This window comes from Taudactylus pleione, unplaced genomic scaffold (assembly GCF_031769625.1).
Source record: "Taudactylus pleione unplaced genomic scaffold, aTauple2 ptg000041l, whole genome shotgun sequence".
Classification (NCBI taxonomy): domain Eukaryota; kingdom Metazoa; phylum Chordata; class Amphibia; order Anura; family Myobatrachidae; genus Taudactylus; species Taudactylus pleione.
The window spans coordinates 7,519,641-8,096,356 of NW_028284443.1; the positions used below are offsets into that span (position 1 = coordinate 7,519,641).

General features: G+C 43.5%; 4 protein-coding genes and 1 non-coding gene across 16 annotated transcripts; 1 reads left to right on the forward strand and 4 right to left on the reverse strand.

Moving 5' to 3' along the window:
- Nucleotides 1-284: 284 nt before the first annotated feature.
- Nucleotides 285-159,464, reverse strand: IL17REL (interleukin 17 receptor E like). The gene is made up of 18 exons (XM_088455940.1): nt 159,291-159,464; nt 114,083-114,110; nt 108,043-108,192; nt 99,061-99,170; nt 96,321-96,435; nt 94,411-94,455; nt 77,557-77,696; nt 76,388-76,459; nt 74,996-75,050; nt 46,316-46,485; nt 33,120-33,164; nt 27,674-27,731; nt 27,408-27,553; nt 25,436-25,501; nt 15,671-15,728; nt 14,734-14,841; nt 3,633-3,712; nt 285-924 (listed from the first exon to the last, which is right to left on the reverse strand). The coding sequence occupies exons 1-17, from the start codon at nt 159,426-159,428 to the stop codon at nt 3,654-3,656; spliced, it is 1,563 nt and encodes a 520-aa protein (XP_088312066.1). The 5' UTR covers nt 159,429-159,464; the 3' UTR covers nt 285-924; nt 3,633-3,653.
- Nucleotides 159,465-174,637: 15,173 nt separating this feature from the next.
- MLC1 (modulator of VRAC current 1) lies at nt 174,638-250,728 on the reverse strand. 8 transcript variants are annotated; one of them, XM_088457611.1, is made up of 13 exons: nt 250,642-250,728; nt 234,502-234,672; nt 231,166-231,255; nt 229,473-229,526; nt 228,882-228,983; nt 223,535-223,636; nt 220,780-220,851; nt 219,435-219,551; nt 194,744-194,800; nt 191,943-192,065; nt 190,458-190,625; nt 175,842-175,967; nt 174,638-175,362 (listed from the first exon to the last, which is right to left on the reverse strand). In XM_088457611.1, the coding sequence occupies exons 2-13, from the start codon at nt 234,664-234,666 to the stop codon at nt 175,099-175,101; spliced, it is 1,440 nt and encodes a 479-aa protein (XP_088313737.1). In that variant the 5' UTR covers nt 234,667-234,672; nt 250,642-250,728; the 3' UTR covers nt 174,638-175,098. The 8 variants fall into 8 exon arrangements, with proteins under 8 accessions (XP_088313737.1, XP_088313736.1, XP_088313738.1 ...); XM_088457610.1 differs by lacking the exon at nt 250,642-250,728 and adding an exon at nt 250,517-250,627; XM_088457612.1 differs by lacking the exon at nt 250,642-250,728 and adding an exon at nt 250,386-250,414.
- Nucleotides 242,902-243,016, reverse strand: LOC148537950 (U5 spliceosomal RNA). Its single transcript, XR_015872965.1, has one exon. It is a non-coding gene; the product is annotated as a U5 spliceosomal RNA (small nuclear RNA).
- Nucleotides 250,722-416,553, forward strand: MOV10L1 (Mov10 like RNA helicase 1). 4 transcript variants are annotated; one of them, XM_088457605.1, is made up of 26 exons: nt 250,722-251,032; nt 257,390-257,574; nt 272,218-272,377; nt 274,599-274,711; nt 278,751-278,941; nt 285,673-285,816; nt 286,458-287,012; nt 291,327-291,518; nt 309,284-309,398; nt 310,843-311,020; nt 319,578-319,648; nt 328,280-328,371; nt 337,114-337,172; nt 341,559-341,671; nt 344,709-344,802; nt 358,628-358,800; nt 359,892-360,038; nt 368,279-368,400; nt 380,656-380,755; nt 380,835-380,999; nt 382,379-382,552; nt 387,484-387,633; nt 389,221-389,328; nt 390,467-390,607; nt 390,909-391,000; nt 416,116-416,553. In XM_088457605.1, exons 1-26 carry the CDS (start codon nt 250,954-250,956, stop codon nt 416,123-416,125), a joined length of 3,723 nt encoding a protein of 1,240 aa, XP_088313731.1. In that variant the 5' UTR covers nt 250,722-250,953; the 3' UTR covers nt 416,126-416,553. The 4 variants fall into 4 exon arrangements, with proteins under 4 accessions (XP_088313731.1, XP_088313732.1, XP_088313733.1 ...); XM_088457606.1 differs by having other exon boundaries at nt 344,712-344,802; XM_088457607.1 differs by lacking the exon at nt 416,116-416,553 and having other exon boundaries at nt 390,909-391,004.
- A 33,992-nt stretch (nt 416,554-450,545) lies between these two features.
- LOC148537952 (transcriptional regulator QRICH1-like) lies at nt 450,546-495,465 on the reverse strand. 2 transcript variants are annotated; one of them, XM_088457617.1, is made up of 10 exons: nt 495,201-495,465; nt 466,510-466,639; nt 464,978-465,996; nt 463,781-463,952; nt 463,087-463,241; nt 461,762-461,876; nt 461,570-461,678; nt 458,189-458,340; nt 453,780-453,870; nt 450,546-451,668 (listed from the first exon to the last, which is right to left on the reverse strand). In XM_088457617.1, the coding sequence occupies exons 3-10, from the start codon at nt 465,983-465,985 to the stop codon at nt 451,479-451,481; spliced, it is 1,992 nt and encodes a 663-aa protein (XP_088313743.1). In that variant the 5' UTR covers nt 465,986-465,996; nt 466,510-466,639; nt 495,201-495,465; the 3' UTR covers nt 450,546-451,478. The 2 variants fall into 2 exon arrangements, with proteins under 2 accessions (XP_088313743.1, XP_088313744.1); XM_088457618.1 differs by lacking the exon at nt 495,201-495,465 and adding an exon at nt 494,811-495,158.
- Between the last annotated feature and the right edge of the window lie 81,251 nt (nt 495,466-576,716).

Sequence of the window (576,716 nt, forward strand, 5' to 3'; positions counted from 1 at the left end):
GGGAGACTCCGATCCCGATGTCTTTTATTGCAACAATCGCTGGCCAGTAAATTTTGGCAACTTTTAGCCCAGGGAAAGCCAACACTTTGAGACATTACTTGCCCATGCATAAAGTGTAATTTACCATAAACAAAAATTATGATAAACAAAAGACTCAACAGCCACTACTAATAATAGGAATAATAAAACATTGCTTTATACATTGTGCAAACGCACAATGAAATGTATGAAAATATTTAGTTAAAATACTGCAGATCTGCATTAATCATATATAATTCATAATTTTGTCAACAAAATATTTCATTATAACAAAGAATAAAAACGACACAAGTTTAAAAATATCTAGAAATTACATTTGCATACAAGGAGTTAAAAGGATCTGAAAACATTTACCAGCTGAAATAAACTTTCTTCTTTAAAAAAAAAAAATACTCTTAAAACTACAGTAAGTTTGCACTAAATGTCATAGCTTGGTCTGACTAGTAATGAAAATATACAATATTGTAATACCAGTCTGTCCTTGAAAACAGTTGGACCATTATAAAACACACACACACAAAAGGCACTTTATATGATATATTTGGGTCACGGGTAGGTGTGTAATATGACTTTGCTATTTATCGTTATGAGGTAATTTAATGACTTTATGATACAAAAGAAAATAGTTGATGACGTATTTTGGAATGAGGTATGACCTTTATAAAGCTATTTTTAAAATGTGGGATTCCCACAGACATGAGTCATTCTAGAATACATTTACAGTAGGCAGTAGCACACAATTGAAGGCAGAGGTTTGCTAATGTTGCAAAATACAGCAGCAAAGAAACATAATAAAAGTAAAGTGTGCTACAGTGATAAAACAGTCCAGTATTGTATAGCTTGCATTTTTGCATCCAGGAATCTGACTTTCTTGATTATAAATACCTGCAATGTGAAAAACATAATGCAAATATTAGCGTCCATTAATATTTTTACATCACATTCTCAATGCAATTGAACTGTAAAATCTCCAATCTGAAATTATTTGGCTTGGTTATCAGACACCTTATCAGTCCTGCTCTAATGAAGAGGCTACTAAGAAAATGAAAAGGAAAGAAAAGTAACATAAGCAGTGTATAGCCAAACCAGAATATTTGCTATTACATTGATGCAATACCAGAAGTAATAAGTTCTAATACTTAGCGCCTATTTTAAAATTGGATGCATTTTTGCTCGCCGAGCAGTCCTGTAAAATATCTGCAGCATAATAGTGGGCTAACACAGGTGTGTGCACTTCTCTTTACCAGCATGATTAAAAACAAAATACTATACAGAATATCATTGGCGTATCTATAATGGGTGCAGGGTGTACGGGCACACGGACCCCTGCGTCCAGGCGACTCACACCGCACACCCTGCACTCATATAATTATATTGACTTCTCCGGAGGCCCACATTGGCCAGTGCTGCAGACAGAGGGCCCGATTCGTAAGCGGCCGCTCGTTCGCTCCGAGCGATGTTCGCACATCTGCGCATGCGTATGGGTCGTAATGCGCATGCGCCAACCAGTCATTGCGGTCGGAAATCGAGTGCTCGCAAAATAGCGATTGCCTGCTAATTTGAGTGACAGAATGAGGCATTTGTGGGTGGTAACAGGGCAAGGTGCTTGAAAACGGGGAGTGGTGATCCGAATGCAGGCGTGCCAAACGGTCAAAACGGGCGTTTTAAGGGTGTGCATAATTAACAAAGCAGCGTCATCGACCACGTCACTTGGTAGTTTCTTAGCCTGGACTGTTCGCATGATTGCGGTAGGGAAATCCTACCACAAGCACTGCGAGCAGTTCAGATGCCTTTCGATGTACTCGATTAATCAAATAAATAGCAGAGATTACGTAGGATGCGAGCGGCCAGGAGGCGTCTTTACAAAATAGCGAGCGCATGTTTTGTTCGCTCGCTCAGACATAGAGGCGTCAACAGACCGCAAAGAGCGAGCGCTCAATTTAAATAGCCGGACCCTTTTTCTGAACAAGCGAGCGCAAATAGCGTCCGGCTCTGAATCAGGCCCAGAAATCACCTGGAAAATGGTATTGGGGCAATTTTCGCTGTGATTTGCGCATGCGCATTATCGAAGTCTCTGAGAACATGGGGCAGACACCATGATCCCATAGACCTGCACATGCACAGTAGACTCTAACACCAGAGTCTACTGTGCTCCTGAAGTGGAGGGAGACCCACATGGAGCCTGCACACTGGCCCTTCAGTCTGTCACTTATACAGCCGCGCAAGCCCGTCTGCTGTAGGTGGCCGGCAGCTATGTTAAGCAGAGGCCTGGCTTACTCCCTGGACATGCTCCATGTCTGACTCTGCGCCTGAGGCGAGCAGCGCACCAGTGCCAGTGCGGCCTGAGAGGGAGAGGAGGAGGACTGGAGGAGAGGAGAGGACTGGCTGCCTGGTGTGGGAGTCGGTGGGAGCCTGCTGCTGCCTGCCAGTATAATCGTCCATACGTGCCTGCACATCGCAGGTCGTTGGTGGGTTAGAGGCACAGAAAAATGCACAATATGAATTATATCGTTATCGTTCATATCGTGCATTTTAATCGTATCATGTGTACGCACCTTAAGACTACACGTTGAGTCAAGTGAATGTGTGACACAGTGTCAAACAATGTCTATCACACACAGCCTGGTTTTTGTTAGTGTTGGCCGGTGGTGACTGGGCTGGCTAGGAAGGCCATGAAAGATGAAAGTTATTTTATTCCTGTAGGGGGCATGAAAGTTTAATATTTTTCCTGTGTGGGTACAAATAGTACAGAATAATAATATTTTCAGTGATCAACTTAATCCCGGGATTGGATGAGGCGGGATTGGTTTCCCTACCTGCTACTAAGCACGGACTGCTCCTGCAAACTACTGTATGTTTCCCTAACCTCCACCCTCTATTCACTCCCTGTCCATGGTTTACTACAATATATTAATGTGATGGGTCATTGTTGTGCATTGTATTTATGCTGTTTACTTGATTTGTTTTTATGTCTACCCATGTTCGGCTCTATGTATACCTTGTGGCGCCTAACAAGCAAATGAGAATAGTCTAAATAATAATATTACCCTCTACTATTCTGTATGAAAACCAGCTACACAATACATCTCATACCCAGCGGTGTGGAAGAGGGGGGTACTGATTACCCTGGCATCTTATTATGCACAGTAAAGCTAACAATTCATTTCAACCAAAGTACAGGCAGTGGCGCCCTTACCTGTCTTTGCACCCGGTTGTGCCATGAGCTGGCAAATAAAGGGGTGTGTGGCCTTGTGGGTGGGGACGTGGCCTCGCACCCCTAAACACCCGTTGTTTTTCACACCGGGGGTGCGGGAGGTGCAGGCTGCCCACGGGGACTAGCCTGTGTGAGGTGCCGGCTCCCTCACTATGCTAGGAGCCAAGTGCTGTATGTAATGCAGCACCCGGCTCCTGTCACTGAGGGGGAGCCAGCACTTTGTTGTCACCCCTCGGCTGGTGACACCCGGGTGCGGCCTGCACTACCCCCCCACCCCCTTGTCACGCCAGTGAGTACAGATTTTCTTTATTCTGCTAATTGTACAAGGATACTCTATGTCCAGTTGTAAAGATAGAGCTGGATATTTCTGAATACTCACCAATTTCTGATGTTTCAGTTTTCATTTCAGTAATGTTTTTTTTTGCAGTTTCATCTTTTGCTGTTTCTTTTGCTGCCATGCTGAAAGAAGAAGTTTACATTGTTTAATAAGATATTCATGGTAAATAATAGAATGGATTCTATTTATATGCATACAAGCATACATAACTACAAATTTACTGGTTGGGTACCGAATGCCAGTGCTCAGGATCCCGCGGTCAGAATCCAGACGCTGGCATGTCGACAGGGTTAGGATACCGACACCTGTCAGTAGGTATCCTAACCCCCCCGCAGCCTAACCCCAACCGTCCCCCCTGCAGATAAACCCTCACCCTCCCCCTAGTGCCTAACCCTACCCACTAACCCCAATACTTTCCATCAGTATGCCGGTACCGGGACTCTGACTGGTGTTGGGATTCCAGCGCCGGAATTCTGAGCGCCAGCATCCAGACTGCCGGGATCTCAACTGTATCCCAAACCTACTGCATTTACAATACACCCTCAAAGACATCTGTAAGATTTCTAAAGCAAACTATCGACTAATTGATCCCCTGCACATCTTTCTTAACTTTGCAATATCCATATACAGTATAATATGAAGCAAATGTGAGCTTGAATGGAGTGAAACAAGAATGAGGAAGACACAGGATTAAATGAACATAATACTTTTACTGTGTATACAGTATGTTTGTTAGATTGTTAGCTAAGTCACCTGAATGAAAGCACAATATTGTCTAAAGGTGGGTACACAACTAAACGACCAGCAATCGTGCCGATGTTCAGGGTGATTTGCCTTTACCCTGGACATTGCATGATTGCCGGTAGACACTTAAAAGATTTAGTGAACGACGGAACGATCACTGCTCCGTCCTTCATTAATATGTATAGCCTCACATGCGATATTGTGTGATTGGCCGGAAGAACAGTCCTGAAAACAGGAGAGTGTGATGTGGCCGTAGTATGTGCTTCAAGGCTGCCGGGCCAAATGTGTGTAAAGGTGCCCTGCTCTGGCAGGCGCTCCCTAGTCTAGCCTTTCCATGCAAGGCAGTGCCAGTAACTGAGAAGGCGTGCTACCCACAAAACCGTGGTGGAAGGCGAAATTACGTCACGCATCGTGATGTCAGAGTCCTAGTCCTGCACCAATCAATGAGATGGGGCAGTGGGGCAAAAACAAGCGGTCCTCCGCTCTTTCAGGAGTAGCGGAGTAGCGGGAGCTCCATGCTTGTAACGGGAGGCTCCCACGGAATGCCTGATGCGGCCCCATCCTGCTTTCGTACACCCCCAGACATCGCCGGCTACTCACCCGTCTCCCACCACCACACACTTTATGGCCTGCATTGCTGCTCGGCATCACGCCTCCCAGGTGCAGTGAGAGGTAAAAGGCAAGCCCTGGGGGGTCCACTCAATGTTTGTAGAGCGGCACAGGGGACTGAATTGTTGTGGCGGTTAAGCGGCTATTCACGGCACCCTATGCTGACTGGCGCTCTATGCGCCTGCGTAGTCGGCGTAAGAGGTGGGCAGGTCCTGCATGTTCCATTGAAGTGAAGGAAGTACACAGTACACTGAGCTAGCAATTGGTCAGTATGTATGGGTGTACACCGATCCCATAATCGCTCTGTCGGATAAGAGCATTTATCTGATTGGCAGAATTTTCTTGAAAATGGAGAGCACAACTATAGAGACTCCATATTGTTCCTCCAGGGAGGTTTCATTCTCTTTACCTCATCGACTGCATACACTCACCGGCTGATGAGCTGTATGACACCCCACTCCGCTCAAGCTCCATCTGACCAATATATATAACAGTGAGTTCATCTGTACCCCATGCAACATCAATAAACCAATACAATGGTTAAGCAACTGGGCTGTTTGTTGTCTCAGGGCATTTGCTGGTGTGTACAGTAACTCTGCCACATCATCAACTTGTACACACATATTTCCAACAAATTTATCTGCTAGTGTGTACCCAGCTTAAAATTCTGTTTCAGAAATTCACACTACTGATAGAGACATATTATACCAACCTGAGGGTATATACATGCTGTGAAAATGGCTAAAAATGCATGCACTTGACATGTTCCATGTACTTATGCATGGCAATTTTACCAGTACAGTGTATTGTACTCATAGCAAATATTACATGTGGGAAATAGGGTATTCTGCCCATTAAAATGTAAACTACAGAATTAAAATGTTAGAATGCAATGGTGGGAATGACAATGACTTATTTATTTAATTTGCATGTACTTTCCTTACATTTATTAGAGTGTGTATAGGACAAAAATGTAAATTGGTGTGAACGAGCCCTGTAACTTTCTGCACACTCATCTAGACAGAAACTAGGTCACAATTTGAGCTATTAAAATTGCTTTGTGTCAATTATCAGTCAGTAGCTGGCAGTACTACAATTCTCTACCTGCCTTGTGAAATGGGAATTTCCTGGTTACAAAAATGCTGTGCAAGACAAGATATAACAAACTAAGGTATGACCATAAGACAGCTTATCAGTCACATGCATCAAATATGTTATTGACGCTCTACATTCAGCATTACTTAACAAGTCCAACTGTGTAAAATAACACTTTAATATGCTTATTTTATATCCATTTTAATATCATAATTTCTTTGAAAACTACCAAGTTTTGCTGTGTAAAGCTGGGTACCCATTAGACGATTTGTGTACCCAGCTATGCAACAGATGACGGTATGGGCGACGGGCCGACATATTGGGCGGGCAGTACACATTAGACGATCTGGTGCCCGACTGCCTGATATGTCGGCCCCTGCTGCATGGTGTCATCGGTCGCATTGTCTAAACGGGAGCACGCATGGCCCGACATAGAACATACACAGTAGTCGATATTGACAATATAATCGGACCGATCCGTCAGATCGGCCGAAATATCGTCTAATTTGTACCCAGCTTAAGTTTTGTTTTTTGCAATACAGTGTTACAGTTTTACTGATTACTTTACAATATTGTTGTTACAGTTTCCAATGTGCTGGTATGTCTTGGTGGTTACAAAATAAGAATTATTTTCCCTAAAACAGAATCCGCAATACCAAATATGTGTATTTTACTTTGGACCTTGATGTGTAAAAAGCCTATTAAGCTAGAGCATCTTAAGCTTTGACTTTTTCTTTACATTTTTCCTTCATATTATTACTCATTACTTATTCATAGGACTGTAAACTAAATCTAATAGTAGCTACTAGAACTACAAATTCAAAATCAGCTTGCAAGGATTAAATACAGTGAAAATTGAACATTGCCATTGGTCATGGACAGTCTCCGAGCCCTGGGTCTCCATGTACATACACTTTTATACATCTCTTCACCCATTAAGATAGTATTTGTGTGCCACATGCGAGCCTGTATTTTTATCTGCATGCAAAGTAAAACAAATTGCACACCAGGTGCCAATGTCCACCCTGTGTAACTCTAAACTAAGCCTTTACTGTTCATCACCATACATGTGCTGATCTACACAACAAGCATTATACAGTAAAACAAGTTTTCCCAAGTACTATATAAACCAGAGGTTCCCAAACTCGGTCCTCAAGGCACCCTAACGGTCCAGGTTTTAAGGATATCCATAACTGAGCATAGATGGTCAAATTAAAAGACTGAGAAACTAATTAAGTCACCTGTGCCCAAGCATGGTTATCCTTAAACCTGGACCATTAGGGTGCATTGGGGAACAAGTTTGTGAACCTCTGATGTAAATGGTTTAATAATCCCAGCTCACTTTGGTCCTCATTTAGAGTTGATACATTCCACCAATAATGCATACATGTGTATCCAGAATTTTGTGTATCTACAAATCACGACATCTGGAAAGGTGGAAGGAGGGGGCATTCATAGACTGAGTTTTACCATAAGACATAAACACATATGCATATGTCTTGTGAGGGGATACAGTCAGGAAGCCGATGGTCGAAATTCCGGCCGCTGGCCTTCCAGACTGTCAAACCCGGCAAGGTACTAATGGCAGGCGTGGAAATCCTGACGCCTGTCATTAGACCTACACCGGGAGCCTGATGCCTGGCATACCGAACGAAAGTAAGCCAGGCGCGGACAGCCGCAGGGGGGAGGGATAGGTTTTAGGACTTAGGGTTAGGCACCTCCCCCGGGAGGGTTAGGCTTAGGCTAGGGGAAGGGGGGTTAGGGTTAGGCACCCGGGGGGGGAGGTTAGGGTTAGGCACCCCCGGGGGGAAGTTAGGGTTAGGCACTCCCCCGGGGGACTTAGGTTTAGGCTGCGGGGAAGGGGGGTTAGGCACTAAGGGGGGGTTAGGGTTAGGCACCCCTAAGGGAGGGTTAGGGTAGGGGGGACTTACCAAACTCAGCTGTCGGGATCTTCACCCCTGCCGGGCTTCTGCCGGCGGTATTACATACTGGTTCCCTAGAGAGTACTGTGGGCCTGGTGCAACACATGCAATGATGACTATCAGCAGTACTATGTAGCCACTTCTGATTGGTTGATAACACTGAACTACTAACATTTCCATACAGATTGCTGCAGGAAATATTTCACATTTTTGTATGGTAAATGCAACTTTTGCTTTTATTGATAAGACATTATTAAGTGTCTCTTGTGTATCTGATCACATTACTCTATTTATGCAAAACACAGTAATGTTTTAAAAAGTATTTTTCTTACATTATATGGCTGTACATGAACAATTCTTCTTCTGCATTGAACTAACAATTATTGGGGTGTGCTTCATACCCTACCCCTCTGTCTACTGTACATACACACATTGGGACACCTGGCATGGGTGAAGCTCTTTTCTCCATTGCCAAACATAAGATGTACCTGACTACATACAGACATAAGAACACCTTTTCTCTTTCTACATACATATGTCATGCATCCTGCATCCCTTTATCTTTGGTAAGGTTTCTACTTAAACCAACTATTTTATTTCATGGTTTCTATTTCATTGTTTCCTGTTATGTGTCTAATAATATACAGTACATAATTGGATACAAAGTAATAGTGTTCCAAATGCTATTGTCCCTTGTGCAGTTATACAATATATATAATACAGTCCAGTATAGTGTCCAGAGCGATACTGTAGATCGATGCCTGGTGGATTGTTCAAATTGAATAGACCATCCTGCTATAAAAATACTATTGCCTCAGCTAAAGCGTCAGATAAAGAATCGTAATTTAGGAACACTCAACAGGAAGATTATCGGGATAAGCACATTTGCTGACCTAGGTGACCTAACCCTCCTACAACAAACTCAAGTGGTATATTATATGACCAAGAATACTTCCATCATTGAACACCAGGGGGAGCACTAAGAATAACATATTGAGATGGGGTTATCAATCTAATATCCAGTACACAGCCTATGATTGCACATTTATGATCTCCAATTAATTTACAGTAATGTGTATATATATATATATATATATATATATATATATATATATGTATATACAGTCAGGTGCATAAATATTGGGACATTGACAGAATTTTCATTTTGGCCTCTATTCACCACCACAATGGCTTTGAAATGAAACAAACAAGATGTGCTTTAACTGCAGACTTTCAGATTTAATTTGAGGGTAATTACATCCAAATCAGGTGAACGGTGTAGGAATTACAACGGTTTCTATATGTGCCCCCCACTTTTTAAGGGGCCAAAAGTAATGGGACTATCAACTCAAAAGCTATTTCATGGACAGGTGTGGGCTATTCCCTCGTTTTTTCATTATCAATTAAGCAGGTAAAAGGTCTGGAGTTGATTCTAGGTGTGACATTTGCATTTGGAATCAGTTGCTGTCGACTCTCAATATGAGATCCAAAGAGCTGTCACTATCAGTGAAGCAAGCCATCATTAGGCTGAAAAATCAAAACAAACCCATCAGAGAGATAGCAAAAACATTAGGTGTGGCTAAATCAATTGTTTGGAACATTCTTAAAAAGAAAGAATGCACCAGAGAGCTCAGTAACACCAAAAGACCCGGAAGACCACGGAAAACAACTGTGGTGGATGACAGAAGAATTATTTCCCTGATGAAGAAAAACCCCTTCACAACAGTTGGCCAAATCAAGAACACTGTCCAGGAGGTAGATGTATATGTGTCAAAGTCAACAATCAAGAGAAGACTTCACAAGAGTGAATATAGAGGGTTCACCACAAGATGCAAACCATTGGTTAGAGTCAAAAACAGGAAGACCAGATTAGAGTTTGCCAAACAACATCTAAAAAAGCCATTACAGTTCTGGAACAACATCCTATGGACAGATGAGACAAAGATCAACTTGTACCAGAGTGATGGGAAGAGAAGAGTATGGAGAAGGAAAGGAACTGCTCATGATCCAAAACATACCACTTCATCAGTGAAGCATGGTGGTGGTAGTGTCATGGCGTGGGCATGTGTGGCTGCCAATGGAACTGTTTCCCTTGTATTTATTGATGATGTGACTGCTGAATGAATTCTGAAGTGTTTCGGGCAATATTATATGCTCATATTCAGTCAAATGCTTCAGAACTCATTGGACCGCGCTTCACAGTGCAGATGGACAATGACCCAAAGCATACTGCAAAAGCAACCAAAGAGTTTTTTAAGGCTAAAAAGTGGAATGTTTTGCAATGGCCAAGTCAATCCCCTGACCTGAATCCGATTGAGCATGCATTTTACTTGATGAAGACAAAACTGAAGGGAAAATGCCCCAAGAACAAGACATTTGCAGTAGAGGCCTGGCAGAGCATCACCAGGGATGAAACCCAGCGTTTGGTGATGTCTATGCGTTCCAGACTTCAGCCTGTAATTGCCTGCAAAGGATTTGCAACAAAGTATTAAAAAGTGAAAGTTTGAGTTAGGATTGTTTAGTTTGTCGCATTACTTTTGGCCCCTTAAAAAGTGGGAGGCACATATAGAAACCGTTGTAATTCCTACACCGTTCACCTGATTTGGATGTAATTACCCTCAAATTAAATCTGAAAGTCTGCAGTTAAAGCACATCTTGTTTGTTTCATTTCAAAGCCATTGTGGTGGTGAATAGAGGCCAAAATATGAAAATTCTGTCAATGTCCCTATATTTATGCACCTAACTGTATATACTACTGTTTTTTCTCCTTTTACACTCATATAAGTATAAACAAGGTCCCTGGAATAAAACAGGCATACAATAATTCTGCCATATACCCTGGAGACCCACACCAAACACAGATAAGCCTATTTTATTTTCTAGCTAGTATGCATATTCATCACCTTCTTTTTCAAATCCACTTTTACTGTAACTTACTACACACTATCAGGTGCATGTCTTTTTTTCAACCATACAGAATTCTATCACCAATCAGATTTTCTAAAGACTGTTGCCACCTAACAAAGCTCTAAGGGTGTGTATTATTAGACTTTTTATTCAATATTGTACTTTATTGTGCATTGATTGCTAGTTTTAATTTGTTAGATCAGTGGTTCCCAAACTGTGCGCCGTGGCACCCTGGGGTGCCTCGGGACACTTGCAGGGGTGCCTCAGGTTGGTGGTGCAGCACCAACACAAATTCTTTATGGTGATTGTAATGTAAATATGTGGAGAAACAGAAGTGCAAAACTGTCCACCACTATATAACCAAGCCTAAGGATAACAGGTAAGCACAGCTTACTTCACTGTACTACTTCACTACATTTGTTTCTGAATTTCTCAATAAGAAACTTTTGGCTTAGGGGTGCCGTGAAAACAATGCTGATACTCTAGGGCGCCGTGATTCAAAAAAGTTTGGGAACCACTGTGTTAGATACTACTCAGAGAGAGACTGACAGACAGACAGACAGAGAGAGAGAGTTTTCTAAGGAATGAGATTGAAATACCGGTTCAACTCCTGACAGCGTATGCCCGACAGGATGAAGATCTCGACTGGGGCAGGTAAGTACCCTAACCCTCCCCTGTTCCCCCCTAACCCTGCCTTAGTGGTGCCTAACCCTAACCTACCCCCCTAGTGCCTAACCCTAATCTCACCCTAAGAGTGCCTAACCCTAACCACCTCCTACCGCTCCCTAACCCTAATCTCTCCCTGGGTGTGCCTAACCCTTCCCCCTAGGGGTGCATAACCCTTTTCTCCCCCCCCCAAAACCTAACCTTAACCCACTAGACTGCCTAATCCTAACCCTCCCCCCTGCAGCTAACACTAAGGGCGCCCCGGACTTACCTTTGTTCGGGTTGGCGTTCCAGCGTGGGGATTAACACAGGTGTCGGTATTTCATTGCCTATGTTATTTCCTTGCCAGGATTTAGGTGTCGGGATTGAGACTGGTGTCATGACAAATCCCTTTTCTAATAGTCATGCTATTTTAGTTTTTCATTGTAATATAGAGTCTGTGTATGTAACAAATGTTAGATGTTGGGACTGGATACAGCTTTGACAGCAGTGACCCATTTTCTCCATTTATTTGTTTATTACCATATATTTATATAAAACCATTATATTACCCAGCGCTATATGATATAATATTTAATCACTCACACCAGAAAAATAAAACCCAAACACCAGTGGCCACCTGGCCTTAGGGTGGTTTTATATAGCTTTTACAGCTACAGAAGTGCCTTGTGTTTATAGTATTCGATCCAGAGCTTTTTGTGGAAGTACTTAGGGGTATGTACCGGCACCTTTTTTCGGTCTTCTAACTACAGATAGCTCCACAAACAGGAAGAAATCAGTGAAATAATTTCAGAAATTAATAAAATGAGCATCTGCACTTATCCAGAGTCTGAGACCTACTACAATACTACTATATAACCTTGTAACTTTAGGTGAGAACTGGCACAAGCTGTATGGACCAGTGATTTCGTCTATAAAAAAAATTGAAGAAATCAGTGGTTCAGACAGCTTGATGTGAAGAGGAAACAATCCTCCACTGTAATTCAGAAAACATTGCAAGCCACATCTTCAGATCTTAATCTTATCAGTGTGACAAGGTAAGAGAGTGTTGCCGCATCACTTTAACCTGTCAGTACAGTAGCATTTTGAGTGCAGTGTAAATTAAGGCTGTAAATGCCCTAGTTTGCAAAGTACACACGTGACAATACCCTTATCACTATAACTCAACAGAAAGTACACACGTGACAATACCCTTATCACTATAACTCAACAGCTAAAATAATACTTAGAAATGCATTTGCTTTGCTAGAAGTTGGATGATGACACACATGTTTTTCTATCATACTTCTAGCTTTGTACTAGGGTCATTTTTTGCGGCCAAGATAAGTTACCCATGCACCCCTAACAATACGGGGGGAGGGGGGTTTGAAATATGGCATGCGTAGAAGACTCAGCCAAGATCACACCCTTATCTAAAGTAAATCCAGTTCCTAATTAACTCCTGAGACATTAATATAGTGTACACTTTTCTGAAAATTAAAATTATGTTTTGATATTACAAAATGTACATTTGACACTGAACCCTGTCACCGCTAAGAGTGATTGTGGGACTCAACCTGCAGATATATAACCTATGGCTGCAAACAGTAGTTCCATTAAGAAACAAAATTCGAATCAATCACTTACTAATAGGCTAGCAAGTAAATTTATATCCTTCATCCACCACTGGAAGTAAAAGACAAAACAATGACATCACAGGGCATCCAGCAGGCTGGGAGGCATTAGGAGGGAGGCTCTAGAACAGTCTCAGTCTCCCCATATCTTAGCTTCTACACAAGCATGTGTGTTCAGAAGCAAGCAACTGTCAATAGCAAAATCCAGATGCCAAGCCTAGGTCCAAGGCAGGTGACAGAAACAGAGTCCAAAATGAGGTCCAGTTTAGAAATGGAAAGCACTCACAGATAACACTGGTTCAGGACAGTGGCTCAGAACAAACTTTCAACTGGACAGGTATAGCAAAGAGAGAGCCTGTGTCTGGAGAACCAAAATGAAAAAGTCTGGAGAACCAGCCCCCTAATCACATGACCCACCTAGGAGCATGATCCCTAAGTAAAACTAGCAGCATCTGGATGGAAAAACTAACCTGCTACCAACAATCACAAAGCAAACTGGTACTGAAGGTTGGAAGAGCAACGGCGCCTGACTGAATTATACCAGTGCCTGTTTCTAATCAGAACAGACACTGAATAAAAAAATTACCAACATTGATATTGGAATGCTAGCAGACCGAAAAATGCCAAAATATTCCCAGAACAGGGGTGAATATAACCTCAGGAGCTAAGGGGTTAATATATGGTTACGCTTTCTATGCTAGTGCTGACTTACAGAATTGATTTTTCAAGGGATAATCTAGAACAGGGGCTGGAAACCTTTTACTATCAGTGTGTTTGCAAAACTTCTGTTAAGTTCAGTGTGCCAGTTCTATATTTGTACGTATGTATAATAATAATAATAATAACATTATTATTATATATAACATTATTATTATTATTATTATTATAATAATTTAATTAATAATAAGATCAACAAATACACATAATGTATATTTTTAATTATAGAAAATATGTAATAAATTTCAAGTTGCTCATTAATAAAATGGGGGAATTAGTGAGAACAGTAGGGTCAAGGCGCTGGTGGCAGCCGGCAATACACCAACCGAGCTTATACTGTAGGTAAATAGGTCAGCTTAAGTTTATTAGTATTGTCTTCTATCTGTAACTGAATAAGTAAACACATTTCTCTTTTAATTATAAAATTTTGAGGACTAAATTGAAGTCTGGAACTTGATATTGGTCCTAGTTGGATAGTCATCTGAACCTTACACATGCCACTTACAATTGTTCAGATCTAGAATGATCATGGGTCAGCAAATACAGCAACAAACACATCAGTATGTTCCTGCAATGCTGTAAGACACTAAAATGCTTGTAGCTCCTACAATATCAAGGTGACTGCATGCACTTGAAACCTCTCCTAGTTGTAATAGATATACTGACATTGGGATCACTAGCTATTTAGCTATTGTTTAGAACTGCTTCACTGAATAAAACTAAGGAACAATTATAATTAGGGCTACAGAGTGTACATTTTAAAAAATTTAGACAGTAATGTCATTCACTGGGAATCACATAGCAACTTAAATGTTATTAAATAAAAAAAAAATTGCAAGGATCTCATAATTGTCATTTTCAAAAACTTACTTTTCAGTATCTTGTATCCAGCAAGTATGAAGATAATAGATGTTACCATCATCACTGCTCCAACTATAAGCATCTCCAAAGGGCTATCTTCAGTGACCAATGAATCTTCTAAAAGTGCCAAAGGAGAAAAATATTTAATGGAAAATTGTGATACTTTGCTATCAATTTTCTGCTTGCTATCAATTTCGACTATTCAGTGTGCCATTGAATACACTGCCAGTTTGGCTACATAAAAATACTGCTTAAAGTTGATGGCCCCTTGACCTCCAGTATAGGTGGGATGTTGGATGAGGTCAAGACTATATCTAGGTCTCTTGTGCAACCATATGAATGCTGTGAATTGTTCTTGGAGAGTCTTAAAAAACCTAGGGGGCACACTAATTGGAAAAGCATAGATAGATACCTGACAACAGAAAAGGACCTACAAGTAAGTCCATCTAGTGTACCCTTTTCTGTGTTTGTTTGTTTTAAACTTTTTTAAGATTTTTTTATATCTTAATAGATTTTTATTTTTTTTACTGTACCTCCAGAATTGCTGGGAAAATATTCCATGGATATATTGCATTTTCTGTTAAAAAAAATGTTCCTCTAGCTTTCCTTTCTAATTTCATAGCCTGTCCCATGGTACTAGGAATCCTCTCATACAGTACTTATATAAATACTGTACTTTTCATATAGTTGAATGTTTCATTTAAGGAGTAAAAAGTTCTAGATTCACATATTCCAATTATATAAACCCTGCTTTTGTCTGTAGTTAAACAATATATTATGCACATTTAGTATCCTCATAGTTTACAACAGCGCACTACAGTAGAGCTGATATAAAAATAGATTATAGACAATAGTGAAGGAAATTGGATTCCAGACTATTAATGATACATAATCTGCATTTTATTGAGTATGTTATTTTTTTAATAAATAAAATCAAGATACTTACTACAAGGTATATCACAGATCTGCACAGGGAAGGACCAGTTTACATCTAATCTTACACTCTGTGAAATGGGATAATATTTGTTAAGAGAATTCTATAAGTAAATCATTAATTATTAATGCTCTATATTTATGGGTAAAAAATTGCCAATTTGCACAACAAAATGTCTCTGTGAATAGACAATTTAAGACAAATTTGGATTTTTATTTACAACACTTGCAAACCTTCAAGTGTACATTTACTGCTAGATATGACTTAAGTTATTATTTTTAAATAAAAAAATTGTTATACTTTTCAAATTCAAAAGATATACTTTAGCTCTCATTTAGAAAGAGAACAGCAAAGCACACAATAAATGGAAGCCTATTCTCCGCAATTGGTAGATGTCTCCTCTAGAGATGAGCAGTTTGGTTTTGACTTCGTTCTTTTAGCCAAATAAGCGCAAGTTCGGATTAGTTTGGATTTATTTTATTGGCTATCCAAAACACATGAGAGTCAGATAGCTATTATGATTCAGATTTTTGAGTTCCGAACATACCTGAGTAAAACCGAGTAAATACCAACTGCTCATCTCTAGTCTCCACAAGCTATTACTGTATTATTAATATATTTTAATTTTAAAGTGCCATATTGGGCCTGATTCAGAGATGGATGGAACTGCAGATCCACACACAAGTGTCCACATTTTGATGCAATGTTAACAGTTTGATCATGTCGACATATTGGCCATGTCTTTATATTTACTGTTGACATTTTGTACTTGTCTACATGTTAACTGTCTATAGATTAATTGTAAACATTATGATTGTCTATTTTCTCATTGTCAACCTAACATACCACACCCCCAGTCTGAGCATGGGGACCAGAGAATGGTGGATACTGAAGCTAACAGAAGGGAGTCCGACTTGACATCAACCCATACTCAGGACCCAGTATGGAAGTGCCATTGAATACACTGCCAGTTTGGCTACTTAAAAACACTGCTTAAAGTTGATGGCCAATAGGCCTCCAGTATAGGTGGGATGTTGGATGAGGTCAAGATTATATCTAGGTCTCTTGTGAGCCCATATGAATGCTGTGAATTGTTCTTGGAGAGTCTTAAAAAACCTAGGGGCACACTAGCTTAGATAGAGAAAATGGTGAAATATATTCATTTTAATAGAAGTAACTCTTCATATCCAAGAAATCATGAATTTGTCCCAATCTGTTAGATCAGATTTAAACATGGAGCGGAGTGGGAAACAATTTGCTTGAAATGAGATATTTCATGCTATTACGGTGCCACTGGAAGTTAAGGGGAGGAAGAAATATATAGTCTTTGTCTTGTCCCTGTTGATTTTGAAATTGAAACGACTTAATGTGCTGTTCCCTAAAAAAGTTTGGCAGCAAAGTTAGGGGGTTTGGATATAGATAAAAGGATATGGTCGGTAAAAAGAGCACATTTTTACTCGCTGGAGCCAACTTCAATGATGGAGGTTTTGGTGGAGTCTGGCAGCTAGAGGTTCAATAGTGAAAGCAAAAATTAGAGGAAACAATAAACAACCTTGATGAGTGCCATTGTGGATGGTAAAGGGGGATGAGAGAGTGCCATTGGCAAGTACTGAAACAGGGGGGGTACAATATAATGCCATGATCCCAGTCAAAATTTAACCCCCCAAACCGTAAGCCTTCAGGGCTTTGTTATGAAGGGCCAGAAAATGCTTTTTTCATAGCCTTTCTCCACATTCAAATCCATGAGTAAGGATGGAGATCTAGTGGAGTTTATGTGATGCAGCAGGTTGATCACCCTCCTGGTGTTGTAAACTTGATGGCTAGGATTAAAGCTAAACCTTATCTGTGCGGATCAACTGAGGAAGCAGGATGCTAAGCCTTGTCACTATAATTTATATATATATATATATATATATATATATATATAACATTCAGGAGGGATATCAGCCAGTAGCTCCCATGCAGGGAAGGGCCTGTGTGAATTTTTATTGTAGTATGCATAATTTAGTTATTTGAAGCTGCAAAATAAAAGGTTTCCTCTTTTGATGCACAATTAAGTATTCACTTTGATTTATTCTTTTTTTTACTCTTATTAAAGATGCTGGTATTACAGGGGAAGCCGCAGATTGCTCTGGGACAACATACAAGGAAGCACCATGTTTATCTGGGGTCTGGATTGGAAAGATCTGTCCCTGATTATTAGCAGCTGGAAGGTCTAATCTTGGTGGAAAACCACAGACTTTGAAATATAGTCACCATCTCCTCTTCTTTTCTCTCTCTAACTTAACACTTTCTTTCCTGGTTATTTACATAGATACCAGAGTTTCGTATATAAATATTAGAGATGTGGGCCAATCCCCATGTTTTGGTTTTAATTCGCCGTTGGATTTTGGTTTTCATGTTTTGGTCTTGGATCTGTATTATGTTAAAAAGTTGGTAAAACAGCTAAAATCACATAATTTTGGCCTATTGTTGTTCCTATAGTATTGTTAACCTCAATAACATTTCCAGTTATTTCCAGTCAATTTTGACCACCTCACAGCTTACAATATTATTTTCACTAGTTTTCACCAATATAGGCCAAAGGCTGCAGCGAGCTGGCTGGCTAAATTAAGCTACAGAGCAGCGGCACAAACACCTGGCAGTTGGAAAGAATATCTATGAAAAATTGCCACACAGCAGTGGCAGACAGGATGGCAGTTTGATAAACTATAAAAATGTTTGTCGCCTATGCAAAAAGGCAATCAAACAGTGCATAATGCAAAAAAAGTGGTGCAAGTTAGACTGGTCCTTGGGCACTCCCACCTACTCTTGTATATTAAACAGGACAAGCACAGTTTAACAAACCAATCACTTCAGCGATAGGGACAGCCACTTGTGGCTGAAGTAATGGGTTTGTTTGGACTCCCACAAAAAAAGCTACCAATGGGCAGCTGACATTGTTGGCAATGATCTCTATGTACAAATTGGCTTTACGGAAGCAAGATGTCATCGTCATTATCATACTCACCCTCATCAGAGTGTACATAATCTTCACACAATATTAATTTATCCCATGTGGAATTCACCATTATAGGTGCCTCTGGACTTTGATGTAATTGAAGGTAAAGGTCTTTCTCATGGAATTTGTAGTTAATTTTCATGAACATCATCTTTTCCAAATTTTCAGGAAGTAGACTCCTACGCCAGTCGCTGACACGGTTCCTGGCCATGCTACACACTGGAGGGTGGGCAAAATGTTGTTTTGACTCATCTGCATCACCAGTGGGTCTCTTATGAAAACTGAGTTTTTTCCTGGCAGCCGCAGTTGCCTGAGAAACTGAAGTAGGAGACGTCGCCATGTCTTGTTGAGCAGACAACTTGCTCAACAAGAGCACTTTGCATCTCTTAAGATCTGTGTCCATTGGGGAGAAAGACATGACATAATACTTAAACCAAGGATCAAGCATGGTCGCCAAAGTGTATTGAACTGATTTTGAAGATGCTGCCAACCCTTTGATCCTGGCAAGCGAATAAACAAGTCTACAAGTCTATTGTAGACTTGATCTACAAATCTTACATACTTAGCGAAATCACTTAATTTCAGCTACTGTTTCAGTTTCTCAAGCTGCTTTTCCAAAAGTCTGATTAGGAGAATCACCTGACTCAAGTTGGCAGTGTCTGAACTCAATTCACAGATGACAACTTTGAGGGGTTTCAGCACTTTGCACAACATGGAAAGTTTTCTCCACTTCGCTGGAGTAAGGTACATTCTCCCTATGTCAGGGCTCGTTGTGTAGCCTTGGATGGCTTTTTGCTGTTCTTCCATCCGCTGAAGCATATAAAGGGTGGAATTGCACCTTGTTACTACCTCTTGATTCAGCTGATGGCAGGGCAAATTAAATTGTTCTTGCAGGTGCTGCAATTATCTATATGCAGCTGCTGAAGGCTGAAAATGTCATGAAATGTTTCGGGCCACAAACAGCATCTCCTGCACAACCCTGTCATTTTTCAAAAAATTCTGCACCACCAGATTAATTGTGTGAACAAAACATGGGACGTGTTTGAAATCACCCAGCTGTAATACTCTCACAATATTTGGGGTGTGGTCAGAAATCACAAATCCCAAGGAGAGTCCAAAAGGGGTAAGCCATTTTGCAATGACATCCCTGCATTTTTCTAAGAGGTTGACACCGGTATGCCTCTTAGAGAAGCCGGTGATACAGAGTAACCTGCCACTGAATAAGCTGGTGTTTGTTAGATGCTGCTGCTGTTCGTCCTGCTTAAGGCAATACCCCAACCAGTGGGCTGCCACAATCATGTAATCTTTAGTTTGCCCTGTTCCGCTTTTCCACATATCTGTGGTTAAGTGGACAGTGGGTACAATGGCATTTTGGAGGCCACTAATTAAGTTTTTTTTACTGTCGATGTATAGGCAGGGAATTGCTTTTCTAGTGAAGTGGAATCTAGATGGGATTTGGTAGCGGCGACACAGGACATCAATTAACTGTCTAAAACCCACTGCATTAATGGTGGATATTGGATGCAGATCTAATACAAGCATAGCTGTTATGGCGTCAGTGATCTGCTGTGCAACTGGGTGACAGCTGTCATACTTGCTTCCTCCATAAAAGTATTGTTTAACAGTCAGTTGTTTTTTTTAAACTAGTAGTAGTCTTCTTGGTCCCTGCAAATGATGTAACAGAGAGGATGTTTCTAGATAGTTACAGTCCCTACCTCCTACTTACAGTGGCTTTACATACGCTATAGATAGCAAGACAATTGTTATAGAGACAATATTAATCACACCTGTGGCACTGCCAGAAGCAGCAAGTACCATCAACAAATAATAAGTCACCAACTTATATAAATATGAACTGAAAATAAGTTTAACATAACTTTTTTTTTCAGGCAAGACAATTGTTATCCACCTCTTCAGGCACGCTTCTCAGATTCCAGAACCGCCCACATAAGTTTCATACCTTCCATGTCTAATTACATCCCCTTTCAAAGTCCACACATAACCTCACACACTGTCTTACTTTCACATCCTCCTGACATTTGGCTGACATTCCTGTGTGACTGGATCATGCAGCCCACCAAGAAACTCTGCTGTCTGGCTGGACCAAATGCAATATATTGAACCAATCCGTGTGTATCAACGCCTATTTCCTTATAGATTGTAAGCTTGCGAGCAGGGCCTTCCTACCTATATATCTGTCTGTTATTACCCAGTTTTTTTCTATTAATGTTCCAATTGTAAAGCGCAATGGAATATGCTGCGCTATATAAGAAACTGTTAATAAATAAATAAATATTTGGGTAAAAATAAGTCAACACATAAGAGGTGGATTTTATCGTCTAATGCCCAGGCATGACAATGGCCTTCTTATCATTATCACAGGCAAGAACTGCTTCCACTGGTGCCTTACTTACACAAACAACATCCTCATCTTTAACAATCTCATTAGCGCCTGCATCAGCTGCACAAATATCTCCCTCATCCTATTGCACTTCCAAGGTAACATCTTCAATGTCAAGGTCAGCATCAAATTGACTTGTACTGCTCATCCCCACATTGGCAGAGAGTGCAGAAATGGAAGAAGATCAGCAAGGTCAGGCTTACACATAGCACTCGCAGACACACTTAGACTCTTCTCAGGGATTTGTGACGTTTCTGAAAAACACACAGTTTGTTCTACTGCCTTAGTGGTTTTTTTACCACTGATATTCCATTTTTCATTTTTTTGACACCTCTTCTAAAATGAGACGCTCTTGCATCATCGTGTGAGGCAGAAGAAGATGCCTGACTGACAGCAGTTGCAGAACCACCACTCAGAAATAAATGACAAGACCTGAACCTTTGCTTGCCACTATGTGTGGTGTATGGCATGTTGGAAATATTCTGTTTTTCTACCGGAAACTTTATTAAAGGTGTTTTATTCTTTAGCAATGTAATAAAATATGCATTTTGGTTTTTAGATGCCCTAACTGAAAGCCTCTATGCCCTTGAGCATCAGCTTTAGTAAATTACGTTGAAGCGGTATCGTAATGATGACTGGTGGTGGCAGCAACTGCAGCACTAATTCTTGGTTGCTGCTCCTGCTGTTCTATTGATTGATCGTCTTGTTCCATATTGATGCTTGAATTTTTTTTAACACAAGAAAAAACGTGCCCACACTGCACAGATGGTATAAGCGGTGGCCCTTGATCTACTGACTGTTCTATATCACAGACACAGTATCACGACCTAAGGGCCTGATTCAGAGCCGCTCGTAAGCGGCCGCTCGTTCGCTCTGAGCGATGTTTGCACAACTGCGCATGCATATTGGTCGTAATGCGCATGCGCCAACCAGTCAGTGCGATCGGAAATCGAGCGCTCCCCAAATAGCGAGTGCCTGCTAATTTGAGTGACAGGATGAGGCGTTTGTGGGTGGTAACGGGAAGGTGCTTGTGAACGGGGAGTGGAGATCTGAACGCAGGCGTTCCAAACAGTCAAAACGGGCGTTTTAAGGGTGTGCATAATTAACAAAGCAGCGTCATCGACCACGTCACTTGGTTGTCTCTTAGCCTGAACTTTTCGCATGATTGCGGTAGGATAAACCTACCACAAGCACTGCGAGAAGTTCAGATGCCTTTCGATGTACTCGATTAATCAAATAAATAGCGGAGATGACGTATGATGCGAGCGGCCAGGGGGCGTCTTTACAAAATAGCGAGCGCATGTTTCGTTCGGACATAGAGGCGTCAACAGACCGCAAAGAGCGAGCACTCAATTTAAATAGCCGGCTCCTTTTTCTGACCGAGCGAGCGCAAATAGCGTCCGGCTCTAAATCAGGCCCTAAGTTTTTATCATAAAAAATATTATTTTTTTTTAATGACAAAAAACGTGCCCACTAATTGCAACACACTGTGCAGATAGCATAAGCAGTGGCCCTTGACCTACTAACCGTTACTGACTGTTATATATGTATCACAGACATAGTATCAATTACTGATTTTTTTAATCACAAATAAAACGTGCCGACTGACTGCGACACACTGCACAGATAGTATAAGCGGTGGCTCTCGACTTACTGAACGTTACTGACTGTTACATATCACATACACAGTATTACGGCCTGAAGTTTTATCACATAAAAAAAAAAAAAATTTTAAGCCACACACAAGTAATATTAATTATTAAATGATGTTCATGAACTGTAAAAACAATAATTTGCAAACTGCCTATTGAAAAAAGTAGCTCAGTCAGTTTTACCTAGGGGACTGTCACTGATGTGGATGGCACTGCCCATCAAAGACAGTGTCACTAAACCTGTCCTGACTCTCACTGTTACAGGACCGACAACAGAAATCTTGGGGCCCAGTACACTCATGTCTCTGGGGGCCCCACCTTCTCACCACCACCCCCGATCCCGCACATCCCTCCCATGCATGTGTGATAAGTGAAGCATGATATTGTTAACTGAAATATATGTCAGCATTTAAATAAAGTAAAAATACACTATCATTTACCACACTCTCTCTGTCACTAACTATGCAGGCTGTATTTCTTGTCTGCCATCCCTTGCAAGGTCTTCTTAATGACAGTGATGTGGATGCCTCAGGCATAGGAGGGATGGTGTCTGCAGCCAGCCATCCTCAGTCCTCAGCCCCTCATCACCTTCCTCAAATTCAGCCTCTTATCACCATCCTCAGCCAGAAACCCCCATCACCTTCCTCCGTCCCCAGCCCCTAACACCTTCTGTCCCAGCCCTCATCACCTTCCTCCGTGCCTAGCTCCCATCACCTTTCTCTGCCCCCAGTCCCTGTCATCTTCGTCTTCCCCCAGCCCCATCATCTTCCTCTGCCCCTTCATCTTCTTCCATCCCCAGCCCACATTATCTTCCTCTGCCCCCAGCCCGTGTCACCTTCTGCCCCCAGCCCTTATCACCTTCTTCTGTACCCAGCCCATATCACCTTCTTGTGTACCTAGCCTCTATCATCTTCCTCTGTCCCCAGCCCCCATCACCTTCTTCCATCTCCAGCACCCAGCCCCTATTCCTCGATCATCACCTATCCTCTCAACAGCGCAGCCTGCCTGATGGCCCAGCAAGGAAGACGTGTGGCGACATGACCTATGATGTCACGCCACCACGTTGCACACTTAAAGGTCAGGCCCAGGCCGCAGCTGAGCCACCTGGAAGAGCCCAGCACTGCTCGGGCCAGGCTACAAGGGACTCTGAGCTGAGGCTGGGAGGTGGCTATGGGTCCCGGCGGCCACGGCCTGGCAGGAACAATAAGTCTGCGGCCTTGTTTTGTGCCCATCCGGTCCTCGGGGCCCGATACGGGTGTACCTGTAGTCCCCCCCCCTGTCACCAAGCCTGGTCACTAACTGTCACTCACTACTAGCTAAGCTAACTAGCCTGCCCTCAGTCCCCTACGGCGGTCCTGTGATAAATTAAGCTGAATCACCATGGGAGAGTTTTATATTGGATCCAAAACACACGAAATCCGATGGTGGAAAGATGACATCATGCCTTATTTTGACTTCGGATAAGGTAAGTTCGGGCGGTTTCGGTTTTCAGGAAACCGAACCTGCTCATCTCTAATAAATATTCTATAGTTTTTTGTTTTATGAGAAAAAGGTACTTGTACTATGATATAAAGGTAACCGGTAATCACTTACTGCTCTGGGTCCGGTAGCCATACAAGTGTCTCCTTAACTTAACATGCTAAATAACAATATTTAATTACACAGCATTTTAATGTGGGGATTATTATGACTTTACCTCTGTATGATCCTTGTTCTCCTTTTGTTGGAGCATGCTTTGATAACTATGTGGATTGTAAATATTTAACCAATAAACCTGCACTATGGGTTAATTTTATTATCATTTGTTCCGGGGACATGTGTTTAGCTATTATTTAGTATAAAATAAGGGAGAGTACAGCTAGCCCAGCCAACCAATGGTATTTGCTGTATTTTGATGCTGGACAGGAGCATTACTATGTACTCTAAAGTACCAATATTGACCTAAAAAACAATGATAACCAAAATACATAGCTCGCACATAGTGGTTCCAGCCTAGCACGTGCACACCTTGTAAAGTTAACAGTTACACTAATGAAAAAAAAATGTGATTATTATAGCTATATAGGGTTTGGAATTATACAATAGATAAAGTATATCAAACAAGTTCAGGCTTGTGTCTTTGGCAATTTACTTGATAGTGGCAGAATAAAAAGTAATACTAGCCTTGCAGTATGAAGCTTGGCACTATATTTCTTAATATTGCAGATTGTCAACTTTTTGGATTAAAAATGTTCTTACAGTAATACTTAGCACACCCAAAGCCACATTCTAATGCCTTTTCTATAAGTACTTACTAAAAACAATGCTAGCCTATTGGTAATCAGCTACTGTACAGTACCAAAAGACAACTGTCAATGCTAGAGTTTGCCATAAAAGCTTTTGAGCCTTAGATTAATAATTGGTGGATTTGGGCTCCCACATTTTTTATAAAATGGGCTACTAATGAATGAACATTTAAATACAATGCAAGTTTGTACAACTTATAAAACTCAAGCATACCACAAACTTATCTTATGAATTAAAAAAAGCTGTATTTTTTTACAATCTGTTTTGTTAATATTATGATTTATTTTAAGTGCTTGCCATAATTATTTACTTTGTCAAGTGCAAAACTACAGTACAGTAAGCTTCCACTTAATACAATGTAGGGCTGTGTACTAAGCACATATTGTATGTAACCTATTTCTGTATACATATTATATTTAACTGCATTATAAACTTACCTGAATACAAGTATTGGGGCCACATATATCTCTTGATATATTGAGAAAGACATGATCTGATGCTCCCTATAGATATTAAATAAATGTACTTTAATACAGGAATTAAAACATATATTTGGTTGTTGCATTGAGTGATGTTTTTGGTATTTAATGTGTTTGTGTGTTTAAAATATTTTGTTTTTGTTCACAGTATTTTTTTTCTAATTCTTAGGACAGTCAATATCCTTCAATTGTTTGACATGAAAAATATTCAGGAGCTGGTTAACAGGAGGTGCAATTGCTGTCTGCTAGTGAATTAACATTACTGAATGGACTTGTTGAACCCCACTGAGCTGTCCACAGCTGGTGCAGATGCCACTGCAGTTCAAATCTATCCCAACAATGGATAAAACTAAATTGAGAGTAAAGTGTTATTTTGTTCATAAAACAATCTCTCACTATCATTATTTATAACAGACAGGTAGTGCTGCAGACATGGATGAGTTAAACCTAATATAGAGCCTCCAGTCTCTATCCTTCTCCTTCCAATGCCATAGGACTTACATTTTGTAATATCATTGTAAGGTGTATCTGCCAGGATTTGAATGAGTGGTGTGGTTTGTAAAGATTCATAATTGGATATAATTCACCAATACCTGTCTCTCGGAAGGTACAATTACCCAGTGCACAATTTGGGTAAGTGGGCAAACGGAGGGGCTCCTACAACACCTACTATTATTGTACTGTATATCCAATTGCACGTCTACTGTATATACTGGTCACATGTGATGGAGTTTTACTATATAGAGGAGCATGTGGAACGCTACTATATACAGGGGACTGTATATAGTGGATATTTGGGAGCTGCAGTTTACATTGAATGCATGCAAGCTGTGCTGTACAGTATACTAAGTGTATCTGGATCTACCTTGTAGGCTTGGACATGGAAGTAGCACTGTATACTGAGGGCATGTCAGCTCTACTATACTTGGAGATTAGGGGTTGAATTACAGTATATTGTTATTATTATATAGTAGTATGACAGATTTACTGTATACTGAGCAGCATGGTTTTGTAGTGGTTAGCATTACTGCTACATGGGACTGAGGTCTTGGGTTAAATCCCCAATAAGGCCCTAACCGTGTGGAATTTGTATATTCTCCCCATGTTTGCCTCGTCTTTGTCTGGATACACCAGTTTCCTCCCCAATCCAAATATATACTAGTAGGTTAATTGGATTCTGACAAAAAAATGAACCTATTACTTATGTGTGTACTGAATGTACGGTAGGGAGTATAGATTGTATGATCTACTGGGGCAGGGATTGAAGTGCATGACCAAATATTCTCCTTAAGGTTAAGTCTATGCTATATAAATACCTGTTAATAAAAATAATAAAATAATACTGAGGCCCAGGGAGCAGTACTGTACACTGTAAATATGGATGCTATATTGTACAGTATAGTAAGGATAAGAGAACTGTGTATATAATTTAGCTGTACTGTATACTGTAAACATTGGACACTTAGAAGCTGTACATAATATATCAAAGATATAGTGCGCTAAAGTATATACTTAGAGCATGGGAGCTATATAGTATACTGTTGGCATGGCTTATCTTGAGTCTTAATGCTGACATCGTGGTTTACATTAATTAAATTATATTAATTTGCACCATACTTGCCTACCCTCCTGATTCAGCCGGGAGCCTCCCAAAAATCGGCTGCCGGAAAGGCAGGCAGGCAAGCCTCCCGAATATTTGTGATTTCCCCATGAGTGGGCGGGGCCTAATGGCACAAATTCTCCATCCCCACCCCCATCACTGCCCACTTGAAAGTCATTTCCAGGCCACTCCCGGGAAGGTAAAAAGAAATGTGGGTAACTACGCCATTTAGTGCATTTCCAACCTCTACATTGCTAGGTATAACACTCAGAGCTGTAACTGATTGCGTTTTGGGAAGCTGAAAGATAAGCAGCTAATTTCTATACTTACCACATATACCAAAGCATACATTTTAAGAGGTTTACAGGTATTAAGTTGTGTCTGATTGCAAACAAAAACAGAAAACTTTGCTTTAGCCGATGATGACAGTCTGATCTGCATTGTTTCATCCATAATATGTGTTTTCATATCCCAGGCTGAAAATGATAAGAATAATATAGTAACGTACAGAATGTACATATTGAACATGTCCTCTATACATCTCATCTGTGTAATTATTTATTTTTATTTTATTTTATAGTAGAGACTTTTTTTACCTGAAAATTGTCCAGAAGCAAAGGGACATTTCACCCAAGAGCTCACATCAGTAGTAAACTAAAAATATATAAGTGTAAGTTAACAGTTCAATATTTGCAACACAATATACATGCTCCCTAGAAGAAGTTACAAAACTAGATTTCTAGCTCCTGGTAGTCACTATGTACAAACTGCTACCATTCCCCATCTACTTACTAATTACCCACTCTCTGCAGAAAATAAACTCAGGGCGCAATTCAAGGATTTATTAAAATTCCATATTTACGTAAATCTCCACAGTGCAGCTCCTGGGCAAATCTGTGCTTGTGCAGGCCTGTTTCTGTTATGTCACTCGCAGTACCCCAAACAACGCAGCGTGATTGACATGCTGCTGGGGAAAGGCGACAAGGAGCATTCCAGAAAACAGGGAGCATTGGCCCCATTTACTGGGCGTACCAAAGCCAGGGTTACTGGGATGTCCAATGGTCATGCAGTTGATCCGATGCTATGTCTATGGACACAGCAGCAGATCAGAGAAGCCAGCAGTGGCCGCATTATTACTTAAGACACCTCCTGTCGGCTTTTGCATATTTTAGTACAGTCCCTGCGTACAGAGATGCAGCAGCTGTGCTTTACCGTCTATCGTTGAATCAGGCCTCACTTCTCACCCACAAACTTCATAGGTTTACCTAATGCAGTAATTTGCCAATTTGAGTATAGGATGAAGACAAAGCATTGGTAAACAGTTTGATGATTTGCTTGCTTTATGCACTTTGCAAATACATACAAAATACTACATTATCTATGTACAGTAAGAAAGAGTGATCTTAAAATAAGACAATAGGCCAAATGTAATAGGGTGAGAGTTTAGAAAATGTGAGTGTTTAGCAGTAAACTCTCACATTGGTCGAGTTTTATCTTCAAAATGGGAAAACATCTGAATGAGAGTTTAATTTGTGAGAGTTTTTTTAGTCTGAAAAACATGTGAGTTTGTATGTTCTCGGACTCTGTTACATTGGCCGAGTTTAAAAAGTGTGAGAGCTTACTACTAAACTCTCACATTTTCTAATCTCTCAATCTATTACATCTGGCCCAAAGTGTCCTATATTCACTGCTACAACTACACCCATTGCAATAAGCCCGTGGATTCCAAAAAGGTTAGTTCATTTCCACCAGAGTTTAGTTCTATACTATACAGCTCAGCTTTGTGTATAGTATGTGAGTAAAAATTACCATTGATGACTCCTGTGATCCCATCGTGTCAAACATTATATATAAACACTTAACGATAATAACAAAAAACGTATGGCATTAAAATTGGTCAAATATTATTTCACAGATTAAAACGTATGGTTAGTTAACAAAGAACAGGCAAGGACACAACAATGTATGCACACAAACTCGAACACTTATATACATACAACTGTCCTTTAAACCTTACGCAGTGATGAGAAATAGAAAAAAATGAACAGAAGAGCGCACAAAAAAACATGAAAACTTCAGACCTGCCAGCATCAACGTTTTTTACTATCACAGTAAGGCTCCTAACTAGTGATAGCACCACTACCATACAGGCAAACACTATTAAACTACTTGAGAATCTGCTCAAACCACATCTGGCAAATATACTGTAGGTAGGAAATAAATCAAACCATGCTTACCTTTAGATAAAACAAACCGGGTGTTATCAAAATTTATTTTGCTGCTTCAATCATCACCACTATGCTCTTCTTACACTGCCAAACATACCTGGGCACTATCGCAGACCAAACCAGCCTGCATAAAAGCTAAGCACCAAGAGTCAACTCAAGATATCATTAGCAGAACAAGAGATTTTTGCCTCCTAAAGTCATTCCGCCTGAGGTGGACAACAAAAATCTTTATGAACTCCAACTGACTGCACTACATAAAGCAGACAGTCCTTGAAAGAACCCCAACACATGCCTCTAAATCCTAACCATTGCAGGGAAAATCATCCCAGGTTGCATTGAACCTAGATGCCCAAAATACAAATGATTTTCTTATCATCCGTAGAGTCTTTATAACAAATGCACTGGGAACAAAAATAAGTCTGACTTAACAACAAAAACTCACAAACAAGAAAACAACTCATAGGCACAAAGAAGGTTGCCAGGAGAGTATATAGCTGGTGGAGATACTGTGGGAGAGATAATAACCAGGCTCAAGGAAAAAAAAAAAAACCTGTAGAGGTGCCAAAGGCCACTCAGGTTCTCATAGTAAATATCAAATCTCTCAGAGGCCCCTGCAAACAACTGATTATCTTACAAAAAGAGAGCTACCAAGCACCATCTTTGCTAGCTATATAGCCTAAAGCAGCCTGATAGCCAACAACCAAGTGCCTAAATATCGTGCACCAAAAAGCCAGTGGAAGCTACATTGTGGCAGCACTGGTCTACTATAGAATGAGTGAGTCCCAAAGTCCCATGGCGAGAGGCCCAAAGAGATGGCAAAGCAATTCAAGATAGCACCACACTTGTACTTTGTGACAGTAAAACCATCAGCATAAACTAGTCATGTTCCATCAACCCAAGGTGAAATCAACAAATGAGTCAGCACTAGAGTCAGCACTAAGGAGGCCAGACAGATCCAAATGTCCTGGCTGTACAAGAGGAAAGGCCAGAGACACCAGCTCAGTCGGTCTGTCTTGTAGCGCTAAATTTTACAGTGGAAGGAACTAGTACTAACTAACACATCTCAGAAGAGCATAGATCCATCTACAGTCTTGGCTGGTGCTATCAGCTAACTTTCCCTGAACATCCTATGAAATACCAGAGAGAATGCTAATGCTAATTGAGAAAAGGGCCTTTCATAACAAGAGGAGCCCCAACCCTCTACTTCTGCAAGTAAATCAGGTAATAATTAAATGACAATGGGTTGACTCCCGTACTCAGGTACCAGCATGACCCAAGCCCAACCCTTCACAACCTTCAATATCAGAAAAATCTTAATCAGGTGAGGTTGTTTGCACACTTGTAAAATAAGAAATCTGAGCAAAGTTCTGCTTCACCACAGCCTGAGACCACCCTTGGATATAGAGCCCTGAAATAAAGGAAAGCATCATTTGATGCCTGCTCTAACCTCTATGTTCACCAGTAGCACAAAAGTGGTTTCTTTCCACCCAGGAAGTTTGTTGTCCATGGATCAATAGCTCACATTGCTAGTTTCTCCATGCCAGCTTGATAACCTGACAAAACATAAGAAGGACAGGTATCGCCAATCAACCAATCAAAGCAGTGTGAGGTGCCAACTATCTTATTCTAACCCAGATAAATCTAGAAAAAATATCAGCAATAGTATTCATAACCCCTTAGGACATGTCTAGCCTGAAGACATGTCCTGGGGAAAAGGAAAGGTGCTGCAGGAGCCTAGCCAATAAGTGCACCGCTGGCAGCAAGAAAGCATGCTGCTAGTCAAAGGCATGCATTGCGACAAGGTTGATGGACCCAAAAACTATGTACATTTTGCACAAGCTCTTCCACCAAAGTTCCATGGCAACAACTATTGGAGGAGCTCAAGCAAAAGAAGGAAGGTTCCTGGTCAAATCCTTCTGGATTCATTCTGAAAGCCATGGTGCAGCAGACCAAGCACTGTCCATATGTAAACCCTATCCAGTGGAACCAGCTGTATCCATAAAAAGTTGCAGTTGTACGCTGTTACATATGGGGGGAATACTGAAAAAGACTGGGACCAAAAGGAGTCCCATAGCCTGAGATCACATATAGTATCAGGCGGCAAATGTAAGAAGTGATGAGGCCATGCAAAGGACTCTCCCCATGAGAATGATCCTACAGGCAAAATTAAATAGGCCCAATAGCGACTACCCTGCTGCAAAGTCACAAGGGTGGAACAACCCTGCACCACCCTAAGCAGCCTTACACAACTGACACAATAGTGTCACCAACACTATAAATACAGACGAGAAAAAAAGGAATGGATGAACAAATATACAGGTGCTAAAAATTAAATACGTCCCTTTTCAGGACCAAAATGTTTTCCAGGAATTGTCACTCCTAATTTTCTATTCCTTCACTAGCAATGTCTGCTTTAACAGAAAAGTAAGAGAACCCACAATAATGTATTACCCAAAATTGTAGTTAATGGTATATAATAAGAAGAGGGAGTGAAGAGATTTCTCTTGGAGTGCCGTCACCATGCCAGTGAAAGTTTTCACACTTTCTCTCTAAGGTATTAAACTCACAAGATGGAGATGCAAATAAAGTCCATTAAAATGTGAAGATAATGGTCTAACTCACATCAACCGCCACCACGTCAATGGAACAAACCACACTGTCCCCTTACGGTAATGCACTTACAAAAAGGAGATGAAAACTGGACCTTTCATGGAATGATACTCTTGATCACATCACCCGGATTCACATAAAGTCCTTCTGACATGTTCATCGATAGTATAAGGCCCCGAGAATGAGACAGAGTCTTGATAATGTGTCATCACTTTAATTCCAAGTAAAATCTTCACACATGAGAAACATACATACACTTAAAAAAATCCTAAACATGAGCTGTCAGAAGCATGGCCGTAACTATGTGCGAACCGTGCCGCGCATAGAGCTGCACCATCACTGCCCCATGACCCTTGTTTCTGGCTATCAGGGTGCCTGAAATGGCACACTGAAGCCAGGATCGCTGCTATAGTGACACCGGAGTGTCTGTTAGATGCTCCAGACAGGTACTCTGCAGCCTGAACAGCCAATCAGAGTGTTCTCAGGACACTCCAGTCAGTGCTGCAGGTATTGGCAGCTCAGCCCACTCTGCGCAATTTAATAACATCTTGCGCACGTCTTTGTGACGTCGGGGGCTCAGAGGGGCGAGCCGTCATAGGGAGCATCTGAGCTCTGTTATGGCGCTGGTCAGAATGACTACCGGAAATACATGTTAAATGAGCATTCAAGAACCAAGGTGAGGCTGGAGGTGATCAGGCCCTGGTGCACCACCGCTGTCTGACACTTCACCTTCAGATAGGGAACTGGTTCCAGTAGATGCTCCTCCACAGACATGTTTCAAGTCAACCTATATAAGGTCTTTCTCAAGATATAGAGGAGATAATGGGGTAGCTTGTATTTATACCAGAGGTAACTATCCAGACCAAAAGTTCAGCTGGTCATTACAAATGAAACTAAGTTACACAGTAAAGTAAATCATACCAAAAAGTATCCTACAAACTGGGTGTCCATTTCAACTTAATTATAAAAACAATAAAGTGTCCTTTATAATGTCCTTTTCTGTTCCTGTTAATTTGAAATAACAGGACACATGACTCCTGCAGGAGTTCTTCAAATGCACAGCAGTCGTACAAAACTTTGTAAAAAGCTGAATTCTAAATGTATATTAATGTAAATAAATATACTCTGATGATTGCTTATAATTAATACCATTTATCAGAGTCTAATTTATAACTACTACTAATAATAATAATAATATACTTGCCTTCATGCAAAGTCTGGGATGAGTGTCTACTTGAGAATATGAAACCTAAAATGTGAAATGAAAGGAAAAAAATATTAGACATAATTATCAATAGCTTTTTTGGTGCTACTAAGCAATAATACCACTGCAGGTATGGAAGACAATGACAGTATCCTGGGATTTAGCCTAAAAAAAACCTGGGATCTTAATCCCGGGTTTGTAGGCACCAATCCTGGGATTTCGGGATTAAACCTGCACCGGCCAGCGGCGCAAGTAATTACCTGCAATGCTGCTTGCTTCTGGCATATAATGGCAATGTAGCAGCATGATGTCATAGGTCACACAGCCACGTGCCAGACTCTAGCCTCCAGCCCACACAGTGCACTCTGCAACTACAGACTTGACTGAGGTGACTGAGGGCGAGGGAGGGACTGGCAAATGAGCTACTTCCACTTCCTGCAGCCTGAGTGATGTCTGTTGAAGAGTCTGCGACAATAAGTGACACAGCACCCCTCATCCAGCACAGCACCCCTGGCCTCATTATGCACCCCTTTCCCAGCCCAGCACCCCTCATCCAGCACAGCACTCCTGGCCTCATTATGCACCCCTTTCCCAGCCCAGCACCCCTCATCCAGCACAGCACTCCTGGCCTCATTATGCACCCCTTTCCCAGCCCAGCACCCCTCATCCACCACAGCACCCCTCATCCAGCACAGCACTCCTGGCCTCATTATGCACCCCTTTCCCAGCCCAGCACCCCTCATCCAGCACAGCACTCCTGGCCTCATTATGCACCCCTTTCCCAGCCCAGCACCCCTCATCCAGCACAGCACCCCTGGCCTCATTATGCACCCCTTTCCCAGCCCAGCACCCCTCATCCAGCACAGCACCCCTGGCCTCATTATGCACCCCTTTCCCAGCCCAGCACCCCTCATCCAGCACAGCACTCCTGGCCTCATTATGCACCCCTTTCCCAGCCCAGCACCCCTCATCAGCACAGCACCCCTGGCCTCATTATGCACCCCTTTCCCAGCCCAGCACCCCTCATCCAGCACAGCACTCCTGGCCTCATTATGCACCCCTTTCCCAGCCCAGCACCCCTCATCCAGCACAGCACTCCTGGCCTCATTATGCACCCCTTTCCCAGCCCAGCACCCCTCATCCAGCACAGCACCCCTGGCCTCATTATGCACCCCTTTCCCAGCCCAGCACCAGTGGCCTCATCCAAATGAGAGGTCAGCTAACTTACTTAGTTTGACAGACTTAGGGCTCTATTTATTAACATTATTTTTACTAAAATACAGTGAAAAAGGGTGTTTTCACACCCTTTTCACATTATTTTAGTATCACCTATAGTTATTACAGGGCAATTGGAGTAGAATTCATAAAATTCTACTCCAAGCCCTAATTATCACTTATTTTTAGTAAGCAGATCACATTTCCCATAACTGTAATGGGAAATGTGATCTGGCCAAAGTTACTATAAATAAATTGTGAAAAAATACCAGGGAAAGCCCTGTGATAATAACGCCACCTGGAGGTGGCGTTATCCAGGGTCTCCCCCAGTTACCGGACTCCTACTCTGCTCTAACGGGCAGAACAGAGCCCCGAGCCAACCCCAGTAGTCACAGGGAATTCCCAAGTGCTTTCCCAAGCAGGTTAAAAATTCCCATCTGCAAGTACCAATGCCTGATGAAACAGCAGATGCACAGCTCCGGATTCTTGGGAGTTGGGAGAAAGAATGGTAATGTACAAGAGAATATCATCCAAATGTAATAGGGTGAGAGTTTAGAAAATATGAAAGTTTAGCAGTAATCTCTCACACTAATACATTGGTCGTGTTGTATCTGCAAAATGGGAAAACATCTGGATGACAGTTTAAATCGTGAGAGTTTTTTAGTTTGAAAAACATGTGAGTTTGCCTGTTCTCTGACTCTGTTACATTGGCCGAGTTTACAAACGTGTGAGAAAATTCTCACATTTTCTAAACTCTCACCCTATTACATTTGGCCCAATGAGTCAGAATTAGCTTTTTTCACAATATGAGTAATGATTATGGGGCCTATTCATGATGTTAATTATCAGTGTCGGACCCTGATAATTAACATTCTAACTCGCCGCGGAATCCGGAGCAATTCATCATTGCTCCGGCGCAGTGACAGCTGATGGTAAAACAGCTGTCTCCGCGAGCGGCTTCACTGCTCCTTTTCGCAGCAGTGACGGGAGTGCGCATGCGTGACCTACAGTTCACGCATGCACACAAGAACCCGACGTCCGCGGAAGGAGCCGGACCGGGCAATCCCTCTTCGCGACCCAGGACTCTTTCCCACAGGGGAAGGAGCGGGTATTGGGAGCATGGCAAATGCTCCCGGACTCAAGCTCCGAAAATATTATATTTTCAGAGCTTGATGAATTCTGTCCCCATACTAGTGAATGGGGACAGCGGGCCATTCCGTCAGAGGAAGGTAAGTAGGAGATATATGTGAGCTATCCTGCTTTACCTTCTTAATGAATGGCCCGATAAGTTAATGTTTACAATTGCAGGTGAAAATGTGCATTTTCACATGCTTTTGTAAAAATAAGTGATGATGAATAGGCCCTGTATGTTTGACTAATGATGGAAAGATACTAGCTCTAGATGTTAGTTAAGGCTGGGATGAGGACATACTGTATTGGCTGCATTGTGAGATGATAGTGCAAAGCCTCGTATCCACTAGATGATATTTTGAACGACTGATGTTGTTTTTGTTTAGTCGTTCACTGTATCGTCCAGTGGATATGCTGTAGTGATGTGCGGTCAGGTGAGGCAGGTGAGGCAGAGCCTTTCCTGTATACTCCATAGTTTTTACTATAAAAATAAGAAAAAATGTAAGAAAATATTATAAATACAGGCCCTCATTCAGAGCCGCTCGTTAACAGCAGTACGCTCGTTGCGTTCCGATGTTGAATAACCGCGCATGCGTCGGTGTAACACTGCGCATGTGCGTACTGCAGATTGCGAGTTTTTTTGGACTCGTTCCTAAAATAGCGTACAGGAAGTGACATGTCAAATGTGATTGACAGAACAGGGCGTTTTAGGGTGTTGACGAGGGTGGAGATGGAAAAACGCAGGCGTGGCGAGGCGTTTTTGGGGCGTACATACATTAGCAGATGCGAGCGTAAAATGTGTACGGACCGACTCCTACGTCACTGGATGATCCTCTTTCCCTTCCAAATGCTCGCACAGCTTAGGGTCTGGATTACTCGACCACATTGGCGATGGCTTTCTCCTCCGTCCCGGGACTCCACGATGTTGTTGCGATTAATCGCGGGAGGGCAGAAAAGCAATTAGTGTTGGATTGAGAACCGGCTTGGTATGTGTTTTGAAATCAGTTTTTTGGGATAGCACAAAACCGTACGCAGGTGGAACTCAGAGCTGCTAATGTCAGGATGACACAATCAATTTGCGTACATTTGGGGGGGTTTATTTGGGCAGCAATTTGGTGGTTAGGGCCTATTGTAACAATAATGTCATCATGTTTTCAGTTTCGCACCATTTTATTTGTGCCTCTTGAATTTGCCGAATTATATGAATTTTTAAACGTTCCTTAAAGAGCCCTTTTTTTTTTTCCTTTGTTTTGGCCGAGTTTTTGCCTTTTGGCCCAGGATTAAATGTAACCCATTTGTACAATAATTTCACAATCCAATGTCATTGTTTAATTTCCAATTTATTGCTCAAACAAAAAAACTTATTTTAAAAATTTTGGGGACATCTTTTTTGCCCAAAGATATGTTCCCAAATCAAACAAATTGGCCCAACATAACTGTTGACATAAACATACAACAAAAAAATAAAAACATTTCACAAGAAAGGAGAGGGAAGTTTTGACCAGAAAGGAATATGAGCCAAGCACAGAAGGATTGTGGGAAAAGTCACCATTGCTGTCACCGTTTTTTCACCCGTTTGGATGGGGGAGGGAGGGCGCCAGACCGGGTCCGGGATGTCATCGGGCTGGCCTGTCCAGAGGCAGATGTTGTGGCCTCTGGACTAGGCACAGGGCTAGGCACATTTGGAGGATTGGCTGATGTTGTGCCAGAGGTGGAGGATCCTGATGTTCCGGCAGGAAGGGAGGTCGGCTCCACCATGTGCTGGCGAACAAGCTGCTCCAGGGCATTGGCGATGCGGATGTTGGCCCTGGTATTTTCCGCCAGGGCCTGACCAATGGTCACGTTGGCCGCAGCATTTTGCTCCAGGGCCTCAGCCACCCGTAGCAGACTGGCGTCCATCCTCTGCAGAATCTCCGTATGGGAATCCGATTTGAAATTGAGTTCTGTGAGGAGGGCCACTGCCTGCGAGGGGGATTGTCCTGGACTGGCTTCTGCAGGGTCCTCAGCCGGATGTACTGGTTCCTCCCCTGCAGAGCCAGCAGAAATTCGGCGGCCAAGGCTCCCCTCTGGAGCAGACTCATCCGCCTGTGTCTCTGTTAGGAAAAAAGAGAAAAGCCTCACATTACAATCTACATATTGGCACAATAACATTTCAAAGTTGATGACATCCAAAGATTTACCTGGGACAACATGAGGAGCCGCAACGTCTGGCATGTCCGTATCCATGTTGGACACGCCAAACACCTCCACAGGCTGCACACACCCCTGTGCCAGCTCTTCTAAATCCGTCAACTCCAATGACACAGGGGTGGGACCCCCACCTGTCCCCCTTGCATGCCTAGCCCTGTCCGCGAGTTTTTGCTTTAGGCGATATTTGAAGTCGCCCCATCTGTGGGAAAAAATGGAAGCCATTATGCTTTGGTTTAAAATGGGGTTTGTTTTTAGGGGGGGCAAGGGTTTACTTACCGCCGTTTGACATCCCAGGCTAGACGGACATAATCACCCACCCTATTGACAGCAACGGCTACCTCTTCCCACATTCTCCACTTCTGGCTTAGACTCATATTCCTGTCTGCCTGTGGCAGGATGTCCACACACTTCTGGATCAAAACCTCCATCTCCTTTCTTGTGAAATGTGGCTGCCTTTTTTTTTTGGCCGCTTTGGCCGGAATACTGGGCCCAGCAGCCTCTTCCATGTCATCCTCCTCACCTATTTGTGTAAATTTACAGAATTCACAAAATCACAACTTGCCTAATCTTATGTTTCAAATTAATCATTGATACAAAATGCATGAAAGACTTACCGCCTGACTCTTGGGCATTTTTTCCCTGGTCTGTCGCCATGTCTGAGGTCCAAACAAGAGATACACCAGAATTTTAATGTGTTTTCGTGACGTATTTATACATGCGTCCTTATTTTGCGGCCGCATCATTGATTGTGCGGCCCTATGATCCCTCCTTAATTTGTGCGGGACACGAAACACTATTTATGGCTTGGTGTGTCTCAAGTCGAGGTGGCGTTTTTGGATTGTTGGAGGTTATCTTGGCTGGAGTTTATTGATTGCGTAGAAAGGAGTTGGCGGTTGGAGATTCGTTTGTTGGTTAGATTTGCGTTTTTTTTTTCCGTTATCTTTGTTGGTTTATATTTTTGGGACCTCGTTTCTTGATTTGGTAAGTTTTGTGAAGTCTAACTTTTGTTCAATTGTTGTTTCATTGTGTTTCTTATTTTTTGTAATTTTTGGATCCATAATTTCTTCTATTTTAGATTTTGTTTATTTTCGACCCAAAAGACCTTTTGATTTTGACTCTTATATATTTGCTCTTGGTAAGTCCATTTTTTATCTTGTATTTGCAAACTAATTAGCGCATTTTTAGTAGTTACTCTTGTGACTTGTATTAGCTAACTAATTAGCGCATTTTTAGTAGTTACTCTTGTGACTTGTATTAGCGAACTAATTAGCGCATTTTTAGTACTCTTGTGACTTGCATTAGCGAACGAATTAGCGCATTTTTAGTAGTTACTCTTGTGACTTGTATTAGCGAACTAATGAGCGCATTTTTAGTAGTTACTCTTGTGACTTGTATTAGCGAACTAATTTGCGCATTTTTAACAGCTTAATAATCATTCTAACTTTTTGGTGGTTTCTCTTTCGCTTTTTGTGCCAACATTTCGACCCATTTTGATGTACTGTGTTAAATGTCGCTTTGCTGTTTTGCTAAATGGGTGTTTGGCATATTTTAACTTTGGTCTAGCACAAAATTTTTAAACAAAAATGCACAGAGTGAAATGTGTCAAGTAATTTTGGTGTTTATTTTCAGTTTGGACGTATCATGACAATACCCCGGCATGTAAGCAGCAATGGATGGTATCATCAAGCTAAGTTGTTTTAATATAGTTTTGGGGTGGGTCAAAAGCCTTACTTTGAAATCTTTGAATTTCAGGTTGATCTGGGGCGGATTGTTCTGGCCATGCTCCCGGAAGCCGACCAACCTCAATCTCGTCCCAGGCGTAGGCGTCGTAGGCATACAAGGCCCCAGATATTTCGAACACGTGTCACCCTTTTTGGAATGCCCGATGATGAGGTTTTAAGACGCTACCGTCTACCTCCCAAAATCATCATAGACACTCTCTCATTAATAGAAAGTGATCTTGAGCGGCAAATTGACAGTCCAACAGCAATACCACCACTTACGCAATTTATGGCGGTGTTACATTTCTGTGCCTCAGGATCGTTTCAAACAACGGAGGGAATAGTGGCGGGCATCTCACAATCCTCCTTTTCCCGGATCCTGAGGGTAGTGATGGAGGCACTTTTCAAGCACCTCCATCATTTTATTCAAATGCCTTTGGATATGGGTGCCCTTAGTGTGGCCAAGGCCAATTTTTACCAAATAGCTGCCTTCCCACACATCATAGGGGTTGTGGATGGTACTCACATACCACTTCAGCCTCCAGCATGGCTGGAGGCCATATTTCGAAACAGGAAACACTATCACTCCCTGAATGTAATGGTGGTATGTGATGCCTCCCTCCAGATCCTGTCCCTGAATGCTAAATTACCTGGAAGTGCACATGACTCCTTCGTCATCCGGCAATCAGGGATATGGCACAAATTAACCAACCTACAAGCTGGTGATGCGTGGCTTCTGGGTAAGTGGAGAGCTTTAGTACATAACAATGTTAAGCTTGATACACAGTGTTCCTGATGTTGTCAATTCTTTTCCATAGGAGACAGTGGATATCCTTGCATGTCCTGGCTGCTCACTCCTTATTTGGCTCCCACACCAGGCCCACAAAGTGCATTTAATTCCGCACTTACAGCCACCAGGCAAGTGGTGGAGCGCTGTATCGGCCTTTTAAAAGGCTGATTCAGATGCCTCCACCGCTCTGGTGGCGAGCTCATGTATTTGCCGGATATGGTGTCGAAAATTGTGGTCATGTGTGGGATATTTCACAACATCGCCATAAGGAGTGGTGTCCCAATGCAGCCAGAGGATGCCTTACCTGAGGATGGCCCCCCCGAGGTTGGTCGGAGGTCAGTATGTGGGGGGGCCATACGCGATGATGTGGTGGCCAGATTTTTTAGGTAAGTTTTAACAAAACAGTGTTTAAACCTAATGTGTTTGTGTTTGTTTGCGAACATCTAATTTTGTTTTCTTTTTTTCACCATCTTCGGTTTGTTCACATAATCTTTGGCACTACAACGCTCACTACTTCATGCTACCCTTACCAAACCTGGATCTGGTCATTTTGGGAATATATTCTGGAACCCATATCGCAACGCCATGTTTGTGGAATAATTTTGGCATGGTCCTTCCTCAACCAGTTCTTGATTTGTTTTTTTTTGTTTTTTTTTATTGGTATGTGTTGTATTTGAGATTATCACTGTGTGTTTTTTTTGTGAGTGACCACTTTGATTTCTCAGTTATGTTGTGAATAAATGTTTGGAGAGTTAAATGTTCTTCCTTTTTTTGGACGTTACCAGCAAGTTTAACCAGGTTAACACACCTTACATTTGACTAAGGGGTAATCCAGTACTGACGCCAGTTGAGCAAAAATGAAATATGTTTTCAGGTTCCCAACCCACACCAAAAGGAAGCCTGTACAATCATTTGGCTTTGTAAGATTAGCCTAAGCAGCTTGCCCACCAACTAGGAACCTGTAAAATGTAGAAATATCTAATTGACACTACACACAAAAAGGGAAATTACATTGTTACTGTTATGTGTTTCTTGAGGGTGTTTTACATACAAATACAAAACCCAATCTAATTTTTAAAAAATGCAAAACCTTGCAGGAACAGTCTACTTATTTCAGGGTTAACTATCTTTGGTTTTGAAAAAACGAATGAGGCAGAACGTATATTAGAAATAAACAATTTATTTTGAAAAAGATAAAAACAAAAAAAAACTACTGCCGAAGGATGCCAGACAGCCGGTCAAGGGCCACAAGCATCCCAATTACATTTTGGCGCATGTGTGCCACACAATCTTCTACCTCTTGCCGACGCCTCTGTTCCTCTGTGGGTGAGAAAAGTGTGTGGATTAATCAAACAATAGGGAATCCACATTAAAAAAACAAAAACACAACAAAATCACTCCAAAACCAAAATGAAAAAAAAAAGGGGTGCTGCAAAAATTACAAGGCCTATGTAGAAATACCCACAGGTGTGATATGTGTATGTTGAAATCAGCAGGAAGAGGTAAAGGCAAACTGCTAAATCACCAAAAAACAACCCAAAAATCACGAATAAAGGAACGACACATGATTACATACAAACAGTTTGTGGTTAAAAAAAACGCGAAAGAAAAACATACCGGTAGCCAAAACGGCAGATCCCGAAGTCCCTCCATCTTCATCCTCGGAGGAGCCTTCATTCCCCAAAGAACGGGGCGGGGTTATCACGGACTCCGGGGAGGGGGTAATTGGAAGAGGGGTGGTTGGAGGAGAGGGGGAAGGGGGACGGAGGGGAAGGAGGCCCGACAGTTCCGGGAGAGGGTCTTGGAAGGCTTGGGAGGAGGGGGGAATAGGGGAATTATTTGGGGTGGAGTGTTGGCTGGGGGTGGGTGAGAGTGGGCCGGACGGTGACGGCGTAGTCTTGCCTTTCCCCCTAAAAGATGTCAAACAAATTGTGGTTAGTTTCTGGCCAAATCCTGGCCAAATAACATTTTAAAATCACCCACCACCAACAAAAAACATGCAAATATGAGTAGAATGAATATATCAGAAATAGAGGGAAAACATGGCCATGCAGATATGAGGAGAATGAATAAATAGGACAGACATAAAAACATGCACACGCAGATATGATGAGAATGAAAAAATAGGACAGACATGAAAACATGCACACGCAGTTTGCCCCACAAAGACAAACATGAAAACCACAATACATAACACTTACTTTCCACTATCTGCATGCGAAAGCATGCCAGCAAGCGGGGCGTTCGCCGTTGCAGGTCAGACCACCTGCGCTCCAGCTGGCCGATGTTGCGGCGTGAGCCGAAGGAGCGCAGGCGGGCCCGTGCCTCCGCATACGCGGAACGCTTCTGCCGGTTGGTGATGGGTGGAGGCTGGCTGGTGATACGCCGATCCATCACCTCCGTTAGCACCAGCAGCTCGCGCCTGGTGAATGCGGAGGCTCTCATGATGGCAATGGTGTTTTTCTTAAAATTCATTTTTGATAAAGTGTGCCAAAAATTTCTGATTGGCTAATGTATCTTGGAAATTAACAGGAGCAATTTTATTGGTTAGTGTATGAGTCATGTGTTCGACAGGGCCAGAAATCTCTGGAGAGTTATGATAGGCTTGATGCAGTGACATGCGTAAGCAAATTTAAATAAAGAAATGAACCCCGGGAAATATGCGGGGATCCACAGCAATAGAACAATTGTTTCATTGTGGCTAACATGTTTTTTGAGCAATAAAAGCGAATGTTTAAGCCGTACGTATTCTGCGGGTAAACACAAACACGGACAAGAGTAAAGTTTCTTGCATTGTGTTGAAAAAAAAAAACAATTAAGCTAATTGATACATTGATTGGCATGATACGATTGATGGAGGTAGGCAGAATAAAGGAGCAGGTAATCGACATCTGACATGGCCACTTCCGGTTTATACTTGTGCGTGCGTTCCCTTCAAGCCATTTCGGGGATGTACGCTCGCTATTTCGCACGCTCGTTAGTTAGAGGAGGGGTCGTCTGAGTTTGGGGAGGATTTTTAGATGCGATCGAAAATACGAGCGAGCCCTTGAATTTAAATATTTTTGTACGTACGCCTAAAGTACGTGCGCCCGCTTGCGAGTGGGTCTGAATGAGGGCCACAGTCAGGTGCATAAATATCGGGACATTGACAGAATTTTCATATTTTGGCCTCTATTCACCACCACAATGGCTTTGAAATGAAACAAACAAGATGTGCTTTAACTGCAGACTTTCAGATTTAATTTGAGGGTAATTACATCCAAATCAGGTGAACGGTGTAGGAATTACAACGGTTTCTATATGTGCCTCCCACTTTTTAAGGGGCCAAAAGTGATGGGACTATCAACTCAAAAGCTATTTCATGGACAGGTGTGGGCTATTCCCTCGTTATTTCATTATCAATTAAGCAGGTAAAAGGTCTGGAGTTGATTCTAGGTGTGACATTTGCATTTGGAGTCAGTTGCTGTCGACTCTCAATATGAGATCCAAAGAGCTGTCACTATCAGTGAAGCAAGCCATCATTAGGCTGAAAAATCAAAACAAACCCATCAGAGAGATAGCAAAAACATTAGGTGTGGCCAAATCAACTGTTTGGAACATTCTGTATCTTCTTTGTATTATTCTAATCATTTTTATAGTCAAAACTCTGGAGTAAGAAGTGTATGGCAGGTGAGGCACTGCCTCCCCTGTCTACCTTTTCTGCACATCTCTGATCAAAATTCACCAAATTCCCAGCACTATATAATGCTGCACCTATCTATAATGCCCACATGAACCCTCAGGTTCATATATGTATCTGTAAATCTGGCACTGATACTAACTAGTGCCTCCCCAGCCGTTTACCTTACTGCACGTCACTGATATGCCGTCAATGATCAGCGTTGCCGCTGGTCGTTGACTACGTCGCTCCTCACCCGAACCTGCTGTCTAACCTGACAAAATCGTCAGGTTGTGCAGGTTCTGGGATGATAGCCGACACTGATATTGTGAATGATATCGTTCAGTGTGTGTGCTCAATGTTGTTAAGGACATTGAGCACACCACTGCCGGGGACACACTACACGATATTGCTCATGCAGCGAATTGTGTAGTGGATATGCGCCTTAAATTGATAGAGAGCACAATTGTTAAACAAAAATAATTATGGTCACATTATAAATTGAGGGCAGGATCTATTCAATGAGTACAGACTAACTGATAGACATATCAGGCAAGTGTAATGTGCATTCTTACCTTTTGGTACAGTTAACAAACTTTAACATTGAAGTACAGTATCTGCATGCAGAGACACAGTTGAATTTAACGATTAATAAAATTGTAAACTGTTCATTACTATTTGATTCCATGATATTTGCGCTTACATTGGAATTTATGCCTATCTCCTTTCTGATAAGCCCATTAAAGTGAGAAATAATAATGTTTCCTTTGGAGAACAACATAGCACATCAGGTAACATAACTCTTTATTAAGCAAATGTCTTTCACATTAATATCTCTACACATACTGTAAGTCAAAGCTTAAAATAAGACAATTTACTAATATCCCATTAATATTTATTCAACCCCTTCTCTGCAAAGGCATTTTTTCACCCCTGTGCTTTCGGTCCTTTTCAGCTCACCATATTCAATATCAGTCATCTTTCTCTGCTGAACCCACATAACTCGTGCCTTCCGTTTGTTTGTATACATATTCTGCAGCTAATTTTCCCTTTGATGTTTTTTTCTTTACCAATGTAAAAGACTGCTTCTTTGATTTTAGATGCCCTGACTTAAGCCCTGTATTACAGTGTCACAATATTTTTATGAATAATACAATGTGCTACCACTTACAGTGTCACAATATTTTTATGAATAATACACTGCGCTACCACTTAGTGTCACAATACTTTTTATGAATAACACACTGAAATACCACTTACAGTGTCACAATTCTTTTTATGAATAATACACTGCGCTACCACTTAGTGTCACAATATTTTTTATGAATAATACACTGCGTTTCCACTTACGATGTCACAATATTTTTTATGAATAATACACTGCGCTACCACTTACAGTGTCACAATATTTTTATGAGTAATACACTGCGCTACCACTTACAGTGTCACAATATTTTTATGAATAATACACTGTGCTACCACTTACAGTGTCACAATATTTTTTTCTGAATCACTGCGCTACGACTGGCAGTGTCACAAAATGTTTTATGAACAATACACTGCAGACCCACTTACAGGGTCACAATATATTTTATGAGTACACTGCACTACCACTTACAGTGTCACAATACATGCTGAATATTACACTCCATTTCCATTTACCGGTATCACAATATTTTTTATGAATATTACACTGTGTTTCTACTTACAGTGTCACAATACGTGTATATTACACTGCGGTTCCACTAACAGTGTCACAATACATGTATGAATATTACACTGCGCTACAACCTGTAGTGTTACAATATGTGTATGAATATTACACTGCATTTCCACTTACTGTGTCACAATAGTTGCTGAATATTACACTGCATTTCCACTTACAGTGTCAAAATATTTTTTATGAATATTACACTGCGTTTCTACTTAGTGTCACAATACGTGTATATTACACTACGTTCCACATACAGTGTCACAATACATGTATGAATATTACACTGCGCTACAACTTATAGTGTCACAATACGTGTATGAATATTACACTGCGTTTCCACTTAAAGCATCACAATATGTGTTGAATATTACACTGCATTTCCACTTACAGAGTCACAATACATGTATATTACATTGCAGTTCCACTTACAGGGCCTGATTCCGCAGTGCATGTGCAGAACGGGACTGCGAGCCCGCACATAAACTGGCAGCAGACTGTCAGTGATTGATAGTCTGCTGCTGTTTGCAGGCGGGGAGGGGACGGCGATGTCCGCTGTTTCACAAAACTGAGGTGTGTTACCGCCGTTGCGGGGGAGGGAAGAAGCCAGGATCTCCGTCGGCTGATGGAGATTTCCTGGCCTCTTTCTCTTAACTGCAGACCTCTTTGTTGTATAGTTCCTCTAGACTTCGACTCATATACTCAGACCTCTTTGTTCTATAGTTACACTTGGACTAGACCAATTTCTTCAAACTTTCTTTTCAAGAATATATTCCTTACCAGGTCACTTTCTGTAGTTAATGAGTTTGGGATGTTAATACATTTTTCAGTCTTATTCTCATCTGTCATCCAGCATAGACTGACTATGGCATTAACAGGACAGGGTGACTTCCAGGCTAGCACTTGAGTTATAAAATTGTAAGTAATGTTGTCCCACAGACACTCAATATCTGTAAAGAAAAACAAAATAAGTACTAGGTATTATGGGATTGAAATATAAAAAAAAATATTCATATAAACATGTTTTTGTCAGGCTTATGTATGTTGTGATTCAGCGTATGTTGTAGCCCAGGACTATATACCATTAGACAGAGATTATCTGAATCCTCCTCGCTACTTTCAGTATACAAAAGTTTCCTGGCACATTGCCTTGCTTTAAATTTAACTCAAATATTTTGAACCCTTTGAAATGTGTATCTGTAAAAACTAACTGAATAGTATGTTTATGGTACTGGATAGGTATATATACAGTACACAATGTTATACTATTTTATTTTTCCACAGTTATAAAGGTTGCTTCAAGACACTGGTGGTCCTGGACAAATTTTGTGTTTATATAGGGTTTTCATCCCTCTTTTTTTAGCTCCAACAGAAGTTAAACAACATTTGACAACCTTTAAGTGTATTATAAATTGTTAGGCATGTTTTTCAGGAAACTAGATCTCTGAATACATTACAATAAATTACAAGGAACTTGTAACTATACTTCTACTGAACTGCAAAATAAAACAATATAACATTGCAGTAAAAAAAATAATTTGGTATAGTCTGAAATCCTTGAAAGTTAAAATTTGAGCAAGTACAGTCAGGTGCATAAATATTGGGACATTGACAGAATTTTCATATTTTGGCCTCTATTCACCACCACAATGGCTTTGAAATGAAACAAACAAGATGTGCTTTTACTGCAGACTTTCAGATATAATTTGAGGGTAATTACATCCAAATCAGGTGAACGGTGTAGGAATTACAACGGTTTCTATATGTGCCTCCCACTTTTTAAGGGGCCAAAAGTAATGGGACAAACTAAACAATCCTAAATCTAACTTTCACTTTTTAATATTTTGTTGCAAATCCTTTGCAGGCAATTACAGCCTGAAGTCTGAAACGCATAGACATCACCAGACACTGGGTTTCATCCCTGGTGATGCTCTGCCAGGCCTCTACTGCAAATGTCTTCAGTTCCTGCTTGTTCTTGGGGAATTTTCCCTTCAGTTTTGTCTTCATCAAGTGAAATGCATGCTCAATCGGATTCAGGTCAGGGGATTGACTTGGCCATTGCATAACCTTCCACTTTTTAGCCTTAAAAAACTCTTTGGTTGCTTTTGCAGTATGCTTCGGGTCATTGTCCATCTGCACTGTGAAGCGCCGTCCAATGAGTTCTGAAGCATTTGACTGAATATGAGCATATAATATTGCCCGAAACACTTCAGAATTCATTCTGCTGCTTTTGTCAGCAGTCACATCATCAATAAATACAAGGGAACCAGTTCCATTGGCAGCCATACATGCCCATGCAATGACACTACCACCACCATGCTTCACTGATGAGGTGGTATGTTTTGGATCATGAGCAGTTCCTTTCCTTCTCCATACTCTTCTCTTCCCATCACTCTGGTACAAGTTGATCTTTGTCTCATCTGTCCATAGAATGTTGTTCCAGAACTGTAATGGCTTATTTAGATGTTGTTTGGCAAACTCTAATCTGGTCTTTCTGTTTTGAGGCTCACCAATGGTTTACATCTTGTGGTGAACCCTCTATATTCACTCTTGTGAAGTCTTCTCTTGATTGTTGACTTTGACACATATACACCTACCTCCTGGAGAGTGTTCTTGATTTGGCCGACTGTTGTGAAGGGGTTTTTCTTCACCAGGGAAATAATTCTTCTGTCATCCACCACAGTTGTTTTCCGTGGTCTTCCGGGTCTTTTGGTGTTGCTGAGCTCTCCGGTGCGTTCTTTCTTTTTAAGAATGTTTCAAACAGTTGATTTGGCCACACCTAATGTTTTTGCTATCTCTCTGATGGGTTTGTTTTGATTTTTCAGCCTAATGATGGCTTGCTTCACTGAAAGTGACAGCTCTTTGGATCTCATATTGAGAGTCGACAGTAACTGATTCCAAATGCAAATGTCACACCTAGAATCAATTCCAGACCTTTTACCTGCTTAATTGATAATGAAATAACGATGGAATAGCCCACACCTGTCCATGAAATAGCTTTTGAGTTGATAGTCCCATTACTTTTGGCCCCTTAAAAAGTGGGAGGCACATATAGAAACCGTTGTAATTCCTACACCGTTCACCTGATTTGGATGTAATTACCCTCAAATTAAATCTGAAAGTCTGCAGTTAAAGTACATCTTGTTTATTTCATTTCAAAGCCATTGTAGTGGTGAATAGAGGCCAAAATATGAAAATTCTGTCAATGTCCCAATATTTATGCACCTGACTGTATATAGCAACAATTATGTAAGAGCAAGACATTGGAAACTAATAGGCAGGGTCGGATCTTGGGGTGTTCGACCAGTGCGGTCGAATAGGGGCGCAACTCCATAGAGGGTGCACCCCCTCCCAACATCCCGATATCAGCGGGACAGCACTGTGTGGTCAAATCGGGAGGTTGGGCACCCCTACCGCCGCAGCTGTGTGGTGGTGCCGGACCCCGGAGTAGCTGAATGGATGCTGCATCCATGGAGCCGGCCCTGCTGATAGGACAACTGCTAGTTTCCCTTTTGATCAAAGGATATAATCAGGGGCAATGAGGGGAGGGGGCAGTGAATACTAATTATCTGGGCCCGGGCTTGTTGGAGGGGCCCTGTGGGGGGCCTGGGTCTGTTCCATCCCCCTACCTTCTGTAACATTTCTTACCTGTCTGCGGCAGCAGGGGCGTTTTAAGAGAGGGGGGGCCCCGGGTGCAGACTCAGTACGGGCCCCCTCCTCCATCTGGCAGTGCAGTGGTGCAGTATATTTTGGCTTAGTGCCAGAATCTACTGCGCATGCATGGATCTCCGGGAAAATGGCGCCCATGCCGTTTTCCCGGGGACAGTGGTACTGCGACTGCGCGAGTCACTGCACCCATTATAGATACGCCCCTGTGCAGCAGCAACCTCTCTCCCCAGCCCAGCACAATTTGGCCACGGCTTCCCAGTACCACGGGCTCATCCCCGCGCTCTCTACGGCCCTGGATATGATTAAACTAAATAAACTAGAATTGCATATTACAAATTCTGGTTTGCTCTGTGTATATATATATATATATATATATTCTTTTTTTTAACTTTTGATTGGTACCTTAAACTTTCAACCTGGGTATTTTGGGATAATTTGCAATACACAATTTAGGGAAAAGACAGGGGGAGGGATGCATGGCACATCACATTCGGGATTCGCATGCATGCCAGTGTTAATTACGCCAGTATGCATGAAGAAGCTCGGTAAGAGCTGTCCTTTGCAAATGAGAGACCTCTGGGTGTATGACGCATGCGGGGAAGGACACGCGCCGCGGGGCTGCTGGGAGAGATCCGATTGGATGCCACACAGGGGGGGGTCGCGAATATAAGCCCATAGGCTTCTCTTGTGCAACACCATCTGAAAACGGCATTACCCACCGCATCAAAATGCACATGAGAAATGTGGTCAGACCCCCGAAAATGGCATTTGCAGGGGTTTGACCGCATTTGTGACAGTGCATCCCATCCAGAGTCTTATATTTACAACAAAAATAAGATAGAAAAACATTATCTATTCTAGAATGTAAGGTGACTTTGTCTGATTTTATGCTATTTCACAGATTTGTAATTACTGTCACTTTGTTTACTATACGTACAAAAGGGATCATCAATTGACTCTAGAAAACACTTTAACTGTAAAATTTTTTGCTTTCAATAAAACATTAACCCGTATAATTTGTTTACATTGTATACATTTGTTTACATTGCTAGATTGCCACTATAAACCAATGTTAGTTTGAGTATGAGAAATACAGGGGGGATTTGTATACTCAAATGCTCTAAATGTGATCTGAGAAAATGCTCCTAATCTAGTCTATCATTACTATACTTTATTAGTAACTTATGGCATGTATTACAGAGCACAGCAGCAGTTGATATATACTCAAAATGCTAATAGTTACATAAGTTACTGCATTAAGGGGTCTATTTACTAAGCCTTGGATGGAGATAAAGTACCAGCCAATCATCTTCTGTCATTTTTCAAACACAGCCTGTGACATGGTAGTTAGGAGCTGATTGGCTGGTACTTTATCTCTTTTTCCTTTATCTCCATCCAAGGCTTATTAAATAGACTCCTAAATCACCATAATGGACATTCCAATAGCTATGTACAGGCTGGTTTTAAATTGTGATTTACATATGCACATACATGCCTACTCTCCGGGGGCGGTTTGGGGGGCTCCTGAAAATCGTGTTTCGCTCCCGACCTCTGGGAAAAGTAGGCAAATCTCCCAGCTGGCCACATTACTAAACTACATGGAATGATGAAAAAAATTGTTGTTTTTTGTGTAATAACTATATAATATTTGTAATATAGTTTTCTAAACCTAAATATTCTGTATAAACAAATATATCTGTAGAGAGAAATTTATATTGCATTTTACTCATGGTTCTGTGACTGTAACTCAACCCTGTAAACAGGACTAGGGGGTCTGCTTAAAAAGAAAGTCGAAAAGCAATGTTAAAAAAATGCAGCTTTTAGCAGTATATCGCTTATAAATCATCGCTGTATTTATAGGTTTTGTATGTTTTGTTTTTCCATGAGGTTTGTCCCGGTGAGAAGAAATGGCATCAGATTTTTCTTGCCCACAAAACGGGTACCGGGAGGAGCCAGCAGCATGAAGCACTGTGGAGGAAGCAGAAAGAGAACAGTCTCTTCCTACTTCTCTCTAGTGCTGAGATTGGCGTTTTGGTTTTTACAATAGCAACACATTGCAAAACTATGGTTTGTTCTTTAAATTGCAGCCTGAGCACCAATGTAAGCTATGGGGCCGGCACTTCCACTCTGCATGAAGCAGAACAATGGAAATCTGACAATTTCTCGGCTGTTTCTGCTTTTTATATAGCTAAAAAGCAGGAGAAAAGATATTTATTGCATTAATAAAGCCCTCAGTTTTAAATATTTTTGGGGGACCAGGGCCAGCCCGAGAATAGTTTTTCTGGTAAGCAAAAATATATTTTGGTACACTCAGGAGTACGTTTGCCTGAGGGGCTTGGTCTCGAATTAAGGGGGCGTGGTCTCATGGGAAAACCCTAGTTGTAGTGCCCCTTACACATTATGCCCACAGCAGTAGTGCCCCTTACACACCGACGCCAGCAACTCTGCCAGCTGTGGGAGTCTTTGGGCCAGGCAAATGTGTTTCTTATTTGCCTGTCACTGGCCGCGGCCGGGTCAGGGCACCCTCCTCTATATGGCATCTTACTCGGCCGCATAACCAGCGTATTGGTAAAACCGGCCCTGGGGGTGACTATAATGCAGTAGCATTGAAAGTAATAGTAATATTACAATCTACCAAAGAGAGAGTCTGTGATGTCAAATTACATAGTAAGGGAATTATGCAGTGTTAGGAGCAAATCAATTTGCTCTTGGAACAAACCATGTTGCAATGTAAGTGATGCATATGCATTTATGGAGATTATTTTGCATGCAAGGAAAGTTTTGCCGGCTTTTGCATGTAGAGAACAAATACTGGGCAGCCCTGCTTTTACACTGAAATTTTCACTCCTTGCCCCTAGCGTTACCAAAGTCATGATGTTACATAAGTAGCACCGCGGGAGCATTAGCAACAGGAAGATGGGTGCTGGGCACGTCCAAAGGTGCACTTTTTGCCTTTCTATGTAGTGGGGTGCCTCTAAAGGCACCCTGCAAGGTAGAAGAGGGAGGGGGGGTGTCTCTCCAGTGTACTGTCATGGCAGCACCCGTGCCGTTATCTCTGCATTGCACCCTAAGCGGTGAGACCGGTCGCACACCCCTATTATGTCTCTGAATTTGCTCTTAACTCTGAATCAGGCCATAATGGTGGAAAATAGTAAATATCAGTTGCTTATTTTGCAGTGTGAGTGGACGGTATGGATCATTGTTTGGATCATGCTTTTGGTGGTCTCTATATTTAATGCTGCTTTATTTATATGTATTCCATGTTTTAATCACTATCTGTAGTTTCAAAGTATTGTCCATCAATGCTGTCTGTTCTCTCATTACAATTACAACTATTTAATCATGTCTACTTGTAGAATAATGTCTGACAAATGAACATACTTACTATTTGATTCATCGTGAATTCCTATATAGAGATTTTATTCTTGAGGAGGGATGCCTCTTTGATGCCTTAAGGCATATATTCGCTTCTTGCCTTGATTTTATGTATACAGTACAGTATATATAAACTAATTTGGCATATTTGGATGTATAGTTTGACATCTGATTGTGAATTGCAGTTCAATATCGAAGGATAAAAGAATGATACATACTGTATGCCATAGTTTTTCTGAAGAATATTTTAAACTAGTGTGAAAAATCTTTGAAATTAAATATATAAGTCATACTTACTGACTGTTTGGCTGACCCTTACTGGCAGGGGGCAGTCAGGTTGGCAGTGTGAGAGGCATGGTGGAGCTAAGTGGGTGGTGCAGGAAGCCATCATTACCGCCATTGTAAAGCGTGGGGTAGTGTCACGATGACGTCATTCAGTGCAAGTTGCATCATCAAGACACCGAGATGATTGGCAAGTGAAGTGGCTTGCCATGGACAGCCACTGGTGGCCTTCGCGACATTTGTCCACTTTTCCACGCATTTGGTAGAGCCACACCAAATTCGGGAAAGTAGACAAGTATGATTACAGAAAGAAAGATATTGGTGACGTATATTCTATTTTGAATAATGGGCGTTTTAACTTGTAATATCAAACTTGAAGACAAATCAATTTATTACTAAAGCAAAGTTTTCAATGTTTCTTCTCTATGACAACGAAAAGTACTTTAGACACTACAGCATACCTCCCAAAATTCTCGTTTTGCAAGGAGGGACAGGTCGTGCGTCGGAGGTGCGCACATCCGAAAAGGGGTGGGGCTTAACATAAAAGGGGTGACACATCTGGGAAACAGTGTGGAGCCTTGCGGAAACCTGTTTACATCACTGTGGGGGTGTGCCCAGCACTGTCCGAAATGCTGGGAAGCCCCCAATCTCTCCCTACAATAGAGAACATATGCTGTGCACATTATTATTATTAGCAAAATGTAGATTGTTTGATATATGCTTGTTTTACACTAAATGTACTGCAAATGCTGCTATATCTATAGGTTAGTGCCATAACCCATGGTTACCATGCATGATACGTAATACCAACAATACATTTGACTAGAATTGTTTATTCAGGGAAGCAGTCTGAATGCAAGGGGACATTACATGACTGTTGATTAATGCTCTTCTAGCTATAACTTATGATTTAATTTTTTATTAAAAGACCACTATACATATAAAACTCTGAAATTGTGTTCCTATTTATCACAACACAGAGATGAATTGTTTGTGATACATTTTATTAATATTTCATGAAGATGAATGTTTAAATATTCCATGGAGTGATTAAGAATTGTGTTTCAATCAGTGTCTTTAAATTAATTCCTTCAATCATTATGTAATTTGTGGACTTCTACAATCATTTGGGACATTTATGATCAAGTAAAGTGTTTCTGTGAAATGAATGTACAGTATGTTATTTCATCATGGAGTAATAAAGAAGTAATCATTTGTAGTTATCATCATGTTGCTCTGCATTTGTTGAGTGTCACACTTTTAATAGATCCCCTGACTTTAGGCCCCCACATTTTTGGGAAAAGGATGCCAAGATTTACCACGTGCGGCTCCTATCCGCTGGAATGCCCTCCCACTCTTTCAGGCATTCATTCACCCTCAAAACCCATCTATTTACACAAGCCTAGCACTCGACCTCCTAACTCTCAATAAACAACCCTATCTTCCGTTTCCATCCATCCATAGGCCTGTTGGAAGCAGGGTTCTCTCTCTCTCTCTCTCTCTCTCGGGGAAATTCAATTCAGCGCGATGGTGAATAGCCATGGGAGGGAGCTCCCACAGCTATTCAATTCAATGCGCTGTGTGCCTTGTCGAGAAGCAGGTAAGTCAGAGAATGGCGGTTCTCGCGACTTAACCTGGGTGTTAAGGCGCGGTAACTGGCATTCTCTGACTAAAGTACCGGGCACGCGGCTGTTAGCCCCGCGCTGAGCCGGCAAACAGCTGCGTGCCTGGCACTTTTGTCGGATCTCTCCTCGCATCCCCAGGGGGGTGTGAGAAGAAATCCTTTGCCCGCCCAAACAGCGCATTGAACTGAATAGCCTATTGTCCATCGTGCTGAATTTAATTCCCCCCTCTGTGTGTTCTCTACATAATTGTGTAATTCGCAGTTTATAATTATGTATTTTTGTAAAGTTGAGAACAGTATCTGTCCTGTAAGATTACTAAGGCCGCCATCAGGAGGTATGGGGGTACACATTCAATGCGCTGTGTGCCTTGTCGAGAAGCAAGTAAGTCAGAGAATGCCGGATCTCGCGACTTAACCTGGGTGTTACGGCGCGGTAACTGGCATCGTGCTGAATTGAATTCCCCCCTCTGTGTGTTCTCTACATAATTGTGTAATTTGCAGTTTATAATGATGTATTTAGTTGAGAACAGTATCTGTCCTGTATGATTACGAAGGCGGAGGTATGGGGGTACACGTGCAAGGGTCCGAGCATCTTAGGGGGCCCAGATCATTTTTTTTTTTTTTTCATTATAATTTTTCTTATGATGTTTTTTATTGTATGGCTACACCACATCATTCATATAGAAACTATTTGCCAAGGGCGGCAGATATTTAACTTTATTGCTTGACCACAGATATTATTTTTCCGTATATTTCTTTTTTTGTATTACCTATTGGGCTATATTTCTAATTCTGTTTTTGTCCTGTTTTCAGAATCAACTGCTGGTCGTCATTATCATCATCACTTTGCATTATGCACTAGGGTCATACAGTGCCAGATCAAGGTCCACATAGGCCTGGAGCTGAAGTTTAGGAGGGACCTATTGTGTACCACCACAGTTGATGTGGCCAGCGCTGCGGAGGTGTGACTAGTGATGTGGGGGAGTGACCAGCAATGTGGGAATGTAGTTCTCATCATTGCCGCCTTCCTCCATATCTCTCTGATAGCCCGCTCTCTCCATATCTCCCTGATCAAACCCTCTCTTTCACTGCCCCATTACACCTCACTGCTCAGACTGCAGTTCTCTCCTTCCTCTCCCCCCACAGCTCACACTGCCCCCATCAAATCTCACTGCTCACCCTGCAGCTCACTCCTCCCACCCCTCATAATACCCCATGACACCTCACTGCTCACCTCGCAGCTCACTCCCCCCCACAGCTCACACTGCTTCATCACACCTCACTCACCCCACAGCTCACACTGCCCCATCACTCACTATTCACCCTGCAGCTCACTCCTCCCACACTTCATAATGGACCATCACACCTCATACTGCTATCCTCATACCTCAATGCCCCTTTATTTCCTTGACTTCTCCCAGTACTCCAATTAATTTCTCCCACACATACACACACACACACCTTAATTCGACCACAACAATCACACACTGAGGCTCACATGCAAGTCACACCACACACCTGTTTACCTCTATCTACTCCCTCTTCAGGGCTGGATTAAGAATTAGACGGGTGCAGCTGCAGTTCCAGTCCCCCAATGAAAATAGGTCCACAAGGTCCAGGGATGGGCTGGCCAGGGGGGCAGGTAACCATTACAGGCTAATTGAGCCACTGTTGCAGCAGTAATCAGGACTATTAGAAGTGTATGATCCGGAGAGGAGAGTGAGGGAGGGTGAAATCTGAGCATGGGGGTGGGGCTACACAGGACTGAGCAGCGCTGCTGTCAGAGGATGAGGAGGAGTGCAGCTAGGGATGGCCATTGGTAGGTTACCTATCGATGGTCACAATCGATGGTACCATTGGTGGATGATATTGATTGTAGGAAACCGTTACCTGTTAGCCATCAATGATTTCATCCACTGATGCTCATCCCTGTTTTGTCGGGGGGCGGAGCTGAACTCCGTGTCCTGGCACATGGAGGGGGGGGAAAACATTGTTTGGCTCTGTGCCATCGATGGCAGTGAATCATTGGGTCACCGCCATCGATGGCAAAACCATTGGCCATTGGTGGTTAACCATCGATGTTTGTTAATAATCGATGGTCGATGGCCATCCCTAGCTGCAGCCAGAAAGATTGTTCTCTGATGTTTGTACCCTCCAATGGGATGTAGTTATAATCCCAACAGTCGGGATTGCCTGTGCTTAGTATGCCGTCACCGGAATCCTGACACCTGTCATCCTGACGGTAAGTACTGGGGTTAGGGGGGGTTTAGGGTTAGGGTTAGGCACTAGGGGGAGGGTTAGGGTTATGCACTAGGAGGAGGTTGGGTTTAGGCAGTGGGGAGGGAGAGTTAGGGGTAGGGAGAGGGGGAGGGTTAGGATACTGACCGACAGATGTCGGTATCCTAACCCTGTCATGATGCCGGCGTCAGGATTCTGACCACCGTGATCTCAAGCACCGGCATCCTGTACCCAACCCCCTCCAACATCTGTCCCACCTTCAGTACCTATTTGAAAAGGTCATAAGCACAAAATGTATTCCATTTATGCAGTAATGGATGCATAAGAATTTTGTACACTATAATTTGTGGGATAGAAAGCACAAAGTATACAGCCTACACATTGACTGGTACCTGTGAAGCTAGAATGACTAAACCTCAATGCACTGGGAGAGCTGGATAATTAGAGAGAAAAGAAAAAACTTGTGTTCTCCAGCGCACCTAATGGGAAATAATGAATAGTTTTCAAAACAGAAAGTTTCTTAGTCTATTAGTAGTGTTCTTGAGTCACTGTGTGGTGCTATTACACCACTGAATTAATCCCAGTCAAATATTCCTGTATTAATTTTGCTGTGTCTTTAAAGAAAAGTAATCTCCAATAGTTCACCGTAACTCCAATAATATCAAGTCGTCACTCTGATAACAATCCTCCATCCACGGCCAACCTCTTCTGTGCGGACTTTCTCAAATATGCATACATGCAAGACAAAAGAGGGTTTGCCGTAATAGTGTAAAATCTTTTACAGTTTTATTAAATTTTAAAACACATAAATGGATGCGTACCATGTAAGACCTTTAAAGCAAGCCACACTGTTGAACATATAGGGGTATTAATTTGCTCCCCCTATAGAGTGTTACCTTCCTGGTCTGGGTACTTTCAAATACAATCACCATAAAACCAACGCGTTTCTTTCCAGCTTCTCTGAGGTCTTTGTCAAGGTATATGGTTGAGAGTGGAATGACTTGATATATATAGCCACTAAGGGCGTAGCTACATCAGTACATAGAACTAGTACTTACTTAATTAAAACGGAGCTGTCTCTGAAATCCTAGGTGCTGAGATGCTAGCGTAGTGTGTATCACGTGACCGATGCTGGGGCCCAGAAATGATGCGTTCCAGGGCTATCCCACATGATGCGGTCCAGTCGGAGCGCACCATCAGTCAGTGTATATCACATGACCGCTATCGGGGGCCCGGAAGCGTGGCATTCCAAATTGTCCCACGTGGTGCGGCTCACACTCCGGAGCGCACCACGTGGTACAGGGCGCTGCGCTCCACTCTTTGGAACGCAGCGTGCAGTCAATGCATATAGAAGGCACAGATGTGTGGCGTTTCAAATTGTCCAACGTGATGCGGCTCACCCTCCGGAGCGCACCACGTGGTATCATCATTATACAATGCGCTGTGCTCCACTTATTTGGAACGCAGCGTGAAGTTGAAGCCAGCTTCCACCAGACTACTGACTATTGCTGCCACTATCACCGGGTTTACCCCATGTGACTGGTACCTCCTAACAACATCTTTAAAAAGAAAGGTGGTCAATCTAACCTTTATCCCAGTGGGGTGTATATAGAAGTGGGGTATCATAAATTTTCATGTAAATCAGTGTACTAATATTTACATACCAGGATCTCTCCAAGGTACCAAGTATACAGTAATATATGTACCTGTATATATATATATATATATATATATATATATATAGTGCGCTGTGTCTCTAAAATGCAATGGGTCCATTGTCATATCAGTACAACAACATAAATTATAAACTAGGTATACATACACTACAGTGCATACAATAGTCCATAGGCATGGATATAAATATAAAATAATAAATAAAGGCGCAGACATAGAAGTTTTCTAAAAACACCATACATAAGAAACCTAAAACCAGAATAATAAACATATATCTAAGATGATGAGGTATATAAAAATTGATACTTAAAAATGTCATAAAAACTATTTCATAAAAACTATTTCATAAAAATCATTTAAGCTCAAAATCTGCGTTCAAACTAGGGGCGAGCGGATTCGGTTCTACTTGGTTCCGTTCGGATTTAAAAACCGAATCTTATTGGGTATCAGCTGTCACGAGTTTTGGATAGCCAATAAGATTCGGTTTTTAAAACCGAACGGAACCAAGTAGAACCGAATCCGCTCACCCCTAGTTCAAACCATGCGGTTCCAAGGTTTTAACCTCATAAATGTATTTCATTTCTGCCTTAGCTAAAAATGCGTCAATCCCTTTAGTTCGTCAATTGTCTTCCACTTTTTTTACTCCCATAATGTATCTGATATCATTAACTGAGCTTTGGTGTTTTTCCTGGAAATGTTTGGCCAAAGCATGGTTAATTACTCCTCTCTTAATGTTACATATGTGTTGTGCCCATCTGACTTTAAGTTTTCTTGAGGTTTTGCCTATATACTATAAGCCACAGGTGCATTAAATCATGTATATACAGTTATTACGGTTACAAGTCATGAATTCTTGTATTTTAAACTCTTTGAGATTGGATTTAGAATCAAATGTTTCTATTTTTGAATTTTGATTGACATGTGTAGTGCAAACCACACATGAACCACAACGGTGGAAGCCTTTTGTTTTTATTCTTTCGGTTCTTTTTTTCCGGTATTGCACTTTTAACAAGCCTATTATTTATATTAGGGGCTCTCCTGTAAGTGAACATGGGTTTTTGTGGGATGATTTGCCTTAATATAGGATCCTGTTGTAGAAGAAACCAGTTTTTCGTGATAATATTTTCTGTTTTTCTATATTGATCATGAAATGTAGTGATAAATACAATTCTGGATTTATTTTCTTGTCTACTTTTGTCCCTATATACTAAAAGTTCATTTTGAGGAATGTCACCTATTTCTTCAATTGCTTTTTGTATATGATCTTCATCGTATCATTTAAGTAAAACTTTATTCCGTAATGTTTCCACCTGTTCTTTAAAGTTTTAATCTTTTGTGCAATTTCTGCGTATTCTTTGAATTTGGCTTCTCGGAACGTTTCTTAACCATCTAGGATGATGGTGGCTTTTTATATTCACACACGAATTGCTATCTGTAGGTTTGTTGTAATTTCTAGTGTCTATACCCTCAACTGTTGAATAAATAATTAAGTCTAAAAAATTGACCTCTTTTTTATTAATATTAAAAGTGAGGTGGATATTGTATTCATTATTATTGCGTTTTTCACAAAATTCCTTTAGTACTGCCTCTTCACCGCTCCAGATAAAAAATATGTCGTTTATAAATCTAATCCAAATGACAATATGTTCCAAGAATGGGTTATTATCCCAAATGGTTATATCCTCCCACCAAGCCATAAACAAATTTGCATAGGCCGGTGCCACCCGACTTTCCATAGCGGTCCCTTTTCTCTGAATGTAATACTGACCGTACAAAACCAAAAATAATTTTTATTAAGAATAAAATCAGGGACTCCTTAATGATTTGGATCTTATTTTCACTCATTGTATCAGAGTTTTTCCGTATAGCATATTCAACTGCATTAATACCCAACTCATGGTCAATAATAGTGTATAATGCAGTAACGTCTACCGTAACTAAAAAGCAATGTTTAGGTGTAGGAGTGTTCCTTAAAATTTTAATACTATCTATGGTGTCCTTGACATATGATTTCGTTTTTAAAACTTCTGGCTGTAGGTTATAATCGATAAAATGTGGCAAATTAGATGTAATTGAATCTGTACCAGCTATAATGAGTCTTCCTGGGGGTTAATGGGATCCTTGTGAACTTTGGGTAATATGTATATCACTGGTAATACTGGGTGATCTTTAATCAGATATTCCTTCTCCTGTTTTGTAATAATCCCCTTTTCTTCGTATTGAGATATAAGATTAATAAAACTTTTTTCAATACGTTCCGTGGGGTTACCCCTCAATGGGTTATATGTAACCCTATCTCCCAGTTGTCTTAATATTTCTTTGTTATATATAGTGGTGTGCATTACGACTATACCACCACCCTTATCCGCTGGTTTGATCGTAATGTTACGATTTTTTTCTAATTCCTGCAGGGCCTTAAATTCACTCTGGGATAGATTGTGTATCTTATTCTTATTGAGCCCTAGTTTCTCTACTTCTGTGCATACAATCTTACTGAAACTTTCTAAGAAACAACCCCTGTTAAACGTTGGATTAAATGTGGATTTAGGTTTGAATTGATTATATGTATCTGGATTCTGATCCATATTCAAGTTATCTTTTCCTCTGTTTTAATTTATAAAATATTTTTTTAATGAGAGCTTTCTGATAAATTTCTGTATATCTATGTACGTATCAAATTTATTTATCTTATTGACCGGGGCGAATTTGAGACCCTTCTATAGTAGGCTAATCTCTTCTTTTTTTAAAGTATATGTACTTAAATTGAATATTTTTATGGATTCAATGTCTTTCTCCATCTCTGGAGGTTTCTCATTAAGCTGGGTTTTTCAAGCTGGATAATTAGCAAATGCTTGTTTGTCCTGTATTTTTCATCTATAGCTTAATTTTTATGACATCAAGAGAATGTACATTGTAGTGGTGCAGTGATACACAGCTTGTTGAATAATAGACATATGTAAACTGTCAGCATCTGCATATAATTTAAATATTATAATAGATAAGGTATTGTAATAGAGAAGTGCTTATCGATAACCTTAAGGAAGTGATAAAATATATAGGAATATAATTAACAGACGTGTACTATTTTTACTGATACATTATCTAATACCAAAATGTAACAAATGAGCATCTGATAGACAAGTGGGCTTAGACTTTAAATCAATATTAGATGCAGCCCTTAATACAGTACGTTGGTGTAGTTTATAAAGACCTAAAAAATTATGCCAGATGAAAACCCTACGTATGTGTCCTGATATAAGAGAATACAAACAACCTGGCAAAGTGCAAGCATGTGATAACATTTATGGGAAGTCAGTGCATACTTGTACTTGCAGTGCCATAATAGATAGACACTATGGACCTCATTCAGAGTCGGTCGTTGCGGCCACACGGTCGTACGTCACCGATGTTCGCTAAACTGCACATGCGTAAAGTTCGCAATGCGCGTGCGCAAACTAGCTCTTACGATCAGAAATGTCTCTCTCCTTGAACACAGCCAGGTCGTTAGTTTGAGTGACAGAATGAACCGTTTGTGGGTGGTAACAGGGGAAGGTGCTTGAAAACAGGGGAGTGGAGATCCAAATGCAGGCGTGCCTAATTATGCGAACGGCGTTTAATGGGAGTGCATAATTAACAAAGTACTGTCATGGCACATGTGACATGGGAGGTTTTTACACTGACTTGATCGTAGTGCTTAAGAGAGGGTATGGTCAACCTTAAGCTCTACGACCAGCTCCGATGGTTCCCGATGTTCGCGATTAATCCTTATATCCTAGGAGATGACTTGTGTTGTGATCGAGAAGGGGGCGTTATTTAGTCTTACGGCGCTTCTTACCTTCGGTCGTTCAGCTAACGATCTCATCTTAGGACCGCAACTTGTGATCGCTTAATTTGCATATCCGGCCCCTTTCCCCTACGACCGACTCTGAATGAGGTCCTATCATTTTACCTTTGTTCCCTGGTACATACAACCCACTTTAAAGGGCCGAACCTGATGCTGAGAGGCTGGTTTGGTAAAGAATGTACATTTTATTTAAATATAATAATAGAAGTTAGCTTTGTGGGGTGAAACGCATCCGGTCTGTCATGCTGTGGGCAGTGTAAAGCTGGGTACACACTTAAAGATATATTTGCAGATGACGGTTGTCCATACACTTGAACAACCATCATCTGTCATCTGTCCACGAGTCCCGCTGGCTGGTGGTTGCGTCGCGCCCCCCTCCCCATGGCCTCTGCTGCAAGTGTACGGGTGGTCGGCTAACCGTCCGTACACACAGCACAATGGACAGATATATCTAGAGATATATCTACCAACGGCTGTCCAGCACAGCAGACACGTTATGTCTGTAAATGACGTCGTTCACAGACATATCGATGTTACACACTGGCCGACGGGCACACAATATATTGGCCAATCAATTGATCGGCCAATATATCTGCCAGTGTGTACCCAGCTTTACTCGCAAGGTATTCCACATATTCAAACTACAAAGTAAAATCAGAAATTTACACTCTTAGGCTACACTATATGGCTGTCTGATGTTAATTTGCCTTTAGTTATGTGTTATAAGGAAGTAAGATGGCAGAGCAGGCTGAACAGCTGAGGGCATATATTTTCCAGACTAATTTGCATGGTCAGACGGTTTCCTGTGAAGGACGTACTGTAATGTAACTCTCTCCACTTATAATAATGAGAGACAACTATTGTTGTTTAGATGTTTATGAAACCGTGTTATGTCAGAATGTATGAGGAAGAACTATACTTGCAGCTGCTCTATTGTGTGTTTTTATACATTTACTTTCCTGGTGCAGTGCTTGCTCTAAATTTGCATAACTTACTGTTTACATGTCACAAACAGTAATAAAGATTTCTCTTATATTCACCTCAGGCCAGTTCAAGGGTAATTTAGTACAGTTAAAATGTAGTAAATATATTGAAACAAACATGTTTTACATTGGTTGAAAGCACATAAACAATGTTGTGCATATATACAATATGTATTATTTAGCAATTTTATATTATTGTTGTCATAAAATGCTCTAAGATAAATACATTTTGCAAAACCATTAGTATTGTAAAACTATTTATTAATTTAATGTACTGTATAAATTCTCAATATCCTATTATTTACAATTCTGTACAGTGATGAAAACTAAAAATGTGCAATGCAAAAAAAAGGAATACAAAACAGCTTATGTAGGATCAAATCCTTCATGCACTGAAATAAGAGTTAGTTACTGACAACTCCAATCAGGTACATAGATGGGATTCACGTAGGACGAAATTCACAGGATCACTGAGATTATTGTCACCTAAAATAAGAGGAGAGATTACTCTACACATCAGTTCTCTAAAGATCATTTGTCTACAGTGAAGTAACTCCATCAACAACCCATGTGTAAACGTGATTATATGTTGTCCTAATGATTTCCATTTGCTAAATTATAGCAACACAAATAATCCTTACAAATTTATCTTCTTCACATTTATGTGTATTTTTCTATGCTTTTATTTACATGCAAAATGCAGATAAAATGAATCTAATGTATAGAAGTGACATAGTTCACATTCAGTTTATTATTTTTCCATGAACTCCCTGTGTGATTGCCAAGAACAGGCTGTACCCAAAAAATCTCCAGAAGTATGAAAGAGATGTCCAAAAGCTGCACGTAGTTTGTGATTCATCCCCATTAGAGGTACATTTGTGCAAGAACAGAAAAGAACAGCATTTCCGGGGCAGGTCCCCTCCTTTGGGTGTAGGATGACAATACCTAAAATATCTGCTCCTTGACAAGTTATGCAATTGAAATACATTTCTCAGAACACATTTACTGCACTTTTTGTTTCAAGAAGAACTGTAATGGTAATAATAGAAAACGCATGGGACAAGTACATCAGCTATTTGAATGTGTGGGAAAAAAAGCATGAACATTGGGCCTGATACAGAGATGGATGCTATAGCACAGTTACAGCATATAAAGACACCGTTACTGTGCTAAAATATCCAAAAGCCACAGGGGGCGTCTTAAGAAAAAAGATGCCCATTGCCGATTTCCCTGGTCTGCTGTTGTGTCAGAACATTGGACATCTGAGTAACCCTCAGATTACACAGGATGTCTGGCAAAATCGTTATCGTTCAATCGCACATAGAAATCGGCAAGTGGATGTGCGCCATAACTCTTATTTCAGTGCAACATGAAGGATCTGATCCTACATAAGTTAGAAAAATGACTGAAAACACATACAAACTAACACATGCTTTAATGATGCAATTGTACACATTTTGCATTCACTTTTTATGCAGGTGCTTTTACGTATGCAAACTATTGTACTGGTAGCACACGTTTACTCATGAGAAGAAGATCATGTCTTGGAGTAAAATTTAAAACGTGTTGTTACTGGCAGTAATTAGTTACTATCAATTGTAATAATTGATTTGTAAAGAATTTAGTATTATATAACAAATTAGCATTTTAATCATTTTTTAAAACACTGTCAGCAACATTTTGGACACATTTCCACAACAACTGAAAACTGTGAAACCCACTGAAATACATTATATGTAAGACACAGAGCCGTTTAGGGTCTCTTTATATTCTGTATTCAAAACTGCAGCACTTTTCCAGATGTAAATATTAGACATGAGCACCATATATCTATTTTTGCCATCTGCCCATGTGTCTAAAAATTGAATATCATAATGAAGGAACTTTTAAGCTACATGTAGCCACTAGATCATAAATTACTTTCATGTACTTCAAGTTTGTCAACGGTTTGTAAAGAAATGTTAATTGTATACCTCAAAAGTAACTATTTAGTATGTTTCTGTCACACATACATATAACATATTTAATATAAAATAATAACTAACAGAGCATGTGCGGCATTGCGTTGGGTACGGGATCCTGGCAGTCAGAATCCCAATACCGACACTTGTCAGTAAGTATCCTAACCCTAACCCTCCCTGCATCCTAAACCTAACCCTTCCCCCTAGTGCCTAAACCTAACTTCCCCACCACCCGCAGCCTAATCTTAACCCTCAATCCTGAGTGCCTGATCCTAACCCTATCCCTAACCCCATTACTTACCATCAGGATACTGGTGTCGGGATTCTGGCGCTAGCATTCTGAACACCGCCATCCCAACACTGGGAATTAAACTACATCCCGTACAGCCAGTGGTGTCACAAGGGAGGTGCGGGGGGTGCGGGCCGCACCGGGTGTCACCTTCCAAGGGGGTGACACCAAAAAGCCACACACTCTCCCGCCGTCACAAAGCTGCCTGCACCCTACCCCGCCATAAAAGAGATGCCCGCAGGGCCGACGAGATGACCATGCAAGGTGCTGGGTCCCGGGCAGGGGATCCGCCCGCTGTCCGCCCACTCCCCACCCACTTTTGCGGCCGCTGCTCATAACGGCCATCATGCTGAAAAGTTTCTTTTTTCTTTTTTAAGACAGTGCACAGCACGTGACGTCATGTCGTCACACTGCGCCGACGCTGCTGAAAGAGAGGAGCCCAGGAGCCCACTTCCCATCCACTACTCCGCTCGCCATCGCCGCTACTGGAAGGCTGGAAGAGAGGAGCCGTCAAGAAAAAGATAAGTGAAGTGAGGTGGCTGTCTGGGGACACAGGGTTGGCTGGCTGAGGACACAGACAGGGGGGAAGGCTTGCTGGGGACACAAGTGGGGGAGGGCTGGCTGGGGACAGAAGTGGGGGAAGGCTGGCTGGGGACACAGAAGTGGGGGAAGGCTGGCTGGGGACACAAGTGGGGGTTGGCTGGCAACACAGAAGGGGGGGAAGGCTGGCTGAGGACACAAGTGGGGGCTGGCTGGGGACACAAGTGGGGGAAGGCTGGCTAGGGACACAGAAGTGGGGGAAGGATAGCTGGGGAAACAGAAGTGGGAGAAGGATAGCTGGGGACACAGAAGTGGGGGAAGGATAGCTTGGGACACAGAAGTGGGGGAAGGCTGGCTGGGGACACAGAAGTGGGGGAAGGATAGCTTGGGACACAGAAGTGGGGGAAGGCTGGCTGGGGACACAAGTGGGGGAGGGCTGACTGGGGATACAGAAGTGGGGGAGGGCTGGCTGGGGACACAGAAGTGGGGGAAGGATAGCTGGGGACACAGAAGTGGGGGAAGGATAGCTGGGGACACAGAAGTGGGGGCTGGGTGGCTGGGGACACAGAAGTGGGGGAGGGCTGGCTGGGGACACAAGTGGGGGAAGGCTGGCTGGGGACACAGAAGTGGGGGAAGGATAGCTGGGGGACACAGAAGTGGGAGAAGGATAACTGGGGACACAGAAGTGGGGGAAGGATAGCTTGGGACACAGAAGTGGGGGAAGGATAGTTTGGGACACAGAAGTGGGGGAGGGCTGGCTGGGGACACAGAAGTGGGGGAGGGCTGACTGGGGACACAGAAGTGGGGGAAGGCTGGCTGAGGACACAGAAGTGGGGGAGGGCTGGCTGGGGACACAGAAGTTGGGGAAGGATAGCTGGGGACACAGAAGTGGGGGAAGGATAGCTGCGGACACAGAAGTGGGGGCTGGCTGGCTGGGGACACAGAAGTGGGGGAGGGCTGGCTGGGGACACAGAAGTGGGAGAAGGATAGCTGGGGACACAGAAGTGGGAGAAGGATAGCTGGGGACACAGAAGTTCGGGAAGGATAGCTGGGGACACAGAAGTGGGAGAAGGATAGCTGGGGACACAGAAGTTCGGGAAGGATGGCTGGGGACACAGAAGTGGGGGAAGGATGGCTGGGGACACAGAAGTGGGGGCTGGCTGGCTGGGGACACAGAAGTGGGGGAGGGCTAGCTGGGGACACAGAAATGGGGGAAGGATAGCTGGGGACACAGAAGTGGGAGAAGGATAGCTGGGGACACAGAAGTGGGGGAAGGATGGCTGGGGACACAGAAGTGGGAGAGGGCTGGCTGGGGACACAGAAATGGGGGAAGGATAGTTGGGGACACAGAAGTGGGGGAAGGATGGCTGGGGACACAAGTGGGGGCTGGCTGGCTGGGGACACAGAAGTGGGGGAGGGCTGGCTGGGGACACAGAAGTGGGGGAAGGATAGCTGGGGACACAGAAGTGGGGGAAGGATAGCTGGGGACACAAGTGGGGGAGGGCTGGCTGGGGACACAGAAGTGGGGGCAGGCAGTCTGGGGGCACAGAAGTGGGGAAAGGCTGGCTGGGGACACAGAAGGAGAGGGTGGCTGGGGACACAGAAGTGGGGATTGGCTGGATGGCTTGGGACACAGAAGTGGGGATTGGCTGGATGGCTGGGGACACATAAATGGGGGCTGGATGGCTGGGGACACAGAAGTGGGGGCTGGATGGCTGGGGACACAGACATGGGGGGCAGGCTGGCTGAGGACACAGAAGGGGGGCTGGTTGGCTGGGGTCTTGTGCTATTTCCTGCGGGGAGCAATGTTATTAATTTCTGTGGGGGAGCAATGTTATTAATCTCTGGGGAGCAATGTTAGTTATCTCTGTGTGGAGCAATGCTATTTTTTCCATTGGAGAGCAATGTGGTTTTTTCCCATATGGCACTGATGATGTACCTTGGAAATTTTAACAGGTCTTGCTGTCCCTAATCCTACGGTTATGTTAATGTTATTTATCACAAGGTAGTCTATTAATTTGAGACCACACCCCCTATCATGTGTGGTGTGTTACTGGACCTTCTGTGTAGCCAGTATGTGGTGCAGTGTCTGGGCTACTAACTGTGTCCAAAAAAAGTGGGGCAGGTTCTCGGCACTGTTAAAAAATCTATTTGTTTTCAAAAAGCAAGTGGGTGGTATATGATCAGCTCTTTAAAAATGCTGACCTGTCATGTTCCTATGAGTGGGTACTTCTCACATGCTAGGCACAACCCAAAAAAAATGCAGCCATTCTCCCAGCTTGCTAGGGCCAACATGCTAGGGCCACACCCTCTCCAGGGGATCCCCGGGAGGTTGCTGTACCAGGGCCCAAGACTTCTCTTGGCAGCCCTTTGTGTCTGCACCCCCCCCACACGCACACACACACACGTGCTGTCGCCACCACAATCCTGTCCGCACCAACCAGTCTGCTCTCCACTACCACCCTCACCGCGCAGGTGGGAAGGTGTGGACGGACTGGTGGCAGCGGTATTTTGGTCCAGTCCGTCAGACCGTCCTCCTCTTTTCTCTACTCAGAATGCAGGGCGTGACATCATCACACCTGCCAGGTGCGCCCAGCATTCTGGGAGGAGCACTGCAGTGTGAGTGGTGGACTGGTAAGGGGGGAGAGAGCACGGAGCTGCGCACCTTGGTCCTGATTTTTTATTTTTTTTGCTCGAAGTGGGGGTGTCACCATGAGTTACAGCACCGGGTGACACCAACCCTAGTGACACCTCTGCGTACAGCATCTATGGGTACTGTCTTTGTTACTGATCAAGTATACCAAAATATTCAATACTGGTTTGCTTTAAATAATATGACTATTTCTTATATAGAAATAATGTTATCACTGCTACAACAAGGTTGCCCATTCCAGGATACTGTATGCGTAGGGACTTATGTGCAGGGGTTTAATGCAGACTCACTGAGGATATCTAATGCTGGTTACACACTGAGACGGTGTATCAATTAGCAGACAGAGCGGCCTAATGGTAAGCTATACTTACCAGTCACTCAATGTGCCTGGGATGACATGACAACAGGGCGGGCATTCAGATGTCACTGTAGGTGGTCCCTGCAGCCAGTGCATGGGCGGTCGGCAGGTTGCCCATACACACATGCGGATGCACTAGCATATCTTTCAGATATATCAGCATCGGCTGTGCTGCAAGCCCAATCTGATATGTCGGTGACTGACGTATTTCACAGACAGGGTGCTCAATCAGTCGAGCTCCCAGCTTGACCCCCTGTGAGCCCCATACACACTGTTCTAGAAGTAGCTCAGTGTGTACAGGCTTCTATGGGATCGGGAGGTCGGGCCGATAAATAATAAACACCACAAAAGATGCGACCTCCCGATCCCAATCGCTCAAAGGGCCTGATTCAGACCCGCCTGCGAGCGCTGTGCACTCGCAAGCGGGTCGATGGTTGCCCAGTGTGCATGCGCACGACGGAGCCGGCTCCGCCGTGCCCATGCGCGAGACCCGGATAGCGACGGGCAATCCGTCGCTCTGGGTCTGGTACCGAAGGTGGGTGTGCTGTCGATGTTGAGTGACAGCACGCCCCCTTTGGTGGGCGGGCCAGGGCGTAGCTGCCCAGACGGAGGTTTTCCCATGTGTTCCCATGTGTTCCCAGAGGCGCTCCCAAGTGATGTCAGTGGAAGTGCTTTCGGCTCTATGAGAGCCGAAAGCACTCTGGGGCTTGCGGCAACGAGACCCTACCACAAGGGTCTCGTCGCAAGCCCGATGGTCGCGATGGTCTTGACCATCGTGACCATCTTCCTGGCCGCTCGCTATAGCTGTGGGTGGTCACCCACAGCTATGCGAGCGGCCAGGAGGCCGCTCTGAAAAACAAGAAGGACGGCCCTGATTCAGAGCGAGCGCTCTGTCAGAGCGTCCGGCTCTGAATCAGGCTCTAAGAGTGTTATAAGCATTTATCAGGTAACACTCCTGCCTACACACCAATACAATTATCGGACCTATAACCCAATATTGGGTGATTAGGCAGAGGATTGTATAGGTGTGTACCCAGCTTTATCAATGCCAAGCGCCTCGCCAGAGACTTTTTTGCATTTTAGTCGCATCACTAATGTGAAAAACGTACTTTGCAAGGGTATGCTAAGTACTGGTGCAGGCATTTCATACACTTCTGTGTGCCACTAACTTGCTACAGTAATATGGAGAAAAAGGTGAAAAACAGAGTACCATTACTAGCAACAGCGCCACACCTCATGCCACGTATCATTGTGCTTAATCTGCAACTTTATAGTTTATACCAATTCCTTTATGACAAAAGAACTAATCTAGCGTGCCTAGTACACTGGCCGGGATGTACTAAAGGGGAAAATGCGGTACAACCCCCGAAACGTGTGTTTTACAGTATTCTCCATATGTACTAAGCACCAGACTGCAATGCATTGCGGTGCTTTGTCCCGGTGGGTAATGCCAACTTCAGGTGGTACTACCCAATAGAAGCCTATGGGCTTCTTATCGGGACGCATACTCTGAGAGGGATTTGATCGAATCCCTCCCATCACCCCCAGCAGCCGGCGTCCTTCTGCGCATGCACAGAAGGACTCCAGAGGAACTTCTGGTTGTTAAACCTAGAAGTCCTTCTGTCCGGGGGCAACGCAAAGGACAGCTCTTATCGGGAGATTATCGGGGGGCATTTCTGTAATCAACTGCGTTATTTACCCATATGGAGACGGGACGTACCGCATCGCGGAAGCGATGCTTAGTACATCCCGCCCACTGTGAGAAAATTTGTATGTGGCTGTGATGTGCATAAGGCTAGAGAATGAGGACACATCTGTATCTTTCTCCATGTGTTTCATGCCGATCCCTACCCACCTACACTGTAAGCTCCTTTGAGCTGGGCTTTCACTTTTGTAACCTGGTTTGTATGTGTATAGTGCTGTATGTTTCCTTGTCTAGTTTTGAAACAGAAAGTAATCATTCTATCAAATATTAAAAATAAATTACTACATTTGTTAGTTTATGTAATTATATATATATATATATATATATATATATATTACACACACATACACATGACGGCTGATTGAAAAGCAATGCGACTGCCTCTGTTTTTCTGGTTATTGCGAAGCTCATACATCGATGTGCCTGAACCTGCGGTTGGATTGCTATAGTCTTCTTTGTGTGGTCACAGTGAGTGGAAGATCTTTGTATGTTTTGTCATGGTGGATGAGGAAGATGTGTCTGTGAGATTATGTCAGAGATGTGTGATTGGGAAAAGCGGAAATGAAATTCATTAAATGTTAAAGGCAAGCATACGGTGAAGAAACAATTAGCTGTGCTGCAGTATTTTGGTGGTGGAAGCACTTCAGGAGGGTTAAAGACGCGAGTGACTGACAAAGAGCGTATTGAGAGACCATCCACTGTGGTTACAGATGTCAACATTGCCAAACCTGTGGATATGTTGCAAAATGACAGAAGGTTGACTTTACACAAACTTTCGGCTTCACTTGACAACTCATTCGAGCGGGTTCAGCATATTGTGACAAAGGAACTGAAAATGCATCATGTGTGTGCCAGGTGGGCACCCAGAAATCTCACAGAAGAGCAGATACAACGACGTTGTATCATTCAAGAACATCGTTCGAATGTCAGAGAGGATACCAAATTTCCTGACATTGATCATGCCTATGCCTGAAGGTGGTTTCCTGCATCCCCGCTGTTGCCTAGGTGTCCCAGCCACACTTCCATGCACTTCCTGCACTTCAGTGTGTCAGATCTCCGGATCATGGGCGCGGCCATCTTGGATCAAGTCAGGTGGTCCAGATCCATCCAGTCAGCAGCACTCTCCAGTTGCTCCAGCCAATCAGCATCCGACCAGGGGTATAAAAGCCCTTCCCTGACTCTGTCTCATTGCCAGTACAATAGTGCTCTTTACTACAGCAAGACCTATGTTCCTGAGCTCCGCTGGCTTCCTTTCCAGTTTGCCTGCGTCAAGTTCCTGTATACTCCAGTCGGGAGTACTCCTGCTTCCAATCCAGCACACTCCATCTCGGAGTCCTATTCAAAGTGCTCACCCAATCCAGCACACTCCATCCCGGAGTCCTATTCAAAGTGCTCACCCAATCCAGCACACTCCATCCCGTAGTCCTATTCAAAGTGCTCACCCAATCCAGCACACTCCATCCTGGAGCCCTTCTGCTCCACGGGAGGTTTCTGTCCTCCCTGAGCTCGCCTTAGGATACCTGCGTTACGGTTCAAAGTGCTCACCCAATCCAGCATACTCCATCCCGGAGTCCTATTCAAGTGTTCTCTGCAATCCAGCATACACCATCCTTGAGTCAGACTCAAGTTCTCACTCCAATCCAGCGTACTCCACCCAGGAGCCACATTCAAGTATCCAATTCCTATTCAGCAAACCTCAGCCCGGACTCTATTTCAAGTTTTAATATTCCTCGTATAATTCTACAGTTCCAAGTCTACAGTTCTTGTCGACACGTTACTTCGTGTCCAGAGACTTTTGTGTTATAGTTTTATTCAGTATCTTTTGTTGCGCATCTCTGCATAGAGGACATTATTCTACATCTCATATTAAAGTCCTCATTCAGCTGTATGACCAAGAATTACATTACACCATCTAAATTCCAACTACCCACTGGTCCAGGTGTCTCTGTTCATCAACCCAGTTCGGGTTCACCAATCCCAATTACCCGAGCCGTGACAATTAGCAACTGTTATATAATACAGACAGCATTAGAGACCACCATATACTACAGACAGCATCAGTGACCACCATATAATACAGACAGTAATAGTGCCATATACCACAAACAGCATTAGTGACCGCCATATACTACAGACAGTATTGGTGGCTGCCATATAATACAGACAGCAATAGTAACCACCATATACTACAGATTGCATTAGTGACTACCATATACTACAGAGAGCATTAGTGATCGCAATATACAGTACTACAGAAAGCACTAGTGAATGCCAGAGCCGAATTAAGACTTGTGGGGGCCCCAGGGCAACTAAGTTGTTGGGTTCCCCTCCCCCCAGGCCACATGGAGCCTTCCTCCTCCCCCTTCCAAGGTACATGAAGTCTACTGCCTCCCTCCCCATCCCTGATTACTCACCTGACCTCCCAATACTGGCAGAGCTGCTGCTGAGTCCCCTCATCAGTGTCACATGATGCTTATGAGGGGACTTGGAAGCTGCTCTGTGCTGTATGCAGCAACACCGACTGTGCTGCTCTATGCAGTAGAATTCAGAGTCACAGTAGTTGAGCCCCCATTCAGGAATAGGTGCTGCAGGACACCTGTTCTCAGCAGGGTTACACCAATCTTGTGTGGGGCCCCTCTGTTTGTGGGGGCCCAGGGTGACTGCCCCTGTCGCCCCCCCCCTTAATCTGGCCATGGTAACTGCCATATACAACAGACAACATTAGTGACCACCATATAATACAGACATCTTAAAATCCTTAATCCTAATCAACCCCATTAAATCTTTAACTCCTTACCATAAACTATACCCAACCACTACCCCCAACTTACCTGTTGGAGATGTAATTTGCTGATTGTGTTCATTTTCTGTTGCAGCCAGTGGCATAACTATGGGGTTTGGCGCCCAGGGCAAAGGAATAAACGGTGCCCTCCCTAATTACCCCACGGGCCTAGTGCCTGACAATTTGGTGGTGTAGCTAGGAATTGTAGCCTATCTATTCTCAGCCACAGTCTTCTACCGCTGTGATTTTTCAGGTGCAGCCTATTGAAGTGAATACAGTTCACTGAGAGCAAGCTGCCTCTTTTCTGGAACTCCCAAGATATAATGTAATAACATCCATATGTATCAGTAGGACAGTAAAAAAAAAAAAACAGGTTGTCTGTGTACAATTATTAGTTACACTCAAACATAATGCTTCTCAAAATAAATATTTTTGCAGAATTCATATACAAATCCATGAGCTTGCCAGCTGGTCAGTTGGTTTCTTTTCGGTGCCCACACACATAGCAATTTTTTTCCCGATCTGGCCGATTCCGACACATTGGAACGACAGATCGGGTAAAAAATGCCCAAATTATGAGTCCCCACTCACAATCACGATGCGATGTGCGCCCCCACAGGTCGCACATCGCATCGTCAGATCTGCCGTGCAGTACGGCAGATCTGACAATCTAGGACACAATGCACTATAAAAAAGTCTGGCTGAAGGAGATCGGATGAAGATTGGACAGCATATCGTGTGCATATCGTGTGCTGAGCTGCTGGGGAGAATTTCAAGGGAAATCGGAAACATTGTCGGATTGTAAGTATATCGGTATGTGTGTGGGCACCTTAACTGTTTAGCAGATACTATGAATGCATTATGCACATATTTTAGTTGATCTAAAACTAAAACATTCCAGTCAACATCTGGCATAATAAGATCTGCAAAACCGTAATCCTTCTCTCTATAAGGTTTTCTCTACTAACATCTACTAATTTTTTTCTTATCAGGATGTCTATATGTCGTCATCATAATATTCATAGGTTGTAGATTCCTACAGTAATTATTGTAATTATTATTATTCATTTATACAGTCACAGGATAGTTCTATGTGTTATATGTGTAGAGTTCTATTGTAATGGTGTATACACACTTCGATATGTTATAAGTGGCAGCTGACGTATGTATGCTCTTATAAAGGAAACATCTATTCATAGGGATATATTTACTAAAGTGCAGGTTTTTAGAAGTGGAGATGTTGCCTATAGCAACCAATCAGATTCTAATTAACATTTATCTAGCACCTTCGAGAAGATATTAGCTAGAATCTGATTGGCTACTATGGACAACATCTCCACTTCTAAAAACCTGCGTAGCAAATATATCCTATATTGTCAAGTTTCATTAGAACCACTCATCCGCTGCTTACTCACAGTGCAATAGAACAATAATCACATTTGAAAAAGTCTACTAAACTAATGTTTGAATAATAAAGACTTACCATTCCTAAAGGGGCAAAGCCGTGTCCTTCGCGAATCAGGAAATGCTGACCATCCCTTGATTTATAAAATATTTTTTGTCATTAAAATATATTTATACAGAAAGTCAAATAATCAGATTAAGTGACATAGGGCTCTATTCATTATGTTAATTAAAATTTACATACTAACTCGACGCGAGCATCGGAGCAAAATTCATCATTGCTCCGGCGCGGAGAAAGCTAATCCGAAAATCATCTGTCTCCCCAAAGCACTTCACTGCTCCTTTTGGTCACGTAGACGCACAAAAGCCCTGGCGTCTGGCGGAAGGAGCCAGACAGGGGCAAAGGGATCTGAAGGATCCCTCTTCGCAACCCGGGACTCCTTCCCATATGGAAGGAGTGGGAGTGGGTTGCAGGAGCAAACGCCATCTGAAGATGGCAAATGCTCCCGCAGTCAAGCTCCGAAAATATTGTATTTTCAGAGCTTGATGAATTCTGGCCCCATACTAGTGTATGGAGACAACTGGCCATTCCGGGAGAGGAAGGTAAGCAGGAGATATCTGTGATACTAGTGTATGGGGACAGCGGGCCATTCCGGGAGAGGAAGGTAAGTAGGAGATATCTGTGATACTAGTGTATGGGGACAGCAGGCCATTCCGGGAGAGGAAGGTAAGCAGGAGATATCTGTGATACTAGTGTATGGAGACAACTTGCCATTCCGGGAGAGGAAGGTAAGCAGGAGATATCTGTGATACTAGTGTATGGAGACAACTTGCCATTCCGGGAGAGGAAGGTAAGCAGGAGATATCTGTGATACTAGTGTATGGAGACAACTTGCCATTCCGGGAGAGGAAGGTAAGCAGGAGATATCTGTGATATCTCCTGCATTACCTTTTTGATGAATGGCCCGAAAAATCAATTTTTACAAAAGCAGGTGAAAATGTTCAGAAGTAAGAGGTGTATTTGAGAATGACAGAAGCATTTGAAAACAAAATGAAACATAGCTGTAAGATAATACGTCAGGGTTTGTTGAAAAATAAATAAATGTTAGGAACTATAACTCATTATGGATACAGCCTACTTGGAGGCCAACACACTGTAATGTATAATTAAGATGCAGTTATGTGTGATAAAGTAAAACATTCATATTGTTATCCACACATGTGGACAGAATAGAGGAATATATACATAATGTATATACAGAAATTTTGATTTTATACTTTTCTTAGCAGGATGTATTAGTAGAATGTTCTTTATCTAAGCCCATAAATATTAGGCATATGCTAAGCAAATTCAGCATTGTGCGAATACAGAAATGAAAACAATTATATCTTAAAATACAAACATGTATTTTAATAAATATGATGAAAAGAAGACAGTAAGAAAACATATATATCACAACTAATGTATTACCTCAATGCACAAACAAGGCAAAATCATTGAATATGGTAACATGACTGATTTTGTTGAGTTTTCCTTGTTGATCTATGAGACATAGAATAGTAAAATGAACATAAAGGGATTAATAGTACAGACCTGTCACAACAGTATAGGAACGCTCCACACCACTATATTATGGTCACAGTACAACACTGTGCACCATGTAGTCTGAGTATGGAATGGGACATTCAGCAGGATAGGGAAATTGACAAACTCATACCAGCTAAGTCACAGTACAGGAATGCAAAACTGGGATATGCATCAATAAAAGCCAGTCAAATAACAGATAAAGGTCAATAACATAAACAGAAGAACACATTAAAGGACTACAGTTGGGCACCAATACAAGACGAGCTTCGTTAGCTTGGCAGAAAGGGAATGTGCCTAATTGCTGTATGCCAAGCTATGCACTGGTAAAGCCACAGCTGTATAATGACAATATTGACCACTCTGACTGTCACAAAGACTACAGGGGTGAGCCAATCTGTTCTCCTCCCCACTCTTGACTGCACTAATTCTACATGGTTATTTCAGTTTTGTAGGGGGTAAATTTACTAATGTGAGATTTTTTAGAAGTGAGTTTTAAAAGTGATGTTGCCCATAGCAACCAATCAGATTCTACTTAACATTTAACTTGCACCTTCTATATAATAGCTGTAATCTGATTGGTTGCTATGGGCAACATCACTTTTAAAACTCACTTCTCTAAACTCTCACTTTAGTAGATTTACCCCTAGCTCTCAAGAGTGATGTGCAGGAAAGTTTCAAGAACATCCACTACTTGATAAGATAGAGTTTATACTACTATACAAATGTGTAATAGTTCTACAGGAGTCTGATGGCCAAGACAGAGAGATTCCTCTTATGTTACCATTATGTGGCCATTTTCTATTCAAGTTGCAACTGGTGATCTGTGTTGAACTGCGCCATGGCTACAGCTGCCCACTTCAACATTGTGCTCTGACCAGTAACAATGCCTTCCATTCATAACTCGTACTTCAGTGGTGCACAATGGATAATGTCTAAATCCATACTCAGTGCCTCATACATATTATATTGTTTGTTTCTATGGGTAGGTGGTCCAACAGGCTACACAGAACTTTGCAAATAGACAGAAAGCATTTATAAGAAATTGTACTAACCAGTGCATGAGCTCCAATGTCATGACAGCTGTACTGTTTCAAACAGAGTCGGACATTGTAATCATACTCTTCCAGGAAGTCTGACACATGTACAGTTATAGTTTTCTTTTCCTCGTTGACTGTGAAATCTAATTTCCCAGCTAAAGGAAATATAAAAAAAATGACAATTCATAATTTTTTTGTCAAATCTCAAAAGTATCCTATAGTCAACAAAACACAATACAAATGTTACAGCAACAACAATAAGACAATATCTGTATCAGTGAGGCCTTCATATAAGAAGTTCCTGTAATGCATCAGAACGAAGACACTATGATGTGTGTATTTTATTCAGCTCATATATCAGATGACCTTTCCCTATGTTCTGGAAATGTGACAACCATGTGTAATACACCCATAAACAGACGCTTCTCATCCCACGCTCAGTTTACTTGTTTTTACGCAACTAAATTTGTTTTAAGTAGCTATGGTATCTAATAAATATATAAGGTGCCATGAATATAGATAATACAGCTGAATTAAAAGGTTTTATATATATTGAGGACCCCTAGATGATGCCATACGGGAGCGTGCCCGTATGGTATGCTTCCCGTTTTACATCATGCTGGGGGCGAGCCCAGCACTCCGTCAGCAGCTGGGCTGCCCCCAACCGACTACCTGCACTGATTGGACACCATTCAGCTTCACCAAAACTGCTGCTTTCTGCTTAGCGGCAGTGGCTAAGTGTCCTCAACCTCCCGACAACCCGAGGGACACTTTGGCCCACGGGTGGAACAGCAGGGCAGTGCCCAAAAAACAGGTCTGTCCCGCTGAAATCAAGATTTTTGGGAGGACTGTGCCTCTATGAGTGGCCCCTCTGTTCGACTACACTGGTCGAACACTCCTAGAGCTATCCCTGTTCTTAACTGCTTTTTTTCTAGACTGCTTGTAATGTCCAGTAAAATTATATTCTATTTGTAACTTGTAGAAACAATTAAAGTTATCCTATATAATAATGACAGGGGACAGACTACCATTAGCGCAGGGACCATTGCGCTGACAATAGGAGGTACAGTAAGCATAATGGAGAGTGGACAGGGAGCAGGTGGGAAGGAGTTGAAGCAAGGGAGGTGATTCGGCCATATACCAGGTCCATTTTACTGTTATAGAATTATGAAGAAACTAAATAAATATCATTCAAATGCAGAAAGAGAACTGAGTAGCATTGTTCTTAGTCACTGAGCCAAGGCATGTTTATTGCCTCCGTAATGGTATTTCATTATTAGTATTCCATGCAAATATCAGTAGATATGAGGTTTAGATTCCCTCTAGCTCCTACTCAGAAGCCTTAGTGCTCCTATTAAGGTTGCTTCCTCTACTGCAGTAGTCCTTCAACAATGAGTATTTACGTATAAAATTGCATCATGAACACATAGAAAAGTATAATGTAAAAAAAGAAAATTTTGAATTTAAGCTGGTAATTGATTTATTTCAGAAGAATGCATGTTTATACATATTTTATAAAACAAAATGTTTTGTTTAGAGATGTATTTACATGGTTAAAACTGCACATGAAAATGATTGTACTATACTGCATTAGTTTGTAGTATCTATGCACATGAAAATGATTGTACACTGTATTAGTTTGTCTCTATGCACATGAAAATGATTGTACTACACTGCATTAGTTTGTATCTATGCACATGAAAATGATTGTACTACACTGCATTAGTTTGTCTCTATGCACATGAAAATGATTGTACTACACTGCATTAGTTTGTCTCTATGCACATGAAAATGATTGTACTACACTGCATTAGTTTGTCTCTATGCACATGAAAATGATTGTACTACACTGCATTAGTTTGTCTCTATGCACATGAAAATGATTGTACTACACTGCATTAGTTTGTCTCTATGCACATGAAAATGATTGTACTACACTGCATTAGTTTGTCTCTATGCACATGAAAATGATTGTACTACACTGCATTAGTTTGTCTCTATGCACATGAAAATGATTGTACTACACTGCATTAGTTTGTCTCTATGCACATGAAAATGATTGTACTATACTGCATTAGTTTGTCTCTATGCACATGAAAATGATTGTACTACACTGCATTAGTTTGTCTCTGCACATGAAAATGATTGTACTACACTGCATTAGTTTGTCTCTATGCACATGAAAATGATTGTACTACACTGCATTAGTTTGTATCTATTCACATGAAAATGATTGTACTACACTGCATTAGTTTGTCTCTATGTACATGAAAATGATTGTACTATACTGCATTAGTGTGTATCTATGCACATGAAAATGATTGTACACTGCATTAGTTTGTCTCTATGCACATGAAAATGATTGTACTACACTGCATTAGTTTGTCTCTATGCACATGAAAATGATTGTACTACACTGCATTAGTTTGTATCTATGCACATGAAAATGATTGTACTACACTGCATTAGTTTGTCTCACTGCATTAGTTTGTCTCTATGCACATGAAAATGATTGTACTATACTGCATTAGTTTGTATCTATGCACATGAAAATGATTGTACTATACTGCATTAGTTTGTATCTATGCACATGAAAATGATTGTACTACACTGCATTAGTTTGTCTCTATGCACATGAAAATGATTGTACTACACTGCATTAGTTTGTCTCTATGCACATGAAAATGATTGTACTACACTGCATTAGTTTGTATCTATGGACATGAATGAAAATGAATGTACTACACTGCATTAGTTTGTCTCACTGCATTAGTTTGTCTCTATGCACATGAAAATGATTGTACTATACTGCATTAGTTTGTCTCTATGCACATGAAAATGATTGTACTACCTCATTAGTTTGTCTCTATGCACATGAAAATGATTGTACTACACTGCATTAGTTTGTCTCTATGCACATGAAAATGATTGTACTACACTGCATTAGTTTGTCTCTATGCACATGAAAATGATTGTACTATACTGCATTAGTTTGTCTCTATGCACATGAAAATGATTGTACTACACTGCATTAGTTTGTCTCTATGCACATGAAAATGATTGTACTATACTGCATTAGTTTGTCTCTATGCACATGAAAATGACTGTACTACACTGCATTAGTTTGTCTCTATGCACATGAAAATGATTGTACTACACTGCATTAGTTTGTCTCTATGCACATGAAAATGATTGTACTACACTGCATTAGTTTGTCTCTATGCACATGAAAATGATTGTACTACACTGCATTAGTTTGTCTCTATGCACATGAAAATGATTGTACTACACTGCATTAGTTTGTCTCACTGCATTAGTTTGTCTCTATGCACATGAAAATGATTGTACTATACTGCATTAGTTTGTATCTATGCACATGAAAATGATTGTACTATACTGCATTAGTTTGTATCTATGCACATGAAAATGATTGTACTACACTGCATTAGTTTGTCTCTATGCACATGAAAATGATTGTACTATACTGCATTAGTTTGTATCTATGCACATGAAAATGATTGTACTACACTGCATTAGTTTGTCTCTATGCACATGAAAATGATTGTACTACACTGCATTAGTTTGTCTCTATGCACATGAAAATGATTGTACTACACTGCATTAGTTTGTCTCTATGCACATGAAAATGATTGTACTACACTGCATTAGTTTGTCTCTATGCACATGAAAATGATTGTACTACACTGCATTAGTTTGTATCTATGCACATGAAAATGATTGTACTATACTGCATTAGTTTGTCTCTATGCACATGAAAATGATTGTACTACACTGCATTAGTTTGTCTCTATGCACATGAAAATGATTTTACTACACTGCATTAGTTTGTCTCTATGCACATGAAAATGATTTTACTACACTGCATTAGTTTGTCTCTATGCACATGAAAATGATTATACTACACTGCATCACTTTGTCTCTATGCACATGAAAATGATTGTACTACACTGCAATAGTTTGTCTCTATGCACATGAAAATGATTGTACTATACTGCATTAGTTTGTCTCTATGCACATGAAAATGATTGTACTACACTGCATTAGTTTGTCTCTGCACATGAAAATGATTGTACTACACTGCATTAGTTTGTCTCTATGCACATGAAAATGATTGTACTACACTGCATTAGTTTGTATCTATTCACATGAAAATGATTGTACTACACTACATTAGTTTGTCTCTATGCACATGAAAATGATTGTACTATACTGCATTAGTGTGTATCTATGCACATGAAAATGATTGTACACTGCATTAGTTTGTCTCTATGCACATGAAAATGATTGTACTACACTGCATTAGTTTGTCTCTATGCACATGAAAATGATTGTACTACACTGCATTAGTTTGTATCTATGCACATGAAAATGATTGTACTACACTGCATTAGTTTGTCTCACTGCATTAGTTTGTCTCTATGCACATGAAAATGATTGTACTATACTGCATTAGTTTGTATCTATGCACATGAAAATGATTGTACTATACTGCATTAGTTTGTATCTATGCACATGAAAATGATTGTACTACACTGCATTAGTTTGTCTCTATGCACATGAAAATGATTGTACTACACTGCATTAGTTTGTATCTATGGACATGAAAATGAATGTACTACACTGCATTAGTTTGTCTCACTGCATTAGTTTGTCTCTATGCACATGAAAATGATTGTACTATACTGCATTAGTTTGTCTCTATGCACATGAAAATGATTGTACTACCTCATTAGTTTGTCTCTATGCACATGAAAATGATTGTACTACACTGCATTAGTTTGTCTCTATGCACATGAAAATGATTGTACTACACTGCATTAGTTTGTCTCTATGCACATGAAAATGATTGTACTATACTGCATTAGTTTGTCTCTATGCACATGAAAATGATTGTACTACACTGCATTAGTTTGTCTCTATGCACATGAAAATGATTGTACTATACTGCATTAGTTTGTCTCTATGCACATGAAAATGACTGTTCTACACTGCATTAGTTTGTCTCTATGCACATGAAAATGATTGTACTACACTGCATTAGTTTGTCTCTATGCACATGAAAATGATTGTACTACACTGCATTAGTTTGTCTCTATGCACATGAAAATGATTGTACTACACTGCATTAGTTTGTCTCTATGCACATGAAAATGATTGTACTACACTGCATTAGTTTGTCTCACTGCATTAGTTTGTCTCTATGCACATGAAAATGATTGTACTATACTGCATTAGTTTGTATCTATGCACATGAAAATGATTGTACTATACTGCATTAGTTTGTATCTATGCACATGAAAATGATTGTACTACACTGCATTAGTTTGTCTCTATGCACATGAAAATGATTGTACTACACTGCATTAGTTTGTATCTATGCACATGAAAATGATTGTACTATACTGCATTAGTTTGTATCTATGCACATGAAAATGATTGTACTACACTGCATTAGTTTGTCTCTATGCACATGAAAATGATTGTACTACACTGCATTAGTTTGTCTCTATGCACATGAAAATGATTGTACTACACTGCATTAGTTTGTCTCTATGCACATGAAAATGATTGTACTACACTGCATTAGTTTGTCTCTATGCACATGAAAATGATTGTACTACACTGCATTAGTTTGTATCTATGCACATGAAAATGATTGTACTATACTGCATTAGTTTGTCTCTATGCACATGAAAATGATTGTACTACACTGCATTAGTTTGTCTCTATGCACATGAAAATGATTTTACTACACTGCATTAGTTTGTCTCTATGCACATGAAAATGATTGTACTACACTGCATCACTTTGTCTCTATGCACATGAAAATGATTGTACTACACTGCAATAGTTTGTCTCTATGCACATGAAAATGATTGTACTACACTGCATTAGTTTGTCTCTATGCACATGAAAATGATTGTACTACACTGCATTAGTTTGTCTCTATGCACATGAAAATGATTGTACTACACTGCATTAGTTTGTCTCTATGCACATGAAAATGATTGTACTACACTGCATTAGTTTGTCTCTATGCACATGAAAATGATTGTACTATACTGCATTAGTTTGTCTCTATGCACATGAAAATGATTGTACTACACTGCATTAGTTTGTCTCTGCACATGAAAATGATTGTACTACACTGCATTAGTTTGTCTCTATGCACATGAAAATGATTGTACTACACTGCATTAGTTTGTATCTATTCACATGAAAATGATTGTACTACACTGCATTAGTTTGTCTCTATGCACATGAAAATGATTGTACTATACTGCATTAGTGTGTATCTATGCACATGAAAATGATTGTACACTGCATTAGTTTGTCTCTATGCACATGAAAATGATTGTACTACACTGCATTAGTTTGTCTCTATGCACATGAAAATGATTGTACTACACTGCATTAGTTTGTATCTATGCACATGAAAATGATTGTACTACACTGCATTAGTTTGTCTCACTGCATTAGTTTGTCTCTATGGACATGAAAATGAATGTACTACACTGCATTAGTTTGTCTCACTGCATTAGTTTGTCTCTATGCACATGAAAATGATTGTACTATACTGCATTAGTTTGTCTCTATGCACATGAAAATGATTGTACTACCTCATTAGTTTGTCTCTATGCACATGAAAATGATTGTACTACACTGCATTAGTTTGTCTCTATGCACATGAAAATGATTGTACTACACTGCATTAGTTTGTCTCTATGCACATGAAAATGATTGTACTATACTGCATTAGTTTGTCTCTATGCACATGAAAATGATTGTACTACACTGCATTAGTTTGTCTCTATGCACATGAAAATGATTGTACTATACTGCATTAGTTTGTCTCTATGCACATGAAAATGACTGTACTACACTGCATTAGTTTGTCTCTATGCACATGAAAATGATTGTACTACACTGCATTAGTTTGTCTCTATGCACATGAAAATGATTGTACTACACTGGATTAGTTTGTCTCTATGCACATGAAAATGATTGTACTACACTGCATTAGTTTGTCTCTATGCACATGAAAATGATTGTACTACACTGCATTAGTTTGTCTCACTGCATTAGTTTGTCTCTATGCACATGAAAATTATTGTACTATACTGCATTAGTTTGTCTCTATGCACATGAAAATGATTGTACTATACTGCATTAGTTTGTATCTATGCACATGAAAATGATTGTACTACACTGCATTAGTTTGTCTCTATGCACATGAAAATGATTGTACTACACTGCATTAGTTTGTATCTATGCACATGAAAATGATTGTACTACACTGCATTAGTTTGTCTCTATGCACATGAAAATGATTGTACTACACTGCATTAGTTTGTCTCTATGCACATGAAAATGATTGTACTACACTGCATTAGTTTGTATCTATGCACATGAAAATGATTGTACTACACTGCATTAGTTTGTCTCACTGCATTAGTTTGTCTCTATGCACATGAAAATGATTGTACTATACTGCATTAGTTTGTATCTATGCACATGAAAATGATTGTACTATACTGCATTAGTTTGTATCTATGCACATGAAAATGATTGTACTACACTGCATTAGTTTGTCTCTATGCACATGAAAATGATTGTACTACACTGCATTAGTTTGTATCTATGGACATGAAAATGAATGTACTACACTGCATTAGTTTGTCTCACTGCATTAGTTTGTCTCTATGCACATGAAAATGATTGTACTATACTGCATTAGTTTGTCTCTATGCACATGAAAATGATTGTACTACCTCATTAGTTTGTCTCTATGCACATGAAAATGATTGTACTACACTGCATTAGTTTGTCTCTATGCACATGAAAATGATTGTACTACACTGCATTAGTTTGTCTCTATGCACATGAAAATGATTGTACTATACTGCATTAGTTTGTCTCTATGCACATGAAAATGATTGTACTACACTGCATTAGTTTGTCTCTATGCACATGAAAATGATTGTACTATACTGCATTAGTTTGTCTCTATGCACATGAAAATGACTGTACTACACTGCATTAGTTTGTCTCTATGCACATGAAAATGATTGTACTACACTGCATTAGTTTGTCTCTATGCACATGAAAATGATTGTACTACACTGCATTAGTTTGTCTCTATGCACATGAAAATGATTGTACTACACTGCATTAGTTTGTCTCTATGCACATGAAAATGATTGTACTACACTGCATTAGTTTGTCTCACTGCATTAGTTTGTCTCTATGCACATGAAAATGATTGTACTATACTGCATTAGTTTGTATCTATGCACATGAAAATGATTGTACTATACTGCATTAGTTTGTATCTATGCACATGAAAATGATTGTACTACACTGCATTAGTTTGTATCTATGCACATGAAAATGATTGTACTACACTGCATTAGTTTGTCTCTATGCACATGAAAATGATTGTACTACACTGCATTAGTTTGTCTCTATGCACATGAAAATGATTGTACTACACTGCATTAGTTTGTCTCTATGCACATGAAAATGATTGTACTACACTGCATTAGTTTGTCTCTATGCACATGAAAATGATTGTACTACACTGCATTAGTTTGTATCTATGCACATGAAAATGATTGTACTATACTGCATTAGTTTGTCTCTATGCACATGAAAATGATTGTACTACACTGCATTAGTTTGTCTCTATGCACATGAAAATGATTTTACTACACTGCATTAGTTTGTCTCTATGCACATGAAAATGATTTTACTACACTGCATTAGTTTGTCTCTATGCACATGAAAATGATTGTACTACACTGCATCACTTTGTCTCTATGCACATGAAAATGATTGTACTACACTGCAATAGTTTGTCTCTATGCACATGAAAATGATTGTACTACACTGCATTAGTTTGTCTCTATGCACATGAAAATGATTGTACTACACTGCATTAGTTTGTCTCTATGCACATGAAAATGATTGTACTACACTGCATTAGTTTGTCTCTATGCACATGAAAATGATTGTACTACACTGCATTAGTTTGTCTCTATGCACATGAAAATGATTGTACTATACTGCATTAGTTTGTCTCTATGCACATGAAAATGATTGTACTACACTGCATTAGTTTGTCTCTGCACATGAAAATGATTGTACTACACTGCATTAGTTTGTCTCTATGCACATGAAAATGATTGTACTACACTGCATTAGTTTGTATCTATTCACATGAAAATGATTGTACTACACTGCATTAGTTTGTCTCTATGCACATGAAAATGATTGTACTATACTGCATTAGTGTGTATCTATGCACATGAAAATGATTGTACACTGCATTAGTTTGTCTCTATGCACATGAAAATGATTGTACTACACTGCATTAGTTTGTCTCTATGCACATGAAAATGATTGTACTACACTGCATTAGTTTGTATCTATGCACATGAAAATGATTGTACTACACTGCATTAGTTTGTCTCACTGCATTAGTTTGTCTCTATGGACATGAAAATGAATGTACTACACTGCATTAGTTTGTCTCACTGCATTAGTTTGTCTCTATGCACATGAAAATGATTGTACTATACTGCATTAGTTTGTCTCTATGCACATGAAAATGATTGTACTACCTCATTAGTTTGTCTCTATGCACATGAAAATGATTGTACTACACTGCATTAGTTTGTCTCTATGCACATGAAAATGATTGTACTACACTGCATTAGTTTGTCTCTATGCACATGAAAATGATTGTACTATACTGCATTAGTTTGTCTCTATGCACATGAAAATGATTGTACTACACTGCATTAGTTTGTCTCTATGCACATGAAAATGATTGTACTATACTGCATTAGTTTGTCTCTATGCACATGAAAATGACTGTACTACACTGCATTAGTTTGTCTCTATGCACATGAAAATGATTGTACTACACTGCATTAGTTTGTCTCTATGCACATGAAAATGATTGTACTACACTGCATTAGTTTGTCTCTATGCACATGAAAATGATTGTACTACACTGCATTAGTTTGTCTCTATGCACATGAAAATGATTGTACTACACTGCATTAGTTTGTCTCACTGCATTAGTTTGTCTCTATGCACATGAAAATGATTGTACTATACTGCATTAGTTTGTATCTATGCACATGAAAATGATTGTACTATACTGCATTAGTTTGTATCTATGCACATGAAAATGATTGTACTACACTGCATTAGTTTGTCTCTATGCACATGAAAATGATTGTACTACACTGCATTAGTTTGTATCTATGCACATGAAAATGATTGTACTACACTGCATTAGTTTGTCTCTATGCACATGAAAATGATTGTACTACACTGCATTAGTTTGTCTCTATGCACATGAAAATGATTGTACTACACTGCATTAGTTTGTCTCTATGCACATGAAAATGATTGTACTACACTGCATTAGTTTGTCTCTATGCACATGAAAATGATTGTACTACACTGCATTAGTTTGTATCTATGCACATGAAAATGATTGTACTATACTGCATTAGTTTGTCTCTATGCACATGAAAATGATTGTACTACACTGCATTAGTTTGTCTCTATGCACATGAAAATGATTTTACTACACTGCATTAGTTTGTCTCTATGCACATGAAAATGATTTTACTACACTGCATTAGTTTGTCTCTATGCACATGAAAATGATTGTACTACACTGCATCACTTTGTCTCTATGCACATGAAAATGATTGTACTACACTGCAATAGTTTGTCTCTATGCACATGAAAATGATTGTACTACACTGCATTAGTTTGTATCTATGCACATGAAAATGATTGTACTATACTGCATTAGTTTGTCTCTATGCACATGAAAATGATTGTACTACACTGCATTAGTTTGTCTCTATGCACATGAAAATGATTGTACTACACTGCATCACTTTGGGCTCTATTTACTACAATCCGCATATTGAATGCGGATTGTAGTGTGATATTTCCGAGTGAATTCGCATTGCGAATTCAGGTAATATCACAGGGATTTACTATAAATCCCTTGCAGGGACAGAGCTTGCGATAAAGCTCTGTCCCTGCGGATCCCATCCGCACTCTAGTCGCGGTATTTTTGGAAAAAATACAGCGACTAAGAGCCCGCGCATGCGCTGACCGACCACCGCTACTACCCCCCCACCGACGCTAAGCCCCGCCCCCGGCGCTAAGCACACATTATAGTTAGATGACTTAGATCAAAGTAAAGCATTTCCGTCACACTTTCAGATGTATCGGTTACTGCATTTTAAATGACATATATGTGGTCATATTTGTGTGACTGATGTAGAGATGAAGGCAAGTTGGCCATGATTGCTCCCACATTGTGTGCACAGAACTAAATGCACCTGTATGCACCAGACTGGCACAATCTGTGTGCTTGGTTCTACAGCCATTATCATTATCAGTGCAATCAGTGCCCAATTCTAGATACATAGACTGTCTGACCACAGGGATATATACACTTATACCCACAACTCTGCAATGCCCCCAATTCCAGCATATTACAAGTAATGACATGTTCTTTACCTGTGACTGAAGGGGCGTAATAACTCTAAATCATCTATAGTTGTGTATGCTTAGTTTCAGAGCATGCGTAAAGCAAAAACATGTAAAATACTCTCCACAAATGGATTCTATATTCTGTTTAGTTCCACTTAAATAATGTAAAAACACCTTTGATGTTGATAAGAATGTCCTCATTGTCAATTCACAATATAGAGGCAACAGAATAAGATGGCAATGTACAGTATATGTAAATCATACTTGCCGACATTCTGGCTGCCCCCTTTGGGAGGAGACAGCCAGGTCGGCATAGAGTGGCCTAATCGGTAGAGTAGGCAAGTATGATGTAAATGTTAATAATTTGCATGCTGTTTTGCTCTATAATTATTGTAACTATCCCTCAAATATTCTTAGTAAATTTGTCTGCTTCTCTGCAGCATAGTACAGTACATCTACAGGAAGCTATCATTGTAACTTTACATGCTACAATTATGGGCCTCATTCAGAGTTGTATGCATCTTTGGATGCAGCAGCAATGCTAAGATATGCTAATGCAACAGGAGATGTGTTGTGTAAATAGACACTTCCTGTCAGCTTCTGTGATCCGCTGGTGCATCTGAGGACTCTGCATCGGCTCATGATTGGACTACCATCAACCATCTGAGTAAGCCTAAGCTCCAAACCATCCCCACCCCAAATGGCCGCACCTTGTGAATCAGACTGCGACTTCTCCAACACTGCGACCGAAGCCAGTGTACGCCCAGTCAACCAACAAAAGGAGTCAACCAAGCCATCAGGTTTGCATACATCTCTAAATCATCCCCTATATGCACTATCCCCACACTATGGGGGAGATGTATCCATTTTCAAGAGTGGAGAAGTTGTCCATAACAGTCAATTTGCTTCTTCCTATCATTTTATAGAATGTACATGATAAATGCTAGCTAGAAGCTGATTGGTTAAAATGGGCAACATCTCCACTTCTTCACTCTTTAAAATGTTTGATGCATCTCCCCCTATGACCCCATGATCAGGGGTGTATCTACAATGGGGGCAGAGTGTGCGGTGTACATGGGCCCCCAGGTCCAGGGGGGCCTGCGCCGCACACCCTGCACCCATGTTATCTAAAACTAACCTCTCTGAGGTCCCGCGTCGGGTCACTCAGCGCTGCTCAAAATGCCAGAAAATGGCCGCCGTGGCCGTTTTTACAGTGTTTTGTGCATGTGCTGTGAGAAAATCGCTGGGAAAATGTCGGCCGTGCCATTTCCCCGGCATGCTGTGCATGAGCAGTAGACTCTGGGCACACTCTAGTCTACTGATTCTGCAGTGGCCAGACAGCCGCGTCAGTCAGCTGCCGGCCGCCGGGGTGAGAGATGGGGGTCTGTGACGGGGGATGCACACGGGCCCCCTCGTCTCTAAAGATGCCCCTGCCCATGATGGCAACAGCAAAACACTGTGTACAGTGTATAGTGTAACCAGTAACAATGGTACAGTAGGTTCTCCCATGAATGTTTTCTCATACTGGTCACCTAATGAGCAGACATTACCAACTATTTAAACCTTACATGGTGCACATACTAAGTGAAGACATAATAATGGCCACAGTCTCAGGAGAGTTATCTGCTGCTCACAACTGCTGAAACATGGTGGTGGTCCTCTAATTCTTGGATTACTCTTTTAGCCTTGCCCTAACACAGGTCCATCAGATTTTTTTGGTTATCCATTGGTTATTTTGAATATGCTTATTAGCTACACTCGTTGGTATCTTATTCATCTATACTTACAACCATACTATACTTTTAATGGTTGTGTCTGTACATAGAATTTTTTTTTGAGAAATGTACACCTTGTGTATGAACCAGTGATCGCGCTGAGCAGAAAAAAATAGTGGGTCCCAGGGACCCCTTACTGTACAAAAAATTGGGATCCTATGCCACTGTTTCTGGGTCCAATCACATATTATGGGGGGTGAGGGCGGACAGCAGTTAGGCTAGAGTTGGGGGTAAAGGTAGGGGAAGTTGGGGTAGAAGAATGTAAGGGCAGGCACTGCTGGTGGTATGGAGGGGGTAAGTGCAGACAGCAGTTGAGACCATGCTGGGGAGCAAAGAGGGGGCTTCAGGCAGGAAGTTCTGGGGGTAGGAAGGGGGTAAGGGTAGATTGCGGCTGGCACAGTACTGAGGGTAAGGAGGGGTTAGGGGCAGGCAGTATTATGGATAGGGAGGAGGCAAGTGTAGATAGCAATTGGGGCAGTACTGGGGGCAAGGAGGGGGTTAGGGGCAGGCTGTACTTTTGGGTTGGGAGGGAGCAAGGGTAGATAGTCTGGGAAAAGGTGCAGAAAACATACAGTGGGTTTTTATTGGTAGGAGCATCCTAGTGAAGCGTAGAAAAATATATTTTTTAATAAAAATGTGGAAAGAAAAACAATAATATAGCTGAGACTCTAAGGGGTATATTTACTAAAGTACAGGTGTTTAGAAGTGGAGTTGTTGCCCATAGCAACCAATCCGATTCTACCTTTCATTAATCTAGCACCTTCTAGAAGATAATAGTTAGAATGTGATTGGTTGCTATGGACAACAACTCTTATAAAAAGCAGCACTTTAGTAAATATACCCCTAGGTATGGATCAAGAATAGCAGAGAGGGGTGAAAATTCAAGAGAGGTAGATTTATACTGCAGTTGGAAGTCAAATAAATCACATGATACAATAGAGACATGCATATATACTTTCCTGGTTGAGCCTCCCATATCTGTATATTTTAAAAACCGAAATATTCCATATATAATATGCTATTATATAGCATGTAGGTATGAGAAGTAGGGAGTGTGGGGAATGAAAGAAGCATGTACAAAGGATTTTTAATGTGCTAAAAAAAAAAAAAAATAGAGATACTAGAAAGCAATGCTGATAGGATACAGCCAGACAGGCAATGGGGGGAATGGGTATGATATATAATTCGATTCCCATCAGCGGCAGCCCGACAGGAGCAGAGTGCGACGCAGCGGAAGCCCGACAGCGCTGGAAATCCCGATCGTGGATAGGTAAGTATCCACTAACCTAACCCCCCTAACCCTAACCCTCCCTTAGGGGTGCCTAAGCTGATAGCCCACAAGGTAGACAAAAAGAACCGGCACTCACGATTAGATGAATCCACGGGTTTAATCACATAATAAAGAAAAATACACGCAGCATCAGCTGACAGTAGCCCGACGATCGTTTCAACTGCCGTCCAGTTTTCCTCAGGGGCTAACTCACACTGAGCCCTGGAGCTCTGATATACCCTAAAAGGGTGCCCTAATCAGTGAAGCCAGGATTGTAATGCGTCACCTTGGCCACGCCCCTCGGCGTTCGATTGGCTACAAGGCATAAGGTGAGTGGGCAGGGTTAAAATAGAAACAGGATTTGACCAACTTACCGTGGCTAGACACTTCAAGGATAAAGGACATTCTATTAGACAACTTAATTGTCACATTATTGAACATATTTCCCCATGGTATATGTACTCTATGCATCATCACTATTCTTCTATATGGTATCACATATGTGGCCTTGGAGGTGGTTACTCATAATGGCAGATGTGACCATTGCTTTATACAAGAGGCTGTGCTTGCTTCCTTTATGATATGGCAGTGATTGATTAGTGGAGCTGCCGGTGCTGAACTACAGGCTGACCTATCTATATTCATATTGACTGCTGGTTGTTAAGAGGCTGACACCAGCGATGAGTTGCCTGCTGCCCTAGAGTCACACATATAATATGTGTTTGTGACTATATGTGCACTGTGTATGCTAGTGTTGTTAGGATTCGTTCAGTCCACAGCGTATGCTACGGTACTCACACTGATAGCCCAGCACAAATGGAGGTGACTTGTTTACTATTTTAACCCTGCCCACCCACCGAATGCCTTGCAGCCAATCGAGCGCCAAGGGGCGTGGCCAAGGTGACGCATTACGATCCGGGCTTCACTGATTAGGGCACCCTTTTAGGGTATATCAAAGCTCCGGGGCGCAGTGTGAGTTAGCCCCTGAGGAAAACTGGGTGGCAGTTGAAACGATCGTCAGGCTACTGTCAGCTGATGCTGCGTTGTTTTTTCCTTTATTATGTGAATAAACCCGTGGATTCATCTAAACGTGAGTGCTGGATCTTTTTGTCTACCTTGTGGGCCATCAGCTTGCTTAGTGACAGAGTGTTGATAGATATATATATATATATATATATATATATATTATATATATAATACCAAGACAAATTCTACATATCATAGAGTCACTGCTCATGTTACTTGCAATATTTCAGTGTTACTGGTTAATTGGCTTGCTCACGAGCTATTAGCTCCAAGCATCTTTTTGTGTTACTACCTGAAAACAAGACTGCAAATATTGCTTATAAAGACAATTTGTGATCAATGGGTCTTATTCAGCATGGATCGCTATTGCGATCGCAGCTCCATAATTGCACAGGGTCTGCTGTGCAAATATGCTAATGAATGCAATCGCAAAGCCGTTGCACAGTAAGCATAGAGATGCCCACTACCGCTATCTCACATCCTTAATACCTTGCAGTCCTACGTACAGTATACATTGGTAACATCAAGTAACATCGGCAGGGCCAGCTCTAGGGGCGCCACCCATAGAGGGCACACCCCTCCCCAACATCCCGATTATCAGCGGGACAGTACTGTCCCACTGTTCCACCCGTGGGTCGAAGTGGCCCATGGGTGGTGAAATCGGGGGGTTGGGGACCCCACCGCCGCAGCTGTGCGGCGGTGGGGGACCCCCGGAGTGTGAATGGATGCAGCGCGCATGCGTGCGGCATCCATTCACAGACGGGAGAGGGCTGGGGGAAGCCCAGCCAGTGATGGAGGGCTGGGCTTTACCCCCAACCTGACGTTACTTGGAGGCGTGCCATGCGGGCACGGCACAGGGTGCTCAGACCCCTGGACTACGCATGCGCAGTACGCACCATCGATCTGCGTACGCTGTTACAGTTGCGATCCATGCCGAATCAGGCCCAATGTCTATAATATAAAATATACGTCACAATATTAGATGCCACTACTGTCTTTGTAAAATTAGTTCCACTGAGCAATAACAGGAGTGAAGCTGCGGGCAAACACTAGTATATAATATATGATTAAATAAAGATTTATGCTGTAAGCAACCATATTTGCCAGATAGTCTTTTTGGCTGCTTATACTGAACACAAATCTTCACTATTGTATTATTGAGGCACAATATACTGTATACTATATGAGAAACTGCCAGTTGTAACAACACTTCTGCTTGAGTAATAATATAATATTGTAACTTACATATACATGACAATATATTGTTTCCCACATCCTTGTTGTGACAATCTGAAAATAAAACATAAATGTTTTTATAGTATAATCCAGAAAACACAAAACAAGACATTTTAAAGTAAAATTCTAGGAGACATTTAAGTAAACATAATAGTAAATATATGACAATTCAATTATTTTACGATGACATTTAATATCAAAAATACATATACTTAGGAAATAACATGTATTAATGACTTAAGCAAGATTCTATGTGTATCTGTACAGCAGTAAATGCTGGATGTTGGGGTGTTTGTATGCCAATACATTTTATATGGAAATACAACACTAGTTTCCCTAGTGTGTGGACATTATATTGTGTATGAATAAGGTAATGCAACTTTCCCATTTATTACTAATACTGTCATGCAGCATTGCTGGTTTACCCTTGGGTATACGCATATACATTTGTACACCTGATGTAGAGATACTGCTGTGTTTGAACTGAACAGAGCACAAAATAGATCAAATGTTAAATGAGGCTCCTTATCAATTTGCAATCACGATGTCTGCAATTAGAAAGTTGACATTACCAATTTACATTTTTTTAATGCTAACCCTAAGCTTCCTGGACATTCTGTTAATGTTGTTATTTTGCTGGAGTTGACATTAATGATGTCATTTCAACCATGTCGACATAGTCAATGTTGACTATCTGCTGTTGACATTGTGTTATGTCCACATGGTTAAAATGACAACATCATTAATGTCAACGTTCACAAAATATTGACATTAACAGCATGTCAACATCAGAAATGTAGACATTTCATAATGTCGACATCTCCAGGAGGCTTAGGGTTAGCATTAAACAAGGCTTATGGTTGCTGCTAGTGTTGCCATTAGTGTTATGGCTGTCATTAGGGATAAACACCGAATCAGAAAAAAACTTCTCATGTCAACATTACAGTCGACCAAATATTTCACACCCCCTTTCTCTTTTCCTTCATTAATAGCTGCAACAGAGAGAAACACTAGATAAATGTAATGAATTTGCGGATTATCCTATTTCATCCCTCTGAAGTGTTCTAGCTGTATTTCTTTCTCAAATTACGGATCTTTCATGCACACAACGATATTGTATTTTATCGTAGCGGAACGCCTAGAAATGTTATTGCATATGTTTTTACAAAAAATAAAAACATATGTTCTGCAGTGCAGCATTGTAACTGAACATTTATAACGAAATTGCAACCACATGTAACATGATCGTTTGTTAAGGAACTAAATAACAACAATAATGTTCACCAGAAATATTAACTCCAAAAAAAACATCATATGCCAGAATAGTCAACAACAAAAAAAATACCTTGAAAATGGTGTAGTTAAAAACTGCATTGAATGTAACAAGAAATGTGATCTCTACGTTTGAGTGAATGAATTATAGTGCCTTTAACACAAGCTAAAATTGTGGAGTCTATGATGTATATTTACTAAAGATTGATATTAATCGATTTTGATGGATTTAAAATCAAATGAAAATCTATCCACATCAATGTTGTATTTCTGGGGCTAAATCACACATTTATTAATGTTTTTAAAAAAAGTATCAAAATTTGTCTGTTAGTAAATGTATGATTTAGTCCTAGAAACACAATATCAATGTTGTTCGATTTTCATTGATTTTCAATCGATTAAAATCAACCTTTAGTAAATATATTTCTAGACTTACGCCTATAGGTTTACAACACAGCATATAATACTGTTCAGCGGGCCACTAAGAAAAGGGTTTCTTGGAACTACTGCAAATTCTGGAATATGCAAACTCCTTCTCTTAAGGTAGATTTATTCACAATGGTCTCAGTCAGCACAAACTGCGCAGTAGTATCTATTCTATACCCGTGTGAATTTCACATAGTAATTAATAAAATGTATTATCTTACCTTCCACATGATACTGCTGTGTTAATTCAATGCTACAATAATCTGGGACTGTTTTCATTGTTACAAAAACATGGTCAGAAACACCAACGTCAAAGCAGTTAGCCTGAACATTTATCTGTAATAGAAATGCATAGGTTATAGCAGGGGTATAGCTAGTACTTTGTGGGCCCCATAGCAACATTTTGAAGGGGCCCCCACATTAATGGTTCTATAGAAATATCTTTCTCTGCAGCAGTTGCTCATTTTATAGTAGTGTCCTAGTTCATTTCATGTCAGACAGTAGTGCCGTGGTTCACATTTACCACACATTGGCCCCAGTTCAACTTATGTCACATTGTAGTTCCTCCAGTTCACAATATGCCACAATATAGTGCTCCAGTTCATATTAAGCCACATTACAGTGCCCCAATTCAGGTTTCGCCACGTTATAGTGCCCCTGTACATTATAACTTCCAATACACAAACCTTGTTTAACATTATAACATCCACTACGAACACCACTCACTGAAAATGGAATATCACTAGATAATGTCTTATGTAGTGCTCCATCCCAGTGCTGAGAAAATTTTAGCTTACAGTGAATGTAAAGAACGGGGAGAGGCATTGGGACCAACCTGCTCCTACCTGAGGAGGATATTTCTTAATGAAGGAAATTTCACTTTGAGTGGATATTTTATTAATCTTGGCACATAGTCCCTTTCTTAGACAGTCCTAATCTCAGAGATCAACCCCAGCCTCCAAGTTTACTTCACAAAGGCTGTAATCAAGGAGAAGCCTATTCTCCAACAGTGCCATTGGGAGAGACAGAGACTGCTATCTATATGGGCTCTGATGAGTCTACTTTTACAGGACAGGCAACGGGCCAGACCCAATTACTTACCAGCCTTTTTGTGAACTTGGTAGACAACTATATAACCTTGGTCTGGGGCCTTCTAAGCCTCTGGGTACTATAGCAATGGCACTCCCTGCACCCAGTATAGCTACGCCCATGGTTATAGCATAAATCATATTGTGTTACCAAAGCTTTATTTTTGTAAATACATTACATGTGCCAGGGGTGATAACAAAATCAAAGTGCCAGGTATTACACAAGTAAGATATAGATTACAATTATATTTACAGTACTTCCCACTATCTGCTGTTTCTGGGATTTCCCACACTGTAGCCGAGAAAAGACACTTCCTTAATTATTGAGCCAGTAATGTATATATATATAATCATGTAAACTAGCCTGGTTAATCTTTTTTCCAGTTTTGCCCTGCTTTGCAGCACTATTGCCCTCAGCAATACCAGTCCCAGCCTGGTTAATCCTGAATCCAGCGTTAATCTATTTTACAGCACTACAGTTTACACCTATACTTGGCTTATCCTTCCAGCTCCATCTTTATCTGTCTGACACTACTTCAGCGTAATCTGCATTCACCTCGTGATTTTTGTTTCAGTGATCCTGTTGCGCTCAGCTGTGATACATCATTGTGCCTCATCTGAATACTATTTGGAGAAAGTCGGATACTTTGTGTGTCCCCTACACTGCACACAGACTCCAGGTCTCACCTCTACCTGCAGAGAGCACATGCTATTGAGTATAATCTAATATAATCCATTGTGCCAACTGGTCCCAGTCCGGTCCAATGTGGTTGCCGGGTCCCAGCCCGGCACACATTATGCCTACCGGTCCCAGTCCGGCATCCAGTATACCATTGCCAGTCTAGTCATCTCCCAGTTCCAGTCCAGTCTCAGGGCCTGATTCAGCACGGAGCGCACGGCTGTGTTCGCACGCACCCTGTAGCTGTGGATTTGGCGCATCAATGTTGGTTGTTTTGTAGGGGTTGGGTATGAGATCCCGGCAGACGCAATGCCGCTGGTTAGAATCCCGACACCCATAAGGAAAGTAGGTAAGACTCACCCTTACCTCTAACCCCTCCCTCCCCGGTGCCTAACCCTCCCCCTAATGCCTAACCCTAACCCCGCACCCTAACCCTCCCTCTCGCCCTGATACTTACCTTTGGGATGCCGGCGGTCAGGATTCTGGTGCTAGGATCCTGACACGTTGGGGAATTTTGGCTCTGGTATTTCACCCGTCGGCATTCCGTAAACCGGGATGCTGGCTACATCCCGTTTTGTAGACTAGTGAAGGCATATGATATCAAGTTTAGGAGCACAATAAATGTAATGTGATAAAGCAGAGAGGACATATCCATCCAGTGCAGAAGTGCTCACAGGCATTTCAACTAACAAAAACACAGTTTTGCACCAGATCAGAACTGGGGGTCTTTGTGTCTCATACCATACTTTTAATGGGACCAATTTTTGCACCTTAATGTTGTATTTCAAGTAGGGATGTGCAGGCTCGGATAGGTTCGAGTTTGCACGTTGAGTTCGGATTTTTCCCTCCAAAAAAACGGAACTCAGAAAGAGGCTAAACGTCATCTTACATGGACGAACATCATCATTCTTGGACAAAAGTCCAGGAATGATGATGTTCGTCCATGTAAGATGACGTTTTGCCTCTTTCTGAGTTCCGTTTTTTTGGAGGGAAAAATCCGAACTCAACGTGCAAACTCGAACCTATCCGAGCCTGCACATCCCTAATTTCAAGATTTCCAGTTGTATTCTGAGCAATGTAATAACTAGTTTAACATAAATATTTGCCATCTATAATAAAGGTCATGATGTCTTATCACATTTTTTGTCATCCACCATGTTTGCAGTATTAATCTGGGGCATAATTTTAGTTTACCTTTTGCATATGGGATTTTTTCAGTTTGTTTCTTGTAATCTTCACATGGATGCATTGATTATGTTGGGAGCCCAATGTCATGGAGCAAATTTCCACACCGCGAATATTTTCTAAAATAAAATGATGTTTTGTTATAAAGGGGTATTGATACTTTTCAATCACAGGATGATCAGAGGAAGCAGGAAAAGAAATGGAAATTGTGAAACATAACAGAAAATGGAGGATGGTCTTTTTTTATATGTACCGTTCATTCAAAAGACTCCATTCCTGAGTTGTTGTGTTCACTGTGAGAATTATGGGTAATTTGTAAAGTTAGGCAATGTTACTAATTGATATACATATTAATAGTACATATTATTTATCATATTCGATAAAAACTATATATATTGCTATTCTCTGCAGTGTATTTGTTTTCTGCTACGTATGATAAATATAATGGTATATCTAAAAAGTTATAAAAGTAAGTATTACTTAAGGGCCTAATTTAAGTTGAAGATAAAACTGATTTTGTGTAGCTGTGTCCTCGTATATAATATAATGCATATGTTTACTTTGGTTTATGTGGAACAAAAATGGCAAAAAGATATGGTATGCAGTCAGGAAGCCGTCGGAACGTAAGCCTGACAGCCGGCTTCCCGACAGCTTTATCCCGGCGAGGGTTAAATCTAGACGCCTGTCATTTTACAGACGCCAGGAGACCAGCACCCGACATCCCGGTCGAAGTGATGCCGGCCGCCGCTGCGGACAGCCGTGGGGGGGGGGTTAGGTTTAGAGCTCCCGGGCGGGTCTTAGGGCTAGGCACCCCCCTGGGAGGTTAGGGTTAGGCTAGGGGAAGGGAGTGTTATGGTTAGGCACCTCCGGGGGGGACTTAGGTTTAGGCACCTCCCCGGGGGACTTAGGTTTAGGCGGCATGGAAGGGGGGGTTAGGGTTAGGCATTAGAGGGGGATTAGGGTTAGGCACTGGGGAGAAGGTTAGGGTTAGGCACCCCTAAGGAGGGTTAGGGTTGGGGGGGTTAGGTTAGGTTAGTTGATACTTACCTGGGGACGATCAGGATTTTCAGCCGTGACGGCCAGCCGCTGTCAGGATTTGAACCTTGCGTCCGGCGGTAATTCATACCGATTCCAAAGATATAACATTTATCATTTGAATTTGCCTAACCTGAGTTCCTGATTGCTGTAATTCCTGATTTTTTGTTACAGTACATTCCTTCATCAAGGGAGCTTATATCTTACATAAAGTAGGACATTATAGCACATTTTACACACCACATTCTTTGGAATATTATCTAAGAGTTCACCAACTATTACTTCACAGTAGTCAGAATTTGTATTTTATTCCAAGGAAACCCAAAATAGCCAAAAAAAGCTACATATAAAATAGAATAATTGCTGAGCTCTTTTTCAGTCTTTAGCAAGACAAACAAGTAGGGTTTTAGATGAAACAGACCAGCAATTCTGATCAAAATGTGATGAAGATCAACTAGATGTTAATTAAAGTAGAATGTAGTAAGCTAATTATAATGATATGCCAGTGCCAGTGTATTCAATTATTGGTTATCCGCACTAAGGTCCTGATTCAGCAGCGTACTTAATTGCAATTACGTAGGCAGATCGGGCGATTGTTAACCATTGCGTATGCACCACACTGCGTGTCTGCTCCGATCGCACTGCGATTACGGTCGCATTGAGGAATCCATCGCAGAGTGAGTGACAGGCTGTGAGCTTTTGGGAGTGGTGATGGGGGAGTGGTTGGAAAAATGCAGGCGTTTCTGTCCGTTTGAACGCCGTTTCATAGGCGTGCATAAATGAGCCACTGCAATTGCATACACAGCTTGAGTACTCACTGTGTGCGACGAGACATGCAGTTTCTGCGGCTGGTCAGACCTGGTGTAAATGTTGCGTTACGGGCCAGTGTGTATCAATGGTAAAAATGTATACGCAGGTGTGCAAGTTAGTATGGACTTAAGAGGCAGCAGTGGGCATCTCTATGCCGGCTGAGCTGTGGCGGACATAAGCATACTTTTGCAGCTACGTTCCGTGCAAATTCGCAGCTGCATACGCAATAGCGATCCTTACTGAATGGGCAGCATGTCATTTCATTGCCTGAGTCTGAGAGTTAAACACTCCACTCAGCCAAATGGTTGGCTGTGAAATTAAAATAATTAAAATAGTACGTATATTTGGCAAGATACGAGCAAATGTATTCTACAAATAGCGATTATACATACTATATTTTACTGACTAGTAAATTGTTTTTATTTTGCACCAACTGCCCCTACCCCACTGTCTTGTTTGTGGACTGGATATAAATACATCATGTTGGCAGTTCTATAATAATAAGTAATTTGAGTGCTTATAACTATTAGGGGTAAATTTACTAAAGTGAGAGTTTTTAGAAGTGAGTTTTAAAAGTGATGTTGCCCATAGCAACCAATCAGATTCTACTTAACATTTAAATAGCACCACTAGAAGATAATAGCTGGAATCTGATTGGTTGCTATGGGCAACATCACTTTTAAAACTCACTTCTAAAAACTCTCACTTTAGTAAATTTACCCCCTAGTGTTCTCAATGATTAATTGAATGCTCCTTGGTTTGCTGACTACACAGGGTAAGGGAGGTCGACACTCACTATGTGTACAGTGAGTATGTCCACAGTCCACTTCACAATGCTGGTGCCGCATCCCCACATCGGTTTAATGCTCTTTAGAGCATTTTACCCATGCCGGTATTATTACTTTAAACTAGGGGTGAGCGGGTTCGGATTTCTGAAATCCGAACCCCCCCGAGCCCCCCCGATCCGAGTCCGATCCGAATCAGGCTCGACTTTTCCCGCCTGACTCGGATCTGAAATCGAGGCAAAACGTCATCATCCCGCCTTCCGAGTCTCGCGGGTTTTGGATCCTATATAAGGTACCCACGTCGGCGCCATTTTCTCACTCGGCTGTGGACAGTGAAGAGGGAGGGTGGGAGTTAGGGCTGTGTAGTGTAGTGTAGTGTAGTGCTGCTGTTGTCCACTACTTCAAAGTCCATAGGGGCTGGCTGTGTTGTGCTGTGCTGCTGTTGTTAATAGGGGCTGTGTCCACTACTTCAAAGTCCATAGGGGCTGGCTGGACTGTGTTGTGCAGTCAGTTCTCCATAGGGGCTGTGTCCACTCCAAAGTCCTGTGCAGTGTCCCAGTCCTAAAGGAGTGCTGCAGTGTTGTCCAGGGGGTGCTCTGTCCATCAGGGGTGCTCCCCCCAAGTGCTAAAAAAATAATATATTTTCTGTGTTTGTGAATTGTGTGCGCAGTAGCCGCACGTGCATCAACAAAGTAGTGCCAAGCGTGCGCCTGTGTCATAAGTAAAGGGCCGGCTGGCTTGACCGTTAAGGGTGCTGTAACCCCCGAAAGTACACTCCAGTCCAAACCAAAAAAAAAATTATTTTCTGTGTTTGTGAATTGTGTGCGCAGTAGCCGCACGTGCATCAACAAAGTAGTGCCAAGCGTGCGCCTGTGTCATAAGTAAAGGGCCGGCTGGCTTGACCGTTAAGGGTGCTGTAACCCCCGAAAGTACACTCCAGTCCAAACCAAAAAAAAAATTATTTTCTGTGTTTGTGAATTGTGTGCGCAGTAGCCGCACGTGCATCAACAAAGTAGTGCCAAGCGTGCGCCTGTGTCATAAGTAAAGGGCCGGCTGGCTTGACCGTTAAGGGTGCTGTAACCCCCGAAAGTACACTCCAGTCCAAACCAAAAAAAAAATTATTTTCTGTGTTTGTGAATTGTGTGCGCAGTAGCCGCACGTGCATCAACAAAGTAGTGCCAAGCGTGCGCCTGTGTCATAAGTAAAGGGCCAGCTGGCTTGACCGTTAAGGGTGCTGTAACCCCCGAAAGTACACTCCAGTCCAAACCAAAAAAAAAATTATTTTCTGTGTTTGTGAATTGTGTGCGCAGTAGCCGCACGTGCATCAACAAAGTAGTGCCAAGCGTGCGCCTGTGTCATAAGTAAAGGGCCGGCTGGCTTGACCGTTAAGGGTGCTGTAACCCCCGAAAGTACACTCCAGTCCAAACCCAAAAAAAAATTATTTTCTGTGTTTGTGAATTGTGTGCGCAGTAGCCGCACGTGCATCAACAAAGTAGTGCCAAGCATGCGCCTGTGTCATAAGTAAAGGGCCGGCTGGCTTGACCGTTAAGGGTGCTGTAACCCCCGAAAGTACACTCCAGTCCAAACCAAAAAAAAAATTATTTTCTGTGTTTGTGAATTGTGTGCGCAGTAGCCGCACGTGCATCAACAAAGTAGTGCCAAGCGTGCGCCTGTGTCATAAGTAAAGGGCCGGCTGGCTTGACCGTTAAGGGTGCTGTAACCCCCGAAAGTACACTCCAGTCCAAACCAAAAAAAAAATTATTTTCTGTGTTTGTGAATTGTGTGCGCAGTAGCCGCACGTGCATCAACAAAGTAGTGCCAAGCGTGCGCCTGTGTCATAAGTAAAGGGCCGGCTGGCTTGACCGTTAAGGGTGCTGTAACCCCCGAAAGTACACTCCAGTCCAAACCAAAAAAAAAATTATTTTCTGTGTTTGTGAATTGTGTGCGCAGTAGCCGCACGTGCATCAACAAAGTAGTGCCAAGCGTGCGCCTGTGTCATAAGTAAAGGGCCGGCTGGCTTGACCGTTAAGGGTGCTGTAACCCCCGAAAGTACACTCCAGTCCAAACCAAAAAAAAAATAATTTTCTGTGTTTGTGAATTGTGTGCGCAGTAGCCGCACGTGCATCAACAAAGTAGTGCCAAGCGTGCGCCTGTGTCATAAGTAAAGGGCCGGCTGGCTTGACCGTTAAGGGTGCTGTAACCCCCGAAAGTACACTCCAGTCCAAACCAAAAAAAAAATTATTTTCTGTGTTTGTGAATTGTGTGCGCAGTAGCCGCACGTGCATCAACAAAGTAGTGCCAAGAGTGCGCCTGTGTCATAAGTAAAGGGCCGGCTGGCTTGACCGTTAAAGGGTGCTGTAACCCCCAAAGTACACTCCAGTCCAAACCAAAAAAAAAATTATTTTCTGGGTTTAGCCGCACGTATATATCAAATCGATATAACATAAATGGAGGACCAAACTTTCTCCGATAAAAATAAAATAGAGAAAGATCAAGAACCACTTCCTCCTAGTGCTGAAGCTGCTGCCACTAGTCATGACATAGACGATAACATGCCATCAACGTCGTCTGCCAAGGCCGATGCCCAATGTCATAGTAGAGGGCACATACAATCCCAAATGGCAAAGTTCAGGAAAATGACCTTGAAAAAGACATTTAAATCAGCTGAAGAGAAACGTAAACTTGCCAATATGCCATTTACGACACGGAGTGGCAAGGAACGGCTAAGGTCGATCCCTAGTATGTTCATGACTAGTGGTTCAGCTTCACATGACGATGGAAGCCCTCCTCCCACTAAAAAAATCAAAAGAGTTAAGCTGGCAAAAGCACAGCGAAGATCTGTGCTTTCTAAGAAGATATCACAAATCCCCAAGGAGAGTCCAAGTGTGGTGGTGGTTGCGATGCCTGACCTTCCCAGCACTGGACGGGAAGAGGTGGCTCTTTCCACCATTTGCACGCCCCCTGCAAGTGCTGAAAGGAGCACCCACAGTCCACTTGCTGATATGCAAATTGAAGATGTCACTGTTGAAGTACAACAGGATGAGGATACTGGTGTAGCTGGCGCTGAGGAGGAAGTTGGCGAGGAGGATTCTGATGGTGATGTGGTTTGTTTAAATCAGGCTCCGGGGGAGACAGTTGTTGTCCGTGGGATGAAAAAGCCCATCACGGTCATGCCTGGGCAGAAGACCAAACATTCCACCTCTTTGGTCTGGCAATATTTCTATCCAAATCCGGACAACAACTGTCTTGCCATATGTACCATATGTAAAGGTGAAATAAGTAGGGGTAGGGACGTCAACCACCTAGGAACATCCTCCCTTATACGGCACCTGCAGCGCGTTCATAAAAAGTTACTGTCAAGTTCAGAAACTTTGGCTAAGACCGTAAGCAGTCCAGGGACACCTAAATCCCGTTGTCCTGTTGTATCCAAGCGCCTGCAAACCACACCGTCAACTCCCTCCTCGTCAATTTCCTCCTTAGTCAGGATCGGAAGTAGTCCTGCAGGCCATGTCACTGGCATGACTGACTCTCCTATCCGGGATTCCTCTGGAGGATCCTGCATTGCTACGCCTACTGCTGCTGCTGTTGCTGCTGCTGGGAGTCGTTCATCATCCCAGAGAGGAAGTAGGAACACCACTACTTTTACTAAACAATTGACCCTCCAACAGTCCTTAGCGAGGAGGATGAAGTACGACAGCAGTCATCCTGAAGCAAAACGTATAACTGAGGCCTTGACTGCTATGTTGGTGTTAGACGTGCGTCCGGTATCCGCCATTAGTGCAGTGGGATTTAGACAATTGATGGAGGTAGTGTGTCCCCGGTTCCAAATCCCGTCTAGATTCCACTTCACTAGGCAGGCGATACCGAGACTGTACAGAAACGTCAGAAAAAGTGTCCTCAGTGTCCTGAAAAATGCCGTTGTACACAATGTCCACTTAACCACGGACATGTGGACAAGTGGAACAGGGCAGACTAAGGACTATATGACTGTGACAGCCCACTGGGTAGATGTATCACCTTACGCAGCAACAGCAGCAGCGTCACCAGTAGCAGCATCTCAGAAACGCCAGCTCGTTACAAGGCAGGCTACGCTGTGTATCACCGGTTTCAGTAAGAGGCACACCGCCGACAACCTCTTAGAGAAACTGAGGGAAATCATCGCCCAGTGGCTTACCCCACTTAGACTCTCCTGGGGATTTGTGATATCTGACAACGCCACCAATATTGTGCGGGCATTACATCTGGGCAAATTCCAGCACGTCCCATGTTTTGCTCACACAATAAACTTGGTGGTGCAGAATTTTCTGAAAAGCGACAGGGGCGTGCAGGAGACGCTTTGGGTGGCCCGAAAAATTTCTGGCCACTTTCGCCATTCAGCGACTGCGTGCCGAAGACTGGAGCGCCAGCAAACACTCTTGAACCTGCCCCGCCATCACCTGAAGCAAGAGGTTGTGACGCGGTGGAACTCAACCCTCTATATGCTTCAGAGGATGGAGGAGCAGCAAAAGGCCATACAAGCCTATACATCCACCTATGACATAGGCAAAGGAGGGGGTATGCACCTGACTCAAGCGCAGTGGAGAATGATTTCCGTGTTGTGCAAGGTTCTCCAGCCCTTCGAACTTGCCACACGTGAAGTCAGTTCAGACACAGCCAGCTTGAGTCAGGTCATTCCCCTCATCAGGCTTTTGCAGAAGCAGCTGGAGAAAGTGAAGGAGGAGCTAAGACGGAGCGATTCCGCTCGGCATGTGGGACTTGTGGATGAAGCCCTTCATTCGCTTTGCCAGGATTCCAGGGTGGTCAATCTGTTGAAATCAGACCACTACATTTTGGCCACCGTGCTTGATCCTAGGTTTAAAGCCTATGTGGTGTCTCTCTTTCCGGCCGACACAAGCCTGCAGAGGTGCAAAGACCTGCTGGTGAACACACTGTCAGCTGAAGCGGAACGTGACACGTCAACGGCTCCTTCTTCATTTTCTCCCGCAACTGGGGCTGCCAGGAAAAAACTTAGGTATCCTAAGCAACCCGCTGGCGGTGATGCAGGGCAGGCAGGACCAAGTTTGGACATCTGGTCCGGACTGAAGGACCTGGCAACAATTTCTGACATGTCTACTGTCACTGCATATGATACTGTCACCATTGACAGAATGGTGGAGGATTACATCGGTGACAGCATCCAAGTAGGCATGTCAGACAGTCCATACCTGTACTGGCAGGAAAAAGAGGCAATTTGGAGGCCCCTGTACAAGCTGGCTCTATTTTACCTGAGTTGCCCCCCCTCCAGTGTGTACTCCGAAAGAGTGTTTAGTGCAGCCGGGAACCTTGTCAGCGAAAGGCGTAGGAGGTTGCTTCCACAGAATGTGGAGAAGATGATGTTCATCAAAATGAATTATCAGCTCTTCCAGGGAGACCAGCCTCCAGAAGGTACAGAGGGACCTGTGGTGGTGGATTCAAGTGGGGACGAGTTAATACTTTGTGAGGATGAGTATGTACACACTGAAGAGGGTGAGGAATCGGTGGATGAGGAGGATGAGGATGACATCTTGCCTCCGTAGAGCCAGTTTGTGCAGGGACACATTAATTGCCAGCTTGTTTTGTGGGGGCCCAAACGAACCAATCATTTCAGCCACAGTTGTGTGGCAGACCCTGGCGCTGAAATGATTGATTTGTTAAAGTGTGCATGTCCTGTTTATACAACATAAGGGTGGGTGGGAGGGCCCAAGGACAATTCCATCTTGCACTTCTTTTTTTTCTTTGCATTATGTACAGTTTGGGGCCTAGTTTTTCTAACTGCCATCCTGTCTGCCACTGCAGTGTCACTCCTAGATGGGTCACGTGTTTGTGCCGCCCACTCGTGTCGCTTAGCATAGTCATCCAGCTACCTCGGTGCAACCTTTTGGACATGAAAACACTATTGTGAGGTGTGAGGTGTTCAGAATAGACTGGAAATGAGTGGAAATTAAGGTTATTGAGGTTAATAATAGCATAGGAGCAGAGAAACCAACAAATTCTGTGATTTTAGCTGTTTTTATGCTTTTTAAAAAAAAAATACAGATCCAAAACACAAAACCCAGAACCCAAAACACGGAAGGGTGGTTTTGGCAAAACCAATCCAGATCCAAAACACGAAGAAAGATCCAGATCCAAAACCAAAACACAAAACACGAAAAGTGGCCGGTGCACACCCCTACTTTAAACATGCCAGTTGACCTTATGACCGCATACTATTATCACAGACCTATTTAAAAAATATCTCAAATCAGAGAATTGTCTTTAGGCTTCCTTATAAATAGCTAATTTCTACTTATTTACATACCAATATACACTGAACAGTTGTATTATTAAGGCAAGAGGTTCATACCATCAAGAATTACTGTTCCAATCACATTTAAATAGAGTGAACATCGATTAGGCTCTGTACACTTCATAACTGTGGATATTTTCATATTTTCCAGAACATGAGGCGATAAAGAATCAGGGGCAGCCCGGCAAAAGAGGAATTGAATGTTATCTGCAAAAAAAAAAAGGAAACCAAAGTAATCTATATAATAAACAACTAAGTCCGTCCTGTCTCTGACAGTCTCAGTAGGTGTCAGAACTCTCATCACTGATGCTGTTAGGAAGGGGGGGGGGGTCAGAGTTCAGACCAACTATCAGTTACTGTAATATACAATATAATCTCCGGCGCTGATTTTAGTGTATATAAATGTGACTTTGCGTAAACATCTTAAATGTGGATAAATAGTACCCTTCATGGCCAGGACTTTGAACAAACTCCTTCTTTACTCACCTGTGCACGCAAGGAAAGGAGAATTGTCCACTACAATAGTTTAGGTGTGAAAGAAATTTATTTTATTTTAAATGACACAGTAATTACTCATTTAATAAAAAAACAAAACTAACTCGGCTGTTGGCACTAAAAAGTCAGATAATAAATACAAACACTTAAAAATATGAATCAATTATAAAATAAAACATTTAGGGGTCTATTTACTAAGCAGTGTTAGAAGACACTGGCTGGTTTCTTATCTCCTTTCACTTTGTCTCCTGACACTGCTTAGTAAATAGACCCCAAAATAATAAAAACATAATGAATCTGACTCATTTGGAACTTTGTAACATGTGTCACAGCTCAACTGCTTCCACTGACAGCACAGGGCACAGGGGCTGCGCTGCCTCTACTTCCTCACTGTGTGCAATGCAGTAAACAGTAACAATACAGTGAGCAGCTCACTGCACGCTGCCTGCCAGCAGCACAGACACACCATACATACAGGTATTACTATCGCACTCTCATCAGTGCACTCACCCTTGGAGACTCTGCAATGTTCTCACAGCAGGGCACTTTAGGGATCGCCGCTAGAAAGCAGATGCGATTACTTTCTTCCTATCCCTCACGGTTTGGCTTTATCTGCTCTCACGCTACGCTGTTTACTGCATCGCACACAGTGAGTAGAGACAGCGCAGCCGCTCTACTCTAAGCTCCTATTACAAATGGGATGTAGTCAGCATCTTGGCGTGCGGTATGCTAACGGTCTAAATACAAGTGCCAAAATCCTGAAAGCATCAGGATCCTGGCACCAGTATCCCGACAGGCGGCATCCCAAAGGTAAGTATCCGCAGTTAGGGGAGGGTTAGGTTTAGGGTTAGGCACTAGGAGGAGGGTTAGGCACCGGGAGGGATGGTTAAGTTTAGGGTGCGGGGAGGGGGAGGTTAGATTTAATCACCTAGAGGGAGGGTTAGGTTTAGGGTGCGGGGAGGGGGAGGTTAGATTTAGGCACCGGGAGGGAGGGTTAGGTATAGGGTGGGGGGAGGTTAGGCTTAGGCACTACAGGGGAGGTTAGGCTTAGGCACCCGGGAGGGAGGGTTAGGGTTAGTGCTAGCATATTTACCTATGAGTGTCGGGAGTCTGACTCTCAGTATTCTGACCAGTGGTATCCCGACGCCGGTAATCCATACCCAACCCATTACAAACATCTATCACACATAACAGTGTTTAATTTATGTCTGTTTAAAACCATGGCAAGTGTACTTATGTGGTGTCTCACAATCCCACTATGTCTCTAATGACTTTACAGGTTCGTATATTAAGAATGTGGTGGTTAGGTAAAGGTTTTCCTCCCACTACCTTCTGAATTACCCACCCCGGTGCATAGAGGCAACTCCCCTTATAAAATGTAACTCCCTTATGGAATGTAACCCTAATGCAGCTTGATCACAGGTACTAAAAATAATTGTTTAAAATTATTTCAGTTTTATTTTACAGGAACTAACCAGCAGATGTCTCCACTGGTAACCATTTCCGCAAAGAAACAGGTCAGTGCATACAACATACAATTTAACAACAATACAGTTTAGCAATTCAATGTCAACAAATTACTCCTAGGTTACAATATTTTTTTAGTGCTAAACTAGTTGTTGAGTTTTCTTCCACAACACTTTACGATAAATAACCTGTACAACGCAACATTTTACTTTTACCACTCAACTATTATTATACTGCAGTATGACTAAACCTGGTAGTGCGCACTGGTTTCTTACTTGAACAATTGAATGTTGCAAAAAGTTTCTAATGGTCAATAGAATAAAGTTGAGGCTTCTCCAAAGATTTAGACAATTTTCTTAGTAAATCAGCTGTAACTGTAGCCAATCATATATCATGAAGGGACATTACACATTTATCTTTAAAGTAATGAGTCCAGGATTGGTTGAAAATGTGTTCCTGCTCCCTATTGTTCAGAATACTAGTTGGCTTATTATAATAGAAGGATAAAGGACCTCATTCAGAGTCGGTCGTTGCGGCCGCACGGTCGTACGCCACCGATGTTCGCTAAACTGCGCATGCGTAAAGTTTGCAATGCGCGTGTGCAAACTAGCTGCTACGATCAGAAATTTCTCTCTCCTTGAACACAGCCAGGTCGGTAGTTTGAGTGACAGAATGAGGCGTTTATGGGTGGTAACAGGGGAAGGTGCTTGAAAACGGGGGAGTGGAGATCCGAACGCAGGCGTGCCTAATTATGCGAATGGCGTTTTATGGGAGTGCATAATTAACAAAGTATACTGACATGATCGTAGTGCTTAAGAGAGGGTGTGGTCAACCTTAAGCTCTACGACCAGCTCCGATGATTCCCGATGGTCTCGATTAATCCTTATATGGCCGGAGATGACATGTAATGCGAACGAGAAGGGGGCGTGTATTTAGTATTACGGCCGCATCCTCCCCTTGGTCGGCCAGCTAACGATCCGATCTTAAGGACGCAACTTGCGAGTGCATCATTTGCATATCGGCCCCTTTTCCCTTACGACCGTGCGGCCGCAACGACCGACTCTGAATGAGGTCCAAAGTGTGTTAACCTTCTCCCTTAAGAGTTAGCTTAGATCTTGTTTCGTTCTGACTTGAGCTGTAGAAGGGCTATCTTATATGAGACCATATGATGGGGTTGTATTTGTTTTGTTATTCTGGCCGGACACTCTTCCTTGTACTTTCCTAAGATATCAGTATTATAATCACTGATGGGAAGTGTATAGGAGCTGTCAGTTTGTTTCATTTATCTGGGGCACCTAACAGTAATATAAGCAAGGATTTCTCTGGCTCACCACTCCTGTGACAGCTGCTAACTGCTGCACTTCCTCGCTCCTAACACTCTGGCAGGACTGGGCTCCACCACTCCAGAGGATGGACCTCTTGATACTGCCTCCAAGGTGAGACTTACAGCAGAAGTCTGCATCTCTCTGGCTGTCTGCGTCCCTAAGAGGAGGTGTGGATTCAGAGCACCTCCAAGCATGGTACTGTCCCCCTGGATTTTCTTCACCGGAACAACACTGCACCTCACAAGGACCAGAGCGCTGCCCAGATACAGTTTCTCCATGTCAGGAACCCGGGGAATAGACAGTTCAGCTGCCGCTTAGGTGCCTTTTTATACTGCAGCGCATGTGGCTCCCAACTCCCGCACGTGCGCTGAAAGTTCCGGTTCCCGGCTGTCCATGTGGGTCTCCCACAGCTTCTGCAGTGCTTGCACAATGGTTTAAAAGAAGCATGTGATACTGCCATTAATAATATGGGGGAGCTCACCTAAGTCACATCCATATGAGCCTTTTTATACAAGAGTGGATACCCCATAGTCATATACATATAAATATATGTATCTAGGGCATACACGCACGCAGGATGGGTATCTGAGTCCGCACTACACAGTAACAAGCACACCACAGCCGCCGCCAGGTAGTACACTCATACTAACCGGAAGTGGTGTGTTTGTTTTAGCAGCCAATGAGAGTCAGACAGACTCTCATTGGCTGCTGCGCCCACTGCCAGAGCCGGCCTGGAGCTCACTCATGAGCCCCACCTACCAGCTCTCGCAGAGGGTGATGGAAGAGACGTCATAACGTCTCTCCCATAGTGCAAAGCGGGCCTGGAGGACAGAGGAGCGGACAGCAGAAGACGCAGGGTTTCAGGTAAGTGGGGGGTTTTTTTGTGTGTTGTTGTCCTATATATGTAAGGGGCACTGCATAGGGGTGGGGGCACTGCATAGGGGGGACTACTACTGGGGGCACTATATAAGGGGTACTACTCAGGGTACTGCATAGGGGGCACTACTACTGGGGGCACTATACTCAGGGTACTGCATAGGGGGGCACTGCATAAGGGGCACTGCATAGGGGGACCACTACTGGGGGCACTACATAGGGGGGCACTACTGGGGGCACTGCATAAGGGGCACTACTGGGGGCACTATATATATAGGTGTGTCTGTCTGTCTGTGTGTGTCTGTGTCAGTCAGTGTGTGTGTATCCTGTCATAGGCTGAGTGGTATATTTTACTGCAGTGGGCCTAAAACCTGTGTAAGTTGGATACTTGTTTAGAGACTTTTACATAATAATTTACATCAGCGCCAGTATGTTACTTATTGATTTTTTTTACTAGAGATTGCTGTATGTATGTCCCATTCCTACACTGCTTGAAGGCTGTTAATCTGCAATGAATCGCTCAGTTCTCTCAATCTCATATCTCAGTAGGGAATCATTCTGATTTACCGCCGGCCGCATCTTAGCCCTGCTCTACAATGTCAAGGAGGGGGGGGCACAGTGACACAATCATGCAGCCACGCCCCCCCCCCACTGTACCACCCACTTTCCCAGCGCCACACCTTCTTTCTGCAGACCTGGCTGCCCTTTCCAGGAAAAAAGGGCAACAAAGTAGACAAGAATGCTTGAAAGTGACATGAAATCCCCAAATTTGGTATTGTGGATTTGGTGTATTACATAAGTGACTTCAGGTTAATAACTCTCACAGTGTTATCAACTAGGCCTAAGCACTGTAAGTATGTTCACATTGTATTGTAATCCATCAGTGTATAATCCATTACAACATAATGGATTTTACGGACTATAAAACACTACTACTTATGTCGCATGTGGTGACTCATGCTTTTTCCACTGTACTGACCTCCCTCTTTCCATTGCAGAAAAGTCATAATAAAGAGCAGGAGCAAAGATTTATGGCCTGTGACTTGTCAGAGAGATTAAGGAAACTGAGACCTACATGTGATAACTAATAAATAGCCCAGGGAACTCCCACAGGATATCTGTAACCAAATACAATCATTAATGAAGAATAGTGTTTATATTAAGCTTATACAAATAAAAATGCAAATGCTTAGAACATATGCACTATAAGCTGTATTTACATAACAATGCCAATGATGTTTTACATTTCAATTGGTTCTAAGGCCCTCATTCAGAGCCGTTCGCTATTTGCGGTCGTTCGTTTAAAAACAAGGGGTGGCTATTCAAATGATCCGTACGCACATTGTAGTCTGTTCACACCTCTAAGACTGAACGAGCGAGCAAAACATACGCTCGTTTATTTGATAAAAACGCCCCCTGGCCGCTCACACCATACGTCATGTCCGCTATTTATTAGATTAATCGAGGACATCGACCAGCGTATGAACTGCTCGCTATTCTTGTGGTTGGTGTTTGCTACCACAAATTTGCGAGCAGTTCTGGCTATAAAATAACCCAGTGACGTGCTCAATGACGCTGCTGTTTTAAATATACACACCCATAAAACGCCCGTTTTGACCTTTAAGCACGCCTGCGTTCGGATCTCCACTCCCCATTTTCAAGCACCTTCCCCTGTTACCACCCACATACGCCTCATTCTGTCACTCAAAATAGCAGGCACTCGCTATATAGCGTACAAACGATTTTCGGCCGCACTGACTGGTTCGCGCATGCGTACTAAAAACCGTACGCATGCGCAGATGTGCAAACATCGCTCGGAACGAGCGTACTGCCGCTAACGAGCGGCTCTGAATGAGGGCCTAAGAACGGGATGCTTTTAACTTTAAGCTAATGTTCACAAATTACAATTTTCTTGAGAATATAAATATACTTACATGCTGGTTTACTTTTACAGTGAACAGTCTAAAACAAAACAAAATATATATAAAATTACTTATATAATATATATTAGTGCTGAACTTACACTTTTACCGTCTTAAGAAATATATTACAGAGCTTACAGTGATGCAGCATAGTTCTTACATTAGATAACCACACAATTCGTGTAATCCCCAAAATGTATCATTTTAGATATGAACAGTGAAGATAACATAAATTAGTGTTATTTGTACCTTTAAGTCCATACTTGCCGATATTCTGGCAGCCTCCTCCGGGAGGTCAGCACAGCAGTAGGACGTGGAGCAGCATAAGGGGGGTGTGGCAGGGACTTGACAAGGCATTGGGAGTTGAGCGAGGGGCGATCACGTGATCGTGTCATCGTGCTACACAATGCTGAGATTACCGGCATTGTGAAGCAAGTGGTGGGGCCATGATGACGGGATTCAGGGCAAATCACCCAGGGGGTGGGGTGTGTGTGAGGGTGTGCGGGAGGGGCTCCGGGGGTAGACGACTAGCCACCCGATTCTCGGGAACCTCACAGCAGTTCCGGGGAGTAGTCAAGAATGCTTATAACAGATGTAGTGAAAAGTTAGGTTAATTTCCTACTGAATAACAAACATCTGTAGCTCGTCCCACAGCTTTATGGGGTCTATTTACTAAGCAGTGTTAGGAGACAGAGTGAAAAGTGATAAGGAAGTGATAAGGTGCCAGCCAATCAGCTCCCAACTGTCATTTTTCAGCACAGCCTGTGAGAGGACAGTTGGGAGCTGATCGGCTGGCACCTTATCACTTCCTTATCACTTTTCACTCTGTCTCCTAACACTGCTATGATATGATATGTTAATATGTAATATCAAAAAGTGACTATGGGGCCTACTCATGATGTTAATTATCGGGACCCCGTTAATTAACATTCTAACTCGCCACGGCCACCGGAGCAATTCAGCATTGCTCCGGGGCGGTGGCAGCTGATGAGAAATCAGCTACCCCCGCAAGCGGCTTCACTGCTCCTTTTCGGAGCAGTGAATCTTTTCACTGCTCCTGTCGGACCAGTGACGGCAGTGCGCATGCGGGACCTACAGGTCACGCGTGCGCACAAGAGCCCCGACGTCCGGCGGAAGGAGCCGGACAGGGGCAGAGGGATCCAAAAGGATCACTTCTCGCAACCCGGACCCTCTTCCCATAGGGAAGAGCGGGTAGCGATCCACAAGCGGGGGTATTCGCCATCTGAAGATGGCAAATGCTCCCGCAGTCAAGCTCAGAAAATATTATATTTTCGGAGCTTGATGAATTCTGTCCCCATACTAGTGTCTGGGGCCAGTGGGCCATTCCGCAAACGGAAGGTAAGTAGGAGATATCTGTGATATCTGCTTTACCTTCTTAATGAATAGCCCGAATACTTAATTTTCACAATTGCAGGTGAAAATGTGCTTTTTCACCTGCTTTTGTGAAAATTAAGTGATGATGAATAGGCCCCTTAATGTGCTCTTCAAGACATTTCTATGTAGAAATCACATTAATTGGAAAATGAGCAACAAAGCATTTTTCACAAAACAATACAGTGTAAAAACCAATAATACAGGTTAATTATACATTTAAAGTATGGGACTATTTTAAAATACTGCTTCCTGATCAATAGTGTAATGTAACAGCTGTATATTTTTAACCACACCTGTATTCCACTTCTGTTCTTAGCCAGCCTAAATGCAGGACAGACAAGTTGTCTGTAAACAAGATCTCTCCATATGCTGTATAGCCATGGGAAACACATTTTAAAATAAGATTTTGGTATTCTTCTTTTAGTTGCATTATATTATTTACAAATGACTGTACTGTACTTCCAATTCCTTTTTATATTGTTTCTTATTGACTACCACTGTAGAAACATTATTATCTGACCAGGGTCTGAGAAGTCTACAGTATGTGGCTTTGTTTATTTATAATTATTGTGCTTTTGACTGATACACGGGGGCGATTCAATTAAGTGCCATGTTGAATAGTGACGGGAAGGAGTTCGAGGAGCTATTCAATCTCCCAACCTAGAGGATTTCTGTTCTCACGCTCCTGAGGTGTAAGCAGAAATCCAACTAAACTCGGGCCGCGATGCTTGTTTCCGGATTAGCGCATTCGTTAACAGCATCACAGCTGGCACTTAAGTCTGAGAATGTCAGTTACCGGGACTTAGCAACCGGCTTAAGGTACAGTAACTGGCATCTCCCAACTAAGTGCAGGGCACAGTGTGGTCTACTGAATGACTCAGAGAACTCCTTTCAGCGCTACTCAAATTGCACTGAATTGAATTGCCCCCAATGTGGTTGAATTCTGGCAATGAGGGTGTTGTTCCTGTAAAACAGGGGTGGCCAAAGGACCCCAAACAGTTCATGTTTTCCAGGCCAACAGTCCAGCATTTAACCCCTTGGCTGGCATGGTCTTATGTGCTGTTTTTTTGCTTTCTAAACAGCATCCCATTAAGTGTATTGGTCTCTGACTACCAACATTAATACTGAATTTGCGGCGCTGAATGCATTATGAATGCATTGCTCATTTTTCCGCCTGTTACAGTAGTAGCATTCTGCTCGCAGCTCCATAGGTTGCAAGCCAAATATGCCTCCCGGAATTAATGTACGGAAGCATTCCTGCAGCTTCTACATATTTTTAAATCTGCCTCTATGTGATAGTAATAATATTGGTATTAATCGTTAAAGTGTCAAATATAATCATCCCCATACAGTAGGTGTCTCCACTTGGGATGCTGCCTTCTTATGTTCTTTATGTATGAGAGTGAAACTGTAATTAAGCAATTCACAGTAGGTACACAGATGTTCAAGGAAGAAAGAAAAGCACCTTTTCCATGTGGGTGAATTCAAATCTAATTCTTATAGAATCACAGAACTGTAAAATCTGCTAATGCATTTGCTCACAGTAAATGTTAATCTGAAAAAAAAAGGGCACAATTTTCTAAAACTGAAAAGGTTTTTTTTGCTGTTTTTGATTAAACTATTACATATTAAAAAGAGAGGAGCCGGAGGGCAAAAATGTATCCTTTATCGATCCTCTAGATCAGATGTTCTCAAACTCTGCCATTACAGTCCACGTTTTAAGGATATCCATGCTTGAGCACAGGTGACTTAATTAGTGCCTCAGTCATTGATTTAACCATCTGGACTCAAGCATAGATAGCCTTAAAACCTGGACTGTAAAGGCGGAGTTTGGAAACCTCTGCCACCCATCTAAGTGCTATATGAAGAAGCAAGAGGAAGAGATTGGCGACAAATTAGCAACAAGATTGTCCTAAATTTGAGAGAACCTTTAAGAACCACTCAACAATTTATGGTTATTATTCTGCAAACATTTACTGCTGTGCCAACCCTGTCAGTTGCATTATGTTCCTGCCTTAGACTTAAGATTCTTTCCATATAATACAATAATCATAATCAAGGTAGGATGATAAATTATGTTTCAAGCTGTAGTTCAGTGCGCTTGGTTCCCTGCAGCTGTTACACAATTGCAGAAGTGTACAATGAGAGGTGTCTGTGTAAAAAAGGCTCATGTGGGAAAGTGGAAGTGAATACCAGAAATTTACTATTTACTACCCAACAGAAAACCCCTTTTATAACTTCCCAGCTGCCTATGAATCACCTTTCCATTCCAAGTAGCCGTTTTATTGGTTGTCTGATAAAGACTGTTAAATTTATACCCCTTTCACATTGCAAACCTGCCTCTGACCCGGGATTTTGAAGCCAGGTCCAACCTGGCTGCAACCTGGGTCAGACCCTTTCACACTGCACCTTCGTCACCTTCGACAGCCACTTTTATACTTATTTTTTATCTGTAGTTGTCAGCAGTGGCACACGGTGATGTTTAGTATTACATCCACTGCCCAGCTCAAACTTACCTACCAATTTATCAAGTGTACATGCTGTAATTTCTAAACCTAAATAATATCTATTACAATTAAGTCATGAGCTAAAAACAAGCATCATGTGTAAAAAGTTTGAGGACCTTGTGATGTTATTGCCTTAGATATGCTTAATGTGTTTAGACACTCCCTTACTTGTATGTGAAAGCCTGAATCTTCAGTGACGGTCCCTAGGACCATGGGGAATGCTGGGAAGTGGGTGTAGTCTGGTGTACACTATGTCTATAGTTTGCAAATGGCTGAATAAAGAAGCATAGCAGTGGCTACCCATGCTTCAGTGTGCTTATGAATGCACATACAAGCATACATACAAACAAAACAGACCTAATAGGCACTTACAATGTTATTGGATGCTGCCCTGATGTATCAACAATTTTAAGTGGTACAAATATGCTGTGCTATGTGCTACATACTATGTGTGTACTATTAGACTCAATGGACACATGTAGATTCTGCATTGATGTACATGTAACTTTACAGGTAACTCCATGTGATTATACTTGTTACACCTTACCAATTTTTTTTTTTTTACAATAGAAATCTTAGACTGTTGATGGGGTGGAGATCCCGGTTCACATCTTTGGGGATGCAGCCTACCCTTTACGGCCCTGGCTGATGAAGGGCTTCACGCAACATGTACAGTTGAGCCCAGAACAAATCATGCATTTACCCACACCCTGAGTTCAGCCAGGATGGCCGTGGAGAATTCATTTGGCTGCTTAAAAGGACATTGACACTTTCTGATGAAGCGCAATGATGTGGCCTCATGATCATGCCTGATGTTGTAGCTGCCCACTTTGTATTGCACAACATATGTGAGCTTAGGACGGAGCAATTACTGCCAGGGTGGACTGTGCAGGACTCAGATTTTGGTTTTCCTGAATGTCACTCTATGGCCTATGTTGGTGACCATAGCTGTAGTGCAGAACAGATCTGGGCAGCTCTAACAGCCAACCTTCCTTCTTTATTGAGAAACAAAGGCAAATGTGTTTTCAAAAAATAAAAGTGGTTTATTTTTCGGTTCAACCAGTGTACCTGATTAAAATGTTGTAGTTTAACACACAATATAATGTGCGTGTGAAATTGTTCAAAAGGGTTTTACAAATACATTTGAAAATTGTAAACATATACAAAATGTAATGCACAAAAATACAACATTCAAAATGGCATATTTGTAGCAAAAACATTGCCTCCTAACATAATATGCACGTTATAACAAGTATAAAATCTGCATAAATATGTAACACATAACATTTTAGCAACACATTACAGGAAGACCTACTATAACATAAGTATTAGGCAAAATATTTAAAAACTAAAATGCAGAGTTATGGTAAATTCCTGTACACAGGATACTCTGGATTTTCAGGCGGTTGATTTTGGTCATAGGGCCTGATTCAGAGACGGATGCTCTGAAAGAGCGCTCGCTCTGAATCAGGGCGTTTTTTTTTTTTTTTTTTTGGAGCGGCCTCCTGGCCACTCGCATAGCTGTGGGTGGCTACCCACAGCTATAGCGAGCGGCCAGGTTGATGGTCGCGATGGTCAAGACCATCGCGACCATCGGGCTTGCGATGAGACCCTTGTAGGGTCTCGTGGCCGCAAGACCCAGAGAGCTTCTGGCTCTAATAGAGCCGGAAGCTCTCCCACTGACATCAATGGTGATGTCAGTGGGGCCGCCCACAAATGGCAGGCGTTCGCTTGGGAACGCCTCCGTTTGTGAAGCTACCCCCCGACCACGCCTACCAAATGGGGCGAGCTGTCAATCGCCATCGACAGCTCGCCCCCTTTGGTGCGAGACCCGGAGCGACGGAGCACCCGTCGCTAGCCGGCTCCGTCATGTGCATGCCCAGTGGGCAAATATCGACCTGGTTACGAGCGCTCAGCGCTTGCGACCAGGTCTGAATCAGGCTCATAGTACGGGGCAGGATTGTACTGGGGATAAGGCAGATTTGGGTAGTGTGGACCCTGCTGTTGTGGTGGGACTCTGGCCTGGCCTTGACTGCGAATGAACATTTGCTCTAAAAACGCCATCTGGAATTGCTGGGACTCCCTTTGGCAGTTGTGTGCTTTCCTACTCTGACGGTCCTGCATGCCTATTGTCAGGATGCAGCCTGGGATTGGCCACAACTCACCTCCGTGCCGGCGTCCTTGAGCTTAGGTGTTCAGTCGCTGGGAGTGGAGGTGAGTGCTGGCTGAGTATTCTCCCTGGGGTCTGCTAGGGCTTCCATGCGTGCATCCTGGTTCCCGTGGTAGCAGGCATGGGCGCAGCCATGTTGGTCCATATCATCTGGCTAGTCTCCCCCAAAGGTAGCTCTGCGGTCACTCAGCAGATCCTCTGATCCAATGACCAGCTACCTAGGGGTATATAGTCTCACTCCAGGAACAGGAAGATGCTGTTCAACTTCGCTGTTGCAGTGATTGTTATGCTTTCTGGTGTTTTCCACGAAGTATCTCCAGTGTGTTGTTTCAGCCCTCCTGCTGACCTCCTGTGTTACTTGTATTATCTCCCATGCTAACTCTCAGCATGTTACTTCAGCTCTCACAGAACTCCAGTGTTTCATGTAACAGTTCCTGTGTTGTGTTTCAGTGTGCTGCTCAGCTCTCAAGCTGCCTCTCTGTGTTACATGTGTCAGCCTTCAAGCTGATTACTAATTTAGCTGTCCAGCTGCATCCCTGTGTTTACTTCTCTCCAATAGTGGATTCTACTGTGACGTCTCAGGCTCCGTATTGTTCCTTCCCAGTGAAGCCTCCTCGTGACTACCATTGCCATTCAGCATCTCATACCAAGTATCGATTACCATCGATTCTCAGTGTCTAATTCAAAGTGCTGATTACCATCGATTCTCAGTGTCTCATTCCAAGTGCTGATTACCATCGATTCTCAGTGTCTCATTTCAAGTGCTGATTACCATTGATTCTCAGTATCTCATTCCAAGTGCTATCTTATCATATTCCAAGTTACCAAATGCATACCAGTGTTTCATTCCACTCATTATTGCAGTGACATTTCCTAGTCTCCTCATCACTCCCAGGTACCTAACCAGGGGGCCGAGACCTGCTCACTCATGCGAAACCCATATCCCAACAGGAGGGGTCACTGGTGAAGACCACCAAGTGGGTTAGACTCCACACCTCTGTTTAGGTCTAGCCAACACCTGGGACTGACCTTTATTGAGGACACTAGCACTGTCACTCCCCTCGCTGTTTCCTAGCCATCCTATATAAATAACTGTTAATAAATAAATACTACAGAGGGATGAAGCATGATTGGAGGATTTAACAGTGGAGCTGTTGAGGATCTTAATATTCTCTAACAAGGTATAGAATTTTAGGGACAGTTATATAGCTTTGGATATTATATGGAGGAGAGGAATTTGAGGTGTCAGGACAAGTCGATGAGGTTAGATTTGCCATATAAATAATTTGACAGCAATCTATTTTTCTTTGTTTAAAAATTACCGCATCATTCCCAAAACATTGTTAAAAAGGCCTTACTGTGTCATATGCTCCCAAATAGTAACACACAGTGAGGTGATGAAAAAAAGTTTAGGGGCCCTATGTATCAAGGTTTTTTTTTTTTTTTTATAAAAAAAATTGTAGAAACTGCAGTTTTTGCATACTTGTATGGATTGTAGCTATGTACTAATAACATAATGCAGGAGATTTCACAGAAATGTCCAGCAGAGTGCTAATTAGCGCTGTAGATTGGAGTCCCCATATAAATGGGGACTATGAAGTATTTTGGATTTGGCCCTAGTAGTTTACACCATCTTCAGATGATGAAACAGTCATTAGACTGAGATGGAGAAACACATTATTCTTCAGACCTACCACCTCCTTCTTTTGATCTTGCCAGCGGAGATCCTGGTGATTGATTATTCCAGCAATAAATTGTGTGTGTGGTGAAAATCTGCCTACTATAACAGTGCATTGGATACCGATGCTGCTTGGGGACGTGCAAACCGCAGACGGACCGGACCAGCGAATACCCAAAAGAAAACCTGTCGGGAGTTGGCTGGGTAACTATACTGGGATATAAGTGACTCATACTTATGCTGTCGGCTAGTCTGCCACATTGTGTTTGGAAACTCGGGTATACCAACACACTTTTAAACTTTTTGTCTGGACAGAGGCATTCATACTCTCAGTACAAATTAAATAGACTTTGCAAACATAAACTTGTTGCTACATCTGGAGAACTGCTATACATATGAATGGATCAAATATATCTGGTATACAACTGGAGACAATCCGGCAATTACTCTTAATCTTGTGAGCAATTTATTTGATTAAGGCTATATGTATGTGGAGGGGATGGTGGTCTTTTTGTAAATGTATATTGGTTTTTTAGTCCTATATATCAGGAGCAGACTGACTCACAGAACAGGAATCAATATAGCTTCCAAAATCACTTGAGTTTCAGAAATCACTGCAGAACAGAGGTGGAGATTTAGCTGCAGACGGACATGCTATTGCAGCTGCTAACATGTTAGCAGCTGCGATAGCTGTAATATGGTAATGCTGCAAGAGGAGTCATGTCTCCTGCATGCATTACTGTTCCAAGGACGCAGCATCAGATCATCTGCGATCACTTCGGCCGCTTGAGCGACCATGGGTCATGCAAGCTGGCCACTGCAGATGAGTAAAAGAGGCCAGGAAATCTCCGTCAGCCAACGGAGATCCTGGCCTCTTCAGTCCCGCCTCCACCCCATGGAAACGGAGCCTTTCATTGCCCCCTCCCCACCCAGAAACAGCAGACTGTTAATACAGAATCTGGATGATCCCTGTCACTGCAGCTGAATCACCCCCTGAAATCACTTTGCAGACCATGTCTAGCAGGGCTGCCATCAGGGAGGGAATGCCAGGACTGGAGTCCCGTACCCTGACAGAAGGGGGCCCATCCGCAGTGACACTGTGTGGCTGCGATCAATTTCCACTGCTGTTTGTAATCTCTGTATGCTAAGCTTTGCCAGGATCAAAGATTTTGATTAATTATGCTGTCTGCCACAGTCTGACTGAATGTATTGAGTGCTGAGCTGCTCATGATCTTGCCAGGCACTCTGCTAAGACCCCCGGCTGGTGTAAGATGAGACAGTGAGTGAAATGCTAATAATGCACACTGTTTAATGTCAAAGTTTATCATACAACCACAAGGGGCTGATTAACTCTGCATTTCATATATGTGGCTGTTGGAAAAGTGATTTAACACCGCACTTTGGAAAAAATGAGTGTGACAGTGTGTGTATAAAGCTAGCCCCTCAGCCCCAGAACCTGTGTAATTTCAGAGTGTCCCAATTTTATGGGATTGTGTGACAGTGTGTTTAAACCTAGGCAAAAACCTAGTCCTCATCAAACTACACCACCATGCCAAACTTGATGGAGCTAGGTACAAAACTCTGGTCGTGAATAAAGGACAAACAGACAATAATAATAATAATAACAATAATAATAATAAATGCTAACATACAATATTTTATTGTTAAGAAGTAGCATGCCAACATAGACGTTCATAACTGCAGATGGTTCTTTATACACATAGGGGTACATTTACTAAAGTAAGAGTTTTTAGAAATGGAGATGTTGCCCATAGCAACCAATCAGATTCTTCTTAACATTTAAGTAGCACCTTCTAGCAGATAATAGCTGGGATGTGATTGGTTGCTATGGGCAACATCTCCATTTCTATAAACTCTCACATTAGTATATATACCCCATAGTATCTATGAGGTCTATTTACTAAGCTTTGTTAGGAGCTTATCATGGTTCACTTTATCTCCTAACTGCCATGTCACAGGCTGTGTTAGAAAAATGACAGTTAGGAGCTGATTGGCTGGTATCTTATCACCGTTCATCTCCTAACACAGCTTAGTAAATAGACCCCTATATGTCATATGGCGCAAGATGCCCAGCGCCAGAGACGCTCCGAAAGGTATAGCATACCATCTTTTTTTTTTACATTTTGCATATTATTTGTATTACAGATTCAGCAAACCACCACTCAAAATGCAGTAGAGGTGCTGGGCTGCGAACTTAACCAAACAGGAATTAGTTTTAAACACGTACAAAGTTGCAGATGAAGCACAATGGAACTTAAGCTTGGTGCACATTTGATGATGTGTACCCAGCTCGACATCACCAGCAACGAGACCCACACTTGCCGATGCCAGGTCCGAAAGGGGAGGGGGGGAGGGAGGGAAGTGTCATCATGCTGCGTTCTGTAGCATGACATAGTTAGCGACATTCCCCCATCGGCCCTACAGTAGGGTCGGAAGGCGATGCCGCTAACGACCCGCGGGTCATCTGGTGTGGGTACACACTAGATGATGTACCTGATATGTCATTCCGATCTGCAGAATCGGACAACATATCGTCTACTGTGTACCCAGCATTAGGGTGAGATAAAACCATGGCCACTGCATCGTAGCACTTCGTATACAAATTCAGACTCATTTGCACACAGATGTACAAATGTCACACTTCTAGAAAAGTAGTTTTGTTTTATTTATGCTAATAAGACTCCCATTTTGACCGAGAAAGTTGCTTGTTGCAGTCAATTTACACAGGACCTAGCATGCCAAAAGGGGATGTTTGGTGTGACCGAAGTCACATCTGTACAGTAGAGAGGGAGGGAATCGGTATGAAATACCGGCTGACGCATGGCCAGCAGTTTGATTCCCGGCAGCGTCAGTCCGTCAGATGCAGAGATCCCGGCACCGGCAGCCCGACAGCGCTGGAAATCCTGATCGTCCCTAGGTAAGTACAAACTAACCTAACCCCCCCTAACCCTAATCCCCCCCTCTGAGTGCCTAAACTTAACCCCCCCACTCCCCGCTGCCTAAACCTAAGTCCCCCGGGGGGGTGCCTAACCCTAATCTCCCTCTGGGGGTGCCTGACCCCCCCTTCCCCTAGCCTAACCTGCTCGGGGGGGTGCCTAATCCTAAATCCCCCCCGGGTGCCATAAACATAAACCCCTGCGCGCGGCTGTCCGGTGTCGGAAAAATGACAGGCGTCTAGATTTAGATGCGGGCTTACATCAGCCGGTTTCCCGATTGAATACAGGGAGGGAGATTTAGTTTTACCTGCTAAACTTCATGCTCAAATTTGCAGCTTCCTTAAATGCCTTTGAGTGTACCCAGAACTTTTTTCTGTAGAGTGGAGTCTTACCACTTGGATATATTGAGAACTCTTGCTGTTCCCTCATGTGTAAGTTGCCAGTGCTATATGGCTTATTATTCCCCTATACTGTATATGTATTGTTGCAAATGGGTTGGGTACATGGGTACCGGATGCTGGCACTCAGGATCCCAGCGGTCAGAATCCCGACGCCGGCATCACAACTGGGTTAGGATACCGACATCTGTCGGTCAATATCCTAACCCTCCCCCTCTCCCTACCTCTAACACTCCCTCCCCCCCTTCCTTAGAGCCTAACCCTCCCCTTAGTGCCTAACCCTACCTCTGATGCCTAACACTAACCCCTAACCCTCCCCAAAACCCCACTACTTATTATTGGGATGCCAGCTGTCAAGATACCGATGCTGGGATTCTGACAGATGTCGGGATTCGGACTGTCGGTATTATTACCGGATCCAGTTGCAAACATATGTATTTGTTTTTGCCACCATTAGTGTCCTTGTTGTTGTCACAACCCCCCTTATAAATGTATTGATGCCATTATTGTCCTCCTTTAGCCCCACAATTGTAGTCAACATTCATTTTCCTCCTCTTCCCCAATGGCATCCATGTGACTGACTAAGGCTCAGCTCGTTTGCATTGCTGCACCAAATTACAATGCACACTTCCATAATCTTATTGTGTAGGGTTATAGAAATCAATGATCTGGACAAAAAAAACCTTATGCCCTGCTAATAAATACCTGCTACCAAGTCAGAAATATTATCTACATAATAATAGAACAAGTTCTATGAACAGAGGGCATGATTCAGACCCGGTCGCTCTGACAGAGCGCTCGCTCTGAATCAGGGCCGGGCTTTTTTTTTTTTTTAGAACGGCCTCCTGGCCGCTCGCATAGCTGTGGGTGACCAAGACCATCGTGACCATCGGGCTTGTGACGAGACCCTTGTGGTAGGGTCTCGTGGCCGCAAGCCCCAGAGAGATTTCGGCTTTTATTGAGCCGGAATCTCTCCACTGACATCACTCGTGATGTCAGTGGGGCCGCTGTAAAACGGCAAGCGTACCCTCGGGAACGCCTCCGTTTGGGCAGCCATCCCCCTGGCCCGCCCACCAAAGGGGGCGAGCTGTCACTCAACATCCACACGCGCACGCAGGGGGTGTTTCCGAATACCTAGAACCCTCCCTGTCCGACCCGGCGAGCAGCGCCGCTGCTGAACAAAATATATATTTTTTTTTTCCCCAAAGTTTACACTGCCTGGGCTGGCTGTAGGGGGAGCTGCAGCGCGCAAGCTCCTCCAAGTCAGTCCCCAGGCCGGGCACCGTGATCCAGATGCCTCAGCACCTCATGCCGCCCTGGACACACAGTCACTGCCAGCGGCTGTGGAGTTCCGGGGCTGTCAGCCGCAATATGTAGGTGGCCGCCGGCGGGTGAGTACTGCTGTATGTCGGGGGAGCGCCGGGGGTCTTGTGGGCGGCGGCGGAGGGGGGCGGGAGTAATATTTTTTGAATGATGGCCATTTTCTAATTGCTCTGTGTATGGGGGCGGGGGTCTTGCGGGCAGTGGCGGCGGCGGGATTAATATTTTTTGAATGATGGCCATTTTCTACTGCTCTGTGTATGGGGGGGGGGGGGCAGCCAGGAGGGGATAATATATATTAATATCATTCCAATTGACTGCTCCATGTATTTGCGGTGGGGGTATGGAGGGGGGAGGATAATATTTATTAGATTATGCAGAGCTGTCTGCTGTATGTTATTCCCGAGGGTGGAGGAATGGGAGGAATCCTCCCATCCCCCCACACCCCTGGAATAACATGCAGCAGACAGCTCTGCATAATCTAATAAATAGTATCCTCCCATCCCCCCATACCCCTGGGAATAGCAGACAGCTCTGCATAATCCAATTAATAGTATCCTCCTATTAAAATACTTGAAGTACACAATTAAGTGTATGTTGCAGGCTTATTCTGGTTAGACGTTTTTGTCATTGGGTCTGTAACCAATTATTTGGAAACCCCCCTTTCAAAATCCTGCGTTTGCCACTGACATCGACAGCTCGCCCCCTTTGGTGCGAGACCCGGAGCGACGGATTGCCCGTCGCTAACCGGGTCTCGCGCATGCGCACGACGGAGCCGGCTCCACCGTGCGCATGTGCTGTGGGCCACCATCGATCCGGTTGCGAGCGCTCAGCGCTTGCGACCGTGTCTGAATCAGGCCCAGTGCTAGAGATAAAGAATATATTTGAATTTCAGCAAAATGAATGAAGAATGATTATTCCTGGGAGCACTCACAAATCTACAAATCACATTAACTTTGACACGAATATTTAAGTGGTGGTAAAAAAAAATAGGGTTGAGTGTGTTTTGTCAACATTTATCATGTCAACATGAAATGTCGTCATGGACATAATGTTGACATGTTTAGCATGTCGACACTAATAAAATGTCGAAATGATTAGAATGTTGACAAATGTGTGTGCTTGGCAGTGCAGCAGCTTCACTTACTTGGTAGCAGCTCTGGCAAGTTCTGCTATGCAGCGTTGACTTCTGGGTCCGGCGGTCAGATGATTCACCAACAGTGAGTTCACTACTCCTATCCCTAACTCTAAGTTTAACCCTAACCCTCCCCTCCCACAGCCTATTTCTAACCCTCCCTTCCCGAACCCTAACTGTACTGTCGGCATTCTGTAGAATGTCAATAATTCACATGTCAACATGAACATATCAACATTCTGCAGCTGTCAACATGATAAATGTCGACATTTCAACAATGTCAACACATACATGCCTACTCTCCCGATTTAGCCGTGAGCCTCCCGAAAATCGGGTGCCGCTCCCGGCCCCCCCGGAAAAGTAGGCAGGTCTCCCGACTTCTCCAGTCCCCCCCCAATGTAGCGCTAAACCTCCGCTGCGGAGGGGCTGATGACGCGATTTGCATCATCATAACCCCGCCCCCTGCCTGGCAATGCCGGAAATATCGGCATTGTGTAGCAGGGCGGAGCCTAAATGATGCGATTGTGTGGCTCCACCCCAAACCCCACCCCTAAACACTGGTAATGTGTCCGGGCACGCCCCTCTATAACGTCCCCGCCCCCCTCCTAAACCGACCTGGCTGCTTCCTCCCGGAGGAAGCAGCCAGGATGTAGGCAAGTATGTGTCAACATAACTGTTGTAGTGTCGACATTATGATTGACAACCTTTTAAATGTCGACCGCATTCAATATTTTATACATTTATGTTAAGAGAGAGATTTACAAATGCTTGATTTTAGAGCAAGTTTGGTCAACCCATGAAAGGGGCATAAATAAGACATTTGGGGGAGATGTACCTTGAGATATAAAGCAGACAGAAGCTGATTGGTTGGTACTTTTTCTCTGTCATTTTTCACTTTCTGTAAAGTGACAGTTAGGAGCTGATTGGTTAGTACTTTTTCTCCTTCCATTTTATCTCTCTCCAAGGCTTATTGCATAGACCCCTAAGTGGGTTATTATTAATTGTGCAAAATAAGTAAATCCGCTACTCCTTTTCTTTGTATGGGTTATTATTGACTCAGTAATTAGATGTTATATTACCTCCAGTGCTAACATAGGGCCTGACTCAGCAAGGATCACAACTGTGATTACGCCGCAATGGGCCGATTGTTGCGTTCTGCGCATGCGTATGCATCACAGTGTGCCTGCGCATACCGGCCACTGCGATCAGGATTGCCATCGCAGAGTGATTGAAAGGCAGTAACGTTTGTGAGTGGTGACGGGGGGGGGGTGGTTGGCAAAACGCAGACCCCCCCCTCCCTTTTCTACATGTGAACACCGTTGCAGGGCTGTGCATAAAATATCCACTACGATGCCATACGCAGCTTGGGCTCTCACTGCATGCACTGAGGTTAGCAATTTCTGAGTAAGGTCAGAGCTTGTGTATTAATGTGTGTGAGGCTGCGATGGTACTCAATGTTACTGATGGTTTTGCAGTCTCGCTAAACATTACAGATGTGTGTAATGTAAGGTGGGCGTCCTTATGTTGCGCTGCGATGGCATAGCGATCGCAATGTATTAGCATATCATCGCAGTGAGACTGCATACATAATCGCTATTGCAAAAGCAGTTGCGATCCTTACTGAATCAGGCCCATAGTACATACGCTTCACCATTACCAAGTATGTATCACACCTAAATAATAATTTGCATTATGCACTCCTATGCACCATACATTACATTATTACATAGGTTTTAGCCATATCATTTAACCCTTTTGTTGCCTGAAGTGTGTGCTGACTTAGTAATTATGGAACCCCATGATAGATAGATAGATAGATAGATAGATAGATAGATAGATAGATAGATAGATAGATAGATAGATAGATAGATAGAGCAAGCTACAGTATATGAGACTGTATAGACAACTGCCAATTAAAAACAAAATAATGGAAAAAAATGCCCCAGCTTCCAATTGTTCTAATTTGAGAATTAAAGTGTTTTTGGTGTCATACAAATGGGAAATCCATCGGTAGCAAATTCAGAGTAAGCTTAATAATATAATCCTTACACTTGGCCGATTTCATATTATCCTGTGTAATTTAATTTCAATTAAAAAGACAGGGAATACTTATTGTTGTTGCGATACTGTTTGTACTTTAAGTTATCCTCAAGCAAGATAATCTTGCTCATGATTACCTATACTTATACTACATATTAGTGCTGTTACAAGATCTATGTGATAAATTGGCCATTTTTAAATGATAGGCGTAAAAATATGTACTGTAGAACAAAATGATTCAGTGTACCGCATAGTGTAGGGCAACCTGGTTAGAGAATTTTGTGATTCATTGTAAATTCAACTTAAATGTACTATAACTTCAATATATATGTGTAATGCCCGGGCCGTTGAGACATTTGTGGGGTTCCGGTGATACTGAAAGGGTGTGATCGAGCCCGAAATGTCTGGTCACACCCATTCTGAAAGAAAAAAGCGTGTACAGTACTATGCATGGTCCTGCAAAGTGGCTCTACGTTCTGCATCAGGCCTGGGCAATTAGAACCCTCCCCCGCTTCCCTGGTGCCCCTGGTAATGTCCATAAACATTCAATAAACACTGCTGGATAGATTAGGGAAGAACAACAAGTAGGGAAATGAAAAGGTAGCATGCAAATGATTTACTGTAGCACAAAGAGAACTTCACAAGGAAATAAGAGTATAGGGAAGCACAAAACTAATAGGTGTTCCTTCCTTAATGCTATAACTTATAAAGCTGTGAAGAATATGTTTATTCAGATATTACTCATGGTGCTAAATGCCATAAAGGACAACAGGCAGTTAACTAGGAATACAGCTGAATGCCTCAATTGACAAAGTATTTCAACCCAGTTCCTTTATTCTGAAATAGGTACAGTACAATGGCTGTTTGTGCTGTAGAGGAAGACAGTATAAAAATAAACATACATATACAGCTTTTGTACATTTAACGCAGTGTAACAAGGTCAGTAACCCCTTCATGCATTCAGACTATTATATCTTTCATATGGTTACTATTAGAACTCTTTCCATCATGATTCAACTATTTCCATCAGGGATTAGTTTTCTTCTAATTGATGGCAGAAGTTAGAACGTAATTTTGACATATTTGCCTACATTTATTTTCTCGTCTCTGGGAGAGTGCCTGGAGGGGAGATGCAGCTAAAGACGTATTAAGAGAGGAGGAGGCCCGTCTTAATTCCCCGTCTAGGGCCCCCTCCTCTCTCCCCGGCAGTGCACTGATGAAGCAGTAGACTCTGGGCACTAGTCTGTGCCCAGAGTCTACTGTGCATGCATAGGTCACCAGGAAAATGGCGTGGCAGCCATTTTCCTGGTGATTTCTCTACTTCGCATGTGCAAAACGCTGGGAAAATGTCCACTTAGGCCATTTTCCTGGGGTTTAGTGTACTGCTGCTACAGCCGACACAGGACTTCGGAGAGGTAAGTTTAAAAATATGGGTGCAGGGTGTACGGTGTGGAGCCCCCCTGGGCCCAGGAGCCTGTTTTGGAGACCTGGAGCATGTGACATCACGCTGTGCCGCTGAAAGACAGGAGCCATGTCACGTGAGCATCAACAAGAAGAAGGTAAGCAGGGCTGAGCTGAAGACACAGAAGGGGATCTGCATAAGGGGATAGAAGGGGTCTAGCTAGAGAAACAATAGGGGGGCTGGCAGGAGACACAGAAAGGGCTGCTGACTAGAGACACAGAAAGGGCTGCTGACTGGGGAGACAGAAAGGGATCAGGCTGGGGAGATAAAAGGAGGTCTGGCTGAAGAACACAAAAGGGGGCTTGCCGAGGACACAAGGGTGCTGACTGGGGAGGTAGAAGGGGGGCTGGCTGGGGAGACAGAAGGGGGGCTTGCTGGAACCGAAAAGACACTGCAGGCCTGGAGTTGCAGAAACACGGGAGGCCTGCCTAATTTGTAAGTCACGGGCCTCACAATTTCTGATGGTTGCCCTGCCCCTAATATAGTAGTCATATTTAATGAGGGCCATTTGGTATAAAGTTACAAATCTGTAGCTTGTGACCACATTGTAGAACCATTCAAAGCCCATAACCTTACAGCATTGGCAGGCAAAATCTATTTTCAGATGCCACATTAAAAAACCTTATGATAAAATCAGCAGGTGAATTACGCACACATGCCCAGTTATAATAATAATAATAATAATGAAAAATAACATATACTGTACCACTCTTTCTCCAGTAGGACTCAAGGCACTTAACAGGTACAAATACTATGATACAGAGGTTTACATTTTCAAAAACAGTACGAGATTGAGAACATAATATAACAAAGAACATTTATGGTAATCAGTTGCAGGATTATTCTTCCTGCCCATGAAGGACCCAGGTGATGCAGCCATTTAGGCCCATTACATAGGATTACTCTGGACAGAATATGCAATGCCTGGAACTGATGACACATAATGGGAGAAATAAAACTACTAGACAGCAGTCCTTGCAGATTCATCAGAGCCATGCCTATTCATTCTACACAGAGTACCTGGTGACACAGTCATGGTGGGCGCACTACATCGGTTACAATGTGTGAATAAGCAATACATAGAAATAGGACGCAGAAGGATAAAATAAACAGTGAAATAAATGGATACCCACTGTATAAACAATTCAATGGGCCTGTTCATCCTGCCCTTGAAAGTACCAGCCAAGGCAGTCTTCTAGGGCGCACTACAAAGGTTACAGTGGGCATGATTAGCAATTCCCAGAGATGTAGCACAATTAAATGTAGGCAAACCTGACACAGGCCTTCAGCGAGCAAGCACTACAGTAGTGTAAGAATCGCTCTTTGTACATCTTGTAGTAGCATTCACATAAAGCACAGTGTGACATATATCACCATGTGCATCCTTTTATTCTAAAACCTGTCAATCCTCAATAAGTATCCTGTGCACCCCACTCTGACACTGTACTTTATAGCACCCACTAACTTGGCCGGGTCCTGTTGTGGACGTCTCCTGTACTCCATACACAACTGCTCATCTCCTACACCACCCACACATTCCTGGTAGTCCCCATCTCCATTACCCTCCCCTACACTCCTTGTAGTGCCCATCTACTGTACTCCCCTCAAATTCCTTACAGTGCTCATCTTCTACATCCAACTCACAGTCCTGGTAGTGTCCATTTCTGCACCTCACCCACACACCTGGTGGTACCCAATCTCTTGCATACCACACACACTCCTTGTGATGCCCATCTACTTCATTCCCCCTGCCCCCCCTCCACTCCTGAGCATACTCATCTCCTGCATTCCTCCCTCACCAACACACACACACTGCTGGTGATGCCCATCTTCTGCATCCCCCCCTCCACCCCTCTCCTGGTGGTACCAATACCCTGCATACCTCATGCCCCCCCCCCTCCAACAGACACACTCCTTGTGGTACCAGTCTCCTGCATTCCTCCCGCCCCAACACACACACTCCTGGTGGTGCCCATCTAATGCATTCCTCCCCTTACCCACGCACACCCACACTCCTGGTGGTGTCCATTCTCTGCATACCCCCCTCTCCTCCCCCACACACACACTCCTGGTAGTGCCTATCTCCTGGACACCACACACCTGGCAGCGACCATTTCCAGCCTGGAGTAAGTAGCTGTTTTGTGTCACTTTGCTTCCACTACTTTTCTCATGCTGTCACTGAATTCCTCTGCCTCTGTCACATGTCAGCCCCACCTCCACCTTCATAAAGATGGTCCCAGTATTAACACAGCAACAATCGCAGCAGCGAGTGCTGCAAATAATTACAGTTCAGTTTTTGAATCTGTTGAGTTCGATAACTAACAGTTGCCTTCAGGGGCGGAATGATGATCACTGTGCCTATACGTTGTGTTGGTATTCTACGTCTGGGAATATTTCTAATTTAGCGGTAACAAATGGTGGATTATGGTGGGAACAAGGGGCATTCTGATTGAATGGTGGGACATAGGTGGGTGGAGAATATAATTTGCTGCGTGTCAGTTTGATACTACCACAGCACACTGGTCTGGTGGTTACTGTGAATATCGATCACTGGTTCTAGCTTAAAAAGTATTGGCCCGAAGACAGTTTCAACTTCCAGCTTACTTGCACCTCTGGGCCCAGGACAGCGGTAGCTGCAGCTGAGAAGACTTGCAGCCGCGAGCATCACGTAGTAGAAGGATGTCTCTTTCTGAGACATCCTTAATTTTCTTGTTAGGCAGCCTCAAAGGAACCATCCAGGTGCCGGCGCCCTTGCAGCTGCTTAATGACAGGGCTGGTAATGCTCAGGGGTATGTCCATTTGGTATAGACACCAATGGAGAAAGACACACAGAGAAGCCTGCATGCACAGTAGCCCATGCCAGATGTTAGACCTGACAGAGCCGCAAAGGGGACTAGGGACCACTGCCTCCACCTGCGTGGATAGAAGCAGCGGTGAGTGCTCCTCATCCAACAGTTGATAGGTGTCAGTCAGGGGCAGATTGGCCATATACCTCATCATGAAGTTTTTTGGTGGGCCAACGAGACTGAAGATACTTGTGGCATGTGGCCCCACCCCAGTCACCCTTCTTCTGTGACAGGCATCCCGCTGGCACCTGTCAGCAGCCCATCCACAAAGGAGCTCTAGCTACTAATGTGTTATTGTGTATATGTGTAAGTATGTATACTGTGTATGTATGTGTCAATGTGTAAATGTGTTAGTGTAGTATGCTGTTGATGTGTACGTGTGAGTGTTTGCCCTGTCTTCATGTGGCCTGGAGGGGCCCTCCATGTGGGGCTTAAAGCTTGGCTCTGTGTGGCTTGACGGGGGCCCTCACAAGGCTTAATCCAGCCCTGAAATCAGCACGGCATAAAAAACGTCCATACTGCAATGTGTCGGCAGCATCTTGATGGCACCAGAACCAGGAAGTAATGTGCAGAGTGCCAGTGCTCACCCGAAGGCCTTTACACACTACAGCCATGGCTGCCTGTATGTTATTTCTACTGCAGCCCTGCCAGAGATTGCACTGCAGAAGCCGGTATGCCCCAACTGATGGCCAGTCCTTTTGCCTTTACAATTGGGAACAAAGCAGAACTAAAATGAGACTGGGATTTAAATGTCTGACAAAGAGGGTTAAGAGGGCCTTGCTTGCAAGCTTACAGTTCTAGTATTTATATTTCATAACTCTTTATTCACATATGCGGTCAATCGGAAGTCCAATTTTCTTTTTACAAAAAGCTATATAACAAACTTATGTACATAGAGCAGATGTAAATGTAATTCCTATTTAACTGGATCATAGCAAAATTGTGAAATTTGTACTCTGCTAATTCAGAGGTGGATGGTAATGTATGCACGGCTGCAATTTCTTTTGGATTCCTGCTGCAATAATATGTAAATGTTAGTCTCAGCCTTCCCCTTTAGTAATTGCAAGTGCCGTAGACTGCAAGCCCTGAGATGCCCACTTTCAATGTTCGTGGACAGTGGAAATCCATCGCTGTTCTCAAACACTTCACCATCAGCGCAACATCACGATGACCATCGTCACTTGTGACATCCTAAGGCTGGTGTAGTGTCTCCTTCTGAACTTTCGCTAATCATGGCCTCTGTAGCTGCGGCTCTACATTTGAGAATGCAGCACATTCACTGATACGCCCTTGACACTTATCACACGCCCATGAGACAGCCTCTTTTTTACATTCAACTTCAGACTACCTCCCAGGAACGTCCATGGCTGTCCACTGCCAACTCTGTTATAAGCGACTCCATTTGCAACAGTGGTCTCTGCGTACACTCAGTGGCATGCATGCGCCATCGGGGTACCCAATTATCGATGTTTTAACTAGCTATGGTGAGTCATAGATTGTTTGTGATTTGCACATGCACAAAGCTAATTTGTATTTCACCATCTCAGATATTATACTATCAGTGGCTGATCATTGATAGTAATACCACTCACCATCAGCCTCTGACCACTGATGGTTGCTAAATCATTAATGGTTGACGGCCAACACTAGGTTAAAAAGCCCTTCACATACGGTGTTATCAAGGGCAACCAGAGCCTACAAATAACAGTTCTCTAATGGTGTATACACACGGTCAGATCTGTCAGACGAACGATGAACTACGAACGATAAAGACAAACGATTTGAACAATTTTACCAACGATTTCATGAACTACGAACGGTTTTTGACAGTATTAAAATGAATGAAAATCTGACTGCAAACACATCAGATGTCAGATATCGTTATCTGACAAACGGGAATGCGCATCGTTCATCGTTGCAGGGACACATGTCAGATTTTCTTTCAGATATGAACGATTTTTAAAATAGTTGTTGTACAAATCTGAAGGAAAATCTGACCGTGTGTATGCACCATAAAATAGCAGTTCTGAAGGTCACTGCATTTGCACTGTGGAACCTAACACCCTGCTCTCAGGTCCATCCTACTTTGTATACACCAAGGCTAGATGAAAGCATGCATATATACAATTACAAGTTGGAGGTGGATAAAAGAAAAATGGAATACACTGACGCATATGCCCATGCTGAGGTACCCCCCAAGAGATCTATTAACTATAGCCTAACAAACAACAGAGGACATCATAAATTACATATAATTGTATGCTACTTCTCCATGCAGACTTTGATCAAACATAGAACATTGCATCTCCCACCATTACTTTTATATGGTTTGAAAGGCAATATCCCAAGACTTAGAGATTTTTCTTTTTTTACTTAGTGCAAAACAAAAGATGAAGTAAGTCTGGGATGAAGGATATGCTCGCCAATCATTTTGAGAAATCTATATTGCTCTTTACTGCCAAGTATTTGGCATATAAGTCTTGTTGTTCTATTTATTCACTTAGGAGCTTTGTGTGTTTTCTAATGAAAACATTCATCAAAGAATGACGACAGTTGCAGGGGACAATCTTGCATGAAAAATAAATCAGCAGTGAGGACACATTGCCTAAGCATGTCCCAGCATACATGGTACAGTAGTCCTAACCTGCCATTGGTCAATGCTTACTAACCCAGCATTTAGCTACACAATTAACACTGAACAACAGCAAACAATCAGGAATTAGCCTTTTATCTGTATAATTCTAATACTAATATGAGGGCTGATTGAAAAGTAATATGACTGATTTTTTTATTCAAAATCAGATGACTAAACAGGATCTGGACATTTTACTTTTTAAAAGTAGCGTCCTTCACATTCAATAAATTTTTTGCAACGTTACTTTCAACAATGATTCAAAGACGTGCAGTAGACTGTTTTGTGGCATCACTTGCAGCTGTGGCATTTTTCCAGGCCCGGCTCCTGACATGTTCTGTCAGTGCGGACGCACAGGGGCGCCGGGTCTAGCTGAAGAAAATCCCAGCCCTCTGCCCATCTGCTGCATGTATAATTTATGGTTAGGCCGAGGAAGCAGGGAAGGAGTGGGCGTAGGGGAAGCAGGGGATGGCGCTGGGTGCAGAGACACCTATCGCCGGCCCTGCATTTTTCACTTCATCATCTGTTGAGAATTTCTTTCTGCGCAGATGTTTTTTTCAGGGTTGGGAATGCCCAGAAATCACAGGGCACTAAGGACCTCATTCAGAGCCGGACGCTATTAGCGCTCGCTCGTTCAGAAAAAAGGGGTGGCTATTCAAATGAACCGTTCGCTCTTTGCGGTCTGTTCACGCCTCTAGGTCTGAACGAGCGAACCAAACATGCGGTCGTTTTTTGGAAAACTACGCCCCCTGGCCGCTCGCATCCTACGTCATGTCCGCTATTTATTAATCGAGTACATCGACCAGCGTATGAACTGCTCGCTATTCTTGTGGTTGGTTTTTCCTACCGCAATCTTGCGAGCAGTTCTGACTATAAAATAGCCCAGTGACGTGGTCAATGACGCTGCTGTATTAATTATGCACACCCATAAAAAGCCCGTTTTGACCATTAAGCACGCCTGCGTTCGGATCTCCACTCCCCGTTTTCAAGCACCTTCCCCTGTTACCACCCACATACGCCTCCTCATGTCACTCAAAATAGCAGGCATTCGCTATTTAGCGAACAAACGATTTTCGGCCGCACTGACTGGTTCATGCATGCGTATTACGATCCGTATGCATGCGCAGTTGTGCAAACATCGCTCGGAACGAATGAGCGGCCGCTTACGAGCGGCTCTGAATCAGGCCCTAAGTCCAGGCTATATGGAGGGTGTTCCAGTTCTGTCCCATTAATTTCAGTCAGTGCTGCCAATGTAACAGCAGCAACATGTGGTCGGACATTGTCTTGGTGCAAGAACCACTGTTTCTTCAGAAAATGTGGTCTTTTCTTCCTCATGGCTCCTCCACGCAAATGGGTTTTCAGGACGTTTGCATAGTAGTTACCATTAATTGGCTGCCCACGGGGAACCCAGTGCTGTAGGATCATACCGAGCACATCAAACAGCAGAAGAATGACTTTACACGCCATAGGAATCACACAGAAATTTTTGGGTGGAGGTGAATTTGTGTGTTTCCATACACTGGACTGTTGTTTGGATTCCGGATCATAATGACAAATCCACGATTCATCACACGTCACAATTGATGTCAGGAAATCGGGTATCTTCTCCGATATTTGAACAGTGTTCTTGCATAATTCAACTCGTTGTCGCATCTGCTCTTCTGTGAGATTTCTGGGTACCCACCTGGCACACGTGATGCATTTTCAGTTCCTTTCTCACAATATGCTGAACCCGTTCGAATGAGATGCTGAAACTTTGCGGAAAGTTAACCTTCTGTCATTTTGCAACATCTCCGCAGCTTTGGCAATGTTGACATCTGTAAAAGCGATGGATTTTCTCCCAGAACGCGCTTCGTCAACCACTCGCATATTGCTCTCTTTGAAGTGTTTCCACCACCAAAATACTGCAACACAGCTAATTGTTTCTCCACCATATGCTTGCCGTTTCATTTCCACTTTTTACAAGTTTAACACAAAATTCAAACACACATCTCTGACGTAATCTCACAGACACGTCTTCCTCATCCGCCATGATGAAATGTACGAAGATCTTCCACTCGCTGTGACCAAACAAAGAAGACTACGGAAGTCCAACCGCAGGTTCAGACACATCGATGTACCAGCATAGCGTTGCCACGTCTACCTATGGGACAGAAAAACAGAGGCAGTCTCATTACTTTTCAATCAGCCCTTGTAAGAAATGAGCCTTACTGACATGATTTCATGACTCTTGTACCTAAAATGAAATTATCCCGCATATAGCCTTAAGTTATCAGAACTCACCTCAATGAGAGTTTCACCTATAGCAACCTGTGAACTTGATAATTTCATTAATACATGGTTGTTCCTAGAATTTAGGACCCGATTCAGACCCGCTCGCTAGGCTGAGTGACAGGACAAGCCATTTGTGGATGGTAACAGGGGATGGTCGATGGAAACGGGGGAGTGGTGGTGCAAACACAGGCGTGTCTGAGCGTCTTAACACCATTTCAGAGGCGTGCATAATTAATACGCAGCATCATAGTACATGTCACTTGGTTGTTTTACACACTGAAGCACTCGCAGTGTTTGCGGCAAGGTATGGTCAACCACAAGTGCTACGATCGCATCTGATGGTACTCGATGTTACCGATGGTTGCATACACTTCCTGGAGATGACATGCATTAGTGGGCGTCTTAAGACAGGCTGGTGGGCGTCTGCATACACACTGTGATCGCACACAAAGACATAGTGGGCGTGCTAATGCATTGCCGTGCTGGGTGCGTGCGTACGCATCTAGCGAGCGGGCCTGAATGGAGCCCTTAATCCCAAGGGCTCCATCCATAATGTAACAAGTAATAGTTGGCACAATTGGCTACTAATAAAGCTGACAGATGGACATGAGAGTACCACTTGTTGGTAACACGAATGCACAGAGAGATGATGCAGCAAAAAAGACACTGGAAAAAGCAGGTATGCAGGGCGCAGCAGTATGACAGGATAAGCACACAGAGGTGCTGATACAGCGTTGCGTGGAAGTCCATGTTGTGGCTGGATCTTATGACTGCGTGCACATCTACGTGCCATTCTTAGATGTATGCATCTCAGTTGCAGCTTGTCGCTGAATGAGCATAACTAAGTGTTAACAGGGCATTCACACATATGTTTAGCAAGGGTGTTTTGTTGGCTTGTAGTTAGAATTGATTACAACCTTATCCCTCTTGCGTGTTGCAGGCATGTAGTTAGAATTGATGGCTGATACTGATGATGGCTATTCTCACAAGATGATGGATCAATGCAATGCCGTCACATAGACGCATGCAACTTGGCATACTGGCGAATATCCATATTTTGGGGGAGATGTAATAAAGCTTGGAGAGAGATAAAATTGTGAGAGATAAAGTACCAACCAATCAGCTCCTACAATTAGGAGCTGATTGGTTGGTGCTTTATCTCTCAAAATTTAATCTCTCTCCAAGCTTTAGTAAATCTCCCCCTTAGTTCCATGCTAGGCAGCATCGGCAACGGAATCTTGTACAACTTTGATGCAGTATCCTAATTCAACCAGTGCTCCTCTTGGCAGTAGAGAGTAGGGAGTAGCTACCATATATAAGCCCTAGGATAAATGCCGCAAGTCAATAATATGCAGTCTGTAAAACCAGTGGTTGGCCAGCAAAGTTGGGTAGAGTGGGGAAGTACTTATGATGGTTAAGCAACTGTAGAAAACCAGAATTACTAGGAAAGCAGAGAGATATCCAGAACAATGTATGACAGTTATAAACAGATTAAATGACAGTGCAGCATAACAGTGCCCACAGGCATAATTCAAGGTAAATACACAAAAAACGATTTCACTTTACGCCGCTATAGATTGTTCCAACAACTACATATGTCACAGTCCCCAGGTGTTTCCAGTATAGAGGTCCATACATGAAAAAGGAGGGAAAAGGGAGACAGTGATATAATATTGTTAGGCAATTGCAAATAGCAAATTGAGGTCTGTCTCTTTAAGAGTTTTAAGTCTTTATTTCCTCTGCTCAAATGCTATTTTCAAAGAGGACAAATCACTTTGTAACGTATTTTAAATTTGCACATGAAGAAGCTTCTCTTTTGTTGACTTTTCCTCGAAGTCATTTATCTGGTCACAATAGTGTAAAAGTGTTTCACGCCAAACTTCACACAGAGAGTCACATTTTTCTATGCTGATATAGTCTTCTCCTGGTGAACCTTGCACCTTATTACACACACTGACAGTTTTACTCTGCTTTGGCAATTTAAATGTCTTTCTCTGGTACATTACTCAGAGCCCAAGTATTTTGAAAAGAGTCACCACACAATAAATAACTTCCATGTAAGATACTTGCTTTACTTTCAGACTGGACACTCCAGTCCTGAATGTGCATCTCTCCAGTTTCAACACGTGTAGGCAACCTGTCTTTTCTTAGACCTTGCTTCTTTTTCCCCATATTTATCTCCACATAGCATAAACACAGGAACAGCTTTGTTTTCACTATATCACACTTTGCCTTCAAAAATACTTTCAATACAGCAAAACCTCTCTCTTCATGTGGCACTACAATTACCAGCATGTATCAAACACTTGCTCTTTTCATGCAGGAATTTCTCAATACACATTTCTCTTCACTGACACAATATATAACTGCCAATTTTCATACATTTGCAAGTTGTATAACTTTTAGCAAACTTTGTAGCATGTTTTTTCAGATATGCATACAACTGTTCCATGAAATACTTCAAAACAGACTAACTTTTTCTCTTCAGCAGAAAATACACTTGCAATTTCACTTTTGCAAAACACCTCAATACTTCTGTTTCTGTCAAACTTTGCATCTCCCATAAGTAGACAATTCTCTTTTTACACAGTTCAATGTGCCTTGGGTCCACTCACCATTTCAGGCTTTGCGACTCTCTCACCAGCTGCAGGTGAATCCGGTCTTGTATTCTTTATGCTGCTGTAGTAAGCATACATTTCTTTCATTAAGCTGTTGTACTCCTTAGTTTTTTGTGTAGAATCATTCTGCGTAAACCTTTGTGCCTGTATTCTCCACCATACTGTGATGACTTGGGGTAATTAGCTGGTATATGGGTGTCAGTGGTGCAGTGTCTAAGGTGCTCAATCAGGAGCCAACACAGCTTTTCAGGTATAAATAAAAGAAAAGGTGCTTTACTTCCAGCATGAAATGGTGCAAAACAAAATAACAGAAAATAACAAATACCTAGCCCCCATTTAGGGTACTGGCTGACTTCTTCCCTGACTAAGGTCAGCTAGGCTGCAAATAAAGTCCAAAGTCTCTCTCTGCTTCCTGCAGAGTCTATCACAGGCTCCGGCTTGGCTTTCAGACAAAGTTTCTCTTGTGGTTCTCTCTGCCTTCTGCAGGAATTGAGACTGGCTTCCTTAGCCTGCAGCTTAGCTACTTTTATGTAACACAATTTGAGAGGTTTGTGGTCCTCCCTGCCTCCTGCAGGGCTAGACTCAGGCCCCTTGGCCCCCAATGGCTTGGCTTAGCTTCACTGGACTATCTGGCTACCACAGTCCCACTTAGACTGTCTCCAATGGCAGCCTGACTGGTCTGCCTTCTCATTAGCCCACTTCTGGACTCTCCACAAGGCAGCACCTAGGTGTGGCAAAACTTAGTTTAACTACCCTGTGTGAGAATATCCCTCCAACCCCACAGAATCCATGGCTCACCATCTCTGGTGATCCTGTCACTATATATATATAAAAAATAAATTACTGACTCACTGACTCATCAACACCCAGCCCAAACTTCTGGACCTAGAATCATGAAAATCTGGGAGTATATGGCTTCCATTACGTAGGCACCCACTAAGAAGGATTTTTTTTTAACTCTGCTCCTAAGGAGGTGAAAAGGGCTGAAACTTTTTCTCCCCATGTACAATGTCCTGACTGACTCATCGTGGCTGCAGCACAGTTCAATATTCAAACTCCAACTGTCATCCCAATTGCTGCCAAACATCACTGGCAGTTGGAGTGGCCCCACTATTTGAATGGTGAGGGAAGGAAATGTGTTACTACAGAGGTGAGGGAGGGGAATGTATTACTATACAGGTATGAGGGGGGAATGTGTTACTACACAGGTGAGAGGGAAATTTCAAAAGAGTTAATACGGGGAAAGGGTGGGGAATGTGTTACTACAGGGGTTAGTGGGGATAATGTGTTACTACAGAGGTGAGGGAGTGGAATGTGTTACTACCGGGGTGAGTGGGGGCTATGTGTTAGTACAGAGATGAGGGAGGGGAATAAGTTACTACAGGTGTGAGTGACGGTAATGTGTTACTACATGTGTGAAGGAGGGATTGTATTTCTACACAGATGAGGGAGGGGACTGTCAAATGTGTTACAACATGGGCAAGGGAGGGAATGTCTTACTACAGAGGTGGGTGAGGATAATGTGTTACTACAGAGGTTAGGGAGTGGAATGTGTTAGCAGAAAGGTGAGGGAGGGTAATGTCTTACTATAGCAGTGAGGGAGGGGATGCATTACTATAGTGGTGAAGAATTAATGTGTTACTGGAGTGGTGAGATGGAAACCGCAAATACCTAAAGTCTACCTGTATTATATAAAGTAAAGTCCTAATATAATCATATTATTCAAATAGTTATTTGTAAACATTTCCATTAGATAAACAAAAAGTCAAAGTGAAAACTGGATTAGAGTGCTAAGTTTCAGAATAGAGCGATTCTAGCACGTTGCTTGTAAAACTGCATATGTACATTCATGTCTCATTCAAACAGAAATGTGCTGAAAGAAATGTTCAAGAATTTACACAATACTGGGAAAACTGTATACATATGCCTCAAATCAATATCTTAACAATCATAGTTAGTCAGATAAATATTTTTGTTATATAGATTAAATTCCAATATACAATTTTCATTTGCAAATCACTTATAAGAAAATGAAGCTGTAAATAAACTTTAGACATAATGATCTACACAGTTTATCCAGCTGTGTTTAAAAGACATTACCGAAAACAGATGACACAGAAGTAGGGTTACAAGAAGAGAATGCCCTCCGGCTCTTTTGTTTCCTGAAAAAAAATCTTAAGTTATTTTAATTGCAAAAAATAAAAAGCAAAAAACAAAAATATAGTTATCTAAAGCCTGTTATAAATCTGAATAACTTAGAGGGGGTCAATCATAAAAACTAGATGAATATTATTCATACTTTCCAACTGTCCCTGAATGTCAAACAGACTCACTGAAATAGTGGTGCTCTACCTGACAAGTGAGGCTATGCCATGGGGACACAACACTTTGATGACATCATCACTATTCACTCACAGAGGAAACACTGAGGGAAAGGATTATGTGTGCTACAAGAAAATGGATGCTGCTATCCAGCACACTCTATGGCTCATACCTGCCTATTGTCTCAGAACGAGGAGACTCCAGAAAGAGAAGCTGGCCCACTCACATTCTGCCAACTCCTGGTGGAATAGGCAAGACAGGAGCTTGATACCACAATTTGTGGGTCGATGAGGAAGAGGGCTGGAATATTTTGATACATAACTATAACAATCTCCCCAATTTGGTTCCCTCCCATCTTCATAGATGGTTGATTCATGGCTTTGCACTGTGTGGGGCCTAGTGATACGATCACTGGCCCTGTCCCTGCCATTGGTAGCCTGCATCTCCCCTTCTGTCTTCTGGCAGAGGGGAAAACAAAAGTCGGCAAGTATGATGTGTGATGAATTACAGGTGCCTTGTGCCCATGAAAGTGCTGATTTACTGGAGATGTGTGTTCCTATACAGGGTAAATACAGATGTAGCCACGCTCATCATTGCCGCGATGCCTACGCACGAGCATACGCATCACTGCATATCGCAGCATTCGCCGGGCTGCTACTAGTCGCAGCCGGCGTTCACACCATAGAACTCTATGGTGTGCATTCCATACCGCGATGCATGATGAATTGCATTAAAAAAAATTTAAATAAAAAGAGAAAGAAATTGAGTTTTGTTTGTGTTTTCACAAATAATGTTACATTGCCTACAGTACTTTACTAGGTCAGCTAATTTTATGGCAGAGGGTAAGCTGAACCTGTCCCGTTAAAAAGCATAAAGATCCCAACCATTGTCCCATAAATACAGGTGTAGGGCTTGTCCACACCACACACAAGACAAACCCGCAAGGAAATAGCTCGGAATATTGTCTGTTGATCTCTGTGCTATGCCTCCTGTATCTTACAGTCAGCAATGATATAGACAGATGTCTCATTTTATTGCAGCCTATTTTTGTGCTGCTTTATTATTGTTTGTGAGGACACCATAGGTGGCATAGCATAGATGTTACAGTTAGACACAGTACTGGCTTAACAAAACACTTGTTGTGCAGGGAGAATTTACACATTATGCTTTCTAATACACCACCAGCATATCACATTGGCAATATTTATATTGGTAGGGGCCCCCACAAGTTAGTTACCTTGGGGCCCCCACAAACCTTAATCTGGCCCTGGTTAGATATGTGTTAGACTGGCTAATAGGCGCCTAGCCTGCCTTACTTCACTAGCATGGTTCTTGTCTTGTGCAGTGTGGAATGCAACAAAACTCATGACAAAGGAGGCAGTAGGGGTATAGGTAACCTGCATGCTTTATTTTACACCAGGGGTCTTCAACCTTTGGCCCTCCAGCTTCTGTGGAACTACACATCCTAGCATGCCCTGGAGCAGCTGGAGGGCCAAAGGGTGAAGACCCCTGTTTTACACGTTTCTCTACAGTTAAAAATAATGGTTTAAAGAAACCAGATTGAGATATAGGCTAATTTAACTTTACATCAAATGAGGAACGTTATACCTTTATGTACTCCTCAACTGTATCAATAAATTGTAATTATTGCATTGTAATAGAAGAATTCAGGGCCTGATTCAGAGCCGGACGCTCTGACCAGAGCGCTAACTCTGAATAAGGGCCGGCCTAGCTTAAAATGTAGCGGCCTCCTGGCCGCTCGCATAGCTGTGGGTGACCACCCATAGCTTATGCGAGCGGCCAAAAAGATGGTCGCGATGGTCAAGACCATCGCGGCCATCGGGCTTGCAACGAGACCCTTGTGATAGGGTCTCGTCTGCCGGAAGCCCGGAGTGCTTTTTGTCTCTATCAGAGCCAAAAACACTCCCACTGACATCACTAGTGATGTCAGTGGGGCCGGACCCAGACGGTAGGCGTTCCCATGGGAACGCCTCTGTCTGGGCAGCCACGTCCCTGGCGCACCCACCAAAGGGGGCGTGCTGTCACTCACCATCGACAGCCCGCCCCCTTTCGTGCGAGACCCCGAGCGATGGCTTCCCCGTCGCTCGCCGAGTCTCGCGCATGACGGAGGCGCCTCCGTCGTGCACATGCGCATTTGGGTAACATCGACCCGCTTGCGAGCATACAGCGCTCGCGAGCGGGTCTGAATGAGACCCTCAGTTCCTAAATATGAAAGCAGTAAAATTAACTGATATAAATGAAAAATATTTTAAACAATGTAATCTGAGTAGACATCGCTATTAAAGAATAAGTTAACTAACTTTCATACAGAACACATTACAGTCTAGCCAAGCACCTTTATACTATAGTATTGTATTTTATAATCATTTGTACATTTATTACAGGGTTGTGATATTGTATTTCAGTCGATACAATCTTTTTCTACACCTGTATAGGTTTCTGTCACAAATATATGTATTACAATTCTGTGGTTGACACTGTGTTTAACCAGATTTTTCACTCATTATCCATCCAAATCTTTATTAGACTAAGGTACACACCACATATAGGGGTATAGCGCGGTAAAACTTCGCTCTATATAAGTAACCTAAGAGTTAGGCACCTCTACCCTACCTGCAGCAAACCCCGAACCTTTATTATCCACTGCACAAGGAACCCATTACCATTTCCATATTTTATAATCAGGTTGGGTTATACGGTAACGGATCAACATTTATCAAAAGGACAAATTCAAGAGATGTATGAAGCTCTGGAAAGTGATAAAGTGGAGAGTGATAAACATCCAGCCACTCAGCTCCCAACTGTCATGTTACAGGCTGTGTTTGAAAAATGACAGTTGGGAGCTGACTGGTTGGTCATTTATCACTCTTCACTTTATCACTTCCCAGAGCTTCATAAATCTGCCCCATATGGTATGATATGATAGTGTCAATACTTTTCTTAGGGATTGTATGCAAATAGGACCCTCCAAGAAGAGAAAGACTTCTGAGTAATTCTTTTTATATGGCAGCTCTTTGATTTAATACAACAGAAAGTGGGTTTTGGAGCATGCACAAACATGTATGTGTTCAGCATTCTTGTAAAACAATAGCATCAAAGTAATGTCGACTCTTTATTGAACACAAGTGTGTAAAATCCAAAGCTATATTGTACTGGTCCTTTGCAATGACCCAATTCTTCTTAACGTGTCTATTTTCAAACTGCACTTCGTTTCATCATGTCTATTTGCACAGCTGGGTTTACTGAAGATGCATTATTAGTGTAATATAAATGGAATCATTCTAATATCATGTAAACATACTGTAAGTAGACAGCATTGCATTTCAGTGTACTCAGGGCCATATTCTGAATATATCTTGATACCCTTGTCTTTGGATAACAGTAGTAGAAACATGTACTGGGATGTATTCTTTCTTAGCTTATTATGCCAAATGAGGTGAGCAATATAGGAACAACATTGTTTACTTACTGTATATTATCTATGCTCAAAATTTAGCATACAGTCTGACACAAAAACATGTTTCTAAAAGTTTGTCTTAATGGGGTAGATGTACTAAGCCTTGGAGAGAGATAAAGTGGAGATAAAGTACCAACCAATCAGCTCCTAATTGCCGTTTTTCAAACACAGCCTGTAAAATGGCAGGTAGGAGATGATTGGTTGGTGCTTTATCTCTCTCTCCACTTTATCACTCTTCAGGGCTTAGTCCATCTCCTCCATTAATATACCTTAAATTCACACCAGGAAAGTTTATATATGATGTAATGGTAATCTCTGACTATGGGCCTTATTGAGAGGTGGGTGCTAGTGCCGTCTGCATCTTTATATGCAGCACGACAGCAACTTTATACTAATGCCACAGCTGATGGAATTTGTACAGAGACGCCCACCGACTGTAGCCCTAATCCGCTTCGTACCATCGGACACACATCAATCGCACCATCAGACATTAGAGCAGGCCTTTGGTTGCTCAGAATGTTCGTCTGAACATGGCCACTGGTGCCAGTGCAACTGGGAATAAGCTGCAGTCACTGGTCACGACATGCCCGTGTCTGACTAGCCGCCCATAGTTACCTCACAGGAACGCACACTAAAATTGCCTCTGTCTTCGACAACATTTGTTCTGTGTCCCCCAGCGGTAACCATCAGGATGTATGTGCACATGGCATCTCTGATGCATGCGCAGTACAAAAAAAACATTGGACAACTGAGCAAACATCGGCTCAGCGTCCACCTCTGAATCAGGCCCCGTGTTCTGAGGAAGCCACATGTTCAGCAGTACATAGTGGACAATAGATGATAGGTGGGTGATTATCTGTATTATATAACACACATAATGGACCCATTTTCTTTTTTGTAACTAATAGCCTGAGGATTTTGCATAAAATGACTTTTTTTTTCATCATCCTTTGTTTTAACTTGTGGCATGCTATCCCCATACATTAATATGGGTACCTACATTCATCAAACTCTAAAAACTTAATGTCATTGAGTCTGACTGCGGGAACTGATGCCGTCTCAGATTGCATTAGTTCCCAGAGCAACACCACTTCCTATAAGAAAAAAGCCAGTTTTTTGCGAAGAGCGACCTGTTTGGATCCCTAAGCCATCTCCAGACCTGTACCACCTCTGGCAGTGCACATGTGTCAACTCAGGGCCTGATTCAGAGCCGAACGCTCTGACCAGAGCGCTCGCTCTGAATCAGGGCCCTCCTCCCTCAACTTGGAGCGGCCTCATGGACGCTCGCATAGCTGTGGGTTACCACCCACAGCTATAGCGAGCGTCCATGATGATGGTCGCGATGGTCAAGACCATCGCGACCATCGGGCTTGCGACGGAGACCCTACGGTAGGGTCTCGCTGCCGCAAGCCCTGGAGTGATTTTTGTTCTATCATAGCCAAAATCACTCCCACTGACATCACTACTGATGTCAGTGGGGCCGGCTTCAGGCGGTAGGGGTTCCCATGGGAACGCCTCTGTCTGGCAGCCACGCCCCCGGCACGCCCACCAAATGGGCCGTGCTGTCAATCAACATCAACAGCACGCCCACTTTGGTGTAAGACCTGGAGCGACGGCTATCCCGTCGCTAGTCGGGTCTCGCGCATGCGCACGACGGAGCTCCCTCTGTCGTGCGCATGCGCAGTAGGGCACCATCGACCCGCTTGCGAGCGTCCTGCGCTCGTGAGCGGGTCTGAATGACCCCCCCAGCTAGTAAATAGCCATGAAAAGTGTTAGTGATAGAGCTTTTTGGTAGAAATGAGTGATTTCGTTTTGCTGAAAACCATACACACCAGAACTCTGGGGTTCCTAATCAAATTAAGTCCCGGCTCTAATCACTTCGGGGTTCCAAACAGAAGTCCCAACTTGGGTCTTCTCGCCAAATTCAGAACTTGGATCTAAAGACCGGATCTCGCATATGTTGGATTGCATTTATGGCCCTCCCTCGTGATTTCAGGTGCTGTGAGGTGGTCAAAATTGACTGGAAATTAATGTTATCGATGTTAAAAATACTATAGGAACAAAAACAGGTCAAAGTTACATGATTTTTGCTGTTTTTATCGATTTTTAAAGTATTTAAAAACCAAACAAAAACACTTGAGGGTGGTTTTGCCAAAACCAAAATGATTTAGAACCAAAACCAATACATGGGGTTCTGCACACATCTATACTTTTTGGAGCAGCCGTTCCCACACCGGAATAATTTTGAATTGCTCTAGTAAAATTGTATCTGGAACTGCAACTCGCGGCAGGGCACATAATTAATGGGGGGCTATCACAAAAAATATTTAATAGACTCCTAAGTGTGAAATGTAGGCTGTTGAATTAAAAAAAACAGTGATTTATTTATAGGAATGATAAAAAAAAAAAAGTTACATATTCACTTCAAAATCATCTGAAATTAATTTTGATCTCTACATTTGCCACTTAAAAGGGCAGTTTTAACAGCATTGTAGGACTTGGGCAAAGCAATGCAGTTGGGCCCCTACCCACCCATTCACGGGAACAAAAATGTAAACGGTCAATAAAATTAAACCTTTAGACTTATTGGTACTTTCAATAAATTCAATGTTTAAATATAAAAAAACTTGATGTAAAGCGAGGATTACTGACTCCACCTCCCTCTTCTCCAGCTTGCAGTGCCTGCTCTGTACTGCAGCAGTCATTATAGTTTGGGTGGCCCCCTGCGAGAGGGTGGCCCGGGGGGACTTTCACCCTAGAGAATGCTGTCTGGCCGCTCTGATTGTGTTAAATTCACAGCAGCCGGGAGCATATTTCTCTGCCTGCTTCTCAGATGGCTGCCTTATGCAAGGAGCAAACGTCTGCACACTCTATGCAGATGCATTCGCCTAGCCCACCCCTGCTTGAAAGCCCCTAGAATCGAGGGTCTCTGGGAAGCAGCCTAGTGTGCCCATGAGTTAAGATGGCCCTGCCACTTAAGGAAAAATAAATACATTTTAGGCAAAACGCTTATAGGCCTATTCATCATCAAAGGCCGTATGGCCTCCGATAATGAAGTTCTGAACTTGCTGCGAGGGATACTTAAGTATCCAACTCGCAGCGGGGGAGAAGTGGCTCCGAAACAATTCATCATTGCTCCGGAGAGGGGACAACTGCTCTGTAAAGCAGTTGTCCCCGTGGTTAGTATTGCAGCTACTTCTGTAGCTGCGTTACTTACCTGCTCCCTGTCGTCCTGGCTAAGCATGCGTAACCTCGGGTCATGCATGTGCAAAGCCACTGGGGAGCTGGTGAGGAGCTGGCAGAGGGAAATATGAAAAGAAAATAAAGGCTGCGCTGTCAGTCCCATGTAGAGTATGAAATAGAAAATAAAATAAAAGTGGATGCAGCTAACAAAAATCAAAGGTCATCTGATAAAGTGAAACAAATGGACAAATACAGAAATTAGCGCAATCAATTTCAACAATTAAAAATAAAAACAATTCTGCATGTAAAAAAAAAATATATATATATATATATACACATACATAAATCAATACAGTGGCAGATGAAAATTAATAATGAAAATGTAATACCTACATAAATATAACATGTAAAATCACATACACATAAATCTTTTCATATATATAAAAAATGGCAATATAATTGATGATAAGAGTCCCAACAAATAAGTGTTAGATAAAAAAGGTTCAATAAAACCATATAATATATGGTATGCACATGCTTCGGAAGGCTATTTTGGTAGCACACTGGAATGCTTTAGAATGTTAAGACCTAACCTGCAGGTAGGTGAATGCCGCAGATGATGTCCAATTGATTGCTGTGACCTTTAGCACAGGTGGTATCGCTTGATGTCCTGGAAAATATGTGCAACTTGGTGCAATCCTGTTTAGGGGTTCCAATAAATCCTGTGGTCTTTCAGCTGGTTAGATTAGGACAAGCGGACTGCTTAATGGTAAAAAGGATGCTCCAGAGCGTGCTGTGATAGATCAATCCGAATTCTGTGTGCAATAACAAGTGAGCCCAACTCATTTCCCTGTGTCAAACAGCTTAGTCAGAGGCAAAGTGGATCCCTCTTCGCATCCCTGGAACTCCTTCCCATAGGAAGGAGCGGGGATTCGAGAACAAGCGCCTTCTGAAGATGGCGCTTATTCTCGGCAGCAAACTCCGAAAACTTTCATGACCCCTCATGATGAAAGACCCGGTAACTTAAATATGCGGAAACTAGCGTTTCCGGAAGGGTTACCGGGCCATTTATCATTTGATGAATAGGCCTCGTAGTCTACTAATAACATTATAAAAGTTGCATTCTGACATCAGAATATGCTGATTATACAGTTTACTAGATTTGAACACCTTATTATGATTGTTTTAGTCAATGGGATTTAGCTGACACATGAGTCTGGGATTGGCTAGTTGGCGTGACTATCAATTACACAGAGACCCAGCTGATTCTTCCCCGGTGAGTTTAATGATCATTTCCTGGCATCAGTGTTTGGAGACTTAGGACCTGATTCAGACCCGGCCGCTCCCACCTAGCATATGCAAATTCGGGTTAGTGGCTGCATGGCAAGCGATCGCACGCCAATGCATAAGCACTCCCACTATGTCTTGGCGAGCGATCACTTTGTCAATGTAGACGCCCATTAGCGTGTCCATACATGTCCACTAGCGCATGTCATCTCCAGGAAGTGTCTTAAAACATTGGTACATCGAAAGCGATCGCAGCGTTTGTGGTTGACTCTACCCTCCCGTAAGCACTGCGAGCTCTTCAGTGTAAAAAACAACCAAGTGACGTGTAGCAGGACGCATCTTTGCTAATTATGCACACCCACAAAACTCCGTTTTGACACTCAGACACACCTCCATTTGCACATTCACTCCCCCGTTCCCAAGCACCTTCCCCGGTTACCACCCTCAAATGGTACATTCTGTCACTCAAAGTAGCATTCAGTCTGTGTACTACGAGCGCATGATTCACCATTGCTGAGACTGGCTTGCTCACGCACACTGCGAATTATACGCATGCGCAGATGGGCGACTATCGGTCAGTGCGAGCGGCCGCAGCTTGGCGAGCAGGTCTGACTCAGGTCCTTAATTTTATTGTTGAAACGGCACCCCCACCTGGCAGTTTTGGTAATGGCTGCAGTACCCACCTTGCAACAGCTAGTGACACGAGACACAGGGGAGGTAGGGAACACAGGTTTGATAACTTTATATAATAAAAAATGGTTTATTTTATACTATTTAAAAAGTATCTAAAATGGATTTCACATTATCAAAATTTCTAAAGCTTCTGGGGTTCTAGGTATAGCCCAGACCCCCAGCTATTCTTTTAAATTTTCCCTACCCCACTTCAACCACTGCAGCTATGTAAAGCCCTTTCTCTTTTTCTCTTCCTTACAAGTGAATTCAAGTGGATGTGGAGCTGGTTAGCTAAACCGGTAAAAATAATTAACAAGTAACTTCCTTTGTTATTAATCGATACAAAATGTACTCACCACAGCAAGCTTGTTGCTGACCTGTGCCCACCCATTTAGGAAATCAAATGTCTAGTGTAGACCCTGTAGTCAACACACACAGGGTTCCGTGAAAAAAAAATATTTTGCACCAAAAGTCGCCATAAAGGGGGAATATGGTGCTGTACACAACGATGTGAAAATGAACATACAAATGTTGTATTGCTGTGTTATCAGTAGGGTAATACAATACAGGTAATCATTCATTGCAATTTAGTGGTGTTATTCGTTTCTGTCCATTTTCACATTATACAGGCTCCTGAGAAAAACCATAAATGTGTGGTCGAAACGGCTGTCAGGCATATGGACTGTTATGAACACCCGAGGGAATCTCCAAGAGACCCTTAGGGTACTTAGGCCAGGTTAATACGTCTGGTGTCTCCAATGTGTAGGAGGCTGTGGACTCGCAGGCTAGCACTGAGCGTTGGCAAAGATCAAAACCAAGAGATGTGGAGTCTAACCCGCCGGTGGTCTTCGCCAGGAACCCCAGCAAGGAAGTTTGGACTTCATGGCGTCCGACGGGCAGGTCGCGGCCCCCTGGCTGGGTCACTTAGTACTAGCGCAGGAACAGAGAATGAGACAGTCCCGGTGTTGTTATGCAGACCACTAACTGAACGATGGCAGGACCAGCAATACAGGATACGAAGCAAGTTAGTAGCTGACCAGCAACTCAGGATTTTAGCTAGACAAAGGCAGAACCAGCAATGCAGGAACAAATCTGGATCGTAGCAGGCCAGCTACTCGGGATTCTAGCTGGAAGATGGCAGGGCCAGCAAAGCAGGAATGAATCTGGATCGTAGCAGGCCAGATACTCGGGATTCTAGCTGGAAGATGGCAGGACCAGCAAAGCAGGAACAAATCTGGATCGTAGCAGGTCAGCTACTCAGGATGCAGGTACTGGAACCAACCAGGGGCGCCAAGAGGGGGGGGAGCGGGTACAAATTACCCGGGCCCGGGCTTCCTGACGGGCCTGAGCAGCAGCCACAGCAGTCTCCTATGCCTGTGGGGGGGAGCGATCACTCTGATCACACCCCCCCCTTGCTTTCCACCGGGCTGAGGAGGCTCAGAGCGCCCCCTCGCCAGCGCACAGTGCCGCTGAAAATCATTTTTTTTTTTCCGGAGGGGGCGTGGCCACACCTCCTGCAATTAGGCTACGTCCCATTACCGCTCTTGGCGGGCCTGGAACCAACAGGACCACTGTCAAACAGACTAACACAGGCACCAGGAACATGGACCAGAGGTTCACGCTGCAAGGCATATGCTATAACATGCAGGGTAGGGCAGGGCTGACTGACATACAAAGAAGTAGGGCCAATCAGAGGCCAGCTCCAGACAAGTCCACTGATGAATAGAATATTGTGCAACTGGAGCGCACGTCAACACTAATCCCTAGCAGCCCAGAATCCTCCAGGGGCCGCCAGGCGTCCTGTTGCCTAGTGACATGTGGGGAGCCGCCGGCCGGAAGTGACCTGGCGTCCCAGTTTCCTGGCGACGACCTGGACGTTCAGTACATATGAGCCACGGTGGCTTGTAACAGTACCCTCCCCTTGAGGAGGGATCAAAGAGCCCACAGAACCTGGTTTCCATGGAAATTCTTTAAAGAATTCTTCTTTAACTTCGGCCACAGGATTAATTCGTCCAATGATTCGGAAAGGTCCAAAGAATTTAGGACCCAACTTCTGGGATGGTTGATGAAGTTTGATCTTTCGAGTTGATAACCAAACCATTTCTCCAAATTTAAACATACAAGGTCTCCTGTGTGTGTCAAAATTTTTGTTTTACCTAAATGAAGCTTTTTTTAATGCCTGATGTACTTTTTACCGACTCCTCTAAGACGGCCCACCGGGCTGGGAGTCACCCCTTGTTTCTGTACCAGATCAAAAGCGCACACTTTAGGGTGGTATCCAAAATTGCTGAAAAAAGGTGACATCTTGGATGCAGAGTGGCAGGACGTATTGTACGAAATTCAGCCATAAGCAGACACTTAGATCAAACATTATGACAGTTGGAAACAAAGCAACAAAGATATTGTTCCAGAGCAGCATGTAATGCAAGAATAGTCAAAGACATAATTTCAATGGGCAGATGTATTAAGCTCTGGAAAGTAATAAATTGGAGAGTGATAAACTACCAACTAATCAGCACTTGTCATTTTTCAAACACAGCCTGTGACATGACAGTTAGGAGCTGGGTGGCTGTTAGTTTATCACTCTCAAATGTATCACTTTCCAGAGCTTCGTACATCTCCCCCATAAAGTATCTGATGCAGGTTTACATAAAATCCTTGAAATGAGAACCAGCGATGTGTGTAATATACAACATATGTATAAGAGTATCTATAATGGAAGAAAACCCTCTCATTATCTCAAAATAGAAAAATATTAAAAAGGGACTACATCTCAACTAACACCATGTAGTATAAAAGTCCAATGCAATGTAATTTATTTATCCATAGGATCACATATAGATTGAAGTCATTATAATATGGAATCTATAGAACATCAAGAATAGATTTTTCTTTGCATTATGTGCTGTTTGGAGCATTGTTGACTGTCTTTTTGTGTAGATGACAAACATTATTGTCATAGTTTATTAAACTGCCATCTTGTCTGTCACTATAGTGCCATTCTCTTTCCTAGATGTGCCATATTGGTAATTGAACTGCCACAGCCACTGAAGTCTTCAACATGCGGTTGCTGAATGCCAAATTGTCCAGAAATTTTTATGCCCACAGACAGCATCCCCTGCATGCACCTTTCATTAAAAAAAAAAATGCGGAACCACCAAAGAGCTCAACTGGGGCAAGGACTGATGTGAATGATTAAAATATTTTTTTGTAAATGCCTCCCCTCCTCCCTCATAAATTTGCTTCTGAATCCAAAACTTAAATAAAATTTACTACGAATCAACCCTTCCTTTCCCTGCCTTCAACTACATACATACTCCAACTCCCCCAGCCCTCTTGATTAATAAAAACTTTTGTTTACTGATGTGCCATGTTGGAAGTTGAACTGCCACAGTCGCTGAAATCTTCAACATGCAGTTGCTGAATGCCGAAAATGTCCAGAAATGTTTATGGCCACAGACAGCATCTCCTGCATGCCCTTTTAATTTTAAAAAATATTCTGAACCACCAAGTTGATTTTGTGTGCAAAGCATGGGACATATTGTTCACCCATGCTCTCCCACTCCTACCTCATTAATTTGCTTTGGAATAAAAAAAATGTAATAAAATTTACCTTCCTTTCCCTGCCTTCAACTACATACATACTCCAACTCCCCCAGGCCTCTTGATTAATGAAAACATTTGTTTCCTGATGTGCCATGTTGGAAGTTGAACTGCCATGTGTTTGTGCCACCCACTGCTGCTGCTTAGCTTTGTCAGCCAGCTAGCTCAGTGCAACTTTTTGGCCTAAACTAGATTAAATCAATATTGTGAGCTATGAAGTGGTAAAAATTGACTAGAAATTAGTGGGAATTAATGTTATAGAAATTATTAATATTGTAGTAACAAAAATAGGTCCACATTATGTGATTTCAGCAGTTTTTATGATTTTTTAGAAAAAAATACAGATACAAAAACAAAACACACAAGGGCAGTTTTGGCAAAATGAAATTCAGAACCAAAAACAAGAAGAGATAAAGATCCAAAACCAAAACACGGAAGTCGATGCACATCTCTATTTTATAGTGATGTTCATTTAGATGTACTTCAACGAACTGGAAGTTTTTTGTTCAGATTTTGATGGATAGCCTCTGGTTGACTAGACTTGTTTATATATTATACTCTGACATAACAGACCTTTTATCCTCTTATTGACATGGGGAATTTATGACCAGATACATATTAGCATGTTTGCTACATGCTGGTAAAAATCAGTAACTTTCTACAGGGAAAATTATATGGACTTTAAGTCTTTGCGGGCTTGCGTGCGTGAGTGTATGTTTTTAACGGTTTAAAGTTTTTGTTTTTACTTTTATTGATATAGTTTTTTATTCTTTAAAATAGGGTTCTGTTACACTATAGATATTTCACTTTAATAACTGTTTGCTTTAACTGGAGTTGACATACGTGCTCCATAACATTTTATGGAAGGTCCCCATAGCAATAATTGTGGACAGAAGCCCAGCGATGCCGATCCATCCTCCAGAGGGGCCCACTATTATCTACTGAATATGCATGGGGGCCAATGCATGCACAGTAAAGTAATGTTTGGACATTCAGTTCTGTATTCTCAGAATAGCAGAGCGAGGGCCTTGCTGGTAGATAGACTGGCATAACAATACTGCCTCACCTTCATGTAGTGTAGCCAGCATAACCCACAGCAAATGCAATATACTTCCAACACTATACAAGCTCTAACCTGGATCCTATTAGAACCAGTAGCTCTCTTTTCTAAGTGATCAAGCCATAACCAGGGTGCTACAGAATGCAGGAGTACCATATCCTGCATAGTATTCCATTGAACACTGTACAGAAATGATCAAGAATGGGCATTAATGTGATATCTGTTTTCATTAAAAAATATTTGCTATGGTATAATAAATGTTCATTTATATCTCAGCTCAAATTGTGCACAGATAAGCTTAGCCCAGATGCCTAGAATCACCCTTTACTGTATGTGTTCTCTACAGAAATGGTGAGCACAGTACCGCCTAGCGTCCATTGTGCAAGCCAACTTCTGTCAATGGATGACATCTTCACAGTCACACATGGCTAACAGCCATGCCAATATTCAGCACTATTCAGATATGCCAATAGTCAGCACTTTCAGGAATAGTAATAATAATAATAACAGCAACAAACACAATATTAAATGAATTTACTATTGTATGTATATTGCTACAAGCCTTCATGATACCATTACAAATAAAAAATACGTAAATCAGTAAATGCAGCATATATAGGGTGTTTGTTTAAAAAAATGCCGGAGATATTAATTGACAGTAATGTATGGTTAACAGTTAACAGTGACATCTAGTGTTTGAAAAGTACTATCTTATATATGCAACCAGTGAAGCATTCGCAGCAGCAGAGCACTTTAGAAACGTGTCTATTGGTACACTTTGAGCAGACATACATGCATTGATTTCCTCAGTTCTTTTTTGAGGCTGAGTTGCAGCCTCTATGTGAATTATATTTCGTCTTCCTTCATGCTATGCTCACAGTCACTGGAATACATACAATACTGTATGTCGAGAGTGACATTGTTGATAATGTCACCAAGGCCGTAACTAGACTTTTTGGTGCCCTGTGCCAGAGAGCGCATTGGCGCCCCCCCGCCATTTTTCAAATAGGGACATAAGATAATGTACCCGAAAAAGGGCCATGGCCTCATGGGGAAGGGCCAGGGAAGAGATAGGGGAGGCCAGGAGATGCTGGGGATAAAAGAAGAGGAAGCTACAAGTAAGAATGATAATAAACAAGAAAAATTGACAGTCCCCAACAGCGCTCCCTGCTCTGCAGTGCCCTGTGCCATGGCACTGGTCACACTACCCTAGTTACTGCCCTGAATGTCACTGCCTGCAACACCATACCGACACTATTACCGACACCACAATGTGGACAATGTTGAAATGGTTTAAGTAGCATCTTAACCGTGTCTGTAGTATAACTTGAAACATGTTGCTAAAGTAGCATGTTTAAAGTTATACTTCTAAACATTTAAAATTCTTTAGATAGCATTTTAACCTTGTCAACACTGTGGTACAGGCATAGTGCTGCTGACAGCGACACTGTCAATAATGTAACGACGGCATAATGAATGCATCCAGACTCATCATTGTGTTGCCTAGCTACACCACCAGAGTAACCGCCTATATAATTAGTTTGTGACATTTTTGTTCATCTGCAAAGTGAACATGTTCATACATGTAAACATCTTTGCTATGAAAGCAGATGCATATATGTCACATACATACTTTGCCTGTGTCACACTTGCCTAATAAATGATGCCTTCTCTTCACAACAGCAGCAATAGTACACAAATACAAATATTAGAACAGGTCTATAATGTAATGTATTGTATGTATATATACATATACACACACATATGTGAAGGTAGAGATAGATAGAATGTTCAAACAAGAATGATTAATCACATTTGGCATTGGTGTGTATAAAGTGGCATTCTTACATTGCATAGGAGATTTATTCCTGCTGGGTTTTTTTTTTGTATTAAAGTCAATATATAATCAATCTGCAATATTGAAATAACATTAAACAAATTGAAAGTAAAACTAGCTAGGCACCCTAATTAAATAAAAACAGTTCAGATCTTGAAAATTACTATAGACTATTCAAATCACCAAGCCATTTGCTTATACAATATAATAATTAAAAACAGCTAATATAAATATAATTATTTGGTTTTGATAAATGCCAAGTGAATGAAGCCAATAGTAAACAAAATTTTAGATTGATATTATTGAAGTGGCAATTACAAAATTGAAACCAGTGAAAACTACTTACCTGGGAACATGTGATCCCACACTCTTTAATTCTCTGTAATGAATGGCAATTAGCAATTCCAAAAAAGAATATAATAAAAAAATGAGACCCTGAACTTTTCCAATACAGAAAGCAACAGTTTCCATTGTGAAATTTCATGTCTATTCTCACTGTTAGTGATAGTTATGTGTACATAGGGAACTAGAAGACTAAACTAGCTCCTAGGTTTCCACACAGGCACTCCCCTGTGGGATGTCCTTGTATTATACTGTATGAGTCACTGTGTGATTCCTAAGTTACGTAACAGAATTTCCCCTGATTATACTACATTTTCTGTAATGTTAAGTACGTTACAATGGAGCTGCAATGTCATCATGAAATGTGTTGATAAAGCAGAAGTATAAATTATTTCATTATAATTTTAAATAATCTTTTCAAATCTTTTTAAGAATTACTTTTATGTTATTGTGAAACTGTAATGCAGAACATGTGGATGAATTACATTTGTAGCTACTGTTGTTGTCTGGCTCTTGAATGAAATGTGTGGCATATATAAGGTGTATAATTAGTATTGATACAGATATCTCATAAAAATTTTTCCCAATTTATTTTACCATTATTAGATCAAAACAGTGATTCAATAGTGGTGTTCATTTCTTCATAAACACAGAGAACAATCAATAATATATTCTATTCTAGATAAAACATGACCATGAATAGTCGAGGGCAGATTCAGGTACAAAAAAAAAAAAAAGAAAAAAAAAAGACAAGGTACGTTGTAACAACATTGTAAAACGTGCAAAAGTTCTGATGTAAAACATACTGTAGTTTGACGTCACAGTGCACAGACCTTTTTCCAAAGACTAGTAAACTCACAAGATAACTGGTGGAACTTCCATGAATACGAGCCTCATACCAAAGTGTGAATTGAATGCACTGGCATATCATCTTCTTCAAAATGCGCTGTTATTTGTCAATGACAGGCTTCCAAATATACTGTACTCCTATAGTATTTATAAATGTATACTTATATGCCTGTGCTCAGACATACAGTATAGGCAGTTTGTAGTGATGTAAAATTTTATAAATTCTCATATTAATTTCTAACTGTTTCTTTTATGCAAACACGAGCAGAGTTTATTGTTTCATATTATGTCCCCATAATTTCATTATTAAATAATATTGCGCCTCTTAAACTAATGTGAAAATCATATTGACTTCATCATGTAATTTCCTATTTCCCCTCCTAACATCTGAATTAAATATTGCCCCAATAAGATAAATTGGGGTAAAAATATGTTTTCCTACTGTAATTAGTAAATAATTGCTCTCATAATTAATAAGTGTATTCGATCTCCTCAAATTACAAAATAACTCAAACAGTATGCAGTTTGGGCTATTTTACTTATCACAACAACCCAACGCCAGATTAAGGTGCACATGGGCCTGGAGCTAAAATTTATGACGGGCCTATTGAATGGCACCACAGGGGATATGACTAGTCCTGCCCCTTTCTTGTGCCAGTTGGGCCTGTTCCAAGTACACTCAGCACTGGTTACACTGGTGTGGTTTCCATATTTGAATTTTGGACTATGCTGCAGCCCCACCTCTGAAGCCTCCACTGGTTGGGAGGTATGGCCAATGGGAGTACAGCACACATTGCTGAGGACATCCTGCTGTGATCAGGAAACTTTAGCGTTACAACATACAAGAGCATTATGTAGCAGCAAACAAAGCCTGCATAGGGGTGGGCCAGCTAGTCCTGCCAAAGGCAGTCTAATATGGACCAGCCCATCCCTGCATGGGCCTCGACCCACAATGGTAGTGGGTGGGGCTACAAAGCAGGGGGGGGGCACTGGGGATTTACATGGGCCCCTTTGCAGGCCAGGCAAACGTTGACATTTGAAGTCAACAACTGCCCCGACACCCAAACCGAAGCTGATAAAACATATTATTTTCATATTTTGAGGGATATTAAGCCACATCCCAAGATCATTGGGGAACAAAAAAATTTAAAATAACATGTATCATTTTTTTTTAGCGGGTATGAGCAAATAGTTTTCTATAACAAAGTTTTGAAGATAAGGTTTTTAGTAGGTTGGTAACCAAATTTCTTATATTTCATAAAATAGGGCAGACTGTACAGTGGAAAAATACAACGGGCTCGGAGCAACATCTCAGGGCATGAGATACCATCCATCTATTTCTTACTGACTGTGCTGAAATATCATTAGATTATTATTAAACACACTGCACAAATGATTAAAATATACAGCAAGTCCCACATGTTGTCCTGTTTTGCTATGAACAATTAGAACATAAACCAATATTAATTGGAACATATAGAAAGAGTTTTACACCCGACCCCAGTTTGTTTAAAATTGAGGTTATACTCACTTACAGTGCGGAAGGTCAGGGACCCCTAACTGCCTAACCCTGACCAGTTAGGATTTCCTTAGGTATTCTCACTCTGATAAAGACATGTACTAGTTCCGTAGCAATTGTCTTTGTTGACATATTGTGCAATGTTATTGCTTCTTGGCATCTGGTAGGGTAATCCATTACCACCAAAATATACTGATGAACACGAGCATACTTTTTTCAAAGGCTCAACCAAATCTACAGCTATTCTCTCAAACGGGACCACAATAATGGGTAATTGGATAAGCGGACATTTATAATGTGGCTTGGAAGCATGGTACCAACACTCACGACAGGATACATGTTGTCAGATATATCGTTATAAACCCCTACCAAGAAAAAAGCTGAAAAATTATTTATTTTTTCTACCCTTAGATGTCTAGCAGTTATGTGACCATGAGCCCGGTCACAGTTCTTTTATATGCCTTAGGAATTCTCAATTGTTCCACAATCCAGGAGTAGCTTGATGTCTCCTCAGAGATGTACGTGGACACAGATATACAAGTGTTGCAAATCAAAGTAATCAGCACAGCCTGCTGGTACATCACATTGTGACCATCGCGACCATTGGGGCTTGCGATGAGACCCTAAGGTCCGTCTCAGCAACCGCAAGCACCAGGGAGCTTCCTGCTCTGATCGAGCAGGAAGCTCCCCACTGACATCACTGCTGTCAGTGCGGCCACCCACAAAACGGCAGGTTGTTCCGTCAGGAACGCCTCCGTTTGTGTAGCCTCCCCACCTAGAAAACGGGGCGAGCTGTCGATCAACATCGACAGCCGCCCCTTTTGTAGTGAGCTCCGGAGCTAGAGAATTTCTCTCTCGCTCCGGGGCTTGCGCACGCGCAGTGCGGCCGCTGCACATGCGCAGGGCCTTAACATCGACCCGGTTGCAAGCGCTCAGCGCTTGCGACCAGGTCTGAATGAGGGTCTACGTTCTGTAGCTAACACTGGAGAATAAGGATATGCTGCTGACTCAAGGAGAAGGAGGATCTGTACTTGTACACCACTGTGCGTACCGAATGCAAAGGTATTCTGGTGCAAAAGGTGGCACTTGGAGTTGTACACAGACAAAGACAAGGATATGGCACTTGAAATAGCACACACAAGCAAGAGGTGTCCGGTAGCTCTGCTGTACCAGGGTATGGGACCTGCAAATAACAGACAGGTAAAGGCACTTAAAATAATCACTAGGTGTCATGGATGTGGTTTCTTTTAGTTGTGTTCCAGGGCAAGGGTTAGGACTAGCTCTATTCAACTCAGTTGCCCTCTGGAGACTAGGTCTAATGAAGTTCCTACGCATGAAGAGGATACTGGAGTCTGAGAACGGGTTAGTAGCTCAGGCCCTGCTGAGAGCGACCAGGAAGTCGCAAGGGGAATGGAGGTAGCACAGGCTACTTGGTGCAGCTGATTAGCTGAGAGGGGAATGGTGATAGTGCAGGCTATTTGGTGTGGCAGATTAGCCGTGAGGTGAATGGTGGTAGCGCAGGCTACTTGGTGCGGCAGATTAGCCAAGAGATGAATGAAGGTGGCGTGGAGCTGCTTGTCACGGCCTGGGAGCCGTAGATGGTTGGTGGTAGCGTGGAAGCTACTTGTCGCGGCCTGGGGCCGTAGGCGGTTGGTGCTAGCCTGAAGCTACTTGTCACGGCTTAGGAGCCATAGATGGTTGGTGGTAGCGTGGAAGCTACTTGTCGCAGCTTAGGAGCCGTAGGTGGCTTGGTGGTAGCATGGAAGCTGCTTGTCACGGCTTAGGAGCCATAGATGGTTGGTGGTAGCGTGGAAGCTACTTGTTGCAGCTTAGGAGCCGTAGGTGGCTTGGTGGTAGCATGGAAGCTGCTTGTCACGGCTTAGGAGCCGTATATATGGTTGGTGGTAGCGTGGAAGCTACTTGTCGCGGCTTAGAAGCCGTAGTGGCTTGGTGGTAACATGGAGGCTACTTGTCGCGGCTGTCAGCAGAGAAGTCAGCAAACGCTTTCAGAGCGCAGTGTAGAGGCTCACTTAGACAGGCTAAGGGAACTTGTTGCACTGGCAACTAGTGAGAGTGGTGAAGATCCTTTTAAAGGGAGTGCTGGATGCTGACTGGCTGGAAAAGAGGGAGAAGCAAGTCTATTGGAGGAAATCGCGTCACATGGGCAATCCAAGATGGCCGCGCCCATGGAGCAGAGACCCGCGGTGGACCCACGAGTGAGACGCCGGACCTGAGGCTGAGAAAAGGATGCAGAAGCTGCCGGGGAGCAGAAGGAGCGATCGCCTGCAGGAACTGACCGGCGGGGAAGCAGGGAGCCGTGCCGCAGCGTTCTGAGAGGTAAGTGTCGGGGTCTGATTCTGGGGTCTCTATGGTGAGTTGTGACACTAGGGAGTAAATTTACTAAAGTGAGAGTTTTTAGAAGTGAGTTTTAAAAGTGATGTTGCCCATAGCAACCAATCAGATTCTAGCTATTATCTTCTAGGAGGTGCTAGTTAAATGTTAAGTAGAATCTGATTGGTTGCTATGTGCAACATCACTTCTAAAACCTCTCACTTTAGTAAATTTACCACTAGGACTCAGTACATAGGAGATGTACTGAGGATACACTGGAAATACTACTGGGAAGAGTCTCTGGAAGATTGCATATGAAGCCTGGAACAAAGCAAGCAGCAACCATCTGGGAATAACGAAGTTGATCAGGCAATTTCCTGTTCACCTGGAGTCCTGTTTATACCCCCAGGTAGCTGTTCATTGGATGAGCAAGTCAGCTGAGAACTGACACAGCTACCACTGGATAATGATCTATCAGGTGATTCTGCCAAGATGGCTGCGCCCATGACCATCGCTGCAGGAACTCCAATATGGAGGATTGCGTGGGCCCCAGGGAGAGTCACCTGGGCCCCAGGGAGAATACTCAGCAAGTCACCTACCGCTGCACCTGACGTCTCACTGCTCACGCTAGTGAAGGGAAGCCGATGCGGCGGTAAGTAACAGCCGATCCCACTCAGAATCCTGACAGTATTGTGGAGTGGGCATCAACAGTTAAGAGTATGGGCCTGATTCAGACCCGCTCGCTGCCGTAGGCAGTTCGCAGGTCTGATGGGCTTTTTTTTTCATCAGGCCACTCGCTAAGCTGTGGGTGACCACCCACAGCTTTTGCGAGCGGCCTGGAGCCCATCGCGATTATCGCTACCATCGGGCTTGCGAGGAGACCCTGTGGTAGGGTCTCAGCTCTCGCAAGCTGGAGTGGACTCCCTGCTGTAATAGAGCAGGAAGTCCACTACTGACATCACTAGTGATGTCAGTAAGGCCGCCCACAAACGCCAGGCATTCCTAAGGGAAAGCCTGCGTTTGTGCAGCCACCCTCCCTCTCCGCCTACAAAACGGGGCGAGCTGTCAATCAACATTGACAGCTGCTCCATCTTGTAGCAAGACCTGCAGCTAACTAGAGCGCCGGACCCTGGAGGGCGTTGCAGAGTCCGAGAAAAAAAAAAAAGAACTATGCTCTTGAGAGACGGAGCCCAGCGCTAGCACGTCCCTTGGATGCTTCCCATCTGCGACTGACAGCCCCAGACCCGATCCTCAGCCTCCTCTAGCACACGCTGGGGAAACCATCCCTGACTGATTTCCCTTGACATCAGCAGAAGTGGGGGCGGAGCCAATACTGGAAGTCCCGCCCCCACATCACCCGCGAATCGCGGCATTTATTACATCGTGTGGGGCCTAATGATTAGCAACCTGCACCAGCTGCTGCATCAATAGGGTATGTTTGCCTACTGTGTAAATATGTGCATGTATGTGTTATTGTGTATGTGTTAGTGTATGTATACAATGTATTTGTTAGTGTTAATGTGATGTTGTGTATACGTTTCAGTGCATGTGTTAGTGTGTATGTATGTGCTATTGTGTATATGTGTGTGTGTTATTGTGTATATGTGCTAGTGTATGTATACAGTGTATGTGTTATTGTGTGAATGTGTTAGTGTATGTGTTATTGTGTGAATGTGTTAGGGTATGTATTATTGTGTATATGTATTAGAGTTGCATGCTTGCCTACCCTCCCGCATTGCAGGAACCTCCCACTATAAGCTGGGAGCTCCTACTACCCCAGAAAGTATGTGGGATACCCGTTTCCCCACTGCCCCATCTAAACACAAAAGTTGAACTGCCATGCTTAGGTTGGTTGGGGGGGCGGGACCTGGACTCAAGGTCATTAAGACGCATAACATAATTTTGCCGGCCACTGCAGGTTGTGGGTAGTGGTGTCCGTCTAGCCCCAGCCCAGCACAAAGTCTCAGTCACTGCGTTGCATGGGGGAATATGTCACCCGCACCGGGCTCCTTTAGAAGCATTCGGGCTGGCCCGGTGGCCTGGAAGCACTTGTTGCACCTGTGCGGCCCCATCATTTAAACCTCTCCTCAGTGTTGGACTCGGTGGGTGGCCGCACTTACTTTACCACGGGAGGACGGGACCTAGTAATGTGCCCAGACCTAATCAGGGCTGACCCCAGCAATTGGTTGCCACCTGGGGATCAGCAGCGGAGGACCACTTCCTTCACAGCAGCTCCCAAATGCAGTGACAGTGTGTGAGCTGCTGTATCCAGCCAGCCATATTATCCCTTTAAACCAGGACACTCCTGAAATACACAGGTTCTGTGGCTAATTAAAAACAGGTGAAATGCAGACTTGATGTCAGCCAGCCACAGAACCTGTGTAATTCATGAGTGTCCCAGATTTAAGGGATAAATATTTCCTGAAGATAGGTACACACTATATAATATACCGTACAATATATCGCCCTAAACCTAACCCCCTAACCACACTACTTACCATTGCGTTGCCGGTCAGGATGCTGGCACCGGGAATCTGACTAATGTCGGGATTTTGTCGCCAGCATTCTGAGCGCCAAATTTGATGTAGATTAAAGTTGAATCTACATCCCCTTAGAACACAAGGTTTATTTGTTACTGCTTTTTATCTCTAATACATAAACTTCATACACAAACCTGCTCTGGCAGCATATAGCTTTTAGTACTATAGTTTTAAACTTCCACTGCAGGACTTACCCCTGAGTGGCAATAGATACCTATAGGTGGAGGTAGACACGCCACTTAGGTGGAGCAGGTCACACTCCCTCGATGTAAATGTATATGGCTATGTTGAGGATTTTGGGGGGGGAACAGGGGCGGTAGAATGAAGTTTTGCCTAGGGCGCCTAGAAACCTTGCACCGGCCCTGCTCCTATGCCTGTGCAGTTTTCCCTTTCAATCCTTTCTCCTGTAACAAATAACTACATTCCTGGGTAATCGCAGGTATTCTACAGACTGCAACTTAGTGGACTAGATACCATAAATGACCATTCTCCATGAATAAACATTCTCTTTTTATATTATATCAGACTATTGGGATACCTATATCTGGCATACACCCACGTGTCTCTTTTACAGTTTGCCTATTACAAGACATGAGCAAAAGATTTCAGGGATAGTGAATACTGTAGGTTTACAAAAGAAAATGGAATAAGATTAAAAAAATAATAAATACTACATTAAAAATAGTATTAAAAATGAATTTATATAATTAAAAATACATTGTATTTCTTACAATAACCATTTGTATTTGAACTACAAATAAAAGATCTGTACATTGATTTAGCTGAAAATAGGACTATTGGTCCATTAGTCAACATAGGGCTTGAGCCAGAGTTGTATACTGTTTGCTTTGCTGCTGCGTCTTTGGAAAATATGGTAATACTGCAGGATGCACCCATAGGCAAAAGACACCCACTGCTGACATAGGAGATTCGAGTGCTGTGTCTGAAGACGCAGCATTAGGTCACCATCGACCATCTGAGTAAGCCCAAGTTAACTCAGAATGGTCACTGGAACACCACTGCTGGGACCAGGAAATCTGCATTGGAAGATGCATACCCATTGGAAGATGCAGACCCTGGCCTTGGAGAGACAGAAAAATAACCACAGATAAAAGAATAATAAGCGTTCCACAGGCACTGTCACAATATTCAAACTCCACTGTCGTGTTCTTGATGTATTATTTCTCAAACAGGAAGAAAATGGAAAATATAATTAAGCTTCAAATTGATTAAATATTGTCATATATCAGAAGATTATACAGGGACTCACCTATTACAGGTGCCCTATATTCATGTAAAGGTTTCTTTTCTCCCCTACCACCAGCAAACACTCCGCTGTATGGCATACAAATCCTCCCCTTAGGGGTTTAACTCACCTGGGATCAGGTATTGATATTCCCCAAAAGGTTTCTTTATGTCCCTCAATCCTTCAATCAGAAGTTTTGCACAGTGGGAAACCAAACGATCTTTATTGACGAATCCTCTTTTCATTCAAAAACATTTATTGTAGAAAAGAACATCCATATACATGAATAAATAAATAAAAAAATAGTTCTGGAAATCACATGTAGCCAGCGGGGTTTACTCCATCCGGATAGAGAACCCTCCAAGCTATACTCAAATCTTAGAGCCAAATGAATCCAGTTCTACCATAAACAGATACATACACCAACGCGTTTCTGACCATTCAGGTCCTTCCTCAGGGTGAAATAATAACCTTCTCCATATCATGCTATTTATACCCTTTCCCTTAATTACAAGGGAGGGGTAGCCATAAAACATCACTAAAACCTGGATAGTAACAGGGAAAGGGTATAAATATCGTGATATGGAGGTTATTATTTCACCCTGAGGAAGGACCTGAATGGTCAGAAACGCGTTGGTGAATGTATCTGTTTATGGTAAAACTGGATTAATTTGGCTCCAAGATTTGAACATTGTGACAGCGCCTTGGAACGCTTATTATTCTTTTATCTGTGTATTTGGAGGAGTGGTGCTCCTAAAGCTTGTACTGGGCTGCAGTTACAGGGCGCAGACGGTTTGGATTCATTTTTTGTAAATTGTTTAGAAAAATAACCACGCTTAAGCCTGTACCTAGGATAATAATTATATTCTGTGTGCCATATAAAAAAAAGAAATATATACTTTAATAAATACAATTAACCTGAAATAAAATATAATAATAATTTAATAATCGATAACTAATCATAAAAGCTCAAAGCTTACAGCAATGGACATATATATATGAAAAAACACACATTGAATCAAACATATGAAGAATGAAACATTATTTCTTTTGTTAAGTAGCAATCCTGAGAAAAATCACAGTTGGAACTAAGGCCCTCATTCAGAGCCACTCGCTAGCGGCAGTACGCTCGTTCCGAGCGATGTTCGCACATCTGCGCATGCGTACGGTTTTTAGTACGCATGCGTGAACCAGTCAGTGCGGCCGAAAACCATTTGTACGCAATATAGCGAGTGCCTGCTATTTTGAGTGACAGAATGAGGCGTATGTGGGTGGTAACAGGGGAAGGTGCTTGAAAACGGGGAGTGGAGATCTGATCGCAGGCGTGCTTAAAGGTCAAAACGGGCGTTTTATGGGTGTGCATAATTAATACATCAGCGTCAATGACCACGTCACTTGTTTTTTTTTAACTCAGAACTGCTCGCAAAATAGCGGTTGAAAAAACCAACCACAAGAATAGCGAGCAGTTCATATCCTGTTCGATGTACTCGATTAATCTAATAAATAGCGGACATGACGTATGGTGCGAGCGGCCAGGGGGCGTTTTTATCAAATAAACGAGCGTATGTTTTGCTCGCTCGTTCAGACTTAGAGGTGTGAACAGACTGCAATGTGCGAACGGATCATTTGCATAGCCACCCCTTGTTTTTGAACGCAAATCGCGAACGGCTCTGAATGAGGGCCTAAGTATCTAAAAGTCCCGTAGCTGTATGCTCTAGCAGAGCCAGGTGCTTCTTATTAAAAAAAATATATATATATGTGTATCTCGGCCGCATCCGGCTGTAAAAATATAGTATAAATCAGTCCCAAATTCCTCTTCAGTAGAGATGGTTTGAATGTACAATCTGATAACAAAGCATAAATGTGAAAACACCAGTAATCAGATGCCTCCGTGGAAAAAAATCTTCAAAGCCTGCTGTTTTTATGTACACTGTGTTAAAAGTAGTCACATAAAGCTTGTATAATGCTGCACCACTTAGAACTGTGATGGCAAAGAATAGTCACTTTTCTAAGGTTCAGTTAAAACATGTAATAGCATTACCTCTTTAAATCAAAAGATTCAATGTAATTGAAATAGTCCAGAGGTGCTACAACATTGTACCTTAGATCTATATGTATGGCTCCTCCTACTCCTCTATATGTATGGCTCCTCTTACTCCTCTATATGTACGGCTCCTCATTAAGAAGGAGCTCCTCAGTTTCGAGTAAACCAATGGGTTTACGTATAACTCTGAATTAGGTGCATAGTTCAGCATACTGAAACATAATGGAATTTATATTCTGAATGCAACAAAACTTGACAAAAGACAGGTTTAGCAGCTATTGCAATAGGTTAGAAAATATACAACCTCTGGAGCTGGAGAAGTGACACTTAAGCACATTCATGTCTATAGGTGCGTACACACGGGGCGATTAAAGTGGACGACTGAACGATAACGATAACGTTATCGTTCAGTCGTCCACTTTATCGTCCATTTTCAACATCAAAAAGATGAACGATAACAATGACGCGTGTTCCCGCGGGTCATTTGTCATTATTGTTCATCAAGTACACGTTGTCGTCAGGTGGCTGCATGTTGGGGAATGGGGGAGAGAGCCAGGCGCTGAACGATATCGTTAATGATATCGTTCAGCGGGTGTGCTCAATGTCATGAACGACATTGAGCACAGCCTGCCGGGGACACACTAGACGATATCACTCAGGGAGCATATCGTCTAGTGTGTATGCTCCTTAAGTCTAACGTACAATCAATTAGACATTGATATTTAAGATTTAAAACACAAGAATGTTGGTTATAGTTCAGAAAGGATGAGTTGCACAGTAATTGGGAACACAGCCTACTACGGGCCTGATTCAGAGATAAATGCTAATGCGAGTATGTATACAGCTACTATGTAAAAATATGCAAATGTTGCAGCTACCGGGGATTCGTATTGAGCCGTCCCCCAGCGGCTTTGCAAATCCAAACGATCAGTTGGTTTTCCGAGTTCTTAGTAACCCTATGATTGCGCAGAATGGCCGCCTGAGACATTATTTGCATACAGTTGCAGAGACGTGCTCTGAAAACGGTCACGTCACGTTTTTGTCGCCACCCCCATTGCCACCTAGAAACGGTGCCTTCCTTTCAGTCACTTTGCAAATAAATCCTCACTGCAAGCGACATCGGGAATGAAACTTGACGCATGAGTAATGCAACTCGGATGCATGTACAGATCACCGATAATCGCTCAACTGCGTAAACATCGGCATTGCGTCCATCTCTGAATCGAACCCTATATTCTGTATAGGCTGTCATTTTAAAATGTAAACTGATATGACATGAATGAGGTCTAGTTTCATATGTATTTCAGGAAGTAAGATAGAGAATGCAGTAATATTTGCTTTTGGAAAATAAATTACACCTATATATTTGTATTTTTAGAGGAAGTACAGATCAATTAAATACCATAGCACACTGTAGTTGCTTAGTAATTATCAGTTGTTTTTGAAAGTTTAAAGAAAAAGACAGCAAAGATATAGGATAAGTGGAAATATGTACCAACAGCTGATAGTGAACAACTTGCATTCTACCATCTATAGAACTGAATATTCAGGTCAACTAGATAGCACCGACATCAGGGTCGAACTGGCCCACAGGGGTACAGGGGAAATCCCCGGTGGGCCCCACTGCTTGTGGGCCCCACCTCCCTTTCTAATGTCAGGTTGAATTATACAGTACATTGTTACTCTATTACAGAGTCAGTAACCTGGGAGAGCAGGAACATTGATGAACAGACCATGCACTTTAGTCTCCATGTTGTCCTCTATAATGTTTAGCCAATCCTTTGTTGTGACTGGCCACACCAATCTGGAGGCTGGCCACACCCTTTAAATCTGGGCCCCTACCACTGTCTTCCCCCGGTGGGCCTTTCATGCCCCAGTCCGAGACTGACGGATGTTATTTACCTATACCCTTGTTGCTTTCCTGCATAAAAAAGTTTTTATACATCCACTTTGGCTATCTTCATTTATTTTCCACTTCTGAGTGCAAACCAGGATATAAAATGGAAAATATGCATTAACATGCTTAATTGCCATTAGAGAAATCTTCCATCTGTTTTGTACTACTGCATCTATGTCACATTTGGGATTTTGAGATCCTTGTCAGGACCCATGGACTGGTCTGTCGGGTCATAGCGGAATAATAGTGATTGAATTGTCTATTCATAGGGTAAATACATGGTGCCTTCAGAGAGGTTAGTGACACATATAAAGCTCCCAGTCTGTCCCTGGACCTAAGAGTGTGGAACTTAACCCCTTACCCGTATATAGGGATAAGAGACAGGAACTAGTGTTTGAGAACTCAGGGAAGAGAGGAGTGAGCGGTAGCTCGCAAGGAGTCTGCCAACAGATTCTGCAAACCAATTTAAGAGCTGGGTCACTGGAGCCTAGACCTTCAAAGATGAATCCAGATTCAGCACTCAGTCCCCAGCAACCAGAGTAAACACTGGAGAAGAGAATCAGCATGAACCCCAACACTCTAAGAGAGGACCTTAAGGGCAACAACCACCATTGATGGTGATACTGATGGTATAGTGAGTAAAGGGACTCAGTAGGTCAGAAGCTGCAATTCTGAGAGTAAGCATTATAACTGCAGGGTAGAAAGGTAATCTAAAGTACAGTCCAACGGAACCTGCAATGAGCTGGAGAGTTGTGTTCAGAGGACTTGCTTGTAGTCAGCATCACTGTAGGCAGATTTGGCACTGCGAAGTACAAGGAAAGTGTATATGATTCCCAGGAGACTTCAGGCTACTATGCAGGCTGGAAACAGGGATAAGTCACAGACTTGGGCCTCATTTGAACAGGATTGGGACCGGAAGTAGCAGATGTAGAACCGGAATGAATCTGGAGACTTGAACCAGAATGGGACCGGAGAGAACAGCAGCTTAGCCGGAGTGGAACCGCAGGCTTGAACCGGAATGGGACTGGAGAGCAGCAGCCAGCCAGAGTGGAACTGCAGGCTTGAACTGGAATGGAACTGGAGGAGCCGAAGGCTTGAACAGGAATAGAACCAGAGAGGACAGCAGCCAGCCAGGGTATTACTGCAGGCTTGAACTGGAATAGGACAGAAGAGGACAGCAGCTGAGCCGATAGGGACTGGTACTTGAACACAGGATGGCAAGGTGCAGGCTGGAAGCAGGATACAGCACAATGCCACAGAGTGGATGGAGCAGACTCAGGGGCAGAAGCTTGCAGGAACCCAATAGACAGCACCACAGGTTCAGGCAGTGGATCGGAGGTAGAACTTACTCACTAAAGAGTGAGATCACAAGAAGGGAGAGACTGGATACTAGTGCTCAACTGATCAGAAGCTAACGTGGCTGTGCCCATGGCCCTCAGGAATGAAGTCACAGTACTCTTGGAAAGAGTGACCCACCTTAACAAAGCAATGCTGGACAGGGTCAGCATGACTAAGTCCCAGTTTTGTGACAGTCTATATGTATGTTTGCTTAAACCAGTAATATAGGTCATATATATCGCATTCTAAAGGCCAAGGGTGCCCATGAGGGAGTCACAGACCTAATGATTTATAAGAAAATGGTCACACACATATTGGGTCTACTGGTTCCAACCTTAGTTCAGCAACATCAACTTGGGTTTGTGATTGGCAGATAGGCCCTTGATAATACCCAATAAGTTTTTAACTTATTCAAAGCATATGCTACATCAAAGGAAGTTGCATTTGTGGGATATTAAACACGCATTCAACAGGGTCCACTGGGGCTGATAGAAGTCTTGAGGTGTTTTGAGATCGGAGGGAGTTTTCAGGACTTTATTTTGGTGCTTTACTCTAATCCCTCAGTGAGAATATATTCCAGTACTTTTTGTTCTACTCAGGGCTCTAAACTCCATGGGGTTCACAACAAAATCTGCCTATTTGCTATGGAAGATGAGATAATTGCTTATAATTTTCATCCACCCTACCATATCAGCTCTGATGCATAATTGGATGTTTTATTAGGTCTTGTGGCTGGGACATTTGGTGTTACAATAATTGTGGTAATCTTAACATTTTCAGTATTTATTTCTGACCATACCCAGAGTGCTTCCACCCTCCCTTGAGAATGAAGAAACCTCTGCTAGCTAGGATGTCTCTGTCAGACATAGAAGAGAGGTTGGCATGTCCAAATCTGGAATATTATCAAATTGCATGCTTGGTCAGGCCAGAGATTAGTCTTCTGAGACTCCCACACCATGGCTCCTTTTGGAACGGATCATGCCTTATTCACGTTCATTGCCAGACCTGTTGTGGCTTTCTCCACCTGTCAGACCTGTCTATGCACACTAACTGCTTTGATTAAATCTATTTATGTTAGTGTATTAGGAATTTTTGTCAATATATACTAAGAATAAATTTATTATTATTGATTTTATCTTTAAGCCTGATATGATTAAGGAAAGCCAGTCACTAATTATAGTGACCCCTTTCCACTTCCTCCCATATCCTGGGTTATATACTGTACTGCATGTGCCTGGACTTGCTTGCCATTTACTATATACTTATTAAACTACTAGGGGGAAATCTACTAAGAATTGTGTTTGGTCAATTTGGGCAAATTCATTGATAAAGGTGCGATCCTGCAATTTGGGAATTCACTAAAGGTCAAATTCGCATGGTAGCTTTGGCCCCAATGCAATTTACGAATTTACTAAGACTCGTCTTGTCCAAATTGACAAAATCGTCCAAGTCGCACTTCAATGCATGAAATCAATGCACGTGTTTTACAAATCGTGCTGACATGTGAAAATCATTTTAATTATTTTCAATATCAGTAGTCAATGAAGAATACATGTATGAGACAAAACAATGTAAGGGTGCCTCTTTTTCTGCATTATATACTTGGCATGCTAATTAGTGACATTGTTCAAAATGTAATTTAGCGGTGAAGTAGGTCACTATTTTTCACACACTATTTAATTAACATATCAGGGTATTTGCACATTTTTATTTTCTAAAGTATTCCTAGTCATTTAGCAATTATTTGAAGGAGAGTTAGATACAAAATACAAATTAGTACATGATAACTGCTTTTATATTCTAATAGAAAAGAAATGAAACAATGCACAAGTTTTATTACGTCAATACCTGCATATTATGTTCTTACTTGCTTTTAGTAAAGGTCTTCTTGATAGGAAAAATAAATTCCCACCAAAAGGGAATAAACATAAACACCTTTTTGTTTTTTATACACATACACATATGTGTAATATCATTTTTTTGGTGCAGCATAGAAATCATGTGTATTTTAACAGCATACAACAAAAAAATTAAGACATGTTGAAACTTTATTGTGATGGCTGACTAGGGGAGGGTGATGAGCGACTTGGACCTGCGGCTCCACCTCTGGTGCAGGCCCCACGCCTAGGTGGTGTTGGTGCGGGTGAGGGGTTTAAACTGTTACCGTTAGTACTTATAGCCTCAGGGAATCTACTCATTATTGTAGAATTTAAAATGACCTTATTTTGATTAATGTCCCGTACCACATTGGTCAGAGTTTGGAACATGCACATGGCTGGATTCTTGTGACTGAGGACCTTCAGTGTGTGGATCTAAAGGAAAAGAATACGTAAGTCTGAGTGCATACATGAAAAGAAGTCAACACACAGCAGAATAACCAATGGTGGACTTTGGAAATGTTTTCTCTTTGGAGCCAAACAGACAGGGGCACTCTTTAAAAAAAAAAAAAAAAAAAACATTGTCATCCCAAAATACAGATGTTTCATTTAGTGGTTGAAAGAAGAAGGAGGTTCATGTACAATGTTTTTTACAAATGTGAACATATGATCTTTTGTGGAGTACAGCATTGCAAACATGGAGCTGTACACAAGCATTTCTCAAGAAGACTTTGTATTTTTTGCAGTACATGCAAACATTTCATTAAGTTAAAAGTCTCTATTGTGATGGTTTGCCACTTTTTACAGGAAATCCAGACATGTAACCCAAAGTTTGCTTTTCTAAAGTACTTAACAAGACATTTGCCTGAAATGTAAAATGTTAATGCATGCACGCGTTCATCACAGATACTCACCAAATGGCTGCGCACAGGGAGGTGTCTGCGGCATGAACAGGCTTTGTCCTTGTTGGGTCTCCCTACTGCCAACAGAATGCGGCGGTGCTGGCTACTACCTGGCAAATTGTCCTGTTGAAGATGGACCTTAAAGAAATTCAGCATGTGTAAATTACAATAGAAGCATGTGTTTATACATTACCAAGGCACAATATGCAAAATGTATTTACCTGGCGTTGCATCATCCTGCCATATGGGCATACATGCCTACCCTCCCGGGTTTTGCGGAAGGGTAGGCATTTCGCCCACATTCTGCCCACTTCCTAGTGAAGTGGGCAGAATGGGGAGAATTTCCGCAGCTATCGTGGGTCCCGTGTAGGAGGTGGGGCTAAATGTCGTGATTCATGGAGAATCACACCATTTAGCCCCGCCCCTATTTACATTTAAGCCAATCGCGGCACTTTGTCTTGAAGGGGCGGGGCTTAATGACAATACCCATCAGGCCCTGCCCTTGTCACAGCCCACCTGCTTGTCCTCCCCAGGCTTCTCCCGGAGAGGACAGGCAAAAGGTAGGCAAGTATGCATATGGGTAGTCTCACATGTTTCTTCTTGCCACTAACAGTTTTGCCTGTGATGTAATATTGGGAGATTTAAACAAATTGCATTCATGGAAAAACATTTTGTTAACAAAAAGAAAACCTGCAAGGACATTTGTAACAAATAACAAAAGAAAACCATTGTACATTGTCCAAAACATGACCAGAGAAAACAAGCAACTGTACAGTGCATCGGCCTAATGATTTACCTTTTTCATATATCAACAGAGTTGTAATGGCACTAACAAGTAAACCAAGCTTTTTCTTGGTGATTACTAAAGTTCAAGTTTTTTCCCCCCAACCTACATACAACAGGTGTAAGAGAATTAAAGCGGCCGTGTGGTGACATATATTAATTCACATCAATAATTGACATATCCAGGTATGCACAAAACAATGGACATTGTTTGCTAAGTATTATGGTGATTGGGTTGAAGTTTCATTGCTAAGAACAAAAATATGAGACTGTTAACACATTAAAATGACATGACAAAGGTAATGATTATAATATAACTCACACTTTTTGGGCAGAGCATCTATGTTGTGGACATGGACAGCATCAATCACCTCTGGCAGGATGATGGAGCACAATGACTCTTCTTAGTCCAGCCACTCCATTTGGAAGGAGGATCCGAAACCAGTCTGCCTTTGATGTTTGGTCTCTGTGGCCATTTTGCTCTTCACACACATCTTACCATCGCTGAAGCACTTTTCATAGACATCGACTGTGCCTTCAGCGTCCCTGAGCAGTTGACCTGATCCAGTATTTGATGCCACATCACAAATTTTCTTCCGACCACTTGTATCGCTAGAACAAATGGTCGTTATGCTTCATGACCCCATTTAAATGGGCCGCATTTTTCACAAATTCAAAACGAACTTTTGCCGTGGGCCACTGTTTTGCCGTGGGCCACTGTGCTTTCATCCTCCTCCTCCTCCTCCTCCAAGTCAAACTACAGCAAAGGCTGCTTCACAGAAGCCTCTTCCATATCTGATTCCATTTCCCCTGCCCTCCTGCTACCACTCTCCTTCTCCATAAAAACACAACACACTGAAAACTAATAAAAGAAAATAAAAAAGTCTCTAACACCACCTCATCCACATAAACCACAGACACTCACAAGCAATGACAAGGCAAAAAAAAATGACACAGGACAAAAAAAAAAACGAGACAGAGTTTAAAGCCTTAGAAGTCTACAGAAAAACACAAGACAACTTACACTATCATCAACCAATCAAATTAGATATAAGCAAATCTTTCCTCTTCAAACCACTGGCACACACACTCCAAACACGAATGACACCAATGCACGTGTTCCCGGTGGTTTGTGGGCATATTTATTCCACCATGGTGACGCCATAGTAGCATGTGCGAATTCTGGCCAATCAGTTTAGGTTTGCGATTACCTCCGACTTGACATGCGCATTTGAGGGGGTGTGGGTTCCGTCGAATTACCCATTTGTAAATTCAGTTGTGAACTCAGTTGAGATTAACCCCCAAATTAACTGATCTTGCACAAGCCATAACACAACTAGATACACCATCGAATGACAAAATGCAAGCAAACACGAATCTCGTGCGTTTTGATCAAAAACCATTTTGGCAATAAGGTGTGAGAATGGTTCGCATTCCAACATGATTCTTAGTAAATTTCCCCCCGAGAGTCAGGAGGCCCTTTTACTTGCTCAAACCAAAAGGCAGCAATTCTCCAAAATCCATACTACCATCAGTTTGTGTAAATACAGCAGCAACTGCACCTTTTTCCACATGGTGTGTATGCTGCTCGAGAATGTGTCTGAACACAGCTCAGACTTAAAATAACAGAACAGCTTATAAAATACCTCAGATCAGACTGTTTACTTTCAAAGATTGTCAGGCAATAACTACTCAATCATGAGGGTCATGGATACCAAATCCCCGCAGTTCTATTAATTGAGAGAATATGGGATATTATTTTTCTGGATTATTTTACATTTTGCACAGTACTGAATTCATTAAGCGGTTAGCTTCATAGTTATAGTCAAGATGCTTCATTTTCACTGGGGATAAATTCATCTGGGAACTATTATAATTTGAAACATATTGGCTGAAGTTTTGTGACCATTTAAGTGTTACCAAATCGCTAGTAATTTTGCAGTCTACTGAAGTCTATATTAATCTTTTACTGATCAATCAAAATTTTCGATTAAACAGATTTAAAACACATTGCTGGTTGACAGGTAAAATAATACATATTATTAGAGTAATCTTGGGTTGCACACCAATTTTTGGATGTAAAAGAATAAAAAGCCATTTAAAAATGTATGAAGCATTCACATTTTTGCTTGAAAATAAATGAGAAACTAAATAATGTGGCCATCAATTAGTGAATAACAGACTATGGGCGGGATTCAACTAGTCCTGTTAACTGAACGGGTGCTAATTGTTTGCCGGCCCGCTCCGTTTATCCTCTGAGACCCAAAAATAAAATATACTGAAATGGTTTTAAACCACAACCTGTACTGGCTATAGGAGATGATACAGGTTATCATTGAGATAATGGTAACCTGATGCTGGCTCTTCATGTTAGGAGGGCGCATGCCATCATTTATTTTCAATAGGAAAAATAATTTATAAAATAATTCCGTTATTGATGTTGGTTATCTAGTGTATCAATGTGAAAACAAGCCCACATTTGGTGGTGACAAACGGTAGTCATGTCAATGTGAAATGCCTAATGTCATGTTAATGCTTGCTACATCTGTAGAAAATTTGCCTTTCAGCAAGACAATCAAGCCAAACACACAGCACATTTGCAGAGGAAATGTTCAGAAAATTGTCCCCCCTAAGCAATCAGTGTATGGAATAATCCTTTCAACCCCTGAATTTTAATAAACTGAGCAGTTGAGATTGAAAGAATGTTAAGAGCTCCTCAATTTTCCTATAGGCGGAGTTTAAAACTGTTCAGCATTACATTTGGAACTCCCATCTATAAATTGATAAGCAAGCAGTCATTTAAAGCTAAATGTGGGACAAACACCTACTGATACCTTATTATTCTTATTACTTAATTGTTATCTGTGGCCCCAAAATAATTGTGTGTAAATATTAGTTATAAAAAAAAATATATATATATATATATATGTATCAAATTTGAAAAAAATAGTTTATAAGCGTTATGCGTGTACATTTTCAGAAAACATTGAATAAAAATTTTATAAATGACATTAATCTTTGTAATTGTTTCTAGCACAATCAATTTTTGCATGCTTAAAATCACAGTTCTACTCAAAAGGTATTTGGATAGATTTTCAAATTTAAAAAAATCTGTTAGTTTTATTAGGGCTGAATTTCTGAAATGAAAGATGTAGGTGTCACTTACTTCACTTCTTAATCTACCACAATTGCCAAATTTTAATAAACTATTCCTTTTTATAACTATCCTATTATCTTCTTAGATGTCTAGCTTCATGGTTACCCCATTGTACTTCTTATAGTTTATTTATATTTAACATTAATTGCTTTCCTCCATCTATCCACTGCTGGAGTATAACAATTACAGGATATGTAATACTTGAGAAACTATAGTTGAGGGATAGTAGGTTGGCTGTATCTTCATTTTATTCTATGTAGTCTTTTTGTTATAATGTACTCTCTTCTATAATCTTCTTGTTAATCCTCCATGTAAAGAAGCGTATTTGTATTGGTTACAGTACAGCTTATCCCACAATCTTCCCTGTATGTATGACGCTTTAACAAAGAAGCATATTTTTCAACAAGTTTGGAAGCCACACACAGCACTGCGGACAAATACATTCAATCCGCAGAGTATATGTGAGTGACTCAAAAGTGTATTTCAAAGGGAGTAAAGAAGTTAAAAACACAAAGCAGTGGCTATACTGAACAATGCCAATTATCAGCTATATTATCAGCTGTAGAAATTTAAGAATGAGATGCAGATATCCAGAGATGACTTGTGTGATACTAGTAATGGGCCCCATCCATCTGTGATGGATTGCCGCGATTCTGCAACACGGCACCGCGGGATCGCAGAAATCCAACATGTTGGATATTGCCGATCGCGGTCAAAAAATGATCGCGATCGTCAACATTTAACATGGCAAATGTTTGCGATCCGGCTACGAATCGCAGAACATCGATGGTGGACGATTGGAAGTTTGCGATGGGCGATCAGAAATTTCCGATCGCATCCCAGCATCACAACGATCCATCGCAGATGTATGGCCACCTTAATACAGACAGACCAGACTTAATCTTGAATGGGACAACAAAGACAGGTGTGAGCTTATTAGTTGAAAATTACCAGCTAATTCACATTGAATTGACGAATAAAGATCCAGTGTAAACAATACGCTGTTTCTAATGTTAAAACTATACCAAATGAGACTTGGCAAACAAAAGGAACATATAAATTGAAAAGACCCTAGTACAACTCCAATCAATGGCTGAGGAAAACCACATGGTAAGGATACTTCTGTACAGTCAACATGACACATACTTAAGACTGATAAATGCTATGGAAACAAGGCCTAATGCTGGGTACAAACTAAACAGATATATCTGCAGATGATGGTTGTTCATACACACTGAACAACCATCATCTGTGTTAAGTGTGTATGAGGGGGTGGGTCCGCCCCCCTCCACGCAGCTGCATGAGTACGGGCGGTCTGCAGACTGCCCTTACACACTTGCTGATGGACAAATATGTCTGCAACCAGAATGGCATTTGAAACTAAAATTTACAGTCACACTAGAAGAAAACAAAAGCAGGCATCTTACAGATGCTAGAAATAGGGCCACCTAAGAACATAGAATATGTCTTAGAGGATCTAAGCAGAAAGCTAAAACCCATTCACTGAGTACATAAATCTGTGGAGTGGAACTTTTAAAGCAATTAAAGGTAATCTGTTCCATTGTTTGTGCATAGACTCAAGATCATCATGACAAGTCATAAAAACTCCACATAACGTAACCTGATCACAGAGGGGAATTAAATGGAACACAATATTATTTAGCTCCAGGCCCAGAGCTACAGCATTGAATTGGTCGCGCTGTAATCCTGTGACTAGAGGATTTTGCTCACACCCTCCTGAGGTACGAACAGAAATCCTACTTAACTAGTAACGTGATGCTAGTTGTAGGCTTACCGTTTGCGCTAACAGCATCGCGCCCGGCACTTAAGTTGGAAAATGTTGTTTACCAGGACTAAATCTTGGGCATTAGTTGCGGTAAACAGCATCTCCCAACTTAAGTGCTGGCCACGATGTGGACAATTGAATAGCTCCGGCACTTATGCTTGCAGACAGAAGAATTATCGCTAACAAAGGTATTGGCCATATGTAATCATATGTTTCAATAGCCATAAACCTGCTCAATTACTTCTCTAAACCTTCTGGCACCTTCTCTTCAGTTGATCCAACAAATGATGATGAAGTATCTACACTCATCTCACTAACTCTCCTCTTGATCTTATACCTTCACAAATCATCAGAGCTTTGTCTCCTGTGCTCATTTCAAACTAAACTAAAATCTGTAATCTCTCTCTAGTGGTAGCTTGCATTATTATTTAAGCATGCAGTAAAAACTATTCTGAAAAGCCCCCACAAAATTCTGACCCCAACTCTTTCTCAAATTACCATCCCTTCTTTCAGCTTCCCTCTATGCTACTTGAGAGACTTGCCTACACCCACCTCACACACTTTCTTCACTCGCACAACTTATTGGACCCACTTCAGTCAGGCTTTTGCTACAAACGCTCCACAGAGACAGCACTAAGATAGTAAATGATCTGATTACTGCAAAGTCTAAAGACCATTACTCACTTATTCTTCTGGATCTCTCTGCTGCTTATGACACTATTGACCACTCTCTTTTCAAGCAAACACTACAATCTGTAGGTCTTAAGGACACAGTCCTATCCTGGTGCTCATCTTACTTATCTAAACTCTTTCACTGTTTGTTTCTCTGGATAGACCTCCTCTTCGCTACCTCTACCAGTTGGATTACCGCAAGGCTCAGTCTTAGGTCCTCTGCTTTTCTCAATATATACAATGTCTCTTTACAAACTAGCTCTTTTGGATTTCAGTATCATCTGTATGCAGATGACACTGAATCCTCCCCAGATTTGTCACCACCAGTATTGGTCCACATTTCTGAATGTTATGCCATTTCATTTTGGATGCCATCTCGCTATCTCAAACATAGAATTAATATTTCCACCGGCCAATAGCAGTTACCAACCTGATATCTTTATCACTGTTGATAATTCGACAATCAACACTAACCCACAAGACTCTGCACTTTTGTTGCCCACATTCAATCTGTTTACAAATCCTGTTGCATATATCTAAAGAAAACATATCAGAATATGCCCATATTTTACACAAGACACAGCAAAAACTATAATTCATGCACTCATTAGCTCCCACATTGATTACTGCAATAGTCTCCATATTTGGCAGTATCAACAGAGATGGTGCTGGTGAGCAGCAGATTCTGTGTGGGGCAGGATGGATCCGCCCACACAGAGTACAAGGGCATTGTGGGAAGATGCCTAAGGGCTGCCAGATGACCAGAGCCCAGGTGAGGCTGCTGGTGGACAGTCAGACAGTCCAGGTGGAGCTGCAGTTAGAGTGAAGCAGACCAGGTGGTCAGGATCATACCTGCAAGGAGGCAGGGAAATCCCTATACCTCTGACAGTATCCTTGTGAGAGGTGGCAGCCAACAAGCTAAGCAAGCTATACCAGGCAAGGAGGCCAGTGCCCAGTCCTGCATGTGGCAGGAAGGACCACCAATCTCAGAGACTATTAGAGACTTTCAAGCAGACTAGCTGCTTCTGTAGAGAGTGTTCAAGAAGTGAGCTAGTGCCCTATGAGAGGGCTAGGTTGTTTGTTATTTTCTATTTTTGTTTCCTGATTTCTTTGTGGCAGTAAAGTACCATTTTTGTTTACTTTTACTGGAATGCCACGTGTGGACTCTAATTCTGCACATAATCACAGCACCACTGACCCTAATCTACCAAACTAATTACCCCAAGCTATCGCAATTATATATATATTATATATATATACACACACACATATACACACACGCACACACAGTACATAATACATAATAACACAACCCACATCATAAACACCATGAGGCCTGGACAGTATCCTCCCAGATGGAATATCTTTGTGTCCAAGTCCCCTGTACACTAGACATATATACTTCCCGTTCTCACTTATAAATGAATGAAAAAATTGTTCTCCCTGCAGGATGGAGCTTGACACACAAAACACTGCTGTCAGTCACAGCAGCAACCAGACAGTCATAGACGGTCACTGACTGACATTCAGTCAGACCAGCGTCAGGGTCCAGGCCGGTTCCACCCCACATTGGGAGTACAGGGGTTGGCTGAAGAACATGCTGGATGCGGCTCCTCTCACCGTGCTGAGCATTCTCCTCCGAATGGCATGACGTCATTACGGCTGACATTCCGGTAGGGGATGAAAGAGAGAGTCCCGACCAGTAGCGGCAAGTGGGGGCGACCTTAGCAGTCAATGACTGACTGTGATAGCCAGTGCTTGGCTGCCAGACTAGATGGCACTGGTAGATTGACCGCGGCTGCGCCCTCCATGCCACTGTTCCCCCGGCCAGCGCCTCTCCTTATGGCATATTGTAATAATTATAATATATAAAAGATATCTGGCAAAGCAAGCTGGGGCTAGAAGTTTCACAACACCTGGAGTGCCACAGTTTGTCCAGGCCTGAACTAGATCTTATTTCATGTAGCCTGTTCTTCACATGCAATTTTTAACTATATTACTTTTCCAAATATTGTCAATTACATTGTTATGTAGGATTATGCTTTATTTTGTTTAAAATTTTGTTTGCGTACATCAATAATTGTACTCTTTAAAAAATATGAAGGAGACTACTTACAACATTTATTACATGTAATTTCTCAGATACTTTTATAGGAGCAACTGAAATACATAAAACTTACTTAGTAATGCAATGGAATTTTGTAATCATTAGGGTCTTTAGAGTGATCAATTTATACATAAAAGAGTGTGGAAAAATAGCTATGAGCTTTATAGGTTATGTAGAGTACACTTGTAAAAATACCTTACATGAGGTGGGAATAACATTGTGGCCAAACTAAGAATCCCTACATGCCTATGTTCTGTGTGCAACTGCCGATGTATTTACATGCGAAATGCTATGTTACAGTATCACAGCCGCTGACACTGTAACGTTACATTTCGCATGCAGATATACCCGCAGTCACACATACAGAATATAGGCATGTCATATCATTTTAATCAGCAGAAGCTGCTTGTGCATAACTATTCGCACCGCTGTGCGAATAAGACGCATCGGAAGGTAAAACATCGCCCCACAAAGACGTTCAGTGCTACCGAGTCACACGGCACTCACATGTTATGTGTTACGTGACTTGTAGCGCACGGGGGGATAGATTTATGTAGACACATATGTATTCTGATAAATTTCTCCTATCTTCACCCAGTTAGAGAGCATAACTGTGAATGTCACCAACCAAATTTTTCCATGGAAAAAACACAAATCCATTTTCTATGTAAACAATTTTAGAAAGTTAAATTTCAATGAAAAAAATACATATCGCTACCCAAAGAATTTGATGGAATTTTGTAATTAGGCTCTTGAGAGTGATCAATTTACACATAAGAGCAGTGGCGGATTTTACCTAGCGGCTGCGAGGCTGCAGCCCCCCCAGTAAAATCCTCCACTTGTTCAGTGAGCCAGTGCAATCCGTGACTGCACTGGCTACAATGTGACTGGAGATGGCTTCCTATTGGAAGCGCCACCTGCCAGTCACGCACAGGACATGCAGCCCCAGGGGGAAGTGTCTCCTCCCCCTGGGACTGCCAGTCCTGGCTGCCATAAGCAGTGAGGGGGATCCAGAGGAAGCCGCTGCTCTGCCTTTCGGGCAGCCCAACAGGGCTTCTGGGGGCTGCTACCAATGCAGCCCCGAGAAGTTGGGATCTAGCGTTATACTCATGCGCAAGTCCTGGTGCCTGACATTCATTGTGTAGGCGCCGGTACCAGAAACAGCGGCAGCCCCCCTAAGGTAAGAAACAGCGGCAGCCCCCCATAAGAGTGTAGAAAAATAGCTATGAGCTTTATAGGTTTCTAGGTACAGAAATGTATGTAAAGTACACTTGTAAGCATACCTTACTGTACATGAGATGGGAATAACTTTGTGGCCAAACTAAGAACCACTTCAATGGTGCACAAATGTGAAGACATGCAGAGGTTAGTTACTTGAAGAACTATAGTCTTGTTTATATGAACACATTTGTGCATTGATACAGGTCTGCTCAACATATTGTCAGTAAAGAACGGCCTGGTTGCAAGGAATTTGTTCAATATCAAGTCCAGAAACCAGGCTATTGGGTCATTTGTACCATAACGGCTTTCCATGCTCCCTCTTTGTCAAAGTTCCTCAAAGTTTTGTTGGAAACCTGCAAATAAAGAGAAGTACTCTAAGTATAACTGCCACGTAATTATAGAGGAATATTCTGTTCAATATACTTGCAACACCAAATTACAGTGTGAATTTGTAAGATGTAGTTATCTATTGTAAAACTGGGGTAGTATATATTAAAAATCAACGTGGGTGTGGACAAACAACTTCAACACTGAAAGTGCCTTTTCATTCAACTAGCGCAGAGCATCTTTTTGTGCAACTTTCTACCTTCCGATGCGTCTTATTCGCAGTGGTGTGAGTAGAACGCACAAGCAGCTTCTGGTAATTAAAATATGTGACATGCCTATGTTCTGTGTGCAACTGCCATTGTATCTGCATGCTAAACGCTACGTTACAGTGTCACAGCTGCTGACACTAACGTTACATTTCGCATGCAGATACACCCGCAGTTGCCCACAGAATATAGGCATGTCACATATCATTTTAATTACCAGAAGCTGCTTGTGCATACCTATTTGCACTGCTGTGCAAATAAGACGCATCGGAATGTAAAACGTCGACCGAAAAGATGCTCGCCGCTACCAAGTCACACGGCACTCACACATTATGTATAACGCGACTTGTAGCGCATGGAAGATAGATGTATGTGGACACATTTGTACTCGGATAAATTTCTCCCATCTTCACCCTGATAGAGAGCACAACTGTGCATGTCACCAACCAAATGGAAAAAAAACAAAACCATTTTCTATGCAAACAATTTTAGAAAGTTACATTTTAATGAACAAAATACATACCGCTACCCAAAGAAGGAACAAAAAATATTCAAATATCCATCAGACGTACTCCAAGTGCAGTCCGTGTTTTCCTTCCTAGAAAAGCCATCATCATTCTTTGTTTTGATCTGACGTAGTCCCAAAACAAGTATAAACACCCCCAATAAAGCCCCTGAACTAAACCACACTAAAATAACATGTCAAGAACCTCAAAGACTCTTCTTTCCTGTCCAGCCAATCAGTAATCACTGAATAATTTCCCCCAATTCATAATTATTTGTTTGTCAAATACAAGCATTCATACATGGAGTCCTATTAGCTATAGCTCCATCAACACACATTTAATGAAGTTATTTTTTTTAATGAATGGCACATACTAACAATCTGTACATTAAAATAGTAATATGTGTTTAACATTAAATTTTAAGAGGGCCATATTAAATTAAATTATGGGGCTATAATAATTTAAGATGTGGCAACACTTATTTCATTATCTTGACAACATCTACTGTGACATTAAAATAATAAAAATGAAGCCCCAATCATAAATAAATTATTAATGACCACCTAATTCAATTATAAAATACTACCCCCTCCCCCCTACTATCAAGGCTAAACTCATAAATCCTTTTTAATATAATAATCTTTATTTATTTTTTTAAAAGAAAATTTTATTGAAACGCCATGAAAATAAGCGGTTCCCTTTCATTTCCAAGAAAAGGGAAAATATAGTGAACACATATACATACATACAATTCCATTTATGATAAAGAGTCATAAAATTAACTGTCGACAGTTATACACTTATAGTCAAAAACCTAATGGTATAAGTTTATGACAAAAAAATAAAACTTATCTTGAAGCAAAAGATAAAGATGTGAATAGTCCTTTACTGTTATTATTCTTCGACCTCTTCACAAAATCCACCTCTCCATACATTACATCGTTAAACACCAAAGAAAAAAGGTAGGGGAGCACAGCCGCCGGACCATGGCACCAAATAAAAAAACGGGGCGGCGGAGGAGAAAGAAAGCAAAAACAGGAAAAATCCCTTCAACTATCTAAACGGATCCTCCAAAATTATTTGAAGACAGTACCACTGAGTTAGTTTCAATGACTCTTGAATTTTACGCCTCTGATCTAAATTCAAGGTCTCAATATAGCTTTCCCAATTTTGAAAATTTTTTGAAACACGTTTCTTTTTCTAGCAAAGTTTCCATCCAGTCCATGTTGAATGCATGGAAAAGCTTTCCTGAAAAAGTCGCAATGTTTGGGGCGTGGCATTGATCCATGTCTGAAGTATAGCTTTGCGGGCTATAAATAATGCTATAAATCCGCCACAGGGGATGACAGCGAGGGCAAGAGGCCGAGGAAGACATACCTGCAAGGAACTGGCGATGAGGGGAGAAGTATGCTTTATGAAATATATTCAAGAACATTTCCTGATATTGAATTGCAGGGAATAGGTTTCGTGATTGATGAAGTGTTTTGACAAGAATATCATGATAATGAGGGGATAGTGTGTACCCATCGGCTCATTCCTGAACGTACCTCCTCATGTTGCATTGGCCGTCTTAGGAAGGAATAGTGGATCGATAACGCCTTCCTAGAAGCTGGCTCCGATAAAAGTATAGTATTTAACGTGTTGTCCCAGTCCGCTTCTGAGAACCACTAAATTACGGACACTACATAAATGTTTCGCTTGCAAAAAGGCAAGGAAGGGGATGTGTGCGGAACAAAGAGAATCTTTCGGACGTCTCAGAATATGAGAGAGGTCGTTTTAGCAAAATATTAATAAAAGTACCAATATTAGTCAAACCTTCTTTGTAAAACTTGGTAAAAGGGAACAAAGCTTTACCTCCCTTAAACGCTGGATTGCTTATAAAGGGCAAAAAAATAAATATATGGGAATTAAATTGGAATATGCAAAAAACTGACTAGAGTACAATCTTCTAACAATTGGCCTTCAATTGACGAGTTTGCATAAATATCCTGGCCATGTGGCCAATCCCGAAGATATCTTAATATAGCAGCGTGGTTGTAATTTAGGATATAAGGAAAACTAATACCTCCGTTAGCCTTGGTTTGTTGCAATTTAATCAACCCTATATGAGGGCGTTTGGACTGCCAACATTTTTTTCTAAAAAGGGTTTTTAACAATAGAATATTCTTTTGAGTGAAAAAATGAGGAAGAGCCTAAAATAAATATAACAACCTTGGGAATGTTACCATCTTGATTAGATTAGCTCTACCCATGTACGATTGACAGAGGTGTCTCCAGCCCTCCAATTCCTTGGCCGTATATGTAATTGCATTCGAAAAATTAAGCTTATAAAATGCAGACGGGTGCTTAGGAACTTGAATTCCCAGGTAATCAATAGAAGTCTTGGCCCACTTCAGCGGAAAATGGCAACCCAAACAAGGAATTTTTACATTTGGATGCAGATAGAGCCCTACAGATTTAGATAAATTCAGTATATATACCCATATAATCATCTTTTATTTTGTACCCCCTAACATACAGTATTCCAGCGGTTTGCATAATCACATGTTGATAGATCTGGTGTATTGTAATCTGGTATATTGTGGTAATTTGTAAAATAAAAAAGGACTTTCTCCTTGCTAATACATACATTTTAAAATGCATATAAACAAGTTAATATTTTTTCCCACATGATTATTTCGATAGCTACTTTTAGTCTCAAAACTTTGAGCTGTTTTGTAGAACGTTTAGTATTTAAAGTTATTGTTCTGTGTAGAAATCAGAATGAGCACAGAGAACTTCAATGAGGCCTTGCTTCACTGATGAGGTGGTATGTTTTGGATCATGAGCAGTTCCTTTCCTTCTCCATACTCTTCTCTTCCCATCACTCTGGTACAAGTTGATCTTTGTCTCATCTGTCCATAGGATGTTGTTCCAGAACTGTAATGGCTTTTTTAGATGTTGTTTGGCAAACTCTAATCTGGTCTTCCTGTTTTGTGGCTCACCAATGGTTTACATCTTGTGGTGAACCCTCTCTATTCACTCTTGTGAAGTCTTCTCTTGATTGTTGACTTTGACACATATACACCTACCTCCTGGAGAGTGTTCTTGATTTGGCCAACTGTTGTGAAGGGGTTTTTCTTCACCAGGGAAATAATTCCTCTGTCATCCACCACAGTTGTTTTCCATGGTCTTCCGGGTCTTTTGGTGTTGATGAGCTCTCCGATGCGTTCTTTCTTTTTAAGAATGTTCCAAACAGTTGATTTGGCCACACCTAATGTTTCTGCTATCTCTCTGATGGGTTTGTTTTGATTTTTCAGCCTAATGATGGCTTGCTTCACTGATAGTGACAGCTCTTTGGATCTCATATTGAGAGTCGACAGCAAGTGATTACAAATGCAAATGTCACACCTAGAATCAACTCCAGACCTTTTACCTGCTTAATTGATAATGAAATAATGAGGGAATAGCCAACACCTGTCCATGAAATAGCTTTTGAGTTGATAGTCCCATTATTTTTGGCCCCTTAAAAAGTGGGAGGCACATATAGAAACCTTTGTAATTCCTACACCGTTCACCTGATTTTGATGTAATTACCCTCAAATTAAATCTGAAAGTCAGCAGTTAAAGCACATCTTGTTTCTTTCATTTCAAAGCCATTGTGGTGGTGAATAGAGGCCAAAATATGAAAATTCTGTCAATGTCCCAATATTTATGCACCTGACTGTATATAGACTGTTAATGTTTCATAAACTAATATTAAAACAATATGTATATTGAATAAAATAACGCATTATAAAAAGGGAGGGAGTTATGAAACTCACATAATTATTTCTGTAATCAGACTTGTCCAACTGAGACACATTCCATGATGAACCACGCATTATCATTTGCGATTTGTAATGTACACACTGGATGGCAGTGATGTTTGTGAGCACAGCCTGTACCAGCAGGATCAGCATCAGAAGTAAGAGCAAAACTTCATGAAAATGCTAAATGGAGAAAGTCAAGAAATCCATCTTTGTTATTGAGAAAAAATAGCAGTAATATGAGTTTTGCAATAGAAATGGAATAATCCACTAAACTGCCATAGTATTTTAAAATGTAGACCATCTATGCATCATGAGTAGTAAGCAAAATTGAAAAGCAGTATTATCTAAAAATCTATATTGAATTTAATCCCCATAAAAAGTATTTTGACAAGTTAAAGAAGTGGGTGAATTGCTCTGATTTATTGTCCCATAGCACTGAATATAATTTGTAAATAAATTTGTAAATAAATTGCCCTGTTAACAGCAATGTATGATTCAGGCTTTGTTGTACATGCATCAATGGGTATAGATTGAAAAACAAACACCAATAAAAGCACATACACCATTCTGATAAGGACAGATTTGTTTCATGCTGCATTTTTGGTCCCTTTGAAATAGTACATCATGGTGTCTTCCTTGCAAGTAGAGCAAAAATTACTGCCATCTGGTGGGCTTTGGCCATTAAGACCACCCCTAACCCAATTACACCATAGCCACATCGCACTGGAAAGGTGCCCTCTGTCATATGATTCAGGTCATGGGAATTCGCACAACAAATAGCAGTGATCTCAGTGATCCCATCAAAGGGGACATGGAGAGCCTTATTAAGGGACACTGCAGACATGGGGCCTGAATCAGAGGTGCACGCTATGTTGATGCCACACGCAAGCGGCCAATGTTTTAAGTCTGCCCATGTGTCCAAGTCGCACTGCACATGCGTCCTGATGGTTAACGCACTAAGACGGAGATCACAATTGCACACAGAGACATGGAATTTTGATGGGCAATTCAGGAAAGAAACATGAGGGTGGCTAACCAGATGTGGGAGTGTTGCAGTCTGTGACCATGATTAAACGGTGAAACTGTACCTGCCAGGGGGTAGGTGCAATCTTTGAATCTTCGATGTTGCAACATATGGCGCAACGATGGTGCCTCTTAGTACATGCAGCAACAAAATACCGCCACTGCCAGTGGGTGTCTTAGTAGGCTGAGAATCGGTCATGCATTTGCACAAAGGCGCAGACGTCGTTGCGTAAAAACATGCAGTCGTGGCTGCAACTATGCCCACCTCTGAATCAGGCCCATAGTATACAGATTACATCTCTTTTTTTTGTTTTTAATACATTTCAACCTACAGAGTCAAAGACCTCACAGAAACACTGACATGTTCAACTTTCTCTCCCATATCAACACATGGATATATGTGTAATATGATTTTCTGATACACATCTAGCTCTGTACATCTACAGCATATTACAGGAAAAATAGTAAACTTACAGTAACAGCGGGTGGGTAAGTTCTAAAAATATCAATCGTCCGAACGATGCTGACAGACAGGTAAGCTGATGTAGTAAATAATAATGGAGATGTAATACTGCTAGTAGCGATCAGAACTTCCACCTAGTAGTACACACAAAAGTCTATAAGATTATAATAAAGAGAAGCCAAAAACGGAGAACCAACTATTGTGCATTGAATAAATAATGTAATTAATAGAACAATTCACACAATTAAAACAAAACATCCCCCATTACGAGATACAAGTGAGACAATGAAAGCTGTATTTCACCAAGTTCTGGCTGCGCTCTGATATTACACAGTCATGTCCTATACACAGTATAAAAAAGGACCCCTCTATTGCATTATCAACCAGTATTCTTGTGCAATGCTTTCATTAATCTGACAAGAGGCTGTACATAGGCTATACAGTGGGTTAGACATTCGATGGGTAGTCTATGTACAACTGCCATATTCTACAACTGCTATATTCTACAGTGCTTTGATATCAATTTTGTAATCATGACACCTCCCATGTGTGTAAAAGTAATTACAATGACCTATAGGAGGGCTAGTAAAGTCCCAATGTTAATATTAAATAAAACAAAAACAGCACAGATGCCAGACAGCCTTAAGGTGCCCATCCACTAGACAACAGGCAAAAGACTGTACGATTATGACATTGTAATCGTGCAGTCGTTTGTCTGTCTGTGATGTGCCTACACTGAACAAGCAGTCGTTCAGTGAAGGCACATCAATCATCTGCAAACATGTTGAACTTGACGTTATCGTCCGTTTGTACAACATATTTGTACGATGATAGATGTCTAAACGACCAGCGTGAGCGCGCAACGCTGGTCGTTTTAGATATTTTTTAAACAATCTGCAAATGATTTTCAAATGATTATCGAACGATCGAATGATAACGATATCGTTCAATCACTCAATTTAATCAACTAGTGGATGTGTGCCTTTACACTATTACAGGAAGACCATAAGTTGGGGTCCCATTGCTAACATGAAAATCTATTCCAGGATGAAAGTAGGGAAGCTGCCTCAATGGTTAAGGCTGCCTTAAAGAAAATATACATGCCCCCTTCGTTCCAGATACTTACAGCCCAGCTCTGAAAAGCTGGAATCTGGTTTAATTAACAAGCTTGGCTCCAAGAAAAAATAAATAAAAAACACAATAGCTAAATAAAATGAAATATTAAACACAACATTGTAAAATGAACCATCATTCACCACTTTACAAAATATTATATTCTTTTCTTCCATTGATACATCATAGTCCAAATTAAAAATCCTAAAAAGTATCAATAAGATTTACTAAGTGCTAAGTGACTGGGACTCTGCTTAGCCTCCAGTCAATCACAAGCAGCTATTGTGGGAAGCTGCTTGTGATTGGCTGGACTCCCAATTACTCCTGTTCATAATCATTTAACAGGGGCCCTTCATAGTGAGCGATGAGTCACTGTTATGGGGATACTCTTCCCTCGTTTAGATTACGACTGGTCCACAAATAAAAGAAAAAAAGAAAAAAAAAGAAGAGGATTACATTTCATAATAAAGCAGCAAACATAGGTTTTTTCACACAGTTACAACTGGAATGTCATAGATGCCACTCTAATGGTGCGTACACACTGGACGATCGACAACGATATCATTATACAATCTCCCGGGTGTGCTGGATGATTGATATCGATCATCCAGCACACCACGAACTCACCAACAACTTTAGCGATCCGCGATCAACGATCGCGGGTCCATATAGTAATCTGGTCGATATCGACCAGGCTGGCTTGCATGCACAGTCGATGGACGATATCGAGCATTGCAGGTCGTTGGGCACCGAAAACTTCACGATATGAACGATACGATCAATATAGTTATCGTTCATATCGTCCATTTTAATCGTACAGTGCACCATAAGGGGTATTATTTTGTAAGCTACCCATCCATCAGCTTAGGGATAATATCATAACAGAACACAGTTGACTCAATGTAGGTATCTGCTCTGCAATTACCACTATGGGACTGGTTTTCATTATAGCATTCCCCAACATTCTCAGAGTTTCTGATATAGGGCCTGATACAGCAAGGATCACAACTGCTAATACATACGCAATCAGACAATTGTTGCGTACTGCGCATGCACTGCACGCAAACTAGCCATTATGATCGGGACTGCGACCACACAGACCCATCGCAGAGTGGCTGACAGGAAGTACAGTTTGGGGGTGGTGACAGCGGGGGGTGGGGTCATCAAAACGCAGGCATGCCAGCGTGTTTGAACGCCATTGCAGGGGCGTGCATAAATTATTTACTGTGATGCCATACGCAGCCTGAGCTCACTGCGTACAGGAAGTTAGCAATTTATGAGTAAGGTCAGAGCTTGTTGTGCAAGTGTGCGTGAGGCTGCGATGGTACTCGGTCTTACCGATGGTTTTGCAGTCTTGCTAAGTATTACGGAGCTGTGTAAGGTAAGGTGGGTGTCCTTATGTTATGCTGCGATGACATAGCGATTGCAGTGGATTAGCATACTATTGCAGTGAGACTACGTGAGTAATTGCTATTGCAATCGCAGTTGCGATCCATAATGAATCAGGCTCATGGAGCAGATCAGACCAGGCTGTCCAGCATTGGGGCTGGTGAAGAATAAGATTGGTGCATAACTTTATTTAAGACTTCATATATAGTGTGCACAGTAAATCTTTTCCTTTCCTTGACTAATCTCAAACACTAAAATAAATACACACGTAAATAGCATATTAATGTTTTATTTCCTTTCAAAGACTTACCAAACATTTACTTGGGTATTCCGATGCAACATGACTAGCAATGGCACTTGGGAAACACTGAAAGTCAAAATATTGTTTAAGTTAATCATATACACAAGTATATTGATGATTTATCACATCTTTCAGATATATTACATTTATCACAGGATCTGCTCATTTCACAATACAAAACTGACCTGGTGAAACCACTCCTTACTGTCCTTAATTACAAAGACTGCCAGCAGCAGTTTCACTCTCAAGACAGTCAATAAGTGGTAGATGTGTGCTATGCTTCTACACTATGTAGACAAAAGTGATTGGACACAAATAGACCAACAAGATTTAATTGATGACAGTACTTTGTAGGTCCACCACCTGCAGTGGGTACTGCAGACACCCTACTTGGCAAACTGTCCACAAGTTTCTGGACAACAGCAAGCGGTATGTTTTGCCATTCCACCTTAATTGCCTAACTAACACTGAAGAAGGTCGAGTCAACCTAGAATGCACCCGTCGCGCCAATTCGTCCCAGAGGTTCTCAATGGGGTTAAGATCTGGACTCTTAGCTGGCCAGTCCATTCAGGTCACCGAATTTTCTGTATATCAGTCCAGAGGCGCCCTGGAAACATGACAGGTGGCATTGTCGTCCTGATAAAAATATTGTTTCCGTAGAACTGCCACAATGTAGGAAGCACAGAGTTATTGAGAACATCTCTATACATCTCAGAGTTAATGTGACCATGCATTACAACTAGTGGACCCATGCCAAACCAGCTGAAACTAGGGATGTCGAATCACTTTTGTCTACATAATGCAGAAAGCCTGTGTCATACTATATTCCATGGTGGCCATAAAATTTTCTGTGCCTGATCAAATGCTGATTCTAACTTAAGTACAGTATGTATATTAATCACCTCCACCTACTGCAGTGTTTATCCAACACACATTTATCACTTTCAAGATCAAATTTCTATTTTCTGACATTGTACCAGTTTCAAAAGGATTAAATTATTTATTGGATGCTGTAGTGATTTTACAGTATATTTATAACTATATTTTTGTTTTATTTATTGCTATTACTTAAGGAAAAACGTTTCTTTCATGCAGTAGCTGCAACACCAGCTAGATTATCTTGTTTACCAAGTATTCCGCTTGTTTCGCCTCTACAGGAAAGTAGATGTATTTTATACAAGGTCTAACAATGCAGTTTCAGTCTTGTCATAAAATAGTAAAATTGCTTTTATGTTGTAGAAACTATACTTGCTGTATTTTTTTCATATCATCTGTTACTGACAAAGGGTTCCACAGCTTCTATTGCATTATATATTTCTAGTTTATACTTGTATTTAGTGCTGTAAAAAATAAATTGCCCACAAAATAAATTGCCTGCCCAAATGAGTTTACAATGTTATTCCTGGGGCATTGTAAAATACTGTATATTTATTTTATTGTCCAAAGTCAGAAGGACTGGGCATAGACCATACTTACCGACATTTCACCCCCTCCTTCCGGGAGGGAGCTGTCGGGCTTTGTTGGAGGGGGCGGGTCGCGGCAAAAAGGGGACAAGGTCAGACGATTACACATATTTGGGGAGGCGGAGCATGGGGGTGTGACATCACTATCGTGTCATCGTGGCTCTTCCCCCTCTTCACAATGCCATTATTAATGGCATTGTGAGGCAGGGGGCGGGGCCACGATGATGCGTTTCAGCGCGGATTGCATCACCGGCCTTTCCGCTGCCGGGATTTAGACTGTAAGTGCGGGGGCGGATGGGTCGCTGGGGCCCGGGAGGCTTGCCTGCCTTTCCGGGGGGGCCGGGAGCGGCACTCGATTTTCGATTCAATAAATAATGTAACGACCTCTCATTGCGTAAATTTATCAACTCGTACATATATGTATAATCAATAGTATGGCCGTGGGGTACAGATTATTTTTCAACATAGTCCCCATGCTTGTCTAAGCATTAGTTCCAACGGCACACCAAGGCATCTATCCCGGCACAGAAGAAATCAGTATCAAGCGCCTGAAGCCAGGACATGGCGGCTTGATGAACTTAGTTGCGTATCGCCTTCCACCCAGGTGCTTCTTCAATGGTCCAAGAGATGAAGTTACTCGGTGCCAGGTCAGGGCTGTAGGGAGGATGGTCCAGTATCTCCAAATGGTAGCACCGTAACAACTGATGCATGTGGTAGGCTGAGTGTGGCCTAGCGTTATCAAAGGCAGTACACCAAACCCAAACCTGTTTCCGTGACATGACGTTCTCACCTCAACAAGTTGGTGGTGAATTTCAGCTGCCAGTCACACTTGTGTTCGTTTGTGGAACCGGGGTCGCGTAGAGGTCTGTTTGAGAAGTGGGAGGTGTGTAAGCAAAGCTGGCAGACCTGAGGAGACCTCTTGACATGTTAGTAGATGCTTCCCTGACCGGGAATCTCGGCAGAGAGATGCCGGATCGTACCCACTAGACCACCAGGGTCGTCTGTGTTGATGATGGTATGATTTATGTAGCAGAGAAGACTGTAGCAGTAGATTAACCAGGCTGAACTGGGTTGTTACCTGATCACAATATAAGCACTTTTCTTACTTGGTTCTGTAGTCCAGGACACTTGAGTTGCAGATCTTTGCAGAAGTATTTACCAGGCTTGAACTGGGTTTTCCCTGTAGTCTGGGAGCACTCTAAAGATGACTGGACGGGATACAGACCGAACAACGGAATGGATGGTAGCTGTGGAATAATCTGGAACGGAACCAGGAACGGCTGATATGCCTGAGCAGACAGGTGGATGCTTTTCACAGGTGTAGCAAAGATTCAGCACACTGGAAACTAGCTGGAATTACCTGTGCAACTTGAGATGCTGATTACACAGGAGTAGAATGGCTTAGAACGTTAGTGCAGCAAATACAAACAGAACTGCACCAGCAGGATTACAAATTAATGTAACCGGAGCACAGTTGAGCTTCACTTAGTAGGGACTGAGCTAGACAACACACAGGTGATTAGTGGTGAGTCAAAGATAAAGCAGAAGTTAGGCAATTCTGAATCACAGCTGGGAGACCAAAGGTTAATTACACTGCCATGGTTTCAGGATTCCTTGTAAAGGTGGCCATTCATCTGCGACGGATCGTCGCGATGCAGGGATGCGATCGGAAATTTCTGATTGCCCATCGGAAACTTCCGATCGCCCACCATCGATGTTCTGCGATCCGTCGCCGGATCACAGACATTTGTCATGTTAAATGCCAAAATTGAAGGGCTCCCAGGGGGACTTAGGGTTAGGTACCCCCCCCCGGAGGGTTAGGCTAGGGGAAGGGGGGTGGTTAGGGTCAAATTCACACTGCCGCCACTGCTGCTCCAGCGCTGGGCAGCAAGCTGGCAGCCATGGAGCGAAAGTGGCAGCATTTTGAATTTGATGCTGACCGCGAGCCAATTGAGGCTTTCTGCGTCATTGCTCTGCAGCCTGGTGCCCCAATGTACTCCGCCCCCTATCACAGTGCTCGGTGCTCTTAACCTGTCATACAGTCCCCAGCCTTGTGCCTCACTGTATTCCGGCCTATCACACAGCCCGGTGCCCCGGCTGGCAGCACAGTGGGGGTGAAGACCATGTGTTCATGATGCCTTGTACCTGATGTGTTCTCTGCCACCCTCGGATATGGTGGATACCCCGCTGCCCTCCAGGCTCTTGGAGATCTGCGTCCTAGAGGGGGCCCCAGTGGAGAAGGTCCGGGAGATAGACAACGTGGATACAGGGGTGATAGAGGATAGTATTATTATTAATGTCTTTTCTAATAATTATCCTTTATTCTGGGGTAACATTCCCTAGTGCCTGCTGTTCTACCTCTCATCATAGTGCCCTTCTCCTTTCTTCACAGGCTGCTGGAGAGGGATCGTAAAAACTCTCTCTTGCAAAAATGCCTCAATAGGCATAAAGCAGTTTATGCGATCAGAGGATGACCTAAACTAGTTGGGCCAAACTTTGAAAAGCTTCGCTTCGGAGCTTGGTACAAAGGAGCCAGATCGTAGTTCCCATGGATTATTTATGGGAACTGCGATCTGCACATAGTTAGCCTTTTGCAGAAGATTTCTGTGAAATCTCCTGGATTAGGCTGTTAATAGTACATAGCGGTCATACATAAAATTATGCAGAAACTGTAGTTCATGCATTATTCTGTGAAAAATGTGCCTTGATAAATAGGCCCCATAGTGCTTTAACTTTATCTGTGCATGATATTGTTTATTCCACTAAGGGGGCGCCAAAATATATATTAATTTACCAAAAACATTAGGCTTGGGGTGGCCCTGCAAGGGACCCATTTCCTGTAAATAATTTGGGTGGGAGTCTCCAGCCCACATTTCGGATCACCAGGGTGGAGAGGGTGCAAAGAAAAACCAGTAGCATTTGTCACTAATAGCAGGTTACTGACTGTAAGAGGATCCACTAAAACAATTTAGGTTGGCACTTCTGGTAGTAATGCATAGATGGCTTGCATAAGATAAATTAGAAAAAAAACAAAAAACAAATAAAATACATTGTATAATTATTTGTCAATTAAGTTAAGGTGAGTACACACCTAGCAGATATATCTGTAGATGATGGTCGTTCATATACACTAAACGACCATCATCTTCCCTCCCCGCTGCATGTGTACGGGCGGTCGGTATCTGCATATATATATATGTCCAGCCGGCGTGATAGGTCTGAACGACGTCGTTCACAGACATATCGCTGGTACACACTGGCCGACGGGCACCAGATATATTGGCCAATCAATTGATCAGCCAATATATCTGTCAACGTGTACCCAGCTTTAGTCCGGTTAAGTTTAGTGCTCCGCATTTTTATTTTTTCTATACTGGAAATGTTTTATGTCAAAATAAAATCAGGCTCACAAAACAGCTAGATTTATAGGATTAGTTATAATACAGTTTTTTGTTTTTGGAACCTTAAACATATACAACTGATTACTAGTGGTAGGTCTTCTAGCAATAAAACGATGGGCAACGTCAACATAGAAATTACAATTCAGTTCTTCTATAAAACTCAACATGAGCATAAAATTAAGTACAAAATATTCCAGTACAGTCCTTGGAGGCCAGAATCCAAGTATTTTCATAGATAACAGTAGACAAGTCTGGTGTTATTTTACAGTAATTCAAAACTATTCACACTCAATAACAAGGGAGAAGGGCGGGTGAAACTGTTAAAGTAAAGGCAAATTAAGTAAATTATCATGCTCACACTCAGGGAGTATGATGTCATGAGAATGGATCCTAAATCACCTAAACCTATATAGAGCATGACCACTCAGGAAGCTATAATTAAAGGATGAATATAGAACAAGCCGAGGCTTTTTTTTTTTTTTCCAAAGGATTAGTATGTTACGATACAAAGATCACTTGAAGCATGCAATGTTGTGTTGGTCTTTAAGCAGTTATGTACAATTACTTTTTGGTCAATTATCAGCAGTTATGTATTACAGTACAAGCTCCTCTCTTTAAACTAATTCTAGGATCAAAAACAGTTCAAGAGCAATACTGTGTTTCATCTTGGAACGGCTTTTACTTTAGAAGTTTGTATTGGACAGAACACTGCCAAAGGCAGAGTATATTCTGAGCAAGTGCACTAAGGACAACTATTTTTAAAACCTTTAACATTTATTATAATTTAAATGCGAAGTATACAAATGAAATAATTATTTTAAAATGAGTATAAGCATAGGCAATCTCTTCTCCTGAGATGTTTTGTATTAGCTTATTTTTTGTTTAGCAATGCTGAACAAGTGTTCCTATATTTTTCATGGTATTTTGGACACTTTTCAAGTCTATGGGCCATATTCAATTAGGCTGTGAAAAGTCGTCATTTTCGCATGTTTGAATTATCCCCGTATTCAATTTCAAAGACTTTTCGCCGGTGCGAAAAGTCTTTGAAAAACAAACGGGGTTAAGATTTCACCATGTTTTACATGGCGAAAAAAAGTGCAGAATTGGGGTTTAGGGGTGCAGGTTTAAAAAAAAATAGCCTGCACCCCTGGGAATAGCCCCTAAAAATTAACGGTGTCAAAAAAAGTAAAAAAAAAAATAATAGGGACACCCCAAAAAAAATATTTTAAATTTGGGGTTAAAAAAAAAAAAAAAAAAAAAGAAATATGGGGAACAAGTTTTTAAAGAACAAAATTAATTCAGGGGGGGTTCCCAAGTATGTGACAGGCGTTCAAAAGAATGCGGGTAGTAGCGGCAGGTGCATTTTTGAAGAATTTTCAAAATGCACTTTAGGGACTTAAAAATATGCTTGCACCCATTTTGATGTACCCCAAATTTCATGGGCATAGTTATTTTTTGCCCCCCAACAAAAAAGTGCTATTCTTCATCAAGTCGGGAAAAAACACCTGCCGCGGCTATTTAAAAACCCTAATTACCTTCTGCAGGGAAAAACGGGGGTACCCACAGTGATCCCCCATGTCAGGACATCATTAGGGGGGTCCTAGGATGAATTCCCAAAAATTCCCTATTTTTCCCGATACTTACCTTTCCACCGGGTCCTGTTTTTGCTGCTTTCTAATTGAATACGGGGATAAAGCGGGCGCATGCCCGATACTTTATCCCCGTAAAACCTCCGATGTGGAGCGAAAAATCCAGCACGGACTTTTCGCTCACAAATTGAATATGCCCCTATGGATGATATTGTAGGGCACCTTCGTACTGAAAGCAACAATTTAATTTAAATATAGAGATACACCACCGAATGTGCTGAATCATTTCATTTTAAAGTTCTAAAAAACAAAGTGTAAATTAACAAAATTTGAATAAGTGCATCTTTATAGTAAGAAAAAAAAAAATGACATCTTGGTAATGGACAATTCACATACAGTATACCTTGTTGCGCTGTCATATTGTACATAGAGGGTCTGATTCAGAGGTGCACACGGTGTCAATGTCGCACGCTAGCAGTTGATGTTTTCAGTCTGCTCACGTGTCTGATACTGCACATGCTTTACGATGTTTACCGCCAGGAGCCACAGAATGAATTTGGAGGCAATTTCGGTGGGCATTTCTGAGTGGTAACAGGGGAACGGCTATCCATAAGCGCGCATGTCAGCATCTTTTGCCGCAGCTGCACTGACAATGGCGGCCATGTTCAGACGGAGATTCGGCGCTTTTATAGGGCTGGTGTAGTCTCTGATGGTACGACTGATGTTGAGTCTTCATACGCACAGCGGCAGATTAGTGCCACAGCCGGCATCTCTGTATGAAGTCAATCAGCCGCAGCATTAGCATAAAGATGCAAACACGCTGCAGCAAAAGACACAGTGACAGCTGCAATGGCATGCATCTCTGCATCAGTCCCAGAGGCTGATTAGGGAGCAGTGTGTCCAAACTCAGATCTAAATTGCTTGGTAAAAAATAAAGCTGTCCTAGTATTTGTGGGGCCTAATGATTTAAGGTGCCCGGCCCGCATTCATCAGCACCTGCTGCTGCATCAAAGGTAAGTGAAAGTGTGTAAGTATGTGTTTGTGTATTTTATATAGAATATGTGTGTTATATACGTGTGTGTGTGCTGTATAAAATGTGTTTGTTCTACAAATCTTGCTGTGACACTGCAGCTGACAGGTAAGGGGGAGGGTGGCTGCGGACCCGGGTAATTAGTAAAAACCCCTCTCAGTGCCTATTCACCAGCCTTGGACATACATATGAAACATATCAACATGGCTCAATATTTGGAATACTTGTGAATAAAAGTTGACAAACATAGTTCAGATACATGAAAGAAGTGCAAATCAAAAAGATCTACTACAAATAGGTACATTCAAAACAAAATCTTCAGTTAAAGCCCCCCCCCAAAGTAATGAGCACATCAAGCAGTGCCCCTTTTGGAGACGCTAGGGGGTACATTTACTAAGATGGGAGTTCTATTAAGAAGTGATGTTGCCCATTGCAACCAATAAGATTCCAGGTATTATCTTCTAGTAGGTGCTACATAAATGAGAAGTAGAATCTGATTGGTTGCTATGGGCAACATCACTTAATAGAACTCCCACCTTAGTAAATTTACCCCTAGGTCTATGTATATTTCCTAGAGGCCACTCCTTACAAAAGAACCCATCCTCAATACTTACTGTACCTGCTTCTGTAGCATCAATGTCAATACTCTTGAGTCACAAGCTGACAGAATCAGAAGCAGCTCACATCAGGACCATTGACTCCAGTGGCCCCCCTGTCTCGACAGGCTGCTTACATGTGTACCCCCTGCACATCCCCTCATGGCTGCCCTGATTTAAATTAACTGAAGCATGTGAAAATGGTGTAACCAAAACTGTTCCTTTAATATGGACTGAATTTGTAAGAAGTTAACTAAGCTTTACACATACCTTGGAAAACCTAGACATTACCAATACTCCTACAAGACAGGAAACCCAATTATTGTCCACAATTATCCATTCAGTAGTGGCTGATTGTAGATTTCCACAACACTTTTGCTTTACATAATCTCACAACATTTCAAAACAGGAACAGATAAAAACTTGTTGAAACAGAGACATCCTCACGGGAAGTGGAAGGTACACAAATGATATATGCATAGATCTTACAAATATCCTGATGAAAACAACATAAAACACAGCTTCATATATACACAAAACTCTAAACTCTGCAATAATCTACTTTTCAAAGCAATATCAATATTTTGGCTTGATGAGTCATACAGAGATACTTTAGGAGATGGTGAAAAGATATATTAACTATGTGGTTTTAAGAAACAATAGTGAACAAGAGACAAAAGTTGATTTGAATGAAAGACATCAAGGATACGTAGCTTTTTATTAATAATAATAAAGCAGCAGGTAACAACATTTGAAGATGAATTACTATTTCCTTGAAGCCAACTGGTTAGTTCACATATGTACTCCAATTAACACTATATAATTCCTTCTATTTTGAGTTGCACTGACATCTAGTGGTCTCTGTGAAAACTATACACTGATTAGTTCAATGAAAAGTAAATTACAATTAAGCGGCCCATACACGGTGCGATTTTTTTTTACACAATGTGCACGATTTCAATCAGTCGTAACGATCAATCGTGCACATCGTGTGTAGCTTCTGTATGTATACGATGCGCGTCCCCGCAGTCGTATAGTTGCATCTTAGATCTTACTGCAAAACAGTAAAGGGGGGCATCCACTACACGATTTTAGCAGGCGATTGAACGATAATGACGTAGTTATCGTTCAATCGTTTATAAGTCGTGCAGTCGTTAACGATCAACGATGCGCGCTCCCGCTGGTTGTTTGATCGTCTTGTCAGTCGACTGAACATACAGGTCAATTTCACTTGATCTATTAAAGATAATTTGCAAATCGTTTACAAATCGTCCAGACTGAAAGTTAAAATTTCAAGGGAAAAAATCAAGGGAAAATCGTTTAGAGATTGGACAGGGAGTAGATCGTCTAGTGGATGTGCCCCATTAGATCTACGATCTTGAGTACAATGTGTAATACACTTGTATGCATCGTAAGTAAGATCGTAACAACCAATTGTACACCATTTGACCACTTCGTATGAAGAATTTCAAGGGCAATCGTACAACACATCTTACCAACTATGAATTGCACTGTGTATGGGCCGCTTTAGTTTGCTGATATTGTAAAGCTTTGAAATAATAAAACAATTAAGGCAGGGGTGGCCAGACTTTTGGACTCGGTGTTCTACTTATAAAGCTAACAAACTTTTATGATCTACCGAGTATGTACATTTGCTCTCAAAAAAGGTAAAATGGCATGCAAAAAAGGGTGTGGTGTGTGTATAATAAGGCGTGACCTCGCAGCAAGGGATGTGGGAATTGTCCTAAATCACACATTGGCCCCCACAGGAAAAAAATAAACAGGCTTTCTTCAATACAGTGCTGTCAGGATGCGGCCTGGGATCGGCCGCTACTCACCTCTGTGCTGGTGTCCTTGGGCTTAGGTGTCCAGACGCTGGGAGTGGAGGTGAGTGGTGACTGAGTATTCTCCCTGGGGTCCGCTAGGGCATCCGTGCGTGCGTCCTGGTTTCCGGGGTGCCGGGCATGGGCATAGCCATGTTGGTTCATATCACCTGACTAGTCTCTCTCAATGGTACTCCAGTGGTCACTCAGCTGATCCTCTGATCCAATGATCAGCTACCCAGGGGTATTTAAGTCTGACTCCAGGAACAGGAAACTGCTATTCAACTTCGCCGTTCCAGTGACTTGTGATTCTCACCAGTGTTGCTCAGTGTTTTTCCTTCAGAGTGATGCTTCAGCCCACTTACAGTTCACTAGAATGCCTGCATTAGCTTCCATGCTACTTTCAGTCTGAGATTTAGGACCTGATTCAGATCCGCTCGCTTAGGCGCGATTGCTTTCTCTGAGTGATTTTCGCCCATCAGCGCATGCGTATAATTCGCAGTGCGCGTGCGCAAGCCATTCGTTGAGATCTGATTTTGGTAGCTCGTAAGCCACTATCAGGACGCTGCTTTGAGTGACAGATAGTGCCGTTTTTGGGTGGTAATAGGGGAAGGTGCTTGTGAACGGGGGAGTGGATGTGCGAACACAGGCATCTGGCCGCCAAAACGCCGCTTAAAGGGCATGCATAATTAGCAAAGTAGCGTCATTGTACATGTCACCTGCATGTATTTCAGCCAGCGCTGATCGCTGTGCTTGCGGCAGGCTAAGGCAACCCCAAGGGCTGCGAGCAGCTCCAATCGTCCCGATTAATCCTTCATTTCACGGAGATGATGTGTGTTGCAAGTGGCAAGGGGGCGTCTTCAGACATTTGCGAGCGCACTTTGCCATAGCTCACTAAAACATAGTGGGCGTCCTTACGCGACACAGTGTGAGCGCTTAATTTAATTTCCGGCTCCTTTTTGCCAACGAGCGATCGCATCTTGCGAGCGGGTCTGAATGAGCTCCTTAGTTCTCTCCCAGTACTCCTGTCTTTTATGTTTCTATGCCTGTGTGTCTTGTAATGTTCTATTTCCCTGTGTTACTGAGGTGTCAGATTACCTGCTCCCAGCTGCATCTCTTAGCATTCTCAGTATATGTCTGTGTCCACTCTGCTCTGTTTGTCTGTGCAAATCAGCAATTCCCAGTATTCTCTAGCAAGCCTGTGTTTAAAATCTCTTACAGTGTTCCAATATTCAAGCATACGGTTCACCTCCTGTGTCTAGCATTCACTTAATTTTATATAGTTCCGGTCTTCTGACATTCCCAGGTACCTGTCCAGAGGGTCGGGACCTGCTCATTTGGTGCGGTGAAAACCAAATCCAAATTGGAGGGGTCATTGGAAAAACTCCGCTCCTCTGGGCAGGTCTAGCAAAACTTGGGTTCGGCCGCAACTAGGAAACCTAGCTCATTCACGTCCTTAGTCACCAGAACCCCCCGGCTCACCGTCCTCCACAGAGGAACACTTGGACCGGATCGTGACAGATTGAACAGCCAAATATGCAAAGCCGCCAGGTTCCAGGGTGAAGAGAGCTTTTCAAGATCTACTCCTTCGAGACAGCTCTGCAACTTGTGAGACAGCAGCTGCAAGAACTTTCTAGTCAATTGATGTTTATTCATCCTGCTCTCGCTGCTTTGTCTCCAGACATATCACAAGTTCTGCCAGTGAATTCTCCTGTATCCTCTTCCCCAGAGTTTCTTTCTGAAGTTCCAGTTACTCCTACTGATAAAAAAATTCTGTGTATACTAGTGAACCTTTAAAGTATCCTCTGGTCTCCCAATTATCTGAAATTCGTGACCTTGAACCTTTCAAGAGTTTCTACTGGCTTCTGGAACAACTACAAAATCTCTGTTTCAAAATTTTTCAAGTGATTCCCAAGCATCCTAGTGCTACTCCTGACTTGACTAACCTCCCTTCCAAGCAAACTAAAGTAAAGCATCAAAGTTTCCTGCACCCTAAACTTACTGAGGTTGAACGTCAGCGACGCCAGGAACTTCATCTGTGTTTATACTGCGGTTATGACAAATCACTTTCTTAAGGACTGTACTCTGCGCCTACTGAGAAGTGGTGGCAAGTGTCTGACTCCCAACGTCTGTGCTTTCAGTTCTTCCCATCATCCATCAGTGATTTCTGTTTCTTCAGTACAGATAAGGAGGTGATGTCCACTAAGCAAAAGAAAGTTCAAGTTTTAGATTGGAGCCCTGTTACAAGATGCTTCAACCCTCGTCTAAGAAAATTTTGGGAGGATATTTAAACCTCCTAAAGCCAGGGACACTACTCATTCTGTTTCTACTGGTCCCAGCCCGGATTCTGCCTGTTCCGGTCAGTGTTCGCAAATACGCGCTATAGCGCGTACTTTACCCAATATCGGGTACTGGGAACTCACTTTTTTAAAGTACCCGGGTCCCCTGGGACGCACTCTGCTGTGGCCAATCCCTGACAGCTGGCTGCAGCACAGCGTGTCTCCCTGCAGAGACAGACATAACGCTGTCTGTTAGAGCAGCCAATGAGAGTCAGATAGACTCTCATTGGCTGCTGCTGTGGAAAGCCGTACTGGGATCAAGTGTCTGATCCCAGCATCGGTACAGCGTCCGTGCCTGGCGCTGGAACAGTATTTGTTCCCAGCGCCGGGTAAGCCACAGCGGCGGGTACCTGGTGAAGGGACCGCCTGGTCCCTTCCACCCTGGTGAAGGGACCGCCTGGTCCCTTCCACCAGTGTCGGCAGGAGAAGCTTGGCTCTTGGCGAGAGCTGAGCGGAGCTCGCTGCCCGGAAGACAAGTAGCGGCGGCGGTGGTTTGGCACTTTTGTGCTTTTGGCTCGCGGTCCAGCAGCCAATAGGAGGCAGACGCAACGAGCCAATCGCGGCTCTCCGCGTCATAGCCCCGCCCACTCGCGGCATCTTGAATAGACGCTGCTGAGCGGGAACGTTCAGTCCGTCGGCGGAGGGGTGGAGTGAAGACCTCCCGAAGACAAGTGAAGAGCAGCGCGGCAACAGTTCCGGTGGCCGCGCAGGAGGCCAGAAGATGGCGTGATCAAGAAGGAAGAGGCGGCGCGATCAAGAAGGAAGAGGCGGCGCCGCTGGCCAGGATGGGCCAGCGGCAGAAGACTGAAGCTGAGGACCGGAGAGGACTGCGGGGGTGAAAAGTAAAAGAACTATCGAAGCTCCCCCCCTCAGCCTCTTCCACCGTGCGGGGGGGGGGGGCGGCCTTGGGCCACCATTATTTACCCCTCCCTAGACCACCAGGGTTGTCGGGACAGAGTCAAACGACGGATAGTCTATAGGGAAGGGAGTATTAGCATGTACTGAATCGAATTCGGATTCCAAATCTGTATCTAGAGGGAGAATGGAAGAATAGATTTGATTAGAAAGCTTAGAGGGCTCCTGGGACGGACTAGGTGAAACAGAACCAACACGGATGGTGTTAGAAGGTTGGTTTCTAACGATTCCTTGAGACTTTTTTTTCTGGACAGATTGATTTTGCACAGGATTATCTTGAGAAGGACTCAAGGAAGTGCCTCTGAGTTTAATGGTAGAGGATGGTAAACCAGAACTAGAGACTGTTTGCCTCGGTAAAGAGTTAAAGCAGGAAGAAGTTACAGCGGCACAGAACACAACTACCCTGACAGCACAGAACCCCTCTCCTCAAAGCATAGACCTCTCACAGCACAAACCCCTCTCCCCTCACAGCACAGACTCCCTCCCCTCACAGCAAAGAACCCCTCCTCTCACAGCACAGGCCTCCTCCACTCACAGAATAGAACCCCCTCCTCTTGAAGCATAGAACCCCTCCCCTCACAGCACAGACCCTTCTCCCCTTACAGCACAGGCCCCCCCTCCCCTTACAGTAGACCCCCACCTCCTCACTTTACAGCACAGACCCCTTGCCTCCCCTCACAGCACAGACCCCCACCCTCCTCTTATAGCACATACCCGGGCCCTAAGCGGCCGCTTAGGTTGCCTAGCGGTAAATCCGCCCCTGCTTGTAGGTGCACTTTACCGCAACAATTTAAAGTTTATAGTGGATCTCATGTGTGGTATTGAGGAAGTGTGAAGCCCAACATTACATTTATTTCCATTCTCTAATCAAAGTTCCTATTTTTTATTAAATTGTTCAATGTGTCTGGACATCAAGGGCAAAATATACTAAGCAGGGGGTTTGACGGTGATTTTATTCTATTCTAAACCCTGGTGATTTGGTGGCGAGTTCTATTCTGTTCTAACCCCCGGGGGTTTGGTGGCGGTTTTGCAGCGGTTTCTAAATGACAGCCCTGTTCTATTCTATTCTAAAATGTGTTTTGACTGTGGTTTGGCGGTGGTTTTGCTATATGCAGTTACTAAGGCCAAAACCACTGTAAAACTGCCATCAAAACACATTTTAGAATAGAACAGAGCTGTCATTTAGAAACCCCTGCAAAACCGCCACCAAACCCCCGGGGTTTAGAACAGAATAGAACTCGCCACCAAACCGCCGGGCTTCACAATAGAATAGAACCGCCGCTTAGTAAATTTTGCCCAAAGAGTAAAGATCCCACAAAATATTTATTGTGTGAATAAGCTATTTAACCCACACAGGTCCCAGCAACAGTGTATATTGATTGTGATAGTGTTGATATAAATAGCAAGAAGTCTAAGTTGTAAAGTGCCACTTGGTGACCTTATGATCTCAATATTGTATTTGAGGATAAAATAGCTATCAATAATAACCTTGGGTGGAAAAGATCACTACAAATATCACTATACACTAAAATAAATTCTGCTTATGCATTTTTCTTCACAGATATTATTATTATTATTATTAACAGTCATCCCTTTAAACTTATTGTCACAAAACCGGGACTTAGTCACTCATACCCTGTCCGGTGGTGCTTTTTTCAGTTGGGCAGCATCTCTCCTGAACATCTGCAGTGTTCCTTCTCTCCTGTTTGTTTTCTTTTCTTGGACTACATTGGCGCAGCCATGTTAGATACAGTTAGGTGACTGATCCATCCAGTCAGAATCTGAATGCTGCGCTCACAAGATCTCTGCATCCAATGACAACCAGGAGTGCCTTATTTAAAGCTGTTGTACGTGTCACTAGCACATGGTCGAAACAATCACTCCTCTGTGTGCAAGCAAGCTGCTTCCTCTCAGTCAGTATCAACTACTCTGCGGCATGTGGAACATTACTCCTCTGTGTGCTCACTCCAAAGTGTGCACTTCCTGACTCTGATCCACTGCCTGAACCTGCATTACTGTCAGCTGGGCCTCTGCAAGTTGCTGCCTCTCAGTCTACCTCTGCAGCAAATCACTATTAGCCAGTATTCTGCCAGCACTCCTTGAGCCTGGGTTCAAGTTGCGGTCTCCTCCGGTCCCAGTCCGGTTAAAGATTCCTATTCTCTTCTGGTCCCACCTGGTTCCAGTTCTGTTCAAGCCACTGGTTCCAGTCCAGTTAAAACTGCCTGTTCTCCTCTGGCTCAAGCCTCCAGTCCCAATCCGGTTCAAGCCTGAAATCCAAGTCCAGTTAAAGTTGCCTGTTCTCCTCCAGTCCCAGCAAAGTTTAAGCCTCCAGTTCCAGTCTGGTTATACATGCCTGTTCTCCTCCGATCCAAACATCCACTTCCAGTCCGATTCACCCTGCTGGGAACTGGATCTATCTAAATCCCTCTTTGAGTGTGTAGGCTCCAGGCACCCAGCTCTGGTATCGGGGTTGCACTCTCTCTGGTGGATTCCAGGCAGGCTATTACTATCTGTTCTACTCCTTAGTTCTCAAACACTGATTACAGTCCCATGGTCCTGAGACCATATGGCCTGGGGGCGGAGTTCCACTCAGCTGGTTCTGGGAGCAGACTGAAAGCCTTCCAGTGATGTCCGGCCTCTTCGGTGACACTAGGCTACATGCCATATGGGTCCTACCAGGAGTATACTTCTTAACCCATTGTTTAGTTATATAGCATGACTAAAGATGGATTGATAAGAAATACATTCATTTAATGTGATTAATGCTAACATCAATGCTACTAACAAGTAAATGTGTTTAGATTAATACCACTATCGTTACAGACAGAATTCTATACATAAAATATTGTACATATTTTACTCCTCCACTACACCATGGATGGCTAATGCTATTGGTTTAGATTCCAACCTAAATGACTACACTTACAGTCAGGTCCATAAATATTGGGACATTGACAGAATTTTCAGATTTTGGCCTCTATTCACCACCACAATGGTTTTGAAATGAAACAAACAAGATGTGCTTTAACTGAAGACTTTCAGATTTAATTTGAGGGTAATTACATCCAAATCGGCTGAACGGTGTAGGAATTACAACTATGTGCCTCCCACTTTTTAAGGGGCCAAAAGTGATGGGACTATCAACTCAAAAGCTATTTCATGGACAGGTGTGGGCTATTCCCTCGTTATTTCATTATCAATTAAGCAGGTAAAAGGTCTGGAATTGATTCTAGGTGTGACATTTGCATTTGGAATCAGTTGCTGTCAACTCTCAATATGAGATCCAAAGAGCTGTCACTATCAGTGAAGCAAGCCATCATTAGGCTGAAAAATCAAAACAAACCCATCAGAGAGATAGCAAAAACATTAGGTGTGGCCAAATCAACTGTTTGGAACATTCTTTAAAAGAAAGAACGCATCAGAGAGCTCAGCAACACCAAAAGACCCGGAAGACCACGGAAAACAACTGTGGTGGATGACAAAATAATTATTTCCCTGGTGAAGAAAAACCCCTTCACAACAGTTGGCCATATCAAGAACACTCTCCAGGAGGTAGGTCAATATGTGTCAAAGTCAACAATCAAGGGAAGACTGAATATAGAGGGTTCACCACAAGATAAAAACCATTGGTGAGCCACAAAAACAGGAAGACCAGATTAGAGTTTGCCAAACAACATCTAAAAAAGCCATTACATTTCCCGAACAACATCCTATGGACAGATGAGACAAAGATCAACTTGTACCAGAGTGATGGGAAGAGAAGAGAAGGAAAGGAACTGCTCATGATTCAAAACATACCACCTCATCAGTGAAGCATGGTGGTGGTAGTGTCATGGCGTGGGCATGTATGGCTGCCAATGGAACTGGTTCCCTTGTATTTATTGATGATGTGGCTGCTGACAAAAGCAGCAGAATGAATTCTGAAGTGTTTCGGGCAATATTATATGCTCATATTCAGTCAAATGCTTCAGAACTCATTGGACGGCGCTTCACAGTGCAGATGGACAATGACCCGAAGCATACTGAAAAAGCAACCAAAGAGTTTTTTAAGGCTAAAAAGTGGAATGTTATGCAATGGCCAAGTCAATCCCCTGACCTGAATCCGATTGAGCATGCATTTCAATTGATGAAGACAAAACTGAAGGGAAAATGCCCCAAGAACAAGCAGGAACTGAAGACATTTGCAGTAGAGGCCTAGCAGAGCATCACCAGGGATGAAACCCAGTGTCTGGTGATGTCTATGCGTTCCAGACTTCAAGCTGTAATTGCCAGCAAAGGATTTGCAACAAAGTATTAAAAAGTGAAAGTTTGATTTAGGATTGTTTAGTTTGTCCCATTACTTTTGGCCCCTTAAAAAGTGTGAGGCACATATAAAAACCGTTGTAATTCCTACACCGTTCACCTGATTTGGATGTAATTACCCTCAAATTAAATCTGAAAGTCTTCAGTTAAAGCACATCTTGTTTGTTTCATTTCAAAACCATTGTGGTGGTGAATAGAGGCCAAAATCTGAAAATTCTATCAATGTCCCAATATTTATGGACCTGACTGTATATCTGCAGGGTTTAAGTGTAGTGCCACTACTGGCCCACTAGTAGCTATTGTCTGGTGATCACAGATCGGGAAGGGGGGCTGTTTCTAAACCCATATCTTCCCCATCTTGTGTCAAATAAAAAAAGTGGTATTTAATGTGGTAGGTTGTCTAGTGTATAAAATGGTAAGTCTTGTTCATTTTCATTTCAAATGCAGATTTGTGTGTCGGAACCTACACATAGAATCCTGCTTTTTACTATTTTGGAATGGTGGATTATTGGTGACACAAGAGCCACAAAGTATTTCTTTGTAGTGTTTATAAGAAAAATCTTCTTAGCATTTGGTTCACTTTCTGAAGAGTTCAATAAATAACACTTTTTTTTGTCCATTTTGGTAAAATTTTTCTTGGCATTGTAGAATGAGTGAAAAAACTAATATTTTCTGAAAACAAAGTCTTTTGAAAAAAAAACAAGGTACAAATCAGTGATATTGATGTTGGAATATGATGAGCACTAATAATGGAAAATGGCCTCAGCACAAAGGTGAGAAAACCCTCAGCAGCAAAAGGCTTACAAGCAAACATGCTGCATTTAAAAGGTATAAGTTCCTTCCTGATACTGGCGGCGATTCAGAGGTGGACGCAGTTGATGTAGCGCTATTGCATCTTTATGCTATTGAGACGCCTATTGGCTATGGCGTGAATCTGCTAATGTGCATACAAGTTGCACTACCGGTGAACATAGGATGTGCTTATATGGAATACTAATACCAATCGCTGCCCAAGGTTGAGTAATCAACAACTCCCCTTTCCACCTAACATGCCTCTGATGAAACCGGCAACAGGACAGGTAAGGATCAGTTACATGTGCCATGATTGGCGGCTATTCTTACTACGTACACCTTTGCCTGGGGAATCTTCTGCCCCAGTAATTAGTAGACTAACAGTGCTACTGTACTTCTAATTAGAACAAAAACTGGACTTTTGCTGTATGCATCCACTAACTGGCTCACTGCTTATTATATATTAAGCGAGAGCGGGGCAAGCAGCTTTAGTTATACTGTATATGCTATTTACAGATGGAATGAGATTCAAAGCAAAATAATGTATAGTATAGATAAACTGTCAAAAAGGAGGGAGTAAGAGCTTTATTGGATATGGATATATTCTAATATATTTGCGATTGATGTTTAATATGCTATGTGCCAGTACTTGTCTCTGTGCACCTCAGTATTCAATGCACCATGTGTCAGTGTTAATGTTCCACACTATTAGAAGTGCAGTTTCAGCTGGCACGCAGAAAGTTTATTTAAACTGGTGAGCAATATCTGTGGGCAGGGTGTTCATGCGTTCTATGCGCAACAGTATAGTTCCAAAAACAATGTTCTTTACATGCAGGTGGGCAAAAACTGTTGGCAGTATTTTCAATCAAGTTATGATGGATCACAGTCCTTAATACTGGATGTTAATAGTCCCTCCTTTGCATACTCCTTAAATACGTCCTTCTATGCATCAGCCCCTGGATACCTCGGTAATAATGAGTGCAGTATTAGAGTGGTGCGGACACTTCATTGCAGATATTAGGTAAGTTGGATGTTACTTACCAAGCGAATCCTGCTGATCCTCCGGTTGCTGCCATTCTGCACTCCAGTGCGTGTTTGTGTGTAAGTAAGAGGTCTGGTAAATGCTAATATATATATTAGAGTACACTTGTTATAAATAAAAACTCTCCTGTATTTCTAATATTACATCAAATACATTTGTAGTATGGCAATGACAGTGCTTCACTGTATAGTCTACAAGAGTCAATGGGTTGTTATGATGGCCCTACCAACACGTTTCATCTCTAAGTCGGGACTTTTTCAAGGGCAACTGGAGTGGTTGAAGTGTGGCGTTGTCACTTTACTGCCATCTGTGGCCAACTGCGGCATACCTAAGCCTGTGGTCAATCTTCTGTATATGTGGCTGGCATCCCACTTCTGCTGGTTTCCACCATTCTGAACCATCGGTACCGTTATCTTGGATGTGATCACAGGATCCACTCTGCAACCAGCTTCCAGCAACTGCTGGCTACTGATTGCCAGAACAACTCATCTCCCTAAAGATAAGTACCCGGGCTCTAGGTTCTGTTTGTATCCTAAATATGTTCCAGTTATCAGTCTCCAGTATTGCTAACAGCATTCTGTATTTGTTTCAGTTCCAGGCTTCAGTATTAGCTTCATAAGCATTCTGCCTCCGTGAGTTCCAGTACATCTGCTCCAGTAATTGCTTCTCAACAACCTAGATGAACAGTTTTTCAGCATTCTGTTCAGTGCTATCCAGAAAATATGCTGCAGTATTTTCTTCACAGCATATCTCATTGCAGCCTGCTTCTATTGTGCATAGCACTCAGGGCCTGATTCAGAGCCGGACGCTCTGACCAGAGCGCTCGCTCTGAATCAGGGCCCTCCTACCTGAAATTGGAGCGGCCTCATGGACGCTCGCATAGCTGTGGGTTACCACCCACAGCTATAGCGAGCGTCCATGATGATGGTCACGATGGTCAAGACCATCGCAACCATCGGGCTTGCGACGAGACCCTGCGGTAGGGTCTCGGTGACCGCAAGTCCTGGAGTGATTTTGGCTCTATCAGAGCCAAAATCACTCCCACTGGCATCACTAGTGATGTCAGTGGGGCCGGACTCAGACGGTAGGCGTTCCCATGGGAACGCCTCCGTCTGGCAGCCACGCCCCCGGCACGCCCACCAAAGGGGGCGTGCTGTCAATCAACATCGACAGCACGCCCCCTTTGGTGCGAGACCCGGAGCGACGGCTATCCTGTCGCTAGCCGGGTCTCGCGCATGCGCACGACGGAGCTCCCTCCGTCGTGCGCATGCGCAGTAGGGCACCATCGACCCGCTTGCGAGCGTCCTGCGCTCGCGAGCGGGTCTGAATGACCCCCTCAGTTCCAACACCACCTGCAGCCTACTTCCATTGTGCTAAGTACTTTAACACCACTAGCAGCCTGCCCCCACTGTTCTACAGCGTTTATGTCCAGCAATTTTACAAACACTAAAACCTCAAGGACTAAATGAAAATATAGATTTAGAGTTCATTTGACGATAGTTGAGACATCTCTGTGGTTTGTTAGATTTGTTTTTATCTGCTTATTTTCATCTTATCCCGTAGGGATTTAAAATTTAAAATTCAAGGTTAAAGTTAGGACTATGCGGTCAGAATTTATATACCTTGCCTCTACTACCCTATAGGAGATGTTGTACTTATGTCCACATCTTTGGATGATATATAATAAATCCCTGCACTGAACCATTTGTCTATCTATATATCTCTTCTACTTTGCCCTTATTTTTACTGTAGTCTCCTCAATCGAAATTCTGATTATGTTTCTCAGATTTAGTTATATCAGATTACCTGTAGTTGTTACCAACATATATTCATCTAAACATGTAGAACATATGTAAATATGTTCTTTATCCATTATATGCCATATGTGCACATATATATATATGACGTGATTTTGTGGCGACTGACCACTGTTAATATCAGGATTCGTGACCTATTAATGTTATATGTGCGAATGTAATTATCTGTATTTATCTATCTATATACTCAATCTGTAGATTGGAATGCCTAAGGATTTCAATACATTGCTTAAATGCTATGTGTGCTAAAGAGTAAGAGCTTGCAAAAATGGGCGTACTAATTAGACTAAACACCTGAGCCAATTAAAAAACCTACCTATAAAAGACCACCTTTACTACTGTTTATTCAGACACCTGCTTCTTGAAAAAGCCGTGTACCACGGGGAAACGCGTCGAAGTTACAGGTGCCATCTTATCTGGAGCACTTATTTGCCACTTGTTCCACACCAGAGCGTTTGTTTCATTGGCTTGCTGGAGCAAGCACATACAGCCTAACGGAGACCCCGTTCACAGAGGCCCAGCGCGGCCTAGGGCTCACACAGGAGACCGGCGGTCAGCCGACCACGACCGTCTGGAGTTGACTCCCTTGGTCCTCTATTCACGGCCTGGCAGTTACACCGCACTCAGTAGCCATCGGAATCACCATGCTAAACACTCAGACCGGAGTCTGTTAAAGAGGACTGTACTGCAATGAGTATCAAGGGATCTCTACCATATACTGTTACATCAACCTTATCCCTAAAAAGGATTACCATCTCTGGTATCATACCGTATCTGCGCTCTATTTAAACAGCTGTGGAACCCATATTACACGTCTTTCTTTCCATAGATTTATCTGCCCCTCGTTTCAAAAAGGGAAAAATCGATATCCAAAGTATAAGTTCATAAAAATTAATTTATTGGGTAAAAAAAGATAGGCTACTATGGCCCTCATTCAGAGCCGCACGCTCTGAATGAGGGCCGGCCTCCATGAAAATGGAGCGTCCTTCTGGACGCTCGTATAGCTGTGGGTCACCACCCACAGGCTATACGAGCGTGCATTTTGATGGCCGCGATGGTCGAGACCATCGCGACCATCGAAATTGCGAGCCGGAGCCTGCGGTTGAGGTTTTCAACCGCAAGCTCCGGAGTGATTTTGGCTCTATCAGAGCCAAAATCACTCCCACTGACATCACTAGTGATGTCAGTGGGCCGGCTTCTGACGGGAGGCGTTCCCGTGGGAACGCCCCCGTCATGGAGGCACGCCCCCGGCACGCCTACCAAAGGGGGCGTGCTGTCAATCAACATCGACAGCACGCCCCCTTTGATCAGACACAACGAGCGAAGGACTTTCCTTCGCTCGTCGCGTCTGGCGCATGCGCACGACGGAGCTCCCTCCGTCGTGCGCATGCTCAGTCCATAACATCGACCCACTTGCGAGCGAACAGCCGCTCGCGAGTGGGTCTGAATCAGGTCCAATATCCAGATATTACAAGGTAACAGCAGGTCTAAAAGCAATTTTCACTCTCTGGGTCGAAATGCGTTCGTTTTGTGTGTCTGATCTGATGGACTTATGATTGGTAGGCATGCATACTGAAGCCCAGTAAAGGCTTTTTATTGGAATATTGGGGAAATCAGTCTGTACCCCAGAAACAGCTGCACTAACATTAGAAATCAATATAGAAGTGTTCTAATAGCCCTACTAAAAGTGTTTTGTGTTCTTAAAGTGTCAGAGTTGGCTGTTATAAGTATAAGTGCTGAAAAATTATAGAAAGCTATTATTTGGGGGATAAATAAGTACCGAGGTCAAATTTGGGGTACATGAAAATGGGTACAAGCATATTTTGAAGTCTCTAAAGTGAAGATTTAAAATACACCTGCTGCAGCCTCGTGCAATCCCAAAAACATTCATCCCATCCATATAGCTGCCCAAAGTACCCCACTTTTTACCCATTTTCCAACACTTTTTTGGGGTTATCTCAATTTGTTTAAAAGTTTTTTGGACTGATTAGTCATTAGGAGGGATATCCAAAGGGTTCTGGACCAAATCCCCACATTTGCAGTTCAAAATAGTGATTTTGCACTTCCAATTCGCCTGCCTATACATAGAGAAAACTTTTGTCTTTTTTTTTCTGATTAGGCGAAAACTCCTGTATTTGAGTAAGGAGATAAGTTGAAAACAGGCAAAAAGTCCAAATTGGCGAAAAACTTTTCTCTAAACGACACTTTTCGCTGGTAATTGAATATGGTCCTAAGTGTTCCGGCTCCATGGAGGTCTATCAAATCCTGATATTAGTTTTCTTAGGGCCCGATTCACTACGGATCGCTATTGCGATCGCAGCTGCGATTACGTACGCAGCCCCTCTGCGAAAATATGCTAATGAATGCTATCGCAATGCTGTCACACAGCCAGCATAGAGATGCCCACTGCCGCTATCTCACATCCGTAATGCCTTACAGCAGGTCTGACCTTACTCAGAAATTGCTAACTGCATTGTACGCAGTGAATTTATGCACTGCGTACAATTGTATGCTGTCGCAGTGAATTTATGCACGTCCATGCAACGGCGTTCAAACGGCCAGGCGCGCCTGCATTTTGCTGACCACCCCCCATCACCGCCCCAAACACCCACTGCTTGTCAATCACTCTGCGATGGCTCTCCGTGATCTCAGTGCGATCGCAGTGATGCCTTTGTGCACTGCGATGCATACGCAATATGCAGCAATTGGCCATCTGCGTACGCTTTAGCAGTTGTGATCCATGCTGGATCAGGCCCTTAGAACAGTAAGCGACCACAACCTCTATTAATTACACCTTTGCTCATATAAAAATTTTGTTTAAAACACGTCAAACTATTATCTATTATGCTGCCGTTAGTAATACATACCCTCTATCTCTATCTACTCGCAAAGTCTCTTTCTACCTACCTGCAAACATGCCTCCTGCACTAGTGGTACAAACAGCACCACTCCATGACAAGCGTGTGTTGCACACACAAGTTTTTTAAAACAATCTGTTTTTTTTTCTATTTGTAATATTAAACAGTGACCCAACTCAATATATAGATATTCTTGAGCACTCTATACTCACATCTGCATAAGACAACTTTTTACCATAGTTGGTCATGTGGGCTAATACAATGATTAGAAGTCTGAAGCATGCAGTACTAGCAATTTATCACATTTGCATTAAGAGTCATCATAGACCAGGTCAGACAGACCTATTTAAAAACTATTGGCAAGACACATTGATTTTCCCATAATAACAATCAGTGGAGTTATTTGATACTATATAAATGAATTCCAGCAGATGAGAAATGAAATATGAGCTTAGCAACAAATAAAAGTACAGCACATTATGTACACTAGACATCTTTAAGCTAAAGATAGAGGTTATTACTGGTATGTGCAATAAACAGAAAAGTGATATTGGTTACAAAGCAGGGTAAGGTCCGTTTCGTATAGTCTAGTCATTGGAGATTGTAATCATGCTATCCAAGCTTGGATGAAGTAGGCTAGGCATGCAGGTGTCACAGTACATTTAGCTTTAACAAAAGCTGCCTGTTATGGATTTATGCATTACAAGAAGAAAAATGTTGTTCATATACTTACAGCTACTAGTACCCAAAATATGGACACATATAAGTAAGGGCTGTGTAATAGGGCATCAATATGTAAGGCAATAACACCGCCAAACAATGCAGAAATTCCCACAACCACTTCAACAATCTGAAAAACACAGGGTGAAAAAAAAAAAAAGTTAAGATCTGAAATCAATATTAAATATAGGGCCTGATTCAGCAGTATACGCAATTGCAATTCCGCACGCAGATCGAACGGTAAATGCGTAAGCACCGCGCGTGCGTTGCAATCGCACTGCAATTACGGACGGAATCCATCGCAGAGTGAGTGACAGGCTGGGAGCGTTTGGGAGTGGTGACGGGGGAGTGGCTGGAAAAATGCTGGAGTGTTTGTCCGTTTGAACGCTGTTTCCTGGGCGTGCATAAATGAGTCACTGCTGAATGCGCAGCTTGAGTACTCACTGCAAGCGACGAGACTTGCAGTTTCTGTGTCTGGTCAGACCTGCTGTAATTGTGTATGACGGGCCGATGTGCGTCAATGGTACCGATGTATACGCAGGAGTGCGAGGTAGTACAGATGTGAGAAAGCAGCAGTGGGCGATGTCTCTATGCCGGATGAGCTGTGGCAGGCATTAGCATACGTTCGCAGCTGTGTTCCACACAAATTCGCAGCTGCATACGCAATAGTTATCCACAATAAATCAGGCCCATAATACGCACTGCTGAAAATAGGCAAAACAGAAAAAAAATATTAAAGCTTAAAAGATAATGTACAATATTTATTTCCAAATACCCAAAAAGTGATGGTCTCTGCAATGCAGTCAAAAAAGAGGATGGAAACGAAGGAGAAGCACTGTGAAGGGATCTATAACTGTTAATTAAGCAACATACAGTCAGTGGACCAATATATGAAAGCACATGATAACCAGGGACAAAGAGGGCTGTTTAGGGCCGGGATAATTTTTTGGGGGAGGGGGTGGCTTAATGTACAGAGGCATGGCCATGCCTCATTACAAAAAATTAAATAGACTATAAGCACGATCCACAGGGGGACGCAGTGTGCACCTCAGCCAGGATGAAATTTCGGGAGTATGCTGGGCTGGTGAGACACAGGCTGCCGTTGTTGACAGGTAAGGGCTTTACACATCTCACTATTGTCAGAATCTGGACTGCCCAGGCTTTCTTTTATTATGGCAAGTATGACTGCAAGAGGGGACTGTCACAACTCTCATGTGTTATAGATTGTATTGGTAAAGTCCAATAAATGAAATACATGTGGAAAACCTTTATCTATTTTCCCAAAAGCATGTATCGGAAACCATTATATTCCCACATATCATAACTAACTTTTATCATGGAAATGTCTTGTTTCTTACAGAGTAAGACTTTATCATTCGGGCAGGAAAATAGACATGCTTTATACTGCTTGAGCTTCCGCAAACTGTGCCCTAAAAAAAGAAAGCATAATTAATGAAGTATTATTATTACATTTTAAATATAGGGTGCCACAAAAGTGCTGCATTGCCATACAGAGAGCAAAATAATAAGACAATACAGGGTAAAACAGTACAGTACAAATAGCACTACAAATCTCAACACAGCCACTAATGCAATGTGTGCAATTGAAAAGTACAGTGTCATCTGAAATCTGTAGCTGTCAGCGTGGGCGCAAATGACAGCTCTAGTTCGCCTGAAAAAACAAAAACAGATAATTGGGGTCCAGGGGCAGCGAGCCCAAGGAGGATGTGTGGCACGTGTGCAAGAGAAGTAGGTGATGAGAACAGGAGGGAGGAAGGCCCTGCTCATGGAGCTTATAGTCTAAGGGGAAGGGGGAGACAAACGAAAAAGACATAAGGAGTGAGCCAGTGTAAAGGGATTAGACTAGTAATCTGTGACATAAATATAATAACGCAGTGGTTCCCAAACTAGGAGCCTGATTCAGAGCCGCTTGTAAGCGGCCGCTCGTTCGCTCCGAGCGATGTTCGCACATCTGCGCATGCGTATGGGATGTAATGCGCATGCGCCAACCAGTCAGTGCGGTCGAAAATCGTGTGCTCGCAAAATAGCGAATGCCTGCTAATTTGAGTGACAGGATGGGGCGTTTGTGGGTGGTAACAGAGGAAGGTGCTGGAAAACGGGGAGTGGAGATCCGAACGCAGGCGTGCCAAACGGTCAAAACGGGCGTTTTAAGGGTGTGCATAATTAACAAAGCAGCGTCATTGACCACGTCACTTGGTTGTTTCTTAGCCTGAACTGCTCGCATGATTGCGGTAGGAAAATGCTACCACAAGCACTGCGAGCAGTTCATAAGCCTTTCGATGTACTCGATTAATCAAATAAATAGTGGAGATGACGTATGATGCGAGCGGCCAAGGGGCGTTTTTCCAAAATAGTGAGCGCATGTTTCGTTCGCTCTTTCAGACATAGAGGCGTCAACAGACCGCAAAGAGCTAGCGCTTAATTTAAATAGCCAACCCCTTTTTCTGAACGAGCGTCCGCAAATAGCGTCCGGCTCTGAATCAGGCCCTAGGTGCCATAGCACCCTGGCCTGCCACAGAGCACCTGCAGGGGTTTCCTAGGTTGGTGGTGCAATGCCAAATCAAATGAGATAGGTCAATGCAATAATATTACTGGCGGTAGACTGGGTACCAAACATAAAATACACTGACAAACAGAAGCCAACCATGTCCACCACCACATAACAGAACCTAAGGATGACAGGTAAACACAAGTTACTTCATTTAATAATTTTTCTGATTCAATAAGAAATGCTTGGCCTTGGGGTGCTCTAAAAAAAAAATGCTGAGGAGACTTTAGGGTGCTTCAAGAAAGTTTGGGAACCACTGTAGACTGTGCATCTTATGCAACAATTTAGCTCCATCACTCAAGCCAGCTTCCTGTCTGTAAAATGCAGCCATGCGCAGGACAATGTAACCCGATCTGTATTGTTGTGTCTTACTTGCCATGCCAATTTGTCATGCTATATTCACATTAAAATGACGACATTATATTCATGTCGCTTGTTTTAGCCAGTCTTGTTCTGTACACAAAAGCATTGAGTTATTGCTAAGTATTAGTACTAAACCTAGAGCCCGGTGCTACCATTAGGCGGAATCGGTATTAAATACCACCGGACGTGAGCCCGGCGGACCTAATACCGACGTCGGAAGCTAGTAGATGAAGATCCCGACAAGGTAAGTTTTTTTTCCTTTCACTAACCCTTCCCCCCCCTTAACCCTAGCCCCCCTTTAGGGGTGCCTAACCCTAACCTGCCCCCCTAGTGCCTAACCCTAACCCCCCCAAGTGCCTAACCCTAACCCCCCCCCCCCCAAGTGCCTAAACCTAACCTCCCCGTCCCCGCAGCCTAAATCTAAGTCTACCGGGGGGTATAATGACAGGCGTCGGGATTTCGATGCCTGTCATTAGTTCTCTGCCGGGATTTGAGAGTTGGGAAGCCGGTGGTCGACATTTCGACCGCCGGCTTATTGACTGCATTAAAGCAGCTGCCTAGGGGCATCGGCCACTGGAGGGGACTCCACTGAGTACACATGAAAAAAAAATGAGTGGCATATAATGAATTTATGACACAGCTGTGTGGCATATTAGGAATTTGCAGCAGTGTTGTGAGGTACATTATGATTTTTGTGCTCTGCTGTGTGCAATATTCTATATAGTCTATTACGAATTTAGGACAATGCTGTGTGGTATATTATTTAACTGGGGAGACTGATACGTGGCATATTATGAGTTGGAGGGAGCAGGGACTGTTGGCGAAACATTGCCTAGGGCGCCAGGAAACCTTGCACCGGTCCTGACTAAACCCACTGTAGACTGGTTTAACATTTCTACAATATTTTAATTAAAACAATATATAGTTTGATGGTAATTACTATTTTCTTTGCTGCATATACATTTCCATTGCTGAAACATAGTGTAGGCAGCCACTTGAGGGTTGAAACAGTATACTGCACATATTTACCTATGAATTTACTGGATTCTCATAAATACTAATTAAGCCCACCAAATGTCTGCCTCCACAGCGTGTAGGGGACAAATACTAAGACGTGGACACGGACTCATCATAATCACAAAACAATAGGAGACAAACAAAAAGTGATTTTCAATACTTACACTTTTCACAGGATAGCAATGTACATTTGATCTTGCAGAAATAATCAATGTTGTTGCCATTAGAATTTCCATCAGAACAAGAAGAATCAAATTGAAATGTATCTAGGAAAAAAACACTCTTAGGTAAGAACATGTGAACAAAGGCCATTAGAAAAGTACAATTATGTTATTACATGAACAAGTTTGCAGAAACAATTATTGCAAAGAAGCAAATATGAAAAAGGGACTGGAGGCAGCAAATATTGTAGGTTTAACAAGTTTTTCGGTTCACTAAGAGTTAGTGGTCCGCACTCAGAGGTGTACGCAATAGAGAGAGCGATAATCAGCATATTTAACGAGCAGTCGCAAGTAAAGCTTCAGTGCGCGCTTGCAAAATATTCACAGCCACACTTGATGGAGACGTAAGTGCAATGTGAAGCCGATGCATGCAAGAGAACATTGGTAAGTGGGCCTGTAGGCACATGCTAAATCTGCAGACGTGGGCTTGTACATGGAAAGTAGTGCAGCTGCACAGACAATGCACGCTGTTACATGACGGCATCTGAGACAGCTCACTGCACCTGACGCAGAGTATGATACTAATGATGACTGATGGCACAATCCATTGATAATTGGACCTCAGTGAACTCCATTTATGTCTGGTGAGAATAATCTTAACGATATTATTACACGTGTTACACTATTGATGCAGTCGCACCAAACTGCCCATGAAGTGCTATGATGCAGCAGCTGCAACTTTTTGTCACGTTCTGTTGTGCGTCATACACAGTCTCAGAAACACACATATAAACAAGTGTCACATATAAAGAGAAATAAAGGTGCGCTTATCAACCAGCCAATATAAAACTAGTTCAAATGGGCAACTCTCACTGTAGGTTCTGCCACCCAGGAGAACCAAACAGGAATGTAGAAATTCTGTGGAGCGCTTACTTTGAAAAAGTAACCAGGAGAAATGTTAAAAGTTCTATTTAATAAATAAATAAATTGCAACAATGTTACAAACAAGGTCTAGTGCAATACATACATACAAAACAATAGTGCTATTATCTTCTAGAAGGTGCTAAATAAATAAGTAGAATCTGATTGGTTGCTATGGGCAACACCTCCACTTTTATAAACCTCCACTTTAGTAAATATACTCCTCACTCTCCACCTAGAGGCTCACTGTAATGTTGTTGAGCACGGTATGGTGGTGCTGCTAGATCATCCACAATGTATTTGGAGAAGTGGCTGGTTGATGTTACAGCCATGTTATGGAGTCAGAGGGAAGAAGTGTAGCAGAATTGGAGATGCAGCTCTGCTGTCACTGAACTCTGGGCCTGATTCAGAGCTGAACGCTCTGACCAGAGCTCTCGCTCTGAATCAGGGCCCTCCTCCCTGAAAATGGAGCGGCCTCCTGGCCGCTCGCATAGCTGTGGGTGACCACCCACAGCATATGCGAGCGGCCAAAAAGATGGTTGTGATGGTCTTGACCTGCCGCAAGCCCTGGAGTGATTTTGGCTCTATCAGAGACAAAATCACTCCCACTGACATCACTGCTGATGTCAGTGGGGCCGGCCTCAGACGGTAGGCATTCCCATGGGAACGCCTCCATCTGGCAGGCACTCCCCCGGGAGCGAGACGCGACGAGCAAAGGACTTTCCTTCGCTCGTTGTGTCTGATCAAAGGGGGCGTGCAGTCGATGTTGATTGACAGCACGCCCCCTTTGGTGGGCGTGCTGGGGGCGTGCCTCCCAGACAGGGGCGTTCCCAAGGGAACGCCTACCGTCAGAAGCCGGCCCCACTGACATCACTAGTGATGTCAGTGGGAGTGATTTTGGCTCTGATAGAGCCAAAATCACTCCGGGCCTTGCGGTTGAGAAACTCAACCGCAGGCTTCGGCTCGCAGTGGCGATGGTCGCGATGGTCAAGACCATCGCGACCATCCACCTGCACGCTCGTATAGGCTGTGGGTGGTGACCCACAGCTATATGAGCGTCCAGGAGGACGCTCCATAATTATGGAGGTGGGCCCTGATTCAGAGCGAGCGCTCTGGTCAGAGCGTCCGGCTCTGAATCAGGGCCTCAGTCTCCAAATTCCTGTGGTAGTTATGGTGTAATACAGGGCTGCAGCATTCTGTATCATCGTAAGAAAATGCAGTGATGTCAGCTGTCAAAATGGCAGGTACTAGGGTTACGTGCCAAAGCAGTGTCCTTGACGTGTTTGTCTGGGTATAAAAACTCCCGGTTTCATCAGAAGGCATAGTCAGTCATAATTGTGGGCAGGATGGAGTTTAAATAGCTGGATCGCCTTCCTGAATTGATTTCCATTAGTCCTCAGATGATTTGAAAGGCACTCTTTTGTCCAAATGCATATATAATTAGTTGTATACGCCATATAAAACAGACATGTTTACATAGAAAAACATTTAAAATATAGAAAACATTTACATATTAGGACATATTTGAATATTATTATAATAATAACACCTAAAAGGGAACTGCAAACCATGAAGCTGTTAATGAAGTGTCGCATATAAAATTAATCCAGGAAATCTCCTGGAGCGGCTTGCAGCATTCGATCGCAACCAATATGCATTTTTGGGCATAAAAGATTCTTGGCTCAAGCAAAGTTGCATGGGACCTGGTGGCTCACTCACAGCAGGCATCTCACGCCACATGGCGTATTAAGGCTAGGGGGCTTATATACAAAGTGTCGGGTTCTCAGAACAAACACTTCTTTAGTTTATGCCCAATATTTAAAAAGGCAGTGCTTTTACTAGCCGGGTCTTGCTAGTAAAGGCACTGCCCTTTTAAATATCGGGTATGAACACTAACAGAAATGTTGGGTTTTACAACCGGACACTTTGTAAGTAAACCCCGTGGGTGTATGAGGACACATCTGTAGTTAATTTATAAGTTAACTTAAAGGTGCCCATCCACTTAGCGATATAACAAGTAGATTGAACGATAACAACATCGTTAAATCTCTTGTTAATCGCCTGCAAATCGGGCACTTTAAAGTCGGAAACGACCAGCGATGCGCGCGCCCGCTGGTCGTTTCCGACATCTATCATCGGGCAAACATGCTGGACAACCTGACGGCAACGTCAGGTCCAGCATGTTACCAGATGATTGATGTGCCTGCACTGAATGACTGCTCGTTCAGTGCAAGCACATCACAGACATAGAAATGTCTGACATAATTAACATTTTTTTTTTTTTTTTTTTTTTTATAGTTTTGCAATAATGTGTGGGGTTTCCCAGGTAATATGCTGGTTGTACTGCAGAGGTTCCAAAACTCCACCATTATAGTCCAGAGATTTAAGGATATCCATACTTGAGCCCAAGATAGTTAAATCAAATTGACTAAGGTACTAATTAAGTCACCTGTGCTCAAGCCTGGAGAGCCTTAAAACCTGGACTGCAATATCGGAGTTTGGGAACCACTGGTATACTGTATGCTTAGCTGTGCCATATCTGTGTCTAGTCATGTGATGCATCAAATGTTTGAAATATCTGTTTGTTATTTTGCCCATATGCAGTATTCTAACTCTTTGGCCTACATCAGGCGTGTGATTGATGCCTACCCTTCTCCTCCTCCTGAAAGGCGCAGACACACGTGTTTCCCTCTTTGGAATTCCTGATGATGAGGTGGTGCTTAGATATAGGCTTCCACCTCATGTCATCTAGGAAACGCTACACATAGTAACTGTGTAAGTGGTGGGATTGCTGTAGTAATGTTAATTAAAGATTCCAGGTCACTCTCCACTGTCAGTGTTACACTTCTTCGCTTCAGGATCTTTCCAAACCACCGTCGCTGTGGCTGCTGGGATTACCCAGGCAGCCTTCAGCAGGATCCTGAAGTGTGTTTCCACAGCCTTGCTAGTTTACCTCCACCAGTTTATACACATACCTTTAGATGAGGGAAAGCAGCAGTTTCTGGCAATTGCATTCTTTCCACGTGTTATAAGGGGTAGTGGATGGCACCCAAATAGCCCAGTGCCATCTGCGAGGAATGAGCACATATACAGAAATACCATGCAATTATATTATGGTTATACATATGTGGTACCTCCCTCCAGAAATGCTATGCCAGAAATTGTCTGAGAGGCAAGTCACAGTTGCGTGGCTGCTGGGTAAATATTTGTAACGTGTATTTTGTTTAGTATTTTCAATTCTTCTTTGTCTGTCTACTTTTTTTAAATGTAATTTTTAGGATATAGTGGATACCCTTGCTGCCCATGGCTCCTGTATTTCGACCAAACACAGAGGCTGAATTTGCCTACAACGCAGCACGTGCAGCCTCCAGACAAGTTAAAGAATGGGCCTTTGGTATTTAAAAGAGTGTTTCAGGTGTTTGGACTTGTCTGATGTAGCCCTCATGTATGCGCCGCATGTTTGTGAAATAATTATTCTGTGTGTGGTGTTTCAAATCATTACCATGAGAGGAACAGCACATCGAGTAGAAGGATGAGGAACTTGTGGCCACAACCCCTGATTTGTCACAGTGTATGGAGTTCAGGCAATAAATGTTGAATAACTATTTCTCATAAATACATATTTGCTTTGTATAAATATACAAAGTCAACATAACACTTTGAATGCTCATAGTCTGATACCTAGCAAATGTTATATTTTACATCATGCAGAATATTGCTTAATGGAACAATATGGTTATGTATTCTGCCATGTGTTTGATTTATTTTGTCAGCTGCGTGTAACTACAGATACATGTGCTTACGGTGACATAGCAGTTAACATGTGTAGCTTAGACATGTGAAAGGTTAAATGTAATGAAATTGTCACACCAAAGTGCAAGTCTGGTTGCTGTAATCATTCTTTCTTAATTTTTTTTAATAGATGTTGATGTTTGGAATCAACAATTCCGTGAGGTGGTCCTTAACCAGCTTCATATAATACAAGGCAGCCTGTCAGCCATCGACGCTCCTAAATCATATATTATTGATTTATTTTGTTATTTTATTTAAAAAAATGTTTTAAATAGTTGACAATTTTGAATTTGAAGCTTCAGTAGGAAACATTGAACTTTAAAATGGGTGTGGGTTTTTCATCTAAATTAAAATCTGTTAGTCTCATTGTCATGCAGGCATATACTATAGCTGGTGACATCCCAGATATCTAAAACAAATTGCAAACAAAACAGCACTCAGGCATAATACATATGACAATAATCTCAAATGTATTAGGCCAGAATGTCCCATGCATTTGGCAGTATAAAAGATTTATATGTATTTGTCTAGAACCGGCCCTGGATCACTACATTTAACACTAGAGCATGCAAAGGTTTTACAGTATGCACTATAGTTGACACTGGTAAGCAGATAAGGATGTAAAAAATACACTTACGTTAATTGCAGTTGGATTAATTGCAAGTTTGCAACCAAACCATATCAGACAGGTGGTAGTAATAGAAAATGCTGACACAAATAAAATCTGGTAATGTGAAATCTAAAAGACAAAATGAAAAATAAAATAATTCAACTTTAGTTTGCGAAATGTAAAATTGCAAACAGTCAACAAAATCTTAGTGATTGCACAATCTATTCTAGTAGACAAGCATAAAAGGTTTTAATATTTTTATAATACATAAATATTAAAATTAGAAATATCCCAATTTATAACTCTTAGAAAAGTATGGGGATTTTTTGTAACAAGTAAAAGGAGTTGCATGGTATTGGAGTAGTCTTTGGTTAATCACACACACTCTGGACTAGATTTATTAGTAAGGGGTGGCTTTTGCAAAGGAAGGCATGTTTTGCAGTTATTATTATTGCCATTTTAACTGTCCGTGTCTAACCCAATGAGAATCGGCAGCTTGCAAAAGCCATCATTGGTAAATCACGCCTTCTGAGTGCTTTGTACTAGGAATGTTCTTCAATTAAACTACATGCCAAAATACAAGAGATGAACAACAATTTGCAAAAGCGAATGATTTACCACATTGTCTTTGTTCTTCAGTACAGCAAAATTTACCACGGCAGAAGGTATACACTGTAAGTAATATATATATATATTTTATATCAATCATTGGTCTTCATTGTATGCTTAAATATTATAGTAATATGAACCATGCTTCAGAATACAATTTTACCCAATGTTGTCTATAGAGTTGATTCTGTCCAGTACAGATTACAGTATAACTTTTGGCAGATGTGTTACAGGGTGAAATGTTACAAAACACTGGCACGTCAAGTTTACTAAAGATCTCCTGCTAATCTCTACGAGTGACTGTGGCACAGATACGCTTCTTCAGCAATTGTGTAGAAAACAAGCACTGATACGTCAGTAACATTTGAAATAGGAGAATATTCTCAACTATGTAAGAATTTAGGTCTTGTTTTATTCTAAGGTAATACCAATTGCTATTTAATTAGCATAATAAACAAAGTACTGTAGTATATTTTTTATTTACAGATCATTACCACTGAACAGGTCTACGCTTCCAGATTGGGATAGAGTAGTGTTCAGATGCCAATGCTAAAAGTAGACCAAAAGAATCAGCTGTAAATGTGGCTACACAAAATGAGATACTGCAGCAAATAATATATATATATATATATATATATATATATAAAAAAATAATTGTCATATATGGCCTTAAATCCATGGCAATTCCTGATAATCCTATTACAATCACTTGGAGTTTGGTCATCTTCCACCTGCACTAACAGGCTCCATTTAAGCCAGATGTGATCCAGCCACACAACCAGAGAGCCAAACACTTGGATTTTTCCAGTCTGGTTACAGATATGAGTGGTTAAAATAAAAGATGAGCCTGGTGCTTGATTCAAATTATCTGCAGTCTGTATACAAGATAAACTGCAATGTAAAACCTATTCTATATCTAACATTCCTGAGAATAAAGTTATTCAATTGTGGCTCTCCTATGTGTTATTAATGCCTGACAATGATCTCACATTATAATAAAGAGCCAATATCCAGTAAACAGACAGCATTATAATGTCCCAGATAGTCTCTCACAAACACACTGAGCATGCTCCAGACAGTACAGTATATACTCTCATTAATATTCATAGCTGGCCAAATAATGGCTGACTATAGATGTGTCCTCAATCCTCATACATCTAACCCCCTTGCGCATTAAACAGCCCTTCTAGTTGCGCCATGCCGTGGCATGACTCAGTAGTGCCGAGTGTCTTTTAGTGCAACATTTTACCTTCTAATGCATCTTATTCGCACAGTATGTATCTGCATGCGAAACATTATGTTACAGTGACACAGCCACTGATACCGTAACGTAGCATTTCACATGCAGATACACCCGCAGCCGTACACAGAATACAGGCATGCTGCAAATCATTTTATTCAGTAGAAGCTGCATGTGCGTCCTATTCACATCACTGTGCAAAAATGTTGCATAAAAAGTCACACAAAAAAGAAACTCAGCGCTACAGAGTCACACGGCTCTCACTCATTGTGTAACGCAATCAGTGTCGCACAGAGAATAGATGTACATGGACACAACTGTATGCAAATGGCATGTAAAAATAAACTATACAGATATAAGACCCAGTGAATGTAAATATACAGTAGATGTAGTTATTTCTTGCCTGGTCAGACATGCAGTTGTGTGTGGATGACAGGTCTGCTTACTGTAAATCATACTTACAGATCCTGCAGCGCATCTTAAGTAGTCCATTTCTGAGGGAAATACATTACCGAGGTAAAGTGAAAATCCTGATGTAGCAAGAAGACAACTCTGCGATGATATAGCAAAGAAAAAGGCTCAGTAATAGCACACTGAGTAATTATTTATTCACATTTACTTTTATAGTGCCAGCATATTCCGTTGTGCTTTACAGATGGGGAAAAAGACTGGGTAATAAAACAGACAGACAAAGAGGACAATGCCTGAAGGCTTTCAATCTGTGGGATATAGGAATTTGATAAATGTGGATAAGTGAGCAAACTGGTTCAGCCAGACTGAGAAATTCTTAGTGGGCTGTATTGACCAGTCACACAGCCTCGTGATGATTGCCAAGGTATAAGTACAGTAAGTGGCCCACTGATCCAGCAGCACTCAAGTTCACATTTAAGTTGATCTATTTTGGGATGCAATCATCATTATGTATACAGCAATTGGTCATTCCATGTCAAGTGGATCAGGGGTCTTTACCTGACCATCTCAAATTTTTATACAATTTCACATGAAGGTTGGCATATATGTCAGACTAACTGAGATGTAGTTAGCATCCCAGCGTCAGAATCCCGACAGCAGCCCGAATTCCGGCGCCAGAATCCAGACCGCTGGCATCGCAAAGGTAAGTATTAGCGTTAGGGATAGGTATAGGGCTTAGGCTGCGGCGGGGAATTTAGGATGAATTTAGGGTACTCGCCTAGTTGGGTCGGGATTCTGACATGTTGGGATGCCAGTGTCGGTATTGTGACCACAGGGATCATGTACCCAACCCGACTAACTTTTAGTTCACAAAATGCTATAGTAGCAAAACTACGACCCTCAAAGAGGGGGTGAGTGCAACTGTCACCGAGTCCACAGTGCACATTCAGCAGGTGGGGACGTTCTTCAAAATTGGTCCACTTGACATGGAATGACCCCAATACACAATTCTGTTGCTTATGTCAGGATAACAAATCATACATTAATAAAAAAACAAGTACACAATAGGATGAAGACGAATGTGCAGCAGGGAGAAAGAGTATATTGCTCAATGCTCATGAGAGCTTACAATATAGATAAGCAATGTATTAATATTTACACATCAGCCGTGTTTTTACTACAGCTAAAATGTCACTGCAAGCATTACCAATGTGTAAACCCATTGCAAAGGGAAAAAAAAGTAACTGTATTAAAAAAACTAAAAAAGTCAACTAAGCAAAGTTCAATGCAATACAAAAAAAAATAAAAAAATCATTGGGTATGGTGACAATAGAAAGAGTAATTTCTAGCATCAGACCTGTATATATGCATTTACATACATAAATAAATAATACATGTAAAATGTATTTAAAAAGTGGGTATGAGCCCTAAGAGAAACCATAACAGATTACACAAGCTAAAACAAATGTTGAGCCAATAAAATAATGTACATTATAATAGTCACAAATACATATTTCAAATTCTCATATAACAGTTTGTTACAGTGTGCATGCTATTGTGAAGGATTCAATTGCCCACATAAGAGGCTGAGTGATAGTAAAATGAATTGTAAGGAGTGTGGCAGACACTGGGCATGATTCAGACCGCTCACGAGCGCACAGCGCTCGCAAGCAGGTCGATGGTCCCCCACTGCGCATGCTGGAGCCAGCTCCAGCATGCGCTAGACACGGCCAGCGACGGGCGCTCCGTCGCTACAAGTCTTGCACCAAAGCAAGGCAGATGTCGATGGTGATTGACAGCTTGCCCCGTTTTGGAGGCGGGCAGGGGGGGTGGCTGGGCAAATGGAGGCGTTCCTGCAGGAACACCTGCGTTTGTGGGCGGTCCTACTGACATCACTCGTGATGTCAGTAGGTGGACTTCCTGCTCTATTAGAGCAGGAAGTCCACTGGGTAGAGCAGGAAGTCCACTGGGGCTTGCGGCCACGAGACCCTACCACAAGGGTCTCGTCGCAAGCCTGATGGTCGCGATGGTCTGGACCATCGCGACCATCACCTGGCCGCTCGCATAAGCTGTGGGTGGTTTCCCACAGCTATGCGAGCGGCCAGTAGGCCGTCTTTAAAAAAAAAAAAAAGGGACGCCCTGATTCAGAGCGAGCGCTCTCAAAGAGCGTCTGGCTCTGAATCAGGTCCACTGTTTCATGTGATAAGCAGCACTTATATCTTGCACTTCTCCTGAGTTCATTTCGAAGTAATTAAATATTATGCATTACCATTTTTTTCATGATTTATTACAAATACAAAAAAAGTTGAATGAATTTACCTGAATTAGCTAGATATTTATTTATTTAACAGTTTCTTATATAGCGCAGCATATTCCGTTGCACTTTACAATTGGAAACATAAATAGAACAAAACTGGCTAATAACAGACAGATATATAGGTAGATATTAACATTAAGGGCCGTATTCAATTGCCGGCGAAAAGCCGAGATCAGCGAAAAGTTCTCGCCGGTGACGTCATTTCGTCAGGGGAGAACTTTTCCCCGTATTCAACTGGAAAGACTTTCCGTTGGTGCGAAAAGTCTGCGCCTTGTAACCAGCAGACAAGATTCGCCATTGAAACGAGGTGGAAAAAAAGTGCAGTTTTGGGGATTTGGGGTGCAAAGTTGCGAGAACACCCCTGCAGCCTTGGGACAGCCCCCCAAAAGTAAACTGCGTCAAAAAAGTTTAAAAATACATCACCCCAAAAAAGTACTTTAGTTTTAGGGGCGAAAAAAAAAACAATGTTGGGGGAACAAAGTTAAAAACCTAGCGAAATAGACTCCAGGGGGTCCCCCAAGTATGCCCAAGCTGTTTTCTTTTATTGCAGGTGCTTGCTGAAGGTGCGTTTAACGCGCTTTAGCGATTTTTAACCATGCTTACACTCATTTTCATGTACCCCAAATATGCTGGGACTACTAATTTTTGCCAAAACAAAACTGCTAAATGCTATTCTTCATCACTTGTGCAAAGACGCTAAATAGCACCAATTAAGAACATTAAAGCACCCCAAATACCTTCAGCAGGGCTAATCAGGGGTATCCTAATGATCCCCCAAGTCAGCGCTTCTTTTGGGGGGTATCATGCTGATTTCCCCAAATCTGACCGGACTTTTCGGTGATTTCAGTTTCGCCAGGATGCGTCCCCGCGCCCTTTGCAATTGAATAGGGCGAATCGCGGTGACGAGCTCGATACTTTTCTGGAGCCCAAACTGGCGATGATGGCGAAAAACTACGGGACTTTTTGCCGGCAATTGAATATAGCCCTATATATTTAGAAAGTGAACTCTGTGCATGCAAATAGAATATAGGTTATCAGCAGATGCCAATACAACAACTACCATTACCTACCCCAATCAGCAGAGAAAACACACAGGTTTTGTACTTGACACATGGTTGTATACCATCTAATGATTTCAGATCGGCATAGTACTTCCTACTTTCTGGCATCCCAAGTTCCAAAGTGGCCATTCTGTCACAACTACAGTCTTCACTGTACCCTTCTTCTCTCATCATACTGACCTAAAAACGATACACAGGCTCAAAGATCTTGGCAACAACTACCCAACAACGGGAGACCCTAAACCTAACCTTGCCCCCACTGCGGCTATCCGCTCCCGACGCCTGGCTTACCTATGATCGTTATGCCGGGCGTCGGGATTTCAGCGTGGGGCTAACGATAGGCATCGGTATTTAGACGCCCATCATTAGTCCCTTGTCGGGATTTACTGTCAAGAAGCCGGTGGTCGGCATTTCGACCGCCTGCTTCCCGACTACATACCAACTGTATTTCGGCATGTTCACTATACCAAGATTTCTACTAAATGTTATCAACGACCATAAAACAATAAATGTTATTTTACTTTTTTCGGTTGAACAAAAAATATTTTCCAGACATGTGCATATAGGGAATTCATAGGTATGTAATAAACCACAATCCTGGTTGCTACCCATTATCTTTAAAGCATAAATTAAATACACATACTTATGCAGTGCTGCATTAGAAAGTGAAATTGTTTACAGAAACTACTTGCAGACTACAACACAATAAACTGAAATACAGTATGCATATCAAAGTGTTGGTTTTCTTCAAAATGTTTCATTAATTCAGTTACATATTAAGCATGTATCAATGTATCATGAAGTGCTAGTCATATTATACACACTGCTACATACTTACCTAAGATTGGATGGAAGTCAGAAAATAGTTCTAAGTAGGCAGTCTGGGTATACCGCTCTGCTCAGGGATTCATGCTGCATTGGAAAAGTTTGTTGTGAAAGTATCTATTCACATGCAGGACAAAGGCAGAGGAAAAACTGAACTTAGCCAGAGAACACAAATGCCACTTGAATTTTAATGAGGAAAGTCTAGAAGATGGTTGGGTGGTTTACTAGTGTCCCAGCAAACTATTTTAGTGAAAGACAAAAGTTGCAAAATTTAGGTTATAATAAGGATATCTCATCTAAATTTTCTGTGTGTTAAAGTCATTGTCCTGTGCCAGTCGAGCAAGTAAACATTTAGGGGACAGTAAAACATTCTGCTGTGGTAAAACACAATATATTTGGTCCCGTAAAGTCACTTCTACACAGAGCAAGCATCATACTCCTGGTGTTACTAAAAGGACATGGTCATTATTATAAATATATCATGAGTTCAAACTATTTATTTCCTAAAACCACTTCCCTTCTCCCACAATCTAATTTTTTATTTAATATTTTGCTTCAGATTAGGCAGGATACACACTTGTCGATATATTTCTCTTTCCATCAACGAGCGATATATCAGAGTGCATTGGCGAGTGTAATTCACAGACACATTAGGTCAATCCTGCAGAAGAGCCGATACCATAATATCTGAACAATATATTGGTGCATCTGGCTGTGTGCTCTAGTGACCCACCAACTGCCTGTACACTAGCTGTAGGGACCGCCGACACAGACATCTCAACTGGACAGGCAAATTTAAAATCCCGTCCAGTTGTGATGTCAGCCCAGAGGGATGCGGTCAAAGCCGTCTGACTAAATACCAACGTGGTACTAAAGACAGACTTCGAAATCCCAACGCCTGTCTGTTAGTGCTTAGCCATGGGGAGGGGGGCGGAAGGTTAGGTTTAGGTACCTCCGTGGGGATTTAGGATTAGGCACCACCCCGGGAGGGTTAGGTTTAGGCTGCGGGGAGGTGGGGGTTAGGTCTAGGCACCTCTGGGGGGGAGGTTAGGGTTAGGCACCACTAAGGGAGGGTTAGGGTACTTACCAGCCCCAGTTGGGATCTTCAGTGTTCGGGCTTGCGGCGTCGGTATTCAGTCACACGGCTTTACGGCCGTCTGCATTTCATACCCAACCCAGACACAACAAGCAGCCGATGCGTCTACTGACCGATCCGTCATCCAAGTGTATACCCCCAGACTTACAGTCATGCATTTGAGACTTTTGTTGAAAGATTTATAGCAGCTCACACCCCATTAAGACAGTGGTTGTCAGACTGCCAGAGGTGAGGAGTTGTAGCAAGTGGTTATTGTTTACGAGATGGTGGCATAGGTGATTTGAAGAAATAAGGAGCAGAGTAGGACAGCATTATTCATAAATGCATCAATTCCTTATCACCTCTGCAGATTACTCATCTATAGTACAGACATTCCTTACTCAACGACAGAGGCCCTGATTCAGAGCCGGACGCTCTGACAGAGCGCTCGCTCTTATTCAGGGTCGGGTTTTTTATTTTTTAGAACGGCCTCCTGGCCGCTCGCATAGCTGTGGGTGACCACCCACAGCTACAGCGAGCGGCCATGATGATGGTCGCAATGGTCAAGACCATCGGGCTTGCAACGAGACCCTTGTGGTAGGGTCTCGTGGCCGCAAGCCCCAGAGAGATTTCGGCTCTAACAAAGCTGGAATCTCTCCACTGACATCACTCGTGATGTCAGTGGGGCCGCCCCCAAATGACAGGCGTTCTCATGGGAACACCTCCGTTTGGGCAGCCACGCCCCCGCCGTGCCCTCCAAAGGGGGCGAGCTGTCACTCAACATCGACAGCTCGCCCTCTTGGGGTGCGAGACCCGGAGCGACGGAGTGCCCATCGCTATCCGGGTCTCGCGCATTCCGTTCCTACGACTGTCATTAAAAAAATTGGTCACTAAACGAGGAGCCATACATACTTAATACAGGTAATCATTTTTATTTATTCTGAATAAAGAAAAGGTCTAAAAAGAAACTCAAACTTGATACTGTAACTATTTTACTTTGCATAACTCTTACATACTGTACAGTACAATTAAAGTTATAAAAAATAAAAAAAAAACATTCAGAGTAATATTTTAGTCATTGTTCAATGGGTCCCAGCTGGTCGTAAATCAGAGCGGCTATTAAACTAGTAGGTTAAGTGAGGAATGTCCGTATAATAGTCACCACTGGTCCTCGGGATCGCTACAACTGCTTTATTTGAAATGAGAGCAGTGCATTGTAGAGCAGCTCAAAAACTTGCACAAAGTATGAAGTAAAAGTTTTATTATCCTTTATTTATAATGTGCCACAAAGTGTCAGCAGAACCATACATGGTAAACATAAAAACATTTAAAAACAGTATCAGAGCAGAAGTACAATGCATAACAACTCACTATAGCATAAATACATCACATAAGCACAAAACATTAATAGAACACCACAGATTGGGCAGGACAATTAACAGTGACCAGGGTAGGGCAACAAATTTTTAGTTTGATAGCTTGAAGGAGCATGCAGCGGTGTTTGGGGGTGGAGTAGGAAAGAGAATACAATACTGTAGTGTTCCTGCTAGGCTGTTTCAGCAGGGTGCCGCACCCTGCCTAATTTGAAGTAGCTGAAATGCATCCTGCCCTTTAGAAGGCGCCCCGCTGAAACAGCCATCCCCACCCACAGGGCCAGTGTCCTGGCGAAATAATCACCGGCGACTCGAGATCCCTACAGTAAGGAAAAGGGAGCACGTCTCATGGACACACTCCTTTTTCTAGTGATCACGCCCCTTTTTGTGGCAAGCACACGCATTCAGCGCATGCACAGCAGTGCCCAAGATAAGCGCCCTCCACATCCTAGGAGGAACACTGGAGAATATGTATGAAGTGCCGAAGCGGAATCAGCACACGTTATGACACCGCTTCTCCCCCATGTATTATTGGGGGGCTTTGCTGGTAAATGACAGAGTTGCCTGACAGTTCAGTCAGCTGCAGCTATCGATAGCTGCCGTACCACCACAGCAGGGACAACGCTAGCCTTGCTGCGGTAGCTTCCAAATCCGGGGCGACACACGGGATCTCTGGAGCCGGCCGGGAGTGAGACACAGTCCATCAGCACCAGGCTGATGCGCTGTGAGCTCTAGCGGGGATCATCAGAGGAGGAAGTTCTGGCAGATGTCATGTTCATACATCTCATCTTTAGTGCTTCCTGTTTCGCTTCTGTAATGAGGTGAAGCAGGAAGCATTCTAGCAGCAAGATAGGTGCCACTATAATACATCTCCCCCACTATTCTGTACTGAGTATATGGGTGACCAAGTAGTGCAAGAGTCACTGAAGGGAAGGAGACAAGGGAACGGTGACATAGATATTGTGAAGGAAGACGGTGAAATGAGAAGGATACATAATTGAGGGGTAAAAGAGAAGCACGTCAAGTTATGAGAAAGGGATAATAAGCTTTAATAACAAGGTGTGTTTTAAGAGAGTGTTTAAAGCTTTCGGCTCTACAATGTCAGTCATGTTCCCATCCATAACTGTGCAATGTCCGTGTTTGTTACCAAAACTACACAATGCTCATAACATGCTATTTAGCATCATGACCCTCATTGTATGATGGGAGAAATAATACTGTATTTACCAATGAGAGGACAGACATTGTGTATTGCATGTCAACAATTATACTACAGTGCCTTGCAAAAGTATTCACCCCCTTGGCTTTTTACCTTTTTTGTTTCATTACAAACTGTAATTTATTTATTTTTTTAAATCTGAATTTTAAGTGATGGATCAGCACAAAATAGTCTAATTTGGTGAAGTGAAATGAGACAAATATATATAAAAAAGAATCTTTATAAATAAAATTCTGAAAATTGGCATTTTCATATGTAATCATCCACTTTGCTATGAAGCCCCTCAAAAGTTCTGGTGCAAACAATTACCTTCAGAAGTCACATAATTAGTGAAATGAAGTTCACCTGTGTGAAATCTAAGTGTCACATGATCTGTCAGTATAAACACACCTTTTCTGAAAGGCCCCAGAGGCTGCAACACCAATAAGCAAGAGGCATCACACCATGAAGACCAAGGAGCTCTCCAAACAAGTCAGGGACAAAGTTGTTGAGAAGTACAATTCTGGGTTGGGTTATAAAAAAAAAAAAAAGGATTTTGGTACTTACCGATAAATCCCTTTCTCCGATTCCACAGGGGACACTGGAGTTCAAGACAGTGGGGTATAGACGGTGGTAGAGCAGAGCCTGGCACTTTAAATAATTCTGAAGTGTGACTGGCTCCTCCCCCTCTATGCCCCATCAGCCCCAGTTTAAGAACTGAGCCCGAGAGGAGACGGTAGACAACAGGAAAATGAGGAGAAGGAGAAGACCACAGAACGGAACAATACCGACTGAAGAAGAACAGAGGAACCCTCTGCAGGGAACACATGCAGTCACACAACTAGATAAGGACCCAACAAAACGGCAGGAACGCAGCGCTGGGCGGGCGTCCAGTGTCCCCTGTGGAATCGGAGAAAGGGATTTATCGGTAAGTACCAAAATCCTGTTTTCTCCTTCATCCACTAGGGGACACTGGAGTTCAAGACAGTGGGGACGTCCCAAAGCCAACCTCCCGGGTGGGAAGCGCGGAGTACTTGCCGACCTTCCGGCCAACCGAAACAGGGACAGCCCAAGACTGGAGGCATGTCGTAGAGCCAGGAGACAATCAGAGCTCCTTGCTGAACAGTCACAGACATTCCACAACTTACAGCGTAAATTCAATGGAATACGGCTAGAGAGAGTACCCGCAGATGAGAAGCATCAGAACACCGTAAGCTCAGCCAAAAACAGACCAAGCAAGACCGTTGGGAGCAGAAAACCCCAACTAGAATCCATAGAATGGCAGTAACATGAGAACAAAACTCGAGAAAACCGTATTAGCGACAACTACAGGAAGCTGCAACAGTCTCAGACAGCAGAATCCCAGCACTGCGGGACATCATATAGATAAAAGTATAATGAGACCAATATACAGAGACAGAGCTGGACCTGTCCACAGACTCCTAACAAAGCAAACAAGGAGGCAAGAATCACGACCTAACAGTCGCCCTGAACCATTCTCGAGGTCCAACAACTAAAGGGTTGGTAACCAGTGGAAGGTTTAGACCATAGAAGTTGTCACCGAGTGGAGATCCCACTGGGCATGAGGCAGAGGCGGATGCGAGAGGATTGAGACTACAATTCCTTCCAGTGGGTCAGACGGCAGTACCACCCATCCTGTCAAACAGCAGACAACTTCCTACATGATGGTAGAGTGTAATCAGTACCAACAACTGGCCTGAACATAGTATGAAAACACCCAGGATACCCTTAGCAGAAAAAGAGCACGGATGCCACCTCCACCCAGGGAGAGACACCAATATAGGGAAGTATCCCATCCGCAAGGCTAAAGCACTAGGACAACTATGAAGTTGCCATTGAGGTACCTGTCAGTGTGCTGAATTTATCAACAGATACTGAACAGGAAACAAACCAGGCCCCCTGTATGGAACATAGAGACTGTCACACTTTATAGTAAAGATGTGCATTAGCCCATAGATGTACTTCAGTCCATAACCCCAACAAATTCCAGTAGAATAGGGTCACAAATCTCAATGTTGCAATTATGCACCCACACACCAGGAAAGCTCTAAAGTGTACAGCCAACTGATTTAAAAGAACGGAAGGCTGCTAGGACAGCAACTAAGGTGCGTAAGAGAGAACAGCAGCTATGTCAGGATGCATGAAAAAGAAAGCATCTGCCGAGGCATTAGTGGGGTAAGCCCACATACCCCAAAAACGGTCTGCTAGTGTATCCTTACATTAACACTTATAATGGTGAATTGTGTATTACGCCCTCAATCTGATACAACCCAGGCCAGACCCTGCCTATATCGGCGGGTGGCTCTAGACCTCATGTAAATTAACTAAATAAGCCATGAGGATGGAATAGATCCTGGATTCTCTATGTACTGATAGGAAATGTACCCAAGGGACCTTCAGATACCTATTGTAGTGAGATATGCGACAAGACAATAATATAAGGTACCAGAATCGATACCGAGAAAGGTACCTATACATAGACATAGAATGCGTTAATTATCCCAAGTAAAGAAGAGATATATCCGTAGTAATAACGCCAGTCAGGGGCAAAAACAGATTTCTCCAAATATTAGGAAAATTCATACAAGGAATGGGCATATATCAGTATATATACACATTCACACATATAAACATAGCTGCATGAAAAGGCAAACTCTTTGAAAGGAAGAGTTAGTACCGACATAGTAAGTCACTTGTCAAACTCCTGCACCAGGAGATCCGCACGCTACATTACATATATATATATATATATATATATATATATATATACACATACACACACATACACATATCCCGCACCAGGAGATCAGCATGCTATATCTATATATACACACATTGCATTCCTAGTGTCTTACAAGTTTGTTACTAAGTGCACCCTAGAGTGTAGTTGTAATTAATAGGTCCCCCGAAGTGGACACCGTAGATATAGACTAATGGAAACAGGACTATAACCCGAGGCGGGTGTAAGTACATATCATATACATGTGTGGACATACAGGAAGGCCCCAGGACATGTATGGAGTCCATACTAAAAGCAATGCCGTAGGAGTCTCTGACTATCCTATGTAAGCTGCAGAACATGTCTCTAATCTATAGAGCCACCATATAATATGTATGGATATAACCGACAGCTTCTGGTAAACCCTGGCAGCTTTCCAGACGTGGAATAAGATGTATCTTAATGAATGTGGAAGTATAGGCATACCTACACATATCCATAATTATATACATAATATACACACACCACCCAATCCCTAGGGAGAGATGGTGTAAGCGGAGTTATAGAACAAACTACCAGATCAGGAGAGTCCAGCCTCCCATCGCAGCATCCTCTTTAAATATGCTAGGTATCAGACATAAAACTGAGAAGAACATATCCTACCCCTGCTTTAATGGTAAGGATAAGAAGCAATTACATATATATATATATATATATATATATACACACACACACATACATCTGTATATACACACACATATATATATATATATATATATACACATAACACATACATAAATCCCTACATGCCTACGCGTACCTACATACAAGATTAGTAGGTGACGATATAATTTGAAAAATATAACATGGGCAATAGTTAGAAGGAACTGAGCCCCAGGTCTTAACGCAGGGTTTAGTATAAAATACAAGTATATACATACATGTGGCTTACCTCCACACAGGGAGACTACTCATGTGCCGCGTGTGGCCGTCATTCTGCTACGGTGTTGGGGCAGGAAATGTTAGCGACGTACTATCCCAGACTGATTGCGATCCTGGGACTCTTCCGTTACCGGTGTACTCGCCTTATCAGGTGTGCCATTCTGGCTCCAGATGATGGAAATCAAAAGATGACCTCAGTGATGTGAGACAGCAATGCCAACCACTACAACGGCCATACGTTACTTATTGTGTGTGCAGCCCAGCAGCTGCCGGGCATCAAAAAATTACATGAAACTCCTGATTGTTCCTCTCCACGGAAATCTTTAGTAAAAGGCGAAAGATTTATTCGATCTGAAGAGAAACCACAGTATAAGGGAATAAATAAGATATAAATCCCTATAGATGCACAGATGCATACCTTCTAAGGTAAGCACCGAAGGCTGTTGAGATTTAACATATGTGCAGCCACATATATGCATGAGAAGAGTACGGCTCATTCTTAAGGCGAGCCAATGTGAGGCATAAGCCTGGGGATGGAACGCACCCTTGTGCTAACCTTGGGTTAAAGATATGCAATAACCGTAATTTCTGGCAGCAGCCAGAACAGTGGCCCCGACTATTTAGGCAGAGTGATCTCTGGCAGCTATAGATGCAAGAAACACACTGCATTATTCTGTTACACATCAAGCATATTTGCCCCAGATGTTCAATGTAATAAGCCTGTCGCTCCTGGTATACCCAGGCGGTCTCCCATCCAAGTACTAACCAGGCCTGGCGCAGCTTAGCGTCCAAGATCAGACGAGATCGGGCGTGTGGCCGTAGGCGCTGATAGATATGTGGTGGGCAAAGTGGCATGGACACAACCTCTATATTAGGCTGTGGCATGTTCCTCCCCGTGCTTCAGGGTGCCTGGGACCCGGACACTCACTCTATAATAGTGGCGGCGGGTCCTTTTTTTTTTTTTTTAATATAATATTACACCAGTACACTGCCCAGTTCCGTAGGGGAACTACTTGCAATATAACCGAGATGAGGCAGAGCCAGATCTATATAAGGACTGCACGTTAAAGTTCAAACTCCACAGTTGTGCCGTTAAACCTAATAAGACCAGGTGCTGTAGGTTTAAGTAAAGAAAAAAACGGTAGAGGCGCATATGCAAGCACAGGGAGAATATACAAACTCCAAACAGCTAGGGCCGTACTGGGAATAAAACCCACAACCCTGTTAAGGGTTGCACCCCCCACACAACTCCAGAGTGAGGATGCAGGAGATGCTAGCAATAAGCCCCGGCTCCTTTTAAGGCAGGTGCATATGCTAATAATACTCCTGGAGTATGGCGGCATCTGTGCACGCCAGCATAGACTAGACTCTGCCCCTACTATAAATAAGCGGGCGGGGCGCAAACAATGTATTGTAGGCATAATGCGAGTGGGGGAGCGGGAATGAAATAGACAGCGCCGGTGCAATCTTCATACAAGCACCGGCGCCGCAACCCGCAGCCGAGAGCGCTGTGAATAACAGCCTCGCTCACCGGCGGCTGTGTGCAGAAGCCAGCGCTTCTACAAGCACCAGCGTGGCAGGGAACAGCCGCACTGAGTAGCTCCCTAAGCCCCGCCAATTGGTGCGCAATGTAGACTCCCTTATGGGAGTAGCGGGGAGCGGCAGGCTCCCTCCTCGTGGGGATAGAGCAGAGGGAGGATTCGGCTCTCGTGAGAGCAGCAAACAGAGCGCTGTCAGGCTCTATAAAGTAAGACAGCGCTCAGTCGTGCAGGGATCAGGCATGCTGCTAGGCAGCAACGTTACAGACTGTCTGAACAGTCTCCCTGTACTGGTATCCACGCTCTATGCGCGGTAGCTCCGCCCCTTGTAATAACGCTAGCGGCGTTACAGGATTCCAGGAGGGGATATACTACAGTATATACCACATGAGCCTGGGAGGGGGCGGAGGGGCCGCAGATTAAACTCCGTTCCCCATAAGAGGAACAGAGCTATACTTACCACTGCTGGCATCAGGGCTGCGGCTAGGCATTCGGAAGCACGGACACAGCCTCTATATTAAGCTGTGGCGTGTCCTCCCTGAGCTACTACCAGGGTGCCTGGGACTCCGACACGCACTCTTTTTTTAGTGGTGCCGGGTCACCTGATGCCTCCATGTAGCAGGCTGACAGATGCAGTACTCTGTCAGCCTGTCCTCAATGCTTTGTGAAAGCTAGAAATTAAAATAAAGGAAAATAAAAGACAAAATACTAAGAGTGAGCTGGAGCTCAGCCCTATGTGACCGGCTCTCTCGGGCACATTCTAAAAACTGGGGCTGATGGGGCATAGAGGGGGAGGAGCCAGTCACACTTCAGAATTATTTAAAGTGCCAGGCTCTGCTCTACCACCGTCTATACCCCACTGTCTTGAACTCCAGTGTCCCCTAGTGGATGAAGGAGAAAATATCCAAATCTTTGATGATTCTCTGGAGCACCATCAAATCCATCATCAACAAATGGAAAGAACATGGTACAACAAGAAAACCTGCCAAGAGAGGGCCGCCCACCAAAACTCACAGACCGGGCAATGAGGGCATTAATCAGAGAGGCAGCACAGAGACCAAAGATAACCCTAATGAAGCTGCAGAGTTCCACAGCAGAGACTGGTGTATCTGTGCATGTGACCACAATAAGCTGTACACTCCATAGGGTATGCAGTCGGGAAGCCGGCGGATGTAATCCCGACTGTTTTATCTCGGCGAGGGTTAAATGACAGGCGTCTAAATCTAGACGCCTGTCATTTTACTGACGCCGGGAGACCGGCATCCCGATCGAAGTGATGCCGGGCGCAGCTGCGGACAGCCGCGGGGGGGAGGGTTAGGGCTCCCCGGGGGGACTTAGGGTTAGGCACCCCCCCGGGAGGTTAGGGTTAGGCGGCGGGGAAGGGAGGATTAGGGTTAGGCACCCCCGGGGGGGAATTTAGGGTTAGGCGGCGGGGAAGGGGGATTAGGGTTAGGCACTGGGGGAAGGTTAGGCACCCCTAAGGAGGGTTAGGGTTAGGGGGGGGGGAGGTTAGGTTAGTAAATACGTACCTGGAGACGATCAGGATTTTCACCCATGTCGGGCAACCGCTGTCGGGATTTGAACCGCCGGACGGTAATTCATACCGATTCCCTCCATAGAGCTGGGCTTTATAGAAGAGTGGCCAGAAAAAAAGCATTACTTAGTGATAAAAATAAGAAGACATGATTTGAGTTTGCCAAAAGGCATGTGGGCGACTCCCCAAATGTATGGAGGAAGGTGATCTGGTCAGATGAGGCTAAAATTGAACTTTTCGGCCACGAAGGAAAACTCTATCTGGCGCAAACCCAACACATCCCATCATCCCAAGAACACTATTCCCACAGTGAAACATGGTTGTGCAGCATCATGCTGTGGGGATGTTTTTCAGCAGCAGGGACTGGGAAACTGATTCGAGTCGAGGGAAAGATGGATGGTGCTAAATACAGGGATATTCTTATCCAATTGCGAATCACTGGTCAGACTTGAAGATTGCTGTTCACAAACGGAAACCATCCAACATGAAGGAGCTGGAGCAGTTTTGCCTTGAGGAATGGGAAAAAATCCCAGGGGTAAGATGTGGCAAGCTCATAGAGACTTATCCAAAGCAACTTGCAGCTGTAATTGCCGCAAAAGGTGGTTCGACAAAGTACTGACTTTAGGGGGGTGAATAGTTATGCACACTGAAGTTTTCTGTTATGTTGTCCTAAATGTTGCTTGATTCACAATATAAAAAAAACACAACTTCACACGTGTAGGCATGTTCTGTGAATGAAAATTATGCACACCTTCAAACAATCCATTTTAATTCCAGTTTGTGAGGCAACAAAACATGAAAAATGCAAAGGGGTGTGAATACATTTGCAAGGTACTGTATGTATGAGGCCCAGCCATTCACATTTGATCGCGCCACAGAGCCAACTAATTAGAATCCAGAAATCCTATGCAGATTAATTATTGCTGCCCTTTTCCATTATATGTATATGTATATATATATATATATATATATATATATATATATATAATGGCAGCACTCCAAAGGGATTTCCACACAGTGATTAACGCCACCAAAAGTTTATTTCAACATTTCAGATACTTAAATCTTTCTTCCTGGCTGGGAACCAATACACAAGTGTGTTAGGTTGCCTTGGTGATGGGATGCGCACTTCTGTATTGGTTCCCAGCCGGACTCCTGGGCGATCATGTGATGCGTGATGTCATCGCGCATGTGACCGGATGCCGGGTGGCCGCGGGACAGAGCATTCACTTGGGGAGTTTGTGTGTATACATAAGGTAAGATCTATGTTATATCCTTGAAGAAAGATTTAACTATCTGAAACATTGGCATAAAGTTTTTGTGGTGTTAATCGTTGTGTGGAAACCCCTTTGCAGTGCTGCCGTTTCTCTGTATATTGCTTGTCCCTTGGAAGTGCACCCGGGTAGCTGATCTTGTTGGAGAGGTGCCGTTCGTACTATGGTGATATATAATAATAAAAAAAAAAAATTATGTATAGAATTTTTTTTTTTCTTCCCATAGCCATATTAAAGCCCAAATTCCACTAGCCATCACCAACATACTCCTATTACCCTCACATCCATTAACCAATCCCACCCACTCCACAAACCCACCACAGAGCAGCATTAAGACAATTGAGTTGTTAGGGTGTAGAGTACTTATTCGTAATTACTAGGTATTAAGTATTAATGCTTCAGGATTGTATTTTTTGCAATGATTTTTTTGCAGTGAATTCTGTTTGGACTGTTTTCAGAGATTTTTTTTTCAATGCATTATGTTTGTATTGTTTGCCAGAACTGTGCAATTATTTTTTGCAATGGTTTTAATGTTTGCAGGAACTGTTTGGTGTATTTTTGCAATGCATTATGTTTGCAGTTATCTTAACCCAGGGGCGGCCAGACTTTTGGTCTTTGTTATCTACTTTCCAAGCTGAAAATGTTTTGTAATTTATCAAGCAGACTTATGGAGCGTACACACGGTCAGATTTGTCAGACTTGTCAGATTTGTCAGATGAACGACTGAACGATTAAACGATTTAAACGATTTGGACGATTTGACCAAAGTTTTGAACGATTTGAACGATTGAACGATTTTTGACTGCATTAAATGAATGGAATCGTCCAAGTCTGACTGCAAACCCATCAGATGTCAGATATCGTTATCTGACAAACGGGAACGCGCATCGTTGATCGTCCATCGTTCAGGCATGTCAGATATGAACGATTTTCCATCAGATATGAACGACTGAACGATTTTTAAATCGTTATCGTCCATATCTGAAGAAAAAATCTGATCGTGTGTATGCACCATAAGTTGCGTGCCTGCCTGGAAAAAGAGGGTGTGGTGTGTCAAAAAAGGGGTCATGAACTCAGAGCAAAAGACGCTGGGACGTCACGCCAAAATTACACATTGGCCCCCACAGTAAAAAAGAAAAAGAAAAAACATTGTCCCTTTCATGAAAAAAATAAAAATAAAACATACATTAAATTGCCCTAGCCCACCACAGAAAACGGACCTGACCTGTCAGAGAGAGGAGCTCCCAGTCCATACCTGTCAGGCACCTCCAGTCTTGCTTGGTCCAGGGTTCCGGTGGCAGCTGCACTGCAGCCCCTCTTGGGCTTGGCACCCTTGAGTAGGCCCTGCTCCCATGATCCCCTTAACCCGGCTCTCTGGCACCGGCGCAATGGAGGCTGTTATACTTGACAGCCTCATCCAATATGAAATTTCCTGATTCTTAATAGCTAGTGCAGTAACAGCCAAAAAAGACAGGTGAGGCTTCAGTTTGGCGTGGCGGAGGTAGCCAATAAGAATCAGTCTGACGTTTTTTTGGGGGGGGGGGTGTCCAAGGGTATGCGGACAGGTGGCTGCCAACCGGAAGACTTGCCCACTTTTCCGGGTGGCCAGGAGCACCATCTGATTTTTGGGAGCTGTGACATGTAGAGAAAACTGGCACAAAAGTGAGGGCACTAACCCTGTGGTTCTCAATTTCAGTCCCCAAATACCCTCATCAGGTAATGCTTTCTGGATTTACTTAATCATGCACATGTAGAGTTGCCAGATCATCCCTTTAATAGTGGACACATGAACTATACAGGTTCTGTGGCTGATTAAAACCAGGTGAAATTGAGACTTGAAACAAGCCAGCCACAGAACCTGTGTAATTCACGTGTCCCAAATTAGTGGGATGATTGGGCAACCCTATGCACAAGTGAGTTGAACTATTTGGCTTGCTTTTGACGATAATTATCCCACCTGTTTCCACAGACAGAAATCCTGAAAACATGACCTGTTGGGGGTACTTGTGGACTAGGGTTGAGAACTACTGCTCTAGCCTGACAGACTATTGAGCTGTCTGTACTATGCTGCTTTCATTTTGGCATTTTCTAAACATCTCAAATCTACTCCTGTGCGAATATGAGGAAGTTTGCACTGGAGATAGTTAGGCCTGCAATATCTTCCCTTTAATTTGTGACACATATGAAATACACAGATTCTGTGGCTGACTTTAAGGGGCATACGTATCAAAGCTTGATGGGAGATAAAATTGTGAGATATATATCACCAACCAATCAGCCTCTAACTTAAATTTAGCAGTCTGTGTTTAAGAAATGATAGTTTGGAGCTGATTGGTTGGTGATATATATTACACAAATTTTATCTCACATCAAGCTTTGATACATATGCCCCCAAAGTCTCCATTTCACCTTGTTTAAATCATCTACAGAACCTGTGTAATTCATGTGTCCCAAATTAAAGGGATGATATGGCAAGCCTAAATAGCACAATGCACTGGATAAAATGAAGATAAATCCCAAGTATTTAAACACAAACTACAGTGTACAATGCACTATATAGCAAAGCAAAAACAAATAACGCTATACTGTCTGATGACAGGATGTCTTTATAATAAAGCAAAAATTTATATTGCATCATATAATAGACTCAAACATGCATACAAAAGTTTAACTAACTTAAGGGGGGTATCCACTTAGCGATTGAGTCAAGCGATTGCACGATAACGACATGGTTATCGTGCAAACGCTTGCAAATCGTGCATGCATCGGGCATGTTTTGGTCAGAAGCGACCAGTGATGAGAGTGCCCGTTGGTCGCTTCTGACATCCGACATCGCCCGTACGTACAGGTCAACCTGACGATCTCGTCAGGTTTAGCATATGTGGGGACTGAACGAGTGAACGTTCAGTCTAGACACATCACTAGCTATACAAAGGACAGCATGATTGCAATGTCGTAATCGTGCTGTCGTTTGTATATCTACAAGTGGATACTCCCCATTACATTGCTAATATTACATTGCAGATTCAGCTATAGAAGTTGTAAAGCTCTGATAGACATCCACCAATGTAGGGCCTATCCATTAGATTACTTTTTGAACGATCGTTCAGAAATAGCCGGCAATGTCCAGCGATGCGCTTGCATGCTGGGTCCTTGCCGACCCCGACTATCTGGAACATACACATCAACCTGACAACGATCGTCAGGTTCCCCATGTTCACAGATAGGTCGGTCTCCTGCACTGAATGAAGTTTAGTGCGGGCACCGCACCCGGTAACCTGAAGGCCTGAACGCTCAAGTTTTTCCAGTCCCCTAATGGATAGGCCCCGAGCTCTATATAAAACCAATAAAAAACATTTTCTCCTACTTTTTAACAGGAGTTAAAGATTCTTACTAGTTTAATATAAAATCAGAAACAAAAAAAAAAAAGGAGGTATCTTGTGTGTCTTTTCATGCTGTGATGGACTCATAACTAGCAATGGGATCTGGGCACGTTCGCAATTTACAAAGAGGAAAAACACTCACAGGTTACTAGCTACATACATCCCTCTTTCTCAGCGCTGAGGGACGTGACTAGGAATAGGCCGGCAGGGCATGCTGGATCTCGTAGTACTTCAAAATGTAAAGACAAATAGTTCTAATGTACCCACGCTCTATTTCAAATATACCACATCCGCCTCCCAGACCGGGCTGTACCCCTCATGGGCAGCGCAGTGATGACGACATAAAAAAGCGCCTCCGCCTGTAAGGAATAGGGCGATCCGCTACACGCCTTCTATTAACCCTATAGAGCGCTATTGCTGCTGCTCGTCCCGTCGGCGATCGCTGTACGAGGAGCAGAAAGTAGGACAGAGAGGGTTATAGGCAGGACATAGGGAAGGCGCTAGCGCTGGAGCTGGGTGCGCAGGGACACGACGCAACATATTGGCCACATACAGCTGTCAGCCACTGAGTGACCGAAAATGCTCAGTCTGCTTAACAAAGTGGGGGCCTTTTTCTGGAGGAGAGCAGATGCATGGGATGGCCACACATTACACCCAGGTAAATAAGGAACCATCATTGCCTAGTGTCATGCTTTGTACAGACAGGAAATGAATGTGCATAACAATTCCCATGTCACAGACATCGAGGTTCTCCTTATCTGACATATTATTAGTTGCAGACTCTATACTGTATATCGGTTGTGCCATGCACATTGCTATGGCAGAACTCACCATTTAGATTAATATTCATATTTCTTTATATTACTAGCATCCCATGCATTTTGATTGCATAATATGTGTATATTGTACACCTGTTCTAACCTATTTATATTTAGTATACACATTTTAAATTTAGTTACTTTCCATACTTGTTCTATCTTTCATGCACATTAATTTAATTATATGACCGGTAAATATGACTCAAATATATAACGTATATTTATCTAGGCCTGAAGCTTCTCTAGTTGACATGTTTTCTCACATTTAGCGCCAGACCAAGCAAATCAGTTGTTGCTCCGCTTGGGCGTGATAGCCGCTGGCATTTCAACACGAATTTAGACAGGTTTAGCTGTTTTACATGGCTAAACCCGGTCTGATACCAAAACAATGGGCGCCCAGAACAATTGAATTGCAACACTGGGTGCCCATTAATTATCGCACCCCACAAAACAATTGAATCGCTCCCCTATGGGGAGTATATAAAAGCGTGCTATATGCAACTCAGTCATATGCCTCTCCGTTGCATCTCCCACTTGGGGAATTACTGTGTGTTCTCCCTTAAGGTACCCACCTAGCAGATAGATCTGCAGATATATCTGTAGATGATGGTTGATCATATACACTGAACAACCATCATTTTCCAGGCAGCCGTGGGTCCCGCTGGCCGAGGGGCAGATCGGGGGCGGGTCCGCTACCCTCCCCTCAGCTGCCGCTGCATGTGTACGGGTGGTCTGCAGACCGCCTGTACACACTTGCCAATGGACATATATGACTGCAGATATATCTGTCCATTGGCTGTGCTGTGCAGCGTACTATATGTCTGTGAATGACGTAGTTCACAGACATGTTGCTGGTACACACTGGCCGACGGGCACCAGATATATTGGCTGATCATTTGATCGGCCAATATATCATTGTGTACCCAGTTTAAGGCTATGTTGAATGAGGGCATATAGATTTAATGGGGATTTTGATTTCTGTCTGATTACTGATGGATCTTTCGCCCTAAGTATAGAGATGATACAGTGCACACTGATAATAATCATAGCCGACCTGCGTGCAACTCTGAATTGGCCCCTATGTCTTTTGCACAGATTTTACAAAAATGTATCGACCCCTGCTGTAACTTAATGCAACTGCAGACCACTGTGTAGCGGTGACAGAGAGAAACCTCTCTCTTTTAGCCAGCTCCCATTCGGCGGAACCGCCCCCTTGGTTCCATCAGAGGTCAGACGCTCTGGAGCTGCAGCCTGGGAAGGGGCATGTCGCAGATGATGACCCCGGTGTTTGTTGAAGTCCTGTGAGCTGGGACTTACTGACTGCTGCAGCCAGGAGCATGGGAGACGGATGAGGGCAGAAGGAGCATTTGCAGTGACAGGTGCCCTCCCTCCAACAACTCACTAGTGGCGGAGGCAGGGCGAGGACAGGTGCTGGAGGAGCGATCCCTGTGCTTGACGGTCAGCACTAAACTGGTCCCGGTGCACTCACTGACTTTATTCACTGACTTTATTCTGCACATATGCCCAGTCCCAGGTGCTGTATACGGGTGCCTGCTGCTGGACGTGACCATGGAGTCTCGCTTGGGGTGCCCATAGAGGATGTCAGGGGGGACTTGTCTGACTGCCTCCCATACACAGGCAGTCAGGTTGAACTGCAACAAGCGCACGCACCCAGCTCCCTGCAAGCTCTAGGGTCGTGCAACACTGAGACATCACAGAAAGCCAAGAAGCTCGGAGGGCCTGTCTGGGACTAAACAGCATTCTCTACTTCAGTGCCCTCTGCAGTGATCTGTGCCAGCAGCCGAGGTCAGTCCGCACCGGAATAAGATTTCAGAGCTGTGCAGTTTTTGTTTTTTTCCCGTAGGGTGGGAATGAGCAAGCTGCTACTAATAGTGCTATCTACGCTTACCCCTTCCCAACTCCTCACTTCTCCTTGCCCCCAGTATTGCCCCAGCTGCTGTCTACCCATACCTCCTCCCTACCCCCCAGCACTTTCTGCCCCATGCCTCTTTCTTGCCCCCAGTACTGCCCCAGCTGCTGTCTACCCTTTCACCCTCCCTACCCTTCAGCACTGCAAGCCCTAACCTCCTTGCCCCCTGTACTGCCCCAGCTATCTACCCAAACTGCTACTTGCCCCCAGCACTTTCCCAGCTGGTGAAAGGGTACCCCGGCTGTGACATTACACCCCCACTAGAAAAAATCCGGTACTGCTTTTGGAAATATAGGGGAGCCCTCCTCATTTTGTCCCCCGTATTTCCAGCATGAAGTAGGTCTATTATTTTGGGGATTTTAAGTTCGATTTGGTGTTCGATTTGGACATGGGCATCCAAAATCGAATAAGAAATCACTAGTCAAAATCAAACCACATCGTATTCGATTTAGAAAAGGCTTACAAAATCAATTTTTTTGTAAATGGGGGATTTTGACAGTTATATCTACATTTGATTTGATTCGATTTCAGGTGAGCTATATCGAACATAAAATCGAATGCAAGATCGAACTTCTATAAATTTACCCCTTCGATTTAATAAATTTACCGCCACAGACTTCGGAATTTATCTGCACCAAAACGAACTTGGTGTCTTATTCATCACGGATCGCAATTGCAACAACGCACACTGGGCCTGATTCAGAGCCGGACGCTCTGAATCAGGGCCCTCCTACATGAAAATGGAGCGGCCTCTTGGACGCTCGCATAGCTGTGGGTGACCACCCACAGCTATAGCGAGCGTCCATGATGATGGTCGCGATGGTAAAGACCATCGCGACCATCGGGTTTGCGACGGAGACCCTGCGGTAGGGTCTCGCCGCAAGCCCTGGAGTGATTTTGGCTCTATCAGAGCCAAAATCACTCCCACTGACATCACTACTGATGCCAGTGGAGCCGGCTTCAGACGGTAGGCGTTCCCATGGGAACGCCTCCGTCTGGCAGCAACGCCCACCAAAGGGGGCGTGCTGTCAATCAACATCGACAGCACGCCCCCTTTGGTGCGAGACCCGGAGCGACGGCTACCCCGTCGCTAGCCGGGTCCCGCGCATGCGCACGACGGAGCTCCCTCCATCGTGCGCATGCGCAGTAGGGCACCATCGACCCACTTGCGAGCGCCCTGCGCTCGCGAGCGGGTCTGAATCAGGCCCACAGATCGGTCAATAGTGTGTACTGCAACGCAATGTGCGTGAGTTAGCATTGCGATCGCTCTGCGATCACTCACGCAAAAAAAGAAAGCCATCGCAGAGTGAGTGATGGGAGGTCAGCATTTGGGGGTGGTGACGTGGGAGTGGTCAGAGAAACAGAGGCGTGCCTGTCCATTTGAACGCCGTTGCATGGGCATGCATAAATTAGCCACTGCGATGGCAAACGCAGCTTGAGTACAACGAGGTCAGCAATTTCTGACCTGATGTAATTCTGCGTGAGGGGCTGATGTTACTCAGTGTTACCGATGTATACGCAGGACTGCGTATTACGGATATGAAATAGCGGTATTGGGCGTCTATATCCTGGCTGTGCGACGGCTTTGCGATTGCATTCATTAGCATATTTTCACAGCAGACCTCCGTGTGTAATCGCAGCTACGATCGCAATAGCGATCCGTTGTGAATCAGGCCCTAAGACACAAAATTAAGGAACAAGTAGCAAAATTGAGGAAAAAGTACACAATCTAGGGTAAAAAGACAGGTTTGATACAAGGGACATGCGCCATGTATTGTTATGCTTAATCTGTGATTTTATACCAATTCTTTGCAACAAAAGAAACTAATCCAAAGTACTTTATACACTATATGCTAACTAAGATGCATAATTGAGGAAAAAGTTGCAACATTGAGGAAAAATGGCACAGTACTGGAATCATGCCAGGCATCTTGTGCAGTATGGTGCAAAAAGAATAAGTGCATGAGCCTATTTGTAACAGATTGCAGTAGGATGTACAGCCATGGCCAAAAGTTTTGAGAATTACACAAGTATTGGTTTTCACAAAGTCTGCTGCTTCAGTGTTTTTATGATGGCAATTTGCATATACTCCAGAATGTCATGAAGAGTGATCAGATGAATTGCAATTAATTGCAAAGTCCTTCTTTGCCATGACCGTGAAATCAGGAGCTCATTCAGACCCGCTCGCTAAGATGCATACTCTAGCTGCTGCCGATGGTATGCAGTGTGTATGCATTGTGCGCATGCGCATACCTTAGCGAAAGTTCACAATGCATTCACTCGCTGCACATAGACAACCCAGCAGAGTGAGTGACAGGGGAAGCCGTTTATAGGTGGTAAGAGGGGCTGGTCATTAAAAACGGGGGAGTGGAGGTGTAAACGCAGACGTGCCTGAGCATCTCAACGGCGTTTTAGAGGCATGCATAATTAAGAGACAGCATCATAGTACACGTCACCTAGTTTGTTTTTAGACTGAAGTGCTTGCGGCAGGATATGGTCAACCTCAAGTGCTGCGATAGTACCCGATGTACCGGTGGTTGCATACACTTCCTGGACATGACGAGCACAAGTGGGCATCTTAAAACAGGCTGGTGTCTGCATACACTATGTGATCACTCTCTAAGAAATACTGGGCGTGCTAATGCATTGCTGTGCGATAGCACTGCCTACGCAATTTGCATACACATCGTGCGAGCAATCGGCTCTGAATCAGGCCCTCAATCCCAAAAACAATAGTTCCACTGCATTTCAGCCCTACAAAAGGACCAGCTGACATCATGTCAGTGATTATCTCGTTAACACAGGTGAGAGTGTTGGCGGGACAAGGCTGGAGATCACTCTGCCATGCTGATTGAGTTAGAATAACAGACTGGAAGCTTTAAAAGCAGGGTGGAGCTTGAAATCATTGTTCTTCCTCAGTTAACCATGATTACCTGCAAGGAAACATGTGCAGTCATCATTGCTTAGCACAGAAAGGGCTTCACAGGCAAAGATATTGCTGCTAGTAAGATTGCACCTAAATCAACCATTTATTGGATCATCAAGAACTTCAAGGAGAGAGGTTTAATAGTTGTGAAGAAGGCTTCAGGGCGCCCAAGAACGTCCAGCAAGCGCCTGGACCATCTCGTATAGATGATTCAGCTGCGGGATCGGGGGAACCACCAGTGCAGAGCTTGCTCAAGAATGGCAGCAGGTAGGTGTGAGTGCATCTTCACGCAGAGTGAGGCGAAGACTTTTGGAGGATGGCCTGGTGTTAAGAAGGGCAGCAAATAAGCCACTTCTCTCCAGGAAAAACATCAGGGACAGACTGATATTCTGCAAAAGGTACAGGGATTGGACTGGTGTGGACTGGGGTAATGGTGTTTTCTCTGATGAATCCCCTTTCAGATTGTTTGGGGCATCTGAAAAAACACTTGCCCGGAAAAGGAAAGGTAAGTGCTACTATCAGTCCTGTGTCGTGCCAACAGTAAAGCACCCTGAGACCATTCATGTGTGGGGTTGCTTCTCAGCCAAGGGAGTGGGCTCACTCACAATTCTGCCTAAGAACACAGCCATGTATAAAGAATAGTACCAATACATCCTCCAAAAGCAACTTCTCCCAACCATCCAAAAACAGTTTGGTGGTGAACAATGCCTTTTGCAGCATGATGGAGCACCTTGCCATAAGGCAAAAGTGATAACTAAGTGGCTCGGGGAACAAAACATTGAAAGTTTGAGTCCATGGCCTGGAAACTCCCCAGACCTTAATCCCATTGAGAACATGTGGTCAATCCTCAAGAGGCGGGTGGACAAACAAAAACGTACAAATTATGAAAAACTCAAGCATTGATTAGGCAAGAACGGGCTACCATCAGTCAGTATGTGGCCCAGAAGTTGATTGACAGCATGCCAGGGCGAATTGCAGAGGTCTTGAAAAAGAAGGTTCAATACTGCAAATATTGACTCTGCATAAACTTAATGTAATTGTTAATAAAAGCCTTTGACTCTTATGAAATGCTTGTAATTTTACTTCAGTATACCATAGTAACATCTGACAAAAAGGTCTAAAAACACTGAAGCAGCAAACTTTGTGAAAACCAATACTTGTCATTCTCATAACTTTTGGCCATGGAGGTATATATAACTATTTGAAGGGAATTTTGACATTTAACCAAAAACATAAAATTAGGTAAATGTTAGCATGTCAAAGGAGGTCAGACTTGTGTTAAATATTTTTTTTATTGCTGGTGTTCAAATGAAAATATTACTATTACATATTTTTATGCAGACAATACGACTGTAACGGATACAGATGGAGTAGTTACTCGCTTTTGCAATGATTATGGAATGATAAATGACCAGATTTACTTCACAAGTGATGTTGTCATTGGTCGAGAGCCTTTAAGAGTTGGACAAAAAGTCAGTGTTGCTTATAAAAAGGACAAGACATCTGGAGGATGGAAAGCAATTAAGGTAAGATGTACTGTATTCAAATAGAAGAATGACAGTTTTATAAGCCCATGCTTGTATGGGTGTTCCTGTGATATCACTGATCTAAAATCCTAAAATGATCCTAGGACATAGAATTTAAAAAAATAAGAATTCAGATGTTTAATTGATGCGGTCACTGGAACCAGTTAGATTGCGCTGACCGGTTGACATGCCTACAGTTATGCTGTTCAGTGAGACAGTAATGTGAGTAAAATGTTTCCGCACTAGAGGATTGAAGTCATGGTGTTTACTTTGATTAATTATAATTAGCTTTTTTTGGAGGGGGAACCTGAAAGAAGTTTTAATCAGGGATGTACGCCGACCCCCTTGTTTTGGTTTTGGATATGTATCTCCTTCAAGGTTTTAGATCTGGATTTGGTTTTGCAAACCACCCTCAAGTGTTTTGGTTTTGATTGCTACAAAACGACAGGATTGAGTTAATTCTTGTGTTGTAATCTGTAAATTTGTGCTGCCTCAGTTTATCCCCAGAATTAAATAAAAGAGATCTTTGTGTAAACCAGGCAGAATCCTACTGGGCAGCTTTTGGAAAATGAGGACGTTTGTTGTGCAATCAGGCAATGAGAGACCCTAGCTGCGGGATACCAGATTAGCACACAGCAGTAAGTAGGGTGTAGTCCTTCAGTCTCAGCGGAGAGCCTGAAAACAGGCAATGCTAAATAAGCTTGACCCTTTACTGTACTGTAGGTTTGTAATGAATTTATACCTTCATTGAGATCAAATATCTCTTAAATGGACTGTCTTTTACACTAGAATCATGAATTATTTAGTTTAGTTTATAAATGTAAGCAATTATGGGCCTGATTCTGAGATGTGTGCATCTTTTGCCAGTACTGCTTCTGAAACCTTATGCAAATATTGCTGCAAGTCCTTCCCTGGTGTCCATCTGTACGTCTGCAAGTGCAAGGACTGAGACATCGACTTTGGGCATCTTCAGTCATTCAAATACTGCTTGGTGCGTAAACAGTCGCACCATTGATACCTGCAACAGTCCTATGGCAGGTGCAGATTATCTGTCAGGTTGCAGCCTAGGATCGGCCGTTACACACCGCGGTGCCGACTACCCCTGATCCCTCGGGTGGTCAGATGCCAGGTGCAGCGGCGGGTGACGCGCTGAACATTATTCTTAGTGCCATGTGGACATCCATGTGCCACACCGTGCCTGGGTTACTGTGGCCGCCATCATGGATGCGTCCATGACAGTTCACATCACCTGACTACCCTTTACCCAATGGTAGTATGGTAGTGGTTAGCTGACGCTGTCCACCAATGATCTGCTACCTTAGGGTATAAAGCCTGTCTACGGATAGAAGAAAGTTGCCTATGCAACGTTGTCGCTACCTAGTGTCTACTGCCGCTACCTCGTTCCAGGTTCCCTCTTCGTGATATCCCTGAGTCTACGAATACCAACTCCTTCTGCAACAGTGCGTACTAACATCTTGCCTGTGTGCTAACAAGTGCCAACTCTTTGTGCAACAATGCGTCCAAACATCTTGCCTGTGTGCTAAACAAGTGCCTATCCATTGTGCAATAGAGTGTATTTACATCATTGCCTGTGTACCCACCAGGTGCTCTCTTGGTGCGCAATTGTGCGTCAGGACACCACACCAGGGTGTGTGATCACCACCACCCCTTGGTGCAACTCTGCTTCAAACCACCTACATTTGTGTACTACTACGATTGCAACTTCTTGGTGCAACTCTGCGTCAAACCACGTTCATTTGTGTACTACTACGATTGCCACTTCTCGGTGCAACTGCGTCAAAAGACCTTTCCAGTGTACAAGTTGCAATCTCCTCATTGGTGCTGTTTACTTCTTACAGAAGTAGTTCTGTAGGGCCACTGTTGTAATTTCTCTATTCCCGTGGGTACCGGACACCTAACCAAAGGGCCGCGACCTGCCAGCTGGGTGCAGCTAAACCCATATCCAGCTTGGAGGGGTCACTGGTGAACATCTCCCAGCTGGTTAGACTCCGCGCCATTGGTCTAGTCTCGTCAACATCCGGTATTCGTGGATAAGATCTTACATACAGGCCCCTCGTCTCCGATTCCTTCCTCAGCCCGGGACCTCAGCTTTCATCCCCTCAGCAGGGAATTCCGCACAGCCAGTCGTGACATTATCTGCCTGAATATGGGCTCTGTGTGAACGATTCTGTGCCTGTGCGCAACCACTAACGGCAACACGTCCTACACACTCCCATAAGACAGACCATCTATATGTATCTGCTTAGCCCCCTCCCTGTCACTGCCCAGAAATGCCCAACATTCTATGTGCACAAGGAATCTGGATACATTGACCATTCAACTTAGATGCGTTCACAGAAAAAAATATTTCACCCAGTGGCGTAGTTGGGGGCGGTTTCGGGGTATTTAGAAACCTCCCCTGAAAGGATGAAGTTTGGGGTTTTTTCTGTCCAGAGATGGAGACAGCTGTGTCTCCATCTCAGTACAAACTGTGACCGTGATCGCGGATCTGCAGCTACAGAGAGAGAGCTCTGATCAACAGAGTTGTCTGCATACAGAATGTCCAGGGGCAGCTTCCTCTGTCTTCACATACAGTTGCTGTCAATCTCTGTATACTTACCATACTATCCTTTTAAAACGGGACACTCATGAATTACTGTGGCTTTCTGACTTTGGGCCTGATTCAGACCCACTCGCGCGCGGCTGTCCGCTCGCAAGTTGGTCGATGGTGTGCACTGCGCATGCGCACGACGGAGGGAGCTCCGTCGTGCGCATGCGCGAGACGCGACGAGCGAAGGACTTTCCTTCGCTCGTTGTGTCTGATCAAAGGGGGCGTGCTGTCGATGTTGATTGACAGCACGCCCCCTTTGGTGGGCGTGCCGGGGGCGTGCCTGCCAGACGGAGGCGTTCCCAAGGGAACGCCTACTGTCAGAAGCCGGCCCCACTGACATCACTAGTGATGTCAGTGGGAGTGATTTTGGCTCTGATAGAGCCAAAATCACTCCGGGCCTTGCGGTTGAGAAACTCAACCGCAGGCTTCGGCTCGCAGTGGCGATGGTCGCGATGGTCCAGGAGGACGCTCCATAATTATGGAGGTGGGCCCTGATTCAGAGCGAGCGCTCTGGTCAGAGCGTCCGGCTCTGAATCAGGGCCTTTGTCTGCATTTCACCTGGTTTTATTCAGCCACAGAAACTGTGTAATTCATGAGTGTCCCAGTTTAAGGGGATAGTATAGTAAGAACATATAAATATGAGCCCCAGTAAATCCTGCGTCCGCCCCTGTCACCTGTGTGTGATTAAAGGAACCTAAGAATAATAATGGATATATTTAAGTATGCTTGGTCTAAGTGCTGTGTTCTGAGCATATAGAAATATAGACAAACAAGAATATACAGAGAAAGTTTCATATATGACTAATACAGTGTAGAAATAAATTGAGGATAGGAGTACTTTATTTTCCTGCATAACAAAAGCCATTATTTAGACCAGTGTTGGCTAACCTTGACACTCCAGCTGTTGTGGAACTATATATCCCAGCATGCCCTGCCACAGTTTTAGCATGCCCTAATAGTAAAACTGTAGCAGTGCATGCTGGGTTATGTAGTTCCATAACAGCTGGAGTGTCAAGGTTAACCAACACTGATTTAGACGTATAGTTTTACTTGAATATATTATCTGATTGCATATGTGAAAGGTTGTCAGTACAATTTTAACCATGATATACATTCACTGGAGGCAGGGTGCTCCACATTTTCAGGATATTGTGCAGGCAATTTGCAGATATTATATTTTCTGGCACTATTCTATGTATCAAAGCTTGATGTGAGATAAAATTGTGAAATATATATCACCAACCAATCCGCTCCAAACTATCATTTTTTAAACACAGCCTGCAAAATGTAAGTTAGAAGCTGATTGGTTGGTCATATATATCTCACAATTATATCTCACATCAAGCTTTGATACATATTCCACTAATGTGGTATTATCTCAGTAAAAGGTTATTTTCAAGATTATTTTTAAGATTATTCCACTGCGCTTCAAAATATTTATAAGACGCACCTAAAATGCCTTTTGCAGTCTTGATCTTGACATTTAGGAAGAAGCTGAATCTGCAATACAGCATTATATTCATTCTTTCTAGGAACTGGTTCATGATGTGTACTAGTTGTGCTTTTTTAACTTTTATACATTTCTGTATAAAACTCCCTGTTAAGCCAGGTTCATAGTTACATTGGTTTTAGAGGCACAGAAAAGCAATCAAGAAAAATCATTTAGATTGCACTTGAAAAAAACAAAGTGCTAATTTGGCAGAACAGAGGCTTGCTTTCTGGGTGGGGCCCTGCAGGAATTACTTTGCACCCCTTCAGTTTACAACAAACTATTTCAAAGAGGTTGTACTTCGGATCATAGCTGATGCTTTGCTTGTGGGAAGAGCTGCATTCATTTTCTCTGTGAAGGGTTTTAATGCTTGTCCTTGCATATGAGTTCATTTAATATGACAACAACAATGTTTTACTGGTATCTCAATCAGGTGGGTGTTAAGTTGAAAAATGCACAACCTTTTGCATGTTTTGTTGTTATGCATCTGTAATACCTTGAAATACTGGTAGACACTGCATGTGTGTACATGTGATTATACTACAGTCTGAATAGTTTTCATGTGATGAACATAGTCAATACTGTGTACTGACACTGTAATACTGGACTTTATTTTTATATGGTTTCATGCACAATACAATGCAATCTGCATAGGTGACTAAAGCTGGCCATCCACTATACAATTTTCTGTCAGATATCTGTTCAATCTGGCTGGTTGGAATGAAAACCTGTTAATGTATGGGAGCAAATGACAATCATCCATTTGCTCACAAACACTGGAAAATAGCTAAAAATGGTTGTTCAGACAAATTGGTTAAAACACAGTAATGTAACCAATTTGAACAATTTTTTTCTTTTTCCTTTTTTCAGTGTTTAAAACCATATGATGGACTGTCATTTGCTCCCATACATTACCAGGTTTTCATTCCAACCAGCCAGATTGGACAGATATCTGACGGATAATTGTATAGTGGATGGCCAGCTTAAGATCTGTAAGGAGCTTATTCACAAACTGGGGGATTAAAACAGCATGGAAATGCACGCATTGTGATGTTCATGTGGTTTCATGCACCGTTATTAATATAGGGGCATATGCATGTGAGATAAAATTGTGAAATCTATATCACCAACCAATCCACTCCGAACTATCATTTCTTAAACACAGCCTGCAAAATGTAAGTTAGAAGCTGATTGGTTGGTGATATATGTCTCACAATTTCTCGCATCAAGCTTTGATACATCAGATCCGACCATACCAGGCTGGGGTTTCCCTGATATCTGATATGACCAGTCAGAAACACACAGTGGGCGGCAGGCTGGAAGTTAACTTTCAGCAGCCGCCCACATCAGAGGGACCTGCCGGTCCCTCCACACCTGCGCCTCCTCCTCCTTTGTGTCCCAATCACTGCTGGCCACAGTGATCGGGCACCGGCGGCACCCCCCCTAGAAGCAGCAGCCACGGCTCATGTAGCCGCTGCTGTGCCCCGATCACTGTGGCCTGCAGTGATCGGGCAGCCGGACCGTCGGAAGCCGTAGCAACGGCTCTGGCAGCCGCCGCCGCTGCTATGTCGCCGGGCCACTAGCGGGACACCCACCCGCTGCGGCTCCGGAACACAGTGATCAGTAAGATCACTGTGTAGGAGCAGCAGCTCTGGTAGCCGCAGCTGCTGCCATGTACCCCGGCGCTCCCGCCCACTCTTTTCCGGCCACAGCTCCGCCTCCCCGTCCCCATGTGTTCCAACCACTGCTGGCGGTCGGGCAATATATGAACAGTTGTTAAAATATATATATATATATATATTAATTTTTTTTTCTCTCGATCGATGGATATCACAGAGCCCCTGATTAGGGATGGCAACCGACCATCGATGGTTTGCAAACCATCGATAGTCTGACTGAAAACAAGTGGGTTTGCCATTGCTGGTGGCCATCAATGTTGCCCCATCGATGGCAACCCTCAATCGATGTTTAGGAAACATCGGCAGTTGTGGTCTACAGGGATCTCCTCGGCCAATCGCGAAACAATTGATGGCTTCTAACGATGGTTGAACCATCGATGGTACAGCCGTCAATGGCCATCACTACAGTATAACATAAAAATTGCTATTTTTATGGTATACTGTGTTTTAAAAATTTCAAATAAAATAGTGATGGTTAAGTTTAAAATTGTGTTCGTGACCTAATTCAATCATAAAAGAAACCGACAATTTTGGAGCGGTTTTTGGAAAAAGAATTTGTCAGTTAAGTGGTTCATCTATTGTACTAGTAGCAAATGTCAATCTCTTGGAAATAGGTTGTGCCAGTTTCTAAAGTTTTAGGGGCCTATGGGGCATATGTATCAAAGCTTGATGTGAGATAAAATTGTGAGAGATATATCACCAACCAATCAGCTTCTAATTTACATTTTGCAGGCTGTGTTTAAGAAATGATAGTTTGGAGCTGATTGGTTGGTGATATATATATCTCACAATTTTATCTCACATCAAGCTTTGATACATATGCCCATTGATCTGTTATCCAATACTGTTTTTTTTTTTTTTATCTGTTCTGCTTCTCATTAATTTAACATATGAATGAGTAGTACACACAAACAAGCACAGTACATTAACTATTCTTTAGACAAAGTTATGAAATGTTTTGTTTGTTGCACTTAGCAATAACTAAACAAAGTTAAAAGAAAACTTCAAAAGTTAAATTTGGCCTAACCAATCTTAAAACTGCAAGGAATAAAAATGTCTTTTGAAAATTCTAAATTGTGTTTCTTTATATTTCTATTTAGTATTCATATTTTGAGTCCCGCCCCTCCTCTAGGGGTCAGGTTCCCGGTGTAACTTATGTAGTGCGCCCGTGATGGCGGTCTCATTTGGTACTTTTTTGGGTAGGATGAATAATCTTTGGAATTAATTAACCAAAATGGCTGCCTAGCTCTGTATTTTCTTCAAGGTTTCTGTATTTTCTGCTAATTGAAACCTGTATTATCTTCAAGATTTCTGTAAAGCGCCTTTAGTCCTTTTAGAGAAATGCGCTATATAAATAAAATGTATTATTTGGGGTCAATCCAATTAGGTGCGAGTTGCTGTTTTCTCTTCGAATTCACATAGCAAACTAATTTTGCAATCCAATTAGCAATTTGCACTGAACCAGTCAGAGTGAATTTGCATTTCTCCTTAATCCACTAGGGGACACTGGAGCTTACAACACTGGGGTATAGATGTGGTTGAGTAGAGCCTGGTACTTTAATTAATCTGAATGTTTGACTGGCTCCTCCCCCTTTATGCCCCAGTTTTTAAAAATATGCCCGAGAGAGCCAGTGCAAAGTGGGGCTGTTTTACTACGACAGCCTGTCTGCTACGTGGGAGCCTCCGGGAAGGGTACCGTTACAGCTATTTCAACTTGAGTCCGGTGCCCTGAGAGGGGGCCCCTACATAGAGACACCGGTCTATGTGAGGCTCGCCACAGCTGGAAATGGCTTGTGCCCGGGGTCCTCACTGGCCCCCTAAGCCCAGCAATCCCGGCCGCAGCAGTAAGGCTCTGAAGAGCAGCATGTAAGTATTACCACTGCTCCTGATTAGCAGGAGCGGTGAAGACTGACTAGGTTCAGTGATAGCGGCTCTCACGCGGCTGTCACTGTCAGGAGTGACAACAGCTACTTCCACGCCTCCCTCCCTCCTTGCACCCGATAGTACTGGGTGAAGGAGTGTAGGCGGCTGTCACTGCTTGGGGGATTGAACATCCCCTCCCTTACATCAGTACTGGTCACTATACAGTTTGTGAGCTGCACATCTGCATTAGTTACACAGTCGGTTATCATCCCGGCTGAAGTCGGCGCCCCTCCCAGCTGAGAGGGGACGGGGCTTATGTCCGGTGGCCGTTGCTGCGTCACTTAGCAGTGCTAAGCACCGCCTTTTCTGCATAGCCTCCTCATCAGTTGGTGCACGCTGGTCACGCCTCCGGACAGTTCTACTGCGTAGCGCTGGGTTGCTGCATAGCTGGCTGTATCCACAGCTGTTGATTGGAGCCAGAGTCTATTCAAGGGCTGTGAGCTCCCTTAGGGTTTTTGGAAGCATTGATTGTGATTCCTGCTCCTCTCCCTCTATTCTGTCTCTCCTATTACTGTCCTGTGGAAAGGGAAGCAGCTAGGGAGGGTCCCAGCGCTTCTCACTCATCATTTTTAGCTAATGAACCTGCGTGGACACAGGGACTAACCCGTTCGGTGGATAGTGTAGTCCAGATGATGGGCTCTTCTTCTAGAGCCTCAAATACCGTGGGAGGTCTCCCAGGACACGAGCCCTTCAAGCTGTCCTTCAATCGGAGGAGGAATCTGACGTGGATAATTCCTCTCAGGAGGAGGAGGAAGGTGAAATGCTAGCGGAGGTCTTCTCACAAGAAAAACCCAAGAAAAAAGAATAATAAAAAGCGCTGCTGATTGGAGACCTTCTGTCTTAATAATAATAATAATAATAATAATAATAATAAATACAGTTTAATATAACATACAAATGGCCATATATAAAACACATAAAATTAAAACACAAGACAATTTGCATAAATAACAATGCATGGGTATAAATACTTCTGGAATATCAGGTTAATATCTGAGCATGTGGTTATATAAAGCAGCCGAGATAATGGCAAGCTGCTGACAACTCCACATATGTTGCTATGATGTGGAAGTTAACAACATATAAATACAATATAATAAATGAAACCGCTCCACACTTCACTAAACGTTTCTCTGGATTATATCCCAAAATGACACTTCAAGATTCCAAGTGTATTTTAATCCATACCATTTTATTAGGTCAAGGACCAATTGAAAAACAGTACTTTTTGTTCCTTGATGGTTGGAGAGGACTTGATTATAAATATATGTGAGTACACGATCTCAAGTTTTAATGTCCATTTAATAATTGGGAAATTTCTCATAGAGCGATAAAGATCCTCCCATTTCCTTTAATGTGAATATATATATATATATATATATATATATATATATATATATATATATAATTTTTTTTTTTTTTTTTTTTTTTTCAGCCAGGTACAAGTAGTCTCCGCTATCCTTCACCCGTCTTGTAAACTGATATTGGCAAGAATCTTATTAATGCCCAGGTGATGGTGTTCACTGACAGTTATCTTGATGTGGTTACTCACAGTGAAGTTGATCCAACAGAGTGCTCTGTTTTGGTGGATGATAGTGTGGAGCTGGAGCCTGTAACGCATTTCCCCGCCTTGTGGTATACCTCAGCTTTCCACATTCTGTCTGAGGAAGCCGCTGAGGTATACCACAAGGCGGGTAGATAATAAAAGTAAATGGGGAAAATCGTTTGTCTGTGGACTCTTCAGTCTCTCGCCTCTCAAATCTACACTTCCAGTGCCAAGAGCTACATCCCTATAGGAAGGCTCAGAGCCTGTGGCCAGAGAAATCCACTTGTAGTTCCGGTCCAAACAGTATATCGCCTGTAGACATAAGTCCTTCTGCCGGGACCCTGCTTAGACCGGCTCTAGTCGGTTCTTGGGTTAACAAGGTGGTATAAAAAATGGGCTGACTAATTGGCTGAGGGACTGAGGTCTAATATGCCAAGAGTGGATCTTCTCTTTTGCTGAACATATCCAGGAATCTGCTGCTTATCTGGGGGAGGCCTCTAGAGTCATTGGTCACATAGGCTCCATAATTTCTGCTTCTGCAGTGGCTTCGCACTTGGTAGGTGGACGCAGAGTCTAAGCATGCTGTGGAAGGACTTGCGTTTACAGTTGATATACTGTTTGGACCGGAACTAGACAAGTGGATTTCTCTGTCCATAGACGGCAAGAGTACATTTTTTACCCTCCTCAGCAGCTACTCCGTGTCATTCCTTTAATGGTCTGTCCTTTCATTCCTTTCTGGCGCCCGTTAGATTCCAGGGCAGACCAAAGAGGCGCTTCCTCGGCAGTTAGAGGAGGTTCTAGGTAACGCCAGGCTTCCAGTTCCCGTTGTCCAGACCCCAAGCCAGCAGATAAACCTGTGGCATGATGGGCTCCTGTGCCACCTGGGGGATCCCAAAGTGGGTGCCCGCCTTCTAATGTTTACGGAAGTTTGGATCCACACTTGTTTTGACTCATGGGTTCAGAATCTTGTGTCTCAACCTGTTCGTGGTTCCAAAGCCAGATGGGTTGGTCAGGCCCATCTTCAACCTAAATCCTTGATCCTTTCACTCTCTACCTTTCCTTTCACAGATTCAAGATGGAATGCATTCACTCAGTCATTACGGGTTTGGAAGCGGCAGAGTACATGGTATCCTTGGACATCAATGATGTGTATTTACACATTCCCATCTGGGAACCTCACCAAGCATTCCTTCGATTTGTGTTCAAGGACTCTCATGATCAGTTTCAGGCTATCATCGGCGCCCAGGGTCTTCACCAAAGTGATGGCGGTTTTAATTGCCCATCTTCCCTCTCAGCGAGTTAACATTGTCCCATACTTGGATGATCTACTCATCAAGGCCTCATTGGAGGAGAGTCTGTTGAACCATGTGGTTCTGACTCATCAGATCCTCATACAACACGGCTGGATTATCAATTACCATCTCAGCAGTTTCAGTTCCTCGGGATGATTCTGGATACTGTGGGTGTTCCTTCCCCTGGACAAGGTACTAGCCATTCAGGATTTGGTCCGTTTGATTCTCAAGCCACAGCGGGTATCGATACACCTCTGCATCAGGCTTCCAGGGAAGATAGTGGCATCTTTCGAGGCCATCCAGTTTGGCAGATTTCACTCCAGGCCGTTCCAGTTAAATCTTCTGTCCCAATGGTCCGGATCTCATCTACAGATGCATCATCTGGTCTGTCTCTCTCGTCTCAGATGCATCATCTGGTCTCTCTCGTCTCAGATGCATCATCTGGTCTGTCTCTCTCGTCTCAGATGCATCATCTGGTCTCTCTCGTCTCAGATGCATCATCTGGTCTCTCTCTCTCGTCTCAGATGCATCATCTGGTCTCTCTCTCTCGTCTCGGATGCATCATCTGGTCTCTCTCTCTCGTCTCAGCTGCATCATCATCTCTCTCTCTCTTTTTCTCTCTCTCTTTTTCTCTCTCTCTTTTTCTCTCTTTCTCTCTCTCTTTCTCTCTCTCTCTCTCTCTTTCTCTTTCTCTCTTTTTCTCTTTTTCTCTCTTTTTTTCTCTTTTTCTCTTTTTCTCTCTTTTTTTCTCTTTTTCTCTTTTTCTCTCTTTTTTTCTCTTTCTCTTTTTCTCTCTTTTTCTCTTTTTCTCTCTTTTTTTCTCTCTCTCTCTTTCTTTTTCTCTCTCTCTTTCTTTTTCTCTCTTTTTCTCTCTCCTACTTTTTTTTTTTTCTCTCCTTTTTTTCTCCTTCTGGTGGGTCGTCGTTTCGGCATCTGGAATTGGATCCTGTTTACCATGGACGCCAGTCTTCGCGGCTGGGGAGAAGTAATAGTAGACAATCAATTCCAGGAGCGTTTGTCTCATCAGGAGTCCCTCTTACAAATTAACGTTATCGAACTCCGGGTGATTTACAATGCACTGCTGGCGGCGGCTCCCCTCCAGCAGGGCTTGCCGGTCCAAGTGCATTCAGACCACGCCACAGCAGTGACGTGTATCAACCGGAAGGCGGTAGGGGACTCGCAGTCGCATGGCAATGCGAGAGGCATACTCCAGTGGGCAGAAAGATACGCCAAGGCCATCACCGTGATCTTCATACCAGGGGTGGACTACTGGGAGGTGGATTACCTCATTCATCAGGATCTTCATCCAAGGGAAATGGCTCTACATCCCGAAGTCTTCCTTCGACTGATACGTCGTTGGGGCAGACCGCAGATCGACCTCATAGCCTCAAGAAACATCAACTGCCCCTGTACTTTTCCAGAACAAGGGATTTTAAGGCCATCAGAGCGGATGTGCTGTCACTCCCTTTGGCGTATGACCTAATGTACCTGTTCCCGCCGCTTCCACAGGTTCTCAAGCGCAAAGCCACAACAGTTATCCTGGTTGTGCCGGATTGGCCCAGTCAGGCTAGGTACTCAGATCTCCTTCTCCTCCTGGCAGATGATCCATGGCCTCTGCTGCTACACTCGGAGGGTCCATTCGTCTACCCCGACTTACGTCTGCTTCGTTTGACGGCGTGGCTGTTAAGACCGCTATCTTGAGGAGTCATGGTATTTCGCACAAGGTGATCCATATGTTAAGAGGCGGGTATTAACTTTTGTAGACATAGTCCAGCAACAGCCTTGAGGGCTGGAACTCTTGGCTAGCCGAGGCCGTGGAGCAGCCTTGAGGGCTGGTAAGCCTTGGCTTGTTGTGGGCCGTTTAGCAGCCTTGACAGACTGTGGCCTGTGGGTCGTAGGAGAAGATGCGGCCTTTGGACTGTGTAGCAGCCTTGGAAGGCTGTGGCCTGTGGGCTGTAGAACAAGATGCTGCCTTTGGACCGTCTAGCAGCCTTTGCAAGCTGTGGCCTGTGGACCGTAGAACAAGATGCAACCTTTGGGCCGTGTAGCAACCTTGGCAGGCTGTGGTGGTCTGAAGAAAGGGCTATGCCGCTGGGTTGACACAGGCTGTGGTACGCTGGATTGCGTACTTAGGACGCTGGAGTGCGGCCAGTGACACCGGGTTGACACAAGCAGCTGGACACAGAACTGCGCACTCTGGACACTGAGTGCAGTCTGTGCCGCCTGGATGACACAAACGGCAGAGCATGGATATGCAGACCGTGCCGCCTAGATGACAAACGGCAGGTAGTAGATATGCGCACCGTGCCGCCTAGATGACCCAAACGGCAGGTAACAAAAGCAGGCAGGAGGACTGGGTACTCGAATGGATAATAGAAGACAACACCAAAGCGGAAACATGTGAAACGCTATTACCGGCATCGTAGCAATGTTCGCACCAGAAGGAAATAGATACCAGAGCCAATCCAGATAGATCCTGGAATGGTGGACAGAATGTAGGAGGAGTTTCAGCAAACGCTTGCCCTGCATTCGCAGTGGGGCGGCTTGTGACACCATACTAATGCTTAAAGCATGTAAGCCGGTTATGTCCGCTCATTACCATAGAATATGGAGGTCCTACGTGTCCTGGTGCGAAGGACGTGGTTCCTCCACATCTTCTTTTCGCTTACCTCGCCGCCTTCTCTTCCTGCAAAGAGGTTTGGATGCTGGACTTGGTTTCAGCTCGCTGAAAGTTCAAGTCTGTGCTTTATCTGTGTTCTTTCACAGTCATCTGGGCCTCCTCCCGTAACTTCAGAATTTTATGCAGAGGGTGCTTTGAGTCCAGCCTCCTTTTTTTGTTCCGCCTACTTCCCCCTGGGATCTCAACCTTGTCCTATCATTTCTTCAGTCCACGCTTATTGAACCCTTAAACGAGGTGGCATTGAAGTTTCTTATCTGGAAACTGGTAATTTTGTTGGCGTTGGCTTCAGCCAGATGCGTGTCCAAGCTGGGAGCTCTGTCTTGTCACTCCCCATATCTTGTTTTTCACGATGACAGGGAGGAAATACGTACTTGCCCTTCCTTTTTGCCTAAGGTGGTCTCTGCTTTCCACAGGAATTAGCTGATTGTTGCGGCTTTGCTTTAGAAGTGGTATGGGTTCTCTGTATTTATGTGGCCCATCGTGAGGGAATTTGTAAACTGGACCCTTTTTCTGCGTCAAAACAAACTTGACCAAATGGATCGGTCTGATTATTCGACAGGCTTTTGTCGCCAATGATCGTCCTCCGCCTGTATCCATCTCTGCGCATTGTACGTTCTTGGTGGGTACTTCTTTGGCTGCATAGAGGAGAGCTTCTGCTTCTCAGCTTTGCTGTGCAGCTGTATGGACCTCTCTGCACACTTTTGTGCTGTTCTATCATTTTGATACCTTTTGTGGCCCCTGATTCTAGTTGTGGCCGCAGAGTGTTTGCAGGTTTCTCAGCGCTCTCCTCCCGTGAGAGGGAGACTTTGGGACATCCCCAGTGTTGTAAGCTCTAGTGTCCCCTGGTGGATGAAGGAGAAAACAGGATTTTTGTACTTACCGGTAAATTTATTTCTACGATTCCGCAGGTCCTGTCCAGTGCTGCATACCTGTTTTTTACCCTGACAATTTTCTATGCCAGTTATGTTGCAGCTTGTTTGATGTTGTTTTGTGACCTCCTGTGTTGACACCATTTAAAACCCTTCAGTTCTTTGCTAATGCCCACAAACAGCCTTCTATACGGTCCTGCTAACGAAATTCACTCCCCACTTTTTCATGCACTTCTCTCACATCGCATTTGCCAGTAAATTCGTAAACCTTCGCAAATAGGCAGATTTAATTGAATTGATGAATTCTGGGATGCGCACATTCGTGCGAAGTCGTCGAGTTTCATGAAACAAACTTGCTACTCGCAATTCGCACCTAATTGGGTTGACCTCGTTGTTGTCGTTATGTGTGTGTGTCCAGTAAGTGTGTAAAATGAAGAAAATACTTCTTGACCTTATGTGTAGCAGTACACTGAGGATTAGTTTAACATCTTTTATGTTCTAGGAATAAGACACCGATCCTTTATAGTAATGTATGACTTGTAATTGCCTTTTAGGTGCAGTGCATGTCTGACAGGTGGGAAAGTGACACTCCTGCTAATTCAAATGCTTTGGATCTTGACTTAAAAGTTTTAATTGGCACTATTACTTTTTGCAATAAAGATGGAGGAGAAATTAATCAGACAACATATTTTTCCATGTGTGATGCCTGCAAAGGTAATTTCTAGATACTTTTTTTTTTTTTTTAAGATGTATATCTTTGACTATTTTAATGCCATAGATGCAAGTGGGGCCACATTGTGTATAAACGTCCACTTCTGTTATATGAGAGTGCCAAATTTGTAAGTATACTTCCAATTATCTCATAGTATGTATTCACACATGGCATATATGATGCATAAGCAGACAGGCAGCTCACTCCTGTATATTTACTATGCTTGCCTGCCCTTATTGGCTATTACTGCCTATATTAGCTATGATTACCTTCAACCCCTTTTCTACTGACCTGAAAACTCCGGGGTTATTGCACATGAGCACGCATCAACCTGGGATTTTGGTCAGTGGAAATGGCTCCACCCTGGTCCAGTCACCCGGGAAGCTAACCCTGCTAGCGAGCAGGGTTTTTCCCAGAAAAGGACCCGGGTAAGTCTCAGTGTAAAAGGGTTTACAGCAAAGGGAGAGCCGCATTCCGGCGAAAGCACATGCCATCTCCAAGCGCCGACACTGTTTATGCCCCTTTCACATCTCCAAAATAACCCAGATGATTGCCGTTTTGAGGCAGCTCGACACGGGTCGAGGTGCAGTCTAAAAGCACCACTTTTGAATAACCCGGGTCGAGCAACCCGGCATTTCAAACCAGGTTATAAGCAGTGTTAAACACAGGTCGGACTCGGGTCTATGTGCACTTAAAAGTGTCTAACCCGGGTTATTCAACATGGGACTCAGGGAAAAGTGCTGATTGGCTGCTTTTTGTATGCCTTAATGATGTCAGCAGCCTGAGCCCTGCCAGCACACTACACAGAAAGAGTGAGCTCTTTCTGACTCTGAAGCAGCTAGATCCCCTTCAGTAGATCGACCCTGACGTCATCAGCCAGTGTCCAACATCATTCCCTATCATCCAAGTGGGCATAGCGGGGGAATATAATCATGTGGCAAGCCACCGAGCCCAAAGCATGGCGAGCGAGGAGCTAACTTTCTTTTTTTTGATGGACTGTGTGGACAGGAAACTGCACTTCTGCCCTCAGTTCACATCACTTCCAGGTACAATATACCTTTCCTTTCTGACACCTGACACCTCATCTTTCTGAGCCTAAAAGTCCATTTAAAATTACATCCATGGAATTTTGGAAAAGGACCAACCCGGGAATAACCCGGGTCGAAAGTGCAGTGTGAAAGGGTTTGACCCGGGTCGGACCCGGGTTCAATATCCCTGGTCGGACCTGGGTTTGAGATGTGAAAGGGGCATTATTGTGTGCAGGTAAAAATGTATTTTATTTTACTTATTTATTTTTTTTAAACTTAAATTATGGTTTTCCATCTCCTTAGAAACCCTTATCAGTACTCATGGCACTGCTTCTTCTTTGCACCTGAATCTGCCAACAAAATTACAATTGACTCTGACCAGTTGGTAACTATTCATATTCACATAGATTTTTAAGTGTATGTTTGCTGACTGAAGCTGAGACCTAACTGAGCAGAAGGCAGGTTCATTAGATTCCTCTGTAACAACTTCTGCAAATTGGCTCTTTCTTTATGGAGCTTAGGGCCTGATTCAGACCCGTTCGCTAGGCTGCGTTCGCATGTAGCCTGCTTATGTTTGCAATCTGCGCATGCGTACAAGACACAGTGCGCGTGCGCAAACTAGTCCATGCGATCGGGAGGCATTCGCACCCTGAAAAGACGCCCCGCTAGAATGAGGGACAGGCCCTGCCGTTTGTAGGTGGTGACAGGGGATGGTCGATGGTAACGGGGGTGTGGTGGTACGAACGCAGGCATGTCTGTGCGTCTGAACGCCGTTTCAGGGGCGTACATACTTATGACGCATTGTCGGCATACACGTCACATGGCTGAATTACACACAGCAGCACTCTCGGTGCTTGCGGTAGGTTATGGTCAGCCACAAGTGCTGCGTGTGGCTCCGATGTTACCGATTTGTTTAATTCAGTTCTTGGAGATGACGTATGTTGCTAAGGGAAAGTGGGCGTCTAAATACATACCGTGATCACTTGCCGAGACAAAGTGGGCGTGCTAATGTCTTGCTAGCGATCGTGTGATTTGCATACTTTGGCTGATGATGGCTCCGTGCGAATGCGGCCTAGCGAACTGGTCTGAATCAGGCCCTTATTTCTTAACTGGTGACCCACATGCAGGGGAAGATGGTCACAGGGGTAGGACCCCCACTGTTTGGGTAATAGTTTTATCCCTTTTCTATTTTTAGGATATATTCCTTACAAAGGAGACTGGGTAAAAGCAGAGTATGTCATCAATCCGTCAACATGGAACAGTGAGGCATGTTCTGTAAAGCCACTGAGATGTAAACGGGTAGACAAGGTATGTAGCTTTCAGTGTATGACTTATCTGTGAATGTAAATCTGCATTTAATTTTGTATACCACCTTTAAGATATTGTAGTACATAAATGTATGTAAGTGACATTATTGAATTTTAGACATGTTGCACTACAGTGCCAGTGCCTGTTGGAATTGTTTTGAGAATGCAGCTATATACTATGGACTCACTGAATTTTGTTCACATGGCTTCATGCATTGCTTCATACAATATAATATAGTCTTGCTGAACATATGAAAAGTGCATCAAAACCATTTTGAAATGAATATAATCGTTATAAAGTGTAGTGTTCACTCTAGGTCCGGCGGCAGGCAGGGCGCCGGACCTAGAGCAAAGGGCACTTCGCGTCTGAAAAGGGGATGTGGTCAATGAAAATGGGGGGTGCCTTTATGACACGTCCCCTTTTTCATCACTCTTGGGGGCGTGCCCGGCACTTACGGAAATGCCCCAAGCGCTACGGTCACTGTGAATGGCGTGACGGCTACTCTGCCGCTTTCCCCGCCTGCGGGACACTGCGGCCCACGGGTGGAGGACAGAACCTGCAGGCTGTTTCAGTGGGGCGCCACGCTGGAGGGCAGGGTGCTTTCTGCCCTTCAGAAATAGGGCAGGGCGCAGTGCCCCTCTGAAACAGCCTAGCGGCTACAGTTGTACCCTCCACCTCTATGTTTTATGTATATAATTCTCCTTGGTAATAAATTGTGTACAAATATTATAATAATAATAAATATATATATATCAGTTGGTCCTGTATGGACAAAATCCAGCACACCTCTTTGGAAATAGTAAGTAAAACCAATTAAAGTTTTTTTTCTTACTATTTCCAAAGAGGTGTGCTGGATTTTGTCCATACAGGACCAACTGCTATAAATTATGTGATCCTGGTACCCTTGATTAAGTTTTGCGTGCGACCTAAAACGTTTTTATATATATATATATATTATGAAATGTAACAATGTACGCACTCCAAACAAAACAAAGCCAACGTTTTGGTGCTCCTTTAAGGATCAAGGATGTTTATATTGGTTCGGTTTTGGATTTCTTTAAGCGTGATAAAAACCGCTACAATCAGGTAATTTGGCTTGTCCAGCATGCCCGTCCGATGCGATATTTATGAGTTAAACTGTCGGCCGCATTGGGCAGTTTATGCCCAGCCGCGACCGAAACACAGACATTTCCTGTGTTCCTGAAATGTCTCCTCCCCTGGGGACACAGTGCAGATGTTGGGGCTAATACACTGTGTGACATCTCTCAGTGTATGCCGCGGACATCTGCGGCTGGCAGGCTGCCAGATAAAATGTCTGTTGGTCTGAAAGGCATTTTATTTGGACGTCTGAACGTGTATGCCCAGCTTGAGTGACAGAGCACACTGCAGTTTAAAATGTAGCACATTTGTGAAAAACAACTGTAATTAAGTGCAGCTCACTTTAAGTTCACTTCTAACAAACATACACAAGAGCCTGTTTGCACTGTATTGCAGGTGCTAGTTAGTGTCTGACAAACAAACATACACAGTGACAAAGATGCCTGCAGCCTTTTACACGCTTCCCACCAACTCAATCTACTTACAACGCTCTCTAATGGTGATTACTATGTAGTATTGCAGCATAAACTACAATCTACAACCACTCCACACTCTCCTGTGTGAGATAGCACTAGAAATCATGAGGGGTAGGGACTTGCATGCAGTCCAAAACGTGTGAGATCCGGATTTTAAATCCTAGAGTCGAACTTGGCGAGAGGCCCGAGTCGGGACGCTGTTCTACTCGGAACCCCTCTGTATGGCTTGGAACCCCAAAGTTCAGGTGTGTTCGGTTTTCAGCAAAACCGAATCTTTCATCTCTAATAATATATTGGTGGTGGGCAATATACATTACATTTCATTTAAATAAAAGTATATTATTAATATCTATCCATGATCGCAAATACGCACTATTGCGCGTTTGTTACCCGATTTTGGTGACTGGGGACTCGTTTCTCCAAAATGGGTGGATCCCAAGGAATGCGCTCCACTGCAGCCAATCCCTGACTGCCAATTAAGTGACTGATGTATCCTGGCCCAGCTGCAGGCTATAAAAAGAGGAGGTAAAGCTAGGACAGAGACCTTTTTGGCACGTCTCCTTGCATGCAACGGCACTACAAGGACATGATGCAGCTCCCTGAGCCGTGCACACAGGGGGGGTTTCTGAGTTTTTGCCCACAGCACTGTCTAAACTGCTGCCTGCCCTCAATATGTGATGGGAGCCAGAGACAGTGGGGTAGGACCCTATTTTTTTTTTTTTTAAATGTGGGGTCCCTGGTACCCACAATTTTTTTTGTTCAACGTGATTACGGTCTATTACCTACTGGGGTTTTTCAGTTTTTTTTCATATGAAGTTATAATTGAAACTTTATCCTATGCCATATGGTACTAAGGGATTATTAATATCTCCTTTTTAATATACAGATATTTCACTTTATACTACTTCCAGCACACAATTATATTTTGCTGCAAACGGTTTTAAGAGTATTAACAAACAAACAAAAATGGCAGCTGCTCAATCAATTTAGCAGTACTAATCGGGTTGGTCTGGCTGGGCCTCCTCAGGGCACCACCACTTAATAAACATAGTTGCTTTTCACATCACCTGTTATGTGAAATATTACATGAATACAATACAAACATATGTTTTAACACCTTTTTTCAACACTTATTAATTAGTCTTACACATCTATACTTTACACTGCACTGTCACTCTTTCCATTTTCCGTGTGATGTCCTGGGGGGGTCCTGGGCTGGACGTTTTTTGGGTTGCACTGCGCCCCGGACATGAACCCCTTAGTGTTAGGGACTGCTAGTGACAGAGAAGCCGTGACGTGGCCCAGCAGCCTCCCATGTATTTGCAAATGCATGCAACCAATATCTCATTATTCAGTGTGCTGAGGAACAATAGGGGGTTAAACCCCCCTCCTTTTTCTGTTTTAAGAGTATTGTTTGACAAGCTGTATTACTATTTAGCCTTGGATATAAACTTCTGAATTCTCTAGAATATTGTTCTAGACTAAATACACACATTTTAGATATCAAAAAGTACTATTTTAATTAACATAAGAGTGCACTGAACAAAGTCGTCGTCTTGTTTTTTCTTCCAAATAAGTGTTCCTATTTCTGACTCTAAGGAATACCACCAACCAAATGAATTGTGGGCAGTTCCCTTCTCAGGTATACTGTAATGCCAACATGGTTATAATTTCGACATTGACCATGTGTACATTCATCATGTAGACACTAATCAAATGTTGACATGATAGAATGTCTATATATCGACCTTAGTGGCTCAGCAGTCACTCACCGGTTCAATTAGTCCTGAAGCAGGAAGTTACCTGGGATTTTTTTTCGTCTGCCTGAGGTCATGATAATGACCCTATTTTCATGTTGTCTCTGCCACTAAAACACATATGTCTATGAATTTATCATGGTTTTCGGGTGAACCACGTTTTTTTCGCACAAAAAAAACCCCATAACAGACTGGAGTTTTTCGTGTGCGAAAAATGAAAGGGGCTAAATGAATTCCCCCCCTTAGTATTGTATGATAACAACATTATTTTGGTTACAGTTAACCTCAGCAAATCACGTATGTATAATAACTGCATGGTGGGAGCCGTTAAACATGTAATATAGCATGTACTGTATGTGACAGTTTGTACTTGGTTAGGGCCACAGAAGAACATACAGTATATGTAATAGGTAAGCAGAATAACCTGCTAACATTTCTCACTGTTTAAGTCGCAATCCATAAGATCGTTATTGCAGAGCTCATTGAACAAGCCTTTGTGTTTACAACAAATGTGGAAATGTCTGTACTATAATAAGACAGTCATAAGCAGGTGTAGATTGCAATCACTGACTGCTATGTTTCTACTGTGAAACACCAAAAGTAGCATTGGGGTAATAGAGGCACTGAGACTGTAAGTAGTGGTAGATGACTTACTATGGCAGTGTAATATTTTGCATTCACCCTGCTGATGTCTGCTTATTTATCCAGGTGAAAATCTCTGCTTTCTATGGAATGACTGGTGTAATTAATGAGAGCATTTTCTTCACAATGGATTCCTTACAACTTCCTGAAGGCTATAAACCTCATCGAAATGACCTGGTTAACACAGTAGTAGTAGAAAGCAACCAATCTTGTTATGTTTGGAGAGCACTATGCATAGCGCCGACTAAAAGAAATGGGTAATAAAATCTTATGTCTTGATATCCCTCCTATAATATTGTGTGTTTATGTATATAGAGAGAAATATTTGACATCCTTGGTTTCTAAATATGGTGACTTTAGATTCCTAACTCAACTTGATGTTACACCATAGTTGCCTACTTTTAGCTCCCTCCTTACGGGAGGGAGCTGTCAGGCTTTCACAGGCGGGGGGCTTGACGCTGCGATGATGCTCAGTTGGGGGCGGAGCATGGGGCATGAGCGTGTCATTGTGGCCCCTCCCCCTCTTCACAATGATGAAATGAATGGCATTGTGGGGCAGGGGGCGGGGTTACGATGACTCGATCCAGCTCGAATCGCGTCACAGGACTCCCCTGCTGCGGGGGTTTTCTAGTGTAACTGCGTGGGGGGGGGGTGGATGGGTCGGCAGCCGCCAAAAGGCTTGCCTGCCTTCCGGGGGGGGGGGGGGCGGGAGCGGTACCCGATTTTCATGAAGCTCCCGTCCGAATCAGGAGGGTAGGTAACCCTGTGTTACACATTTAGTCCTTCTTTTGTGACTGGTTCCCTTTTCAAAGGCATAAATGGTACAACTCTCAAGTGTCCTTCACACCATACATAAATCATCCCTTACTGATTTTTTATTTTCCATTTAAATCGAGTTTACTTTCAGTTAATCAAATGTATTCTGCTAAAATGACAGAAGTTTGAATTGTAACCTTTAAGGACATGCATTTGGACCAAGTACCTATATTTCAACCAACTGAAACCTAACCTGTCTCAAGCTACACACTAGGGCATACATTTACTAAAGTGAGAGTTTTTAGAAGTGGAGATGTTGCCCCTGGCAACCAATCAAATTCTATCTATTCTCTTATAGAAGGTGTTGGTTAAATGTTAAGTAGAATCTGATTGGTTGCTATAGGCAACATCTCCACTTCTAAAAACTTTCACTTTAGTAAATATACCCCTAGGGCAGTAATTTTTAACCTTTTTCAACTCGAGGCACACTACACAAAATTGCCAAGGCACACTATCCGGGGATGTGACGTGCGTGACCAATGAAAAAACATACACATTGACTCCCACATAAACAAAATACACATACATTGGCCTCCTTGGGAATAAAACACACTACATTGGCCTCCACAGGAGTAAAACTCAATACATTTGCCTACTCAGGAATAAAACAAACTACAGTACAAGTGCACTTAACTGACCGTCGCGGCACACTTGACAAGCGCTCACTGCACACTAGTGTGCCATGGCACAGTGGTTGAAAAACACTGCCCTAGGGGGTCTGATTTAGTGGTAGGAGCAATTAAGCTAAATGGTGCACTTGGACAAACTAAGTGAGTGCTTGTAGGGAAATTATTACCTGGTTAGCTTTATTTTTACACTGCAGTGTAGGGTTGATCCAGGGCGTATCCCCCTCTAATCTCTAAATATATCTGCACTTAATCAACAAATTGCTCTCTTGGTGTGGTGGTCTCTTATATTATGATATATACGGTTGTTATTTATTGTGTCTTAAGGCCCCCCCACAGTGCGATTTTCTTAATTTCTTAATTTTGTTTTATTTATTTTTTTTAAACGATTTGGACACTTTCTACTGATTGGAACGACAAATCGTTTAAAATGTGTATGGGCATGACAACGATGCAGATGCGCGCCCTCGCCGTCATTGATCGACGTTGCTGATCAATTGAACCTGCAGGAAGATATCGACTTATCTTTCACGATTTGGCACACATCGTTCCGTGTGTGTGCATAATGGACGATGGTCAATTTGTTGTCACTGATCCTGGCCACTTCCCTCCTCCATTTTGTGCCAGACGACGAGGACGGTGATGGAGAAGCAGCAGTGTGGATCGTCGGGGGAGTTTTGCTTTCAAGATTCAAGTGGGTATACAGTAGTCCCTGTATTCCACTGTACCACCAACGTATTCCACTGCACCACCAACGTACCCACTGTACCATCAATGTTTTTTAACCCCTGCATCACTAATGTACCCACTATTACCACCAATGTAATTAACCCCTCCACCACTAATGTACTCACTGTACCATCAATGTTTTTTAACCCCTGCACCACCAATGTTATGCTAGTGTAGCTCCAAGGTAGTTTCTACCAAATTATTATATTTCAAAACCCACCAATGGTGATTATTATATTAAAATACAATGTAAAATTTAAAACACTATCAATAAACCTATTTGAATGTTTTTCCAGTTCGATTTTTTAAACAGGAAAAACATTAACAATGTAAACAGTAAAAAAAAACACATTAAAATAATTGGTGTATTAAAACAGTTTTCCTTTTTCTGTTTTCCTACAGACATGAATAGTTCTAGAGAAAGACAATTCATCACTGGCTTCCTGGAGCTATACAGAAGCCATGAATGCTTATGGAGAGTTAAAAGTAAAGGAGAATAGCAACAAACAAACAAAAGCCGCAACCATAGATGAGCTAGTGACATTCAGCTTGCCCTATCAGGATGAGGCGTGTCCGAAATGGGTTAAGGGCAGAATACAGAACTTGAGGACTGTCTACCTAAAAGAATACAAGAAACAGGACTCGCGGGCTTCAGGAGCAGGGACAGAAGACGTGTATACTACCACATTATGGTACTTTGACCTGCTCGGTTCATTCACGAGCATGAACCACAAAAAGCTTCTCGGTATCTTATGGTGGAGAATTTGCCGGAAGAGGATACACAGGAAGCGGATAAACGGTCTTCTTTTAGATGTGAGAAGTACAGACATAGTGCATACACACCATGGCAAATGTTTGCTAATATAGTCCTACAGTCCAAAATTGTCCAAAACTGTTCAATGGAGACAGTCCTCTTGCCATGGCACTGCCCCCCACTCCATTAAAATAGGCCAGGTATTGCTCCCTGACTTCTTTAGCGCGCGCAGTCCCCGTTGTCTCCAGATTGACAGGTTGTGCCACAGAGTGCAATTGGACTGTCTCCTCTGGCTGGTCGGGGCATAGCTGTGCCTGATGTCTTCTAATGGCTGGCTGTTTTTTTTCTCAGAAAATTGTGTAGGACACAGCACGTCAATTTTGTCCACACGCAGATTTATTGCCGTATGGAACAGTGTTCTCCACAGGCTGTTTTTTCCGGGTGCACCACCCGGCAAGAAAGTGTCTACCACCTGGCACTTTGGGAGCCTGCAAGTGGAGACAGTATCTGGAAACTGTATAACAAGGACCAGATCCTACAGACTGCTGATTTTTCATAATCAGACGACTGGGCCTCTTAATAAGAAATGTTAATTCAAGTTTAAAACATTATAAGATCAGGGTTTAATAATTTTATTATTGCTATTATTAAGGCCCCCACCCGGCTACTTCTTGATGCCACCCGGCTGGAAACATTTTCTGGGGAGATCTCTGTGGAATATTCTGTACCGGTTGCTCAGAATACCTAAGGCGTTTTCAACAATCCTGTATGCCCTGGAGAACCTGTAGTTATAGATGCGCTTTTGTGCGTAGGCTTCATCAAGTGTTCATGTAGAGCAAACTCCTCGTCGGCCACAAACACAAAGTTAAGGCCGTGCTTCGTTTCCGCTGTTGACAATTTCAGGCTATTGGAGGTAAGCCTTTCATAGAAGTGTTTTTATTTTTTTAAAGGACCCACCATCCGAAGCACGGACATTTTTCTGGACATCCACAAAGATGAACTCATAGTTGGCTTTCACCACCGCCATGAGTACAATACTAAAAAAAACCCTTGTAATAATAATAAAAAGATGCTATTGGCAGGTGGAGTTATGCGGATATGCTTCCCATCGATTGCTTCCCCACAGTTTGGGAAATTTCACCTCCGATCAAATTCCTCAACAATGCTTTGCCACTCCTCCACCGTTGACTGGAACAAGAAAAAAAAAATATTAAAACATGATACTTATGCTTTTTTTTTTTTCTCTCTTCTCACCAGACTGGTACACCTGACCTGGGCCCGATTCAGACCCGCTCGCTAGGCTGCGTTCGCATGTAGCCTGACTATGTTTGCAATGTGCGCATGTGTGAACTAGTCCATGCGATCGGGAAGCGTTCGCACCCTGCACTTAGACACCTCGCTAGAATGAGTGACAGGACGAGCCGTTTGTGGGTGGTGATGGGTTGGTTGATGGAAACGGGGGAGTGGTGGTGCGAACGCAGGCGTGACTGAGCATCCTAACGCCGTTTCAGAGGCGTGCATAATGAAGACGCAGCATCATAATACACGTCACATGGCTGAATTACACACTGAAGCACTCGCAGTGCTTGTGGTAGGGTATGGTCAGCCACAAGTGCTGCATATGGGTCCGATATTACCGATTGTTGAATACACTTCCTGGAAATGACGTGTATCACTAAGGGAAAGTGGGCGTCTTCAGACAGGCTGGTGGGCATCTAAATACACACTGCGATCGCACACCAAGACATAGTGGGCATGCTAATGCCTTGCCGTGCGATCGCAGGATTTGCATACTTTGGCTGCGTGCGAACGAATCTAGCGAGCAGGTCTGAATGTGGCCCTGAGTTCTAGCCCCCAAATGGCTGCCATCAGTAAAAGCGAGGCCGAATGTAGTCTGCCTCCTACAAAGAGAAGATATCTGCACAAGGCCCAAAGCGTTTAGACATCGGGACTATTAAAACAAGTGGAGCAGGCACTCCAAAAGCCTCCAGACATGTAGACAATCTTGGCACCCATATTGCTAGTTATTTCTGTGCTATGGATGCGGATCAGGAGATCCACGCCGAGCGGATCATATATGACACAGTTATAAGGGTAAAATCAAAACAACTGGCCAGCACCACAAGGCTTACTGACGAACCTCTGCCCCAGCCAACTGTACAGCCAGTTCAGAGAATTGGGCCCTCCACATCACTATCAAACTCGCCAGCCACCTACCAGCCCACAACAGTATCCCACCCTACACCCCATCCCACTTACCCTACTCCCCAACCCACTTACCCCTCCACATCCTCAGGCTCTCTACAGAGCCATGCTGGAGGTGGACGAGGAGCCACCCCAATTAAAAAAAAAAATTAAAATGTTTTTTTAATTTTATATATGCTCTTAAAAATATCAACAAGTTTTTTCTCTCCCAATAGCTACTCTATGGTATACGGTGTTGATGACACAGATTGGACACGCTCACTAAACACATGGCGTAAGGACAGATTGTTGGAAGCCGGGGCCACAATCTGTACTTACGCCATCTGTTTCTTGGCCTATTCAATCCGCCGTCTGACCCAACATATATCATAGAGGCTATTGGGACTGATTAAAACTTGTTGATAATGTAGTTTTATATATTAACAATTTAAGCCATGCTGGTTAATAATTCTTTGAAAATGCAGCCATGTTGGTAGCTTGATTTCAAATATGCAGCCATAAAAGTTTGTCACGTTGCAAATATACAACCATGTTGATTGTTTGTTTGTTTTTTTTACCACATTTTGTTAAAAAAATAAAAACTTTTTTTTCTTTCACCAGAAAAATGTGTAGTGTTTTTACTCACCTTTAAAGGTGGAACTTCAGGACATTCACAATGGCTTTGCAGGTGTCTGGAATGATGACGCTGAAAGCCTGGGGGGAAATGAGGGTCCCAAACTTCAGGATAGCAATGAGTCTCTCCTCAGACGGGATGGCCCTCCGCATATTGGTATCCTGCCTCCTGATATAGGAGGTCACTAGACGCAGCAACTCCTGGAAGGTGGCGTCATCCATGCGCAGGTAGTTGCGGTGATCGTTTGGGTTGTTCTCCCTCATCTCCATCAGCAGCGGCATGTGGGAGCGAGTCTCCCTCCTCATCAGCCACTCCTTCATCCAGCAGGACCTCATTCTCCTCCTTTTCTCAGCTCCATCACCTTTCAGCTTCATCAAGCCATAGGCTAGCAGAGGCTGATAGTGATAGGAATCCATCACCACAGAATAGAATGCAGGATAAACACACTTTGTAAAAGGCAAGCCAAAAACGAAGCAGAGCACAATAGCAATGTACAGCGTTCAGCAGGTATAAACCAAGACTCACTAGTCACAGAGCAGAAGTGCACAGACCTAAAATGGCGGCTGCTTTATATTCCCCCTAGTTAAGCCCTCCCATTATTTAAATTACAGAAGATGCATCGTGAGGTTGTTTACTGCAAACGATATATCGTTAACGATCTGCAGTTGTTAACGACCCATCTATATCATTTGGTCATTTGTACAATCGTTCCGTGTGTGGGCACAATATCGTTTGTCTGGGAGTGTACATAAATACAAGGGAAATCGCAAACGAGATTGGATCGTTTGCAAATCTCATCATTTGTGGGGACCTTTATAATTATATTTGTTTATTTTTCTGTTCGTGCTGTAAATAAAAATCAATAAAATGCCTGATTTAAAAATTCATATTTTAGCTGGATATACTCCTAATGATAAATAAGGCCCTGAAATGCTCTTTTCTCACATTTCTGCTCGTCTCCTCAGCAGGGGGCGAGTAGAAATGCTGGTGCCGGTGGCTGTTCATGCCCGAACGGAGAAGCAATTGAATCGCCTCTAAGGTGTATTAAAGTAATTTATTATTATAATTATCCTTGTATTTATATGACGGCACAAGGGTTCCGCAGCGCCTCTAAGTAATAACTGCCTGTAACAAGCCCATGTATTCTGGGGAAAGGGAGATATCTGTGTTACAGTATACAATCAATTATGTCTCATGATTCTTTTTTGAAAAAAAAAAAAAAAAATGATTTTGATGCTTTTGCAGTTTGCCGACACCTGACGATGGGGACTTAGACAGTCAATACTCTGCTGCTTTGATGATGAACAAAGGAGGCTTGGAGGTTTCCAGAATGACTCATCTGGGAGTAATCAACCAAGGACAGAGTAAATCTCTGCAAATTTGCATTGAGTATGTAAATTCTATAGAGCCAGCTGTTCTTTGTATAGAAGCAAATATCTTTTTTTTTTTTTTTTTTTTTTTTGTTAGTATTTGTTTGGCACACGTTTGGAGATTGAAATAAGTTATCAATGTAGTTAAAAACTGCTTATGAACCGTTTTTGTTAATTGTTTGGTGAATTTACTACTTTTGTAAGTTTTTAAGTCTTTATTCCTTCAGATAGAAAGTTAGAATGAATATTTAAAATATTACAAGTTTTATCAGCATGGACAGGATAGTACACAATAAAGTTACCCTGCTTTTCCCTGCGTAGGCTAACCAGAAGTACAGTTGTTATAAAGGGGATGGGTACGGGATACCGGTGCTCGGGATCCCGGTGGTCAGAATCCCGACGCTGGCATCCCGAGAGGGTTAGAATACCGACACTTGTTGGTCAGTATTCTAACTATAGATATGGGGATGCAGTTAGAAAAGTGGGCATAAGAGTTGTCCCAAAGTAGACAACCCCTTTTTAAAAAAAAAAATTTTAATTCGATAGTTACCTTCAATTTGGATGTCAATCTGCATTTGCCAAGTATTTTAATGTATTATTACATGCTTCATACGTAAAATTGTTATTTTGTAATATATGTATCTGTTTGTTTCCATTCAGGAATAAGGGAAATAACACACATTCATTGGTAGCTTGCAAAGTTGCAGGTTTGGAAAAAGAAAATAAATTCAAATTTGAAATGTGTACTTCGGAACTGGATTCCGGTAAAGTCTCATCACCCTCCTTAAAATCCCCCCATTCTTCAGTGAAGACTACACAGATGAGACCATCCTTATATAATGTAACCAGTGATAAACAAGATGAGAACAAGAGAACGGAAGCTCTTCCTTCTAGTTTAATGACGTCAGATGTTAGGATTTATCGCATGGGTTGTTATATGCCTTATCTAGGTTACGCTTCTAAATGCTTCAGTGGTTCTGCTGCAGTGTTAGGAGCAAGAAATTATTTTTCTAATGAAACTTTAAAAAGTCCTTTGGGTGTTAATCCAGTGAATGAAAATCATTTGACAACAGAAAATGTGTCTGCCTACAATGGATACATTGACATGAATGGAAACGATGAGAAAACTCCTCAAACTTCTAATGCTGCCTTTAGTGAAGCAATGGTGATTCCTCCTGGGGAAAAGACCTTTATTACAATCACTTGTGAAGCAAGGTATGTTTTCAGAACTTCGTTCACAGGTTTACTAATATGTTTAAATATCGACAAAGGACCTGATTTAGAGATGGGTGCAAATGCTGTTGCTGCTGCGTTTATTTGTATTGAGGCACTCACTTGTGGCGTCTGATGTTTAATGCTTGTGTACAAAGACGCAACCAGTGACGGATTTTACCTAGGAGCTGCAGGACTGCAGTCGCCATAATAAAAATCCACCACAACCAGTCACCCCAGTGATCTCAGGTTCTTGTCCTACTGTCCCAGAATCCCAGTGCCAGAATCCTGACCACCAGCATCCCGACGGTATTAGGGTTAAGGTTAGGCTGCGGGAAAGGTGGGTTAAAGGGAGGGTTAGGCTACTTACCTTCAGGTATCGGGATTCTGACTGTCCGGGTGCCGCTGTTGTTGTATTGACCTTGGGTATCCCGACCGCTGGGATCCCGTACCCAACCTTCTCTTACAGCATTCACTATGAGACTGCCAGTCCGGAGTGTTAGAAGAGTTTCCAGCAGGAAGCCCATGCCGTGTTACTCGCTGGCCATAATATGCTTCTAGGGGCTGCAGACTATGAATCCTTAGAAGCTTTTACTACAACTGCATGTTCGCAAAAACAGAGTGCAGTCGGTAATTAGGGAGAATCTGGTTGTATTCTGACAAGGATATTTAACAAAAGTAAAACTAAATTATATATCAATTATACTTTTATAAATGCATTGGTTTATTTATTTATTTATTTTTATATTAGTGGCCTTACTATTGTGTTATGTTTTAATTTTCCACCTGTCAGCATCTTAGACCAAGCATTATCTTTTAAACACAATAAAGGCTTAATTATATAATTAAACCTTTTATTGTGTTTAAAAGATAAATCTTGGTCTAAGATGCTGACAGGTGGAAAATTAAACCTGTAACATTAGTAAGGAAAATTACTTTAGAACACTAAGCCACAATTATAATAAAAAGAATGTATTTATAACAGTATAATTGATATTTAATTGTCTGGTGTGACTTATTGTGTCACCAGTGCTACCTGTAGTATATAATATCGCTATAGTGAACCTTGAACTCCCCTATCTATTGCACACAAACACACTGGGCCTCATTCTGATTCAGACGCAGTGCTGATATTCACACATGTCAATGTTTTTTTAACTGGGCATGCGTCTAAGCCACTAGAAAGTCGCAAGGTGCTTGTGGTATCACTGTGTGTATGCACAGAGGCGCATTACCTCATCTTTATATACTCACAGAATGATTCTCAGCTTTGTATTCTGGCTGCTAGGAAGAGCTTCTTCTATACAGCACACTAGCCATCTGAAAGTGATTTCATTTGCATTGTAGTTGCCAAGAATAGATTTCTTGACACTATTTTTCTCTCTGCAGTATATTAATATACAGTGGATATAAAAAATATACACACCTTAATTTAATTTGCAAGTGATGTGAAGTCTGAAATACTATAGATAAATAACCAGTCATGTCTTGTATTTAATATTGTTTCCCCTTTTTAAGTCCAGTAGCTTAAACCGCTCAAGATGTGGTAGCTTTGATACATGCATGTACAGTCAGGTCCATAAATATTGGGACATTGACAGAATTTTCAGATTTTGGCCTCTATTCACCACCACAATGGTTTTGAAATGAAACAAACAAGATGTGCTTTAACTGCATACTTTCAGATTTAATTTGAGGGTAATTACATCCAAATCGGGTGAACGGTGTAGGAACTACAACAGTTTCAATATGTGCCTCCCACTTTTTAAGGGGCCAAAAGTAATGGGACTATCAACTCAAAAGCGATTTCATGGACAGGTGTGGGCTATTCCCTCGTTATTTCATTATCAATTAAGCAGGTAAAAGGTCTGGAGTTGATCCTAGGTGTGACATTTGCATTTGGAATCAGTTGCTGTCAACTCTAAGGGGCTGATTCAAATGTTTTGTCTGCGTTTTTTTTTTTTTTTTAAGACTCCCAACGGAGCATTTCAATTGTTGCTCTGTCAGGGGGCGACAGGCGCCGGTATTTCTGCTCACACCCTCAGGAGAGTGCGAGCAGAAATGTGTGAGAAACCACCTGGTTAGGGCGCGTTAACTGCAGTTAGCGCGCCCACACCAGAACTTTAGATTGGTTTAGCCATTTTACACGGCTAAACCCAGGGCAAAGAGGGCGATAATTAGTGAGCACCCAGAACAATTGAATTGCAACACTGGGCGCTCATTAATTATCACGCTTAAAAAAACATTTGAATCGTCCCCTAAATATGAGATCCAAAGAGCTGTCACTATCAGTGAAGCAAGCCATCATTAGGCTGAAAAATCAAAACAAACCCATCAGAGAGATAGCAAAAACATTAGGTGTGGCCAAATCAACTGTTTGGAACATTATTAAAAAGCAAGAACGCATCGGAGAGCTCAGCAACACCAAAAGTCCCGGAAGACCACGGAAAACAACTGTGGTGGATGACAGAAGAATTATTTCCCTGGTGAAGAAAAACCCCTTCACAACAGTTGGCCAAATCAAGAACACTCTCCAGGAGGTAGGTGTATATGTGTCAAAGTCAACAATCAAGAGAAGACTTCACAAGAGTGAATATAGAGTGTTCACCTCTAGATGCAAACCATTGGTGAGCCACAAAAAACAGGAAGACCAGATTAGAGTTTGCCAAACAACATCTAAAAAAGCCATTACAGTTCTGGAACAACATCCTATGGACAGATGAGACAAAGATCAATTTGTACCAGAGTGATGGGAAGAGAAAAGAATGAAAGGAATTGCTCATGATCCAAAACATACCACCTCATCAGTGAAGCATGGTGGTGGTAGTGTCATGGCGTGGGCATGTATGGCTGTCAATGGAACTGGTTCCCTTGTATTTATTGATGATGTGACTGATGACAAAAGCAGCAGAATGAATTCTGAAGTGTTTCGGGCAATATTATATGCTCATATTCAGTCAAATGCTTCAGAACTCATTGGACGGCGCTTCACAGTGCAGATGGACAATGACCCGAAGCAAACTGCAAAAGCAACCAAAGAGTTTTTTAAGGCTAAAAAGTGGAATGTTATGCAATGGCCAAGTCAATCCCCTGACCTGAATCTGATTGAGCATGCATTTCACTTGATGAAGACAAAACTGAAGAGAAAATGCCCTAAGAACAAGCAGGAACTGAAGACATTTGCAGTAGAGGCCTGGCAGAGCATCACCAGGGATGAAACCCAGCGTCTGGTGATGTCTATGCATTCCAGACTTCAGGCTGTAATTGCCTGCAAAGGATCTGCAACAAAGTATTAAAAAGTGAAAGTTAGATTTAGGATTGTTTAGTTTGTCACATTACTTTTGGCCCCTTAAAAAGTGGGAGGCACATATAGAAACCGTTGTAATTCCTACACCGTTCACCTGATTTGGATGTAATTACCCTCAAATTAAATCTGAAAGTCTGCAGTTAAATCACATCTTGTTTGTTTCATTTCAAAGCCATTGTGGTGGTGAATAGAGGCCAAAATATGAAAATTCTGTCAATGTCCCAATATTTATGGACCTTACTGTATATGTGACATATATAAAATGTTGGTACTTCTCAGCAAATGTTGAGACCTTTGGCTGTGTTCATCCTATGACTAGCTTTATTCCTGGAGTTCATGATCTGTATGGGAATAATTCTGTCAGAACACAATGGCAATTGTTTGAAGCGGGTTGGGTTTGGGAGACCGGCAGTCGTGATGCGGGCTGTCAAAAGACCAACAGCGGCATCCCTATGCTCAGTATCCCGACAGGGATAAGTATTCTAACCCTCCCCCCATAGTGCCTAAACCTAACCTCCCCCCCCCCCCCCCTCCTGCAGCCTAACCCGTGCGTGGTGCCTAACATGGCAGGAAGTCTATACCAGAGGATGCTGGCATCAGAACAGGAGCATGGAATGTTAAAATAGGAATTGAAAAAGGCAGCTGCTCTGGGGAGCAGGCAAATGCTGGGAGTGAGATTAGTGTTTGTGTGATGTGCAACAGCTATGACCTGATATGTACTGTACTGTAGTAGTACATGAGTAAATGTGTGCTGGTTGGAGGGTAAGCATCTCAATAGGTTTCTGTATGCCCTTGCACTCTTACTCTCCACACTCTAATTGATCAAATATACAAAAACACATTAAAAACATCACCCCCATATTTTCTCTTACTGCCCCTGGCACCCCATCTTTGATCAAATAGTTTAGCAGAGCTTATGATAACTAATTTTGTTTTGCACTACCTCTTTTTACATAAGCCACACTGTTCCCTCTTTCTAATATTGAAATATTATCTTCTTTATTCTTAAGAAACCCAGGTCGCTGCAGAGAGCTTGTATTATTCTGTTTCCAAGACTTTCTTATTGGACGCTACATTGAAGCTACGATTGAAAGTGAGGAGGAATACATATTGCTGCCTGCTACTGCATTTACTTCAAGGAACAGCACATATCTTCAGGAGCCAAAGAGTAACAGCATAGTCCTGTCTGCACCACGGAAAAGGCATGTATTTGTATATTCTTTTACACTGTTCTACAGTTCAACACTGCTTGTTATCTGTTAAATGTAGCCAGATTAGGTAGGGTTCATTTTGTTTTATTTTAATTTGTTAATTATAAAATTAAATCAGACTGAAACCTATGCCGGGTACACATCACACCACACCTATGCGGGAGCGCGCATCATCGGTGACATACTTCGTATAAGCTGGACAATTTAAAGAATTTGTCGTAACGATTGGTCGTTATCGGCAAATTCGTTTTAAAATGTCGACTAGTGTGTGCCTGGCTTTAAACCACTTTTTCTATGAGATTATCATATTTTGGTCTTTTTTAGTCTATGACATCATGGAAGACTTTTCATGGTGTACAGAAATTAAGCGACGATTATAAAGTAAAGAAGCCAACATAGAGTTGATGCAACATAGATTACTAACTTTTTTTTTTTTTTTGGTAATCGTTTATTGAATAAATTTGAGAGTACATTGAAAAAATGCAATAAGCAGTAATATTGAGGTCATTATAAAACAAATCAAATCAGCGAAAAAGCTATAAACAGTTATATGCAGGTTAGTTAGAATTGGCTTATAGAATTGACCAGAGTGGGTAAAATTGAGAATAGGGGTGAGGAAGGTGAAAGGGAAAAAAGGTAAGAGGGAAAAAAGAGATGAGAGCGATAAAGTAGAGTAAAGGAAAATGTGAGGGGGGGAATTTGGAATTAAGAGTTACAGTGAAAGTGATCACCACGGCACTAACCAAGACCGGGGAGGGGTACATTTTGGTAAGAATACCAAGGGCTCCATGTAGATTGGAACTTCTGGACAGTGTTGTTTTGTAAGCTAGTAATGTATTCCATTTTTGCTACAAACCAAATTCTGTTCACAAGTTCTTGTCAGCTGGGAGTGTTCGGGGCCTTCCAATTACGGGCTATCTGATACCTGGCAGCTGAAGATATTTGAAGAGCTAGGTTATTGGAGATATTGGGAGCATTATCGATCGGGGCGCAAAGTAGAAGATTAGCAGGAGTGGGAGAAGTCGGGGGTCTAAGGAGTTGAGAGAGCAGGGTGCGAACCATGTTCCAGAATGGGACGATCAGGGAACAGGTCCACCATGTATGAAAAAATTTACCTACTTGACCGCAACCTCTCCCACATGAGTTAGGATACATCTGATGGAGACATCCACCTGGCGTACACCTTGTAAGAGTTCTCTTTGATGGCTACGCTGATAGAGCACTTTGAGATAGCTAAGCGTATGGTATCCGAGGCCTCTTCGCCAAGGGACAAGCTGAGATCTGATTCCCAGGCCTGTTCATGTACTTCAAGTGGAGGGGACTCCAATGTCAGAATAGAATGGTATATAGATGAAATAGCCCCCTTGTTGTTAAATTTATAAATGCATAGTCTTTCAAAGGGTAAGGGGTTGGGTAAGGAGCGAGCAGCGGAATATGAAATCACAAAATGACAGATTTGTAAGTATTGGTAATGTAGACTGTTAGGGATTCCATGTTTTTGTTGAATATCTGCGAAGGACAGAGGGGAGAATGCCCCGACGATATGGTGGAACCTTGTAATGCCAGCCGAGGTCCAGGGGCGAGCCATGTCATGAGAAAAGCCTGGGGGGAATGTGAGATTATTCCAAATGGGTGTTAGAGGGGAAGGGTGCGAGGAAATATTTTGTTTTTTATTTATTAGATCCCAGTTACTGAGCGTCGAGTTAATAGTGGGAAACAGGAAGGAGCACTTGGGTCTGTGTTTACGAGGCAGCCACGGCAAGTAAGAGATTGAGTCGATATCTACAAGGTCACTTTCCAGGTCGACCCAACGCTTGATGTGTCGAGGAGAATGCCATGAGGCCATTTGACTCAGTCGGGTAGCATTATAGTAACGGTAACGGCGTAGATTGGGTAGACCCAAACCTCCCTCCCATGTGCGTTTGACAAGCATTTCTCGACGGATGCAGGGTTTTTTATTCTCCCATACAAATTTGCAGAGCGTAGATTGAAGAGATTCTAGGGTGTGGGAAGGGATAGGTACAGGGAGGGTCTGGAAAAGATATAGCAGTTTGGGAAGAATATTCATTTTCACGGCATTAATACGTCCTATCCATGAAAGAAAATACGTTCGCCATTGTTGTAGGTCTTTATAGATTGATCTAATGAGGGGTGATAATTGGTTTTATAGAGTGAGTCATAGGATTTTGTCATAGAGACCCCAAGGTATTTCAGGAAATCCCTCTTCCAAAGGAAATTAAAATTTGACTGTAACAACCTCCTCGTGTTTCCAGGGAGATGGAGAGGAAGGGCCTCAGATTTATCATGATTGATTTTGTAGCCGGATAAAGAGCCATAGAGAGAGAGCTCATGAAATAGGTTGGGAAGTGACCTGAGTGGTCTTGTTAGCGTGAGGAGTATATCATCAGCAAGTAAGGAAAGGGTATATTGGGATTGTTTGATTTTGACACCGGCTATGTTAGGGTTTTCCCTTATACGGCTAGCGAGCGGTTCTATGATAAGGGCAAATATCAGGGGTGATAAGGGACATCCCTGTCTGGTCCCATTGGTGATAGAAAATGAGTCTGATAGTAGACCGCCTGCGGAGACGTTATAATAGAGGGCTTGAATAGCCTATAAGAACTTCCCGTGAAACCCGAAACTGCGCAGTGTTTGGAACATAAATGGCCAAGAGACCCTATCAAAGACCTTCTCCGCGTCCAAGGCAAGCACCAGAGAAGGAAGCTTGTGAGTATTGACATAATGAACTATATCAATAGTGCGTCTTGTATTGTCTAGTGCCTGCCTGGACGGGACAAAGCCCACTTGGTCTGGGTGAATGAGAGTAGGGAGAAGTGGGTTTAGCCTATTTGCAAGTACTTTGGGGAAAAGTATTAGGTCGGTAGTAAGCAGTAAGATGGGGCGGTAGTTAGACACTAATAATGGGTCTTTATTGGGTTTTGCAAGGACTGTGATAGTAGCTTTAGTCGTATCCGGGTGAAATTAAGCTCCTTCTAGGATTTGGTTAAAAACCGCAGTTAAGTGAATACTCGGAAATATTATAGAGGTGTTTTAATATGTTTTGAATATCGAATTGATAGTAGTAGGGTTATATTGATGAGTGCCATGGTTGTCTTTTAATACTGGGATCACGGTCCTGGCCTTCCGGGCTTTCAACCTATTAGCTAGTAGGGAATCTGCTTTGTTACTTTTTTCATAGAAGTTTTGGTTAAGCCAACGTAAAGACTGTTCAGTTTTTTCGGCCTGAAGGCATTGAGGGATGCTTTTGCAGAAGTTAGTTGGTTATATAGAGAGCGGGAAAGGGAGACGTTTATGAGAGGTTTCCAAGCGGTGGACCTCTTCTGTCAGAGAAGTCATTTGGGATCTATGATCTTTGTTTCTGAAGGAGGCATAGCTAATGATATGACTGCTTTATGTGCTTCCCATGCCAATGGTGTGCAGGCAGAGTCTGTAGTGTTCAAGGAAACATAGGCCCTCATTCAGACCCACTCGCGAGCGGCTGTCCGCTCGCAAGTGGGTCGATGGTCCGCACTGCGCATGCGCGAGACGCGACGAGCGAAGGACTTTCCTTCGCTCGGAGTGTCTCATCAAAGGGGGCGTGCTGTCGATGTTGATGTTGACTGACAGCACGCCCCCTTTGGTGGGCGTGCCTGCCAGACAGAGGCGTTCCCAAGGGAACGCCTACCGTCTGAAGCCGGCCCCACTGACGTCACTAGTGATGTCAGTGGGAGTGATTTTGGCTCTGATAGAGCCAAAATCACTCCTGGCCTTGCGGTTGAAAAACTCAACCGCAGGCTTTTGCTCGCAGTTTCCACTCGCGTATATCCTGTGGGTGGTGACCCACAGCTATACGAGCGTCCAGGAGGACGCTCCATATTAATGGAGGTGGGCCCTGATTCAGAGCGAGCGCTCTGGTCAGAGCGTCCAGCTCTGAATCAGGGCCATAATCTTTGAGGGCAAGTTTAAGTTTCTCATGAAATTTTGGGATCTTCAAAAGGGTTTTGTTCAGACGCCAAGGAGGTCGAGATGTGGGCGTGTCAAAAAAATCAAATGATGTAGTAACTATGGAATGGTCAGACCGACTGATTAGTGACTATAGATGAATCGGAGAGGTGTTTAGATGCTGGGGTGCAACGGAGAAAAAAGATTGATGGGGAATTGAAAAAAAGGTGAAGTCACGGGATGTAGGATGGAGAGCTCGCCAAGTATCGAAAAGGCCTGATTCACGAAGATGTGAGTTCAAAGATCTGGTCAAAGAGCAAGGTCGTAAAGTAGTAGGGGCAGGAGATTTGTCGAGTTCATGATTGAGGACGGCATTGAAGTCTCCACCCACAAGAAGGTAGCCCTTCCTATATTTATTTAATTTGGAAAAAAAGGAGTTGAAAAATGATATCTGGCCATTGCTAGGGACATATACATTAGCTATTGTGCACTCCAGGTTGCCCAGTTTACCAGTTAATATAATGAATATTCCATCAGAATCAGTGTGTAGTGAATTCTGGACAAAAGGCACTTTATTGCTAATTAGTAACGCCACCCCATTGTGTTTCGATTGACTAGAAGAGTAGTATGAGGTAGGGAAGTTCTTAGAATGTAGAGAAGGGTGCATATTCGCTTTAAAATGAATCTCTTGTTTTAGAACAATCCCAGCTTTGAGACTTCGGACAGATCGAAAAAGCGAAGATCGCTTTTGAGGGCTATTCAAACCTAGAATAGTTTATAATGAGAATGAGGAGAATCCGACTCGCTGGGGAGGAGGGGGAAGGTATAAGATCAGAGTAAAAGGGATAATGGGGAAGGAATAGGAATTCATCGTGTCCTGCAGAGGAAGACACACACGGTAATCGGGACAATAAAGTCCAAAAAGGTTGCAGGGATGGTAGTCCGAGCCACCTTAGGAAAATTAGAAAATATGGGCTGTAAAATGGAATAGTATTCAATATGGGGAGCGTGTGGAGGTAGTCAGAAGTAGAGGGTGGGAGTGTCGGAGAGTCGTAACCCTCCAGTGGTGGTCGTTTAGTGAAAAGGAGAGAAATATAGAAAGGCTTAATAAAAATTCTAAGTATGTCACTGTAGATGATGAAGGGGGGAGGGTGCAAAGGCGAAGAGCAAAAAGGTCAGTAAGAGGTTGGGTGTGAAATACGCAAAAATAAGCATTGAGATCAAAAGTAACAGTATACCTATTCTATCAACATACTTTAACAATCAATTGGAGTTCCCTAAGGGTTTACTAAAATTGAGTCAATAATACACATATATAAGCTAAGCTAAGCTGCTGAGAAATGATAGAAATGTCTAGGTTTACACAGACTTTTAAGGATCTAACTCTATTGATTGGAGACATGACTAAATAGTGGAACAATGAAAATAACTAATGTATATCAGGATATAAAATAATAATATTGTTGAAAAGGATATGAAATGGTCGTTGGAGAAGAACCAAAGATGTGGGTTGGGTGACCATTGAAAAAACGGGGGCAATCATTTATGGTGATGGCAAATCTCAGATTTGTAAAGTCCCCAGCAAACATGTATTAAAGTCTGTGGAATGAAGGAACAGTTGACTTCTTTAGGTAGCAGTTGATGTGGTGGGAGAGGGTCCGGAGTCCTCCAGATGAGTGAGAAAGTCTTTGCCCTCTCTGGGATCTCTAATGATAACTGTTTTCCCGTTGAAGTCGATCAGTAGTTTGAAGGGGAAGCCCCAACGGTAGCGGATACCTCGTGAACGTAGTGCGCTAGTCAGGTCTCTGAGTTCCCGGTATTTGAATGTGAGAGGGGCCAGGTCTTGAAAGAACTGGAGTTTAATGTTTTCATATATGATATGAGATTTATTGCGCGTTGGATAACTCTTTCCTTATCCTTAAAACTGAGTGAGCGCATGATTACATCTTGTGGGGGTTCACCATCTCGAGGTTTGGGTGTAAGGGCCCGGTGGGCTCTTTCTAATGGTAGTTGCTGGGGACACAGATCAGGGATAATAAAGGTGAATATTTTGTGTAGATAGTTCTCCAGGTTGTCCAGGGTTACAGATTCTGGAATATTCCGGATACGAAGGTTATTTCTTCTTTCCCGGTTCTCTAAATCCTCATTTTTAGTGCGAAGATCAGCAAGGTCTTGAATAATGTGGTCGAGATCTCTGTGAGTTTTGGGAATTTTGGAGAGCATCTTGACGAGACTCCAATTTAGAGGTTCTGGAGGACAATGATGAGAGATCGGATTTAATGGATGAGACTGCTTTATCTAGTTTGGATTCCAGAGATTCCTTGAGGTCTGTGATAAGGGATCGTAATGCCATGATGTCCTCTTTAGTGGACAGAGCTGGAGGGGGGGAATCATCATCATCATCTGTGTGGTGAGGGCACGGTGACAGAGGGTCAACAGCCGTTGAGGACTTATCACCTTTGGAAAAGTGTTGAGCTATATCACCGCCCACTCGTTTTCTGATGTTTGCGTTAGACCTATTCATAATGATATCGTAGGAACAGTAGTGAGAGGGAGGTGGAGGGTAATATTTGAAATGAGTTGAACAGAAGACCTGGTATAGCAGTGAATTGGAGGAGAATGCTGTATTGAACCATATAGAATAATTTAGTACCACCGGAGGGTGCAACATCGGTGCGCTCAGGGACTCATTGATACAAATTGTTATAGCAAATAAAGAGTGTCGTAATAGCAAGAGATTGCTGAAGGGGGACAAACAATACTGGCAGGAGAGTCCAGGAGGTCACGGACCAGGATACAGTGAGTTTGGACTAAAGCTGGTTACTGCTGTGGCAGATGATAATTCTAAATGGAAGAAGCTTATGAGGTAGAGATTCCTGTGAGTTCCAAATCTTGTATTCACTTGGTGTCTCAGCAGAGGGTCACGGCTATTTATACAGTGGCACCTTTATAGGATGGTGTCTGGGAGCTCCATAGTGTGAGAGAGCCACCCTCTGAGCTTGCTAGGGTGTCTCTGCAGGGGACTTACAGGGATTGTAGGTGCTGAGAACAGGGAGATAATCGGGTCAGCGGCAGTAAAAGTGACATGCAGGGAGAAAGCAGGTCTCTTCTCAAGATGGCGCCTGAGTGTTCTTTGGCTCAGTGCCCAGACAGAGGGCCTCTCCCGTTATCTATTTGTGTGGTGCCGCTCGGTACCCAAGGGGTGGAGGCAGCGGGCTCCTGTACTCCCGGGTCGCAATTCCAGCAGGCAGCATCAGGGTGAGTATAAGTAAAACTCTCACCTCTGAATGACACCGGCGTCCTCTTCAGACCCCCCGCAGGTCGCGGTCAGGAAGGCAGCTGTGGGTCACAAGATCTACACCGGGCGGGTGACAGCAAGAGGAGTCAGGTCGGGAACAAGTCCCGTGGCGGGCTGGATGTAGGAGGTACACTCCGAACAATCTGGCTTCTTGCAGCTTTAGTCTTCTATAGCTTCGCTCGTCTTTACACCAATACTTTCCACAACGGAAAACCTTTAAGCTTTTGACAATTAAGGGACAACTAAACCTGATCCTTTTGCACAAAGCAGCTGAAACTCGAGAACGCGGCTTCAATGCGGATAGAGGGCCGCGACAGCGCTAACAAACACTGCCCGGCTCCGCGAACCTCACCGTCCTAGGGTGCCAGATCACTGAGGGATGAGGAGGGTGGGAATGAGCCCTCAGGGTAGGCAAGTTGGCCAGAAAATCTGGTGTTTCAGCTGGAGCTCCAGACACCCATGTCTGGCTTCTTCAGTAGTCAGGCCACGCCCCCACTAATTTTATTTTTGAGAGACACAGTTGTTGCTGTTTTTGTGTTTTTTGGTTGTTTTTTATTACAAAAGCAAGAACTAATCTGTTTTTGGTAAACACTCAATGCTTTGAATTATTTCCATTTCAGGGCTAGTTGCTGTCTTTATGTGCATATAGACTGCCCTCTCCATTTTATGGAGGACACTGACAAAGCTGGTGGTACTAGAATGCGGGTACTCGATATATTTTAACACTTTTCCTTAGCTACCTTGTGCCAGAAAGCCTTCAGATTGTCTTGTGAGGGCATCATTTTGGTACTGCATAATCAGCCTTTGTTCTTTTTCCCGCCAAATTTCAGTTCTCAGAAAGGCAAAACGTCATCTTTCATGGACAAACATCATCTTTCATGGACCATGAAAGATGATGTTTGTCTATGAAAGATTACGTTTTTGGTGGGAGAATCCATACCAATCCAAACCTGCACATGTTTGTAGTATTTCGTTTATGCACATGAAAAATGTAACTCTTGGTCACTCCTTCCCTGATTTGAGACCAGATTTCTGGCTTCAGTGTCTCCCCTATATCAGTCTCCCAAAGACATTCATACATTTCCTTGTCTGGTTGGTTATGTTTAAATAATAATAGGGAGTAAAATGTGAATCAGTGCTCTAGAAGAGGACATAGCTAAATACAGAACCTGAAATGTGGAGGTCTGAACTGGAACGTGAGGTTTAGCTATGGTGTTAAAAAAATGACAGAGTTGTAAGTGTTGTAAAAGGTATTAGGAGGGAGGTTTAGGCGGTCACAGAGCTTATAGAATTCTAGAAAGTTATGTCGGGCAAAAATGTTATGTTGTTGTGTCTGCAAAACATCACAGGGCCAGGAAGGAAAACCGGGTTATCTAATAGTGGAAACTTTCACGGGGGTTAGCTACTAGATAAAAATGTGCATAAACAGTAAATCCATTCAGAGAAAAGAGCAAGTGGGAGGGAAAAGCGACATGTGAAGTCTATCTTTTGGTGTCCCCCAACAGAGCATATGTAGAATGTCCGACCCGAATGGAGAGTTCCGGATTTTCCAATGCTTAGAGATGAGGTCATCTCCAAGCATCTGCAGACAAGTTCCTCTGCACCTGTGCGCAGTGTGAAATGCACCGATCCTGGAATAACCCGGGTCTGCTCTGCGACCTGGAGGGTATCTGTCCCGGGTCTGATCCAGTTTGCAACCTTGTTCAAAATACCGTGTCAGATCTGGGAATTTAGTCTAAAAGAGGTATAAGCTTCAACATTCACCCATAATTGTAAATGAGCATTAGAACGGGAAAGAACAATCCATCTGAGATGAGTACAAGGTTTAAGAGGGAAGGGTAATCCCAGGCCTCCATCTCTAGCATTTCTATAGAGGACTCTAAACTGGATTCTGGGCCTCCTTCTGGATCAGATAAATTGTGAAATTCTCTGTTGGAGGTCCTTGAGGAATTTGAAGGAAATCTGACCAGATGAATCTTTGAGGAGATCTCTAATGTGTTTTTTTTTTTTTTTTTTAATAGTTCTTCGCTTTTGGGCCAGAATTGAGACCGTTTAGACACCTCTCTCATAGTATTGTTGAGAAAGCTAAAGAAGAGTTTCAGCTGCTTTGTGCAAAAGGATCAGGTTTAGTTGTCCCTTAATTGTCAAAAGCTTAAAGGTTTTCCGTTGTGGAAAGTATTGGTGTAAAGACGAGCGAAGCTATAGAAGACTAAAGCTGCAAGAAGCCAGATTGTTGATCTTAAGTCTTGGATGCAGCCATGCTGATAAGGACACTACATATTATAGCTTTGTGCTATCCAAACTGTGGAGGGGGAAATATTATGCAACAAGGGCCTGATTCATTACGGATCGCAACTGCGTTTGCAATAGCGATTACGCACGCAGTCTCACTGCGATAGTATGCTAATCCACTATGATCGCAGCACAACATAAGGATGCCCACTTTGCCATACACACATCCGTAATCCTCAGCAAGACTGCAAAACCATCGTTAACATCGAGTACCATTGCAGCCTCACTCACACAATTGCACAAGCTCTGACCTTACTTAGGAATTGCTAACCTCATCGCACACTATGAGTACTCAAGCTGCGTATGGCATCACAGTGGATAATTGATGCATGCCCCTGCAACGGCGTTCAAACACACTGGCACGCCTGCGTTTCGCCGACCACCCACCCTTCACCTCCCACAAACAGAACTTCCTGTCAATCACTCTGCGTTGGGTCTGCATAGTCACTGTGAATGCAGTCCCGATTGCAGTGGCTGGTTCGCGCACATGCACTGCGATGTATACGCAGAACGCAACAATTGGCCGATTGCGTGCAGAATCGCAGTTGCGATCAGTAATGAATCGGGCCCAAAGTCGTGTTCTCTGAACTCTGCAATCACTTGTAAAACTAGAGCCCTATTTTCCAGTGTAAGCAATAAGCTTTCATGAAGATGCCAGCGACATCGAACACGAGACGGGAGTTGGAAATCAATATCTAGAAGAACTGCTGCATAGTTGGCCCAGGACACGTCCTCTAAGTGGAGGTTTTGCATGGTAGAGCGGTCGACAAATTGCATGTCCATAGGTGATTAGATTTGATGGGGTACTGAAAAATGAGTAAAGTCCCGAGCTGAGTATAGAGAACGCCAAGAGTTATAAAGGTCATATAGTTTCAACAGAGGACAGTTGTCCACTGTCCAATGGGGATCCAGTTCCAGAGTGAGGTGAAGGAGATTCGTTGAGACTGACATATTGGACCGTGTAGAAGTCACCTCCTCTTATCACATGTCCCTAGGTGATCTGTGATAATTAGAAAAAAAATCTTGAAGGAAGATATCCTGTCTCACATTCGGAGTATAAACCGATGCCAAAGTGATGGGCTTTTGTTGTAGGCAACCAATGAGAATGGCATATCTGTGCTGGTGATCAGAGTGGGAGGAAACAATAGAGGGACAGAGCCAGTGGTCTCCAACCTGTAGCTCACGAGTTACCGGTAGCTCTCTGTCTTATTTTTGGTAGCTCACCTAGCTGCAGTACAGCCGAGTCAACTAGGAGGAAGTGACCTCTGACGTGTGCTCCCCCGTGGCATTGACACCATGGGTGGAGCCACAGGGAAGCACATCAGGTGATTACCGCAGCCTCTACAGCAATCACCTGACATGTTTTCCCGTGGTTCCACCCACGTCGTCTACACTACGGCGAAGTGAGTGACTCCCGCCCAGCCCTGCCGGAAAATCACACAGCAGCCCTGCCTGTATCATTTGCTCCTCTACTGCACGTACCTGCTTGGAGCCGGTAATTAACAGTGCAATCTGCCTGTGTTTAAATTTTATTCACAAACTACAACAATATCATTGTAATAATTAAATTAATTGTTTTTAAATTTTCATTAAATTGCCTTCAATTTTAGGTTATTAGCCAGATTTTTTTTCTACTTAATTTTTAGCAGCTCTTCATGAGGTTTCATTTTTCTAAAGTAGCTCACACCTCTATTAACGTTGGAGACCACTGGACAGAGCAATGTTTTAAGATGGCCTCTCCCCTAGTTATATGAATGGATGTGGCATAAATGGCATGAGGGAAAACTTTATCCGCAAGACTAGGGTGAGAGTGCGCAAAGTGTGTTTCCAGTAATAAATTTCTTTTAAGACTCAATTGCTACCACATTAGTAGATGCTATGGAGAAACATATTCTGACTACTGAGTCAAGATTGGTAACAACAGTGTCAATATTTTTAGCAGCAAGATTATTTATTTACTGTGTTGGAGATTTTTATAATTAAAAGTCCACGCTCAGTAAGCAGACCCAGATCTTAAAACAGAGGTATTGGTGGCAACTGAATGGTTGGTAGAGCTGTGAAGCATTATGGCTTCAGTCATGTCATAATAATATACAGTGATGAACATCACCTCTATAACATTGATGCTGGTTACTTATTTTGGGATGGAGAACACATTTGGATCATTCCTTTTTTTTTTAAACAATATTCTCATTCATCCTACCAGGGTAATGCTGCCAAACCAGGACCGCGCACAAAAATAAAACAAACCTTATTTGTAATCCTTGCTCCTCCCCATCTACATCCCATCAGGTCATGGGACGTCAGTTTAACTTGTGTGATTCACAGGAGTGGGCATGTTTAATTCTGGGGTTCTTTATGAGATCTCCACTGGAGGGGGGCAGGCAGGAGTGCTCATCAGGTCCCCACCCGCTGCGCCTGCTCCCAAGATCTCTGACTTTCAAGTGTAGAGGTGACCCGATCTCTTCTGTCTTCCACTCAGTCTGTGGACTGCATGCCGGAAGCTGTGGCCTGAGCAACAGCGCAGTCCTGTATCTCTTACTGCAATTGATAGGGGGCTTGCAGCGGTCTCCCCTCTCCATATCTGCGAGTAAACTGGCTAAACCCATTTAAAGTTCTGGTTAGGGCTCCCTAACCACAGGTTTCTTGCACATTTTTGCTTGTACCTGGGGGTGTGAGAAGAAATGCCGATGCCAGCGGCTATTGTGCACAGATGGAGCAAATTTTGAATTGTAACATTGGGCGCCTCAAAAATATAGCCGCTGGCTGAACAATCGCCCCTAGTAACTGTCACTCATAGCAGTCTAAAGCTGGCCATCCACTATATAATTTTCTGTCAGATATCTGTCCAATCTGGCTGGTTGGAATGAAAACCTGGTAATGTATGGGAGCAAATGACAGTTGATCATGTGGTTTTAAACACTGAAAAAAGGACAAAAAATTGTATCAAATTGGTTAAATTTCTGTGTTTTAACCAATTTGCCTGAACAACCATTTTTGTCTACCGTATTTTCCAGTGTTTTTGAGCAAATGGACGATTGTCATTTGCTCCCATACATTAACAGGTTTTCATTCCAACCAGCCAGATTGGACAGATATCTGACAGAAAATTGTATAGTGGATGGCCTGCTGTACTCTGGAGTGGATTTGGGTCTGGGAGGGAATGATCGTTCCAGACCAACAGCAACTTGAGGAGTGCCGACGTACCACTAATGGATGGGAAGGAAAAGATGACTGGCCACTGTTGACGTCATCAGATGCGACCGGACTGTACATTGTGAATGGGCTGGCCTGGGCACCACAGTAACCAAACTACACAGGGACATCCTATGCTCCCTAAGCTGCTTCCAGGTGCCTATGGCACAGCTTTCCCAGGAACCCCAGTGAAAGCAGGACATTTATACATCCCGAAAAATGTTTTCAGGGCACGTTAGCCAATTTTGGTATGATCCCGGATATTCCAGGATGTATCGCATCCCTATTAGTGATCATATGATCGCCACTTACAGTGGAGTGCTCATTTAGTTAGCTTCTTGACTCTTTCAGGTACTGAAAAGCCTTTCTTGTGTTGAGTACTGTTTCACTCTGCTCATGTATTCTGTTCTAATACAAACTGGAAAACCTGCCCAATCCTGTGAGGCACACAAGTTAAACTGACGTCCAATGGCCTGATGGAATGTAGAGGGGGAGGAGCAAGCGTTACAAACCAGTTTTGTTTGATTTTGTGCTTACTCTTGGTTTGGTGCCTTCTACACTCCAAAGTATAGCAGTGTCCCCTAGATGGATTTAGAGAAACGGATTTAACAGTAAATACCAAAAATCCTTTTAATGAATGGGCATGCTGGGGCTTAGAGCACCTGAAGGAGCAGTGCATCAGCACTGGAAGCATTCACCGTGCTGCATAAAAACTGTAAAGTTGTTGGAGGTATCCCTCTAGATGGGGACCTCCTGAGACTAATTTGTTAACCAGCAACATTAATCTTGCATGAATATCACTCATGGATTGAGCTAAAAGATTTGAAAAGTGATCTCTTAAGTGTGTGCACCATCTAAAACTGTTCAGACACTTTCTCTAGGTGGAGATTACAACCCCAATTGGAGATTGGCGAGAGAGACAGAAATATCTTCTCTAACTGATTGTAAGGACTATTGATTGACTGAATTGTATTTACAAGGCCAGGTGATTCATCTGAATATGAAATAGGGTATAAACGAGAAATGAAAAAAACAGCGCTATTAATTAATAAACAAAATTACCAATGAGCAGTTAGGTCGTAAATTACACAAATTTAATACAATGACCTTAAAGAACAAAATACGTATAAAAAAAAAATTGGCATACACAGAATCTAATGAAATAAATAAATAAAATAAGAATGACTATAAAAAGCCACATATTAATATGAACAAATCATGTCTGATTAATCCTTGGTGGATCCTCCTTCCAAATAATGCACAGTCATACAGGCTAATAAAGTCAGTTAGGACTTAAATATCCCTTTAGGCAAAAGAGTTACCGGAATCGAATAAGTGTTTTGTCACAGTCCCTGGGCACATGCAGTGGCCAATGCAGATATTACTGGTTAAAATCCATCCAGCTTAGGAGCATATTTAAGTCCTAACTGACTTTATTAACCTGTATGACTGTGCATTATTTGGAAGGAGGATCCACCAGGGATTAATTAGACATGATTTGTTCATAGTAATATGTGGCTTTTTATAGTCATTCTTATTTTATTTATTTCATTAGATTCTGTGTATGCTGATTTTTTTTTTTTTATACGGATTTTGTTCTTTAAGGTCATTGTATTAAATTTGTGTAATTTACGACCTAACTGCTCATTGGTAATTTTGTTGATTAATAGCGCTGGTTTTTTCATTTCTCATTTATACCTTATTTAAGGGGCTGACACCCCCATTTTTTTCAGCAGCTCTCTGACAGCGCATGGGTTTTTTTGTTTCTTATTGGATCTATCTAAATATATAACAACTTCTGGAATATAGCACTACATGTAAGGACCGTTTGAATTCATTAATAATTTCAATTTTAGATAGGTTATATTTATGTGCACAAAATGGCAATTGCAGATCGTTCTTTTTGCTTGTACCCTTATGAGGAGTGAGGAAACTACATATCATGCGGAAATATACTTTGCGAGTCTACTAAAGGACCTCACGACTAATTGAATTGCACCCATGGAGTTGCTAGGGGCTGTGTCACTTTCCTTTTCACTGCCAGGTGTTCTAATGTATTTTACTTTAAGTGAGCAGCACATGGTGGACTCAGCATTTTTTAAATTGATATACTTTAATCTGGCATTGAGAATGTTGTTCATTTATGCTTTTTTAAGTCTTTCTTTTCAAAGATTTGTTTTTATTGTTGACATTATTTGAACATTTACATGTGTCACATCTGATAAACTTTTAAAAGTCACAACCTTTTATTTAGAGCACTATACAATATTTTCTGCTGCCCATTAACTGTTCAGACATTTTACTGCATATTTTTGCTGGATTAAAGAAAATTGTTCATACAAGGATTCCACTGAGTGGAGTATTAGGTACACCTGCTGGATAAAATATCGCAGCTACTCAATAAATAAAAGCATAGCAGACATCATCAGTGAGTTCAGTTGTTCTGACCAAACAACATTATGGAGAAAAAGTGTGATCTAAGTGACTGTGGGCCTGATTCACAATTGTACGTAACCCGATTTCGGATGCAGCACTCGAACCTGCGAGCCTGTCAGGGGCGTCTTTTGTCCTCAGACGCTTCTTGCAGCATGAGGCTATTTTCTCATGGTTACTGCATCCAAAGACGCAGCAGTGATGAGAATAGCATACATCTCTGAATGAGGCCCTGTAACCATGAAATGATTATTGGTGCAGAACAGCATACTTTGTGTAGCTCAGAAACTGCTGATCTTCCCGGGATTTTCACACAACATTTTATAGAGTTTACAGAGAATTGTGCACCAAATAAAAACATTCAGTGAGCAGCAGTTTTGTGGGATTACTGAGAGTGGTCAGAATAGAATAGCCAGACTTGTTCAAGCTGAGAGGAAGGGAACAGTAACACAAATAAGCTTGCATTACAATAGTAGTATGCAGAAGAGCATCTCTGTATACCACAGCATGTGGAAGACCATACCGGATTCCGCTCCTGTCATCTAAGAACTGAAAAGTGAGCCTTCATTGGGCACGGACTTGAAAAACCTGGACAGTTGAAGTTTGGTAAAACGTTGCCTGCTCTGGTGAATTTCCATTTCTGCTTTGCCATACAGATGGTTGGGTTAGAATTCTGTGTTAACAATTGTAACTTACTGATCCATTATGCCTTGTGTCAACGTTGTGTAGTGTTGTTGAAATGATTTGTTGGCATACATCAGGACCCTTATTTATTTGTTTATTAACATAGTGCCAGTATATTACGTTGCCCTTTACAATTGGAGCATCATTTAAATTCTAGAGCCTTCTTGAATATTGTTGCTGAACATATGCATCCCTTTATAGCCAAAGCCTACCCATCTCCTAATGGCTACTTCCAGCAAGAGAGCCCCTCATGTAACAAAGCACACATCTACGAGGGTTGTCCAAAAGTAATGCCTAAATGCTCATAACTCTAAAATAATATGCAACATTTCTTTGAAACTTTGTCAGTTTGTAGTTTAATACGTCTGCTAGCTATATATGTATTTTTGTTTAGGTAATCCAAGAAATACCATGGAATTCAAGATGAAACAAAGAGCAGTCATTGAATTTCTGAAAAATAAAAGTCTGCAGTGCTACAGAAATCCACAGAAGACTGAAAAAAGTGTACGGTGAGCGTACAATTGACTACAGCAATGTCAGAAGGTGGATGAAGCGTTTTCAATCAGGAGAATCGTCCGTGTGCGACAAACCTCGTGGTGGCAGACCACCAACTGCAGTGACAGCAGAGAACCAGCACAGTCGATGCCATGATTCAGAAAGACCGTCGTGTGACCATCAGAGATATCAGTGATGAACTTGAATGTAGCCATGGCACTCTAGAAACATTAATCAATTATTTGGGATATCGTAAAGTGTGTGCTAAATGGGTTCCAAAGCAATTAACTAGGGATCATAAGGCCCAGAGGGTGGAAGTGTGCAATGACCTTTTGACCAACTTTGAAGCCAACCCTGAGATGTTTTTGGAAAATGTCATTACAGGAGATGAGACCTGGGTATTCCTTTATGACCCAGAAACAAAGGCCCAATCAAAACAATGGAAACACCCAAGTTCATCTAGGCCAAAAAAGTTTAAATCACAGCTATCCATAAACAAAGTTATGTTCACATTCTTCTGGGATTGCCGAGGTGTTATTCTCATCGATTACTTGGAACCAAACCAATCAATCAACAGTGATCAATACATTATTACACTTAAGAAGCTGAAAGAAGCCATCCGCAAAAAAAGGTTAACAATTCCTCTGTCAATGTCCTCTTACACCACGACAATGCCAGACCTCACACTTCGATGGCAACATCTGCGACCATTGCCAAAATGGGGTGGAAAATAATGCCACATCCACCATAGAGTCCTGATTTGGCCCTTTCTGAGTTTCATCTATTTGGCCCTCTCAAATACTGTCTCCGGGGTCAACATTTTGAAGACATAGAGGTTGTTAAAATCGTCATACGTTCCTGGGTCAAACACCAACCACTGGAATTTTTCCAAAGTGGATTCACAGCTTGGGTTGAGAGGTGGAGAAATTGTTTGAGGGCAGATGGTGAATATTTTGAGTAGAGTCATTCTGTTACTAAGACTTCAAAGTATTTTACTGCAAATTTTCAAATCTGTATCTATAATAACATTTTAGTTGTGAGCATTTAGGTATTACTTTTTGAACAACCCTCGTACTTAAACTGGTACCATACATATAACAATTAGATAAGTGTTCTCCAATGGCCTCCACAGTCACCATAACTCAATCCAATAAAGTACCTTTGCCAAGATGTTAAGGATATTTGAAGCGTGAATGTACAGCCAAGAAATGTGCAGTAATTGTGTGATGCCACCATGTCAAAATGGATCAGAATACCTAAGTAATGTTTCTGAATCCATTGCAAAAAGAAGTCTGGCTGTTCTGGAGCAAATGGGGTCCTATCCATAACTAGCAAAGTATACGTTTTCTAAAGGTACCACTGAGTGTCTATAGTTCTATCTTTATTATTAACAGCAGCATTATTTTAATTGTTATAGGTCATCAAGAAGACAGCTTCCAAGTTTTATTCCAATATATCCTATACCAGAAAGACTTCAGAAATGTGTGGAGCAAAATATGAATATACTAGCAATAGAGCCTTGTCTGGGAGAAGTAAGTACAACTAGTTTGTTCATATTAACACAAGATTAAACTTCCTAATAATCAATGTGTGTTTTCATAACTACGGTTCCTTGTGCAGTTGTGTTGTGTAAATTAATATCAGCTGCCGTAGCTTTAAATGGCTACTAAACTCATTTTGTGTATTGAAGACATTCCTGACATGTACATGAAATAATTGTGTTTTAACTAAATCTATTTGGCACACTGTTTCTATAGAGACAGTCGACCTTGCTTAACCACTTAACTGATGTGGTTGCATGGGATGCCAACGCAGTCAACTGTGCTTCAGCTGTGTTTTTAAAGAGGAAATCCATGTTACACATGTGCAGAACAAATCTCCTCTGACTCCTGCGGACTCGGCAAATTCTGACCGGTTTTGCTGGAAAAAATCGTCAGCGAAGGTGGTGCTGCTCAGTCTTGCAGCAGTCAGAGCTTGTGAAATAGGCTAACAAGTTTCTTGAGTATGAAAATCTCAGTAGACACTGTAACTAGACAGTGTGTCCATGAGAATTACTGTATGTGATGAGTGAATGGTTAAGTGAGCCAATCTTTTGATATTACCTTCAGTAAAAGTTGTCAGTTTTGTGGCTTAGTTACCCTACAGATGTGCCCTTACACATCTTTGCTGCAGTCGCGACAAAAAGCCCCTCTCAGTGACTGGTACCGTGAAACTCTGGTAGCGCCGGGAGTCGTCTTTTGCCGAAAATGTGCCTGTCACAATACGATGTGACTACGACGCACCAACAGACTAGGCTGATTAATTTGATACAGTATGTGACACTTGTACTGTATATCTTTGTGATTCTGTATACGTACTGCTACAATGTAGCAGATTTTTTCATTCTAAGTTCCGTTGTGCTTCATATACAGACTCAGGTGCACACAAATATACAACTGTGCGACTAGGACACACCAGCAGAATGTGCTGATTAATTTAATGTGTGTCACTTGTATATCTGTGTGCACCTGAGTCTGTACCTGAAGCACAACAGAACTTGGAATGTAAAAAGCTGCAGCCGCTACATTGTAGCACTTCGTATACAGAATCAGGGACTCAGTCGCACAAAAATATACAAGTGTCTCATATCAGCACAGTCCGCTGGTGCGTCCTAGTCACATCGCATTGTGACTTAAACACATTTTCAGTAAAAAAAAGATGCCCGATGCTAGCAGAGTTGCACAGGACCTGGCAACTCACTCACACCCGACAAGTCGCTCTGTGTTCCGCATTGAGTCTAGATGGCTGTAGTTATTGGAAATCTGTAGTTATTGGAAAGAGGTAATTGCACTGCATAAATAAATCTCCAATCACCTTTAGGAACCATTAAAATTAACATTGATTGACTTCCCAAACACACAACAATTATCTGACATAATCTTGCTATATAACATAAGAGAACTTTTCCAATTTCCTTGTGTTTATTTTTATTTGCAGATCCTTACATTGCCAAATTTTCGCAGGAAAATGTCAACTTTACTTTGGCTCGAGGATATTCACAATGAGATAGAAATAAAAGAATTAGGTCTAAGTGGTGTTTGCTTGCAAAAGCGTGGTGGGTTTCTCCTATTGCAGGTACCTGGTATCATAGAGGGAAGACCGTCCCTATTCCCAGGTAAGATGCTTCATTGCTAATAAAATGACTGATTATTAGTGTGTCTTTTTTGTTGTGGTCAGCTTTTAGTTTTTAACAGATGGGAGGGGGTTGAAAGGAGAGACATTTGACTGTTACAAGAAGTTCTATATTATTATTTTTAACATTTTGCATTTTCTCTTTATATGCCAGTATTTTTGCCAAGGGTGTCATATTCAGGCATAAAATGGTATGCCATGCTGTCATACATTCATTGGACTTCATATAATTTACTTTATGGCTTACTTTAACAATATTTAGGCCAGTTTGTTTCCATGTACTGCTGTGTGTAGGCTCACAATCATACAAATGTATCAGTATTCACACTTGCATGCTATAATGCGTCTTGTACCCAACAATGAAGGTGGAAATAAAACATACATTAAAAAAACCCCAAAAAAAGGACTGGATTCAGGAGAAGGTGTTCCGGCTCTGTGACCCTGTCCTCAGCTGCAAATCAGATACTTCACACTCATTTACTAATCGGCAATGTTATCCTGAGCTACGAATCTGATGCTCCTAACAGGCTGACCATAAAGTCAGCAGAGTAAGAGGAGGAGACTGGAGAGTGCGGGTTCCTGCAGTAACTGTGCTTTTTGGTAGGAGGAGGGTTGATGCCATATAAAATGTGGGTCGTTTAATTGGCAGTATATAGTTTCACATTCAGTATGGGATTATATGCTTTCTAACCATTTACTTTCCATGCTGCTATATGTATACTCAATTGAACACCACAGTATCCTTTACAGTTGACCTAGGGTATTATTCAGAGATGTACTTTTAACCTGATGGTTAGCGTTCATCTCCGATGTTTAGATGTCTGCGTTCTCGCTCACAGTCCCCCCTAGCCACTTCATGATTGACATGCTGCTGTATTTAGGGGGTCGGAGTAGGGGCATGGCTGCCCACCGTGAGGTAACGGCGGTGCTTCTCCCCCTATTTTCCGGGAGGCACGAGACAAGGGTCTGCGTCGGTGGACGCAGATTTCCTGGCCTCTCAAGTGACCAGGCACCAGCCAGGCTGAGGTAAACTACAGCTTACGCAGCCTTGCCTATGAAGCACCATCGCAACCAAAGGTCGCAATAATTGATGTGAGGCAGTGCCTACAAACGCTGCAGCCGGATTGTAAGTGCAGCATGGATCTGTCTATTTCATACAGGCACCACCTTCTGCATTTACATTGTGTTGGACGTATAGCACAGCTGCTGCTGTGCAATACTGTCCATCTCTGAATCAGGCCCAAGTGCTGTGGCAACACCAGCACTTTTCATTATTAGAAGCTTTACTAAATCTACCGCTAACATTTTTCTAATTTGTAGGGATTTGATGAGTATGCAATATTTAAGCTAGATGATTTTTATGAATGTTGTGGACGATAACAATATTGTTCATATCGTTCAGCTTGTATACAGTGAACGACCAACGATGCACGCTCCCCCGGGTCGTTAATGTCTATTTGTCGTTCGTACATGCAGGCCAATCTGACAATATCGTCCACAATTGCCCATTCAGAGATGTGGCAGGATGACTTCACTGAAAGATATCTTTCAGTGTGTACACCCATTATCGTTTGTCCTGCACTACAGTTCAAGGGAAATCTTTCACCAATATCGTTCATACAGCACATCGTTTAGTGTGTATGAGTCTATAGATTGTGCAGGTAACATGGATTAGGTAAAGCCAACCGAGTCATTTAATTAGCATTATGACACTTTTATATATGGTGAACATTTATAAATAAGCATTCCTACTTGGCTATAGTGAATTCTCTGTTCCCATTTTATAAGTACATGTGATGTCTGAAGGGCATCCACAAGTGTTAGGAATTTATACCAGAAGGTAATGCCAGTCTTACCATCTACCATTGTAAATTCAGATAAAAAAGCATGTAGAAGATTGACTTAAAGATGGTGTTTATGACAGGACATTAGCCAATCACGTTAGAAGATATTTCTAAAAATTGTGTGAAGCCGGGAGATCTTGGTCTCATTGCTGTGTAAAAGATAAGTTGAATAAGTGATTTAGAGGGGTATTGAATATGAAACGTAAACTTCGCTGTCGAAGTTTACGTTTCATATCGGAATTTTTACCTGCGTTAAAGTATCGGGCGCGCGCCCGCTTATCCCCGTATTCAATATGAAATTAACGAAAACGGGAGACTCCGAAGTTGGATTTGCATAAAGTTACCAATTTTTCCTTAAAAAAATTGTAGGACCCCCCTAAAGTTGTAAAAACACGGGGATCACGTTTTAGCCTGTAATTGAAAGTCGGGGATTTAAATAGCCGCAGCAGGTGTTTTTTCCCGACATTGAAGAAGTGATGCAGAAGAGCACTTCGTTTTTTTACGTGGTCCCATCAAATTTGGGGTACATGAAAATGGGTACTAGCATATTTTTAAGTCCCTAAAGTAAGTTTTTTAAAATTCTGCATTTGTGCACCTGCCGCTATAAATCTATTCTAGAAAACACCTGCCACATATTTGCAGAATAGCCCTGAACCTATTTCCCTATTGTTAAACAATTTTTTCCCTTTTTTTTTTTTTTTCACCCCAATTTTTAAATTCATTTTTTGGGGTGTCCCTATTTTTTTTTAAAACTTTTTGACACAGTTCTTTTTTAAATGTCATTCCCAGGGGTGCAGGCTATTTTTTTTTTTAAGCCTGCACCCCTAAACCTCAATTCTGCACTTTTTTTCGACACCTATTCAATGGTGAAAAGTTATCCACGTTCTTTATCAAAGACTTTTCGAACCTGCGATAAGTCTTTGAAATTGAATACGGTGTAAAAGTCAAACCTGCGATAATGACGTCAAAAGTGCGATATTAACGCAAAAACGATGTTTTCGCTCCCATATTGAATACCCCTATTAAAGTTCCAATTCCCTCATCTCATCAGATCCCAGACTATGGGCCTCTCTCCGGATGTTCGCCTGTCCCTATCCTGGTGGCTACAGATGACCCACCTAAACAAGCGTCGCCCCTTTTGGATCCCGGACTGGGCACTCCTCACAACGGACGCAAGCCTCCGCAGGTGGGGGCGCAGTGACCGACCAACACTTCTTCCAGGGGCGCTGGACTCCAGCTAAGGCGGTCTTACAAATCAACGTACTGGAACTCCGAGCCATTTACAAAGCCCTCACTCTGGCTCAGGTTATTCTTCAGGGCAAGCCTGTACAAGTACATTCCGACAACGCCACAGCAGTGGCCTACCTCAATCACCAAGGAGGCACTCGAAGCCGGTCAGCAATGGCAGAAGTGTCCCGCATTTTCACATGGGCCAAATGCCATCTCCGCAGTGTTCATTCCGTGGATTCTCAATTGGGAGGCGGATTTCCTCAGCTGTCACGACGTGCATGCAGGAGAGTGGTCTCTCAATCCAGTAGTTTTTCAGCTCCTGGTGGACAATTTGAGGTCTACCGGACGTGGACCTCATGGCCTCACGACACAACAACAAGCTTTCATGGATGCATTATCTCTAAAGTAGACCTTCCATTTGGCATACCTCTTCACTCTGGTCTCCCTTCTGCCTCGAGTTCTTCGGAAGTTCAAGCAGGAAGAGGGATCGGTCCTGTTGGTAGCTCCGGCTTTACCCAGACGCCATTGGGGTACTCCGCTCTTCAAAGTCTTTACATAGATGTTTCTCTCCAACTTCCTCTACAACCAGACCTGTTGTCTCAGGGTCCCTGTCTACATCCGGACCTGGCCCGTCTGTCTTTAACGACTTGGCTCTTGAGACATTCCTCCTAAGGTCTAGAGGGTTTTCCAGCTCTGTGGTCCAGACCATGCTCAGTGCGCGTAAACCGGCCTCTGCCAGGACTTATCACAGAGTGGCATACATATTTCCGGTGGTGTTCTATTAGAAAATATGGGCCTGATTCAGAGCCGGACGCTATTTGCGCTCGCTCGTTCAGAAAAAGGGGCCGGCTATTTAAATTGAGTGCTCGCTCTTTGCGGTCCGTTGACACCTCTGTCTGAGCGAGCGAACGAAACATGCGCTCGCTATTTTGTAAAGACGCCCCCTGGCCGCTCGCATCATAAGTCATCTCCGCTATTTATTAGATTAATCGAGTACATCGAAAGGCGTCTGAACTGCTCGCAGTGCTTGTGGTTGGATTTTCCTACCACAATCATGCGAACAGTTCAGGCTAAGAAACAACCAAGTGACGTGGTCGATGACGCTGCTTTGTTAATTATGCACACCCTTAAAACGCCTGTTTTGACTTTTTGGCACGCCTGCGTTCGGATCTCCACTCCCCGTTTTCAAGCACCTTCCCCTGTTACCACCCACAAACTCCTCATCCTGTCACTCAAATTAGCAGGCACTCGCAATTTTGCAAACACACGTTTTCCGACCGCACTGACTGGTTGGCGCATGCGCATTGCGACCCATACGCATGCGCAGATGTGCGAACATCGCTGGGAGCGAACGAGCGGCCGCTTACGAGCGGCTCTGAATCAGGCCCTATGACCCTTAGGTTTATAGGGTTTCTAGAATCCTTGCTTTTCTGCAAGCTGAATTGGATCTCGGACTCCGCCTAGCCTTTCTGAAGGTGCACGGCTCTGCTCTGTCCATCTGGTTCCAGCGCATAGTTGCTCCTCTAACGGATGTTTACGCCTTCCTGCAAGGTGTTCTACGTATACAACCTCCCTTTGTCCCTCCTGTGGCTCCGTGGGATTTGTCAGTGGTTCTCCACGCACTTCAGGAACCTCCAATTGGAACCCCTGGATTCAGTAGATATCAAATGACTCGGTGCGAAGACTGTTTCTTCTGGCTATAGCATCTGCCTGTAGGCTATCGGATTTAGGGGCGCTTTCCTGTCTCTCCCCATTTCTAATCTTTCTTCGCATATGCCCTGACTTCCTTCCCAGTGTAGTCTCTCTTTCCACCTCAATGAGGAATTTGTGGTTCCGGCCTTTCAATCACCAGACCTCTCGACCCCTCTTTGGATGAGGTCCGTGCTCTGAAGATCTAGGTGGACCACACTAGTTCCATTCGGAAATCGAATTCCCTCTTCTTCATCCTATATGGATTCCATAAGAAGGGATGGCCAGCTAACAAACAGATTCTGGCCAGATGGCTTTGCATGAATATCTCACAGGCTTACACACAGACGGGCCTTCCTGTTCTTCTACAGTCTCTGCTCATTCTACTCGCTCTGTGGGTCCCGCCGTGGTGCGTCTGCCGAACAACTATGCAAGGTGGCCACGTGGTCTTCTGTCTACACTTTTCTTAGGTTCTATGCCTTTGATACATTTGCCTTTCATGTTTCTTCCTTTGGGCGCCGTGTTCTCTTCTCAGCTCAGGAGAGTCCCCGCAGTTGAGCAAGTACTTTGGGAAATCCCCATTGCCTGTCTGTGGAGCCCTATGAACCCTGAAGAAGAAAAGGAGAGTAATGGTAAAACTTACCCTTGTTAACGCTCTTTCTTCAAAGTCTATAGAGTCCACAGGGCACCCGTCCTGACACACCTGGCTTCTATGGGTTTATTCTCGTGGTCACTTGTTTCCTTCTCTGTGTGAGAGTGTGATTCTTCTGTGTACCAGTCTTCCTTCTCTCCTATCCTGCTCCTGCTTTGGGCTTGTTAACAAAAGTGAAGTGTCCTCAGGCTGTGGGCGGGGTATAGGGGGAAGGACTGGAGCATCCTGGGACAGGAAAAAGCTTTGCTGTTGGTGTCTGGTCCTCCAAGTACTACCTACACCCCATTGTCTCCCTGTGGGCCCTATGGACTTCGAAGAAAGAGTTAACAATGGTAAGTTTTACCATAACTCTCCTTTTGCACTAATTTAAAAAAATCTAAAAATATACAATACCGGGTATGGCAGAACTAAAAAGATCAAGACACCAGTGTACTTCTACAAATACTTTATATTAGATATAATCGCGGTCAATAAAATTATATAAGGTCCTAAAACACAGCAATGTTATGCAACAATGTATCATGCTGTAATAAATATGTAGCAAATAGTTGGAAATTATGTCTGGCAACCGATAATTGGAGTAATCATACTTTATTTCTTCAAATATCTATGGTTTTTTTACATCCTGCTATTTAATTCTTTTCAAGCATGCAGTTGGGACATATGTTAAACTACTGACGTTTACAGGAAAAGGTGTGAAGTGCGAGTTGCTATTTTCACTTCGAATTCGCATAGCGAATTTATTTTGCAATACAATTAGTAACTCACAGTGAATCAGTCAGACTGAATTTGCAACTTTCCACTCACACCTCCCTGAGAGATGGAAAGAAAAATTATTTTAAGGTTAAAATGTCGGGATACTGTGCTGAACCCCTTAGACACCCCCCTTAATTAGTCCAATTATTACATGTCATTTTTGGGGGTAAGAAAAAAAATTCCTCAAATTACCCCAAAATCTACTTTTTTTTTTTTTTTTGTTCGTTTAGGCACCCCAAATATAATTACAGTAATTTTTTAGTTGAAAAATAATTGTTTTTATAATTTTTGTGCAAGGTGCCCTCAAAGTACCCCAAAATCACCCTTTTTCCTTCTTTTTTTTTTTTCCATTTTTCTTTTTTTTTTTTTTCATTTAATCTCAAACTAATTTATTTTTTTATTTTTTTTATTATTATTTTCTTGCATCTAAAAAAAACCAAAACACAAATCAGCCATTTGACACCATTTAAAAACTTACAGTACCTTCCTAATGCCCACAAACAGCCTTCCTGCTAACAAAATTATTCATTTTGGGGGGGTCCAGGATGGTCTCCCCACATTTTCATGCATTTCTCGCAAATCTCATTTGGCAGTCAATTCGCACCCCTCCGCTGTGAGTAGTGCGAATAGGCATTTTTAATTGGATTGGAGAATTCTCGGGAGTGTGCTTCGCTGCGAAGTGTGCGAGTTTCAATAAACAAACTCGCAATTCGCACCTAATAGGATTGACCCCTTAGCCGGCTTTTGATTTGGATTTATTTTTTTTAATTTTTTTTTTTGAGTGCTTGTCTGGAGCATGTCAAAAGAGACTTTCTTAGCTATTCAGAATATCTAATGGGCTAGGAGAATTGCAACATTATTCTTTTTTATCTGTTACATTGTATAACCAGATTGTATATTTTGTATCTTTGTATGTCTTCTGCATATTTTATTTTATTTTCAATACTATTGAATATAAAACATAATTATTCTATGGTTGCATATTGTAAGCAAACCTTATAAACCTATATAGTAATCTGTGCAGTTAATAAAACATCATACATTAATGGCTGTCCCGTAGAGATATATATATAATATGAGGACACTATTGAAATCAAGGTTTGTCCTTATAATGTTCCCAATTGTACGTAGAAAGGCGGTTTAGGCACTGCTAGCAAATGGCTCTCACTAACTGGAAGTAAATCCCTCTAAATAAATGTTGCTGTAATGTGTAAATCAGCAAGAAGAATACCTGTATGCCAGAGGTTCCCAAACTCTGGCCCTGATTCAGAGCCGGACGCTCTGACAGAGCGCTCGCTCTGAATCAGGGCCATCCCTGCTCCTTTTTGGAGCGGCCTCCTGGCCGCTCGCATAGCTGTTTGTGACCACCCACAGCTATAACGAGCGGCCAAAATGATGGTCGCGATGATTGGCCGTCGTTATTTGGGTCTCGCGCATGATGGAGCAGCCTCCGTCGTGTGCATGCGCACTTGGGCAACATTGACCCGCTTGCGAGCGGGTCTGAATCAGGCCCTCTGCCATCAAGGCACCCTAAGAGTCCAGGTTTTAAGGATATCCATGCTTTACCACAGGTGACTTAATTAGTACCTCAGTCAATTCGATTTAACCACTTGTGCTCAACCATGGATATCACTAAAACCTGAAGTGTTGGGGTGTATTAAGGACTGCAATTGGGAATCTCTGTTGTATGCGGCTCTTGGAGCAGGCACCAGTGTTAGATGCCCATCTTGAGCTCCAGACAATGGATAGACATTGTATATCCTCGTGGGCGGCTTGCAGAGTAGATGCTGAAGCTGATTGTCTGGTCTGTGCTCCAGCCACTATGATTCCCAGTAGTGGTATGTGATTGCAACAATAATCGGGAAATTCCCGTGGGCTGCTGTCGGAGCTAGCACAGATGTTGAATAGTGTCTTATGCTCCAGCCGGGGTAGATGTGCAGCTGCAGTGATAATAGCTTTATCTCACACTTTGCCGAGAGCTGACCCTATGTGAAATGTCCAGATAGTTGTGATACTATTTGATGGCAGGTAATGCTTGATCATCTTAATCGTTGCATTGGTAGAGGGAATAGTAAATATCCTTCCGGACGGATATCAGTCGGGAAGCCGGCTGTCGGGATTAGGTCCGCCGGCTTCCCGACTGCATACCTTCCTGACAGGTAGAAAACTAGGTGGTAGTATATAGATCCTCCCCATGCGTTTCTTTCCTCCAGTGGATTTTAGGAAATAAGAACACTTATTTTACTGGTAGTTTGTGGTGTTAATTTAACATCTGATCCTTCACATTTCATTACGTAAAATGATGGTATCTCTATAGCTTGAGTTGATTTCAAATATATTTGCTGTACTCTAAATGCTTTATGTTCCAGGAGACAAAGTTTTATTGAAGTATCAAGCATATACCACTATGGTAGTCGAATTTGCAGGCAGTGTTGTTGAAGTAAGTGTCGTCATACTGTATAGCAAAATTTCTTTTTTTTTTTTTTTTCCCATTTTCACTGTTGACATATATTGTAATACAAACTGCCATTTTCTCTGTGATAGTGCATGTTACTGGCTGTTAGAGAACTTTTTTTGCGCAGACTGAGCTTGCTACGTCATTTGTCCCCAGTATTTTGGCAACCAGGACTGGTTCTGAAAAGCCTGGTGCTGGTTGTGCTTCATATGGGGGACACCTACGTCATTTGTTCCCTGTATTTAGCACAACCAGTACTGGGTCTCCAAAGCCCGGTGCTGGTTGTTTTTTGGGGGGCGGGGCCAAGCCATTTTTTTTTTTTTAAACACAGATGCAGGTATCACGGATCTTCCAGATCTGAGCCTGCATCTGTGTGCTGCTACATCCCCCTACTGCCGCCGCTAAGACCCACTACCGTCCCCCGGGTCCTGGCCGCAGTTAACGCCCGCTAACCCCCCGCGCCTTTCCCCATGGTCCCGCCAGCTTCGTTCCCCCGAAACCCACCACCACTAAAGCCTGCAAACGACGGCCATCTTGGTATATCCAAGTGAAGTCACAGTGAGTACACCTTCTTCAGGCTCCTACTGCGGCTGCGCAACAAGTTGAAATTTCCTATCTATTCAATGGCGCATTCTTGAGGTAATCGTTTAAAAACTGTAACTTTCTAATTTACCTGAACCTCAAAAGGCCCTACCCTGGAACAATAGCTACCTAATAAAACGAACTCCAAGTCTAACTTCGCCCCCTACCCTGAGTTATGCCTTCCCAAAAAAAAACCATAGAGAACAGCAGAAAAGTGGTCCTAATTGAGAATGTTAGCAAAAAACTGACAGTTGAAGCTTTAGATTACTCCCATGTCCTCATTTTTTTTTTTTTATGTTTTTGCCCTGAAATTTGGCATGCAGCAATGAGTGCCAGTTCTACCCGCCCGTGCCAAATTTCAGCCTGGTACCTCCTATAGCTTTTGAGGTGTACCCCCCCCCCTCAGAATTCTCTATGGAGAAATCCGTTTTTTAGATGCAGCCTTAATATAAGAGCACAACTGTGCCCTTATAATATATATATGTACTGTACTGTATATATTCTCACCCACAGTAAATATATATAGTCACCAAAAGCTAAATTTACATCATAGTGGCAATAAAAAATCCCAAATGTATATCTGAAATCCTCCTGGGTCTTTGTATTTGTTGTTATGACTCTTTTCATATAAAATTCCGAATAATCTCAATGCATTTAAAAATATTTAAAAAAACTTTTTTGTATATTTCTTCAAATTAAGTATAAACAACACACCTCACACTGTGAAAGTGGAGAAAAATGTGATAAAACTATGACCTGAAATCGCTTTACACCACCAATAAACATTATGGGAATATATAAAAGAAAAACCTTTTTGTCAGCTTTGGCGCCTAAAACAAATCACACAGATCTGCAGCTGCCAGAGAATAGTGAGCACTCTCTCTATTAATAAAGAAACAGAAGAATCTAGTGTAGGAACCTGATTCTTCAAAGATGGATGGTAATGCATGCGCGGCTGCAAGCCCTGAGACTCCCACTTTCATTGCCCGTGGACAGAAGAAATCCACCAGTGGACTCGAACACTCCACCATCAGTGCAAAATCGAGATGACCATAGACACTTATGACGTTGCATGGCTGGCGCAGGGCCTCCTTCTAAATGTTCTCTAAACATGGCCTCTGACACTCCTATGACTTCAGGACATCTCCCAGGAACACCCATGCCATGCTGTAATCGTACAGTCGTTCCTTATCCTGTAAGTGCCCACACTGAACGATATGTCGTTTAGTTCAGGGTTGCATACAAATCGGATTTTTAAAAAAAAAAACTTTAATTTAGTTTTTTTGGGAATTAAATAGGATTTTTTATCAATAATTTTTTTTTTTAAGGTGACGTTTTACATTTTTAAACGTTTAAAAAAAAAAAAAAGTAATAAAATTTATTTGATTTAAATAGGTTTTTTTATTTATTTTTTTAAATCCAATTTTATGCAACCCTGGATGGCACACACAACAGAGATTTCTGCGTACACTCAGTGATACGCATGCGATGTAGGGGTTTCCAGGACTTTATGAGCATGCGCAGAAGCAATCGCTCAACTACACAAACACTGACTCTACATCCACCACTGAATCAGGTCAAGAGATTGCACAAATATGTATAGAAAGAATAGTCTCATGGTTTACAATAATAACAAATTATTTCTTGGGATTTAATCATCTGAAAGCATATTAAAAATGTGTTTTATATATAGTGTATTAAAACCAAACCATATCAGAGTAGTGAAACCTTTCAGTCGCAGCACTTGTCGGTGAGCCTTACAAATAGTAGTACCTCTACCCATGTACTAATATCCATCTTTTGTCCAGTTCATGGTTTCCACAGATGACATAACAGGATAGATACTTCCAGTGGAAAAGTAATATAGTAGAAAGAAGGGGGCCTATGTGATAAATTTCCCTTATATCACCGCTGTGTGGAATAGATGGAATGTAGTTTCCGTTATAATAGCTGTTGGATGTAATGGACTTGCGGTCTTGCAAACTGGCAGACTGCATGCCTTGGATATCCATATATGGTGCCGCTGATACAATTGTCCCATTTGAAGCCTTGTTAAGCTTCAGCAAGTGGTGGATTAGAATTGTAATTCTCTTAATTGCTTCATAGGGGTAGCGTAACAGCTGATGGGGAGCTGGTGCAATAACATTGAGGGGGCTGCTTGCTGTAAATTGCATGTAAAGTAGGGGTGTGCACCGGCCACTTTTCGTGTTTTGGATCTGGATCTTTCTTCGTGTTTTGGATCTGGATTGGTTTTGCCAAAACCACCCTTCCGTGTTTTGGGTTCTGGGTTTTGTGTTTTGGATCTGTATTTTTTTTAAAAAAAGCATAAAAACAGCTAAAATCACAGAATGTGTTGGTTTTTCTGCTCCTATGCTATTATTAACCTCAATAACCTTAATTTCCACTAATTTCCAGTCTATTCTGAACACTTCACACCTCACAATAGTGTTTTTATGTCCAAAAGGTTGCACCGAGGTAGCTGGATGACTATGCTAAGCGACACGAGTGGGCGGCACAAACACGTGACCCATCTAGGAGTGATACTGCAGTGGCAGACAGGATGGCAGTTTGAAAAACTAGGCCCCAAACTGTACATAATGCAAAGAAAAAAAAGAGGTGCTAGATGGAATTGTCCTTTTGCCCTCCCACCCACCCTTATGTTGTATAAACAGGACATGCACACTTTAACAAACCAATCATTTCAGCGCCAGGGTCTGCCACACAACTGTGGCTGAAATGATTGGTTCGTTTGGGCCCCCACAAAACAAGCTGGCAATTAATCTGTCCCTGCACAAACTGGCTCTACGGAGGCAAGATGTCGTCCTCATCCACCGATTCCTCACCCTCTTCAGTGTTGTGTACATCCTCATCCTCACAGAGTATTAACTCGTCCCCACTGGAATCCACCACCACAGGTCCCTCTGTACATTCTGGAGGCTGGTCTCCCTGGAAGAGTTGATAATTCATTTTTATGAACATCATCTTCTCCACATTTTGTGGAAGCAACCTCCTACGCCTTTCGCTGACAAGGTTCCCGGCTGCACTAAACACTTTTGGAGTACACACTGGAGGGGGGGGCAACTCAGGTAAAATAGAGCCAGTTTGTACAGGGGCCTCCAAATTGCCTCTTTTTCCTGCCAGTACAGATATGGACTGTCTGACACGCCTACTTGGATGCTGTCACCGTTGTAATCCTCCACCATTCTGTCAATGGTGACAGTATCATATGTAGTGACAGTAGACATGTCAGAAATTGTTGCCAGGTCCTTCAGTCCGGACCAGATGTCCAAACTTGGTCCTGCCTGCCCTGCATCACCGCCAGCGGGTTGCTTAGGATACCTAAGTTTTTTCCTGGCAGCCCCAGTTGCGGGAGAAAATGAAGAAGGAGCTGTTGACGTGTCACGTTCCGCTTCAGCTGACAGTGTTTTCACTAGCAGGTCTTTGCACCTCTGCAGGCTTGTGTCGGCCGGAAAGAGAGACACCACATAGGCTTTAAACCTAGGATCGAGCATGGTGGCCAAAATGTAGTGGTCTGATTTCAACAGATTGACCACCCTGGAATTCTGGCAAAGCGAATGAAGGGCTTCATCCACAAGTCCCACATGCCGAGCGGAATCGCTCCGTCTTAGCTCCTTCACTTTCTCCAGCTGCTTCTGCAAAAGCCTGATGAGGGGAATGACCTGACTCAAGCTGGCAGTGTCTGAACTTACTTCACGTGTGGCAAGTTCGAAGGGCTGGAGAACCTTGCACAACACGGAAATCATTCTCCACTGCGCTTGAGTCAGGTGCATACCCCCTCCTTTGCCTATGTCATAGGTGGATGTATAGGCTTGAATGGCCTTTTGCTGCTCCTCCATCCTCTGAAGCATATAGAGGGTTGAGTTCCACCGCGTCACAACCTCTTGCTTCAGGTGATGGCTGGCGCTCCAGTCTTCGGTACGCAGTCGCTGAATGGCGAAAGTGGCCAGAAATTTTTCGGGCCATCCAAAGCATCTACTGCACGCCCCTGTCGCTTTTCAGAAAATTCTGCACCACCAAGTTTATTGTGTGAGCAAAACATGGGACGTGCTGCAATTTGCCCAGATGTAATACCCGCACAATATTGGTGGCGTTGTCAGATATCACAAATCCCCAGGAGAGTCTAAGTGGGGTAAGCCACTGGGCGATGATTTCCCTCAGTTTCTCTAAGAGGTTGTCGGCGCTGTGCCTCTTACTGAAACCGGTGATACACAGCGTAGCCTGCCTTGGAACGAGCTGGCGTTTCTGAGATGCTGCTACTGGTGACGCTGCTGCTGTTGCTGCGTAAGGTGATACATCTACCCAGTGGGCTGTCAGTCATATAGTCCTTAGTCTGCCCTGTTCCACTTGTCCACATGTCCGTGGTTAAGTGGACATTGGGTACAACGGCATTTTTCAGGATACTGAGGACACTTTTTCTGACGTTTCTGTACAGTCTCGGTATCGCCTGCCTAGTGAAGTGGAACCTAGACGGGATTTGGAACCGGGGACACATTACCTCCATCAATTGTCTAAATTCCACTGCACTAATGGCGGATACCGGACGCACGTCTAACACCAACATAGCAGTCAAGGCCTCAGTTATACGTTTTGCTTCAGGATGACTGCTGTCGTACTTCATCCTCCTCGCTAAGGCCTGTTGGAGGGTCAGTTGTTTAGTACAAGTAGTGGTGTTCCTACTTCCTCTCTGGGATGATGAACGACTCCCAGCAACAGCAGCAGCAGTAGCAATGCAGGATCCTCCGGAGGAATCCCGGATAGGAGAGTCAGTCATGCCAGTGACATGGCCTGCAGGACTACTTCCGATCCCGAGGAGGGAGTTGATGGTGTGGTTTGCAGGTGCTTGGATACAACAGGACAACGGGATTTAGGTGTCCCTGGACAGCTTACGGTCTTAGCCAAAGTTTCTGAACTTGACAGTAACTTTATGAACGCGCTGCAGGTGCCGTATAAGGGAGGATGTTCCTAGGTGGTAACGTCCCTACCCCTACTTATTTCACCTTTTACATATGGTACATATGGCAAGACAGTTGTTGTCCGGATTTGGTTAGAAATATTGCCAGAACAAAGAGGTGGAATGTTTGGTCTTCTGCCCAGGCATGACCGTGATGGGCTTTTTCATCCCACGGACAACAACTGTCTCCCCCGGAGCCTGATTTAAACAAACCACATCACCATCAGAATCCTCCTCGCCAACTTCCTCCTCAGCGCCAGCTACACCAGTATCCTCATCCTGTTGTACTTCAACAGTGACATCTTCAATTTGCATATCAGCAAGTGGACTGTGGGTGCTCCTTTCAGCACTTGCGGGGGGCGTGCAAATGGTGGAAAGAGCCAACTCTTCCCGTCCAGTGCTGGGAAGGTCAGGCATCGCAACCGCCACCACACTTGGACTCTCCTTGGGGATTTGTGATATCTTCTTAGAACGCACAGTTCTTTGCTGTGCTTTTGCCAGCTTAACTCGTTTGATTTTTTTAGCGGGAGGAGGGCTTCCATCGTCATATGAAGCTGAACCACTAGTCATGAACATACTAGTCATACTAGTATGACACACCCTAGTCATAGGGAAAGACCTTAGCTGTTCCTTGCCACTCCGTGTCATAAATGGCATATTGGCAAGTTTACGTTTCTCTTCAGATGATTTAAATGTTTTTTTTAAGGTAATTTTCCTGAACTTTGTCATTTGGGATTGTATGTGGCCTCTACTATGACATTGGGCATCGGCCTTGGCAGACGACGTTGATGGCATGTTATCGTCTATGTCATGACTAGTGGCAGCAGCTTCAGCACTAGGAGGAAGTGGTTCTTGATCTTTCTCTATTTTATTTTTATCGGAGAAAGGCCCTCATTCAGAGCCGTACGCTCTGAGCAGAGCGAACGCTCTGAATGAGGGCCGCCCTCCATATTTATGGAGCGTCCTCCTGGACGCTCGTATAGCTGTGGGTCACCACCCACAGCCTATACGAGCGTGCAGTTTGATGGCCGCGATGGTCTGGACCATCGCGACCATCGCCACTGCGAGCCGGAGCCTGCGGTTGAGGTTTTCAACCGCAAGGCCCGGAGTGATTTTGGCTCTATCAGAGCCAAAATCACTCCCACTGACATCACTAGTGATGTCAGTGGGCCGGCTTCTGACGGTAGGCTTTCCCTTGGGAACGCCCCCATCTGGGAGGCACGCCCCCGGCACGCCCACCAAAGGGGGCGTGCTGTCAATCAACATCGACAACACGCCCCCTTTGATCAGACACAACGAGCAAAGGAAAGTCCTTCGCTCGTCGCGTCTGGCGCATGCGCACGACAGAGCTCCCGCCGTTGTGCGCATGCGCGGTGCACAACATCGACCCACTTGCGAGCGGACAGCCGCTTGCGAGTGGGTCTGAATCAGGCCCTAAGTTTGGTCCTCCATTTATGTTATATCGATTTGATATATACGTGCGGCTAAGGCGCACACAAACCGAAAATATTTTTTTATTTTTGCTGGAGAGTAGTGCACTTTGTGGGTTACACCACCCTTTAAGAAATGAGCCAGCCGGCTCTTTACTTATGGGACACAGGCGCACGCTTGGCGCTGCTCCTTTGTTGATACACGTGCAGCCACAGTGCACACAATTCACAAACACAGAAAATATTTTTTTTATTTTGTTTGGAGTGTACTTTGGGGGTTACAGCACCCTTTAACGGTCAAGCCAGCCGGCCCTTTACTTATGACACAGGCGCACGCTTGGCACTACTTTTCTTGATGCACGTGCGGCTACTGCGCACACAATTCACAAACACAGAAAATATTTTTTTATTTGGTTTGGAGTTTACTTTTGGGGGTTACAGCACCCTTTAATGGTCAAGCCAGCCGGCCCTTTACTTATGACACAGGCGCACGCTTGGCACTACTTTGTTGATGCACATGCGGCTACTGCGCACACAATTCACAAACACAGAATTGTTTTTTTATTTTTTTTAGCACTTGGGGGGAGCACCCCTGACGGACAGACCACCCCCTGGACAACACTACAGCACCCCTTTAGGACTGGGACACTGCACAGGACTTTGGAGTGGACACAGCCCCTATGGACAACTGACTGCACAACACAGTCCAGCCAGCCCCTATGGACTTTGAAGTAGTGGACACAGCCCCTATGGACAACAGCAGCGCAGTACAACACTACACTACACTACACTACACAGCCCAGCCAGCCATAACTCCCACCCTCCCTCCTCACTGTCCACAGCCGAGTGAGAAAATGGCGCCGACGCGGGTACCTTATATAGGATCCAAAACCCGCGAGACCCGGAAGGCGGGATGATGACGTTTTGCCTCCATTTCAGATCCGAGTCAGGCGGGAAAAGTCGAGCCTGACTCTGATCGGGGGGGTTCGGATTTCAGAAATCCTAACCCGCTCACCACTAATGTAAAGGTCCAACCACAAGCTTAACTAGTTTTGGAATAAATAAAATAATTGCTTATACCAAATGAGTAAGGTGAAATCTCTTTACATATGATTGACCCTTCATAAAACGAATGTTTTCATTTTTTTTTCTCGGAACATAAGGGAGGTATCCAATTAGCCGCGATAACCCGTTATTCTTATGAAAACTTTTTTCCAAAAATGGTTGTCGGGCTATCCAATTAGCCGCGGTTTTCGCAGGTACGAAGTATTCCGTAGCAATTATCACAGACTAGATGTATGAGGACACATCTGTAGCTGATCTTAAGTTCTGGCTTTTACCTGCAGACAGATGAAAATTGGAGATGAAAAAGTGAACACCATTAATGCATTTTCAGCAATCATCTTTTCAGATGGTCATACAATTTATTATGTAGTGTTTAATTGTTCATCCTATTATGCATTTACAGTGTTTTGTATTGTAAGCATAAACTTGTACTTGCGTATTGAATTAGTACTTATGCTAAATGATGTACCACTCTACATTAACAGTTCTTATGTGTAAACTGCATTTGATCAAACAGCTGACACAATTTCTTATATTTTATAGAGCTTTTGTATTTGTCTTTTTTAGATACACGATGAAGAAGTCACACTTCGTGTTAACGCAGACTTGGAGCAGTCCTACAGTTTCGAGCCGATGGAAGTGGAATTTACAGTTAACAGGCAATGTGTCAATCTGATAAACATAGCTTTTATTACTACAGTACATTTTGATTGTGTTCAGTTGCTCTAACATTTATGGAGCGTACACACGGTCAGATTTGTCAGATTTGTCAGATGAACGACTGAACGATTGAACGATTTGAACGATTTTTGACTGCATTAAAATGAATGGAATCGTCCAAGTCTGACTGCAAACCCATCAGATGTCAGATATCGTTATCTGACAAACGGGAACGCGCATCGTTGATCATCCATCGTTCAGGCATGTCAGATATGTCAGATTTTCCTTCAGATATGAACGACTGAACGATTTTTAAATCGTTATCGTTCATATCTGAAGGAAAAATCTGATCGTGTGTATGCACCATTAGAAACATCTTTAGAACTTTGTATGTAGCAAATGTTTTAGTTAGACAAAAAAAATTATCAGAAATTGACACATTTACTTCAAATACAGATTATCAATTGGTGGAAGTGTCCAGAACCAGGGCAGGAAGTTTAAATACACCCAAAATGTTCCTAGTACAAGGGCACTTGCGTCTAAGTTCACTGGTGAGATTTCAGATCACTTCTGTTTGTACTGTACGCCGATAAGAAATTACATACTTCTGAAGAAACTACATACTTCTGAAGAAATTACATACTTCTGAAGAAATTACATACTTCTGAAGATGGTTGGCAGTGGAAAATTAGACCAGTGGTGGGAAGTGTCTTTATTCCTTGAAAAGAGTCGTTTTTGAAGAGCTACTAGAATGCCATCTCTTTACTGCTGCTGGACCCAGTGAATTCAACTTTAATTACTTTTGCTGTATCTGTTCGGTGATCTCTTTTGCATTTTTGGTGGTAGCAACTTCCACCACAATGTCTACAGACATGAAGAACATGTATCTTGGTTTTCTGTTCTGTAGTGAGTGCCAATGTAGTGCAAACATCTTCTAAAGAACATGAAAGCAGTTTGGTTAATGGAAAAGTTGAAAGACGGACATGGTTGCTAGCAGCTGATACTTCTAAAATTTCTACAGTGACATATAATTCTTTCATGTCTTCACTGTCTCACATAATGTTCCAAATGTACCACACCGTAAGTTTCTGCACAGAAATGCTAATTGCATATAGTTGCTTGAATATTGATAACTGGTAGTGCTTTTGTCATAAAATTAACCCCAGACACTTTCCCCAACTAACAGCTATAATTATTCCTCTACCTTTTGTTTCAATTGGTATCCACACTTCTTAGATTGTAAGCTCATTTGGGTAGGGCCATTTTTTCTTTGTTTCATGTATTTGTAAGTCCTTTTTTATTATCCCATTGATGTACAGTGTTGGCTAATATTTTGATGCTTCTATGAGTAATCAGAATAAGACTTCTGTTTTACAATTTCTGATCATTAAGTCTAACCATAGATGACTAGTAAAAGTTCTAATAACATAATCAAATGTCAAATTCTCAAGGTTTTATAGTTTGTATTCCAAACACAAAATCTAACCGACCATGAATACTCCAATCAAATATTAGTTATTGTTTCCTGCCTCAGACTACAAGGTCCTGATGCATTGCTTTTGAAAATGTTTCTCTAGGTTCTTTCTAACACAAACAGTTAAGAACAGCACTAATCTTAACATACATCAAATTCTAATAAAAATGACCAAATCATCAAATAAGGATTGCCTTAAAAATAAAAACAGAGTATCTGGTATCGATTCCTACCTATCTATACACTCTAAAATTGTCGCTGTTTAGCGTTATGAATTGCACAAGAAATAATTGCTTTCAGACTTTGTTTGTGGTTCCAAAGCACAGAAAGTTGTTGTTCAACATAAAAACAGATGGTTACACGCTGTGATCTAAATACAATTAGCGCAAACAAATTATACAGACACAGGGTACAGTCGTTACATACGCACGCGCTCTGGATCCAGATCCCGGCATCAAAGATGAAACCTCCGTCAACAGCAAAGCAAGAAGACTAGCATCTAGTTTCAGAGAGCCTACATATATACTCTTACAGAGATAGGCAATACAATAGAACAGTTTGGCATGATTCCATTGGTTCTTCTTCCTGGTTCTTCTGTTACAGTACAGTTCATAGGTCAGTTCGTATGGTCACAATCCTGCCTCCAACAGCTCTTTGTGTCCGTTTTCCCGCTGCATAACAAATCTATCCTGGCTGCATTACAGAGTACATTTTAATGTCTAACTCTCTATGAGCCATAATTTGCAGACACATGTTGCGATCTCCTCACCGATGGAACCGGAAATCTGCAAAGACACAGTGGTTTAGAATGACACCAAATGCGATCTGCTTATTATATACTAAACCTTAGATATCAAATAACATGTATTTCACAACATTAATGATAATGAATAAAACCTTAAATATTAACCTTAATGCTAAGGAACCTTTTTATGTAAGTGTGAAGTGTGTAAGTATTGGGGTATTGAGAAAAGACGCTAGTTAGCGTTGTGCGACTACGTGTATTGTGGAGTACACCGTGGTACGTGTTTTGCAGGGTTGATCATATTATATGTTTTAGCACCCGTCTGTATTTATATGATGAGGACTTTTAACATCTTTCTATTGCGTGGGAATCGCACAACGCTAAATAATAGCATCGCCATATGTACTTATGTGTGAGATTCGCTAAAATGGCGCTGGGTGGCCAGTCGCAAAATGGCGTCTCGTTGCCGTTCGCAAAATGGCTTCGTGCAGATTTAATTTTAAACAGATTCTGTCTCAGCCAATTATCCAGCTTCGACACTGATCACAATGGTGAAATCCCTTGAATAAATAATATAGGACCTCATTAGGAACCACAGGCCCCTGTATAACTTCCTAGCACTCTCAACATTTTGCTAAAACATATGAGTAATTTCTTGTTGTTTGGAGCATCTTTGTGATACACAAGTCCCCATTTGAAAACAGGAAGTCAACCGCTATGATATATGTATGTGTATATATAGCAATTGTGTGTGTGTGTATGCTTTGGCAACATAGTCTTAATGTCCACATGTTTAGCATGTGATACTTAGATGGCCTATACTGCAAACATGGTGGTGATCCGATGCTGCATCTTCACAAGCAGCACTCGGATCTGCGAAACCGGCAGGGGGCGTCTTTAGCCATCAGCATTACCATATTACCACTCTCATTAAACAAATAGTGTAGCTGGGTTGACAACCCAAAAAGAGGGTTCCAGCAATGCAAAAACATAAATCAAGGGGTGCAAGGTATCCTGACAAAGGTCCCTGTTTGAGACCGAAACGTCGATGATGATGTTGATGATTTACTTTGCTGTGGTGTTCTTGTGACTAAATCCTGCAAAGTCTTTCAATGTCTGGTGAGTGCACTACTTAATTTATGTATATATACGCACGCACACATACCTGCTACTACTACTACTACTACTACTGGATGAACAGTTATTTTTTTATTAAGACCCGCGGGACACAACCACAAAAAAAACCGAGAGTAACAACATCATGAAAAAGACCCCAGATACCACACTGTCAGATATTCTTAAGGATCATTGATTCAACAGCAGCACAAGTCACATTATTACTTGATGGTTAAATAGCACATGAGTTAAGAGTTCCCACATTTGAGATAGAGGACTTAAGGACGTTTTGAGAATGTCGATGAACCACAACCATCTTTGTCAATCTGGTGCTACTAACAACACCAGGACCTTTTCTGTTTTACCTCTTTGGCAATAATGGACTCCTCTAAACCAAAGTAAATGGGTAAATGAAGTGAAAATTTCATAGAGCTGTTCGTGGCATTGACTAGCAACGTCTGTGTATTTCTGGTCCTTGTGCAGTTGCTCTCAATGTTGTAGTATAACCAGGATTCCATCATGGTAATACCTGACCAACCCTATTCCCCCACAACCTTTTGGAAATTGGGTTAGGAACTGCTGTGCTAATTGGCCTCTGTTTTCTACCCCTGGCATTAACACTGCCAGTATTGCCGGAAGATTTTGTTCTGGCCAGTGAGTGATCCTGCTGGTTTCCTTCACTGCAAGTGAGTTTTTAGTGCCCCCTAATGGATTATGTACTCTACTGCACTGCCATTTGCTGAATTATTTGTCATCAGTTTCCTGTAAACAGAAAGTGATCCAGAATTAGAGCCGTTGTTCTGAATAAAGCATGATCATAAGGGTATGCATTATAAATACTGTGCTCTAAATCAATTCATGTATGGGTGAGTTTTCTTCAGGGTATTTGCTTGCCAAAACGTCTTCAAAGCCTCAGAGGAACTATGGGATAAGTTTGTTACCTAATGGGGAAAGTGTACAGCTACAAATGACTCCTACCACAAGTTGTCCTCTCAAAGAAGAACCTTCTGACACCTTTCAAGTAATCAGGACTCCATTCCACAGGGGGCTCGGATCAGGTCACCCTAAAAAGCTTTTGTCAGATCTTTTGATGATCATGCAAATTAAGACACATTACAATAACATCATATTGTAACATAATTGATGTAACCACTAGATTTGTTATAAAATATTTACATGTACATTCAAGTCCTTATTGCTCAAAACAAACCTAGTGCAGCTTTAGAAGATAGGTTATTGTCACCAAGCAAATTTTATTTTAATCGGCTACAAAAGATTTTAAACTTTTCATATCTAGAGGTATGCTTTGAATTACAGCATCCGTATGTTCCTATCTGGGGTGTTCATATTGCCCAGAAATAGTAGATGGTGGCAGATTGATTAGTAATAATTTTTTGGAGATTTTTGCACGTGTGTGATAGGTTTTAGCGATTTCAGTGCTGAAATATAGTTGACCCTACACTAACATCCCTCATCAGAGGAGCTTTTGTGAAGGTTGTCAATGACATTGGTTGGCAGTGGTGAGATAGTTAAATTTTTTAAGAACAGTTTCTCTGAGTATCGCTATTAATGCTAGAACATTTGTCTGAAGCTATGCTTTCGCTTAGGATTACATAACAGACAGAGGGCCTGATTCATTACCGATCGCAACTGCGATTACGCATGCAATTGGCCGATTGTTGCGTCATGCGCATGCGTATGCTTCGCAGTGCTCCAGCATGAACCAGCCACTGCGATCGGGACAGTGACTACACAGACCCATCGCAGAGTGATTGACTGGGCAGGGTGTGGAGGTGGTCGTCAAAACGCAGCTGTGCCAGGGCTTTTGAACGGCGTTGAAGGGGCGTGCATAAATTATTCACTGCGTGTGATGAAGTTAGCAATTCCTGAGTAAGGTCAGAGCTTGTGCAAGTGTGTATGAGGCTGCGATAGTACTCGATGTTACTGATGGTTTTGCAGTCTTGCTAAGGATTACGGATGTGTGTAAGGTAAAGTGGACATCTTTATGTTGTGCTGCGGTGGCATAGCGATCGCAACGGATTAGCATACGATCGCAGTGAGATCAGTCGCTAGCATAATCGCTATTGCAATCGCAGTTGCGATCGGTAAAGCATCGGGCCCAGAGATGGATGACTTTCCCCTAGCCCTGGAGGCTGGCGGCTGGCATCAAAGTTGTTTAATTCCAAATGACAAAAGCATCGCCCCTGTTGAGCTTGTCATCTCTCAGCTGATACATTCTTAGCAACAGACTGATTTAATGAATGGACAATTCAGGCAGATTTCATTCTGGAATGCCCATAAATGAATTGATGCAAACTGCATACAGATGTGTCCTCATATGTCATTGTTGCAGTTGCGCCAAACAGCCCCTCTTGGCGTGCCAGGTCCCTCGCTACTCAGCTAGCACCAGGCGTCTTTTTTGTGTCTTGGTCGCAATGCGATTTACTAGGATGCAACAAGAGACCCTGCTAATTAGTTTGATATGTGACACTTGCATATTTGTGTGCGAATGTGTCTGATTTTGTGTAAGAAGTGCTATGATGTAGCAGCCGCTGCTTTTTTCCACACCAATTTCTATTATGTATATATGACAGACTCAGGTGCACACATATATACAAGTGTTGCATCAGGGCCGTAGCTAGGGTAGTGCAGCCGGTGCCATCGCACAAGGGCACCACAGGTCAGGGGGCGCTGTTTGGGCCTGTCAAATTTCTGTTTATTATCATTCTCACTTGTAACTTCCTCTTATTCATCCCCAGCATCTTCTGGCCTCTCCTATCTCTTCCCTGGCCCTTCCCCATGAGGCCATGGCCCTTTTTTTGGTGCATTATGTCCCTTTGAAAAATGCGGGGGGCACCAGTGCTCTTTCTTTCTGGCACAGGGAACCAAAAAGTCTAGTTACGGCTCTGTGTTGCATATCAAATGAACCTACAGAGTTTCCTGGTGCATCCTAGTACATTGCAACTAAGACACATTTTTGCCAAAGAAAGACGAAAAAGACACTGGCGCTTGCAGAGTTGCACAGGACCTGGTGGCTCAGTCACGCCAGGCATCTTATGCCACATGGCTTATTAAGGCTAGATGTATGAGGACAACATCTGCAGCTGAGAATATGGAGACCAGCTTTCCCTAGACTAGAGTACAAATTCAATGAAGTCCCTCAGAGCGTCAATAGACACCCTTTCTCAAATGTTGTTGTCAAGCAGTGAGCATCAAACTTTGAAAGCCCAGCCTCTGATTAAGGGCCAGATTGGATTTCTGGTAGTTTATTACCCAACTGTTGGACTCAGCTGTTTTTTCTGACTCTTGGGAATGCAACCTAAATCAAAATCCAAGACTCTACCTTGAACCTCAAAACACAAGGATTCCTCATTATAATCTTCTGCTACCTCACTTTCTTTTTGGGAGGAGCACTCGAACCAGCTTCTTTCCAGGACTTTGCTATTTAGCCAGGGAAGACGTCTCTCGAATCCTCCTATATTTAGTTGAAATTTTGACCAGACTTCTTTGGCCAAACATTGCACCCAAACCAGTTGTGGTGTTGATAATGGGACTGGTGACCCCTAGCTGAATGCACAAAGATACATGGGTTCATAGCTGAAAATTCAGCAGAAAAGGTGGTTGGACAAATCCTTTTGCCTACTTCCACAGGGCACTAAGAGTGCTACTTGAGTTCAGAAATAAACTGAATTTAGGATGATTCTACAAGATTCCTGGCAACCCTTGCAGATGTGCTGCTAATTACTGTCCAGTTCAAGATGCACATAAAAGTTAATGTGTGTTACACTTGTGTAAAAGATCACAACAGGTAAAGCCCTGCCAAGTCTAAACCTGGAATTATTCCCTTTATCTGTTACAATGGACATTCGGGGGTAAAAGGGTGGATACAGAACACACACACAGAAACTGAGCAAAGTACAAATAAACAGACCCAGAGCAAAGCAGAAAAATGTATAATCTCACCATACAGACTCCCAATTCATTCCCACACCAGCAATAGAGTACTTCCCTGTAGCTAGTACTTTCATGTAGTGGCTAGTGCGGGTCATCCATTGCTGAAACTATCACCTCTTGACCCAGGCCTGTGGAGACAGCTGAACGGGACTATTGCATGTTCTCTGACACTGGGAAGGAGGAGGCACAACTCCTCTCTGTACGCAGTATGAAGGGGTCACCACCTGTGCACATTTTTGAAGGGCCGCTCCAAGAGCATTCATCAGAGTTGGCAGTGGGACGTTGTTCCAGGATCAAGCCACCCCTTGTCTGCTGCTAGTTTAAGAGTTTTAGCTACAATACTATAGTTGTAGTAATATAAAAGAATTCATGTTATTCCTAAATTAAATTAGGAATAACCCCTCTCTCCTGTGGAAGAGTGAGGCATAAACACTTTACTATACTTTGGGGTGAATCCAATTGGGGGCAGGAAGTTTAAAAAAAAAAAAACCACGGCACGCCGCTGGGTTTTGCTAATCAATTTGGGGACTGAAATTGGGATGCGGTGATTTCTATAGAAATCACAGCTTCTGTTTTTTCGCACCTCCAGAGCAAGTCTGATTCTTCCTAAAGTCATTAATTTTAGGAAAAATCATCGGGATTTGCTCTGGAACCCCAAAGCCGGGTAATCTGCAGCAGAGTGAGTATTTGTGTGTATGAGTGTGTGTGTGTGTGTGTGAGTGACCTCCGTTGTGTGTGACCCGCTCCTCCCCTGTAGCCGGAGCTGGGAGAACTACATCTCCCAGCAGCCCTTGCGCCATCCAGCAGGACTCGGAGCCTCCCAGCAGCCCCCTCCCCTGTGACAAGATGGAAGGGAGGGCACCTGACACCCCCGGACAGGTGAGTATATATTTTTTTATTTATTTGGTTTTATACGCTGCAGGGTTTTCAGCTATGAAAACCCTGCAACACTTTTTAAAAAATTGGATACTGCGGGTATTAGGAGCGCACATGGCTGCAGTAATCCAAAATTGGGTGCGAGGGACGTGAGGTTTTTTACCTCTCTAAACCCTCACGCCCAATTGAATCACCCCCTATATCCCCAAGGTATCAGTATCACAATGGAATGATAAAGAGAGACTGATAAACAGCATTGGCCCTCATTCAGAGCCGTACGCTCTGAGCAGAGCGCACGCTCTGAATGAGGGCCGTCCTCCATAATTATGGAGCGTCCTCCTGGACGCTCGTATAGCTGTGCGCAACTCAGCTCGTCGTGCGCATGCGCAGTGCACAACATCGACCCACTTGCGAGCGGACAGCCGCTTGCGAGTGGGTCTGAATCAGGCCCATTATTCATTCTGCCTCTCCTGCAGCAATTATCAAATAGTTTGTACCAATTTCCAATCTGACTGTCTTGCAGGATATAAGTACTAAATCATGGTTGTTTTTTCTTTTTGTTATATATATATATAGAGTCACCAGCAGGAGGTGTCAGTTTGCTGTGGAACAAGCAGAACATCTTGGACAAGCAGGTAAATTGTAAACCTGGACTACCAATAGAGAAATATCCACAATGTCTGACAGTGTTCTCTTCTGCATTATCTCTATATTATATTTCTCATAGATTAGTGTGAGACACGAATTTACTATACTAGCGACCCGCCCCGGCTTCACATGGGAGCAATTTTGAATTTACACTGATAGTCTTTTTTTTTTTTTAACCGAGGTCCTATAAGATTGCCTTGTAGACAACATAGTAGTTTTTCCTCCTGATGTCAACTCAAAACACTGTTTTCATGTGACACGCAAAAGGACCACATAAAGTCCTTGTCCATGAGAAAAACAGTCTCCACAGAGGTCAACTCCTGCCACGTTAAGTGTCTGTCCCTGTGCTTTATTTATTGTCATGCCAATGTAGACCTGGAATTGGACTTGTTTGAAATTTAAAGAATCGTTTTCACATAAATTAAATAGGAACAGTAAAAAAGGGGAAAGACTGAAAACTTGTATCAGTAAACAGGGCTTATAGTGTTCCCTCTAGCTCCGGCGCGAGGCAGGGCGCCGGAGCTAGAGCGCGACCGAGAAGGGGGCGTGGTCATCGAAAAGGGGGCGTGTCTATAAGACGCGTCCCCTTTTCGTCACTCTTGGGGGCGTGCCCGGCACTTACGGATATGCCGGGCAGCCCCCAAGCCCTGCAGACAGGGAGAATAGATGCCGGGCGCATGCGCCCGGCGTCTATTCTTCAGCGGTGACCGGGTCACCGCACATTTCTTCACCCGCGGGACACTGCGACCCGCGGATGAAGACTCTTCCCGCAGGCTGTTAGGGCAGGGCACTTTTTGCCCTCCTTACGAAGGGCAGGGCGCTTTTTTGCCTTCCAGAAAGAGGGCAGGGCGCCGTGCCCCGCTAAAACAGCCTAGCGGGAATGCTAGGCTTACTTGTACATCAATTTTTCTGGAGAAACCGGATAATACGTATCAATCTCTACATGATATAAAATAAAGTCCATCAGAAAGCGCTTGGACGTCCGTATTTTCATTGACTGGCTTCACTAAATTCCGGCTCCCTTTTGTCTTACATTAATGTGTCATACACCTAAACCTTCCTCCACAAATGTTCTATAGAATAGTGAAAACCGCATCAAAACCATCCAGTGGGTCCCGAGATTAACCCAACTAAGCAGACAGATGTCTACCAGGGACTTGACTTTCCAGGGACTTTACATAGTATAAAATATAGATCTGGTTCAGGTGGTGCAGTTCCTTTTTTGGATATATCTCTATTTCATGCGTATATAGTTTATACGCCAAATTATAGAAAACATTTCAGCAAATAAGGAAATGCATTGAAAGTGCTTGAATCCACACAAATGTGCTTACTATGTCTAACCTTGTTTCTGCTCTTGTATAAACATGTTAGACAGCCCTAAGGGGCCTATCCATTACACGATTTTTTTGAACTATCCGACCAAAACCAGGAGGTTTTGGTCACATTGTTCAAAAAGTCGTCTAATGGATAGGCTGCAAACGTCCTGCGCCGCGCACTCCCGCGAATGACAAAAGAAGTCTTTTGCCATTCGCACACGGATTATGCACATCAGGTGCATGCAGCGCTCATGATAGGACCTCTCTGGGCCCCGTAGCAGCCACACCCACTGCACCAACGGTAATTCTGCCATTGTCAACATGCAAGGTGCAACAAATGCGCTAAATGAGAAAGCAATCTCTGCAAGTCTGTCAAAGTATGGCCTCAAAAGCACTATATATATATATATATATATATATATATATATATATATATATATATATAATGTAACAGTGCAATCTAACTGCTAATATAGAAGAAATATAAAGCTAATACAGTTTACTGTAGCCCCATGTGTATGAGAAATATAGAGATAATAGAGCTGCTGATGTATAACAAGTATAGACCTAATCCTGTGCACTGTAGCTCCTGACGTATGAGAAATACAGTGAACTGCACCAGCGATCTCATACAGATTAGCAAAGAGGAAATGGTAACATAATTTGATATAAATCAGCAGCTTCAGTACACTGTATTAGCTTTTATATTTATCATATAGACTATTGCACACTGTATTTTAAACAGCAGATGCAAAGCAATTACTTTGTGTGCATTTCTTTTGCCAATACAAATTATATGTAAACGAGACACCTGCTTCATTGTACTGGATATTCTATGCTCAAATAATGTTAGTATGAGGAGCCTCAACAAAGCTTTTTTTTCTATTTGTTATTATATTTATATATTACCATGTTAACAAAACTACCTATGTTGTAAAACATGGCCTAATAGGTCATGCTAACTGCAACAGGAAAGTGCTTGTTAGTATTAACTAGATGACTGCTATCAGTGATCTTACAATGCTGATATGCAGACAGGACCAGAAAAAGGTGCCACTGTGACCCCAATTTTAAAATTGAAAATTCAATGCATACAGATGTGTCAAAATACACCTAGTGTCTATGCGTCATACGGCTGGAGATGCCCGTTGCGAATGAAATGATCCGAGAGGTGTAACGTACCATATTTTCATTTTGCCTGTTGTTTGCATCACAGATGCAAAATTCCACTTCATGTGTAGTAAAGATGCTGGGCTGTGACTTTAACTGCACAGGAATTAGTTTTAAACATGTAAACAAGAAACGCAGGAACTTGGTGTGAGAAATAGCAGCTACATCATAACAATTCGTACACAGATTCAGACTTAGACGCACAGATGAGGGCCGGATTAAGCACTCAGGGGGCCCGGGGCACTTAAGACAGGGGGCCCTCTCCCTCTTGTCAGGACCTCCATTAGGCAGCAGTATAAGTCCTACCTGTACCCCCATGTGTCTCTATAGCCCAAAGCTCCGCCCCTCCCCCATGTCTATTTATAACCTTAGCCCTGCCCCCCTGTGCCTCCCTATAGCCTCAGCTTCCCCCCTGTCTGTCCATAGCCTTCTCTCATGCTGTCTGCAGCAATCTCAACCCTGTCCCCATGTCTCTCTCTAGCCCTCAGCCCTGCCCCCAGTGTCTCCCTACAGCCTCAGCCCTGCCCCCAGTGTCTCCCTATAGCTTCAGCCCTACCCCCCCCCGTGTCTCTATATAGCCTCAAAGGCCTTCTCCCCTCCCTGTCCTCCCCCATGTGTCTATCTATAGCCACAACCGTGTCCCCATGTCTCTCTATCGCCCTCTGCTCAATCCCTGTGTCTGCCTACAGCCTCAGCCCTGCCCCCCTGTGTCTCTATATAGCCTCAAACACTTTCACCCCTCCCCTTCCTCACTTACCTGGATTACGGATCTACTGCTTGATCCTCCAGAGTCGTCCTCATTGCAGCGGCGGGTAACAGCAGGCTCCTCACACGGTTACAGCTAGATCCCCGTTCTGTAGATTGACCCTGACATCATCAGTTACTGTCCAACTTCATTGCCTACCATCCACGTGGGCATAGAGGGGGAATATAGTCTTGTGGCAAACAAAGCGAACCTGCGAGGGGACAACGTTCTTCTTTTGGTGGACAGTATGGGCAAAAAACTGCCCTTCCGCCCTCACTCACTTCCAAGTACAGAATCTGAAGGGGAAATATACCTTACCCTCCTCACAGCCAGTCTTTCTCTGTACTTAATCGCGATGACGTCACGCGCGCAATGCATTACAGAGAAAAAAGCTTTATTGTTCCGGCCAGGTCACATGATCCTGGCCCCGGGACACAATGCCTGCGTCCTGCTGATTACTGCAGCGACGCAGGCACAGACAGGCTAAGACCACTCACAATCACCGGATTAGCCCTGCCATGGGAGGGTACCAGTAACAGCTAGAGTTGGGGAGAGTAGCTCTCCGGCCTGGGGGCCCCTGAGATAGGGGGGCCCGGGGGTATTCGCCCCATTTTTCCACCCCTTAATCCGGCTCTGGCACAGATGTATACAAATGTCGCACATCAAATTGATAAGTGCAATCTAGCAAAGTGGTTTTGTTGCTCCCAGATGCACATTTTGAACGAGAAAGATGCTCGGCGTAACCAAGTCTTCCGGAACCTGGCGTGCCAAGAGGTGCTATTTGACACGACTGAAGCCACAGTGTATGAGGACACATCTGTATAAGTAATAAAAACAAATGGTAAATTAAGATATATGAAAGATTCAGATAAAAATGGAGAAAGCCGCAGACCTGAGAGTTTGAAAGTAGAAATAGCAGGGTCCTCCCAACAGCTTGGGTCCTGTGAGGATCCTATCAAACTGATATGTGAAGTGTGTAATGTGAAATGTCCCTTCCAAATTGTTTAATCTGAAGAACTAGAGAACCAAATCTTTCTGTGGGAATTGTTGAGCAAAATTATGTTTAAATTGTGCAAGATTGCAGGTTTTTAGTTGTGTTTTTTTTATTATGTGATTCTCTGCTATTTGTTTTTCCAAAGTGTTGTTCCCAGAAACTGTGATATTACAAGCTCCACAAGTCCTCACGACAGGGATCAACAAGCAGAATTGCGTGGACAAAAGAGCACCGACATTCACCCAGCAGGAACATCAGGTAAATTGAACAAAATCTCTTGCTAGAAAAGAGCCCTATTGATTTAGTGTACAATAAGTAGTTAACACTATTGTTTGGAACAATTGAAAAGATTACATCATACGTTCCTTGGGATCATGAATCAGAGTGCATAGGTTTCCATAGCCAGCACGAAAAGAATGTTAAATAAACAGGGCTAAAAGAATTGCTACAGAACATGGAAAAAAGTCTTTAAAATGACAGAAATCCGCTCACAGCCTTTCAATAATAGATACACAGAGCAGCAATAGAATGTTTTATTCCATGAAAGTCCTGAAATTCCCACCACACAAAACTGAAATGATTACTTTTGGCAGATGGCACTGCTCTCCATCTAATAAATACAGTGCTTTCCTTGTTCAGAGCTCATTTTGAATGTGATGTAGTTAATAGCTCTGAATTACTAGTGTCTGCATTGTTTTTGTGCTCTGAGCCGTACAGCTATAAATAAATTGCCACTTACAATACGATCTGCATTCCTATCTCCCTCCCATTTCAGACTTTAGTTTATCATGTTTATGGAGTGAAATCTTCAAACAAATAAGAACGTGTTAGCCTTGACAGCTTCCAACCCACTTGAGAAAAATTATTGTGAATTATTTTCCTCCGCTTGTGGAACAGAGATGAACATAGTAGGGTGACCTGGGTATTCCATATTCACCCCTACAGATTGTTCTGTGTGGTTTATGAGAGCCCTGGAATGTTACATATATGGATGAACACTTTATAAATGCACACACTCAAATTTCCTTCAATAATATTTTCCTGTCTTTGTGATACCACGGTTTATTATTATGTACTTTGCCTTTTCATAAGAAGACAGACCATTTTATTTTTCTCCAATTCATGTACTGCTGTTCTGCTTGAGAACTCTGTAATTTATGCAAATGTTAGGGAATCATTGGCGCTTCTCAGTGTCATGTAATTACAGAACAAATGTACTTCCCTATTCTATTGCTTTCAACAAACCTGTGCTATTATCTCAATTTTTCTATACAATCTGATTTCCTGTGTAATGTTGCCAGACGTATGAAGCTTATGTATTCTATCATTTCAAATCCATTTCAGCCTGAGCATTATTATGTTTATTTATTACACTTTCACATCTTCATTGCAGTTTTGAAAGCACTGTTTATTCATGTTAAAGGCTATTTCGAAATAAAGTTAAAGGGACATTAAAGCAAATCTGAGCCTAAAGTACAAGTTGGCTTACAAAGTAGAGAGTAGAGATGCTAAGAACAGTTGCTGTTGGTGGACTGAATTTCCTGTCCAGGGACTCTTATCGGTTTATATGTGCCTTGATTGATCCACTATCAGTGAAAGGTGGTTTTGTTCTCGTGGCGTAATCTGTACTTTTTTAAAAGTGTTGTGTAGGATTCCAGAGAATCCCATTCATTCGCCTGGTGTGGCATAATTCTTTGAGTGTAGAAGCTAACCCTGAAGAAATCCTTGTAAGGACGAAACGCGTTGGGTACTTACTGGGCACGTTTGTTGGGTCCCCACTGATGTGGAGTACAGAAATCTAAGCTGCGTTTTATCAAAATGTTATATGAAATATGATGGTATATACCTGGAATCAATTCCTAGAATTATATTTATATATATATATATATATATATATATATATATATATATATATATATATATATATATATATATATAATGAAAAGATTTTTTATGTTTTAATACATTTATATATATATTTTATATGATCTATTGATTAATTTATTGGGTGTCTTTTTGGTGTGAGGGTTTATCCACAGGGAACTTTGGGTTAAAATGATTGACCTACATCTGAAGTTTCCAATATTGTGTGTGAAGAATTTGTATAAATTTGGTAGTTCTTCCTTTTGGAATTGAAAAGCGACCACGTGAAGTTCCACTTCCTTAAAGAAAGAAATCAGGATCCGGGAGATATCACTGTGTGTCACCGAATAGGAACTGTTTGTTCTTCACATGTTACTTAAAAAAAGGACATTCTTCCGGTGTTGATAAATTCTATAAACTTAAGATTTCTATTAGCGCCCTCTCATATATATATATATATATATATATATATATATATATATATATTATAAGTGGGTGTGTCCTGCACTCTCATCTTTGTTTGTCCCAGCTACTGGAGTGCTCTTCAGGGATCTCCAAGGGATGTCCCACCCATATGTTGCACTCTACTCCTGTAGAGAGAAGGCACTCTCCAGATTGTTTTGAATTTTTATTTTGAAGTGTTTTAACATGTCATCAAGCTGCCAACGTTTCGATTCTATTGCGAATCTTTCTCAAGGCTGAGTTTTAGGCAGTATTAATAATGCACTTAATGGGGCAATATGGTCAGTGTAGCATATAAAAAAATATAGAAATAAAAAAAAATTTCAAACAATCTGGAGAGTGCCTTTGTACAGGAGTAGAGTGCAAAATATATATATATGTATATATATATATATTATATTATATAAAATATACATTTCTTAAGCTGTAGATAAAAACCTGGAGATATTTGAAATAAAGCTGATAGGCAAACATTTTTGCTGCACAAAACTTGGCAGTAAGCTTATTGAAGGACTCTTGGAGCATTTTAACGATAGTGTGCCTATATATCCAATTGCTTTTTCATATTGAATGAACTTTTATTTTGTGGCTTTATTGGCACCTTATTTCATTATGTCCCACTAACTTGACAAGCCACTGCAGCCAATCAATCTGCTTTATCAACACACTGCATAGAGCTGTGACGTTATTAATAGTTTTCCAAAATGTCAGTCTTGGAGAAATGGCCATTGTTAGTGGTAAGAGTCCGTGGAGGAACTGACCTGCTTGTTGATCTAAGGAGCACAAAATTAAATTTTCTAGTTACACGGCTTTAAATTATAGTGTCTGTTTTATAACCCGCTAAACCTTAATTTAGCAGTTTATAAACACTGAAGTGTAATTTGACATTTCTGCTTATGTGGCAAGTCATTCTACGCTAGAAGAAATGGTATATTTCATGTGTTTATAATTCCGCATTGATCTTCCCCAGCAGTGTGAAGAACCGTGTAGGTCACACACCCGCAAGAAGAATGCTGTGTCCATGAGTGACATGGTGACAGTTTCTACACAGACTAGCAGACAAGGTTGGTGGTACTTGTGTTTTAAATCTTAGAACTAGCATTTAACATCAGACATCAGAGGAAATTGTCAATAAAGTAATCAAATTGCAGGCAAAAATGTAACGTGAATACAACATACATAGGTACGGATTCAATTAGCTGCGAAAAGCCGCTGTTTGGCGAAAAGCTTTCGAAGGTGCAAACTTTTCGCACAAAAATGCGTATCGTGCAATCCTATTACCGAAGTTTTTCGCAGGTGCGAAATCTCTATAGACAAAAAACAGCAAACTATTTTCACCATCAGAGCAGGTGAATAGTTGTGAAAAATCCCAATTTTTGTTTAAAAATGCAGGGACTTGGGACCTGATTCAGACCCGCTCGCAAGCGGGTCGATGGTGGCCCAGTGCACACGCCACGCGTGTGCGCAAGCCCTGTAGCGAGTGAGAACTTCACTCGCTCTGGTGCTCGCAACAAAACGGGGCGGCTGTCGATGTTGATTGACAGCTCGCTCCCTTTTGTAGGCGGGTAGGGGGGTGGCTGCACAAACGGAGATGTTCCCGAAGGAACACCTGCCGGTTGTGGGCGGCCCTACTGACATCACTTGTGATGTCAGTAGTGGACTTACGGCTCTTTTCGAGCAGGAAGTCCACTCTGCATTGCGAGTGCTGAGACCCTACCTTAGGGTCTCCTCGCAATGCCGATGGTCACAATAATCGCAACCATCACCAGGCCGCTCGCACAAGCTGTGGGTGGTCACCCACAGCTGTGTGAGCGGCCTGGAGGCCGGAAAAAAAACAAAAACGCCTTGATTCAGAGCAAGCGCTCGCAAACAGCGAGCGCCTCTGAATCAGGCCCTTGGTTCAGAACCCCTTGGACACTCCCTCCTAATGATAAATTAGGCAAAAAAAAATGTTTTCATTAACTTAATTTGACCAATAATGACGTCAATTTTGGGGTGAAAAAATGAAAAGTAGTGGAAAATGGGTTTAAAGTAGTGGGTCATGTATTTTGGTGGGTTGTAAGGATGGGACATGTGTTTTAAACATTGCAGGTGTCTGCAACTGGTGTGTTTTAACAGTTTTCCAAAGTGCACTTTTTGACTCAAATATATTTGCATCCATTTTAATGTGCCCCCATTTTAAGTGCAGCAATTATGTTGTCCAAAAAAAATAGCTTTTTCTAAAATTTCCATACTTATATGCATATTTGAATAACAGCCATTTGACACAATTTAAGAAAACCAAATACTTTTATTAGGGCCACTAATACACTTCTAAATTGATTTCCTCTGTCAGTTAGCCTATTTATTGGGTACAGAGTTCCCCAAATTCACCAATACTTTCCGTTTGTTTCTCCAAGAACAGTTTTCATGCGAATGCGTTTTCGTGTCTATTGTAATTGAATGGTGCGAAAAACGGGAGCGTGCATAGACAAAAGACACATATCTCGCCAAAACACGCAAAGTGTGCGAAAACTTCTCCGATGTTATGTATTCGCTTTATCGTATCTAATTGGATTCCCCCATAATAGTTAATGAATGTAAACACACATAAGACATACATTTCTTTTTAATGTTGTATGACATTTTTATCTAATATTTAAAAAAAATTATAATTTTTATTCTTAAGTGAATGGTCAGTAAACCACTCCTGAGGTTATTCTTTAGATATCCATATACATTATCCAGTGAAACAGGGCACCTAATAGCCATAATATCTTGAAAAATTGTAAAGTAGATGTACAGTCAGGTCCATAAATATTGGGACATTGACAGAATTTTCATATTTTGTCCTCTATTCATCACCACAATGGCTTTGAAATGAAACAAACAAGATGTGATTTAACTGCAGACTTTCAGATTTAATTTGAGGGTAATTACATCCAAATCAGGTGAACGGTGTAGGAATTACAATGGTTTCTATATGTGCCTCCCACTTTTTAAGGGGCCAAAAGTAATGGGACAAACTAAACAATCCTAAATCTAACTTTCACTTTTTAATACTTTGTTGCAAATCCTTTGCAGGCAATTACAGCCTGAAGTCTGGAACGCATAGACATCACCAGACGCTGGGTTTCATCCCTGGTGATGCTCTGCCAGGCCTCTACTGTAAATGTCTTCAGTTCCTGCTTGTTCAGTTTTGTCTTCATCAAGTGAAATGCATGCTCAATCGGATTCAGGTCAGGGGATTGACTTGGCCATTGCATAACATTCCACTTTTTAGCCTTAAAAAACTCTTTGGTTGCTTTTGCAGTATGCTTCGGGTCATTGTCCATCTGCACTGTGAAGCGCCGTCCAATGAGTTCTGAAGCATTTGACTGAATATGAGCATATAATATTGCCCGAAACACTTCAGAATTCATTCTGCTGCTTTTGTCAGCAGTCACATCATCAATAAATACAAGGGAACCAGTTCCATTGGCAGCCATACATGCCCACGCCATGACACTACCACCACCATGCTTCACTGATGAGGTGGTATGTTTTGGATCATGAGCAGTTCCTTTCCTTCTCTTCTCTTCTCATCACTCTGGTACAAGTTGATCTTTGTCTCATCTGTCCATAGGATGTTGTTCCAGAACTGTAATGGCTTTTTTAGATGTTGTTTGGCAAACTCTAATCTGGGCCCTGATTCAGAGCCGGACGCTCTGACCAGAGCGCTCGCTCTGAATCAGGGCCCACCTCCATAATTATGGAGCGTCCTCCTGGACGCTCGTATAGCTGTGGGTCACCACCCACAGCCTATACGAGCGTGCAGGTTGATGGTCGCGATGGTCTTGACCATCGCGACCATCGCCACTGCGAGCCGGAGCCTGCGGTTGAGTTTCTCAACCGCAAGGCCCGGAGTGATTTTGCCTCTATCAGTCAAAATCGCTCCCACTGACATCACTAGTGATGTCAGTGGGCCGGCTTCTGACGGTAGGCTTTCCCTTGGGAACGCCCCCATCTGGGAGGCACGCCCCCGGCACGCCCACCAAAGGGGGCGTGCTGTCAATCAACATCGACAGCACGCCCCCTTTGATCAGACACAACGAGCGAAGGAAAGTCCTTCGCTCGTCGCGTCTCGCGCATGCGCACAACGGGGCTCCCTCCGTCGTGCGCATGCTCAGTGCACACCATCGACCCACTTGCGAGCGGACAGCCACTCGCGAGTGGGTCTGAATCAGGCCCCTGGTCTTCCTGTTTTTGTGGCTCACCAATGGTTTGCATCTTGTGGTGAACCCTCTATATTCACTCTTGTGAAGTCTTCTCTTGATTGTTGACTTTGACACATATACATCTACCTCCTGGAGAGTGTTCTTGATTTGGCCAACTGTTGTGAAGGGGTTTTTCTTCACCAGGGAAATAATTCTTTTGTCATCCACCGCAGTTGTTTTCCGTGGTCTTCCGGGTCTTTTGGTGTTGCTGAGCTCTCTGGTGCGTTCTTTCTTTTTAAGAATGTTCCAAACAGTTGATTTGGCCACACCTAATGTTTTTGCTAACTCTCTGATGGGTTTGTTTTGATTTGTCAGCCTAATGATGGCTTGCTTCACTGATAGTGACAGCTCTTTGGATCTCATATTGAGAGTTGACAGCAACTGATTCCAAATGCAAATGTCACACCTAGAATCAACTCCAAACCTTTTACCTGCTTAATTGATAATGAAATAATGAGGGAATAGCCCACACCTGTCCATGAAATAGCTTTTGAGTTGATAGTCCCATTACTTTTGGCCCCTTAAAAAGTGTGAGGCACATATTGAAACTGTTGTAATTCCTACACCGTTCACCTGATTTGGATGTAATTACCCTCAAATTAAATCTGAAAGTCTGCAGTTAAAGCACATCTTGTTTGTTTCATCTCAAAACCATTGTGGTGGTGAATAGAGGCCAAAATATGAAAATTCTGTCAATGTCCCAATATTTATGGATCTGACTGTATATAATACATGGTTGGTGTAAGTATCCTTCTTTGACTAGTGATGATTGCCGGTATGTCACAAATAACAAACTCCTTCTCCTCCATATTACTTTCTGGACGTACCTCATCCATGAGGAAAAGTATCAAATATAACATTATTAACAGCATTTAGGAGGAGCAGCATAGATTTTGCTTTGGTTTCTTCATGGACCCCTATTTATCCAGATTTCACCAAACTGGATAGGTTTACAGAGTCAGAGGACCGTGTTTGTGAAAAAGCACATGTTTATACAGACCAGGTGGGAGAGTTGGATGGAGTGAGGTAAATGCCTCTGTGCACCAGATTTTACAGGGCAGTTTCAAAAAGCTATTTAATTTTAACAAAGATTTTTGAAATGTGATAAAGGGTCACAAAGGTTGTATTTTTTGTTTCGTTCTGTGAAGCCTTGGGATTTTGCTTCTATGGGGGAACCCCCTGAAAAAGTATAGCTGTGATACTCCCAGAGGTGGTAGCCATGGAAAACCCTGAGGTGTTTAACAGAGTAGGCACAAATGCCGAATGTACAGCTGAGTATTCAAAGTGTGGGATTTTGGTAGTGTGCCACAAAATACACACACACAAATGCGTTGGCGCTGTTTGTACAGCCCGAAGTCCGCAATAAGGTACACAGGGGTGTTGATACTGGTTGAGCAGTGTGTATGATGCATTGGCACTGTTTATACAGCGGGTAGTGTGTAACAAGGTACATGTAAGTGTTGGCACTGTAAGAACAGCACGTAGGGTGCAATAGATATGTAAAGGCATTGGACATGAGATACGTGTGTGTATATATAATGTTTTACATATGTCTATACCAAATGAGAGGGGAGTTAAAGCATGTAAGGATTCCTATTGAACCAATTTGGATAGGATTTTGGTGATTTTATTGGATAATTTCCCTGTTTTATGCTTTAACACAATTACATTAAAAATAGTTGTTTGTATGTGGGACTGCAATGGGCTGGGTTGTGGGGCCAAATTATACTGCTTTGTTTATGGGTATTTAGGAGCAGGATATTAATGATAACATTTTTATATGATGTTTAAAAAATATTGAGTTTAACTTCTGTTTTACTTCCAAGATTGATAAAAGTATAGGATTTTTAGATTTGATGTGAAAGTGTGTATATGTTTTTACATTAAGAAGATAGATAGATAGAAATAACTTCATATATTTTAAGAGTTGTAATTTAGAGGGGTGGAAATGTGACATTCCAAAATCACAATTTCGTAGGAAAAAAAGGAATTGTAGTGATGATACTGTATGTAGACAGCTTAGTTTTTATGGGGAACAATTTTTAGAAAGGAGTTACCCTTGAACCCTTATCAAGCAAGCCATGGCACTTGCCACATATCTGAATAGGGATGATCTAAACTGAAGGTTAATGAACTTTTGAAACTAGATCATTTTATTTATTACAAGATCGCATTAAGGTATACTGGTTAGACCCTACCCTTTAAAGATAATGTATCAGATCGACCCAATATTGTGTTTAGAAGGACCCAGAATCTGAAGGCTATTCTAGTACCTAGGGGGAGGTTTATCAAAACGCGGAGAGTGGAGATAAAGTACCAACCAATCAGCTCCTGACTGCCTTTTACAGGGGTATGCGGTCAGAAGGTCGACAGTAACCATGTTGACACCACAATGTTGACATTTAGAATGTTGACATGGTTCAAACTGTCGACATCTAAACTGTCACCATGCAAAATATTGACAGTCTGAAGATGCCAATGTTTAGGCTTAGGCACCACTGTTAGGGTTAGGCTGCGGGGAGAGGTCTGGTTTAGGCTGGAGTGGGTTTAGGGTTAGACACTAGGGGGAGGGTTACTGATAGGAATTAGGGTTAGGTATAAGGAGTTTAATGCCTACCGAAATGCTGCTGTGGAGACCTTGCCAATGGAAATCATTCTCACGTGACCGCCGTTACCCGGAAGAAGGTGCTGCAGCCGCTGGAAGAAGGTAAGACACCACTAGACCATCAGGGACCGTTTGTTGACAGTTCATCATATCAACATATTGTCCAGTTAGTCATGATGAATGTCGACCAATCGTACCCAACCCCTTTATAGGCTTTGCTAGAAATATGACAATTAGAAGCTGATTGGTTGGTACTCTCTTCAAGATTTGATAAATCTCTCCTCCAGTATAATAAGGAACCCTATAATATATCAAATGGATCATTTCATATTCAAGGTTGTTAGAAGTATGGGAAGTGCAATATGTGTGATCATATCCCCAAACCAAATAGGGAATTTCAAAATGGCTATGGATCTAAGAAATTTCCTATACAGAATTATATTAACTGCAATACTTGTTCAGTTCCTTTTGTGATGTCCATGCAACTATTTATACATAGTAAAAAGAAAAAGACTCTTTAAAATCTGAATATAAGACATTCGAGAAAACATTAAGAATAAGCTTACTAGCCATTCGGTCCCAAAACCCTCTTTGGATGTTCACAACTCTAGTTCTCTTTTTTTAACATGTCTAGCAATAGATTATGTTATTATCGGAGACCGAGGTGGAAGTATATATGAGCTCCTTTTCCAACGGGAGATTTTTTTGATTTTTAATTTAAATACCTTGACCCATCATGGTTTAAATTATTATTTTGAATTTGCTCTTTTTACAAATTTCCCTATATAGCCTAACTTATTTTATTTTAATAATTCGTTTTTAATGCCCAATTTTTAAAGTTTGTATTCCTTTCAGTAAATATATACAGTATTTTCTACAGTACATTTTGTGTATCCTTTGTTGTCTTGTATATCTACAAATGTGTCCTTATACTGTGGCATCAGTCACGCAAAATGGCTCCTCTCTGTGCACCACGTTTTTCTCGATCAAGTGGGTGTCTTATTCACATAATTAAAACTGGAAGTCACAAACTGCATTGCTAGCTTGCATTGATCTGTTTGATGTTCAACATTTGTATATCTGTGTCCGACTGAATTTAAATCTTTGTAAAAAGGCTCCGATGTTAGCAGCAGCGACTTTTCCTCACACCTAGTACTGTTGTGCTTCAGCTGCGACTTTGTATGTGTGTGAAACCATTTCCTGTGTAATTAGTCATAGCCTACTGTTTACAGTACAGTGAGTGGTTTATCGCTGCATCTGCACTACGTATTTGATGCAAAATTGAAAGAGAAATTTAGTACGCTACCCCTCTTGGAGTGTCTTATTTGCACTGGGCATCTCACGCCATGTGGTGTAAAGACACTGGGGGTAAATTTACTAAGATTCAGTTTTGGTTGATTTGGTGTTTTAGCTGCGATTTTGGGTTTGATTTGACTAATTGGAGATTTACTGAAGGGCAATTCGACGGCAAATCACTGGTGAAATACGACCCGAGATCTGATAGTTACCACATGGGTCACTGCACTAGACAATGCTGAAGCGCTGATTGGCTAAGAGTTCGACACACTCAGCCAATCAGCGGACAGTTTCGATGGCAGTATCTGCTAGCTGAGAGTGTCCGACTTTTAGCCTATCAGCGGCTTCACCATTGTCTAGTGCAGTGACGCAAGTGGGAACTGTCAGATCTCGGGTAGAGCTGTACATAGTGTACAGCATGTACGTGGGCATTGGTGGTTGCATTGTTTGTTTTTCCAAGACCCTGGACTTATACGTAGACAAGGGGACCAAGCACATCCAAGGACAAGGTAAGTATGAAGTGTGAATGTGTGTGTGTATTGTGGTACAGCATTCAGTTTGTGCGTGTCCTGTCATTTTTGTAATTTCTTTACAGTGGAACCATAGGTGCTAGCGGGTTCTTGTTGCCCAGGTATGCTGGCACTTGTGGTTCTCCAAGTGCCTTGCATGCCGAAGCAGGCTTGCTGAGACCTGTACTTCCACTATAAAGAACAATATTATGTTGCCTCCAGGGGTGTGAGGAAGAGCTCTAGGCTTCCAGCCTAGGGCTGGTTGATCATTGGTAGGGGGACCCTATTTTATTTTTGGGTCCCCACTTCCCCAGGATTTCCAGCCCTGGGCTGACCAGTTTGGGGCTGGGTTTATATTATGGCAGAGGGACACCACGCTGTGCGTCTCCCTGCTAGTGTGTAAGCCCCCTGGCTGGATCAGCTTGGTGCTGATTACTGGAAAATAGGGTGGACCTGGTGGAGGCTATTCCTTGCATTCCTGGTGGCAGCGGGTGCAGGGTTAATGGGTAAAAGTTAGTAATTAATATTGGGCCTGATTCACTACAGATCGCAATATAGGGTACGCACCAGTTCAGTGCGATAGTATGCTAATCCATAGCGATCGCAATGCCGCCGCAGCACTACATAAGAACGCTCACTTTACCTTACACGCACATCCGTAATGGTTAGCAAAACTGCAAAAACATCGGTAAATAGAGTACCATTGGACCCATACGCACAGTTAAAGCAGGTCAGACCTCACTCAGGAATAGCTTACTTCAGCATACACTATGTGGCCTCTATGAGGATGAATATGGTATCGCAGTTAATAATTTATTCACACCCATGCAACGGCGTTGAAGCGAACTGGCACGCCTGCATTTCCCCAACCACTCCCCCATCACCAACCACAAACTGTGCTTTCTGTCAATTTGCGAAGGGTCTGTGTAGCCTCTGCGATCGCAGTCTCGTCCGCAATGACTGGTTCGCACACGCGCACTGTGATGCATACTGTACGCATGCATAGAACGGCAACAATCAACCGATTACGTGCGTATAAGCATCTGCAATCCAAGCTGAATCAGGCCCATTGTTCTTCAGTGTGGGACTACAGATCCCAGCAAACTTGACCTGGGATCAGTACATGGACACTGATTATGCTAACCCTTTATTAGCCACTCATGCACATTTACACTACATAAATGCGGGGACGTCCCCCTAGGGGTGAAGTGCATACACTGAACGCTCAGACGTTCAGTGTATGCAGATCAATCATCCCCGAACATGGCAACCTGACGGCAGTCGTCAGGTTGACCGTCATGTTCGGTCGATGATAGATGTTAAAAACGACCGGCGGGCACGCGCATCGCTGGTCGTTTTTAACATTTTACTGCCTGATTTGCGGGCGATTACCAAGCGATTGAGCGATAACGACGGTCGTTATCGCTCAATCACTGGGTTTAGTCGCCTAGTGGATTGGCAACATTACTTACTCCATGGCGCTGGTCGGTCCCCTTCTCCAAGTGGACATCTAGGGGGCTTGGCAAAAAAACTAACTGCAATATCAAACCCACGAACACGGAAGCACGATATGTATATACTGTATTTTACAGTGCTTCCCTGAAAATGACAGGTCCCACATGGTTTCCTGCATCTTAGCGTAGGAAACCTCAGGAACCCATGTGGGTTCGGTGTCCGCGTACTTTCTTTTTCTCCTTCATCAAGGCTGGGGGACACTGGAGCATGGGAAGTAGATGGGACTGCAGGAGCTGGCACTTAAACTGTAGCTTTAAACCCTAAGCTCCTCCCCTCTGGAGCCCCAGCATACCAGTGTAATATAAGTGCCTGTGAAGTTAGGAATGTTTTGGAGGGGCTCTGCAGCCCTTTGTAGCTAGTTCTTTTCTTTGTAGTTAGGTCCTGTGCACTGCTTCCAGCAGCGCACAGTGTGAATGCAGCAGCTGCAGGGAGCTGCATCTTCCCCGGTTGCAGCTGTGGCGGGGGACGAGTATGCTGACCGGCGGCACCCCCCATCACACTCCAGTCTCATCTTAGACTGCCTGGTTTCGGGGACATTGCACACTCGCACCCTTGTAGAGGGTGCCAGGCTTCAGCCCTTTGCCAGATGGCAGCGCCATCTTGCCGGGTTAGTAAGGGGCATCTCCTTGGTGAAGCATGCCGGTAATGGGCAGCCCGCTCTGGGGCACACCAAGTGTTTTCCTCACAGAGGGGGGCAGAGTAACACTTGCGGAGGTGAGTGGACACACAGAGCGGGGTGGGGGGGGGAACCTGTCAGTGCTGGTTTCTCCTCTGCCTTACTGCGGCCATTGGTATCGTCCCTGTTTGCTGTGTAAGACGCTGCACCAGCCACCCTACAGTCTCATCTGCCTCAGCGGGCTGAGAATTCTTTAAAATTTTGCTGCTAATGGTGGGGATACGTGTGGACTATGATGGACAAAACAAAGCACATCAAAGTGAAGAGCACTACTATGGCGTTATTTTTTAATTGTTCCCAGTGTATTGTTAAATTACCGTGTGGATAGGTGGACTATCGGACGGGGCCCAGTGGCGCGTAGGTGCCGGAAGGAACCACGTCTGTCCCGACAGAGCCTGCGTGGGAACAGGCTCTGGGTCAGTTGCTCTTCGACTTGGCAAAACTCATAGAGCTTCAGGGGAGGAACAGGTAAGGGCGGCTGCCACGTTTGTTTCTTCCATGCATGGTTCCGGGTCCCCTTCTCCTGGCGGTGTGGTTCCCCAACCCCAGGTGGCCTGATCTACTTTCGTACAATAGAGTGTACAGCGTCGGGATTTGAGAAAGTTTCCTCTTATCTGAGAAGGTTCTTTGAGGGTCCTAGGCTGCGCCAATCGCATAAGCGTCTTATTTCTTCCAGGGGTCGGTTAGAAGTTTCGGATTCTGAAGAGGAGGGTGAATTTCTGGATGATGTGGTCCTCCCTGAGGGTGAGGATCTGAACTTTTTCTTGTGTAGAGTCGTAGAAGATCTCATTACATCAGTACGGCAGTCTCTGGACTGCCTGGATCTGGATAACAAAGCACAGGTGGTGGGTCCGTTCAAGCATTGACGAAAGAGGATTGTTACTTTCACTCGTTCTTCGGATCTCGTCGATTAGGCCTGGAAGGCGCCAGATAAGTTCTCCGTTCCTCACAAGTTTGCGTCCCGTTGTCTTCTTTTGGGCAGACCATGTGACCATGTGACCACGTGTGAGCAAGCTCCCAGGGTTGATCCAGCAGGGTTTGGTGTCCTTTAAGGATCCACTGGATAAGAAATTGGAAGGTTGTTTTAAGTCCATTTTTAGTCGTTATTCGCCCTTTTGGTACCCTCGGCGTAGGTGGCTCGGGCCATGGAGAGACAGGCTGAAAAAGTTGTCGCAGGACTTCAGAGTGCTTTGCCCATGGATGAATTACTGGACTTGGAGGAACAGCTTTGAGGTACAGCTAAATATGTTTGTGAGGCCATCCAAGATGGCGCTCAAGTAGCCTCCAGGGTTTCGGCAACAGCCATCTTGGAGTGCACTTTAGCTCTGTGGTTGGGGTGCGGATGCCGAATCCATGCATTCATTGGTATCCCTTCCCTTTGGTGGTGGGGGGGGGGGGGGGGTCTTTTCAGGCCCAAGTTGCATACCATTACTGCCCAAGCTACCGGAGGGAAAAGCACTTTTATGCCTGTGGCTGCCCTGAAACAGTGGGGTCCTCGGTTTCAAGCTTTTCGCTCTCCCTTACTAGAGGTCAGGCTACCCAAAGCCGTTTTTTCCCCGGCAGGAGTTCGGCTCCTAGGGACAGATATTCTGGTGCCAACAGATGCTCGGAAGCCAGGCTCTGGAGAAGCCTAGCGCCTAATGGGGTCTCTCCCCAACCAGTCCAGTCGGGGGTAGGAGGCCGCCTGCTCCAGTTCAGGGACTGGTGGGTGGAGTCAACAGCTAACACCTGGGTGTGGGACATCATTTTCCAAGGTTATGTAATCGACCTCCAGGCTCTTTCGCCGCAACGTTTTTTGGAGAAGAGGATGGCCTTGAACCAGGCTATCAGTTATCTGCTTTCAGAAGGGGTTATTGTTCCGATTCCGGCGTTTAAAAACTGAAATGGAGATTCTAATCCAACCTCTTCCTTGTTTGGAAGCTGAACTACCTCCTACCACTCAAGTTTGAATCTTTGGCTTTCTGGGCAGATCATTTTCGCATAGAATCTCTCTGATCGGTGATCCATGTCTTGAAAGCCAACAAATTTTTAGCCTCATTCGACCTCAGGAACGCTTACCTATACATTCCTATTTGGGCAGATCATCACTCTCTCCTCCAGTTCACACAGTCGGCTTGGCTCACTTTCAGTTCCAGACCCTGCCATTCGGCTTGGCCACAGCCCTGTGCATGTTCATGAAGTCATGGCGGCATTGGCAAGCCTATTGCGCAAGGATGTTATAACTGTCATGCCTTATTTGGACAATCTGCTCGTGAAGGCAGATTCGGCTTCCCAGTTGCAGGTACATCTGGACCGTACGGTGCAGGTGCTTCAGGATCACAGCTGGATCCTTAATTTCAAGAAGTTTCACCTGACACCCTGCCAGTGCCTGCTGTTTTTGGGGGTGGTCTTTGACACCTCTCTGCAGCGATGTTCATACTTCCATGTTTCTCCTTCCTCAGTTCTCAGCCTTTCTTCAGAGGTTGGAGGCTGGTTTGCGGCTTCGCTCCTTGAAAGTGCAAATTTCGGCTATATCTATTTCTTTTCAGCTGCGTCTGGCCCTTCTTGCAAAGGTTCAGACCTTTTTACAGGGGGTGTTGCGGGTTCGACCACCGTTTCAGCTGCTTGTAGCTCCTTGGGATCTTAACCTAGTCCTCTCTGTTCTCCTTTTTGAGCCTTTGGATTCAGTGTACCTTAAATTTGATAGATAAATAGATTTTCCTTTATGGCTGTTGCCTCAGCTCGGTGAGTCTCCAAGTTGGGCGCTTTATTTTGCATATTCCATGTCGATCGGGCGGTTCTCCGTACAGTTCTTTCATTCCAACCGAAAGTTGTTTCAGCTTTCCACTTGAACCAGGAAATTCTTTTCTGTGTTTCCTCCATCAGCGACTTCCCGGGACGATCTGCATCTGTTGGACGCCATCCAGGCCCTGTGGATCTACTTTGACAGAACTTCTTCCGATCGTCGTATGGATTCCCTGCTGGTTCTTTTACGACACTGAGATACATGGTTGGTCCGCTACAAAGCAGACCATTGCATATTGGATCTGCTCAGTCATCACTCAAGCCTATTCTGGTGCGGGTTGTCCAGTGCCAGACAATGTGCCTGCTCATTCTACTCGGGCGGTGGCGACCTTCTGGGTGGTGCGATACGGGGGCCTCGGCTGAACAAGTCTGCATGGCAGACTTGTTGCTACCTGATCCTCTGTCCACACGTTTGCTCATTTTTACAGGTTTCAGGTTTTTGCCTCCAGCGATGCCCACTGGTCAGGTTCCCTCCCCTGGGAACGGCTGTTGAATGTCCCGTTGTCCAGTGTACTCCGGCCTTGATGAAGGAGAAAAGGGATTTTTGGTTACTTACCGTAGAATGCTTTTCTCTGAATCAGACTGGGGGACACTGCGTTCTCTCCCTCACACTCTGTCATGTGGTGTTTTGGTTTTGACCATTTACTTTCTGTAGTTTTGTTTGTTGTTACCACAGTTTCACTCCGTTACTGCTTCTCCTTACTGGGCACTTTTAAAGTTCTACTGGCATGCTGTGGTTGCAGAGGGGAGGAGCTTAGGGTTTAAAGCTACAGTGTAGTTTAAGTGCCAGCTCTTACAGTCCCATCTACAACACATGGTCCAGTGTCCCCAGCCTGATTCAGAGAAAAGGATTCAACGGTAAGTAACCAAAAATCCCCTTTTTTATTTATTTATATATATTTTTTCACAGTGTGGGTACAGATGGCACCAGGCCCTTACTGTTGGGGCATGGTAGCACTTGTGGTTCTCCAAGTGCCACCATGTGGAGCAGGGTTGCGGGGACCGGACCTGTAGTCCCCGCTGTAAAGAACAAAATTAATTGCTAGCTTTCACCCATTAAACCTGCACCAGGTGTGCAGAGAATAGCCCCAGGGTTCACCCCAGCTGTTATTAAATAAATTAAGTTTAAAAGTATTTACATAATGTATCTTATATGTATCTTTGTTTCTATCGCTCAATTATATTGTTATCCCCTATACTATAGTCTCTTGTCACTAGTCACTTGGCTCCTCTTGTTGGTTATATACTCTGACATTTGCCTTCCTACAGGTAAGCGATCCCCAGTGAAGAAAAAGAGCCAGTTCTTCAACCCAGTGCTGAATGATCACCAGAAGTTGGCTGTGAGAAGGATACTGAGTGGAGAGTGCCGCCCTACTCCATATATTCTTTTTGGGCCTCCAGGGACAGGAAAAACAGTCACTGTCATTGAAACTATTCTGCAGGTAACTGTTTCCAATAAGCAATTTATGTTGACTTTCTCTACCCCATTATGTGAAGGGAGTGGGCAAATCACTCGCCGCAAAACTTGTTAGACAATGAGTAGTATACCCTGGATGAAATTATTTGAGGTTCAAATCTCTGGGGGGTATTCAATTAGCCCACAACTAATTCCCACGCTAGAGCAATTCAATTAGCGGGGATTACCCCGCGCGCGAGCCCCCGCAATCGGACTAAATCTCACAGCTCATTGAAGTGTGAGGTAAAGTCCATGAAAAAAAACACAAAATTGGATTCGCACGCGAGGAAAAAACCTAGTGATTCCGCAGGAACCGGTGGGTTTCCACGCCTGAATCACGATTTTTCAGCGTGGAAAAAAGGTTATTTAATTGAGTAGACTTTCCCTGCGCCACAGGGATTTTTGCCGGTAAGTAGTCGAGGTGGAAACCTCCTATGTTTACATATTATTACATGTGTCGCACAGAAGTCTTTAAATGTACCAATTGTAGTGGAGGGTAAAGACAGGTAAGTAACTCACGCTCGTATAGCTGTGGGTCACCACCCACAGCATATACGAGCGTGCAGGATGATGGTCGCGATGGTCTTGACCATCGCGACCATCGCCACTGCGAGCAGAAGCCTGCGGTTGAGTTTTTCAACCGCAAGCCCAGGAGTGATTTTGGCTTTATCAGAGCCAAAATCACTCCCACTGACATCACTAGTGATGTCAGTGGGGCCGGCTTCTGACGGTAGGCGTTCCCTTGGGACGCCCCCTTTGATCAGACACTACGAGCGAAGGAAAGTCCTTCGCTCGTCGCGTCTCGCGCATGCGCACGACGGAGCTCCCTCCATCGTGCGCATCCACAGTGCAGACCATCGACCCGCTTGCGAGCGGACAGCCGCTCGCGAGTGGGTCTGAATCAGGCCCTAAGTGTGATGGCTTATATGTTTTTTCTTGATAATTTGTGATACTTCTATTTTTAACTGAATAATATAGATATATATAACATTTTATTAGAATTACTAAAGAACCAGTATGTTTTTTTTTCTCTACTAATTATGCCGTTTGATTTAATTCATTTATTTTTATCTGCAGATTTACTATGCTTTGCCAGATAGTCGCATTTTGGTGTGTGCTCCTTCCAATAGTGCTTCTGACCTTGTGTGTCTTCGTCTTCACGAAAGTAAGCATCTTGAACCTGGAAGCATGGTGAGAGTGAATGCTTCAAGCCGTCAAGAAGAGGTAATGGCAAAATAATACTATTAAAACTAAATATTCTGCTTTATTCAGTTGTTTAACTATAGCTGATCTGCCATAAGCTTTGACAAACAGCCTCATTCCAGAGTAGATAATTATTTATTTCTGGTGTGTGTAAAATTGTAGCTTCTAAATCATATTGTCCAGGTCCTTACCATACTCTAATACAGATGAGCTTATTCCATTGTTGAAATAACAATCTCTAGGAAAATGTATTATTGGAACTTCTCTATAGAATTATGTCCCATCAGTCATGACATTTCGCATACTGTGATGTTTCAATAATAATCTTCACAGCATGCTGTATACAATAACCCCAGAATTGCAGTCTTGTCAAATTCACAATGACAAAAGGCTGGTATTTGTCGTCCATATCTGCATATTAGGTGTGCAATTGGGTTGCAATCCGAATGTCAACATGGTTTAACAGTTTACATATTGATGTAAACATAATGTAGAAATGTTCAGTAACAATGTTGACAAATGCAATTAGGGTTAGTTTTAAGCTAAAATAGTATTGTCGACATTCACAATGTCAATATTATGCCCGTGTTGACATTGTGGATGTTGACATTCTGCATTTCGACATATCATACCCGTGCAATCATGTTTATTCTGTATTGCACATGCAGTCCTCTGGCTGCTTTGCAACTACACATCCCAACATGACCTTCCACAGTTTTACCTTAGGACATGCTGGGATGTGTAGTTCCACAGCAGCTGGAGGGCCACATGTTAAATACCCCTGCTGTATTATATGGAAATATGGTTAGACCATAGAATCCAAATCTTAAAGAAGTTTGTGTTTTATTATTTGAACATTGGGCCTGATTCAGCACGGATCACAGTTGCGATCGTAGCTGCGTAATCGCATGAAATTCAGCTGCAAAAATATGCTAATACCTGCCACCGCTCAGTCACATAGAGACGACCACTGCTTCTCACATCCGCAATACTTCGCAGTCCTGCGTATACATCGGTAACATCGAAGCATATCGGCCCGTCACACACAATTGCAGTAGAAAAAAAGAGAAGAAAGTGGGGTATTGTGTGCGGGGCACAAATGAGAATCCCTGATTATAGCAGTTGTTTGGTAATATTATTTTGAATTAAAAATTAATAAATATTGATGTTTCTTAAAATACATTGTTCAGGACATTAAGGGCAAAATATTTGTTAAAATTATAGAATTATAGTGTGCAAAAAGATATGAAGTGTGTATTAAAAAGAAAGTTTCATATACCGCTGATTTATTATATGTATTATTAATCTCTTCACATTTTAAATAATTGTGATTTAGTTACAAGTATATCTATCTTACTGCTACTGTATTGTGAGTATTTTGTTACAGGGACCCAGATAATTCCCAGGTAGTTACCTGATCTGAGCACTGCCCAATATAATAATAAATAGGTCAGTGTTATTCAGTCCTGTTGCGATTTCAGTATATAAATGTTGCCAAATAGAAAGTAGCCTCTTCTAATTGATACAAGGTATTTTAGGCTTAGAAACATACCCATATCAGTTATTTAGTAATTAAATGATTTCCTCTTCTGCACAATATACAATACTTGTATTTCATTCATTGTGACTGTGACTTTATAGTTGTGTCAGAAATTGCTATAGAGTATTGAAATAATCCGTCTCCAACACAATACACTATGCTGTATCACAGGTTACACTCCTGCAATCTTGATCATAAGGTAACTTTCTATGCTGATATCTTATGCACCGCTCTCCCGTCTAGTAACATTGTCAGCATCTGTGTATATACTCCAGCGGTGTTTCCAGCATGGAGAGCCGTGTTATCGGTCACTATTATTTGTGATGCTGTACCTGCTACACGTGGAAACTAAATCACTTTTGCTTTTAATATAGTTATCAGTGCATTATAATATACATATAGTCCCATCAAGTCCATTACACAGTGAAGTGGGTGATATGATCATGATTAGCGGTACTATTGGAAACGCCAATGCGTGTTACGCCTGCAGCTTTTTCAAGGCTTGCTAGGATAGCCTTGAAAGCTGCAGGCAAAACGCATGTATTTATAGGGGTAGTGGTAGCACCTCATGCAAGATCTTCCCGTAGAAATATAGGGAAAGGATCATCTCTGTCCAGGAAAGTATACATTTGATTATGGAAACATGAGACCGTGATATCTACATTCATTATGAGAAAGAATCCCGCATGAAATACATAATAATATTGCTGTTGCGGGATAAATTTAGTCCTATGACAATTACAGCAGGTCTGACCCGTTGCAGAAGCTGCAAGTCTTGTAGCACAAGCTGTGTAGGCAATCGCAGTGGCTAATTTATGCACACCCATGCAACGGCGTTCAAACGGACAGTTACACATGCGTTTCTGCAACCACTCCCCCGTCATCACCCCCAAACGCTCACGGCCTGTCAATCACTGTGCGATGGATTCCTGTCTATGTGCTTAATCGCAGCGAGATCGCCGCGCACACACGTGCAGTGCATGCCCAGTACGCAACAAACGGCCATTTGCAATAGCTATCAGTGCTATATCAGGCCCATTGCTTGTCAGATAGTGTCTCACAGAACACCCTATCCTATTTGTACAATGATGAACTTGATATATGCTAACTGATGGAAAAAGCAGGTGTGACCATTTTCTTAAATTATTCTCCTTCTGTTTTCCAACTCCAGTCCTCAAGGAGCCCTAAAGCTGGGTACACACCATATGACCATAAGAATCGGCAATGTGGCGATCGATGTAACGATATATCGTGCGCGCTGTACACAAAGCATGATCCAGTGTAAAACGGCGCTGTGTATTGTCACATGCTGCATGCAACAGTACCGCGTAGTTCATTTAATTGTCCCATCTGCCATGCAGGACAGCAGATGGGACGATACAATGAACAACAGATTGGGTGTACACACTGTACAATGTGTACAATAGATTGTTCTGATCCATGTCGGAATGATATATCTTACACTCTATTGTATCATGTGTATCGAGCTTAACAGTGCATTTTTTCTTCAGGGTCCATAGGGGTTCCATAGTGATACCATGGGGTGTGTGTGGTTGGAGTAATCCGGCCACCAAACAGTTAAGCTTTAGCTCCCAGGATGCCCCGGTCCTCCTCCACATATACCCTGACCCCAGCCATAGGCAGACAGTTTTTCGTTTGGTGCTGGACAGGATCAGTCGCACTTTTTGTAACAGGGGGACTACTTAGCAGTCCCAAGCTTAGTTATATTATTTTTCTGTTTATCTGAGAAACAGCAAGGCGTCCTAATGGGCGCCTGTGCAACTGCTCCTACTACCTCCGCCAAGAAGGCACTCGAATCCTTACCCTTCTCTGTAGACAGGCTGTTCGACGCAGAGTTGGACAAGATTGTGGCTACTGTGGCAGCCTCAAAATCTGCCTTTCTTCAAGGTCCATAGGGCTCTTCAGGGAGACATTGGGGTGTGGGTGGGACCTGGAGGACCAGACACCAACCGCAAAGCTTTTCAATCCCAGGATGCTCCGGTCCTTCCCCTATACCCTGCCCACAGCCTGAGGGCACTTCAGTTTCGTTGATGTCCGGCAGGAGCTGGATCACCATTGTAACGGGGCTGCATTAAGCAGCCCAATCTTTAATTTTCTGATTTCATTTACTTTTTATTTTTTTACCAAACGGGCGAGCAGTACCAGGCTGTCCTCCGGACGTCTGTGCTGCGACACCAAGCCTGTGCTTGTCTTATATACTCCCAACGGGGCTCTGAGGGGGACTAGCTAGCAGGTTCCCCGGACCCCAGACTGCAGTCCGGAATCCAGGGGACAGGTAAGGCGGAACCCCGTTTGCGGGCACCCGCGTCTTATTGCAGTCTTGCCTCCGGTCTCAGGAGACAGACCAGAGGCGCTGATGTGGCACTGGCTCGCCCACTACTCCACTAGACCACCAGGGCATAACAATACTGATGCAGAGGCATATTGTAAAGGCTAGGGGACCCGGTGGTTAATGTCAGCCATGGGATAAGGCGCTCTCCCTGCAGCCCCTCCCCCAGCTCAGGGCGCCATTCCATTGCGTTCTTGGTATTCCCTGAGCGGCTCCTTCCTCTCCCTCCACCCCCTCAGAGATGCACGGCAGTCATTTTAGGCAAGCAGGTCTCCAGGAAACGCTGGGTTCAGTCTCCCTGTATACCTTTCCCACGGACCAGGTTATACAGCGCTATATCCTACCAGCCACTGTGGTCTGTGTAGTTGATTTTAGTGCCCATTGCAGACATGTAATGTTTTTTTCTGCATTTGTATGCGACTTGTGCTAGCGCTAATCCTCTATTTTTTATACTGTCAGTTTATACCTTTCCTTTTTTTCTATATACCCTGACATACTAAGTTATTGGGGGTTCATTGTACCTCACATCTGCTATTTAAGTTTGAGGACTATCACATACTATATAGCACGGTTGCACACTACATTGTGCCATATTACACATTCTGCAAGGTGTTCATTGCACTGTATCATACTGTGTATTCTATTATTCTTCTGACTATGTCTGGCAGAGGAAAGAATAACAAGCAGCCTAATGCTGCTTCTCCTACTCTGATATCTTGTAAGTTCTGCTCTGTGGGCTTAGCCACAGAGGATCTCATTCAGGATGTCTCTCCCTCAGGACCCACCCTGGGCTGCCTTTTCACAAATGCTGGCAAAACTTGTGGACCAAATAGCAGTCCCCGTGGTAGCGCCACCTATGGGATGGCCACAGCAGGTACCCCCTGCAAATCCTTTACCTCCCCCATGGATAGACGTACTGTCTACCTTAGTACAGACTTTAATGATGTGACAGCTGACAAAAGCAGCAGAATGAATTCTGAAGTGTTTTGGGCAATATTATATGCTCATATTCAGTCAAATGCTTCAGAACTCATTGGACGGCGCTTCACGGTGCAGATGGACAATGACCCGAAGCATACTGAAAAAGCAACCAAGGAGTTTTTTAAGGCTAAAAAGTGGAATGTTATGCAATGGCCAAGTCAATCCCCTGACCTGAATCCGATTGAGCATGCATTTCACTTGATGAAGACAAAACTGAAGGGAAAATGCCCCAAGAACAAGCAGAAACTGAAGACATTTGCAGTAGAGGCCTGGCAGAGCATCACCAGGGATGAAACCCAGTGTCTGGTGATGTCTATGCGTTCCAGACTTCAGGCTGTAATTGCCTGCAAAGGATTTGCAACAAAGTATTAAAAAGTGAAAGTTTGATTTAGGATTGTTTAGTTTGTCCCATTATTTTTGGCCCCTTAAAAAGTGGGAGGCACATATAGAAACCGTTGTAATTCCTACACAGTTCACCTGATTTGGATGTAATTGCCCTCAAATTAAATCTGAAAGTCTGCAGTTAAAGCACATCTTGTTTGTTTCATTTCAAAACCATGAATAGAGGCCAAAATATGAAAATTCTGTCAATGTCCCAATATTTATGCACCTGACTGTACCTGTTCTTGTGAGAGCAGGATGTGCCTGCTCCTAAGAAAAAACATGCACTTTTTAAGCTGCAAAAGATTATTTTACCAGAGTTTCCTCACTCTGACCAGCTATCTGATCACATGAGTGAAGCATGGAATATGCCCGGTAAAAGGTTTTATTTTCCAAAACATTTAAGTTAATTTTACCTGCTTCCAGCTACTGTTTTCTACTAATTGGGAAGTTCTCCCAATGGTGGATTCTCATGTAATGCATCTGGTTAAAAATGCCACCTTGTCCATTCATACTGCAACTTCCTTGAAGGAGACCACAGACAGACGTATAGAAGCTTGTCATAAATCTATATACTCTTACAGGAGCTATTACTTGTCCTGCTAGGGCTATGGCCTGGGTGGCTATATTCCGGGCACCATTTTTCTGGACTCTTCTAAATGTGTGTTTTTTTTAGGTCTTTTGTGAATAAATATGTGGATTGACTAAGTACACAGACAGCGCTTCAATATCAATTTTTTATATATGTTCTTTTGTTATTTCTTGATAGTATATACCAAGTTGTCTCTATAAAAAAACATATATAGTTGCTGCTACCCAATTAGCTGCGCTGAAGGTGCTAATTAACGATATACAAGAAAATATGGTGAATTAGTTGTTATTCAGCTTAGGGTGCGCTTATTTAGACCCAACACATACTTCTCCTAACACTACATGAAGGCTAATGTGGTTACGTACATCGGTATGCAGTCGGGAAACCGGCTGCATTAATACCGACAGCCGGCTTCCCGGCGTGGGATAAATGACCGGCGTCTATATCTAGATGCCTTTTCATTTACCTGATGCCGGGCGCCACGAGCGGACAGCCGCGGGGGGGGGGGGGTTTAGGTTTAGGGTCCCCGGGGGGGACTTAGGATTAGGCACCCCCCCGGGAGGGTTAGGCTAGGAGAAGGGGGGGTTAGGGCTAGGCACTTGTGGGGGATGTTAGGCACCCCTAAGGAGGGTTAGGGGTTAGGTTAGTTTACACTTACCTTATGGACGATCGGGATTTCCAGCGCTGTCGGGCTTCCGCTGGCGGGCTCTGCTGATCTGTCGGGCTGCCACTGCCGAGAATCGAACTGCCGGCCATGCGGCAGCCGGGATTCCATACCGATTCCCGTACATCCGCTGGAGCTGACACTTGTTATTCTTTTAACACTGGGCATGATTCAGACCCGGACGCTATATGCGGACAGTCGTTCCAAAAAAGGGACCTGCTATTTAAATTGTGCGCTAGCTCTTTGCGGTTTGTTGACGCCTCTATGTCTGAGCGAACTAAAAATGCGCTCGCTATTTTGTAAAGACGCCCCTTTGCTGTTCGCATCACACGTCATCTCCGGTATTTATTTGATTAATCGGGTACATCGAAAGGCATCTGAACTGCTCGCAGTGCTTGTGGTAGGTTTTTCCTACCGCAATCACTGCGAGCAGTTCAGGCTAAAAGACAACCAAGTGACGTGGTCGATGACGCTCCTTTACTAATTATGCACTCCCATTAAACCGTTAGGCACGCCTGCGTTCGGATCTCCACTCCCCCGTTTTCAAGCACCTTTCCCTGTTACCACCCACAAACGGTACATTCTGTCAATCAAATTAGCAGCCCCTCTTTTTTTTGCGAGCGCTCGATTTCCGACCGCAATGACTGGTTTGCGCATGCGCATGACAACCCATACGCATGCGCAGTTGTGCGAACATCACTCAGAGCGAACGAGCGGCTCTGAATCAGGCCCACTGCACGGAGGTTAATTATTTTGGCAATCTGTATCTGCTAAGGAGCCAAGACTAAATCTTGAGTGATGATAGACTAATGCATGTACACAGACGATACTAATATAACAACAAAGCTGTGTATGTTGAAGAAAAAAGGGGGTTGTATCCGCACAGAAGAAAATAATTATATATCAATATATTGATTACCAACATAGACCTCAAATAATGCCCAAGGAAAATTGGGTCTAGAAATAACTCCACGATCAGTATTGTATTGTCTTGTACTGTCTTTGTATACCTTGGAGATTTATTTTAACGGATCATATTAAAAGTAAATTTTTAATTTTAAACAATTACATATAAAGAATGCCCCACAAAAAGAGCCTTCTTTTCTTTTCTTCCATTTGAAGCTGTGTATGTAATAAACAATGGGTGCATAAATTGCTGAATTATGTGTATAATTTTGAGGTTTTGTGTCTATATTTTTAATAGAGATATCTATTAGTATTTTATGTGGTCTGTGAGGTATAAGCGCACCCTAAGGTGAATAATAACTAATTCACCATATTTTACAGATGATCTAGTTGGCGCACAGGTGTATTCATTATTGAACGTTGTAAAAGATCCTCAAGTGGTGCTTATTATTTCACTTGTGATACTAAGGAGACCTGTAAAACATGAACTGTCAGAGGTTCCTGAAGACTGGAGTTGCGAAACATAGCTGTATAGTATTTCTGATGTACCCTACACACCACACGCGCTCCCATGGGGTCGTCTGCCTCATCGTCTGATCTTATGTGCAGCATGTAAGATCAGGCGATGCGGCTTACGATTCCATGCAGCGCTATGCGGGGGGGCGGTATATCGGGCGGTCGGGCACCAAAACGTCGAGTGTGTATGGACCGCCCGATATGTCGGCCCAACAGTGCTGGGATCGTTGGCGACATCGCTGGGTACACACATCATTTAGTGTGTACCCGGGTTTAGAATTCAGGGATAATGCAGTTCATGTTATATTTTTTTTGTCTCTTACATTCCTAGTCAATAAATGACTTGGTCAAGCCATATTGTGTACCTGGAGAAGATATTCAAAAGGCTTCCCGCTTTCGGATTATAATTTCCACTTGCAGCAGTGCTGGAATGTTTTATCAGATTGGTTTAAGGTTAGTTAAATGTTGATCATGCTGCTAATTACTTTGAGGATTTTTGAAGTTGCACAAAACCTTTATCTAAGCCAGCACTTGTACCACCATGCTGCATTCTCCAACCCACAGGATCACTGTGCACGGTTTGTGCAGCCAATGAGTATCATTGCCTCCAACTTCATTTTCTCATGACCAAAGCAACAAACTGTTTAAATTGCAGTTGTGTTAAGGAGGAAGCAGCAGTCATTTCACCATAAGACCCCTGCAACTTCACTACATGAGCTGAGGAGGATGAGCAGCCATATCACTGTAACACCACCGCACCTTCACTACATGAGCTGAGAAGGACGAGCAGCCATATCACTGTAACACCACTGCACCTTCACTACATGAGCTGAGGAGGATGAGCAGCCATATCACTGTAACACCACTGCACCTTCACTACATGATCTGAGGAGGATGAGCAGCCATATCACTGTAACACCACCGCACCTTCACTACATGAGCTGAGGAGGACGAGCAGCCATAACACTGTAACACCACTGCACTTTCACTAAATGAGCTGAGGAGGACGAGCAGCCATATAATTGTAACACCACTGCACCTTCACTACATGAGCTGAGGAGGATGAGCAGCCATATCACTGTAACACCACCGCACCTTCACTACATGAGCTGAGAAGGACGAGCAGCCATATCACTGTAACACCACCGCACCTTCACTACATGATCTGAGGAGGATGAGCAGCCATATCACTGTAACACCACCGCACCTTCACTACATGATCTGAGGAGGATGAGCAGCCATATCACTGTAACACCACCGCACCTTCACTACATGAGCTGAGAAGGACGAGCAGCCATATCACTGTAACACCACTGCACCTTCACTACATGAGCTGAGGAGGATGAGCAGCCATATCCCTGTAACACCACCTCACCTTCACTACATGATCTGAGGAGGATAAGCAGCCATATCATTGTAACACCACCACACCTTCACTACATGAGCTGAGGAGGATGAGCAGCCATATCACTGTAACACCACTGCACCTTCACTACATGAGCTGAGGAGGATGAGCAGCCATATCACTGTAACACCACCGCACCTTCACTACATGATCTGAGGAGAATAAGCAGCCATATCATTGTAACACCACCGCACCTTCACTACATGATCTGAGGAGGATAAGCAGCCATATCACTGTAACACCACTGCACCTTCACTACATGAGCTGAAACCATTTGTGATTTAAATGAATAGATGTCCATCATTTCATTGGATGAATCTGTTTTAATTCAGATGAAAGTCCCCTTGAAGCACCCTTTGAATTTAGAGAAACAATGCTGCCCAGGAGTTTTATTATAAGGGGACAGTCGTGTCCTTATATTAAGGCTGCATCTAAAAAAAATGGATTTCTCCATAGAGGATTCCAGAGGGGGGGCAGGGTGTTCAAGGGGCTGCACCTCAAAAGCTATTAGAGGTACGGATCTGAAATTTGGTTTGGCCAGGTAGAACTGTCACTGGGTGCTGCACGCCAAATTTCAGGGCAAAAACATAAAAAATTAGGACATGGGAGTAATCTAAAGCTCCAACTGTCACATTTTTCTGACATTCTCAATTAGGACAACTTTTCTGCTGTAGCCTATAGGGAATTTTTGGGAAGGCAATCTCATTCTGTGAGAGTGCTGAATCGGCAGTTAACCATAGGGTGTGATGGCATACCATATCTCATATCTGTATTGCGCAAGGAACACGTCCATTAAGGTGTCAGCCCTTAATGATCGTAATTTCATTGCTTTTTGAAGTTTGAGTGGCAGAAAATCAATAGGTTTTGTGGAATTTCAGATCATGTCTAAGCAGCCTTAATGGGACATGTGAAAAAGTAAGTTTTTTTTTGTCTATGGAATTATATGTAAGTTAGTTTCTGCAGAGAGGTTCTTGGAGGTTGTAATAATAATTAGATTAGGGAAGGGTAGGCAGAATTTTCAATTTAACTGTTTAATATAAAATGACCACATAGAATAAGATTCTCCTTTGCCCCATCTTTCTTTTAAACTGAATATATCAAATGTGACAATCCCTTAATGCAGTGGTTCCAATACTGGTCCATGTGATTGGAAGCCACCAGCAATGGATTTGCCTTTCATAAAATATGTGGACAAACAGAAACAAAACCATATCTGCTACCACATAATTGAACCTAAGGATGCCTGGTGAGCACAAGTTACTTAATTAAATAAATTTTGCTGAGTTTCTCAATAAGAAACTTCTGGCCGAAGAATGCCTTGAAAAAAATGCTGATACTCTAGGGCAGTGGTTCCCAAACCTTTTTAAACCACAGCGCCCTAGAGTATCAGCATTGTTTTCACGGCATCCCTAAGCCAAATGTTCCTTACTGAGAAATTTGTAAAAAATTTTTTATTAAAGTAGTAAAGTGAAGTAAATTGTGCTTATATGTCATCCTTAGGTTCAGTTATGTGGTGGTGGACAGGTTTGCGCTTCTGTTTGTCCACATATTTATATTACATTGACCATAAATAATTTGATTTGGTGCTGGACCACCAAACTGAGGCAACCCTGCAAGTCTCTTGAGGCATCCCAGGGTGCCACGGCGCACAGTTTGACAACCACTGCTCTAGGGTGCTGTGATTCCAAAAAGTTTGTGAACCCCTGCCTTAATGGAAGACTTCATTTTAGCCCATGTCGCCAATATTCATTAGAAAGTGCAAAGCCTTAACGTAAAGCAGAAAGTGTAGACCCGAGGCGAGGGTGTTATTTTACAGAGAGAGAATATAATCATACCAAATTACAGCTGTAACCTTTTCATAAATAGTATTTTTAAATACTATTTACTAAATGCAGACTAAATAAGAGAACAGGTGCAACTTCAGAGATTTAGCAATAATTAAAGGGGTCTGTGTAGTGAAGATTTCGACAGCAGAGTTGTTTGCCTTCCTCTTGTAGCTTCATTTTCACAAGCCTGTATCGGCTTCAGTAATTCAGTCCCGCTCCAAGAATGCATCTTGGGAACCAGAGTGCAATGTCTCATCATCCAACTGAGAATTCAAGGAAATGTCCTCTGCACTCCTTATATAGCCTCTTAAGAGATATAATCAGATACAATTGTCTTCCACTATGATCTACTAACTGTAGATCATAAATTGCAGTAGTACTTTAAATATGAAATAAGTGATTATATACTGTATAACACTAGCTCAAAGTAGCACTAATTATAAAGATTACCTTTATAAGTATATATTGCTTATAAATTCTATTCAGCCTAATAACATTACACTATTTCTAAGATCTCAATATTCAATTCCCACATATTTTATATACGTATGTTTAGTACAACATAGTCTAAAAATGTGCAAACTTTAGGTTTTAGTATATGGTATCTGATGCCCAAGTTGCAGAATCTTACATTACACTGATTCATAATATTTCTCCTTCATCCACTAGGGGACACTGGAGCATAAACAATGGGGTATAGACGGTGGTAGAGTAGAGCCTGGCACTTTAAATAATATAGAAGTGACTGGCTCCTCCCCCTCTATGCCCCATCATCCCCAGTTTTAGAAATGTGCCAGAGAGAGCCAGTAGCACATTAGGCTGTCTCCAGCCTTTTCATATAACTCCTGCCATGCATATATGTGGGTCTATTACACTTCAGCAGCACATATACTAAAAAAATTAAAGGCTGGGTTTAAACTTCCCAGTTATCACCACAGCCATCTGTGCTAACCTTGGGAGGTATCTTATGTGCTCGCTTCGGCAGCACATACACTAAAATTTGACCCTGAGATTATATATCCCAGTGTATAATAGATTAGTGGGCTATATGTGCTAGAGCTCATGTTCTACTGCTTTACCTTGTGATAGTCACAGGTTCGATTCCTAGGACGCACATGTTTTTACTAAGCAACGTTTCTTTAAGCGACCTTTTTACAAAACAAGCCTACAGCCACAACGCCCTGAACACGCTCAATCTCATATGATCTCGAAATTTAATGTATACATGTATATAAAGTTATGTATTTTACGGAATCTGTATGTAATACCGGTGGATCAAATACAGTCAGCGGCAGCCCGACGGGTTGGAATCCCGACAGCATCAGGAAAGTACCCTAACCCTCCCCTAACCCTCCCTTAGGGGTGCCTAACCCTAACCTTCCCCCTTAGTGCCTAACCCTTCCGGGAGGGGGTTGTCCCAAACCCTAACCCCCCCCCTAGTGGTGCCCCCCTTTCCCTACCCTAACCCTCCTGGAGAGGTGCCTATCCCTAAGTCAACCCCGGGGGTCCCTAACGCTAATCCACCCCCCCGATGCTACACACTAAGACACCTTTGTTCGGTAAGCCGGGTGTCGGGATTTAGTAGTGGGGCTAATGATAGGTGTTGGGATTTCGACCCATATCTGTAGTCCCATTTCGGGATGTGGCTGTCAGGATATCGGCAGGCGGGATAGTGCCCGAGGGTATCCTAACTACATCCCGTATTTTCCATGTGTGCTCCAGGGGCACTAGGTGTCCAGGTACAGCTTTGGCTGCTCTAATAGTGGGCATTCTGCCCCACATCTCTCAAGCCTTGGGCTATCGCTTTGCAGCCTTTAACTAAAATGTAGCGCAGTTTCAGGCTAGGTATTTGAAGACCCCTAGAAAAAGTTTGTAAGGGCCCCAATGGTGAAATATGTATTTAACACATGTAACTTTGAAGGAAGATGGGCCCCCCTCAGCTCTGGGCCCCATAGCAGCTGCACCCTTTGCACCTATGGTAGTTCCGCACATGTGGGAATCTGGCAGTAAACTAATCCACTTAGCACTACCTCTACCTTGAGAGGAGAGAGACTTTTCATTACATTCCTCCTGTATCACGGTATAGGTACCCTTTTCGGAGTACATTCCAGTACTCCAAAGTATTGCCTTGACGCAGATCTAGCTCAGCAAGATAAGTCTCTTATGCTGTAGCCCCCAAATAAGTTTCCAATTTAAACATCCTCTCTCAGAGCTTAATTGTTTTAAATTACAACAGACTGCAGTTACAGTTTCTATTCTGCAGGCCGAGGGGCCACCCTCCAAGAAGTTAGACAGGGTCAGGCCCCGGCTAATGTTATTGGGCATTAAGCAGGAACTTGGTGGGGAAGGTTCCTGCTGTTCATTTATATTGTTTTAATTTGTAACCACTATATTAACGTCAGGGATCACTGGTTAGTGATTCAGTGTCATATATGCGATATACTTGACAATAATTTTTGTTAGTGTAACAATGCTTACCCTGCGTCTAGTGGGTAGGAGATGGTTAGGTGGTACTGTAAATATTGGCCTCTCTATCTTTCTGATGCACATAGTGTGTTCAGGCAGACCGTTGTGGGGGGGATCCAGCCCGCCTGGCAGCAACAGTGACCCCCTTCCACCACTGCTCCATATGTGAAATGGAGGCGGTCCTGCATCCATGGGGATTCATGTCCCTCCAATCCCAATGCAGTACGTCCAGTCTGGCGCCAGCCACAGACCCATCCACGACCCGGCGGCCATCGTGAAAGAGCTTAAACAGGCTGTCATTTGCCGGGCGAAGTTCAAAGAGCCGACGTCCACTGGAAGTGGGGGTGGGCGTCGGCTCTTTGATGTACATCTGGCGGGCGGCAGCCTGGTTAAGCTTTTCGCACGTGGCCATCTCGTGAGTCAGGATGGGCTCGCGGCTGGTGCCAGACTGGGCACACTGCGTTGGGATTTGCGGGACCTGCATCCCCGTAGACCGCTGCCATTCTCCATGTGGAGCAGCGGCGGAAGGGGGCTACTGTTGCTGCCCCCGAGCTCACTGCTTTCCGCCGGGCAGGCCAGGGAAGGCTGTCTCCCCCAGCATCCCGCCTCACCACACAAGGACACTGGCACTAGCTTCGACACGCCACCATTTTCTGGAACGCTGCCCGTTGCCGCCACCAAACGCCAGCAGCATGTCATGCAGCAGTTTTTAGGAAATTGTGAATGACATCGCAGGACCATATCTGCACATACAAAGTACAGCTCCTGCGCATGTGCAGATCTGCAAACATCGGAGATGTACGTAAATATCTAATTTCTACTTCAGGGTCCATAGGGTATCCACAGGATACCTTGGGGTATAGGTGTGACGTCAGTCGCAGGGCACCAAAGAGTTAAGCTTTCAGCCTCCCAGGATGCACTAGGTCCCCCTCCTATACCCCGCCCCCGGGCCAAGGCACCTCAGTTTAGTTTGGTGCCCGGCTGGAGTCGGGTGCACCTGTTGGAGTGGGGGCTAGAAGAGCCCCTGAAGCTTATTCTTCATGCAGCTGTGGCTGCACAACTGGATGTACAGCATGGACAGTCAGTCCTGACGTCCATGCTGTCTTCCCTACACCCCGCCGGTACCAGAACGCCGGTACTGATCCGGGGATGCTGGTGGGCGTCTGGGGTCACAGCTAGCGGTGACCCCAGATGCTCCGGACCATGGCCGGATTCAAGGGGGACAGAGGTAAGCAGCGGGGTCCCGCGGTGGGTCCCCGCTGATCACATGGTCCTAAGTCCCCAGGCAGGGGGCTCCCTGGGGACTGGCTGCAGCGTGGAGCCAGGCGACCAACCTGCGCTTCCACTACCCCCTGGGACAGCGGACCGCAGCAGAGCGGTAGCGCTGCGGCGTCCCAGGGGTTAAATGCATGCCAGGGGAGCGCGCCTTCCCTGTCTCACAGCCGGCGCCTCCCCCGCTGCACACAGCCCTCTCTGCATGCTGCCGACTGGTCCTGTGGCAGCGCTCCTCCCCCAGGCCAGCCTCCTCTCTGCTCCTCGGCGGCCATCCTCTCCAGAACGCATGGTGAACGCTGCTGGAAGCGCTGGACGGAAGCATCGTGGTCTGGGTCCCCCCGCATACCTCTCCTCCGCTGTGGTCAGGTCTGTGTATGCAGCGCTGTGTCCTACCAGGCCCTGTGTCTGTGTAGTTGAGTGATCAGCGCTGTTAGTGCAGGAATTGTTATTTCTCTGCATTGTATGTGACTGTGCTAGCGCTGCTGCCTGTAATCTTTTCTTCATCTAAACTGTCAGCTTTATTACTGTCCCTGTTCTTTCTGCTAAAGCCCTTGCGGTGCGGTGCTGCAGGGTGGTCTCTCGCCTATTTAATACTTAATTGGTGAGAGAGGTCACATACGTGGTGCCATCATGTCTGAAAGTGATTTTCCCCTCCGGCTACAGTGTACCACGTGCAAAGTACCGTTAGCGGAGGGGGAGGGTAGCGCGGAGGGCCTTTGCCGGCAGTGTTTGTCCATGGCGCGGCCTATTACGGTTACAGCACCGGTACAGGAGCCGCCCTGGGCTTGTTTCGCTCAGGCGTTAACAGCTTTAGTGGGCCAGTTAGCTCCGCAGCCCGCGTTTACTCCGATGGGTTTGTCCCAGCAGTCTGTGGTGTCGTCACCCATGCAGGGGTTCCCACGACAATTGGTGGTACCCCACAGTCTCCCTATTTCCCCGCTCCCGGGTTCTCAGGAGCCAGCGTGGGTTAACTCCCTGACTAGTTCTGTACAGCACTTGTCGGATGTGTTGCAAGGGGAGTCTGTGATGCGGTCTCATAAAAGGCCGGTGGCGTCTCTGTCCGCTCCTTATGAGGATGACGAAGGGACGTCTGATGATGGGGAGATTCTAGATCCTTACGATCAGGAACCTCTCCATACTAAGGACGCTGATGCTAAGTCCAAAGTATATATTCCTGGACTTATTCGGGCGGTCCGCACAGCCTTGGTGATTGAGGACGAAGTTCCCCCAGCGGCTAAATCTAAGTATGCCTTTTTCAAAGATGTGAAGGGCGATGCCACAGTCTTTCCTCTTTCGGGTCAGTTGGTGGACCATTTAGAGGAGGCGTGGAAACAACCTGGCAAAAGATACCAGCCGCAGAGACGCCTGGCGGTGGCTTATCCGTTCGCGGATAATTATTTTGCGAAGTGGGAATCCCCTCCACAGGTGGATTCTCACGTGACCCGTCTTGTCCGTAGTGCCACATTGCCGATGCCATCCATGTCCTCCCTTAAGGATGCTACGGACCGCAAGGTAGAAATCTGCCTGAAGTCCGCTTATTCCCTTGCAGGGGGGGCAGCACGGCCGGCTATGGCCATTTGCTGGGTTGCCAGAGCGATGGAGCGCTGGGCGGATTCATTAGAGGCTTCTTTTGAATCCGACTGTCCGGCCGATCAGGCGGAGTTGATTGGCAATCTCCGTGATTCGGCCACCTACATCAACGAGGCGGCTCTAGACATTAGTACTCTGGTGTCTAGAATTTCTTCAGCAGCGGTAGCTGCTCGTCGCACCTTGTGGCTGCGATCCTGGAAGGCGGACGCAGATTCCATGAAAGGTCTGGAAGCGTTGCCGTTTACCGGAGAAGTTCTCTTCGGTCCGGATCTGGATAAGATTGTGGCCACGCTGGCGGCAGCCAAATCTTCCTGTCTCCCGTCGGCCGCTGCTCCTTCTGGTTCGGGACCATCGTCCTTTCGGTCATCTAGGGCCCAGGGCAGGCCCAAACCACAGTCGTTTCCTCGACAGGCTGGCCCTAAGAAATCGGTCAAGCCCCGGAAGCAGGCATGGAGTACCAGACGTCCGGCCCCCAAGCCAGATGACAAGCCTGCGGCCTGACGGTCCGGGCCTCCCTTTGGGGGATCCCAGGGTGGGAGGCCGCCTGCTACAGTTCGCCCAGTGTTGGTCGACCACTACGACAGACACTTGGGTTCTGGAGGTGGTTTCCCACGGATACGCCCTCTCCTTCCGGCACAGACCCCCGGCTCGCTTCTTCACCACGGGTCTCCCATCAGACCGGAACAAGGCTACGGAGCTGCGGAAGGTATTGCACACTATGCTCCAGGCTGGAGTTATAGTGGCGGTTCCATTCTCCCAGAGGGGCCAGGGTTTCTATTCAAATCTATTTTTGGTACAGAAACCCAATGGGTCATATCGTCCGATTCTCAACCTCAAAGCACTCAACAAGTCTTTGCGGGTCCCGAAGTTTCGGATGGAGACCCTACGGTCCATCATTCTGGCGCTGGAACCTGGGGACTACTTGGTGTCATTGGACATACAGGACGCTTACCTGCATGTCCCTATTCTTTGGCGCCATCAACAGTTCCTCAGGTTCGCAATCAGCAGCGACCACTTCCAGTTTCGGGCGTTACCTTTTGGCCTGGCAACAGCACCACGTGTTTTCACCAAGGTGATGGCGGTCATGGCGGCTTCTCTGCGGCTGCAGGGAGTCCGCATGTTGCCGTATTTGGACGACTTGTTATTGGTGGCAGGATCTCCAGAGCTCCTGTTACACCACTTGGACCTGACCATTGCACTGCTGCAACGGCACGGCTGGCTAATCAACTGGCAGAAGTCCACTCTAATCCCGTCTCGGAGGATTCTGCATCTTGGAGCCTTATTGGACTCGGGACAGCAAAGGATCTTCGTGACGGAGGACAAGATCTCTGCTTTACAGTCAAGGGTGCGCAGTTGTCTGCACAGCCGCCGGGTGTCCTTACACTCGGCGATGAGGTTACTGGGCTCCATGGTGTCGGTGTTCGACATGGTGGAATACGCCCAGTTTCACTCCAGACCTCTGCAGCACCTGATCCTGTCCAAGTGGAACGGGCTGACTCAGTCTCTGAAGTCCCAGACGATTGTGCTCACCCAGGAGGTTCGCCTGTCCCTTACGTGGTGGTTACAGACGACCCACCTCAACAAGGGACGTCCGTTCTGGGTTCCAAATTGGGTCCTGTTGACAACGGACGCCAGTCTTCGGGGCTGGGGAGCAGTTTCGGGTCCACACTTGTTCCAGGGCAGGTGGACGCCGACAGAAGCGGAGCTTCCAATAAATATCTTGGAACTCCGTGCGGTCTTCAATGCTCTCCAGCAGGCACAGCGGTTTCTCCAGGGTCGCCCGGTGCAGGTCCAGTCGGACAACGCTACCACCGTGGCCTACATAAACAGGCAAGGAGGAACTCGCAGTCGGGCGGCTCTCGTAGAGGTCTCTCGGATCCTGGTTTGGGCGGAGCGCAATCTTCCGGCCATATCAGCGGTCTTCATCCCGGGAGTGCTCAATTGGGAGGCGGACTTTCTAAGTCGCCAGGACGTTCATCCGGGGGAATGGTCCCTGCACCCGGACGTTTTTCAACTACTGGTGGACAGGTGGGGTCTTCCAGAAATCGACCTCATGGCGTCCCGGCACAACAACAAGTTGCCGGTGTACGGGTCTCGCACAAGAGACGAAGGGGCGTCTCTGGTGGATGCTCTGTCCGTCCGGTGGACGTTCCGGTTCGCATACCTGTTCCCTCCGGTCTCCCTTCTTCCACGGGTAATCCGGAAATTCAAACAGGAAGGAGGGACGCTCCTGTTGATAGCTCCCGCGTGGCCCAGACGGCACTGGTTCTCAGACCTTCAGGGTCTGTCCGTGGACATTCCTCTGCGGTTGCCGCTACGACCGGACCTTCTGTCTCAGGGTCCTTGCCTTCACCCGGACCTGACTCGGCTGTCTTTGACGGCGTGGCTGTTGAGACGGCCATGCTGAGGTCCCGGGGGTTTTCCAGCTCTGTGGTGCGTACCATGTTGCGAGCTCGGAAACCGTCTTCCGCGAGGATATACCATCGCGTGTGGCATACGTTCTTCCAGTGGTGTCGACCGAGAGGTTATGCACCGCGGGAGTTTCGTCTGTCTCGGATTCTCGCCTTCCTGCAAGCGGGACTAGATCATGGGCTTCGCCTTGCTTCTTTGAAGGTACAGGTTTCGGCCCTATCTGTCTGGTTTCACCGTAGGATTGCTACAATCCCGGATGTGCGCACCTTTATGCAGGGTGTTCTCCGCATTCAGCCGCCCTTTGTTCCACCTGTGGCGCCTTGGGATTTGGCTGTGGTCCTGAGGGCTCTCCAAGGACCGCCGTTTGAACCACTGGGCTCAGTGGATCTTAAATGGCTAACAGCTAAGACTGTTTTCCTTCTGGCCATTGCTTCGGCCAGACGTGTTTCTGAGTTAGGGGCTCTTTCTTGTAGACCCCCTTTCTTGGTTTTTTATGGGAACAGGGCAGTGCTCCGCACTCGGCCCGAGTTTCTTCCCAAAGTTGTTTCCCAGTTTCATATTAACGAGGAAATAGTTGTTCCGGCCTTTAACTCACCGGGTCTTTCCGTGGGTGAGGCCTCTTTGGATGTTGTGCGGGCCTTAAGGACTTATGTTGACCGCACTTCTTCGTTTAGGAAGTCGGACGCTTTGTTTGTCCTCTTTGGCTTCCGTAAAAAGGGTTGGCCTGCTTCAAAGCAAACTTTGGCAGCCTGGATCCGTATGGCTATTTCTGAAGCTTATCTTCATGAAGGCCTACCGGTCCCTCCTTCTCTGAAGGCTCATTCCACTAGGTCTGTGGGTCCTTCGTGGGCAGCTCGACGTGGTGCCTCGGCAGTTCAGATCTGCAAGGCTGCTACGTGGTCTTCTGTCCATACCTTCGTGAGGTATTACAGGTTTGACACCTTCGCCTCTCAGGATGCTTCCTTCGGGCGGCGGATTCTCCTTTCTGCACAGGAGCGTCCCCACCCTTAAAGGATACTGCTTTGGGACATCCCCAAGGTATCCTGTGGATACCCTATGGACCCTGAAGTAGAAAATATGAGATATGGTAAGAACTTACCCTTGTTATCTCTATTTCTACGAAGTCCATAGGGTTCCACAGGACTCCCGCCCTGTCGCACCTGTGCTGCAGATGGGCTTTGCTCTGGTCACCGGTTTTCCGTCTCCCTCTGGTGAGAATGTGATTCTTGTATGTGTCCAGATCTTTGTTCTCTCTCTTCCTTCTCCTCCTCCGGCCTATGGCTTGGTAACTAACTGAGGTGCCTTGGCCCGGGGGCGGGGTATAGGAGGGGGACCTAGTGCATCCTGGGAGGCTGAAAGCTTAACTCTTTGGTGCCCTGCGACTGACGTCACACCTATACCCCAAGGTATCCTGTGGAACCCTATGGACTTCGTAGAAATAGAGATAACAAGGGTAAGTTCTTACCATATCTCATATTTTACGTACATCTCTGAATTAGGCCCTGTCTTACATATATAAGCTTAATGTAGTTTTTTTTTGTTGCATATGTAATCTTAAAATCACTTTCTGTTAATCACTGTTAATTTAAATACATTTTTACAATTACCTTCAGCCATACGAATTTCACAAATGTCTATATGTAATGTGACCTCAATCTACATAAATCCTGTTTACCTAATATGTAAAAACTTTAAAAACACATGCTGTCTCTTGCTGATCTTGGATTGTTTCAGAGTCGGACACTTTACTCACGTATTCATTGATGAAGCTGGACAGGCCAGTGAACCAGAGTGTCTCATACCTCTGGGCCTAGTGTCTGAAGTCACTGGACAGGTACAAATTCTTAACAAGCAACTCTTCAAGCCTTCTATGTAAATAGCTGAATTTTCAAACGCATGTTTTACTTTTACAGATCGTTCTTGCAGGAGATCCCATGCAACTTGGACCAGTGATAAAGTCTAGATTTGCTTTGGCATATGGGCTTAATATATCACTGCTGGAGAGATTAATGGCTCTGCCAATTTATTTAAGGGATGAAGAGACCTATGGGGCCTGTGGGAACTACAATCCATTGTTGGTATGTGGTGCACAAACTTGAATTTGGATACATCAGTGGCATCACTATGGTGGTGCGGGCCCCAGTGGATGTCACCCTCGGAGGGAGTAACACCAAAATGTCGGCTCCTCCTTAGTGACAGCAGCAGGGACTGCAGTGTGACATTCTTCTGCAGCACTTGGCTCCTATAACAGAGGAGGAGCCGGCAGTGCAGGCAGGCACGGTCTTCGGGGACAGCGCAGCATGCCAGGGATACTGGGCAAGCCCTCGGAGTGATGCTGTCGAGAGTTCCCGCAAGGCCATGCCCCTTTTCGGTGGCGCGAGGGGTGATTTAGAGTGCGCACTGGGTGTCACCAGACCCGGTGACACCTCTGTCAGCACACCAGGTCCAGTGCGTCTCTGCCGCGCCGAGACTTTATCGCTTAAATTCTGCATCTTATTCCCATAAATAAAACACTAGAAATGACAAAACTACTCTACTACATTGCACTAATCAATTTGATATACAACATTTGTATACATGTGTGTGTGACTGAGCCTGATGCTGTATACGAAGTGCTTCGATTGTGCGGCTGGCGCTTTTTCTTATGCAAATTCTGTTGTGCTTAATCTGTGACTTTGTACATATTTAGATCTAATTCCTTTGCGTTTAAAATCGCATCTAGTAGATTTTAAGTGATGTTTCACTGCGATGTGAATAAGATGCAAAATTTAAGGAAAAGGACGGTACGCTACACCTCTTGGAGCAGTTCATTCGCGCATGAGGACACACCTGTACACTTTTTGTTTTTTGCATGAATGTTAAGTAAATTTATTATTGTGCTATAACAATCCTTGGAGAGAGATAAAGTACCAAACAATCAGCTTCTGACGGTCATTTTTCAAACACAGCCTGTAAAATGGCAGTTAGGAGCTGATTGGTTGGTACTTTTTCTCTCTCCAAGCTTTGATGCATATCCTCCATTGTCTCTAGAGCAATCTATACACTTTCTTAAAAGCAGGTATTTCTAATTTGTTCCTTTATATTCTTTGTATCTTTACTGTGCTTTAATAAAAATTATGCTTTTTATGTGACTGTGCAATATATATAATTATACATTTGTTGGTTCTCTCACTTCCACTTTCAAAACTGAAACTCATTTTTCTAACCATAAGTGAATCCATATTTCCAAACATTTGTATGTTCTCTACCGGATATAAATGTCAGTATGACGTTGACTTTGATTTTATTCTTGTATGCAGTATACATGTATTTAAGCAGAAAGCCATGGGGCTGTGGCTATGCAGCAGCTGTGCTATAAACATTCGGTTGATAAGTTAACAACATTATTATTAGGCTGCTTAATTACAAACACTATAATGTAATTAAACGATTTCTGATCTTATTTTATTATTGAAAGATCACAAAGCTTAGGAAGAACTACAGATCACACGCTGCCTTGCTTCAGCTCCCATCCAAGCTGTTCTACCACAAAGAACTGGAAGTCTGTGCAGATCCAGCAGTTGTGAATCGTCTCTTGAGATGGGACAAGCTGCCCAAGAAAGGTTTCCCATTAATTTTCCATGGTATCAGGGTATGTAGCTTACTCAGTTTTAATAAATTGTATTAATTTTGTAGAAAAAATTAACAAAATGTTAATTGTGTGTTTATAAATTCTGATCTGTTCTCTTCTTTGGGCAATGTTCTGCAGCTGTAAGGCTACAATATGTAATTGGAACTTGCTTTGTCCAGGTGCATAGTTACTTACTCTTTCTTACTCTATTCCCAACTCTGAATCAATTGCTATCGTTTGGCACTCCGGACAAGATGAGCAAAATAGGGTGCCCTCCTAGTACAATGTAGACCAGACTTTCCTATAGCAATGTATGGCAGCACCGCAAATATAAGTAGAAATGAGGCGGCACTCCCAAATTCAGTGTTCAATATATTTAAATGCGCAAAAGCACAGATATACTCGACATTTCAAGGTCCTAAGAACTTTTCATCAGGACTGTACATAAACAGATTTAAATCATTTTACTATATTGAACACTATTGAATTTAGGAGTGCCGCCTCATTTTTCCTTATATTTGCGTATTTGCGGTGCTGCCATGCATCACTATGGGAAAGCCTTGTCTATATACAGTCAGGTGCATAAATATTGGGACATTGACAGAATTTTCATATTTTGGCCTCTATTCACCACCACAATGGCTTTGAAATGAAACAAACAAGATGTGCTTTAACTGCAGACTTTAAGATTTAATTTGAGGGTAATTACATCCAAATCAGGTGAACGGTGTAGGAATTACAACGGTTTCTATATGTGCCTCCCACTTTTTAAGGGACCAAAAGTAATGGGACTATCAACTCAAAAGCTATTTCATGGACAGGTGTGGGCTATTCCCTCATTATTTCATTATCAATTAAGCAGGTAAAAGGTCTGGAGTTGATTCTAGGTGTGACATTTGCATTTGGAATCAGTTGCTGTCGACTCTCAATATGAGATCCAAAGAGCTGTCACTATCAGTGAAGCAAGCCATCATTAGGCTGAAAAATCAAAACAAACCCATCAGAGAGATAGCAAAAACATTAGATGTGGCCAAATCAACTGTTTGGAACATTCTTAAAAAGAAAGAACGCACTGGAGAGCTCATCAACACCAAAAGACCCGGAAGACCACGGAAAACAACTGTGGTGGATGACAGAAGAATTATTTCCCTGGTGAAGAAAAACCCCTTCACAACAGTTGGCCAAATCAAGAACACTCTCCAGGAGGTATGTGTATATGTGTCAAAGTCAACAATCAAGAGAAGACTTCACAAGAGTGAATATAGAGGGTTCACCACAAGATGTAAACCATTGGTGAGTCACAAAAACAGGAAGACCAGATTAGAGTTTGCCAAACAACATCTAAAAAAGCCATTACAGTTCTGGAACAACATCCTATGGACAGATGAGACAAAGATCAACTTGTACCAGAGTGATGGGAAGAAAAGAGTATGGAGAAGGAAAGGAACTGCTCATGATCCAAAACATACCACCTCATCAGTGAAGCATGGTGGTGGTAGTGTCATGGCGTGGGCATGTATGGCTGCCAATGGAACTGGTTCTCTTGTATTTATTGATGATGTGACTGCTGACAAAAGCAGCAGAATGAATTCTGAAGTGTTTCGGGCAATATTATATGCTCATATTCAGTCAAATGCTTCAGAACTCATTGGACGGCACTTCACAGTGCAGATGGACAATGACCCAAAGCATACTGCAAAAGTTTTTTAAGGCTAAAAAGTGGAATGTTATGCAATGGCCAAGTCAGTCCCCTGACCTGCAACTAACTGAGCATGCATTTCACTTGATGAAGACAAAACTGAAGGGAAAATGCCCCAAGAAGCAGGAACTGAAGACATTTCCAGTAGAGGCCTGGCAGAGCATCACCAGGGATGAAACCCAGCGTCTGGTGATGTCTATGTGTTCCAAACTTCAGGCTGTAATTTCCTGCAAAGGATTTGCAACAAAGTATTAAAAAGTGAAAGTTAAATTTAGGTTTGTTTAATTTGTCCCATTACTTTTGGCCCCTTAAAAAGTGGGAGGCACATATAGAAACCGTTGTAATTCCTACACCATTCACCTGATTACCCTCAAATTAAATCTGAAAGTCTGCAGTTAAAGCACATTTTGTTTGTGTCATTTCAAAGCCATTGTGGTGGTGAATAGAGGCCAAAATATGAAAATTCTGTCAATGTCCCAATATTTATGCACCTGACTGTGTACGTATGTGCGCGTGTGTGTGTATATATGTATATGTGTGTGTGTGTGTGTATGTATATATATATATATATATATATATATATATATATATATATATATAGTCGTAGTCATTGATACTAGTGACGTCATGACGTCACAACTGCCCCAAAATATTCATTTTTTTTGGAATATTTTGGTTTTTATAATTACGGATATGGGATACGTGTATGTATGAGTGTATGTATGTATATATATATATATAATACTGGAACAGGCGTCACTCGCGGCGTCTAAGATAATCAAACTTCACATGCTCGTTTACATAACGAGCATGTGAAGTTTGATTATCTTAGACGCCGCGAGTGACGCCTGTTCCAGTATTTTGTATTTTCCTCTCCAAACTGGGAGAGGTAATAAGGAAGGCACCGGGCGCAGTATTTCATCTTGTACAGAGGAGTGCCGGCAAGACTGCATAATATATATATATATATATATATATATATATCTATATATATCGCAATTCAAATAAAGTTTAACAGCAATGGCCCAAAAGTGTGTTTTTTTTTTTTATTGAAATATCAAGAAACTTGACCTAAAATCAAGTGCATTTTTACCCTCCACCAGTGACTTATCCAGGGGGGTTCAAGCAGGGCATAAGCTTTTGTTCACAGACCTAAGCAACATCGTTCAAACATATCGTGTTGGCTGTGCTGTACAGCTGATGCCCAATATACCTGCAAATATATTTGGCCATCGTGCTGTGTGTACGGGCGGTCAGCCGACTACCATACACTTCCAGTAGAGACTGGAGATATATATCTACTATCACGTACTAGATACAGTGCATCTGGAAAGTATTCACAGCGCTTCACTTTTTCCACATTTTATGTTACAGCCTGATTCCAAAATGGAATAACTTCATTTTTGTCCTCAAAATTCTACACACAATACCCCCTAATGACGACGTGTAAAAAGTTTTTTTTGAGATTTTTGCAAATTTAATTTAAAGAAATCACATGTACATAAGTATTCACAGCCTTTGCCATGAAGCTCAAAATTGAGCTCAGGTGCATCCTGTTTCCACTGATCATCCTTGAGATGTTCCTACAGCTTAATTGGAGGCCACCTGTGGTAAATTCAGTTGATTGGACATGATTTTGAAAGGCAAACACCTGTTATATGAGGTCACTTGACAGTGCATGTCGGAATACAAACCAATCATGAAGTCCAAGGAATTGTCTGTAGACCTCATTGACAGGATTGTCTCGTCACAAATCTGGGGAAGGGTACAGAAAAATATCTGCTGCTTATCATCCGTAAATGGAAGAAGTTCGGAACCACCAGGACTCTTCCTTAAGTTGGCCGGCCGGCTAAACTGAGCGATCGTGGGAGAAGGGCCCTAGTAAGGGTGGTGTCAGAGCTACAGCATTCCTCTGTGGAGAGAGGAGAACCTTCCAGAAGGACAACCATCTCTGCAGCAATCCACCAATCAGGCCTGTATGGTAGAGTGGCCAGACGAAAGCCACTCCTTTTGTAAAAAGCACATGGCAGCCCGCCTGGAGTTTGCCAAAATGCACGTGAAGGACTCTCAGACCATGAGATACAAAATTTTCTGGTCTGATGATACAAAGATTGAACTCTTTGGCGTGAATGTCAGGCGTTATGTTTGGAGGAAACTAGGCACGGCTCATCATCAGGCCAATACCATCCCTACAGTGAAGCATGGTGGTAGCAGCAACATGCTGTGGGGATGTTTTTCAGCGGCAAGAACTGGCAGACTAGGCAGAATAGAGGGAAAGATGTATGCATCAATGTACAGAGACATCCTGGATGAAACCTGCTCCGGAATGCTCTTGACCTCAGACTGGGGCGACGGTTCATTTTTCAGCAGGACAACGACCCTAAGCACACGGCCAAGATATCAAAGGAGTGGCGAAATGCAGGGGGTAGTAGTAAGCAGAAGGCTGTTGTGAGATGCAGGGGGCTGTGGTGACATGGCATAGGTTATGAGATGCAGGTGGCTGTGGTGACATGGCATAGGTTATGAGATGCAGGTGGCTGTGGTGACATGGCATAGGTTATGAGATGCAGGTGGCTGTGGCGAGATGAATTTGCTCCCATGTGATATCTGATCACTGGCTTCCCATATCCTCCTGAATCCACAACAAATGACTCCTACTTAGCTTGAAAGCCCTCAGCAACAACACCCCTCATCTCAAATTTAATGTCAAAATACTCTCCCTCTTAATCTGCACCTTGCCTCATCTCTGGTAGCGAACTGTCACTTCTGTGTACAAGACTTCCCCTCTGCTGATGGCCTCTTATGGAATTCCATACCACGCCCAATTGTCCCTTCTTCAGTCTTGGAATTTTTAAATGCTCCCTGAAAACCTATCTACTTATAAGACCCATTTTTAATGCACCCTCACACCTGTCCCAGTCTTTACTCTGAATGCCACATGATCCTCTTGTTTCAGCTGTGTCTTCTTCCAATTAGAATGTAATCTCTCTCATGAGCAGGGCCCTCCCTATCTTTTGTTTTCCTGTCTGCTTTTATTCTGTCCACATTTTATGTATGTCCTGTTTTCCTTACTGACAAGCGCTGCCGACCACAAATAATACAATAGTAGTAGTAATAGTTTTCATGTTTGTTGTGTTTTGTTTGTAATTTTGAGTACACCCCTTTTGGGGATGTTAGTTGCTAAAATATTTTGTCAAGCTTGATTTGAAACTTTAGAGAGTGCCCTTTTTACTGGCTCTATTTTTGTCCACAGGGAACAGAAATGCGTGAAGGAAGCAACCCATCCTGGTTCAATCCAACTGAAGCTGTACAGGTCATGAGATACTGCTGTATACTTGCTAAACATGTCACTACATCTGTGTCCGCCAAAGACATTGGAGTGATTACACCATATCGAAAACAGGTGCGTGCATTCACTGCTTGTCCTAGAAATGTAAGAATTGTGTGTGTAAATGTACAGCAGTATATTTCAGATAATAAACTGCTGCGAATCTGCTTTAGAGATTGTAAAAACCATATATGTGATGTATGTAATTTGAAGAAATGTTTGGGAATGTGAGGAACATGCTGAATTGAATCGCCCCCTTTAAGGCAAAACCAGGTTGGTTTTGCACTTTAAATCTCGCAACTAAATTGCCGAAATCTCAGCACTTTCCAAAACCCGCAGAATATTACCTTTTGTTTCCAAATCTTCATTAACTTTATAGTTTGTAAGTTTTAAATGTATAATCCTGTACCAAAACAGGTGGAAATGTTAAGTGGAGAGGTAAGCTTGGATCGCTCCCCAGTTCATTTTCCACTTAAGGGCATATTCAATTGGGGACGAGAATAGCAAAAATCCCGCACCTGCAAGGTTTTTCCTGCAGGTGCGGGATTTTTGCTATTCAATCAGGTGCAAGGTTTTTTCAATTTTGAGTGCCGGGAGGTTTTTGTTTGTCGCATCTCCAGAACCAGCCTATTTTTTCCTAAAATCGTTAATTTTATGAAAAATCTGCGGACTTGCTCTGGGACCCCGGTGGCACCAGAGCTGAAAACCCCGCAACCACTTTTCTTTTATTGGTATCGGGAGCGTGCATAACAGCGGTAATCCAAAATTGGGCGCAAGGTTTTTGACCTCGCTAAACCTCGGTTTCAATTGGATATGGCCCTTAGAGTGCAAGCTCTCACAGACTGGAATCAATCAGACTGGAATCAAGGACAGTACTGAGTAGTTATATGAGGAAGGAGGTCTTCCTCGTATAGCTACCCAGTACTGTCCTTGATACCAGTGCTTCTGGTCTCCTAGTCCCTTTCAGCGACTCTGATTATGTGTGCTCTGAATTCCCCTCCCATTGACTTGTGTTTAGTTCCCTGTGAATATACAGTGATCTCCCTGACCTCACCTCCTACTTAGTTTGTTGGCTTATTGCTCCATGTTGTTGCAAAGATTGTCATCTTACAGTTACTGTGCCATTGATATCTCATGTTTTACTGTACAATGCTGCAGAAATGTTGTAGTGCCATAAAAATAAAGCATAATAGTAGAAATGCCAGCAAATGTTTCAGGTTTAACCTGTGTGCTCCTGCCCCACCTGTAACAACAATTAACCAAGTCTGTACAATAATGTTCTTTCTAAAAGAAGCTTTTATGCACTGGGGTCAAACCATAACCTCACTTTGTATTACATGATGTACTATAAGTGTATCACAAGCCATTACATTTCCAGTCATTTTTATTGACATAATGCATTTTAATGGCAACATATGCCCCATTCTTAAACAGTAATTACTTTTTCACTTTCTTTTCTGGCTATTATTGTTTGTTATTCAGTACAGTAACTTATCTACTTTCCATTTCATTCCATTTTGGGGGTATTTAGAATATAAAATGTGTTATAATGCTGTAACAGCTATTTATTTATTGCCAGTTATTTATATAGGGCACATATTGTCCGCAGCGCTTTACAGAGAATATTTGGCCATTCACATCAGCTACAATATTTATTTTTAGGGGGAGAAAATAAGAACACTGCTGCGGACTGTTAATTTAATGGAAATCAAAGTGGGATCAGTAGAGGAATTTCAGGGACAAGAATTCTTGGTAATCATTATTTCAATGGTACGTAGTAAATGTTCAACTTACTGTTTAATTTTTCTCGTGCTAACTAGTTGAAGAGATATATGTTTTGCGGGTATTTCTGAAGTTTCAGCTCTTTGTTTAGAGAGATTTATCTTTCCATATGATATCTTAATGCAAACAACAGAGTTGGCTAAATTTTGCCATTATCAATTTGTGTATCCCTATAGGGGGCGATTCATTCCAGGGCTCAATAGCGCCGAGAATGAGTTCTCTGAGCTATTAAATTGTCCCCATCGCAGCCTGCACTTAAGTTGGGAGATGCAAGTTACGGTGCCTAAAACCGAGTGTTAAGTAGTAGTAACCTGGATTTTCCGACTTAAGTGCCGGCCACGATGCTGTTAGCGCACGTGCAGATACCCGTAAACCAGCATCATGGCACTAGTTTAGTCAGATTTCTGCTTGCACCTCAAGAGGGTGCGAGCAGAAATCTTCTAGTCGGGGTTAACAGTACGGACAATTGAATAGCTCTGGGAACTCATTCCGGTGCTATTCAACATTGCACTGAATTGGATCGCCCCCTAAGGGTGTTAAAGTATTTATGTATAGCAACACTGCTTGCTGTTGCGGTATTATGGATATTCGCTTAGTAGCATTTGTCCTGTGTACAGATTTTAGTGTCCTATTACTAAATGTATGGTTTTTCTCTGATCTACCTACAGCTCTCAATAGGCTTTTTAGTAATTCATAGGTTAGTTATGAGGGTGGCACTAATTATGTATTAACAATTATTTATGTAGCACACACATATTACGCAGCGTTTTACAGATAATATTTCTGTCTTTAACATCAGTCCCTGCCCCAGTAGAGCTTACAATCTATGTTCCCTATCACATGGACATACACACTAGGGTTAAGATTTTGTCAGCTGCCAATTAACCTACCAGTAAGTTTTGAGTGTGGGATGAAACTGGAGCACCTGAAGGAAACCCACGCAAGCATGAAAAGAACATACAAACTCTACAGAGATTGTCCATGACCGTGGGTTGAAGTCACAATCTCAGTGCTGTGATCAGTAATGCTAACCACTACACCAACTGTGCTGCTCACTTGATGCAGCTATTTGCATCTCAGCATAAATCCCATTTTCAGATTAGAATTCTGAATGTTTATTGTACAGGTACGATCCTGTGAAGAATCTCTTAATGGTGAGACAAGAAATTTGCTAGGATTCCTTTCCAATCCAAAACGATTCAATGTTGCAACAACTCGGCCAAAAGCCTTGCTAATTGTGCTTGGAAATCCACATATCCTTGTGAAGGTATGTACACTAAATCAACTAGTTGTAGTCACTGCAGGTATATTGTATAAAGCAGTCTGTTGAGTAACCTTTTAAATCAGAGCGAGTGACTCGATTCTTATATTGTCTAGCAACTTGGGTAAAGAAGCAAATGATATATAAAATTATAAAACACTTTTTCAGCAGTATACTGCCAGTATTAAACTGCATCGGAGGCAGTACTATTTTTTCATTATTTGAATTATCCTTTTCATGCTTTTTATCCCCTCCCATATATTCATATATTTTTACAGACTCTTTTTTTTGTTTGTTTTTCTACAAGGATCCTTGTGCATGTGCGTTGCTTGAATACAGCATTATAAATGGAGCATACACTGGATGTAATCTACCTCCTGGTCTTGAATCTCTTGAGCAGTGAGTCATTTTAAGATTACCAGTTTCTGTAGCTTTATGGTAGGATGTGATAAATTTTATTTGACTTTAAGGGCCAGATTAAATTACCCGCAGTGCTTACTGCAGACTTGCAGCTCCAGTGTAAAGTGCCCGGGGCTATTCAATTGCAGCCGGTAGTAAGCCCGCAGGCTGCACCTACCGGTGATTTCTGTTCTCTCCTTCCTGAGGTATAAACAGAAATCTGCGAAAGTAGGGCTTTCTGGGCTTTCTGCTTTAACCACGGCCGCCACAAGCTCCTTAACCCATAGCTCCTGGCACTTATCCCGGAATCTATGGGTTAACACACGTTAGCCACAGGCTTACTATGCAAGCAAATGCATTTGCAATCGAATCGCTCTGGACATTAAAGCCTGGAGCTGTGTGCCTCAGTGATAGACTGAATGTCTCTTTCAGAAAGAAATTATTTTCTTGATGCTGAAGAATTTCCCTTTATGGTATGTTCCACCTTCTAAATATGTGACCAAAAGTATGTGAACATCTAATTCATGTGTTGTCCATTTCATAAAAGTAGGTGCATTACAGTAATCTCCATAGTCCTACATTAGCAGTAGAAGGGGTTGTATTGCAGAGCTCAGTGACTTTCAGCGTGGTACTGCCACCTTTCCAACAAGTATGTTTGTTAAATTTGTGCCCTGCTGGAGCTGCGCTGTTAGCTGTAAGAGCTGTTGTTGTGATGTAAAACATCTAGGAGAAATAACAGCTCTCAAAGCAGTAGTCCACAAAAGCTCATAGAACAGGATCTCTGTTGGAACACTCACAATGAGTTTCTAGTTGCCTCTGGACTCATAGTCAGCACAAGAAATGTTCACCATTGGCTTCAGGAATTGAGTTTCCATAGCCATGAAGTCACACCCAAGCCTTAGATAACTATGCGCTATGCCAAACATTAGCTGGTGTAAGGCACACACCATTGGACAATGAAGAAGAGTAAATGCCCTCTGGAAAGTACAAATTACGCCACACCATCAGACAGTCTGACTGATGAGTCTGTATTCGACACGTTAGGGGAACACTTCCTGTCTAGATGCGTACTGCCCAATGTAAATGATGGGTTGGGCCTGGGCCTCCTAGCGCCAATGAAGGAATCTTAATGCTACAGAATCCAATGACATTCTAGAGCTTTGTGGCAGCAGTTTGGAGGGAAGGACTTTTCCTGTTTCAGCATGATATTACCACCATGCACAAAGTGAAGTTCATTAAAAAGAAAAAGAAACAAATTGTTGATAGAGTTTAGCATGTGAACTTGACTGGCCTCTACAGATCCCTGGCCGTACTCTCCATAATGCCTTTAGGATAAATTGAAACATCAACTGTTTTGCCAGACTTTATCACCCAACCTCAGTGATGTTTTTGTTGTGGCTGAATGATTCTGAATCCCTGTAGCATTGTTCCACACTGTGGTCTTAGCATACCAAGAATGGCTTTTGGCGCGCCTAAGTCCTTGCGACTGAGCTGCAGCAAGCATCCTTTTATCTAGAGTTCCATCTTATTTGCACCGCTAAAAGCTGCACGAAGTGAAAACTAGTATACACTGACCACTGTGGTTTGCGGTACTTCTAAGTTGCAAATCTTTGGAAAAAAGGTTCCAATATGAGCGTCCATGGCTAGTCCTCCCTCCACCTTATTTTGTTTTGAGTTGAATCTGCGATTTTGTACATGGGCTGTACTAATTCTTTTGTGACAAAAAACCCAACCTAGCATCTCTGGTAAACTGTGGGGCATATTCAGTTAGGTGTGCGAAGAGCAAAAACTCTGAACCTGCAGGGTTTTTCCTACAGGTGCAGGAATTTTTTTCTCGCAGCCCCAGAGCACAACCAATTTTTTCTCGCACCCCCATAATGACTGACTAAGCAATTGGAAGGTTTCAATTACCTTAATTAGTCAGTAATTACTCGCCTTCCGAAGCGGTATCTTCTTCCTCCAGCATCTAGATCCGGTCTTCTGCAGCAGCAGTGTGTGCAAGTATGTTATGTGAGTGTGTATAGTGTGTGTGAGTTTGTGTGACCCCCCCCCCCTCTTCATGTGTGTGAGCCCCCCCTTCTCCCTGAGGCAGCAGCAGGGAGAACTACATCTCTCAGCAGCCACCTTGCCTCAAAGCATCCCCCTCCCTAGTGCAAAGATGGAGGGAAGATGACAGGGAGCCGCGGAGAGCACTGGACCAGTAAGTATCGGGTATCGGGGGCGCGCATAACCATAGTAAACCAAAATTGGGCTTCAGGTCCGCAAGGTTTTTTGTGGTTAAAACGTCGTGGACAATTGATTATGCCCCTGTGAGTGGCATTGTATGCGGCTACAATGCGACTAAGACAGAGTATTTAGTGAAATGTTGGCTATACTACTTATTCGGGCCAGGAGTCTCATGCCATATGGCATAAAGACTCTTGGTGTATGAGGACACATCTCTAAATCTTACCAGAAGAGTGCGAATTTTTGTAGCAGCAAATATAGGGGGAACGACTCTATAAACAATACCCGTGGGTTTGGAGTAAGATATTTAACAAGCAGATATAAGTGTAATGTTTGATTGTTTACATACTTTTGGTCATGTAGTGTATGATGGGCCAGTTGTATCCAAGATGGTTAGAGGCATAACTTGTATTAAACACTGCAGCCAAAAATGTTTTTGGCTTAGGTAACTGCTCTTTCTGTTGGGTGTGCACCAAATGGTATCATAATGATTTCCCTGCTATATTAGTGCACATGAGATATTTGCTTATCCGTGCTAAAAATAAAGGTTAGATTGTATAAATTTAAATTTTTTTCTGATAAATTCTACTATGAAAATTAGTTAAGTTTTATGTGATGTCGTCCAAATCCATCCAGTGAAAGGCCCAGCACAGGTTCCCTGGGTCAAAGTTCTGCCCGGTGCACTCCACCGTGAGGTCCGACCAGGACCCCAACCCCTCAGTGAAGTTTTCATCCATATCCATCCAGTGGAAGGCCCAGCACAGGTTCCATGGGTCAAAGTTGTGCCCAGTGTCCCCGTGTCAATGTTCTGCTCAGCGTACACCAATGGGAGGTCCAAGCGGGACCTCAACCCCCTAGTATGTCTTCTGGGATCTAGTGTTACCACTCGCTGAAGTTTTCATCCAAATCCATCTAGTGGAAGGCTCAACACAGGCTCCCTGGGTTAAAGTCTTACCTGGCGCACTTTGCTGTGAGGTCTGACCGGGACCCCAACTACTCCATTAGGCATCCCAGACCAATTTCCACCCCTCTGTGAAGTTTTCGTCCAAATCCATCCAGTGGAAGGCTTAGAACAGACTCTCCAGGTCAAATTTCTGCACAGCGTACACCAACAGGAGGTCCATCTGGGACCCTAAACCCCTAAAACCTGGCCATAATTCAAGTGGACCACCTCGCTTTGGTTTCATCCCAATCGGTGCAAGGGTGTCAGAATTCATAAGCAGACAGACAAACGGACCAATGAATTTTATATATTAGATTGGAAGAATATCTATAATCTGTACCTATTGAATTTTTTGCATAAGTCACTGCCTCAAATTTGTCTCTCCTATTTTTCTCATTTGTCTTTCTTTCTCCTTCGCCCTCTCTCACTCTTCCTCTCTGGCTCTCACATTCACTCTTAAGATTTAGGTTATAGTGACAATTACACTGCATAGTGACAATTATACTGCTGTTACATATGCTCAGGTTTATGCCATCTGGGTGCTTGTTTTATACGAGTTTTTTAGAAGTGCATCTGTGTAGTAATTTGCATAAAACCAACTCCCATTTAAATTTTTGTAATACGAGTTGGTTTTCTATAATTATTTTAGTACACAACAGCAGGGGCGTATTAAGAGAGGAGGGGGCCCATGTGCAATCCCCGTCCGGGGTCCCTCCTCTCTCCCCGGCGGCCAGCAGCAGACTGACGCACACAAAAAAGCAAATGGCGCATATGTTATATCTGATCATAAAATGATTATCACCCAAAGATGAATGAAAAATAAAAAGTGTATATACTATAAAAGAAGAACCGTGTGAGTACCTTTTTAAATATCAATGCAAATTTAATAAGCACATAAAAAAATCTATATATCAGTAAACCTCTATCTAATAAAAAGCATCATTAAACACACGTGGGGTATAACTTGTTCACCAAAGGCAATAAGTCTCGCAAAATTGGTTTTGGTCATTATATATGACGTTCGTATTTTTAGTTCCACATAGTACCCATATTTACTGGCAGCACTCGGTTGATGAGGGAGGAGTAGCAGTGTCCAACATGGTTAGTAATAATCTGTAGCCTGTGCAGACCCTTGTCTTTTCACTCAGAACTTCCGCAAGTAGATTATTCCAAAGCGGCTGCAGTGTAAATCATCCGGTTATTTGGTGTGGCAAAAAGGAAATCCAGATTTCCTGTGCTGGGCCTTTCACGGAGGTGATTCAGAGAAGTATCCAATATAGGAGTCATCTGGTGATAGGCCTGGTGATAAGAAGCGTCTCATATTTTTGTATACATTGACAGCAGACTGGCGGCTGACCGGCGACCACAACAGCAGTAGATTTTGGGCACTAGTCTGGCGGCTGCCATTTTTTGGCGTTTTGTGCAGGGCTAAGACACCTGACACGGGACCTCAGAGAGGTAAGTATTAGGAAATATGGGTCTAGGGTGTGCGTCGTAGGCCCCCAGGGGCCCGCGTGCACCGCACACCCTGCACTCATAGATATGCCCCTGCATAACGGGGAAAACATGGTCACAACCAATATTTTCTATGTATAACTAGAATGTACCATTTGTTAACCATCTTTTGACACATATTCGTACTCATGCAGCTGAAATAAGCTTCTAATGCTTGGTGATGTATCACAGCCCGTTGTCTCAAGTTATTATTTCAGCAACACCTATTAGTTGTGAAATTTGTGTATATAGTCAATAGCCCTGGATTATATATTGCTACTATTCACTTGAGGATAAAGATTTGTGTGATTTGTCAACAAAGTTAAAATGGTTCTGCAAGATATAGTCATTGGTATGATCCTAGACAGTGATCACATTTACAGACTATAGCGCATCCTTTATGCACTCTAGGCACGATGGGGGACTCAGTTTACTGAAGTGAGCAGGTTCCACAGGACGCGACGAGCTGCAGTCAATACATTTTTGGCTTGCTCTCTCTCACTGCCACTGTCAGTGTTGTGGGTCTTAAACTATACCTTCCCCTGCTGGACATTGATTGGTGGACAATGTCACAAGCCATCTCCACTGAGCCAATCGCAGCTCAGTAGACTCCAAGGTCACTTTTTCAAAGCTTCGTTTTACTGCAGCTTGTGGATCAAAGAGCAGTGTACGGCATGGGTCACCAGAGTCACATCAGATCACCCTGGTGCCGTGCTCGGCAGTGGCAGATCCGATTGATTGCGCACCCCTATCCCCCACACTGTGATTCTATCTGGCCTACAGCAGAGCAGCAGTTAGTTTCCTGTCCTCTTTACACTACTTGTAAATGTGCACTGCCAGATGTGATGCGTGATTTATGTACTACAGCAAAACTATTACTATATACTGCTCTGTGGTGTTTTTATAAAACTGGCTGCCTATGCCACAGTTCGAAATCTGCATTTCAGTTGATCTACAGTTACTGTTTTTTTTGCTTTGCATTTCAAATTAATGCACAAATGTCATTATATTGGAGTATGCACTTCCACCCACTGTTGAAATTTACTGACTGTACCTTTCCCCTGAAGTACCATGTTATCACCTCATACAGTAACTACTGCTTGTAAAACGTTAGCGGGTTGAGCTGGCTTGTTAATTGAGACTACTGCCCCAACAATCGCTCATCTTTCAGTCACTGAGATCTCCTATTGCAACTATGATAGCCAGGGCCAAACTGCCCATCTGGCACTTCTGGCAAATGCCAGAAGGGCCAATAGCCAGATTGGCCAGTTCGGCGTCAAACTCCAGCCGAGCAGCTCCACCTTCCGGCGCTCTGCACGGCCGGGGATACTGAAAGACGAGGCGTGCCACGAGACCAAGCCCCTGTGAGACGAGGTCACGCCCCTTATGTGATGTGGTCACACCCCCTTTGTGCGCGCGCACAGGCGGACTGCCAAGGCTGCTCAGCAGCCCCAGTCCATCTCTGACGATAGCCATAATTATAGGCAACCAGGTTAGTCTAGCATTTTTCCATATGTTGTAATGGTATTTGCTCAGTGATTGAGCCACACCTACATGGTAGCTCTTTCAGAATATTTGGTGTCCCTCATTTACCCAAGTGGTTCAGTTTTGTCTACTACCTCTGTGTATACTATATTTATGCGTTCTTTAGAGGGTTGGGTTCGGGATCCAGGCGGTCGGGATGTTACCCTGAGAATACCGACAGCGGCATCCCTACAATCAGAATCCAGAAAGGATTAGGTAAGTATCGGAAGTCTAACCCCTAACCTTCCCCCCTAAACTGCCTTTCCCGTAGCCTAACCATAACCCTCTCCTCCTGCAGCCTAACCATAACCCTCCCTCTAGTGCCTAAACCTAGCCCTCCCCCTATCCCTAATACTTACAGTCGGGATTCTGAAGCCGGGATTCAGACTGCTCAGGATTCCGGTGCTGGTATTCTGACTGCCGGGATGCAGACTACAACTCGTTCTTTAGTATTTAATTCTTCCCCGAACCAAATAAAATTTTCTCTACCTCATTTTGCAATTACACCTCGTCTCCCCACAGCATTATTTCCTTACTCTGTCTTCACACCGCACACCCGCACCCATATTTTTAATACCTCTCCGGAGTCCCGCGCCAGCAGTATCAATGCTGTACAAATTGCCTGGAAAATGGCCGCCGTCCCGGTGACCTGTGCATGCGCAGTAGACTCTAAGCACAGACTAGTGCCCAAAGTCATATCACACGGGAGAAGGAAAAAGGGCTCTTTGTGGGGCACTCATATGTAATTTTATGAAAATTAAAATTAAACTTTTAATCTGATTTATTTAAAATAAGTTTCCAAGGTATACATACAGAACAATACAAGAACAACAATTACTATAACTATGTTGCAAAAATGATTATACTGTGGTCCTGGAATCTATGAATAATCAGAGTCTTAAGCAGTAGAATAAGGGTATTACATCTGATCCATAACCTGAATCAGGTACACAAATTATTTTCTTATAAATTTTGCATAATATTTCTGCCAGGAAAATACACATGCAACATACAAAAAATTGGGCAAACAGCGAAGATATTGATAGATAGAATCATAGAACTACTTGTTCTTTAGCATATCACACTCTGATATACACAACTGTCAAATGGAGGGCTATAGAAACAACCCATTCACATAGAAAATATGTCTGATATATCAATCACATCTCTGCTCTCTTTAAGAAGCGTATAGTTTATACAATACTTCTAATGCATTTAATTCTGATATTATCTGCCTACTACCTAAGGACACAGTATCTATAGATGGGGTTATACCCACAATGTTTCTATATTATTAGTATCTGGGTTCATATCCATACATAGTTTTAGACCCAGAGCTAATTTGTGATACTATATATCACCTCCAATCACAGTTGTTCAGTTATTCACAGTATCTACATACAAATTGATGCTCCTGCTTATACACCCATCATTTGGCTATTTAAATAGTGATTATGCCGGGGTGTGCGTGCGCAGCAATATTAAATTCATGCAGTATATGAGCATTACATTTATTAGAAATGGCTTAAATAGCGGTCTTACCTTTTGTGCATATTTCCGGGTAAGAATTCCGATCACGTGATCGGAAATCTTACCCGGAAATATGCACAAAAGGTAAGAGTTGAGGCTTTGGACCTCAAGCGATGGTAAACAAGCCTGCAATAGGCGAAACGCGTGTCCTACAACGAATATGGTCTAGCTGGTGCACACGCTGACCAGTCTCTACCACTCCAATAGACAACAAGGGTACCTGTATCACCCCATCCAGACCGCTGTGTCTGTTTACTATACGTATTATTGTTAAGCTATTTAAGCCATTTCTAATAAATGTAATGCTCATATACTGCATGAATGTAATATTGCTGCGCACGCACACCCCGGCATAATCACTATTTAAATAGCCAAATGATGGGTGTATAAGCAGGAGCATCAATTTGTATGTAGATACTGTGAATAACTGAACAACTGTGATTGGAGGTGATATATAGTATCACAAATTAGCTCTGGGTCTAAAACTATGTATGGATATGAACCCAGATACTAATAATATAGAAACATTGTGGGTATAACCCCATCTATAGATACTGTGTCCTTAGGTAGTAGGCAGATAATATCAGAATTAACTGCATTAGAAGTATTGTATAAACTATACGCTTCTTAAAGAGAGCAGAGATGTGATTGATATATCAGACATATTTTCTATGTGAATGGGTTGTTTCTATAGCCCTCCATTTGACAGTTGTGTATATCAGAGTGTGATATGCTAAAGAACAAGTAGTTCTATGATTCTATCTATCAATATCTTCGCTGTTTGCCCAATTTTTTGTATGTTGCATGTGTATTTTCCCTGGCAGAAATATTATGCAAAATTTATAAGAAAATAATTTGTGTACTTGATTCAGGTTATGGATCAGATGTAATACCCTTATTCTACTGCTTAAGACTCTGATTATTCATAGATTCCAGGACACACAGTATAATCATTTTTGCAACATAGTTATAGTAATTGTTGTTCTTGTATTGTCTTGTATTGTTCTGTATGTATACCTTGGAAACTTATTTTAAATAAATCAGATTAAAAGTTTAATTTTAATTTTCATAAAATTACATGTGAGTGCCCCACAAAGAGCCCTTTTTTTCCTTCTCCCGTGTGATATGACTGTAATTCAGCTCTGGGGAGCACCACCAACATGAGTTATCTCTAGACCCATCATTTTCTTGGGTAGTATTTGATCTTTATGTTGGTAAAGAATACATTGTGTTATATGGATGTGTATTTCTGTGCGGATACAAGCTCCCTTTCTTTTGTCACATAGTACCCAAAGTCTACTGCTACTCTCAGTGCGCTGCCAAATGCTGGGGAGAGAGGAGTCGTCCCCGGACGTAGACTGCACACGGGTTCCCTCTCTCTCAATACACCCCTGCCTTTCAGTTTATCTCCATGCTTGAGACAGTGACTCCAAGAGGCCCTAGGCAAGATACTGGTATCACAGATTACTTAGAGATTAAGCAATTCGCTAAATATTTACAAATAAAAAAGTGTATATAGTATACAAGTGAAAAGAAAAAAAGCAGTGGTGAACCTTAAAATAAGGAATCCTCTGTGTCCAATCTTATATTTATTCCTTTAAATGTTTGGTTGATGTATACGATCAAGTTTCATACCTATACTAGTGAATGAATCACTTGAATATGATTATGGGATGCTTCGTGTGTGTGCATTTATAGTGTGTAGGGATATGTAGATCCCTCTAATTATAGAACACCGTGGTTTATAAAATACCAACGCACTACATACACTATTTAGCAGTATTCTCGAGAGGGTTGGGTAGCGGTCACAATACCAACAACGGTATCCCGTCAGTCAGAATCCTCACACTATTTCGTAAGTATTCTAACCCTCCCCCTAACCCACCTTTTCTGCAACCTAATCCTAACCCTTCCCCTAGTTCCTAAACCTAACCCTAATAATTACCTTCAAGATGTCAGCGGATGGGATTCCTACTGCTGTTGAGATTCTAGCGCCAATCCGGCATGCCCGACCGAGCAATATTTAACTCTTGGTCGCCCCCCCACACGCTACAATTATTGGGGCGATCCGCCAATATCAGGCGGATCGCATCGATAATTGTAGCGTGTATGGCCAGCTTTAGGTATTTATTACCAACTGTTTGCTCAAAGAGAAACAAACTGATAATATCAAATGGAGACAGTGTTATGTTGCAAATTTGCTCGTCTGTCCCGAAATCATTTTAGACACTGGAGGACATAACGACCCCTACGGGTGTTTGAAATCTCCAGGCAGGGCTGTGACTAGGGGTGTGTGACTGGTGCTGCCAGACACAGCTCAGGCACCATCGGTACCCCGCGGCCCTTACTTCTGGCTAGCAGGGTGCCTGGAACCAGGGGCGCCGAAAGGGTACTAATTACCCAGGCGCGGGCTTGCTGGAGGGGCCCGGCGGGGGCCCAGGTCCGGCACCGCTCCCCCTCCCTCTTATGTCACAGCAGCCCAGCACACGCTGCTGTGTACTGGGCTGCACTGGGAGACTGCTCGTACCTGCTAAAGCAGCAGCCGGAGCAGTCTCCTATGCCTATAGGGGGAGTGATCACGCTGATCGCTCCCCCATTGACTGTTTGCCGGACTGATTTTTTTTCTTGTTTTTTTTTCTAAGGGTGTGTGACCACGCCTCCTGCAGTTAGGCCATGTCACCTGGGCCTGGCGCTGCTGTTGGCGGCCCTGCCTGGAACGACACCCTGCAGCCAGGATTGCTGCTGTAGCGTCGTCTGAGCATTCTTTTAGGCACTCCAGACAGGCAGCTTGTACAGCTGAGTCCTGAGGATGCTCTGGTCAGTGCTGCAAATACCGTCACAGGGCGCATTTGTGCCCTATTACGGCTCTGTTTCCAGGTAAATTGGAAAGGTATTGGAGGTGTCTCTCTTGAACTAGGCAGACACAATCTATGGAGAAAACTGGTGGTTAGACCAGAGAAAGTCTGACTGATAACAGGCTCTCAATGAAAGGACAGGATTGGAAGTGTCAACTGTGGTGCACTAATCATTAAAATATAAAATATAACAACATTTTAATATGTACTGTATATGTAAATAAAAAAGCGAAAATTAAGGTAAAATTTAGAAAGTGAAAGAAGGAAATATTAGATAAATTTAAAATACGCTGTGTGTGATGCCTTTACTAAATATCTAAATATATGATTAAACGATCTTCAGAAAAAGTATATATAGTTTATCTTATATATATATATATATATATATATATATATATATATATATAGTTTATCATATATATATATATATATATATATATATATATATTGTGACACAGTTAGGTTAGGGGGTCCCTCTCCTGGGTAGAGGACTCCTTCCTTACACACACACACACACAGCAGCAGGGAGGCAGCACACCAGTCTGGATGCAAGTACAAGCTGGTCGGCGCCAGTCTTTATTGTACAATGTCAGAAATATAAAGAAAACATAAATATAAATCCTAGCCCTGTCGGGGCACTAACTTCACAGGTAGTTCCCTCACTACCAGAACCTGGCAGGGCCTAATGCCCTCGCCAGCAACAAAAGCACAGCACAGTACTCACAGATAGGTTTTCCAAGTGTCTCTGAGCAAACTCCCTGTATGCTCTCCTAGGTGAGGCAATCAGCCCTAAACACACTAGGCTTATATTGGCCACTCTCAGGTGGAAAACTAACAAGCCTGTTACCAGGCTGCGAGAACCAAAACCTGGAGTGGCCGTGGGTGGAGCCCTCCCTCTCCTCTCACCCACAACCCCCAGGTCCCAAACCGGATTTTCAAAAAGCCGAGACTCAAGCCTGCTACACTGCAGACTTTCTCCTGGGGGTTTAGAACACATAAGACAGGAATCTGGGACAAATGTACCTGCCACAGACCACTTTACCAGTGATCCTATCACATATCCCCCCCCTTTGTTTCGACCTATGGGACGGAACAACTGAAGCCCCCAAACAATGAACGCGTGACAACGCGTCTGCTTTAAACAACAGGCCCCCTGGCCTGTGTTCCATCGAAAATTTTAAAGTTTGTAACGCCCACTTTATGGCCAACCCCTCCTTCTCCACTGTGGCACCGGGTAGGCATCGAATTTTGAAACACTGTTCAACTTTCGGAAGTCATTGCAGAAACGCACACTCCGTCGGGCTTTGGAATCAACACAATGGGACTTGACCATTCACTATGTGATACTTCAATAACCCCTAACTCTAGCATATTTTTAATTTCATTCGACACCGATGCTCTTGGTGCTTCTGGTAACCTATAGGGCTTTAGATTAACTTTAACCCCTGGGTCAGTGATGATGTCATGTTTAATGACTGAGGTTTTCCCAGGTACGTCAGAGAACAGCACCCTATTTCTAACCAGAAATTCCTTGACCTCTCGTTGTTGAATTGCCGACAGGGTTTTTGCCACTGTCACTTCGGGAACTAAGGGCCCTGGACTTACTGGAGGGGCTCGGACATCCGACAGTACCGTTCTATCTTTCCAGGGCTTTAACAGATTTATATGGTATATCTGTTCCGGCTTTCTTTTCCCCGGCTGGTAAACTTTGTAATTGACCTGTCCCACTCTTTCTAAGATTTCAAAGGGCCCTTGCCATTTAGCCAAAAGTTTATTTTCCACAGTGGGAACCAACACTAACACTCTGTCCCCAGGAGCAAAGCTGCGTAACCGAGCATTGCGGTTGTATACCCTCTGCTGTGCCTGTTGAGCCTGTTTCAGGTGCTCTCTCACTATCGGCACCTCTATAATAGGCAATGGAACTAGTGGACCCTTAAAATGTGGTCTGGGAGCATGATACTGACACTCAGGGCAGGATGCGCAAAAGTCAGATACCTCTTTATGAAGCCCGGGCCAGAAAAACCTCTGCATTATTTGCTCAGTGGTTTTCTCTACCCCTAGATGGCCTGCCGTTATATGACCATGGGCCAGATCCAACACTGTTCTTCTGTAGGCTTTGGGAACTATTAGTTGTTCCACAATATCTTCCCCTTTCTTAGTCACCTGATATAACAAATCCTGACACATTGCCATGTGGGGATAGGACAAAGGACTATCAGGGTCTACGGGTTTACCATCAACTACTTTTACATTCTCCCTGGCTTTTACCAAAGTAGGGTCATTCAACTGCTCCACGGCAAAGACCTCTCTTCTGACCTCTAAATCAGGCAGACGATCACCTGGCCCAACAACACTTCCCACCTCAATGGGAGGCACATCAGTTGGCGGGCCACCGTCACGCTCCGCATTCTCTAGTTCGCCAACCATAGTAGGAAAAGGGAATAACTCTGACTCAGAAGAAACTCCCTCCTCCACTATGTCGACAACCTTCTCAAGTGGACCGGGGTTGTTCACTTCTGGAACAAAACGGCTTTCCCACAATTTCCAGAAGTGAGCAAAGTCTCTCCCCAATATTGCATCGTACATCAGACCATGCACCAAACCCACAGAAACTATAGCTGAGCCACATGGTGTCTCGATGTTCACCTCGGCAGTAACATAATATCGAGTATCCCCATGTATGCAGGTCACGCCAACAGTTTTCCCTGTATGCCTCAAGGGGTTCACCAGCTCAGCTTTTATAGTGTCACCAAGCTACCAGAGTCTAACAGTGCCTCTACTCGGTTGCCATCTACAGTGAGTACACACATGTGCTTATCAGTCTCAGCCTGCCGGTCAGCCGTACAGGCTGTCTGTGCAAAGAAAGACCCCCTGTTGTAGACATGAGCAGTATCACATTGCATAGGTTCAGTTGTAAGTGAACAATTAGCGGAAATATGGCCGAAGTCACCACACCGGAAACACTGAATCATATTAATGTCTGGTCGTTTACGGGGCAAGAACCTTCCTGGCCTGGCAGGCCTGTCTCCAGGTTCTACACCCTCAGTCTTCGGTACATCCCACCGCCCAGCACCCTTCTCCCCTGGAACAGTCTTACCAGTGTCTCTGGGAGTTCGCCGGTGCGCCATCGGGGCTCGGTGGGGCATACTCATCAGCTCCTCAGCCGCCACGTACCTCTCCACCAGCTCGACCAACTGGTCCGCGGACTTAGGGTCTGCATGGCTCACCCACAAGCGCAGAGTCACAGGTAATGATCACAGGTACCGGTCCATCACGACCCTTTCCACGATCTGTGGTCCCGTCAGCGTCTCGGGCTGTAGCCATTTTGAGGACAGATGGACGAGGTCATGCATCTGTGAACGTGGAGGCTTGTCCATATGGAACTCCCAGCGGTGGACCCGTTGGGCACGAACAAAGGTGGTGACTCCCAAGCGAGTTAGGATCTCCTGTTTTAGTTTTTTATAGTCCTTGGCATCAGCCAGGCATAAGTCAAAATATGCTTTTTGTGGCTCCCCAGACAAAAAAGGTGCCACCAGACTTGCCCACTGCTCTTTGGGCCAACTCTCCCTTTCGGCCGTTCTTTCAAATGCGGCGAGATAGGCCTCCACATCATCACCCGAAGTCATCTTTTGGAGGAAGTGACTGGCTCGTACGGAGTGAGTGGTGGTGGGAGGACCAGTATTAACAGCTCTGGGCTGGGCGACCAGGTGCTGTACCACCTCTTTTATGGCCTGGCTGTTTTCCGCTAAGGCCCGGCTGTTTTCCGCTAAGGCCTGGCGGGTTTCCTCGACGGCGACCTGTTGTTGCCTCTGGGCTGTCTCCAAGGCCAACAGTTGCACCCTGGTGGATTCCTGCTGAGCCCAGGTAGATTCCTGCTGAAGTTTGTTCGTCTCCTGCTGAGCTCTGGTAGATTCCTGCTGAGCTGTTGTAGCTTGGAGCAACGCCTTAATAATGTCCTCCATTTTGTCCTGCGGTGTAAGTTGGAAGCTGAACCGTGGCCTCTCTGAGCATTGGCTGACACTTCCTCTATGGAACTCCAAGGACACAGTGTTATTTCCACACTCACAAATTGGGTGTCTGTCCCTTTAATTTTTAAACGGAAAGTTTTCCTCTTGCTGCAACTTCAGTGTGTGTGGGTGCCCGCATTCTCCACCATATTGTGACACAGTTAGGTTAGGGGGTCCCTCTCCTGGGTAGAGGACTCCTCCCTTACACACACACACACAGCAGCAGGGAAGCAGCACACCAGTCTGGATGCAAGTACAAGCTGGTCGGCGCCAGTCTTTATTGTACAATGTCAGAAATATAAAGAAAACATAAAACATAAATATAAATCCTAGCCCTGTCGGGGCACTAACTTCACAGGTAGTTCCCTCACTACCAGAACCTGGCAGGGCCTAATGCCCTTGCCAGCAACAAAAGCACAGCATAACACTCACAGTTAGGTATCCAAGTGTCTCTGAGCAAACTCCCTGTCTGCTCTCCCAGGTGAGACAATCAGCCCTAAACACACTAGGCTTATATTGGCCACTCTCAGGTGGAAAACTAACAAGCCTGTTACCAGGCTGCGAGAACCAAAACCTGGAGTGGCCGTGGGTGGAGCCCTCCCTCTCCTCTCACCCACAACCCCCAGGTCCCAAACCGGATTTTCAAAAAGCCGAGACTCAAGCCTGCTACACTGCAGACTTTCTCCTGGGGGTTTAGAACACATAAGACAGGAATCTGGGACAAATGTACCTGCCACAGACCTCTTTACCAGTGATCCTATCAATATATATATATATATATATATATATATATACACACACACAGTACTAAGGAATATTTCCACCATTATATCTGCATTTGAATAATCGTACTGTAATCCCACATGTACGGTGCATGTTCGTCAAAGTCACATGGCATGGTGTATTGAGTTAGACAGCAATATCTCTTAATATTGAAATAATCATGGTATAATTCCACATATAAGGTGCCTATTATTCAAGATTTACTTGACAGTCTGTTCTTCATTTAAAGGTGCCCACACACATAGAGATTTTTTCCCGATCTGGACGATTCCGACACATTGGAACGACAGTTCAGTTAAAAAATGCCCAAATCATGAGTCCCTACTCACGATCACGATGCGATGCGCGCCCCCGCAGATCGCACATCGCATCGTCAGATCTGCCATGCAGTACAGCAGATCTGACAATCTAGGGAACAATGCACTACAAAAAAGTCTGGCTGCAGGAGATCGGATGAAGATTGGACAGCATATCGTGTGCATATTGTGTGCTGAGCTGCCGGGGAGAATTTCAAGGGAAATCATACATAATTCGTACACATCGGCTGATCGTGTGCACATCGGTATGTGTGTAGGCACCTTAAGATCCAATCTGGGTGTGAGACATGTACTTTTCCAATGTTAATGGATTTATCGTATATCCAAAATAATATAGTTACTGTAGTAAGGATGTTGCAATTTAATTTTATATTTATAAAGGGATTTCAGTTGGTATTTCTACTTCAGGGTCCATAGGGTATCCACAGGATACCTTGGGGTATAGGTGATGACGTCAGGCATCGGGCACCACAGAATGAAAGTTTTCAGCCTCCCAGGATGCACTGGGGTCCCTCTCCTATACGCCGCCCTCGAGCCTCAGGCACTCAGTTTTCGTCGGTGCCCGGCTCGGAGTCTAATGCACCTGTACAGAGAGGGGTCTGTTAAGGCCCCTGAAGTTGTTTCTGGCAGCTGTGGCTGCACATTTGAGTGTACAACATGGACAGTCAGTACTGACAGCGCTGTTTCCTACCAGACTCTGTGTAGTTGAGCTCAGCGCTGTAGTGCAGGGTTTATTCTGCATTGTATGTGACTTAATGCTAGCGCTGCTGCCTGTACTTTATTTCTCTGCTTAAGCCCTTGCAGTGCAGTGTTGCAGGGTGTTTATTACCTCACTATACAAGTATTGTCTGTGAGGTGTGTCACGTACAGTTCCGTGTCATTCATCATGTCTGACAGTCAACGTGAATTTTCCCTACATCCAAAATGTACCATATGTCATGTACAATTGGTGGAGGGTGATGGGCACTCTGAGGGCTTATGCAAGGCGTGTTTTCTACTCTCACGTCCTATTGCTGTCTCTGCACCTGTGGAGGAACCTCCCTGGGCTTGTTTTGCTAAGGCACTTACAACCCTGGTGGGCCAGTTAGCGAAGCCCCCTGCGTTTCTCCAGATGGGGTTTTCACAGCATTCATAGGTGCCATCCCCCATACAGGGGTTCCCCAGACAGTTAGTGGTACCTCAGAGTCTCCCTCTGTCGCCCCCTCAGGTCGCACAAGAGCCTGCGTGGGTTAGTTCCCTATCCACTACGGTGCAACACCTGTCGGACATGTTACAGGGGGAGTCGTCATTGCGGCCGCATAAGCGACCTTTGCAGTCTCAGACTGATCAGTATGATCAGGATGATGTGTCATCCGATAACGGTGACATTTTTGTCGAGGAGCCTTTCCGTACAAAAGATATGAAGTCTAAAGTCTATATACCGGGCCTTATACGTGCAGTCCGTACGGTATTGGTTATTGAGGATGACGATCCCCCCGTGACCAAATTAAAATATGCCTTCTTTAAGGATATTGAGGGTGATGCCACTGTATTTCCCCTATCTGGTCAGCTAGTGGATCATCTTGAGGAGACGTGGAAGTATCCGGGTAAACGTTACCAGCCTCAAAAGCGTTTGGCCGTGGCATACCCTTTTGCAGATAATTATTTCTCAAAGTGGGAAACTCCTCCACAAGTAGATTCTCATGTCACACGTCTAGTGAAGAGTGCTACATTGACCATGCCCTCCATGTCCCCTTAAAGGATCCTACGGATCACAAGCTTGAAATGTCTAAAATCCATTTATTCCCTTGCTGGGGGGGCGTCCAGACTGGCTATGTCCGTGTGCTGGGTGGCCAGGGCCATGGAGCGCTGGGCTGATACCTTGGAGGCGTCTCTGGACACTGACTCGTCACCTGACCAGGTGGAGTTAGTGGGTAGTCTCAGAGACTCAGCCACATACATTAATGAGGCAGCCTTGGATATAGGTCTCCTTGCTTCCAGGATCTCCTCGGCAGCAGTGGCAGCTCGCCGCACCTTGTGGTTGCGTTCTTGGAAAGCGGATGCGGATTCCAAGAAGAGTTTGAAAGGTTTGCCCTTTAATGGACAAGTCCTCTTTGGCCCTGATCTGGACAAAATTGTAGCTACTCTGGCTGCAGCTAAGTCTGCGTGTCTGCCATCGGCTACGGCCCCATCAGGGTCTGGTTCTTCGTCCTTTCGGCCCTATAGAACTCAGGGTAAGTTCAGGGTACAGTCCTTTCCGAGGCGGGCAGGTGCCAAGAAACCTACAAAGCCGAAGAAGCAGGCCTGGAGTACCAGACATCCTGCTCCCAAGTCTGACGACAAGCTTTCAGCCTGACTGGGCGGGCCTCTCTTTGGGGGACCCCAAAGTGGGAGGCCGACTTCTTCAATTCGCCCAGTGTTGGAGTCTGACCACCTCAGACACTTGGGTAAAAGAAGTAGTTTCTCAGGGGTATGCCCTCTCCTTCCAGGGGAAGACCTCCCAGCTATTTTTTCACCACGGGTCTTCAGTCCAATCAGGACAAGGCCCTGGAGTTCAAAAAGGTATTGCACTCTATGCTCCAGGCTGGGGTCATAGTGCCGGTTCCTTTTGTCTCAGAGGGGATTGGGGTTTTACTCCAATCTTTTTCTGGTACAAAAACCCAATTGGGCCTACCGGCCAATACTCTGTTCAGGATGGAGACCCTGCGTACCATCATTTTAGTGATGGAGCCTGGGGATTTCATGGTGTCGCTGGATATTCAGGATGCTTACCTGCATATCCCTATTGTATCAGCGCACCAGCGTTTCCTCAGGTTTGCAGTGGTCAACGACCACTTCCAATTTCAGGCACTGCCCTTCGGTCTGGCCACAGCGCCTCGAGTGTTTACCAAAGTTATGGCAGTTATGGCAGCTCACCTGCTGACGCAAGGGGTTCACTTGTTACCCTATCTGGATGACCTCCTGTTGTTGGCGGAGTCTCCAGAGAAACTTCAGCGCCATCTGCAACTGACAGTCTTTGTGTTACAGAATCACGGTTGGCTGATAAATTGGAAGAAGTCCTTCCTGGTGCCATCACAGAGGATGATCCATCTAGGAGCTCTGTTGGACTCCCCATCATCAGAGGATCTTTGTGACAGAGGAAAAGATCTCTGCGTTACAGGCAAAGGTTTGCACTTGCCTGCAGAGTCGCCGGGTGTCTATTCACTCGGCAATGAGGTTACTGGATTCCATGGTGTCGATGTTCGACATGGTGGAGTTTGCCCAGTTCCACTCCAGACCTTTGCAGAAGTTGATCCTCTCCAGATGGAATGGGTTGCCCCAGCGGATAAAGACACAGACTATGGTTCTTTCCCTGGAGATACTTCGGTCTCTGGCCTGGTGGCTACAGTCTGCTCACCTGAACAGGGGGCGCCCGTTTTGGATTGTAAACTGGGTCCTTCTCACAATGGACGCCAGTCTCCGAGGCTGGGGAGCAGTGGCGGGTCCACACTTCTTTTAGGGAAGGTGGACGCCGGCGGAATTAGCTCTTCCAATAAACATCTTGGAACTTCGGGCAGTTTTCAAAGCTCTCCAAGCAAGACATGTCCAGCACGGAAGACCTATGCAGGTACAGTCAGACAATGCCACTACAGTGGCTTACATAAACCGCCAAGGAGGGACACACAGTCAGGCGGCTCTGACAGAGGTGTCTCGCATTTTAGCTTGGGCGGAAGGCAATCTCCCCGCCATATCGGCAGTGTTCATACCAGGAGTCTTAACTGGGAAGCAGACTTTCTCAGCCATCAAGACGTGCATCCAGGAGAGTGGTCTTCTTCACCAGGAGGTGTTTCAGCTACTGGTGAACAAGTGGGGCCTTCCAGAGATAGACCTCATGGCCTCCTGACACAACAACAAACTGCCTGTGTATGGGTCAAGAACAAGAGACACAGAGGCACTTCTGGTGGACGCGCTGTCTGTCAGGTGGACATTCCAGTTTGCGTACCTCTTCCCTCCGTTCTCCCATCTTCCTCGAATAATTCGCAAATTCAAGCAAGAAGGCGGCACGATCCTGCTGATAGCTCCAGCGTGGCCCAGACGGCACTGGTACTCGGACCTTCAGAGTCTCTCCATGGACGCTCCGATGCTGTTGCCTCAACGTCCGGACCTGTAGTCTCAAAATCCTTGCCATCACCCGGACCTGGGTCGTCTGTCTTTGACGGCGTGGCTGTTGAGACTGCCCTCTTAAGGTCCAGGGGTTTATCCAGCTCTGTGGTTAACACCATGCTAAGAGCTCAAAAGCCTTCATCTGCAAGAATTTACCATTGAGTTTGGCATACTTACAGTGGTGTCACCCTAGAGGCTATGCTCCTCGGGTTTTCCGGATATCCAGTGTGTTGGCTTTCCTTCAGGCGGGCTTAGATCATGGTCTTCGCCTTGCTTCTCTGAAGGTGCAGGTTTCTTCCCTGTCAGTTTGGTTCCATCGTAGGATTGCTTCTCTTCCTGATGTCCGCACCTTTATGCAAGGTGTACTCCATATTCAGCCTCCCTTTGTTCCACTGGTGGCTCCTTGGGATCTGGCTGTGGTCCTAAGGACCGCCATTTGAACCACTGGACTCCATTTAAGACTGTATTCCTTCTGGCCATTGCTTCAGCCAGAAGGGTCTCAGAATTGGGGGCTCTCTTATGTCGGCCTCCATTTCTCAGTTTTCATAGAAACAGGACTGTGCTTCGCACTCGTTATGGGTTTCTTCCAAAGGGGGTATCTAGTTTCCACATCAACGAGGAAATTATTATGCTGGCATTTAATTTACCGGACCTCTCAGTTGGTGAGGCCACTTTGGATGTGGTGCGGACCTTAAAAAAAATTTCTTCTTTTAAGAAGTCTGACTCTTTGTTTGTCCTTTATGGCTTCCGGAAGTAGGGTTGGCCTGCCACTAAGCAAACGTTGGCAGGATGGATTGGCATGGTTATTTCTGAAGCTTAAAGGATACTGCTGTGGGACATCCCCAAGGTATTCTGTGGATACTATGGACCCTGAAGTAGAAAATGAGATATAGTAAGAGCTCACCCATGTTATCTCTATTTCTACGAAGTCCATAGGGTTCCACAGGACTCCCGCCCTGTTGCACCTGTACTGCAGATGGGCTTGGCTCTGGTCACCGGTTTTTCCATCTCCTTCTGGTGAGAATGTGATTTCTTGTGTGTTCCAGACTTTCTTCTCTCTCTTTTCTCCTCCTCTGGCCTATGGCTTGTGACGTAACTGAGTGCCTGAGGCTCGGGGGCGGGGTATTGGAGAGGGACCCAGTGCATCCTGGTAGGCTCAAAACTTTAACTCTGTGGTGCCCGATGCCTGACGTCATCACCTATACCCCAAGGTATCCTGTAGAACCCTATGGACTTCGTAGAAATAGAGATAACAATGGTAAGTTCTTACCATATCTTATATTATACACTTGATATACAGAATCTGGTGTATAAAAAACAGATATAAATTATGTTAAATATACATTAACATTGTGTATCTTCAAGAGATTGTCAGCTAAAAGGCACTCTGTTTTGATAAAGCTGGAAGAGAATATATATTTTTCAGGTATATACTTGTAATATCAACTTATGTTTTATACATTTTCTTAAAGCACTCTGGTTCACTGACTGACACAATTGAACTCCCATCCTCCTTACTAACTATATTATTTTCGATATACAATAAATCCATTAACATTGGGCCAGTACGTGTCTCACACCCGGATTGGAATTATACCACGATTATTTCAATATTAAGAGATATTGCTGTTTAACTAACGAAAAAGTTGATTTGGGGGGTAATTTGAGGACTTTTTTTTTTTTTACCTCAAAAAATGACATGTAATTACTGGATTAAATAAGCTAATTAGAAACTTCCAATGGGTTCAGCACAGTGTCCCCACATTTTAACTTTAAAATAAAGATTTTCCTTTCCATCTCTTGTGCGAGTGGAAACTTGCGAATTCAGTCTGACTGATCAGTGCGAGTTGCTAATTGGATTGCAAAATGAATTCGGTATGCGAATTCGAAGTGAAAATTGCAACTCTCATCTCGCAATTCGCACCTAATAGGATTGACTCCTTGGTTTGTGAGAACATTACTTGGTCCATTATAATACTAATGCTAAATTACCACAGTCTACAGTCAATTACAGGCAGCACATTGAAGCTGTGAGTCTCTGGAGTGATATACTCAGCTCTCACACATCCATCGAGCTGCATTTGGTGGTGTGCGCTTCACAGTGGAACGCAAACTGTAGGGCTGAGCCTGTATGTTTGCACACACACAATCAGAGCTTTTAAAGTGTTCAAAGGTATGAATATCGTCTAGGGCCTGGTGGTCCTAGTCTGCCTTTCACCCACTTGCCACTATTGCATTTAAAATTACGTTTTTTTAATTCCTTTTACTCACTGTGATGCAAGTGGGAAGATGTTGCAGCTGCGAGTGGGAGGGGTTGGAGGGTCTGGTGCCACCTAGGAACGCTATGGACAGTCTGCAGGAGAGGTTCATGAAGTGGCGGTGGCAGGTCGATGTATTGAGATGCCTGGCAGATAAATGAAGCAGCGCAGTGCTGTGCAGTCTATTGCTACAGTGCAAGGTAGTTAGAGCTGCCTCCTCCTATCAAGGCATAGCAAGATATTTTACCACGGTACTGGTAAATGGCAATGGCACGGTGAGCAATTAATGCAGATGGTCAGAGAAAATATAATTCACAATAAGGCCAGCAACAAGTAAGTATAGCGGGGGGGGGGGGGGGGGGGGGGGCATAAGGGAGTTAGTGTGTGTATGTATATATATGTGTCCGTTATGTTGAATGGGCTGTTATAATTATCCATAAGAAGTTTCTGCATTTTGACAATGGATTTTTAGGGCTGAGTAGCTGATATTGTGTGGTAGCCTCAAAACTGCTGTGTATCATATGGCTGTCATTAGCATGCTCTCTGTATTATATGGTGATCACAAAAATGCACCCAGTATTGTATGGCATTCACTAAAAAGCTCTCAGTAGTGTATGGCATTCACTAAAAAGCTCTCAGTAGTGTATGGCATTCACTAAAAAGCTCTCAGGAGTGTATGGCATTCACTAAAAAGCTCTCAGTAGTGTATGGCATTCACTAAAAAGCTCTCAGTAGTGTATGGCATTCACAAAAAAGCTCTCAGTAGTGTGGCATTCACAAAAAAGCTCTGATTAACTGTATAAGGGATTCAGCATAGACATGCGAAAAATCTGTTTCATATGGTGTGAAGCAGGTATATCGCTTGCTGAAAGCCTAAAGTGGTCATAGTCTGTCACTCATATAACAGCCCGGGCTGGTACCATAGATACTATGGCCACACATGTGCATAGAGCACCAACAAAAGGAAAGGAAAGAGCAGGAAAGTTTGGGCATTGCGATGATGCATGTGTATGGCATCTGCCACCCAGCCCACAAACTAAACAGCCCTAGAAGGTAGGAGTAAGAGAGCGGGTGACTGTGTAGGTGTGTGAGGAGAGCCAACACTGGATATTGTGGTGCCTCTACAATGGTGGCTGTGTGTGATTGGAGCGGACACTCTGCTTTATGCTGCCTGGAATGCAATACAAGTGTCAGACTATGGGGTTGACCGCTCCGGGTGAATTAGGTGGGGGGTGTGGCGTACCCTTTGAGAGTTGTATGGATCTTAGAGCTGGTGGAGATGGGAGTATTTTTGGGTGGTGACATGGCATTGGCACAGGATAGATTTACCTTGGCGTGTTGTGGGCAAAAATTGCGTAGAGGTGCCAGGCTTGAAACCAGTAGTGGCACAGCAGGTCATCACTTCATTCATGTCAGGTAAGCATATGCCAATGGTGATTGCCTGCATTTATGTCCTGAACGTTATAGTGCCTTAGGTGACCGATGTCTATTATATGGCATTGTTGAGTGCTTTGTTGTTGTTAAAGAGAACCAGACAAGCAGCCTGTCCAAGAAATGAGCAGAGGACTGAATAGGGCAGGGATGAGAGGAGTGGACGTAAATACAATGCATTGGTGGTTAGAGTCAAGGTAAGGAGCCAATCCTCCTTTTTGGCTAGGTCCGGCCTCTGTAGTCACAACGTGGATCAATATCACTTCTAGTCTCATAGGATCAGCCACTCTCAGTATGTGTAGCCGCCATTCCTGCATTATGTCTTGATGTCGCACCTGACTGCACTGAACATCAACAGCACCCCTTCCCCCACTCTCACCCACCACCACCATTAGAGGTTGGCAAAAATAAGGATCTCTACACAGATTAACTTTTGTCAGCTTGAGGGCCGCATGGGAACCAAAGGACCATAAGTGGTAGCTAGGTTTAAAAGGTAGACGATATTAGATTTTGTTTCTCTGTTTGCTAGTGATCTATTAGTGCAGAATGTTTCCCCTCCGAAACACTGCGACACCCCTGGGATTTCAGCAGCAACCATATGCAGAAGTTTTATATTTGTATTGGTGTGTACAGCATTCAGTATTAAATGCTTCCTAGACAGAATTACTTCATAGAAGGAAGAGTTTTTAACCTCCTCAGTCATTCATTCCAAATGTATTCTAAGAACACCATTTAACATGAAGTTAAATTTAACACTATATATGCTAATAAGGCAAATACCCATCGTGTTGTGAATGCTATGTCTTGTTCTGATGTTTCCTTTGGCTGTTAACTAAATATAGCTATATGTGTGCTAAGCAAACATTTAGGCATTTAATTAGTTTAGCATTGCTTGATTACCTTGCTCACTTGTAATCGGTGCCAGGGACACCCAGGGAAGAAAATATAATTTTGCTTTTCCTTATTCTTAAATCATGGGACATAGGGCCTGATTCAGACCCACTCGCGAGCGGCTGTACGCTCGCAAGTGGGTCGATGGTCTGCACTGAGCATGCGCACGACGGAGGGAGCTCCGTCGTGCGCATGCGCCAGACACGACGAGCGAAGGAAAGTCCTTCGCTCGTTGTGTCCGATCAAAGGGGGCGTGCTGTCAATGTTGATTGACAGCACGCCCCCTTTGGTGGGCGTGCCGGGGGTGTGCCTCCCTGACGGGGGCGTTCCCACGGGAACGCCTCCCGTCAGAAGCCGGCCCACTGACATCACTAGTGATGTCAGTGGGAGTGATTTTGGCTCTGATAGAGCCAAAATCACTCCGGAGCTTGCGGTTGAAAACCTCAACCGCAGGCTCCGGCTCGCAATTTCGATGGTCGCGATGGTCACGACCATCGCGGCCATCAAAATGCACGCTCGTATAGCCTGTGGGTGGTGACCCACAGCTATACGAGCGTCCAGGAGGACGCTCCATGAAAATGGAGCCCGGCCCTCATGCAGAGCGTGCGCTCTGCTCAGAGCGTACGGCTCTGAATGAGGGCCATAGTTAGTCACAGGTGGAAGCTGCTATATAAAGACTCTCCATAAAAATAAAATAACAGTTTGTTTTTATAAATGTTTTTTTTTCTTAACAGGTGTGATTAATCCTACAATACGCACCTTCTTTCAGCAAGTCCGGACCCCTAATCTGAAGCATCTGCAACATTGGTTCTGAAATTTAAAGATAGAAGGAGAGAGAAAAAATAATAGTATTGTGAAGATGTCTGATGAGATCCTTGTGTTCTCCTCATGTTTATTTGTGTGAAATTTTTTTTTTTATCTTTTTCAAGGTCATCATCACATTCACCAAAAGAACTGTACTGTAAAATAGAAAGAAAAAGAAAAAAAAAGCTTTGTGTGCTTGTTTGCAGTGCTAGTCTGGATGCTTTGAATTGCAGTTCCAGAATGATTATAGTGTTGGGAGATATGTTTCTCTAGCTTAATCAGTCATTTCTATCACAGTAGAGCTCTCTATTGCCTCTTGTGGTTCATTATTTTTTTTCTTTGTCATTCAGTAATATCTTAAGTTAATAAAAGCATAACAAAATTTGTGTTTTTTTGGTATTTTACTTTATTTTAATTTTTTAATTGTTTAACATTTAATGGCATTTTTTAAACATGTATAGAGACATGTTGGTAACTAAAGCTGGGTACACACCTGAAAGATATATCTGCCAGCTGGCCGTAGGTCGCGTCATGCCCCCCTCCCTTGTTCACAGACATATTGTCTATAAATACTATTTATATATATATATTTATATATATATATATATATAAAATCGGCCGTTCAATTGAACAGCCGATATGTCGGCCGGTGTACCCAGCTTAAGGCACTGTCCGTACACCTGAATAACAGCCGCAGTATTGATGGTGGTGTAAGATGCCAGAAGCTCTGCAAATACAATCAGAGCTTTTAAAGTGTTCGAAGGTATGAATATCGTAATCACAGGCCTTTTTTTTCTTGAGGTCGAACCAAACCCACTGTCATTGTCTGTAAGTACTTCGAGTGTAGCTGTAGTGATGCAGGCCACAAAAAACACACAGGTTATAGGGCAAGATTACTTATTGGTCAGTCATGCAGAGACAAATAGTTGCATTTTCAAATTGAAAATAAAAGCACATTTTGTACGTGGTTTAATTTTCAATTTGATTTGCAATGAAATAAAATGTTCGTATGTGATCCTGTTGCCTTAATTATATCTATGTGCACATAACAAATGATAAGATTTTCTTTGATCATAAAAATATTCCCACATCTAGTACTATTTTTTTCTCTGACATGCTCCATGATATTAAATGGCGTTCTGTGACACATACCCACCAGTCTTTGGGAGAAAATGTTTTTCTATCCAAAATATCATACAGAATGAATATTATCTCTGGGTCCTTTTTTCGTCTTTTCCATATACCTCAGCTGTCCAGAATTTAGTATGACCGTTCCAGTTTGTGATTGCCTAAAAGAGGGAAAGGAGCTACTTGAAAGTAGGTGTGGTATAACAGGAAGGTGCCCATATCAAAGTTGTCTCAAGATCATAGACCAGAGATTTCCAAACTTCGCCATTACAGTCCAGGTTTTAAGTTATATCCATGCTTGAGCATGGTGACTAATTAGTACCTCAATCAATTTGATTTAACCATCTGGACTCAAGCATGGATATCCTTAAAATCTGGTCTGTAATGGCAGAGTTTGGGAAACCCTGGCATAAACTATTTCTCCAAATTGTTCATTAAAAAATGTTAGACTAAAGTCTGATACATTAACGCAACAGTCCAAAACAACAATTGTTACAAAGAATATAGTATGCATTGTCACCCTATACAGCAGATCAGTCCTTTCTGATTAGCATTGTGTCGTACTATCCTTGGTTGACAGAATATGAGTCAATCACTAGTAACCGGATCTGAATTTAAAATATGGTGACTTATCCCTGGGGAGGTGCTAGTGACCTTGAAGGACCACAGCTCCAGAGCTCCCTTCTGTAGAGTGTGAGCTTTGGGACCAAAAGTGATTTTAAGAGTATTGAGACTTTTCAGTTAGAAGTTTTCAAAACGTGGCACCATAGACAGTAATTTAAAGAAAACGTGAAACAATTGGCATATTATTTACAAAGCCAACAAATTCAATAACCTGTACCACATACATAGATTTCCACATGGATTTGCTTTTAATGGTTAAAAAAAACAAAGGCCTGACAGCCAATCTAACGAGACACATGTCTTTAGGGCTCCTGCTCTAAAAGCATTGTACTTTGTTTTTGCAGACTATCAACTCCCTTTTTCTGCCTAATTCCTGCCACAGAATAGCGATCTTGTGTGGCTCACAGCCCACACTGGGACCTGAACAATATTGTACCTCTACTTGCTTTCCGGATGCTCAGGCCGAATTGCCCTCACTGCTGGTCAGACTTCTCCCTTCGCTGTACTGCTGGCTTTTGGATGGGGCTCTCCTGGAGGTTCCCAATGTGCATACTCCAGTTGGTTTCTCCTAGTACTTCCCTTCCCACTACTATCTATCTGCTTGACTGTATTGGCCAAACTTTCCCTGGGGAGCACTCCTCAGCCGACATCCTCTGTGTGGAACTGCAGGCATCCGCTGACCGATGGCTCCTGATTGCCTCTTGATCCAATCTGCTTATTCCACCATCACTTGGATAATTCATTTGAATGTTCCATTATTACTGCCCACAAACCTCCACCTCATCAAAGCCATAGTATGGCTTCCTGAAAATTAAGTTCCAGATATTTCCAAGCTAATTTACTCTTCTATCAAATCCAAACCAAAACCATTAAACCTGCCTTGCCTCAAGAATATCCTTTATCTTCTCCTGATCTAGCATCCCATGAGGATATCTCTAACCCAGCTTCATCCACCAAAGATGACATTTTGGTGCTCCATTCCACTAGCACAGATCTTAAGGAGTCCTTTGAAACTAAACTAAATTTCTCCTTCATCCACTAGGGTACACTGGAGGCTTCATGACAGTGGGGTATAGACGTGTGCTAAGTGGGAGCTGGCACTTTAAATTTTAGACGTGTGACTAGCTCCTCCCCCTCTATACCCCCTACAAGCCCAGTCTTAGATTGTGCCCAAGAGGAGCTGTTAGTGTTACCAAATTCTCATACGGGTTTCAATAGTTTTCTAAGCTGAAGATTTCAAGCAATGAGGAATGACGGGCAGCATCTGCCCCTGCCTGTCTACACCGTTGGAGGCTGCCAGAAAAGACCCACTCGCAACTGCTTGCAGTTTGCCTGGGGTCCACGACTACAAAGACCACTGTCTCTGGGGGTACTGCATGCCACAGTGTGCAGCGAGGTTTCCCACTAGTCTAGTCGGCAGCCAGGCAGTGTGTGAGTATGCACCTGGCTCCTCGATTAGTGAGGTAGCCAGGTTAAACAGCTTAACAGGCAGTTTTTTCATAGTAGCTGCTCCGATTAGCGGAGATGCCAGGTGGCATACAGTAGTGGCTGTGTGGGGTCTTCCTCACACAGCACGCTTACTACTTTGAAGTTGAGCGCCATAGTGGGGGGACGAAAACCTAACTCCGGAGTCCTGCTTCTTTAAAGTGTGCTGGCAGCCATTACACGGAGGGACACTGTATACTGCTGATCATTTGCTGCACTTACTGAGCCAGACCTGTCCTGTAAGTGCACAGTAGGGTTTAGGCCTGGTAGGAGAGCATTTAGGCAGACAGTAACTACTTTTATTCTCAATTAGTTACTTGTTAAAGTTCCTAGCTTTTTTAGCACTGCTGGAAGCGCTTTTGTGAGCAAGCGTGATACTCCGTTTCTGCCCTTCTACCTCTGCATATCTCAGTCTTTACCTGTTAACCCATTCCACTACGCTTTACTGTTGTTTGTGTTGGGTTGGTATGTACAATGGCTGGAAGGGCAGCACAGACGGTGTAATGGTAGCATTACTGCCTCACAGCACTGAGGTTGTGGGTTCAATTCCCACCACGGCCCTAACTGTGTGGAGTTTGTATATTCTCCCTGTGCTTGCGTGGGTTTCCTCCGGGTGCTCCGGTTTCCTCCCACACTCCAAAAATATACTGGTAGGTTAATTGGCTCCCAACAAAAATTAACCCTAGTGTGTATGTGTGTGAGCATGTGGTAGGGAACATAGATTGTAAGCTCCACTGGGGCAGGGACTGATGTGAATGGCCAACTATTCTCTGTAAAGTGCTGCGGAATATGTGTGCGCTATATAAATAACTGGTAATAAATAATAAATAAAATAAAATAAGGGGCTCTAAGGCTTCTCAGAAGTAATTTACCTGCACAAAGTGCAGAAAAGTTTTCACAGGGGCAGTCATCTAGCTCCATATTGCGTGACAAGTGTGATTCAGAGCAACTAGCTCAAGAGTCTCCACGGATGCTAGAACTGCCGTCTTGGGTGGAGCAGTTTATCTGTCTACTGAGCTGGATGCTTCTCGGAAAGAGAAGTTCCAGGTCAGCTACTATAAAAGAACCGGCATGGGCGTGGTCTTTAGCTACATCTATGGAGGGGATCACAAAAGCCATGGCGTCATCTCTAGCCATGTCATTGGGACCCTCTCTGCAGGTCTCAAAAAAGAGGACTGTGTTACCCTCAGTTCTCAAGTCGGACGACTCAGAGGAGAAGGAGATGCTGGCTCTAGAAGAGGGCGAATATACTCAGGATTCACCTGAGGAGCTCCAAGAGGAACCTGATCCTGTGTCCCAAGAGATAGCAGTGTTAATTTCTGCAATCCGACAAGAATTGCAGATAGAGGATGAGGAAAAGGGTCCTGCACGGCAGTCTTTCTTTTTAAAGAAACAAAGGCAGGCTACTTCTTTTCCAATTTCAGAAGAACTAGATTCTCTTTTGGTTTCAGCTTGGGAACATCCGGATAGAAAATTTCAGATGTCCCGGCGGTTATCTTTCTATCCTTTTCCTGCAGATAGCAGAAAATCTTGTGAGACTCCTACGGTAGATCTTTCGTCAGTCTGGAGCCACGTTTTTGAAGGAGGCAGACTGGAGAATACGCTCAAGTCCATTTATACAGCAGCGGGTGTGATTTTGCATCCTGCGATTGTAAGCTGCTGGACTAATCAAGCTTTTGAGGTTTGGGCAAAACTTTTAGCTGATGGGATGAGAGACCAGCTCCCGGTGGAGGAACTTATTCCTCTAGCAGAACATATAGGGGAAGCTGCAGCCTGTCTTGGAGAGGCGTCCAAGGATGTTTGTAATCTTGCCTCCAGAACTTCAGCTCTGGCAGGTTTTCGTCAATGGCAGGTGGACGCGGAAATGAAGAAAGCTGTGAAAGCTCTTCCCTTTACGGGAAGTGTCTTATTTGGGGCTGAGCTCAGTAAGTGGATTTCTCAGGCTACTGGGGGTAAATCCACTTATCTTCCATCGGCTGCTCCGCCTCCTAGAATGCCCTACTCGGGACCCTAGTTTCGGTCCTCTCGTTCCCCGTGTTTCCGTGGTCGTTCCACATTAGGACCTACTACTTCCCGTGGTTCCAGAGGTCGTGGCAGATCTGCAACAACATCTGCTCAACAGGAGGGTAAGTTCACTACTAAACCTAGTGCATGACGGGCTTCACTCTCACCTGGGGGACCCCAGGGTGAGAGCACGTCTTCGGGACTTCAGAGAAGTATGGACGGAACCTTGTATGGACGCTTGGGTTCGGGAACTCGGCATCCAGGGATATAAGCTCGATTTTCAGTTTCAACCTCCCCCTCGGTTTTTCGACACAGGTTTGCCAGTTTCAAATGACAGGAGTGTTTTATTACAAGAAGCGATAAACAAGCTGCTATTCGCACGGGTTTTGGTCCACGTTCCCAGATATCAGACCAGACAGGGTTTCTACTCCAGTTTGTTCGTGGTTCCGAAGCCGGACAGCACAGACCTATTCTGAACTTGAAGAATCTCAATCCCTGAAGATTTTCAAGGTCAAGTTGGAGTCCCTTTAGTGAGTTATTGTGGGCCTGGAGGAAGGTGAATTCATGGTATCTCTAGATATCAAGGACGCCTACCTTCACATCCCTATCTGGCTGCCTCACCAGGCGTTTCTGAGATTCGTCATTTGGACTCACATTTCCAGTTTCAGGCCTTACCCTTCGGCTTCTCATCAGCCCTCAGGGTATTCATGAAGGTCATGGCGGTGATGATGGTTCTCTTTCTGAAACAAGGGATCACAATTATCCCTTACCTGAATGTTCTCTGGAATTAGCCTTCAGAAGGAGATCGATTACTGCAGAACATCGCAGTGACTCACAAGCTCCTCATATGTCACGGGTGAATCCTGAACTTTCCCAAGTCTCAACTGCAACCGATACAGAGGCTAAGGTTTCTAGGAATGATCCTGGACAGACTATGGAGCTCATTCAAACCCGCTCGCAAGTTGCAGTCGCTTGCTTGCAAAAAGGGGCCGGATATTTAAATGAAGTACTCGCACTGCGTCGCCTAAGGACACCGACTATGCTTTAGTGAGCTACGGCAAAGTGCGCTCGCAAGTGTCTAAAGACGCCCCCTTGCCACTTGCAACACGTCATCTCCGGGAAATTAAGGATTAATCGGGAACATCGTGAGCCATCGGAGCTGCTCGCAGCCCTTGGGGTTGCCTTAACCTGCCGCAAGCATAGCGATCAGTGCTGGCTGAAATACATGCAGGTGACGTGTACAATGACGCTACTTTGCAAATTATGCACGCCTTTTAAATGGCGTTTTGGCTGCCTGACACGCCTGCATTCGCACATCCACTCCCCCGTTCACAAGCACCTTCCCCTGTTACCACCCACAAACTGCACCATCTGTCACTCAAAGCAGCGACCTGATAGTGGCTTACGAGCAACCAAAATCAGATCGCAATAAATGGCTTGCGCATGCATTGCGAGTTATACGCATGCGCAGATGGACGAAAATTGCTCAGAGCGAGCGATAGCGCCTATGTCACCGGATTTTCCTTCCTCAGGAAAAGGCAGCCTCCATTCAGGAGATGGCGAGGATGGTCCTTCGACATCATCAGGTATCGATGCACGTCTGCATTCGACTCCTGGGAAAGATGGTGGCGGCATTCGAGGCCATACCTTATGGACGTTTCCACTCCAGAATGTTTCAGCTCTACCTCCTCTCCCAATGGTCAGGATCCCATCTTTTCCTTCACCAATGTGTGAGGTTAATTCCAGAACTCTGATATCCCTTCTCTGGTGGCTGAACTCATCACACCTATTGGAGGGCAAGAGATTCGGAGTGTGGGATTCGACTCTCCTCAACATAGATGCGAGTCTGAGAGGGTGGGGGTCAGTGATTTGGGAACACCACTTCCAGGGACGCTGGACCTCACTGGAAGCGAGTTTGCCGATAAACATCTTGGGATTTCGGGCAGTGTTCTTCACTCTTCAGCTAGCACATCACCTGTTGCGGGACCGAGAAGTCAGAGTCCAGTTGGACAATGCCACAGCAGTGATGGAGGTAAGCCGCATTCTACTCTGGGCAGAAGAGTTTGCGGTGGCGATTTCAGCAATTTTCATTCCAGGCATTAACAATTGGGAGGCAGACTACCTCAGCCGGCAGGACGTGCACCCAGGAGAATGGGCGCTCCATCCTCAGGTTTTTCGACAACTTGTGCAACGTTGGGGTCTTCCGTAAGTCAACCTCATGACGTCCAGACAAAATCATCAACTGCCACAATACTGCTCTCGGACGAGAGAACCAGAGGCGGTGGCAGTGGACGCACTTTCAACACCATGGTGGTTTTGTTTTGTTTATCTGTTCCCACCTTTTCCTCTTCTTCGGATTCTACAACTCATCAAAGGGGAGAGGTCCAAAGTTCTCTTAGTGGCTCCGGATTGGCCTCGCAAAGCTTGGTATTCCAACCTTTGCCTTCTGCTGATCGACGATCCATGGCCCCTACCTCTGAGACAAGATCTTTTACAACAGGGTCCTTTAGTCTATCCAGACTTAAGGTGGCTACATTTGATGGCGGGGCTGTTGAAAGGGCCATATTATGACGAAAAGGAATCCCATCCAGGGTAATCCCTACTATGCTTCGAGCCCGGAAAGAAATTACTTCAAAGCATTACCACCATATTTGGAAGGCTTATGTTTCATGGTATGAACGGCGAGAGTCGCCACCTACAGATTTTAAACTAGCCAGACTCCTGTTTTTTCTGCAAGCAGGCTTCTTGGCCGGACTAGGTTCCATGAAAGTCTAAATTTCACCACTGTCTGTATTTTTCCAGAGGAAGCTGGCCTTGATTCCGGATGTTCAGGCCTTTCTGCAAGGAGTCATACAGTTACAACCTCCCTTTGTACCTCCTATGGCTCCATGGGATCTGGTCCTTTCCTTCTTACAGTCTTCTCTGTTCGAACCTTTGGAGACTGGCGTTTAAATACCTTTCATGGAAGGTGGTACTTCTACTCACACTGGCCTCAGCCAGATGGGTGTCGGAGCTTGGGGCTTTATCCTGTCGCCCTCCATACTTGGTATTTCATTCGGATAGGGCGGAACTCCGTATGAGAATGGAATTCCTTTCCAAAGTCGTTTCGGCTTTCCACATCAACCAACCTATTGCGGTACTGGTTCTTCCACAAGATTCACCAACTTCAAGATCCTTGGATGTTAGAGCTCTTTGGATCTATGTGAAAAGGATTGCAGCTGTATGTAAAACAGATGCTCTGTTTGTCTTATATTACGCTGCTCGTCCTGGTTGGCCAGCTTCCAAACGGACGCTTGCCCACTGGATTCATCTGACCATCAGATAGGAGGCTCCTTGAAGGAGGCCATATATGCCTTTTTTTTATTACACCGCATACACTCTCTCAGTGGGTTCCTCATGGGCGGCTGCTCGCGGAGTTTCCATGGAGTTGCTTTTCCGGACGGCCACTTGGTCTGGCTGGCATACCTTTTATAACAGATTTGACACGTTTGCGGCCTCTGGAGTGCAGCATGGCCGTGCTGTTTTGCAGGGTTCTCAGCGCTCTCCTGTCTGTGATGGGAGCTCTGGGACGTCCCCACTGTCCTGAATCCTCCAGTGTCCCCCAGTGGATGAAGGCGAAAACAGGATTTTGGTACTTACCGATAAATCACTTTCTCTGATTCCATAGGGGACACTGGACTCCCACCCTGCCCTGTTCCTTCCTGCCATGGTTGTAGTCATTATATGTTATGACTGTTTTCTTTGTGTTACGGTTATTTAAAACTTTCTACACATTCAGTGTTGTTGTTTTGTGTACTTGCTTCACCTCCTCTTCTTCCGTTTGTTTTTACCAGCTCTCCTCGGGCACAGTTTCCTAAGGCTGGGCTTGTAGGGGGGTATAGAGGGGGAGGAGCTAGTCACATTTCTAAAATGTAAAGTGCCAGCTCCCACTTAGCACATGTCTATACCCCACTGTCATGAAGCCTCCAGTGTCCCCTATGGAATCGGAGAAAGGGATTTATCGGTAAGTACCAAAATCCTGTTATTGTCATTACCTCCATCTAGGCTTATATATCCTTGCTTACTCTCCGGGACTCGAAACTTGAATCCCTCTAAAATGGCTTTCACAGGTTGCTGATTAAAAAAAAACACATAAGGATTTGGATGCCATCAGCAGCAAGGTAGAGGAACTTAAAACTAAAACTGGAGAACTGTGAGCAGTGTAATAACATCCACATCTGTATTTTTGCTGAACTGGTCACACTGAAATCTTACGTACAAGGTCTGTTTGCCGCACTCCTCCCCATCTTGGCTCTCGCACCATCCCCCTCAAATGGGCTTATTGGACTAATCTCCCTAATGCGCTTTAAAAAGATGTTGTCATCTGTTTCCTGAGTTTTAAGGATTATGGGGTCTATTCAGCATTGATTTTGTTTACATAAAAAATACAGAAACTATGATTTCCGTATTTTTTATGTAAATCCCCTATTCAGCAATGGGATAATGGAGAAGATAACGCAATTATCTTCTCCACTAATTCCCATCTCTCTGAGTACCGCACTGTAGGGATCAGCCATTGATCTCTACAATGCTTTAACACTTTTTGCTATTCTGCAAAGTAAAAAGTGTTAAATCACTTGATAAATATTTACTTTATATAACACCATCTCAGAATGGCGTCATATGAAGAAAATACTTAAATATCCTGAAAACTGCAGGGACAGAGGGAAACTTTCCAACAAGTCCCTGCATCATCTTGTAAGTCCGCCCAGTCTCTGTCCCTGCTTCCTGGTGATCGGCGACAGGTAAGTCCATCTAGAGCCTTTTAAACCTGCCAAAATTGATTGACATGTGTATACAGGCTTTATACTAGCCTGTCTACATGTATATATATGTGAGATTATATTTAACATTTATATATAAATATTAAATATAAAAGCACATAAATATACAGGCTAGCATAAAGGGTGTATACACGTCAATCAATTTCATGAGGCTGGAGCTGTACTTACCCCGTCGTCGGTCACCGCAAGCAGGGACGGAGACTGTTCCCGAGCGCATGACACAGCATACGCAGAGGAAAAAACAGAAGGGATTGTTTTCGGAATCCCGAAAACATTACCTTCTGTGACATCGCAGGGACAGCATGTTACCGCAACCGCTGTCCCTGCTCAAAATATTGCTGCATAGCTTCCCTATTTTATCATAAAATCTCGTGATGATGTTGCCCGATAATATTCTGGACAACATTGTCATTCTTGCTGAACAGACCCCAAAGTGCGGGTTGTGAAACAGACACTGGGAAGCCTCACATTCTGTATGACCATACTAAATTACAGCTTTTTTCAGGTCTTTTCTCCGGTTATAATTGCTAATCATGAATACCTATGAATCTGAGCAAAGGCATCCAGGACAGAGGCATTCATATCATCCTACAGGCTGACTCTTTGTCGTCTATGGTAGGTTTCTTTTGCTTATCAGAATGTATAGTGTGTCAGGCCTTATTCACACAGGTTATGTATTAGGTATATGAAACTGCTTTGACTTTGTGTTTTTTTGCTGTATGTAATAAACTTGTGAAGTTTCTGTCTTTCCTCCCTCTACATGGCGGCATGTGTACAATCACATGTGAATTTCACACATATAACTGCCTCTGGCTTTTAATACCTTGTTACTTCCTGAGTCCATGATACTAGTGTGCTTGCTTACTTGTCACAGTTTCTGAAATACTGTGCATACAGGCAGTAATGTGGGAGGACAACTCACTACAATATTATAAACTATCTGTGGGTTTCAGGTCCATATGCTCCAAACTCTCAGCTGGTCTCATTGAGTTAACAGGTTTAATATCATCATAAACTCACAAGCTCAATAGGTTTGCACTTACCTTGGTTAATGTTTACGAACTATACATAGTTTCAATGTTTGGAATATTTATACCTAAACAATGCTTTGAACCTAACTTTACTGCATTATTATTATTTTTTTACAACTTAAAGGAGAAATGCAAATAATTTCATAAAATGGCTTTAGAAATGGTTTGTGTACTTTGTAGTGCAATGTCTTTTTGTTTACTTCATGGCAGATAAGTGTAATCGTTTTATTTGTGTAATGGGCTTAGAAAGGGGAAAGATTTCATTGAGATCTTAGGGCCTGATTCAGGTTGGTTCGCAAGGCTGCATTCGCACGCACCTTGCTCGCTGCAAAAATATGCTGATTGCATTCGCACGGCTACCGCAGCTCTATACCATGTATGTGAACGCAGCCTTGCGATCCAACCTGAATCAGGCCCTGAAATTCAGAGCTTGCAAGAGGTGTAACTAGGGTTTTTGGCGCCCAGTGCAATTTGAAGAAATTTGACAAAAAAAAACAAAAAACAATTCTATGAAAGGGCTATACTACAGCCATGGCCAAAAGTTTTGAGAATGACATAATTATTTGTTTTCACAAAGTCTGCTGCTTCAGTGTATGATGGCAATTTGCATATACTCCAGAATGTCATGAAGAGTGATCAGATGAATTGCAATTAATTGCAAAGTCCTTCTTTGCCATGACAATGAACTTAATCCCAAAAACATTTCCACTGCATTTCAGCCCTGCTACAAAAGGACCAGCTGACATCATGTCAGTGATTCTCTCGTTAACACAGGTGAGAATGTTGACGAGGACAAGGCTGGAGATCACTCTGTCATGCTGATTCAGTTAGAATAACAGACTGGAAGCTTTAAAAGGAGGGTGGAACAGCTTGAAATCAGTGTTCTTCTTCTGTTAACCATGGTTACCTGCAAGGAAACGTGCAGTCATCATTGCTTTGCACAAAAAGGGCTTCACAGGCAAGGATTATGCTGCTAGTAAGATTGCACCTAAATCAACCATTTATCGAATCATCAAGAACTTCAAGGAGAGAGGTTCAATTGTTGTGAAGGCTTCAAGAACCTCCAGCAAGCGCCAGAACCGTCTCCTAAAGTTGATTCAGCTGTGGGGTCAAGGCACTACCAGTGCAGAGCTTGCTCAGGAATGGCAGCAGGCAGGTGTGATTGCATCTTCACGCACTGTGAGGCGAAGACTTTTGGAGGATGGCCTTGTGTCATGAAGGGCAACAAAGAAGCTACTTCTCTCCAGGATTAACATCGGGGACAGACTGATATTCTGCAAAAGGTACAGGGATTGGACTGCTGAGGACTGGGGTAAAGTTGTTTTCTCTGATGAATTCCCTTTCAGATTGTTTGGGGCATCTTGAAAAACGGTTGTCCGGAGAAGGAAAGGTGAGTGCTACCATCAGTCCTGTGGCCCAGAAGTTGATTGACAGCATGCCAGGGCTAATTGCAGAGATCTTAAAAAAGAAGGGTCAGCACTGTAAATATTGACTCTTTGCATAAACTTAATGTAATTGTCAATAAAAGCCTTTGACACTTATGAAATGCTTGTAATTTTACTTCAGTATACCATAGTAACATCTGACAAAAAGGTCTAAAAACACTGAAGCAGCAAACTTTGTAAAAAAACAATACTTGTGTAATTCTCAAAACTTTCAGCAATGGCTGTAAATGGTAAATTTCTTGCCTTGGATTGTCACAGATAGAATGATTAGTGTCCATTCATAATATTAATCATATCAACATATTGTATTTACTCAGAACAATACAGCCATTCCTCTGCCCTTTACGGTGTAGATAGTCAATATCATTATTGGATCTAGGCGCTCTTAATGTCAGTGTGTTTCCTGGAGCAATTTGTTGGAGTGAAATTATTTAAGATGTCTTACCAGTAGCACATATCTTTTTTTCATAGTGGTGCTGAGGACCACTGCACAAAAGTCCCTCAAATGGTCGTTTGTGATCATACTAATTATTTGTTGTGTTAAGCTAAGTGCGTTATCCTATACACTGTTACCCTGAGGAGGTTGGCTACATCGCCCTGTCCCAGCACACTTGGCTATTTTCCTCCCACATATAAATTGTTACTTGCACTGAATTTGTGGGTAATGTTTATCATTCTTGTGAAGCCTAAAAAGGGAATATAGCAAATAATTTAAAAATATAGTGAAAAAGTAACAATTTATTTGGAAATAATAGCTGTGTAGATGATTATCTGTAATAGAACAGACTTAAAAGAGATAAAGATGATTGAGGTCATTTAAAGTGTAATCTTCTACCTGGTGATCTTCTGTCACTGTTTTGTTATAAATAGGTGTTTGTTTGCGATTTGGACAGAGGTAAAGGAGAAAGTAATCCCGGGCTCATATAGATGAATCAGTGTAGCAAGCAAGTTGACTGCAATTACACTTGCATTGCATACCTGTAACTAAAGGGGCCTATCCATTAGACAACTTTCTGAACGATCTGACCAAAACCAGGAGGTTTTGGTCGGAACGTTCAGAAAGTCGTCTAATGGATAGCTGGCAAGGACCAGTGATGTGCGTGCATGCTCGTCAAGCTGACGACAACTGTCAGGTTCCACATGTTCTCAGATAGGAGGTCGGTCTCCTGCACTGAATGACGTTCAGTGAACACCGTTCAGTGCGGGTACCGCACCTAGGCGACCTGAAGGACTGAACGCTAGTCGTTCAGTTTTTCAGGTTGCCTAATGGATAGGCCCCTTAACTGTGGATATTCACTTATATGTGGAGTTGTATGCATGTAAGCAACCGCACCACCTCTGTGTGTTTGGTAAATAGCCATTATCACTATCAGTGTGCACTTACACCAGCCTTATCCTCGGAACCACAACTGATTTAAATGAGCCATTCGCACTTTTACTGTACTGGCTGTATGTACTTACACGTGATTTTATCTATACATCGTACAAAATAAAGTTCCTGATAGGGGTTTGTTCGGGCTAATCTTGAAAACAACTGGATGGATTTTGATGCAGTTTTCACTATTCTATAGAGCATTTGTCGAGGAAGGTTTAGGTGTATGACACATTAATGTAAAGCAAAAGGGAGCCGAGCAGTGATTTTAGTGAAGCAAGTTGGTGACCCAATGGACATATGAGTGCTTTCTTGGCTTACGCTGCCTAAACCGTTAAAGATATATCACAACGATGGACTTTATTTTATACCATGTAGAGATTGATACGCATTATCGAGCAGGGCCCTCTATCCTCTTATGCTTCTCCCTACTGTAATTCATCTCTTACTCCCCACTATGGCTACCAACACTCGGCTGCTTATGTGGGCGTAAAGATCGCTAATATAGCTATGTTTATTATACATGTCCTGCTTTGTATTGTATTGCAAGTCACTGGTTACTTATCTGTTCATGTACTTTGTAAGGCGCTACGGAACACTTGTGGTGCCATATAAAGAAATTATAATAATAATTATCCGGTTTCTCCAGAAAAATTGAAGTGAGCTCTGTTACTGATACAAAATTTAAGTTTTTCCCTTTTTTTTTTTCTGTTCCCATTTCATTTATGTGAAAAACTATTCTATAATTTCAACAGAGTCCAGTTGCTGGTAAGAGCCTGCTTTGGCATTACAATAAATAAAGCACAAGGACAGACACTTAACATGGCTGGAGTTGACCTGAGTAAAGACTCTTTTTCTCATGGACAACCTTACGTGGCCCTTTTGTGTGTTATGTCAAAACTAAGGGCCTAATTTGAAGAAATATGCTAACCCAATGGTTGGCGTTCATCTCCAATGGTTTATGGTATGCACATGTGCAGAGCTGGTGCTGCGATCTCACTTGCAGGCGTGCGTGTTAGCGGGACCCATTCTGCACACTTACAGAGTGGGTCCTGCACATGCGCAGATTCACGATAATCGGGAATCTGCATTCATCAGTGCACATTAGCACCTGCATCTTCTGGCTGTTACAGTAAAGAGAAAACCTTTTTTTTCTGTAAATTACGCTTATAAATAAGTACATAGCACAATAGGAAATATTTCTAAGCTAAATGTGCAAGAGCAAGCTGGTGCGACTATAATCAATAATATTTATAGTATATAAAAAGTTCACCTATACTTACTGAAATGGCAGATTTTTGTGATGAAATCAAGAAAAAATATGCCAGACCTCTTTATACCTTAAATATTACTTTACCTTACAATCAAGAAAAAGATAGGACTGGGTGTTACTGCCACAGGTCTGTTGTTCATCCGTTGTATGTAAACGTGTTTCGGAGGTTCCTCCTTCCTCAGTAACGGTATCCATCTTTTGGCCCTGAAAAATCTAACTGCGGTGGTGCCGAGCTTTGTGGCCTGGGACCTTCTATGCTTTCTTTAGCTAGCCCACCGCAGCTTCAAAGAAGGGTGAGAAATCCAAAAGAACTTTTATATGGAGTTGTTTTAAATACCCCATGGTCTGTGTGTAATTTATGCTTTTATGTGATTGTGTTATTTTTATCATAATAAAATCTTTGAATTATCTCTTTCTACCCGCCTCTATTATCCCTAATCATATGCTGTATGTACGGTGCTGCGGACCACTTGTGGCGCCCTATAAATAAAATGTAACAATAATAATAATAGGGGTTATGGTTTGGATATGAGATATAATTGTCTAAACATCTGCATGTAGATCAAGCGCCCATCACATCGTTGACTTTTGTTTTATCCATATTATAAGGGGGCGGTGTATATCCCGTTTTTCTTTGTGAGGCAGCTGATATACATGTTTGTTGCGCAATTGGGAGTATTTCTTGCATCTCAATTTAGTCTCCTATATTTACACTAGGAGGAATCCTGACAGAAGAAATCCTTGTCTCGGGTAGATGTAGTGGCCTTGATTAAGTGCCCCTAGATCCAAGGCTCCAGTTTTCAAGTGGCAAAAGCGGGTTTCAGTAGCGTTCCTAGTCAGAATGGCTTGAGGACTTCTATTAACAGAGGTTTGGACTACTCCTAATAGATGCTTTCAGGTCTCCAAGCGCATTGCAGCCTTTTATCCACTCCCTGCTGAGCAGCATCACTAATGGGAGTCTCCTATTCCAGTTGACACGCATATTGCCTGCCTAGTTAAGAACTCTACCCTTCCTATCCCTAATACGGCTTCCCTTAAGGATCTTATGGACAGGAAGTTGGAAAGCTTCCTTAAGGCTTTTTATTCCCATGCAGGTGCTATCGCACATCCGGCTATGGCTTCCGCTTGGGTGGCCAAGGCCATCGCCAGTTTGACGGACGCCCTACAAGAGGGCCTCTCCTCTTGTACTCCCAGGAACCAGTTGTTGTCCCTAGTGGCACATATTAAGGGAGCTGCCTCCTATCTAGACGAGGCGGCCCTTGACACTAGTATCCTAGCATCCAAAGTGTCAGCTTCCTCTGTCGCGGCTAGGAGAGTCCTCTGGCTTAGTTTCTGGCACGCCGACTGAGATTCTAAGAAGGCTCTGGAGGCTCTTCCCTATTCTAGGAACATTCTTTTTGGTCCAGAATTGGACAAGGTTATTGCCATGGTGATGGCATCCAAGACAGCATTTTTACCATCTGCATTAGCCCCTAGGTCTCATGCATCTAATTTTTGTTCCATTCACTCGTAAGAAAAGGCCAGGGCCCAGTCTTTCTCCAGGTCTCAGGGTTCTTCCTTCAAGCCCTGGAGAAAACAACCCTGTCCCACCACCAAGCCTGCACTCTGAAGGGCCGGGCCTCCACCTGGGGGGGAACTCAACGTGGAAGGTTGGCTAATGCTTTTTTCCCTGAGACCTGACTGGCAACATCAGACGCCTGGGTATAGGAGGTGGTTTCTCAGGGTTACACTCTAACCTTCCAAAGGTGTCCTCCAGCCCAATTCTTTAGATGCTGAATGGGTCCTTTCTGCCAATACTCAACTTAAAGTCTCTCAACTTTTTCTTGCGGGTCCCCAATTCCCCATAGAATCTCAACATTCGATCATTTTGGTACTGGATATTATGGCCTCCCTGGACATTCAGGATGCTTACTTACATGTTCCTATCCAGCTCAAAATAGCTTTGCAGGCTGACGTCTTCTGTCCACACATTTATTTATTTCTATTCCTTTGACGCCTTCGCCGACACGGCATTTGGGTGGAGAGTTCTCAGTGCAGCTCAGGAACATCCCCTCCCTTAGGGGAATTGCTTTGGGTCATCCAAGCATTGTCCCTGTGTCTCTTATGGGAGTGAAGAAAATTTAGATTTATGTTCTCACTTGGTTAAATCCTTTTCTTTAAGATCCATAGGGGACAAAGGGCACCCATCCTGATGCACCTGGCTTGCGGGGGGTTTGTTTTGCTTATAGTTACCCTGTCCATCTCTATGTGTGTTTTGGATCTGTGTGAGAGCCAATCTTCCTTCTACTTTCTCGCTCCTGCTTTGTGCTTGCTAACTTAACTGGCCTGGCTGGGGTATAGGGGAGGAGGCTGGGTTTGCCCTGATGTCGAAGAAGTTAACGGTTTGGTGCCCAGTCCTTCTGCACAGCCCTATACATCAGCGTTGTCCCTGTGTCCCCTATGGATCTCGAAGAAAAGGATTTAACCAGGTAAGAACATATCATTTTTTTTTATTTATTATTTTTTTTTTTTGTGCATTTCTATCAGCTTCATGCTCCTGGAGGTAAATTTAAAAAAGTAGGGTTGTTGCCCACAGAACCCAAACAAATTTTACCTGCCATTTTCTAGACCAGATAAATTATAGCCAAAATCTGATTTGTAAGGTTCATCAAGTTGCACTGGGATCCCTCAGGATTTCAAAGGAATCTAGGTCTAGTAACTGACCAAACTAAAGACTTTTTTTTCTTTTAAGCTATACTTTGGTTAATTTGGGTGCATGTATGAATAGTTATCATGTTGGAGGATGAAAGCCACCTTCAACCTTCTCACAGAGGTCAGCAGGTTTTGTGTCAAAATATCTTGTCATGAGGGGGTAGGTTAGAAAATCTACCCAGTTGGTTCAGTGGAGGACCTTAAGAACAGAGCTTGAATTCTACAGTATCGGTCAAAAGTTATAGACCATTTACCAACACTGTTGCTCTTGTATTCTAGGTGCTTTCACCCTTCTGTTCAGTACATGCAAAACCAACTCAATAGGGCTTAATGCTGGAGACTGTCATTCCATGATTTTAAAGTCCACCAGCCAGTGTACGCTTACTTATCGTTCAGTCAGGGGGGACTTTCCCCCTACACTAGAATGATTAGTTGGTGAAAATCAAACCTGTTTGATTTTCCCAACTAGTTGGAACGACTGTTTTTGGATGTTTTTCAGCATGTTGGAGCAAACGGTTGACTGTTGTTTGCGTCAACACACTAGATGATTATCATTCTAACAAGTTGGCTGGTTGGCACGATATTGTCCTGGTGAGTGGCCAGCTTTAGTTCTTAACCTTTTACTTATTCACTGAAAATTACATTTATTAGACCAAGTACCTTCACATTCTGTCTCACTAAACGTGTATGTATGTAGGCAACCGTCTGTTTGTTAGGATCGTCGGCTATCATACATTGAGTGGCACATATACAAAACAATGACCCAGTACGCTAACACCAGTACAGGATTTCTCTGCTGTGTATTAACCTTCGATGCACATTACAGATCGCAACTAGAGATGTCCCATATTCCGCACCCCCTCTTCTCCCTTGCGAAAGTGGTTTCCCTGGCATACATGTGTAACACAGGGTAAGGGAGCCCCTAACAAACATCTACATCATTTAACCTGAATGAAGCTCCAGACGTTGATCCTCATACTGATTAATTATACTACTAAACAAAATGTAAAAAATCATGTGCATCTGAATGTTTTTTCCCCTAATTTAGGGATGCTGAATTTAGTGGGAAATTCCGATTCTCTCCATCATGTCACATTTATTAGAAACACACAAATAACAAAAGCTGTAATAGCTATATCTGAAAAGAGTAAGCTAAGTGAAAAATTAAATTACTCTATAGAATTGTATTTATTTAGAAAATACTATTAAGAATACAGAAATGCTTAAAAATTGCACAAACTAAATTTCAGAAACTCTTAATCCAACTTAGCCGTAATGTAATTGTTACTAAAAGATAAAATGTAAAGTCACTTTCCTATAGAGCAGTGGTTCTCAAACTCTGTCCTCAGGATGCCACACAGGACATGTTTTCCAGGTCAGCCAGCAGCTGCACAGGTGTGTTCATTACTAATTCTGGGCATACACTATACAATTATCTGTCAGATATCTGGCTGGTGAGAATGAAAACCTGGTAATGTATGGGAGCAAATGACAATCGATCATATGGTCTTAAACACTGGAAAATGGACAAAAAAACAATTGGTTAAATTCGTGTTTTAACCAATTTGAGCGAATATTTTGTCTCTCTTTGCAGTGTTTGTGAGCAAATGGACGATTGTCATTTGCTCCCATACATTTCCAGGTTATAATTTCAACCAGCCAGAGTGGACAGATATCTGACAGAAAATGGTATAGTGTATGCCTTGCATAACTGACATTTTAAAAGATCCACAGGTGGAGCTAATTATTATACTTGTGATCCTGTGAGGAGACCTGAAAAACATGACCTGTTTGGGATCCTGAGGACAGTTTGAGAACTTGCTTTAGGGAAATACAATGTTGATATTTTCAATTTGTAGTGTCTCATTGCTCTCTAAAAAGGAACCAGCAGTTGTCCGCCATAATTGCAGGGTTCCAGCGTCTCTGGTAGTGCCATTGTCATAATGTCTTGGTGAAAACGGTCTCCCTGGTCATCACTTATACTACCCAGATTGTCAGGGAGAAAGACTAGATGTCAATGTAAAAAGTGAATTTAAGGGATGTTCTACAACCCATATTCTTGTAGTTGTCCAATAGCTCATTCACAATGGACACGTAGTTGGCTGCTTTTCTGTTCCCTAAAAACCCCTCATAGCAGCCTTGAAGGAGGCAGCAGACTTATTTTCCATCAATTTAGCATTAAATATTTCATCAGTAAGCAGTTTCCTTATGCTAAGCATACACTATACAATTATCTGAGAGACATCTGTCCAATCTGGCTGGTTGGAATGAAAACCTGGTATTGTATGGGAGCAAATGACAATTAACCATTTGCTCAAACACTGGGAAACAGACAAAAATGGTTGTTCAAATTGGTTAAAACACACAAATTTAACCAATTTGAACAATTGTTTTTTGTCAATTTTCCAGTGTTTAAGACCATATGATCGACTGTCATTTGCTTCCATACATTACCAGGTTTTCATTCCAACCAGACAGCTATCTGACAGATAATTATGTAGTGTATGCCCAGCATTATTTGGGGGCCAAAAATATACCTTCTTTTAGCTTTGCCTAACTTCTGAAATTTTTCCTTTAGAAAACAAAGCCTGGCCTTCTTTATCCAGAGCTTTCACAAAACTCTTCATTAGCCCCAATGTAATGTGAAGCTGAAGTAAAATAATCTTATGTAGCTCAACCAATGGAGTGTACTTTACGTTTTTCTCTCCAGCAAAATAGGTCTCTCTTGCCACTTTGTGATAGTGATTTTTAATGGTCTCTGCTGTCCCATACCGCAGAAAACAGCAGTACTTTGATAATCAGGGAGAGTTGGCCAGTATGTAGCAGGGTGGATTCACAAACTCCCTGATTGTACCTTTTCCCCAATATGTAGCTGATATAACCACTGCAGGGAAATTGCACTGGTTTATATAAGGCACAATGATCCCTATGGTTACATGCCTTTTTATATAAGGTTTCCTGTGGCCACTTAAATGGAACCACTGTAACACAATACATGAGCAAGTCCTAAAAAGTATGTTAGATTTATTTGTTGATGAAAACACACTGTTTTGGGGCTCGTTTACATTTGGATGTCAATTTAATGGCACGCCTCTCATATGTAGCCGTACACATCCACTTTAACCGCCGCGATAATAGGTTTTGCTTTCACAATCTCTCTGAAATGCTTTTTCAAAAGTAAGCAAAAAAAAAAGTCACAACAAAGATTCCTTCTATGATCCTTATACTTGATTCCATCCAACAACACAGCCATACTTTCATAAGTCTCATTCAAGTCCACTGCATCGGCCAGAGCCACTGAAGGAAGTTTTAAAGCATTGTTATTCCATAATGGGAACAGATGGGATGTAGTCAGGATGCTCAGCATCCTGATAGGGGTCAGTATGTTGGCACCAGCATCCCGGTGCCTGCGATCCCAGCAGGTAAGTATGAAGGTTAGGCTACGGGAGGGGAGGGTTAGGGGTACTTACCTTTGGGCATCAGGATCCTGTATGATGCCGCTATTCTGACCGCCAACATCCCATACCCAACCCCTTTAAATCTTTTTGGCCTCATATCGAAAATATTAATCAGACCATAAATTTCATAAAACATTTTGCACATGGCTTGGGGTAAACTATTTTTTTTTTTCTTAACCAAATTAATGAGCTTGGACATCTTCTACTCCATAGCCCACACATGCAAAATACAGAATATTGCTGTCATCTGCAGGAAGTGAACAGTTTCTGCCAGAACTTTGAGTTCTCACCTTGTTCTGTCATCAACCTAAAGCTCTGTACACACTGGACGATATTTATAAACGATATATCATTCAAATTGTCCAGTACTGACGAATTATGCGCGAATGGTGATATCATTAATAAATCTTCCAGTACTTACTAACGAATGATGCGCAAATTATTAACACTATCTCCAGTCATCTGTACATGCAGTCCAATCTGGGGATATCATTAAGGATGCGGCGCCCCCCGCCCCCCCCCCCCCCCAAATTTAGTGTGTACCCAGCTTTAGAGTGACACCCTGAACAATAATGTCAATTAAAGTAACTAGATGTAGTGAAATGGACAGACAATTGTACTAGATCCAGCATATTTTTATGTTTTGAGCCTATTTTTCCCACTAGGGAAATTATTCCTTCCCACCCGCTTAATGTTTTGTCTAATAAATCAAGAACCCCTCCCCCCCCCCCTCACAGGAATGCAGAAGAGTAATATGAGAGTGGGGCAAAAAGTAGGTGTGTTCATTCTGAGGCCTCTAGGCTTTTGCAATGTATTGCCTGTGTTCCTTTTATGGCAGGATCACTCTCAGGCCACGACGCGGTGATAGTAATTTTCAAATTAAAGGTTTGATAGTTTGCGAGACTATTAGTTGAATATATTTTGTACTTCTGCCCAACTCTTAAGACACCTCCTTCTGAATACTGATGAACCTCCGACTGTTTCTATCAGTAGGTGGTTACAACTAAGGAATTTATATACAAATATATACAGAGTATTTGGTACCCCAGAAGTATTTAGGGTTAAAATTATAAAAGAAGAGTGATGTAGTCAACAGATTGATACCACAATGTCAACACTTAACATTAACCCTAATGAAGACATTGTAACAATGTTAGAATGTCAACATTAGGGTTAGGCTGTGGGTGGAGGGTGGGTACTAGAGGGAGAAGTGGTCAGAGTTGCTGTATAAGAATGGTGTCCAGCGTTTCGTATTAAATTGTGAAGAAAAAAATGGTGGTGAAACATTACACCTATGTTAAACATGTTTGTAATTTCAATCTAAGGCAGAGCTTCCCAAAATTCGTCATTACAGTCCAGGTTTTAAGAATATCCATGCTTGAGTCCACTCATTTGTAGGAGCTTTGGCATTACATATAAACTCAAAATTGTCAAAGTGTACAAGAAACTGTAAAACTTATTTAAAGCTGAAACTAGATACTGGTGGGACAAATTAACTTTACAAATATGTTCAGAGATAATAATTTCATCAAACCTTTAGTAATCCTAACATTTACTTATATAGTGCCAGCATATTCCGATGCACATCAACTTTCTGTAATTTACAGATCAGTTTTTTTTCATTCTTAAATGAGATTACCTGTGTTCCCTGTATTTAAGTAGTCTCAAAGTTTTGCTAACAGTTCAAAGTTTGTAGACCTGAGAAAGATTTAAGCTGCGTAGCTACTAGCACATAGTGGAACAACAGTACAATTACAGCATTGAAATCGTACAGTTGTTACTCTTCCCCTGCAGTGCCTACACTGAACGATATATCGTTCAGTGCAGGCACCCTCCCTCATCCCTGAAAATGGCCAATATGTCATTATCAGCAGCTTGAAAGTCATGTCAAGGCAATGATTGATGTCAAGAGCGCGCATCGCTGGTCATTTCCGACATTAAGGTGCTTGATTTACGCACGATTAATGAGCGCTTGAACGATAACGATGTCGTTATCGTTCAATCGCTCATTTATATCTGCAAGTGGATACGCGGCTTTAGAAGGAAGTGTTTTTCAGGAATGTGATTTTTTTCACACAAGATATAGGAGCTAATGGAGATCAGAACGTAAGTAGGACACAACTGCTCTTGCATTGCATACACAGAACTAATGAGTTCTATTCGCCCATATTAATCTCCTCAGCCTGAGTATCGCACCCTTGGTATTTAACAATATGAAAGTCTATAAAATGTTGTTTCAAACATTTGATTTCTGTAATCAGATTAAAAAGGACAGAAAAATACAGTTTTAAATAAACAATGACAAAATGACTAATTTGATTAGCTACTGTAATACAGACATGGACCAAATTTGTTTGTATCCTTACAGCTCATTGAAAGAATGCTTCCAGCCTCCTGAAAACTAAGCTATTGTCTCATGTGCACCTACATGCCTTTGTTATGCCATAGAATACAGCAAAGTAATGGGAGCATGGACAGATTTGTTCGCACCCCTTTGCATAAACAAATAACTGGATTTCAAACAAATTGCCTACTTGAGTTAGCAATCAGCCTATTTAAATGGAGAAAAGTAGTCACTCTGCTGTGTGGTATCATTGTGTGCACCAAACTAAACACTGACCAGAGAAAGCAAAGGAGAGAACAAAGGCCCTCATTCAGAGCCGTACGCTCTGAGCAGAGCGCACGCTCTGCATGAGGGCCGGGCTCCATTTTCATGGAGCGTCCTCCTGGACGCTCGTATAGCTGTGGGTCACCACCCACAGGGTATACGAGCGTGCATTTTGATGGCCGTGACCATCGCGACCATCGAAATTGCGAGCCGGAGCCTGCGGTTGAGGTTTTCAACCGCAAGCTCCGGAGTGATTTTGGCTCTATCAGAGCCAAAATCACTCCCACTGACATCACTAGTGATGTCAGTGGGCCGGCTTCTGACATGGGAATGCCCCCGTCAGGGAGGCACGCCCCCGGCACGCCCACCAAAGGGGGCGTGCTGTCAATCAACATTGACAGCACGCCCCCTTTGATCGGACACAACGAGCGAAGGAAAGACCTTCGCTCGTCGTGTCTGGCGCATGCGCACGACGGAGCTCCCTCCGTCGTGCGCATGCTCAGTGCAGACCATCGACCCACTTGCGAGCGGACAGCCGCTCGCGAGTGGGTCTGAATCATCATATAAACAATGATGTTAAAGGTAAAAGCTATAGGACTATCTCTAAGCAGATTAGAGATGGCCATATATAGTTTTTACCTTTAACATCCTTATTAAGAAGTTTAAAATCCATGGGACTCTAGCCAACCTCCCTGGATGGAGCTGCAAGAGGAAAATAGACCTCAGAGTAAACAGAAGGATAGTGAGAATGGTAGAAAGAGGCCCAAAGAAAACTTCCAAAAAGATACAAGCTGAACTCCAAGGTCAGTGTCTGATCATACCATCAGATACTTTTTGAGCGACAGTGGGCTCAATGGAAGACTCCACTTTTGAAAAAAACACAACATTAAAAAGCTAGACTGGAATGTGCTGAAATACACACTGACAAGGCACAATGCTCTGGGAGAATGTCCTTTGGCCAGAGGAGTCAAAACTGGAGCTTGTTGGCAAGTGACACCAGCTCTATGATCACAGACAAAAAAATTAAGCTTTCAAAGAAAGGATCACCATACGTGGAGAAGGCTCAGTTACATTTTAGGGCTGCTTTGCTGCATCTGGCACAGGGTGCCTTGAATCTCTGCAGGACACAATGAAGTCTGAAGAATATCAAGACATTTTGGAGCAAAACCTACTCCCAGTGTTAGAAAGCTCTGTCTCATGACTCAAAACACACAGATAAAAGCTCCCAAGAGTAGATAAGAACAAGTAATTGGACTATTCTGAAGTGGCCTTCTATGAGCACTAATCCTATTGATTATCTAAGGGCCTGAAATATGCAGTCACATATGGAGAAGGCACTTATTAAATCGGACACAGCTGGAGCAGTTTGCGCAGGAATATTGGGCTAAAGTACCGGTTGACATGTAGAAGACACATTGAAAGCTACAGCAATTGCGTGATTGCCTCTACAGGGTGTGCAACAAAATTTCAGTTAAGGGTCCCCTGATTTTTGTGTCTGCCATTTTCATTCTTTTATTATTTAAATTATACTGAATCAAAATCAAATGCAAAGTCTGATTTATATTAAATATTAAACAAAGATGAATGCCAATTACTTTTAGAACTCATTTCAGAAAAAAATATTGGTTCTTTTTTGTGGAAGGGTACCAACATATATATCCAAGTCTGTACCTTATGTCAGAAGCCCTACATTATTTTTATGATCATTATGAAATACTGCAGCATCCAGGTTTGATCAAGTGGAATTACTATAATGTTCTACCACCTGTTGGGAGATCCAAGAACTGCATATTGGGCACCTAACTAAAAGGCAGAATATTTATGACAACACTATTACAGGGATACTAAACAGGAGGAATGGGGGGGACTTAAATAACACTTAAAGGGGCCACTTATGATAAAGAACAAAATCACAATTTCAAACATATAACCATTACAGCACTATATACATATTAGTAACTTAACGAAATGTCACCATGCTCTTTTATTTCTCTGCAGCAGGCAAGATCATGACATTCACTTCTCTTGCAAAGCTGGCACAGTTGTGTGTATTGGTGAATCATGTAATGGAGTAATCTCTCTCTCTCGCTATATATATTATAAAGTCCTCATTTTAGGGGCCTGCTTGTTCATTCGGGCTAATCTCTTGAAGCACTGGCCAGATTTTGATGAGGTTTTCACTATTCTATACAGCATTGGTCAAGGAAGATTTCAGTGTATGAACCATTCATCTATGACAAAAAGGGAGCCGAGCAGTCATGATTTTAGTGATGCAAGTCACAGATTATAATCTTGCACCAAGCTGTTGTATAGGAGCTGGCCATGGTGCTGAAACATTGAGAGAGCATCTAAAACAGAGCCAATCAGATAGCATTGTGCCCTGTTGCTTAGCAGCAGCCTAGAGAGAGGAGGGAGTCAGGGACTGAGCAGGGTCACATTTGATGCAGACAGAATGAGAGACCAACGAATGCATAAAGATGCCCTGATGCAGACACAGTAGCCAGGGGAGGCATAGCTATCAGGAATTTAATAAAAAATAACCAAACCATTGGAACACCATCGAATGATTTCCAGTTGATGGTGGCAAACATGGGACGACCACCACCACCAAATAGTAACAACATTACCATCGAAATAACACCACAGATGGTTAGTAACCACCAAATTTGGATGTCTTTCCCTACACTGAACCATCTCCAGCGTGATGTTCCCACTCAGCCACAAGCCCCCAATGAACAGGAGGCACTTCCCATGGAAGGCAGCGTTGTACTCAGACATGGGCACCATGGCAAGGAAGCTCAACAGGAAATACATGGTACATTGTGCAAAGAGGACTTTGCTCATCACTTTGGCAGCTGGGGAGGGGTGCGCATGGAGGCTGCGGAAATATGCACAGGTGCCCCAGCCCTGGGCACATGCTGCTGATGCTGCTTACGGCCCAAAGGTGTTCTTCCATACTCAAACTTCTTATCTATTTTGTTTATTGTTATCCATTATAGCAGCATTTCTAATATTACATATTACCCCAAACCTACCCACAATGTTACTCCGGCACAAGAATGCTGCCTGTTTCACTCACTTGTGTCAGCCATCATTAATCACGTAATTAAAAACACTGTCAAATTTACTTGCATTTGACATCCAGTTTTAGTAGCGTCTGCATTTTCATCTATAGGTTCATATCCACTACACGATGACAGAACGATAATGACATAGTAATCGTTCCTTATATTGTGCAGTGGATAATGTGCCCCCACTGAAGGATATGTTGTTCAGTACAGGCACCCTTCCCTCATCCCCAAACATGCACAACTTGACAATATCGTCAGGGTGGCCTTCATGTTCAGGCGATGGCAGATGTTGACAACGATCAGAGGGAGCACGCATCGCTGGTCGTTGCCAGCATAATTACTGCACGATTAATGAAATATTGAACAATAACGATGTCGTTCAATCATCCATTTATATCGTGTAGTGGATATGTGCCTTAAGACCAATGCAAGTGGTTAGGAGTAAAATTTGAAATGTACAGAAACACTCAAAAGCGCTCTAAACATCAAGGGGAAAAAAAGCAGGTACACTCTCCTTATTGTATAAGCCCCAGTAATGGTTGTCCTTTCAATCTCCAAAGGGCATTCAGATGGTTCAAAACATGTGTGGAAAAACAAATGTGGAAAATAGAGTGCAATAAACACAAAATGTAATGTTTTCACATACATAAAATCCAATTCCCATCTAATATGGGAAAAATCACACAGATAGATGCAAAAATCATTCTGTTTATTATTTTGTGTAAGGTGGAGGTTTACCAGAAGTCCAGAAATAATGGGCATGTAATAACGCAGGAGGTTTCCAGATAACCCAACGTACGACCACTTCCTCTGGACCACCTGGGTTACTGCACCTTTATCCAAATAATAGGATCTGTCACACAGTTATCAAGTCGTTTCAAGACATAGGTCTCTTCCTCAGCTTTATTAGTAAAACCTAATGGGCGCGGGAGACACAAAGCTTCTCCTCAGCACAGTCCGACTGTACAGTCTCCACACTAAAAAAGCTTGGAATAATAGAGCGGTTTGGCCAATAATTTTAGTGTCCATAAGCGGAAGTAAACGGACAGCACTTCCGGTACGGTAACATTTTTAGAGATGTGGTGTAAATTTTATCATTTATGAATAGCTTATATTTCAGTTCCTCCGGTTTTACTCCTCACATTATTTTTAGATTCAGAAACCAAATATTTGGTGTTTTGATGTTTTAGAAATATGATTTGTGTTCCTGTCTGCTCCCTTTAAACACATGACCTGTTTGGAATGATGGTTTGGAGAATAAAAGGAAGAACCTGCTTGGTTACTGTCACACCGTCCTGATGAAGAGACATATGTCTCGAAACGCATTCGATTTTGTCACACAGTTGTCATTATTTGGATAAAGGTGCAGTAACCCAGGTGGTCCAGAGGAAGTGGTCATACGTTGGGTTATCTGGAAACCTCCTGCGTTATTACTACATGCCCGTTATTTCTGGACTTCTGGTAAACCTCCACCTTGCAAAATTCATTCTGTTTATTATTTTGTGTGTCAATCTGGGTGGTTTTCCCAGATTAGTTGGGAATTGGATTTTATGTATGTGAAAACATAAAATTGTGTTTTACTGCACTATGTTTTCCACCCGTTTTGAACCACCTGAATGCCCTTCTGAGATGGTTGTCCTTTCATCTACTGGGGCTTATACCATAAGGGAAGTATACCTGCTTTTTCCCATTGATGTTTAGAGAGCATTTGAGTGTTCCTGTACATTTCAGATTTTACTATTGATTATTTGGTTATTAGGGTGTAACCCATAGAAACATCAAAGTGCTGCACTGTTATTTTAGCACCTGTTTTGTCTCCAGATACTATTGTTTATGCAAGTGGTTAGGAGGCCTAAATGATACAGGACTGTTCTCTTACTAGGCTTGTGGACTAGCAGCAAGACAAGAGTAAAACAGCCTGTTCATAGAAATACATGAAAGTATAATTAGCAAAGCATTTATTTAAGTCACAGACACATTTCCCATACAAGTATCATATATGTTACTTTTCAGGTTTAGATAACTTAAATTGACCTAAAACAGACTGTATTGTAGACACTTTCCCTCTGTTGAACAATTTGCCACTTACCTTCTGGTTTATACATTTTGAATACACTGGGTCATGAGAGGTAGATTTTATATTACTATTGTTTATTTGTATGGAGAAACAATGTTCTGTATCCTGTGTAAAGCTATCAAGCTTCATACTGTACCTTTAACATGATCAACAAATTGATCTTCCAATATATTTAAACATTATTAAGCTGAACCAGTTGCTGTTGGTATAGGGATATAAGGTGGACCAAAGGAATTAATTTGAAAAAAAAAAATCCAGCTTCAAATACTTTACACCCACAAAATGACTTTCAAAACATCCAGAAAAGCTTGGTCACTGACACTACAGGTAACAGAGCAGCCATTATGTAGAAAACATTAAAATGCACACTACTTGTCGTAATTCTAAATATTTAAAAAAAAAATGCATGGCATAATTTTAGAAAAAGCTAAGTTTTTGTCTTCTTGTATAACAAATTTACCTCTGCTTATGTCATTTTACCTACATAGAATGCTACATTAGAAATGTATTTAAAGATAGAGTCCATTACTCAACATTAAATCTATTTAAATAGAAAAATATAATTAGTTATAATGGGTGTATAATATACTAATTTACTACCTAGAATTGAAAACTATAATAGAATATTGTGGATATTCTAAACATATGAATACATTTGATCTAGATCTGGATCAAATTTTCCACAAACAGTACCATCACCACATAGAGGAAATAGAACAAAGGAAAGACACCTTCCAAGCACAAGCAGTTACATTTCAAGTGTAGTTATATTACAGTTGGAAAACAATGTATAAATGACAGTGCCAAAGGCAAATTTTAGTTAAGAGAGATATTTATAAAATGGTGTGGGATATCACGACAGATCCCACAAACATGAATGGACACACTAGATTACATAACCGTGCAGTATTTCCCAACGACCGCACACCTCATGCCTGATGTACTTCCAATTGTGACCAAAACCTCATCACAAAGCCACAGCTGTATCACTCCACAACTGTAAACAATAACATCTCTCACATAGACACTGCTCATAGAAAAGCAGCACATCACTGCCTCATTTACAAGAATACAAAGGTCCTTTTTTGAAATTTTTGTCAGAAATTACCATTCCTCACCAAAGATTAACTTGTACAATGAATAGATCACCAAAGTACTTGAACTGGACTTACCTGAGCAGCCACTACAGAATCCAGCACAGCAAACAATAAGGAGACATGCCAGCCTTAACCCCGAAGAAGCATTAAGCACTTCCGGCCAGTGCAATTTACGGTTTAACAAGTTTTATTTCCAAATTGAACCACTCTTACAGTGACAATAGTCATCAATGCTCACCTGTTTAAACAGCCCATTCTGAATGTTCAACTGTTTTAATCACTTACACTGTTATCCAGTTAAGGGCCTTATTCAATTAGCAGCGATAAGTCAGTTTCTGCGGAAAAGTATCGCCGGTGATGTCATTTCGCCATGCGAAAAGTTTCCTCCGTATTCAATTCCGATAAATTTTCGCATATGAATAGGCATCGAAAAGTGCAGAATTGAGGTTTTGGGGTGCAAAGTCGCGGGAACCCCCCTGCACCCTTGGGACAGTCGGGGGGACTGTCCCAAGGGTGCAGGGCGGTTCCCGCGACTTTGGTAAAGGTAAACTGCGTTAAAAAAAAAAAAAAAAAAGTTTTAAAAAGTCCTTAGATCACCCCAAAAAACTACTTTTGTTTTAGGGGCGAAAATGTTCAAAGTTGGGGGACAAACTTAAAAACTAGCAAAATAGACTCCAAGGGGGTCCCCAAGTATGCCCCAGGTGTTTTTAAGTTTGCAGGTGCTTGCGGCAGGTGGAATTTTAAAAGTTAACTTTAGCAACTTATAAATATGCTAACACCAATTTTCATGTACCCCAATTTTGCTGGGACTACTTATTTGAACAAAAAACCCTTGTAAATGCTATTCTTCACTTCTGCAAAGACGCAAAATAGAAGCTATTGAGAGCATATAACTACCCCAAATACCTTCAGTAAGGCTATTCAGGGGCATCTACAGTGGCCACAAAGGCAGACCATCTTTTGGGGGTGTCAGGCTCATTTACCCAAATCTGACAGTACTTTTCGCATATTACAGTTTCACCGGCTCCCGTTTTCGCCGATTTCTAATTGAATATGGCAGAAATGGGCATATATGCGATACTTTTCCGCATTGAAAATAAGCGAAGCAGTCGAAAAGTACTGCATATGAAAAGTACGGGACTTTTAGCCTGGAATTGAATATGGCCCTAAATGTTTATTCATTAAAAATAATTCAAATTTAACAGCCTAGTCTGAACTATTTTGATCTTCAATTCTGTATATGTTTCACCCTGCATCATCTCCACATAGAACTATTTTGTCACAACAGGGGCCATTTTATTAGATGTACCACTCTTGGGTGCTTATATCAGAGCACGACCACACCCCCAAGAGTGGTGTGTAATATATATATGTAGTTAACATGACTACAGCCGGCATCCCGGCTGACAAAGCTACAACCCGCCCAGAAGACCATCGCCGGAATACCGACAGTAGTGGACACCCTGACTCCGGAATTCCGACAGTTGGGATGCCAATCGTAAATATAGCAGGGTTTGTTAAGTCTTAGCGGTTGGGGGGGTAGGGTTTAGGGTTAGGCTAGGAGAGGAGGAGATTAGGTATCCCACCGGGGGTGGGTTAGGCACCAAGAAAGGAGTGTAACCCTCCCAGTTAGTGTCTAAACCCAAGTCCCCCCTGCGGCTATCCACGCCCAGATTACCTTCGATGGGGATGCCGGGCTTCCGGCGTAGGTAAAATGACAGGCATCGGGATTTCGGCGCCTGTCATTAGACGATCGGCATCCCGACTGCATACCGTTTTAATGTTATGGCCGATATATACAAAATTACATATTATATATATATATTATACACAACAGTTAAACCAGTGCACAACAATACAATGTCCGTACTTGCTGCTATTGTGTGCTCCTTCAGTTATTTGTTTCTACTAAGCATGTGCTTTTTATGTAATTTTTTTGTTAATTTTATATTATGTGTGCCGCACTCTTCACATTTTGTTGAGTCACATATTTCACAATGGTTTAATTGTTAGATGTATATAAAGAAAAATATATTTAGATATATTTAATTACCGAGAACACCAGGTGGTGTTTTTTAACCCGCAGCTCCTATTTATATTTAATATTGTGGGGGGAATAACTCACCCCCACATGCGAGGGAGAAGAGTTGCCGTTGCGACGAAGTGTAAATGATGGCAACAACTTCGGAACTCGACCCCTTCATTGCAGGGACTCACATCTTTGCTCATGGCCCTATGGGGCCGAGAAGAAAAAAAACTGCAAGTCTCGAGTTACTCACACCTTTTTATAGGCAAGTCTGGAGGTACTGATACCAAATTGAATTCCCCCATTTATATTTTTAGAAGTGCCTACGAATATATATTTTTTTCTACTCTTTATATAGAATGATACAATGCCTCTTTAAAAAAAAAAAAAAATAATAATAATTGACATGATAAACACTGGGGCAGGTCCAATTGTATGGGAGCTGGGCCCTAGGCACCACTTGGGGGTGCCCCAATAATACAATCTATTCCAAGCAAGTAGCACTCTTTGCCCACATCGTTGACATGGAAAACAAACTATTCGGAAAATGTGCTAAATTTAACATTTGTGGCTTCAGAATGTACCCACTCGAAACGTCACAACATGAAAGTCCTGTAATGGTCTGTATTATATTTGGAGTACTGATAAGAAGCCAGGTTATTTTCTCAATGCAATGTACACAGTTCACTCTATACGTGCACTATTGAAGGAAAAAAAAAAAAAACATTATTGTACAATTGTAACATTTAATAATATCTAAGTATGAAAATACTAATTGTGCTTTTAGCGCTGACCTTTTGTTACATTACATGTGGAGAAATTGCATTACAGTAGAATGCAGATCAAAATGCCATTTATCCACCCACAAATTTACAGGAAGCAAAAATAATATTTGATGGTATATTAGCCTGGTATGCAGTCATTATTTCCACATGCAGAATGTCCACTAGGTCTGAATATCCACATTGCAGCCTAGCACTAACATGTATTGTCTACATGACAGTTAGGATTAGAGATTTAGGGATCTATTTACTAAGCAGTGTTAGGAGACAGAGTGAAAAGTGATAAGGTGCCAGCCAATCCGCTCTTAACTGCCATCTCACAGGCTGTGTTTGAAAAATGAGTTAGGAGCTGATTGGCTGGTACCTTATCTCCTTTCACTTTGTCTCCTAACACTGCTTAGTAAATAGACCCCTAAATACCCTGAAAATACTGTGTCGCCATTATGGTGTCAACATTTTGTACCACACACTAATTAGCCCATAAAAAGTAAACTTTATATGAAAATGACAGGAAAAAAACATAACAGACCTGGTTTAGTACATGTCTACTTATCAGAAAAATTGATTATCCAAACTACCTTTGTGTAATTAGCGTTCTACTGTGTTATGCTTACTAGCATGCCAAGGAGTGTATTTTGAGTGGTGTGAAATATTCAGCATGTTTAATGCTCTAATCTTAAAAGAAATATAGGTTCAGTTTTCCTCTGTTCCTTGCATATGAAATTATAGTGTATTTTCTACCAAGTACCACTAGTCCATGACAGACTGAGGTAACAATAATAATATATTCACCTGTTTTCAAATAATTATCTAAAAAGAAGGCATGCAGTTGTTGCCAGATAATGCAAATAAAATACTTATTTTGGATTTCTCTTTAGTATATTGAGTTATCAGCGCACAGCAAAATAAGAAAGTATCATCTGGTTGGCTAGGGCTGATCGCAGCTAAAGTCCAGTAAACAGCTGGTATCCCTAGTTGATGCACCAATAGATAAAACAATTCTAAAATGTTTCATTCTGGCAACAAGGCATCAGGGTATCCTAGCAAGAAATCACAATAAACTGAACTATATTAAAATAGGTTTCTACAGCCAACATAATACATTCAATTGCAATTTTATTTCAAATCAAAATTAGTGCTCAATCTGTATTAAATAACAAAGATACCAGAAATCTAGCATACATCAGAAATAACAAACTCATTTTTTTTCTATTAGTGATTTCCATTTTAAATCTTCTGTGAAAATATACAAATCTCCCTGTAAAAGTGAACTTACTAAAAACACAAGTAATCAAAATTTACATTACAGTCACCACTGAAAGAAATCCAAGTGCCTGGATTGTGTTAAGGCACGGCATGACTGGATTTTTGAGGTAAGGTTGTATAGTTTTATTCTCAGCATGATGTGCAATCCTTCTGTGCAAACACAAAAGTAGGTGTTAACCAATAAAGTGTCAAATCTGTAGTGACATTTTACTTAGGCACAAATTACACCCACAACATCAAACACAAAAGCTGGAAGAAAAAATCCAACAATGTTGAAGCTTCCCATGAACCCAGTTTACACTTGCTTTCAAAATAACAGAAAAGGAAAGTAAAATAAACGTGATGTGGTTTCATCTCTCTATTACAATTAGAAAGACATTATTCAGAAGGGCTGTAATGTCAGTATTCTTGCAAAGATTGGAGCATTTCCATGGAAATTCTGTTGCTCTGCAAGTAAGCCAGTCATGGAAGCATTCTCCTTATATAAAAGGAAAAAAACAGTACGATTCCATAATTTCAGCATGTTTCATTAAGAACATGATTATGGCTGCATTGCACTAAACAGATTAATAAATTATAAAAATTGCTAAGCGCTTGTTACAAACGAACAATGATTTCCATACGTACAGTCTTTCACATGGTACATATTTCTGAATCATAAAGACTTAAGAACTGACCTTATATGCATTTGTTTATATGAGCAAAGAAAAACAAATAAAGCAACATATTTACATAAGTGTGAGTCATTTGGAGTGGAGATTTCAGTAACATGTATATACAGCGTTAAATAGTGCTCAATGTAGTGTCAGCATAAATTATATCAAAAACAAACGTTGAATCTGAAAAATGTGCATTTTGTACATTGCAAACATATCAACATAGATTGTGGTCGGTAAATGCTTTGTACACTCAAAGCAATTAGCTTTTCCTGTGGAATAAAGTACAGTAAGGGAACGATTCTACAGTTTTCTCATGCTTTACAAATAAACTGTATATACAAATAGTTGAAAATATGGATTTACAAGCAAGTGATTAGTAGGCAGAAATGCGGGATGAAGCATGTGCTTCCTGGACCTCTTTAACCAGTAATATACGAGTCAACATCTGCTCCATCACCTCTTCATTTACAGGCTGCCCAGAGTACCAGATGGGGCTATTCGGTGCAACCACTGGTTCAGGTACCAAATAGAAGGCATCTGTGGGTCCTCGGGCCCCCTGAGGACTAAAATAAATAAATAAAACCATATTAAACAAAAATTAACTCAGAGGACGACTTTGGTGAAAAGAATGAAAGAAAATCCAGTTAGAAAATGCAACAATATAAACCAAGTAAATTCAGTGGATGCTAAGAACTTGTAAATAAATTCCAAATTCAGAGGATGTCTATTGTCAAAAACAAATTTGACATTGTGCGCAGAATTAAAAAAAAAAAAAAAAAAAAAATTTAATTTTTTTTTATCAATCTATTTCAGAGCAAAGCAATCTACCTCTGTTTGGCATGTGGGTTTCCCACATTTTCTGGCAAACTAAGTGACTATTATATTAATTTTGTATATTCCCTCTCCCATAAGTTATAGGTTTGTGAGATGTGTAGACTATTGTCATATGGACAGTTTCTTCTCTCCCTTCCATAAAAACTATCACAGTTGCCATGGGTTTATTGGTGGCTACGTAAGTTCCTTTGTTGCAGGCGCATAGCTTTGGAGGACAACCTGCTCTAGACAAATTTCACTGGCTTGACAGTGCAATGGCAGATAATTCTTTGGAATCTTCTTATATCCCTTCCCAATCGCAAAGCACCAAATTTACTATGTACTGTATATTCTTTAGTCATTCTGTTTGGAAATGCGCTGACCAACTGTAGGACTTCTCTCAGACAGGTGAATGTATTCATTTAAACAATTACTTAGTACACAAGTGTACAGCAACCAATGAAATATTGTACGAATTACAAAGAAACTGATATGAGAAGATTGCAGCATAAAATGCACATTTACAGATGTATAATCATACATCTTACTTCCTTGCGCGTTAAACAGCCCTTCTAGTCGAGCCATGCCATGGCATGACTTGGTAGCGCTGAGCATCTTATTGTGTGACTTTTGACCTTCAAATGCATTTTAGGTAGCACAAGCAGCTTCTGCTGATTAAAATGAAATGCAGCATGCCTCTGTTCTGTGTGCAACTGCGTTTGTATCTGCATGCGAAATGCTACGTTACATTGTTAGTGGCTGTAACACTAACGTAGCGTTTTGCATGCAGATACATCCACTGCATATTATTTTAATCAGCAAAAGCGGCTTGTGCTACCTATTAAATAAGAAATTTGAAGTTAAAGTCGCACAAAAAGATGATGAGCGCTACAGAATCACTCGAAGCTCCTGCATTATGTGTAGTGCAAATGGTTGGCAGAAGGAGATACAGGCAGCAGTCCTACTGTTACTGCTTCAAGCATCCAGACTGTGGTTGTAGAGTAAGCAAATAAAAATATGCCTTTGGTCACTGAGTAAACGGAATATCCCACCAAGCTGCCATGATGTAAAGGTGGAGTTCAGATTCTTAGTGCTAGATTTAAAGCGCTACTTATTCAGGAACTGATTAATATCTATGAAATAATTGGCGAGTATATACTTATCTAAGTAAATCAGTTATGGTCTCTCATTCTTGCTCTCATTTAGTTCACTGAAACAGGATGACTTGTTAGGAGGATAATGCTTATCTATTGCAGTAGATAGAGAGCACCTGACTGCTTGGTAGACCTGCTTTGAATAAACGCACTGTGTTGATAGTCCTTGTCTATGGATCAGCCTAAGCATGTGGTGTGCTAAAATGACTACAATCATTTTGAAATTACATTTATTTTAATCCGCAACATTCATTTAGGACACTGTTCTAATAGAAGAGTAACTTTACCAGTTCAAACTTTGCTTTTTAATAGAAATGTAGGGGGATGTCAGGTTAATACTGGTCAAGGTATTTTATCTTCAAAGATTATATCTGGAAATTTTCATTTTGGATTTTGTGGTCACTTAATTATGGAAAATAAGCTCAATGTCACAACATAATCCTCATATTACATGAAGAAAATAAAACACTCAAGATAGAATAACAATGCACAACATATTCAAGTCCAAACTCAAATTATCAGCAAGGGTTACCTAAGCAAAAAAAAAATAAAGAAGAGCACGGTTAATGTAATCCAACATTGTACAGCTAAAAAAAAAAAAAAAACACATTAAAACATGCAACAATTCAAAAACTGTAGAAACAATTGTGCTTTTTCCTCACTTTGCTTAGCACAGACTTTTGGGAAAATATTTGTTCCAAACTTACCATTTAAAGCGATAGAAATCATATAACTTGATTGGACACTGTAGTGGGTTATCTGGGTTCTCAAGCTGCTCCACATACGTTTCTTCAGTTACTGGAAACAGAAGCAGGGAATTTACAGTGGACTTATCTTCATAATAAGTTTCATCTCTCCAGCATTCTTCTATTTACATGAATGCTGAGTAAATTGTGTGCAAGAACACACTATATTAAAAAAATAAACATAAGGTTCATACATAATGAGCCTAATTAATTGAAGCTAGTCAAAAAGTTTGTAAATTGCATACCAGAGTTCAAGATAAGCAAAAAAGACAGTGACACATGAATGTAGCAAATATCCAGCATATACACTACGCTACTGGTGGATTACAGGGTGGTTCAGGACAAGCCTGCTCTCTCCATGATAATGTGTGGACCAGTCACTGCTACCTTCTGTGCATGAAGATTCAACATAAAGACATAACTAGGAGTAAGAAAATCGGAGCAGTGTCACAATGGCAATTTTTCCCTCTGTAATTGTGTCAGTAAAAATCACAGTTTTATAAATACGTTCCCATTGATCTAAATTAAATGCTACCATACCAACTATTTCTCTCTCGAGATGTATTAACAATTTAGCTAGCAAAGAAAAACAAATACTGGTAAGTAGAGCTCTACAGAATTCGCCAATTATGATGCTAATCAGCTTCATTAGGGTATTAATTAGGGCTTTTTTTTGCAGCCTCGCAACCACTAAATCAAGCAACGCAACAATGATCTTAAGCACACGAGCAAATCTACAAATGAACACCCAAAAAAGTATCAAGGATATGGAATAGGCAAGTCAAATTCCAGACCTCAACCTGCCGAAGTGGAACCTTAAGACAGCTGTTCATAAGCAGACATGTTAATTAACTGATGTTGTATGCAGCAGGGACAAAATACATCAAATACTACATAAGACGTAAACAGAAAATAGGTCAAGTTATTGCTACTTAAAGGAGGCTCCAATTGCTATTGAATCATGGGATGTACATACATTTCACACATGACTTTGCTGGCTTACTTTTTGCTGAATAATTAATGAAAGAAAAAACGTGTGTGTAATTTGGCAAGAACTAGATTGTTAGTAATGTATATGTTAAAACATAGATTTGAAAAAGAGTGTACATTTAACAACCCTATATGAATAGGAGGCAGGACACATCAACTTACACTGCACCCAGCATATCTTCCTACAGCTGCTTCAGTTACTGTTAGATCACAGTTGAGAAACTTCTTTAGACAGCATAGCCGCTTAGCTAATTTCTTGTCTAAGTGCAGTGTGACCACCACATTTAACAATTATTCCCCATTTTGGACTTGATGTAACAAAATGCAACACGCTAAAAACCTGAATATTGCCCTCTTTCATTTCATGCAATATATATTCAACAGGCATGGAACAGATAAAATGAGCATTTCTTTGTTTACTTGGGGACACATATCAACCACAGAGAGAAGAGACTGCTAAGGCAAACTAAGTTACAAAAAAAAAATCAAGACTAATATTGAGACAGAAACTCTTCCAGAATCTAAAAATATTTATTAGTACTACATGTGTCTAATGCAGAGGTTCTGAAACTCCACCATTACAGTCTACATTTAAGGAGATCCATTCTTGAGCACAGGTGACTTAGTCAGTACCTCAGTCAATTTGATTTAACCTCTGGACTAAAACGTGTACATCATTAAAATCTGGACTGTAAAGGCAGAGTTTGGGAACGGATCTAAACTTCCAATAAGAGAAACATTGTTGATTTAGAGTTCGCAGGTTTTAAAAAAATACTTCAGTGAAAATAAAATATAGAGCTGCATTAAATGGGACATTTTATGTTGTTACATAACACTTAAAAAAAAAAAAATGCTTGATAGAAGCATTAGGCTGGGTACACACAAAGATTTTCTGTCCAACCATCCAACTAGTTGATTGGTTGGAATGAAAATCTGGTAACGTATGGGAGTAACTGACGATCAGCAATTTGCTCCTAAATGCCAGAAAACAGATGAAAATGGTCGGTCAGACAAGTTTGTTAAATGTTTGATCTAAACAATTTGTTCAAACAACAGTTTTTGTCCATTTTCCGGCGTTTGGGAGCAAATTGCTGATCGTCATTTGCTTTCATACCTCACCAGATTTTCATTCCAACCAATCAACTAGTTGGATCGTTGGACAGAAAATCTTTACGTGTGTATGCAGCTTTATGGAGCGTACACACGGTCAGATTTGTCAGACTTGTCAGATTTGTCAGATGAACGACTGAACGATTTTACCAAAGTTTTGAACGATTTGAACGATTGAACGATTTTTGACTGCATTAAAATGAATGGAATCGTCCAAGTCTGACTGCAAACCCATCAGATGTCAGATATCGTTACCTGACAAACGGGAACGCGCATCGTTGATCGTCCATCGTTCAGGCATGTCAGATATGTCAGATTTTCCTTCAGATATGAACGACTGAACGATTTTTAAATCGTTATCGTTCATATCTGAAGGAAAAATCTGACCGTGTGTATGCACCATTAGTGATCTATTAGACTTACCAAATGAAACATTGAAAATGTGTGAATTATAGAAGATTTGCATCTGTATATCAAGTAAACCAACCTTCACCATCATATCCATATATATGGGGGATTATAGGATTATGGTTGGATAAGAAAGTTGCTAGCAACGACCAGTGCTTCCTATTGTTCTGTACTATGACATAATCCTGATGATCTAGGAAGTTGGCAATTTACCATCTCCAGCTTACTATCCAGTACCTAGAGTTGCTTGGCTGGATAATATATAAGGCCAAACAGTGACTCCTTGTAAACCTCCAAGGTGTTTCTGGGCATCAACATTCTCCTAATATACCCTTCAGTGGGGACCTTAACCTAAGCCATGAAAGCAGCACACTTGCAGCATCTAATGCTCTTATTCAAACTATACGTTTTTTGTTCAGACAGGTACCCAGTCATCTTGCAAGTCTCATCTGGCTTTCTTACATGTTGGTTGCTTCCTCGTGGTTTAAGGATCTCTCTCCCCTGATGGTGGAGAGACACTTCTTAGTTATTATGTGACAGAGAGTCACTACGGACATCAGTTACCTGGGATTGGAAGTCAATTTCAGTATTTTTGTGTCCAAGGTACGAGTGTCTGCTCAGCCGATGTTCTAACCTGTCTGTCCCCTCTTCAACAAAAAATTATAAGATACTCATTGACAGTACCAGACTGCACAGGTATGCCTCACTGACGTGATGCTGGTTCTGTGGCAGCAATAGCTAGGCTACCTAATTACCCAAACTATGCTGATTCATCAGGACCTCATCAAGATGGAGAGAAGAAGGCATTGATCATGGTCCCCAAGTGGCTCTATTCAATCAGAAAAACTTTGCTTCCTCTGTTTCATGGCCAAATATTTTATAGAGGCAGCTAGCATTAACTGTATGGCACTTGAAAGCATGACTTGAAGTGCAGGAGCCTTATGGACTCAGTTATTGAGACCATGCAGTGCAAGCCCCCATCATTCTTTTGTGTCTTTTGCCTGAGAGGTTACTGAAGAAAAAAAAAAAAAAAAAGCCTTTCTCTGTATTCTATTAAAGGTGCAGGCTTCTGCTCTTAGTGTAATATTTTAATGCCAGTCTTGCTTGAGACATTAGGATACTCCATCTCTGAGTTCTCAACCAAAATTAAGCTCTTAATTTTGCTCCCTTGTGTCGTTCAACTAGAGAGTGATTCCCAACCTCGGTCCTCAAGGCATATTAACAGTTCTGGTTTTGGTGATATCCAGGCTTGAGCACAGATGGTTAAATCAAAATAACTGAGGTACTAATTAAGTCACTTGTGCTCCAGTATGGCTATCCTCAAAACCTGGACTGTTAGTGTGCCTTGAGGACAGTGGTTGGGAACCCCTGAACTAGAGGGTAATTTTTCTACTATTCTTCCAGTTAGGAAGGTCTATGAGTTGGCAAATCTTCAGTAAGTCTCCATAAAACCAAGGTAATCTTTCACACAGTTCACTTTTTTGAATTTAAGTTTTGTTGCAGTTTTTCACTTCAAACAGGGGCTAGTAGTATTATTCTCATATCAGCCAAAAGAAACAGTGTTTGGTGCATGGTTTGCAGATATACACCATCCTGAACTCAAAAGTTTAATTGCAAACGCCACTTTGGCAAAAACACAGTAGGGTACAATCTTGAATGCACTTAATCAGGACACTAATCTGTCAGACATTCTGTAGCAAAGGTATCAGCCCTCCTTTTAGTTGACGGTAACTGTACCAGGGAATTTAGTTGGTCAATGAGATTGTCTTTTTTTTTTGGGGGGGGGGGGGTTATGAATGTAGGACATCTGACACATACAAGTTAGCTTGGTCTTTAACCTATCACCATTTCAAGTTTTGTACCTTTTAAGCCGCTTTGAACTTGACCATAGAGCCGTAGAAAGCGTATTGTACAGTTTTTATCTTTTCCTATTCCTGGGTTTTTCCGGGTCTGCTTTGTAATCTTGGAGAAAGCCAACTGTGAGTGTTGTTCTACAGTTTTCAAGACAAAGTACCTGAGAAAGAAAGAAGAGAAGCAAATGAAAATCATCATTAGCAATCACTTCCTCCCAAAGTAAATAATTGGCTGTTACATTTACAGCAGTTGTAAACTGACTGGCTTCATACACACACTGTCACACTCATCTCTTCCAAAGTGCAGTGTTTGTTTTCACTTTTCCAACAGCCATATACATGAAATACGGAGTTGGTCAGCCCTCTGCGTTTGCATGATAAACTTCAGGTAAAATGCTAATGATGCACACTGCTTGAGCTGGGATCACACTGACAGATATATCTGTCCAATCTGTCTGGTGGAAAGGAAAATCTGGTCTGTCTTCCAGGGTTTTGGAGCAAATTTGGAGCAAATTTCTATTGGTATTTGCTCTCCCAAACATTACCAGATTTTCCTTCCCACCAGACAGATTGGACAGATATATCTGTCAGTGTGTACCCAGCTTAATGTCACTGTCTCATCTTACAGCAGCCGCCCGCGGGGGTCTTAACAGAGTGGTCGGCAGGCCCATGAGCAGCTCAGCACTCAATACATTCAGACTGTGGCAGACAGCATAATCAATTCAGGATCTTTGACCCTGGCAAAGTTTAGCACACAGAGATTACAACTGCAGGGGAGATTGGTCGCAGCTACACAGTGCAACTGTGGGCGGGCCCCCTTGTGTCCAGGAACGGGACTCCAGTCCTAACATTCCCCCATTGATGGTAGCCCTGCTAGACATGGTCTTCAATGTTGATCTGCAAAGTGATTTCTGGGGGTGATACAACTGCAGACACAGTGATGGGTTCATGCAGATTCCCAATTATCAGCATACAGTCCGGCAGCAGACTGTCAGTGATTGACAGTCTGCTGATGTTTCTGGGCGAGGAGGAGGCGGCAACGGCCTCAGTTTCCCAAAACAGAAGTATATCGCCACCACTGGGAGGGTGAGTGGAGAGGCCAGGGTCTCCGTCAGCTGATGGAGATTTTTGGCCTCATTTACTCATCTGTGACAGCCTGCTTGAGTTACCCAATGGTCATTCAGCTGACCAAAGGGATCGCAGATGATCCAATGCAGTGTCCTTGGACGTATTACTATAGTCCACCTGCTGCATTACTATATTTCAGCTATCGCAGCTGTGATAGCATATCCGTCCACAGCTGAATCAACCCTCTGTCCTGCAGTGATTTATGAAACTCAAGTGATTTTGGAAGCAATACCGATTTCTGTACTGTAAGTCAGTCTGCTCCTGATATACCCCATTCCAAACGGTATGAGAATACGTCTGCCTGCACTGTCACTCCTAATTTGCCTCGTTATCCAGGTTATAGACGAGGATAATGTAAAAAAAATAAAGGTTGCAGGTGTACTTCAGGGTCCAGTCTTCAACCTGGGCAAAGCCGGGTATCCCAGCTAGTTTCTCATAAGTGGCAAAGGTGAAAAATTCTTGGTAATAAAAATCAATGTAGGGCATTCTTCTTGAACAGAAAGTGGATGAAAACTGCTTAATTCACGGGAAAATTTCAAATTTTGAAATACTCCATGCCTTCTAAAATATCATTATTATATATAGTAATTCACAAACATTTTATACAGATAAGGGGTGAGAAGAACTAGCTCATGTGACTGAATTAAATATAAATGAATGGCAGAAATGTATGCAAACATATCTGCCAGCTGTTTATGAGATTTACCATCTCTCATACTATATTTGCGTTTTAAGTATGTGTTCTATATAATTTTGCATGGACTTGCAGTGTGTGCAGTGAAAGTCCATGCACTCCCGTGTGCCTTGATATACTTTGGGAAGTTAGATTTCTAACTACAGGGCATATTAACTTAACTTTAAGCATTGAGACTTGCGAGTTCTATATGCATGTCACCTTAGGTATGACACATACGCATGAATTATGCACGTTTATGAAATTCAGTGATATGGTTTTCCTTTCCCCTTATCTGCATAATATGTTTCAAGAGATTTACTATATATTCTGCTATATTAGTTGCATTTTGGATGTGTTCTACATAATCTTGCACAGCATGCTCAGTGAGTAGCTCTGATGCATGGCTCGTGTCTCACTATGCTTTGGAATGCGAGCCATATTAGACCACTGGGCAAAATAACTTTTCAAATAACACATCGGAAATTATGCGTTACACATGCTAGACCCATGTGATGCAGGCACATTGTGCAGTTTAAGTTTAATAGTACCGCAACCAATAAGAAACTAAGCTGCATACTGAGATTAATATGCACTATGCAGCATCTCAGCAATGGCATATACAGATGATGCCCCTAATAATTAACTGAATTGAATCAACATATCGAGTCTGATTGAGCGTTGTGCACTATGCTAATATTTTCCCAGTTGAGCGCATGTATCAAGGTTTTGGCACCCATAAGCCATACTTCTTACACATTTCTACTCGCCACCTCAGGAGGCTGCAGACCAGAAATGTGGGCGCCTGCAGTACGTGCACCCGATTGAAGCATCAATTGAATTGCTCCAATCGGGCGCACATTACTTAAATTGTTTTTTTTGGGCACTCTAAGTCCAAAAACAACGGTGCCACAAACACTGTTGGGACCTGTCACAGTTCTGGACTACTACTCCTTTGGATGTTTGCAAAAATACTTTCATATCTTCATTCAAATTACCTGAAATCACCTTAAATCAATGTTTTGAGTGCATTACCTTGTACTCATAACATGAGCTGTTTTTAAATAATTTTACTATTGTACTAGTAATAGCTGGTCTTCTATAAGTTAAAAATTGTGTTTTAATTAACTACTGTATGGGATTTATTTTTTTATGGGTAGCAGTCTCCTAGTACAAAGGATTCCACTACAAATTAAATAGTGTGAAGGGCCAAAAGAACACAAGAAATAGGTATGAATGCCTGGCATTTAATTGAAGAGAACAGTGGATGAAGGTATTACAGTATGTAACAGTTTCCTGAAAAATTACTTTAAAGAATGAAGGAGTTATGACCTAGGGATCATAGTAAATGTTTTAAATGTTGGTAGTCTATATACGGATATATTTTGTGGATAAAAGTGCCATGTCCAAGTCATGTTAAATTTAAAATTTATCTGTAACTGTAAATATCTCAGTTGCCTGTAAACAATTATTTTTTATCGCTGTAACCTCAGACTTACAATATACATTTAAATGTAAACACAATTTAATAGTATTTTATTTAATGATCTAATATGATGAACATGCACACACGTCCTACATATTCTTACTTAGTGTTGAAATACATCAGGGTAAAAAGTAAAGTGGTTGGTGAATGGGCACCCAATTGCTTGCAGTCCCAGAGCATTTCTTCACAAATGCAACTAGAAATGATGTAACCTGTAGAAAAGATACACTGATAAATCACTAGGTACCAAAACAATTTAATGAAAGTACTAAAAGTTCATTTGAAATCTCCCTACCAAAAGGATTTACTCTTGGACACCATTCCTTAAGCACTTCATGAAGCTTTTCCAAGAACTTTGAATAGTAAAGATCAGCAAACATGTTATCAATCCTATTGTTATCAAACATATGCTAGAAAAAAAAAAGGAAATACAGGTTACTCCAACTCACAGCAGACGCTTATTATATTATGGCTCATTATCAGTAACCAAATCAAGCACTAATTTGTAGTCATATACCCTGCAATCTAGCCTTCATAAAATTACAAATAGCAAATTTATAATATATAGATGACAGAAACAGAGAGTAGTTATCTAAACAAAATGCCAAATATCCCCGGCCGCATTCCGAAATGCAACCAAACTTGTTTAAAGGAGGTGGTCATTCTATCTAGTTATCGGTTATGTCAAATTCCGTTTTACAACTGGCTGTGTACATTACTTAATATAAAACAAACAAATAAGGACAGGAAACTGGAGGAATAAACAGATTTCCAGATTGCAACAATATAAAACATAATAATTCAGAAAGGCAACATTTTTACATAAAATGAGCTGATAACTTGTTTTAAAATGTAGCCTCGCATGAAATTGGAACTACCGGTGTTAAGATAGTAAGCATAGGATGTGCTCTATTTATCATTAGAACTAAAAGTAGTTAATATTGTGTTTATGAATTAGGCAACATTACAACTTTCTAACAATTTTTATTATTATTCTTACTGAATGTTTTTTTTTTTCCCCCCTCTATCTACGTGGACCGCTTAATTCGCAAAAGCCACGAGTTGCTGGTGTTCAGAAAAATTACACCCACAATCATAGATTTTCCTTTGCATTCCACAGAGCAGGAAGATGTTGCACTACAGTAGTTCTTGGCAACATGCCCAACTGACATTTGAATGGCCTACGTTTACTCAAAGGCAAATAAAATAGATTGGGTAACAAAAAAAAAAAAATAAGGGCAAAATATGATGGGTAATACTTTTGGCTATTGTAGTGGTTCCTAAACTTTTTTGAATCACTGCGCCCTAGTGCATCAGCATTGTTTTCACTGCACCCCTAAGCCAAACATTTGTTATTGAGAAATTCATAAAAAAATGCAGTGAAGTACAGTGAAGTAAAGTGTGCTCACTGGTCATCCTTAGGTTTGGTTATATAGTGGTGGACAGGTTTGTGCTTCTGTTTGTGCACATATTTACATTATATTGGCCATAAATAATATTATTTGGTGCTGGACCACCAACCTGAGGCACCCCTATAAGTGTCCCGAGGCACCACAGGGTGCTGCGGAGCAGTTTGGGAACCACTGGGCTATTGTATTCTTTGGAACTAGGCAGGCTTACCTTCTGTATGCAAAGGAGCAAATAAAACAACATGTCTGCATCATACGGGTTACCATCATGTTTTTTAGCTTCTTTGGTAATCAAACATAATCCATAATTCAATTCAGCTATTGGCACTGAGAGAACATCTTCTTTGAAAATTAAAGGTTTTCTTCCTGTAAATAAAAATGTAAATACTGGCATTGAACAAAGATTACATTTCAATTTATTATAAACGCTAAGTTGTGTGTATATATATATCTATATCACACAACCTTGGTGTTTAGATTTACCTTAGTTATGGGATGGAACTTTATGTTATAGACTTCTAGTTTGAAGGATAAACAGCGCCAATTGTGTCCACTTTTGTTTTTCTATTTCAATACATTGTTTGTGGGACTTTCACTGCAATTAAGTTTAATTTTAAGTCCACACAATATAAGAGTATACGTGAACACAAAAGGTGCAATCTGTCATTTAAACACTAAAAAAGGACTTTATAGTAAATAAAGTATACAACCTGTAAAAAAGATTTTTTTTTTACAGCTGTATTAAAGGTGAAGCATCTCTTTATCAGCAGCACTAATACAAGGGTTCTTAAAACAAAGACAATAGTCTTTCAATGCAATCTAGATACACAAACTTTACATGCATTTGAAAATCTAGTTAAGTATCACTAAGTAAATCTGCGTGTATATTTTTTTGTCATCCATACTTCCAAACCATGTTGACTTGTTTTCAGCTTCTTTCAGCATTTCTGCATTTTTAATCTGTGCCCATGTCTTCCAAAACAAAGCTCCTTCTTCTGGTTTAAGGGTGCAAGGAAAATCCACATTATTTTGTAATCGCAGGTGTGGCTCAGATGGAGAACAATGTACAGCTTGAGGCTAGATAGGTAAAAAAATAAATAAAATATATTTGCTACATTTTTACAGTTATAACTCCAACCAAACATAAGTCGAATAATGCAAACACATTGAAGACTATATTATTATTATTACAACAAACATTAATCTGCATAGCAGTCATTCACCTTCTGTTAGGATCCATAAAAGACATAATGTGCTGTGGAAAATGCCAAATAAAAAAATAATAATACAAAAACCTGAATCTGAAGAAAGATAGGTTTGTAATTCTCCTCCCAGCATGTCATGTAGACATTTCCTATCATTATAAACATTTTACAGGTTATTATCCGTCCTAGGAAAAGTACCTAAATACCATTGGTTTTTAAAATTTGCTACCTAACTGCCATAAATGGTCTGCCAAACATTTCAGTACATACCACCAAAATCATGTTCCAAGGAATGCAAACACCCTACAACCTAAATGCGTGCGTGCGTGCGTGTGTGTGTGTGTGTGTGTGTGTGTGTGTGTGTGTGTGTTGAAATATCCACCTTCACAAGTCATTCAAAAGGTTGAGAAATTGAAATACAGCACTTTAACATTCAGATGTTTTCATTTTACTATTCACAAATAATAGATCATGTTTTACCATGGTCTCAGAGCAGATTAACGTGTTTGTCAAAAATGCATTATCCAGTGCTGTATTTACACTTACATGTAAAAATTAACCCTTACAGACATTGCAGGAGGCTTAGGACTTACTTGAATAAAATATCAGATCTTAAAGAGTATGATTTAAGTAAAATAATAGAATATCAACTCTCTCTCTCCTACATCATATGCATATATACTGTACACGCTGCTTTGTTCTAGTATACCTAACCAATCCTGGCCAATTTTGCTGTATCATTACAACATTTTACATCCATATCTGTTCAGTTTGTGTGTGGTTTGCCAGTTTTCTTTTAACAAAGTTGTTCTATTTGATCTAGATCTCAAAGTAAATGGTTCAGTAGTTACATTTTAAAACTCTACAATGCATCCACAAATTAACATAATTATCTACCTGTACTTGTTGATCCCAGTATTTTGGAGATTGGTACATACGGCCCCCTGTTTGTATGGACAAGGGAATTTGAATATTCCCATTCATGTTTAATAATGGCATTGGAAACCCAGATGTGCCAGCAGCATGCCCCGTTTTATCGGAGATATTCTTTTTCACATCAAAGCTGTCTTTGCTGTCTTCTAGTTTAACGCTACTAATGTTCATTGGAATCTCCCCCATTTGAACTATTCCACAATTATCCTGAGGTACAGAAGTGTTAATTATAGTTTGAGATTCAGGACAAGTAGCATGTGCAGAAAATATTGCCCAAGATTCTACATTAGGTAACTGTCCTGCAGTTGAAGTACTGGCAGGTACTAAACCATACAACTGACTACTATCCACAGTTAGCAGCTCCTGGCGAAGAGGAATGTAAGCTTGTTGCTGGCTCTGCACTGGCAGTGCTAGCACTGCAGCAGGACCATTCTGTAGAGATGTGTGGTTTATAGCGTAGCCGTCCTCTATTGCCAAGTCAAATTTTCGCTTTTTTACCGGCTGAGATAATCCAGATGAGCAAGAACGTCTATCCTGAGAGCTAGCCGTACCAATAATGCTAGAACTCTGTCCATCAGAAACAGACTGTTCTTCAACCTGTTGCTGGAGGGTCTTACTTTGTTGGCCCTGCTGAACATCAACATTGTGACCTTGTCGTAATTGCACATGATGAACTGGGATGTGATGCTGATCCAAAGGGACACCTGGGCTTACAGTAGAATGTTGCAAAGGAGAAGCTATGGGTCTAGCAAGCTCCAACAAAGAACCTGCCACATCAGAGCCATCCATGTAGAAGTAATGATTCCTTTGCTGATATACAGAAATTGGAGAATGTACAAACTGCTGCATTTCTTCAGTTCCCTTGGTACTGAGCGAATCTAGGAACTCCTTCATACGATGGGGTGGTATTGTCTGGGCTTTCATTCTCAGATAGTCTTCATACGGAATAGAGTTTTCTAAAGAATGATTCATCCTGCCGACAACTGCAAAAATTTAATAAATATGAATTAAGCATACATAATTGTAAACCAAGAAATCTTATAAACTAAGGGTGGGCAATAAGGAACGCCCAGCTGTTGTAGAACTACACATCCCAGCATGCATTGCCACAGTTTTGCTATTTGGCCATGCTAAAACTGTTGCAAGGCATGCTGAGATTTATAGTTCAACAACAGCTGGAGGGCCACTTATTGCCCACCCGCTATAAACACATAATGTGATTTATAAGATAGCTTCTAACGCAGCAAAAAGAAACCGTACGAATATTTTATCCAAAAAGAGACAGTGAACCATTTTCAGAATATTGCATGTTTATGCTCTTACAATTATATAGTGAGTGCAGTGCATTTCCTGGTCAAACATTAGTTATTTACATCTCACTTGTCATTTATAAAATATTACCACATGCAAGGCATTTGATACATCCTGAGTAGCTAGGAAAGCTAGAAAGGGGAGTTCTATGAATGGGACACAAGTTTAACAAAAACTGGGTATACCTTATTCTGGCATTTATAATCAAGATAGTCACTGTCCTCATGTCCACCAATGTCAAGGAAAGCAATAGTTGATAGCAGATCACAAACTCATTATAAGAACCAATGCAGTTTACAAGTCTTAAGTCCGACTCTAATGTGGGAGAGATGAAAAAACAGTATTAAGTCTACAAGAATGCTAGGGTGTTGAAATGGTTACAAATAAAACAAAAACAAATGTTTATTATTAAAAAGAATACTTATTAATAGTTATACTGTTGTATTTACAATAAAAATTTTAAAAAAAGTTTGTAAACTGTAGTTGAAAGCAGAGCAAGACTCTTATATAACGCTCTTAATATTTACATCACAGCCAAACCTAAAAACTTCTTAGAGAGTACCAGTCCTTTCAGGCATTTAAAAAATGCATATTTTATAAATATACAACTGGGATGCAATGGAAAAAAAACAAAAAAAACACTTAACCAAGAAAAAAAAAAAAAAGTAGCCAAACCAAATGAGCAAAACACATTCTAATGTACCCCTACAGTAATCTAACAGAGATAAAAAAATAAATAAATAAACACTTTATATGGTCATGGATCTTCAGAGTAATTTATAACATCTGCAATCATTTGCAGTAGTTAGCACGTTGTTTTTTTCCTTATAGCCCTAGGTCTTCTTAATGAACACTGAAGTGATGACATGAAAGCTCAGTTTATGCAGATTTGACAGGAATGTATGCATAATATTACCAACAGGTGTATAAAAACATTACTATTATTATTATTATTAAGTACACTGGGAATAACAAGGTGATCATACAATGACAGCGACATTTACTAATACTCCTGAAAGATGAAAAATTATAGTAAAGAGACAACAGCCATTACCGAAATACAGAAACCAGATAAATGTTCATTGCAACACAGGTTGAGTCTCCCATATACAAAATGCTTGGGACCAGGGGTATTTTGGATATCGGAATATTTCGCATTTTGGAATACTTGCATACCATAATGAGATATGGGACCAAAATCTAAAAAAAGAATGCTTTTATGATAAATAAATATATATATATATATATATATACACACACACACACACACACACACACACACACACAGCCTGCAGGTCATTTTATACAATATTTTCAATAAGTTTGTGGAAGTTTGTGTACATACATGAAATTCATTTATGTTTCATATACACCTTATACAAACAGCCTGAAGGTAATTTTATACAATATATTTAATAATTATGTGCCTTAAACAAAGTCTGTGTACATTGAACCATCAAAAATATTAAATTATCTCAGTCATGCCAAAAAAAAAAAATCAGTTTTTCTGAATATTTGGATATGGGAGACTCAACATACATACATACATACATACATACATACATATTCAACAAAAAGAGGCACTCCCAGACAGACATTAATTCAAGAAAAAAAATAGTGCTTTTACTGTGCAACGTTTCTGGTTTCCCCCTCCCTCGGGAGGAAGAGGAAACCCCCGAAACGTTGCACAGTAAAGCACTTTTTTCTTGAAGTAATGTCGGTCTGGGAGTGCCTCTTTTTGTTGAATATGGAGGGGCTAATCACCCCAGCAAGTACCTACAAGCTCAACTTCCAAGTGAGTGCCGGTAATGTGTGTGTGTAAACATTATATATATATATATATATATATATATATATATATATATATATATATATATATACACACACATACACAAAAAAAATGTCCAGAAGGTGCCACAGATGAAAAAATTGGAAATTTTAATCCTTAAAGAGTCCAGTACCGGTACCTCTTTTATATATAATTGACCCCCACACTTTGGAGTTCTCCCGTTGGGGTAGTGGAATGGAGGGGATGGTATCTTCAAAGAGTAGATGGTAGGTCTTTTTACAGTCAGGTCCTATAATGAGACCCTTGCACCAGAAGCACCCAGAGAGTAGTATAACAGCTTTTAGTGTAAATTGTTGCAAATTTATTTTGCTTAAAACGTAAAAGACAATGACATATACATAAAAAGCTTACTTCAATTAATAATAGACCACCACCAGTGGTCTATTGGCAACACTAATCCTTTGTCTAGCTCTATTATTGGGGTAAAGGTTCTTGGCAGACCAATATGGTGGTTCCATATAAAATTACATATTGAATTTTTGGAATCCATCCTTGACAGGGGATCTGTCTGGAGGTGCAGCCAAGTTGGTAACACTATATTGTTATAATTGTAAATCCCTATTCTAGCGCAGGAGAAGCGTATTTTCTACTGGTTTCTATACTAATCAATCTCTCTCTCTCTCTCTCTCTCTCTCTCTCTCTCTCTAAGTATTAAAGTATTCACACCCCTGGATTTGTCAGGTTTTGTTGCCTCACAATCTGGAATTAAAATGGATTGTTTGAAGGTGTGCATCATTTCATTCACAGAACATGCCTACAACTGTGAAGTTGTGTTTTTTTTTTATATTGTGAATCAAACAACATTTAGGACAACATAACAAAAAACTTCAATGTGCATAACTATTCACTCCCCTAAAGTCAGTACTTTGTCGAGCCACCTTTTGCGGCAATTACACAGATGCAAGTCGCTTTGGATAAGTCTCTATGAACTTGCCACATCTTGCCCCTGGGATTTTTGCCCATTCCTCAAGGCAAAACTGCTCCAGCTCCTTCATGTTGGATGGTTTCCGCTTGTGAACAGCAATCTTCAAGTCTGACCACAGAATCTCAATTGGATTGAGATCTGGGCTTTGACTGGGCCATTCCAACTCATTTAAAGGTTTCCCCTTAAACCACTCGAGTGTTGCTTTAGGTCATTGTACTGTCATTGTCATTCTTCGGGTCATTGTCCTGCTGGAAGGTGAACCTCCGTCCCAGTCTCAAATCACAGGCAGACTGAAACAGGTTTTGCTCAAGAATATCCCTGTATTTAGCACCATCCATCTTTCCCTCGACTCGAAACAGTTTCCCAGTCCCTGCTGCTGAAAAACATCCCCACAGCATGATGCTGCCACCACCATGTTTCACTGTGGGAATGCTGTTCTTGGGGTGATGGGATGTGCTGGGTTTGCGCCAGACAGTTTTCCTTCGTGGCCGAAAAGTTCAATTTTAGTCTCATCTGACCATAGCACCTTTCTCCATACATTTGGGGAGCCACCCACATGCCTTTTGGCAAGCTCAAATCGGGACTTCTTATTTTTATCACTAAGTAATGGCTTTTTTCTGGCCACTCTTCCATAAAGCCCAGCTCTATGGAGTGTACGGCTTATTGTGGTCACATGCACAGATACACCAGTCTCTGCTGTGGAACTCTGCAGCTCCTTCAGGGTTACCTTTGGTCTCTGTGCTGCCTCTCTGATTAATGCTCTCCTTGCCCGGTCTGTGAGTTTTGGTGGGCGGCCCTCTCTTGACAGGTTTGTTGTGGTACCATGTTCTTTCTATTTGATGATTATTGATTTGATGGTGCTCCGGGGGATCATCAAAGATCCTTGGTCTTCATGGTGTGATGTCTCTTGCTTAGTGGCGTTGCAGCCTCTGGGGCCTTTCAGAAAATGTGTGTTTATACTGACAGATCATGTGAAAGATTTTACACGGGTGGACTTCATTTCACTAATTATGTGACTTCGTAAGGTAATTGGTTGCACCAGAACTTTTGAGGGGCTTCATAGCAAAGGGGAGTATTACAATATGCACATGCCAATTTTCAGAATTTTACTTACAAAGATTCTTTTTTACATATATTTTTCTCGGTTTAAATTAGACTATTTGGTGCAGATCCATCACATAAAATTCAGATTTAAAAAAATAAATAAAAATATGAGATATGGTAAGAACTTACCCTTGTTATCTCTATTTCTACGAAGTCCATAGGGTTCCACAGGATACCTTGGGGTATAGGTGATGACGTCAGTCTTCAGGCACCACAGAGTTAAAGTTTTCAGCCTCCCAGGATGCATCTGGGTCCCTCTCCTATACCCCGCCCCCGGGCCAAGGCATCTCAGTTACGTCACAAGCCATAGGCCGGAGGAGGAGAAGAAAGAGAGAGAGAAGAAAAAAATCTGGACACTCACAAGAATCACATTCTCACCATAGGGAGACGGAAAAAACGGTGACCAGAATAAAGCCCATCTGCAGTACAGGTGCGACAGGGCGGGAGTCCTGTGGAACCCTATGGACTTCGTAGAAATAGAGATAACAAGGGTAAGTTCTTACCATATCTCATATTTTCTACTTCAGGGTCCATAGGGTATCCACAGGATACCTTGGGGATGTCCCAAAGCAGTATCCTTTAAGGGTGGGGACACTCCTGTGCTGAGAGGAGAATCCGCCGCCCGAAGGAAGCATCCTGAGAGGCAAAGATGTCAAAAGCGTAATACCTCACAAAGGTATTGACAGAAGACTACGTAGCAGCCTTGCAGATCTGAACTGCAGAGGCACCACGTCTAGCTGCAAACGAAGGACCCACAGACCTAGTGGAATGAGCCCTCACCAAGGAGGGAACTGGAAGACCTTCATGAAGATAAGCTTCTGAAATTGCCATACGAATCCAGCCTGCCAAAGTCTACTTTGAAGCAGGCCAACCCTTTTTACGGAAGCCATAGAGGACAAACAAGGCGTCCGACTTCCTAAAAGAAGAAGTGCGATCAACATAAATTCTCAATGCCCGCACAACATCCCAAGTGGCGTCACCCACTGAAAGTCCAGGTGAATTGAAAGCCGGCACAACAATTTCTTCATTGATGTGAAAACTGGATACCACTTCGGGAAGGAATCCCGGACGAGTGCGAAGCACCGCCCTATTCCTATGAAAATTCAGAAAAGGGGGTCTACAAGAGAGAACCCCTAAATCCGACATCCGTCTGGCCGAGGCAATGGCCAGAAGGAATATGGTTTCAGCTGTAAGCCATTTAAAGTCCACTGAGTCCAGTGGTTCAAACGGCGGTCCCTAGAGAACTCTCAGGACCACAGCCCAATTCCAAGGCGCCACCGGTGGAACAAAAGGTGGCTGAATGCGAAGAACACCTCGCATAAAGGTGTGCACATCAGAGAGCGCAGCAATCCTACGATGAAACCAGACTGACAGGGCAGACACCTGCACTTTCAGAGAAGCCAGGCGAAGCCCATGATCCAGTCCAGCCTGTAGGAAAGCCAACACCCTAGACAGGCGGAACTCCCTAAGGGAATAACCTCTAGGTCTACATCACCGGAAGAAAGTATGCCACACACGATGGTAGATTCTTGCCGAGGAAGGTTTACAAGCTCTTAGTATGGTTTGCACCACGGAGCTAGAAAAACCCTCTGGACCTTAGCATGACCGTTTCAACAGCCACACCGAGTCAGGTCCGGGTGAAGACAAGGACCCTATGACAGCAGATTCGGTCGTAATGGTAACCTCAGAGGAACGTCTACTGACAGACTCTGGAGGTCGGAGAACCAGTGCCGTCTGGGCCACTCGGAAGCTATCAACAGTAGCGTACCTCCTTCTTGATTTGAATTTCCGTAATACCCGCGGAAGAAGGGAAAACGGAGGGAAAAGGTAGGCAAACTGGAACATCTACTAGACGGACAGGGCATACACCAGAGACGCCTTTTCGTCTCATGTTCGAGACCCGTACACCGGCAACTTGTTGTTGTGCCGGGACGCCATGAGGTCTATCTCTGGAAGACCCCACTTGTCCACCAGACTCCGAAAGACGTCCTGGTATAAAGACCACTCTCCCGGTTCCTCCTTGCTGGTTTAAATAGGCCACCGTGGTGGCGTTGTCCGACGGGACCTGCACAGGGTGACCCTGGAGAACCGGCTGTGCCCGCTGGAGAGCTCTTGACACCGCATGGAGCTCCAGAATGTTTATTGGAAGCTCCGCTACCGCCCGAGTCCACCTGCCCTGAAACAAGTGTGGACCCGTGACAGCTCCCCAGCACCGGAGACTGGCGTCCGTTGTTAACAGGACCCAGTTCGCCACCCAGAACGGGCGTCTGCAAACACCAGGTTAGAGACAGGCGAACATCCGGAGTGAGCCCCATCGTCTGGGACTTGAGACACTGAGGCAATCCATTCCATCTGGACCGGATCAATAGCAGCAGAGGTTTGGAGTGAAATTGGGCGTACTCCACCATGTCGAATACCGACACCATTGAGCCCAATAATCTCTTTGCCAAGTGTGTCGACACTCGACGACACTGCAGACAACTGCGCACCCTCAACTACAAAGCAAGGATCTTTTCCTCCATCACAAAGATCCACTGCTGCCTGGAGTCCAATAAGGCCCCGAGGTGCAGGATCCTCTGAGACGGGGTGAGAGTGGACCTCTGCCAGTTTGTCAACCAGCCGTGACGTTGCAGTACCGCAATCGTCAGATCCAGATGGTGTAAAAGAAACTCTGGAGACCCCGCTATCAACAGGAGGTCGTCCAGATAAGGCAACAGTCGGACTCCCTGCGTCCGCAGGAGAGCCGCCATGACCGCCATGACCTTGGTGAATACCCGTGGAGCAGTCACCAGGCCAAAAGGCAGTGCCCGGAACTGGAAATGTTCGTTGCAGATTGCCAATCTGAGGAACTGCTGATGGCGCAAAAAAATAGGGACATGCAGGTAAGCGTCCTGGATGTCCAATGACACCATGTAGTCCCCAGAATAATGGACCGCAGGGTCTCCATCCGAAACAGAGACACCCTCAAGGACTTGCTGAGGGCCTTTAGGTTTAGTATTGAACGGTAAGACCCATTGGGTTTCTGCACCAAAAATAGAATGGAATATAAACCCAGGCCCCTCTGGGAAATTGGAACATGCACTGCGACCAGCACCGGGCGAACTGAAGCAGGCGCCCCCCACTTTGGGGTCCCCCAAAAGGAGGCCTGGACCGTCAGGCCGCAGGTTTGTTATCTGACCTAGGAGCCGGACATCTGGTACTCCAGACCTGATTCTTGGGCTTGGACAATTTCTTGGCCCCAGCCTGCCGTGGACAGGACTGTACTTTAGGCCTACCTTGGGCCCTGTGAGGCCAAAAGGACGACCCACCAGCACTAGAAAGAATCGTAGCAGACAGAAGACATGCAGATTTTGCTGCTGCCAACGTAACTACAATTTTGTCCAGATCTGGACCAAATAGTACCTGTCCAGACCTTCTAATCCCTTTTTGGAATCCGCGTCCGCTTTCCAAGAACGCAACCATAAGGTGCGACGAGCAGCCACGGCTGCAGAGGAGATCCTAGAGGTGAGCATACAAATAGCTAAGGCCGCTTCATTAATGTAAGTGGCCGAGTCTCGGAGATTGCCCACCAACTCGGTCTGTTCAGCCGAACAGTCAGAGTCCAAAGACGCCTCCAAATTATCCGCCCAGCGCTCCATAGCTCTGGCTACCCAACACACGGCCAGAGCCGGTCTGGATGCTTCCCTGCAAGGGAATAAACGGCTTTGAGGCAGATCTCCACCTTGCGGTCAGTGACATCCTTCAAGGATGACATCGAAGGCATAGGCAATGTGGCACTTTTGACTAGGCGTGTGACATGTGAATCCACTTGCGTAGGGGATTCCCGCTTAGAAAAATAATTGACCGCAAACGGATAAGCCACGGCTAAGCGTCTCTGGGGCTGAACCGTTTACCTGGATTTTTCCACGCCTCCTCTAAATGATCCACTAATTGATCAGAAAGAGGGAACACCGTAGCCTCACCCTTAATATCCTTAAAAAGGCATATATGAATGTGGCCACCAAAGGATCAATATCCTCAATAACTAAAGCCGAGCGGACCGCTCGAATAAGACCAGGGATATACACCTTGGACTTAGCGTCCGGCTCTTTGGTACGGAGAGGTTCTTGGTCAGATAGATCCAGAATCTCCCCATTATCTGACGTCTCATCGTCATCCCCATAAGGAGCAGATAAAGACGCCACCGGCCGTTATGAGGCCGCAACACAGACTCCCCCTGTAAAACATCGGACAAATGCTGAACCGATGTAGTTAAGAGTATTAACCCACGCAGGCTCCGGAGAAACCTGGGAAGGGACAGGGAGACTGTGGGGTACCATCAATTGTCTCGGGAACTCCCGCATGGGTGACGACACCACTGACTGCTGGGACAAACCCGTCTGGGTAAACGCAGGTGGCGGAGCTAGCTGGCCCACAAGGGTTGTAAGCGCCTTAGCGAAACAAGCCCAGGGAGGTTCCTGTACCGGGACCGTGACCATAATCGGCCGTGACAGTGCCAGGCACTGGGGCATAACCCCTCCGCGTTACCCTCTCCCTCCGCTATTGGTACCTTACATTTAGTACACATGAGCTGGAGAGGAAAATCAGTCTCAGACATGATGGTAAGTATGTGACACTCACACCTATACGTATTGGTATAGTGTGAATAACACCCTGCACACCGCGCACCGCAAGGGCTTTGAGCAGAGCAAGATCAGGGACAGTAATAAAGCTGACAGTAGAAAGTGAAAGTACAGACAGCAGGCTAGCAGTTCAGTCACATACAATGCAGAAGAAACAAATCCCTGCACTATTAGCGGTGATTCTCAACTACTCAGACCCTCAGGCTGGTAGGACTCAGCGCTGCATACACTGACCTGTGACAAACAGAGGAGAGGTATGCTGGGGGACCCAGACCGCAATGCCACCGCTCACAGGCTTCCAGCAGTGTTCACCATGCTTTAAAGATGGCCACCGAGGAGCAGAAGATGAAGGAGGCCGGCCTGGGGAGGACAGCTGACACACTGTGGCCAATCAGGCAGAGCAGAGAGGCTGTGTGCAGCAGGGGAGGCGCCGGCTGTGAGACAGGGAAAGCGCGCTCCCCTGGCATGCATTTAACCCCTGGGACGCCGCAGCGCATGCCGCTCAGCAGCGGCCCGCTGTCCCAGGGGGTAGTGGAAGCGCAGGTTGGTCGCCTGGCTCCACGCTGCAGCCAGTCCCCAGGGAGCCCCCTGCCTGGGGACTCAGGACCATGTGACCAGCAGGGACCCACCGCGGGACCCCGCTGCTTACCTGCATCCCCTTGGATCCGGCCATGGTCCAAAACATCTGGGGACACCGCTAGCCGTGACCCCAGATGTCTACCAGCATCCCCGGATCAGTACCGGCGTTCTGGTACCGGCGGGGTGTAGGGGAGACGGCATGGACGTCAGTACTGACTGTCCATGCTGTACTCCCAGATGTGCAGCCAGCGCTGCCTTTAAAAGAAACTTCAGGGGCTCTTCATAGCCCCCCTCTGCACAGTGCCTCCGACTCCGGCCAGGCACCGACGAAACTGAGATGCCTTGGCCCGGGGGCGGGGTATAGGAGAGGGACCCAGATGCATCCTGGGAGGCTGAAAACTTTAACTCTGTGGTGCCTGAAGACTGACGTCATCACCTATACCCCAAGGTATCCTGTGGATACCCTATGGACCCTGAAGTAGAAATTACAGGTTGTAATGTAACAAAAAATGTAAAAAGCCAAGGGGGGGTGAATACTTTTGCAAGGCACTGTATATGACCAACAGAGCCAAGTGAAGACCAAAAAACAATGTGCAAATCCATAGCATGAGCGGGTAGCTTGGGGGCAGCCCGGCATGACCGCAAGTACCGGGCACACCCCCAAAAGTGATGAAAAGGGGGCGCATCTTAAAGACACCCTGCCGGCGCTGGACCTAGAGTGAACACTAAATCCATGGACTCTCAATCTAGCTTAGTGTTGGTCATATCATTTGACATGTATATAAAGCCTTGGTAACCACTCATTGCTATTATGGTGACCAAGACTTTTTTTTAGTCTCCAAAAATACCTCTTAAAAATAATAAAAGGCAGAAGGGTATAGTTGTTTCAGACAACTGTAGGTACATTGGGAGTTGCACAGCTTACACAGCTGCTGGTACCAGGGAGGATTCACATCAAGCTACTCCACCTTCCACAAGGAAAATATAACTTTGTTGTTGCTGCAGTCGTGTTAAACAGCCTTTCTAGTCACGCCTAGCCCTGAGTTTACGAATGCCGAGCATCTTATTCACAATGCAAATAAGACACAGAAGCAGACATTGCTGATTAAAATGATATGTGGCATCTGTATGTCTGTTTTTGACTGCTGCTGTATCTGCGTACAAAATGCTACATAACAGTGCCAGCGGCTGTTTTCCACACCACATTCCGTTGATGATTTTACAGATTCGGTCGCACACAGAACATACACATGCCACATTTTAATAAGCAAAGTCTGCTTGTGTGTCTTATTTGCATCACGGAGTCGCGTGGAAACTGGCGACTCATAACAGGGAGGATAGACGAGGAAGGGCATATCTGTATACTAGGCGCTTATTGGAGATCAGGATCCCAGACATTTAAACCCCTTTCCCGTCGAGCCCCTGGCCCAGGATATTGCCGGGGCAACCCGGGTGCTGGCTTGCTGTGAAAGGTCTGGTTGTGTGCCCTGGGACCTCGATCCTGGTCGAGACCAGTGTTATATCACCTGGGACCAATCCTCATAAGCTTTAGTCTGGAAGGGGGTATCTGGGTTATCTGACCCGGCTCAAGTTTAAAAACTGCTGATGGCTGTGGATGCAAAGGTCCGTCTCAAAGAGACATGCAGGGTAAACATGGGTGCAGAGTAAAGGGGACAACAAATATGTATATTTCCCCCGGTTCAGACCCGCGATTTTGGTCTGAAAGTGGTATTATTGAACCTTAACTCAGGTACAGTGCGAATGGCAAGTATACCATACTATACATAGTACTTATATTCAAGTGGTCTAGAATAAAAATGTAATATATATATATATGTATATATATATATATATATATATATATATATATATATATATATATATATATATATATATATATATATATATATATATATATATATATATATATATATAAAATTAAGCAGGATTTATCCACACTGCAGCTGGTATATTACATACCATATGCAAATCTTTACTATTGGGTCAAAGCTTGGACATCTCTTCTCTCTATGTATACAAAATAAAGTTCGAGGTTTAGGGGTCTGTCTGTTCGTTCAGGCTCATCTCTTGTACCACTTGATGGATTTTGATGGGGTTTTCACTATTCTATACAGCAGTGGTCAGGTAACGTTTAACAATTCATCTGTAACAAAAGATAGCTGAGCAGTGACAATTTCACTGAAGCAAGTTACAGAAAAAAAAAACCCACTGCTGTGTGAGTGACTGCTGCTGCTGCAGGGGCTGCGCTCTGTTTGACTCTTTGAGACAGTGAGAGCCAATCAGAGCTAGCACTGTGCCCTGAGGCAGACCGTGAATGAGAGACCGCCTTCAATGAACCCATGAAGATGCCCTGATGCAGACACAGTAGACAGGAAGGAGCCAGGGGAGGCATAGCCAACATCAGACCACCACCATCATATGGTAAAAACACTACCATCGGAACCAAAATATTGATTGTTAGTAACCATCGGATTACGATGTCCGTCCCTACACTGACCCTGCAGGCGGACTCCGGCCACCACTCCTCAACTGTGACGTGCTCCCGTGCAGCCACACGCTCTCGGAATACAGGAGGCACCTCCCATGGAAGTCAGCGCTGTTTTCGGACAGGGACACACAGCCAGGAAGCTCAACAAGACCAGGAAATACAGGGTACACCAGCTCCACTCACAGCTGTTCGTCCAGCAGCAATCCCTAAGCGATCCACACCAACAGGCACCCACCAGGCAGCGGGAACAGAACGCCAGCAACGCGGTGCACCAAGCCCCACAGTGCACCAGCAAGCTACTACCACACACAGAGCTTCCTCCAACCGCTGACACCGCAGCAGCCATCCAACACCACATCTGCAAAAGGAAACTCTAACACCAGCTACCAGCAGCCCAAGCCTTTTTCACCAACAAATCCTACCGGTAGGCAAGTGACTCCAAGACTTATACCCCTGCGCGGGACACCGCCAGGGTGTACATCCACAACCGCCAGACCCGCTGCCAACTCACCACTCCCCTCCCCCCGAGACATCCTAAGACTGTTGACCAAAGGTCCAGCAGGGGTAACGTGCCGGTCTATTGAACTTCACGGAAAGGAGCCCCCTAAAAGGGTCCACTCACCTCCCCAGTCTCCACCCACACACATCCCCAAGTGGATCGCTCACCCCACCTGGGTGCCTGGGACCGAACAGGATTAGTACTGTTAATTCCAATAAACCCTTTGGCCCCCATTTCTGCCTCTGTCTTAATTTCCTCACCCACCACCTCCAGTCCATTAGACCCCCTTCCCTCCCTACACCCCATCACTCCACACACAACATCGAACACAAAAGACCACAACACACTAATACTCCAGCACTACAAGTCAAAAACAGTAGAACATATTCAAAATATGGAATATAGGAAAGACATGTTGCACATAATGCATCTCAATGTTTCAATTTAATAACAAAATGAAACAAACAAATAGACAAAGCGGTTGACGGGGAAGGAAGAAGGAAGGGTAGGGGAAAGGAAGGAATGGGGATTGTTAAGGTCTCCAGTGGACATGTTACACTTTTTAGTGATATTGTTAATGTTTTGTGTAACATTGTTAAAATTATCCTCATGTAATAATAAAATCTAAAAAATTATTCTGAAAATTCTCTCTTTATATATTTTTAGATTTTTTTTTTGCTGCCTTTATATTATTCTCGGGTTGGGTATAGGATGCTGGCTGTCGGAGTCCCGACGGTCAGAAGCCTGACGCCGGCATCCTGACAGGGTTAGGATACCAATACCTGTCGGTCGGTATCCTAACCCTCCTCCTCTCCCTACCCTAACTCTCCAACCCCTGTTCCTGAACCTAACATCCCCCCCCCTAGTGCCTAAACCTAAACCCACTGCCCCCCTTAGTGCCTAAACCTAACCTCCTCCTTCCCCGCACCCTAAACCTAACACTCCCCCTAACCACGCTACTTACCTTCAGGATTCTGGCGCAGCAATTCTGACAGGTGTCGGGATTCCAGCGCCAGCATTCTGAGCACCAGAATCCCGGCGGTCAGGATTATGACTGTATCCCATTATTTTCATATGTGGAGTCTCTGCGCATCCTTCTTGACTGGCAGCTGCATATTCATGTTTGTGAACCTTTTAGCGCCACGATGGCAATTTAGTTTGTCTAGAAGGGTACAGTTGTATCAGTTATACATTATAAAGATAATGAGAGATGATTTATGAAAGCAACATTAACTACATAAGACTAATGGTAACAAAAAAAAAAACAAAGGCAAATCATCAGTCTCCTGGGCAAATGCATCTATTCTTTAAATCGGAAACATACATGAGTAGGATAAGAAAGTGAACCAATGACAAACTGTGGTTAATTTGTACGCCTCTTTATTGAGCAGTAGTTTTTGCCTAGCCAGCATGATACTACAAGGCAAACAGCCTCTTCGCATAATTATATTTATTGATTTACTTTTGTATGCACTCAATATGGCTCCAGCATTCTTTTAACTTTCGGGATCAGTCATGTTTAAAAATAATCACAGATTAGCAATACATATGTTCTGTTATATATTATATGTCCAAATACCATAACCTGTTAAACCTTGTTTCTTTTAAACGACATTAAAGACACCAAATATCTGTGCTATTTTTATAACAGAGTTTCACAATATACTATGGGGTGAATTTAAAATGGCACCCACAGTCAGTGTAAAGCCAGGCGTGCTAAACACTAACTCCAGGTGCAGTTTAAAATACTTGCTTGCAACCCACCGGGAAGTAGCGGCTTACAGAAGCTGTTGCTTCGTAAATTCTCCCCTATATGTTTTACTAACTTGCAGATATCTGTAAACCAGTTTATCTTATACAATAAATACCTCTTTTGCACCAAAAACCCAAGTCCGACCTGAGTTTTCAGACATGGTTCCAACCCAGGTCAGAAACAGTTTACACTGAACCTGGGTTTGCCCTGCTAAACTTGTGAGGTCAGAAAAAGTGGGAGGTGACTGCTCCACAACCACCAATCAGCTCATTTTAGGCATGACCCAGGTCGGATAATCTGGGTTGTGCCGTTTACATTGCACCATTACCCAGGTCCAACCTGGGTTCAACCCTGGTAGCTACCTGGATTGGATTGCCAGGTTTTGAGGGACCCTTTTACACTGAGCTGCGACCCAGGTAGACCCAGCAAGTGTGCTGGGTCTACCTGTGTGTAAAAGGGGTATAAGCTTTGCTACTCAAGTCATACAGTTAAACATATTACAAAATATGCATTACCATTAGGGTTGTATGAAACCTTGGAATTCTATTTGACACGATATACTGCAAAAATATGAGATATGGTAAGAACTTACCCTTGTTATCTCTATTTCTACGAAGTCCATAGGGTTCAACAGGATACCTTGGGGTATAGGTGTGACGTCAGTCGCAGGGCACCAAAGAGTTAAGCTTTCAGCCTCCCAGGATGCACTAGGTCCCCCTCCTATACCCCGCCCCCGGGCCAAGGCACCTCAGTTAGTTACCAAGCCATAGGCCGGAGGAGGAGAAGGAAGAGAGAGAACAAAGATCTGGACACATACAAGAATCACATTCTCACCAGAGGGAGACGGAAAACCGGTGACCAGAGCAAAGCCCATCTGCAGCACAGGTGCGACAGGGCGGGAGTCCTGTGGAACCCTATGGACTTCGTAGAAATAGAGATAACAAGGGTAAGTTCTTACCATATCTCATATTTTCTACTTCAGGGTCCATAGGGTATCCACAGGATACCTTGGGGATGTCCCAAAGCAGTATCCTTTAAGGGTGGGGACGCTCCTGTGCAGAAAGGAGAATCCGCCGCCCGAAGGAAGCATCCTGAGAGGCGAAGGTGTCAAACCTGTAATACCTCACGAAGGTATGGACAGAAGACCACGTAGCAGCCTTGCAGATCTGAACTGCCGAGGCACCACGTCGAGCTGCCCACGAAGGACCCACAGACCTAGTGGAATGAGCCTTCAGAGAAGGAGGGACCGGTAGGCCTTCATGAAGATAAGCTTCAGAAATAGCCATACGGATCCAGGCTGCCAAAGTTTGCTTTGAAGCAGGCCAACCCTTTTTACGGAAGCCAAAGAGGACAAACAAAGCGTCCGACTTCCTAAACGAAGAAGTGCGGTCAACATAAGTCCTTAAGGCCCGCACAACATCCAAAGAGGCCTCACCCACGGAAAGACCCGGTGAGTTAAAGGCCGGAACAACTATTTCCTCGTTAATATGAAACTGGGAAACAACTTTGGGAAGAAACTCGGGCCGAGTGCGGAGCACTGCCCTGTTCCCATAAAAAACCAAGAAAGGGGGTCTACAAGAAAGAGCCCCTAACTCAGAAACACGTCTGGCCGAAGCAATGGCCAGAAGGAAAACAGTCTTAGCTGTTAGCCATTTAAGATCCACTGAGCCCAGTGGTTCAAACGGCGGTCCTTGGAGAGCCCTCAGGACCACAGCCAAATCCCAAGGCGCCACAGGTGGAACAAAGGGCGGCTGAATGCGGAGAACACCCTGCATAAAGGTGCGCACATCCGGGATTGTAGCAATCCTACGGTGAAACCAGACAGATAGGGCCGAAACCTGTACCTTCAAAGAAGCAAGGCGAAGCCCATGATCTAGTCCCGCTTGCAGGAAGGCGAGAATCCGAGACAGACGAAACTCCCGCGGTGCATAACCTCTCGGTCGACACCACTGGAAGAACGTATGCCACACGCGATGGTATATCCTCGCGGAAGACGGTTTCCGAGCTCGTAACATGGTACGCACCACAGAGCTGGAAAACCCCCGGGACCTCAGCATGGCCGTCTCAACAGCCACGCCGTCAAAGACAGCCGAGTCAGGTCCGGGTGAAGGCAAGGACCCTGAGACAGAAGGTCCGGTCGTAGCGGCAACCGCAGAGGAATGTCCACGGACAGACCCTGAAGGTCTGAGAACCAGTGCCGTCTGGGCCACGCGGGAGCTATCAACAGGAGCGTCCCTCCTTCCTGTTTGAATTTCCGGATTACCCGTGGAAGAAGGGAGACCGGAGGGAACAGGTATGCGAACCGGAACGTCCACCGGACGGACAGAGCATCCACCAGAGACGCCCCTTCGTCTCTTGTGCGAGACCCGTACACCGGCAACTTGTTGTTGTGCCGGGACGCCATGAGGTCGATTTCTGGAAGACCCCACCTGTCCACCAGTAGTTGAAAAACGTCCGGGTGCAGGGACCATTCCCCCGGATGAACGTCCTGGCGACTTAGAAAGTCCGCCTCCCAATTGAGCACTCCCGGGATGAAGACCGCTGATATGGCCGGAAGATTGCGCTCCGCCCAAACCAGGATCCGAGAGACCTCTACGAGAGCCGCCCGACTGCGAGTTCCTCCTTGCCTGTTTATGTAGGCCACGGTGGTAGCATTGTCCGACTGGACCTGCACCGGGCGACCCTGGAGAAACCGCTGTGCCTGCTGGAGAGCATTGAAGACCGCACGGAGTTCCAAGATATTTATTGGAAGCTCCGCTTCTGTCGGCGTCCACCTGCCCTGGAACAAGTGTGGACCCGAAACTGCTCCCCAGCCCCGAAGACTGGCGTCCGTTGTCAACAGGACCCAATTTGGAAAACAGAACGGACGTCCCTTGTTGAGGTGGGTCGTCTGTAACCACCACGTAAGGGACAGGCGAACCTCCTGGGTGAGCACAATCGTCTGGAACTTCAGAGACTGAGTCAGCCCGTTCCACTTGGACAGGATCAGGTGCTGCAGAGGTCTGGAGTGAAACTGGGCGTATTCCACCATGTCGAACACCGACACCATGGAGCCCAGTAACCTCATCGCCGAGTGTAAGGACACCCGGCGGCTGTGCAGACAACTGCGCACCCTTGACTGTAAAGCAGAGATCTTGTCCTCCGTCACGAAGATCCTTTGCTGTCCCGAGTCCAATAAGGCTCCAAGATGCAGAATCCTCCGAGACGGGATTAGAGTGGACTTCTGCCAGTTGATTAGCCAGCCGTGCCGTTGCAGCAGTGCAATGGTCAGGTCCAAGTGGTGTAACAGGAGCTCTGGAGATCCTGCCACCAATAACAGGTCGTCCAAATACGGCAACATGCGGACTCCCTGCAGCCGCAGAGAAGCCGCCATGACCGCCATCACCTTGGTGAAAACACGTGGTGCTGTTGCCAGGCCAAAAGGTAACGCCCGAAACTGGAAGTGGTCGCTGCTGATTGCAAACCTGAGGAACTGTTGATGGCGCCAAAGAATAGGGACATGCAGGTAAGCATCCTGTATGTCCAATGACACCAAGTAGTCCCCAGGTTCCAGCGCCAGAATGATGGACCGTAGGGTCTCCATCCGAAACTTCGGGACCCGCAAAGACTTGTTGAGTGCTTTGAGGTTGAGAATCGGACGATATGACCCATTGGGTTTCTGTACCAAAAATAGATTTGAATAGAAACCCTGGCCCCTCTGGGAGAATGGAACCGCCACTATAACTCCAGCCTGGAGCATAGTGTGCAATACCTTCCGCAGCTCCGTAGCCTTGTTCCGGTCTGATGGGAGACACGTGGTGAAGAAGCGAGCCGGGGGTCTGTGCCGGAAGGAGAGGGCGTATCCGTGGGAAACCACCTCCAGAACCCAAGTGTCTGTCGTAGTGGTCGACCAACACTGGGCGAACTGTAGCAGGCGGCCTCCCACCCTGGGATCCCCCAAAGGGAGGCCCGGACCGTCAGGCCGCAGGCTTGTCATCTGGCTTGGGGGCCGGACGTCTGGTACTCCATGCCTGCTTCCGGGGCTTGACCGATTTCTTAGGGCCAGCCTGTCGAGGAAACGACTGTGGTTTGGGCCTGCCCTGGGCCCTAGATGACCGAAAGGACGATGGTCCCGAACCAGAAGGAGCAGCGGCCGACGGGAGACAGGAAGATTTGGCTGCCGCCAGCGTGGCCACAATCTTATCCAGATCCGGACCGAAGAGAACTTCTCCGGTAAACGGCAACGCTTCCAGACCTTTCATGGAATCTGCGTCCGCCTTCCAGGATCGCAGCCACAAGGTGCGACGAGCAGCTACCGCTGCTGAAGAAATTCTAGACACCAGAGTACTAATGTCTAGAGCCGCCTCGTTGATGTAGGTGGCCGAATCACGGAGATTGCCAATCAACTCCGCCTGATCGGCCGGACAGTCGGATTCAAAAGAAGCCTCTAATGAATCCGCCCAGCGCTCCATCGCTCTGGCAACCCAGCAAATGGCCATAGCCGGCCGTGCTGCCCCCCCTGCAAGGGAATAAGCGGACTTCAGGCAGATTTCTACCTTGCGGTCCGTAGCATCCTTAAGGGAGGACATGGATGGCATCGGCAATGTGGCACTACGGACAAGACGGGTCACGTGAGAATCCACCTGTGGAGGGGATTCCCACTTCGCAAAATAATTATCCGCGAACGGATAAGCCACCGCCAGGCGTCTCTGCGGCTGGTATCTTTTGCCAGGTTGTTTCCACGCCTCCTCTAAATGGTCCACCAACTGACCCGAAAGAGGAAAGACTGTGGCATCGCCCTTCACATCTTTGAAAAAGGCATACTTAGATTTAGCCGCTGGGGGAACTTCGTCCTCAATCACCAAGGCTGTGCGGACCGCCCGAATAAGTCCAGGAATATATACTTTGGACTTAGCATCAGCGTCCTTAGTATGGAGAGGTTCCTGATCGTAAGGATCTAGAATCTCCCCATCATCAGACGTCCCTTCGTCATCCTCATAAGGAGCGGACAGAGACGCCACCGGCCTTTTATGAGACCGCATCACAGACTCCCCTTGCAACACATCCGACAAGTGCTGTACAGAACTCGTCAGGGAGTTAACCCACGCTGGCTCCTGAGAACCCGGGAGCGGGGAAATAGGGAGACTGTGGGGTACCACCAATTGTCGTGGGAACCCCTGCATGGGTGACGACACCACAGACTGCTGGGACAAACCCATCGGAGTAAACGCGGGCTGCGGAGCTAACTGGCCCACTAAAGCTGTTAACGCCTGAGCGAAACAAGCCCAGGGCGGCTCCTGTACCGGTGCTGTAACCGTAATAGGCCGCGCCATGGACAAACACTGCCGGCAAAGGCCCTCCGCGCTACCCTCCCCCTCCGCTAACGGTACTTTGCACGTGGTACACTGTAGCCGGAGGGGAAAATCACTTTCAGACATGATGGCACCACGTATGTGACCTCTCTCACCAATTAAGTATTAAATAGGCGAGAGACCACCCTGCAGCACCGCACCGCAAGGGCTTTAGCAGAAAGAACAGGGACAGTAATAAAGCTGACAGTTTAGAGAAGAAAAGATTACAGGCAGCAGCGCTAGCACAGTCACATACAATGCAGAAAAATAACAATTCCTGCACTAACAGCGCTGATCACTCAACTACACAGACACAGGGCCTGGTAGGACACAGCGCTGCATACACAGACCTGACCACAGCGGAGGAGAGGTATGCGGGGGGACCCAGACCACGATGCTTCCGTCCAGCGCTTCCAGCAGCGTTCACCATGCGTTCTGGAGAAGATGGCCGCCGAGGAGCAGAGAGGAGGCTGGCCTGGGGGAGGAGCGCTGCCACAGGACCAGTCGGCAGCATGCAGAGAGGGCTGTGTGCAGCGGGGGAGGCGCCGGCTGTGAGACAGGGAAGGCGCGCTCCCCTGGCATGCATTTAACCCCTGGGACGCCGCAGCGCTACCGCTCTGCTGCGGTCCGCTGTCCCAGGGGGTAGTTGAAGCGCAGGTTGGTCGCCTGGCTCCACGCTGCAGCCAGTCCCCAGGGAGCCCCCTGCCTGGGGACTTAGGACCATGTGATCAGCGGGGACCCACCGCGGGACCCCGCTGCTTACCTCTGTCCCCCTTGAATCCGGCCATGGTCCGGAGCATCTGGGGTCACCAGACGCCCACCAGCATCCCCGGATCAGTACCGGCGTTCTGGTACCGGCGGGGTGTAGGGAAGACAGCATGGACGTCAGGACTGACTGTCCATGCTGTTCATCCAGTTGTGCAGCCACAGCTGCATGAAGAATAAGCTTCAGGGGCTCTTCTAGCCCCCACTCCAACAGGTGCACCCGACTCCGGCCGGGCACCAAACTAAACTGAGGTGCCTTGGCCCGGGGGCGGGGTATAGGAGGGGGACCTAGTGCATCCTGGGAGGCTGAAAGCTTAACTCTTTGGTGCCCTGCGACTGACGTCACACCTATACCCCAAGGTATCCTGTGGATACCCTATGGACCCTGAAGTAGAAACTATATATTTTCTTAAAATTCTTGATGCAAATCACAAATTGCTTCAATTCACTAGCTCGGTATGCCCTGTCCATTTCCTAATGGCCACAACCAGGGAGCAGCAGGCAGCATAAGGCTGGAAGTGAAAGCCACAGAGGGTGTTTTATGGTAAACTGTAGACGTTTAGTGTCGGCATATAACCGGGTACAGATATTTTACAAACAGACTAGGCACCAGCGCTTTGGAGTCAGATAATTTTGGGTAGAAATGTGCCAACTCCAGCTTCAAAATAACAAGCTAATATTATATAAAGATCAGGGATAACATTAAGGCATGTACAGGCATCCATGACTCATTTCCCAGGCACTCCTTCTGATCAGTCTAGTGCAAGCCAGGCCAACCTGTGGCTCTCCAGCTGATGTGAAACTATACGTCCCAGCATAGCCTCCCACTAATCAGCTGGTAAAGAATGCTGGCACTTGTAGTTTCACAACAGCTGGATAGCCACAGGGTGACCAGGCCTGGTCTAATGCATCTCTGAACACATAAGACTGATCCTTATCTTGCAGAAAAGTAACTACAGCAGGAGGAGAAAGCCAAGAAAGTGTGGTTGACCAAGACGTAGAAATAAATGACCAGCTTTGCAGTGTTGTTCTCTGTTCTGAAAGTTTTGTTCAAAATAGGAAAAAATGGCTGCATAGCGAAGTTGAAGTATCCTTTGCTCAGACTGAAACATGTGAGTGCAACACATAATATGATACTAATAATGTTTGTAGTGGTGAAGTAATGGCCAGGGATAGAGGAGTACTAAACAAATGCAGGCAGGTATAGCAGGGAAAGTGGCATATCTATAACTGGTGGAGGGTGTGCGGTGTACACAGTCTCAGTCTAGGGGGAACCCAGAGTTTCACTGATGTCTGTTTGGCTGCCTACTCTCCTATTCTAGCTCACAGCAGGCTAATATCTTCCTGGCTATGTATTCAGAAAGATGGCACATTCGCAGAAGGGAGCAAAATGCTGTGTGGCAGAATCCCCAGTGTTAGGACAGGTATGAGGAGGGGGGCCTCGCTGCATGGCGAAGAGGTATGCTGCACAAGGGGAAAGGGTGATGATTATGGAGCGTACACACGTGACGATCGACACAGATATCGTTGTTTGATCTCCCCGGTGTGCTGGACAATCAATAGCGATCATCCAGCACACCATTTACCTACCAACAACTATAACAACCTGCGATCAATGATCGCGGGTCCCTATAGTAACCTGCTCGATATCAAGCAAGATAACCTGCATGCACGGGCGATGCTCGATATCGACCATACCTGCCCGCATATCGCAGGTTATTGGTGAGTTTGTAGGGTCCTAAAAATGAATGATCTAAACGATAGATATCGATCAAATCAATCATTTAAATCGCTCCATGCATACACACCATTAGAAGCATTGTGCATTTGTTACTCAGTGATCACCTTTATTTTGGGACCTAAGTCATTGTGTCTCAGTCCCATCATAAATGTATTGTTTTCAGACATGCCATATGCCCTACAAATCTGCCACATGCCTTCAGACCTACCCACATGGCCTTTATGGAGGGGAATCAAATTGTTCTTTGGGCACACTTAAATAATAATGGATGACCAACGGGCGGTATTCAATTGTTTTGGAGATGGCTGCGAGTGCTGCGGCCACCCATCACTTGTCACTCAAGTTGCGCCCAAAAGCACCATGATTAGCCACGTCAAGCGGATAAACCTGTGCAAATTACTGGGCAAGCTGTGTGTGCCCAAAATACGGGCTTTAGCCAGATTTCTGCTCGCCACCTCAGTAGAATGCGAGCAGAAATAATGGGTGCCCACGCCCGCTCCCAACAGAAAAAACAATTGAATTGCTCCCGGCTACTATAGTCAGAAGCTGCGACAGTGCTGAACAATTGAATGCCCCCCATAATGTCCATTAAAACCTCTGCATGCATTTTATGCCCACGAGCACTTACACTTCCCGACGTGGTTGTAATGCAACTTTAGCATTTTAACTGTGCGGGCATGAAAACTTCACGTTATTGGCGTCGCTGCTGCGATTTTGTTTGCAGATATGCGAAAATATGGCAACTTGGCAGATGCCAGGATTTGTATTGAGACGCCCACAAGCAACATTGCAAATCCAAGCTACTGCATACTAATACGCAGCCACTTACACAATCCTTCCATAATCAGCCTCCTGCCTGAACTTAGGGCCTGTTTGAGACCCGCTCGCGAGCACTGAGCGCTCGCAAGCGGGTCGATGTTGGCCCAGTGCGCATGCGCACGACGGACCCAGCTCCGTCGTGCGCATGCGCCAGACCCGAATATGGGTCTCGTACCAAAGGGGGCGTGCTGTCGATGGTGAGTGACAGCACGCCCCTTTTGGTGGGCGTGGCTGCCCAGACGGAGGCATTCCTATGGGAACGCCTACCGTCTGGGGCCGGCCCCACTGACATCACTTGTGCTCTGATAGAGCCAAAAGCACTCCAGGGCTTTGCGGCAACGAGGCCCAACCACAAGGGTCTCGTCGCAAGCCCGATGGTCAAGACCATCGCGACCATCTTTTTGGCCGCTCGCTATAGCTGTGGGTGGTCACCCAAAGCTATGCGAGTGGCCAGGAGGCCGCTCTAAAAAAAAAAAAAAAAAAAAAAGACAGCCCTGATTCAGAGCGTCCGGCTCTGAATCAGGGCTTTAGACCCTGGAGCCATGTTTTGTACATATGGGATCACAGACACAGGCAGCAACATGCCTCAAAAATGGTCGCGAAAGACCTGCATTTTTGGCAACACACCTCCTGTCATATCTCATCCCTCCCACACACCTCTTCCCAAACTGACAACCTCTCTAACACATATATGCCCCCCACACTGACAGCTACATACACAAATCCTATTCTCTACACTGACAACTCTCACACACTTCATGGGACACGGGCTCACCATAGTGCCTAAATGGGCGGCAGGCACAGTCTCTCAGCACTGAAAATTAACTCTCCCCATCATAGGGTATCTATATACGAATGTCAGTCAGCCTCCAGCTGTATTCTCTCTGCCCACTGTAATTTGTGGTGACAGCCTCTAGTGATGTTCACCAATGGACACAGTTCTGCAGACAGCAGGGCTGTGTTTTGGGAATCCTGGGCCTGTGCGGCTCCACTTCCTGGGGGCAGGGATGATTCATATCTGAGGGAGAGGAAGAAGGTGCATGAGTTGGGGGAGTTATATGATGCAGCACCTATAACAGTTAGTGCAGAAGTGAGGACTCGAGAGCACATCTTCAATCTCCTCTCCCAATTTGATTGGCAGCTGCGGAGATCGCTGCTAACTGGCCAGAGCACATAATGCGGATTTGGAGCGGACATCTGCTTTTTCATTCTCTCAAGGGGACGGTCGTGCCTCTCAATACATTCTATCAGGAGTGAGGTTACCAGTTTTGCTCCCTAACAACATCTCCTAGTGCACTGTAATACTAGTTGCCTACCCTCCTGGAATGGCCAGGAAGCTCCCAAAAGTCAGCTAGCATTCCTGGCCTCCTGGAAAGGTAGGCAAGTCTCCCAGGGGCTGGGGCCACACGGCCGCTTCACTAGGGAGGTTGATGACGCAATACTCGTTGATTTGGCTCATTATGGCTTCACAATGTTGGTAATCTCGGCACTAGGTAGCGGGGGACGGGGCCACGATGACGTGATCGCGCCATCATGCCCCTCTTGTGCAGACCTGGCAGCCGAAAGATTGGCAAGTGTGACTGCAATGTTATACCACTCTGGAATTTTTTTCCAAACCAACAATGTTCAGCATTTACCTGCGACTAGACCTCTACATAACTGTATTAATTGTAAGTAAGGAAGATATAGCAGCTATGTCACAGTCTAGGATTGCTTTATAAATGTCACTGTTTGTTTAGCCCATCTTTCTCAAAGAGGGGCAAGAGGTTTGGAAGTCGTGTTTTTCTATTTTGGAAGGGTGGGTGGGGTGTTACACTTTTAATTTGGCTGCTGGACAGCATCTGTATCTACGGTATTTGCCGGTTTCCTCTTCATCCCACAAAGATACTTTGTAAGCAGATTTTGCAAAGGGGTTATTGAAAACACAAAGCACTGTCACAATTTCGTAGGGAAAATGATAGGAACTCAACAGATTATCTTTTAAACGACTAAAGGCCCACTACACTATTTGCTCTATGAGCGATATCGTGTAGTGTGTCCCTGGCAGTGGGGTGCTCAATGTCCTCAACGACATTGAGCACCCACACTAAATGGTATATCGTTCAGTGCCGGCACCTTCCCTCATCCCCGTACTTGCAGAACCTGACAATATCGTCAGATTGCCCTGCAAGTACGGACAATGAGCGATGTCGTCAGCGACCAGTGGGATCGCGCATCGCTGGTCGTTGACGGTTTATCCACTAGCCGACATAACGAACGATTGAATGACAATATCGTTAATTTTATCGGCTAGTGGATACGCGGCTTTGCTTGGGTTAGCAAGTACATTATTCCATGTGTGTGATTCGTATCTATAAACCTCTCATTTTGGCTTAAGCACAGTTTGCAATTTTTTTTTTGGATGGGGGGGTTGTACTTTTCTTCACACAAGTCTATAAATTAGCCATCAAAACAATAAGATTGATATGGTAGCATCATAAATTAAGACTCTCTTTTTAGGTTAGCGAGTAAAAATAAAATAAGGTTTAGACACTGTTGTATTCTGTAGAAGTTTGTACACTTGGGCATCAAATTGCAAAAACAGACACTGCATTAGAAAAAAAGACACCAGTTAAGACTGCAATATATTACCTTGTTATGTTCAAACACTTATGGGCCTACACATCAGCAATCAATTTGGCCAATTACGTTTTTTGTTAAAATGTCTTCACTGATCACTAATTCGGACCAGAAAGGTATCAGAATCTGTGAATCGGGTTGTCCAACAAGTTGGATTTTCACAGACCAATCAGGGCTGTAGATTACCAGTGTATGGTAACCAGCCATTTTGCAGGCCATTTTGCCAATAAAAGAATCTGGAGACTAGTGTTTAGTGCTGATGCTGTGGGTGAAGTGTATTGTGGTGCCTATTGCGCATCTCTTGCATAATAATATGCATCACTGCAATAAATGAAGGAATGAAATTTCTGAAAAGTTTACTGAGCAGGAGCAGATCTCATCGGAGCTTTACACCGCACTAGAAAATACTGTTATATGATGCTTAATATTTCCTTCTCCAGGTTCCTGTAGTACAGCTCTATATTTACATTTTCTTTACATTTGATTAGTAAAATTACAACCCTTTGAGATGATGTATGGGCACATTCATGATTTGCATATCTGATCCTTGCATGCTAAAGATCTGCTTATCACTGTAAAGGTGCATACACACACACACCAATTTTTGGAACGATTATCGATAGCGATATCATTTATCGTTCAAAAAAATTGTTCACTTTCTGAGTTAAAACGATGAACGATTATCGTTCATGCGCGTTCACGTTTGTAATTCAGTCAGACTGACCGACGATTTTCAGTAAGGGAATATGCAAAAATCATTTGTAGTTAAAAAAAATGGTTCATTACATTTAGTAAACGAACGATTTTAGTAAACAATTATCGTTCATTTTTCCCTTGAAAAAATGAACAAAAATCGCTCATTTACTAAATCGTTATGTGTGTATGCAGCTTAAGATATCACCAATGTATGGGTGCATATTGGTGGATTGGAGAATTGTTAAATCGGCGGGAAAAAGAGGAATCAGTGAATCTTTTTTTGCGATTGCTGATGAATGGCCAGCTTTAGATACCAAATGCCTCCAAGGACTTTAGACGAGAAACTGTGTTTTTGCACCAATGGATGCATTGGAAAAAATAAATACAACAGTTGAGATAGCAAGCAATGCCTTGCCTGTGTAGGGATCATCTATATGAGTAATGACAAGTACAAAGACACTGTTTTGTATTGCAGTATTAACATATGATTAAAAAAAAAGCCACAGTGGCTTCACTAGAGTTGGTGTCACCACCATCCTCTCAAAAGGGGCGTGGCCTTAGGCCCGCAAAGCCATGCTCCCTGCTGTATTACGTTCTTGTCGCGCTGGGTGCTTGGTAACATCAGATGGGGCGACACCAAAATAGCAGAGCAGCTCTGCTAATTTGGCGACACCTCTTCGAAAGTGTAATCCTGTGTGGCCCACACTGCCTTGTGACGCCACTAGTCCTACGAAAAAATTTTGAGCTAAGGAAAACTAAATATGACGTGCAGAACAAGTGAAAACGAAGATTACAATAGTAATGGGTCTGTCCACTGACATGTCACAATCACACGTAGTAGCAGAGATGTTTTACCCTACATACAACAATCCAGGAAGAACAAGTGCCAGAGACATGTATCATACTAGAGATATGTAGCTTCTGTTAATACTTGCCAATTGGCTTCTGCATGTTCAAATACACTAACTGACCCGATGCCCCAAGAGGTGAAAAATATTCAGTGAATTTTGGGCGTTTCTGAACCAATTAGTAAATTGCTAAAATCCAGCAGAGTTTTAGACTTGACTTAAGGTGGGTACACACCTGACAAATATATCTGCAGATGATGGTCGCTCATACACACTGATCATCTACTTGTGCCCTCGGGTCCCAGCAGCCGGGACGTGGGGGGCGTGTCCCACCCCTTCCCCCTGGCTTCCACTGTGTGTGTACAGGCGGTCTGCAGACCGCCCGTACACACTTGCCGATGGACAGCTGTGTCTTCAGACATGTCTGTCCATCGGCGGTGCAGCATAGCCAATGCGATATGTCGATGAACGGCGATTCAATTCAACGTGAATTGAATATCGCCGTGAGCTATTCAATTCAGTGCGTGGAGAATGCCGATTATCACGCCTTAACAAGGGTGTCAAGGCGCGTTAACCGGCATTCTCTGACCAAAGTGCCGGGCGCGCGGCTGTTAGTGCAGCACTAAGCAGAAAAACAGCTGCACGCCCGGCACTTTGGTCGGATTTCTCCTCGCATCCTCAGAGGGGTACGAGAAGAAACCCTTAGCGCGCCCACACAGAGTGGTGAATTGAATAGCTGCTGGAGCTCCCTCCCGTGGCTATTCAACAACGCGTTGAAATGAATTCCCCCCCATAGTTTTCTATGGGGGATGCGATGCTGCCAAATTTACCAATATCCAGAGAGCGATGCATTCCCGATATTTGCCCCCTCAGTTAACGCCATCCAAAGATAGCGTTAGCCGCTGTAGCCTATTGGCTACACCGCACATAATTAGCCGGAGGGATCTGCAGGAACCCTCCCAGGCTATAACGGCTGTGCATGTGCAGTCCGCGGGACTCCGCATGTACAGCATCCCTGGCACTGGCCGGCAGCTCTCCAGAGACATCCCAGGGACGGCTCTTTTCGGAGCCCGTGTCCCTGCATGTCCCGGATGATACATCTGGCCACTATGATCGCATTTTGCAATGCGATCACGGGCGGTACTGTCATGCCCTGACTGTGTTGCAAAACCAATCATTAATAAATGGGGGCCATACTCTTAAATCAACCTGAAACAATCCAACAAAAAGGTTTAGCACATACAAAAAAAAAAAAAAGCCATGAATCTCAGACGACAAAACTATTTAATAATATAATTATTAAACAGTCAATAATTAAATTTGACTTCACATAAAATGAAGCAAAAACTAAAATGTCTTATTTTTTATAACAGTTTCAGCCAAGGCTTATTTCTCATAATATATTCAGGCTATAGGAGCCCATGTACACAAATTCTAATTAAAACGTCAAGTTGAAATACTACCAGCCTGCATCCATAACAATAAATACCGCAAAAAGGAATTTCCATAATTATGCAACTACATTTCTGGAAAAAAAAAAATTTAGCCCTGCAACAAAGCAGGAAAAGGGGAGCAGCATGGGGACAAGAGGGGCAGCATGGGGACAAGAGGGGCAGCATGGGGACAAGAGGGGCAGCATGGGGACAAGAGGGGCAGCAGCCCATTCCTGGGACAGTAACTGTCCAGTAAAGTAACAAGCACGGCTTTAGGAGGTAACATAGTACAGTAGTTACCCTACTACCACTAGCCTCCACTATGCTGCTGCATGCAATACAATCCCTCCTCCATCTCCTTGTTATTAAGCTGCAATTAATTTATTTGCAAAAACCTTCTCAAAATGGAGTTGTAGCCGCGTTTCCTCCATGTATGATAGGCTCCCCAGCACGGCTTCCCAAGATGAAACTTCGATTTCATGCAGCAACCACAATGTGAGGACCCCGTCTGCACCACTAGGACCACGCATCCCGCGATAGTCAGAACCGCATCCCACCCGCTGCAATTTCAGGTCGTCAATCTCTTTGCAATTAAAAAGTGGTCTGTAATGTGTGAGGCTGGAGCCCCATGTCCTCTACCCGCGCCCGGGGGATCAGACCTGTTGGTGCAGCTAGAGGGATGTCAAGGAGGAAGGATGCTCCGGAGCAGGCGCTAATCCGCAGAAGCCCTGTCGCCTGTGCCGGGGTGGAGAGCGCCGGAGCCGAGCTCGGTCCTGTGCATTTACCTCTTTGTTGTTTCCGGGGTGCCTGCGATTTCCCGGTGCTGCGAGCGGTCTCATCTACACAGGGCAGAAGGAACTACTCCCGGCAAGCAGCTGAGGACGGCCTGTTCCGCCGCCTCCTCCCGGCGCTGTCACGCACGCACACAGTCACCACTGTCACAGGCAGCGGGGGGTCCGGGGTGCGCCAGGCGCCATCTTGTATTTACCCACGAACTCCGACCCCGAATGCACGGCCGCGCGCCTCCCAACGTCACTCCGAGCTTTGCGTTCGCGCCCGTCCTCCCCCTCCCGTCATTATCATCGTGCAGAATAGAGGTGGCCGCCAAATGTGCCCTGAGGAGTCCCCTCCGTGCAGCCGGCAGGTGCTGGGTGAGCGTATGGAGGGCTGCAGGTTTCCCTCGCATCACAGGTTGGAGCGGCCAATAATATTCCCTAGTCATCTTACCAAACATAGGGGAGTCTACATTTATCCCAGGTTAGCTCCAGGGCTGGAGAGATCAGTAAAGGGGCCTGACCATTAGCAGATGTATTACTGAGCGAAGAAAGACAAAAGATATCCCTTGAAAATTCCGGTGGCTGTGCTGAACCATATCTGTCATGTACATGACAGATTTTGGCGAACGATGAGCGATATCGTATGACATCATTCAGGGAGTGGATATTTTTTTCTCTGCAGCGCTCTGTGACTGCTGCTAATATCTTTCGTCGTTTACCGCATATAAACTGACAGATATTGCTTATATATGGCCGCGATATGCAATAATTGACCAACATGTTGGAGAGATGAAAGATTCAATTTATCGGTCGCGGGAGTGCGCATCTGTCATCGTTCAGGGCCTATTCATAGCAATTGGTCTGGCCCTCAGAGCTTTGCCTAGAATGGCACCCTGCACCCAGAATCTATGTAGCAGTACTGCCTGTAGCGTCCTTAGGGCCGTATTCAATTTGAGGCAAAAAGTCAGTTTTCGCCTGTTTTTGGCAAAAACTTTTAATTTTACCCTGTATTCAATTTGGAAGACTTTCCGCCTAGGTGGAAAGTCAATGCAATGTAATAGGCGAAAAAGTATCGCCTATGAATAGCAGGCAGAAAAAAGTGCAGAATTGGGGTTTAGGGGTGCAATGTTGCGGGAACCCCCGTGCAGCCTTCAGACAGTCCCCCAAAGGTAAACTGTCAAAAAAAATAAAAAAACAAAGGAGAGTCGAAAAAAATCACTTTGAATTTGGTGGCAAAAAAAAAAAGGGGGGGGGGGACAAAGTTAAAAACTAATGAACTTCACTCTGGGGGGGGGGTCCCCGAGTATGCCCCAGGTGTTTTCATTGCAGCTGCTTGCGGCAAGTGGGTTTTTCAACTCACTTTAGCAACTTTAAAATATGCTGAACCACATTTTCAAGTACCCCAAGTTTGCTGGGCATAGTTATTTTTCCCTAAAAAAACTTCTAAATGCTCTTCTGCATCACCTTATTCAAAGCCGCATTTATGCACCAGCCGCGGCTATTAGAAACCCCGATTTCCTTCAGGAGATAAAAATGGGGGTACCCTTTGTCATCCCCTATGTCTACACATCTTTAGGGGGGGTCCCTGGATGACTTCCCGAAAATTCCCGTTGTGTTTAACAAATAAAAAAAATGGGTTAAAAGTTTTTAAAAAGTATGACATAGGGCCCCCACCCCCCCAAAAGCCAAACCAGCCCCAGGCTTGCCAGCCAGTCCTGGTTTCTAAAAATAAGGGGAACAAAATGTGTAGAGTTCCACCGTATTTTAGAAACCAACACCAGGCTGCAGGGACCAGTCTTGGTTTTAAATATAGGGGGGAAAAAAAGACGTAGGGAACCCCCTATATTTAAGACCAGCACCAGACCTAACCGACTGGGGTGTAATGCCACAGCCCAGAGACCCAATCACCTAGGCTCCAGGTCCAAAGCATTAGCACCCCAAGCCGGTGATCTTGGGGGAGTCAGGGACCCCCCAAAGAAGGGTCCCCCCCTCCCGAGCACCACAGGCTCACGCTGAAGCTCGGGGCTCTTCCCCATACCCCTGGAGCGGTGGGAATGGGGGGCCAAATAATGTAAAACTATTGTATTTTACAGTGGAACTACAAGTGCCAGCATGCCTGCCATTTTGCACTTGTGGAACAAGAAGTGCTAGCAGACATGCGGCACCTGTAACTTCACTGTAATATAAATATTTAAATAAAGACAAAACACACACCGTGATTAGTATAACTTTATTACACACACCTACCCATTCACACATACTTACCTATACCAGATGTTTCTGTCCACTTGTCCAGTAGAATATCCTTAATGACTGGCCCTACAAACAAAAAAAACATACTCCCCTATATCCTGGCGCTGGTCTCCGCAGTAATCCATGAACTTGGCAAACCAAAAAAAAGAGTTCACAATCCACGTACCCAGGATCTGTATGTGTGTTGCCATACATACAGATCCCTCCTGAATGCCAGCTGACAGGAATGCACGGAGCTTGCACGTCCCGTCAGCCAATCAGCGGCCGCGTTGACTGTAGAGCGGCCGCTGATTGGCTCTGGCTACTGACAGTTCCGTAGCCAGAGCCAATCAGCGGCCGCTCTACAGTCAGCGCGGCCACTGATTGGCTGACGGGACGTGCAAGCTCCATACAGTCCCGTCAGCTGACATTCGGGAGGGATCTGTATGTGTGGCAACATACATAGAAATCCTGGGTACGTGGATCGTGAACTCGTTTTTTTGTTTTGCCATGTTTATGGATTACTGCGGAGACCAGCGCCAGGATATAGGTGAGTATGTTTTTTTTGTTTGCAGGGCCAGTCATTAAGGATATTCTACTGGACAAGGGGACAGAAACATCTGGTATAGGTAAGTATGTGTGAATGGGTAGGTGTGTGTAATAAAGTTATACTAATCATGGTGTGTGTGTTTTGTCTTTATTTAACTATTTTACAGTGAAGTTACAGGTGCCGCATGTCTGCTGGCTCTTGTTGTTCCACAAGTGCAAAATCGCAGGCATACTGGCACTTGTAGTTACCCTGTAAAATACAATAGCTTTACATTATTTGGCCCCCCCATTACCCCCATACCCACCGCTCCAGGGATATGGGGAAGAGCCCCGGGCTTCAGTGTAAGCCTGTGGTGCTCGGGAGAAGTGGACCCTTTTTTGGGGGGGTCCCAGACTCCCCCGAGATCACCGGCTTGCGCTGACCGACTTGGGGTGCTGATGCTTTGGTCCTGGAGCCTCGGTGATTGGGTCTCCGGGCTGTGGCATTACACCCCAGTCAGTTGGATCTGGTGCTGGTCTTAAATATAGGGGGATCCCCACGTCTTTTTTCCCCCTATATTTAAAACCAGGACTGGTCCCTGCAGCCTGGTGTTGGTTTCTAAAATACAGTGGAACCCTACACATTTTGTTCCCCGTGTTTTTAGAAACCAGGGCTGGTTTGGGTTTTGGGGGGGGGGGGGGGGCCTATGTCATTTTAAAAAAAACCTTTTAATCCATTTTTTTTACAGGTAAAACACAACGGGAATTTTCGTGAATATTACAGGGACCCCCTAAAGATGTGTAGACATAGGGGATCACTATGGGTACCCCAATTTTTATCTCCTGAAGGAAGTCGGGGTTCAAATAGCGGTGGCAGGTGCATTTTTGCAGAATTTAAAAAAAAATGTGTTTAGGGACTTAAAAATATGCTAGTACCCATTTTCATGAACCCCAAATTTGATGGGACCACTTTAAAATAAAAAAAGCTAAGTGCTCTTCTGCATCACTTCTTCAGTGTCGAGAAAAAAACCACATGCTGCAGCTATTTAAAAACCCACCTTTCTTTTGCAGGCAAAAACGGGGGTACCCATAGTGATCCCCCTGGTCTGGACATCTTTAGGAAGGTCCTACAATTATTTCCCGAAAATTCCCTTTTTTTTTTCGCCGATCCAAATTTCGCCGGTTCCCGATTTCGCCTACGGTACTTTCAAATTGAATACGGGGATATAGTGGCCATGCTCGCGAAAAGTTTTCGCCTCCAAACTGGCGATATAGGCGAAAACAGGGATTTTACCGGCAGAGGCGAAGACGATGCTTCAAATTGAATACGGGCCTTAGAATGCTTCAGTCACACAGCTGCCCTTACAGCTCCCCGGAGCATCCTCAGGATGCTCCAGGCATTGCTGTAATCACCAGTGATTGTGGTGCCACCCCTTGTACCATCATGCGGAGAGGGGGCGTGGTCTGCATCAGGCCTGCGAATAATATTATATATATCAAAATGGCCCTCACCAGAAAAAAAGTTCCCCACACCTGTGCTAATGGATAGGCCCCTTAACTCACTGACATTGTCAGGGTAACCTAAGTAGAGATGGACATCGGAAGCCTGGCATTGAATGACACTAAGGGGCCCATTTATCAAAATGTATTTGAGGCAAAATACCTGAAAACACCCGATTTTGGGGGTTTAACTCAAATACTAAGTATCCCCCGGATGTATTAAGGGATCGCATCAAGTATCACCGATACTTGCTGTGATCCCTCCATTGCCGCTGGCAGTCACCTCCCCCATAGGTTTCTATGGGGGAAGCGATGCTGCCAAATGTACCAATAACCGGAATGTGAAACATTCCGGATATTGGCCCCCGCAGTTAACGCCATCTGAAGGTGGCATTAGCCGCTGTATCCTATGGGCTATACTGTGCCCATAGGATACAGCGGAGGGAACTGCTGGAACCCTAACCGGCTATGGCACATGTGCAGTCCACGGGACTGCGCATGCGCACCACCTCCTGCTTTGGCCGGCTGCGCCGGAGACATCGCAGGGATGGGCTCCTTTCGGAGCCCGTGTCCCGGATGATACATCCGGCCGAAGAGCTCGCTTTTTGCAATGCGATCAGGGGTATTACTGGCATGCCCTGATCGCATTGCAAAAGCGATCAATGATAAAGAGGCCCATTTATCATTGTATGTTTGAGGTTTAACCGAGGATTAACCACAAATATTAAGTTTGCCTCAGATGTATGAAGGAGGGACCGCAGCAGGCAGAGCAAAAACTAGGGCTCTGAGTGCCATGTGCCAGCCCCGCCCCGTTTCCGCATGATGTCACGCATAAGGTGTGGGGCCACCAGAACTTGAAGCTGCAGCAGTGCCCGGAGCGCTTCGGGCAGCTGTAATTATGGCAGGGTGCCTGCAATGGACACTACAGACAGCACTGCCACAGCGGTGCTGGCTGCAGGGAGCCGTTCCAAGCACCCTCCAGCCAGAAGCAGGGGCCGTGGGGTGGCGATGGTGCCGCCCACAGACACCTGCGCTTTGTGTGGTCGCACCAGCTGAACACCCCTAGTTACGGCCCTGGCAGCAGGTATCGCTGATACCTGCTATGATCACTTCATTCTTGCTGGCAGCCGCATGGCGTTAGCCACTGTAGCCTATGGGCTACACCTCGCATAATTAGCTGGCGGCCATGCACGTGCAGTCAGTTTGCGCATGCGCAGCAGCCCCAGCAGGTCTCCGGGCACATTGCAGGAATGCGCTCCATTTGGAGCCTGTGTCCCTGCATGTGTCAGATGATACATCCAGGCACTATGAACGCATATTGCAATGCAATCATGTGCGGTAATGTCATGCCCAGATCGCATTGCAATTGCGATTATTAATAAATAGAGGCCTAAAATGTGATGCAATGGCTGCTAGACACTCATCATAACTAGGTTTACTATACTATGGGGGAAATTTACCAAAGCTTGGAGAGAAAGAAAGTAGCAACCAATCAGCGACTGTCACTTTTTGAACACGTGTCTCTGGGCCTGATTCAGAGCCGGACGCTATTTGCGGACGGTCGTTCCAAAAAAGGGGCCAGCTATTTAAATTGAGCGCTCTTTGCGGTGTGTTGACGCCTCTATGTCTGAGCAAGCGAACGAAAAATGCGCTCGCTATTTTGTAAAGACGCCCCTTTGCCGTTCGCATCACACGTCATCTCCGGTATTTATTAGATTAATCGGGTACATCGAAAGGCATCTGAACTGCTCGCAGTGCTTATGGTAGCTTTTTCTTACCGCTATCACCGCGAGCAGTTCAGGCTAAAAGACAACCAAGTGAAGTGGTCGATGACATTCCCTTACTAATTATGCACTCCCATGAAACGCATTTTTGACCGTTAGGCACGCCTGCATTCGGATCTCCACTCCCCCGTTTTCAAGCACCTTCCCGTTACCACCCACAAACGGTACTTTCTGTCAATCAAATTAGCAGCCCCTCGCTGTTTTGCGAGCGCACGATTTCCGACCGCAATGACTGTTTTGCACATGCGCATTACGACCCATACGCATGCGCAGTTGTGCAAATATCGCTCGGAGTGAACGAGCGGCCGCTTACGAGTGGCTCTGAATCAGGCCCTCTGTACTAAGCCTTGGAGAGAGATAAATTGGATTTAGATAAAGTACCAACTAATCAGCTCCTAACTGTAATTTTTCAAACACAGCCTGTAAAGTGACAGTCAAGCTAGGTACACACTTAGCGATGTGTACCTGGACGATATGATGGGCCGACATATCGTACCGCGGGTACACATCGAGCGATGTAATGAATGACTTAACGATTGACGGCCAACCGGACGTTATCGTATGCGACCGCACAGATAATCCGTACACTGGACGATCCAACCGATATGTCGTTCTGATTCTGTACCTAGCATGAGGAGCTGATTGGTTGGTACTTTATCTCCATCCAAGGCTTAGTACATAGACCCCATATCCTTTAAACTGACAGATGCTGATTAGTAGGTACTTTATCTCTCTCCACTCTATCTCCAAGTTTTGATAAATCTCTCCCTATCCCTTTAAACCGGGATACTCACAGATAACAAGTTCTATGGCTGATTAAAACCAGATGAAATATAGGCTTGAAGTCAGCCAGCCACAGAACCTGTGTAATTCATGAGTATCCCAATCTAAATGAATAGTATTGTAAGCCTAATCACAACCATTTTTGGTTATTCTGGGCAAGATTCAGAGATATACCTAAACCCAATGGTTTACGTACATCTCCTGATTGTTGGGGGTCTGCGTATGCTCAGGACCCGTTCTGCACATGTGCAAAATGGGTCTTGCATGATTGTCCACAGTTCCCCTTTAGGCACAGCATATTTGACATGCTGCGGCGCTTGAGGGGTGGATACAAGGACCAGCCACAGCGGGGGCGAGTCACCCCTTCTTTGGAGATGTGCTGAGACTTCCTGGACTCGGCTGTCCAGTTCTGATGGCCAGGCTGAGTAAGTTTGAACAACCATTGCGACCAATGGTGATCCGAGGCAGCGTCTATGGACCCTGCACTTGAATCACAGATTCATGCAGGAGGTGTCTATTTCCTACAGACACCTCCTGCTGTGGGTGTGCAATACGTCCATCTCTGAATCAGGCCCTTTGTCCGCAGCTAAAATCAAACAGCCATCGGATGGGCATCGGAAGCAGCATCCAATGGCTGGCAACCATTGCAAACCTGGTATTTATTTCCATTAAGTCGGGGACATCGATCGTTGCTAACCATTGGTTTTCAAGGTCCATCCCTAAACCTAATCAAACTTACACTGATAGCCGTAGTGCGCTCATGGAGCCATCTGTTGAAGGAAAAGCGCATACATTGCGTTGGAGCAGTCATGCAAAGCCCTGCACTTGATGTTGTCTGGAGAATACCTGAGTCAGACTCTTGCTCAGCTGACATCTCCCACAATGACCGGGGACACCCAACACAGCACTATCCACTGTCATGTCCCCATCTGGCTTTGGAGACCTCCTTTGTTGGGAGTTGCACATTTTTATTTAATTTTCTGCAGAGGAATGAGGCTGGTTTTATAAAGAGGAAACTATATGAAACAATGTTTCAATGTTATTTATTTTTTTGTTTAAAGAGCTGTAACAAATATAATGCTGCTCCACGTCAGGCAGAGCATATTCTGGTAACTGGTGTAGGAACAAACATAGTATTTCTAGTTAACATATTCCTGATTTCGGAGCAAAGCAAAAATTAAAAAAAAAAAAAAAAATACACTTCATATCCTGTGGATGAGTTCAACAAAGTTTACACTAGATTTTATAAAACAAACAATATCCCATTGATTAAAAGTTTAATTTGTCAGTTAGGTTATTTGCCTGGGCCAGTCAAATATCAGGTTATGTTTGCCAACCAATGTTAGGAAGGCACTGGTGCCAAATTGTATCCCAGGGAGAGTTCTGTTGGAGTGCACAGGCTAGCTTATTGCATCATTCCAAGGTGCTTTAAAATAACTACAATAAGTCCTAGTTTCCAAAGTTGCAGCCTGTGGCTGTGCCCCCTTTACAGCAGCATTTTGTCCCAAATGTTATAGTTTCTCTTGTTACATGGCCCCCCAGCAGCATGTTCCCCACATACCCCCTGTGTGCCTCACACACCACCAGCAACTCCCTTACATGCCCCCTCCACAGCAGCATGTTTCACACATGCCTCCCTGTGTGCCAAATGCCCACAGCATCTCTGATACATGACCCATGAGCAGCGTCTTCCTGACATGCCCCCCTGTGAGCCTCATATGCCCCCAGCATCTGTCACATGTCTCCCTGTGTGCCTCACATGCTCCCTGAAATGCCCCAATCCCCCCAGCAGCATATTCCTCATATGCCAGACAGCTTCTTACCTTAGGGCCTGATTCAGATATGTGCGTAAACCAAAGCCCTTAGGGGTATATTTACTGAAGTGCAGGTTTTAAGAAGAGGAGGTTTTGCCTACAGCATCCAACCAGATTCTACTTATCATTTGTCTAGCTCCTTCTAGAAGATAATAGCTGGAATCTGATTGGTTGCTATGGGCAACATCTCCACTTCTAAAAACCCGCACATTAGTAAATATAGCCCATAGGCAAATGCAGGGGGGGTTTCCGTCTGCCTGGAAACCCCCCTCCCCAGCCCACACCATGACCACAATAGAAATAATAATATAATGGAATTTTACTAGCGCTGCATGTTGTTCTCAGTATCATAAATTAAATAAATAGCACCACCTGTGGATCTTTTAACATGTATCAGCCAGTAAAAAATAACCTGTGCACCAATTAGGGGATTTGGAAAACATGCACTGTTAGGGATGTACTGCTATAGAACCCAATATGTACATATATGTCCAGGGCAGTGCTAGGTTCTTCTGCTGCTCCCCCAGACTCCAGGACTTGCTCCCATGCCCTGGAATGGTGCCCACATCTACAATAAAAACATTCAGCTCAGGCAGGATGGTCCTACTGCCGCACTCTGGTCCTGATTATGTTGGAATTACGACACACAATACACTTTGTATGACGCATATTAAAGCTGGATAAGTGGTAATTATACCCTCTTCATGAACTGGCCACACTCAGTCTAAAATCACGCATTTGGAAACCCCCCTCTAGAAATCCTGCGTTTGCCACTGTACCCCTTAGTCTCTTACATTTCGCTGCAAGCAGCCTGAGCCTGCAAAAAAATGTGCAAGCTACAAGATATTGGTAACAGTATATCAATGTGTAACTGGCTGATAGACATTTTGTCTGATTGGCCTCAGATTTAGAGTTGTATGCTTATGCCACCAGCTGTGCAAAAATATGCAAATGTCACAGACACCGAGGAATGTATTGAGACACCCATCTGCCGCTTTGCAAGTCCTAGCTTTTGCGTACAAAGACACAGCATCGGTCGCAGATCCTTTGATTATCAGATTTTGAGTAATCCTATGGTCATGCAGAATGGCCACGGGAACTGAGATGCCGGAGCCATTTTTCTTGCGTACAGGATCGCAGATGCAGGGTGTGACATGCCCCCGAAATGGTCGCAACACACCTGCATTCTTTGACACCACTCCCCATTACCTCCCCCAAATACCCCCTAACTGTAAATCACAATGAGAGTAAACAGCCACTGGAAGTGATTATCATCTGATCCATACAGACGACTAGGCTCCGGGAAGCCCCCGGCGTCTAGTTCTACCATGCCCGTACTTAAGAACCCAGACAGAGGGCCGCGACCTGAGTGTTGGGCACAGCGAATCCAAAACCTCCTTGTGGGGGTCCCTGGTGAAATCCACTGGCATGTCAGACCCCATGCCACTGTATCAGCCAATCCTATGGTACGAGCCATTCTGCGAATTGTGACATACTGGCTGCTTCCCAGTATACGTCCCTGTCATCCTGTGTGTCCCCATTACTTGCACTATCCCCAGCTGTCATCTGTGTCCCTACTTCTCCCACCCAGTCCTTACTACCACTCCTCCTAGATGTCATGTGTGTCCTTACTACCACCAGATCTCATATTTGTCCCTTTTACTACCCCCCAAGCTGTAATTCTGTATCCCTACTACTACCATCACCACTCCCAGTCACTGCTACTACCCCCAAGCTGTCATCTGAGTCCCTGCTACTACCCGCCAGCTGACATCTGTGTCAGTTACCACTACCACCCCCAGCTATTATCTGTGTCTCTGTTTCTACAACTATCCCCAGAAGTTATCTATGTTCCTGCTATTACTACAGCCCCTACTACTATTTCTATCTAATGCTGGCCATACACTAGTACGATCAATATAAGATAAGATTCATCTTACGATTTTCCTTGAACTCCCTGGCATGATTTGGTGCTTATGTTCATACGATCTCACAATCATTCGCCCCGATGCATCGTGTGTCCGACTGGCGTCATGTTAAAAAAAAAAAGACTTACCACCCACAGCTTTAGCGACTGACCAGGTTGATGGTCGCGATGGTCAAAACCATCGCGACCATCGGGGCTTGCGACGAGACCCTAAGGTTGGGTCTCCGCAACTGCTAGCCCCAGGGAGCTTCCTGCTCTGATCGAGCAGGAAGCTCCCTGCTGATGTCAGTGCGGCTGCCCACAAAATGCCTCCGTTTGTGAAACCACCCCCCGCCACGCCTGCAAAACGGGCCGAGCTGTCGATCAACATTGACAGCCGGCCCTTTTGTAGTGAGCTCCGGAGCGAGCGAATTTCTCACTCCAGGGCTTGCTCAGTGCGGCCGCTGCGCGTGCGCAGGGCCTAAACATCGACCCAGTTGCGAGCGCTCAGCGCTTGCGACCTGGTCTGAATGAGGGCCAATGTTTTCACTTATTTTTTAACACTACACTTATACACTATGAATGCGGCACCCACCGCCCCAGGGGTGTCGGGGATAGCCCCGGACTATCGGCTGGGGGTGCACTGGAGGCGGGCAGGCATCACTAGACTGGCTAGCGGTCAGGGTTGATGCTTTGGCTTGAGGACCCGGTGAAAGGGCTTCCCGGGCTGTGGCATCAGCCCCCTGCTAGAGAAAAACCGGTGCTGGATCTGGAAAATACAGGGGGAACCTACACATTTTTCCCCCTGTATTTCCAGGACCGGATCAGAGCCCAGTGCTGGTTGCACAGATTACGGGGGACCCCTACGTCATCTGTCCCCCGTATTTTGGCAATCAGGGCTGGTTGTCCCGCATATGTTGCGCAACCTGCACTTGGTCACTGAAGGCACGGGGCTGGTTGCTCTTTGGGAGGGGGAGGGGCACACCGTTTTTTTTTTTACAGATGTACGGATGCTTCTCACTGAACCATCGCTGCATCTGTGTTTATTTTATTAAAGGCAGATGCCGTGCGTACATCAGTTTTTTCTTTTTTTTTTACAAATTACGCCGGTCGGACACACTGTTCATCGAATTTGCACAAATACACGGCCCGATCTGCATACGATCATGATAGATATGATGAGTTGCACATCTGATCATACGATGCGTTTTAATAGCTGTGGGAGCGCGCATCGAATCGCATTCCTACCTAAATGCTACACGATCTCCACACGATTCATCGTACGGCGCATCGAAAATCGGGCAATCGGCCCGATATCGTGCTAGTTTATGGCCAGCATAACAGCTGTCTTCGGAGCTCCCGCCGTCGTGCGCATGCGCAGTGCACACCATCGACCCACTTGTGAGCGGACAGCCGCTTGCGAGTGGGTCTGAATCAGGCCCTTAGTTTCCACCTGGCTTCCTCAGGAGTTGGGTTGCAGCTCTACATCAGGTCCTATATTGATCGAACGTGCACACAGAATTGGTCCGGATCGTCAAGCAGATCGCCGCAGGCCTAGACCTGTCATCTTCAGGTTCCTTAATTATATGGATAAAGTCAGACTGATGGAGGCTTATCGTAAATCTCAAAATTTATCCTATAAAGGGGACAGGTTGCTTCTCTTTCAAGATTTTTCTTATCAAGTGGCAATGAAACGAAGAGAATTTTCACCGATATGCAAGTCGCTTTTTGATGCTGGAATCAGATTTGCCCTCCTCTACCCAGCTAACTGCTACTGATGGCAAACAGTATTTCTTTGATTCGGTGTCCCCGGCAAAGACATTTGTTACTTCTCTTTCGGAATCTAACGTACTCTCATCTGTCGATGAACATTGAGTTAATGCTTAAATCGCAAGTATTATATTACTCACATATGCCTCATTATGTCATTAATATTTGTTAATGAGAAATTGATTCTCATCTGCTTTTGCATATTATGTGTATTTCTTACTATTTTTCTGGAAAACTCTGTTTCCTCTAAATTGTTCTTTTTTTTTATTTGTTTTGATTTTGAATTTTTTTTTTATTTTCTCATATTTGGAATATAGTTACTGGTTATTATTGGCCACAATGGCCTTATGTCTGGGTTAAAAAAAAAACACAAAATGGTAGAACTGTATCATTTTGGTATATATATGTTTGGTTAAATGTAGTGATAATGGGATTGAGAGACCACGCGTTTATAATAACAATGGCGTCCCTACTCGCTGGGACATGGGATGCTATGTTTAACGAATTTCAACAAATTAGTATTTTCATGAAACAAGGTATTGGTTGATAACTTGAATTCCTTGGGTACACCTGTTAATTATAAGGATCGTATAAAATTCCTCACTTGGAATGTAGATGGTTTTAACACACCGCTCAAACGGCGGAAGGTATTACAACACCTACAGAGGCTCAAACCAGATGTGGCTGTGCTTCAGGAAACGCACTGGAGGGAGGGGGATCCAAATACGTTAAGGAGCAATTGGTTGAATGAATACATAGCAGCTTCATATACCTCCAAACGAAGAGGTGTGGTTCTTCTTCTACGCAAGTCCCTTAACTATACTATACTTGATAAATTGTGTGACCCTGAGGGTAGATTTCTATTTGTTCAAATACAATTGGAAGGGGTTTTGTATACTATTGTCACCATATATGCACCAACTGGTCCTAACAGTGTTTTTTTTACAGATTTATATGTTCAAATACAGGATTGGGCCGAAGGGACCATTATTTTAGGGGGGGATTACACTATTAGACAGATCAGGCGATGGGGGAGGAGGCACTATACCTAAGGCTTTAGATTTTCTTATATCTTCTCTTCAACTCTCTGATCCCTGGAGGTATCAACACCCCATGGAGCGTGATTACACGTTTTACTCACACCCACATCACACATCCTCCAGAATTGATTATTGGCTTCTTCCCACAAATCTCCTTCCTAAAGTTTATGTTGATAAAGTAGAAAATATAGCTATCGCTGACCACGCCCCAACATGGTTCTCCTTATTCCTTCCTACACCAAAACCTTCCTCCTTTAATTGGAGATTTCCCTCCTATTTATATAATTGTCCTGATTTCAAGCTATATTTGGAACAACAATACGTGAACTATGTCAACGATAATAATCAACATATTGAAGATATCAATTTATTTTGGGCAGCATCCAAGCCAGTTTTGCGTGGCTCGATCATAGCTTATGTTGCCGGAAAACGTAAGAAACTCTCCCAAAAATTTCAAGCTATTAGTACAGCTCTTTCTACATCTTATACAAATTTATTAAGGTTTAATACCCCAGAAACTCGTCAGATTTATATTGATACTAAAAATTTATATGACACACTATGTACAGAAAAAGCCCAATGTTCTTTAGATTACCAGAAACATCGTTATTTTAAGTGGGGAAATAGGGCAGGGAAACTGTTGGCCAATGTGGTTAGAAATCAGCGTCCTCAGGTTAACATTTCAAAAATTGTCTTGGAATCTCATGTTCTTACCTCCACTTCTGATATAACAAATTCCTTTTTGGAATACTTTAGAAATTTATACACTGCACCACCAGATAACCAAATTTTAGGTATGGAATTTTTAAAGTCGGCAGGTTCCCCTATATTAACTGAGGAGGAACAGGAAATACTGACTGATTTAATTTCTGAGCAAGAAATCTTGGCGGCTATTGGACATTCAGCAATTGGTAAAGCTCCGGGCCCTGATGGGCTTAGTGCAGAATATTATAAATTATTATCTCCATCTCTTACTCCTCATTTATTAAAATTGTTTAATTCTATTCTTTCTGGCACAGCGGCTCCATTTTCTTTTAATGAAGCCCGTATAATAATGTTACCGAAGCCGGGCAAAGATCCAACATTAGTACAGTCTTACCATCCCATATCTTTATTAAATCAGGATTTAAAGTTATTTTCTACTTCAGGGTCCATAGGGTATCCACAGGATACCTTGGGGTATAGGTGTGACGTCAGTCGCAGGGCACCAAAGAGTTAAGCTTTCAGCCTCCCAGGATGCACTAGGTCCCCCTCCTATACCCCGCCCCCGGGCCAAGGCACCTCAGTTTAGTTTGGTGCCCGGCCGGAGTCGGGTGCACCTGTTGGAGTGGGGGCTAGAAGAGCCCCTGAAGCTTTTTCTTCATGCAGCTGTGGCTGCATATCTGGATGAACAGCATGGACAGTCAGTCCTGACGTCCATGCTGTCTTCCCTACACCCCGCCGGTACCAGAACGCCGGTACTGATCCGGGGATGCTGGTGGGCGTCTGGGGTCACAGCTAGCGGTGACCCCAGATGTTCCGGACCATGGCCGGATTCAAGGGGGACAGAGGTAAGCAGCGGGGTTCCGCGGTGGGTTCCCGCTGATCACATGGTCCTAAGTCCCCAGGCAGGGGGCTCCCTGGGGACTGGCTGCAGCGTGGAGCCAGGCGACCAACCTGCGCTTCCACTACCCCCTGGGACAGCGGACCGCAGCAGAGCGGTAGCGCTGCGGCGTCCCAGGGGTTAAATGCATGCCAGGGGAGCGCGCCTTCCCTGTCTCACAGCCGGCGCCTCCCCCGCTGCACACAGCCCTCTCTGCACTGTGCTGACTGGTCTTGTGTCAGCGCTCCTCCCCCAGGCCAGCTTCTCTCTGCTCCTCGGCGGCCATCTTCTCTGCAACGCATGGTGAACGCTGCTGGAAGTCTGGAAGGAAGCATCGTGGTCTGGGTCCCCCCGCATACCTCTCCTCCGCTGTGGCTCAGGTCTGTGTATGCAGCGCTGTGTCCTACCAGGCCCTGTGTCTGTGTAGTTGAGTGATCAGCGCTGTTAGTGCAGGAATTGTTATTTCTCTGCATTGTATGTGACTGTGCTAGCGCTGCCTGTAACTTTTCTTCTCTAAACTGTCAGCTTTATTACTGTCCCTGTTCTTTCTGCTAAAGCCCTTGCGGTGCGGTGCTGCAGGGTGGTCTCTCGCCTATTTAATACTTAATTGGTGAGAGAGGTCACATACGTGGTGCCATCATGTCTGAAAGTGATTTTCCCCTCCGGCTACAGTGTACCACGTGCAAAGTACCGTTAGCGGAGGGGGAGGGTAGCGCGGAGGGCCTTTGCCGGCAGTGTTTGTCCATGGCGCGGCCTATTACGGTTACAGCACCGGTACAGGAGCCGCCCTGGGCTTGTTTCGCTCAGGCGTTAACAGCTTTAGTGGGCCAGTTAGCTCCGCAGCCCGCGTTTACTCCGATGGGTTTGTCCCAGCAGTCTGTGGTGTCGTCACCCATGCAGGGGTTCCCACGACAATTGGTGGTACCCCACAGTCTCCCTATTTCCCCGCTCCCGGGTTCTCAGGAGCCAGCGTGGGTTAACTCCCTGACGAGTTCTGTACAGCACTTGTCGGATGTGTTGCAAGGGGAGTCTGTGATGCGGCCTCATAAAAGGCCGGTGGCGTCTCTGTCCGCTCCTTATGAGGATGACGAAGGGACGTCTGATGATGGGGAGATTCTGGATCCTTACGATCAGGAACCTTTCCATACTAAGGACGCTGATGCTAAGTCCAAAGTATATATTCCTGGACTTATTCGGGCGGTCCGCACAGCCTTGGTGATTGAGGACGAAGTTCCCCCAGAGGCTAAATCTAAGTATGCCTTTTTCAAAGATGTGAAGGGCGATGCCACAGTCTTTCCTCTTTCGGGTCAGTTGGTGGACCATTTAGAGGAGGCGTGGAAACAACCTGGCAAAAGATACCAGCCGCAGAGACGCCTGGCGGTGGCTTATCCGTTCGCGGATAATTATTTTGCTAAGTGTGAATCCCCTCCACAGGTGGATTCTCACGTGACCCGTCTTGTCCGTAGTGCCACATTGCCGATGCCATCCATGTCCTCCCTTAAGGATGCTACGGACCGCAAGGTAGAAATCTGCCTGAAGTCTGCTTATTCCCTTGCAGGGGGGGCAGCACGGCCGGCTATGGCCATTTGCTGGGTTGCCAGAGCGATGGAGCGCTGGGCGGATTCATTAGAGGCTTCTTTTGAATCCGACTGTCCGGCCGAACAGGCGGAGTTGATTGGCAATCTCCGTGATTCGGCCACCTACATCAACGAGGCGGCTCTAGACATTAGTACTCTGGTGTCTAGAATTTCTTCAGCAGCGGTAGCTGCTCGTCGCACCTTGTGGCTGCGATCCTGGAAGGCGGACGCAGATTTAAGAAAGGTCTGGAAGCGTTGCCGTTTACCGGAGAAGTTCTCTTCGGTCCGGATCTGGATAAGATTGTGGCCACGCTGGCGGCAGCCAAATCTGCTTGTCTCCCGTCGGCCGCTGCTCCTTCTGGTTCTGGACCATCGTCCTTTCGGTCATCTAGGGCCCAGGGCAGGCCCAAACCACAGTCGTTTCCTCGACAGGCTGGCCCTAAGAAATCGGTCAAGCCCCGGAAACAGGCATGGAGTACCAGACGTCCGGCCCCCAAGCCAGATGACAAGCCTGCGGCCTGACGGTCCGGGTCTCCCCTTGGGGGATCCCAGGGTGGGAGGCCGCCTGCTGCAGTTCTCCCGGTGTTGGTCGTTCACTACGACAGACACTTGGGTTCTGGAGGTGGTCTCTCACGGGTACGCCCTCTCCTTCCGGCACAGACCCCCGGCTCGATTCTTCACCACGGGTCTACCATCAGACCGGAACAAGGCTACGGAGCTGCGGAAGGTATTGCACACTATGCTCCAGGCTGGAGTTATAGTGCCTGTTCCATTCTCCCAGAGGGGCCAGGGTTTCTATTCAAATCTTTTTTTGGTACAGAAACCCAATGGGTCATATCGTCCGATTCTCAACCTCAAAGCACTCAACAAGTCTTTGCGGGTCCCGAAGTTTCGGATGGAGACCCTACGGTCCATCATTCTGGCGCTGGAACCTGGGGACTACATGGTGTCATTGAACTTACAGGACGCTATGGCGGTCATGGCGGCTTCTCTGCGGCTGCAAGGAGTCCGCATGTTGCCGTACTTGGACGACCTGTTATTGGTGGCAGGATCTCCAGAGCTCCTGTTACACCACTTGGACCTGACCATTGCACTGCTGCAATGGCACGGCTGGCTAATCAACTGGCAGAAGTCCACTCTAATCCCGTCTCGGAGGATTCTGCATCTTGGAGCCTTATTGGACTCGGGACAGCAAAGGATCTTCGTGACGGAGGACAAGATCTCTGCTTTACAGTCAAGGGTGCGCAGTTGTCTGCACAGCCGCCGGGTGTCCTTACACTCGGCGATGAGGTTACTGGGCTCCATGGTGTCGGTGTTCGACATGGTGGAATACGCCCAGTTTCACTCCAGACCTCTGCAGCACCTGATCCTGTCCAAGTGGAACGGGCTGCCTCAGTCTCTGAAGTTCCAGACGATTGTGCTCACCCCGGAGGTTCGCCTGTCCCTTGCGTGGTGGTTAAAGACGACCCACCTCAACAAGGGACATCCGTTCTGGGTTCCAAATTGGGTCCTGTTGACAACGGACGCCAGTCTTCGGGGCTGGGGAGCAGTTTCGGGTCCACACTTGTTCCAGGGCAGGTGGACACCGACAGAAGCGGAGCTTCCAATAAATATCTTGGAACTCCGTGCGGTCTTCAATGCTCTCCTGCAGGCACAGCGGTTTCTCCAGGGTCACCCGGTGCAGGTCCAGTCGGACAATGCTACCACCGTGGCCTACATAAACAGGCAAGGAGGAACTCGCAGTCGGGCGGCTCTCGTAGAGGTCTCTCGGATCCTGGTTTGGGCGGAGCGCAATCTTCCGGCCATATCAGCGGTCTTCATCCCGGGAGTGCTAAATTGGGAGGCAGACTTTCTAAGTCGCCAGGACGTTCATCCAGGGGAATGGTCCCTGCACCCGGACGTTTTTCAACTACTGGTGGACAGGTGGGGTCTTCCAGAAATCGACCTCATGGCGTCCCGGCACAACAACAAGTTGCCGGTGTACGGGTCTCGCACAAGAGACGAAGGGGCGTCTCTGGTGGATGCTCTGTCCGTCCGGTGGACGTTCAGGTTCGCATACCTGTTCCCTCCGGTCTCCCTTCTTCCACGGGTAATCCGGAAATTCAAACAGGAAGGAGGGACGCTCCTGTTGATAGCTCCCGCGTGGCCCAGACGGCACTGGTTCTCAGACCTTCAGGGTCTGTCCGTGGACAGTCCTCTGCGGTTGCCGCTACGACCGGACCTTCTGTCTCAGGGTCCTTGTCTTCACCCGGACCTGACTCGGCTGTCTTTGGCGGCGTGGCTGTTGAGACGGCCATGCTGAGGTCCTGGGGGTTTTCCAGCTCTGTGGTGCGTACCATGTTACGAGCTCGGAAACCGTCTTCCGCGAGGATATACCATCGCGTGTGGCATATGTTCTTCCAGTGGTGTCGACCGAGAGGTTATGCACCGCGGGAGTTTCGTCTGTCTCGGATTCTCGCCTTCCTGCAAGCGGGACTAGATCATGGGCTTCGCCTTGCTTCTTTGAAGGTACAGGTTTCGGCCCTATCTGTCTGGTTTCACCGTAGGATTGCTACAATCCCAGATGTGCGCACCTTTATGCAAGGTGTTCTCCGTATTCAGCCGCCCTTTGTTCCACCTGTGGCGCCTTGGGATTTGGCTGTGGTCCTGAGGGCTCTCCAAGGACCGCCGTTTGAACCACTGGGCTCAGTGGATATTAAATGGCTAACAGCTAAGACTGTTTTCCTTCTGGCCGTTGCTTCAGCCAGACGTGTTTCTGAGTTAGGGGCTCTTTCTTGTAGACCCCCTTTCTTGGTTTTTCATGGGAACAGGGCAGTGCTCCGCACTCGGCCCAAGTTTCTTCCCAAAGTTGTTTCCCAGTTTCATGTTAACGAGGAAATAGTTGTTCCGGCCTTTAACTCACCGGGTCTTTCCGTGGGTGAGGCCTCTTTGGATGTTGTGCGGGCCTTAAGGACTTATGTTGACCGCACTTCTTTGTTTAGGAAGTCGGACGCTTTGTTGTCCTCTATGGCTTCTGTAAAAAGGGTTGGCCTGCTTCAAAGCAAACTTTGGCAGCCTGGATCCGTATGGCTATTTCTGAAGCTTATCTTCATGAAGGCCTACCGGTCCCTCCTTCTCTGAAGGCTCATTCCACTAGGTCTGTGGGTCCTTCGTGGGCAGCTCGACGTGGTGCCTCGGCAGTTCAGATCTGCAAGGCTGCTACGTGGTCTTCTGTCCATACCTTCGTGAGGTATTACTGGTTTGACACCTTCGCCTCTCAGGATGCTTCCTTCGGGCGGCGGATTCTCCTTTCTGCACAGGAGCGTCCCCACCCTTAAAGGGTACTGCTTTGGGACATCCCCAAGGTATCCTGTGGATACCCTATGGACCCTGAAGTAGAAAATATGAGATATGGTAAGAACTTACCCTTGTTATCTCTATTTCTACGAAGTCCATAGGGTTCCACAGGACTCCCGCCCTGTCGCACCTGTGCTGCAGATGGGCTTTGCTCTGGTCACCGGTTTTCCGTCTCCCTCTGGTGAGAATGTGATTCTTGTATGTGTCCAGATCTTTGTTCTCTCTCTTCCTTCTCCTCCTCCGGCCTATGGCTTGGTAACTAACTGAGGTGCCTTGGCCCGGGGGCGGGGTATAGGAGGGGGACCTAGTGCATCCTGGGAGGCTGAAAGCTTAACTCTTTGGTGCCCTGCGACTGACGTCACACCTATACCCCAAGGTATCCTGTGGAACCCTATGGACTTCGTAGAAATAGAGATAACAAGGGTAAGTTCTTACCATATCTCATATTATCCTCCATTATGGCACAAATATTACAGATGCTTTTACCCAAGTTACTCCATACATCACAATCTGGCTTTGTAAAGAATAGATCTTCAGTACATAACATTCGTCAGGTAATAGCAGCCATAACGCAATCGCTACAAAACTCAGAGGATACGTCTCTTTTGGTCAGTTGTGATGCTGATAAAGCATTTGACCGTGTGTCCTGGACACATTTGTTACGCGTCTTTCATTTCCAAAATTTTGGTCCAAGTTTTATACGATTTTTTAATTCACTATATAATACCCCCACAGCATTTCTCACCATTAATGGTTTAAATACGGAGAACTTTCAATTATATCGTGGTACAAGACAAGGGTGCCCTTTATTTCCCCTACTTTTTAATTTAGCGTTGGATCCCCTTATCCGACATTTTCATTTGCAGACCGAATGGAAAGGGATTCGAATTGGAAGTCAAATATTAAAAGTGTCAGCATACGCTGATGACTTGCTATTGTATTTTGCTAATCCACAAGCTGCTTTCCCAGGTTTTATGCAACTTCTACATGATTTTGAAATTATGTCAGGATTTGTGATAAATAAGTCTAAGACAGAAGCTTTAGCCTTACACGATGGTGCCCAGGCTGCCTGGAATGGTTCTTTTCCTTTCAGATGGGCGAATACCTCTTTGACTTATTTAGGTTTACATATACCTGTCAATCCCTCTGATCTCTACATGGCTAATTTTCCTGCTGTAATATCCTGTATTATTGCTGACTTTCAGGCCTGGAAACATTTGCCACTGTCTTACATAGGTAGATGCCACTTGATAAAAATTATCTCTTTTCCTAGGTTGCTATACCCAATACAAATGTTACCCTTACTTTTAAAAGATTCAGATCTAAAGTTATTGAATAAAGCTATGAGCAAGTTTATTTGGGCGGATAAGAAACCAAGAATATCTTTATTCAAATTAAGTCAATCCACACAATTGGGAGGTATTAACCTTCCCTGTATAAAAAACTATAATCTAGCTGCAAACTATCGTTATGCAGTTGATTGGTTACAGAATTCTGAAGAGTTTGCTAATACTGGCTTGGAACAAGCCTTTTGTCCTGACATTACACTCCCTAGCCTATTACATATGAGACCCACAGATTTTCCTTTCTTGGTTACTAATAATTTATTGTTAACCACTACGTGCACAGCCTGGCGTCTATCTAGACGCAAGATGGGTATATCAACATATAACACTATTTTTTTACCCATGTATCATAATACAAGGTCTCAAGGATTCTCTGCTCTACATCATACTTTAGTGCGTTTTTGGGGTTCAGGGGGTCCGAGACTGGTTTATCAAGTTTTGGATGGACAGACACTTAAAATTCTTACATATGAAAAATTACAAGAAATATTTCCTCAGTTAACTATTCCTCTATTTACATATTACCAACTTAGAAGTTATGTGACTAACATTCTCTCCAAACTAACAGATTCTGACAAGACACATACATTAGATAGAGTGTTGAGTAGTTGCTCAGGAAGAAGTTGCTCTACCTCATATTTGTATTCTCAAATTAAACGATCTATAGATTTGGAAAAATTACAGTCTGGTATTGTTAAATGGAAGATTGATATTCCTGACATTCCACTTAATGATGTTCTTCAAGCTTTTATTCGTCTAAATAAAATACTTATTTCCGCTTCTTACACAGAAATGCATTATAAACTGCTACATCGTGCTTACTACACACCCAAGTTGCGTTTTTTGATGGGGGCCTCCAATGATTCTAAATGTTTCAAATGTCAAGCTTTAGAAGCAGATCTTTATCACTGTATGTGGAATTGTCCTGAAGTTAAAAAATGTTGGCTTATAATTCAAACTTATATTAAAGATGTTTTAGGTATAACTATTAATATCTCTCCCGAATGGGCCCTGTGGGACATATACCTTGATCCAAATTTACCTAAACCACCTCTGGGTCAATGAATTTTGTTAGCTAAAATTGCAGCAGCAGGAAAGAAGACAATCCTGTCTCAGTTGATATCCACAGATACCTTGACATTACCTTTGTTAATACCTCGTATTTCCTATTTGTTCCATATGGACTGGCTTGAAATGTCAATTAACAAGGAAAAAAAGGTCAAAAAGTTTTTCGAGACATGGTTACCATATGTTTGTGCGTTACCTTCTGAGACAAAAGATAATTTACGCCAAGCGGTAAGGTTAACTACTTGGTACAACCTAGAAGTTGTTTCAACAGGAGGCTCACCCTTCTAAAGTAGTTATTTGGCTGACCCATAATGTTTATTGGGGATACGTGCGGTTTTCTCAATCCGTTTGTTTCTGACAACTTGTATATGTATATGTTTCATGGTAAATATACAATGTAACTGTTTATATATTTGACTGTGATACATTGTATATTATGTACGTTTTATTAATGTATACAGTTTACCAATAAAATATTTTGAAAAAAAAAGATAGGTCGAGATGACCATCTCGTGTGATTTATTGATTTTTTCCCTGCTTACAAATTTACTAAAGGCAAAGTCGGGTGAGTTAGAGAGAGATTTCTCTCGTCTCACTCGTAAAACTCGTGTGAGATAGCAATCTCGAATCAATTCACCATCGGGCCAAATCGGAAGTACTTTTCACCTAAAACATACATCTCTCAAATTTAGCAAAAATCGGGATGACAAGCTTGGGTGAGAGAGGAGCAAACTCTGTCAAAATCACTTTTCAATCTCTCAAGCCCCAGAGCTGCGAGATGGTCAGAAACATACACAAATCATTGTGATTTGTGTATGTTTCTTTCTGTAACTGAAAAAAATAGGGATAATTTAAAAAAAATAAAATAAAATTACGTGAGCCCCCCCCACAATACTAACCAGTCCCGAGCTTGCCAGCCTGTCCAGGTTCTTAACATTACGGGGAAAAAAATGTGTAGGGATCCCCTGTAATGTAAGAACCAGCACAAGGCAGCAGGAACAGAGCTGCTTTTAAAAATATGGAAAAAAAAATGACGTGAGTTCCACCGTATATTTAAAACCAGCCCTGGACCCTTTCTAACGGGGGACTTATGCCACAGCCCTGGACCCTTTCTACTGGGGAGCTGATGCCACAGCCAGGGGTGCCCTTTCACCGGGTCCCCCAGCCGCAGCATCAGCCCTGACCGTTAGTCAGGCCAGGGATCCCTGCGGAGTTGGTGCCCCCCGCCAATAAAGGGGTCACACTCACCAGGGCACCCCTGGCCTAGGCTGATAGCCCGGGGCTAACCCCGCCACCCCTGGGTGGCGGGTTGATAATGTTTGGTGTAGTGTAAAAAATAGATTTATCATCATTATCTTTAAAGTGGAACTACAGGTCCCAGCAAGCCTCCCCCGCATGCTGGTACTTGGAGAACCACAAGTACCAGCATGCGGGGCATTAAGGACCCACTGGTACCTGTACTTCACCTGTATAGAAATGGTTAAAAAAACAACACACCATGATAATAAAGCTTTAATGCATACATACATACATACACATACATACTCACCTGTTTCCAGATGTTCACGTCCACTTGTCAACATAAAAAGTATCCCTTTGAAATACCTATAAATAAAGATCCAATACTCACCTTAATGTCCCACGATGTTCTCCGCAGAAATCCAAGAGGGGCCCCGTATACAATGTAACAGCATGTTACTGCATGCTGTTACATTGCGCTACTGTCTGCTCGTGGGCACGAGCAGACTTCAGTCCCGGGCCACCGGCCAATCAGCGTTGGCTAACATTAGCGGCCGCTCATTGGCTGAGACCCACGTGGAGGAGCCGCTCATTGGCTAAGCCCACGTGGGTCCCAGCCAATGAGCGACCGTTAATGTTAGCCGCCGCTGATTGGCCAGCGGCCCGGGACTGAAGTCTGCTCCTACTTGTGGTTCTCCAAGTACCAGCATGCGGGGGAGGCTTGCTGGGACCTGTAGTTCCACTGTAAAGACAGTGATGATAAATCTATTTTTTACACTACACCAAACACTATCAACCCGCCACCCAGCACCCAGGGGTGGTGGGGATAGCCCCGGGCTATTGGCCTAGGCCATGGATGACCCCTTTATTGGGGGGGTCACCAACCCCCCAGGGCTGACTAACGGTCAGGGCTGCGGCTGGGGGTCCCGGTGAAAGGGCACCTCTGGATGTGGCATCAGTCCCCCGTTAGAAAGGGTCCAGGGCTGGTTTTAAATATACGGGGTACCTCACGTCATTTTTTTTCTCCGTATATTTAAAACCAACTCTGTCCCTGTTGCCTTGTGCTGGTTCTTACATTACAGGGGAACACTACACATTTTTTTCCCTGTAATGATAAGAACCTGGACAAGCTGGCAAGCCCGAGGCTGGTTAATATTTTGGGGGGGACCTCATATAATTTTTACTTTAGACATTTTTCTAATTTTTACAAGGCAAAACAAGCAAGCAAGCACATATCTCACTGATATTTGGTGGCTGCTAGCTCGGGAGAGATTTGCAGAGAGAAAACACTGCAATCTCGGGTGAGTAATCTCCTGCAAAACGAGTTACTCAGGAGAGATATCGCGTTCTGCTTCACCATTGGCAAACTCGTTTAGCCTCAAATTGCCTGTTGGTAAATTTGGTAAAAGAAAAGCGATTAAGGGCCTGATTCAGAGCCGGACGCTCTGACCAGAGCGCTCGCTCTGAATCAGGGCCCTCCTACATAAACTTGAACCAGCCTCTTGGACGCTCGCATAGCTGTGGGTTACCACTCACAGCTTATGCGATCGTCCATGATGATGGTCAAGACCATCGCGACCATCGGGCTTGCGATGAGACCCTGCGGTAGGGTCTCAGTGACCGCAAGCCCTGGAGTGATTTTGGCTCTATCAGAGCCAAAATCACTCCCACTGACATCACTAGTGATGTCAGTGGGGCTGGACCCAGACAGTAGGCGTTCCCATGGGAACGCCTCCGTCTGGCAGCCACGCCCACCAAGGGGGGCGTGCTGTCAATCAACATCGACAGCACGCCCCTTTTGGTGCGAGACCTGGAGCGACGGCTTCCCCGTCGCTCCCCGGGTCTTGTGCATGCGCACGACGGAGCTCCCTCCGTCGTGCACATGCGCACTAGGGCACCATCGACCTGCTCGCGAGCGGGTTTGAATCAGGCCCTAAATCACCTGAATTTTGCCGAATTGCAGCGAGATAAATCACTGAAAATCGTCACCATCTCGAATCTTAGTTAATTTACCCCTTAGAGTGAGTAAAAAGACTAATGGTATTTTCTGAAAATACAAAGTATTCTGAAGAAATACAAGGTATAATATGTGTGGGTATGGCATAAAACGAACAGCGATATTAATGCTGGAATGTGACGAGTGCAAATGTGAAAAAATTATGGCCCTCATTCAGACCCACTCGCGAGCGGCTGTCCGCTCGCAAGTGGGTCGATGGTCCGCACTGCGCATGCGCACGACGGAGGGAGCTCCGTCGTGCGCATGCGCGAGACCCGACGAGCGAAGGACTTTCCTTCGCTCGGAGTGTCTCATCAAAGGGGGCGTGCTGTCGATGTTGACTGACAGCACGCCCCCTTTGGTGGGCGTGTCGGGGGCGTGCCTGCCAGACGGAGGCGTTCACTAGTGATGTCAGTGGGAGTGATTTTGGCTCTGATAGAGACAAACTCACTCCTGGCTTTGCGGTTGAAAAACTCAACCGCAGGCTTTTGCTCGCAGTTGTGATGGTCAAGACCATCTCGACCATCATCCTGCACGCTCGTATATGCTGTGGGTGGTGACCCACAGCTATACGAGCGTCCAGGAGGACGCTCCATATTAATGGAGGTGGGCCCTGATTCAGAGCGAGCGCTCTGGTCAGAGCGTCCGGCTCTAAATCAGGGCCTATCTTAGCACAGAATCAGTATGATGTCCGGTGGTTAAAATTCCGACGCAGGCAGCCTGATGGAGGAGATCCCGACAGCAAAGGTGAGTTTACTATTCCTAACTCTCCCCCCAACCCTAACCCACCTTTAGGGGTGCCTAACCTCCCTCCTTAGTGCCTAACCCCCCCTCCCAGCACCCTAAACCTAACCCTCACGTGGGGGTGCCTAACCTTCCCCTTAGTACCTAAACCCACCCTTCCCCTAGCCTAACCCTCCCCGAGGGGGTGCCTGTCTCCTTGGGGGGTTGCTAAACCTAACCCCCCCATTTCCGTGTATGTGGATACTTACCCCGGCGTTGGACGATCGTTCCGGCGTCGGGATTAACATAGGCGGTGGTACACTGTCGGTATTGAGACCGGCGGAACTACATACCCCTCAGCAGCGACGGGATTCATTTAAATTTTTTTGCATCATAATTTATATTGGAGATAAATCTGAAGTGATAAAATCATGAGCCTGATTCAGAGGAGCACACTATTGCAGCCGTGACTGTGTCTTCATGCTCATGGCGCGGTTAAATGGTATTCGTACAGAGATGTCCACCAGCTGCAGCGCTAATTCACTACTATGTGTATTAAGACATGCTATTGGTCGCACCATCGAACATTACCCCAGACCTATGGAGGCACAGATTATCTTTCTGAATATGGCCGCCTGTGTCAGTGCAACTGTGTTTTTAGACACAGTCACTGACTGCGACACACCTGCATTATTTTAGCCACCCCACTGTTACCTCCCAGGAATGCCCACTGAAATTCAACCATTGGGACACAAGCGCTGTGCGATGTGAACGCATGCACAGACTGAAAACATCAGCCTCTTGCATGTGGCATCAACATTACATGTACCTCTGAATCAGGCCACATATTTTAAAACAAGGTAAGTCTTTGGCATGTTTTAAGTCAAATATTTGGGTAAATATACTTATTGCCGATTTAGTTTTTTTGGAGGGAAAGTTCCCAACGGTTTTGCAGTTGGTTTTTCCATTGCTTTTGCAATACACTGACTTAACTAAATTCAAAACTGACAGAGAGCCAGCCAAATAACCAACTTTAGAATATAAAACCAACTATCAATTATTTTACATAGATAAGTATAAAAACTGCAGATTTAGTAAGTGTTGGTTTGCAAACCGACCAAAAACCAACGACCAACCCACCTAATAATAAACTATAAACTGACAGGCGTGTTTGAGCTCTAAGTCACATTCTATTTGACAAAGCTTCATCATAATGCCTATTAAAAGGGACACTACCTTGTGTACTGTCCCTGTAGGAATTATGGCCTCTCTATGCTCAGCACACCACCACCTAATTGAGAGGAGACAGAAATAGAGCACCAACTGTAGATTTATGAGGTACTGAAGAACCATCACAGGTATAAATTAATCCGTGGGTGGTTAAATCTCAATGCAGTGTCTGATAGCGAGATCATACAGATGATCATACAGCCTCAACCGTACCAACTTAATGAACCTGTATGACTTTGTCAAGGATCAGCTTGAGCCAGACACTGCATGGTCACGTGATGTATCAGGCCTGTGCAAGCTGCTGTGTGCCCTGCATTCTTTTTTACCACTGGCTCTTTCCAGTTAGTCACCTCTAAAGTGCTGGGCATATCACAACTCACTCAGGATATTGCAGCCCTGAAGACCCTCTCCTCTACCTATGTCTGCTTTCCCAGCCTGGAGTCACAGTGGCATGAATTAAGGGTAGGTTTCTATAGTCTCGCAGTTTTCCTACTGTCCTGGGAGCTATAGACTGCACACATTGGGCTGAAATCAGCTACGCTCCTCTGCCATCTTTGCCTTCACTTTGCACTTGATATCAGAGCAGCGTTTGCCACACTGGGACCTGCTCCTGTGCCACTGTCCACAGCTGCTTCTTATGCCTAGTTGAAGTGCGTGAAGTCTGCCTCCCAAAAAGGGCCTCATAATTTGGCAATAATGCATTCACCAGGGCTACATTTTCCTTCATAACAAAATTGGACATTCGTCCAGACTTAGTTTTGCCTGCCTCCCTCTCCTCTTCTGAGTCAGACTCCTGTTCCACCTCCTATACTGTCTCCTCTACCTCACCTTCCCTATACTCCTCTCTGCTCCTTCTCTCCCCTTCCATCTAAACTAATAATAGATAAGACAGTCAAGACAAACACAGAAAAAGATAACCTACACTAACACTACAATCCTCACAAACACGCCATAGGTGCACACAAATAAACACTGACAAGACAAAAAAAATGCACAGCAGACAAGACATAAAAAAATGCACGCAGACAAAAAATGAGGCAAACATTTCTCTAAGACAAGATGACACAAAAAGACAAGACAACTTTCAGAATTCTGTAGAGCAAGGGGGATGTCTGAGTGGTGCCCAATAGGATACCCTTACTCCTGCAGCCCAAGGAGAGAAAAGAGATTCCCATCCAACTGTCACAGACGTGGGATTTAGAGGCTGTGTTCCCGGACTGGGCCTAGGACCTTTACTAGTTGGCGCAGACGCTCGCTGGAGGAGACTTGGCTTAATAAAGTTCCTCCGCATGAGAGGGAGCAGTGAACTGATGGGGAGTTTGAGTAATGTAGAGGTAGCTTGGCAGCCACTTGGAAAGACTGGATAGCCTTGAGTGGACGTTAGGAGCTGGGAAGCTATGTGGAGCGGCTGGATAGCTGTGGGTAGACGTTGGTAGCTGAGTGGCTACGTGGAGTGACTGGATAGCCGTGAGTAGATGTTGGTAGCTGAGTGGCTACATGGAGCAGCTGGAGAGCTGTGGATAGACGTTGGTAGCTGGGTGGCTACGTGGAGCAGCTGGATAGACGTTGGTAGCTGGGTGGCTACGTGGAGCGGCTGGATAGCCGTGGGTAGACGTTGGTAGCTGGGTGGCTACGTGGAGCGGCTGGATAGCCGTGGAGACATTGGTAGCTGGGACGCTATGTGGAGCGGCTGGATAGCCGAAACACCTTTGGAGCACAGTGAGAAGGCTCACTTAGTAAAACTAAGGGACTAGTTGCACTGGCAACTTGTGTCAGCACTGGGGATCCTTTTATAGTAGACGCTGAGAGCTGACAGGCTGAGAAAGAAGGAGAAGATTCCTCATTGGTGGAATGGAGTCACATGGGCAATCCAAGATGGCCGCGCCCATGGACCGGAGGACAGCGTTTCTTGGATGTAACCAGCGGAGACCAGCGATCAGCAGGAGCCGGCGTGGAAGCAGCACAGCAGCGGGACCCTCCAGAGGACAACAGAGGAGACCGCCCTGAGAGAGGAGTACGGCACGGGAGCCGGAAGACAACGCGGGTCAGCACCCGCAAAGGTAATCGGCGGGGTCTGATTCTGGGGTCTCCAGGGCAGCGTGTGACAGTACCCCCTTCTTCAAGAGTGGCCACCGGTTTATGAGGAAATTTCATATGGAACGCTTTGACCAGACGGGGCGCATGGACATCGGAGGCATTTATCCAGATTCGTTCTTCCGGACCATAATTTTTCCAGTCGATGAGGTATTGAAGACGATTGTATCGACAATGGGAATCTAAGATTCTGTCAACTTCGAACTCCTCTCCTTGCTGTGTTTGAACACTAGAAGCTTTGGGAAGGACCTTCTGAAATCGGTTTAAGACCAGTGGTTTTAGAAGAGAAATATGGAAAGAGCTTGGAATGCGAAGGAATGGAGGAAGTTTTAGCTTGTAGGCCACAGGATTCAAGACTTTGACAATTGGGAATGGACCAATGTACTGCGGGGCAAATTTCATTGAGGGTACTCGGAGTCTTAGGTTTCGGGTTGAGAGTCAGACCATATCCCCAGGTTGGAACTTGGGAACCGCTCGTCTATGGCGGTCAGCAAATCTCTTGTACCGAGCTGAGGTTTTAGTCAGAGAGGAACAAACCTTTTCCCAGATGTTGGAGAACTGTTGACGAGACATCTTGGCCGCAGGCACATCTAATGTTGGAAGAAGAGGGAAATCTGGCACTCGAGGATGATGACCAAAAACTGTAAAAAAAGGAGTTAAGTTGGTGGATGTGTGATAATGATTATTGTGAGCAAATTCGGCCCAAGGAAGAAGTTCAATCCAGTCATCTTGGGAGGAGGAGACAAAAGTGTGCAAGTTCCAGGTCTTGATTGACCCATTCGGTCTGATCATTGGTCTGGGGGTGATAAGCGGTAGAAAATTTTAGTTTTATTTGAAGGGCTTAGCAGAGTGCCCTAGAAAACTTCGCTATGAACTGTACTCCCCTGTCGGAGATGATCTCTTGAGGAAGGCCGTGAAGCTTGAAGATCTCTTTTATAAAACTCTGGGCGAGTAGAGGTGCAGATGGAAGCCCAGTAAGAGGTACAAAATGAGCCATTTTAGAAAAGCGATCCACGATAACCCAAATGGTGTTGTGGCCCCGAGATGGAGGAAGATCAGAGATGAAATCCATAGAGAGATGAGTCCATGGCTTAAATGGATTTGCGAGAGGCTGGAGTTGACCGTGTGGAACCCGCCGAGGTATTTTGTGTTGGGCACATGTGATGCATGACGATACGTAAGACCTGATGTCCTTTTTCATCGAAGGCCACCAATAGGACCGCTGGATGAATTCAAGGGTTTTATCCATACCCAAGTGTCCAGAGAACCGGGAAGCATGGGCCCAATGCAGCAACCTCTTGCGGAGTTCTGGAGCAACAAAAGTCTTCCCAACCGGGGGTATAGAAGATAATTTGGTAGAGGCGAAGAAAGCGGGATTTAGGATTGGTTGAGGCTGTTCCATGGGTAGATCAGGGTTGCTTGTCATGGAACGGGAGAGTGCGTCGGCTTTGAGATTTTGTGAGCCGGGGCGATAGGAGAGTTTGAAGTTAAATCTGGAGAAAAACATTGTCCACCGGGCTTGACGAGGGTTCAAGCAATTTGCAGATTTAAGATAAAGCAGGTTCTTATGATCTGTAAAAATGGTAATGGGGTAGTGAGCTCCTTCTAGAAGATATCGCCATTCTTCGAGGGCTAGTTTCATGGCGAGTAGCTCTTGATCTTCGTTGGTGTAGTTCTTTTCTGCAGGCAAAAACTTCCGGGAAAAGAAACCACAAGGATGAAGTTTTTCATCTTCAAACCGCTGGGAGAGCACAGCACCGACACCTTCAGAGGATGCGTCCACCTCCAGGATAAATGGCCGGGTGGAATCCGGTTGCTTTAAGATGGGAGCGGAGATGAAGGCTTGCTTAAGGAGCTGAAATGCCGAGGTAGCTTCGACGGGCCACTTAGTTGGATCTGCTCCCTTACGGGTGAGGGTGGTAATAGGAGCTACCAGTGTAGAAAAACCTTTCACAAACTTGTGATAATAGTTGGCAAATCCTAGGAACCTTTGTATGGCTTTTAAGGAAGAAGGAAGAGACCAATCAAGAATGGCTTGTAGTTTTGAAGAATACATTTGAAGGCCTGTTCCGGAGATGATGTACCCCAGGAATGGTACAGTTGAGACTTCAAAGAGACACTTCTCTAATTTGCAAAAAAGTTGATTGGACCGCAACCTCAGAAGGAGTTCTTTCACCTGGTCTTGATGAGTTTGGAGGTCTTGAGAAAAAATCAAAATGTCGTCCAAGGAAACGACCACACACTTGTACAAAAGATCCCGGAAGATTTCGTTGACGAAAAACTGGAAGACGGCTGGAGCATTACAGAGGCCGAAGGGCATAACGAGTTATTCGTAGTGCCCATCCCTGGTGTTGAAGGCCGTTTTTGATTCATCGCCTGGACGGATACAATTAAATTATAGGCCCCTCTTAGGTCGAGTTTGGTAAAAACTGTGGATCCCTTGACTCTATCGAATAACTCTGTTATGAGAGGAAGAGGGTAGCAATTCTTAATAGTTATTTCATTAAGACCCCGGTAGTCAATGCACGGGCGCAGCCCCCCATCTTTCTTTTTTACGAAGAAGAATCCAGCCCCGGCTGGAGACGTGGAAGGTCGAATGAAGCCTTTACTTAAGTTTTCCTTGATGTACTCTGACATGGCTTGAGTCTCAGGGAGAGATAGAGGGTAGGTTCGGCCTCTAGGAGGATTCTTTTCGGGAATCAGATCTATGGGACAGTCCCAATCACGATGGGGAGGTAATAGATCCGTGCTCTGTTTGCTGAAGACGTCAAAAAACCCACCATAAGCTTTGGGCAGGTTATTAGAATCCTGTAAGATGGAAGATCGGACAGGTACTACCCGCTGAAGGCAGCCTTTGAAACAATTGGAACCCCAAGAGGTTATTTGCATGGTGGTCCAATCGATTTGTGGTGAATGTCTCTGTAGCCAGGGTAGTCCGAGGACTAAAAAATGAGAGGCTTTGGGAATCACTAGGAAGGACAGTTGTTCGGTATGGAGCACTCCAATGGTAAGTCTAAGTGGTGTAGTAATGCGACTACCATCGATGGCGGTTAAAGTGATGACTCGAGGCAACGCTTCTATGGGGATTTGATGTTTCTTTGCAAAGTCCGTAGTGACAAAGTTCTCTGCTGCTCCAGAATCTAGAAGAGCTAATACAGCTTTGGAACCTCGAGGAAGCTTTAAATGAGCCTGGATGGTGGAATCAGACTTCCTATGTGATTCAATGGCAACTCCTAACTTAACCTCTCTGTCATAAGTTAGGAGGAGGCGTTTCCCGGACGAATAGGACGGAGGGGACAGGATCTAACTAAATGTTGAGGAGAACCGCAGTACATACAGAGGTTCTGCCTCTGCCTTTTCTGTCGTTCCTCAGCCGATAGACGAGAGCGGTTAACCTGCATGTGTTCTTCACCCACAGGAGGAGATGGTAAACGGGAAGCTGGACGTGGCCTTCCGTGATCAAGTCTGCCTCTTTCCAAGGCACGCTCCCTGTGACGAAGATCCACCTTGTTGCAAAGGGAAATTTAAATCATCCAAAGTGGTTGGAAGGTCACGGGAAGCTAGGTCATCTTTGAGCCGTTCTGAAAGGCCACTCCAGAAGGCAGTGATGAGAGCATCTTCGTTCCAATCGAGTTCTGAAGCCAGAGTTTGGAACTGGACTACATATTGTCCGTCGGTCCTGCTACCCTGACGGAGGCATAGAATATCAGCTGATGCGGAAGTGGTTCTTCCAGGTTCATCAAAGATCTTGCGAAATGTGGAAATAAATTTGGGGTAGTTAAAGAGCAAAGGATCCGACTTCTCCCAAAGGGGCGAGACCCAGTCGAGTGCTTGGCCAGAGAGCAGAGAGATGATATATGCCACCCTGGTTCTGGCTGTCGGAAAATTGGCGGATTGTAGCTCGAACTGAATTTTGCATTGGTTTAAAAAACCCCTGCACAATTTGGGGTTGCCATCGAACTTGCTCGGAGGGGAAAGCTGAAGACGAGCAGGAGGTAGAAGCGGAGGAGCAGGTGGCACCACAGGAGGAGAGGCGACTTGGGAGCCAGCGGGAGTGGGATGAGCCAATAAGGACTGAATGTTGTCCAAGCGTGACGACATATCTTGGATGAACTGGATCAACTGGGCCTGAGAGGTCTCCTGTCTTTCCAGACGAGATAGTACATCCTGCGAGGGATCTACCCCAGATCCTTGACCACTTGCCGAGTCCATTGGACCAGTGCAAACTGTCACAGACGTGGGATTTAGAGGCTGTGTTCCCGGACTGGGCCTAGGACCTGTACTAGTTGGCGCAGACGCTCGCTGGAGGAGACTTGGCTTAATAAAGTTCCTCCGCATGAGAGGGAGCAGTGAACTGATGGGGAGTTTGAGTAATGTAGAGGTAGCTTGGAAGCCACTTGGAAAGACTGGATAGCCTTGAGTGGACGTTAGGAGCTGGGAAGCTATGTGGAGCGGCTGGATAGCCGTGGGTAGACGTTGGTAGCTGAGTGGCTACGTGGAGTGACTGGATAGCCATGAGTAGATGTTGGTAGCTGAGTGGCTACGTGGAGCGTCTGGAGAGCCGTGAATAGACGTTGGTAGCTGGGTGGCTACATGGAGCGGCTGGATAGCCGTGGGTAGACGTTGGTAGCTGGGTGGCTACATGGAGCGGCTAGATAGCCGTGGGTAGACGTTGGTAGCTGGGTGGCTACGTGGAGCGGCTGGATAGCCGTGGAGACGTTGGTAGCTGGGACGCTACGTGGAGCGGCTGGGTAGCCGAGTGGAGACGTTGGTAGCTGGGACGCTACTTGGAGCGGCTGGGTAGCCGAGTGGAGACGTTGGTAGCTGGGACGCTACGTGGAGCGGCTGGATAGCCGAAACACCTTTGGAGCACAGTGAGAAGGCTCACTTAGTAAAACTAAGAGACTAGTTGCACTGGCAACTTGTGTCAGCATTGGGGATCCTTTTATAGTAGACGCTGAGAGCTGACAGGCTGAGAAAGAAGGAGAAGATTCCTCATTGGTGGAATGGAGTCACATGGGCAATCCAAGATGGCCGTGCCCATGGACCGGAGGACAGCGCTGCTTGGATGTAACCAGCGGAGACCAGCGATCAGCAGGAGCCGGCGTGGAAGCAGCACAGCAGCGGGACCCTCCAGAGGACCAGAGGAGACCGCCCTGAGAGAGGAGTACGGAGCGGGAGCCGGAAGACAGTGCGGGTCAGCACCCGCAAAGGTAAGCGGCGGGGTCTGATTCTGGGGTCTCCAGGGCAGCGTGTGACACCAACCCTATAGCATAGCAGGAATAAAGAGCAATGTCTCCGGCGCTGGAGGAGGGTATAGCGGTATATAGACCAAATGGTCGACATACAATAGGTTGACAGGGACAAAAGGACAACTAACTAAAGATCGACTGGGCAAACTATCTACAGATTCATATGGTCAACACATTTTTTCCTCCAACATTTTTAACGTTAGGATTTGGGGTTAAGTGGAGGATTAGGCACTAGGGGGAGGGTTAGGCTACGGTTAGGTTTAAGCACCAAGTGAAGGGTTAGGATTAGGCTTAAAATAAAAAAAAGTGTTGACCAATTTTGTCAACCTTTTGCACTGTCGACATTCTGTCAGTCGACCTTTTGTACCTGTTGACCTTTTGACACTGTCAACTATTTGGTGTCGATCTATACATTGTCTACCTATTACCTGACGATCTTTTACACCACACCCAGGTATAGCAACAATCTTGGTTATAACTTGATAAATAGTGCCTGTGACACAGTGCTATGACTAGACTGTCCTTACTCCAAAAAGAAGAGCTGTACAGTGTTCTGGAACTATCCTGATAATTGTCTCAGCTTCAACAAATACAGTATAATGATCAATCTTTTACTTACACAGTGAGCTATATTATACAGTAGGAATGACCAAAAGTGAGTGACCAAGTATAAATGTAAATAAATAGTACTTTTGTTTTATTTATAAATGGCATCAGAAATTATACAACTACTGTAGTACAGCCAATAATTGATGAAAAACGTATTTAAAATAAAATTTTAACCAAGTAAATTTACATCAGTAGTGCATGTAAAATAGGACATAATAATTGGTATACCTAAAAATAAAGCTTAAAAAAAAGGTAAAAATCTGATTTATGTTACGATCCCTTTCATGGCATCCAGCCGCTTCCTTAGGCATTTGAACTGTTTTCATTTACCCCTTTGACTTATTGTTTATCTGTAATGAATCTCCCCTATATTATAAGTCTCCTAGAGTCACCCTAGTGAGGGCTTCTGCCTATAACAATAGCCCATTGTTCCCATAGAAACACTCACCGGTACTTAGGATGCCTCCAGGTCTTAACCTCTGGACAGTAGGGGCTTATACAAACAGCGGGAGTCAGCAAGGTAAACTGTAGTAGTAGTACAATAGTAATAATAACCACAAAACAGCCTGCAGCCGTGGACACAAGCGAGATAGAAAGCACACTAATAAACAGGTAGCATGAATATCAGCAATACTAAAGAATAATATCGCAGAGTAATTATCATAGAGCAGCGTGCACTGCTGGCAATAACAATGCAATTGCATATAAACACAACTACAAAATAATGGCAATCACAAACAACAGATATATTGCAAGATGGTATAGCAATAAACTCAGAGACACATGCAGCTGGCAGCATGGAATTGCAGCATAAAATATAATGCAGAATGGAATAGCAATATATGAGTATTAACCAGCATGTGTTTTGCAGAATATAATAGTAGATATGTACAAATGTTGCAGGATGGAGTGGATTTGCAGCACAATGAATATTTCACGTATACTTGTAATAGGTACAGGTAACGAAAGGCAGAGCCAGGACAGGAACCAGGAATATCAAGAAGCAGATACAGGGACCAGATAGCACAACTTCCACAAGAAACTACCTCCAGCAAGGCAGGAATGGGCTGGCTGCCCTATAACAGAAGTCAGAGCCAATGCCATGTAAGCAAATGAGACCAGCCTCTGGTAATTACCACTATGAGCAGCGGAGTGCTGCATTTTCACAGAGGCATCCCAGCTGGGAGCAATAAGCCTAGACCAAACCTCAATGTAGCTGTCTTTGCTTGTTAACCGTCTCAGCACTGGCCGGAACCTGTTGCAGATATGAGCCGTCACGATGGCTCATAATAGTATCACAGGAATGTCAAGATGATAGGTTAAATATAAAATGTTAAAAAAAAGAAATTGCTTATAAAGTGCAGACCGGCTCTTTATTTGCGTAAATGCACTCCTACCTTGACCAAGTCCCCCGGTTACCTCTTCCAAATGCTGACTACCTATCAGTCACTTTGCAAGTGAATCCTCGGTGCAAGTGTAATCGCAAACCAATCGCTGTGCGTACACACTGCAGCTTTAACTCATGCACATTGGCTAAATATCAACATTGCGTAAATCTCCCAATCAGGCCCTTTATAAACAAAGGTAAACTTAATGGGGGCTAATTCTGAGTTGGGAGCAAAGCAATATAACTCCCATTCCTGAGATTCTGTATACTCTGGTCAGGAACACTAGGACTGGCTTCCTTGATAAGAGAATGGATGAAGCTAGGAGGCCCTTCCTCATACAGACTGCCTTCAGGAGAGTGGATGAAAGTCAGGATACAAGGCAGGCATGTGTAACCGACTGAGAGCCCAGGAGACAATGGAGACTTATCTCTGAGCTGTCTTAGGCTTTGATAGTGCTAGGTTCAGACTTCTGGATCAGAACTGGACTCATCTCTTAAGGTGCATACACACTAGACGATATGCTCCCTGAGCGATATCGTCTAGTGTGTCCCCGGCAAGCTATGCTCAATGTCGTTTATAACATTGAGCACAGCCGCTGAACGATATAATTAACGATATCGTTCAGCGCCGGGCTCTCTCCCCCATTCCGTGACATGCAGCAACCTGACGAGATCGTCAGGTTGGCCTGCATGTCAGCCCGATGAATGATGATGACGAACGACCCGCGGGAACACGCGTCGTCGTTATTGTTCATCTTTTTGGGCTTAAAAATGGACGATAAAGTGGACGACTGAACGATAACGATATCGTTCAGTCGTCCACTTTATCGCCCAGTGTATACGCACCTTTAGGCTCTGATAGTGCTAGGTTCAGACTTCTGGATCAGGTACATGAACAGAAGGCCCTTATGGACCATGGGGACAGCCTGATAAGCTGTTGCAGACAGCGTGAGATAGATGACGCAACCTGGTAAACCAGCGCAAAGCATAAAGCATTTGCCTTGGTAAGCTGCAGTAGACAGTCCCCTCCGTCTGGATCTGCAATTTGCGGCATTATACTCCCCATCCTCATGCCTCCTAACCGTCCCGATTTCAGCTGGACAGTCACGCTTTTTGGGCACTTTCCCACTATCCCACTCGCTGAACACAGAAGCAATGATCCGTGGGTGGGGGGACACTGTCACATGCTGCTTTGCAGAGCAGAGGTGAATGGAAGAATCGTGCAAGTGCACTCCTGGAGTGCTGGGCAAGCCCCTATCATGATGAGAAATGGGGGCATGACATGAAGCCATGCCCCCTTCATGCATGTAGGGGGGGATCACCCACTAATTTGGGAGTTCGGGGGACTCCTCAAGGCCCGCCAAGAGCTGCACTGGGCCCGGATAAAAGTGGGCACCGCCTAATTTCGGGGTGGAGTGACCACGTCCCCTTAGGATGAAAATAAAAAAATTTGCAGCGCTGCAAAGTAGCACTGTGCGCAGGCGAGGGGGGCGCAGTGAGCCCCCTCAGCCTGGTGCATAACCAATGGGGGGCGCGATCAGCTTTATCGCTCCATCCACAGGCATGAGACAGCTGTGGCTGCTTCTTAGCAGCCGTGAGCAGTCTCCCAGTGCAGCCCAGCACACAGCAGTGTGTGCTGGGCTGCTGTGGTGTAAGAGGGGGTGAGCGGTGCTGGACCCGGGCCCATCTAGCAAGCCCAGGCCAGGGTAATTAGTACCCACCCACCCCCCCCTCTCATTGCCCCTGGACTCCTCTAACATTCTCGAGTCTTACACATGTTTTGGCAAAATAGGTAAGTATGCTCCAGTCTGTCCACACTTATTTACATTTTAGTACTGCTTTATAGTTTTTCGCAGATGCAGAATTTGCACCAGAGCATAAACATACCTGAAAATTCTACTGCATTTTATAGTTGGAGTCGGCCATGTCCCCTTTACAACTCAATTCAAAATCAGTTTATGCAGTTTATATTTTCCCCCTTGCAGCACTGAATGGTTTAACAGGAGCACAGTTTGAACACATTAGCTAGATAAGCTGCTAAATGAATGAGTCTCATTGTGTGTAATTTACTGTTCTGTCCATTAGATGGCTACAGTGTAATGTTATATCTATACACAGTGTAAAAAAATGTCCCTGGTAGGCAGCTATATGTTTCTTCTGGCAAATCTTAAGAACCACCTGACGGAATTTGATACAGTTTTCACTTTTTATAGAGCATTTGTCGGGGAAGGTTTAGGTGTATGACACATTAATGTATGACAAAAGGGAGCCGAGCAGTGATGATTTTAGTGAAACCAGTCAATGGAAAAACGGACGTCCGAGTGCTTTCTTGGCTTACGCTGCCTAAACCGTTAATGATACAGTATATCACAACGATGGACTTTATTTTATACCATATAGAGATTGATACGTATTATCTGGTTTCTCCAGAAAAAATTATGTAAGCCCTGTTTACTGATACAAAATTTAAGTTTTTCGCTTTTTTTTACTGTTCCTATATCATTTATGTGGAAAACAATTCTTTAATTTCAAACGAGTCCAATTCCCGGTAAGAGCCTGCTTTGGCATGGCAATAAATAAAGTACAGGGACAGACACTTAACGTGGCTGGAGTTGACCTGAGTGGAGACTGTAAAAATTATCTTATCTCATGGATAACTTTACTTCGCCCTTTTGCATGTAACGTCAAAAACTAAGGGCCTGATTCAAACATGTACATCTCTGATAGTTTAGGGTCTGCGCATGTGCAGGACCTGTTCTACGCATGTGCAGAATAGGTCCTGCGATCTTCCTCAAAGACCCTCCCAAGCCACAGCATGATTGACATGCTGCGGCGTTTGGGGGTCGGATCTGGGGTGGATATGGCCACCATTCCCAGAAACAGGGGCGTGTCGCACCTTTTTCAGGGAGGATCAAGGTCTGCGATGGTGGATGCAGATTTTCTGGCCTCGAAGCTGCCAGGACCCGGCCAGGATGCAGTAAGCTTATACTATCATAGCATGGCCAAAGGAGCGACCAATGCACCATCGATGGTGATGGTTGCCATGGTGATCCCAGGCTGCAACCTTGGTCACAGCACTGGAATCGAAGATTCAGCAAGGAGCTGTCTGTTTCCTACAGTTTTTAGCATTGTCTCACTACACTGGGGTCATTGGTTTGATTTCTACCGGATCCTTATCTGCAAGGCACGGCATGTTAATTGGCTTCTATCTGGACCCAACTATAAAGTATAAGGGATGTAGTCAAAATATTGACAATAATAATCTAGACCTTGATAAGGTCGTCACCAACATGTCGACTGAAATGTGGACTTGGTCAAATTGTGACTAAACAAAAGGTTGACATGGACATTAGGTCAACAGTTAAAATGTAGACAAGCAAAATATTGACACATGTAAAGAGGAGCACTACGCAAGTGCAAACTGTGATCCTGTCATGTCAGCTACATTGTCTTATGTGCATAATTGTCATATCAAGGTATGTGTAAAACGGGGAGTCAACATATAACACACCAACTGCTCTGGAACTACAAATGCCAGCATGTCCTTTATTATTATTATTATTATTATTATTATTATTATTATTATTATCTTTTGTTCATATGGCACCACAATGGTTCTGCAGCACCTAACAAAGTGCATAAACAGAATCAGAATGAGCAACACAAGAAAACAGTGACTTACAGTATAAAAACAATGCAGTACAAGGACAGGGTCACACAGATGAGGTAGACAGTAAGCAAGGAGCATGGAGCAGTGGGTTAGGATGAGAGATGGTTGGCGGGTCTTGAGAGCCCGTTTGAAGTTTTATATAGAGATCCCCCCCCCCCCATTACAAAGAGGGAGAGAATTTTGTGGCAGCAGTGGGAGGAAGTCATCAGTTGTCAGGAGAGGCAGCAATCATTTGTGGAATGAAGGTGGAAGTGTGAAGGCCAATAAGGTCAGATATGTAAATGGAAAAGGATTGGGTGAGGGCTTTGTGGGTGAGTGTGTGGGGAAGGGCAGCAAGTGTAGGGCTTGTAGGAGAGGGGAGGCAGATTAAGATTGTTCAAAATATAGGTAACTGTACAGTAGCTTAACCTACAGTCAAAATATAGGCATGTTGACATTTTGGCTATCGATATTTCGTCCATATCAAAATATAGGCATGTTGACATTTTGGCTATCGATATTTCGTCCATATCAAAATATAGACATGGTCAAAATGTGGACATGAATAATATAGGCAGGATTGTATTTTGACGGTCGCATTTTAAAAATGTCGTCCATCAAAATGTCGACATTTAAAGCAGAGGTAACTGCATATAGTGTAACCTGCAGTCAACATATAGGCAAGTCTACATGCTCTGCTTGTCATTTATTGATCACAACTATGAAGGGGATTAGCGCAACGGACGTGGCAATTAATTTATGGTGCCACACATAACAGGTGTAGTTAGTCAGTACAAAGTTCTCTAGCAGAAAGGGTGACAATGATTTTTATCATGTGACATTTAGGGAAAGCTGACTGTGTGGCTGATATGACAAGATCACTGTCCAAAAAACTTTAAAGAACTCATACAGCAGGATAAAGATCTTACCAGCTTGTACTTACTGACGTTTCCGAACATAGGACCGCTGATGCTTCATTCAAAAAACGTCTGGATGGTTGTTAGAAATGTGTATATTGTATACAGACACAAAATTCCAGATCAGATTCCCCCTGACACTTACCAGTGCATATGTCACCTGCTGTATATGATACGCTGCCCCTGTGGGCTGTGTGCAGCGGCAAGACCATCAGCCAATTCAGGGAGCGCACGGTATTGCACCGTTTGGCAATCTGGGCAGCCCTTAATGGCAAGCCTTGTGATCAGCCATTTGCTAAATATTTTTTGGAAGCTAAATACAGCCTTACCATGTTCAGATATAAAATTATTGACCAGGTTCCTTTAACTAAGAATGGGGGATTATCATGAGAAACAGCTATTACAACTGGAAGGAAGCTGCATTTTTAGACTCGACACCTTAAAACCGAGGGGTTAAATGAACAGCTATTACTTAGTAGTTTCCGTTAGTCCCGTCTTTCCATCCAACCTACCCATCTCTTTTTTTGACTATCTTTATTTTGGATAATCTTAATTCCCCTGTTAGGATACATGTAGCAAGGTATCGCATTGTACACTTTACCCAGTGCTGATTCAGTGTGTCACCAGCCATTTCTAAGTACACACAGATAGTTAGTGGGCCTGATCGCTAATGCAACTGCGTATGCAGATAGAGCGATTGTTAGCGATTGCGCATGCACATAAGTCGCACTGTGCATGCTGCGATCACACTGAGTGAGTGGCAGGCTGTGAGTGTTTGGGGGTGGTGACAGGGGAGTGGTCATAAAAACGCAGGCGTGCCTGTCCATTTGAATGATGTTTCCTGGGTGTGCATATATTAGCCAGTACTCACTGCGTTCATCGAGACTTGCAGTTTCTGCAGCAGGTCAGACCTGCTGTAAATGTGTGTGACTTGCGATGTGCCTCAATGGTACCGATGTTTATGCAGGTGAGCGCGTCATACACATGTGATAGGGCAGCAAGGGGTGTCTTTATGCAGGCTGTGCTTTGGCAGGCATTAGCATATTTTCATTGCTGCGTTCCATTTGAAATCGCAGCTTTAATCGCATTAGTGATCCTTACTGAATCAGGCCTAGTGTTCTGTACAGGATGTAGTGAATTGGCCAGCGCACAGGTTGCCCGCTGTCGATATCTTGGTGCCGGAATCCCGACCTTCGGCCAGAATATCGGCGCCGGAATCCCGACATCAGCTGAGGTGCCGATACTGGAATCCTGACAGCCGGCATCCCGAACGTGAGTATAGCAGACCAAGTTAGCTTTTAGCCACTGTGGGGAGAGGGTTAGGGTTAGGCACCACCGGGGAAGGGTTAGGGTTAGGCACTAAGGGGGAGGGATAAGTTTAGGCACTAACTGGAAGAGTTAGAGGAAGGGAAGGTAATGATGCCGGAAGGGAGGTTTAGGGTTAGGGGGTGCAGAGGGGAGAGAGAGGGTACGTACTGAGCCCCTGTCGGGATTCTGAGCATGATGCCACTGCCGGTGTTTTCACGGCTGGCATCCCGACTGCCGATCTCACCAACGCAACCCATTCTGTACACTACATTTTTATGTCCTTTGTTCCACTCATTACATGTTGATATATGAGAACTTAACCTATAAAGTTTATAGATTTTGTTCAGCATTTTGGAGCACCATTTGTTTAATACCTGTGTCAATAGTTATTACAGGAAGTTGTTACTGTTTGAGTATTTATTTATGGTTATAGTTCATCTGTCTTTGGCCTGATCTGTCATTGTATTTGTTATGTGTATCTTTGCATTTTAGGTGGTGGCTTGTTTACATCACTTGTTGTCCCATTGCCACCCATGGGAACTCTGCTAGGCGGGCGTGATGATGTGCTTCCAGTCTTACCCGCTTTAGTGTCAGTTGGAACACAGCGTGGTCTCAGGACATGGAGCGAGAGTGTTGCTCTGGGTGCTTATTTAAGGTAAGATCTTTTTATATCTTGTTGTTCACTGAAGATGGATTACATTACTGAAATGTCAGAACTTAAATCCAGTGGCGTCCTCCCCGCGGTGACATCTGGTGCGGGGAGAGCTGTGGTATGCGCAGAGCATGGCCTCACGAGCAGGGGGCATGGCCCTGTGGCCCGAACCCCATTGTAATCACTCTGGGAGGTCCCAGAGGTGCAGACTGCCTCTGGGGAACACTCTGTGTGCAATGCTGGCTCCCTCACTGTGCTGCACATAATGCTACAGTGCAGCACCCGGCTCCTGTCACTGAGGAGTCGGCACTTTGGTGTCACCTCTCCGTGTGTGACACCTGGGTGCGGCCCGCACCCCCTTTGTGATGCCACTACTTAAATCCTCTGTGGTTTGCATATCACTACAGTCCTGCAAATGCCACATGGTCATGATTTTATTTTCACATATGTGTATATTATAAGGGCACAGTCGTGCCCTTATATTAAGGCTGCGTGTAAAAAACTGCAATTCTCATATATATATATATATATATATATATATATATATACACATTTATTTTAACCCCAAGGTTCATAAAAACAAAGAAATTCCCCCAGGACACCCGATCATATTGGGGGGTGGAATCCATCACCTCAAATTTATCCCATTGTTTGGATTTAAAATTTCAACCCTATGTAAAGAATTTGAAGTCATATTTTAAAGACTCCACTAGTTTGTTGAGACTAATTAAAGATTTAAAATGGTCATCCTCCTATATGTGGCTAACGGTAGATGTGCAGGCACTGTATTCTTCGATACCCCATCAGAAATTCCCCTGATGTAATGGTAGTCGAAAAGGAGTTTATTTTAAAAAGTATCAGATTTATTTTAGAACATAATTTTATAGAGTTTGAAAATGTATTTTTTATACAAAACCAGGGGACAACTATGGGCACAAAATTTGCCCCATCCTATGCCAACATCCTGATGGGCCAATGGAACAGCAATATATTTATAACTCAATATATGATACTGATAATATAATTTAGTTTCATCTATATATTGATGATTTGATTTTTATTTGGTCGGGAGATTCAGTTAGTATCAAACAATTCATGTTGTACATTAATGATAACATATATAACCTAAGGTTTACGTATAAACAACATTCCAATCTTATTGACTATTTAGATGTAGTACTTGAGGGAGAACCAGAACAAGTAATTAAAACTAAGACCCATTTCAAGGAGGTCGATGCAAATACTTTTATCCCCTCATCCAGCTGCTATTTTCCTGCTTGGTTAAATATCGTACCATATGCGCAGTTCTTAAAGGTGTAAGAAAAATTGCAATGTTGATACTCAATTCTGGCAACAGTCAGAAATTCTAATGAATAGATTTACAGAGAGGGGATGTAACGAAGTCAAAACACGTGAGGCTGCAGTTAGAGCATCTAATTTGGATAGTAATAACCTTTTGGAGGAGAAAATAAGACACTATAATGAAACATTTTCCAAGAATAGACCTTTTATAACACAATTTAATAGGGAGAATAGGGGGAGTGGTAAGATTTTAGAAAAATATTGGAATATCTTACTGAAGGACCCGGTGTTGGGCCCTATTCTTCCCCCAAAACCGAAACTGGTGTATAGAAGAGCAACAAATATAAAGAGCATCTTGGCTCTGAGCAAACTTAGAACCGTCAATGATGCAGGTACAGAGAATCCAAATGGCATGGGTTTTTAGAGAGGGTTGTTCCCTTACAGAAAATGCATTTGTTCTAAGTTTATGGATAAAAAGCAATACCTTTGGACCAATGGGGATGGCAAGAAATATAATATCAAGGTAATTGGTAATTTATAGAATTATGTGTAGTTGTGGCAAGGCCTATGTAGGGAAAATGAAATGATGCTTAAAGTTTAGAATCCAGGAGCATCTATGGAATGTTAAGAACAAAGTCACCACACACAGTCTGCCACGACATTTCCAAGAAGCTCACCAGTCCGATGTGAGATGTCTGTCCTTTACAGCATTAGAACATGTTCGGGTGAACCAAAGGGGGGGCGATAGGGAGTTGGAGCTTTCCAAAAGGGAATCCTACTGGATATTTACCTTAAATACACTCCATCCAGCAGGTCTCATTGAGAACATAGACATAGTTTCCTTCTTGTAGAATTTATAATGGCAAGGGTAAATTTATTTGCTTTACTCGTGTTCGGCTTTAATAATGTATTTTCTGCATTAAGTTGGATTTAGGGGTTTTTTTCTTTTGAAAATTTGTAAAGTTGTAAATGTATATGGCGAATTGATGCTGTTAAGATATGAGGTAAGATTATTAGTAAGATAGATCAAAAAGGTACTTTGAAGTGTGATTTCATTTCTAAATAAAATGTTCACATGTAAGAAGGGAAGGTGATATATTTTATTTTATTATTTAAATTTTTGGAAATAGATAGTAATCACGCACCTATTCAACACATTAAATTTGTATTCACTAATAGTTTTTAAATATGAAATCGGTAATCTCCAGGTATTTGGTCTTAATTATGTTTAGTTGTAGGGACTTTAAAGGTAGAAACTATGGGAAAATGGCGCTTCAAGCCATACTTCAAGAAAATGACTACTGTGTATAATATGGCAAATCTATAAGAATAGTGAAGCCAGTATTCCAGCTAAGGCTGTTTACTATTGCGTAAGTAGTGTTCTGTGAAATATATAAGAGTTTAACTATAAGTAGATATGCCAGTCGGATTAATCAGCTGGTCGAGGGAGCGGGAGTGCTAGTTACTGGGCAACTGACTAAAAGCCATACAGCGGTGGAACGCATGCGCTGATAATATCTGGCATGCCCAGTAAACAAAAGGTATGCTGGGTTGCTAGGATCTGGAATGCAAACGCCGACACAAGATATGCGAAAGGCATGCTGGGAAGGCGCACGCTAGGGAAGCTGGGAGATTACTCCCGAACCCATAAGTGTCAGTTTTTCTAAATGTATAGTTTTACTTGAGAAGGTGATGTACCAGTTTAATTGAATTAAGGTAATTTAAATTAGTAACTAACACAAGGTGTTTTATTTGCTGTGAACAATGGGTCCTTTTACGACGATATTTAGGTTATATTGCATACCTCCCAACATGACCCTCTCCAGGAGGGACACAATGCTCTGGTCCTGGACTTCCCTGGCAATTTATGATTGGTGGTGGCTCCAGAGTTGGGGCTGCAGCAAAGTCCAATATTCAAATAGGGGAGTCACACCAACTGCCAGTGAGTCCCAGCCAGTGATGTTTGGCAGCGTGTGAAATGACAGTTGGTGTGACTCCCCTATTTGAATTTTGGACTGCGCTGCAGTCCCACCTCTTACCAGGGAAGTCCAGGACCAGAGCATTGTGTCCCTCCTGGAGAGGGTCATGTTGGGAGGTATGATTTTGGGATCTAATAAGAGGAAGTTATGTCACAGCCAGGGGGGATAAAAGGTAGATTAGAGGAGAGGTGAACCATACACACACAGTCATCCGAAGTAAGTTTTATTGTTTGTTGATCCTCCTTGTAGGTTGCAGCTAGAAATGAAATACCATATCATGTCCAATATAAAGGTAATGCTGTTTATAAAGTTACATTGGGGTGAGTTTTGTGACAATAGAGTATGGTTCATGTTTGTACTGAAAGGGATAAAATATTCAACCTAAGATTGAGATGGCAATTCAGCCCCTACTTTTTTTTTTGGGAGGGGGGTATATCTATGGATCAGCTACTATTCATTTATTTATGGGTCTTAATGATGTGATGTTGTTAATGTAATAGTATAAACTATATTGTTATACTTTGGATTGACACAAATGTATTAGTTGTAATGTATACGTTTGGAAATAAGTTTTCTATATATCTGATGGAATCGTTATATGCCGTTTTATATAAGATTATGTTGTCTAGATCCCAAGGGCACTGGCCCTCATTCAGAGGCGCTCGCAAGAAGCGAGCTCTCGTTCTGAATGAGGGCGCGGCCGCTTCCTTTTTTTTAGTGCGGCCTGCTGGTCGCTAGCTAAGCTGTGGGTTACCACTCACAGCTTAGCGACCGACCAGGTTGATGGTCGCGATGGTCAAGACCATCGCGGCCATCTGGGCTTGCGACGAGACCCTACGGTTGGGTCTCGGCAGCCACAAGCACCAGGGAGCTTCCTGCTCTGATCGAGCAGGAAGCTCCCCACTGACATCACTGCTGATGTCAGTGCAGCCGCCCACAAAACGGCAAGCATTCCGTCAGGAATGCCACAGTTTGTGCAGCCACCCCCCCGCCCCGCCTACAAAACACGGCGAGATGTCGATCAACATCGACAGCCGCCCCTTTTGTAGTGAGCTCTGGAGCGAGAGAGTTTCTCTCTCGCTCCAGGGCTTGCGCACGCACGGTGCGGCTGCTGCGCGTGCGCAGGTCCTTAACAACGGCCCGGTTGCGAGCGCTCAGCGCTTGCGACCGGGTCTGAATGAGACCCTATATCTGTTCATAATATTCTATTAATACCTTTGATTGATAGAAATATAAGGTTTTTTATGAACGTGTCCGTTTAAAGGGGACTTGATCTCCATAAGGGAATTCTTCTGTTGTTACGTGAAGAATAGATTTTGAAGTATTGGTAATGAGATTGTTTTTAACATTCTCATAAGAGGAAGTTTCTAATAGGAGTTCTGTGTTATACTAAGCAACCCTTTTAGGTTGTTGGAGATAATATTAGGTCTCAGACTAAGATTTCTAGAATCGAATTGTGGAATTTTATCCGGTAATATACTAAGACACCAGGGGCGTATCTATAATGGGTGCAGGCTGTGTGGTGCACACGGGCCACAACGCACCCCCTGCACCCATATTATGTAAAACTTACCTCTCCGAGGTCCCGCATTGGGTCTTTTAGCATTGCTCAAAATGCCAGAAAATGGCCACCTCAACCATTTTTCTGGAATTTAGCGCTTGCGCTGTGAGGAAATCGCGTGGAAAATGGCGGAAGTGCCATTTCCCCGGCGATCTGTGCATGTGTAGTAGACTCTGGGCACACTCTATTATCTGGTACGAGGGTTTATTGCAGTACGATCCAAAGGAAATATCAGATATTCGGAGGGGCACTTTCCTGTTTTCCAATTACCTACAGAGAACTCTGAAGTTTCCTGTTATAACTACAGGAAAGGAATCCTATTAATCAGATCACCGATCCAGGACTGATTTTCCTTGGGAATTTCCCTACAAAAACAAACTATTATATTTTTGTATGAAAGTGGTATACACAGCCAGGAGGTTTTATAATAAGATAAACCATATATTGTTATTATCTAGTGGCCTTTCTTCTTTTTTATGTAATTTTAAAGACCCATCTAATAGGGGGTCAACAGAGAGGTGCAGCTGATATCACATATCGTTCTCTTAAATTGGTTTAATCTATAACTACATTAGCGCAAGCTAAGGGCATTTCTGGTACTATATATATATATATATATATATATATATATATATATATATATATATTATAAGCGTGTCTGTCTGCCTGTCCATCTTTTTGTCCTTTATGCACGGCCAAAGTTTTGAACCTAGCTCAACCAAATTTGGCAAGGTGGTGTAGTTTGACCAGGATGAGGTTTTTTGCCTAGGTTTGAACTTTGTCAGGGCCACACACTGTCACACAATCCCTAAATATGGGGACATTTTTAAATTACACAGGTTCCAGGGCTGACTCCAGTGGAAATTGGCAGTCTTCCAAAAACCTGTGAGAAAGCTACAAAAGTATCCTTTTAACTTCAGTCTGAGCAAACTTCATGACATGCAAGTTCATATTAAATCCAGGGCCTCTGTGCTTGCATGCAAGGGTGTAACTAGAACTTTGTGGGCCACACAGCAAGATCTTAAAAGAGCCACACCAGAGGTAAAAATAACACATACATTTGCCCTCATACAGAGCCTAATCATGTTATGCCAAACAGATCCCAATCAGGTTATGCAACACAGTGCCTGTTCAGGTTATGCCACACAGTAATACTCCTTATACACATTATGCCACACAGTAGTAGTGCCCCTTATATATTATGCCTGACAATAATGACCTTTACGATTATGCCACATAATAGTAGTGCCCCAAATAACACATTATTCCACACAATAGTAGTGCCCTTTACATATCAGTGATGTGCAGTTAGGTGAGGCAGAGCCTTTCCTGTCATACTTGGGTATACTCCAGAGTTTTGACTATAAAAATGATAAGAAAAAAATAAAGTAAATATTATAAATATCTTCTTTGTATTATTGTAATCATTTTTATAGTCAAAACTCTGGAGTAAAAAGTGTATGGCAGGTGAGGCATTGCCTCCCCTGTCTACCTTCTCTGCACATCTCTGATCAAAACACACCAAATTTCCAGCACAATATACTGCTGCACCTTTGTAAAATGCCCACATGAACCCCCGGGTTCATATATGTATCTGTAAATCTGTCTCTGATTCTAGCCAGTGCCTTCCCAGCCATCTACCTCACCGCACATCACTGCACATTATGCCCCCCCAGCAACTCACCTCTCTGTGACCTCTCAGCAGCCTCTCACCTCCCCCTGTGTGCCACCAGCAGCCAGCAGGTGTAGATTTGAAACCTGGCTAGTATCTAATTACAGCTGGCACACCATCATTCAGCTGCAGACATGGATGCAGTTGACTGGGATGAACTGCACACCTCCAGGGTGTGATGGCGTAGGGGAGTGGTGTGGAAGGGATTGTGGAATGGGATACTGTGTGTAGATGTTTGGATGGTGTTGGGGGAAAGGGGGGTGGGGTGTTAAGGTGAAAAGTGAAATGGGGGGTTGTGTGTGGGATGGGGTAGATGGGGTAGGGAGCGGTATGGTGGGTGGGGGAGTGTGTGTATTACAGGTGGGTGAAGTGCTGCACCGTCTTACCGGAGTACCAGGTACTGATAATTGTAGAGTCGTTAGTTATCGGTCAGGTGCGCTCTTCTTGTGGATAGTGGATATGCTGGGAGTGGAGGTGTGATGAACTAGGGGTAGTATTTGTGTGTGATGTAGGTGGCGAAGAGTATGGTGTGTGGTGCTGTAAAGGATGACAGACAAACGAAAGATGGGGCCAAATCATTTATTGAAAAACACAATGCTGCTCCAATATTGTCTGTGTGGAGGGGGGTTTCTGGACGGGGGGATTGTGGAGTAGTATAGAGGGGTGAATATGAATATGGTGGGAGGGGTGTGGTGAGTTGAGCTCTGGTGGGAAGGTAGGTGGACCCTTTCAGGGGGCTCCTTGCCATGCGGTTCCTGACCAGCATGTTATCCTTGCTGGACCTGTGGTCTACAGTCTTGGGGAGCCGACTGAGAGTGTAGAAGCGACTGGGTATATTGGAATAGAGTGGCAGTTCGTGCAGGTGGCGTCCCACGTGGTGGTAATAGAAACAGTGTCTAAAGTTCCTTGGAATACCTACCGGTAGGTTGTTTGTCTGTGTAGAACATTTCGGCCGGGATTGTCGTGGGTACGCACCCTTCCTCTGAGACCAGTGGTCTATGTACGATCCCCTGGTTGAACTTCATTGTTATTACCACCAACCGAGCTCTGATCAAAAGAAATTCTGTTTCATATGAATAGCCTATTATGGCTTGCTAAACCCCTGATAAAGTCCTATGGATGAAACACGTAGGGTAATTTTATATGGAACCGCCATATTGGTCTGCCAACAACCAAGAACCTTTACCCCAATAATAGGGCTAGACAAAGAATTAGTGTTGCCAATGTACCACTGGTGGTGTTCTATTATTAATTGAAGTAAGGTTTGTATGTATATGTCATTGTCTTTTACGTTTTAAGCAAAATAAATTTGCAATAATTTACACTAAAAGCTGTTGTACTACTCTCTGGGTGCTTCTGGTGCAAGGGTCTCATTATAGGACCTGACTGTATAAAGACCTACAATCTACTCTTTGAAGATACCATTCCTTCCATTCCAGTACCCCAATGGGAGAACTCCAAAGTGTGGAGATCAATTATATATAAAAGAAGTACCAGTATTGGACTCTTTAAGGATTAAAATTCTCAATATTTTCATCTGGGGCGCCTTCTGGACATTTTTTGTATATATATATATATATATATATATATATATATATATATATACCAGGAGTACTTAGCTCAGTAGAGATGTATATTGGTGTAGTGTCTAGGTGCTAATCAGGATCCACACACAGATTTCAGGTATTAAATATATGAAATTATGCTTTTACTGCCAGCATACATAAAACAGAAAATAACAAACACCCAAGCCCCCATTCAGGACAACTATCTAACTTCTTGGCCCATCTCTATAATGGACAGCTAGTCTGCATACTTTCACAAAGTGTCTCACAGTTTTGTGGCCCTCCCTGCCTCCCGCAGGTGTGGACACTCTGGCTTTCTTAGCCTGCAGGTTAGCTGCTTCACGTGTACAGTCTGAGAGATTTGTGGTCCTCCCTGCCTCCTGCAGGTCTGGACTCTGGCCCCCTGGCCCCCAATGGTTTGGCTTGGCTTCACTGGGCTCTCTGGCTGCCACAGTACCACATGGACTGTTTCCTCCGGTAGCCTGTCTGGTCTGGCTTCTCATCACCCACACCTGGGCTCTGTCCACAAGGCAACCTCTAGGTGTGGTCATACACCCTTTTTGTTTCTTGCGTGGACATATTCGTCCCAACTTCAACCAGGTGCCAGGAAAGGACATGGACTGGGCCTCCCAGACCTAGTGGATGAATCGGAAGAGGAGTAGTTTGAGAATGTCATCTACAGGCTTGTAGCTACCTTCCTGTGAACTTGCTTCGGGGTATGCAGTCATAATTTCAGCATTTGCAATGTTGACATTCATAATGTCGACATTGCTGAAATGTCATAATTGAACATGTCGGCATGTGCATAATGTCGACATGTTAACAATGTTGACATCTTAAATGTTGTGAAATGCCGACATTCTGCATGGATCGGCAGTTGAGGGTTAGGCTTAGGCCACGGAAGAGGAGGCTTAGGTTTAGGCACTAGGGGGAGAGTTAGGCTATGAGAGAGGAGGGGAGGTTAGGGTTAGGCATTAGGGGGAGAGTTAGGGTAGGCTATGGGAGAGGAGAGTAGATTAGGGTTAGGCACTAGGGGGAGGGTTAAGGTAAGTCTACGGGAGAGATGGGGAGGTTAGAGTTAGGCACTAGGGGGAGGGTTAAGATTAAGTCATACTCACCGCTGGAAGCTGCGCAGGATCTGCCAGAAGCCATCCTGATGTCAGTGTCAGACCCACTGGAGCCATACCAGGTAAGTCAACACTAGAACACCAGGGAATTTTTGTTGACATTCTAATCATGTCAACATTTCATCACTGTTGACACTATGAAAGCCGACATTACGACCATGCGCCGTATTCAAGTAGGTGCGAAAAGCCGTTTTCGGCGATAAAGTATCGCAAGTGACGTCATTTCGCCATGCGAAAAGTTTCCTCCGTATTTAATTCCGGAGACTTTTCGTCGGTGCGGAAACTCAATGCAATGGAACCGGGGTGCTACAGGATAATGAAACAGTTCTAAAATAATTATTTGTGAATCTCACAGATGAAGCAACAGATGATGGGAAGAGACAGGATGATGTTTCTAAAAAAGTTTTGAGCTTTCTCCCAAACATCACAACCTCAAAATAGAAATGTGTTCTTCAAGTCTAACAATCATTCTGGAAGTCATTCTAGGTATGGACAACTCACAGCACTACAGCGTAGCCACTGATATATTCTTCGACTATGATGACATCTTGCTGATTGATCTCATCATTGAACACATAACTTGTGGGGGAATCGGTATGACATACCGCCGGACATAAGCGAGGTCGATGTAATACAGATGCCGGAAGGCAGAAGACTGAAGATCCCGACAGGGTAAGTATTTTAACTATCCCTAACCCTCTCCCCGCTAACCCTAACCCTCCTTTAGGGGTGCCAACCCTAACCTCCCCCTGCCAGTGAGTATCCCTAACCTCCACCCAGGGGTGCCTAAACCTAACCCCACCTCCTCGCACCCAGGCCCGGAAAGAGCCGCGGCAGGCCCGGGTAAAAGGGGGCATGACCTAATCACGGAAGAAGTGGCCACGCCCCTTTCGGTTAAAAAAAAGTGACGTTTTGCAGTGCCGCAAAGTAGTGCTGTGCGCTGGGGAGGGGGGGCGCTCTGAACCCCCTCAGCCTAACGCGTAACCATTGAGGGGTGCGATCATCTTGTTTGCTTCCCCCACAGGCATAGGAGACTGCTGTGGCTGGCCGCAAGCAGTCTCTCAGTCAGCCCAGCACACAGCAGCGTGTGCTGGGCTGCTGTGATGTAAGAGGGAGGGGAAAGTGGTGCCGGACCTGGGCCCCCACCTGGCCCCTCCAGCAAGCTCGGGCCCGGGTAATTAGTACCCACTCCCCCCCCTCTCGGCGCCCCTGCCCGCACCCTAACCCTCCCGGGGAGATGCCTAACCCTAACCTCCCCCCGGGGGTGCCTAACCTTAACCCCCCCTTCCCCTAGCCTAACCCTCCCAGGGGGGTGCCTAACCCTAAGTCCCCCATGCAGAGCCGGCCCTAGGCATAGGCATTATAAGCAAATGCCTAGAGGCAACTCAGAATGCTAGGGGCATTCCAGGGCTGAGCTCTGCCTGTCTGTCCGTGTGTCCCCCCCCGCCGCCTCCGCTACCCGCTGCTCCCACCTACCCCAGCGCCGGCGCAGCTACCCAGTGACTCTCTCCCCTTGCCTGCTGCCGCGATCTGAGCTCTCCGATCGGGCAGCGCAGCGGATGGACAGGCCGGTCATGTGACTGGGATCCGCATCCGCCCGGCCCTTATTCAGAACGAGCTTCTGCATAGAAGCTCATTCTGACAGTCTACAGGAGCAGTGGCGGATCAAGGGGGGGGGGCGATAAGGGTGATCACCCCCTGTAATACACTGATCCAGCCCCACCCACCCGCTGATCCTGCAGAGGCTGAGGTAACTTGAGCTGTGTAGGAACCTCCCACCCATTGCCACCACTGACATCCTCTCTTACTACTACTGCCTGTCTCTCCGATGGACAGCCTGCTGCTGCTGTTCAGTGGCTGAGAGAACTAAGGGGGCAGGCACAGGTAGCCGCTGACCGCGCATACACAGTCTGCCTGTCCTGACTCACAAGTCTGAGCCTTAGTATCGCTCTATGTGGAGGAGGGCGGCTGCGCTGTGGCAGTCAGTGCACATGGCTACAATCAAGGAGCCATTCAGAGGATACTGGCGCCAACTGCAGTGCTCTGTAATTGTGAATTTGTGAGAGTAGAGGACTGTAACTGCTTCCTCTGAGTCTGCTCTAGACGCTAAGCAGACACATGGAGACTGCCACAGCAGCCCACCCCAAGCTCACAGTGTGAGGCTGACAGTAAGTGAGATGAATATTGATTTAAATTTTTTATTTGATTTTTGTTTAATGTGTCAGAATGTGTTTTTTTCTTATGTGTTAGCTTATAGATGTGTGCTTTTATCTCATGTGGGGGCCTGTATGTGTGTTTTTATCTCATGTGGGGGCCTGTATATGTGTTTTTTATCTCATGTGGGGGCCTGTATGTGTGTTTTTTATCTCATGTGGGGGCCTGTATGTGTGTTTTTATCTCATGTGGGGGCCTGTATATGTGTTTTTTATCTCATGTGGGGGCCTGTATGTGTGTTTTTTATCTCATGTGGGGGCCTGTATATGTGTTTTTATCTCAAGTGGGGGCCTGTATGTGTGTTTTTATCTCATGTGGGGCCTGTATGTGTGTTTTTTATCTCAAGTGGGGGCCTGTATGTGTGCTTTTATCTCATGTGGGGGCCTGTATATGTGTTTTTATCTCATGTGGGGGCCTGTATGTGTGTTTTTATGTCATGTGGGGGCCTGTATGTGTGTTTTTATCTCATGTGGGGGACTGTATGTGTTTTTATCTCCTGTGGGGGCCTGTGTGTGTATTTTTATCTCATGTGGGGGCCTTCTTGCACCAGCCATGCACACAGTCAGGGGGAGGGGAGCAGTAGACATGAACACAGTCAGGGGGAGGGGAGCAGTAGACATGAACACAGTCAGTGAATGGGTGGTGGGTAGGTGTATTGCTTTGCCCACATCCTTTACAGCTATTAAGATGGCCCTGGTCACATATATGGTGTTTATGTATGCCCCGTATGCAGGTGTGTTATCCGGCGGTAGTGAGGAGTGTGTCCTCAGATTGCTGGGGAAAGGTATGCATCGTGCACACAACTGTCATAGTGATCTGTGGGTCTGATTCAGAGCCGGACACAAATCTGTGTTCGCCCGCAGTGCATGCGAGCGGAAATATGTTAAACCATGCACTCGCACATGTGGCCGCTCGTAACTAGGCTGCCGCCCCATATTCACCCAACTCCTCCTCTAGCTAGCGAGCGACCGAATTAGCGAGTGGCCTACTCGTCTTTTTATGATGGTTGCACTCGCACAAGTAATTCCCGGAAGTAACCCTGTCATGTTTCGATTGGCTTGTGCTTCATTTTCAAAGCATACGTTAATCGATTGCTGCTAATCATTACATTCATTTACTTAAGTGATGTCCAAATGTTGTCACTTCAGCCTTTTTTTTCACATGTCAATAAACTTTATTGTGTTTGTTTTGTTTAGCAAAGTTTCTCCGCTGTAACCGTACGTTTTTTTTTGCCAAGCTGTTTTTTTGTTTATGTCCCTAGAATGTTTGTTTGTTAGTAATTGAACTAATCGTTGTTTAATTAAAATATGGGTATTTGTTTGCCCTTAACTTTGCTTACGCACCTAAACACATGAAGCCAATCATAACTCTCAATATATTTTTTTTAGGGCTTCACATGACTCATACATTAACCAATCGAATTTGGCGTATGTGTTTTCTGAAAGTTCATTAGCCAATCAGATTGTTTTTGTACCTGTAATAAAACTGTTTTTTGCCTTAAAGAATCATTGCCAGAATCGACTGCCTTCACATGCGTGTGCTGTCAGTGCTAACGGAGATATTGGACCGGCGCTTGGCCAATCTAGACCCCCCATCCCAAACCGAATAAAGCGTCAAGCGTATGCGGAGGAGTGACGCCGCCTCCGTGCGCTTGGCTATCGCCGGTCCATTGGGCAGCTGGAACGGCGATGGTCCAACCTGCGCCGCAGCTCACCTGGCCTGCTAGCATCTCTGCGGCTACGGATCCGTCAGCGTAAGTTTTTTTGTGTTAATGGTTCAATGTTTTTCCACATGTTATTTTCATATTGGACTTTGCGAATGTAAATATGCCTTAATGCGTGTGCATGTGTGCAGTATTGTCTTGTCTTTTTTTTTTTTTTTAAAAACATTGGTTCCCTTTTTTAAGGATGTTTAAATTTTTGCCATTCCAAGTTCATCCATATTTTCTTTTCTTATTTTAAAAGTATGAGAATATGTTAGGACTAAGTTAATTTTGTTGATCTTTTTTTTTGGGGGGGGGTTAATTATTTTCAAATATGCTTCATTTAGATCAAGAGCGGATACAGAGATGCCAGAGAAGGGCTGGCCAGCAACAGAGACCCACTCCACCAATGGCATCCCCTGCCCACTCCTCCCAAACTAGCCCTCCCTCCCCTGACCTACCCATCCAAATTACCCCTCCCTCCCCTGACCAACACTCCCAATTGTCCCCTCCCTCCCCTTCGTATGCCTCCCAAATTACCCCTCCCTACCTGCAACCTTCACCAATATATTGGCCAACGTATCCCTCGGTTGAGGACTCGGCCCAGTTTGCCCCTTTGGTGGATGTATGTTTTTTAAATTTGTTTAATTATGTTTTGAAAATGGACTCTATATGCATACAATGTTTGAAACAGTAATCAAATGTAAGCCAAACCTAGAATGAAACCTTTTGTTAGTGTTGTATTGACCATACTGGTTTGTATACCATGTTTTGTTTTGTTTTTTAAAATATAAAATGGCCACATAGAGCCACTCACAAATGTGTTATTTTCTTTTGGTTTGGCTAAACACAAGTCTTTTTGCGATTCTTAAATATGCTTTCAATAAGACCATCCACGATTTTTTTTTTTCATTTTATTTTTGTTTCAATATTCTAAGAAAATGAAAACCCATTAAGCCGGATTATTCCAAGTCTTAGGGCCAAATGTTATAGGGTGAGAGTTTAGAAAATGTGAGAGTTTAGCAGTAAACTCTCGCATTGGTTGAGTTTTATCTTCAAAATGGGAAAACATCTGAATGAGATTTTAAATCGTGAGAGTTTTTTAAGTCTGAAAAAACATGCAAGTTCGCTCTGTTACTTTGTTTTTGGACTCTATTACATTGGCAAAGTTTAAAAAGTGTCAGAAACTCTCACTTTTCTAAACTCTCAACCTATTACATTTGGCCCTTATTGTCCTTATTTTTTTGGGGGGGTGTACATCACAATTTCAGAGTCAAAAATCTGCATTTAGCAAACTAGATTACTTTGGTCCTAAAAGTTGCATAATTTAATTTTGCATATGCCACAGGCCAATACACGCCTTGTGTGGCTGGCCCTGTTTGTGTAATTTGCCAACATTGCCAATTGTATTGGTCTTCGTTCATAATCAACATAGATTGGCCTACCCACTCTTACATAGACCTTTATCATGAGGTCATACCTTTTAAATTAAGCTAATGTCATAATATAATGTTATGCAATGCTTGAAAGGGACGGGCAAAATGCAGATTATTTGCATCACCTGGAAATGGATTACACGATTGCCTAAGTATGTAAAAATGTTTTCTTGGTTATTCTGACACTCCTTTTAATACTATTATATATATATTTTTTTTAATTAAATACTCTTTCAACAGAGCCACGGATGCGGTAAGAAGCAATAATTTTGGAATTGCAGAAGTTCGGGACAATTTAGGCCAAATAGACTGCTCGTTGGGCCATATTATTGCTTTGTTAAGAAACAAATAATTTTTTGAAAATTTGTTGTATTATATTTTTGTTAAATTAAACTTTTAATGTTTAAAAATGACTCCTTCACTGACTCACACATTAGGAACCAAGGGGAACCAATATGTTGGTATTTGTTGCATGGGTTTCAAGAAACATTTTTGAAACTAAAAAGTATGTCATTTCAAACACATTTCTATTTGGTTAATAATAAAGCAATAACTTTCATTTCAGTCTGGATATGTAAAATTAAAAACCCAACATATTTACAATACACATCATGGTCGAATCTTATATTACCTCCATACTGGTTATCCCTACTACCCATATGTACCTAATGCATTATAGAAGCATTGTTTTGTTGTGAAATGTGTACTCCAAACCCAAAATGATATTTCTTCATAGTTTCAACATGCTTAAAAAAGGGCAACCAGATTACATTAAACACACATTCACACACACATTTTTTTTGCTCAAGTTTACACTAGGCATAAAAATATTTAATTAAAATAAAAATGTGCCTTGGCTCAAAAAATATTAAATGACTAAAAACACACAATGTCAAATTAAGCCTTTAAATGTCCCAACGGTTTTAAATTTTATGGTTAATAAACACAAAACAATAGACATATTACACAAAATCAAGAACTGGTTGAAGATGTAGCATGCCAACATGTGGTCCCAAAACATTCCAAAAAGAGATTTGTCCAGGAGCCAAACCCAAGTTTTGTGCAAATGTGGCAAAGAAGGGATTTTGAGGGCAGTATGAAGGTTGTTGGTATGTAAGAGAAAAACAAAAAAAAAGACAATCAAAATTATAACACAGACAAACAATGGCAAGCAACTACACATAAATGACCTTCAAAAACAAATTACAACAACATATACTGCAGACCAATATAAATTTAGCTGAAAAAATGCAAAACAAAATCATCGCGTATGGCCCCCCCGAACACTCTCCCACGACCTAGGGGCCATCCTCCAGCAAGGCATCCTCTGGCTGCATTGGGACCCCACTCCTTATGGCGATGTTATGTAATATCCCACACAGGACCACTATTTTAGAAACCATGGCCGGCGAATACATTAGGTCACCACCAGAGCAGTAGAGGCATCTAAATTGGCTTTTTAAAAGGCCAATACAGCGCTCCACCACCTGCCTGGTGGAAGTAAGTGCAGCATTATATTGACTTGTGGCCCTGGTGTGGGGGCCAAATAAGGAGTCAGCAGCCAGGGCATGCAAGGATAACCACTGTCTCCTGCAGGAAATTAAAAAAAAAATGAACAACACGATCAACAAGCTAATTTGAAAAACAGAAAATTTGTTTTCAAACTTACCCAGAAGCCATGCATCACCAGCTTGTAGGTTGGTTAATTTGTGCCAAAGCCCTGATTGCCAGATGACAAATCATCATGTCCACTGCCAGGAAACTTTGCATTCAGGGACAGGATCTGGAGAGAGGCATCACATACCACCATTACATTCATTGAATGAAAATGTTTATGGTTCCTAAATATAGCCTCCTGAACTGCAGGAGGCTGAAGTGGTATGTGAGTGCCATCCACAACCCCTATGATGTGTGGAAAACCTGCAATTTCCAAAAAATTTTGCTTGACCACAGCAAGGGATACCATATCCAATGGCATATTAATAAAATGATGGATGTGTTTAAACATTGCATCAATCGCGCACCTCAGGATCCTGGAAAAGGAGGCTTGAGAAATTCCAGCCACTACTCCCACTGTGGTCTCGAAGGACCCTGAGGCACAGAAATGTAACACCGACATAAACTGCATTAGTGGTGGTATTGCTGTAGGAATGTGAATTTCACTTTCTAGATCACTCTCTATTAATGAAAGAGTGTCTATGATAATTCTGGGTGGTAGGCGGTACCGCCTTAACACCACATCATCTGACATTCCAAAAAGGGTGACACGTGTTCGATATATCTGGGGCCTTGCACGCCTCCGATGCCTACGCCTAGGAGAATGTATAGGTAGGTCCGGGTGTGGGACCATCACCACTTTGAGATTACCAACATCTATCTGAAAAGGAAACAATAATTTTTAATGTGCAAAAATTTTACAGCTTTACAAATAACTTAGCTTCTTAAAAATCAGGCAGTTTCTTACAGGCTTGGGTTGGGAAATCTGTACGAAATCCTACATGTTTGGATGCAAAAAAAAAAAAAGTAATTACAAAAATATTAAAATTTGCCATAAAAAAAATTTACTTAAGCATTAATAATTTGTAAAATTATGGTTGTTTTTTTTTCACATTTAAAAAATGGACACACAAAATGCATGTAACACATACAGATATAGCAAAATTAAATTTTGCCTTAACAAGGCAGGCTAAGGATACTTCGACACCACTGCATGCAGTACACAGATGTAGTTTCGTTATGCCCTTAAAAATTTAAGTTTGCCAAAAATAAGCCCTGGATTTTTATGATAAATACCCAAACAAAAAACGTTGTTAAAATGAGGAGATTTCAAAACCACATAAACCACAGTGAAACACCATGTGTGGCCAACTTTTTGGGTTGCCTACTACCATTAATAGTTTGCAAACACTACTTAACGACCATAACACATTACTCATATCATTTAACGCACATGAGTTCGCATCAATGAATGCAACAATTCACATGTTATCGCTTCAATGAACGCTTAAAAAAAAAAACCATAAGATCGCATCATTGAACACAACAATTCACATATTATCGCTTCAATGTACGCTTCGAAAAAACACATGAGATCGCATCATTGAACGCAACAATTCACATGTTATCGCTTCAACGTACACTTCGAAAAAAAACACATGAAATCGCATCAATGAACGCAACAATTCTCTGATGAATTTTACACTACTGGGAGAGTATTTACGTCTTTTAAAATTTCATTTGGTAAACTAAATAAACCCAGAACAACAGAGTTTTGCGGACGCATTTTTAGACACAAGCCAAAACCCGTAGAAATAGCAGGCGTGGAGCAATCCCAAAATAAGTTACAAAAATAAAAATGCTGACAATTGTAAAAATGTGTCCTATACAATGGATTAAATTTAAAAAAACATGTTGTGGAAAACAACAATATGTGCACAGGCTGAACATGACAAAACTAGGATTTCATTCACATCTGTAAATTTGAAAAGAAATAGATATATGCCACATCTACTTACCCCACCCACACGAAACCACAAATTCGAAAGTGCCCCTCCAAATAAAGTCAGTGTTGTCGAAAAACCCAATACTAAATAAAAAAATGATATTTAAAAATAAAATTAGAAACAAAATATGGTCACTTCTACACATGAACAGCATGTAATACACATAGGTACCTACCTTCAAGAAAAGTTTAATTAAAATTGTGCCAAAAATCACCGAACTCGCCAAAAAACACACCAAACACCCTCAATAATGCACAATGATAGGCAGAAACAACAGACCCTTAAATAGGCTGGTCTTTCCCGCCCAAATCAGTCGGGGAAAAAGGGATAGAAGAAGCAAAAAGATAATTAGATAAAGACAAGAATGGATACACAAAGCTATGTCGTAAGGTTATTGCCCCAAAAATGGGAGGAGCCAGGATTGAAGGTGGGAGGAGGAATAAGTAGAGACAGGAGGAGTCATGATTCATTCTTAAACCACCCCCCTAAAAGAAAAGTCTAGATCCGCCACTGTACAGGAGGAGCAAAGATGGCCACTGGAGGGCATGCTGTGCATGCCCTGCCACTGCCACACCTCCCATGGGCCTTTGCAGAGCAGAGCCGTGAGTAACAGCTCACTATATATGGATATATATGTGTTATTTTTGGCGTCCGCGTATAAACAATAAGATTGGTGGTGGGATTATATGCTAGGGGGCACCAGTCCAAATTTTGCCTAGGGCACCAAATTGGCTAGGGCCGGCTCTGCCCCCATGAGCCCCTAAACCTAACCATCCCCACCCGTGGCTGTCAGCTCACAATGCCTAGCTTATCTTCGTTCAGTATGCTAGGCGTCAGGATTTCGGCGGGTGGATAATGATAGGCGTCGGGATTTCGAAGCCTAACATTAGTTCCTTGCTGGGATTTCACAGTCGGGAAGCCGGCGGTCGGTATTTCGACCGCTGGCTTCCTGACCGCATACCCTTGTGGGTGCTGTGCATAATTTGGGGTTCTGTGCAGATCACAGGACAGTTGTGAACCTTAATAGATCCTCAAAACATTTTTGCAACAACATTTAGATGACAGAATTGTTTGGTTTCTTCTACAAACATTGCATGTTTGTGTTAGAGTCTGTGTGTTAGTTGTTACCCCGGGGGGGAAACAGGAGTAAACACCTGAACAGGTTTAAACTGAAAAGTAAGTTGTTTAATGGATGCTGGTAGAAATGAACAATAAGATAACTAAAGTCCAGTAATAACAAACTAATAACTGTAGCAGGAGGAAACTGATGTGAGCGGGAATAAATAAATGTCCAGCACGGTGACAGAGGTGAATAAGGTGAATCCAGATAGGCTGTAAAGGTGAAATGGAAATCTGGGTATGCAGAGTATTGGCTTGAGAGAGATATCCGGAAATGCTGTGATGTTGGCTGTACAGGAATGGGTTAACGTTTAGGCAGTAGTGGGTCTGGTGAAATGTGCAGGGCGATCTCCAGCAGAGTGCAAGGCAAAGCAGAGTGGTGCAGGCCGCAGGGAGCCGAAGGAAGATAAGGAGCTAGGGCAAGCACCGGAACACAGATCTCAGGGTCAGGAGCGCAGGAACTCTCTCTCACAGCTGACACTGTGAAACACTTTGCACTGGCAACTACAGGGTGCTTCAAACACCCCTAAGTACCCAGCATCAGAACGTGATAGGCCAGAGAGCAGATGACCCACAGACGATTGGCCTGCTATGTCTCATGGCCAAAGATAGCATGGTGGCACCCAGACAGAGGTGACGCGGAGACGCCACTAGTCTTACCCCTGTCAGGACGGCCCAATGCTGGCAGACATCTGCGTACACGCAATGCCAATCTCCACATGCCAGCTCCCATGCCAGAAGGACCGCTCCACAGCACCCTCATCGGTAAGGACCGCAAACCTCCACGCCACGATACCTGGGTCGTGACAGCTTGTCCTTACTGATCCCGTACTGACTAGCACTACTGAGAAGAAGACCAGAAAGATTTCCAGATGGCACAGTTGCTGCACTAATCCTGGAACTGCTGATTTTTTGTGTTAGGCATCATACCTGAAAACCAGACGCTTGTTAGACTCAATAGTCCCCATAAGATTGTGTAGCATCAGACCAAACTGGTTATTTCAGAAGCTCACAATCTGGTGAGTTCCATAACAGTTTCTGCCTATTATAGGCTTCACACATCCTAATATTTTTTGTCATCACATTTGCCACCAAATTGTGAGATAACATGGGTATTTAATAATTTATACTGACAACTGGAGCTAGTTCCATAAGATTTCTTTATAAAGACACACACGGTATGTGCTCACACAGCACTGGTAAATATAAACTGGTAAATATAAACAACTGGTAAATATAAACAACCAACCGAACACTTCAATTTTTATTGTTCAAATCTGCAATGATATATTGGATACATGTAATGTGATGTGATGTTTTAATAAAAAGATATTTGATAAAAAAACAAGCAAAAACCAACCGAACAACCAAGATAATAGAATGTTGTCCCATATGCAAAATTGAGTAAACAGCTGTCTCTGGGCACTTTTGTGTCTACAATGCAGAACACTAATTTACAAACTAGTAGCAACACCTGGATATCTCAAAGAAGCAATATCCTACTAAATCTATTTACTAATGTTATTCTATTGTTACTAAATAACTGAACCACAGTATACTATACAACAGGTCTCCTCTGGTTACTTTACAGTGTGTGTTTTCCCAGGGCTATGAAATAATGCAGATGCCAATCTAGGTCAGAATTCCGATTGTCCATGATGACATTAGATAGTAGCCAAAATCAAAACATTACCTCAGCATCTGGCATCCCAAAGAGGCTCACACGTGACTTGTAAACATGCTCCCATGGCTATTGGTGGTTTCCTTGCTGCAGATTTGAAAACATTGTCGTCTCAGGACTAAACACGTCAATTCTGCAGCAATTTGCACTGCTTTATGTCAGGAAAAGAAAAAATAAACAATATTCAAGAGTCCCGTGAAGTAGTACCAGCCCCACCCCACCTCTTGGCGACCCTAGATATATACATGGGTTGTGTTTGTGAAAGTGTGTAACGTTAATTAGCAAAATGTTTATTAGCTAACGATACTGCCTTTGAACCTCTATATACCCCTGCCTATACCTTCTAATATCCTGCCTATAAACCTCTAAGGATGACGCTAATTTGCGTATGCAGTTATACAGTAAATAAAGACTCCAGACCTAGAACCTGTGGTTCCAAAGCACAAAGTATTATTCAAGTAAAAGTACAGCAGTTACACGCTATGATCCTCATATAATAAAAGAGATTATACAGACCCAAGTACAATTATACATACGCAGCGCTCTCTGGTCCAGATGTAGGCATCAGCAAGAAACCCCTCGTCAATCAGCATTCAGCACGAAGACTAGGAACCCAGGGTCAGAGCACACATATTTATACCCCCCAGAAATAAACAACACAATAGAGAAGTTTGTTGCTAATACCATTGGTCCTAAAGGAGAGGGCATATGTTACAAGGCATTTAACAGGTTGGTTCAAATAGACACAGCCCAGCCTCTAACAACTGGTGGTCTCTGGTTTCCCGCCTCATGCAAATCCTAACAGTTGTTCATATAATGTACATTTTGTTGCTTGAAGTCTCTGCGGTCCATAAGTTGAGAATGCATATTGCGATCTCTCCATCGATATTACCGGAATACTGTTGAGAGAGTACTCATCAGTACAATACCAAACATGGCTTACTTATCACATATAAAACTTTAGTTACGAAATAACCTTTATTTCCTAGCAATGATAATAAATGTGCTTACTCGAATCTTATACCTTATAGCTTATGGAACCTTGTATGTGAATATGTAATGTGTGAGTATGTGGGGTTTGATGTAAAGACGCTAGTTAACTTGGGGCAGATGCGTGTGCATGGAGCTAATATTCAGCGTTTTCATACAGGGTCTTATGCATTCACTAATATGCGACTAGTTAACAGCGCAATTGTGCATATTAATGTGTGTATCAGAAATGATGTAAGATACAATCGCATGATGCTAATAGTAATATTACCACATGTACTAAAGTGTGAGTTTATTTAAAATGGCGCTTAGGCGGCCATTCACAAAATGGCGTCTTGCGATCTCATTTCCAAGATGACGTCTTGCGGCCAGTCGCAAGATGGCGTCGATGCGATCAAATTTTAAACTGATCTTGTCTCAGTCAATAATCCAGCTTCGACATAGCAAACTAGTGTAAGTTTAACTCAGCATCAGAGTGTGGCCGAGCTTAACTCTAATGCCAGGGTAGAAATACAATTGTCCAGTATTTGTGTGCTACATGAAAAAGCAGGCTGCATTTTCCAAAAAAACTAATTTGCACCTTTCAGCTGGATGTTCTCCTAACTCTAAATGTGGCCCACATCATTGCTCCCTCCTTTCATTACGACTCCTTGTGAAGTGTAACAAGAGTACAATCCATAATCAGTAATTGATGTGCTATCAGTGTTGCTCCAATGATTTGGGGCAGTAGGTTCTTGATGATAAATTCGTGCTGAAGTGCTTCTCTCGTCATCTTTTGAGCAACAATACAAATATATTGATAGATAAAAAGTTAAAGTTCAGTGATCATATCAGCTTTGAATTAATCAGATAGCTGACTAATGAATCTACAATGCGGGTTGGGAATGGGTTGCCGGCAGTCGGGATCCCAGCAGTCAGAATCCCGACGCCGGGATCACAACAGGGTTAACATACCAACACTTGTTGGTCGGTATGCTAACACTCCCCCTCTCCCTATCCTAAATCTCCCTTTTTGGTGCCTAACCCTAACCTCCCCCCTAGTGCCTAAACCTAACCTCCACCTCCCTGCACCCTAAACCTAACCCTCCCCCTAGTGCCTAACCCTCCCATAACCCCAGATACTTACCGTTATATCGACCGTCGGCATCCGCACACCGGGAAGCAGACTACATCCCTACAAAGTCTGATCACCTCTGTACAGAGTTTCTGGAGAACTGTAGGTGTAGTGATTGATTCTGCAAGGCTGTTTGTAATTCCACAATACAACTTTCTTGGTCTATCACTTTATTTTTAAACTATGTAAACTACATTTTGAGTGGCAGAACAAAAAGTTAATGTTTTACCATAGTGGTTTTGTACAGAAAATAAACTTGAACATTCTTTGTTCAGATATTCAAGTAATAATATTCAGAAGTAACATTATCTACTTTACACATCTGATGAAACCACACTTGTTCAGTGGAGAAACTCATCAGGCAGCAATTATACAATTTGCTATCACTATATTTGCTCCTATTGTTACAATTTATGAAATAAGAATATTTGAAATACTCATTCTATGTGCTGTTATCTGCTTTTATTTGTCTGTTTAGTTGTGCTGAGTAAATTGTGCATAAATTTAACTTATATATAATCGCCTGTCACTGTAATTTTTTTTTTTAACACATGGTAAGTGTTCTTTATTGAGAGCTGATAATGGAACTGTGGGTCTAATTTGGAGATGTTTGGAACTCTGATGTTCGCGTACTGTACATCTCCGATGGCTTGAGATCTGCGCATCCTGGGCACTGCTACATTGCTTGCAGTGTCCTGGATGCCACAGCCTGATTGACAAGTTGCAGGCATTCGGAGGCGTGTTGTCCCATTTTGTGTCAGTGTCTTCTGATGCAGATTTACTGGCCTCAGCAGCCATGCAGACCTGTTTATGATTATTGGCTGTGTCACATGTTGATAAAGTGCTGATGTTCAATCACTAGCAGGACTGAGAGATAAAGCTGGGCAAATACTTGAATGATCCGGCGATCTTGCGACAGTCTGATACAATGACATGATATATTGTTACAGGATTAACGTTACCGCACCGCATCATATGTCACATCGTCCCATCTGATGTGCAGCACATCAGATGTGATGATGTGACCATACAATTAATCAAACGATGAATTGGGGGTACGTACTGTATGGCGGTCATTGCGATCCATCGCAGATCTCGAAACTGGCCAATATATTGTATAGTGTGTACCCAGCTTAAGGCCTAATGGAGACAAATTGGTTTAAAATAAATCCTGAATATACTGTAGAATTATGTTAGATTGCTTTAGTTATAAGTAGTTAATATTTATACTGTTTAGTATAAAATTGTTATAGCAAATGTTCTAGAAGAAAATGTCCTTAATAATTTAGCTGTGCCTGGTTTATTACTAGTCATTATCACTTGCACCTGCCCTATACTAGGTGCAAAACATAGACCTAGGGCTACATAGTCTACAGTGTCGGACTGGTGCATGAAAGGCCCACCGGGGGAATAGTGATAGGGGCCCATTTAGGGGTGTGGCCAGCCTCTGCAGAGGCTTGGCTAACCATAAGAGAGTGCATCAACATTTACGGTAGCCTAGGGTCTACTCTAGCTACTCTCCTCTAATCCAACTAAACATGGCCTCTGAAGCTGTAGATTTACTATTGGTAATGCAGCAGCATTCCCATACATCCCCGTCACACTCCCATAACACCCCCATGAAGCGGCCCCTTTTTGCAATCACTTTAGGTCACCTCCCAGTCTCCACCCTGAAAGGCCCAGGGATCGCAAACTCCTTCTCAAGTGTTAGCGATGCCGTATGCAGTTGCAATCACATTTGAACACTTGGGTTCACACGTGCGCAGAAAGGATTTCTCAGACTTTTTTAACATGCGCAGTAGAAAAAAATAATTAACTGCGGGAACATTGTAACTGTTTCCATCTATCAATCAAGCTCACGGTTGTTTGCATTAACAATTATGGACTGTGCACCACAATATATTGTGTGCTGCCAGGGGAGTAACTAGACCGGTGGGGACCCTTACCAAAATCTTCATGGGACCACACTGCCGTGGACTACTAAGTGCGGGGCAGGTGCTCACCTCCTGAGCCCTGTAGGAGGCTTCTACTTTCTTTGCAGTGTGCTGCTGCAGGCACATCTGCTGTACTAAAAAAACACCGAAAATAGGACACAGGGCGCTTTTTAAAAAAAGTCCAAATATATGGTAAATATACATACATTTGATATATATGACCTCAGAGCTGCAAGCCCAAGAGACCCTACTGTGGGGGTTCCAGAGGAAAAACCAGAAAAAAAGTCATATAAGACTTGCGCTGCTGCCGCTCAGCTCCGAGGATGCTCGGACGGATCCGGTGCCTGTCTGTGCACAGACATTTGATCTCCTATACGCTACCTATACAGCACAGGTCGCATCAGTTCTCATTGAACACCGGGGATTAACGGACATACCGTGACTACCAACTGTGAGTGCAAAGCATATAAGTTGTTACCTATAATATGTCTTTTTTTCTGGTTTTTCTACATCTGCTGTACTGGCCAGCTTCATCTCTCCATTCCTCACTGATGCTGGGGGGGACATAGCTGTGCTGAGCCTGCTAGGACTTCTTCGTACCACAGCCACGCCTCCTCCCAGCATCAGTGATGGAGCCTACTGGGACAGCAGATATGCCTGCAGCAGCACCTGCAAAGAAGGAAACCGCCCACGGGTTCAGGAGGTGAGCGCCCGCCCCGCACTTAGTAGTACACTGTAGTGTAGTGTGGCGAAGTGTAACTATGCAGGGGAGGGCTGGGCCTGAGCTCCTCTGGACATGTGTTTGTGTGTTTGTATCAGGGCTTAAAGTGATCCTGGAAAGGTGGTGGAAATCATCTCCGCCGCCGTCTACTTAGCCATGCTAGTATGACAGGCCAAAACAAGTGTGAAAACGGTTCATTACACACACACTATTGTGTATAGGAAATGGTAGAGTGAAGCTTTTGGGGCTATGACAGTGTGAAATACATTTTAGATGATTTTTTAGCACTCCTGCCATCAGCTGAGACTACAATGTTAGATCACTTAAAAAAAATAAAAAAGTTCTATATCATCAGTGTTATTTTTCTGATGTGCCTCTGAGTTTTTTTTCATGGGGTCCCCACAAACTAGTCTATGTCACTTGGATGGCCAATGTTTTACCTTTCCTTACCTATATGCTGGTTTCTCTGAAATGAGGGACCTCTGAAGACACTGAGACTCCCTAGGCAGATAGAGAGTGTATGTGGGACTTCTGTGCAGGGACTTGGTGGAAGTGGAACTAACATTAGAGGTGACGGAACTCAGTTCCACCCCATTCCTGCCCACTTTAACCCCTGGTTAGTATATATATATATATATATATATATATATATATTTATTACCGTTCAAAAGTTTGGGGTCGCCCAGACAATTTCGTGTTTTACAAGAAAACTGACTTCTATTTATCAAATGAGTTGCAAAATGAATAGAACATGTAGTCAAGACATTGGCAAGGTTAGAAATAATGATTTTTACACCCTGTTTTTCAAAATGTAAGACAAACTTTTTTTCTTTTTCCAGGTGCTTATTAACTGATATCCTTGGGTGTGGTCCTGTCTCTTTAAGACGGGACCGATATTCATTTTTTAAACGTATGCAAGCTTGAGCCAAAGGTGGCAGACCAAGATCATTTATCTGAGAATCAGTGTAGGGACTGCACAGATGGGAATGACCGTGAAGTGGTGGCCAGCTTAACAAATTATTGCAATATTTTGGAACCAACATTCCCTGTATTTAAAGAGTTGCAGTTTGAAAACCAAGTGAGTGCCGAGTTTGTATGATATTTTCTATGTAGATGGTGTGGTCACATACCAAGGGCACCCCAGATGGTTGAGTGCCGTGGATTAAGCCTGTCGTATATATATATATATATATATATATATATATATATTACCATTCAAAAGTTTGGGGTCACCCAGACAATTTTGTGTTTTACAAGAAAACTGACTTCTATTTATCAAATGAGTTGCAAAATGAATAGACCATACAGTCAAAACATTGGCAAGGTTAGAAATAATGATTTTTATTTGAAATAATAATTTTGTCCTTCAATATTTGCTTTCGTCAAAGAATGCTCCTTTTTCAGCAATTACAGCATTGCAGACCTTTGGCATTCTAGCTGTTAATTTGTTGAGGTAAGCTGAAGAAATTTCACCCCACGCTTCCTGAAGCACCTCCCACAAGTTGGATTGGCTTGATGGGCACTTCTTGCATACCATACGGTCAAGCTGCTCCCACAACAGCTCAATGGGGTTGAGATCTGGTGACTGCGCTGGCCACTCCATTACAGACAGAATACCAGCTGCCTGCTTCTTCCCTAAACAGTTCTTGCATAATTTGGAGGTGTGCTTTGAGTCATTGTCCTGTTGGTGGTGGAAATTGGCTCCAAACAAGCGCTGTCCACAGGGTATGGCATGGTGTTGCAAAATGGAGTGATAGCCTTGCTTATTCAAAATCCCTTTTACCTTGTACAAATCTCCCACTTTACCAGCACCAAAGCAGCCGCAGACCATCACATTACCTCCACCATGCTTGACAGATGGCATCAGGCACTCTTCCAGCATCTTTTCACTTGTTCTGCATTTCACAAATGTTCTTCTGTATGATCCAAACACCTCAAACTTTGATTTGTCTGTCCATAACACTTTTCCAATCTTTCCTCTGTCCAATGTCTGTGTTCTTTTGCCCATATTAATCTTTTCCTTTTATTGGCCAGTCTCAGATATGGCTTTTTCTTTGCCATTCTGCCTAGAAGGCCAGCATCCCAGAGTCGCCTCTTCACTGTAGACGTAGACACTGGCGTTTTGCGGGTACCATTTAATGAAGCTGCCAGTTGAGGACTTGTGAGGTGACTATTTCTCAAACTAGAGACTCTAATGTACTTGTCTTCTTGCACAGTTGTGCACCGGGGCCTCCCACTTCTCTTTCTACTCTGGTTAGAGCCTGTTTGTGCTGTTCTCTGAAGGGAGTAGTACACACCGTTATAGGAAATGTTCAGTTTCTTGGCAACTTCTCACATGGAATAGCCTTCATTTCTAAGAACAAGAATAGACTGTCGATATTTCACATGAAACCTCTTTTTCTGGCCATTTGGAGAGTATAATCGAATCCACAAATGTGATGCTCCAGATACTCAACTAGCTCAAAGGAAGGCCAGTTTTATAGCTTCTCTAACGAGCAAACCCATTTTCAGCTGTGCTAACATAATTGCACAAGGGTTTTCAAGGGTTTTCTAATCATCCATTAGTCTTCTAACACGCTTAGCAAACACAATGTACCATTAGAACACTGGAGTGATGGTTGCTGGAAATGGGCCTCTATACACCTATGTAGATATTCCTTTAAAAAAACAGATGTTTGCAGCTAGTAAAGCCATTTACCCCATTAACAATGTATAGAGTGTATTTCTGATTAATTAAATGTTATCTTCATTGAAAAAAACACTGCTTTTCTTTCAAAAATAAGGAACTTTCTAGGTGACCCCAAACTTTTGAACGGTAGTATATATATATATATATATATATTAGGGGTGAGCGGGTTCGGATTTCTGAAATCCGAACCCCCCCCGAGCCCCCCCGATCCGAGTCCGATCCGAATCAGGCTCGACTTTTCCCGCCTGACTCGGATCTGAAATCGAGGCAAAACGTCATCATCCCACCTTCCGAGTCTCGCGGGTTTTGGATCCTATATAAGGTACCCACGTCGGCGCCATTTTCTCACTCGGCTGTGGACAGTGAAGAGGGAGGGTGGGAGTTAGGGCTGTGTAGTGTAGTGTAGTGTAGTGCTGCTGTTGTCCACTACTTCAAAGTCCATAGGGGCTGGCTGTGTTGTGCTGTGCTGCTGTTGTTAATAGGGGCTGTGTCCACTACTTCAAAGTCCATAGGGGCTGGCTGGACTGTGTTGTGCAGTCAGTTCTCCATAGGGGCTGTGTCCACTCCAAAGTCCTGTGCAGTGTCCCAGTCCTAAAGAGGTGCTGTAGTGTTGTCCAGGGGGTGCTCTGTCCATCCGGGGTGCTCCCCCCAAGTGCTAAAAAAATAATATATTTTCTGTGTTTGTGAATTGTGTGTGCAGTAGCCGCACGGGCATCAACAAAGTAGTGCCAAGCGTGCGCCTGTGTCATAAGTAAAGGGCCGGCTGGCTTGACCGTTAAAGGGTGCTGTAACCCCCGAAAGTACACTCCAGTCCAAACCAAAAAAAAATTATTTTCTGTGTTTGTGAATTGTGTGCGCAGTAGCCGCACGTGCATCAACAAAGTAGTGCCAAGCGTGCGCCTGTGTCATAAGTAAAGGGCCGGCTGGCTTGACCGTTAAGGGTGCTGTAACCCCCGAAAGTACACTCCAGTCCAAACCAAAAAAAAAATTATTTTCTGTGTTTGTGAATTGTGTGCGCAGTAGCCGCACGTGCATCAACAAAGTAGTGCCAAGCGTGCGCCTGTGTCATAAGTAAAGGGCCGGCTGGCTTGACCGTTAAGGGTGCTGTAACCCCCGAAAGTACACTCCAGTCCAAACCAAAAAAAAAATTATTTTCTGTGTTTGTGAATTGTGTGCGCAGTAGCCGCACGTGCATCAACAAAGTAGTGCCAAGCGTGCGCCTGTGTCATAAGTAAAGGGACGGCTGGCTTGACCGTTAAAGGGTGCTGTAACCCCCAAAGTACACTCCAGTCCAAACCAAAAAAAAATTTATTTTCTGTGTTTGTGAATTGTGCGCGCAGTAGCCGCACGTGCATCAACAAAGTAGTGCCAAGCGTGCGCCTGTGTCATAAGTAAAGGGCCGGCTGGCTTGACCGTTAAAGGGTGCTGTAACCCCCGAAAGTACACTCCAGTCCAAACCAAAAAAAAAATTATTTTCTGTGTTTGTGAATTGTGTGCGCAGTAGCCGCACGTGCATCAACAAAGTAGTGCCAAGTGTGCGCCTGTGTCATAAGTAAAGGGCCGGCTGGCTTGACCGTTAAAGGGTGCTGTAACCCCCGAAAGTACACTCCAGTCCAAACCAAAAAAAAAATTATTTTCTGTGTTTGTGAATTGTGTGCGCAGTAGCCGCACGTGCATCAACAAAGTAGTGCCAAGCGTGCGCCTGTGTCATAAGTAAAGGGCCGGCTGGCTTGACCGTTAAAGGGTTCTGTAACCCCCAAAGTACACTCCAAACCAAAAAAATATATATTTTCTGTGTTTGTGACTTGTGTGCACTGTGGCTGCACGTGCATCAACAAAGGAGCAGCGCCAAGCGTGCGCCTGTGTCCCATAAGTAAAGAGCCGGCTGGCTCATTTCTTAAAGGGTGGTGTAACCCACAAAGTGCACTACTCTCCAGCAAAAATAAAAAAATATTTTCTGTGTTTGTGTGCGCTTTAGCCGCACGTATATATATCAATATAACATAAATGTTGGACCAAACTTTCTCTGATAAAAATAAAATAGGGAAAGATCAAGAACCACTTCCTACTAGTGCTGTTGCTGCTGCTGGGAGTTGTTCATCATCCCAGAGAGGAAGTAGGAACATCACTACTTTTACTAAACAATTGACCCTCCAACAGTCCCTAGCGATGAGGATGAAGTACGACAGCAGTCATCCTGAAGCAAAACGTATAACTGAGGCCTTGACTGCTATGTTGGTGTTAGACGTGCGTTCGGTATCCAACATTAGTGCAGTGGGATTTAGACAATTGATGGAGGTAGTGTGTCCTCGGTTCCAAATCCCGTCTAGATTCCACCTGCATCCTCAAAGCAGCAGCGACAAGCGTGCGTCTGTCTGTTAAAGGGTGGTGACACTCTCAAAGTGTGCTACACAAACAATTAAAATATTGTTCTTTTTTTTCTGTCTTTGTGAATTGTGTGGGCTGTAGCCGCACTTGCATCCTCAAAGCAGCAGCGACAAGCGTGCGTCTGTCTGTTAAAGGGTGTTGTAACTCTCAAAGTGCTCCAAAAAATCAAAAAAATTTTTTTAATGTGTTTGTGACTTGTGTGCGATGTAGCCACACTTGCATCCTCAAAGCAGCAGCGACAAGCGTGCGTCTGTCTGTTAAAGGGTGGTGACACCCTCAAAGTGTGCTACACAAACAATAAAAATATTCTTCTTTTTTCTGTCTTTGTGAATTGTGTGGGCTGTAGCCGCACCTGCATCCTTAAAGCAGCAGCGACAAGCGTGCGTCTGTCTGTTAAAGGGTGGTGACACCCTCAAAGTGTTCTACACAAACAATTAAAATATTGTTCTTTTTTTTCGGTCTTTGTGAAATGTGTGGGCTGTAGCCGCACCTGCATCCTTAAAGCAGCAGCGACAAGCGTGCGTCTGTCTGTTAAAGGGTGGTGTAACTCTCAAAGTGCTCCAAAAAATAAAAAACTATTTTTTTTATGTGTTTGTGACTTGTGTGCGATGTAGCCGCACTTGCATCCTCAAAGCAGCAGCGACAAGCGTGCGTCTGTCTGTTAAAGGGTGGTGACACCCTCAAAGTGTTCTACACAAACAATTAAAATATTGTTCTTTTTTTTCGGTCTTTGTGAAATGTGTGGGCTGTAGCCGCACCTGCATCCTTAAAGCAGCAGCGACAAGCGTGCGTCTGTCTGTTAAAGGGTGGTGTAACTCTCAAAGTGCTCCAAAAAATAAAAAACTATTTTTTTTATGTGTTTGTGACTTGTGTGCGATGTAGCCGCACTTGCATCCTCAAAGCAGCAGCGACAAGCGTGCGTCTGTCTGTTAAAGGGTGGTGACACCCTCAAAGTGTGCTACACAAACAATAAAAATATTCTTCTTTTTTCTGTCTTTGTGAATTGTGTGGGCTGTAGCCGCACCTGCATCCTTAAAGCAGCAGCGACAAGCGTGCGTCTGTCTGTTAAAGGGTGGTGACACCCTCAAAGTGTGCTACACAAAGAATAAAAATATTCTTCTTCTTTTTTCTGTCTTTGTGAATTGTGTGGGCTGTAGCCGCACTTGCATCCTCAAAGCAGCAGCGACAAGCGTGCGTCTGTCTGTTAGAGGGTGGTGTAACCCTCAAAGTGTGCTCCACAAACAATAAAAATATTCTTTTTTTTTTTCTGTCTTTGTGAATTGTGTGGGCTGTAGCCGCACTTGAATCCTCAAAGCAGCAGCGACAAGCGTGCGTCTGTCTGTTAAAGGATTACATCGGTGACAGCATCCAAGTAGGCATGTCAGACAGTCCGTACCTGTACTGGCAGGAAAAAGAAGCAATTTGGAGGTCCCTGTACAAACTGGCTCTATTTTACCTGAGTTGCCCCCCCTCCAGTGTGTACTCCGAAAGAGTGTTTAGTGCAGCCGGGAACCTTGTTAGCGAAAGGCGTAGGAGGTTGCTTCCACAAAATGTGGAGAAGATGATGTTCATAAAATGAATGATCAACTCTTCCAGGGAGACCAGCCTCCAGAACGTACAGAGGGACCTGTGGTTCCAGCAGGGACGAATTAATACTCTGTGAGGATGAGGATGTACATAACACTGAAGAGGGTGAGGAATCTGTGGATGAGGAGGATGAGGACGACTTCTTGCCTCCGTAGAGCCAGTTTGTGCAGGGACAGATTAATTGCCAGCTTGTTTTGTGGGGGCCCAAACGAACCAATCATTTCAGCCACAGTTGTGTGGCAGACCCTGGCGCTGAAATGATTGGTTTGTTAAAGTGTGCATGTCCTGTTTATACAACATAAGGGTGGGTGGGAGGGCCCAAGGACAATTCCATCTTGCACCTCTTTTTTTTCTTTGCATTATGTACAGTTTGGGGCCTAGTTTTTCAATGCCATCCTGTCTGCCACTGCAGTTTCACGCCTAGATGGGTCACGTGTTTGTGCCGCCCACTCGTGTCGCTTAGCATAGTCATCCAGCTACCTCGGTGCAACCTTTTGGACATAAAAACACTATTGTGAGGTGTGAGGTATTCAGAATAGACTGGAAATGAGTGGAAATTAAGGTTATTGAGGTTAATAATAGCATAGGAGCAGAAAAACCTACAAATTCTGTGATTTTAGCTGTTTTTATGCTTTTTTTCAAAAAAATACAGATCCAAAACACAAAACCCAGAACCCAAAACACGGAAGGGTGGTTTTGGCAAAACCAATCCAGATCCAAAACACGAAGAAAGATCCAGATCCAAAACCAAAACACAAAACACGAAAAGTGGCCGGTGCACACCCCTAATATATATATATATATATCAGTCTATAAGCTGTCCGGCACTCAGGGACTCTATTCCATATTAAATCAGCTCATACTGCCGACCAGGTAACCATCACCATTTCAAGGCACAAACCTCTTTATCAAGACACCTTAACAACAAAACTACACACCTTAAATAGAAAAGTGCACCCCCTCACCATTCCATAGCGCCCGCTGGGGATCCAATGACGTCACTGAGGGCGCGCCACGATGCAAACAGCACGGACAATCCAGGGGGGTGGCTAGCACCCGGGTGTTCAAATTAAACACTGTTATAAACAAAACATTAGAAAGCACAAGAAATAAGTGAAATGCAGCACATACATTTACAGGGTAGGCGGACAATATAAAGCATTATAAACTAAGGGTACATTTAAAGTGCATTGCAGTACAGTACTTCACATATAATCTTATAGGCAACTGAGAACAGTGCTACTATAGATAATTCTGTGACTCAATGTCTCTTACAGAACCCCATAAAAAAAGTTCTAACTTACATCTAAATTACATGCTGTGTATTGTTAAATTGCACCAATCCATGGGCAACTAATAACAACTATTTCACGCTATCTCTGAAAAGTAGATGCAGCTTACATCAAAAAAATCTAAACTGGATAGTTATAATAATGAGAATAAATGGTTAAGTTATGACTTGTTTACTCAATGCTAACAAGATATTTAACTAAAGAGAAATTGACTAACCGTGTCTATAGAAAACACGTCAAAGATAAAATTTTGTTAAGATCCTCTGGTTTAACTGTTCTTGAGTATGGATCCAGAATGCTTCTTTTTGTAACAGAACTTGATCCCTATCACCTCGTCTCACACTCGGGGGAACATAATCATCTTGTACCTGAAAAAGAAAGTGCAGAGCAACTGGTTGGTCTGCTGTCTTGTTTTCTAAAACAGTCCTAATACTTGATCTATGCATGGCCATTCTTTCCTCCAGTTGGTGAGAAGTCTTACCTATATACAGAAGAACACAAGGGCATATGATATAGTAAATATGTGGTATACTATAACATGTAAGTGGATACCTAATCTTGAATATTTTACCCGTATGTGGATGAGCGAACTTGTCACTTATTTCAAGAAAGCTATTACTTATTTCAAGTAATGCAGCCAATACACTTGTAATTACCTGCCTTCCTGGTCAAAAATAGTTTTTTTTATGGTTGCTTCAATGTCGATATATCATTATGTACAACGGAATCTTTGACATTTTACCCCTTCTATATGAGGGTAAAATAGAGTGTCCCTCCAAAGCTGATAAACATGGATCAGTAGTAACTAACGGGCAAAGTTGTCTGTCCTTCTGTACAACATCATTACTGACAGCTGAATAGTTTTGTGTCCACACAACTTTTTTAGGATCATTTTCTGTCATCTTTCTGGAACTAAGGGCCTGATTCAGAGCCACTCGTAAGCGGCAGCTCGTTCGCTCCGAGCGATGTTTGGCCAACTGCGCATGCGTACGGATCGTTATACGCATGCGCGAACCAGTCAGTGCGGTCGAAATTCATGTGCTCGCAAAATAGCGAATGCCTGATAATTTGAGTGACAGAATGAGGCGTATGTGGGTGGTAACAGGGGAAGGTGCTTGAAAACGGGGAGTGGAAATCAGAACGCAGGCGTGCTTAAAGGTCAAAACGGGCGTTTTATGGGAGTGCATAATTAAAACAGCAGCGTCATTGACCACGTCACTGGGTTATTTAATAGCCAGAACTGCTCGCAAAATTGTGGTAGCAAAAACCAACCACAAGAATAGCGAGCAGTTCATACCCTGGTTCGATGTACTCGATTAATCTAATAAATAGCGGACATGACGTAAGATGCGAGCGGCCAGGGGGCGTAGTTTCCCAAAAAACATCCGCAAGTTTTGTTCGCTCGTTCAGACCTAGAGGCGTGAACAGACCGCAAACAGCGAACGGTTCATTTGAATAACCACCCCTATTTTCTGGACGAGCGAGCGCAAATAGCGGCCAGCTCAGAATCAGGCCCTAAGAGCCTCATCTCTAGTCATCAATAGGGCTTTTTCTTTAGCTTTCTGAAGCATTTTGAAGTGGTAGCCTCTCATAAGAAATCTACACAAAATTCCTGTATGTCCACCAAGGAGGCCAATTAATGCCGCCCAGGATTCCTTATATTATGAAGTAGCACAGTATCTAGACTGCTACTTACAGCCATGGTACAAGATTTAACCACCTTTTTGAAAGACACCACCACATTTTTATTAAAACTTAACCACTTAACTGACGAATTCTTTTTCCAAAAACCGCTCCAAAATTGTCGGTTTCTTTTATGATTGAATTAGGTCAAGAACATAATTTTAAACTTATCCATCACTATTTTATTTGAATTTTTTTTTATTTAAAACCCAGTATACCATAAAAATAGTACTTTTTATGTTATACTGTAGTGATGGCCATTGACAGCTGTACCATTGGTGGTTCAGCCATCGTTAGAAGCCATCAATTGTTTAGCGATTGGGCAAGATCTGTGTAGACCACAACTGTCGATGTTTTCTAAACATCGATTGATGGCTACCATAGATGGTGCAACATTGATGGCCACCAGCAATGGCAAACCACTTGTTTTCAGTCAGACCATCGATGTCTACAAACCATCGATGGTTTGTTTACAAACCATCGATGGTTGGTTGACATCCCTAAATATCTGCGATATCTATCGAACATATATATACATATATATATATATATATATGCATATATATATATATATATATATAAATAGAACATAAATGTATATATATATATATATATAACATATATGTATATATATATCTATAGAACATATATTTATATATATGCATATATATGCATATATATATATATATGCATATATGCATATATAAATATGCATATATGTGATCACTGCTGTGCCGGAGCCACAGCGGGAGGGTGTCCCGCTGGCGGCCCGGCTACTCAGCAGCAGCGGCGGCGGCTTCCAGAGCCGCGCTGCTGCTTGTACACAGTGATCAGTGTGATCACTGTGTGTTCCAGGAGCCGCAGCGGAAGGGTGTTCCGCTGGCGGCTCCGATACATAACGGCAGCGGCGGCTACCAGAGCCGCCGCTGCCTGTGCTGGAGCCACAGCGGGAGGGTGTCCCGCTGGTGGCCTGGCTACTCAGCAGCAGCGGCGGTGGCTTCCAGAGCCGTGGGTAGACGCTGGTAGCTGGGTGGCTACGTGGAACGGCTGGATTGCCATGGGTGAACGCTGGTAGCTGGATGGCTACATGGAGCGGCCAGATAGCCGTGGGAGAAGCTGGTAGCATGGAAGCTACTTGAAGTGGCTTGGGAGCCGTAGGTGAGAGATGGTAGCGTGGAAGCTACTTGGTGCGGCCTGGGAGCCATGTGAAGAAGCTGGTAGCGTGGAAGCTACTTGGAGCGGCCTGGGAGCCATAGGTGAGAGATGGTAGCGTGGAAGCTACTTGGTGCGGCCTGGGAGCCATGTGGAGAAGCTGGTAGCGTGGAAGCTACTTGGAGCGGCCTGGGAACCGTAGGTGAGAGGGTGGTAGCGCGGATAGCTGAACGCAGCAGGCTTACAGATAGCACTGGTCTAGGAACCAGCAGGAGCCTGGGACACACAGGTACTCAGAGGTACAGCTATAGCACAAGTTGTACACTACGGGACGTAACGAGATGTTCAAGCACAGAGTGCTATCAGAGGAGGATCTATATACCTAGAGTCTGGCAGCAATTGGTGGAAACAGACAGGTGGTCTGGCAGTGGCATTCTGAGTGGAGCAAGGCACAACATGCAGAGGGAGTAATCATCTCTGCAGCCCTTGAGAATCAGGACCACACCTGTGATTCCAATTAAGACTAGCAATGCTCACAGACAGAGCAGAGTCCAGGTGGTAATCAGTGTGGGAAGGAGAGCAGTCTGCACACACAGAGTTGTCACAGCCAGCATGATTCAGCCACAGCAGATCTCCCAGGAGAATTACAAACACAGATCCATGGAGCAGCTGGCAGAGGTAAGTCTCAAAAGGTAAAAACTAGCCAGGATTGTGACAGTACCCCCCTCTTCATGGGTGGACTCTTTACACCCAAATAAATACATAGGAGAACATGAAAAAATGAGACACCCAGGAGACTGAAAAACTTTCTTCCAAACATGACATTACAGGAGCTTCAAACATAGGGCCACCATCACTCTTGAAACATCTCTTTAGACATCTTCTTAATTCTTACATTTATTGGGATACCAGGAGTGGAAATTCTTCAAAGGGGATGGTTCAAGACCTTTGTCAATTGCTCTTTCTGCTGCGAGAACGTTTTGTGCCAGCCAACGGACATGGGACCTCTGGTAACTCCCGTGGAAATGCAGGACTGGAAAGGACAGGGTCAAACGGCAGATGGTTTTCAGGAAATGGAGAATTATCATATGCAGGATCGAGTTCAGACTCCGAGTCAGTATCTAATGGTAAAATGGAAGGTTTAGTAGGACTTGAACAATGATAGGACTCCTGGGAGGAACTAAGTGAAATATAACCAATTTTGATGGTGTTTTGGGAGGTACCGCAGTATTAAGAGGACAAGGAGGTGGGCGCACATCTCATGTTCAGGGATGCCGATTCTATAGCGCCACTCTCCTTGGATGCTTCGAATTTAGCACGTTGGCCCTTGAAAACTTGACCTTGTTCAGATTTCAGGGAAGTGGAGGACTCAGCAGGGGATGATTCCTTAGTAGAACCAACAGATTGCTTGCACCGACTTTCAGAACTGAGAATTTCACTAGAATTTTGTTTGACAGGTTTAAGAGCAAATTCTTTAATAACAGCTTCACTGAAAGTTTTTATGCTTAGAAGCACAGGATCTTTTGACTCGATGAAAGGGTTGGCCCAGTCCAACGACTTACCTCTAAAGGAAGAGAGAAGATACTTAGTAAAGTTGGTAGGAGTGATACCACAAGCTGGATCTGCTTCCATGATTGCAGCATATTGCTCCAGTAATGCAAAGTATTGCGATAAGTCCCCATCGAAATATATGTATCCTGGAGTATCCGATGAAGTTTGTGTGTTCGAGGATTGTGGAGCACATTCAGGTGCAGAGCTGGAAGAGACTTGAGGATGCTCCAATTGATGAGGA

Coding starts and splice junctions, on each gene's coding strand:
- IL17REL (XM_088455940.1), bottom strand. CDS start 159,428: ATGAAATTTCACAATGGAAACTGTTGCTTTCTGTATTGGAAAAGTTCA. Junction 77,697..94,410: donor CAATATATTGTCATGTATAT/GTAAGTTACAAT, acceptor TATTTCCTTTAG/CTGGGAAATTAGATTTCACA. Junction 76,460..77,556: donor ACATTGGAGCTCATGCACTG/GTTAGTACAATT, acceptor TATGTCTCATAG/ATCAACAAGGAAAACTCAAC.
- MLC1 (XM_088457611.1), bottom strand. CDS start 234,666: ATGATGAGAGAAGAAGGGTACAGTGAAGACTGTAGTTGTGACAGAATG. Junction 194,801..219,434: donor TATTTTGGGTACTAGTAGCT/GTAAGTATATGA, acceptor TTTGACTTTCAG/TGTTTCCCAAGTGCCATTGC. Junction 175,968..190,457: donor CTGATTACAGAAATAATTAT/GTGAGTTTCATA, acceptor AATTTCTTTAAG/GTCCATCTTCAACAGGACAA.
- MOV10L1 (XM_088457605.1), top strand. CDS start 250,954: ATGCTCAGTCTGCTTAACAAAGTGGGGGCCTTTTTCTGGAGGAGAGCA. Junction 341,672..344,708: donor TCACCCAGCAGGAACATCAG/GTAAATTGAACA, acceptor GATCTTCCCCAG/CAGTGTGAAGAACCGTGTAG. Junction 360,039..368,278: donor CTTCAAGCCGTCAAGAAGAG/GTAATGGCAAAA, acceptor TTACATTCCTAG/TCAATAAATGACTTGGTCAA.
- LOC148537952 (XM_088457617.1), bottom strand. CDS start 465,985: ATGAATCATTCTTTAGAAAACTCTATTCCGTATGAAGACTATCTGAGA. Junction 463,953..464,977: donor ACTGGGATCAACAAGTACAG/GTAGATAATTAT, acceptor TTACCTATCTAG/CCTCAAGCTGTACATTGTTC. Junction 463,242..463,780: donor CAAGTCAACATGGTTTGGAA/GTATGGATGACA, acceptor TTTTATTTACAG/GAAGAAAACCTTTAATTTTC.